Here is a 566,916-nt window from a genome sequence, read left to right as displayed (position 1 = left end):
TTTCGAAGCGTTAATAGCGCATTGGTTTACGGACTATAAACCAAGCGATGTTAAAAGTCGCAGGATCGATCCTGAGTCGTAAATAGGAATATAAGTAATTCCGTAATTAATTTTGGGGCATTGCTACTATTCTATAAAAAAAAGAGTACTTTGATCTTCTATACCAATAAATGAGGATTTCTATACTGGATAATATATATATAACTTATACCATAAGATACAATCTCGCGTTTCGGAAAAGTTAGACTATTGACGTAACAAGCGCGAATTTCATATTCTTAACATATGACGTCAAAACTTTAACAGCAAATCGATATGTATAATTGTGCTAAATCTGTATTTGATTGCAACTTATTAAAATCAACGTCAAAATGACGTCATATTTCAGAGGAAAATAAAATATTTAAGATGACTTTTTGCATACGAAACGATTATATGATAACAACGAGTGCTTAAATCGATATATTTATAGAAACGATTATTGGATCTTTGAAAGGTAACTTCTTCAAATCCATTCACACAAGCTAGCTAGTTCAAAAAATGTTGGTGTGTTTTCAATTCAACTGCTCTTAGTTCGAAAATATTATAGGGAAAGCGAAATCAACTGGAAGTCATTTTTGTGTTTTTATTTATCCTTAAAATTCGGTTATATATTTTAATATAGTAAACGGAGAAGATTAATTTACTTATTTAAATGAAATTAAATGTATTTTTTTTATATTTATATGCATAGTTATCTATATAAGTATGGTTTAATAACTGCAAGAACTTCCAAAGATCCCACTGCTGCACATCGTTACCATAGATTCGAAATTGGAAAAAGTTTTTTTTACAATTTATTCGCCAACTAAAATTAATTACTTAGACATCGTAGATAGAACACATGTCTCGTAACCGAAAGTCTTGGTTTCAAATCAAGACGAGCACTACTAAGTTAACATATAAATTAAATTTTATATAAGATAAATCAAATTATGTGTTAAAACAAATTCTATGTTTGATTTATTTACATATATAACCTCTGTAAAAATTCTACCATCATTCTCTTTGTATGGCGGACTCCAAGCCTTCTCCACACGACGGTTACATAGAAATGCGTCATATACAGAGTATTATATTTGATTGTAATTATGGCAACCTTTCAAATTATTTAATAAAGGGTGAAGGTTTTGAGTGTTGTTACGTAAATCTTCTTATAAAAATCGGGCAGGAGCAGGATTCGCTTTATTGTGTCACATCGTGTTGTTCTAATGTTACAAAATAACTTTGTTCAGATAAGTTGTAAGGGACGTATTTGAAGGAAAGTTTATGTTATCAAAACAATGTTTATTTATATTTGTTTGTTTATTATGTTTATTTACTGTAATAGATTGTATATAAAAACAAAAACTAAAGTTTTTGCTCTGTAAAGAGCCTATAACAAAACAACATTAAAAGCTAATGCTTAGATATTATTTATTACGTCTATCTGAATAAAAAAATATTTCTTTTAAAAAAGTGTTATTGTACCAATCCAGAGACAATTTTTCTATTGCTGAATCTCTAGAATGGGTATAGAGCAATATGCTGCCGACATTTATAATATTTTGACGTAAAACCTCTAAGGTAATGCGCAGGCAATTTAAATTAAATGAAGAGTAAAAGAGTTACATTTACATAAATATACATTATTATTTTAAATAAATACTTAAAGGGCATCTGTTTAGATGATATTAAATATATATACTGAAATAAAACATTGTCACGCTTCACTTAGAGAAAACCTAAAATTTAAACTATTAAAAATATTGTTTTTTTTTTTTTAATATGAAAAAATATTTTAAGTACAGTCACAAATATATAATTTTCATTTGTATTATAATATTCAATAAAAAAAATTGTTTTTAATTTATATATCCTACATATAATAATACACACACATTACATACAAAGTACATTAATTATTAAATATTTATTACTAAATATATAAGTATACATAATTATTTCATAAAGTTCATTTTACGTTAAAATACAAATTACATTTACTTCACGTAATAGAATACAGTTTCCGCAGAATTAATGCTCTACGTGTTCTGATAGAGGTTGTTTGCACGTATGGCGCTACTTACCGAAAATAATACGAATTTCATAGATAAGTTTGCGGCACTAATTTGTACTTCATTGTGTGAGCCAGCTTTACAAAATAATCTGCTTTCGCTACAACGGCGTAATATGTAATCCTTTAAAGTTAAATTGCCACGTACGTTGCCATCTATTTTCCGTCTCTGTTTTACGCATGGTAGGCAGCGGATGAATCTGAATACGATTTTACAGCTGCATACATTATTTCTTAGCAAGACTTCGCATTCGAGAATATATTTTTTTATAATAATACAAGACTGATTAATTATTTATATAAAATTTAATTTTAAAAAAGACAAATGGGCCACCTGAAATTTAATATTCATCATAATGACAAGCTTTTCTAGAATTATTATAATTGGGCATTAAATATGGAATGGACAAATATCAATAAATTAAGTTATTTTAATGTTTGAAGATATGTAGTTATGTGTTACTTCATTTATTTAGGTAAGTATTTGAGCAGATATTTAAACATAACGTGATATTAACGTTTTTGACAATTGACCCCTAAATTTATTTAAATAGGGGCAGGGATGTTAATAAGAAGTTGTCTTCGTTTTTTAAAATATTTGACCCATTATAATTGTTTTTTTTTTTAACCGATTATAATAAATAAACATATCAGCAGTTCTGGCCGGCCCAGTGTTGATTGAAAACAAGACATATATAACTTCGAAAAATCGGAAACAATTTTTTACCACTCCAGACTGCTGCTTCCTGATAAGATTTATTTGTTATCTACTCTATACTATTCTAAAAAATTACGTCAAAATTTTAATGGAGGTCCACCGACAGGGACTTTAAATTTTGGTCTGGCCCACTCGAACGTGCACGGTTCACACCGCCGATTATACTTCTGTTGTGTTTAAGCCGGCTGACTCACCCTTCATACCGGAAAATAACTACACAAAATGAATGATTTCAGGTGGTAAAATAATTAATGACTGCGTGATTCCGACCCATTATTATATTAAAATGACCTAAACGTTAAAATTGCACGAGGCATTGGATTTTTGTAACAAACTGAATTCCACAGTGGTTAAGGCGCGGGTTTCGTACCTACGGGTCTTATTACTTGTAATATAATCAAGGATCACTTATGGTAGGGCTTTGTGGGTGCCCAATGAGTTGCCAACCATTCGACAAATATTCTACTACCAAACACTACATGACAGTGTGTGATGTCTAAAGGTAGAGGTGATCACTCAAATAACGTCCAATTAATACCTACCACATTGTCATAAGTAAAAATAAAAATATTAAAGTAAGCTTAAACATTAATCTATAAAAAAAAATATATAAAATGTTTCTTTCTAAATCATAATCTTGCCCGTATAACAGATTGTTAATCGAGTTACACAAGCCACCTTCAAATTATCATAATTGGAGTTGTAATTGGCCGCGTAAGGACAGCAATAAAAAGAAAATATTTTACCCACCCGAGGATTGTCCGGTGGACTTATTGGAACCCTTTCTCGTCATTACGGCTACTGGTGATTTATGGTGTTTGTAATTAGTGATAAATATACCAGCCTTTTGTAATTGGGTTAGAGGCTACAGAAAAGATCTTATATACATACTATATTATATAAAATAGTGTCCCATTCTCTCCTATTAGGGAACGTGTGTGTGCTAAAAGCACTTCACACGTACCGACTTCCGACGCGCAAGGATAAAATAAGGATTTGATCCCGTGCTATTTTATAACCAATGAGATATAAACATTGATACGCTCTATTCGCCTGTAGGTACCATACTAACGCGTCGTTACAACACGCCCTGCGTATTTTTGCACGAATTTTACAAAGCAGTAATTTGTAAATAATGTTTAAAATTTACATATTTATTTTTATAAGGATTGACAATTAAATTAAACAACGTTATTTTTTCCCTTTTTTAAGCATAGAAATAGTTAATGTGAGTTAAGTACGATTTCTTTTATAGTCGGCTTAGAGATACACAAATCCCTCATATAAAGTTTTTGTGTATCTGTTATAGTTTTGGCAGCGTTCGCTACGAAAACGCCTGGACCGACAATTAACTCTCCGACAGCGTTGGCAGCTATGTCTCAAAAAATATGCAACATATTAACATACTATAATGCCTAAACTATAAATTAAAATAATATGAAGTTTAATAACATTGTAATAAGGAGTTTTTGCATATAACAAACATATAGACATAAACTGCAATAATAATGCAAATAACAACATGTTATTCATTTCTATTTTTATAGATAGTAACCTCATTTGATTTGAATAAGGTTTGGAAAAAGTCACTAGCGACTTGAATTCATATTATTTTTTTATCAAAACATATAAAATACAAATTTAAACATTTATTGTTCGTAAAATTTTTCATTTAGACTTTGCTATTTATATCAATAGTTTTAGAGGTATATCAAGCTAGTTATTTTTATTTTAATAAATGTTATGTTAGATATTATCTTTAGAAAGCTTATACAAAAATGTATATTAATAATCATAACTTTATGGTAATTATTACTTTCATTTGTAAATAGAAAGTGAATAACATTATAACACTATTGTCTAAACCAGTAGTTCCCAAACTTATTTTTCTCCTGGACCACCTATTGGCATGATTGTGTCCGTAACCACAGTTTGAGAGAAACACTAAAATATGATATGAAATATTGGATAAGCTTCCGGAGTGGCTCGATAAATGGAGGATGGCTATCAACGTCGGGAAGACGGCCGCTCTGCTTGTCGGAGCCAGAAGTCCCATGCGTCAACTCACCCTCCGAGGCCAGGACGTAGAGTGGCAGACCTCAGTTTGCTACTTGGGGTGTCACATCGACCGGTCGCTGCAAATGGTTCCCACCGTTAATCGGGCTGTGAACCATGCTGCGGCGGCCCGGTCGAAGTTGCACAACCTCTTCACATCCCGCCTCCCACTGAAGAATAAAACGGAGGATCTACGGTGCCTACGTCCGCTCGCGTTTGACGTATGCGGCCCCCGCCTGGTTCGCCCTATGCTTGGCGAGCCAGAGACAGAGGATACAGATCCAGCAGAACCGATGCCTGCGTCTCATAGTTGGAGCTCCGAGGTACGTCGGGAATGACGTCATTCACAAAGACACCAGGACGCCCACCGTGGAGGAGTTCGTCCACCATGTCGCACGCATGTTCGCAAGAGCGGACAACAGTGCGTGCAGACACCTCCACGGTATTGCCCCATTACACGCAAGACCACCTGACGGGCGTCCTCAACCTCGTGAGCTCCTGCTATCGCCGACCACCTGCCCCGACGCAGGCTTCGACGAAGACGGTTTGGGGCAACAATAGGACGACGCAACCACCGGATATGACAACCACTCGGATTTGACCCCCACGCGGACTAGACACCTACCAACATCGGATCCATTGGACCCTGACCCATCGGGTCAGAATATCATGACGCGGTAGCTGCGTGCTACCGCTGAGGACATGCCCGGGTTAGGAGGCACCCTGAGGCCCGTACCCAGCTCGGCCCATAGGCCAAGCAGGAAAACCCTCACTACTACTAAAATATCAATTAAATTTAAATTTGTTTAATATTGGTGCTTTTAATTCTATTCTTAGTAACCCTACGAGTATTTCAGCAATTAAAATCTATGAATTTGTTAGTGATTCTCTGAAACTGATCAAGAAAAAAAAAAAGGTAGGTACCTTTGGCATCAAGTATTTATAGTGATGATCAAGTTCATGTCTGAACAAGCATTAAGCATTGTCGGGCGGATAGCGCTTTGCAAGTCTGTACACGAAATTGTACGTAATATCGAATAGGCAAGTAACAGTCGCTTGCCTTATTAAAATATTATCTGCTTAGTTAGGTACTTAAAACAATGTAGGTAGGAAAAAATATGCTTACATTTTTGCTGTTTACTATCAAAAGCAGATAAATTTTCGTGGACCCCCATTACCATCTTATGGACCCCCATTTTTTATTCACGCCTACGTAGACCCCCAGCAAGTCTCCCGTGGACCCCTGGGGGTCCACATGGACCACTTTGGGAATCACTGGTCTAAACGAATATAAATAAAGCTGAAGAGGTTGTTTTATGGTTTTTCCGTTGATCGCACTAAACCAAGGATCTACGAAAACGATTTGAAAATATCTTTATGCAGTAGATCACGCTACGAGCAACAGGGGCGGAGCAGTACCGCAGAACAGCTTTTTTTATGATAAATGTATGTAGGCGAACGAGCGAATGAGCCCGATGGTATGAGGTCACCACCGCCCATAGAAAATGGCTAAGAATGGCTAAGAATGGGTAAGAAACATTAACCATTCTGTATGTCGTCAATGCGCCACCAACCTTAGAAACTAAGATGTTATGCTTGTAATTACACTGGCTCACTCACTATTCAAGCTGGAACACAACAATAATGATTATTACTATTTCACGGTAGAATATCTGGTAGTACCTACCCAGGCGGGCTTGCAAAAAGACATGAAAACGGGTATAATTATAATAGTAAATACAAATAATACCATAAATGACAGTATTAAGTATAAACCACGTATTTAGTAAATGTTTATATGTTAACAGGAAAGTAAATAAGAATACAAAAGGACATATCTTTTCAAATAAATGAAAACGTATTCCATTCAAATTGAATAGGTCTAGTCACTTCCACGACTTAACTGTTCATACATTTTCATAAGGCGGGTTAAAAAATAATAACCGTCTGCACAATTGAGTGGCGTAATCTAATTAGTGAGGAAGCGTAGACTGTTGGAAATAAAAGAAAAATATTATCATTCAGACGAGGAAACCGTACAAGATTGTCACTCCGTTAATAGGCCCTGAGCCTTTTTCACGGTTTATTCAAAGGGTGGACAGTTTCATTCGCTTCGTTACCGAGAGAACGTAAACTTGCCATTTGAATATTGTACCTTATGTCTTCTCTTTGCTATTAAGTTTAATAACGCGGACACGGTAACGTTACTGCGTCGTATTCGCTGGAAATAGGACTATAAACACCAAGATATAGCTTCATTGTTATTATTCTTTATTTATAAAATTATTATTAATAAATACTGATCATATTATATTACTTTGAAGTATATTCTAGGCGCGTTTTCTTCTCACATTATCATGACATATCTTTCTGCAGTAATTAAAGTTACGTTAAGGATAGATATTTATTCTATTTTTAAATATTTTTTTTTTCATTAAATGTCCATTGTTTCTTTTTTAGATCTTTGAAATAATCGTTTTCGATTTGGTTTTTATATTTTATAATAAAAAATGTGTATATTAAATATATATGTAAGTATATATTTTTTTGTCAGATATACTATAATGTGGTATATTATCATTGTTATATATACAAATCATTTAATAGAAGCTAGTTAACGTATACAAATATTTGTGTGTGCAAATTGTTAAATCGAATACATCATTTTCAAATCCAAGTATATTAATTCAGCTACTGAGCTACTAACTGACTAATAGGATTTACATCCAGTGGTTCGTGGCGCCATAAATCAACAAAATGAGGTCTCCGAGGAAGACACGTCAAACATCGTTATCAGTCATTCTTCAACTTCACATATTCTCAAAATTCAGTTTATTATCAGCTATCTATAATCCGAATCACGCTCGAAGCGGACACATTATAGGCAGGCGTATTTATCTGAGTAATATTCTTGACGTGTAATAAAAATATTTTTAATAATTACATATTAGGTTGAAAAAAATTTTTCCTTTTCTTGAAAAGTTTTTATTTAAAAAAAACGGGGAAGATTGTCACTTTATTTTCTTATACCGGTTATCGATACTAAAACACGCTCTACTATGTACCGAAATATAGTTTATTAATTATTATATATATATATATATATATATATATATATATATATATATTATATTTAAATAAAACTTATGTGACCATTGAAAACAACTTTAATTATTTTTTTTACGCTGGAATATATTTTCAATTATTATTGTAGGAATCACCCAATGGTAGAAGCGGTGAGTGGATTCACCGATTGGATTGGAGTGGCGATTCACCCAGGGCGGCTTGGTAAAGACTGAGTGAATTAATCATAAAAAGCTTTACCATAGATAAAACAACTCTTTTAAAACTTCTTAGAAATAATGCAAAAAAACGTCATTTTATAAGACTCGACAAATTACACCACGACTGCACTAATCTTATTGATTATGTAAAAATCTTTTACATATTCTAATAAAAGGTATTATATAAACGCTCACTAAATTAAATAACAGAAGTTTTTACATATATATATTAGGAATATTTAATATTACTAAAACTCTAAAGATGATATCCTACGTTTATAATATATTGAGATAGCGAATTGTTATAGAATTTAATGTATTGCAGCGAATCTAGTGAGTTACAGCTTTGGATAGTAGGAATAAAATAACTTCTCCAATAAAACAAAAGTACATACATATATATATGTAGGTTTATTTTGTTTGGTTCATTGTCATCAAAGCGGTGTCAAATTCTTTTAATCTCTATCCTATATACCAAGATATATATATATACAAATAATATTCAAATGATATCGATAATAATATCTTAATATAACCGCATTACAAGTAAATGACACATTTATTACATGTAAGCTATGTACGAATGTTAATATCCGGAGCCACATCTCAATATCCGCTCCGTCTGTCAATGTATATGCACATATATATTACGTTATGTAATTCAGATTACACGTGACGATTTGACGAATCGAGGTTTATGGTTAGAAGGAAATTAACATATCACGTTTGATCAATTTGATAGAATGTGACAAAGTTATAAAATTATTAATCATTTATAGATAAAGTCGTTCAAATACATCTATTTAATAGTAAAGTAAAAACAAACATCGAGCAAATGTCATACAATATATGTCTATACAATTAGTTTATAGCTGAGCGATATATTGTGCAATACAAAAAAATCTTTATTAATATACATACATTTGTTTATAAAACAACACTATTCTAATTAACTGCTTATATAAACTTCACTTCACTAATTTTACATCCAAAGTTCATTCTTTCGAGTATCGAAACGCCATTTTATCCCAAGTCCATTATGAATATCATATATTGTTCAAGCAATGATATCTCGTCAAATTATTGTTTAATTTACAAATAGGCTCTATAAGGATTGTTGATGTCGTAAGGTAAAGAGTCACGCGAACAGTTCTTAAAATCGCGCACGTGCTCCGAACACGCCTTACAACGGCACATGTTATTACAGTTCACCGTTGCGTATTATATTTTACAAGTTGATATTTATAATCCAACTCAATTTATCGAAAGAAACATATGTATTAACCTCGACCCGACGCGTTGCGTGACAGTTGGACAAGTATCTACCCACAGGTTTTGGGTTTGAAATTGACCGGAATGATATTCTGATGCACTCACAAATTTACCTTTAATATTCGACAGAAGCAGATTCCCTGAAACAAAAAACGACTACTAAACTCAGTGGTACTTTGAAAATTGGTAATATTCCATATATTCTATTTACTGGCATATATGAACTTATAAGATTATATTAAACACAAAATCTGCAATAACAGTGTGTTTTATCAATATAACTTACTTATTTCTTCACAATTATTAAAGTAGAATAACGGGCCTTTTCTCCTCATCAAGAATTCTTCTTGAAGAGAAAAATTAGTTAAGTAACTACTCCAGCACGATGCTCCAAAGCCCAAGGTTACGAGGAAAGTAACTATGTGTCAACATTTTATCTACATGGCCAAAGATGTCGTAGTCAGTGGTTCAAGCCTCTAGTAAAAAAAATTAGAAATAATTTGGACTTTAAAAAAACACTTTTTGTTTTTATACGCACGTGCCTCGGGAATCGCGTACAGTCGATGGTCCTGCACGTGAACTCTTTCCGGACGTATCGAATTTACTGGATTTTAGAATAAGAGAATAGAGGATGTACCTTTATTTGTGCACGCAATTGTGCACTTTCATATGTCCTGCGCAGATCTCTCTTGATGGATATTGCCGAAATTAGTCGAGAGGACTTCATCACCTTTATTAACAAATGTTCTCAGTTAAAAACTGCTTTAAATAACGAGCAATATAAAAGTCTTCTATCAGCCAAAAGATTTTTCCCAGCTTTCAAGGGGCGATACAGCTCTAGTGCACTTGCAATACCTCAGAGACTAAAAAGCGAAGCCTTTTTTTGCCGCTGAGCTATCGCCGTCCTGCAACTTTTCTCATCAATATAAGCTAAAAAAGTTCAATCGCTCATGCTACACATATTCCAGATATTAAACCTTAATTACCCTCAGTATAAGTTAAACTTTATTTATTTGTCAACACACACAAGTAGTAACATAAACATTAATAAATGTGAAGATATTTTGTTTCTAATTTTAAAATAGAAACAAAAAGAGAAGCTGAAGAATATGAAGATTCTAGTATAGAACATTATTATATAAGTAGGTGCATGTCGCAGTTTTACACATTTTAAATTTGATTATTGACTTGACAAGGTTTTGAAGCTTATTCCAGATGCTCCAAAGCGGGTTGGTGGGTACACATGTGGCAGAATTTAATTGAAATTAGACACATGCAAGTTATGCTTAAAAATGCTTATCAGAGTCTACTCGAATCACGTATAATTTAATATTGGTTTTGAAGTCCCGCATGTGGAATGCGAATATAATAAAATAATAGTTGCGAATATAAACACCACTAATATGTAATATACAAACTTAAATAAATTCTCGTCAAATTCAGAGAAAATGAGAAAACAGAACGAAGTACGAATAAAAAACAGAAAATACCAAAGGAGACCATGTACATTAGAAGTCCCGTCGTACGTGACGCTACTGCCAAACCGCAGGAAGATGTACCCAGTGAGGACACGTCTCACAAAAACTTGCACAAACATACAAAAGGATTTTGCTTGACAATCACAACGTCTAAGCTGTAAAGCTGAGGTTTTATCTAGAATTTGTTTAAGATAATCTAATAAAATGTATTATAATGTATACCTTTCAGAGTTACCTCATAATGTTTTCAAATACTTCTTCTTTTTAATTTTACTAAAGTAAGTCAATATTTACACTATGTTGTCTAAATCTATTAAGACTAAGATGGTCTAGTGTACATAAAATCTGATATTTACTTCTTGTACTTGGCGGTAAAGGGAATCATTATGAGCATACCTGCGAAAATCAAAATCAACCACAAGTAACCCAAACCGAATTTGAGCAGCGTGGTGCAATATTTTTTTTTTTTTTCTCGCTGGAAAAACGCCTTACGCGCTTCCCCCACATGATGGAAGGTAGGGGGGTGTGTGGGACTCCCCGGAGCCCTGGACGCCGAGTGCGCCCAGGTACGCCGGGTTTACCCACTAAAAAACCAGCGGTACCCTCTCCGTCTTTCGGCGGGCGCCACGGGATCGCTGCGCATGCTACCGTGACGAGCGTGGTGCAATATGGTCCAAGGTATCTTTTTCAAGAGGACACCTTTGTCCATCAATGGGTAACTTAAAGAAGCTTAAATACAATACCATATATTACATCAGATATAGAATTCTTTACACTAGTTGTTTATAGTATAACTAATTTATAACAAATCATATCATTAAATAAGAATTAAAGGGCAAGGCTGTTAAACTTCGGTATAGAGGAAAATATCAAAGTTATACGTAACATTCGAAATTTTGAAGTAAAATAACGATTTGCCTAAAAGGTCGCGCCATTTCGTTATTGCCCACGCTTGCAAATAATAATAAACATGCTGTGAGCAAGAAATAGAACCGAGCTGGAATAGAATATTAATCTTTCACTGAATTATTATTCATTTTTCATTTAAAAATATATAAATATATTGATACTAGCTGTTACCCACGGCTTTGCCCGCGTAGAATATGAATATATTTACAAATTAACTTAAAATATTACGTTAATGAAATACCTCTTTGTATACCACATTGGTGTGGTATTATACCCTAAGGGCTGAAATACAGCCCTTAGGGTATAATATTCAGAAACTCTTAAATACGTATCAATTCATTTTTAATCAGTAGCCAAAAAATAAAGATTCCTGCTTCTAACTTCAAAATGACGGACTTCCAAACTAACCTGTATGCGAAATGTCAACACCTATTTTTCCCTTTAGGCGTAAAATATCAAGAAACGCTTAAATACGTATCTACTCATTTTGAATCAGTAGCCCAATAATAAAGTTTCCTGCTTCTACCTTCAAAATGACGGACTTCCAGACTAACCTGTATACAGCATGTTAACCCAATTTCCCTCCTTAGGTGTAAAATATCCAGAAACGCTTAAATGCGAATGAAGTCATTTTTAATCGGTAGTCCAAAAATAAAATTTCATGCTTCTAACTTCAAAAATGACGGACTTCCAGACTAACCTATATAAAAAATGACAACCCTTATTAAACCCCTTATAGGTTGAATATGCAGAAATGCTTAAATACGTATTTAATCATTTTTATTCAGTATCTCAAAAATAAAGTTTCATGTTTTTAACTTAAAAAATGACGAACTTCTATAAAACTTTCAACCCTTATTTCACTCCCTTAGTGGTAGATTATCTAGAAACGCTGAAATAAATATCTAGTCATTTTTAATCAGTATCAAAAAAATTTAGTTTCATGTTTCGAACTTAAAAAATTACGGACTTTCATACATACTTGCATCCCTTATTTCACCCCCTTAGGAGTAGAATATGCATTATGAAGACAAGCTTAAATATTTATGTACTCATTTTTAATGAGTATCCTAAAAATAAAGTATTATGATTCCGACTTAAAAAATTGCGGACTTTCATACAAACGTTCAACCCCTATTTCACCCCTTTAGGGGTAGAATTTCCAAAATTCCCTCCTTATTTGGTGTCATGATATATTAGTTTATAAGTGTACAGCCTAAAATATAAGTTTTATGCTCCTAGTTGTATAAATGCTAATACTTTCAACAACTTACAACCTTTCATCCCCCTTTTCATCCCTTTACAGCAGCTTTTTCCATTAAAAAGTAGCCTATGTCCTTTCTCAGGCTCTAGACTATTTGTGTACCAAATTTCATTTTAATCGGTCCAGTAGTTTTGGCGTGAAAGCGAAACAGACGGACAGACAGAGTTACTTTCGCATTTATAATATAAGTATGGATAAAATTGAAATTTCCGAATATACATTTCAATTTAAAAAAAAAAACAGTTTAAATATTATATACTTTTTACTTTATACATAGTAGTAGATTTGGAGCTCATTCGAAAACTCTGCTTCACGTCTAGTTGGTGGATATTACAAGTGTAGCAGAATTTCATCCACTATTAGCAAAAAATATTTTTTATTTTTTTTGGCTACCTGATGTTAAATAGTCACCACCGTCCATAGACATTGGCGCTGTTAGAAATATCAACCATTCCTTACTTCGTCAATACGCCACCAACATTGGGAACTATGATGTTATGTCCCTTTTGCCTATAGCTACACTGGCTCACTCACCCTTCAAACCGGAACACAACGATTGTTTGCACAAAGCGCTACCACCATGTAAAGAACACATTTTTATACACAGCCGAACACGAGATAAATTATAAGCTCGTAGTTATTTAAAGCTTGTGAAGATCTCAACCCTCGATATCTCTCCCGTCTCAGATTGAATAATAACAATATTTATAAACTCCTAGGACTCTTCTATATTTCTAACTTATAACCTTCGTACATACTTTCATCCTCAATTTTAAGCACTGAAGTGACGAATTTTCAATATGCTTAAATAGTTGTATTTTACTCGTCAACGAACTAATCACCGTTGTTCATAATTCTAACATTAAAAAAAATGCAAAATTCTGATCAAACTTTCATCCTTAATTTCACCATCTTGGATTGTTAGATCTTCAACCTAGCAACTGATTTCTAACATGAATATAAACTCGTGTTGAGTATTATCCCTTATTCATAAATGTTTTTTGACATGCAATTATATATTTTATAAGAGCAATATAAAAATAAATATAACAAGCATACAAACTTTATTAAAAACATCCGAAGTGAGTCTCGAGCTCCAAGTTTATAAATAGATAGGATAGCTCTTTTTTTGCTGAACGAATTTAGTGCTCGCCCACGTTCCATAAAGCATTCCTGTGCAAAATTTCATTCTGTTAGACCCAACGGCTCAGGCTGTAATGTCAGTCAGTCATTTAAAACTTTATTAAGTAACTACATCTTATAGAGCGATGTGTTTGTATTGTGAATGAGGAGGTATACATTAATTGTAGACTTATATTGTGAATGTATCAAGTCATGTTATATCAGCTTTAATTTGCTGCAATGGCAATTAGATAAAACACATAATATCCGCTCAGAAAAAAAAACGCAAAAATATTTGTTCCTTACCTTATCACAGCAATTTTCCTGAATACCAAAACATTAATTCTATGGATAACATAAAACAGTGTTGGTAAGACAACTTATAAATTTATTTCTAAAATGTTACGTTCTGAAATTAAATAAAAAGAAATGCTTTAGCCTAAAGGACGTACGTATATTTTATACTTCTCTATGTTAAACAGGGAAATGTAAGAATACCAAATGCAAAACGTTTCCAATAGAAACCCTTATAACATCTTCTATTCCCATACATTTGGATTTAACAGTATAATATCTTACATACCAACGTCCCAGAAACTAAGAGGGTACAGCGACCGGACCTTCATAACCGAGATGCCGAATATTACGGAAGGGGGTGTAAATTAGGATCCCAAAATACCTCTTTATAGAGATTGCCTGCCTATCCATTTAGGGAGCGAGTCACGTAATAATATTGTGGTCCTGATCGACCTAATCGCTGAAAATTGGTGTATCGGTATAGTATTTACTTTGAAACTCCATTTTCTACTGGTAATTTTCATAATGAGCGAAGTTTTAATGCTCATGGGTTATACATAAATTTGTACTTCTTATTATGACTAAAATTTTATCGAGATAATTTGATTGTGAAGATTTTTGAAGGCTCGTCTGACTCGTTGTCCAAGTCTTTCTGAGTAGGTACCATCACATATGGTACCCCCAAACAGGAACGCTTCGTATTGTTATACCTATTCCGGTTTCCGCGTGTAATAGCTGTGTAATAAACGCGTGGAATAGGTATTATTTCTTACAATACCAATGTCTCTGAGCGATGGTACTGATGGTGAGCTATTATAAGCACAGGATCTTATCTCATCTACCATATATGTGGTGTATTATCATTGTCCACCATGCGCAATATGGTCAAAGCCAATGTCTATAACCAGTGGACAACTATCATCAGGTGGGCTATTCGGCAGCTTAGATACCGGATATTATTTATTTCGTAAAAATTAATGCTTATTGTAGAGGTGCTTATAGGTAAAAGAAATGACTTTGTTTCCAACTAAAGGTAAAAACATTTCTAATATACTATCTATAATTCTATACAAATGAAGTGAACTCTCTCTTGTAAATTTTTCTTATATCAAATAAACGATATAACCGTATTCTTTGAAAACATTTAAGTCTTTGTTCTACAAAATTTCTACAGCGTAAAAATAATTTATAACAAAGATCTCCTGGTTTAATAGAACAGCATAAGGGAAACACCTGTTTCGTTTCACACACTCATTAGATCCGCTATCAACTAAGAAAAATACATACAATAGGAAAAATACAAAGAACTTAAATACTAGAGTCGAATGAAATGAACGCTACTTTCTCGTCTTTTCTGTTTAAAAGTCTTTTGTACCGAAATATTTTGAAGCTATTTACATTTTGCAATGTCGGCTGTAGTGTTATCAAAATATTAATAGCTTGTAAGTGTGGCACCAACCCAGACGAGGTTGCACAATTACAACAAAAACTAACTATTTTTTTATTTTAACCAAAATTGAAAACCATTATAAACGCGAATATTAAGTCACGTTTGAAAACAGAATTCTAATAGAAGCAGAAGATCGATTTCATTGTTATTATTAAAAAAACGAGGCGTTTAATCGTAAAACAAGATATTAACAAGATGTTATCGCCTTATTAGTACTTTACTCTGAGGTATCTTCGTATTGTATAATTATTAATGAGTTATATTATAAACATGTTAAAAGAGCCTCCGGGGTAAAAGCTAAAGCGAACAAACGATCCAAGCATTCGTCTCTTATTCCAAATTATGCCTTTGTCCCATTTGCTAGGAACTTGGAGTAGTAGTGCAAAAACTTTCATTAAAAGTATAACACCTCGCCTCATTGCCTCCACTAGTAACAGGAGGGCTGGTTCATTTTTTGTCTAGAGGATCGGAATTGCGATTCAAAGGCGAAATGCTGCTAGCATTCTTGCCACCATTCCACGCGTTCATGAACTATTTTTAATTTGTTAGTAACCTTTAATGTTAATATATTTTATGTAAATAAAGTTTAATTACTAAATAGAAAAATAAGTATAATAAAATCAATCATGTGACGTCAAGCTAAATTTCCGCTCATTAATTAAAATACGTCGGTTTTCTAATAACCATATAATTATTATTATCATTTTAATTATAGTATAATTAGCTAGTATACTAGCTACCCGGATTCAGAATTATTTTAAAAATATCTGCTTATGTCTACTATAATATTCATATTATATTACACATTTAATTTGTTATTAAAATTTATACATTATACACTATCTTAAAAGATCGAACGATAAGTTTTATTCACTGACAAAATGTCTATCCAAAGGCCCTTATTTATTATTACAGCATACCCCAGGTCTTCTGTCTTATTATTGAAATATCTTGTAATATAAAACTATTGATTGAAATAGATAAATTGTGATCTTTGACTTTGTAATATATATATAAAATAAACAATTTTATTTTAACAAAATATTGCCATTATTTTCTATCAGGCGCTCAATAAATTATTTTCTAGTGCTTAGAAATACCAATATTAATGTGGTCGAATTAATAATAAAAATGTTATTGTAGTTCTCCTAGCAAAATATTATATAATTAAGTTACGCTACAGTGTGATAATAATTCTAGTCGCGTGTCGGTTGACGGATGGTCTGAGCAATGTGAATGTAGGATTAATGGTGGCGTGGACGCGTACTGAGTCTGGAACGGGATTTCTGTCAAAGCTGTCAACAACACATGCGTGAATCCTTGCTCTTCGCTACAGATGTTATCTGTTACCACGTAGTCCTATGAAAAGAAAAAATTATCTACAAATCTTATTCCATGATTACAACAAAAACAAAATCTTTGCATCGATTGTCGGTGACGAGAGAAAAGAAATTATGTTCGAATAATGTCAGTCATAAAGAAACGTTAAATACCTAAAAGTATCTTAGCGTCCAAGCTTATATTTCAAGAGCTTATTGTCAAATTTGACTGCTGTGCAATATAATCCTTGTATTAGGATTTAACAACTACAATAATTGACCATTTCCAATTTCTTTATGCCTTTTTCACTTAGGTTTAAATAAAGCTATTTTGAATATTCTAAGCGGAATTTAGTCATACAGCGGATTGTAAGCCTCAGTTTCAAGCTCCATTTTATCTTATTTTCAGCTTGACTGGTGGTTAGACGGTCGTTTATGCCCCGGCTATTTAGAGCGGAGATCAATCTATCCAGTCATCCATCTATCCGTCAACTACGAGTTCTAGATCTGACTAGGAATTTGATGGTACTAAAGTGATTTATGAGCTCAAACCTGAAAGATAATTTACAAGAAGTAATACCATGTCTATACTATCAAATAAATTTTACATTGTCATTTTATAAACGTCTAAACATGCTCTGTTATTTTTTTTTTTAATTGTATACTCGGTGTACGATACTTTTTAGAGTAATTTTAAAAGTATAATATATAAAATGAGTTTAATCGATTTATATGTGAAGTTTATCTAGTATCTGACCATGTCTGATCTAAATAACAAAAATCGTTATTCCAAAAACAAACGTTCGCACTTATAATATCAAGATTATAAAATATATAAAAAATAATTTCATAATATAATGTGTAAAATAAAATCATATGCATACCTACTTCTGGTTTTTTATATAAGTAAATGTTTTATGGCATTTTGTATATATTATATGATTTACAGATTATACATTTTATAACAATGAGTTGATAAACTGTCATCGTTTGCACTGCAATTTTCCTTAAGAAAAACAAAAAAGTTGTGTGCTTTCAGCGCCATCTAGTTACTTATTTGAAAACTACATGAACAACTCAGTATGTAACTGTTGTTCATAATTTTAGCTGAGCTTGGATTATACTTACGATTTAAGCCCCTAGATGGCAGAATACATGAAAAAATATTTAGGACTTTCATTCAATGTTTTTAATGTTCAAAAAACTTGTATTTGTGATATCATTTATTTAAACTATTTTTAAAATTGTTGACGCTGCTAAAAACACCTTATATTTCAATCTATTCCTATCTGTAGGGAGAACTGTAACTACATAACGAAATTAAACTTTACTATAACTATTACCCCTACATCGGGAATCAATCATAGAAAAAAATTAACATCGTTTTTTTTTGCGAAGCCCTAGGTTTTTCAACCAGAAAATATAACTATCAAGGATAAAAAAGCCAGAATAATAAAAGACACAAAAACACGATATCGACCATCTCTGATTTATAAAATAGGCCATTTCATAACCAATATAAGCGATCTATCTTTGATGTTATTTATTATTAACATTATAGGTAATTGGATAAAATGCAAGTTGCATTGCGTGTACATTAATGTTTAAGAGCATAACTTTATTCTGATAAGTGGCGAAAAATAAAAATATACACATGCATGCAAATCGTCAGGGTTGGCAAAAGATTATTGCTGTTACGTGTTTATTATGTTACTAGCTGTTAACCGCGGCTTTGCCCGCGTAGAATATGAATATATTTACAAATTAACTGAAAATGTTACGTTAATGTAATACCTCTTTGTATACCACATTGGTGTGTATTTCATCCCTTAGGGTAGAATATCCAGAAACGCTTAAATGCGAATCAACTCATTTTTAATCGGTAGTCCAAAAATAAAATTTCGACCTTCTAACTTCAAAATGACAGACTTCCAGACTAACCTGAATACAAAATCTTAGAACCTATTTTTCCCTTTAGGAATAAAATATCCAGAAACGCTTAAATACGTATCTACTCATTTTTAATCAGTCTCACAAAAACAGTTTTGTGTTTTGAATTTAAAAAATGACGAATTTCCATAAAAACTTTCATCCCTTATTTCACCCCCTCAGAAGTAGAATATCAAGCAACGCTTAAATACGTATCTACTCATTTTTAATCTGTATCCCAAAAATAAAGTTTCATGTTTCTAACTTAAAAAATTCCATACGAACGTTCAACCCCTATTTCACCCATTTAGGGGTAGAATATCCAAAATTCCCTCCTGAGTGGGTGTCATGATATGTTATTTTATAAGTGTACAGCCTAAAATATAAGTTTTATGCATCTAGTTCTAAAAATTCTAAACATGACAATACTTTCCACAACTTACAACCTTTCATCCCCCTTTTCCTAAGTCCTTTCTCCGTTGTTCCGTAATTTTTAAATCTGTAATATCTTCGAAAATATTCATTAGAATCATATGCTGTAAAGGGCCATATAGATCAATATTAAATTAACAATGTATTTAAGGTATTTCATTGGATAAGGATTAATGCTGTATAGGTTAAAATCGCTTCGAAAATTAGCCAATATTTGTGGTAAAAAATAAATGACAAAAAAATGTTATTATGGGGTATCACTAACAGATAGACACATACCATCGTGGACTTTTTTGTAGACATTTTTGACGTGTACAATTCTGTAGTACATTATTTTGATCTATCTAGTAGGGTTTAGCCAGTGTTTCCATGTAAGCGCAAAAATGTATAAATTTACGACATCACATTAGAAACTTTTAAAATTATCAGTGTTACTTAACTATATTGTCTATGTATTATATACAAAAAACTTCCTCCCGAATCACTCTATCTATTAAAACCGCATCAAAATCCGTTGCGTAGTTTTAAAGATTTAAGCATACAAAGGGACATAGGGACAGAGAATTTATTAAGGAAAAAAAATATTACAGGATTCAGAATATTATCATAATAACCAAATTATGATTTAATTCAATTTCTGTCTCATTTGAAAGATGACATTTTATTCCGTTGGATATTCATATAATGCGAGACTAAAGTCATCCACAGGTTCTTATAAAATCAGGCCCATCTTAACCCAGGATCCAAGCCTAAAAAAGTATCTTAAAAATATTTTTGACGGTAAAGGGGATAACCATAAAACTGTTTGCATCCGGTCTCTTTTAAAGCTTATGTATAATAGTCTAAACTTGTAAAGTAACTGATATTTCCTCATTATAACTTGAACACACAAAGCCGTCCATAAACTAAAGTTAATCTAATATATTTACTAAGATCTCACGCAGCCATTAACATGATAATTAGTAATAAAATTTACATACACAACTTTACCTTTCTAGCAACAAATTACTCTCACTCAATCGCCAGTAGCAGAACGCAATTGAAATAGAAAGTGCACCCAATTTCATTAAAAACTTATAACATGCTCACATCGTCGTTATATCATTAAGTTGATACGAAAAGTTCGCCTCGAGGCATCATTGATAGCGAGTCGGGGCAATGCTTGAATGACATATGGGAGAAAACGTGGAAGGTGGAACACTGACACCGATCTTTGATGCGAACCTCCAATCTGACCCGTGGTATTCTTATAAGGAACCTGCCCGTTACACGCAGGGTTAAGAGCGCTCGTTCGCACGTTATGTTTTATATCCTATATTATTCAAACTTAAATTATGAAACGATTTAGTCAATATAATTTGATCATTTCCGTTCCAAAATATTTCAATGAAACGAGAAAAATATTCTGTTGTAGTGTTGAACATTGAAAATTTAATCAAAATTATTTGAAACCATATAGTATTATTCATAAACAATACACATATATAATTTAAATGTATGACTAAAAAATATTTAAATAATAATACTTAAAAAAAAGTTAAATTTATCAGACAATCACCGGTGCCCAGGTAATCAGATAGGTCGGCACCACGTGGTATCGGAGTGCCTCCCTTATCGTCTCAAATGGGAGACTTTTAAAGGCGTTCACCACGTCGAGCGTGCCAGAACGACTTGTCAGCGGGCCACTGCTTCCGTCGTTTGAGTCTTCAGTGCATCCAAGGCGTCGACCGTAAAACCAAGGAGTCGCACAGAATACGCCCTGGAACCCTGTCGGCATCCAGCAGTAGCGTAATGACCATTACAGCCGTGCGAGGAGTGGCCAATTTAGATTTGGTGGCCTGACGCGCCTTAAGTTGTGGCTGTCACCCATTGTCGGCACGGAGCTTCCGAGTTTCGTCAGCTTCCGTCCGGATCAACAGCGACTCAATGACGCCCTTGAGTGAAACCGCTGTCTTCTCCTGCTTTTTCACATGTCCTGCCTTGAGGTTGGAAGATTTGAGTGCCACCTCGAATCTGGGCTGAACAGCGGCCAGTCTCATCGAGAAGCTCCTCAGTGCTTAGACCCACTGGATCAATCTTAACCGCAGGAATCGTCTATTCGGGCACAGGTGCCCGAAGAGATGCAGTGCAGGCACTACAGCCTCTCTTCCTCTTCCATCTCCTTGAGCTCAGCCCTTGCGCGACTGAGCTCGTATCTCTTATTTTTGCTATGGTGGTCGGCAACGGGTCACGCCGCCGTGTCGCTGGCAGAGTCGGACGTCATCGATGAACCGGACAGAGGCGTCCGACGCAATCTACATTTTTGAGTCCATACTTTTCTTGACTAAGCAGCTAAACAAAGCTAAAAATTTTCTGATTTTCAAGTATATCTCCGGAGCGGAGAAGCCGATCCGGGAGTGTGATGCGTCGACGGATGCCACATACTGAGAGACTCACAATCGCGAAGAACTTCGAAAAAATTGGACAAAATATGCAGAAAAAATGGACAAAAACCTAAAATAAAATACAAAAAATCATTCAAACCGTGAGATTCACGCAAGTTTAACTATAAAAAATTACAGAGAATGACGGATTCGAATGACTAATTTTTTAAAATGAATTTTAATCCAATGTTTGTTTTCCGAAGATTTTTATCGCTAAAATGGTTTTCTATAGTAAATTTTTATTACAAGAAATATTTAAAATTTTCTATTTTTCAGGTATCTGAATTTGACAACCCTAGCTCGAGGGTATTTATAACTAAGCGGCGGATCCAAAGGTATCATCAGACAAGTCCAATCTCCAAGACATCTAGACTACTAGGCGTTTATGTAATTCAGCGAGCGACGCCGACTTTTTTACTATCTCTAGGGGACGGCTTATGGTTGTGACTCAACATTTCTATGCCAATTAACTGTACTATAAAACTGTTTTTACGACTTTTGTAATAACACACTACCGCACGTTATTGTTATTATTTAAATAATATAAGTAATATATTATTCAGCAAGTTGAAATTTATTTATCGATTTTAAAGTCACTCTTACGTCTGCCATCCAATTATTCGGATTCGAATTCGGACACATAGCTTAATTGGCTCAGACCTGATGAATGAAAAGAAAAATGAATTTGAATTATTAATACTAATGTAATTATAATATCTATTTACATTATATTTTTCGTCAAATTAAACTGACTGAATAACTTAAAAAATAAATATTAGTATCAATAGCAGATGGACTAAACTCAAACATAAGATTAAATAATGTTAAAAATTACTATTATCTATAGAGATAGATAACATTGTGACAGTCTACTTTCAATTATATATTTGTTGTATTATTTAATTTATAGTCTTATAATTGGAACATGACCTAAAATAAAAGAATCAAACATTTGGTATAAATGTCTGCTTTTAATGCTTCGAAAAAAATGTATATTCTTCTAATGATATTTTTATAATTCAACTTGTATACGTGTGTATGTGTGTTTATCAAGTGATTTCAGGTTGGAATTTCATATCGAGTTTGTTACAAATACCAAAAAGTTAGAACTAATTAAAATACTTACTGTCTATTTACAAATAAACCAACATCATAACATAAACCTTTACCAGACAGTACAGATACAGTGCGTTTCAAAAGTTTTAGTATAAAATTATTTTATTAGTAACAACAACGCTAAAAATTTCACCGACTTTTCATTTGGACTATTGACGAGCCAAGCGTGAATTTCATATTCTTGTTATATATGTTAACGGTAATTTATGAAAACTAGGAATTGCATACAATTCCTAGGAAATGTATGTAATTCCTAAAATCGCACGGAAATGTGTAAAAGTTAGTAGATAATTGATTGTCGAAGCTTTAATTAGTAAGATAATATGAAGATTATTACATTTTACGATATGATTGTTACCTGAACGTTATTGTCTCAACGAGTGCTTTAAAAAAAATTTTATTCTCATTTTAACAACGTGTTTTATTACAGAAATTTTTAATTATATCCTAATACGATATTGGAATTATATACAATTCCTAGGAATTGTACACATTTCCTATCCTAAATCCTTCCTACATTTTCAGTATCATATCCTTCATACATTTCCAGTATCATATATAATAATAATTTGAAGCTTTTAACCTTGAAGATTTTAGAACAACAGCTGTAATTCCCATTTTGGAATTTAAGTTAAATATTATCATCTCACAATTACTAGCGAATAGCGACAAGAACTATATATAACTATTAATCATTTTTATTCTCATTCGATAAAGTATTAAATGAAATAACAGACATTTAATAAGACATTAAAATTTATTACGACATTAGGTATGTCATTGGACGCAATCACTTGGATTGCATTGCAATCGATCAGCCGGCGCCAACAAACTCGGGCAAGAGCGATACAAAATAATGCCGCGAATTGTTACTCTGACTGATTGATGTAATCTAATTAGGAAGTTACTCATTATAATCTGTTTCAATTTGCAAAAATATTTTGTGTCAAAACTGTTTTTATAACTTATTTTGGTTGTTCTTCCGAAACATAACATAAAATCGTCATTAACATTTTATATTCAATTTACAAGCCTTTTTCAACCGCTGTTTAATTAAACCGAAAAGTAACACGGATTTTGAAAATATCAAAAAATACTAATTCAACATCTATTATCAAAAATAATACCTTGTTTTTAAATAATTCTAAGTAGCTGTTAATTTAAGTCTTTGGTTGCAATTTGAAAAATTTCTGAGCAATTATAGTATAGAAACTGTTACTTTGAATTATTTCCTACGACTCGATAGAAATTGTAAAGTAGATACAGGAATTCAGAACACATTAGCTTTGACAGAGTCCTGTGGCTACAACGCATTAATTATGTCAATTGTGTTTTAAAAGGATCTCTCCTGAGCCTCTAATAGCCCTTTGTTTCGAAATCTGGAACTGATATCAATACGGATGGTATTGTTTGGATTTGAATGAAAAATAATAAATCGTTACCACTCACTGTTATCGCAAACGTTGGAAAACAACTGTTAAGTTTCATCCTTTTGTGTCTGCGTCTATTTTATCTATTAAAACTAAACTATCAGCATACGCTCAAAAGTTTTTCTGAAATGATCTTTTTAAAAGATAAATATATAAAATTTGAAAATGTGATTCTCTTGTTTCTGTTACAACGTAGTACGTAATAACTAATCTGTTGTGTTCAAATCTCTATTTTAAGTTTGTTTAATAAAAAGAGAAAAGCCAAATAAACAACATTTGATAGCAAATTGACGCGATATCATTGGTCGAGAGCTTGAATAATGTATGTAATTCACTATTGATTTGCGAAAAAATTGCGTTTTGAACGTCGTCGAAACTGTTGTAGGATTTTTGGAAGTAAAATTAAATTATTAGATATTAATCATAAACTCTCAGTAGTGCACAATATAGCTGAGTTATAAGCGAATCGCATGAAATGCGTAAATCTAAGGTTTGTTTATATTTTTTTTTTTACTTCTGAATAGGCTATAAGTGGTATGATACGAACAAATACAATTGTATTTATAAGTACAACAGTATAATTAAAGTAACAAATGGTTAAAACATCGACAAAAAATAAAACTGTAACATAAAACGCAGTAAAACGAGTCTTATACATTACTAGCAATTTCTTACAAATGTATGTTACAGATACCTACTCTGTTTATCTATAAAATAGTGCTTAAATAAAATATGGAATGGCTATTCACTTGATATAAGAGGAGTAAACCCTCAGTGCGTTATCTATATGGATGGCTAATGGGCGGTACGTATCACATAGCAAATCTGTTCCCTCCACGTGACGGGGTTTGCTTGTAATAGATGACTCGTTACACAATGACGGACTCTAACACCAGAATGCGTTTGAATAATTACGATATTAGCTGATTAGAGTAATTTCCAATACAATTAATGCGATGTAATAAACAAAGGAATATATTTTTTGTTTAGTCAATTATGAAATGCTTATAATTCATCCGTTGAAGTAGATACGTCAAATTAACGTAATTTCATACGTTTTTAATAACGTTATGGTTTCCTTAATATATTTTTTGTTCTTTAACGTTATTTCTCATCAATAATCCTTTTCTTACATTTTTCATATATCAGTTTAAGTACTTAGAGATGAGCCTTTCCCGGCAGTGGGATATTAACGAGCTGTTATTTAACTGTGTACTAGATTCGAGCTTTAAACTCATTACGGATAATCAGACGCGTGAAGCAGTCAATTTGTTTATGTCAGAATGAACAGGCCACTGAACAGATAGACGCGAATCCTGTCGGAAATATGCCAATCCAATTGTGTCTTAAATGTTTTATTCGCGTTATAACAACGGAACTTTTTCATACTAGCAAACCTCTGACTGATATATTTGATGCAAAGAGTTATACCATAAACACTAAGTTTATTTTGCATTTTTCATTTGATTAATGTTTTAAAAGTGAAGCAAGCTAATACAACACAAATTAACACAGTCTTTTACAATGAAGGAAATAATTCAATTAAAAAATCTAACTATTATAAATGTTCAAATATCTCAGAATCTTGTGTCACAAAATCTAATAAGTTATTTATGTATATTTAATATGATTGTAAACATTTATACGAATATTATGAATGCAAAAATAACTCTATCTGTCTGTCAGTCTACCTGTCTGTTAGTCTTTCACAGCCAAACCACTGAACCGACTACTTTATTATACCCGACGACAAACCCTCAAAACGCGAGCGAAGACGCGTGCGAAAACTAGTTAATTACACAATACTACATAAACACAGATTTATATACAAGTAAATATTTTATCCATCCTTAAAATAATTAATTTCTAAAGTTAACGGACGTTACAGTTTTATGCAACCAAATGTTTCCTGAAAAAAAATCTACCCAAGCAACCTAACTTAAGAAAATTAATTAAACAATGTACTTATTATATTTAATAAACAATTATCAAAATAGTTTTCACTAAAAAAATGATTAAAATAAAGATAAAAATATTCTCTTTTTCAGATATTATATAATTATTCAAATTAACAGTAAATTTTAATTGAGGTTCAATTTTAATTGTATTTTTTTCGCAATTAAAAAGACGATATTTTTTTTTATAAACATATAACAGGAAATCCCGAAAAAGTAGGTTCTTAAAATTTAATATTCTTACATAATTTTTCATCAGATCAAAATCTTTCTAATTTTATGCTTATGGTATGAATCACAAGGAGTACCACTTTCAAAATTATATTTAAAAACTTACGTCATATTGAGTAGGTGCGACGACTTTTCCGTAAATTTATTTTCTTTTTTTTTAACTTATAAAGGCCACAGTCTTATTTAGGAGAGTCGAGAAATAAATACGAGTAGGTTCTTGACTTTCTCCTTTACTTGTTGTATATGAATATCTAATAACACCTTTTAATTTACCATGCGAGAATTAAATTTACAGCGTGTATAATTATTGTAATTTGTTTTTTTTTTATTTCGAGTGCATTCAGCAAACCGATCGACCCTTTTGTGTTTATAACAGCTTGGTATTCATATCCTCTAAAGTCAAATAAACTAGAAATAGATCTCAATCGGTAATCGACATAGATATTATTGAAGATATTCGTTTGCTTCTAGTATTGGCGCTTATACATAACGTACTTGCATATTTGCGATATATCTTTAACTAGTTCTCGACCGCGTCCCTCACGTTTAAGGGTTTGGTCGTCAGGTTTTAGGTTTAAAATAGCCTATGTTCCTTCCTAGGCTTGATTCAGTGCAGTTGGCCGTGAAAGAGTAACAGATAGAATTACTTTCGTATTTATAATATTAGTATAGATAGTATGTCTTCGACACTTCTCGCGGGCGATCCGCCTTGGGAGCTCCAGAGGAGGAAAAAGCGTTATGCGCACCTTCTCCTCCCACCTCAATAGGCGCCTCAGGGACTAGGGGGCTCTCAGAACCCTGGGAATCCCCCCTAGGAGTTGGAGTCCAACTCCTAGGGGGGATTCCCGACCGTCAGGGCGTCACGTTAGCATGCGAAAGCAATCCCGTGGCGCCCGCCGATGAGACGGAGAGGGTACCGCTGGTTTTTTTAGTGGGTATCCTGGTATACCGCTCAACATCTTGGGCACCGGCGAGTCCCACATACCCCCCACTTCCACGTGGGGGGAACGCGTAAAGCTTTTTTCCAGCCAAAAAAAAAAAGATAGTATGTCTTATTGGTACAAAATAGAAAGTTCCGCTTAAATAAATATCTTCATTAGACTCACAATGACGAGTTTGGGCTTACATCTCGAAAATCATTCCGATATTTCTATTTCAATTACATTGAATTGTATAAACGTCAAAATTGTTCTCGGGTCCAAGAGATTGCCGCCATCCCACGTGTAATCTTAAGCGTGGCGTGTGGTCTCATAATGCAGTCAAAATTATAGACCATGTATAAACCCTTTTTAAATCTATGAGTGAACGGCTTCCGATGACCAAGACTCAAATGTGGCCTTCGCACCCACCTCGCTGACTCATGTCGCCCACATTTCTATTACCCAGTTATTAGTATTGTAATTTTTGCATAGAATTGCTCCATGACCTCTAATATTAGGTTTCATTTCATTTGTTGATTGCCATACGTGTAATTAGTGATTATCCATGACATATTTCGTTCTGGGTGTTTTATATACGAGTATACGCGTAATGTTTTATAGCGTCCGGTTGTTAAGTCAACGCACGCGACTACCTGTAAAATTAGCAAGTGCGAATGCCAGCCACGCTCCTGGCACCGGCACGGGCGCTGATGCCGGTGAGATAATAATTATGTATTTGGCTACATATTCGCGAATAAGTTACCGCTCGTCAGTAACGTACGCGCCGCGAGGCGCAAACGGAAGGTTTGATTATATATCATCAGCATATTCAATTCTTACGTTGAATATTATTTTTATAAGAGCGCACCTACATCAGTGTTTTATAAAGGAACTTCGAGATTAAAATAAGATTATGAAAAGATACATCAAATGGCATTTTATCTGAGCTGGTACAGGTATTTCCTGATTAATTAATCCTACTTAAAATAACCAAAGTGTTATATCTAAAATTTCTACAACCTACGCCTTTCATTTTGTTTATAAAAATAAAGTTGTTGCTGTTATTTAAATTTATTTTATATTTTAATAAAATTAAATCATATTTATTTCATCATTGGAATTCGCTCTCGCCGTCGAATTCTTTAATATCTCCATAAGAATACGCAGCGGAGAAACAAAAAAAATAGATCGCTCAAACCTGCCATCGGTCCATATGAATTTGCGCTTCAACCGGTCTCATTAAAGTAACCTTAGACCGCAAGTATATCAGAAATGGTATTCTTTTAAAATTAACTATTTCATTTCGTTAACTCAGTAGGTATAATGGAATATAGGTAACATTTTAGGTATAAGTTAATATTCCGTTTGTATGTTGTATATAGGTACATACAGAGGTACCTACATATCGCAAAAATAGATTGTAGCGCACCTTACGTTTTGTTTATTTTACGAGCTTAGTCATGATTACTCAGTACTAACAGTGGTTGTAATTCTTCGAACAGTTTTAAAGAACGCGAAGTTTTCTTTTTATAATTATGATAAAAACTACGTACACCCAACATATCGACGTGACTAGGGAGCATAAATAAAACTAAATTTAACTGTAATAATAATATTCATTTAAATATAATAATATTATTAATTTAAACTATACAAGGTTACAAATTTGGTCTAACATGGAGTATTGCTCTCAACTCTAGGTGGGTGCTCTCCAGTACCTACCTCCTCCTTCTATGACTGTATTCAATGCAGAGCGGCTCGAATCATCGACGATCAAGCCCTTTTCGACCTGCTTGATCGTTTGGCTTTGTGTAGAGATTTTGGATCACTCTGCACCTTCGCATTCGCATTTGTCACAGGGAATTGTTTAGAATAAACCCGGCTGCTGAAATTCACCTTCGGACAACGCATCAAAATTCGAAGTTTCATTCGCACCACCTAGATATCCAATAATCCACAATAGGCGCGGTTTTAAGGCATTTCGTGCCACGCACAACCACTCTATGGAACCTGCTTTCGCTGGCGATTTTTTTGACCCAATACAACATGGGAACCTTCAATAGAAGAGCATTCACATTTCTTAAAGCACTCCGGTGTTGCAAATATCCATAGGCGGTTGTCACTAGTATAGTCACTGTCCATTAGGTGACCCTCCTGGCCGTTTGACACCTATATCATAACATAATGCATTACATTTACGTAAAACTAATTGAAGGGATGTATTTAAAGATTATTAAAATATATAAAATTGGAAATACTACCCTTCCAAATTTAAAATATAGGTACAAGATACTTCTGTTGCAGTTTTGATTCAGAGGTCGCAGTAGAGGGGATCATGACTCATCCCATACCATGTCAATGTAACGTTGAACTCACAATCACACTTCCCTGCTTAATTATAGATACAGTTTCGATGACCGACAAAACACGCCCGTAATTAGGCTCACAGACAACTATTTCGTAGAAGAAACACTTGCTATCCGAGATCAATCCATTTGCTTGATTGCGAACTTCCTTTGTCATTGACAAGACTATCTGCCTCGTCAGTTTAGTGAAAAGCTAGTTAGACTACAGACTGAGATTGAACTGGTAAAAAATGTGAAGGATTTTATGTATGAAGTTATAAATAGTTGCGTCTGATATCTTACTTTTGTTGCATTCTATTTAGATCATGAGAATGAGGCAATAGAGAATTCACCTGTATTGGCGCACTAAAATATCTCCTGCCTAAAATTAGTCAAAGTAATCGCTTTGGCTGAAATTCAGCTAAAAAGACATTAAGTATGTGTTATTGGGCTTAGTTACATTTCACTAAGTACAACTATTTGATTCATGCCACATTTTAACGTAATATCGTTTTTTTTTAATATTTCATTGAAGCAGGCAAATACATGAAGGACAATGTAGGAATCAAGAACTGTTGTATAATTCAATAGTTATAAAGGCTGCTTATGTCAAAGCCGTCAATCTTATACGACAGTTGATCAGTTAAATGAAAATATGTACTATAAAAAGTACAACATTACAGATTGTTAGTACCTACATTCGTGCGTAATATCTTACGGAAAAGATTTTAATAAAATGTATGTATACATTCCTTTGAAGGCAATGTTCGCATTGATGCAATAACTGATATCATAAATGATTAATTCAACATGATTAAAATACTAAAGAACACATAAAAATGTAAAGGCCTTTTCTGTGCAGAATAATATTTTTATCATAAGTGGGATTTGCATTCTTTTGTTATATTGTTTTTTTTTTTAACAGAATAAAGAAAGTTAGCCTTCTCTAATTAAAATGTAATTTTAAAGAAGGCTGACGTTTTTTATTGTCAAGATTCGCACGCCAAATGCGTCCGCCATTAGATAATACCGAATGTTTTCAGATAACCATGACAATTACTTTCGTTACAATATCTAATTTATCATTTTTTTGTTTTATTTATAATTCAACTAGCTACCTTCCCCGACTTCACGGTAACATAAAACTTCATAGTATAATGTATACGATATTTTAATCAATACTTTTCTGTATAACTTTACAGAGACAATACAATGTAAAAACTAATGTATCTTAACCTAAATCGTCCTGATGAATTAATCTTTCCACAGGTACAAACAAATAGATTATTTTCATTTTGTTTCAAATATTAAATATTTTAATATGTTTCTTCAATTGTTTCTGAGATAAGTAATACATAAAGACATGGTCATTGTACTTTTAACATTTGTAGTCAACAATGCAATGAGTACATCTCTAAGCCACAGTTATTTATATGTTTGGGAAAAAATGCTTGAATAAGTTTGCTCTCTTAGCCTTAAGACCTCATTTGTGTTTATCAGTCAAATACCTAATTAGTTTAAATTGCGAACACAAGGGCCATAGCGTCTTAGATTATTGAGTTTGTATGGAATGGTTAATAAAATTCTAACAATGCTAATGTCTGCGCGGAGATGGCCACTTACCATCATGTCATCTTTGCCTGTCTGTCTTGTTAAAATGACTAGAAAAATGTTAATTTATTTATATCTATAGTTCATCTCATATTGGTCGGTGAAAGAAACCTTGCGACAAATGCAGTGTTGCTTGAAATTCTAACGGATCCGACCAACACTGGATCAGCGTTATGTAATAAGCCTTAAATTCTTCGGAGGATATGAGGTCATTGCTTAGCAAAGGAACTTCTAAGATGGTCAACTCAGTGACAACGATGCAGTACCAAAATTTTCTGATAACGGTGATTTTGTTTATAAAAATAAAAATAAAAACGAATGCGAATTCAAATTCTAATCAACAATATTTTCTTTCTTAAAGAAACTTGTTGTTTAGCTGAAAACCTAAAAAATGTTTTTATTTGAGTAAATGATGACTCATTACGCTGACATTCTCCTCCTTTAATATACAAACTTTCTACTTATTTCGTATTGTAACTGAATAAGTATACAATATAATAATAAAACAACCAATATAAGTGATGAATGTTTCTGAGATTTTATGTTTTATTCTCTTATTGAGTTGAAACGCGCCGGTGAATTGATATACATAATTGAATCTTCAATGTGTATTCCGAACTATCATCCAATTGGTGATAACTCTCTCACTGGTTATAAAATACTTTCATACTCGTAATGACTGATATGTTATTGCTCGTTATTTGTTGTATGTGTCACATTGATGCTATGGATCGTCACTCCCAGATATTGGCACGTTATACATCCTCAATGAACAGCGATCTAATATAGTGCCCCTCGGGTTTGTGATTATAACGCTAGCTCATTATTTGTGTAAATCAGAAAAGAGAAATACAACTAAAAGCTATTTGGTGTTAGAATGACTGTTGACCTATCGAGATGATCATTTACAAAACCATCAATTAGAATTTAGTATTAAAACCAGAACCGGTTTATCCAAGTGAGGGCTCTTAGAAAATGCACGTCACGGGACTACTTTACCCTTTTCTGGCTTCGTAATATATACATATTTATTTATTTATTTTGTACCACAGTGCAACTGTATTCTTAATTACTATGTATGTTACGATATTAAAATTATGTCATCATCTATTTCAAGTGAGAGAAATATTTTGCTTCAACAATTTCATTAATATTTTTTTTTAAGACATTATTTCCCAGTCTGCTTAGGGACTCTGTCATTTCCCTACAATGCCTAATGAATAATCCGGCCCATATTATAACATTGCCTTCTATTAAGAAAGGATTCAATTATTTTATATTGAAGGTTATCTAAATATCAGAAAAGTAGACGAAGATGACAATTAAGCATATGAAACTCAGGGGCACTTGCCTGGGTTTGAAGCTATAATCTTCGGTTAAGGTTAACGCGTTCTATCAACTGGTCCATCTCGGCTAATATAATATTAAATAAATATTAATACCACGTTATCCTCCAGCAACATATTATTATTTAGTAATAAAATAATCAGTTACATTTTTATTATAAGGTAATCATTAAACACAGCGAGTGTTTTGTGAGCCGAGATGGCCCAGTGGTTAGAACGCGTGCATCTTAACCGATGATTGCGGGTTCAAACCCAGGCAAGTACCACTGAATTTTCATATGCTTAATTTGTGTTTGTAATTCATCTCGTGCTCGGCGGTGAAGGTGAACATCGTGAGGAAACCTGCATGTGTCTCATTTCAACCTAATTCTGCCACATGTGAATCCACCAATCCACAGCGTAGTGGAATATGCTCCAAACCTTCTCCTCAAAGGGAGAGAGGGCCTTAGCTCAGCAGTGGGAAATTTACAGGCTGTTAATATTGATAAAATACAGACGCAACACAACAAGACCTTGAACGGCTACAAAGTCCCTTTCGGCAAGTTGCCAGTAAAAATATTTTCTTCCTATCACTTACAATACTATGTTTAAAAAACAAACAGTACCTCAAATAATGTTAGGTACTCATTCTATTGTTTACTTTTAATTAATATACAATGTATATTATTTTTGTATGAATTGTATAATTAATCAGTAAACGTATGTTTTATACGTCAGCACGCCATTTATTACAAAGTCCTTGCGAAAAGCAGTTTTTTATTACATTTATTACGTCTAAGTATAATTCCACACTTGCGTTGTATTCTAGTATATTAATGTATATTAATTACTTACCTATGTTATAAGAACGCATATCGTAATCGTCATATGTAAGACAAAAGATAAAATTGACAAATATGGAATTTTAAACATTGTAACATCTGTGCAGTCCAAAGTTATGGCAATAATGATCGATACAACTCGAAGTATTACCAAAGTAATTGATACCGCTAATAAAACTATGTGGGTCGTTTATATACTTATACAAGCTGCCCGCCCCAACTTCGTCCCGATGGAAATAAAATTGATTACCGATCGCAGCACCTCCAACCGGGTCCAATCTAAACCATTCATGGACCCGAGGGAAGACCACTCGGACTCAGATACACGCAAAACATATTATATATATATAAATTAAAGAAGTTGTTTCGAAAATTAAAGATAAGAGAGAATATAATTTTTTCCAAAAACCAAATATACCAATTGCAATATAATTTAAACTCTTCTTTATTAACACAAAGCCAATTAGGTATACATTTTTCTCACGTTATTCCATTGTATATTTTTGAATCTGTTTATTTTTTATAAATGTTTTAAACAATTGACAAAAAATAAATGTCAATTTATCGAGCCAAAGTCCAATTACCGAGCATCGACATATCGAATTATTCGCCGACGTAAAAACAATGGCGCGACAACTTTACGATTTGGCAACGCAAAATGTACGCCTTGGTGCAGAACGACCCACTAGTTCATTCGATCTATGTCTTTATTACGAAGAGTTATTGTACTTATTGTTCCATGTGAAATAGATAATGCAACACAATACCCATAAGTAGATCGCTTTCAAAGCCAAATAGGCTCGATAACTCAAGCGCATGTGCGCTAGAAACGTCACTCATTGGCTGGAAGGTGGTATAAAGGTGCTGAACTACAAAACAATGTGTCATTGCACATCTCGGTAAACGAATAAATTTACACTGACTTCATTTCGACACACTTCTTATATTTGTAATTTTTAGAATGATATGTCAAATTGTCATGTTTCGCAATTGTGTTACAGTACCTACACTACCACTACATAATACATATAAAACAGTGTACGATTCTGTGTGTCACAACGAACTCAAAAACTACCGAACTACCTAATAGAGTTAAACATTACTTTATTAAGGTATAAAAGTTTTTCTTGGTGGTAAGGCTTTGTGCAAGCCCGTCTGGGTAGGTACCACCCACTCATCAGATATTCTACCGCCAAATAACAGTACACTGTATTGTTATGTTCCGGTTAGAAGGGTGAGTGAGCCAGTGTAATCACAGGCACAAGGGACATAACATCTTAGTTCCCAAGGTTGGTGGCGCATAGGTGATGTAAGGAATGGTTAATATTTCTTACAGCGCCTTTGTCTATGGGTGGTGGTGACCACTTACCATCAGGTGGCCCAAATGCTCTTCCGCCAATCAATGCCATAAAAAAAAACCCATCGATATATGTCAATGTGCACACACTTATTGTGAACGTGCAACGCGGGATAGCTAGTATAATATATGTAATATACCAATGCCATAAATATATATATATATATATATATATATATATATATATATATATATATATATATATATATATATATATATATATATATATTGGCCTGGCCCTCTAATAAGAAAACAAAAAAATGGATATCATTGTTATACATTAAATTATTAGCCGGTAAAGATGAGACGATTTTAAAATAATGTTGTTGTATGTTTCGTTATTCGTTCATCACAATAAACACATACAATATTTTCGTGGAATAATTACGCATTAATACTAATCTCCCAACAATTCTAAAGCCATTCGTTACAGGAACCAAAGAAGTTAAATTAAAGCAGGATAATGACTAACAGTAAAAACAAACAATCCGTATGGGATTCCTAAAACTATCACGGATGTGAACCATTGACTTCGTCGGCATCTATTTCTCTTCGCTTCGCTCAATAGTTCGGAACATTGAAGAGGCGGCAGATCGCCAACAAATTGTTTGGTAATGACATATAAAGATGTTTACGTTCAGAAAACTAATACGGTTACGTCCGTATAGTTGCGTTTATTAATTCTACCAGATATGAAAATATATAACGCAATCTATATTAGGAACCGATCGTAAACTAGAAAAATTGACGGCGTCATATATTTCCACTAATAAAAATGTAATAATTTGTCCTTATTTTAAAGCTGTGTGATGTGGTCGCAAATGGTGCGTAAAGTTAATCATTCACGGTTTTATAGTTCCTGGACAAATTAAACTAGTAATTATATTCGTTATAACAACCATTTACGAGTGCCTCTAAATATACAGTAACTATTTGAATATTCCTTTATTATATTATATACGATATATAGCTGACAGTATCGTGGCTACGTCGGGTCTGTCTGTATCGAAATTAAAAAATAATCGCGGATAAAATGCGACCATAATATAATTAAGTAGATAATAATGTACGAAAGTTGAGTGTGTACGCCGTACGCCGTTTCGTTTATGTGCTAAAATGTTTTATTGTAGTACACACAAAGCTATCGAGGTCATCGAATTTTGTGAGTTAAAAAAGTGTAACTACTCGTATCAACCTGATGTAGGAGACAGGAATAAAAATAATCGTTGGAGAAACTGTTTACTAATAACATTTCTTATGACTAACATATCATACGAAACGCTCATCGAATAGTATAGTTAATGGCAAGCTTTATCTCAGAAGACTGCGTGTGAGCACACGCCAACGGAAACCGCAGATTCGCAGAAGCGAGGTGTGTAAATATTATTGCGCCGAACGGTCGAACCGATGTTCTTTAATAACGCAGTGAAATGCACGCTCTTAAAGTCTAAACATTCCGAACTGTATGTACCGCTACGCCATAATATTGGTAGATCTAAAGACACCGCAGGAGTGTTTACTGTATTTTAAGGTTAACAGCCGTAAACCTACTTTGTATTTTATTAAAAAAGTATTCCGGTTCTACCGCATTCATACCTATTTATATCTCATTAATTCTTTAGTAAATTTTCGTAAAAATAATATATGTAATATAGAATTTGCATTACATTAACAGCCTGTAAATTTCTTTTAAGGAGAAGGTCTTGGAGCATATTCTACCACGCTGCTCCAATGCGGGTTGGTGGAATACACGCGTGGCAGAATTTCGTTGAAATTAGACACATGCAGGATTCCTCACGATGTTTTCCCTCACCGCCAAGCACGAGATTAATTATAAACACAAATTAAGCACATGAAAATTCAGTGGTGCTTGCCTGGGTTGCTTTGAACCCGAAATCAATCGATTTTATCTATCTATTCTATCTATTTAATCATCGGTTAAGGTGCACGAATTTGCATTGTATATTATGATTATACCGTAAAGCTCATTAATGAAAAAGTTGTTATTGATACTTGGTTGACAGTTTCTCGTCAATAATACCATTAACGTAGAATTTACGGCGCGCGAGTAGAATGGGTTATTTTCTGATAAAACATTTAAACGGACATTGCAACGCAAGTGGCATTTTAAAATAAAAACATCGATTATATAACAATTTGCATAAACTCGCAATCAAAATGGCGGATAAAAGAACTTAATATATACTCAAAAATATACGTGTAATACTTAATTAAAATTTTAAGTAAATACAGATAATAAAAAACCAACGGTTCCTATCGCTAAATATAAACTTTTAGAAAACATTTAAACCGTTTAGTGCGAACCTACGAACGCTTTGTGCATCTGTTGTACCTATTAGGCATAATCCAGACAAATCCAAACATAATTTCTTTCTTCTTTGAAACAGAGAAATCGCGCACTAAAAGCTTATTTCTAATATACATATTGTACACGTTGTAACTTAAATCGTAACTACTAAATCACTCCTAAGCAATTATGAGGCATACGTGCCTCAGAAAAGTACGCAATTGTTAGGAAACTTCTCTCATTTGTCCAGATGTCCACATGTCAAGCTACAGAACAAAAAATAAATTGCAAGGTGATACATCGTCTACTTTATTTTCCTTTTGATAATACACGTAAGCCTCAATCAAATATCTACACTGTTTTAATCAAGGTGATATACATTTTCATTTTCGTATAAGTAGGATTGTTCACTCTCACTAAACGAAACAGTGTTTTAAATTCAACTCTTGCTCCTTTTGATGCTGAGTCTGAATGTCAGATGGAAAAACTTAGCTGATCGCTGGCGTATACTGCTTTACTTTAGGGCATTTTTATTTGTAATCAAAAAAGAAACAAATCTATGAATTAATTACTTATTTTATTCTTTAACCTTCATTTTATATCTCCATGCTAAAAAACGCGAGAACACTACAACAATCATGAAATATTCGAACTTCTAAAACCTTTTATTAAATATTAAAACTAAATTCCTATTGAGGATTGATAACATTTCCAATACACTCTCAATTCTTTGCCACAAGCAATAATGAAGTGACATAACAAAAAGAACCGGCGTGTATGAAAGAGAAGTTAAACAAACTGGACTAAAGTAAATGAATCTTTAAGAAAGTAGTATTTCAATTTTAAGCAGACACGGTTTACCACTTTTACTGTTGTTTGTTCCTGTATTGCATTGTCGAAATGTGCATTCATAAGTTATTTAATTATTTTGTTCACATTTTAAAGCAAGAAATTAATAACAGCACCTTCATCTCTAATAATTTCTTTGGGTCATGGAAATATACCATTCTTATTTGCGACTTTGCGCTCCTTTTTCCCACATTTTTCCGTGATATTGTTGCCATTTCCTTCCGAATTTATGAGTCAGCAAAAAATTTCCAGTTTCCAAAACATTAAATAGAGTATTTGTAAATAATAACAATTGCGAACATTTGGTTGTCAATTTTGTCATTTTATGTTTATGTACAGCATAAATTGATTTATTTTTCAACCCCTCTAGAATTGTTTTCTTGCAAATTTGGCTTGAATCCTTTTTTTCTTAATGTTCGTTATTCGTCGAAGGCTCGTGATATGAAACGTACGTAGATCGATTCAAATACACATAAATATAATCTGTGCTGAATCCCTGAAAGCACGGGAGGGAATCCTATAGCCTCTCCGCGGTAAGTATATCAAAGAGGATTTTTTAGATGAAAATCCTGCATACTCTGGATTTCCCCCAGGATAAGGAAGGTTGCCTGTATGTATAGTAAAAATATATAGAGCAACTCTTCGACAAAACTATCCTTAAATGTCTCTAATTTTATAAAAAGTTCTTATCAATCGGATACTTTTTGTCAACATTAACATAATTATATTCAATTTAGTCATAGTACTTGTTACATTTTGTCTTCAAAGCACCCTAGGCGCTTGCTATATCTTGACCCTTTAATGCTGCCAACTATATGTCTAATATTAAACGTATTTAAATATACTGGTACATATATTATCAAATCTAATATTATAAATGCAAAAGTAACTCTGTCTGTCTGTTGCTTACACGGCCAAAACACTGAACTGAATTTGATGAAATTTCGTATCAAGCTATCTTGAACTAAAAAAAAGACATAGTTTTTATGCCTAATACATTACGATCAACCCCTAAAACGCGAGTAAAGCTGCGGGCAGCAACGAGTATTCAATATATTGGACAGCTTGTTGCCACTATATATTCAACAGTCAATACATGTTGCCATATATTGACTGTTGAAATTATTTTTTTAAATACGTTCGAATTATTACATGAACTAAAGTATTTCTTTAAGAAACTCCCAAACCTACACAACTTGAAACTGAAGACGTTGTTAATTTAACTGATTATATAAATACCAGTTATGGTATACGATTGTGTAAAAACTCCAGACCGAACTTTGTTTACTTATAACCGTAATGAACCAGCTATATGAGTTAAATGAAACACAAGCAGGCATATAAGTGGATATATTAGCATTTAAAGTGAAAAGCGAATTGAATGCAGTGACCGGCGTCCCCGGAACACGACACTGGGCCACAATGGGAATATGTCGACACGTCGACCGACAAAGACCGCTTGAGGGACCACGATTAGTCAGTCATACAGATGTACCATACCGGAATACTGATGAGACCACAGTCATGTAGCTGTCTTTTCAATCTCATCAAGCGCTGCAGTGCTTACGAACTCCCTTATTAGCAGTAACCGGATTTAATGTAAGCGCCGAAAGAGTTTAACCGATGAAAGATCATTAAACTCCATTAATAGGAAGTGTTATTCACAGGCACTGTGGTTGTACGTATGAGGCATAATTGTCAAATTAGAGTCATTTTTTTTGTATTATGTTTAAAAAAAGCTATGATAGACAAATACAAAGCTATTAAATATATCAAACGAATTAATAAATAGAAAATAGATACGATCATATCATTCTTAAACTTTTGATTCATAGCATATGAGATACCCAGATATTAATATGAGAATTGTAGGAGTTATCGCTAGTAATAAATCTGTTGAGGATAGGTTATTGTACGTTACCTTTTGTGAAGACCTCAAATTTTAGTGAAAGCGAAATTTATAACCGACACTGTAGTATAATCTACTGTCTCCTGATACATTAGAACGCTTGTATGTTACGAGAGCAATAAATATAGAAAAGGGCACTATAAATCAGACACCTTCGATTTTAACTTTCTTTTATAACTTTTATAGTCAGTTTTAATTCATTTTCACGGCCCGTAATCAACCGCTTCTAATGAAAGTTTAATAGAAAATTAATTTAATAATAAATCATTCCTAGATGTAGGTCACTCTCTAATTTGTTATTTAGTTATAATTTTTCAATTATGAAATAGCAATTATTATGGCGAATTAATTTTAGGGTTCTTTTATTATTTTAATTTGATAGTTTAGAACTTGATAAATTTATTATACGGCCAAGGAGAGTACAGTCACCCAATTTCAATGTTTCATATAAAATAATTTTAGTTAAACATCCAACAAGAAGTGCTCGCAGGCTACGTGACCAAGAACCAGCTCACTGGCAAAAGCATTGTCAGAAAGAATTGGCATTGAAATTTAGAGATTAAGAGCAAGCCAGACATGTTGATATCCAAGGTTCAATCTAATTAATAGTTTATGCAAGAATCAGAAAATATTTTCTAGTTTAGACGAAAAAAAAGTTAATCGATCAATAACAGGTGTTTTTGTTTACTGTATATTCAAATCTATATAAGTAATAACGATTAATTGAAGAATCATTTGTTAAATAATGTCTTGATAAAGAATGTCCTATACCTACGTTACACATGGTTCCGCAATCATCTAGTAACGAATTTAAATTATTGATGTATTAATGTTATTACTAAATCAAATTACAATGTGTCTTGTGTATGGACAGTAGACCTTTAAACGGGAGCTTTGGCGCACCTTGGGAGCATATTTTTAGCAATGGATTCCAAAGCTGAGTTGATGATTAATTGAGACAGTGGATATAATTTATAGATATGTATTATTTTATTTATAGTATTACTGGTCACACAATTATGAGGATTTATTTTTAATAAATAAGGTGAACAGTATAGTATGTGATGAACACAAACTCGCACTTTATTCCCTTTCTTACAAAGGAAAGTAGGACGATAATCGGACACGGCCGGAAAGAGATCAATTGTAGGATCAATTGATACACGTGCTCTGTGAGGCAATCGAGTATAAACACTGTCAAGTTTCAAACGATCTACTAAATAGATTATCTTGATAGATGAGCCCTGATTGGGTTCTGTCTTCTCACTAATCCAACCCAAACATTTAAACCAAGACCTTATGATCCCAATCCCTATTAGCTAGACATTAGCCAAACATGAAAATTTGATGTAATCCCTAGATAGACCGCTTGGAATGAAGCGTATAAAAAGACAACCAAAATAATATTAAATGAAGTATTAAATTACGAAAATTAAATTTATTCTCACAACTATTTAGATTATTCAAATGATTTGATTCTAGATTTCGTGTTGGACCCTACAAAATTAATGTATTTTCTACTCGACATTGAATCAAATATCACTTTGTGAGTTATTTTGTACAATTGTCTTCAATGCGAACCACTTAAGCTACTGACTATTATAATAATTGAATTTATAAATTAAAATCGTTATGTATAATTCGAATTTTCAAATATTGAAAATGTTATAAGTATCATTGTATTAAATATGATAATCGCTAATTGATATCCATATAGCTCTGAAATATTTAAAATTCTGCAGACTATTCCCACATAATTATCATGAACGAGCACGTCACGCCATGACTCACATCGGCTCGGGGTCAAGAGCACGCAGCGCCAGCCTACCTGATGAGCTTTTGCGCATGCCACAAGCCTTCGACGATTTTTTGTTACTTGAATTCATTATTTATATATTTCTTCAATATAAAATTTCATACTACCGGACGGTAGTATCCACAAACCCACAAATCGAACATTGATAAGTTGAACTCACATCGTTTTTATTTGAAGAAACTGTAGTTTTTTTTCATCGATACCATTTTTAGTAAATAAATTCTAATTTACCTTTTCAAATTCCGTTTAGTTTTATATTCGACATTCAAATTGAAAATTTATAAGTTCAAATCGTAAAGGCAGATTTTCTCACGATTGTCTCTATTTTCGATTTCACTTTGTAAATACAATTCCCATAAGGATGTTGTGGGTCAGGAATATGACGCTCTCCATCTCGCGGTGTACGTATTATGGGACAGCTATCGCATATCAATGCACCGACGTGATCTTATTCTGTAATATCAAACTTGCACGTACCGCATTAGACGGCCACCCAGACCTCTGTTCTAAAATATATGTAAATCGAAATGCATTTTATTTACAGATATTGCACAAGTTTGTCGAGGCAAAGGGTAAGTAGGTTTTATAGTTACGATTTGATGAATGAATATATTTACTTCTAAACTTTTAATATAGTTACTTACTTTTCATATTTTTTATAAAATAATTGCATTATATTTGTTTAGAAATAAGCACACTCAATCTTATATAACAATAATGTAATTTAAGTAGCAATAAAATGTCACCACTCGCTAGATACATATATGATACGAAATATATTATTGCACTTACTAAGGCAACTTAGAAAGTAAAAAAATAAGAAACTTAATACAATGAAGAAAAAATAAAATGACAAAAGCAGACAGCATTTCTTAATAAAAGAAGACACATTTCTCACGGCCATCTAACAGTCTTTATCAATGGCCGACGCCCACGCTACCACTTTCATCTCGGGCCCACAGCCACACGTGACCAACGGACAGGAACGCCATTCTTTGCTTATTATTGTACGACCACTCAGAACAGAGATCGAGTACTGGCCGTTCGCGACCGAAGGAATGTTTGAAGAGCATCAAGGAGATTTGCATTACTGTCACTCCTATCCATCTTTCGTGTAGGTTCAATGGTGTACAATTACTGCGAACAGTATTAATAGTTGAAGACCGTATATGTCATTGAGTGTTTCGACATCTGTGTATTCATCGTACAGAGATTGCTATGTCTGCTACATGAGTGCACGTGATCTTGATGACATTTAAAATTTCAGTTTCCTTACATAACATCCTAAACCGCAAACCAAATTAGAACACAGCTGGTTTTGGATTTAGGTATACAAAAAAATGAACAGCTGGGCTGTCGGTACGTTGTCGACAGGAAATCGAAATCGAGAATATCCCTAGATGTTTTATCTCTGTTCTTCTTTATTTAACTAACATCTATTTTTACAGATGAAAAGTAATTAAATTACAAGGAAATAATGCTTTAACAATATTCCGCCTTAATTGCATGTGGCTGCAATTAATACAGTACATTTTTTGCGAATTGTTCAGCTTCTTTGATTAGTCTTCATATTTAAGTATAATTTATTCGGATCACGGTTAGTGTGAGAATATACAGTACAAAATAGTATACCACGAACATATTTATACAATGCTCCACAAAACGCCAGCGACCGTTACGACCATTGACTCTAGGCGCTCTGTTTTATAGTACTAGCAATGAAATAAAATGTCTCAGCAGATTTATGTTATGATATCGCTTGCGACACAGAACGTAACTTGCGTCGACGATTGTATCACTATGTCACTATGCTATGGAAAGTGAGATTTCTATTAAGCGATATAAAGTAGCTATGACTCGCGATGCGGCTCGTTAGTCCTCACCGTTAAAATTTGAATGTTTTTTTTTTTTATGAAGTCGAGGACAGTGCGGTCGCAGTGAACAAACCTGTTTGCAAGACGGCCACACACCTCGCTCGCTACTCATACCATATAAAATAATAATAAACCACGACTAGTTTGAAGGACATCGTATCATGGGATTGCGAGCAATGCTATATCTTGTAACTGACTTTATTGGTATTAAATAAAACCTCGTTACAACAACCTTACCAATTAAGACATTAGATCTCGATTTGTCAGTTCGTATATTTTACAAATAAAAAGGATTTCCGGCAAATGTTTTTTTTTTTTATAACAATTATCTGTCAAAGATAAATTAAACAGTGATATATTTTTTTTAAGTAACAGATTTTTACAAAATTTTCATGTTTTTCAGAATCTCTCGTTTTAAAATATCACTACCGATGAGAATTAATTAATTTGGATCAATAAATAAAAGTCTGATATTATTAAATAAATTAAAACGACCACATGCCGCTTGATTGCTAAACTGGAATATCATGATGGGTATCTTAAAGTTATGCAAACAAACGTTCGCACACTTTCGCCGAGACAGTTTGGAGTCATATGTGAACATTACCCAACCTACGTAGAGCTCTAAACGAAGTACAATTTCCTCTATCGTACTCATTTAGTACGCTTATGAAGACTGCGTGAGATCGTAAAATAATGGTTACATATTATATTGCCGACCACCCAGGAAGGTTCGCGCTCCGCCCGTTCGTTTATTTCCTACAATCTTATCTCTCTTCTAATCAGTACGGGTCATTGCGACACAAAAGGGAGTACCATTGTTGTGTTATTGGTCATTAACAAACACTATATTGTACTGTCTACAGAAGAAATTGTAACTAATGTAATATTATAATGAACTACATGTTACATAGTACAATCAGCGCTAAAATGATTGACACTAAGATCAGGTCGATTGGATAATATATATATAATTTCCAGCGGCCCCATAAAATCAAAATTTAGCATTGCAATATTTCAATCTGCATATATATGCGAGATATAATAAAGAAACAGGGAATAACCTTGGCCAGTTTATGGCTGTCTGTCATCACATATCCGTTCAACTGTTCAATTCGCTATGGTCCAAATGTGGCGAAGTCAAAACAATGGCACAGAGCAATGATGCCGAAGCGATACATTCACATTGCACTTGAATTATTGTGTCGAATAACGAACGTTAAGTTTTCTCAAGACATCTCAAATTCAAGATCACGATTTTATCATTTACTTTGACGTGCAAGTGCTTGTGTATGGAGGAAACATATTTGTACAACACTTCGCGATCTCGCTCAACTGTGCCATTCTCATCGCATTATTGCTATTATGAATATAAAAATGTACTGCGTAACTGGTAATGACCTCTGAATAATTGGCGTGAAATTGTTTTCGAGTATTTAACGAAGCCGTATTTATTTTATGGCATGGCACTTGAGTTTTGATTCAATGCAATTTGTTCGAGGTCGAAAATTTGTATCGAAAGAGATGATCATTTATTAATTATTTAATAATGTCAAGGTATTAAACATCGAATTATTGTGTTTGTAGACTAAGTAACTAGAAAGTTACGTTTATTACTTATTACCAAAATAGTAAGTATAATCTAGCGTGGGAAAATATTGGAAGATTGCCGTTCGAAATTTTCTCACGCGAATATGAAATGGAGTCATTTTTGAAATGGTTACAAATATTAATCTCTTTCGCTCTTAATTTATACTATTTAACTGATTATATCGATACTGGTTCTATTATTGACGAAAAATGAGCATTTTTTTTGCTGGCATGCTCAAATAAATCGTTGATCAAAAATATTGCAGTGACAAATTATATCGTTTAAGACACTAAATGGTTTATTGCTGATTTCATTGCCCGATTTTATTTCTCAATTTAAACGATTCATTTATTTTAGTGTACTTGGACACAGAACTCTTGACAAGCATGCAGAAGGTCTTCGCTAACGTTGATCGATTTTCTCGATGAGTTAATTTCCGCGTTATCATTAGCTCGTTTGTAACAAAGGCCATTGTATATAAAGATATTATGAATACCTTAAATCCAGTATGAATAGTTAGTCGTTTACGGTAATGGAATGCAGTAGCAATCAAGTTTTGTTCCATATATTGCAGGTGATTATTGCGTCAGACGCCGTAAGAAGTTGGCGTTTATGCAGTAACTGAGTTCGTTGCACGCACCTCTCACTTCATTAAGGCTACTGCTAAACGTATTGGACATAGGGATGTCGTTATGAATATCCTATCGTTAATACATTAATATTCTAAACGACACTATTTACATGCTACTAAAATTGTAGTTAAAAAACGTTTAGGTAGAAATGCTTCTACGAAATTTTCCATCGAGCAATAAATATTTATATTTCAAATGAAACTATTAAATTCGGCTTAACATTTTACCTGATAAATGCTAATGAATTTCTGGCTAGTGGCTTCTGGCGAAAATAGAATATTACCGAAAGCTATTTTCATCTTGAATTTTGAAACATATTTTTATTCAGAAAGCAATCAATTGATCAACTTACTTACCAATAATTTATTAGTCATTTTATTTTAATAATAATTGTTACGCATTAATTAAAATATTTTTCTTACTTAAAATTTTGAAGCCTTTTTGTTATTTCATAATGTAATAAAATATAATAATCACATATTAAATACTAAAAGGTTCAATATAATTTAAAAGTTAGTAGTAAATAAATAATTACATACAATTAAATTAAACGTATGAAGCTACTTTCAGTTTTTTTTATTTCATATTCATATATGTAAATATTAGTCCTTGATTCGTTTATTGCACAAAATATTTAAGTATATATGTTTTTTTTAATATTAAAGTACCAAAATAACGTATTTAAATGCCTACATATAGGTAAATATATTACTTTATATTAATCGAAACTGTTTATGCTTAGTTACGAAAAAGGTTGGTAAAATAATTTAAACAATAAGTATGAATGAATTGGATCGTTTCTCGTGTACTATTTTTGTTATGTAACTTTAATAAATTACTAGTAAAACTTGTTATACGCTGTCCTGTTTGTGTATCTGTGTGTGTTTATGCGCTGTTTGTCGTAGTCTGGGTAGGTACCACCCATCCATTACATTTATTCTACCGCCAACCAGCTATACTTATTATTGTTGTGTTCCTGGCAGATATCATCTTAGGTCCCAAGGTAGCTGAAGCATCGGCGATGTAAGGAATGGTTAATATTTCTTACAGCGGGAATGCCCATTGCAAGTAATGACAGCTTACCATCAGTTGGTCCATTTATTTTATGAAAACCTTCTCCATGAAAAAAAAAAACATATAGGCGCCAACGTTCATGGGCCAAAACTGTGTCGAAATCTATAATTTTACACATAACATTGAACATCCACTTTTACATATGTATAAGATGTCTCAATTTTTAAACAACAATTATAAAAATAATTTAATCAATAAACCCTACATATTTTTTCTCAAAGTGAATCAACTGTCTATTTTAATTATGATATCGTTGAGACATAACGTGTTTTTCGTAATTACAATTCAAGAAATTAAAAAAATATCAATTATTCGTAGAAAATAACACCTTAGCCTTGATTGAAACCAGGTCCCATTATAAGCTCTACTTATTAACATAAATCTCGCATTCAATATGTACTACTTACGTCAATAAATATTTTTTACATTGTTACTTCAGTATAATAATATTTATTGACGTAAGTACATTTTCTTACAATATAATTTATTAAAATTATATTGCAACTTATTGATGTATAAAAGTACTAAGTACTAGGTTCTTGTTTATCTAACCAATTTAATATTATTTGTTTAGAAAAAACATTATTATAATATTTATACATATTAGTAGTCAATTTAATATTTGTCTTTTGGTACGTGCCTCTGATGATCCCATATTTTTTCCTTTGGTATATAAGATGAGATTTATATAGAGATTCAATGCGGAAAGAATTAATAAAATCGATTTACAATGAGCGAAGATATAAAGGAATATTATTAAATTATAACGAGGAACTGGCTCTTATGGCGCCGTAAACGTCAATCATCCATGCGAAATTTTAAATAACTAAAGTCAATTCAGTATAAAAAATATTATAAACCTTAGTAATCAAAGAACGCCGAAGGATTTGCATTAAGAAACGTCAACTTACAGCGCTTTCGAAATTTTAATACATTTTTTTACAAATTGAAATAATTTTGAAATTAGCTTGTTTTTGGAAATTTTTCAAATTAAGGATTTCACATAATCCACAAGAGCGATTAAACGCCGTCACTTAAAAAGCATTTTATTGAATAAGTTAAAAAAAATCATGAAATAGAAAAACTAATGTACGTCAGACATTCATGTTTTATAAGTACTTATCACTTTTAACGGTCAAAATATTAATGAACTCTTGTAAACAAACATTTAGAAAGAGCACATAATTTTATAAATACCTAACAGAACGTATATTTCTTAATACTAAAATAACAAACATCAAATAATCCTTGAACTAATAAAGTAAATATTACGCTCACAATATACCTATTAACATTCGCCAGCAACTGTTTAACACTTGCTTTTCAACACATGATTTCTTAAGAACAGTTTATTTGCTCATAATTATTAGCGTTTATTAAAAAAACACTATGAGCCTACTCAGAGCCTACGTGTGAGGATGGAGTAGGAAGGCTGGTGTTGGACGGATTATGTTCTTTTCTATGTAAAAAAAACACGGTGATCGGTTGAGTACCTAGCTAAGAGAAACAAATAAATAAACATACTAATTTTTACATTTATAACATTAGGGTAATACTATAAAAATGCCATATTCATTTACGTGGACGAGTCTATTACGTAACGCTAGTAAATTAAGAAAGGAATGAAAGGAAGATGAAAATGCTTTATTGTACATATTAAATCGATTTATGCCATACCAGTTCTTCTTAGCCATGTCTACAAACTAAATCGAAGCTAAATTCTATTTAAAAATGTAGGTATAAGTTATAGCTGTAACTAATAACATCATAAACAACATTACTAATATTTTTTTATTAGTATTGTTGTTTTCTATTGAAGTTAATTAATTCATAAACTGCACTTTATTTTTATGCAAATCAGACACGGCCATTATTTTTATTTTAAGTGTTAAGGTTTTTTGTTAATATTTTTTGTGACTTAAACGGAAAAGTCTGTGTCACCTTGATCCGTACCCGACTCTAATACATAATGTACATTTCGTAGACGTATAGAAACATAATATAGAGATCTTTATTTTATTTTACAGACACATGCTTTAGAAAGATACCATTATTTTTTCAAATTGCCATATAAATAATAGTTAATTAACTATTTAAATAAAATATTTATATATAAAGTGATATATAGATATTCATTATAAAATTAACATGTTCTTCATGTGAAAAATCCGAAATAATTAACTGGCACTACCGGTCCGTAAAATATATTGCGCGTTAAAAATAAATTTAATGGCAGCACACATAATAATTTCATAAGTTACGATCCGGATGGTGCAGCGGTCGGTGGCGGCCTATTGCAATTATTTACGAAACATGCGACTGGACAGCGCCCCGACAGAAACAATTATTTATTGTCGACCTCGACCTTGCTTGCACGTGCTCCCACGGATTACCGAACTGTTACAAACAACAAAAAAATAAACCTCCTCAAAGCACCCACAACTGCCATTTTGCGAATCCGCGAACTGGGACACGCACGATGTTAATTCTGATGACCTTTACATGTTTATAGCCCCGGGTTTTAGTTTAAGGTCAACCCGATTTTATTTGTATATTTTTATTACTAAAACTACTACGTTTGACGATTAATTGACGTTTAAAGCCCGATATCGCCTTAACGGCACTCGACGGTCACCAAATCGGTTGGAATTGGCCAACTCAATCCCCATAAACGACTGTAGACAAGGTCTAGAAATTGTGATCATTATTGAATCTATGACCGTGACGGAGTGTGACAGGCTGTTACATCGGAAATTAAACACTATTTTATGCGATGGCTCTTGCGAAACGTTAAAGTAAACATAAGATTATTGACAACTTTATCACTTATTGGTATCGCGATAACGACAAGTAATCTATCAAGATACAATCACTCCTACTGCGTGTCTGAATTACCTAATTGCTGCGCCAGAATTAAATGTTATTGTGTCAAGGTTAAACGTAAATTTGTTCTCTCTGATCTCCTATACGAATTGCTGTGTCGTGCCAAATATAAAACTGTAACAAATTAACATTTGCCTCTAACGGCCTTCTATTGTAGTTCCGAAGTGTTACAGCGCGTTGTTCCTGATCTAACCACGATTCGTTTTGCGACTGAATTTTTATTTCTTTTTTAAATTTGACAGAACGGATACAAGCTAGTTGTAAACAAAAACACTGGTTTCAACAAGTTTTGCTCACTAGCGTTTGTTTAGTTTTGCTTCTACTGCATTAGTCTCCCAAATATTTACCCAAAACCCAGCCAACATCGCTAATGAATGTTTTAAACTAGTACAATCGCGTCATTTCCAGGCCATTTATCTTTTGGTTTATTAATTTTAAGTATTTTGGTCTCACGTTCTAATACCCAACTTTCCAAAGGAGAAATATCACTAATATTCAAGTACATTTTTAATAAAGTATGACACACTATTTTTTTTCTCATAAACTGTTGGAAAAAAGAAAAAAAATAAGTTTATATTTAATACCTACCTATTAGCAACATTATAAATATTAGCTTCAATGAAAAAAAAAATGAAACTCGTACATTCTTACTACTTATTAAATTACCTGTAATTTATCAATTATTAGACAAGTAGAACGTTGGGATTTATTGTAACCAGTTTTCGCACAGTGGTCCAAATACGACCATTCGATGATTATTGAAAATTTAAGAGAAAGATATATGAATTTCCAAGTTTCAGACATATTTTTATCCATTTTATGAATACGCTATTTTTAAAAAACAACATTGAGAAATATTATTAGTATCATCATAGTTTAGAAGACAGAGATTTCAATCATTTGTAAGTTATTTCGATAACACACGCAGACATGCACTATTCAAAGAATTAAAATTTCGATATCGATCTAAACGATGAATTGCTGAAATTACAATAAAGAATCACCAAGTTGTAATTGGTATCATTGTCATAACAATACGCCTGAGAATGGACGCAACAACCTACAGCTTAATTAACAAACCTTTCTTCTGTACATTATCCCATGTCTCGATATCGAATCGACAACAATGATATCGCCGAAAGCTTATGTAACTTGTGGAAAGTGGACCTGAACGGTTTTGTACGATTGATGTTTATCAAGATTCCGATTGGGAAAGGACAAAAAGGTGGTTCGCATGTACTCAGAAAGTTGTCTCCAAAATGGGAAGTATCGGATTCACTTTCGACCAACGATCATGAAAGTACAGTATTGTTAAGCTATCCGGTTTTCTGACCTTGGTAAACAAGCGAAATAAATTATGGCGCCGTGACTGAAACATATAGAACACAAAGGAAATAATTTGCAATCTTTTTGGCGCGTTATCGTGATCTAGTGAAAGTTGCTCGCAATAGTGCAGTATGAGTCTGCGGTTGGGTATCGGTTCCGTGAGAAATTATTTAAATATTTATTAATTTTCGAATAAATGTTATCGACGATCCAAAGGAATTTTAATATCGGGCCTTTAAATAACAATATAAAACTAGCCTTCCTATGTTTTTTTGTGAGTTTGTCACGTATTCGTTACGGATTATGTGATTTTGAGTAATTAAATTATAATATAATGTATATAATTGTAATAAAACGAAACATTTATTTACCATATTAAAACTATAAGAAGGCAAAACTAAGAAAGTATAAAGAAGTTAATTCAAGAAAAAAATAAAATTGATGAAAGTAAATTTTAAAAGTGTTCTAAGATGAAAGCAATGAACGTTTTCCTGAAGTCAGATCTTTCAGTATTTAACTCTGCGTCCTGGTTACTAAAGTGTTATTGAAGTTGCCTGCCTTTATATAGGCATGCTTTATCAATTCATGACTTATGTGCTCCTATTATTTTATTATACCAAAACACTTGAAATTTCCTACAACAGGAGATTAATTATTATTTTCTCTTGTTTTCTAAGAAAATAATTTCCACTGCTACGTTATGTCGTCTCACGTCGTTGTTACATTTCGCTATCTTGCCCTTTAAGTAGTTAACTAGTAATAAACTAGTATATTATACAGTCGGTCGGTCATTCAACAAACATACTTACAATAAGAAAGAAACACGTTTATAATTATTATAGTTATATTACGATTTTCAAAGAAACGCCTCTAACCCTATAACACAACTTTGTATGTAAGGTCTCTTCAAAGTCTACAGATTGTTCGATAAAACCATATTATATATTATATAAATATATTTTCTAAATAAATGACATGAATAAATGAGTACCCGTTTGTGAGTCAAATAAAATGTATTTCTATTGATTTCACAACGTAAAAAAGTCACTGATCTAAGTCGTATTATTCTCATTTACCCCTCAAAAATCAGGATTGGAAGCTAAATTATTCAAATTTCCTTAACGAGGCTAAGTGATAACGATAACATAACATTTATCGAAACAAAAAGCAAGTTGTCCGCTCCATTGGACTATGACCCTTGAGACATTCGCGTGATATCAGGACCGATCATGATTTTAATACGTGAAATAAATTTCACAACAATCAAATAACTTTACAAGCTCGTAACAAGCTTGCAATGCAAACAATTCAGATATTTCTCACACAAGTAAATTGCAAACCTAGATTTAGAATGTCCGATAACAGTCGCGTATTTTCATTCAACAAACCCGTATTTAAGTGCCTTTCCCTCTAAATTTTGTAGAAGACTCCGATTTGTACGGTGTAAAATCAACCAATTAATACCTAATAGCTTTACGCAGGTGTTTTGTAATATCACAAATTGCTCGTGTATAAGCGGCGCAGGTACAATAATTCCTCATGGTTTAACTCAAGATCGTGAAACGGTTTTAAAGGAAACTGTGACGATTAATATCGATTTATTCAATTACATCAGCCATGAGAGGTCGTCGACCTAAGTCTAGATATAAATCGAAGCTTGCAATAGAAGAAAGAAAAATGCCTAAAGCCTTTTACCGCCTGAGGACAGACGGTCAGAAATGATTTCTCTGTGACTTCATAGTTGCATAACGCTGTTTTTCAATTAAGTTTGTAATGAACATGGTTGTGATAAAATATCAAATTGCCACGCCTTTGTTGGGACAGAACGAGTTCAGTTCGCCGAGAACCTCATCACCATATAATGTCTTTAACAAGATTATTCTATTACTGACGCCGTATTAGCATTCAAATTAGCGAAGCGTGACCGTCGTCTTACAACAATCAACAATACTGATGCAGGTCCTAGTTCATACACTTTCACCGTGGGCCGTTATGGAAATTTATCACCTATTTATCCTATAATTCTTTGATTAAAGTTATAAAAACCGAATTAAAAAATATAGATATGTTCAATGAAACAAAAAATAATTGATGTTATCATAACTGTCATTAATCAAAGTAAATACGCTCCTTACATATTTTTTATTATCTTTTCAATATAATCGTTCATTTTCAAGCAGACGTTAAGACATGCAGCATCCATTTTATTTATCAAAGAAGTCCAAATGTCATGTTGATCCGATGATTAATAAAGAATTTTTATCTTATATATCCCTAATTTAAGTTTCTAATATTAGAAACAGGCTGTATAAATAACGCCTTCTTCAACATTTAAAATAAAACAAATATGTCAGTACGTTTTATAATAATATATATGTTTTTGGCACAAATAGTTATTAAAACAAATACTGTACCGGTTGTTGAAACATTAACGGCCAATAAAAACAAATGACCCATATTATAAGGAAATGATGGGAAAAATTAAATAATTGTAATGACGTTAATACCGGTTTTAAATAGGAAAAGAGGTCGCATTTTTAAATAAAACTATTTGGTTGACTGTTAACAGTTGATTCAACTGAGGCGAAACTCACTGTTTATATGTATTTGTTAAAAATAAGGAATCTCGTAATAAAAAGCCGAGTATAGTATATATAACTCAAATTATATGACAGATAAAATTAACCTTTTATTTTCATAATAATCGATAATTTTTTTTGTATTAGAATTTACCTAATCGTCGTATTAGAATATAAATCTATATTTGGTTTCGTATCAAAATTTAAATATTATTTTATTTTAACAATACAAATCTTGATCAAATAAAATAATATATCAATATTTTAAAAATTGAAGTTTAGTTGCAATACTTTTTAATAAAAGTTTTAAAGTACCAGATGTGATCTAACGCCCCGATAAAATTGTCATCAAGAACTAATGTCTTATGGATGTTCTTTATTGAAAATATAATATAAAAGAGAAACTTACAAAATATACATTGGATAAAAAGTGATCTCAGTTATACTAAAATTGTTTTTTTTTTTATTTAGTTCTCACCAAATATAATTGCGTCTTTGTCTTTTATAATATAAGTATATATCTTGATTTTTTTATGGCTCCATTACATTCATATTATTTATATCTACATCATTACATGAATAAATTACTATTTATGTATTAACTTAACAATAAATACACATTCGCAGTTATGCGTTAGTGTGTATCGAAATATGAAACGTATGACCGAAATTTGTTACGTCACCGTAACGGTAAAACCCTTTCATGGCAAATGGGAATTAGGTGAACATCACACATAAACCCTTTTACCAATAACGTGAATAAAATAAACTATGTAACACTAACGTAACTTAGCATTCTTTCGTGTTTATCGTCTTTGTAAACGCATTCGTATGCCTAGGGGGCGCTCCGTTAACCTTGTTATCTCTATTGCTTGTCGGTATAGACACCGTTACATGTGGCTTATATGCAATCGGAGTTACCATCTAATCTTGAACTGCGTTGACAGCCGGTTTTGGGATGTTGCCCAATGTTTATAAAGAAGAAGTATTTGCTACTATACATAATAATTAACAACTTTTACTGTATTTACCCAAACAAGACATCATATCCAAATTCTATGATATCTTGAAGGATCTAATATGTTAATAAAAAAAATAATCCAACCGCAGGTCATGGTTTTTTTTCAAGCATTAGACCACATTCGGCCAACTTCCGAATACTTTTATATCATCCCTATCTCCGTTAGTTTATAATTTTGTGTTCTACTCTACTCATAACTCTCCTAATAATTTAAACGACGCCTTCGTTTAAATTTCAAAATCAGTGTATTAAGTCATAAACCACATTTTTCACGTAATATACCTACTAGTAAGAGCAGCATGGACGGGGAAACGGAATGCAAAACTTCGAGTTCTTTGTTCGGAACGAGTTGAGAGAATTCATGCGTTTCGTACTTATCGAATGGTCATCGAAATTAAATGTTAATGAACTCTATTTATACTTTAAATATAACTCGTAGACGGTAAAAAAAAATAATTGAATGTAAAATAATATTGTCAATTAATCTTTACAATCTAAAACAAAATGGTCGTCAATTAAAGCTTAACGACTACGAAGACAATTTTGAAGACTTAATTAACGGATGGCCTTAATGTTTTAAGAAAACACAGATTGTACAACATTGTCAGTACTTTAGTAATGTACTTGCAATCTACGTGTACCTATATCATATCAATGTTGTCAGTTTGCCTTGCGTTTGTTAAGTTTCACGAACGTCGTTGGTGACTGACTTCCTCTGAACTTTATTCCGAGAGTATAATATTAACAACTAATAATACATATTAATCAAAACGTAAACTAGATACATGTATCGTGGTAACGGCACAATTCTTTACCAAATCTCCTACGTCACCGTATTGTTTTGTTTCGTAGGTTAACAAGCGAATTATGAACTTATGTAACTTTTTGTGTGAAGTTAATAAAGTCTATTGTTTTTGTTTATTCATATAAATTACCGATAAAAATTGCGTAGGTTTATCTTAATTGTATATAATATACTAGATTAATTACATATCCATTCACTAACATTTCGTAGAATACGTGGGGTCGATCGTTCTGTTAATTAATTACAACCGGATCTATCATGAGATCTGACATCGTAATGGAAATCATGTGTCACGAGTTATACCAGTGTAAAAAGCTAGTCTTACGTCGATTACGGCACCTGCAACCAGCTCCATTCATCGTAAGAAAGCCAAAGAATAAAATTTGAATAACAGTCATAATCAAGGCATTGAACTTGCGTCTATAGCCGACGATGTGATTATCGAAACCAGAATACTTTCACTCCGATCGAGCAGTCATCGTAGATGAGTTTGACTACAAAAATTATAATAATTAAGAATATTGTATTGATGATGAGTCAGCTAGTGATGTTCGATAAAACAACGCGGTTATCATTGCGCACGTTCGGCCATTGTTGTTTATGAACTTTCAATCGTTTCATATCAGAAGAAAGAAAGTACCGAATTATTTTATATTAAGTTGATCACTCTATTACTCTATGTTCATATTAACATAAATTAACATTTTATTGTATAAAGTTGTTTAGTAGTTGTTTCTTTAAAGAGAAGGTGACCACTCACCATTAGGCGGTCCATTTCCTTCTCGTCTACCTTCACATAACAAAAACAAACTACTTCATAAAAAAATACTTTGTAATCTTAATATCGTAGATAATAGTTTAATGCATAATATTATCGAGATTATTATTTATAATTTGTTGCAGGTACAAGATGGGAACATCGTCATCTATACATATAATGTTAAAATTGAAACTGTTTTGTCTGTATATATATTTTTGTAAAAAAATAACAATGCACTGTTTCGTATATCTGTCTCACTTTCTATATATCTTTGTCTGCTCTTGTTAAGGGGGTAAAACTGGGTAAAATCTTATGCTTTTTTCGATTATGTTAATTATTAACTTAAAATGGATAAAAAATATTCAATTTAATTCTTAGTTTAATGGCTTTTAGTTGTGCCGACAGGGCACAGATTATTTCGCTAATGTCACTTAGGAATAAAAAAATATTTATTTATTTGTAATTAAAAGCATTTTTACACGTTGACAGCTTAGATTTACATATCAAATATAACCTACAAGCTGTACAATATACTTTACATGACTAATAATTAAATAAAACTGTCATAATATTCGATGTATACGCGGACAGAGTCGAGCGCAAGTACAAACTCGTTTAAAACAAACGTGACCCGTTACATAACTAGCCGCCTACGACAACGTAAAAGACCTTTGCCTCCCATAAATAATAGTTAATAGCTAACCAATTATGAATAATATTATGTTGTCGACGAGTTAACGGAGAAAATAAAATTTCATACGGAATCAGTCACAGTGAGCTTATGTAATTTGAAGCCCATAGGCTATTCTACGGTTTTGTGAGAAAGATCAAGTGATAGAGATAATCACCGCTTGTTTGGAACTAGATTTGAGAGGTGGTGACGGAAATATGAAACACACAAAATGATCTGGCAGAAAATTTAGATTTACATTCATTATATTTTATTATGACAGTTCTAAAAAGAATTCTGTTCGATTCGTTTGGGTATGATTTATGTCAAATAATCTTGTGTCGTTATGTATCAAATTTTGTTCAGTTTTTATTTTACATCTGATGGGTTAAAATATATTTCCCAGTGAACGCAGTTTTAAAGTCAAAGCAAAACTTTTAAATTTTAAACTATTTAAACAACATTGATTTTGTTGCATAATCTAATACGAAATCCATTACGCTATATAAATGTCCCGGAGCTGAGAATGTTTTACTTTATCTATATATATATATATATATATACTATATATAATGTTTTAATTGTTTTACCATTATCATCGTTACCTATGCCAATTTTTTTGTCTTTAAAAAGGACGTAAGAATCTTCGTAGTTTTTGATCTTTGAATATATCCATTTCGTACCTTTTTATGATACCAACTTTTTTTTACGATTTTAAATTAATACCACTCAAAACATAAAACACTATTGACTAACGCAGCGGCAACTTCAGATCAATTATTACATACATTAATAGGCATAACCGAGTCATATTATTGTAATTGCTTTCAAGAATGTTATCGAATAATTATGACTAAATAAAGTCGTGATTTATTGTCATGTCACAATCGTACTGACTTAATTACTTCCCGCAAAAAGTACATTAAACATTTACAATGTACTCGAATTCAGAGTAAAATTGTTGATAAAAGAATTAAGGAAGATATTTATGCACTGTATGAAGTTCTTTATCAAAGTATAAAAGTCATTACATTTGCACCCTTGTTTAATGGAACAATTAATACGGTCTACCTTTATGAAGCTATTTTTTTTACTCCAACGGACATGTCGGCATTGAAAACCTTTAATAAGTAAGTTTTCCTGTCCTATTTATATTGCTGACGTTTAAATATGACAAAATAATAAGCATAATATCAATAAAAAAGCTTTCATATTTTATTATATATATATCATACCTATAACGGGCTATTTTACTAGTTTTTGAAAGCCATTTTATATTATTTAGTAGAGATTAAGGAACCCAGTAAAAGTAGTTTTTTTTTAATTCTAGTTTATTATTGCTGAAAAATATCAAATTAAAAATTCCATATTTAAATAGCGCGCGAACTTTGACAATATGGCACTGCAATTGAGTCGGTGACGTCACTTTCCTGTATTGTAATTTTTATTGTTAGGTTAACAAGCAAGTGACATCATCATAAGCCCGACCGATCGGGAGCGTTTTGTGTCACGTGACAAAAGTTTAAAAAAAATGCATTTTTATTTATGGATTTTTGAATAAATTAATTATTATTTTCAACTTTCGTTACTAAATAACCATTTTTAATCTCATAATATATACTGATTACAATAATTGACACTTTATTTTCGCATTGTCAAATAGCCTATTCTAGTTTAAAATTATTTTACGCAAATGTCTAAATTTAGCTAAGTAAACACGTACATAAATCACATCTACAGTTTGATAATAATAAAACATCACCTTGTTATTTAATACAAAAACATGTTACTTCTGGCAACATGAAACGTAAACACAGCGGCAATATTAAAAAGCGCCAGATAATGTGGGAAACTAAACCAACAGCGAAGGTGCGTTGACCTCATGCCACACTGATACCGCGGGTCAAATGGTCCGTGGCCTAATGATCAATAACAATGCCTTTTGATGCACACCATTCAATTCACTAATAGCACTTTAATTGGTTGAGTGATTCGAAAAGTATCCGGCACAAATTGTCTGCAGCATCAATTGAATTTAAATTTCATACATGACGTACCTGCGGACAGTTATGTTGAACTGGAACAACGCCGTACACGAAATGCGATAATAAAACGTTTTACTTTGATTTAGTAGGTCGCATATCCATGACTGTAACAAAAACAGAGACAGAACATTAAAATAGACGTCTTAAAATTAACTATATTGCTTGTACTACGAATATTTCACGCTTAACAATCGGTATAAATTTTTCAAGGTTGCGATAAAATAGAAACCTCGAAGATTAAATAAGACGGCCGACACTTAACTCAACCAGAGTTTTGATAATTTAATTCATCGTCTGCCGCCGAAGAACTCGGGACAATGATCACATAAAAACTTAACAAAAAATATTCTGTCTGTTTCCATTGCACTTCAACTGATAAGACATATATATATCCTGCGATTTTTTTGAACTAAAGAGAACAAAAACGATATCTTAAGTGTCCTCGGAGAGTCTATTAAGTCAGAAAATATATAGACCTCCTTGTTGGGAATAATGAAATGTTAGTATAATTCCATTTACCGTGGCAACAAGAATTTTATTAGTTAATTTATTTATTTGTATTGACACCTAACGACGTAACCGGTCTTAAAATACGTTTTATAGCACGCCCTAGTTTTTGACATATATTTTATTAAAATGTGTAATAATATAACTAACTTCTCTATAAAAGATAGATAAATGCAATCACCTATTTTCTGAAGGACGATTCAATTTAACGTTGTGGTATTTCTTATAGTTTACTGAGCGTAAGCCAAGTTCAGGCACGTTTCAAAAGCTTAATTTAAGGATTTAGACAAAAACTGTAAAAGCCGCGTTAAAACCCATTGCATAATTTTAAATATTTTAGCGAACATCGAAACAGATGCGAAATGCGACTTCGTTTTAGATTATCTGACTAGTTGATCCGATGGGTAGCTAATGTATGGTTTAGGCCAGTCAGTCAAAGTTACGCTATTTTATTAAGATAATCAATTGAACAGTACAAACGCCAACATATAAATATTTATATTCGCACCTACTCTACATGAAAATAAAAAAAGTTATTTTGGCATTAAAAGAAGAAAATCACCTAGTATGAAAATCTCAATAAAGATTTAAGGTTCGTTATGCTTTATGTAGGATTTGGGCCAATATAACAAATGGGGCAAAATGGCATCACGTAGATTATTTATGATTTTATTTATTTACGGTCTCAAGCTCATCATACCAACTGTAAATGATATTTCAAACTATAATCTTTCTTTCATTTCGTTGATGAATTGTTACATTTTACAAATTATTGAATGTGACGGTCAACGTACATATATGGTGAAGTACAAAACACGGGCGGCAGCCAGCGGTGAATCGACGGAAGTCGCCGGGGCGACGCGATATTTTGAGCAAGGCGCGCTGGGCATGCGACGTACCTACTTGTTAGTTGGTACCTATAAATATACTTATGTTAGTAGTAATTCTCTAAACACAACTATATATACTACGTATACTCTGGTATACGTAAGTTAGACATTGTAACATAATAAAATACCTTTATGAACCGTGTTACCTAAAGATTAAATTGTAGCAACACAAACGTATAGAATAAAAGTCATGTTAGATAACTGCTGTAATGTAATAAAATTTAACTAACGCATTAATTGGAGTAAACCGCAATTAAACCGCATAAAATGTACACATAGTATAAAAAATATATACTATATTATATAGAGCTTCCAAATCGTATATTTTTATCTATTATTATATACTTATATTCCTTTTATACCTCTGATAAACTTTGATTTCAAAACGAAGTTATTTAAATCGGATATATTACCGAAAACATAAATACTCATTATTGGGTCACATATATTACATTGAAATGTAGGTATTGATTTCTTTGCAACAAAATTTTGCTTCAAAAACTACCCAACTTAACATTAACGGCCGCTGTAGCTGTGGTGTCTATTTTTAGTCACAAATACGATGACAAAGAGACGAAATATTAGGAGTCAGAACTAGGTATGCAGGGTGCTTAATTTGCATTTGCCTTGGACATAAATAGAAAGGATATCCGTTTATACCTATCTATGTTTCCATGCTAACAGTTATTAATTTTAGGCAACAATATATACACATATGTATATATATTTAATAAAATACTAAAATAGTTATAAGAATATATGATAAGTATAGTTAAAATAACAAGTTTAGAGCTTGCCTCTGTCATTATATTATATAAATATTGTTTAATTTACATCATATATTTATATAATACACAATCACGAAATACGTACTAGTACTACTTAGCAGTTCCAGTGAATCACAGCCTCACAAGCGTTCAGGTACAATTGACAAAAATAAAACAAAAACATTCAATAGATATTTCCGGTTCGATTCGCTCTCTCAAGGACGCACCCAGCCGCACCCCATTTCCGTTCGGTAGGTAACATCGGGTAGAATAAAGGTACCTCGTTATCAGCAAAAAAGAAGCAGATGTCGTTCATTCGCATCATCCAAACAAGTGAGAAATTCAACGCTGAGATAATAAACTTAGTACTAATTAACCGTCTCAATTATAAAAGCATGAAAGGTTAGATACCTATAAAGTTCATAAAATCCTTCCCGATTCGTAATGCTACGGGATCGAAACTATGATCAAGTTGTCGCATTAACACTTCACTTTCCCTGCAACCAAGAATTTCAAGCATTTACTCATCTGCCGGCAAAGTGCGCGTAATTACAGGGGTTGTCCGAGCTCCCTCGGCAAGATGCGGAGAAACCTTACAGACTCCTTGATAGATCGTCAATGATGGATTACTTTCTCGAAAATTGAACGAAAGTGTGTCGTGTGAAAATGCCGTTTTTATTGTGGAATGTATAAGCAATTTCAGAGACAAATCAAATACCATGAAAGGCTCTCAAGAAACGAGCATAAATTAATATAATATAATAAAATATGTTCGTCCCTACTTAATAAACTACATTTACAGTAATCGTGGCATATACGATAAAAAGTGGAGTAATAAGGTTAAATGCCATGAATAAAAAAATTTAAGCCATTTAAAAAAATCTGATTTAGATATTATCTAAGGTTTTTGTAAAAAATAAGATAATTAAATAACTATTGGTAGCTGTTCTCTTACGACATATTCCTAAAATCACGAGCGAACGATTTTTTTTTTCGAGAAATATATTTAAAAAAATAAGTAGATTTTTTTCTGAGAAATAGTTTATATTTATAGTTTATTAGCTCTTTAACCAAAGTGATTTTTTATTAAGTTTAAAATACTATGTATCTTGTTAAAATGATACATTTAGTAAAATAGCGCATCAACTTATGAGTTTGATGCAGCCGAATAGCGAACGCATGCAGCTTTTAAAATAAAATGAAATGAACGTAACGTAATAATGAAAATGACTTGCGAGACGAAGCAGGAAGGTTGGGGGGCGGTAGGAGCGCGCCCCTCCACCCTTCCGCACCCCGCACCACACCCGCGGACCGCGACCGAGCGAGAGGCAACGGCTAGCCAGCTGCGCGTTTGTCTTGCTTGCTTGTGTTTTTCGGTTATCGTAGTGAGATTGACGCTTCATTCTTATTTTCTTTCGTTCAACAAGCAACAGAAACAAGTTTCTGTATATGCGCGTGTGAAAAAAAACGTTCACAGATGCGATTGTGTAATGAGCTGACTGAAAACATACCGAATTGGACGTTCCAAACCAGTGTCGCTATTCAGAGTTGTTACTTGGATACCAGTGCCTTTTGTCTGTAACAGTGAATAAAACAAGAGTGGTGCTATTTTTGTACGTTCCTGTCAGGTTATACGCCTGTGAACCCAGCAGTGTGATCAGTGATTGTTGTCGTGGCCGGTTTCCGTTGAGGAAACTTTCCAAACGTGCATAAAACTGTGGGTAATGCTTTCCTAGCGAATGCGGGCCCTGCCTGCACGCATTCCATTGGGAAGCAAGTGCCGGCAATAAGCATTTTACGGTATGTAAAGCGCTCTCAAGTTCATCGTACTTTGACCTAAAAATTGTGTAAACGATTTTGACCGATGTCCAAGCTTGCCGGTGTCAAATGTCAAAGTAACCAGCGACCAAGTAACCGATGCATTTTAAGAATAAAACATTTGGGTAGGTAGCTCTTAGATTACTCCAAATGCTATATAAACAGATGTTTTTAGTTACATGTTAAATAAAATCTAGATAGCTTCTATTTGATAGAATCAAATAGTGGCTAGAATTCTTTCTTACAATTAAATTAAAATTAAAAGTTTTTAGATGTCTTCAAAGCTTTTTAAACTAGTTTACTAGTACCATTGGGCTTTTTCGTGTCTATATAATTACAGTTGTATCATTTGATCTTTAGTAGCTTAAATATTAAAAGGGATAAACTACAATTATATCTTAGCTCCTCCTAAATATATCACTTTGAATTTTTTAAATAACTATTTATTTAAGACATCAAGTTTTAATACCAGAAATAATATATAGGAATGAATCATTCTTAAAACATTTAATGATAAGATAACAAACTTTAAAGTAAAATGAATAATTATTTATCAAAAGGTCAATGATTTCTATAAAACCTATTTGATTCTCATGAAGATAAAAAAAAACCCTGACCCACATTCTGCCACTGCTCTTATTCTTTACTGCGTACTTTAGCTATTGTAACATTATATACAATAACATCAACATCTATAGCCGAGATGTAAACTATATATATATTTCACACATTTTTATTTTAATCAATCAATAGCAATTAAATAGCTATTCATATTTCAGTATAAATAATGAACTATCTATAATAAATAATATAAGATTTTTCATATATTTTATTTAAAAAATGTTTCCATAAAAATGACAAATATTCAAAGATTTCAAGCAAGAGATAAGTAATCCTGTAAAATTCTATATATATGATCATCATGTCTCTGATTCTTTTTAATATAAAACAGTTTCAAAATGGTAATAATTATAAATCCCATTTGGAGTAATTAAATAATGAGCTAATCCTTTTTGTGAATATAAGAATTAAGTATAGAAAACATTACAATTGAAACGTCTACTAGTTTTATCATTTACATAGTCTATAAATACAGTTAAAAATATAATGAATTGTATAGAGATAAACATCATACTGTATTAATATAATTCAATGCTATTATTTGGTCTGCATCGAAACAAAACAGTTGGAAAACAATGTTTGAAAACATATAAACAACAAACAGATGGTATCCAACAATGCTTTATTCATTAAACATTCAATGTTTCATCTTAATAGTTATTTTAAAACATCTAGAATATAATTGTTTGGTCCGATTATTTTGTTGGACTATCCAGTGACATTTTGTTTGAATCAAATAATATAAAGTTTCTACTTTTATATTTGCAGAAGATTTCTTTATAGTATTAACATTTAGACCCATTATTCTCTTACTCTGCAATTCGAGTTAATTGTTTCGTAAGTGTGAAATTGTGCATGTAACAACCATAGATATATAAAATCAGAAATTAAATTCTTATAGCAATTTATTTCAACAAAATCTAAATAAAAGAATTGAAGGTTCTCTGCTATTTACAATAGGTGAAGTTGTCAATTAGTGACAAATCAAACTCTACAATGGATATTATGAATTAAACTCGATACAGATCAATGTTATAAACTAAACAATCATTGTGAAGTGTCTGTACATTTTACAACAGATATTTAAAAAGTGCAAGCTGAGTTTCATTAAAAAATTTTAATCAAATCACTTAAATATATAAAAGTATAACACTTTTTTACATTAATAAACTGACATTTATCATTAAATTTAGTTTTAGTTGTAATATAATCTATCTCCAATACAAACATTTTTTTATATTATTAATAATTAATGAAAAATAAATTAACATTTTTATTTGTTGTTTTACTTTTAACAGTGTAGTGGTTTTCTTGAGTTGTTTTCTTATTATTAATTTTTAATATTTCTTTCATTTGTAGGTCCTTATATACTTGAATGGGATATTAGGGCAACTTTTATTTAAGTTGTCAAAATATTATTAGATCGCTGTGCAGTTCTGGTGACTTTCTATAGAATCAAACAGTTGTAGACACAGAAATTGCCTTCTATTTCAGTATAGATGCACCTAAACCATACTTTACTAATGAAAATATCATATACATAATCTATCTTTAAAGAAAGTGTATCTATACAATTTTTCATACTATCAAGTGTGGTATAGTAAATGAAGAAAATAAAAGAGAGAAAGTTGTAATTACATCACAACTATGTAATGAAAAATTCCTTTCACTCGTATTCCTTTTTCACATATTCTGCCATGAGCTATTTGATCGAACATTACATCACCTTATTTCCCATTTTAAAAATATTTCAAGCACCCTCCAAGCTGTGCTTATATAATTAAATTGTTTATTTAGAAAGTTCTCGTTTTCATGTGTAAATTTAAAAAAATTTAATCAATAAATAAGTATTATATTTTAATTAAACAAGTTTTTTTGTTACTGGTATGATCAATGTGTTTACAATATTGTTATATAAGAAAATTACTTTAGTTACAATAATATATATAGAAGTAAAAATAATATTAATACGTTTTTCATTATTTGAACTTCAAAAATGTTCAATGAATATTTAATAAGTCATCTATTTATTTGTTCTGAGAGATTCGTATATGTCTTATATGTATAAATTAAATTTGCTCATATAATTTTAACTTGTATTTAACATTATTCTATATGTTTAGGGAGACAAGCGGAGCGGGTGGCGGGGTCGGCAGCGGCGGGCTGCTGGCCATGAACGCCACCCAGGTGCAGTGCGAGCCCCACGACTCGGTCGTCCTCATTAAATGTAAGTAACCAATTAACACCCGATACCAACACCCTAATTCGTTTACGTTTTTCCATCATAGCATTTCAAGTTACACATGTGGTAAATAAAAAGATGAAAGTAAAAGTATTTTATTTCAGGAGTATAAATATAAATGCTCTCTTTTAAAGTTATTGGTTTTAAAGGCATAGTCTTTATTTACAATACTATATTAATATATAATATTATTGTAAGCTTATAATAGTAACATGGAAACCAGAAAAAAATAGGGGTTAAATGACGCGTCTTATCGCTTGAGGAGCAGATCGCTCGCCTTGGCGAATTCATTACGATTTATGAATTAATTACAAATATACAGTTTTTATACGTCTTATTATTTGATTATAAAACAAAAAACCGTTATTACATAATCTACGTGAAAGGAAGAGCCGCGCCGTCCAATAAACCTTAAATTTAACCCACGTTTAAACAATTTTATGCTATAATTAAATGATTGTGATGGCGCCTGCAATTTAGGTTAGGCAAGGCCGACCTGTCGCGTTATTAAATCATTAACACTGTTAATAAATAAAAGTAAAATAATTTATCTATATAAATTAAGCTGTAACAATAGAATAGACAGTTATTAAATATATAGTCCTATTTGTTAATTAAATAACTACGAATATTATTAGCTTATAACCATAAATTTATAAACCCCGTAGGCTTTTTATACCCGTTGGTATTTTATGTACAATTATGTATAACATGTTTAGTTACATCAAGCGAAACAATAATGACCAACCAATAATCTCTGGACCTTCTGCTTGGACAGAGAAGAGTTGAACAGTGAAACGAGCTGTTACCTGTTATTTTTTACTCAGGTATATAAATCAACAGCCGTTCTACTGCTAAGCTATAGCTTTCTCTCCTATTGATAAGCCTATGGAGATTATTTCACAACGCTGCTCCAATGCGTGGTGGCTGGTATATGTAAAACGAAATATGAAATTGGAATTATTTCACCACGTGGATTATAAGATCGAGCAACTAAGATCCACGCTCATCTTAATGTCCATGAGTTTCTGGATTATTTTTAGAATAATTTCCATTACGGCGTCGACGGCGTTCTATTTGCTGGCTCGATCATTTTTAATCTTACTGCGCACTGTTCTTGTTATGTATTGCATATGCGAAAATTATTCGAATTTGTAACAACTGTTTAGTTTACAAATATAAAAACAATTTATTCTTTAAATAATTAAATTATCGTTAAATAACTTATAAAACTATAAATTTGTCACGTGGAAGCCACTTGGTAGAATTTTAATCTAATCGCTATGAAGATAGATATCAAATGGAGTAGTCAAAAATATTAACTTAAACTCGAATAGTTAGTGTGAACTCGTTGTCGTTTGTGCGTGGCACGAGATGCCCAAAGTTCGTATTTTTATTGTGTTTGCAAAATAATATTTTACTCTGCATTAGAAATTATTGGAAGCATAAATTAAAAAAAGGAAAATATTTGATCCATATTTCATGTTTTATTAATTAGATACGCAATAAAGGCCGTCTATCACTTATGTTAATAAGTGTTTCTCTCATCATCATCATCATCATCATCACTTATGTAAATAATGTTATATCTTTCACTGCCATTTCGATTATTACATGATTTCAATATTTTTTAGATTTTGATAAAACTAATCTTACGAAATACATGCCCAAACATAAATATTACATAAATAAATGAAGCTTCATTCGAACTAGATGTTTTAACTTTAGATTTCAACATGAAATAGTTTTCGATTCGACAACGTTGCGATTTCGAGAAATAGCTAAAGTATTGTGTTTATATTCGTCCTCGAAAGTTCCCCCGTTGTGCCGGCGCGCCGTTCTCAATTGATGCGGGAGGCGCACATTCACAATTAACTTTGTGAACTTAATAATTGTACGGATGAGCGTCACTGTTTATACTTTTTCCTCAGTTTGTTGGTAGGCTTAGCAATTGACATAGTTACCATCAATTATGCAAACTGAGAACGTAGCTTTAGTTCAAAACCGACTTTACAGTGTGTTGGACGTTGCGAACGATGAATTTCTCGGCAAATATAAGTAATGTGAAAGAATTGATGTTTATGTGCCTGTGTCTGTGCCGATGTTTGCGACAATGCAGTTCACTCTTGTGATCGTCGTTAACAAAGTTAAGCTATGTCCCCTTACAGAGGAACCGATCAAACGGATAGGTACGTATAGTTGACATTCATTCAAATTGACCGTTAATTAATGAATATGTAAACACTTAATGATGAATCATCTAATCATTACTTGTTCATGAATTATTCATTCAGTATTTTCCTAGACGATATAAGCACAGTTGCTGTTTTGTTAGACATATATTTGCTTGTTAGAATTTAAATTGTTTACGATATTATTTTTATGCAGTATAGGTACTTATGAGCTTGATAAGTATTTTTTTTAATATACTCAATTATTAATTAAGTATATAGGTATATAAATTTAGAAGTTACCTATAAAATTATTTTTAAAAATAATTTCACAATGATAACATGGTACGCCTGTCAAATTTGCTGCATACCAAACAGTATGTTCGAATGTGGTAGTAATAAAAAGTGGAATAAACATAACCACTCATTTTTTTTTAAATTTAATAATGTGATTATATATTTTGCATACATTTAAAATCAATGTATATTAAATTTCTAGTTATTTAGTTGATTTCATGTCTATGCTTTTATTAAATAATACTTACTTATAAACATTAAAGAACTACGCGTGTAGATTTAATCACATATGTATGTATCAATTAAAAAGAAATCTTTAATTAACATTTGATTCGCATTTAGTTAATAGACCATAACTAACACCTATGATGTGTAAGAAACTAATGAAATGAAAATATTGGTCTATTTTAAAATTGAATTTTAAATTGAGTTTGTACTTAATCACACGAAAAAAAATTTTGTCATCGGTAAAACTATACAAATTCAAGATATTCATGATTAGAGAATTTCAAGCGATGTGCAAAGTTAAGGATTGGCTTTAATGCTGTTGTCAAAAACCAAGAACCAAAGAGATCTAATAGGTTGTAACTTGTAAACCTTCTCCCAAAGTTGAATGGATTTGGTTCAGTCATAGGATAACTGCAAGTTTATTTAAATTAGTTGTATTTCAATCTTATTTCCTTAAAAAATGTAATTCGGAGGTATATTAATTATCAATTATGACAGTTGATTGCTTGACTTTCATTATACATACATATACTTGAATTAATATGTGCCTTTTCGGCACAACTAAAAGCCATTTAACTAAGAATTGAATATACTTGAATAAATATTTGTTTTTTTTTATAGCGAACCTTTTCTTTTGATACGATATCACATGATGCACTACTCTAAAATATGCGTGTATTGATTAATGATCGATCGTGTAGCGAAATTAAAAAACGTCTCGCAACCAAAATGTATGTTATACTTTAGGTTTGGTAAGACAGTTCAAGGAACGACGAAATTTATTAGTCATTGTGGTTAGATTTCCGTTGTAATATAACAATGTGGTTCAATGTGGTTTTCTGACTAAAACTGTGACGATTTAGTATTTTTGACGTCATTTAAGTAAACCATAAAACAATATTCAACACTAAGCTAACGTATTAAAAATACATAAAAGGTTTGTTAATCATAATAAATATAGCATATATGAACAATGTTGCTATTTCGTTTTATTATCTCCCTATATCTCAGAAACCGGGTTTCGCAATGGAAATTATGTCAAAGGCATAACTCTTCAAACACGATTGTTAGCTTGCAACGCCCTATTTGCTGCATTCTTATCTGAAATTTGCAATATGGCGGTATGAGTATGAATCATAAAGATCTAGCTTCAAACAATGAGTGTATGAGTGACGGGGCGTGCAGGGCGGCGGCTCTGATCTCGAACCAATGCGGTACAGCGATCTTTAGATAGGCAAGCGGTACTGACCGTCCATAAATCGATTTGTGTTGGACCTGTAATTTTGCTGTTTACACTACCTAGCGGGTCAGCCTTCTATCTAATCAGGTTATCGGCCTCGAACGGTTTGTGTTCACTTTTTAAATGACGAGTTAAATTCATGATTACAATCACAATTTAGATATTTCGCAGGATCATATTTGTTCAATAGTCGATTGTTTATTTGTAACTAAAACCTTTAACTGTTTCTAATCACCTCTGTCTATTGTAAATGTACTTTTTTAATCTATATATAATTATATATAAACAAATATTTGTTTCTACTGATTTACTGAAATTTACCTCAGAACAGATTTAGAAATTTAGCAAAATGTTCGTATAAAGCGAAATATGCAATCTATAGGTAACGTTATCGTTGCTTCAATGTTGTGATGATTTACGACGTTTTCGTATCGACTGACGACAGTAGCGGAATGAGGGTCGACATTATTCAGAATACGGACGTCTTAATTCAGCAGTTACGATAGCAGATTTACTACATCGTGATTGAAATAACCCAAGATATGTCACAGCTTTCTGCTTTCCCACAAGACAGAGATGTTGATAGTTTAAACCCTCTAGGCTGAAATATCCACCGTCATTATCCTCTAATGACAAGTCAAGATATACAAACTATTTGAAATTTGTAAACTATTTCGTATATAGTTCGTATAAATTGTATTGGCTAGCTCATCTCGATGTATTGAGTAGTTAGTAGGGCTGTAAATCCCGAGGCCTAGAGTTGAACTACCGGTCAATAAAGATTTTCTGTCTAATCAAGTCATCGAAAGTTCACGTACAAAAAGCATAGGTTACTTTTCAAGGTGGACAACTGAACAAGCGTGTAACCTATATATGCTATGTACTTTTTAAGATAAGTATGTCGATATCTTATCAACATAGACGCCGAATTCTGCCGAAACTATAACATAATATACTTGCAATTTAAACATGATCTTTGAATGAACTAATTCGTATATTTTAAAAATTACTTTTAAGTTAACATAGAGCAGTTATGGCTTCATTATAATGAATGTCTAATTAAAATTTTTCGTTGATAGTAGACGTTAATTTCTTTATATACTTAAAAATATATATATTCGTATAAAACATGAAACGTATCCGCGCGAAGTCCGGTCCGATAACTAGTACTATACATATTTAGCGGACTAGATATAGATAACATTTATGTACAGAATGTGTATAAAGTAAATTAGCTTGTATTAGTTTCGACACGGTCGAGATAAAGGTGAAGCGTTATCTAATTGAAATTGATAGTAGTGTCCGACGTCGACGCGGACAAGTCAATACGCCTTTACTTTATTATCGTGTATAATTTAACATCACGAATTAATTTACTTGAAATGATTAAATATATATTATATGAAAAGATGTGATGGTGCTGTTGTTATAACACGTGAGTGGATCGATGATCGTGGTATCAAACCCTGGCAAGCACCACTGAGTTCATAAATAATGTGCTTAATTAGTCTTCATATGAACTATTAATCGTGCTTGGCTATGAAGGAAAACGTCTTAAGAAAACTTGCATGTATCGGATAAAAATCTGCTACATCAATAAATAATTCCACCAGCAAGCGTTTAAGTCCATTCCAAAAACATCATATAAAACTTTCACAGTACCTCGCATAAATATTTAGATAAACTTCTGATATAATATATGTGTGAAGATTATCCTAATTACCTAACTGATTTGCTAATCACTGTAAACACAATGTTGCTGTGTAAACTTGCCTCAGTGTAAGTAATCAGCTGTGCAAATGTTTCTTGTTTTAACAGATGATTGTAACCAACCGATCCGTTGCGCATACTTCTCGCGCACTTCATTAAATTTGAAATAAATACTGTTAATCAATATAAAATTACCTACCCGATAATGTAATGTATTTACAGATTTTGATAATATAAAAAAAAAATAGTATTCGTAGACTTGAAGTCAGACTAAATCTAGCATATAGAATTTTGTAAGTCTGTTGTATAAAAAGACTGAAAAAAAAATGATGTATCCAAACTTCATGTTTAGCAACTTTTGGAAAGTATATACTAATTAGGGTCAAGAAATACTGGTTGTATTTGTGTATGTGCTTAAGCCGTAGCGGGAAATTATATAGCCTATAACCTTCCCCAATAAACGGATTATCTAAAGCAATTACTCAAATCGAATCATTAGTTTCTGAAATCAGCTCATTCAACCATACAAAACCCCCTCAGCTGCATAAAACACATAATAGATTATAATTAGAACTGCACAATTCAGACTGATTCTGAATTTTCCAACCCACTATACTAAAAAAGTAACTGTTATTTGAAATCTTTTGCCCACAAGATGTATGTAATGTCTCTCTCCATCTGTCAGATCCCAATATATTTAATTCGAATTTTGAATTTATATAGCATATAATAGATATATTCGGATTCGATTTTCAAAATCGATGGCTCGAATTTTGATAATAAGTATCTATGTATGTATTAGTTATTCCCTATTATCGTATGAATATTTGGACTTTATTTGAATATTTTCTCGTTAATTCAACCAATTATTTATTTATAAGTAAAAAACAATGATGTCGCGAACTACATACATCATATTTGATTATATATTAGTGTGCGTGATTAAATAAACGACACCATTAACGTTAACTATATAATTATGTATGGATGTGTATATCTGTGTGTGGGCTACATCACTTTTGTGTTTAGTGATATTTACTGCTTTACAGTGTTAACATGTGTTTAGTGTTAAATTACAATTAAACCTTGAGATGCATGTTACATAATCGTTAATTACACTTTATCGTGATGCGGTTAATTCAGTGATGAATTTTAATATGAAACGTTCAAGAAAGTGTGATAACAGATTGACTAAAATTAAACACAAACTGATAAAGAAATACAAGAGTACGTAAAATCATTTTAATTTTAACATTAATAACGTAATAAATTCATCGTTTACTCGTAGTGATAATTTTATTATTAATCGATATAAGTTTGCAACATTGCAAAAACGTGGTCGCCTCGACGCCCACGCCTTACATTCAAGGTCCTAAGCAACATAATTTTAAGCTTCGATATTCGGTTTGTAACCGATATCCTGAGTTATTTACGAATTATTTGACTGAATATGTAAGTGTTTATATATATTAATATTTAAAACAATGTTAAATAATTTGTGTGTATAAAAATCTTTGTATTATCCGATTGGTAATTAAATATTATTTCTTTATTGCTCCATTTCATGTTGGAAGTCTAAAGGATCTGGAGTAAGTTAAACAATAAAAATCCCTATTGCAGTCTCCTCTTAATTATAAATAACTAATAAGGCCTTAACCTTTTTATATTATATCTTAACCTTTTTCACTGACGTAGTAGTATTTCTAGTGTTGTGACGATATCAATTTATATAGATATCTGAAAAGAGAAAACAGACATTGAATGCATGACTTCGATATTCGTATGTCTTGTATAACATAGCAAAGATATATTATTTAATTTATAAGCATATTTCGACTTAAACTTTATCGTAATTAATTAATAATCGCTTATCCTTTTAGCATGCGATAGCTGTCAACTTTCTGATGTTATGTAAAAATACATAAAAAATGTAGCAATGTCTTTCGATCCGCAGATGAGCACCGGTCGGCGGGAGGCAGCTGGGAGGAACCTGTGAGCGCGGTGCGAAACACCCCGCTCAGGCGCTCCCAGCGGCTCAACTCGACACTGGACTCTAGGTATGACAGAAACAACTTAAATCTAACTAAACATCACATTGCACACAATATATATTGCTATCTCTTTCTATTTTCTATGAAAAATAGTAAGCAAGTATTTTAATCCTGTTAAATTAGTTTCACTTACAGATGTGATTTATATATTTATGTGTCTTCTTTTTTTTATATTAAATAGGTAGACGAACTGTCATAGAGAGCCGAAATGGCCCAATGGTTAGAACGCGTGCTTAACCGAAGATTGCGGGTTCAAACCCAGCAAGCACCACTGAATTTTCGTGTGTAATTTTTGTTTATAATTCATTTCGTGCTTGGCGGTGAAGGAAAACATCGTGAGGAAACCTGCATGTATCTAATTTCAACGAAATTCTGCCGCATGTATATACACCAACCCGCGTTGGAGCAGCGTTTTGGAATATGCTCCAAACCTTCTTCTCAAAGGGAGAGGAGGCCTTAGCCCAGCAGTGGGAAATTTACAGGCTGTTAATGTTGAACTATCATATGGGCTACCTGATTGTAAGTGGTGACCACAGCCCATTGACTTTGACGCTGTATGAAATCTTCCCAAGACTTCCCTTTCTTTTATCGAAACTTTTAGGTTAAGTTTTGAAATAATCTATTTTATCGAAAGTCCCCAATAATATGAAGTTCGATATATTTTTCATTTAAGAATCAACGTGGTATTCTTATCTTGTTCGATGACACTGAGTCTGAATTACGATACGAATAGCATTAAACCTTCTGAAAGATCATTTCTTTCGAATGAAAAACAAATAAATTAGTCTGCTGAGTTTGGATTCAGGGCTGTTTGTGTAATTTTAAATCTTTCGATGAGACGACATGTTTTCAAATTTGTCTTAATTTTTCATTCGCTGAGAATCATTTTATTTAAATTTCGAAGCATTACATTTTGATCTGAATTAATGACTTAGTTTAATTTTAGAACGTGTTTTGTATGCCTACCAATAATTATATTATTCTCTTCTGTGTGAAATAACGCAAGTGTCAAATGTATATCAACTTAAACAACTACGATTTATAGAACCATAAACAGAACACTAAAATATACAAGTGCACTAAAATCGCTCAATCCTCACATTCGATTCATTTTAAACGAAGGAAATAGGCTCGGTCTGTCTTTACTAAGTATGATTGATGGTTATTCCGAAATTAGAACCAATTCAGTCGAATGGGGGAGCTTCTAAGTGATAAGTACGTTTACTAGCAGTACAGCTTCAACATCTGTAGCATTCGTTATCGTTCAGTCATTTTACCACCCATAAAATATTTAAAGTTAGCGACAACTACACCACCCAGTAAATGAGAAATTATTAAAGTCAATCACGTGATCAGAAACAACGACGAATATTTATTTATATAATAATTTGAAATGATGATTTAATTAAGAAAAACATTGTACGATTTTATAGCCGAATAACTATTATTAGACAATTATAGTAGAACAATATTCATATAAATGTGTTTTGTAATAGTCATAATTAAATTGTTCCCAACGCGTGCTAAGTTTGTATAGCTGACAGTTGGCAAGTTGGCTCATATACTTCCTATGCTACACTCGTGTGGTCTCGTCGCGTTCGACAATTAACTTCGCCGCTTGGTCAATTAACACAAATTTCCTGTGTTCAAACTGTAGGGGCCACCAGAGGGCACTGCCTTACTGAATGACCGTTTAACTCTATTATCTGAGATATCGTTTTAGAACACCTTCATTTAACTGTATCAATTTAATTTAATTTACAAAATATGATTTGTCTTGATGACATATATATTTTGAATAAATAGTTAGTATAGTTTATCTAATATTATAGTATATGTTTCAATTATGAAATGATGTAATTTGTATTATGTTTGTATATTGTTTTAAATAAAAATAATAGACTCGTGTAATATCTGTCCTTACCGTCATATAAATTATCGTGATCCTTGACATGGTTGTATTAATGAAGACAGGTAACTTCCTCAACGGCATTAGTTTTGTACATTTGAGTTTATTTTAATATTATTTATAACTAGAAAAGTTTATGCAGTACAGTAGTAGTTTTTATTAGAAGTGATTTTTGTGACGTGTTGACGTCCCGGTTTTATTCTATTTTTTGTTGTGTTTCTCTGTTTTATGTGTGTTTATGTATCGATGTTGAAGACTTAATTAACTACGATCTAATTCGATTTCCTTAGTGATACTTTTTTTTCATTGTATTCAATATAAACACATCCAGATATTTTTTTTAATAAAAACTGCGCACATTGTGCAAAACTGCTATGACGTCGTCAACTTGGATGCGTCAAGATATTGCGAATGTTTTGGAATTCTCATTTAACTACTACATAAAATAGATTTATTACGAGAGACCAACATATTCAGAAATTAATATCTACGAAAATCCGACCTATATAAACAAGTTTTATAATAATAATACAAACAATATATCGGAATGCATATGCGTTTTAAAATGTCAGAACATTATTATTTTCTTTTTTTTTTAAGTGCATCCACTTTCTAAATTGACTCATAAAACGTTTTATATAGGCTGTCAAAATTCTGCACCACTGACTGTTTACTGACACACATCTCTAGAAAGCTATAACGCATTTTTTTTTAAATGTGTTCAAGAATATATTTTTCAGTTACATCTTTTAAGTTATATCAATAAACAGTAACGTTGTTATTTGATTATTTAACACATTTAGTGAGGTGAGCAACATAAATAATGTCAAGGTTAACGGTAAACTTGATTTGCATATTCGCTAGTGATAATGATAAATGCGGACCTGAAGTAGGGGTAATTATTCTGGCCCCTATTGTCAGCGTTACGTAATGCTCGTTCGTACGTTTATGTTGAATATGTAACGACAGTTTATAGCAAACGTAGCTGTTTTTATAAGACCCTCTTTAACTGTGCTACGCTTTGGATCGTTCTGGGTTATTTGTTTTCAAATGTTGGCAACTGTGCTCCACTGTTCTACCTCCCTTTTTGGATGTGTGCCTGTTTAATACAGTTGTTAGTTGACATTTATCGACTGCTTTGCCACTGGGATTGAAGCTTGAACTTACAGAGCCTTGTAACTTTCTTCATTAAACGGACTAGCATAGAGTACTAAGCTAATCACTCTGTAATATAAAAATAGATTAATTGGAAATAAACCGAATGTATTGAGAGATCTACACAGTTCGAAATATATCTCTTTTTCACTCTATCTATGTAAACATATGTATGTTGAAAGTTTTTTTATTTGTCTCGCATATCTGGAGTATAAATAATTGTATTGATTCCAAATCTAATTTCGTCTGACGCGTAATTGCATAATGAACTTCATATCAGTTTTTGTTACATCCAATCGGTGCCGTCCAATTTTTAGCCAACTGCGCACGGGGGTATCCCTTGGCTAGTGAACAGTTGTGTGCGCAACTCTGATTGCATTCTATTTTTCCACTACTATTTATGCGATGGATCAACAATCCTATGATGTCAGAGGGAGATCGAACGCACCGACGGACAAAGGCTTTACGTGTTTTCTGAGACATGAGATTGTATTTTGTTTATGTTAAGTAACAGCGGGTTAATGGTTGGTAAAAGTTCTACTTCTGTGCAAAAGCCGCCTTTTCTCTTTAGGAGTTTTGGAGGCTTATTTGCTACTCCAAATGGGCTAATTGACACATGTGGCTGAATTTCCTCTGATATCTGTCGGTTTCCTAGCGATGTGTTCCTTCTCAGAATATGAGATAAATTATAAACTCAAATTAGGTACAAGAAAATTAATTGTAAGTGTTGCCTCTCCCAATTTGAATAGGCAGTTTTCAGTTAAGATTCACGTGTCACCACCGGACCAGCTCCGTTAGGAATTGAATATAGAATTATAAATATTTATAAATTTATATTTCTAATCGTAATAAGTAAATATTAAATGTAAAAATATCTAAATTAACATAAAAGTTGAAGCTTGATTGGTTAGACGTAAAACTAAATAAGGGTTGTTATTTACAAAGGAACATATTTCATCCATGTTATTCTGTTTTGTTATGACACAAGCTATAGGTCAAACAGATAAGCTGACGAGGCTACAGACAGTACGTCGTCTGTCTTATTTATCACTGATTATTTAATACATATTGCATTCGTTCGAATTTTCCTAGCGAATATGTTATTTTTTATTACAGACTTAAACTTCAAGTACTTGTCAATTTATGAATCTCTTGCGAAATTTCAATTCTATTGCACATAATTATATGGAAGCGAATCGCGTGTGGTGTTACATTGTGATTTTTAGTGTATAACTAATCATACTGTTAACGTGACAGCCCAATAGGACGTGGGCGATTCACGCCACTTAATTTTATTCTCAAGGTTCAACAAAGCTTGCGACATAATGTTATTTATTAACTTAAATGCAATCAACAATTCAACTGTCTTATATCTCTCTACCTTGAAATTGTAAATAACTACGAGAACGGGACACAATACGGTTACCTATAAAACTAACTGAAGTTCAAATTATATTCTATAAATTGGCATATCTATAGTTATAAATATAGGTATTGTTCTCGGCATGTTATACAATACAATAACGAAATACATTTGCAAATCTTATAACGAAATTTTTAATAGATTTTAGTTATGAAAACATATACGAAAAGTGTATCTTGTATTTCATGTTGCTTTAACAACGATAATAATAATAAATGAATTACCTCGCCGCACCTTTAATAATTTCATATAAATCCACCGAGAAATTATATGTCATTAAATCATATTGAAATATTCGTGAAATAGTCATCGAATAATCGAACGGCTTTATAATAAAGCTTACGTAATATTTGTCACGGTATAGCATTAAATTATCTTGCAAGTGTGTGATGAATAAATATGATGCGAAGCTTAAACGTTAGCTGTCCTTATGTATTCGCACCTTACAAGGTAGAATATATACATACGAAACGTTTGTACGATATTGCTTATAACTATTGACGTTATAAATTATTATTCCACCAACCCGCATTGCAGCAGCGTGGTGGAATATGCTCCAAACCTTCTCCTCAAAGGGAGAGGAGGCCTTAGCCTAGCAGTGGAAAATTTACAGGCTGCTAATATAATGTAATTGACGTTATAAAATTTCAAGTAATTAGAATGAAATTATATTAACGTAAATGAATTATGAAACTATGAACGTATTTTGTTATGTTGTATTTTATTTTCAAATTTTGCCCTGAATTTCTTTCGCCGGTTCATCTCGGGTCATGCAATAAGTCTAATACTTCTACGTTGCATAAATGAATTTCGATCTAAATTCAACCTCTAATCGGACAGTACAATATTGTAACATATTATGTCGTTTATTGTCTTCGGGAGATCAATGTTTATTACTTTGTTAAATTAATTGTTCCATTGTCATTTAAATAGTCTTCCATTATTCAATGAGACGTTTGTTATATTCGCGAGTTCAATTGCTCTGGTGATGACGATATCGTTTATTGGTATGACATTTAATGTAATGTACTCAAGCGCCTGTTTGTACACAATGCTCCTATTATAATCGAACCTTTGTACTGAGGTATTTGCAACATAAGCCTGCGCTAGAGATCGGACAACGATTAGTTTAATCATTATCTATTACGAGAGAATGCCACTTGTCCTGTTGCTATCGTTTTACGTAGGTCCGTTACATCTATAAAAGTAACTACATACTACTAAAACGTTTTATCGTATTTTGTTCGTATGTTTCAATTATGTTAGTTAATAAAACTTAAATGGTTTATTGAGCATTTTTAGGGTTCTGTAACTACATTCAAATATGATATGAAACCCTTGTTATGTGATCACTCGAGTCTGTTCGGCTGTAAAGCCTATTTCTCCAAATCCTCTAAACGGTAGTAAGTTGCCTGAATCAGTATTATGAGGTATATAATTTGCAGTAAAACCTCGAATGTTAGTCGTTAGGTTCCTACAGGGAACGCAATGTTAGAAATAGTATCATATGATTGATTACCGCTGTTACAAATATAAGGCAAACGGTAAAGGTGTGCGCCTATTAAATAATTTTCTGAAAGTTATCCAACAGGTGCGGTATAGTTTCTATTTAGTTTCACCAGTGCATAAAATTGGTTGAGTGATATTTTTCTCTCAATTGAAGCTCTTCCGTATCGAGTAATTGCCAACATCCTTTCAATCATGCTGTTAATTAAGCCTAAGTGCGTCAATGATAAGAATGCAAGGGAACATTACCATTAATTTTATTTATAGGATGAACAAATCGACAAATGATTTCGTTTATTTTTTTTTTTTGTTGATTTTTACATTTAGCAACGACAAATGAAAGATTGTAATTGACCCACTGTTTGGCGAATCAAATGACAGATTGTAACAACAATAACAGGCAAATGCCTTCTCTCATCTTGAGGAGAGGGTTTGGACCTTATTCCTCCACATTTCTTTAATTAGGCTCGTTGGATACACTTTTGATAGAATGTCACCTGAGACATGTAGCGTTCCTTACGGTGTTTTCTTAACAACGGAACACGAAATGAATAAAATTGTAAACACATCAAAAACTACAACTACGTGCTTGCCTCGCTTTGAATCAATCGCAATCTTCGGTTGCCATTGGGGCCATCTCAGCTCATTTATAACTAATAAAATAATAAATATGATTGTATTAAAGAAATTGACTTAATAATGACGATAAAAATAATAATTTTCATTCATTCATGAAGGAGTAGCGGTCAATTACGGAACACACTGAGCCGTGCGCGTGAGTTGTGCGAGCGATGGCGAAGCGGCGGCAACACGCCGTCACCCCCCGCACCACCCCCAGAAGACGAAGGCGGGGGGCGACTCGCACGCTGGTTCAGCGTGCGCCGTGGCTCCACGCATCAATACGACATGCACACACACGAGACTGACAAGATGCCCAAACTTCCAGAGGTAAGCCTTAATTTTACAGCTTTATCACAATTATCCCCATTAAGCCTTACAATCTGCAACCATTCCTTTAGGGTTCAACAAGAAATGATTTGCACTTGCTCCTCACTAAAGCTACTTCTTGTTGCTTGAAATACAATATCAGGTCTTCAGTTTTTATATTAACGCTTTGCTTGTAAAACTTGGTTCAGTATCAACATTATTCATAACATGGCACATAGTAAACGAATTGCATTTGTATGATAGCAGTTTTATAATATTAATATAATATTCACTATCTCCTGTTTCGAAAATGAATTAATTTAAAATTCCCATGCTTTAGCAGCATTCATAGGTACTCATATGGCACCGGCTATTGCATTTTGTATGCAAATCCGGTTTAGGTCCGGTATTCCGGCAGCGGTACGAGATCGAAACAGGATATTGAACTAGCTGTCGTATGCAACCAACATTCCTAACATTGGATTGTTTTGAATACTCCGTTGAATTCTATTGTGTTCATTTTAATAGATTTTTTTTATAAGGAATTGGTTGAAATATTGCAAGTAAATCCTTTGTGTTTATCATTTGGGTCGAAAACGTTGCGACCTAGTTATCATTGGCTAAATCGAGAATCGGCATCCGACAGTTAAACAAATACAACTTTACCTATAATATTGTATTTACTTAAACAATGCTGTGTCTTCTTCGTGCAAATGTCAAATCAATAGTGACAGAATGAGAGAGATATGTGTTTTACTAAACAACTTACTTATAAACGACGTTTATAAGTAAGGTCGTCACTGTCAAACTGTCAAAACAGACGAAGAGATCGCAGTTAGATTATTCAAAAGTTAATCATTACAAGCCCTCGTTATTAATATGTTTGGATTTGTATTGTGAAATTGCGAAGTACGATTTGTTTTAGTACACTAAACTTTGATCATGTCACGGTTAATGTTTTGTAACAATTATATTTACATTTACAAATATCATGTCGACATTTATATAATATCGTACATTGTCAATACGAATCATAATTAGGTCGACGTACGAAATATTTAGTATCGCTTACAATTTTGAATTGAACCTTTAATTCTATTTTATCGTGAACAGTATAACTTAATTTATACTTTACTATTAATAAGACAATTTTACGATTTCAGAACATAAAATTTATAAACACTAACTTTAAGTGGTACTCAATGAACAGCGTGTTACTTGTATTGCCGTGACTGTTTGTGCGATGACAATAATCATGGAACTAAAATACGTCATTCATTGGCCCGCACGCCATCTTTAATTCCATCGGCTGCTCAAGGAACTGTACAATTAAATATATTATGAACATGATTCACATTTATATAGTGATGAATCATGATCGGACGCTCGGTTGTCTCGTCGTTCAACAACAAACCGCAGTAACGACTCGGAATCCTCGTCAACGCGTACATACTAGTCTGTTAAACAAATAATCTATTTAAATATGTGATATAATGATGTGCGATCGCTGTCCAGTAAGCTACCGTAGTGGATACATGTTTACAATTGTAATTTTTACATCAGTATATTTTTAGTGAGGCGGCATGAGTAACGCGCTATTCGTAAATGTCAAAAGTGAATTCACATTTTTCTTACCGGTTATCTGAAGAATAGTTTTGCATTTACGTATAAAAATGTTCTGTGTTAAACTCCTTCGAGATACAGCTGTGTACTCGGTCTCGATGACAACGTTCGATGTATACGTAAGTCACGTGATCGTTTGACGGGCGCGGGCTTGGGCTTTTGACGTTTACGTGTATCATAATGTCATATAATTACAAAGTTAACACTGTCCAAATGAACCGGTTACGTTCGTGTCGTGCCTATGTATAAATAGAGTAGCGTGATCGACCGGCAATTTTATGAGTTTATACGCGCATGATGTATGCTGGGCGCACGATTCGACGCGCGCCAGCAGAATTTCATCACATGTTCACGCTCAAGTTTCTAAGTCGATCACAAATGCACGAGTGAAATCGCATCATCTGGATACTGTCAAGGAAACAAGACGTACATACCGCATTCACATTTAGCACGTAATTTAGCGATAAAGTGTTTCTTTTAAACATTAACATAAGCTTATTTACCGAACGGAATGAAGACTCGTATTCTACATCTAAGATGTTTACAAGGTTAAACAAACACTTTCATGTTTATTTTCTTCGTTTTGTTTTGTATTCATTTAAATTAATTAAAATATAAATTCAAATTGTAAATAATAAAATGCGTAATACTATTGTCAATTCCGAAAACCCAGCAAGGAAAAATTCCTTGTACCGTATTGACTCTGCGTTGGGATAAATCAATTTGTTTCGAGAATATTTTCCTTGTGAAAATAATAAATTCATAATACGTCAGAAAAAGATAACATTGTTTCAGTAATATGCAACCATTTACATTTTCACTTTGAAACCAGTGTGACGTAATTTTTATTTAATTTATTTTGAGGTGGGTCCTCTGCCGTGCTTAATTTTTATACAAGGTGGCTTTTGTTATTTGAAGTGATAATTTTAAGCTTTAATTCTCATGCTTTATAAAACATTCTTCATAAGATAAATTATTTTATTAGTAGTTCTTCCAGGCAGCTCAATCAATTGGGATTTTTTAATATAGTTTGATTAAAACTACAGGTTTTACATTACAACACGGCTCTAAAATTATATCTTTTCTTTCTTTCCTTATTTCAGTTCTTCTTGAAATCTTTTAAATGATACCGATAAATATTAAGAACTAATTATTTCTACCAGGCAACACAATCGAATGGAATATTAAATGTAGATTAAATAAAACCTGTAGAACGATAGGGCTCTATGGAATTAGGTGTTTTCTTAACCTAGTTCTTCTTGACAAGCAATAGCATAAATTCATTACATTTTGCAAATGAGAGAATTTCCATTATCATGTAATTTTCAACCATAAGCTTATAGCTTCCTGTTCTTGTAGCCATATCTGTTGAGTATAAAATATTATCTTTCGTTGATTCGTTAACTCCTCAATACTAAAACATAATGTCTTCGTTTTATCACACTAATCTGTAATGTATACCAGGGTATAGGGTCTATTATTCGGTAATTGTAACTATTGGTTTTGAAGGGTAATGTTATGGTCTAATCTAATTGGTCTCACGCACACTAAGCATTCATTATCAGTTTCATAGTAATGCACGTGGTAGGATGGCACGCTTACCTGAGTGAAATAGATATCTAACTTAATATAAATTCTATAATTAAAAAAGTTGTTTTTTTTTTTTTTTATTTGTTTCTAGTTGGAGGAGGATATGTTCTCGTGCGGAGGTGAAGTAAGAGGCGGTAGGGTACCTCCGCCTTCTCTCGGCCCTCCGCCGGACAACCTAACACCTGTCCAGCTCCGTCGCAGGCATGTGGTCGCCGCTATCATACACAGCGAAAACTCCTACGTATCGACGTTGCAAAGGCTTATCAACGTAAGTAATTATACGCGATTATTCAATTCACTGGCGTACTATTGAATAAAATTACCGACAGAAACTTATATCCGACTCTCATTTACTTATCGCGTATTACATAATGCGTGTAATGGTAACAGTCAAATCATAACACATTTATGTATTAGTTTTTTTTTTCTCACGGCTGTTTCAATATATGTATATATATATTTTTTACCTTCGAAAACCGATCATTAAACGGTGATTATAACGCGCTCTAACTAGTCACACACCTTTCTATCGGTTGTCAACCAGTCTCCTGTCACCTTTGACAGTTAGAAGAGGTAATAAGTAAATAACGTAAATTATCATAGCACTTACTTCAATATCGTGGGAAAACATGCGAGCCGCAGCTGGAATTATTGAATTCCTTTGTAACTATGTTGTATATAAACTATTCGTAACGTTTAAATTGCAGAAAAACATGTTTATTATTCATTGATGCATATTATGTTACAAATGTTATATTATCGTAATAGGCTCAGGAATAATATGTTTTTTGAGTAGATATTATATATTTGTAACGGCAGGTCAAGATTTATTCAATTAATTTGTACATAGTTATCACGAGTTTGCCAAAGGAAATGATATTTCATGTTATGGGTATTACTTGTGTTAATAAATTTTAGTATCGGTAATTGTAAGCGTATCCATTATATGTTTTTTAATTTTAATGTTTAATCTTTTTTTCAATTACCTATATACTATACACATTTATATACTTCTATCAGTTAATATATACTTCAACTTTTGGTTTTAAATTTGTACTCAATGGAAAAGGAATCATTACTGCTTACGATACGATACCCTTATATAATAATATACCCTTACTCCACTCCTAGAGATGGAGCATTTTTAAATATTAAAATGTGACCCGTATAAGCTCTCTATAAAAAGATAATCTCATTTCTGATGTGAAGGCAAGCATGGTCTTCCTTAACGTCATTTTTAAATTATATTGAAATTTATAAAGTGCTCATAAGTCCTTTTAGACTTGAGCAACAATATAATCAGATATAAATATTTAAGTTGAAATTTCCAAAAAATCTCTTAGTTGCCTACGTTATAAAACCTATGTTCTAAATTTCAGCTTTCTAGACAGTAATTTTGTCTGTGGGTTGATAGTTAGGACAAACGATATTTTAATATGGCTTCCACTATTACGTAAAGCTTTAACACAAATGACAATATAATATTATATATGAGTTATATTTAATTAAAAGATACCATAGTCGTACTGAGTTTGGATATACGTACATATGTATCTCCTTATGTTAAACGATAATAATTAGTTTGTCACTACACTTAAGAGTCATATTCCCATGTACACAAACGCAATATAGTTTATATTGCGTTTGTGTTGTCTTTGTAGTGTAGTTCGAATGTTACTTATTGTCCTCATGATATGTTGTGTTGAAAATGAATAATTTTTCATTCCCAATTAATATGTTCAAAAAAGACTAAAGGAAACAAATTTGAGATTGTATTGATTGATTTCAGTTGTGATATATTTCATATTTTCTTCTCAAATTGAGTTTTAAAATTTCACAAATAGAGGGTCTATTAGTGTACAAGTTTATACACGATACTGGTTCAGAGTCTAACCTACAACTTTTATGACGCTTGACGGTCTATATTTATAGTTACTGAAGTTTTCTCATAGAGATAATATAATGCGAAAATAGCCCAAACTATATTTAGCTTAAAAATAAAAAACATGACTGCATTCAATGAATGAATGTACTAATATATGGCATAGTCGCTCGGGATGATTAAAGGAATTTAACAATATTTCATAAATCCATAAAGAAACTTACACACGTGCATACCACGAACCCTGAAAACATAACACCCCTCATTTGAACAGTCCTATAACAAACGGAAAATATTTTCAAACGTGTGAATGTGTGACGTAATCTTTTAAAAGTAATATTAAATGTACAGAAGCGATCAAATTACGGTTTTATTACAAGTATAGATAACAATTGATTAGAATCGGTAACTCTTAAGTGCTTCCACTGCCTAAAGAACTTTCGCTTTTCGTATTGAAAAATAAAAATATTAAAAAAGGCACATTAAAATTGAATATAAAAATTCAAATTTAAATGTCTTGATTTTTATGTGAATATACAAATCTTGCTCATACCGACATCTATATCATACAGCTATTTCAAATTTTTTATTATTAAGATTTTTGTTTTCAAATTTATTCTGTAACTTTGAGAAGACGGCGGACATCGAAAAAGCGCTTAACATTACGTAATATCGTCAATTACACATTTTATTATTTTAATTTTTTTTACGAGCAAGTTTTACGCTTTTAAAAAAAAGTAATGTTTAATTATAAAATTCATTATTCGAAAATAACTTAGCATTTTATATCTATGTACTTTTACTCGCATGAAAGTCCGTTATAAGTGGGAAATCTACTTTTTTTACTACTACTTTTTGTTAATTGCTTAATACAATTACATAACGTTTTAATATTGTATTTCCTATTCAATTATTATTAAAGTAACAACTTTTAATGCAACTCGTGATTACGTTTCACTTTAATATGGCAAAGCCCTTTATGAATAGAAAATCGATTATATATTTGTGAATATTAATAAAGGAACAGATATAATTAAACGATTTCATCAGCCTGTTATCGATTTTCTATCAAATTACATTGATGTGATTTAAATAATTCAATCCATACTTTGCAAGGTTTTATACTTGCATTAAATTCTGATGTACATAATCTCAAAAGTTATTTGTCATAAAGAGTTTTGAAACGCTGATCAAAGTGTGGTTAACTAATTTGACTCGAATCAGTTCATTGGTCAATGACAACCGATGACGCAATCGACGACCAATAAGCGAGCAGTATTTAGTCAGATAATATAGCAAGTATTTTGTGTCCTTTTAAATTTAGTTTAGTAAGTACGTAACAACGTCCTTTAAGAAAAACAAAAGCTAACGAATACGCCACAACAATGTACGTTGTAATACGTTTATTAATTACTTGTCGTAATATTAATCAAATACAGATAGACGTGTAAGATAATATCTGTTTTATAAATATTGTTATGTTAATTAATTATTACATTTGTAATGTTTGTCTTGTAAAGCAAATATTCAACAATCACAAGGCCAACCTGAAATATTTGTTTTACGCAATCAATGTCAATTTAAATGAGTGTGCTGTCAATGGACGGAGCTATTGCAAACACGCCCACAATTTGGTTAACAGTTACGAGAACCCGTTCGATTTTATTTATGTAAAATCAAGTAATTATATGAGAAACTTACAAGGCATCTAAATTATACGTGTAATTGTTAGTCGTCTATTTAATGTCACTAAAATCAGTTCGATTTCATATTTGATTTTAGTCAATTTAAATTTCATTCGGATATACAAAAATATTGTCAACGTAGGAACGACTGCCTGCTAACTTTAAATATTTAAAAATTCGTTGAGTTTCTATATACGTTTTTTCTCTAGTCTAATCTGTTTTATTTTCTAAATCTATTAATAAAGGTACTACCAGTTCTATTTTGACAATCAATAACAAATTGTATGAATACTAAGTTGAATGAATAAATTCAAATTTGAACAAATTTGACGACATTGATTACGTTTATGAGTGTAGTGATATTGACGCTATTTATTTGCTTTAATGAATAGAGTGAAAGGAAAAAAAAACCCTCCGATGGTTAATGAATTTTAAATCTAGTTTGCATGAACGAAAATAAATGAATAAATATATGAAAGAGGTATTGTGACTCCAATAACGAAATAAAGCATTTTAATTGTGACGACAATGAAAAACAAAACGTATAAGAAATTGTATTGATACGCAAATTAAATTATAATATAGTTCTTGAGTTCCAATCACTTATGATACAAGAGAAAGTACTCGGACATTGACGGACTTAACAAACGCGTTGACATTTCTCATGATCCGAAGACATTGCCGATGATAGAGGAAGCAAGAAAATGATAGCATATTATAATTGATGCTCACAAACTCCGGTTCGTATTACGCAATCACTCTAGTGTATCGATACAAATGATCTACAAGTCTTTCTATTACCATATGGAGGCGTTACTCGACAAGGAACTCGATAAAGCTGTCAGGTGACACTTGCAAAATGTCTTTAGAGCGTTAATCCCGTGTTTGTTAATGAGATTACTAATACTCGCTCTAATAGACAGTACTAGAGCGAGTATTAGTCCTCCGAGGCCTATCGCGGTCGACTTCTGAATTTCTATTATGTAATACATTCGAAACCATAGGGTGAAAGGTGTGCTAGACGATAAATATGAACGGTTTTTTTATAGCTCAATTTATGTCAGCGCCCGAGAACTATTTACAGTGAATGTTAATTACAACGTCATGTTTATCGACTATAAATTTGTCAATTAATATATCAATTACTAAAGAATAAAAAATTACTGTAATTTTCGTTAATGATTTTGACGAAAAATTAACATTCAAATAAGATAAGACGATTAAGATTACACATCAATTTTGAACTTCTCTTTTTGGTTAAAAAATGTAATTTATTTAATTTTATTGTAAGCACTGTATATAGTGTTTAATGTTTAATTTCATTTTATTTATAAATAATTCCAAGTAGAATTTACACGCCATAAATATTGTACATAACTTCAAATTTTACACTTCAATAACATTTCTTAAAAAAAAGGCTGTCCATAACTTTCTTTATTTTTTTTTAAATACAAAAGAAGCAATTCGTATAGCATTTAAAGCAGACAGGAGCAAGTCAAAATGTAACATAAATACATACATGTAGATAAATGGCATGTGTCCCACTTGCATTGTTCGCTCACAATTTACATGTTATGAATTTGCATATTAGGAAGTAGGACAGTTTTAATAGGTTCTGTTAGCAAGTTGACTGTCCGAGGTCGCCGTGGTATTAAATGACGCGTGCTTCACGCCATAGTCGGCTCGCCATCCTATTGTTTTATTATACTGCAAGCCGTTTGTCCTAATAGCCGAAATGTTGCCATAATTTTACATTTCCTACTTCCTAATTTTTTCGTATGAAGTTTTATTGAACGCATCAATTATCATTGACGCCTATCAACATCATTCGTTAATTGATAAATTGTAGAAAGTAATTAAGGTACACCAGATTATATGTATAGTGTTCGGATTATTTATATGCCTAGATAGACTGTCAAACCGAAAAATTAACTGCCAGCCATTGGCCACTACACGCACACTAGTAAAATATTTATTTATTTATATTTATTACATGTTTGTGGTGGAAAAAACTGCTCAAAAATTTAGACCACTTTAGAGCACGGACCTTCTCACTTATGTAGAAGGTTAGGGAGGAGCTAATACCGTTATGCTGCTTATATGCAGGTTGGTGGCAGAATTGAATCGGACACATTGAAGTTTCCTCCGGATGTTTCCCTCCGCCGAGCTCGTAACGATTTATAAACATGTGTACATGAAAACAGAATTGTGCCCGGATTTAGAATCGCGATCTTCGCCTTAGATCCACGTGTTCTATCAACTGAGTCTTGATCTCGCCTCGGCTCTAATGCGGGTTGCTGAATATATGCAAAATAAATATCTTGAAAATTGTATTCATAAATAACGTACATATATAATAATTTTAACATGATAAATGTCGAGTTCAAAGTCCTTAATGTACACAGTTTATTTTACGTTTTAAGATATACATAAAACAGTAGGAAGTCTCTGCTATATTTTAGTGGCGGACAAGATAATAAAACAAATCTTTGAGTATAATATAGAATATTTATTACAAAAAATAACATAATATATAAAATGAAGCTGTATATAATTTGTATTAGTTACGAAACATTATAATATCATCACTATAAGTTTGTACACTAATATGCTACTTCTAAACTTACGAAACGTATTTATTGGAAAAGTTGGAATCAGGCCTCGTAGATATTTCTACCATCCGTAAGCGCTTTTTTTTTCTTGAATTTAATGTAACTAAACTTTTTTTACAAGGTTTAATTTAATTTGGGTTAGTAAGTAGGGAACTACAGTACAAGGATCATAATATTAATCTTAGTTCTTGTGGTTGCTGGCGCATGAGCAGTGACTTTTATTAAAATTAAACTTTATATATTACAAAAATATGGACACCCTGTGTATAAGTCAAGAACTAATGTTTTTACAGTCAATAAACACGCTTACTATTCTAAGAGATGACGCACACCGACGAGTTAAAAAGATATATAATTTCCGTATTCTTGTGACAAGGTAGTTTGCGAAATCATACCTTATTTGGCTACACACAGAGATAAATGTATAACATAATCACATTAACATGAGAATAAAATTACTAGCTAATAGGTATACTTTCATTGAATGTACCTAATATTTTTTCATTTTAAATATTTAAGACAATATTTATGTGGCTCGCTGGTCTTGGTAGCTATCTTATAAACTGAATATGATATCTTGGTTCAAAGCTCGAGTCGTGTCAATAAAAGGCTATGGATGTATTTCTCTCAAGGCGTTCTTAGTACCAGTCTGAAATGTTGACAGTGATTTATAATCACGTACCACGAAATGTACGTAAAACCATTGGTCCGACCTCTTAGGTCGTATTTAAAGAAATGAATAAAGATCGCACCAAAAAAAACCCACACATATCTCCCGCACAGTTGGTTCCGTTAAAAATAATCGTCATAGTCGTTATTGGCCGAAGTCATATTATAATCATCGTAATTTTAGATTTTTATTTTTCAAAAAAAACAATCGGTCGTTTGATATGTACCTATATGGGAACGCTATCCATGTTAGTATTAATACAATCCTTATTTTCAGGACTACAAGAAGCCTCTTGAAGAAAGTAGTCCAGCGATCTTAAACGCGAGCAAGGTCCAAACCTTATTCCACCGACTGCCCGACATACTGCAATGCCACCTGCATTTCCGCACCGCGCTCGCGGACTGCGCGCGCACGTGGGACCGCGACGAAAAGATTGGTACGTTCCATCAACACATTTAGCGTTAAGTATAATAGCTTAACGATACTCATTATTTAAGTATTGTAATTATTAATTGATGAAGCACTAAAAAAAAAATTGTGATGTACGCTAAGAGGATTTATTTGATTAATTTTTTACAGGCGAGGTCTTCTTAAACGCATTTTCCAAGGCTGTGGTGCTGGATGTATACTCGGACTTCATAAACAACTTCTCGGTCGCAATGGAACTGGCAAAGATGGAGTCGAAGAGGAAATCGGCGCTCGCTGATTTCTTCAAAGTGAAACAGATCAGCGCACACGATAGGCTCTCCTTCTTCGGTCTCATGGTGAAACCGGTGCAGCGGTTTCCACAGTTCATTATGTTTTTACAGGTAAATAATGTCCTCTATTTATGAATAATAGATTACCAGAGGGTGGGGGGGGGTTGGTTAAACAAAGTCTTTAGCAGAATAGTCGAAGCGATTGTAAATTTGGCTTTCCTTCAAATTAATCGTCTGCCAGTTGGTCGAAGGACAACGTTTAAGGCCCGTATCACAGAAGGAGTCTATGGTTTTAAAATAAGTTTTTATTACTGTTTTATTATTTTTGCTTTTGAACCACGTTCGATGATCGATCATGATTCAAGCATTGATTTGATTTTGCGTTTTTTAACTAGATTTTGTGACAATTTGAAATTCTTAAAATTGGTAAATGAAAAATGACTTCAACTAAAGACACTTTAAACAGATATTTGTGTCTCATTTCAACTGAGTAGAATAACATCGAGTACAGGGAAAATGAAACGCATGCTTGAGTGCCTGTACCTAAAAGTAGTTTTGGAGTTTCAGAGTTTAAACGCTGCTTGAGTAATTTTCTATACTACGGGCCTAAGAGTTTTGGTAATTAATATACGCTATTTTCGACGTGGGTCATGTGATAAATTGAAAACACATGTCTTTCTACATACGAAACCACACTTTTATAATCCGTAATAATAAAACCATAGAAACATTTATACACTGAATACCTCAGTGTTTTTATAACATTTTTTTAATAAATGATTTCTCTAAATTCAGTGAAATTGTGCATGCGATTAGTTATAAAAGCGCGCCACTTTTTTTTTGTGTACAAATATTTGCTTTCCGATATTGAATTCAAAAAAACATATGAAGATGATATCGGTTAATTAAATGAAAGTGTCTAATAATAATTTATGTCTGATAAGCTAAATTCTTGATCAAGTTTTTTAAACTCATATAATTATAACGTATTTTCACCTTCCATAAACTGATAAAAAACAAAATATTTTTTTACATATAGGAATGATGCAGTTACAGCTTCTAACGATACTTGTCAATATCAACACTATATAAAACAATTTACGAATCATAGTTTTTTTTTTTTAAATAAGTAAAGTTCTAAAATGTTTGTATACTGCCTAATATACAAATTTATTTCACAATGTTTCTGTCACTGTCATCGTATTTCGCTATGCCATCTTTTACATACAATACGCCATCTTTTTTTCCGCCTGTCATTTGTTAGGTATCCACATTCGAACATTTGTTATATGACATCCATCCCTCGCATTACGCGTCCATACAATTTGTATGAATATGATAGATTGAGTAAACTCTTACGTACTACTTCATATTCTGTCCATTGCGATTATACCGAACTACTTTATTACTGAAATAAAATTAAAAAAGCATTGGTTTTTTATAAATGGTTATTATTTACAGGATCTTTTAAAGCATACGCCACATGGTCACTTGGATCGCGTGGCTCTACAACGTGCCCTTACCAGGTTGGAAGCTTTGGCTGAAGCCTTGAATGAAAGGAAGCGTGAGGCTGAACGGACTCAGGTAAGCCTTTCAATGTTGCCCTAATTTAATAAAAACATAAACAATATTTTAAATATAACAATTATTACCTAAATTACCAATTGTCTTTTATTAATTTGATTTACAATATTAAGCTTTTAACATATAAGACTGTAATACTACATTCGAAAGCTACTCTACGTGTCAAATTGTTACCTTCTCACGACGATACCACTTAAGTTGTGAAGGATAGATGAATATAAATTACAGGATCTACAAAAAACTAGCGTTACAATAATATATCTGACATCTCACCTTGGTATTATGCAACAATAACTTAATATCCTCTCAGGAAAGGGATCGGTCCAAAACTATCTACCGTCCAATTCTAGCACCGCGCTCGCTAAACATGCTCGGTTAACATACACATGTTACACACTTCCGTCCCATTTCACGAAATCACCACAGATTGCGGCAGAGCGAGAGGAAAGATGTTACACATCACTAAAACCGTCGGAAACGGGTTTATGATAATATTGCAATGAATAACGACTGAATACTGTATGTCTGCAGGCGTTCCGCGCGGCGCTGCGGCGGCTGACGCGCGGCGGCGTGGCGGGCGCGGGCGGCGGCGGCGGCGCAGCGCGCTTCGGGGCCGCGCGCCTGCTGGCGTCGCGCGCCGACAAGAGGCATCTGCTGCGGCAGGACGACCTGCTGCAACTTGTTAGTTGTTTGTCTCACAAGTCCGTTTTTACCGTTTTAGCTGCAGACTTAGATCGCTCCCGACGATTAAATATTTTAAAAGTTTTTGACGATCTGAAATACTTTCAAATATTGATCATTTGTATTCGTGGCATCATGGCAGTTTGACGTGCAAAAAAGTCACTTAATTTATCATAGACTTTTTTTTGTAGGAATTTAATCAATCCGGGACTTTGACGAAGTGCAAGCCCCGTCGACTGCTACTTTTGAATGACCTCGTGGTGTGCGTGTCGGTGGGTAACGGAGGGGACGACACCGAGCGTCTGGGACTCAAGTGGGCTCATCCCGTTCAAGACGTTGAGGTTTTAGACACGGGGACTTCGCCTACACTGAGCAGAGTGCTTGCTCAAGGTACATTATTTTCGTGCATTTTACGAATTTGTTTAACAATATTTAAATATATATAAAATCTCTATTTTATATTTTACTATATATATATGTATATATACATATACATATATTATACATACATTATACATATATATATATATATGTATAAGAAAAGTGTGTATTTAAAACTTGAATTCGTAAAACACAGGTATGAACCGTAGCGGGAGCCTACGATCTAGCTCGAGTATATGCAGCACGTCGACAGGCGACTCGCTCTGCAACGAGATGTCCACCCTCATGCACGACTATGAGACCGTGTCGAGAATGGCGGACCTCGCTGCGTCCCTCAAGACACCCTACCCGGAACTAGCGCCAGAGACCTTCAGATCACTTCTGCAGAGTATACAGCAAAGTATACAGGTTGGTTTTGCATATCCTGTATGATTTCTCGTCCTTTTTTCTGCGCCTAGTTTCGAATGTTTGTACACATTACCAAATATACATAACCACAATAGAATTTAATGAAAACGGCGAACGGGCCAATGCGCCGCCCACGTGGTCACTGATCTTGGCGTCGTTTGAAATTTTAATAATTCCTTTCTTCTCCACTGCGCCACCAACCGTAGGAACTAAGTTATTATGTCTTGTGCCTGTAGTTACACTGGCTCACTCAGTCTTTAAATCGGAACACAAACAATACAAAGTATTAGGCGGTAGAATATATGATGAGTGATACCTACCCAGATGGGTTTGCACAAAGCTCCTCTATCAAGTAAAATGGAATTTGTGAAATTTGACTTAACGTTTATCTTCCGTCTCCAGAAAAAGGACGACGAAATGGCATGGGTGGACTCGTGCTGCCTCCAGCTGACGATCCGCGGCCGCGAGGACGCGGTGACGTTCCGCGCCACGGAGCCGGGCGCGCGGCGCGCTTGGGCCACCGAGCTGCGGCTGGCGCAGCTGGCGCAGGCGCGCGCCAACTGCCCCGCGTGGCGCCTGCCCGCCGCGCTGCCGCACGCGCTCAGCGCCGCGCCGCAGCACAAGATGCCGCTCTTCGTGGCCGCCACGCCCGTCTACTCCTCCGCGCACCTCACCGAGGTTGGTCGCGTGACTCGTTTTGATAACATACATCGATTTTATTTGGGCCGATTTTTCAATTATAAAATAGGCTCTGTCCGATCAGTGTCGGCCCCATCTAAGAATAAATAATAGTAATTCTCGCTTTTACACGATTGCAGTAAAGTTATATATTATTCGTTTTCATAGTCACATAAATTAATTCGCTATTTGGTTGTTTTATTATACTATGGTTAAACAATCAGCCCTTTAACTTGTTTAGGGTCAAAATGTGATTTGGAGTTTTAGAGGTTTTTAGTATCTTTCTATTTTATCTACGATAATGTTTTTTTTTGTAGTCAATTTCAACAAATTAATAGTCATCAATGAATTCCATCGTCATCGCATCACAACTGGTACCTAGACAAATAGTAGTTGACCCACCCGTGGCCGGCAGGTGCGGTGCGGCTGCTTCTACACGTCGTCCGGCAGCCCGCGCGGCGCCACCATGCGGCGCGCGCGCTCGCTGCTGTGGCTGTGCACGGCCGGCAACGGCGGCAGCCACGTGGCCGTGCTCACGCACCGCGCCGCCAAGCTCAAGACGCTCGTCACGCTCGACCTGCCCGACACCAAGGTGACGATCCACGCGCTGACACCCATTATTTGAATACCGCGGGTAAAACTACGTGAGAGAAAGACAGACATGCACTCAGTAGTTTTACCGCTATATGTAAAAAAACTAATGTTTGCCCTATTTTTTTGTAAATGGTTTTTGTGTAAGGTAGGCGGACAGATAAATATGATCCCTGACAGTAAACGGTCACCACCACCCATAGACATTGGCACTGAGCAATATTCTATACACATATATTTCCAATCAATCTTGTGAACTTAGATGTATGTGCCATATGCCTGCAATTACGCTGACTCATTCACCTTTCAAACAGGAATACAAAAATATCAAATATTTCTGTTTGGTGGTAAATTATGTGATGAGTGGTTGGTACCTACACAGATGCCTTGCACAAAACCCTACCAGCATTTAATTTGTATATAAACATAGAATTATATATTGCAGGTAACGTCAATGGAGTACGCGAAAGGACTTCGACAAGTGAACACGCTGTGCGGCGACACAGTGTGGCTCGGCACTGAGGACAAGAAGATCATAATTTTTTCGGGCGTAGAACCGGAAAAACAAGAGAAATTGACGGAAGTGACGACGGTTGCGACTGTCACGCAGATTCGTTATCACTGTGATTCTATGTTCGTGGGACTCTCGAATGGTAGAGTGTCAGTGTTCAGAAGAAACCATGACGATACGTGGGCACTGCAAGAGCCGCTTGCAATTGAACTCGGAGACAAACCCGTGCATTGCATATTGCCCGTCGATGGCATCATATACGCGACGTGTGCACGAAGAGTGTTTGCTATCAACGCCCTCACTGCGGAGATAATACGTATTCTTGAGCTCAAAGGCGAAGGCGACCGCTCTGTAAAATATCTAGCCCATTCTGGAGTAGGACTCTGGTCGGCTTTCTCCGACTCTACTTACGTAAGTTTATACCACGCCGAAACATTTGAACATTTGCAAAATATTGACATCGCTGCTGATGTGGCGAAAACTATCGGTGCTAGAGAAGGCAGTAAACCGGCTTATATATCGGCGTTACTTGCCGGACAAGGCCTTCTATGGGTCGGAACGACAGCCGGCGTTAGTGTCACCGTACCACTTCCAAAGCTAGAAGGCCTTCCGCTCATCGGCGGCCACATCGCCGTGTCGTATCATGCTCATGCGGGGCCCGTTACATTCCTATTGTCACTCACGCCCGAAACGCGTGAGGTGGATGTTAATATCGTTCGACGAAACCTGTCGAACGCCCGCGCTCTCGCCGAAACCGTACAGGAGTACAAAGAGGAGGAGAGTAAAGAGGAAAACGACAAGCACAAGCTCGAGAGGCAAATATCGGAAGAACTAAGTCCGTACAGACCGCAGCGAGTTCAATCTGCGGTCATTCGGCGGAAGAAGCCAGGCGATGTGCGGCTCAGTAAAACATTGCCAAAATGCGCTAACTTAAATGCTTGCGATGTGTATGGACTATTCGGAGATCTCATGTTCGTGAAAGACTGTGTAGGAGAGGCTGACGTCAGTGGCTCGGGTGGCGAATCCCTCAGGCGAAGCGATCCGGAACTGGCCGCGATTCCATTCCGCGTTAGCACGCTAGACAGGCGGTTACGGATGAGAACGGGACGGCCGCGGAGTTTGGACCTATCGAGCTGGTCAGTGGACTCCCGAGCTTCTAGTCTGTGCACGTCGTCCGGCAGCGAGGAATCCATGGCATTACGCGGAGTTTCACGAACGAGTTCTGCCGCGTCGGGTGCCGCTAATTTGGCACCCATGGCCGCTTCGACGCCCGATTCTTCTTCTGGAAAATCAAGTGCTTCCGAGCGATCGATATCGCGCAGCGATTCCGCTAATGCTGCGCCAGAATTACGTTCTACGAGTAAAAGCGCAGGTCGAAGCCTACGAGGTGCTGATTATATTGTAGGCGACAGCTTGTCTCGACGGTCGGTGGTGACGGTGGTGGGTGGTCGAGGCTACGTCGACTGGCGGCAGACGGCTGACGCGGCAGAGCGTCCCACTCCCGCTGCCGACCCTAACCCCAAAGACGCGCATCTCATTCTATGGGAAATGCGATTGTAAATCTAAATAATAACTACGTGTGATCGGTCACACGAGGAATGTTAATTTAAGGATCAACACGTTCATATCTACGATATGAACATACAATGTAAATAAGCCAGAGCATCTGTAATTATGTAAATGTCACTTAAAACAGCTCATAAAATACAATTTATATATAGATTCACTAATTGAAAGTTGTTAATTCCTTATAAGCTTTATTTATGCATCGATCCAACCTGAACTGGTGTAAATTGATAAAATGAAGTATAATACGAGAGAAATAAAATTTATAGTGTGTAAATGATGTGATAAGCTTTAAATTATTTTTGGATAATTGGGTCCTGACTATTCGCAACTGTACCCGATATTTACAATAGTTTGTATAGCTTATGTTATGTGCAGGTGCATTATTATTGTGATTGTTTATTGTAATGTTATAAATTTTGAATGTTGTCCCATGAAGCCATGTTGAGAGCATTTTTGCTAGTTATAACGGTATGGCTATAAGCTTGTAGGTATACCAGTCATGTACTTTTACTTATTAACTTTATACCACGTCGTAAAATTCTGTGTTTTCATTATTGGTCGTGTGTGGGGTGGTAAAGTTCAGGCATTGTAATTTAATTTAATAATGAACCGCCATATTAACATAGATTAATTTTGTTAAATGTAATTATTAAAAATTATTGTAAAAATTATCGTTAATTTTGCTATTGTAATTTTATTTTTCGACTGGTTAATCGATTAGTTTAATGTATTTAAAAGGAAATCTAGTGGCCTTATTTCTCTAATGTAAATTTCCAGTGTTTGATTACGGCATTCGTTTAAGCTTTATTGTTAGACATAATTATGTCGCTTTAAGAATTAGACTGATTTAGCGTTAAAACGTATTATTAGTTGAATGTAAACAGTAAGCCGAATGTACGACACTTCGAACGAAAATTATCGATAATTTAAGAATCTAACCAAATCAAGAATATTGTATTACTAAATTGCCGAAACGTAAGCGAAGTTTATTTTTTGTATATGAAATGTTGCACAATATTTCAAAAGGTTGTTCAGTCACAAAGTGATTTTTGTTAAGAGTTTTAGCTTAAGCAATGCGATGTCCTCCAAGATACCGTTGTCAAGTTTTCAATATTTAACAGTTGAACCTCACAATTTTATTACTGTTAGTCGTTATTTGCAATATTTGTTCTTGGTCAGTAGAACATATAGTATCGATCATTTAATCCAAAGAAACACATTCAATTAGTTGACGGTTTTGTAAGAACTGAGGTCGGTAAGACTATTTACTGACGAAATTGTATACAACAAAACTACGTGCCAAAATGTATATTACCGAAAATGATGTACAGTCATTTATAATCGTATAAATGTAAATTTCAAAATTTAATTTTAATTTATTTCTTCCAAATAATCTGATTTATTTAATTGCAATAAACGATCTTGATGGGAAAAGAGTTATCTCGAATATTTTGTAACGCAAACCTCAATTGTTTTATTTTTAAAAAAATATGGTTCTTTACATTGAAAAACGTCACAACATATATGTAATAAGGTGTAAATAAATTTTAAGTTTATATGTATACACCTGTACTTCGTGTTTTTATTTTTTTTACATAAACCTATAAAAACTCTTTTGATTTTTTATGAATATGAAACGCATAATAAAAGCTTGTAACCTAATCCGTGCGCAAGTCGCAAACAATCCAGAAAAAGTTTTTGTTTAAGCTTATTCCATTCCGCCGTCGTTTTGACATTGGCTTGGCTTAAATCATGTTATACAAAATCCTTATAGAATATATTTCGTTGTATTAAAATTAGTTAGACAAATTCAATTCAAGTTACACATACCTGCGAGTTGGGTGTACGTTAGATGACCTCACAAAAAACTTACTACGGAATGCTTAAGTACGTTAGGAATAGGTACATGTGTTAAGTGTGTGTTTGTTTGAATGTGGTCAAACTCCACATGATAATGAAATCTTTTAATAAAACGCCACCGTATGTAATTTTTATTTATTGTTAGATAATTTTGATCGGATAGATTTCTGTTACTGACTGCTCAAGGTATATCTGAAATGTAAATTAACAATTTAAAAAAAAATTACATTATAAGAAAAAATATTTAATCTAAGGTACGTACGATTTCGACGCTTGCATTCTCGGAGAGCCTCATTGAAAGCTTCACATTCTTGCAAATTGTCGCGGCTTGAAGCGCACTGCAAGAATTGAGCTATTTCATAAGCACATGGTCCGCTAGGCTCTGTACCCAGTTGGTAATTACTTGGAAGTGAACGTTCCACCTCTTCTCGTCGCCGACCAGTAAATAAGCTCGAAATGGCTTCTCCTGCTAAGTGTCCCTAAAATCATAAGATAAAACAAACTAAATTGAGAATCAAGATAATTAGGTGGTAGAACTTATATTTACTTTGTATCACCGTGACCCGATTTGAAAGATGTTACCCAGTACCCAGTAGAATTGCAGGAGCAATCGATACAAGTTACAACATCTTAGACCTTTTATTGGCGGCTTACAGTCGGTTTAGAGTAACTTGTAAATAGTGGTTTATATTTCTGTATATTTGTCTATGGGCAAAAGGGGACAAATATTTAATAAAATATTGGAAATTTATTTAGTTTGGTAACTTAGTAATCTAGAATGTTTATATTTTTAAATAAATAAATCAAAATTTAAAAGCCATTTTATTTAACATTGGTGGCACCAAAAAGCTATTCTGTATAAATTACATTTATATAAAAAGGTACTAACCATGGTAGTACCAACAGTGACGCCACCTGCCACGGCTGCTGCATCTCTAAACACCGACCGCCGTGGCATTGGTGTAACGAATACTGCAGGGGGACGCGATGGTGCATGTTGATCTGCTCTAGAGTACCTAGAGCGACTACAGAAATAATTATAATGTTAATAATGACTTAAAAGTACTTTTTTTTTAAACTCAATAATGAGCTGTCATTAAATTACATTCACAGTTAAATACTGTTATTTTTATTTTATTTGTATTTTAAATTAACTTTAAATAGACGGACCAGTGAAGTTAGCAAAAAATATTTTATATAAATATTGCATTGGCATGAACTGGTCGGCTTTACAGAAGGCGATTGTGTGCAAACTTGATATTAATAAGAGCAGAAAGAATGCACAAACATTATATTCATTAAAATCAAACCCATTCAAAAGGTTTTTCCAAATAATTATCTAAAAAATAATAAACGCACTCCATTAAAACAATTTACCATTTTTTAGTTTTAATTTTTATTATCAAAGTGAAATAAATTATACATTTTATTCTTAATCTTTCTACAAACCACGAGCCTTAAAAGAGGAGCATGAGACCATGTACCAGATCATGGTACATGCATGCATAATGCAATTTGAATGTAGGTGCAATGCATCACAGCTACAGTTATTTTATTATAAAACTATAACATGGGTTGAAGTATCCAAATTTTAATTTTATTCTCTGATTTAAGGTATAAAACCTGTATGTAATACATTTCATCAACACAATGTAAAAACAACCTTAACAAGATTTGGACTTATATCAAGCATTGAAAGGAATTTATAATGTACACTTGCTTCCGAACATGAAAAGGGGACACATTAATTTACTATTCATTTGCTTTTAGAGAACATGTGATATTTTCTATAAAGATTTCAAAAAGATGAAATAAAACAAACTCTGTTTTCTACTCTATTTTATTTATAATTTAAAAGTAACTAACAATATTAAAATAATAAAGGGGACAGATACTCCGCAATCTACATTGTCAATTTATTAAAAATATAATGACTAAAATTTACTATAAATAATAAAAATTGTTATTGTTACTCTAACAAAAATTACATATTATAATAATTACTAGGTAGGTGCCTCGAATTATTATTAAAATGGAACATCTTAAACTTGAGGTAGACTTTATGACAGGTATATGATTTGACCCAGCTTTTATAAAACCGGGCAAGAGAATTATGAAAACCAAAAATCATTATGTGTTTTTTCAAAGATTTTTCTTTGAGGCACCTAAGTATTCAATTAAATACGATTGGTGATTTTGCATTGACGCAGAGCCTCATTGAACCCTTCACAAAGGGACAGATCATGTTGCTGTTGAGCACATTCAATGAATTGCTTAATTTCCCAAGCGCAAGGGCCCTGCGGTTGCTGTTGTTGGCCGTAATTAGCCTGGGCAGGAGCAGGTGCAGCTTGCTGCTGTGCTGGCTCACTGCTGCTACCTCCACTAAACATACCAGTTAAAGCACTACCAGCCACGTGTCCCTGAAATGCAATAATAAATAGGTAAGTTTAGGCTGTTTTTATTTCTAACATGGAGGCAATACAAATGAATATATGATTTATATGTACATAATCTAATTATTTATTTTAGTCTCTGCCTCTATGCAAAATTTCAGAGACAGAAGAACAAACATTTTTATCTTAATACATATTATTATCTGTTATACTTTTGTTTTTAAGAGTGACTTATACATTATGTAATTAAATAACAGTCATTTGTCAGAAATAATTATTAGTTAAAATTTCTAGAATTGCATCATAAGATCCAAATGAAAACAAGTCTCATAATTAGGAAACTATACTTGATCATATTTCGTAATATTGATTTTATAGTTAATCTTAATAAACAAAATCATTGTAAAAATCTTTTATTGGGTAGAACCTTTAAAAATATATATTGTAGAAGGGCTACAGTAATCAATAATAAGTCATCACTCAATATGCACCATTATGATTTATTCTTGTAAGAAATGAAAAAAACATCATCAAATATTGTAATGAAAACATATCATGTATTAAAAACTCAACTCATATAACAACACTAAAGTTTTGTCACCAATACAACACAAAATCACAAAACAATTCAGTCATATAATTTCTGTACTTACTGGTAAATATTTACGATTAGGGACTTGACGGATTCAATAGGATACTTTATGATAAAAATATTACGCAAATCATGTTTACATGCAGTAATGCCAATGTCAAGACGAAATCAAAACACGTGATCACTATTGGAATATCGCCAAACAAAGAATAATAGTAAATTCCTACAATAGGCATATCTGGAAATTGTCACCATATATTGCGCAATGACTACGCGTTAAATATGACTTCCAATTTCCAAATGATTAACGAGTAAAAATCGTATTTGAGTTACATAACAGTACGTACCACTGCAGATCCTACAGCAACACCTCCAGCGGTGGCTGCCATTTGGCCAAACAAAGAAGGCTGCTGAGGCTGAGCGACAACAGGAGCGGGTGTCGATGGAGGAGCATGAGCTGGAACATGACTTGGTGGTGGCGCAGCTCTAAAATTTTTTATCGAGAGGTTATATCACGCTTTGAATAATATAAAACAAATTTAACCAATTACCGATAACAAATATTTACCTTCGCTGAGGCGCCGGTGGTGGGCTAGCAGAACGTCCTCGTCGAGGCATTTTCAATTAATAATCACTTTAAAACAATTGCAATATTTTTGCAGAATACAGCGTTGTCGATATCACGAACTTCAACTGATTACTGAATCAGGAAACTTATGACACTGACAGTTTATCAATGACTTGTATAGTATTCTAGAAACTATAGAATGTTTAAATTTAGAATCGTCGGTCCTTGTCACTTTCTCATAAGTGTCAGAGACAGAAAATATTTGTTACATGCTTACCAACGTCAAAAGCTTAAAATAATTGAATGATATTCTATTTTATAAATAATAAACAATTTATCATAATAGTATTTAAGAATATATACTAAAAATAATTACAGTATATTAAATGTCATTACCTGCTGCTTTTACTACGGCCGGGCATGTTTGTATATTTATTACTAATTTAATTTAAATTCATGTTGGCTAATGTAATTTTTCGTCACGAATGATGGACTTTGTCAAATAACTTATTTTTTTAAAAAAACTCTAGCCAGCCAACTTAAATTATAGTAAAATATATATTTAAATATTAGTTTAAAATACAACAAAAAATATTTCAAAGATATTATACTATACTCAATCAAAAGCATATTTTTAAATTACTACAAATTTATACTCAATAAATAATGGGTTTTGTCTTTACAAAGTATATAATATTATTTTACTAAATATCATTAGTCAATTAAAAATTATGAATTTAATTTATCTTTTGTTCATAATTTTTACGTATTGTGACTATCATATAATAACGTGGACCGACTACTAGTTACTTTTAAAAAAATTTAAACTTAGTTTTTTTTTTAAATATGCGTAAATCAGATCGTTTTATATATAAGGTTGGCGCGAGTTTGTTGTACGCTAATGTCACTAGCGTAGGAAGCATGGTATTATTTTCATTCAATCAAATCAATTCAGTCGCCCGGTTCATTCTTCACTCTATTCAGTCAACTGTCAAGACAGTTCACGAATCACGTTCAGTTAATTTCTCACCGCGTGACTACTACTGTCTCTATTTGAAACTTTACATTTATCGGTATATTTTAATATATTTTTCAGTGAAAATGGGATTTACTGAAGCCGGTCAAAATATGAATGCATTTATTTTGGCTGGAATTACTGTTGTCTTGTGTGTAATATTACACTTTATTTACAAGACCATCTTCGGCAATACGCGGAGTGAAGTACAAAATTATGAAGCGGAGAACATAACAGGTAGAATAAAAATATTCTTTAAACTTTTAATATGTAATAAATAGTAGTTATATTTTCTAACAAATAGTAACTAGCAGAATGTTTATCGTTTTATAAAACACGAGGAATTTTGCCGCAAAAAGCTATGAGCTCGTGGTGAACGAGCGGTTAAATTCACGCGTGATAGATACTGTTACAATAATTCCGCTATCAAAACCAATTTATGTTTTATATTTCAAATAGTATTATAGTAAAATTAAAGGTTAGCATTTACTGCTAAATAACTGTATAATATTATTAATGCGCAACATATTATTTCATCCATCGAGTAAAATATAAAATGAATGGATAAATCTCTATAAATACGTCTAATATATATGCGATTTTCCTCTCGACTATATAGCTAATATTTATATATTTTTTATAAGTAAAACATCAAAATAAACACTGTCATAGATGTTTATCAAGTTGCATTTTTATTTGAGTTCATATCAATGACAGAAAACAACTGCACAAATAACATAAATGGCAATTATAAGTAATTATGAACCATTGTTACAAATATAACTTCAGTTTGGCATTGTGGGAAACGCAGTGTGCATATTATTTCAACTGAATAATTGGCCATAGCTAACATATATTCAGTTTTATTCAGTAAGTAAAATGTTTATTGTATACTAAATTAAATAATTTGATTATACATCTAATAAATACTCTGATCATCCTACTACTGATCATACTAAAGATATTCTAATGGTAAACTCAATACAGATAACATTAGAAAAATTTACTCAGAATTAATTCTAAATTTATAAACTTAAAAAAATTGGAATGCACAATTTAAGGGACAAGAATATTGTGCTCAATTTACAAGAATATATTGTATATATCTTCTTTTTTTTTTATAATGGATGTGTTAATACTTACTTTTACTTTGCAATATTGGATGCAAAATTGTTGCACAAATATTTAGAAGTTACAATTTTAAATAATATTTACATTCAATTTCTAAAATTGCTATTTGTCATATATTGGTAAAATAATTTCATGGCATAGGCATTTTTAGTATTGACAAAAATTACCAGAGTAGCTTATAAGAGTAATAATTAAAAGAAACACCTTAAATTAAGGACATTTATAAACATTACCAGTAACTATTTTAGTTATTTATGCGGCTAGTGTAATAATATATTATTATGTATTTAATTTTTATCACTGAACATTGTTATGGTGTAAAAGAGGATTATTCATTTAAGAAGGAATTTTATTAAAAAATATATTCCTAAGTGTAATATGGGAGCTAGTGAAACTTCCTGCTAATATAAAAATAATTCAAAGCATTTTTAGTTATCGATTTTTTTTATAATATTTTTTTTTATCGTTTTATAAATATAGAAATATTTTATTTTATAAAACGTACATTGCAACTTGTATCGATTTATGATCGATAATGTTATTTCGCGTCCAGCGATATCTTGGAGCATGCTCTGTTAGTAGGAATCATTCAGCAAATACAATGTTCGTTTGGTACAGGTACGCCATTTTTGCATTGCATTCTGTCATTCATATTCCTAGCTTTTGTTAGCGCCGTTTGTAGCTGTGCCGTGTTTATAAATCGAGCTAAAAATAACTTTTTTTTTTAATTTGCTATTATTTATACTACTTTATTTTATATAAAGATATTAGACGTCTGTTTTCTTCTTTCTTCTTATTTTGATATTTACACTTTTGCACGTTTAATAATTAATTATTACAGTTTTTAAAAACAAAGCGACGTATGAAAATCGTGTGAACGTAATATTTTTAAACTACGTTTCTCGTCGGACTAAGTCCGTTTTGTCAGTATCAAAAACTTCGGTTTTATAACAATCAGTAATTATAAAACACAGAAGAGTCACTTCGTTTATTTTCTCTATAGATTTCTCTACAATTCAAATGATATCTGACATTAAATTGCAAAACCGAGCCGGCAGATAAGTTAACGGTAGTGAAGTGAAAGTAAATTTGAAACAGTCTACATCGCCGCTAAACCACAAACACAACAGTGAAACGGAGAGAGGCATTTTTATTTTTAGCACTTTTGTAAGATAACTATATAAAAAATAGTATCCCGGACGTTACCTTGCATGTTTTAGATCCCCTCGAAAGCTTATTTACTCAATTTAACTGACAATTACTAGTACAAAGATTCTTCTCATCCGTACTCTAGGCTGAGTGGTCGTGGTCATGGATCGTCTGATATGCTGCTTGCGGCTTTTGCGAGATTACTTCATCGATCTCGACTCTACACACTATAGAGATACTTTAGGATCAATAAAGTAGACCGTATCGGCAAACTACAATCGTAATCATTTCGATTGGCGATTATTAAATGAGTATGACAATAATTTGCATTGGAAAGTTTTTTAGCAATCATGATTGCCATTATCGATCTTCATCTCTATCATAATAATGTTTCCAATTTTACCGAATAGCGGTCCGTAATATTTTAAATCGTACCGTGAACTACGCCGTTTCAAATTCTATGAACCACTAACATAATTGTTTTAAAGTGTGTTGTAATTAAATTAGTCACTTTGTTATTTACGGAAGAGATTTAGCGATTTACTTTTTATTCTACTTTATTATATATGTTAATTGTGTGGTGAAAAGGGTTGGTCAAAAAGTGGTTAAAAACGAATATATACAAACGTCGTTGAATATTCTATTTCTGTCATCATTGATTTGACATTGAAAAGTAGAAAACACAAGCTTTGTTTAACTGATGACCCCCCTTCCCCCACATTCTCTCACGTGAAGCGCGGTGTATGTGGGACTCAACGGCAACGAGTTCGCAATACTCGCTAAAAAGTGGTACCCCATTCTGTATCTTGGTAGGGCCTATGGGATCGCTTGCGCATACAATCGTGACGCTCCGATCTACAATACAACATATAGAATGTATATTAATATTATATATTTCAAAGTAAGTAATTACACATACGAATAAATATTACTAAATATATATTATTGGTTGCGAAATATCAAAATATTAAATTTCTTTACGGATCTCCGTTACTTGATCCCCTGTTATTTAAATTGCTTCAGTTGTTAGAAAAGTTAAAAGGTTCTACGGTGACTATAATATTTGTACAAAGACCAGCCGGTGCGATAATTATAATGATAAAAAATTATGTTTGTGAGAAGACAGAATGATAAATCACGCAACGAATACTTATTTATTGTGTATGTGCGTTTTGAATTGTAATATCTACCTGTAATAATCACGTAATGTTCATTATTACGTTAGTATAGTTATCAATTTAACGTAAAACTAATTACGCCTTTACGGAAATATATTTATGATATATGAATAATTTTTTGTATGAATCCTTGCTGTATTTAATTTTATTATTCCATATTATTTATAGTTTTGACAAGTATTTAATGACTCGTTAAATTTTTATGATTGTAAAAGATTAATCAGATGATTAATTCGATTTACGTTCGTTAATTATAATTTACAACCATAATAATGACGTATCAATGTTTTTACGAAAATATTTAGTTACTGATGAATTATTTGCCTTTATATACTAAATATTACAAAATCGCAACAAACTCAAAAACTACCGAACAGATTTTCATACCGTTTTCACCAATAGACGGAATGATTCATAAGGTACATTTAAGCGTATAAATCATCAAGGTTTTGTGTAAATTGGCTAAAATATGACGAGGACACTGACAATGATACTGACTGGGAGCTTTTTTGGCGTGTGATAAAACCAATAGAGTTCTGTATAAATGTTTTATGTGGACCCTCATTCTATCCTTGCGAAGACTCGTACCTAGTACATTTTAATTACGGAATATTAATAATTATTTACAGAAGCTTCGACTGAGACAACACAAGATTCCGCCGTAACCGAATCCCGTGCCGGTGGAAAGAATAAGAAACGTGCACAATGGAAAGGGAAGACAGATTTCAGCCATCCTTGGCTGCTTAAGAATCTTAAAGGGCACCCTGGTACTGTTCTACTTATGGATTTCTCTGCAAATGGGAAGTTCATGGCCGCTACATGTGATGGTAAGTTACAAAATATTTAACACACACATACGGTGGCGGTTACTAACACATCTACAACCGTAAACTTCCTAACGATGGTCCTTCAAACGAGAGGTAACTAAATCTTCGACGTATTTTATTATCAAAACTTCCGTACACGTTCTGGGCGATAAGATATTCTTAAACAAATCTTTCGTTTGATTTATTTGAACATTGATAATACGGAGTTTGTTTGACGGGCCAACGTAACACGACACGAAAATAATTGTATAATTCATAGTAATTATTATTTCCTTCTGAAGTTAGTGACAATTATCGTAAGAAATGTGATTTAAGCGAACGTAACGCGATAGGAAGTTACTAAGGTAACCATTGTTGAGGTAATAAAATGAGATATCATTATTAGATAATAAGACGGCTGATCGAACGCTTTCCGATAGTCGGCGATACGCATGACTTGTGTTGCTCTGGTGTGAGTTACGTTAGCTAACTTCCTACCGTTGAACGAAACGAATCAATAGAAAACTATTTATTATTAAACATTTAAACTGCAATGTTTAATATTGCAAGAAATAAATTTACAGTCGCTTTTTTATTACCTTACGAAGTCCTCATATAAAACAATAGTATAAGGACTCGGTAAGTTTTGTTGAAAGCGCATATTGCTCAATCGATTCGATGATTTTTCAAGATTCAAGGGAAAGTATATTTTAACGAGCAGTAAGCGCTTAACGAACACTTTCTCGTGCAGATGTCGACTTGACCTTTTAATGGTTTATTTCATAAAGTGGAATATAAATTATGTATATATTCTAGAACATTACTACTGATAAGACTACTTCACGGGAAAGCGATCACTATTAAACCTAACATAGAGCTTGTAGTGTTAACTTACTGTTGTGTGTAATTTAGAGGTCCCTCGGTCGTCATTCAAAGACCAATGTTTTATACTATTTAAACAGAATATATGTATGTATAAAAAAAACCACGAAAGATATACTAAACAGCAACTGGAAATACTTTTTCTAATTAAATAAAAACTTTGGGATTTATATGATCACATTTAAGAAGTTCTTATGAATTTTATAAAATATCGATATTAAATTATCAGTTTAAGGCTCTCGTTAATGTCTGTTTTAGTTTCTCGACACAAAATACAAAAATTCCGAGAAAACCTAATTGCAACCGAACATTTGCATGTATCTTATAAATAAAATTCATTTTATAAATATAATGGAAAAAAAACATGACATTTGTATTAACCCTATAATGGCATGTCTTGTTATATTTTATGATAATTTAACATAACGTATTATTTATGTATTTTGATATTTATTTGAGAATAAAAAAAAATTAACTCTTTAAACAAGTTTATAGACTGCATAATTTATATACTAATGCGATATATTGAGGCAAAAAACATAACAAAACTTCGGCGAGTTTATTCACCTCTGTGTTGAGTGCAAACGTTTTTTTTTTTTAAATTCAATACGATAACATTCTTAAAGTTTGTCGTCACTCATTGATCCTAATCTATATGATATGCAACTTCCTACTCCTTCTATATTTGTAGTATTTACCAATCATCCCATTCATTCAGGATCAGTGACGTGTGTTTTTCTCTTTCATCCTGCTAGCTCTACTTCAACCATATCCTTTTAGTAATTTATTACTGTGCAAGGAGTACACTCCGGAGTCACGTCACGAGTACTTCACGGAGTCTATTCATATTTTTCTCTTGCCTTATATCTAACACGCATAAAAATATTAATCCAAATGATCTATATATATTTACAAAATCGTTTGTCCTGACTGACTGACTATGTCTAGAGAGATTAAATTGGATAGGCGTTATAATAACGTAAGCATCGCCAAAAGGGGTTCTAGGATATGGATGACTGTACGAATTTTACTCTTTCGAACTCGAGACGAGCTAGTAATTAAGTAAAATTTAAAGTAATGTTAGTGTTCGTATGACGTGGAGACTAAGTTGTCCTCTATCGAGATGAGTCTAATGAACAACTTTACCGTTACCCATGTGAGCTCATCGCTCTTAGTCTCGACTAGCTGGAAAGTTGAGTAGGTATTTAATGAATAAATTTGTTTTATTATAAATCTATACATATAAAATTCGCGACTCTTCCTATGTTCTATTTTAAACTATTGTTTATCAGATAAAGTACGTTGTTTTTATTGATTTCGGTTTGTATAAATATTATCTTTGTAACCTACTTAGGCGACGAATGATAAAAAATGATTACCAAATAACAAAGAAATACTAAAATCATTTGAAAAATCCCCTTTTTTGTTAAGATTGTTTTTACATTTCAGTATTCGTTAAAAGAAACTCATAGTTAAAATATTAAATAAGATTAAGGTAACTCGAATTTTCAGTTAATTTTTTTTACACATGTTTCAAAGTTGTAGTATTATTAAGTCGATAAAAACCGTTGTTTCTTTTGTAAACTAATTTAGCATTACTGAACGATTCGTCATCTTTTTTAACACCGTACTTAAGAAAGAGACGAGTATATTATATTTTTACTTCTGTCAAATAACTAGGAACATCGCGAATCAGAATCAATTACGTAAGATAATGTTGGAACTACAATGATTTTTTATGTTTTGTTGCGTTAATCACATAGGTGAAATTTAGTACATTCAAACAAATGCATGTGGTCGTGAAATATGATGTTCCCGCTCTAGTTGCGTTGCAGCTGTGACGTATACTGATAAACCTCAAACCGGAATGATCGCCGTGATACCACGGGGTCGCTCACCTCGCCCAAACGTCTGCGACCCTGCTCCAACGCTGGCCGCTTTAGCAGTGAAACTAGGTCGAAATTGAATATCATTAACATCGTATATCATTCGGTTGCAGAATTTAGAACCAATAATTATTGTAAAATGTGATTATACATCTGAAAAAATAACAAGGTTCTGGGTTAAAGACCGAATAAACACTTATTCGCTTATTAGTACCGTTACATCGATTACGATTATCGACATTTAAGGAATGTCGGTGCGATTTTATTTAGACGTTATATTTGCAATGCAAATATGCGAGAACGAGAGTTCAATTTAAAGTGCCGGATTCGTATATTTACATATTTTACGTCTTTTATTGGTAATGAAATATTTTGTTGAATTTGTGTTGTCTGTTAAGGTATTAAGTATTGATATGGTTGGCCGGAGTCGAGGACGCTTGCCCTAGGTCTCGTTACGGTCACGATGCGTCACGCCTCATCGCGTCGTGCTGTATGCTCGTGGTGATGATACTCGTGACTGGTTACTTGCTGCAGTTTAATGAGCAGTGCTACCATCAACAAGTATATAACACGAATGTATTATATAAGACTGTACCATTATTATCATTAGATAAAATATACGATCCTAACAAAGACCTTAAAACCACACTCATATAACTAGTTTGAGATGATCATCTGAAGAGGCATATAAACATATATGCCGTTATTTAATTTTACGATCGATGAAATTGTTCCATAATATTATAGGCAATATTATGGAACAATTTCATCTATCGTAAAATTGGATAAAAAGGAAATAAAACATCTATAAGATGTTAACAGTGATACGACTAACTAAATGAATATTTGAATATATCACAGACGCTGTATGTAAATAAAATTTGCGTTGATCTTTTCCGCAAATACAGGATGTCGTAAAATGTTCAAATCATGATCCGATTTTCAATGAAGACGCCGGACGTCTGTCGCTATTATTGTAAAGTGACACTCGAACAGATAACGGATAACTTAATAAGACATCAGATATAAATACGCCATAACCACATTAACATTTGTGCAAATATAGTCTCAAGACAATCGTCGATATCGATTTAACATAAACATAAGTCCGTTGATAAATACTTAGTCATATACTTTATTTATATATTTATCCGAGAGTCTTTTGTTTGCGAATTTTGTCTTGTTTGAAATTATTTCAATTAACACGGGAATCTTTCCGATATTTTATATTATTTGTTTTATCTGGAAAGGTGATTCATTTTATTATTATGAAGCGAACGTCCGGGACACATTCTTAAAAATATATTCATAGCAATTTCTGTCTTGTAAGACGTTTGAAGGCATTTTGGAAAAATATAAAAACAATAAGAGCCAGAAGTAATATTAATAAATTTGTATTACACTAAACTATATTTAAACTACGTTAAAGTTAATTGTATTTAAACTAGAATTACAATTTTCTTATTGGCACATATGGCGTTTCAACTCTTAGAATAAATAGATAAATAGGCTAAAGCATCTAGTCCATTGTGGACATCTGTTGGTGTATACAATAGCCAATTTATCTCACAAAATCGAATATGAAACAGCCATTTTGAATGATTGACTAACCATGACAGTATCTTAAATTTAGTCGTACTATATATATTAAAATTTGCAAATATATTATTATAAATATTATTTTGCAGAGATATTCCACTTGTCTAGTATTGATAAATACAGTCCACTGCAATACATGCGAGTTAAGTTTCTTCTGTAAGAATATATTGGTAGTTATGGGATAAAAAAGATGCCTAGAGATGCGCATACGAATAGGCATTAAGTTATAATTACCTAAATAATCAATTATCGTTAGTTTTGATATTTGTCATGTCTTTAATTTGAGCGTATTATGCTTTATGAAAGTAACTGTTAATAATTGAATTGTTTTCATATCTGTTTGTCAAGAATATCGCAAAAATCTTGCAATGTATTTGCCTGTCAAAACTATACCTGTCTCATTTTTAAAATAGCCAAACTTTAAGAGCAAACAGTGTCACCGAAGTGATGTTTATTTACCCCAAATAACACTTATATTTACTGATTGCTCTGAGTTTTTAATTAGTGTGAAAATATATACGTATATATAACAATGAGCTGTGAAGACAATTTTGAAATTAATAATTTATAGTGTTAATAAATATTGTTTAAATAATTTATTATCTATCGGCACCTCTATAATTATGCTGTACTTTCTAATAATTAAAATAATTTATGAAAACAAATGAGCACGGTGATATTAACTTCGTAACTAATAATACATTTTAAGTGTTTTTGAATTTAGAAGCTCATAGTCAGTGCGTAATGTCATCAGTGGGTACAGCTTTGATTTTTATTATTAGGAGTAAGATTATTTTTTATTAAACTGTATGGATCGCTGTTCATTTGGTTGTTTGTCAAAAAAAAATACAAAAAAAATCCGCCTGTATTTGGGTAATTCTAGAGTTATTTTTAAAACATTTCATAATAAATAAGTTTACATGAAAATTTATTGATTTTGTATATTCATAATCACGCATTTATAATGTTATCATAGATATTTATGTGTTTTGAATTTAGCAAGGCTTTGAGATAGTATAATGTAATAGCTAGGTTGTTTTGATGTTCGCTACTAACATGGAAAGCCGGTCATCGAAGAATACAATAGCTCATTAAATGATCTAGTCTTCGAGCGACCCTGTTGCCGAGACACGCCAAAGTCGCATAGCAATTACCGACAAATTTGCTTTGTCAATTATAAAGATTTTTATACTGAAGTAACAGATCGCTTGCATCACGGTTGAACATAAAAACTTGAAGGATATTTTATATTATATCAATGAGTTTTATGTTATTTTGATACGGATTTTACAATCATTTTAGGCGTAATAAAATAATAGCACGTAGCAACACGTCACGTTTTGTAAGTATATTGTACTTTAATAGTTTGTGAACAATCGGTGCTTATTAGTCTCTTTAAGTACGATACGATTGTGATTGTCGAGTATTCAATGTATTTCAGTATAAATATCTCCGGAGTACAGCGCGTGGTATAATTTGTTTTATATGATTTTGTTAAGGAACAATTTCAATGCGTTCACGGAGCACAACTTATACAGTTTATGACATAATATGCATGATAAAGTAAGTAAAGTCACATGGGCATGTTTTTTGGAATTGTTTTCATTGTACAGTACACATGGAAGTTGAAATGACTTAGTGTCTATAACACGTTAATATTCTCCAAGGATTGCGGGTTCTAATCCGAGCAAGATCTACATTGGAACGACATTACGAAATAATTTACAAAATCTTCTCCTCGGATATTAGCAGGGCGAAATTATTTTACTTAGTACAAAAAGTAGTTAGTGTTTTTAGTAGTGTGTTTAGCAAGCAATATCAAGTTTTTAAAAAAAAAAAAATATGGTTTACTACTTCTGTTCCGTATTTATAAATTTTATAATTTGAAGGACTTGATTAAATACGTTTCAAGCACGCATAATTAACGTCGTCTTGCAAAAAAAAAAAACTTAGCATAAAATATCAATTCGATAGCGCCTATTAGAAATCATATAGATTATGCAACGATTACGACAGGAAGTGGAGATTTGTATAATATTGATATTCATTCATTTTTATCTAAAATGATGAATCTTGTATGTTATCGATGTAGTAATGTTGCGTCACGTGATAACGAAATACTCGGGAAAAACACGCGCGAAGGTGTGACTAAATAATGTATAGTAATGTAATTACAAACTGCTTATCATGAAATCGTTTGTACCTCCACGATTCGGTGAAAGATTAATGTTTTTATGAACGGTTCGTAGTATACCTACGAGTTCGATATACTTCTTTATCATTGATTTTTGGAAATAATCGTCTTGAGAATGATAATGTCATAATAGCATATTCAAACAAACAAATAAACATATTTTTAATAAATGGGACGTAAACTGTATAAGCTACACAGTAGATTATATTTTTAGAATGTTTTACAAGTGTCATCGGTCAGGTCGGTGTTTTAATTGAAAAAGTAATCTATATGTACGAAGATAAATACGACGAGTGACGACACTGTAACTAATTACATATACAAGTAGTACACGGTGATCTTGTTGATTATTTTTATTTACAAATTAGTAAAAAACCTTCGAGTATTCTATGTCAGTATCGAGATTATGTATGGAAGATTCTCAGATGGAATTATAAATTATATAATATATGTTACATAATTTACATGTCGTATCCTTCAAATATTGTTTACATTTTATCAGAATCTTATCTTTATCTATGAATTAGTAAGTTAACATCGACAAAATATAATAAATAATTAATGTTTATTGAACGAATGGTTTAATGTTTCAACTAAACTATACTGTTTTCTTCTTTCGAACGTAAAATCTTATAAGATAGAAAGAGAGAAAAGTATGCGAAGCTAAACAATCGCTAAACGCTTATAAGTAAGGTCAACAGTGTTTATGCTTATTTAATGTTATAAAATATTCAGAATACATCATAATTATATGAAATATCACATAAAAAAATATATTAGTGAATATCAACTTTATATGAATTAATTTCGGTTATTATTACTACGCGCTGTTAGACTGTTCTTCGAAAATCTCGCTTAATATGGTTTTAACGTAGTTATTGCTGTAGTAACTTACATAATCAATCATAAGTAATCGTAGGTCAAGATGTCCCTTTATCTTGAAAATGTTAAAGGTTAATAAAATAAAATAAACAACAGCGGTTGGCGTATATGTATTTTACATAGAGCACGTATGACATTTTATTGTCACTTAGTGAGGACTCTGGGTATAACTTAATATTATTGTGTTCCCTGAGCTAAAATATATCCAGTAACATATGTATCAGATACATAGTATCTTATAAACCAGATTTGTTGGCAGTAAGGTACAGTTTACCTTTATTCAATGCCATTGTCTATGGGTGGGATATCTGCTAACTATCAGGTAGCCAAAACAGGTAGGAAACAAAATCACAACACAGTCACAGGTATAATTACGTGTAAATAGATTTAAGTGGTTCACACTGACTCATGATGCATTTTGACTTTGAGATCAGCAGACGTATTTGGCAATTATATACCTATAGTTGAAATAGGTCGATTTTTAAATTATCGTTTAAAACCAAAAAGTACACAATAGAAAGCACTAAGCATAACACTTTTTCCTTACGTGACGATGTCTGCCAATTCACTCAACTGTAAGCCGAGTAAAAGAACTTGGTTCCAAATAAAAAAAAAATGATTTCAAGTAAACCTACATCAACGAAGGTCCTATTAAGCTGAAACTTAAATATCCGGAAATCGGGGCGGTATTGTGGTATGCACAAGCGAATCCATGACGACCCACATTGACGGGACGTTACAGCAGATTTTGTATATATTGCACCCCCGGTGCGAGACCGTCACTTTTACGAAAATGCAATTTTTCAGGAGAAGCATTTAAAACATTGACGTCACTCACGTCATCTTACGGAAACTATGTGTTACGGTTATTGCACCGAGTAAAGGATAGCTTCAGGACAATTGTTACGCATTTAACTCATTTTTTAATTTTTTGCAAAAGTGACAATCTCGCACCGGGGGTGCGTTATACTTTGTCTCTTAGCCATATACTCGCTCACACGCCGACTTTGACGGCATGCAGATAAGTCTTATCTAGGAATAAATAAATAGGAGATTCGACATCTACTTCTCATCCAATATCCATAAATATCGAAATAGCAATACGGAAATGAATTCACGTCTTTTCACGTCTATTGAACAACATGTACGAACCGAAGCAGCATAAAAATAATATAACATAATAAAAAACATAAATAATATAAAAAATAATATAGTTTTTGTATATTGAAAACAACTGCCAAAAATTCCATTGTACTTAACAATAGAGTATGAAATGATTAAAGTATATATCTGTATCAGATGTAGTGTGTTCGTTATGAGATCAGCGATGACGCGGCATCTTTAAGGTCATCGTAATCATCTTGTTATAATCTTAGTGTCATTAAAAAACAATTCTGTGGTATTTTTTTTAATTAAATGCGTTTTTATGGATATATAACTACACTTTTAAAATGCAATGTGATAGTCCGGTGCCATATATTCGCATATGTGTTTTTGCAATGCACGAATGTTCTCTATAGAGGCGCGATGTATGTAATAAAGCAAAAATTTATTATTGTTCCTCGTCCGAAAATTGATATGCAAATAAGTAACCCGGCGGTAAATGGTAAGATCTATTGTTATTGATTGAAGTAGTAGTTAGCTGACGTCACTTAAATAGTTAATGTATCTCACTTACCCAAATTGAAATATGGCTTGACTGTTAGAAGAGTAAGTGACTAACCCGAGGTTCTTATATTAAATAAATAGATATTGTACATCAGTAGCCGATCATTTTTTAGTTACGAATACGAGTTAAAGTCGATCGTATAAGATTATACGTCACACACGACTTTAAAAACATGGAAAAAAATGTATAGGGACTTTTTGGATAAAGCCATTAATATCATATCATGATGCACGAATTGTAACATGAAAAGTAACGGGTTATAAGTAGTACCTATGAAAATCACTGAAACAATCATGCCAAGCCCTACAAAAAGTTACAAAGCCTTAAATCCAGTTACGAACACCACTAGCTACGTATATCATTAGCTAATGTTATTCAGAGATTCGTCATGTCTGGCGTCGGATTAACAATTATAACAATGACAGTAGTACGTATCAGAGCACGCGTCAATGAGATCAGCGATGACGGCGCCAGCATCTTAAGGTCATCGTGCTGGCTAGAGTTTCTCGTGTGTAATATATTCTCATAAGTTTTATTTTTAAACTTGCTCTATCTTAAAGCATTTTCGCTTCGTTGAACCTTCTATTATTTATTCAATTCCTTTTGTGACGTATTTCATATATTAAAGATAATTTAATATAACGTATTGTATTTATTAAAAATAAGTAGGTAAGTGATATTTAAATAATGCAATAGCTTAATAATATAGTATTTAAACTCTATATAACTGATTATTACATAGATAAACAGAGGTTCAAATCTGATAGGTATATGATTAAATGTTGTATATATATGATAACAAAAACTTGTATATATCTAATTGAAATCAAATGATAAGGAAATAGTCCCCTCATCGGAATCCTCATTTGTATGTATTGACTGACGGATTGTGACCTTCCATTGTTCACTCTGTAAATAGGCGTGTTAAAATGTTAACACATGGATACGCTAATTTGGCGCGCACGGTTGCTATTTCCGTGCCTTCGCTAGAAAATTGAAAAGGAAAGGAGATATTCCTAAAATTTTTGACTTCGTCGTTATGAAATTAATTGAACTCCGATTAAAAATTAACGAAACCGTAAAACGGGTAAGAAATTATTCATGTAAAAGTCGGAACGTCATATATTGCGTCGGATCGGAGGTGCTGCGCAAAGTTCATATTCCTACTTCAGAGGATGAGGTAGCCGTATGTTTTGGTGACTATCATTATCGTTTATTTATAAATAATGTGTATATTTTAATGATTAGAATAATGGTTCCGGGGCGTCTCTTCTCTCGAAGTTCTCGAAACTTTTAGGTCGATACTCGTTCTTTTCACAATCGTACCACAATGGTGTTATTTAAAAATTAATTTAGTATGAAATGAAGGCCATAATAAATGTATAGATGATTTTACAAAATATTCGATGAAATAATGTTCCAAATATTGGAATTTCGTATTATGTTCATAATGGTAGTTTTAATTGAGTGTCGAAGTCTCGAAACGTCCAGAAATCTTGACGCTCTATGTCTCGTGTACCGAGAATCTCAAAATTCTAATTCGATTGAGCAAGTCTCTAAAAATTAAAGATAAAACAGTATCAGATTATTTTGGTGTTAGCGTTACATGTATTTCAATAGCGCTGTTCGCTTAAGTGGGATCCGATCCGCCGGCATTTATCTGTAGGAACGGATGTTATTACTATACAGCTTGTATTGTGACATCGATAAAAGTGTAGGCATTACATATTATGTGTGGCCACAAAGACACTATATTAATTTTTTTGTTTATGGCATTATTACCAAACTAGCCTAGTGGTTACATCTCGTGAATGTTAATCGAAGTTTGCGGCTTCAAGCCCAAGCAAGAACCGCTGAGTTTATGTGCTTAATTTGTGTTCCTAATTCCATAAATAAACTCCAAGCGTTCTCCAAAGAAGAGAAGGCCCACAGTCCAACAGTGAATCATTCAGAGGCTTTTTAATTACGTTTATAGCATTATTTATGTTTATGCTTCTGTTTGTCTCGTGATATAATCCAAAGTCGTCGAATAAAGTGATATAATGTATGCGCCGGGCGCCCCGGACTACTTTCTCTCGAATTCGGCCGCGAAAGTTGTCTCGTTACACACTTTCTACAGTTCAGTGCATTTACAACGCCCAGATGTTCGCGTATTGTTTTCTACCAATTTTATGTCTGATCATAACTATATTAACAGATTTCTTTATGGCGTTTCAAAAATAGAAATTTATTTAAGTGGGTAGTTAGTTAGGGGGTATTATCTAAGACAATCCAATATAATCCCAATTTAACTAAAGTGACCCCATTTCTTTTCTTTTACTTAAAAACATAGGCACAACTCAAAAGAATTACAATAGTCGGGTTTAATGCTAATGATATACAACTTTCATTTATTTTAGGACTAGGGACCCGCCCCGGCTTCGCACGGGTGCAATGTTGACACTAAATATGTCTTAAAACGTTCACAGTTTTTCAGTCGTTAGAAAATACAAACCGCTATGTCCCTGCGTTTTAAATCTGTAAAATCTTCGAAAATATTAATTCAAATGACATGCTGTAAAAGGCCATATTGATCTATATTAAACGCACAATGTATTTGAGCCAGCATTTGCAATGTAAGCGCAAAAACTTTGGAAACCTCTAAAATTATCAGTGTTTCTCTGCTATATTGTGCATGTATTATACATATAAATCTTCCTATTGACCCAATCTATCTATAAAAAAAACCGCATCTAAATCCGTTGTGTAATTTTAAAGATCAAGAAGCATACATAGGGACAGCGGTAAGCGACTTTGTTTTATACATACTATGTAATGATAATCTGTTGCATATTTTTTAATTATACGTAGATATATTTTAGATCGGTCGGTGAATGTTTAAATCACAGATTAAAAAATACCACGAGATAAAATCCTTATTACCCGAACCAAGTCGAGACTGGCAGCTAGTACAATAAAAAATGGGAATAGTCATTCTTTGAGTGAGGTTTTTTCATCGGGGCGTGGGTGGCCAATTCCGAAACTACGCAGAATAACAAAAAATACACACGAGTCTCTTGATGTGTGTATTTTATATACAAACGAATCAGAGTTAAATTGATTAAGTCATATATTTTATAGGTAAATATATGTTATCGTTCTGATATAATCTACTTTATCAAAATTCTTGCTAATAATATGAGTAAGAACGATAATTCATTTGCATTTCTTGGAGATAATTTGGTTATAAATAACTTATTTTCGTTTAAATATAATGATTTATATGCAATAGCGCAACGGTAATTCGATATTTAAAAATAGATCATGTTTTGTAATTTTTAATTATATTTGTTTGATTATTATTCATTATGTATATGGAAACCAATATTATTGATATATAAGCAGGATGCGAATTTATCTCTTCAATCTATTGCATTTTGTTCAACCACAAGTTGTATTCAACATAACTGGTATTTATGCAATTTGAATCTAAACAAATTAAACCTTCAAATAAATAAATCTTTATTTATTGAAACTGTCGATTTGATTTGTGTTCCAAATTCAAATATGGATAATTAAATAACAGTTTTCATAATGTATGTTATTATGAGTTAAGTTTTGTTTGTAGAAAATTTTAACGCTAATATACCTTATTATTGAAACGTCTTATAATTTTATTGCGTCGGAATGCAAAATTGACTGTGTATAGTTATTTGCGCTGGGTACTAGCGATATTATGATAGCGATTTAATACATTTATTTGAATTAAAAATACCTCTTATTATAAATGTTTAATAAAGCTAAACTGTTTCAAATATATTATGTAGACGTTATTGTTTTAAAAGTAGCGGCTTTGTAACAATATATGTCGAACTTATTTGTAACATTTTTATCGCAATCAAACGAACATCGTATAACATTCGTCGCACTTTAGTTATTAATATATTATATTTATAAAATGAATGAATCGTTTACACTACAAACCTAACCACACTGGGGGTCGCGATACTTAGCTCAGGAAAATGTAGATATTTATATACAAGAACATGAAATTAACACTGGTCACGTCAATAGTCTAAATTTAAAGCGCATGAAAGTGCGAAGCGTATTTACATATTGGTAAATTATATTATATACTAAATCCTTTGCCAAAAAACGCTGCATATTATGGTATTAGTTTTAGGTTTATCAACTTAGCTTTTAGTTTATCTTCTCCGTAAATATATACATGCATAAGTCTTTATACTATTAAAGACTTTTAAAAATGGAACATTATGTATCTTTCAATATATGTACTAATGAGCGAGACACATATCTAAATATTACAATAGACAATGTTATCTTTATAGTCTATTAATACAATGATAAGATAGATAAGTGCTGTTTCTTTTTAATATTCGTGTCTGTCATTTAATTTCTATTGAATAATCCTGCTGTTATCCTTTCAACGCTAAGTTGTTTGGAAAGCTCGGTGAAATGCGTAGTCCAAGTGTAAGCTGAACAGGTCGGACCACTTTCACTATTGAAACGATGACTTTTAGCCAACAAATTCAATTATTTATCAACTGATCCTTGCGTTTCTATTGATTTGTAAAGAAGGTTTAGCTTTAGCAACACAAATTACTAAGCCGTATCGTATTCTACGTGTTAAAATAAATAGGACAACTTATTAAAATAAGTCGTAGTCATCGATAGCAATCCATACGATAGACGTTTATCTTAATCGAAGATTGCTGGTTCAAATCCGAGCAAGCACCTGAATTTTCATGTGCTTAATTAGTGTTTATTATTCATCTCGTGCTCGCCGGTGAAACGTGAGGAAACCTGCATGTGTAGGATGAAATTCTGTCACATGTGTTTCCGCCACATCAGAGTAGCGTAGTGAATTAAGCTTTAGACCTTTACATTTAACATTTACAGGGTTTTACTTTACTTGATATGAAGATAGTAGGTTCAAATTCGGACAAGCGCTACTTAGTCTTGTGTACAAGTGGTGTTAAAATGTCGCGTGGTCATAGAAGTGTTATATAAGGTAAATAACATTCTGCTGACCGACTCGAACTAGACCAGCGTGGTGGAATAATCTCCAATCTAATCTGTTACATTTGTAACAATATCGCGTTCACTAATGTGAATAACTATTTATATATCAATCAAAGTCTCGAAACTGTGATTTCCTTTGGAATTTACTAAGATTATTTTATCACAAAACGTCATAATATTATCGATATATTATGTCGATACTCGATATCATAATAATTTGCTGAACTCTTCTAGATTAACTCTATATCAATCATCAAGCCCATCTTTGACTTGTGCGGGGAAGATTACGAGAAGATTTTTATTATATATATTTTTAACTTTGTCTTAATTCGAGTAACTAGATGATTTTTTTTTATAAATGTATTAATATTATAATATACCTTTAAATAGATATTGAATATTCATGTATTGCATTCGCATTAATACATCATATATTAGGATAGTATAGTATCTATTATCTACATTAGTCGAGGCATATCAAATTCACCAATAACATTGAATTGACACTGAACCATAAAAGGCGATTTACAAATGACTAATCAATCTACTCATAAACACGTGGTTTTAAGCGCATGCTGCCGGACCACGTGGTCAGCGTATTTTGTTTTGTATCACGCTTCGTTTTGTTATGAGTGACGTTTATCGAGAACACTATCCCAGCCAAACATACGTCGCGACGATATTTATAACAGCGACGAATAACATTTTTATGCATACATAAAGAGTATGTTTATTAATATTTTTAATACAAGAGAATTAAATAGTTTATGTTTTTAATTGTATACGGTAAATAAATGTCAATGACCGGGCTTAATATTTATGGAATGAATTAATTAAGAAATAAGTTTTTAATTTGCTAAACAAATTTAAATCCATATATTTATAATAAACTAAAGGTACCATCACAATAAATCTATTTTTATTTAATTTTGCCGTATTCAATAATAAAAGTATTTGTATTATTAATAATAGTGGTGCCATCTAGTAAGATTTTAGTGAACGCACTAGCTGCGACAATGTCAAGTTTGATTAATGTTTAATGATATAGATGGCGCTACATGCTACAACACATTGAAGTCATCTCGCTTAACGGAGAGGTGTTATTCAAATGATTCATTTTATAAATAATATAAATAAACGGTTACAAAAAATATAGATCAATAAAAAATATTACGACCAGCAAAAAAAAAAACAACCTTTTGGATTATGTGTATATTTTAATCAGTTCATAAAAATTATATGTAAATGTACTTATTTGTCATTTAGTCAATTCCGCAACATTTACATAAGTATACATAAAATTAAAGTGTGAAGCTTTAAAAAAACCGACGATTACAGTCAAGGGCGCGCAAGAATCAGGAAAAGAGTAAACGTCGAGGTCTTTTCTGTCCAAACAGACGCAGCGTCACCCTGCACGGAAGATGCGATTATCGCAACCTCGCTTTTCGTCTAGAATATTCTGTAATTCTGTAGTCATATCGGGCCTTCGTGTCACATTTCAATTAAACATGACAGACATACACGCGATATGATTTTGTAAAATGAATGATTTTGTAAATGAGGTACTGGACTGATCTTGCTTATTTTAGCCGATTTCAAAAAAGAGATATCTTCTAAAAGATAATTTTCTTGAGTAGGTCGTATCTTGACAGTTCTAAATATGGAGGGACTAATCATCATTATAATCAGATGTGGGGTTGGTCTGTGTGGTAATTAACCTTATGGAATCTATAGCGGTTTAAAAATTTCGATTCCTTACTTAAATAGTCTACGAAAACATGTTTGTATTTGCATAAGTAATGTAACAAATATTTATTTGTTTATACTACATAACATGCTACAGATAAACAAAAATAAAAACAAGTCGTTAAATTTACTTTCTACGTCGCCGTCCGCGCCCGCGTCGTGCCGTAATGTTACTTTCACATTGCGAAATATTCCATAACGAGAAGCGTTTTAAATAATAAAAATAATATTAGCGCCAGAACAACACATATTTTATTACGTAACGATTTTGTTTTTTTTTTTAATTAATTATTATTGTTTTCGAATAAGAACCTCTGCTTATGTTTTTAAAGATTGTTTTTTTATAAAACATTTTATTAACAAACCGCGTGACAATTTTTTTTATTTATTATCATCGACTGCTTGGACCGTCAAAAATACACATGACAAATGAACATCTTATATTATTTTACTATTTAAAAACACGCTTATTAACAATGGTGGTGGTTGTTTGTAAATAATATTGTATTAACATTTATGTAATTATTATTTATTTTTTTATATGTGAAATTCTATTAGGCTTGTGTATTCATAGAGCGAGAAAAATGAGTTTTTAATTTTATCACTTACTTTGTTTTTTAAATATTTTGACGCGTACATAATATGACAAAGGACTTGTAAACCATTTAAAACTCCCTTCACGGTTCCATTTAAAAAAAACCGTTTTAAAATCTATTTATTTCAATGTCACTGTCGTACTAAAAAAATAGGCTTTTTGCGGTGTCTACGCGTGACCTTACTTAACAAAATGGAATACGTTCACTGTTAGTTTACATGAAGTAATTTACCTAAAAACTACAATTATTTTTCTTTTGATAGGTATTGTAGTCAATTTTAGAAGTAGTGAGTGGGTATCTTATTTTTGATATATAATATAAAAAGAAAACATACTTAATACTTATTCGCTTTTGATATTATGTTACCTTTTTCTGTGGAATTATGATTATTTATATTATTTAATTAATAACAATTATATAAAATCAAGATTTCATAAACACGTTTTAGTTAGTTTGATTTCTCTTGAGTCGGAAATTTCCTATTACTTGTTATTAACACAATCTTGATATTCGCTTACAATTATTATGTCAAGTATGTTGTTACTGTTAACGTTATTTATAACGTTATGAATTTAAAAAAATATTACTATAAAATAATGTAGGAGTTATTTTTGGATGTTTGTTATTCAATCATCCTCGAAGAATTAGGGCGGCAAATGCCTTCGAAATAAAAAAAAATTCACCGAACAGTTACACTTTAAACAGTTTAATGTCACACTTGTGCAAATAATGACTTTTCGCGCTCATTGTCAGGTCAATCTAATTAAATGATTAAACCTTTGTTTAATGCCTTTGCACACCGTTATATCCGCGTAGAGTAATTGTTAATCCACCGGAAACCTAAAACAGTGAAAATCATAACTTTCGACTGTTTGACCTACATTTATGACACATAATACCTTATAGTTGTGACTAATTAATACTCATTGTATTAATTGTATGTAAACTGAGATGCGGGACTCAATAGTTCTTTGTTGCCAACGTTACACAGTTAGGTATTACTGATTATAATAAAAATTAAGGTTCGTAGAATATTTGACGTTTATTAAATAATCTTTTACACAATTTAAAACAATTAATTAGCATGAAAAATATTTCCTTTTGCATGAAAAACAGACCCAAGATATCACGATTAAGAATGGACCGAATCCAGATTGCAACAAATAGTTTATTGTAATAGTATCTGTTATAATTGTTGAATAAAATCTTTTATTATTGTTGAATTAAAAGGAAGGTAGGTTTTAGTACTTTTAAATCTTTACGAGAACAGGCATGCAATGATTACAAGCCTCCAATTTTACTATACTAAATTCATTATATATAGTAAATTGTTTTTTATAGCTCAAAAAAACGAAACGAAACGTACCCAAAATACCCTGGTATTGCAAATCTAGATTATTAAAGTAAAATAAAAAGAGTGTTTGCCCGCGTTAATATAAAGATCTATGACTAGATAATAAAGATATAACTCTGATTAGATTTTGCATGAGATAGCCCAATTATTGCGAAATGTCGACTATATAATATCACGCTTGGACTTACGAAGGCGGAGCAGTAACATTTAACGCGAGCGAAACCACGCGGAGCAGTTATTAAACAAAGTGATAATTTAGATAATAATGCTCTGATGCATCTGGATTGTATATCGTATTCTCATCCTTACTTACTTGTATAATAAAATTTAAATTTGGTACTGTAAGTAATAAATGCATAACAATAATTGCTTCACTCTGATAATTACTACATGCAAACGTTTTTGTATGTTTATATTTAGACAACGATAATCGTAATAGCTTACACGTTTATGTTACGTTTATGAAGTTTGTTAATCGGTGTTTTTTTTTTTTTCTACAAACGTATCTGGGACAAGCCTGTTACGAATGATAAAACCGACTTACATAGTCATATTCCAATACAATTTCTGAACTGATATCGTTCAAGAATTTCTCAGTTCATATTTCGCTCGTTAGTTATAAATTGCAACTATCCGCATTTTGTGTCAATAATACGAAATTGTATAAGCACGAATGTGATTGCTACACACATACAAAGAGAATTTATGTAGTTGAACTGCAGGTTTTCCTGCAAGACCTTCAGCCTTTTACATGAATGACTATTGCCTAACGTACATATAAACACCGCAACCTAGTGTTTCCGATTAGAAACCAGCGACTTAAGCGGTTGAGCAACAGCGGCGTTTGACGTCGCCTTCTATTCATATAAAAGCCATTCTTACGAATACGTTACACGGTGTACATATTGTTAGGCGACAAACAGTTCAAGGCTTGCAAAATATGTAAATTCACAACCGAACAGTATAACTTAGAGTTGACCGATGTTGGTAAAGTTAACGCATAAGCGTGTGTATTTTAATGAGTCAACAAAATGCATGTTTGTTATAAAATTAAGTCGTATATCTATTGAAATTCCACGTATTTCCCATGCGATGCTGACGTAACTTGGTTTTATCTTTGTCCCGACAACGGAAATTATCCTCATTACAAGTATCTGTCTACGATGCATTTTCTAAATTATCTTTTACTATTTTAATTCCAATAGTCACTATCTTTTATTAATTTTATTCACAGTTTAATTCTGTAAACAAAATCATTAAAATAATGGAATATATCTGATGGGTTGTATTGAACTCTGATGAATTAGTTCACAACAATTTACATACATATAACAACAATATTGTCAGCCGGTATCGGGGCCAATAGCCGACGTGCTTGCGTTAAGTGGTTACTTCAGTAGTCTAAAATCACTGTTCGTATACCACAGATATTATATGAGTTCCGTTATGTCAAGAGAACGATATAATGCGTGACAAAGTCAGACTAAACGATACTATGTGGGTATTATACTTTATACTCAGACACAGAACTTGTCACTCGGTTTATTAAGATTCGCGGAATCGCAGAGGAAGTTTCGCGTAATATTCACGGAAAACGTCGATAAGATCACCTAGACACAAATAATACATAGACGATAGGGTTTTTTAAATTCTTGTAATAATAATGATTCTATTAATGTAAGAAGAATAAGATTAAGTGACTTTATTTTACATTCGAAACGCTGTTTTTTACTTATAATACGTCTTGTTTTATGAGAATTAATTGCAATTGAATATGTCAGGCGGTTAGCATTTATTTTCGTTTGTTTTGTATATCCGATGTTATTTTATGAACAACATAACGTCTAGAGATGCAATGACGTTCTTGCAACTTGGCGATCTGCCGAGATCGGGTATTCCGTTACGATTCGGACAATCCATTCTCGTTGGTGGCTTTGTCTCTTCCTTTCATCTAGAGCTAATCATCACTATTTTTGAAATCTTTCATAACGTGACATAAGTTTTGGCTGATTTAACAACTTTCTCGGAAATCAGAAACTAATGTATATTATTTTGAAAGTTAATAAGACCATTATAACTAGGTTTCGCTCGCGTTTAAGGGTTGATCATCAGGTGTTAGGCTTAAAAAAATTAGCCTATGCCCTTCGTTGGGGTTCAAGCTTTCTTGATACTAAATCTCATAAAATTTTGTTCAGTGGTTTGACCGTGAAAGAGAAACAGACAGACAGAGTTACATTCGCATTTATAATATTAGTATAGATAATTAATGTAACTAAATAACAATATATAATTTAATATATCCGTACTATATTGATAATTGCACATCAAAAATTTCCGGGTAAAAATAATAAAAACGACTAACATTTTGAACTCACGCAATCACTACTTACGATAAGAGAAAAAATGTAAACAGTAAAAGTATATCATCGGTCAAAGTTACGGAGATATGTAGGTAAAACCGTTTCTTACTGCGTAGTATTTAAAGATAAGCGGTCAATGCAGGCGACGATGTCACCGTCGCATATGGATCTCTGTCTGGCATTTAGTATCTACAGGCCGGTGATGTTTCATTGACTATGTGACGAATGTCTTGATCGAATAATTAAAGTTATACTTACGTTTACAAACAAAGAATATACATGACTCATAACGTCGGCATAGCAAATCGATTTCTTTTTAAATTATTATAATTATGTCGTGTGAACAATATGGCTCATGTAAACAATATATTGCTATTAACCTATAATTCTAAAAATAATCTAAAAATTAAAAAAAAATACAAATTGCATATACCTATACCTATAGATAATGTTTTTATCGGTTTCAAAATGTCATAACTAATCCGAGTGTATTTACAATGTTAGCATAGACATGACCGACTTTGATTTGATAAGGAAGTCGATCTAACTCAGCGATATATAGTATATCGTATTCATTATAATGCGGTCTATTGTGTTTCCTTATCTGAACAATGTAAATACATAATGTATGTTACATAAATATAAAACTATAAGCTTCTCTGAGACTTCCTTAGATTGACAAAGAACGTTTCGTGCGTATTCGGGTCTCGTAGGCTTCGTAGAGTGGAACAGGCGGAGTTCAGTCGTGTGAACGTGCGGCGAAAACGTTATTTTTCCGGTTGTTTATAACTCGTTTTACCTACTAAGTCGGTTTTATAATTATTACATGAATAGCATCATTAGCTCGCGTCGCTTGTCCCGAAATTAAACTTTAGTTGTTATTGAAATAGTTTTACGGATAAATTAATTAAAAATCGATTGCCTGATTTATAGTTTAAATGGTTAATTTCGTTCAGGCATAAATATGATAAGCATTCAAAGGGAAACAAACTTTCATATTTATAGTATGTATTAGTAAGATTATTTCATACATAGAAATTCTTATCAAATGTTGCAACTATATAAGGTTTAAACAAATAGGGCATTGTTATTATTTTTTATGAAATTACAAGTGACCATAATGTATTGTTTATTATATCAGTTAAACTTCATCGATTCTACGTATTCGTTAAGCAACAAAGCATCGATACTATGTGGGTGTGCCCATCCGGTATCTAAATTAATACAATTCAGTTTGCCTATTTTATTTTTAATTAAACAATTGCGTTAATTGAATTAATTTATCCGTCGGTGACGTTTTTTCTTCCGATAATGTTTTCACTCAATGAAAATGAATAACCCAATAAATGTCGAAAATATTCAATATTAGTAATTTCAATTATTTCGTATGCAAGGGTTATATAAAACTTATATAACCCTTGCTAATTGTTCCAATACAAGATATTGGTTAGCAATACCTTTGTTAGTCATTTCACTTCGAAATAATGTGGGGCGTTTAATCGTCGTAGCAACGAGTGTTCCTTGACCTACTTGGAGTCGCGAAACATGATGCTGGTCAGTTTCGCGACTGGGCGAATGATGGTAAACTTTCACCAAAAATTACCGATATTATAAATAGTTAATCGATTAATCCTTGGTATTGAATTATTTTAATCAAACGCGCCTTCGATATACAAAGTAGGACACGGTATTATGTATGTATGTTGAATTATCAATCAGATTTGATTCAGTTTATTGTTTTTATGAATCAATATAAATATCATAAAGCCGATTTCCGCTTTGTTTTTAATATTGTTGATTTCCAATGTTCCGGTATTACTATTTGCTAGCCGTGGCCCACTGACCGCGTTTGTTTGAACATCTGACTTCGTTTTTTCATTTAAACAGTGAAATTATTTACGACTTATGTTTTGCTATTTTGTTAATATGAAGTTGAAAACAAATAAATTTGATGATTAAATTTTAATGATTCATTTACTAATGGTTAAGGATGAAAGTATCGTCAAATACAAATGAATATTTATTAGTCATAATATCCAGGTCAGTTTTGTTTTATACATAATTACTCATAAAGCGTTCAAGCCCTTGTTAAGGCCTATTCGGCTAATGACTAAGACTTCGAATAGTAAAGAGTAATTACATGGATACATTACCGACAGGAATTTAGCATTCAAAAAAAGAAATATTTTATAGCTATGCATTTTTGAAAATTGACTCCTTTTAGGGATTTTATACACATGCTATTTAATTACGAATTCGGTTATAGTGATATGAAAAGATAGAAATTTATTAAATATTTCAACACGATTGACAACCCGCTTTAATATTTTAAATTTGTCAATTTGTTTATTTAAAAAATAATTGTTGATGAAAATTAGCATAAACAAAAATTAAACAAATATTTCAGTGTAACACACCGAAGTTTTATCTTTGTTTATTTAATATGCGCGGGAAGTATACATAATATTAAAGGAATATATTATTATCTCAGTTTAAGATGTAGCGTCTAATAAAATTCATCAAATTAGTTTCTTTTGGTCGTCTTTAGTTCACATTCTTAAGCAAATGAAGAAGAGTCTAAAGATTTATGTCGTCTAGGTAGGCGATTGGCCCCACCATGTCATCGTATAGGATACCGTTCGGCGACTCGATGCGTGCTCTGACATCGATTCGAAGGTTATCGTCGGAGTCACCGACCAGCGCCGCGCCTACACGCGCTTCTGTATACAAACAATCACCTCACACATGCACGCGCCGTTGATGAAGCGAATTGGACGCTACGTGCCGACACGGGCCAACTCTCATTGACTGTATCTTAACGAATACACACTGCGAATCAGATTTAGCGTGTAACTTACCTACGAAACACGGTTCATTGAACACTTGACTTGCATATAATCGAATAAAATCCTTGGCTGGCGTTCGATGAACTCGAAAAAGGGACTCGTGAGAGATCGTTTGCCTTCCTATAACCTCGTTGGTATTTAACGGATGTAACACTAGATAATTAAATATATCAGTGTTTATCACTTCGTGACTGCACTAATTACTTTTACCAAGTAAACAAATATTGCTCGTTATGATATTCGTAAAAAAATATTTACCTTATTTAACTACATTCAATATTTACCAAGGGTATATTAATAGATTCATTAGAATTTTGAAATCATTAAGTTATGTTTAGTTCACATTAGGGTCATTGACTAAGTCATAATAAATTGTTCAGATTCTACGAAACCTCTTTGGGCCTTGATAATTTCATATGACCTGTTTGTAATTCATATAATGAGGCTTTGACGCAGATTTTGGATGACGTTGATCTCAAGACGATACGTGTCTTCGTCTCGTGTACGTGCCCCAAACCGCATCGTGTTTGTCGATAAATCTTCCTTTGTTAATGCAATAAATTGCGCAGTTTTAATATACTTAATTAATTTTTTTGACATTTTCAAAAACGAGTTCTTTCCTTAAATAATCCTTCGGCAAAATGTTTATAGTTTAAAGTCATTCAGTAAATTGTTTTAATGCTTCAGAGCAATGTCCGTCTTTTTGTTCAATGTCGGCCATCGAACAAGAAAGGAATGGGTATATATTTAAAAGAAAAGTATTATATCCTTGGTACCTCAAGAAAAACAATATGTAAATGACTCTTGTTATTAATATTTTAATTTTTCTATAACATATCCATTACAAGTGATTTTTCTAGTACCTATATCTATATAATTATTAGAAAAGATAAAAATATATAAATGAAATTATATATATCCATACGACGAGATTATTTGCTTATTCATCTCTTTTTATAATATAACATTACAAGGCTCTAGGCCAAGGTGGATATAATAACAATATATATTCATTCAATATTATTACGCTTAGAAACAAACGTACATTTTTATGATTAAAATTTTTTTCAAATTCAATTTCAACTTAAATTTTTTTAATACGTATCATCTCGATAAGCTTTCAAATCAGCTGATGCAAGTCAACGTATATATTATTAAAAAATATGAAATACTTTCTTTTACTAACAAACAAATAAACAGTAAATACGGTATTAGGTTATCGCAATCTAGCTAATTGCTCATACTTATCTTTTCACATAAAGTAATGTTTTATTATTGTTTAGAAAAATGAGAATAGGCCGGTCGATTGGCATGTCCCGTTAACGAACGCGCGCTACCTACGTGACGTATAAAGCGTGGGTTGCCCCACCAGCGCGCCATTAGTATAGCGCCCGCGCGCGCGATTGCACGTATTTACCGATTCCGGCTCCGCGCTCGCTTTCTCGACTCTATGTGTATACAAGCCGATCAAGAAACATGCAATTTTGTACTCATTGGCACGATTGGTTTTATCAAGAGACCAACGCGGCGGTGGATCCTGCCAGCGCTGCAGCACGTCGGCGCAGGCCGCGTGATCGACGCCGCCCCCCGTCCTCGCCGCCGACGCCGTCGACGCCGCAAAGGATCTCCACCGAAGAACTAGTAGAAGCTCTCCGCCCACATCTGCTCTCTCCGAAGCGGATGTGGGCCCTGGGCTATCCTCTGGAAATAGAGCCCAACTCCTGTAAAGCCGTGGTGTATATCAATCCACCGCCTCGACCTAAGCCTCTACAGTTTACTTCTTTCGATGTCAACGCACCGGAGTTTGTACCCGGTGGCTCTCAAAATGACAGTGGACGTGGATCGTGGGGATCGACCCCTCGCTCCGAAAGTGACGAAGAAGCGGATGCAGTGGAACATTTGTGTGTGCGTTGTGATAAAATGTTTCGTATGACTCGCGAAGGTGAATATGTGGTCGAAGAATCTTGTGGCTACCACTGGGGTCGTATCAGTGGCGACTCTCGACATACCTGTTGTAACGCTCCGTTGGGTTCCAAAGGCTGCAGCACATCTCGATTTCACGTGTGGAGTGGTACTAAGCCTGGTATGAACGGACCCCTGGAAGGATATGTGCGTGCTCGGTCACCTCGCGGTGGCGTGTACGCTGTTGATACGGAAATGTGTTATACAACTGCAGGACTCGAATTGGCTAGTATAGCAGTAATAGCAGCTGACGGACGACTCGTATATAGATCGCTAGTGAAACCTAGTTCACCTGTTGTCGACCACAACACCCGCTTCTCAGGCATCAGGCCGCGCGACTTGGCGCGCGCGACTAAGACGCTAAGAGATGTACAGAATGATATATTAGGATTTGTTGGAAGCGATACGATTTTGATTGGACATGCATTAGAAAACGACTTAAGAGCATTGAAATTATTGCATAGTGCAGTGGTGGACACTTGTGCACTGTATCCCCATTCACGAGGTTTCCCCTTGAGACGATCTTTACGTGCTCTCTCTGAAGAACTACTCGGACGAAGTGTACAGCGAAGCAGCTCTGGCCATTCGCCGCTGGAGGACGCTCGCGCAGCAATGGACCTAGTTCTACTCAAAGTCAATGAACAACGTGCACAACGAAATCGTGGTTTAAATCAGCTTCCAATTCTGCAACCGTACGATCCCTTAATTAGTTCCGCCTAAATTTCGAGTGATAAATGTTTTACGAAATGTTCTATGAAAATACACTGTCAATTTGTTTGTTATATGGACGATTCTCAAGTAATTCCAACTTATTACGTTGACGGAGCGCGCGTACTGTGTATGTGCCTTCGAATTGCGAAATGGCAATAAACGTAATATTTTTTTTACTATATTCAGTCGTTTTCTTTACCCCCAAAGTATGTTATATTAACCTCTAAGAAATCTACGACTTGAGAGTTAAGTGAAATAATAAGGAGTTCGTGTTATTTGTTTGCAACGGTAAAATAATAAAGAAAGTATGTCATGATTAATGCAAACCTCATACGAGTTTATGTCTCAGTCATATGATAGAACACTTTCACTGCGCTGGATTTCACTGCTACGTAACTAGCGATTGTTAACGTTTAACGTTTGCAGCGTGGTAAGTGGGGTTGACAGTACTTACGTTAACATTCATATTTTACAAAGACTACAGGGAGGAAAAATATTTAAACGAAATTGAATATCGAACAAAATCGACAATTATTGCAAACGAGGTATTTCTAAGCAACTAATGATATAATAAACAAAGCGTTGTTGACGTGATGATTAAATGTCTGGGTCAAACCGTACTTGAGGAAAATGGCGTCACATAGTATAATTCAAGATTACGTATATAAACATCGTTATCAATATCACGACTTTAAGAATTCTATTATTAATCATATGTTCGATCTTTACCTTGCCAAGTGACTAAGCGCTCATTTCATTGAAACAGTATTATTTTTTTATATAGTCATCTGAGTCAGCTAAATGGTTTGTGGCTTATAAGTAGGACGTCTCAGCCGACCGTTCATCCTCGTATAATATTACAAGTAATTTCGTCATATCGCTCAGTTACACTTTAAATAACCGCACATAACGAATACAATGTTGGGTTTTAAGGCAACTCTTGTGTAATTATACAATATTAACGAACGACGCGTATCCGAACGAGCGAACTTATATAATCCGCTTACATAAACTAATGATGAAATGTAAGTAGATGAGCAAACCCAATGACTTCCACGCGGTCCCATTTATTATGGTCATCTGTCCTCTTTGAATTAAATTAATCAAAAAAATCTCAAATCAAGGGCGTAATCTTTGTTTTATATAAACCAATTTACAATATGAATGGGTTGATATTTAAAGAATCACCTCAAGGAGAGTATTGCCCTTGCGACCGGACGTCTTTAAACGTATCTTGTTTACGTTTCATGTGTCCAAAATAGTTGGTTTTATCTTGTTTGTGCTCAATCTTCTATGATAATGAAATTTAGCACAGAGTAATCATGTCTAACAAACATAATCGTATATATCATTAACGTATAATCATTGAGGACGAATTGTGTGTGTATTTCCTCGATAGATAACGTAAAATGGCTTTGGTTTGGTACTAGTACTGTAGAATTCTCCTACCTATTATCTAATCGACACGAGTAAGTTAGTCGTTATAAAAGATATTTTTCTGATTATCTCATTTAATTTAAAGAATTCCACGAGCTGTCTGTGTTGTATATAAACAAGAATGATTCCAATATCAAATATCGTAATTGTTAGTCATTCATATTTCTAAGTAAGAGAATGCTACTACGCTGCAGCCACGTCACCGGTTGCAGTACACCGAATGTCCAAACATATTAAAGTAAGTAAGCAAGTGCCTAGGTTACAACTACGAATAGCATCGATGGATACTATTACGAGGCACACATGCATATTACGCTAAATCATTATTGAAAATTATTCGTCATTTATGCAGATTATGACGTTGTTTCACAGTATTTAAACACGTATGTATTTATTTTAATGTAATTGTCTATTTAAAGTTTACTTGTTAATTATTGTTTCTAAAGAGTTCATTATTATTTATTAGTGCTTGTAAAATGTATTTTTTGATGAAAATCAATGTTCTTTTTTTTTTTTGGGTTCGTTTACTGTAAAGTATCTCACAAATGATGTCCGTTCGATTCTCCACTTTTTATATTTTCTACAATAATAAAATTATTCACCTAATAATGTTTTTTGAAAAATACATAATGTAGTTTACGAAAATAAATAAACATTGAATTAAAAAACGATAACCTCAAAGCTTACAACAATTTCGGAGTTTCTCAACATATTATCGTTATTTCAGCTTAATATGGGTTTGTCGTTGAATTGTTAACAATACGAGGTGATTTGACCATGGCGCTTGCACAGCTCGCCTCCGCGTCGATACTCTTTCACAATAACTTGCACAAAGTAAGGTTCCGTTTCGTCATCGCACTCCGACACGCCCACGATCCCCACCAAGACACCATGACACGATATCAAACAAAGTTTAAACACATGAGTGTCTACTCTGTGATGTCGAAAAACGAACCTTCAGAATTATGACAAAATTCGACGTAATCTTTTAAGATTTGTTGAGACATTTGATTGAAGAGCTTTGTGGTACCGAAATATATAACAAGCTTATAATTTAAACAACGTATAATTTATTCGGATTATTTTCTGACCGACAAGTCATTTCTGCTTATGTTTACATATATAAACTAAAGTAGTTTTAGCTGAGGCTCATCTACAATACAGAGAGACCTTGAATTCGGTACAAGCGTTACTGACATGGACAAGTTTTTGTTGTGTCTCGTGTTTTTAAAATCGTCAGTCGTTTTGTATGAATTGACTTTGGCAATGATTTAAACATTGATAATGTGTAGCCAAGTAACGAATCAATCGATGGTCGATGAGGCTTTGTTGCTATATACTGAAGTACTTCCTAGTTCCCTTGAAAAGGCCAATGAACTAAAAGAATTAAACGCGCAACTATACTCATATCAAGGCATATCATTATTATGAACATTTAATACGAAACTAAAAAATGAAAACAAACATCGATATCTCTTAAATAACTGTAATTTTTTGTTATTCGGATTAGAAGTTCGAACGCTTGTCGCAACTGGGTCAAACTCTCCAATAGTGTCGCTTTCTGAATATAAAGACGATAATATATACGCGTTTATCTTTACTGACCTATAAAACTAGTATAGTTATATTATTTAAAAATAATAATACGTCATAAAATCGGTAATGGGCATCATGGAAGTATAAACGTTCCATCAATCAATGTTAATTAATAAATATTAAATGGGATCAGAGTGTTTTTGTTGCTTAAAAAATGCAAATGATTACAGAATTGATAACTGTATGTATAATTCGAACTGGTGCCTCGTCTGGACCACGACCATGAATTTTTTATTAATTTCGGATAATAACGAATTTTTTGTATGTTTAAGTGTTGATACGCTAGTCGCCGTGATGAACTTAAATTAACAAATTAAGTACATTTATATTGCTAAGTAATAAGACTGATTTAATTGCCACTTTCTAATAAAAAGTTGACGTCTACTTTTTACGAATGGTAATACTGGCATTTTAAAAAACTGCAGCTTGCTATTGATATTTGATTTTTAAATGAAACCGTATGCAAAGTGTATTGCAACCGTCCCTTAAAAATATATATTATCAATAAAAAAAATGCTTGTTATTGGACACATAAAACTGAATTCGCTAGAACGTTGGTTTTAGTATAAATTATATGTCATATTTTTTAGTTAATATGTTTTATATTTCGTGATTTCCATAAAAAAATTTAAGATCTTTACTGAGGCTATATCGCTCGCATTTCCCTTAAGAAATATAATCATTGTATTCTAATAATAATTTTAATTAAAGGTGCATAATTATCCGAGCTCTTTTAAATGCATAAAACATTACGTCATATCTCACCCTTGGGCTTTGATCTGTAACTTGATAAAACATATGCATACATGTTAAGTAAATTAATTAAAAAAAATAAAATAATTGTTTCTTTATATTATTATTTTATATTTCGAAATCATACATATATAAAATTATAACGTTTATCCTAATTTATGTATTGATATCTGGATTTTCGATGCGTTCCAAAAGTAGATTGTGTATTATTCGTTAATTTCGTATATCAAAAATCAAAGTCAAAATATTATTTATAAAAGTACTTTTGAATCGTCATATTATAGTGTTGAACTAAATGTCAATCTACTATATTTTATTTGAATATTCCAGTATATTTTATTTTAAGTATTATCGAGGTTAAGACCAAACCTACCCCTATGAAAAATTTCATTACGATGTGTTAAGTTGTTCAGGCGTGATGAGATAAAAAATTGACAGGCAATTTAATGACTTATTAAAATATCCATCAAATGAAGTAAAAATCAGCATGACAACCACCAATCAATATTTAAGACGCCAATCGAAAGTATTAAGAGCTGACTTCTATTAATATCTGCACATGTGTCTAATTATATTATTTGGCTCTCTACCAAAATTAGCTATTTAATTTACTACTCAATCGTCTATTAAACTATAAAAATATCATAATTTTTCAAAACAAAACACAAATATTTATCATTTTAATCCTAAGTACTCTATAAGAACAAGCAGGTATATCAAATAGTATCAAAAGTCTATAAATGTAATAGATATATACTCTGAAGGCACGGAAAACGTGTCGGTGGTGATATCTTTATTTATATATTATGAAAATGTAATTTAACCTAAAATATTATAATTAACCTAACCTAATTCTTCATTTAATATGCAATAAGTATATTTTTCAAGACTTGTATAAGTTTTGTTTTTAAATTGATTTATTTGTAGCGCCGTGTAATAATAATTGCTTTAGTTTTTTACGAACGATGGACACATGAGATAGCCTTTAACGTGTGTACGTCCTGTGTGTGCTAAGTACGCACTAGCATATTATACATTAAAACTTTGTAAGTCAATTATAGACCTAGAAATGTTCAGAGTTATTACTTTGAATTTTACATACATATTTAATGGAAAGTTATTACTAGTACCTCTAATTTGATTATTTTATCTATGATTTATTTTGTTTTCGTTTTAGTAACCGATATTAAAATATTATAGAAGATATTATATTAAAAATTGTCTGGTGTAATAGCTAACTGAACACTGAATTAAAATTATATAAATAAATGTTAAAATGATCGTAAATTAAATGCATGTCTATTAGTGAAATGTTGACGGGAACCGCTGGTGTAAATTAATGAATTGGCGATATTAACTAAATTGCTTGTTAATTGTTTCACTATTCTTTCGAAATAATTGCTTATTAGCTACATCATATCCTTCCTTTGTCGTTGGTTTTATCGGAATATAAATCTATATAAATCAGACATGGAACACTATGTGATTTATTAATAAGTGAAAATGAAACATTCATATGCGACAAATATTTTTGGAGTTATAGTTTATCACAATTAATAATTCTTGACGGTTTTGAAGTCAACCGGTTCATCAAACATGCAAAATTCCCTTGACTCTGGTTCAAACGATAACTTAATCGCGGGCACGCATGACGGACTATATTAATAATATAGATGGATTACGATTACCAATAGTTTGCATTACACGCTCTATCGGTCAGTTACCGTCACTGGTCCACGACTTTACGTTTAAAGTGCGATTGAAATTGCGCTCGTAACAGCCTGAAATCCAAAGGCCTTGATACAGTGACTCAGTTTCGATATCTCAGTGCTCTGATGACCTTTTACCGGTTCCCGCATTGCTGCACGCTTACCTAGATTTCTGTCTATATTTGCACATTGCCTAAAACAAGCAGTTAATGTCTTAAGACGCTAAGTTTTATTATTTTCCTTTACTTCTTGAGTAATGATAATATTGTAAAGACATTTATGGCACTACCTGACTTAAAGATTTTAAAAGTATTAGGATTGGTAAAGTATTGTAAATGTTTAAAAGATTTAAGAGGAAAAGTAAAATCGAAACAATAGAAGGATACTGTTAGGTCTATACAATGGTGAAGCATTTTAAGTTTGAGTCAATTGTTTGCTAAAGCCGATAATCTTCATGCTATATAGTATATTTCTATTCGTCATGTATTTTTACTTTAAAAATGCAGAGTTTAAATTTCGTTTGGGGTATTTTATAAAGTGTCATCAAAGTGTGGGCGACAAGTCTCTGCCTACGTTACCGCGTGAGTCAAAATGAGGTTGGCAATGAAACGACTCGCAGTCATGGTCAGCGATGCCATGGCATTGGGAAACCAACATGAAAAATCTTGTGTATTTCACCTTCTGCCATCTTCCGAATGTCATTACAAATAAATATCTTGATATAATTGTGCGTGATAGGGAAAATACTGGACGCCCTTCGAGTAATATACTAAATCAATTTCTAAGTACACTTACATCTTTGAATTAAATTCAAAAGTTATACTTGGAGGATAACATCATAAAAAGGCTTATGTTAAAAATCCTAGTCGTATATATATTTCGATGCTTAAATTTAATAACAATAAAATTTATCAAACAGATGGATCTGTGATCGTGTGGGACATCCGCGATTTAAACGTGAAGGAGCACAAGACGTTAAGGGTGAACATCGACTTCGATCACGCATCACATGTAGCCTGGAGTCCAGATTCTAAAGCCTTCGTCGTTCACACCGTTCGGGATAACAACATCGTTGTATACAAGATCGAGAAGAAAAAAGACGGAACAATAGGATCTGCGACGCCTGTTATTACATTCGATAAGGTGAGTTTATTTTTATTGGCTGTATTCAAAGCAAAAGCTATTTGTTTATTGATATTCGAAATACTATCAGCGTTTTCAAAATTAACAAAATTAACAGTTAAATGTACGGTGTGCTGTGTGATTCATCATTACATTACAGCCATTGACAACGATTGATATTGGAGTCTTTGTTAACCAAAAAAGGCAAGTCAAAAGTATATTTAAGTAGGAACACCAACTCCAAAAGTACCTCATTATTTTATAAATTATACTAAAAAGTACTTCTGCAACTTCAATGAAAATATTATTTTTAACTATAATTTTGTACATACAGACAAAATTGTTACGTTTACAATTCACCTGTTTCCGTATTGCATGGATAATATTTCATGTAAAGATCCTTTGAAACCTTTCGAGGTTTTGAATTTTTGCCAAAAAACCGCTCGTGGGTTATAATACGTATATTTCGCCTATTTGACCTTCGCCTTTATTATAAAGGGAATAAGTTAAGCACTAAAGATAATTGGTATGAACATAACACTGTTATAGAAATCAACTTATAAAAAGTAAAAGCTCCGGTCGGAGCTTTCTAGAAAATTACTTAATGAAATTGTGGAAACCGCATCGAATTATATTAATGTTCAATTTAAAAGAGTACATTTGTTTTATCGTGACATCTTGTTAAGAAATCTACAATCAAATGTACATATATTTTTATATAGTTTAGCGATTTACTTTGTTCATCATTTTATGACAAAAAATATTACTTTTATCCATTTTAGATAATCTAATTGAAAACATTATGTTTAATTAAATTAGTATGAGATTCTGCGTTAATCTTCAATAACGAAAAAAAATCACATGCATAACTAGAAGTATAGAAATAATTCAGTGTTAGCAATTCAATGGCCGTGATTACAGGGAAGTTGTAAGATGTTTGAATTATATATTGTACATAGACTGAATGTACCGATACAACAAGGTATTGTTGAGTAAGATTTTCTGTAAAAGGACATAAAACATTTACACAAGTAACAAACCGAAATTAAACGTTTAAACGAGGCTTCCTCCGGAAAGACGATCGGATAAGCTTATTAATTATATATTTAGTAATTATTTTCCGTCAGAAATTGTTTCGTTGCGGTCATCGGTCGTATGAAACTATTTAATATTTATTGTATGCAACTACATTTTCTTGGCATACTTTTACTTTCAGTTTCACTTTATATAGATACGTATTTCAACGGTTGTCATCGTCGACACGCAACATTTGACCAAGATAACATTAACGATACGTTATAATTTTCAAAATTTTATACTTATTATAAATTTTGCAAATCGTAAAATATTATATTTTATAGTTCTTATGTCCAATTTACTTCCTCAATTTTACACCGAAGCATAATATTCAATTTGCATAATGACTCAAATCTTAATACGCTTGTTGTCCGTTTTTAGAAGCAGATCTACGCGGAAGTCTTAAAAAAAATTCAACCGGATAATATTGTTAAAATACTCGAAATTTATTTTAAAATGTATGCACATATGTTACATAAAATAGATATAAAACAAATAGCATACGAACGGAAGTATACGTAATTTTATCTACGTGACGTATGAAGTTGTTTCGTGTTTTGATAGTATTAGAGAACAAGATCATATTAATATATTACGCGTATCGTTTTTACTTACGCGTTTACGTTAACTCGGTTCATGTTACACGGTTTATTGAATAATTTCGGACATGGTCTATTACATTCGTTTACGAGTTGGTAAAAGCATCGTGTTGTGGTTCGTGAGACAATTTACTTGTTACAAATCGTTCTTGTATTATTATTATTATTTTATTTAAATTATTCTTAAATGTTCGGCAGTTGAGACGTTTTTACAATATTTACTTTCGAAATTCACAATTACCATACAATTACACAGATTATAATAAAATCTGTTCATTTTATTTTACGGCGTTGTGTAAACAGAGCTTAAATGTATTCTCGTTTAAGTGTTATTGATAATGATACCTCTCTCATTTTAGTTGGTGATGTTCACTGACCTTAAGATGGGTTTAATTACAGAATGAATTTGTAAAATCATTTACTTTGCCAGTGATTTGGCTTCCATCTGTATTAATTATATAAATGGAATAAAATTCACGTTTATAAAATAAAGATAAATTCAACGATTGCAAATGCAACGATGCAATTATATAAATGCAAGACGATTTTATATTCGATTACTAAGAACATCGATTGTGACGTAAGAGCTGAACAAATAAAAGACCATAGACATTTTTATTAGTTCATAAACCTAACAGCAGTTGCTTGATCTATAATATTGTAGTCACAGTATTACTTTAAATTTACATACAATTTTGTTCGATAAATGCGAACATTGCACGTATTTACATGTATTATATACAGGTAATAAAAAGTTTAGCGTAACAAATATTATAAGACATAATATTTATTACTAACAAATAAATAATTTATAATCGTTATTTATTACTTAAGCGCACTGTAGAATTTGCAATTTTTAACGATATACCATAGCCCCAATAACTTATTGACAAACTCAGATCTAGACAGAGATACTGTTTCGTTAGAAATGTAAATAAAAAACGATTCCATAATATATTTTCGAGAATAATAATCGTTTGGCCCTGAGTCGCAAATTCGGCATCTTTTGATCGCAGTAACGTGAAATACGCATTAAATATAGACTGGCTGAAAATAGGTGGGCGTCATAATGTAAACCCACATATAGATCGTTGGCCTCAGCTGAAAAATTGGTTCGAATACCACGTGTCTCATTCAGGTTGAGGAACTTTGTTATTTCTACATCATCATCAATCTCTTCGCCTATTTATTTTGGGGTTCTGCGCAGGGTATGTAGTGCGAGGGATGTGTTAAAATATTACCCACCTAGCCGACTGCCTCGTGCCAACCCCGTATAGAAATGCTATTCCTGGTGGAACTGTTTCTCGCACCAAACCGGGGCCTTGATGTGCATATACCAATACGGAGAAAAGTTTTGAAGTAAAATTACCTTGAGATTTTGAATACTAAGTTTTTATACGTATAAAAACTTAATATTCAAAAATCTAAAAAATCAAAAAAAAAATTTGAGTAAAAGAGGTTTGTAATTTTTCAGTGTTGCACACGTTTTATTTTTATTCGAATCGAAATCGAACTTAAGCTATACATAAATGAATTATATTGCAATAGTGTAATGTACCTGTAATATTTTTTATGACATACAGATTTTGTCATAAATTACTGGACAAAAGCTATTGTTTTCGTATTTAATAAATATTTCTCTTATCATTTGACTGTATAAACACTGCACAAAGATGTAAACCAAATGCAATTTTTTATTGTTTTGGGTTTATAAATGTAATACTTACTTTTTTTTAAACCATTGTAAAATGGTTTAAAAAAAATGAAGCATTTTTAGTTTTTTTTATTACTTTTTTTTATTATTATTAATCCATTATATTTTTAATAGTGCCTATCTAACCCTCTAATTCTGTTTGCTCCTTATGTAATATTAATGTTTAGCTTTTTTTTTCTATTTTTTGTATAATAATATATTGCTTTTACTGACTAGTTAATTATGTGTGGAATTTTAAGGGCTTTACTTAAAGAATTAGAAGATAAAACAGGAGATTATTGAGCTAAATATATTGAATAGATATACATATTGAAAAGAACGCTTACAAAAATGAATACCTAACTAGGATATTAAATTTTAAGCAGATTTCATACTTAAAATGGTTAGAAATCTACTTACGGCTTTAAATTTTGGTAAATATTCTACCTAAGAATGTTTCACGGTCATTTTGATGTTTTTTTATTTAAAATTATTAGTTATAAATGAATAAGATTTTTGTCTCACGTAAAATATACGAAAACTACTAAAATATGTCAAATATCACAAACGAGACGATAAATATAACCAGAATAGTAAGTCGCATGTATTTTATAAAGCATTTAATATATCGTATAAAGTTTATAACTAGAATACAAATTCTTTATTCACTCGCAGTTTTTCTTGTTTACGACGTTCAGGTAGACTTTACCGGCTTAGTTATTTTAACGGAACAAAAAGGAATTTGTCAATGTCGGTGCCTGTACCTGCTCTCACTGAAACTTCTGGAACAAGTTGTGAAGACGATAAGATAATTGATGCTAGTTTCTCATGAACAGGGATGGGGTCCTTTTGTTGGACGTCGTATGATCTTTAAGAAACATTCCGTCTCTTGAGACGCACGTGATATCTCATGGGAAAGAATGGAGACCGGGGCGAGCATTTTTTTATATAACATTTTATTATACGTATCGAAAATATACAAAACTTAATAATGATAACTTATTATAAAATGCATGTTATATTCCAATACACAAATAAAGAAAGAATAATTATTAAATATATAAATGTTCATCCAGAGAATCAAAATTACGACACGGAATGCTGCTGTTTTTTTTTAAATTTCGACTCTTTGTAAATCGACTTTTAAAAAAATAGGAGTCATACCCGACAACTTTTTTCTTCAAAAACCGATTTATTGCTCTAAGGTCTAAGATCCACTATCCCAGTCCTAGGGGCGTTGGACCATCGTTAAGGTTTTATTTGAAGAGTAAATTATGAAGAGCAATTTTTTTTAAATAAAACTATATTTTTGCATTTAATATTTTATTTCATAAAAGGTTTATTCTAAAGAAAATATGAGTGAATCATTTTTTTATATACCTTTAAAAACGTTAAAATAATTATTTAGTTTTTGCATTAATTCGATATTATTAGCAGACACTGCTACAATGTCCTTACGAACATTTAACTTTACGTGACGCAATAAAGTCAAGTTCGTTTAATTTATATTCATTGATACCAAATTACAATACTGATCTATCGGCATTGTACAATGAAATTGATTAAAAAAGTAACCTTTAAGTTTTTCTTATAAATAAAATTATATATTGACTACAGTTAACGTTCCTACTACGAAAACAATACTTTTAATGGAGAGCGAGACCAAGAACGTTGCACTAAAATAAATTAAATTATTTTGAACCGAGATTGTCCAGCGTAACACGTAAATTTGAATATATATAATTATCTTTAAATAAACGATCGCTGGTTCAATTCCGGTCAAGCACCATTGAGTTTTGAAGTGATTCATATACATTTATAATACATTTCGTTTGTCGGAATGAGACTTGTATTAAGATCAGTGGCGTAACGTGCGTTTTCGTGCGTAAACGCAATAAAAGTGTCTCCACTTTGCCTATTGGAACATAGGAATCAACAAATTCCTCGTTGTATTTGTGAAAAATAGTATGTAAATCGTGGTTGCGAAAATATCATGTCTTGCAGTTTCATTAACATCATCTACATCCATCGTCTTTCCTCCTCGAAATAAAAGTATTGAAAGAAAAGAATCGTTTGTCGGGGCTAATTGAACATTGTAGGTTTTTAACATAGTTAATGAAATAATGCTTTTCCTGGCAAACGTTAATCGCTCGTCGCTAATATCGGTACGTGTCCGATGCAACCTTGGAGAGTCTGTCGTAAGTAATCGCTTGTCTTTAAAGGATTACGAAAGATGTAACAATCGCAGTGCAATTATCAGTTATTGTTATCGTACTTGAAAGTGATAATGTAAAATCTGATAATGATAAGATTCCGGAAGGTGTGGTGCTAATGTTTGTAAATACTTTGATAAAGTTTCGTGTAGCAACTTGCGGTTGCTTCAGGAAGTCGGTGGATGAACTTGAATACGGCTGATGAACTCTAAACATATAATTAGTAATGTTCACGCTTCATTTATCGACATCGTAGCCTTTTTGCTGTGAACAGAGATGTCTAATTACATAGTATATATTACAGTATAAAACTATAATATATGACTATATTTGTTTAAATAATTTTGAATGGTATTAGAATGAATACATGATATATTAAAAATAAAATAAAATTATTGGTAAACATTTTATAAGAATTTGCACGTATCGAAATTATTTTCAAGAAATAAGAGTAGATATTTTTATTATTGTTAATGCTAAAGGCTACAAAATAGCTACTGAAAATAAAAACATCAGTTGACAAACAGAGGAGATAATATTATATCATATATTATAGGAGATTTTTGAAAATTTAAATTCGAAAGTAACTATGCCTGCCAGTCAAGTTTTCTAGACTAAGCCACTAAACCGATTTGATGTTTTTTTTTTTATTTTTTTATAATTAAACCTATGCCTTGTGTGGAGACACAACACGAGGGCATTAGGTATTGTGTTCACAATGTACTAATAAGATCTATCTAGACCTAAGCTTTGCTAATCGTTCAATTGTGCAAAAGTCAATGTTCGATAAAATACTTACACATAATGCAATGTTCGCTTTTACTCAGTTATCTACAATTGCAACTAAACAGCTCGTGGTAGGAATACATAAAAAGATGACGAATCATTTAATTTTTTTTGGAACGTCGAACTTTGATGAAATAGAACCTCTTTGTCTTTTATTTTTATAACGTTGAACCGCCTTCTATGGAACATGAAACCTAAAAGGTATTGATCGGATATTGCTAGAACTTTCATTTGATATTTCATTATTTATGTCGATAGCTGCAGAAAGCCTTGAATACAATGTACGATAGCCTTGAATAAAACAAATGACAGTTATTAATAACATTAATTTTTTTATTGATGATTATTGATGATTTCCTTCATGTTTCATTACAAATAGAACTTATTTGTGTTTAATTTTAAATAAGTTCGTTGTTTCATATTTTGTTTTTTGTTTTGGTTTTCTCTGCTCCTTATCTGTATACTACTCATTAGTAAAAATATTATTAAGTATTATGATGTATGTATAAATTGTAAATAGTTTTAAATACTCATTTGGTCGATAAATTAGTCGAGACTAAATTATTATGAGTGGTCACGGAGTAGCGTATAAGGGTTAACATATAAATTGCTATGTTTTAGATAACCGCTTGCAAACTGTACGGATGTTCTTGTTAAGGTGATTCATTGTTGCTGTTACTATTTTCGTGGTTATTACGTCCATTGTCTTTTACGGTTGATAAACTCACAAAATAACTACCCATTCAATGTAACCCTTGTAAAAAAATCTGCACCCGGAACAGGTTAAAACCATCCGTTAGTACAGTCGAGTTATTCATATTTTGCATCGATGGTTTTTGTTTCAATTTTCAATATAAAGTAAAATTTGTTGTGTTTTCTTTTGAATATTTAAATATATTTGTTTGTTGTATAAAAATATAGAATAAAATTAAGGATGTTACACGACACTGATGGTATCTTTAAGTAAATAAATACTTTTTTGTTCAGTGTTGCTAATAAAAAAATGTTTGTACATATTTATGTACTTTACGTTTCTTAATGTTTAGTCATATATAAAAATTGAAATAATACTTCGGTTTCCAAATAAATATACGTTAAATATACTATATAAGTTTCGTTCCAACAGTCATTTAAAGATAGTTTGTACAAGTGACCGTCTTAAAAAGTTCAAGTGCCTCTTTAAATTCAATATTATATCGTGGCCTCAATGGAGTATAACAATGTTAAAGGACAATAAAATCACACTAAACAATTGAGTCCATCTTGTGATTTACATCACTAAGCACGCGGTTTTGTTTTTACTTATAAAATACATAGTTAAAATATAGCAATAAAATATTATTGATTACCTGTTACGGGTTAGCATTTTTTATCTACTATAGTAATTTCTTTGCTACTGAATTAAATATACACTAAGTAATATTCAGCGAAATACGTACATAGTTTTTTTTTATTAAGTGTATATTCCTCAGTCGAATATATATGGTGATCGTCGTCTATGCTAATTTTCCATTTTAAATGCAATTATTAATACTATAGAATAACTATGACTTGTCGAAATTGTTTATTTAATTTAAGCCATCGGCACAGAAATCCTATCCATCCTTCAAGTATAAACGCGGAAAATTATTAGCAACAAAGGAGTCGCGCGGCCATCTGTCTGCGCCTTCGTCATCACTACAGAAAGACTATTGGCTGCACTTATATATATTATATCTCTTTGTACACAGTGGTCAATATATCACGCTATTGCTAAGTCCGTTCTCCGAATTGATTTACCCCAATCGCCAGTTTTAAGTTGTAGACACTGACATTTAATATTTAAATTTCGGTACCACATTTTTTTTTTCGTTTTTCAATCTTTGGATAAAATTTTGCAACTGAATTTCGATGCAATCCCTCTACGGTTGACTTAAAATTTTGCACAATAAAATACTACAAACTCTGACTATATTTTTGATATGGTTACTTAATGTAATTCATCAATTATATCATTAGAACATCGGTTTTTTTGTAGCATCAATAGGAACATATGCATGCATCATAATCAGAACTTTTGATTGGCGTAGTAAGCCTTAACAATGTTTAATTACATTGTGTTCGTACGTAGTGATAAGAGGCATTGTATTCGCAATTCACACATAATCATTTGTATTTTCAACACTAAAAACAACGACTTTTCGAATTTCGCAACAAGTTCCTTGAGTTTTTGTGTAACATTGTTGTATTTTTTATGCTTTCAGAGATATGTATATAACTGTAAAATTATAAATACCGTACGATTATTAACTGATCTAACTCTTAACTAATAATAACTTATTCCGCGAGATTGTGAGCTATCGAAAGATTGTGAACGGAGAATGTTTGTAATTATTCGGTTAGTTCAGGTTAGGGCTTTTTATAATTCATCTGAAATCCACTTCGATAGATTTTAATCTATCGAAAAAAAATGCGTTAAATTGTAAGCAGTATGTCACGGTTCACAATCTTTCAGTAATTTAAAATATCGCGGAATAGATTATAATCTAACGATATTTACAATTTTACGGTGGCAAATATATATTTCAAATATTTGAATACTTTTTTTGTTGTTTTATTCTTATCTGTTATTCAACCTCAATATGTCATATTAAATCATATTAAATCTTATCGTTTGTTTTAATAACTCGCAAAATATGTGTTACGAAAGCTTATTAATTAAAATAATGCCTTATTAAAGACTTATTCTTAATATTTAGTGTGTAATCCAACGAAATATGACGTAAATATTATAATTCGAAATTAAATTAGAATTGTTCTAATACAATCGCCTTATAAAATGTTACAATGTTGCAGGTCATTAATTAAATTTTCTTTACAGATAGATGGGTGTATTAAAGATTAGATAGACTGTACTACTTTTAGTTTTATTTTATTTTATTAATAAATTTTGGCGGTGTGTGTATTTTTTTTTTATTAGTGCTTTGTGTAAGTCTATCTAGGTATTATCCAACTTTTTACTTGATCTACACACAACTGCTATATTTGTACTAATATTTGTACGGGTTTAAAGAGCGGTTGAGTCAGTGTTGCCCTTTGTAGCACAAGAGACATATCCGTCTTAAAATCAAAGTAAATATGAACGAAAAATTTTAATTCTTATAGTTGACGACGAAACTTTCCTATAGTAAATTAATTAAAAAGGCTCTATGAAGTTAACTGTTAAAAGTTAACTGACTTGAAAGCAAAATAAATAAGCGACGTTTACGTCGAAGTTGCGTAATTGGTGCGTATCATTAACATTGTGTAGAATAAATTTAATTACTAATTATGAAAGAGTAATAGCTTCTTGTAAAAGTAATCTCAAAGAATTAATTAAATTACACTCATTGTAGTTTACACTTGAGTTTTTGCGTAAAGAGATATCTCGCATACATACATTAAAAAAAAGAAATTCATGTCTTTTTTAATTAAATTTTTTACACGTCTAAATTAAATATCTTATAACGTTTAATTTATCATTGGAATGTCATCTTGCCTTGTATTTTCTTCATGTAAGTAAAACATTAAAGATGAATGAGTCCCAATAAAACACGCCGCTGCGCGAGCTGTACGATGATTGTGTATCTTGTAATAAATGATCTGGCAGATCACATCTTAACAATTATTTGTAAGTTTTTCAAGTAGGTACTTGTGTTTGCAATCCATTTTCCATAACTGAATGAAAACGCATTAAAGATACTGCACTTGTTTTAGAAAGTCTTATGTATACCTGATACATATAATAGAGCAATCAAGAGCAAGTTGCTCAGTGGTTAGGACGCGTGCTTCTTAAACGTAAATTGCGGGTTACAATCTAGTTGAGTATATAGTGAATATTGAAATTTGAATTGTGTGTAAATAGCAAATCTGTATCAACTTTTCTTACATTACAAACTTTTTGTAAATTATTATCGTGTATCTGCCCAGCTGTGGGCTAATCATAACTTAATCCCAAAGTATATTTTTCTACATTTTGTTGCTGAGAGGAAAAATTTCATTTTATATACATAGTTACATTGTTATAGGAATTGATTGCATGGTAGTATTCTGAAACCTGTCGTTACGTTAGCGAGCATTTGAAACAGCACACCAAAAAACGATTACGTAAAGCGAAAATGTACGTTTAAAAACACATCAAAAGTGACGGTAACAATGTTGTACAGTGTAGACATAGTGTCTTTATTTATAAATAACTAGTTGCTCCGCGCGTTTTCATTCGCGTTCGTGATCCGTCTCTGTTGGATGTAGTATATTATATTATAAATAACAAATATGGCTTATCAACTGTAATTTTATTTTTTAAATCTATTATAATAGTTCAGACAAAAATAACAAAAGAACTTTTTAACTTTGATATATTAGGAAAGATTAACATAGAAACATGACATTGAGTATTTTTTTTTATTTCATAGTTATTTTGAATTATGAATATTATTATATTAATAAAAAAATACACTGTCGTTATTATTACGCACGAATAAATAGAGCAGGAAGTGTCTGTATTATTAGTAAGAAATAAATAATAAATTAGAAAAATAGCTTGAAAAATAGTTCGATATACCTACATTTACTGTCTTTTTGGGTGGATGGTTAGGTGTTAGGTGGAATTTACATTACGAAATGCTTGACTTTCGATTTAATTTTGGAAATTGACGATTCAAATTTCTTCTTTGATTTGTCAATGCTTTTTTTTAACATGGGTTGCCGGAAGATCAAATGGGTCACCTGGCGATAAGTAGGCAGTGTCCATATACATTGGCGCCGTAAAATAATAACCTTTTCTCCGATTGGCGGAAATCGTCCACGAGATTATGTTTCTTATAAACGAAATTAGGCCTTAAGATATATTATTGGTTTGCTATGGTTAAGAAGCACTTGCTTCCGATCTAAGGGACCATTTCGACTTCCATGAAATAATAGAAACAGTTATATAATTGGTTTTATTATATAAATTGAAACTTCTATGGCTTCTTCAATAATCTTTAGAAGATTTAAATACGACCTATTCATATTAAATGTTTATTACTCTTAATTGTACAGTTCCTTGTTAATTACTTTATAAAGTTCTCGGTTGCGAATGTGTAATTAAGAACTTTAATTATCATAAACATGAATTTAATAATCAACATTTTTTAAAGTTGTATAATGGCGACTTTTTTTAATATAGTATTTTTTTGATATTAATAAATATTAAAAACTATTATAAAATATTAAAACGCTGTTGACAGCGATGAAAGGCCATTTCGATCTATCTATAAATGACATAAAAAAAAGTAAGTAGTCGCATATTACCTTTTCATATTTCCCTATCAAATTATTCTTCGCTTATTGAGTTTGCTGTAACAAAGTTTAAAATTCAGATTCAACTTGTCTAAGCGCTGGCAATGGGATTCTAGTTTACATTTTGTTCTATCTATTATATATATACAAATCTTTGCTGATCGATTTTAGAATTCATACTGAGTGGGACATGCCTACCGTTTCAGTTTTGGATAATAAATATAAAGACGTAAAAACGTCGTCAAAATAAACGCATTGTAGATTTCAACAATTGCATTAATAAATACACATAAAAACATTTCATAGACTGGTCTCTGATTTATACAGTAGAGCTGTAAAATATAATTTCCGATCTAAGGAGTAACAAATAATACGATGATTAATTAAATTAAAAAGGTAAACAAATATAGGTTGTGGTTTTCTGACAACTGTATCTCTAGTGCGAAACATTATTATTTTTATTACAATTTACATTGGATAAACGAAATTGAGCTGTTTGATGTAAGAGTGTATATAATATGATTAAATTTTAATTAGACAATTATATTAATAAAAAAATTTGGTATATAGAAAACTTTTTATTGCGGTTCAAAAAACTTTGGCAGTTACCTAAAACCCTCTTTATTTCTTGAGATAAAAACAATTTTTCTATTTTTGATTAATGGTAATAAAAAAAGAACAAAGAATAATACCGAGATACATTAATAACCACTTGGCAATAAACAAAAAGACGAAAGAACCAAAATGCGTTTTCTTTTATTTTTTTTGGCAGGCAGACCATATGGTCCACCTGCTGGCAAATGGCATCCATTGCGGTTGGCATTCTTTTCGCTATCGCGCCGCAAACCATAAGATTTGAAATGTTTTATTTCTTCTGCCTGTAATGTGTAATTACATTGACCTACTACAGTTTTTAAACCGGAACACATCTAATAATAAATATAAATTATCGATTTTTGGTGGAAGAATTATTGATGACTGGGTGGTACCTACCCAGGCGTACTTACTCTAAACCTACCACGATGTGGGTATTACATAACGATCATTATTTTCCACCAGTATTTGCTTAATAAATATTTAATTCCATACAAAGAAACGCCAGGTAAAAGCTACCCACGCTGTTTATTGATTTTATATACACAAACTTTATTGTTTGTATATACTTCACCTTCAATTTATTTCACATTAAAAACCTACACAAACAGCCCTTGCTCTTAATCATAAATTACTTTTTGCGTTCTTAAATTTTTATATCTGATCAACGATTGCGTTTGGTTTATTACAAAATACTTTGTGACTAATTCACTAAAACATATCAAAAGTATGAAGTGTTATAGGAGAGCAGAGTCTCCTGAAACAAGACCGAGTTCGACTGGTAACTAAGTAGGCCGCAATGTTCGTGTACAACTCGATAATATATTAAACTGAAATTAATATGTGTGTAACTAACTAATAAACTTGAAAAGTAAAGTGAATGAGCGTATTACAATGTACTAAAGAATGTTTGTTTTGCTGTTTGTTTGGTGGCTATTAAATAAGAAATGATTATTGAATACGATGTGTGAGACGAGATCACAAGATTTCGCTACGTAGTAACATGAAGCGCGCCACTTTCAAGATTGTCTAAGTTAAGTTCTCATTATTGTTCGAACAACACTGCTATCTTTTTTTTTAAATAAACACAATGCGTAATAAAATTATCATGGCAAATACATTGAACATGATCATAATATATCTTTCAATTTCTAATTAAATTCTAAACAATCTTGCTATTGTTTTCTCCACTTCAATAAAAACTTTATTAAGTTATAAGAAGGAAATATTGTTTGTTTTGTGCAACATTTGCGAAAGGGTCGGCAAAATTATAATCTTTTTTTTTTTATAATTAAAACAAAAACTATTATACATTGAACATATATATATTAAATAAAATAACAATAACAATATATAGTGCTATACATATATAAAAAATATATTTATAATAGGTATGTAATGTCCATGAGTAAAATTTTTGAATTGTTGTTTTTAACGACAACGAATTCACAAATCCGTTACAAGTAAATAATATAATTTATAATAACAATTTTCTATCCGAGACGATAATCCTCCGAACTATCTGTATCTGTTTCAAATTTATTCTCATTCATTCTCCCAACGATATTACCATTTCCGACCTATATCTTCAGCAACATCTATTTGCGTCATCCAGGTCACGACTTAGAACATTTGCGTTGTGATAAACGCTCTAGAACATGCAACCTAAATATACAATAACAATGCGGGCAGATGTAATAACGATACATAGACATTAATTATAAGCCACTATTAATATCGATTTCAGTATCATACGTTATTAGGTCATAATGATACCGCTATGTTTCCCGATTACGACAATGGATGACTAAAAAGTATTTATTACAAATGGAACGCTACACAACGTACGATTTGAATTATATAGGTTACAGATATCGTTATCTTTATGTGCTGATATATGAGTAGACGTTTTTTTAAGTAATGGTTAAAAAAAATAACTCTTATGTTAATATATACAAAACTTTTATCAATGGAAATAGCGCGATGCAGGGAAGATTTTGGTGTGTAATATTGTTGCATAAAGATTTGACTATTGACACGAGCAGCGTAATTTTCATGTTTATGTATCGAATAAAAGCGGTTGGAATTCAAAATTTACTTAGTACGCATACCGTTAAGAGTTTTAATGACTTAACGTAGAATAAACATTTTAGTCTAATCTTATCACGATTATGTATGCGCTACGTGTAAGTTTTAAGTGTATTTATTTCGGAGTGACTTAGAAATGAACTCGTAGTTTAAATGACAAAAACGTTATCTACTTCCAAGGTTATTTGAATACATTAAGATCTTTACACTGAACACAAAGGAGTTACTTCCGGAAAATCTTTCCGTGTCGTCTTCAACTTTCCTTCATGTAAATGAGCTTTAAATCTTTAAAATTTTTAGATACAATTTTAGATTTTAAATTATATAGAATATGATTCCTTTTGTTCCCGCGTTAGGCAGGTTTTGTCACATTGTATCTATCGTCTGTTTATGGATTGAAGAGTGAGTGCTGACTACTTCGCCAGACAGCCATTATGTTCGTTATCACTGGTGCGACCTTCCTCTGGAACAATGGCGTTATTGTACCTACCTACCTACCGACTACCGTACCTTGTATTGTGTAGATATACGCTCGGATCGTCGCACGCGCAGCCTCGAGTATATATTTTTAGCTACAGGAAGGTTCGACGGTCATATTTCCTCGAGAGCGTGCCTACATAAAACACGATGCTGATTATTTGGACTGCATAAGTAGCAGTCAATCTGTTTTGTTAACTTTATCTCAGCATTTATTCATGTTCTCATTGTATACATTGAGTGTACCTATTATAGGATTATATAAGAATATCCCACAGACATTTTTACGTTTACATTAAATATATATTAATAGGAAATATGTATTGATGTTTTAAAGGCTTAACTGTATTATTTATTGATTCTAATGCAAATACAAAATGTTATTGTAAATAATGAACACCTATAATTAATATATTAGTAATAGTAATTCGTATAAAAGATTCACTACTAAGTTTTTTTGTCGGTTACTATATAATTCACACTTTCAATGTAGAGTTTTGATCCATTATCATATATCTTAGGGAAATAATTATCACTAACAATAGATTTAAAAATTATACATTAAAAATACTTAAAAAGATCGTTCCGGGTTCGAATAAAGAATTATTGGGTCATAGTTATATCTGTCAGTAAATTTTCAATAGTAGTTATAATTTCACATAAAGGCTGCGCCTAATGTCTCTTCTCCCATCGAACTGACAGCAAGGGTCATAGAAATAAATAAAAATTGGCCGCCTAGTCTGAATTTAGGTCAGGGCGAAATTATAATTATTTGCTTTAAAAAAATTGTATACACCACGCTGTCACTGGTGATCGATAATATTATAATGACTTTATCGAAACAAATTACAACCGGTTCGTACACATATTATCTTAATGTTAATTTGTAAATTGTCACTAATTGTTGTTATTTACAAAAAAATCCTAATAGCATTATTGTTGTAGAAATCGGCTACTATGGCATATTAAATTACTATAAGTAACAAACTTAAAGAATGTCTTATGTAACAATTTTTACAATTGACTAAAGCATACGAAACAGCTTTTACGCTTATTGTATTTTATAATATGAGATATAGCCCCCCCCCTATATCTCATATTATAAAATATATATAAGATAGCTCAGTGAATTTCACTTAAAAAAAAAAAGACCTGCTGAGTTTCTTACGCCGGTTCTTCTCAGGTCAGGGTGTTCCTTTTTCCGAACCGGTGGTAGTGTTTAATTTGACCATCAATAAGTAAATGTGCTTCTATGTTGAATAAAGGAATTTTGAGTTTGAGTTTGGGTTTGAGTTTAAGATCCCTGGTGAAATCAGGCTAACGATCACTGAGATTTTATTTCATTGATTTGTGTTTATATAACATTTCGAGCTCAATGCAAAAGTAAAATATCGTGAGAAAACTTGCATGTGTAAGATGGAACTCTGCCATATATAGGTATATTCATCAGTCCGCACTGACGCAACATTATGGAATACGTTGAAATGTTAAAATTTTTCTTAGCCCATCTCTAAGACGTTTGCGGTTACTTACTTTTTTTAAATAACATAAATGGTTATAAAATTAAGGGTTCAAGATTTCATAATGTTTTTTGGAATTATATTATGTTTGTTTGCCAACAATGTAAAAAAAATATTGGTATTGTGAACAAGATGACCTTCTCCTCAACGGAAGAGGAGGCCTTAGCCCAGCAGTGGGAAATTTACAGGCTGATTATGTTATGTTTATGATTATGAACAAGATGACCAAACGTCGCCGAATCATAGGGCCGACGTGGGGTGTTATTGAATTTCAAGTTTTTACAAATAACCTTCACCTTCGGACATCTCGTCAAAATTCAAAATATCACCCACACCACCTAGATGTCCGAAAATCAACAACAGCGCGATTTTTAAGACATTTTCTGCCTCGCACAACCACTCTGTGTAACCTTCTTTCGTTTTTCCGAACCGATACGACTTGGGAACCTTCAAGAAAAGAGCGTACTCCTTCCTGAAAGGCCGGTAACGCACCTGCAAGCCCCCCGGCGTTGCAGATGTCCATGGGCGGTGGTAGTCACTTTTCATCAGTTGAGCCTCCTGCTTGTTTGCCAAATCTAACATAAAAAAATAATAATTGCATGTTTATCTAATGATATAGTTATTATTACTTGGGCATACCAATTGTCCTTGCAATACGACGGAATAAATATTCGATCTTTAGAAATAAGGTGTTTTGTTTGTCCCAGAGTGCATTACCCTCCGATCTCGAAGCTAATCTAATAAGCGGTGAGCTGGCGACATCGTCACGGCCGCGTGTTTACTTAGACAGAAACAATTCTTGACAAACGTGATTTTTCCTTAGTATAACTAATGCGCAATATGTTTTTTTCATACGTAAGACTTGATATGGCCTGCGTTATTTGTCTCGAGATGTTTTGAGAGCATTTATTACGCATGCGTTAGATGAAAAACATATCATCAATAACTTCTTTATTCGTCATATAATTTTTATCTAGCAACTCACTCTAACCAAGCACAATTACGCACAAATGGTGTAAAAATATCTGTTAGTATTGTTTCTTTAAAATATCACAATTCTCCATTGATCAGTCTTAACCAGGTGAAATTAGCGGATCGCATTGTACTTTTATTGGTTATACCTACTTAACAAAACGCTTTATAATCTTCTTTCTGGCTCTTCTAAATGTAGTAATCTACATGTAAAACCATTGAATTATGAAAATAATGCCCCATATTATTTATAATTGATCTATAGTAAGGACGATTATTTTAAATCAATTCACCGTAACTTTCTAGAAGGCTATTAGCACTTTGTATGTAAAAACGCTGACGGAAAATTACCTCTGTGACACGATTACGCAACTTTTAACCCATATTATAATTAATATTAGGAATATAAAATTAATTAATGGTTATCAATCGTATCTCTTTCCCGATCCCGATTTGAAATATCCTTATTTTATTCTTATAGAAAGCAAGGTTATCTAAATATAATATGTTTATTTGTCGCATATGTAAACGGATTTGGATGATTTTCCATGTTGAAATCTTAATGTTCTTGATGACAATGGCTTGTTATAATATGCTATTGATTTTTATATATTATATGAACTTGATTTTAGAACGTCCGGTGTCCTTATTTCTGTGTTTTTTTATTTATTTCATCTGATTTAATTGTAACAAAAAAAAATGAATTGATAGTTTGCAGACTAAATCGATTTCCTCAGAGCAATGTTTTTTAGTCATTTAATTGCGGCTTGCTGTTATCCTTGTTGTTTTAACAAAGCGTATTTTCACTGTTTTCCAGGCTCACGAGGATGACGTAATCGGTTTCGGAATTTCCAGCAATGGCAAATTCTTAATGTCCTGTACGTCGAAAACAGATATGATTATTTGGGATCTAAAAGGACAACAACTTCACCGGCTCGACACCTACCTCATGAACACTCATACAGCCAAAATATCACCATGCGGTCGCTTCGTAGTCGCTACAGGTTTTTCGCCAGACGTTAAAGTAATGGAGGTCGGTTTCACGCGAACCGGTGAATTCAAACAGGTGACAAAGGCATACGAGCTGACGGGACACACGTCCGGTGTTTATGACGTGGCCTTTGCAGTGGATACGTCGCACATCGCGACTGTGTCGAAGGACGGCACGTGGAAGCTCTACCACACGAGAAGTGAGTATCGAGTGATTAATATATTGTTATAATTTTCACATTAACATTGCGTCATAATTAATAAAATTTTCGAACTCTATTTTACAAGGAGACTGCTATTTAGTTGCATTTATGTACGTTTTGTTATTATTTACGATTTTAACTATGAATGTGTAATTTGTATTTAAAAGCGCTAATGTTCTGTTATTAACTATGAACGCGTGAATCAGATGATAAAAATATATCAATTGGAAGAAATTAAAAACTGATTTTTATGTTAGATATTCTAGTTATATAACGCTGTTTGTTTTATATTATTAATTACACGGCGGTGGACTAGCAAAAAAGTTATCTGATGGTAAGTATACCGCTCATAGGTATTGGTGATATAAGAAATATTAAGTCTCATGTTATCTCTCAGCTAAAGGACGTCCACTGCTGGACATTTGCCTCCCCCAAAGATCACCACAACCACCAAGTATTTAGTATTCCTTTACATTAAAAGAAAAATATAATTCATATGGCTCACTTGTACCTAATTTAAACCGGAACAAAACAAAACAACGTAACGCTGAGGAGTGGTGAAATAACTGATTAGTATACTATAATACAGTATTACTTATACTAGACATCGTAAAAACAAAAAAAAACATGAATCATCAATAAATTTACATCAAAAATATACTACACACCCTAGAGGAAAATATTAAAATAATTTTTTTTGGACATACGGAATTTCGGGAACGATACCGAAACCGGTTTGTTAACACTATTTCGGAACACTTTCATACATCTACATTTGCACTCTTGGTTTAGTGTTTTGTAGTTTTATCAGTATTACCTTTAATTCACTGTAGTATTGAAACGAATATCTATAGAAACTGAGCAACAGCTGCTGAGAACAACACACACTAACTAGGGTTCTCAAATTTATTATTATGCCTTTTTAATTATACTTTTGTTTGCAAAATAAAATTATTTACCTCATCTACTAATGGCTTCAGAAAAATCGAAATTAATGAAAATAAATAACTACAAAATGTAGCAATACTAGAAAATGATTATTTTGTAATGTTATTCTTAGTAGTGCAATAAAAATAATGTTTAAGATATTTTATGACTTCAAAAACAGTTTTTATAATTATTAATTACACAAATAAAACTTATTATGGTTTATTTATCTTAAAACTGCATCGTTATTTTTGTTGTTTCAAAGTTAGTTAGCAACCCTATAGGTAACGTGCGTTAACCCGACCGTTTCCAGAAAAAAAACTCCGCCGACGTGAACTGGTTACATCTCTCCTCTTTAATGCCCACAGCCGTGTAATATGCCATGAAATTCCTCCGCATTGCTGCCAATAATACACGTTGTTGCATCATGCAAATTGGATTTGCAAATAAATATTATAATTTACCTCATGTACTAGAATAACACCTCTTTAGTCTATCTTCTTGACTTCTTTTAACGTCTCGAATATGTAATTATTGGATGAGATTCTTCTGCGGACGACGTAACCGGCTAAATATATTTTCCTTGTACGCATTTTTGTAATTGCATTCTGATGATTGCATTGAATACATTATTACTATGAAATTATACACAAAATATAAAATACGGATATTATCGCTGAGTTTTTTTTTGTTAATTGCACAAAGTACTAACTAATGATCATGACCTGTGATTAAAGAACGTCAGTAAGGAACTTTATCAGATTTGGCGATTTCACTAAAGTGACAAAAAAATTAAATATGATTTTATTGCCATTTTTGTTCTCCATCGTTCAAAAACAGATCTAAAACTTACTCATCTCAATGTGGAAAATACAGGAGTATGGTGTTCTGTGTATTTGCACAAACTCGGGTGCCTTTTGTTCCCTCACTCTCGTCATCTAATGGGACGGGAAATTCGACAAAATCGAAGAGTTTCGGCGCAGGGCCAATAGCTTATCATGCTGTCCGAGAAACGGGAGTATACACACTTTCCAGACTCCGAATTTCTATTTAGAAATAATGGATTGAAAAATTACATAACTTTATATCGACACGAACTGGAGTTAAAACCTACGAACTGACGTTCGCGGCCTTACGTTTATCCACTAGACCAACGAGGTATTGCAAATTTCTATATAATGGTGTTCAAATTATGTTCAACTCGTTCATTTTATACCATAGAGGTAGTACTTTAAAACGTATTTCATCAAACTGACTCATAATGGAAATATCGTCATTGCTAACAGGATAATTGAAGAATATTTATGAGCTTAAATGTTTTCCATTTAATGGAAAACATTTTATAACGTGCACCGTAGCGTGACGTCAGCACCAGGTCTGCCCCATTGCGAATACGTAACACTTGTATTATAAACATATATTAACATCCTCAAATCTAATATGTTGAAAAGACTAAATAGAATCTAAAAAGAAATTCGGAAATAGAATTTTAATAATACGTCAGATAGGGGAATTAAATCAACTGCGATCGTGTTTTCGGGTATTTCTAATTAGTTATTCTCGGTAACAGTTCTGTGGTGGAAATTGATAATATTAGTATGGCGATATGGATACCGATGAGGCCGTGAGACTGGGCATGTAGTCGTGAGATTGCGTACTTTGAACCGAGAGGCGAGAGTCCAAGCCAGGTCCGTAATGTTTGCGCATACGCTTGTGCACGAAAGCCACTCTTGCGTAGTTGGCTATTTGATAATCGCATCGTGGAAGACATCAGCCATAAAGAAAAAATATTTATAACATATTTGATTGTAAGGATATAAAATGTAATTTTTACATATTATAATTGTACTCGCAGAACGATTTTATTAATCATCGGATACCTTGAAACGCGGAGACAAACAGACTTCTTTTTTACCGTTTGATCTATAGTACTTATTATATGTGTAACTTTTGTAGTGCCCTTTAAAGTATAAATAATTTCTGTTAAATTTTTAATATACTAAATAAATATTTTTAAAAAATCTGTATTGTTTAGATCGTTATAATGTATTTTAATATAAAATCTGTTAAATTTGTAAAATGTTTATAAAACATAATTAATTAAACTTTTCGATAACGCAATCATAAACACTTAGAAACGGTTTAATTAAATTGAAATTTCTCAATTATTGTCTATACTATAAGTAGGATGTTGCTTTAAAGGATGCTCTATAGGATGTTGTAAATATAGAAATCGTATTCCAATGATATTATTTTAAAAACAGGTATATATTATTAATAAAATAATATTTTCTAGTGCTTTGATATTGTTTAAACAGTTTAAATATGTATAAAAATGCTTCCGTATTATGATATTAACTTATGCGGTAATCTTAATAACTTGTGATATATAATAAAACTGCAATCGATTTGAGGGATTTTAAAAACATTGAATTAAGTGAACCTAGTATAGCCAGTGCAAAAGTAATAAGTCCACAATTTATATTTTTTTGGCAAATTAATTACTGCCTTTTTCAGTTTTTCTTTAGTATATTTTTTAATAAAAATTAACAACTAATTATCCCCCTGTTTTAAATTCTCCCCAGCTGTTTTTCTAACGTTCAAATAGATTTAATTTTTTACCTCGTTGGCAAACATCACTCAGTTTAGGCTAGGACTACATTTCGTAGAGTAACCGTTGCTTATACTCATGTAGTTTTCGTGCATGATTTTGTTGAATCGCTCTTCATCGAACTCGGCATCGAACAAATGTGTTTGATTGACTTGAAATACCAATCACCGATTCATTCAGAACTGCCATCCAAATAACGCCCTCCCCCCTCCATTACACAGCACAAATTTCGCAGTCAATATCTACGGTAATACTACTGATCTTGTTCATTAAATGTATTGTCAAAAAAATATCTTGAGACGTTATAGTATCTGCTGTTGTAATAAAGTACATATAGCGATCTCAATTTATAGCTAAAAATATTTTTGTATTTATCATAATTATGGGTTGGTAGATTTTGGCAACAGGGTGTTAGTTTTTAATAGAAACTTTGTATGGATGTTGTTTTTATTGCGTAAAAAATTATGGCGTAGTTCCATCAACGTACTCGTACAAATGCATATCTGTTTAAAAAACATGCTAAGGAGTCACTTATTTAAATGAGACAAGAACTTCTATGAGGTATATAAATTGCAACAATCCCTCAATGTTTTACGGTACGCCTAGCGATGTAAAGAGTTGCAAGTTCGATCTTGATCCAGTGAGCCATTTTCGTACCTAGTCCTAGCACAAGATTTAAGCCTAATTAGATGGTTAAATAGAGGTAATGTTAATAATTCCTTACAATGGAAAATTACTAGTATTCTTGCTTTTATATGTTTTAATGAGTTCCTCGTTACCAAATCTATTTACAAATAGATGTGTATTTATTTTATATCAATGTGAATTGGAAAATAAAAAAAACATTCGTCAATAGAACGGTATAAAGATGTTTCCATTGAAACAATTGCTATGAAAAATATTCCCATAGAGTCCCAAAGGGATAGTTGTTTGATCACGCTAGCACAACACGCACGAATAAAATAAACTTTTATGTAAATGTTCATATATTTCAAGATCACTTAAAACTGTATCATGTACAAATGTGATAAAGTTCATTTGAATGTGTGCAAGTACCGTTAGAAGCGCCGTAATTGTCAGCCGAAATTTTAAGGACGCAAATATTCTTAGTCATCAAAATATTATATAAAAAAGTATAAACCGCTAATGTCCTACTTCGACTGGATTAAACTGGTTTTGAGCTTAGATTTTTCGTTTATATAAATGAATACTCGCTGCATCACTTGGGAACATTTTTATCAAAGTCAATCTGTTACATCGTGATTGATACATATGACTTATTTGTTAAAATACTATATAGATAATAAAAAGAGTTAGTATTCGTTGATTTTAATGCAGGATGCATTAGAGTAATTGTAGTACTGCGTTTCTTGTCAGTTCTTCTTCTGAAAAACTACGTTAACTGGTAATAGATATACGTTAATACTGTTAATACATTAAGAGTTAGTGCGTACTACAACAATACAAGTATTTCTGAATGATGAAAAAATTTTTGAAAATTTCCTTGTTTCAGTTGACTATGTCCGCGGCGAATCTCCACATGTCCTAGAGACAGGTACATACACACAGACGGCTAATCCTCCGAAGATAGCACTCTCGCCGAACGCTGAAGTACTAGCGGTTTCTTCGGACGCGAATGTCGAGTTCTACGATACGTACACCGGCAAGCTGTATGACACAGTCGAGAATGTTTACACAGGTTAGTTTTGAAATCAGTTATGTTTAATTTTGTCATTCGTGTCGAGGACGGCCATCGCAGAGGTTTTAGTCAATAAAAATCCTGCATAAACCGGTTCCACCGCCCGGGTATATTTTGAAGACTGTATAAAAACGCCTGCTCTGGGTTCATTCAGGGAATCCGGTATCCTAACCAGAAAAAATGTCCTGAATGTGTATTTAAATTATCGATTAATTTTGTATTATTTATTTTTCATCCAAGAAAACTAAGTAAACAAACGCAAAAGTACATAAACAATCAATACATGAGTCATAATTATTTCACAATGTAAATGTTAAAGTCCTTTATACGCTAAATTATTTGGTTTAGGTTTAAAATATATTTTTCCTCCAAAACTGTGTGTTTTTCGTTACGAATAAATCCTGTATTAAGCGTGTTACATTAAGTTTGCAGTAATTACCCAATTATATATCTGTAAATTTAAAAGAAGAATTGTTTCTAAACAAAAATACATTTAAAAAACTATGCTAAAATTAACACTTATTTAAAACTAGCGATCCGCCCCGGCTTCGCACGTGTGTAATGCTGATACTAATTATACAACAGAATGTCTTACAACGTTCACAGTTTTTCAGTCAGTAGACAAACCGCTGTGTCGCTGTGTTTTAAATCTGTAATACCTTGAATATTAATTTAGATTTCATGGTGCAAAGGGCCATATTGACCTATATTAAATGCACAATGTATTTAAGATACTTAATTGGATAAGGATTAATGAATGAATATATAATTATAATTAATCATTAATCGTTTTTTCCTGATTAATAAATAATTATAATGATAATTAATTATTAAATAATTAATTTAATTGCTTAAAATCGCTTCAATAATAAGCCATTATTTCTCGTAAAAAGTAAAGGATAAAAAAATGGTTAATGTCGGTTATCTCTAAGAGATAGACATATACCATCGCGGACTGTTTTACTGTCCTTAATACATGTAGTACATGATTTTGATCTATCTATCTATCTCGTAGGGTTCAGCCAGCGTTTGCAATGTAAGCTCAAAATAAGGTGTTAATTTAAGATATCAATTTAGAAACCTCTAAAATAATCAGTTTCTCTACTATATTGTGCATGTATTATACATATAAACCTTTCTCTTGTATCAATCTATCTATTAAAAATAAGCCGCATCAAAATCCGTTGTGTAAATTTATAGATCAAAGCGTACACAGGGACAGACAGCGGTAAGCGACTTTGTTTTAATGCGCTGTGTAATGATAAATAAAACCTTTAAAATAAAACCGGTGACATGTTTTCTTCACGATATATTATTATTTTAAATAGTAACGGAAATAAATACACAATCTAGAATTTTTTATACAATAAATATCGAAGCGATCTCTTCACTTCCAGGAAGCTGATACATTTTATAGGTAATATAATATGTTACCGAACCACCCACGTATTTATTCGAACATCTACTAGGGTGGTCTGAAAAGTTTCCAATCTTAAAAAAGTACAAGAATTTTTTCTTTGAATTTATTTTAATTTTAATACATCTTAGAAAGTCTAAACATTCCCCATCGCGGAGCAATGCTCCCATTTCTTCAACTTGTCCAAATAGTATTCGACATCTTCCCAATGTCTGTCCTCCGACCGCAACTTTTGACTTAGAACAAAATAAGTCGTTCTAGATCGCACTCAGATGGAAATCTAGTGAGTAAAAAGAGGTCCAGCAGTTTAAAGCGTAGCTCGTGAATTTTTGGTATACTTTTACTAAGAAATAAAACCATTTTTTTTCTTCTACAAATCGTAGTCGTTTTTCCGCCATCAACTTGTCAAGTAACTGTGCGTGGTTTAACCTGTAATAGATTTTCTTTTTTTGAATATAATCTATTGAGAAAATTCCTTAACAATCACAAAAAGCAGTCGCCATCACTTTTCCAACCAAAAAAATATTTTTCACCTCTTTTGGAGCCGATCTTTCCTTAATTAAATTTGGAGCATTGCTTGATATAATAAATATTATTTATATATACATATTATAATACATATACATATTAATGTAATATCGATGAGGCAGATATTTGTATATTTATTTTACAAAAAGAACATTGGTTCTTAAATTTAGGTATGAACATATTGCAACGTGGATTTTAAAATTAGCTGTTGTATCATTTATAAGACTTAGTATGCGCCCGGCCTAACGAATCATCATTAAAACAAACATGACACGGAATAAGGATCTATCTTAATAGATCCTGGATCACAGTCGTGACCCGCGCGCTTGTCGCCTTACATTCGTGTTTATATTATCACGAAAAACTGTAACACGAAGGTGGATCATAAATATTGCATTTTTATTTATAAATGTTGATTTATTTATTACACAGATATATTATTATTTAATATATAATTATATAAGAGTTCATAACAAGCGTATATAACGGGTGTCAGTTTGTGAAATTGAATCGATCGCAGTTCGAAATTACTTTTAAAAAATAATTATCTATTGTTAAAATCTATCGGTTCGGAGTTACTCTTTTCATTGATTCCTTGCGTTAATATTGTAATCAATTCAAGCTTAAAATTAAAATATAAATATAAACAAATATAAAATACAATATAATAAACGCACGGTGGCATAGGCATCAAATTCCTAAAGCTCTCCCAGGCGAACTTTCACTAGGAAGATCAATTGCTATTTGGATTGGAAATTGGAAAAGATAAAAATGCTTGATATTTTTTTGTTATAATATTAATATTTCATAAATTATCTGACTTATTTACTGCGCTATATTTATATTTATTAGCTTTATATTTTATAGAATACTCGTTAAGAGATTTGCGTGTAGCAGTTTGTTATAATTAATTAAAGTCTATTCAATTATTCATGCCAGAGGCAATGAAAACGTATTTGTTAATACGTTTGAAATATTATATTTCAATAACTGTTTTGTAAATGTTTACGTAAATAATAAACCATTAAATTAATAAACTAGCTAATGCTATTTTTGCATTCTTTTGTTTTTGTTTCGTTCAATTTAGAATTAAATTGTTTTATTAATTATATAAATCTGTTATTATTAGTGAAAGGAAAGTTATGAGCGAATTTCTAAAGTCGTACAACAACAGCGGTACAACGGATTCCTTAAATGTCATTATCTATGAGGTATAAATTATGACGTAGCCCGACTTTATGGAACTCTTTTTTATAAGGTTCTCAACAGTAGTTCCATTAAAAGCTTTTATTTAATTTCACCTGTGTCATATTGTAATTGACTTTTAGATCACTTTACTCACTCGATTGAGGTGAAATTTTCGAATATACAATCTATTATTTATGGAAAATATTATAAATTAGATGTCGCTCGCTCCCGGTGCAGGGATTGGTTAGGTGTTGAAGGGCTTTGTGCAAGCCCGTCTGGGTGTGTACCATCCATTCATCTGATATTCTGCTGCCAAACAGCAGTACTCAGTATCGTTGTGTTGCGGTTTGATTGTGAGTGAGCCAGTGTAACAGGCACAAGGGACATAACATCTTAGTTTCCAAGGTTGGCGGGTTTGGCGCATTGGTGATGTAAGGAATGGTTAAGATTTCTCCAAGCGTCATTGTCTATGGGCTGTGGTGACCATTAACCATCAGGTGGCCCATTTGTTCTTCCGCCTATCTACATAATAAAAAAATAGAAAAAAAAAGCCTACGTAGCCGAAACTCGTGACCTACTGAGTTTTCATGTGTTTTGTGTTTATAATAATTATTCATCTCGTTCATGTGTTAGATGAAATTTTGCCACATGTGTGCGCATGACCCACAATGCAGCAGCGTTGTGGTATACGCCCATAACTCTCTCAAAAGAGGAGACCATATAGCCTAGCCGTGGCTTTTACAGGCTTTGACATTTAGAGGCTGTTCCTTATTTTACTCACAATAATGCATATTTGATCAATGTAAGTCCATTTTTTTCTTCATAATCATGATTCTCTCACACTTTTATATTCGGATATACTCGCTAGACTTTCTTCAATATAACTTGTGCGTAATCTACGCGAGCGTATGTCTACGTATACGTTGATATGAATAAATAAATTGTAAATAACTCACAGGGCTCGTGGCGAAGTTATTCATGTATATTTTTAACTCTTCCCGAGGCTATTGGAAACTGAATTATTGAACGACGTCCTTATCGATCGAGCGGATATAGATCGAACGAACATTTCGCTGTTGTCAGTTACAACGATGTAACTATGTAAGAGATTTAATATCAAGTAACTGTTGAGTTTCTTGCCGGTTTTTCTCAGTAGAATCTACATTCCGAACCGGTGACTGGTTTTCGGAAGCGAAATTCAAAATTTCTTTTAAAAGCCCACTTAAATAAAGCATGTTTTGTTTTTGATTGATTTGAATAACTTTTTTAAGGTTCTTGTAGAATGTAATGATTTGCTTACTTATTGTTATAAAATATGTTTTGTAAGTAATTAAATGCATTAAATTTTCTGCATAGAAAATGAATCGAACATTTCGAAAGCCACTCTAGGCCTGTGAAGCTCTCGTAAAAAATCGGTTAGAAGATTAGCCCGAACAAATATAATGACAAATTTCACATGAAATATACGCAATTTCAAACCAGGAAACAACTTTATTATATTGGTATATTTATTTCGAATCAGTTGTTGCATAGAATTAAAAAAAATTGTTCACAACGAAATTAAAAAAAAAAAAATTTTTTTTTATTATTTGTCGTTTGCTAAACGTTCCTTGACATACAAGCATAATACGTGATACTGGGTTAAATTTATTAGAAACTGGGTTTATCTCGCTTCTTCGCCCGCATCGATTTAGATAATCGCTTAACAACATCGATTTGAACCAATTCGAAACAGATTTATTCGTTTCGTGATTTATTTAAAAAAAAAAACTATAGTATGTTATTGTATTTAAATGTGTATTTTTACATATTCAAGATCGCCATACAAACTATAAGACCTTCTTCGTCTATTAAAAACAATTTTGTAACAATCATCTCTAGTATTCATCTTGTGTGTACAATAAAGCATTTCTCTATTGTATTGTATGATTTTTTTAGTGACGCATTTTCAGCGTGCGTTAACCGCATCGCAAGAACCGTATATTAACGCTATGGGAAATTAGCGTTTGTGAATGGTTAATACTATGGCGTGCGTTCAACGAGTCGCTATTTAAGTTCAAGTAACAGTATCTACTAACTAGTATTTATCTATAACTCATAAATAAATTCGTACAATAATAATTATTTATTATCTATTCATACTGGTGGTGGTCTATACTAATATTATTAATGTGAAAATAACTCTATGTTTGTTACGCTTCCACGGCTAAACAACTAAACCGATTTTGATGAAATTCGGTATGAAATAGGATTCAACTCCAAGGAAGAACATAGGCTACTTTTTTTATAGCTAAAACCTATGTGCATACGACGTCCTTCTCCTAAATAAAAAAAACCGACTACAAATAATCGGAGAAAATAAATTATACATAAAATTCAATTAAAGTTAGGGATGGTATTTTTTTTTTTTTAATTTAAATACGATTAAACGAGATGTATAATTTATTTTTTGAAGGCGGTTAAAAACTTAAGCGTTTTAAGTTTCACTACTATAATGTATATTGAGATTGACATTGTAAACGTACACAATTGATGTTTTTTTTTATATAATGTATAAGTAATACTTCATATAAATAAATAATAATAATAAATATTGGACAACATCACACACATTTACTCTGATCCCAATGTAAGTAGCTAAAGCACTTGTGTTATGGAAAAACAGAAGTAATGACGGTACCACAAACACCCAGACCCAAGACGACATAGAAAACTAATAAACTTTTTTCTACGTCGATTCGGCCGGGAATCGAACCCGGGACCTCGGAGTGACCTACCCATGAAAACCGGTGTACACACTACTCGACCACGGAGGTCGTAATATAATGTTAAGTACTTCATATAAAGTTTTGATTTCTAAATAATTTCTATTTCTCCATATGAACTGGCTATGCCAAATCTCACACTCCTCTATCATTCTTGCGCGCAATAGAGGTAATTACTTAAAAAGGGCTACAAAGTTTTCATACTTAATGTTGCGAATGATTGAATAATTTTACTGTTTTACTAATAAGTGATTTATAGCTTGAGAATAGCTTTTAAACACCGATTGTTAGACACCCAGTGGTTAGAACGCGTGCATCTTAACCGATGACTGCGGGTTCGATCCCAGGCAAGCACCACTGAATTTTCATGTGCTTAATTTGAGTTTATAATTCATCTCGTGCTCGGCGGTGAAGGAAAACATAGCTAGGAAACCTACATGTGTCAAATTTCAACGAAATTCTGCCACATGCGAATCCACCAATCCGCATTGGAGCAGCGTGGTGGAATATGCTCCTAACCTTCTTCTCAAAGTGGAAAATTTACAGGCTGTTAATGTATTAGAGTTTATGATCCTGTATAGTTACTATTCTCACAATACACTGGTTATTAGTACAGACCGTAATCTAACATAAATTCTAATCAGAGATTTTGAATTTAGACATAGACAATTTTACTACTTTTTATTTACATGTTTTATTCTTAACAAAGTCGACAGTCGTCGTTTCTATTTTAGTATTGTCTAAATAATCTTTATTAATAGCAAAAAGTTATGTAATAATCATACAAATGTCTATATACTGTTTTCCATAAATAAAATAGACCTGTTTCCAAAAATATATCCGTGTGCGAAATTTCGCAACGATTAGTTAAAGCTTTAAGGCGTGAAAGCAGGACAAACAAACTTTCACATTTATTAAGCAAGGAGACGCTATAACACTACTCGTTTACAATATAATTTTTATTAATCTTTTTTTTGCATATTAAATATATAAATACATAATTCACATGAAATTCTTAAATTCCTAAATTTACACTTAAATTAATTTTTTTTTTGTAAAATATCAGTCTCTATTCATCAGATTTCTATGCGATTTTCGCAGCCAGACAAATAACTTATTCAGAAAATATTTACGTTTTATTTTGAAAATATTTTATTTTAATTTAAAAGAATACAACAATGTATAGTAGCCAAAGTAATTAAGAAATTAGGATATTCTTATTTACCTCTTCTTTTAGGCTTATCACTTGTGTTGTGAACCCCACTCACGATAGCCTAAGGGTCAGGATCGATCCTGCGACGTTTTACATCGCTAGGCGGCCCGTAAGCCATTGCGCTATTGACGCTTTTAATACATGTTATTATGTAATGCGTGCTGTTTTAAATGCTTCGTAGATAATTGCTCAATACACAACAAAAAGACAAGAGTAGTGACGTCATGTCTATCGACTCCGTAAATAGCTGCTGGGTAAAGGTCTAAAGATTAATCTCTCCTTAGAAAGTTGATGTTTACTCCAACGGCTTCACTGGAGGTTGGCGCTTGTGTCTTTCTATACATTCAGGTTTCTTCATGAAGTTTAATTTTTTTTTTTATTATTAGTTAGGCGGGCAAATAGGCCACCTGATGGTGAGTGGTCACCACCGCCCATAGACATTGGCATTGTAAAAAATAGTACTACTAACTAGTAACTGAAAAATAGTGCAAAGATTTCAAAATACAGTATTAGCGCCTTAGATGAAAACTAAGGCTAAAAAGCTATTAAATCAGACATTATTAATTTTCTTTAAAAATTTTCATTAATTAAATTTAAATAAAAAATAGATTGCTAGCTTAATTTGTAATTTAATGTAATTTTAATTTATTAACAGTTTAATTTACTGAATAGTTATCATTATTATTGTAATTTGAAATTAATTACATTTATAATAATAATTACATAGTATAAAACAAGTCACTTAACGCTGTCTATCCCTGTGTATGTTTAGATCTTTGAAATTACACAACGGATTTTGATGCGGTTTTTTTAACAGATAGATAAATTCAAGAAGTGATAGGTTAGGTTTATATGTATAATACATGCACAATATAGTAGTGAAACACTGATAATTTTAGAGGTTTCTAAATTGATGTCGTAAATAAACACATTTTTTGAGCTTACTTTGCAAACGCTGGCTGAACCCTACGAGATAGATCAAAATAATGTACTACAATATTGTACACCTTAAAAATGTCTTAAAAAAAGTCAGCGATTGTATATTTCTATCTCTTAGGAATAGCCCACAAAAATCATTTGTTATCCTTTACTTTTTACGAGAAATAATGGCTTCGAAGCGATTAAGCATCATTAATCCTTATCCAAATAAGTACCTTAAATACTTTGTGTATTTAATATGGATCAATATGGCCCTTTACAGCATGTAAATTAAATGAATATTTTCGAAGATATTACAGATTTAATAGACAGGGACATAGCGGTTTGTCTACTGATTAAAAAACTGTGAACGTTGTAAGACATTCTGTTGTATATTTTGTATCAGCATTGCACACGTGCGAAGCCGGGGCGGGTCGCTAGTTATAACTAATTCTCATTTCTACACATTATAACGTAAATAAAATAACATTTATTTTATTAATTCAACTCAATAATGCTATTTAATGATTTCAAAACAATTAATAATATACCTAAAGGAAAATAATAACAAAGATGTCATTATTTAACTGTATTATATAAACGACACGAGGCATATTTTTTCAAATACTTGTATTTTACTTATTATCTATCTTTATATATAATTAGTTTAATGATATGTATCTGTAAATATGTTTAATGGACGAACGTTTCCGTCACGTAGAACGTGCTACGTCACGTTAAATATTATTTACTTCAAAGACAATTTGCCGAACCGGTGGTAGAATTTTGGAATTAAGTAATTATTTCGTATTAAATAAACATTTGGATTTTTCTCATAAGATTTTATGAGCCTAAATATTTTTATTAAATCAAAACAGTCGTATATAGTCTACGTATAAATAGTCGTCAATCGTTATAAATATATATAAAAGAAAAATAGAATTAATTATATTCATAAGATTACAAATACATTAATAAACAATAGAAATAAATATACATATTTTTTTCAAGGAATCTTCACCTTGCGTAAATTTATTTGTATTATAGATACAAACATAAAAACATTGAAATATTCTCTTAACTTCCAGGTTTGATAAACTACATGTGCTTTGATCCGGCTGGGAAATATTTATACGTCTGCGGCGACCGCGCAGTCAGGATCCTTCACAATGTATGCGGGTACTACACGACCATCAACAGCTGTACAAGGCTACTCGGTTCCAAACAAACTTCCGCCACTGTGGAACGACTCAATAACACCATACGAGACTGCAAAGCTACCCTCGAAAAATTTGGCAAGTAAATTTTACCCAACTAAGTATCCGGTGTTCTCTAATGTCTACGATATGTCCAAACTGTTTTGAACTCTTGTTATAAGTATTTTCAAAATCCACTTTAACTTGGAAAATGTAGAGATTTAAAAAAGAATACAGCATTTTTGCTCCTAATTATAAGATTGTCTATTGCATTTATTTTTATATATTTTATTTTATTTAGAATTTACGAAAGCTCTTACTAAATAAATATGTTTAACAATTTATTATATTTTAAGACGTCTTTACGAGATAACTAATCGTTTTTGTTACTATGTAGCGATTATCAATCGAATGATGGTCCAAAATCTTCAATGTGATGAATTTCAAATTAACAAAAATATTTGTTCTCATAAAATGAAATAAAAATTATTTTAATATAACTATTCTTATCCCAGTGGAGCCACAAAGAACTGATAAAAAACAAGCTCTGTTCTATTAATAATAGCAGAGCTTAAACGATGTGGTCTTTCTAAGATTGTATTCTAATTAAGTAGATGCAAGTAATTATAATTAAGAAAATTATCTTTAATGTTTAATTATGTAAACAGTCAAAGTAGTGTCATTAGTAATATATTTTAATCTATATGAAAACTCGAAGTAGCAGTCGAATTTGTGAATGATTTAATCTTATAGTTGATTTATACTTTGAATAAAATATCATATATAAAGATGAAGAACATCTTTCTGTAATTTTATTTTATTAATACAAATAGTGTATTTGTGTTTTTTCTGTATTTGTATATAAAGAGATTTGATGTGAAGAACTCATAGACGGAGTGTTTACTATGAAATATTAGGGGTTATATAAATTGGTGCAAATAAAGTGTAATTCACTCCCTAAATTTAAATATCACCATTTATAATTAATTACACTGTTGTCTTCTGCTATATCTTAGATTAAAATCAATCAAAAAATAATAATGTATCTTCTGTCTCTACATAAAAGGTGAGTTTTTTTTGTCGACTATCCTTGAAGCTGTGTTCAATTATAATATGTAATCCATTTATTTATAGATATGGTCTTAAACCGCTGCGCCTTGAGTTCTTAGTGTCGATCTTCATTATAATTCAATAACGATATTAGTTTCATTATTGAATTTAAAAATATTTCAAGTAAATGTAAACTAATTATATTTTTACTTGTCTATGAACTGTTCCTAAATGTTAATAAAATGTATGTATATCACAACAAAAATGTGCATTGTATTTAAGTTTAATGAGAAAATAAACATTATGAATACCAATATATATTTAATTTTATATTATAAATTATCCCGTTATCCGCTGAATTTACATATTAAAAACTATTTTCTTATATTTATGTAGACTTGTTTTATTTTGTTGAATGAAAATAAAATGAAAACTTAAAAGGTAGTTATGTAACTTAAATTCTTTGCCTGACTAACATTTATGCCGTTTAGTGGAATGTATCTTTTATCAAAATTGAAAATTAGTCTATATGTCTATGTATAAAATGGGTGTTTGTTTATCTGTTTGATATTGAAAGACTTAAGTCAATAAATACCGTTTGGAAGACCACCATAAAGTCAGATATATATATTTTTTTCATCAACTTCATTGTAATCTACGGCAGAAATAATCTTGAACGAAAGTTGATATGCATGCATTTATACCTGTTGGTCCAACTAATTTGACAAATACAATAGTATTTGTTTTTCGGTGCGCTAAATTTTTTCATTTGAATTATCAATAAATAAAATATGAAGTTCTTCATACCATAAAAAATATATTTAAATCGCTATATTTAGTTAGTTATTAAAATATTTTAATTAAATATGTAAATAAATTGATCCGGTGTTTAAATCGAACGTTTTTTGTATTTTTATGCCTTCAGGTTTGGATTGGCGGACTGTAGTATCTAGCTTACTTCAAATCTGTGGTATAGTCATTTGTCGCCACGACTCGTCAAATCTCGAACCAGTTCTAGTCGGTTTTTTGCCCGCTCCAATTTGCCTACGTTCACGTTGACTGACGTAGTTCCAAAAAATATTGCAGACGGTGATGAAATCATGAAATTAATAATAGAAAAAAATAAAAAAAAATTATACAGTCAGGAGCAATTAAATAAAACATATTTACAAGATTTAAACGTTATTTTATTTTGCATAAAGTGACATAATCGATTTAACACTGAGATACTCTGTGATTATAATTTAAGTACAGTTTCACAGCTTTTGATAAATATAATTTAACTTCATGAGATATAAGTAATATTTTAGATAGTCAATTCCATTACAATTTGTCTGAAAAAATAGTTTTTGATGTCAAAATAGATCTTTACAATTTTTGAAACAAAATATGAAGTGTCACTTTAGTTTGTTTCGCGCACAATAATATTTCATTTTCAATATATTTATTTGATCACAAATTTATTTTGTACCAATGGCAGATGTCGTATTAAGTATTTTCAGGTCGTACGGTGTTTGTGTTACGTATAAATGCTCATAACACTAGAGGCAGTGATTTGTGAGTGATTTGTGACAAGTACAAAATGAAGGTTTCTATAGACAATAATATAACATAGAGGAAAAAACGCTAACAAATTTCAAAATCACAAGGAACAAACTTACAAAATTAAACTGTTTGCTTAGAGATAAGATAACAATCATTTGCTAAAAGATATGAAGCTGGTAACCACAATAACTGTTCGATAGATATTGTATTTTTTGCTAGTCGTATATGGCAATTATATGTTTTAATCTTTAACCGGTAAACCAGAGAGTGATTTCAAATATTCTTATTCATAGATAATTAAATCTTTTTATTATTACATTGAAAAAAAAAAGCACTTAAACATCTGGGTAGTTTATAGTTTTTTGATAAATATTTGGAAAATACATGACATACATTTTAAAGATAGTTGATGATTATTACACCATACATTGTACCTAAGATGTATCGCACCAAGACGTTTGACAATACGCTTATCGTTAAAGGTCCTTTAGAGTTGATATTTTAATCGTTTGTCACTATGACTTATATTATGCATGATGAACTCTTTACAAATTAACTATCGTGTATTACTTGTATTATGAGATAATTTATATAACAAATAATTTACATAGACATAATAATTTCTAGAGCCTCACCAAAACACAAATTTGTACAATAGACACCACAAAAAAATATTCGAGTTAATAATATTAGTGAGAGATCCTTTTCATTTTAAACAAAGTCGTGCAACATTATATTGCGGTAAAGAACTTTTGATGCGGGCACTTGCCTCGGTTTATAATTAAAGTTCGTAAATTTTAGAACTAAACGTTAGAATTATTTAGTATTTAACAACAAGTAACACTGAGATATATAGTGAAGAGCTTATTATTATAATAATTGATGTATAATCAACTAGTGTGCTTTCAACGATATTAAAAAATGTTTAATTTCATTTTATTTAAACTTCAGTGAAACAAAATATATTTTTATATCATAAAAAAGGAGAGAAATGTTGTATTTGTACTTTTTTTTTTTGAATTTTAAATTATATTAAAAACAAAATAATTAGAATAATACGCTTTATTCAGGATAAGCACGCTTTTTGAATATACACTTGACATAAGAACGGCAACCAGTAGTCTTACGAAATAGAGAAAACAAAATTAATGCTTTCACAATTTCTAATATAATTTAAATGCAGGTTAATTCGTAACGTACGTCTAATATCTAGCAAAATGGAAGCTTCTTATGTGATATGATGTCGTTCTTCACATTGAGCAAATATATTTTAATAAGTGCATTGAGACCGCTAGCAACACTCTTATTAATAATAATAATTTATGTTAACCTGAGAATTATTTTAAGAAATAAAAATTAAGCCTGAACTGTTAAAGCCGTTACACACTATCAAATAAGTTTACAGATAAGGCAAAGACAATTTTAAAGTAACATTTAAGTCTCTAGCGATGTTTATTGATAGTGTAGAATTGCCTACGGCTGAATATTTACTTATTATTGCTACGATTAAAACATCGCGAGGGTTTTTAAATCAGTGAGTGTACAAAGTTAATAAATTCAACCTATTATTTACTGATATTATATCAGTACTGACATCAAAAACATAAAAAATTACGTTCCTATTTTTTAATTATTTTGTCTGCACCTGTTTATAATTAATATATGTTTTTATGGCTTTAATTTATAATCGACTTCACCTTATCCAGAATTGTATAATTTGAATTAATCTAAATAGTTTTGTGAATGCATTATTGAGTTGTCTATTTCTGACTAACATAAATATTTTTTGAATTCATTATGATATTTGTACAGATGACTATAAGACTTATATTATAAAATTAATTAAGGGCCAATTCTGAATTACGTTCTTTAAAACATATTAACGAGTACTCATTATGTAAGAGCGAATTCAAAACTCGTCGGAGAATTCCAATGTGAGTACTGTTTAGGTGTTTATTATTAGGCAGACTGGCAAATAAGCCACCTTATGGTGAGTCACCACAAACTTTGGGAACTGAAATGTTATGTCCCTAGTTATGTCCACAAACAGGAACACAACAATGCTAAGTAGTATTACTTGACGGTTGAATATATGATGTTACCTAGCCCGACGTACTTGCAAAAACCCATACCACCAAATAAATTATAAAAAATGGTAGCATTTAATTAAATTTAATTAGAACGAGCGTCGATCACATATATGTACTGTTTTTTTAACTCATGTTTAAAAACATACAATTAAATATTAAAGGGCAATATAAGCATACGGTTAATAGAAGCTCTTTTGTTTTGAAAATTTGTTCGAATACATCCACTTAGTAATCGTAAGAGCTGACTGAGCTATTTATGAATCGAGTACGTCAATCGAGACTCAATTAAGGTGGCGGAAGCGAATTCACCAGGGTAAGTAAAGTTGGCGTCCAGCTGTTGGTCGGTTGTAATTGAAAGAAATACTTTTTTCATGTAAAGTTATGGCACATTACGCTGGCCAAATAATTTGGATAAAGATAAGCGAATGCTCTTTTGTTACTCATAGCACAGCCTCGCTCTGCCAGTTTCTCAACTTGCCAATGCCAAACGCCAATATTCCTTTAGCATTGTCAATTTCACATTTGAATTCACCGTTGAGAATGTTCTTCATATCTGTATATTATGGTAGCACATCAAATGGCGTAGTGTGACCGTGCATTTGCGTCAGTGATCCGAAAGGAACGCGTAGAAAATTATATTTTAAAGAAGCACATTTCTGTTTGCGCGTAAATTTGGATGACGTATTTCATAATTACATCGACCAACCTGAACTTGAGCAGCGAGATAGAACACGCTCAATCTACTTAAAACTAGAGGCCGTACATCAGTGGGACTTTTACTCCAGAGCATACATTTGGGCAAACGATAAATATCGCATCGCAAACATTTTACACCAAGAGCAGTGCTGTTACACATCCCAAAATAGCCTTTGCCTTAGTAGATGGATTTAACATCCATATATTTAATATGAAAGTAAGATAAATTAAAAAAAAAAAAAAAACTAAAAACAAGACATAATTCAGAAATTGGTCCACTTAATAATATTGTCTCAAACGTGTTTACTCTATATGCTGAATCACGATACGATAGGCACAACTTCTCACATGTAATGATTACGTATTCACGCTTTACTAAATATTGTCATGAGTTGCTTCACAGCGATATATGGCCGATTGTGATTACTAAGATTTTATTGCTTGATTTCTTCTTAACATAGTGGTGTTTCGATGTTACGGATTTTAAAGCGACTGTGGCCGATCCGCAATCCACATTTACGTACATTTAGTACGATATTTATTGCGCGGATTAATTCAGACTCTGTATGTCAAACGCAGATATAAATCGCGGTCATAAAAATAAGATCGTACGCAAATAAAAAATCAAAACATGAACAAATTAAATAAGTTCACATAAAGTACATAACTAATGCGATCACCGAACAGCGCCAAGTTAACGAGTGCGCCGCAAAATAATTCAGTCGCGAAAAGAAATAACGACATCGAATACCGACATCGATAAAAAAATACTAAAAATAATATAACTAAGAACACTTAAATGAAATAAATACTGTAAGTACTACGAATATCGTATTAAAAGCGCCGACTCACGGCTCTAATGACTTTGGTACAAGTACCTCCCTCGCAGTCCGAGATTATGGCCAAGTTCGATTCTCAGTTACAATATTGGACTAGCATGAAATTCGTTTACGATTCGCCTCCAGGCGGCTCAGTTCTCTCCGACGTTCGACAGCTCACCTAGAACGATCGCTCTATATTAGCAAAATAAAAAACGTCGCCTGGAACTACTCTGGCAAAATTTGAGAAAAGATTTCTGCCAGGCGCTCCCAGCTCACCAGTAGGTGTGCAGCCGCAGGCAGTCGCCGGCGAGGTCCGCCAGCAGCGCGCGGCGCTCGGGCAGCAGCGCGAGGCCGGCGACGCGGCGCGGCCGGCGGTCGGCCAGCTCGCACGCGGCCAGCACGCGCCCCGCGCCGCCCGCGCCCCCCGCGCCGCCCGCGCCGCCCGCCTCCAGCACCACGAGCGCGGGCCGGCCGCGCACGGAGCGCGTGCACACGATGTGCCAGCCGCTGTCCGTGTACTCGAGCGCTATGCCGCCGTATCCTCCGCGACCTCGTTTCGGAACGAAAAGTACATACAATTATTGCATGAAATATTTTTTCGACTCGAAGTACTACGCGGAGGAAACTTTCGGAGATACTTTTCACATCTCTACCTTTGGGTATGGGCGCCAGGGTGGCTTGCAAGTTTCCTTCGGAGTCGTATACTCGCACCGCGACGTCCGCCACCACGATCATGTCCTCCGTCAGCGCCAGCCCGCCCACGAGACCCATGTCGCCGCTACCGACCTGCGAATGGATATCACCGTTCGTGTACCACTGCAATGATTCACTAGAACTGCTCCCACGGCCTGCGAGCGCTCACCTCCCGCTCGATGTTCCCGTGCGTGTCGAACACGAAGACGGCGCGCGCGCCGTTGTCGGCGACGGCGAGGCGGCGCGAGGGCGCGTGCGCGGCGACGCACACGGGCTCCACGAGGCGCTCCGAGCGGATGGTGCGCACGGTGCCGCCCGAGCTGTTGATCTACGCCCGGCCTCGTTAATGCTCCGTTTGTACAATTGTCACGTCTTATACGATTATTAAACTTTAAATTCAGTATAGAAATAAACGTTACTCAGAAGGATGGTGTTAGAAGACTTATTCATGTGGATATTATACTTAATAACCAGCATTGATTTATTTATAATTTCTAATTGATAACATAGGCTGTAATAGATTAGGTAAGCAAGGTGAGTGATGTTATTTAGAACATGTACTTATAAAAGTTACGTATATACTAAATTATTCCAATAGATAAAGAAACCTAAGATTTAGGTATTCCATACGATTTGCTAATAACTCTTAACTTAACAAACAATTCTTGGTTATTATATCATTATTAATATCAATATTTCACCTCACTATTTACATCCACTTTAATTTTACCTACAAAGTCCCGATAACAATATCGTCGACATTCAAAACGCCTTTTTTCGAATCCATAATTAATACCACAGATGATTATTACGATTAGATCAATTAAAACAATAAACATCTCTAACCTCTGTGAGTGTTCTTGTCCGCCAGTTAACCACGACGACGCCTTCGGACGTTACCGCTATACCTGTACAACTTCGTCCCGCCAATCCTGTGGGAAACAAATATGAATAGAATACAACATTTTATTAACTTTTTATTTATAACAAAAAGGCAATCGACCAAATATTGTTAAGCACCACAATAGAATTTCGCACTAGGAAGTATAAATTATTCATTTCGCCGTCTGTGCACCGACCAATACAAAAATTGATGATTTATTAATTGTTATAATTACATTGGCGCATGCGATGCGATCACAAAGATCATTTTATAATTTTAAGCATCATATTGCATCGTTAACAAGATGTTATGTTTAGACCGATAACAACTGCGATAGTGTAAAACTATGATGCAGTTATTACCGCCCGCCAACAGAGCGACGTTGGTCTATTTCTTAACACATTTAAATTGGACAAATTTGTTAAATATATAATTAAGAATTAACAGATTACGAAATTAGAACATGACAAAAAATTTCAACAATTTTTCAAGATTTAGACAAAACAATTGTAAGAATGAATATGTCACTGATGGTCTAAGACTTGACTAGGCGCCCAGGTTTTTTTGGGGATCAAGACGGGCCTAGTCCCAAAGGTTGCTTGGAATAAGTCTCTATATTGATAAAATCGCTTTGCACGCTTTTAACCAGCTTAATATCCTCTACTATGACCTATTGTGTTTGAGTAATTTATTTATAAAAAAAAGAATTGACAAGTGGATAGCACTCTCGCTATTAAAAAGGGTACTTGCATTATTTTAAGTAAATAATAAAAAGTACTTACCGTCATTAACAATATGTGTTTTGAAAGCGAACGTCTCATCGTCTAACACTTTGACTCTTGAATTTCCAGCATCAAGAATATAAATTTCGCGGCGCTTCGGACACCTGGAAAAAAATATAAGCTAAATATATTTTTATTTTTCTTTTCTTTATAATTAAAATGAAAAAAAAAAAACATATATACTAAATTAAAATTGGTGTAAAACCTTGCTAATTTTCTTTTTTCACAGTTTATACTTAATATTTTTAACTATGATGAGTTTTACGTTATGTAAAATTCCTGCAAGGCCAATGAATGCTAATAAAATGTACCTGGCGACGGCGACGGGCTGGCTGAGCTGCTCCTTGCCCGAGCCGCGCGCGCCCCACACGCGCAGCGGCGCGGCGGCCGGCAGCACGCTGGCGCGCAGCGGGGAGTCGCGCACGCCGCGCGAGAACACCAGCACGCGCACCGACACCGCGCCCGCCGCCCACGGCCGCATCGAGATGCTGCGCACGCGCACCGTTACGCCCACTGCCTCCCACGCGCCCACCCGAAGGTGCAGCTCGACGGATTTTTACTTTACTTGGTGGCAGGGCTCTGTGCGAGCTCGTCTAGGTAGGGACTACCCACTCATCAGATATTCTAGCGCCAAACAGTACTACTTAGTATAGTATAGTACTGTTGTGTTGCTATTTGAAGGATGAGTGAGCCAGTGTAACTACAGGCCCAAGGGTCATAACATTTTAGCTCCCAAGGTCGGTGGCGCATTGGTTATGTAAGGAATGGATAAAAATTCGTACAGCGCCATCGTCTATGGGCGGTGGTGACCACTTATCATCAGGTGGCCCATTTTCCCGTCCGAATAGATCTATACGTTACATCAGTATTGCAACGCGTGGCGTACCGGTAGAGGCCGGAGTCCAGGTCGGTGACGGTGCAGGGCAGCGGCGCGTCGTCCAGGCTGGCGGCGGCGGTGACGGGGTCGCCGCCCGTGCTGCGCGCCTCGCCGTGGTAGTCCACCGTGCGCAGCACCACCACCAGCTCCAGTCCGCATACGCACGCTGACTCTACGATCGGATCGGAAAATATGATGGTCAATAACAAATCTCTGAAAGTAACCAAGACACGCAATCATTGAGTTGTTCAATATAATTCTGGCAGCTACATATATGTTAAATATATAGAACTATAATGAAAACATGTTTTTAGATTAATAATTATATACTCGCCTAACTGCAGAGTGCATAAACCAGGGAAGGTAGTACTCGTTCTAACTCTGCCCAATTCCGCTAAAGCCTCGGCAAATCTCTGCTGCGCGTCGTTGTGCGCGAAGTCCACCGCTAGGAATGCGTTCTCCCTGGGCTCCGCGAGCGCAGCCGCGTCCCCGAGTCGGGCTCCCAGGGCCGCAGCTCGACTGCTCACTTCCCGCACTTCAACTTGCTGTTGAAGACCCGAACATTCAGCTTCGACCTGAAATTAATAAATAATTTTTTTGTCACTAATTTAAATTAATCCTAGCTTGACAAGTAAACTTATGACTTACTTTTGCTTTTTCAGCATCGATCAATTTCAATTGCTCTTCAAGCAGCTTCCTTTTATGCGTAGCGGCAGCCGCTGCAGCCGATTTAAGTTCACCGTGACGTTTATCTAATGCGGCTCTCAATTCCGCGAAGTGTCTATCTATCGCTTCATCGGCTGCCGTCGCCGCCGCCTCTAATCTTCTTAACTCACTCGCTACGGCGTCCCTCGCCGAACCGAGCTTACTCAGGCACTCATTGGCTCTATATAACAATATCTCGGACATTCTTTTTAACGCTATAGAAAACGGCACCACGGTATGATCACAGGGAGTATCACTATGGGGTCCGTCTGCACAATGCCTACAGAAAACGCAATCGCAAGTCTCACAGAAGAGTAACTCTCTACCGGGATGTGAACTGCACTGGGGTATTACTTCTCTTCTCTGCCTAGCCATTAGATCCAGTAACTGGTTCACGAGAAACGATGGAGGTAGAGCTGCAACTCCGCCACGAGGTATGGTGATTAATTCGCGACATATCGGGCATCTGAAGCTTCCAGCGTCTCTAGTTTGCGAGGCAGCTATTCGAGTGAGACAGTGCAAGCAGACGGTATGTGAACACGGCAAAAGCTTAGGGGTGTGCTCGCCTCCATCATAAGTGCCTGTAAATAAAAAATATCATATATTATATATAGTGGTGATATTATTCTTGGAAAATCAAAGCTAAGGTATAAATTTTTCAATGAATACCTTATGTTTTATTTGAAATAATTTTGTAATAAAATGGACAAAGTAAAATTCAGTGCTTTTTTTCTTTCTAATTCCCACAACAGTTTTTGTCTGATGCTGTTATATATATAAAAATTACTTAAGATTTTACAATTGAGATTCATCTCAGCACTGAGGCAATTTTATTACTGTTTCGATATGCATATAATTGCTATATTAGACAAATAATTCATCCACATATAATACTGCTTCTAAGTTTGTGATGCATGCATGCAATTAAACAAACAATGTGCATAATATCAAGGTGTACTAACATAAACAAGTGCCGCAAGTGAGGAAGCTCTCGTTAAAATCCTCATAGTTGATGGACACCGTCTCGACGAGCGTGGAGCTCATGCTCGCCATCCCGACGCCCAGCCGTGAACTGTACCATAATATTCAAATAAAATGCAATATAAAGCTACCATTATAGCAAAAGCTATTGTGTGCTAACATTCAACAATATTTTGAAGTGATAACTTCTTATGGGAGGCTAAATAAACCACTTTGTTACGTAACATGTTAGGGTGCTAGTCTGTCTGGCTTCCCTTTCTCTTATGCATACAGCAGCGGTAAGCAGGCTCCTCCTTTCTCACTCAAACCTACAGCATTAACCGTATTTCGGATATACATTTTTTTTTACCATTTTTAAGTCATCACTTCTTTCAGATGTCTCGAGACTAACATGTATTTTTTTTAAATAAAATTAGTAATTTATAACGTTAAAATCAACATTTAAAACGAAAATAAATACAATTTATGAATAAATACAAAAGTTTCAAAGTTCACATGGAACAGCAACATCAAAATTAATATAATTTTAGAAAGATATTTCTGTAAATGTGTTACAAGCTCAACATTAAACGGATATATGATAACACAAGGAAAATATGTTATGATTGTTGACATAAAATAATAATTAAAATACTAACTGTAAAATAGAATACATACAGTTATGAGTTTCATTTAATACAAAAAAATAATAGTAAAAAAGATGAATACTTCATTGTTTTTATGCTAATGTAATGTCTAAATTGTTTTGTGTTGAAGCAATAGAGTTTATGTTACATTAGTGACCAAATTAACAAATGCAAAACTATTATTTCAAAACAATCTATATAAAATAAAGAATACAATTTTAATAAAGCATGTGAAGATAATAATCATATATCATATAATATTGTCAAAATATTAAATTAGCTATTTTATTTGACAAAAAGTAACTAACAATAAAAAAGGAGAACATTTTGTAATTCTAATTAATGTAACCAATTCACTCGAAATATGAGATAATATGCACAGAGCTCTGTAATTCATGAATCACCAATCGCGGCAGATTGCTCTTGATTTATTTCATTGGCTTCAATTGAATGATGTTTGTCATAAATATCATGTGAATGTAAAATTATCCAAATAAAATCATATCTCTCCATATCCTTGACTTTTGACATTGAACAAACATCCAGTTACTGTATTTGTTTTATTCGTATTATTAAATTAAGTTAAACAATGTACTACATATTATTTATTGAATTTATCCATATACTAATGGTGATCTATTTTGTTCCTTATTTAAAAGTAAATAATGTTAATGATTTAATAGAATAAATTATCTGTTGAATTAGATGTTTATTCATAAAAAATAAGTAGCAAAATTACTTAAGCTACAGCAACTGGAGTAGCATGAGTCTGGTGTGTTTCACACTCTAATTTATATTTAGAATATCTAATTTTATACCAGAATCGAAATAGTGCTTGTGTGAAGATTATGCCTAATGTGTTTTGATCGTTTAGTACCAACATTTTGTATTAAAAAAATTAAGCTTAATTCACATATTGATGATCTTATAATTTATGATAAATTAATAAATGAAATAATAAAAAATAAAATAAGTATAATTTGAGAAAAGCAGAAAATAATTAATAAATATTAGTGAATAAAGAAAATATAAAAGTTTAGATGAAATTAAGAAAATAGTAGAGAAAAGATAAAAGAAAAATACTCACAGGAAAGAACAACAATACATGGACGTAAATTCCAGGCACACTTCAGTAAAATTATCTCATCATTTAATAGATGAAAGCTCACCTTAAACAGCGTTCTTTTTACATTTAATAAAACCGTACGTTTATTGCGAAGCGCGTTTGTAAATACATATTCGTTTACCACGTTAGCAAACCGAAAACAATAACTTCTTACAGAGGACTAGCGTAAAAGCTATTATAATATAAGATATCGTTAAATTAAAATCGGCTGTTATGTATAAAATAACATACATATAGTTGAATAGTCTTTCGTAATCGATCGATAATATAGAAAAACTATTTTCATGACAAAGAAAGATATACCACTATAACTTTCTGTAATTATGTAACATGTTTAAGTTCAATTTAAAACACCGAAAAGAATTCATGGCATTACTATCACGTTTCAACCATTTTAACAATTGAATTAGTTTTGTTTCCAAATATTTATCAAAACTATTTTTGTGTCAACCATTATTCTAATGTAAACGTCAACTGTCAGCACAGATAATAGAAAATTTTCTGTACGTTTAAGAGATCTTGAAAGTGGGTACTATGCTTTCAAAATAAGTTTCACTTGACACAAACCTTACTAAATAATATTATTATAATATGTTATGCTTATGGAATTCATATATTACTAAAAACTTGGTTATGTAATATTCAAAAAATTAAACACTTACATTTAATTTGTTTAAAAAAAAAAAATCTAGAAGCACTTATTGTTATCTAAACTGTTCCAGTTCTTGATAATATTTATTTTGATATCTCAAGGTCAAATTCATAGACTAAATTGTATCATTTTAGGTAGGCAGTTGCTTACTCAGGCTATTTTAATTTATGAACATAAACTGTGTTAAGTATGAGTGAAATTATGTTTAAACGTAATTTGACAATTATAAAGCGATTTAATGCTTATCGGTAAGTTTTTATAATTTGAAAAATATTAAGCAATGAACCTAGTAATCGTGTGCAATTATTTTTTTTAAATAACAGTACATGTTCTTATAATCTTAAACAAAAAATATATTTTAAGTTTAATAAAAATATCAGAGTATAAATAAGTGCTTAGTGCATGTGTGATATTAGTAATTTTATTCGTGTCCCTCGTACTGTAAAAACCAAAAAGTCATAGATTACTAACTATATTGACCATCAACAAAAAGTAACAGGCTTGGAGCTTATTCAACCGTGCTACTTTAATGGGGATTGGCGGATACAAAACTGACAATTTTTCAGTCGACCTCTGCAGTTTTCCTTACGATGTCTCTACCGCCGCACTGTACGATCCATTAATGCCGCAGAATAGGAGGTAGAGATTTGGTTCCTGTGAACTGTGAAAGCAATACGTGCAAGATTCTTGCGATTGATTAAAATACACTCATTGCAGTGTCCCCCGCGAACAGATAAAAAAAATATTTTAGTGTGCATTATTAAATCATACTCTAATCATAAATTACCATATTTATTTGTCTAAGTGTTATTTGTTTAATGTCACTTTGAACTAGTCGATTGGATACAAATGAAGATTGAGTTCAAGATCCGACTTAAAGACAGAATTTTGCAAAATTCTTTTTCAATACCTCTGTTCATTACGAAATGAAGGTTGCCTTCAGAATTCAATAATTTAATCGGTGTGGATAGTCCAAAAGGACAGCCGAGCCGAGATGGCTTAGTGGTTAGAACGCGTGCATCTTACCCGATATTTTCGGGTTCAAACCCAGGCAGGCACCACTGAATTTTCATGTGCTTAATTTGTGTTTATAATTCATCTCGTGCTCGGCGGTGTAGGAAAACATCGCGAGGAAACCTGCATGTGTCTAATTTCAATGAAATATGCCATATGTGTATTCCACCAACCCGCATTGGAGCAGCGTGGTGGAATATGCTCCAAACCTTTTCGTCAAAGGGAAAGGAGAAAGCCTTAGCCCTGCAGTGGGAAATTTACAGGCTGCTAATGTATGTAATGTAATAGTTTGTACATTTAATTATTTATTTTCAGATTATCATCGACGTTAAATATTGAAACTAAACCTTTTGAAGCAATACCAGGTTTATCCTCGTTACCTCTTCTGGGTCCTATACATCATTTTCTTCCAGGAATAGGTTTCTAATTACTTATATAAAATACGTTCATACATTATAATATGACTAATCCTAAATAACTTCACAGCTTGTTTATAACAAATTACAGGATCAGTTGGTTTTCGTGCAAATTTCTACGAGATATCAAAAGTTTTGTATGAAAAATATGGATCTGTAGTTAAATTAGATGGCGTTTTTGCTAGAGCAAGCATGGTCATCCTGTATGAGCCGGAGCATTTTGATCAGGTACAAACAAATATTGAGGAGATTATTTAAATATAAACATTAAAAATTGACATTATTTCAGATATATCGATCTGAAGATGTATTGCCATCGAGACCAGGATTTGAGACTTTACTGTATTACAGGACACAGCTAAGAAAATCCGTCAGCAATGGTATTTACGGCTTAACGGTTGCGTAAGTATCACTTGTTAAGTTTATTTTTGTCTAATATTGTATATATATGTTTTTAGTTGAAATGAAGTACACTGCAAAGACAAGTCGAACCTACTTCATAGTCGTACTATATTCAATGACTTTTAATTTTTCTGTTTTGATTAAGCGTCATTAATTTTTCATTATCGGATTCCGTAAAATTAAACTAAGTTCTACGAGTTCATTTCATTGACAAATTCGTATATTCCTCTTCGATAAAACAAATCAATGAATAATATTATAATTACTTTCGTTTGCCATTTTTTACGAAATGTTCATATCATATTTGAAAGCTATTTTATTAAATGTTTTTTATAGAGAAGGCTCTCAATGGCGAGATTTTCGTACCAAAGTTAATCCAGCTCTATTGAAACCAAAATTGATAAAATTATATGCACCAGTTTTAGAGGAAATTGCTGAAGATATGGTTGCAAGGTACATATGCGGTATTGTTGGAATTTGTATCTAATTTATTTTCTGGAAAATGCAAATATTTTTAATGATTGTTTCTATTACTGTATGATGCAAGTATCTATATAAATCGTTTATTTTTTATTTTATATTAGATTAAAAAGTTTACAAGGAAAAGGCAGTTATTTGGAGCAGAACTTAGATTTAGAAATGACGAAATGGTCATTGGAATCCGTGGCTGTTGTTGGTTTAGGGACCAGACTTGGATCGTTGGAAGACAATTTAGCTAATGACCATCCAGCGAGAATTCTTATACAGTGTGCTCAAGATATTCTAGAACTTTCGTGGAAATTGGAATTTTTTCCAAGTCTTTGGAGATATTATGAAACCCAAAATTTTAAGAAAATGATTAAAACGTTAGATTTACAATGGGAGTAAGTATCCGTTCCTATTTTTAACCTTAAGAAAACGATTATCATTTAGTTTACTTGAACTGAATGAAATGAATTATTAGAGGCAATTTCAGCCATTATAAATTTTAAACGAATACACACATGCAACATTGACAGTAAACATCATATTAATATCCTTAAATTTGTTCCAAATAATAATAAAATAGTGGATAATTCAGTTTTTAAAATATTATGACTATACTTCTCCAGGGCCAGTGTAAAATTTATCGAAGAAGCTAAAAGAAAAATAAATGAAAGAGGTCACGATGTTCCAGAAGAAGATAAAAGTATAATAGAGAAATTATTAGCCGTAGACGATAAGGTTGCTATAATGATGGCAAACGAAATGTTGCTTGCTGGAATCGATACAGTAAGACCTATTTTTGTTACCAAATATATTTTGGAAGAATCTATGACTAGTAAAATTTTTACCGATTACGACTTTTTGCAAGTATGTCTGGATAGTTACCATCTACTCATCACATATTCTACCGCTAAACCGCATTACTTAGTATTATTGTGCTCCGGTTTGGAGGGTAATTGAGCAGTGTAATTATAGACACAAGCTATAATTACACTGATCTACTCTGTTGTCGACTTACGGATTCAACTAGGACCTTAAAAGCGTTGCCACTATAATGGTAATTATTTTCAGGTGGCGTATACAACTCTTTGCCTTCTATACAATTTAGCCACAAATCCCATTTCTCAAGAAAAAATAAGAGAAGATATTAAATCATCAGAACAGAGTAATCGGTACCTCAGAGCTTGTCTCAAAGAGTCGTTAAGGTTATTTCCAGTATTACCGGCGAACCTTAGACGAACGACCAAAGAGCACATTGTTGGAGGATATTCCATTCCCAAAGGCGTACGAAATAATCTTTATTTTTATAATGTATTATATTCAATATACATTTAGAATTAATTTTGAAAATAATTATTATTAATTCCAGATCGATGTTATAGCACCAAACGAATTTTTATCTAAGATGGAAAAACATTACCCTCGTGCCAAAGAATTTATACCAGAAAGATGGTTAGTGGACAAATCAGATCCTTTGTATTATGGCAATTGCCATCCCATGATAACACTCCCATTTGGTTTCGGAGTAAGATCGTGTATCGGAAGAAGAATTGCAGAGATGGAAATCGAAATATTCATAAAGAAATTATTGAGTGACGTTAAAGTGACTTGGGAGGGCCCACCGGTTCAAGTCGTTACAAAAGTGTTGAATTCTTTGAAAAAGCCATACTGTTTTAAATTTCAATTGGTCTGTTAAGCCGATTTGACCTTGACACTAAAATATGTTTAAGATGTTTACACGTATCATGTTTATACAATCATGTATTTTTATTTAAAAACATATATATATATATATATACTTAATTTTAAGGTTTACGATATTTAGCTTGGATCCAGACTCTGTACATTGTCAGCATCTTCCCTCGATTCACTTGAAGTCTTCTATCGATTAGGTTTTGCTCTTCTACAAAACCAACATTTTTGAATAGATTTGATATTTCTTCTTGCGTAAAAAAATAAACCATAGTGTTATCTCCTCGTGCGTAAAAGTTATCAGATATACACCGGCCTTTCTTGAATCTTAACTGTGCTAAGTCGTATCTGCCATAGTCTCGGAAAACGACCAAACCGCCTGGTCGCAGATATTTATATATGTGTTCAATAACATTTGTCATCCTGAAACATTTAATAATGATCAACGAGAAAGAAAATAACATTATTTTAGTATGCAAATGTTAGATTTTATGTTCCGACCGGGATCGGGATCTGATCTTTGGTATTGAGACCGGTACCGCTAGCGGTAGCGTTGGCAAACTTGCGACGATGACTTTTTTTATTTGTTGGCTTTTTTGAGAATTTTATTTGTTGTTTAATGTAGATTTTTACTGCGTTATTTTAGGGATTTATATCTATGCAATTATTGTAGTAAAGAGATAATTATTCGTTTAGAGATAATAAGAAGAGGAGTAAAATTTTAAGTCAATTACCCGACATTATTCCTACAGTTTAATTTAATTTACATACATACATCTACATAGACATTATCTAAAATCTTATTAACCATAGGCTTTGCCAAATTTGATTTTTCAGAAATTCTGTTCTAAAGCTTCTTAGCTTGAGAACAGTGATTCATCTAAAAAAAAAAAAACAAAAAGAACAAACTTCCGTTCCATTCTTATAGCGTGCGGGCTATACTAGTTAATAGTATTAATATTGTGTATAAGTACAGCAATATTATACCATTTATAATGTGTCAAATACATATACGTATTTATACACATTTGTAAACATTCGTACAATATTCGTAATTAGTTAAATAATCATAATATTAATTAAATACTCTATACCGAATATTCCGTGTCAAAGCCTTGCGATTAACGAAAACATAGCGTGGAAACCTGCATGTGTCCAATAAAAAACTTGCCATATGTGTATCCAACCTAAATTGGAGCAATATGGTAAAATAAGTTCTAAACCTCCTTAAAAAGGGGTACAAGGCCTAAGCTCAGCAGTGAGACATACAACTTTTATAATACATCAATAGAATTTATTTGAAAAGATGTAAGTTTAATAAAATCCATGCTTTTGGCATACATTTGAAGTGGTTGTAGCATATTCATTGGTTAGTATTGCTAATATGGATTGTTTTCAATTGCTCTATTGTAGTACAAGAGTTAAACACTACTGTTACTATATTGATGTAGAAGTAATGTAAATAAAAGAGAATAGAACAAATTCTAAATTACTTACTTTGTCGGATCTATAGCTGATAAAACAAAAATTAAAACAATAATATCTAAAGAGTTCTCCGCAAATGGAACCTGCCAATCACTAGAAGTGGCATCCAAAACAAATACTTCACATCTCTTTGTATCATACAGTTCATTCTGTTTCATTATTTCTATAGCCTTTGATGAAAAATCACAACCATAAATAAATAAGTTTGGATCCTGACTATATTGTAATATTGGAAATATTGTGTTTCCTACACCACATCCAATTTCAAAAATATAGCGTTTAGAATTGTGTGCATCTTCATCATTATGTTTGATTCTATCCGGAGTTGATTGTTTACTTTCACCATCTGGAAATACTCTGACAGGAGCTGAATTGAAGTCAGGTGCTAACTCAGGAAACTCAGTGAATAGCCAGTGACGATCCTTAAAAAATCTGCAATGCATGAAATATATCTTTAATTGGATTGAAAATTGTTTTTATGACTTTGAAATACAGTAAATAAAATATTTAGTTTGTACAATTATTTTTTGTTTTGAGAGTAGTCAATAAATTGTTATTAAAATATATATTTTGATAAACTTATTGATAAAAATAAAAAACTTCTTACATCATCAACCCTTACAGATGTTATGTCCTTTGTGACTATTCAATGGCTTCCTAGCTTTTCAAACTTGAATACTGACATACAAAGTATTACTGTTTGGTGTGAGTGAGTAGTACCCACCAAGACAGTTCAGAATAAATGACAAGTGTGGCATTAATGATCCATTCTAAAGCACAAAGCAGATGTGATTATAATATTAAAAGACAAACATGAAGGTTTGCTTCCGCCAAATTTACCAACTAGATTTTATTTTAATAATGTTTGATAAAACTTCCTTGTTATAATAAAATAAGTAAGTCACCTGTTTTGGTGTATATCATAAAATGCATCCCAGTGTTTATTAGCATTTTCTTCTAAATCTTTTAGGCGATCTTCAGAAAATGTCACTGTTGAATTCAGCTCAACTTTCTCAGCTGCTGCCTTTTCTTGATCAGCATTCCACTGAACATTGTCCCTGTAATATAAAAAGTAGATTTTGTAAGAGTATTGTTTCTCATTTCTCCTTCGATTCAAAAAAGTCTATTTTAAATAGTACTCAATTTTGTTGTAAATTACTGTGTATATTAAATTAAGGCAAACACGTACATTACTATTTAAGTATACCTTTCTTTTCACAAAATGTTAATTAAATAATAATAATATGTACCAGGCATTAAAAAGATACAGTAGTTTGCTATCAGTAAGGTATCGATTACCACCGGGTGGTTTTTTCCTGTGTCTCGTTAGTTCCAAGTCTGATATACTTTTGTCTGGAATCTTAATATTTTTACAATATCTAATAGAAACATTGAACACAGTACCAAGCATTGTGTTTGAAGACCTCGTCCACATTTTCAAGTATTCTATTTCCGAATTGTGGTCTCTTATCTTCCATTAAAGTTTTTTAATGCCAATACTAAATATTATAAATTGAATATATAACCTAAAAAACAATAAACACGAATTAGTCAATAATCTGACAACTGTCAACAAATTTTCAGTGTTAGTGTCAGTTTCAAAGAGAATTGACGTCTGTCCTTTGACAATTTAAACTTTTTCAGTAAGTTTTCCCCTTGAATTAGCAAAGATATTACACAATACATCCTGTGATTAGATGTTGCTTAATATATTTTAAGGAAGCTACAATATCTTAAAGCTAAAGCATTTAAAAAGTAGCGTCTTAATTATAAAATTCTATTTCTGATTGATAGAATTAATGGACAGAGTAATTCCATTTAAAAGGAAAACTAGTTCTCATATAATGTTTTTTTTGTTTGTATTCGGTTGGCGGACGAGAAAATTGACCACCTGATAGTAAGTGGTCCAACCATTCCTTACATTACACCAATGCGCTACCAACCTTGGTAGCTTATATCTAATGACCCTTCAAACCCGAACACAACAATACAAACTTTTGGACCTGCTCTGTAAGTTTAAACTTTAAATACCTACATTTAGACAACTTAATCAACTCCAAAGCAAGTTTAAAGAACCGTGGGCCTGTTTTTATTTTGTTATCGAATGCGATGTTATTGCGCCATAAAAGACGTTTGATGCTGTTCTATGATTAAAGCAAACATCATAAAAACGATTCTTCGGGTCATTAACGATTTCCCACAAACGAAATAGCTGTGCGTTGAAATTTATATTGTCTCTTAAATAATGAAACTTTAGCATGATACGAACATAAAATATTTACGCAACAACGGTAGCAAGCAAATAATTGGAATGACGTACATATAAAGTTTCAAATTAAATAAGTCTGGCTAACGAAAGTTGAACCTAGCCAGGTTTAGTTTTGGTTTATTTAGGCTACAATATGCCTAGGCCCCAACTGCCTATCGATATAACAGATTTTTTCGTATTAACATTTATATCATATAGTATTAACTCGGCGGTGACCATGCATGCATGTATTGTTATTTATCTTAACTTTCCGCGTCTATTTAATATTTTTATAACAAAACAATTATTGACATTATGGATATAGATGTAATATTTTTTAATATATCGTGACCCAATCTACTTTGTTGTAAACCGAAGGCATTCTCGATCATCATAAAAAAAAAACTGTTGTTGAAAAAGAAATAAGGAATCGAAATTATTTATTTAACAATTTATTATAAGTAACAGAAAAATATATAAAACAAGGATAGATCAAGAATTTAATCAAACTTCGTATAAGTTCTGTTCGGTATAATATTATATATTTTTTATATTATATTGTAAAGGCAGACGGTTAAATAAAAGTTTTACACTTACCTTAGAAGGACCTTTTAATAGAAAGTGGTTTTAGAATAACAAAGACTATATGAACCAAGCCGTAAACTTGCTGTCTTTGATATTGTGCCTCTGATTACATTGGCTCATCCTTCAAACCAATGATAAAGCCAATGAGTGAGTGGGTCAGACGTACTTGCACAAGACCGTCCTTGAATATATTTCTTGATACATATCTTTTCTTATAATATTTAGAACCGTTTAAAAAAAAATATGTACCTACCATGGTTTTTTTATTACGTATATTCTAAATTAAAAAATATCCACTTGAACGAAGTTGTGAATAAAGAAAATATATTAATTAATTAATTTATTGACTTTTCCTCATAACAAATCCATTTATTTCAAGTGCAATTACAATATTTTATTAAAGAATCATTTTTATTTACATCCTACCTTTTATTGAGCATATTCAAAATTCCTAATAGTAAATTACTAATTTAACAAATTACGAAATTAAGCACCAAGTAATGGTATAGACATTACAGTGATTAGTAAAATAAATGTTTGTAATGAATAAAAACTATTTTTTTTATTTTCAAATATTAATACAGTCATTTCTAATAAAAGAAGCTTAATACAGGGCGTATTTGTTTGTAGTGTATCTACGTCAATTTTCTTCTAACACAATAAAGTCGTCTATAGAAGTGTTATTTGGCCATTAAATCAATTGGAATAGGTCTAGTGGTCTAGACTATACTATATTTACAGCAACGCAGTAAAATTTACTGGTTTCGCTTATTTCTTAGCCTTTACATACTAACTTTAACTTAAAGTATTTGCTTAATTGCACGAGGAATCAATTAAATTTAAAAGACGAGGAAAGAGGAAAATTTTTCGTGTTAACGTTTCTATCAATATGTTATATCTAAAAGTTAATATTGTCAAATTGATTTTTGATGATTGAGTCAAATTGATTTTATTTATTAATGAAGAAAATTTGATCGAAAGTCGATGATCTCGTGAAATGGTAGTTTCGTACAATTTATTTATGTATTCACATAACTTGTTTTCGAGTGGAAATTCGAGTGGAGTTCTCTAGAGTTTCGGAAGCAAATCCTAATACCAAATCCAAGCCTTTTTTCTGTCTATCTTTTACAGGGATGTATTTCTAAAACAGTTCGAATTAACAAGTTCAACCAGAATATTTGTAACTTTAGCCGCTATTATGACCAATAATATTAACACCATAAAGTATAAATCCAAGTGTGGCACGGAACCTCTTTAACCTTAAATAGCTATCGATTTCTTACGCCATTTAACGAGAAATGTTCTTAAAAATTTGAGTTAAATGTATTGTGACCTTTTTTTAGGAGTTCTTCCTATATTTCCATATATTTCCACTTTGTGTTCGAAGTGTGTAATAGAACATAAAAATCCAGATAATTTTGAAAACAAAATATTTACTACCTGCAGATATTTGAAATACAAATTATATTATAGTATTATCGAGACGCCTACTCAGTTCAAAGGAAGCCTTGATGCAAGCCGGGTTATGAACATTTGAATTTATCAACTTAGCCGGTGGTGTAGCGAGCGAGCAGGTATCATGTGACAGTTCTGAAATCGACTGCATAACTTTCTCGTAGCTCTAAAGTTAAAGTTAGTAGGTTTGCGCGCAAGTTATAGAGGTATGTACCTAGTCGCGCTCACAAGTTATGTCATTATATGCCTAAATCGATTGCTTTTGTGCTGTATTAAGGACTAATTTTATCTGTGACTTTGTCCACGAGTTTATTTAATTAACATGACATTTGGCTTATTTTAATTTATAAATTTCGATTGGTAATAACTATCGATACGGTTATCCGTTAATGTTTACGAGTAGTAAGATTTCATCATCACCATGTCGGCTTTCCATGCCCAGGTTACATTCCAGTGATGAATTAGTAAAAAATAAAACAAAAAAATATATACCTAGAACTTTTATTATATTAGGCTTATTATACGTAAATATACAAGCAGTTCACAGTTTTATATTATATTTAATTCTTCTGTATCAGTACGTCACTGAACCTCATAAACGGTTGAGCTAATTTTTATTAATGTTTTTATGTATGTGTGACTGGATCTCTTGGTAGCTTAGATTGGACCCGGTAGCCGTCGCTGTGATTCGGAGGCGGGCCTGAGCGATAGTTTGCAAAAGTAAATACTAGAGCAATATAATACTAAATGAAACAAAAGGGATAGGCAAGTTACCAGAGACTACTTATCCCATTCTCCGGAGAATATACAAAAAATAATTAATAAATATTTATAAATAAAACCAATTAGGTTTATCATATTATCACTATAATTAAATCTTAATAGGAACAAACTTTTGAGTATTTTTTGAATCACTGATTCAAACCGAACCGATTGAATTTTTATGTTACCGATTTTTATACATAAGAATAGACAAAAATCGGTAACACTACTCATTTTTTATTTAGTTGATGTAAAAATGTCTGCTGGATTTGATTATAGAAATGGATCATCGTAGATGCGCTTACAATTTGTGGCCGAATTAACAATATCAACTGTAAATGCAAGCAAAAAAATCTTTGAATATATATGTATATAAATGTTATAAATATTGTAAAATGAAAACAACGAATAAATAAAAAAATTATATCCTAAAACCAAAAAAAAATTCATGTAAAAATTATTCTAAAACATACTGTGTATATTGTAAATAACTAGTTTTTATTTTATAAGAAAATGAATTACTACAGAGAAAAATAATATTGTGGTTCTTGCCGATTTAAGTAGACGTAGAAAAAGAAAAAGGCATTATAAACGTTAGATGGAGTAAACCTATAATACAAGCAGGCTATTTCTAAACTAGACACCCTGCTAGGCTCCATTAGAGGACGGTGCGGGTAGGGGTTGCAGGGGGCGGGGATCTACAAACAATCCTCGCGGATATTGAACGGCGATGCGTTCGGAAATGCCTGCACCGCCGCCGGCTGCGTGCAACGGAACGTTCACGTCCCATCGCGGGAACAAACGTGTGAAGATATGTCCTCATTTTCATCTCGTTTGTATTCAGCTATGCCGAAAGGACAATGAAATACCTTCCCCGTTTATAAGCGCCTACCGTCATTTATAACTTGAGGAGAGATAATAAATTTTATAAGGTCCGTGAAAACCTTTATATAAAATTCGGTAAAAATACATTGTGCAACAAATAATTTAATTGTACTTAATAACAGAGCGTTGAGTACAGGTTGTTCACGGTTACAGTGATTATTATATTCTTTTCTATAAACGCGCCAACCTTTTCTTATTTCTTTTTGATATTTCTAATTATATTTTTACGATGTTGCAGATCTGAAATACCTTTTTGTAAAATGAATCTTTCTTCTTGGGAGGGTCTATTCAAATTCCCCTGGCTCTTGCCCGCTGCATCATTCAAACGCAATTAGCTCTTATACCTGTTTCATAAAAATATATTATAAAATGTGCTAATGCTTTAAGCTTTTAAAGAAGTGATTTTTTGGTTTCACTTTAATTATTGAAACAACTTTTTATATTATAATATTTTGTAAATTATATCTGGATTTTGACTGAGATGACGCCACAAGCACGTGACCACAATATTCGGGCAATTATGTTGAATTCAAGTGCTATATAATCAAAATATACAACAAGCACATTTAAATCGTAATTCATAGAAATTAAGATTAAATATTAAATTAAGTATAAAGTTGTCACGGAGATGGGTTTGAAATGTAGATTCTGTCATGAAGAACCGTTAAGAACTCAGTAGTCACTATTTTCCATAATTAAGTTGCTTAGATGTTAACAGATAACAATTCATTTATTATTTATCCAGAATATGAAAATGTACAAATACTTTTATTTTTTTATCATCTATTGATTAGTATAGTAAATAAAAGTATATCTTTATTTGTCGTGTTCATAAAATATTTGACACAATGTCGGACAAATAAAATTAGTGTTATATTGGATATACATACATAATATTGTTGTAAATATATGAGAAACAACTATGCCTATTCCAATTTTTTTGGAAACATTTCGAACCATTTAGAGCTTTAAGAATGCAAATAGTTCACATATCATTTTTGAAAAGTGTATACAGTATACCATATAAATAAACATATATATAAATAACTTATATTTGCATTAAAACCTTCTAACAACATTTTCAAGTCCTTTAATATTCGAGCCTTGGTCCAGATTATAAAATGCATGACGGGACTTCATGTAGCTTGTAATGAAGTAGTAGCTATGTGCTCTATTACTTACGACATAGATATTAGGTTAGGTGGGGAGCCATCTGTTGCGGTCAAGTGTGCTTCTGAAGTGGGATGAGCCTCCATCCTTCATGGACCCAATAAAACGATACGTACAGTATAATACTCGAGCTTTTACAAAGTAGAAGCAGAATAGATTTTATGCTTCGCTTTAGATGATAATAAATCTATGAGAAAAATGAATGAAGTGTTGATTTTATTACATGAACTAACTTGCATTAACAAGCGAGGCAGATATGTATTAGTCTGGTTATAATATTTGAATATGGTTATGATTTAGAATGTAAAAATTATATTATTGCAGTTAAGCTAATAATTGTGTTACAAATGTTCCTATTGTATATATTTTTAATGTTTCCACCTAAAGAAACAACACAAAGGCTAAATTTTTTAAAATACAAAAGTAAAATATTTATATGCGCATTAAAGTTGCTATCAATTAAATATTTATTCAAAGTTTACATATTTATCTTACAAATTACCCCAATGTAATTTGCACGAAAATATTTATTGCATGCCATTAAAACGTCTCTTAATGTTATTTGTAAGCTCAAAAGCGGTGCTAGGTTGATTTCCAAAGATTAGTGGGTCCCTTGTGCAAATGTAACTGCGTCCAGACATGGTATTTTGGCTAAGGTCCAACGTTATAGCTTAGTTATATGCTACAAGGGTACAGCTTCATATTAGACTGAACCTACATTGCGAATATTTGAAACCTAGTCAAAGAAACGTTAATATACAACTTCATTGTAATATACAAGTCATTTATATTCAGCCTACCAACAATAATGTCCGTCTGTCTAGTCATCAAAATATTGCCATATCATTTCTCTTAGAAATCTATTTAATATCTTCAGTCTAGCCAACTCAAAAAGAATAATTATGTATGTTGCTTATTTAAATGAAGCCAGTCCTTAATTTTATTTATTAGGTTACATAAACATACATACAAGATAATATAATAATATTACCAAACATTTTATATTTTTTAAAAAGGTTGTTTTACGCTATACTTACATTTGATGAGATTTTTTAAGAAAATCAAAAGATCGTGCCATAAAAAATTCAATCGTTGGTAATTGAGGCTTAGCAAAATATAATCGCTACTCATAATTACCGTTTCATACAAAAGGCAAACAGAACAATTGTTTCATTAGGCATAATTAATAATTTGTATAATTAAGATGATTACGCAAGAGTTGGTAGCAATTAGCGTCAGAGGGTGCTCCTCACAAGAGCCATCTGGCGGGTCTCCAGCGGCTCTCTTTAACACGAGGAGATTCACTCGTTCACCGATTTTACAATGATGATTTCACTTGAAAGAAATAAAATTGGGACGTCGTTCTCACTGTGCTTGGTGGCATCTTTTGTTATTTTCAGTTCGATAAAGTTTTAGTATATTTTTATATAAAAGGTAGATTTTGTTCGAGTTTGGTGTAAAAGACTATCTAAATATTACTTAGATGGCTTATTGTTACAGAAACTTATGTTTTATCTCAGACGATGAAAAACACCAGGACGTTAACGCAGTTTCCAGTGATAAATTATAAATGTTTCTATTTTTTGTATATCCCATAAATGTGTTAGGTGTGTTATGAGCCGAGCAAAGTTTTTATTTATAGGCAGCATCAAAACGAAATTAAATTTAAAATTCATTTTAAATATCTACTTTAAAAATGTTAAGATGGGCAAATATTTTTAAATTTATAGTTTACTAGTTGTTGTCTATGGACAATGGAGCTTCGCTCACGTTTAGGGGTAGGCCATCAGGTTTAAGTACATAAAAAATAGCCTATATATGTCCTTCCTTGGAATTCAAGTTTGCTTCATACCGAATTTCATCAAATTGAAGCGGTTAAGTGGTTTGGCCGTGATAGAGCAACAGAGAGACAGAGTTACTTATTCATTTATATATAAATATAACACAAGGAAAGTGTTTTATGTACAATATTAATAAACTATTTAATGTAGCGCTGTGCATATACGTTAAAATAAATGTTATTTGTGTTAATGCTAATTATAAATTTGTATCGAGGCTACAGAGGCTGCGGGATATTGACAAATATTTTGGATATGCCTAATCATGTTATTGAATCTGGCGTAGCTCCAGCGTAGCCGGTCGTAGCGAACATCGCCAGTGCTTCAATTGTACGCAATATTCCGTTTATGAACATTTTTTTTTTATATTTGTCAGACACTTTCTTTGGAACAAATAATAAGTAGTTCCTCTTTAATACAGTTTTCTCTATAGTTTTGGCATTACAACGATGGTAACTTTTACAAATATCAAAATTCTAGTGCGCTATTTTTATGACATTAATATAACTTTGATTTTTATAGGGCTTTGTTTAAGCCCGTCTGGGTAGGTACTACCCACTTATCATAATTATATTCTACCGCTAAACAGTAATACTTAGTATTGTTGTGTACCAGTTTGAAGATTAAGTGAGCTAGTGTACAGTGTACCACAGGTACAAGGGACATGATATCTTAGTTCCCAAGGTTGGTGGCACATTCGTGATGTAATGTTAATTGTTAAAAAAAATTACAGCGGCAATGTTTATGGGCAGTGGTTTATCCGTTTAGCAATGACATGAAAAAAAAAATATAATTTTTCATTCTTTTGCACATAAATATACTATGTATCTCCCATTAGGAAACTTTTTAAGTGGCGTGAGAATGTATGTGCAAAAGTTTAAATGGGTTCACTATTCTATATAGCATGGAAAATATATGTCCAGAACGATACCAATCGCGTCATAAGACAACGCACCTTTTTGAGAAAACTACCACATATTAAAGTTTACCGTACTAAAGTGTAACGTCTAAGGTCTACTTTCAAATCATTTAGTAGTTCGAATACTTTTGATCAAAATATATTTAAAAAGTTAAAACAAATTCTTTCTGAATATTTAATATTATTATTTCAACAGAGAAGACGAAGAGAAGGGGAAATTCATAGGCGTCTTCAAACAACATAAATTAGTTGTCATACATAAAAGAAAACGCTTCAGTTAAACAAGAACATGCTTATTCAGAAGCTTAAAAATAAATTCAAAAATGTTTCATAGTACTTAGCATATCGAAAAATATAAAAAAAGGTAACTCTTATACACGAAGTCTAAATCTACTGAACCAACGTTGATGTATCTTGACTTTTATGATAATCATTAATCTGAATACAATGTTAGGAAACAGAACAATATTGAAAAACAGTCAACACGCTTGGAATAAATATTAGGAGCGTCGGGCTGTATACGGAAGCGGTATACTATGTAGCGTCATTATGCGAATATGTTAAATTATTGTCTGATATTTTGTTTGCGTGTAAAGACAAGACAGTACAAAAACACGAGACAGTGTAATTTTTAATTCTATTTTTGACAGACGATCAAATCGAGTTCGTACTTACGAAAACTCTTGCTGCACAAGATTATTTTTACATCAATAAATCATCAAACGTGATATGTAAAATGTCATTATATCCCTTGTGTGACTCACTCATCTTGTGAACACTCGGATCAGCCCTAAGGTGTTGAAGGTTGGACGGTGTATAAAGAACAAGAAGTATGAAGCATGGAAGCAGATTGATTGTTTAATGAGGTTACCTATCTCTTAATTTATTTGCCTTTTATCGCTTCAAAAACGTATCAAATCCTAACAACTCATTTAATGTGGTATAATGTATACTTAACCTAATAACTATCAACCTACCTCTAAGGATAAGTTGAAAAAGGGGTCACTCGATTTGGAACACATTTTAAACGCATTACGTAAGTATAATCAGCAACATGTGGCTATTGTCTATGGCCAGGCCACAGCCGAGTGCGTATGGAGTGAACCGCAGTGGTGAAGTGGGCAAGCGTGCAGAGATCGAGTGTCTGGCGAATTTCCAAACTGTTCCGTCGCCCTCTAAACTGCCGCTGTGTATCGATTTGACTCACTGAAACTATAATTTTTGGTAACAACGTGTGGAGATGGCGCAAACAACGCGAACTATTCTTGCTGTTGTTCGTCGTGTGAGGCTTAGTTTAACGACTGTTACTGCTGTTGAGATTTGAAGTGCAGTTTTGAATTTTCAAAGACAGTCAACTCCTCGAAATTCTTCAATGGACTTTTGAATTTTAATGGTTGTTATTTTTCCCCTTACTTACTATGATGTTATGTATTTATATTTATAGATATTTTATAGATTTTTTTTTCTAGAAATATTTAAATGCAGACTTAAAAATCAATGATGTGTTACTCGTAATTGTAATCGTACCTCAATCTTAATAACCTGGTACGTAAATACCTGTTTTCTGAACGTATTTTTTGTCAGAATTAAATGTTCAAGGTACATTAAACTGTTAAATAAGACACGTCTATTTGAGTGAATGGTTTATTCTAACTGAGCGCACACGTTGACAACTACCCTATAATATACTTATAAAATTAGGAACACACCACCTCCACCCTTATACTAATAATACACTTTCAATTTTTTTGTTGTAAAAACTTTTTTTATAATAAATAAATAAAAAAAAAGAAGATATTATAACAACAACTTAACAATAGTCTTAACTAACGGGGCAAAGTATGGCAGTACTTACCTAGTACAATATTTCAATCAACATTTATTGAATACGGTTTCTCTTAGCACATTAACGTAATAAAAAAGCAGATAAGTTTAATTGTGTACATATAAAAGGATTATACCTAAAAGTGCAAATACGAGTACCATATTTTTTTTTATAAATTTTTAGCTCGATAACAACTAATCAATCTCGCCGAACCCATATCGAACTGGTGGTTTCCGGACTCGCACAAACCGACGATATGGTGACCGACTACTACCAGGGCTAGGCTGTTCCCTTTCCTCCGACACATTTGACTCGTCCACGGGGGCGGTGACCAACGAATCGCTCGCCTCTTTGGGTCCTGCTGTTGAGTTATCATTGGTGTTTAAACTGGAGCGATTGTTATTGTTGAGTGGCCTCAATAATCATACCGGTTACCCATTTATCTACGCCCTTGTACTACCGATACCAGACGAGCTCTCCAGCTTCGAGCTGGCGCTGCGCCCCTCCCGCAGCTCGCTCGCTGCGCGCCTGTTGCTTTGCAACTCGCGAGGCCCTTTCCGGTTTTAAGTTATCTAGTCGCATCCGCAAATTACGCCCCTGCTAAATTTTTGCTGGGCTATCCCCGGTAGTAGGATGTTCGGTATTTCTATATGCTAAAAGAAATCTGTTCAACGCTACGGATACTTCTAAATTTTGTTTAAATGCTTTGTTTATTACTCTCTTGCATGTTTTGACCGCATTTTCAAGGGCTCCGTTTGAGGCCGGGTGATAAGAGGCTGAGAAAATATGTTCAATAGAGTTATGTTTTAAAAAATTCTGAAACTCAGAACTAGTGAATGGAGGTCCGTTATCACTTACTGTTTGCCTAGGTATACCAAACCTTACCCAGAGGTCTCGTAGTACAGAAATAACATCACTGGCTGTAGTTCTTTTCATTCTGATGGCTTCTATCCATTTCAAACAAGAATCGACTACCACTAAATAAGTTACCCCACCTATAGGACCCATAAAATCCAAATGGAGCTTAAACTAAGGGCGTGACGGCCCAGGCCACGAGCGAGGGGCCTGCCCCGGAGGCGCGTCAGCCGTGGCCGTGCACACTGAGGCGGCACTCCGCCTCCACGGCCTCGTCGACTCCTGCCACCACACATAACTACGAGCCAAGGATTTCGTTTTGACCATGCCCATATGTGTATCATATAACTCTGAAATGACTTTATTTCTACACACCACTGGTATAACTACCCGATGACCCCACATAATACAACCAAGTTCGGAGTATAATTCCTTCTTCCGAGCAAAGAAGGGCTTTAATTGTTTTATGTCTACCTCTTGAGGCCAGCCATCTACTATGAAACTTAAGACGCGAGCCAAAACAGGATCACTGTAAGTTTCCCTTCTTAAAATATTATAGTCCAGCAGCATAGCTTCGGAAGAAAAATGTAAGTACGTTTGTTCAGGTTACGGTTAGGTCTACGTCTATAACCTCATTTTTTTACGATTTAATTAAGCGTGATAGTACGTCAGCTGTATTTTTGTCTATTCTTACGTATTCAAATCATACGCTGACAATTTAATTGCCCAGCGTTGAAGCCTACTCGCTGCCGCGCTTGGGATACCTATGTTAGGTCCAAAAAGACTAACCAAGGGCTTGTGGTTGGTCCGGAGTATAAACCTTCTACCGTATAGATAATTATGGAATTTTTCGATTGCATAGACTATTGCCAAAGCCTCTATATGGATTTGACTACAGTTAATCTCATGAGCCGTCAGAGAACGTGACGCGTAAGCTACCACCTGCTCGGGCGCGCCGCTCCCCGCGCCGGCCGCGCGCTGAGCCAGCACGGCGCCGAGCCCCCTGGAGTTGTAATCGACGGTTACCACGGTTTCCTTTCCCATATCAAAATGTGCTAAGGCTGTCGAATATCCTAACATTTTTTTTACTTGAATAAAGGCTGTGTTTTCTTCTATTCCCCATTTCCAATGTTTACCTTTTCTCAAGAGGTTATAAAGTGGTGCCAGATGTGAGCTTAAATTTTTAACGAATTTTCCACAAAAGTTAACCATTCCCATAAATGACTTTAATTCAGTTACATTATTCGGATGGGGCATGGAATTGATTGCTTCCACCTTATCCGGATCGACACGAACACCGTTTGCATCGATGACAAACCCGAAGTATTTAACCTGTTTTAATAGAAAACTACATTTATTCTTTTTTTTTTTCAGACCATTTTGTTTTAAAATATCAAGAACACGTTATATTGTGTTCAAATGGCTTGTTAAATCTGTATTTTTAATTAAAATAACATCGTAAAAAACAATAACGTCTTTAATACCCTTAAATAAATGCTTGTGAAAGATCTAGCTTAGTAAAAAAAATATTACCACTTAGATTGCTGAACAAGTCTTCCATTTTTGGAACAGGATATCGATAAACTTCCAGAATTTTATTTAAGGTTACTTTAAAATCAGCACAGAGTCTCAAACCTCCGTCCGGTTTCCGCACCACGACCAATGGTGTTGCCCAATCATATTGCTCCAACGGCTCAATGACGCCGGCGCGTAGCATCGCATCTAGCTCCGCGTCGACGCGCTCGCGCAGCGTGTACGGCAGCGGCCGCGCGCGGCAGAAAATCGGTTGCGCACCTTCGCGAATACACAGATCGGCTTGACCACCCGTGTACTTGCCCAATGTGCCGTCAAAAAGGGTTTTATGCCTAGAAACAATTTCAGTAATCACATTGTATTGAACTTTGTTACCTCCTAAGCAATGGTTCGGAACTGAGCCTACAAGTATACATACTGGTATTTGCAACTCCACTAACCACTGACGACCCAAAAGAGTGGTCGTTCCCTTCTCTAATATATATAGATCTAATCTTTTTCTTACTTTAGTATACTCCACTATCGTTTCTATAAATCCTATAGGTTGGACAATGGAGCCATCATACAATTTGATATCTAATGAACAAGGTATTAGTGGTAATTGGCTAAAGTTTTCATAATAAATTTGCTTACTAATACAAGATAAGGCGGAACCGGTATCAACTTCCATTTCTAACAAACAATTTTGAACTTTAAGTGTTATACGCACCGGTTTATAATTACTTAATGACATTTGATACATGTTTTGTTCACTCGAGTCTTCCGATTCGCCGTTTTCGTGTTCGTCATCTTGCTCACTCATCAAGGGTACCGGTGCTCTCTGTTGTCCGGCACTGGACGCTCCGCGCTGCCCAAATGCTCGCCGACCGTGACCCCGCGCTCTTCCCCTTGCACGCCCTGTGTTGTTCACGTACCCGCCGCGTGATTTCGTAAACTGATAACTACCAGCTGACTCTGCCTATTCAAACCTTTTCGCACGATTAGATTCATGTTTTTTAGGACACATCCTCCTAAGGTGACCGATCTCGTGGCACATGCACTCCGTAGCTTTATGTCTGTTATCGCCGCATTTTAGACATTCGCTCAAAGACATTTTATTTATTCTCTCGGTCCGGGCTACGCCTTCAACAGCGCTTGCATCGAGCTCAGCCGCTTCTAATGACAGCGCCAACACTATCGCTCGGTTGTAAACAATGTTTTCTTCGGAGAATAATCGTTGTCTAATCACTTCACTTCTGAGCCCACAAACCAGCTGGTCTTGGAGGTTCTCGTCTAAGGTTGCGTTGAATTCACAATACCTTGAAAGCTTCTTAAGTTCTGTGACGTAAGCTGCTATTGATTCATCCTGAAACTGCCGCCGCTGCCGAAACTTATATCTTTCTGATAGAACCGACGGGTTAGGTTGCAGATGTGCTGATAACAACTCCACTGCCTGATCTAACCCCAAGGCTGATGGTTTCCTAGGGCTTGCCAAGGCTGCTAATAAGTCATACGCTTCTTCTCCCATGACCGAAATTATCGTTGGTACTTTTAAATCATCCGCCACTTTGTTCACAATAAAGTACATATCTAATCTTTCCACATAACTTAACCAGTTCCCAGATTTCACATTAAATTCACGGATATGTCCGACCGACATTTTGTAAAATTAGTTTTTTTTTTCCTCGTTGGCCTCTGATAAATAAGAAACGTCTATTTGTATGAATGGTTTATTCTAACTGAGCGCACACGTTGACAACTACCCTATAATATACTTATAAAATTAGGAACACAACATAAACAAAAATATAATAATTCTTTTCGAAAATGGTGAAGTCTAAACGGCAAGCAACACTTGACTTGTACATAATAAGATTCTTTTCTTAGACAATAGAAAAGCAAAGACAGAAATAAATTTTACAGAACGTGAGTATCCGAAGCTTTACCTGTAGTGGGCGAAGCATAACTTCAAGCTAAGTTCACAATAACGTCACGTAAGTGTCAAAAAATATTTCAATTGAAAATAAAACAGTTTTATTTTTGATAAGAAAAAAAACCATACCTTATAAATTTAAAGCTATGTTAAATGATTAGATTGAATATTTACTACAAAAGGAGAGTCATTTTGACTATAACTTCGAATCAATATAAAATGTATACTTTAGTAGCTTTAATTTTGTCCCGGAATTACTAAGTTTCAATTGGATAATTAATTATCTTATTAATTATTAAATCTTCATTCATGTTGCCGAGTAGTCTCTAATTTATCTTTATAAAGTATTTAACTTATAGTGTTTTTTCGTAAGAATAATTTGTTTAACCTATTTTAGTTTACTTATTTTTGCCTACATTAAAATATAGAAATGTTTTCAGTGTGAACTAGGCGTAACTGCGAAACAGAGGTGCGGTTAAAAGCAGCGATATAATTTTGCAAAGGAATAGCGCTTTGTGTCTTTTATTATCCTCTATTGTATTGATGTATTAAAATTTTATTGAAGTTTTCACATTTGATTCATTTTTAAATGATATTCTAATAGACCATATTCGAAATTCGAAATAACACATTTTCCAAATTGTTTTACACGAATTGATGCGTACGCTAATCTTGTACATTTTTTATTCCCTGTGACTATCGATACTCTATTATAGTATATAGTTCATTTGTTAGGCAATGTTTAATTTTACCGGATAACAAGGGTATACTATGCGGGGCCGTCAGGCTACCATCCACAAACTAGTTGTTCTACTGCCAAATAGTAACACTTGGTATTGTTTTGTTTTGATTTTAATTTCAGTGAGCCAGTATAAACAAAAGCAGATGGGATATAATTTCTTAGATGCCGTTGTTGGCGGCGCAGAGACGGCGTAAGAAGTAGTTTATTTTTCTTACAGTGTCAGTGTCTATGGGTGAAGGTTACCTCACTAATAGTACGCTCTTTCATTACGTGGACCGTTCACTCAGACACACAAATAAAACCAGTATATATATATAACTGTAACAATCATATGAAAATTACTTATATAGATTTAGTACAAAACTGACGACTGAATATCAAACAATAATTATGGAATTTCATATAAGAATGTAATTAACGATAAAACATTCGGAAAAATGCTTCGTGGTTTTTATTTGTATCTGTTTTTCCAAATCAGTGATAACTATTTTTATATAAGGAAGTAAATGACCTTTTAATGTGTGAGGCTGTTTATGCTTTAACATATTACTACGAATGACATTGATTACTAAAACAGGAACAGTGACAAACATTGTATAAACACGACGAGTAAAGATAAACCGACAGCAACAACTTTGCGAAGTCGATGCGATCGTTCTCGTTGCAAGGACATCACCACGATACAAATACTTTCCATTAAAATAATTAAATTGCATATTAAAGGATACTTTATTTTTATACGTATTTTAATTTCTCCACAGATGTGCTGTCCGTGTCGATGTTATTTCATATTATTTAAAATTGTTATTTTAACGTGAATTAAATTTTTCAGCGGCGACTTAGGTTTATATAGCAAGTTATAAGCAAACAGTTATATTATATGTTTTACAATAAGATTACAGTTATGTTGTTTATATATAATACAATACAATTATCAATTCGTGAAATTTAAATTTCAAATCGATAGGATTTTGACTTATAATTAATTGACTTTTAGAATTGTAAATGATATCGTTCGAGTGAATAATTAAAGAACGCACCCGTGTTTATGATGAACGTATATAGTTATGATATATTTGATTATATTATGTATATTTATGTATATTATGATATAAAATTATGTATGTATATATATATATATATATATATATATACAGCGAGTCCTTGAGATAGGCCATCGTGTAGCAATTTGGAGAATAATATTATATTCATTAAAATGACGATTCAAAATTTATTGTCCTTCGTTAGGAAACATAGCAATGTGAGGCTTTGGTATTTTGCCTTTAAATAATTACATACAGTGGTAGACGAATGTTGAATTAAGGAAGGATTGTTAACTATACAGCCAGTTATTTCTTTTTTGTGATATAGGTAGGCGGAATGTGGTAAGTGGTCACCATCGCCATAAAAAATGGCGCTGTTGTTTGCGGATAGAACATTTGATGCGTGGGTGGCACCTACCAAAATGGGCTTGCACAAAGCTTTACTACCAAGTGAACAACAACATAAATATCAAATTATTAATTTGAATTTGATGTATTCGATTTTGTCAAATAGTTTTATTCGTTATTATTTTAGTACCTGTAACTGGTTGGACGGTGTTGAACAAATAGAAATTAGTGAAGGAGACAAAATAAACATGTAGATTTCCTCCCTGAAGCTTCGCTTACCGTCGTATTCGAAATTATTTATAAATACTCAGGATCTTGACTATTTTATCAGAGCCAAGAAGCACAGTGATTCGAACTCTTGGATATTGAGCGAAGACTGCGAGTTCAAAACTAGGGGACGTACCAAATAATGTTCTTGTGCCTGCCGTACCTGTGTATGTCGTGGTAAAGGAAAACATCGTGAGGAAACCTATATAGTTTGGATGAAAATCTGCTTCATGTGTATGCACGTACTCACATCAGAGCAATATGGTGGATAATCTCCAAAAACCTTCACCTCAAAAGGAGAGGAGTTATAAACCCAGCAGTGGGACATTTGCAGACTGTTATATTTAAGTAGAAGGTTCCATCAACCGGCACGTTGTGGCTTACAAAGATAAGTCAACCAAGTGTAATTACACTTAGTTCAATTTCGGTAAAAGTTTGTTAATCAGGAAGCAAGAGTGGCAACATCACGTTATCGAGATTGTCGCCTGTACCCCATGGCGACGGGGTTTTAGTTTACTTTGAACTCCCTTTAGGAATATTTGCAATCTCTGATCAAACATTATATAATTTATATATGGGTGTGTATTTCAAAATTGGATGACTGGAGTTTAATTTACTGGTTCTAAAATAACGATGAAATGGATATCATAACAAATTATCCAGAAATCTTGAATTGAATATCATTAAATGACAAAACAAAAACATATATTACATTACATGACATTAGTTCACGTATCCATAAAGTTAGCTCTCTACTAAATTATCGATAAACATGTTTTGAGAATAACATTTTCATACGAAAAGCTTATGTCGCCGTATAAAGATTTTTACCCTCTTTGAAATTTCATACGTCTTTTTTAATAAATTTTAATACCTTCTATCGACATTAAAGACGGGAGAGTAGGTACGCGCCTACGTGTACTCTGCACATGGTAATAATACATCATGTGGCTAAGCACACAAGAGGACCGCAGTATGTATGCACGGCTATCCACCGGCTATAACTTGAGTAGCCAACTTTGTCGGCCAGCGGTAAAACTTAGTTTTTCATTTAATTTGCCCGAAACGAGTGCAGCTTACAATATTTTCAACGCTCGCAACTTTCGACTCGGGCTTTCGTTATAAATTTCATAGTTAGTGGCAAAGTGTAATGTACCTTACCTGGGCCACCTCGAAACCACCCTGCTTTTAATATATTTAGTGATTTTAGAGCTTAAAATTATAGTATTTCCTTTGAATACAGAATGTATTTTTAACAAGATTTACTGTCTCCCGCTCTGAGAAATTTAAAATGTATGTCGCTTCAAGTGACTTGGAAGCAGAAGTCGAGATAGCGAACGGTTTCCTACAAACAAGCTTAATGCTGTGAAGCGTGAGCGCACGCCTCAATACTGACGTCTGCATTCGGCGTGCGTATGCAGTTCCTATGTGGAATGTCTCGCAAAGCCTTTTTAGTACTCTACTCTGGCTGAGGCTCGTTCCGGCAGACGATAAGGACTGATCTGCGGAAGACAGCGGTGCAGCGTGCAGCAGACGCGATCGATACTGCAACGGGCCCCACCTCTCGTCCTCCCCGTGCCTCCTCCCAACCCGGCGGCTGAAACTTTCGCGATAAGTACGGAACTAGCGCGTGGCGTACGCAATGCAATATTGTTAGCCGGTTACGAGTCTGAAACAGCGGATATTAAGGCTACAGCGACTCTGCCGTCCTGTTTTTACATTGTGCCTGACTTTTAAATGAATAGTTAAAACTCAGGCACAGTTATGTGCATTGCACTAATTATCTTAGCTCGAATACTCGTTACGCTAATTATACGCAAACAGAACAACGCACAAGGCGTTCTTAGAAGATTGATAGTAAATTCGAATGACTAACGAAGTTGATGCTATTTTATTAGTATAAGCAAATAAACAAACTTTAATACAACTTAAAAAATAAAATGACCGTTATAATTTAGCAAAATTGAGAACTTTATTATTTCAATGGTCACGAATTATAAGAAATCGAGCGTTTTTTTTTTAAATATGGACCACATAATGTAAATTTGATAATTTCCATTGTGATGGGAATTATATAGACCATTTTATGCATTATATTTACCATCATCATAATATTTTAAGCAAATTTCGAAAAAAGGGTTAGTTTTCGTAAAATTGATCATACGTGGTAAGTTTTAACGAAGTCAAGGAATGCTGCCAAACTGCGCTAAATGTTATGTGGAGACATTTAAAAGTCGTGTGCAGAAAAAGTTATAAAGTAATAAAATATTTCGGTCTAGAAATAATAAAGGAAAATATTATATAATTTTTTTCTTTAAAACAGAATTCTAGGAGTCTGATATGAGATCGTGTCTTTTTTGTTTTATAATATATTAGTTTTTATGTTAAAGTTATAAGAATAATAACTAATTATTATAATATAATAGTCGACGAGCACTATCCATCATGGCTTCGGCCGGGTCACATTAAATAAAATATATTACTGTGTTTTCAGCACCACACGTGCATCGAAGCCCTAAAACGTATATTTATATTTATTTCATGTTTTCCACATAAGCAAGACTAATAATTTTGACATAAAGTTGAAGGCCGAGGCAGAACAATGTCTCAAATATCGCTAAGCCCAATTTTGGAACGCTTCTAAATTATAAAAACGTTTTATAGCTTTAGCTGTTTTAATTTATGTTTACAGTCATTTCGTATATATCCTTTTATACGTATTTATTATGGTTACACAGGTTATGTAAACAACACATAAAGGATAATAAGTTTCACTCTTTGTAAATTGCCAAACCACATGTAAATATAGTACATAGCTAGTAGTAATATTTAATTATACTCATAATTTTTTTGTAAACTCGTATATTTAAGGCTTAATTGTAATATTTCCTGCGCCAATAAATAAAAAATAATCTAATAGTCTAAAATATTATACACTATAACTTGAAGATATTTTTTTTTTTTTTTGCACGAATTTGTTATGCTCTGTAGTAAATCTGTAGTTACGTATTTATTAAAAAGCGAATATAACAAGTGAGATGTATACGGTGCAGCAAGAAGTTTGTAAGAAAGTTACCAGTGGTTGACGGCTAAGTTTTCGAGTTACGGCCCCGCCTTACATACAACTGTTCGCAGCTTACCATCTGGGACAGGGTTTTTTATTTGACACTTAACTGTTTTGTGAAATTCTCTGAAGGTAGCTTGTTTATGAGTTAATATTGACTTATACTATGCCTAATATTAGAGCACTAGTTAGTTAAAGCTTCGCAGCTGGGCAACCTTCTCTCAGATCTGGGCAGTAGATGCACAGGTCCTCTTCTAAAATATGACTTAACACAGATTTCTGAAATAAGTTTTCTTTTTTTAAATTAAATAAGAAAATAAATTAATATATGTTTTTATTAATATTTTATCATCATAATGTAATTTGTCTGTACATTTAAAAAATGTCCGAGATATCTTTATTTAAAATATAAGCGTCGTCGTATTTTTTTACATATTATTAGTTACGTATGATGTTTAAAACCGACATGACACCGGCTTCTTTTCTATGTCAGCATTTTCACATTTCAAATATCGTAAATCGTAATCATATTATGTGCCATTACATCGACGTATACTCGAAATACTGGTAGCATTTCCTTTAGATATTAACCAACCATTCGACAGCTCCTGGTTGTCCAGTGTACACGGTGAGTATTTTAAAATGAGTCTACAATAAAGTCGACGCGATTACCGGTTCCTCTTACTCCGAACGAAAAAAAAACGCGTAACATTTTGTAACGTTTCTGAAGTTGCGTAATGTTGCAATTGTCATTATAATAAAATGGTTTTTATTTTTTCACAGCGAATGTACTGTTAAAGTGAGTTTCAAAAGCACACTTTAATTATAAAATCGACAATTACTCTTTAAAACGCGGTATTCAAGTGAAGTAATATTTGTAGAAACATCAGATGGGCGCAATTACACCGCTCGCTACAGGTTAATGCTGCACTTAAAAACGTTTTAGTGTACCTTAGTTTGCGATGCTTTAAGGTTTTTTCCCGTAAACAAACAAAGAGCCAAACGAATAAAATAAATAATTGACGAGATTTTATTTATTTGTAATAAACTGTGGCCTAGCAATCGTAGAGCAAGACGGTGCATCAGGACGAAGGGCCTCTAGGATCGCATCATATTATAAATAAATTAATTTGTAGAATAATTGATTAAACTAGATTATATTCTCATAATTGGTGGTAGGGCTTTGTGAAAGCCCGTCTGGGTATGTACCACCCGCTCATCAGATATTCTACCGCCAAACAGCAGTACTCAGTATTGTTGTGTTCCTCTTTGAAGAGTGAGTGAGCCAGTGTAACTACAGGCACAAGGGACGTAACATCTTAGTTCCCAAGGTTGGTGGCGCATTGGTGATGTAAGGAATGGTTAATATTTTTTACAACGCCATTGTCTATGGGCGGTGATGCCCACTTACCATCAGGACGCCCATACCTCAAGTGGCACGTCCGCATACCGATATCATAAAAAAAAAAATAGTAATATCAAATGATCAGCTTATTGATATGTGATATTTTTGATGATTACTATTTATACGATAAAAGTAATGCGACTCGTTGACGAACATGAAAAGGTAATCCACAATTTCTATACATCATCATCGACAAATTATGTATTCGGCATTTTTTTTTCTGTGAATAGTATGTTAATAAATCACGTGTCTGGTTTTTTCCACTTTACCCAATAAGCCACCCCACTGGTCCGTTACTTTAAGCTTGTTAAATGTGTGGATGTTAAATGTGTAATATATATATATCCTATGTATATATAAATTTTTATTTGGAAACAAACAGTATCCTTAAACTCCACTCTGATACTATTTAAGTGTTCTAAAATAGAAGAGAAACTAATGTGGGGCCTCTATTTTCAAACCTACTCCAAAAAAGGTTACCACGTTCACAATTCAGCTATTTTTAATTTAATAAATCGATTGCAATCGTAATGCTAATACCGCGAATGTCTGGGAAATGCTGCTGGAAAATGCACTGATTATAGTCGTGCAAATTATTAAAATAGCAGCTGAAATTCCCATTTATTTTCTTTGGATTCTATAGAGATTCATTATATATATATATATATATATATATATATAATGAATCTATATATATCTATATATATATATTTAAAATATATATAACACTGTGTACTTTTTGTAAGCATTGTGCAGGTACACATTTAGATAAAATAATATACTACAATAGCTCTAATAAAAGCAGAGTTAATTAAATGAAAATAAGTCTCTAAGGAATATATATTGCATTATTATAATGAGGTGCTATATATTATTTGAAAAGTTTTAACAATAACAAGACCTCGTATTATTGACAAGTGTGTCAATACTGTCTCGATGTTCGACTGCGCTCTGTCGTGAACGAGAAAACAACATGAAGATTTTTATATAACATTTTTTGATATTACATTTAACGTTACGAACCGACCATATTGGATCGTAGTTAATTCTTACTTTTATCGTAATTATATATTTTTTTATCTATGTATGCGTAATCTTAGATTATTTTTAATTATTGCTACAATGTCTTGATTAAATTAAGAATAATTTTAGGCAATCAACAGTTTTTGTTTTTATACTTACAAAAGCTACTAATTACATTTATTAAAATAAACTTTTCTTATGTTTATAATATGTAATAATACCAAACGAAATACTCTGAAGTTTGTTTTTATCAAATAAGTGCTGTCATATTAAAAGAAAATTAATTAGTAAAATTGGTGATAATTTATACCGAATCTGTTAAAGCAGGAAAAGAACGATCAATGACCGATCGTGATTTCTTTGACGAGATGTTAATAAATGGGACGCTTACATCTTATAATTGGGAAAAACTGTCGCGTCGCTTCTCAGTTACAGATGGGAATAAATCTTTATGTAGAGGAGATAGCCGGGTTGGTAGCGTTGTTGGTTACTCATTCCGATCACGCGCCCACTCTGTCCTCTGAATATAAGGAATATAAGTCAGCGTGGCTCATTTATTGCACGTCGCCTTGCGCTAAGGATGCTCTAACTAAATAATTAATGGTCAACGTCATTGCTTGCAAATTTTAATTGTCTCATGAGGATACGAATATAGTATGTGACATAGACGCTCACGATATTAGCATTATAATTGCGTAAGGATGACGGTGAAATGTCGAAAGATAATGTGTGCAAATAAATCAAGCGATGTATATAAGTTTCACATTTATAATATTCATATTTTATAATTTATATTATAATAATTATAACAAGATAGGAAACCTATATAAACTGAGAATGGTGCTTTTAATTTAGTTACAGTGTCGTCTTCAAACGAAAGTTAATTTAAAGGCAAATTATTATAAATATTTTTTTAATACTCCCTGTATGAAATAAGGGCTTAATCGTTTCGACATAACATTGCCGCGCATGGATCATTTGAATTCAAGAAAATTAAAGTATTCAAATTCGATAAGTATCTTAGCATCACACCGACTCATTCTTCGGCTTATTATTAGTTAAATAAAATTAATATAAATAAAAATAGAAAGTCTTCGGGATATCAATTAAATATATTTAATGAATCTTATCTTTTTTATTTGAAAGAAAAACGGAACGTGACAGAGATTTTACAAATATAATCAAAGATAAAAGAATTCGTAAAGTGGTTTGAGTGAATTCCACAAGTCATTAAAAGTGATTTGAATACTATTTATTATATTTTAATAATATTTCAAACTAAATAGGATAACTGATACCAATTAGTTGCTGGATTGACAAATGAATTTACCAAATTGAACTTTTCAGACGATTTTTTTTTTTTTTTTAAATAACATTATAAGCTGTTGTTGCTTTTCTATAATTAAATGAATCGAACACGGGGTCTGAGAATGTATGGCGAAATAGTGATTAAACATTCGTAAACTTCAACAAAATTCGTATGACTTAATTAAAGAGTAAATAAAATTCACACTCGGTGTGTCAAGTTAATCTGAATATCATTACGGAGGCGCACAGCGAAATCGCGCCATATAATGAGGTCCCTCAAGCATTTATTGCTCCGTCTACTTTCATCTGAGAATGTGGCAATTACGCCTTTCCAAACCAAACAAATCACTTTAAATGCACTACGTTTGCTGCAATGCGTATAATATGATAAATACCGAATAAATTCATCCATTCAGAACACGCCAGCATGCCTGGAACATTTTGAATGTGAAGAATAGCTGCTAAATTATCTAGGATAATTGTGTTGCCTCAATTTAAATAAAAAAAAAAAATGTTTGCGAATATTTGTTTTAATAAATGGTTAAGTATTCGCTTTAAAATGTCCAACTACTGGATAAAGGCCTTCATTCACTTTAAAGAAAAGATTTGGAGCTAATTCCATAATAGTGCACCATTGCTGCACCGACCCGTGTTTTTTAAGAAAGTTTTCTTATATCACTCAGGACGAGATGAATTATAAACACACAAAAAAAACGTCCTGCAAAGTTAGTTCAATGGTTGTATTTTATTTCACAATTTTCGGTTAAGATCTACGACTAATGTCCATTATCATGAGATCATCTTTGCTCTATTTTCTTAATACGAATAACTAGTTTTCGGTCGCCGTTTCGCCCGCTTTAGGAGGTGTTGGGTAACGTTTTTTCTTTACTATGAGATATTATAATACAATGAAAATATACTAGCATTTGCAAAATTACAAGATGATCAGTCAAGACGTAAAAGCGTCCCAAGGAAATAACACATTTGTAATAACAAGTGACTTTAACATTTCTAACATGATTTACTGATTAGAGTTTAATATTTAAACATCTGATATCATTCAGATATTAACCGTATAAAATTAATTGAATGGTATGGTAGGTATTTAATCTTTTTAATCGTATAACTTTCCTTAGAAAACGTAAGGAAAATGGAATATATGTATTTCCGTGAGTAATATATTCCTAAGTTAGAAATTGAACGGAGTTTACTTACTTAGATAGAACCTGGAGAGATTAAAGAGGACATTACATTTTAAGTTTGTCAGAGATATTTTGTGACCTTTGTGTAACTTTGATTATATGAACTTGATGGTTTGACAAGAATGCGTTCGGCATTCTTTCTTAACGAAGTGTGTTATCGAGTTGGCTATACTTTCATCTTCTAAACATCTTATCACCTTAAATCTAGCTCAATAAGTGATTATATATCGCAAATGATCATGGCTCGTCCACAATCATTACAATCAAGTAAATTATAATAAACAAGCGTTAGAGTGAACCATATTGGAAGTGTCCCTAAGAAAAAAAAAGTGAATAATATGTTTGGGATACTTATATCATTCTTATCGTCTTAACTCTAAATCTATATAGCGATAGTTCAGATTTTAATTCGGTTAGGACACATTAATCTTATCCAAAGATAGATTGATTTGTTCAAACCTGGGCATATACCACTAAGTCTTCACGTGTTAAACGAAAGTTTCAATTTCACGATGAAATAATTAATATTGAGTAAAATCTGATGAAATTCTGCTACACGTGAATCCACCAATCCGTATTTGGAGCAGTATAGTAGAAAAAGATCTAAACCTTCTCATCAAGAGGAGAGTGGGATTTTATCGGATGTTTTTATTACTTGCGACCAGATATTTACAGGTGGTTATTTTAACTTAACTACATTCCCAGTAAGATACAGCCGACGACCAACTGGGACAGTACACTTTTGTCAGACGCTGTGTCACGGAGGTTATCGAGTAACCGATTTTTTTTAAAGATTTAAGTTATAATACGAGTGAATCACGATCATAAGTCTCTTTACAAAGTTACGATTATAAAAAATAATGAGAGTCCAATTCAAATGAAAGATTAAATATATTGTAATAAATCGACAGAACGTTATCACGTGCTATATATTTAAAAGAAGGGGTAACATTTCGTATTCCAAGCGCATATGGCATACTTCGTGAAAATGAGACGGAGCCCACTTGCATGGTTATGAACGAAAATAAATAAAATGAAAATATGTTTTTAAAATTTACATCAAGAGTATATGAATAATTATTGAAGATATTAAATAATGAAAGTGTGTTTGTAATGAATTTCAAGTTTTAACATATAACTTTTAATAAACTGCTGAACCGGTTGTGTATTTAAGAGTTGGAGATATTTGTCGCAAACGTAATAAGATCTCAAAAGTCGTCGTGACTTTTTTGAAATTATTTTTTATCTTTAATATTTTTACATGTAAAAAAATAAATAAAAGGAATGTTAAACTTATTTATCTTTATATATTTAAGTATATTGAAATTTAAGTGTAAATAGAACATTTTAATTTAAAATAATGTCATTTCTTATTTTTTCAGTGGCACAAAAATAAATTTTCTTGCTTTTAACTTAAAAATTGACGGACTTTCAGACTAATCTATATAAAAAATGTCACCCCTTATTAAACCCCTTATAGGTTGAATATGCAGAAATGCTTTAATACGTATCTACTCACTTTTAACCAGTATCCTAAAAATAAAGTTTCATGTTTTTAACTAAAAAAATTACGGTCTTCCATAAAAAATTTACATCCTATATATTCTACCTCCGAGGGGGTGAAATAAGTCACCCCCTCGGAGGTAGAATATCAACAAACGTTTATGTACGTATTTACTCATTTTTAATCAGTATCCCAAAAATAAATTTTCATGTTTAGAACTTAAAAAATTACGGACCTCCATAAAAAAATTCAACCCTTATTTCACCCTCTTAGTGGTAGATTATCTAGAAACGCTTAAATACTTATCTAGTTATTTTTATTCAGTATTCCAAAATAAAGTGTCATGTTTTTAACTTAAAAAATGACTGAATCTCATAAAATCTGTCAACCCTTATTTCACCCCCTTAGTGGTAGATTATCTAGAAACGCTTAAATACGTGTCTAGCAATTTTTAATCAGTATTCCAAAATAAAGTATCATGTTTCTAACTTGAAAAATTACGGACTTTCATACATACTTTTATCCTTTATTTCACCCCCTTAGGAGTAGAATATGCAGACACGCTTAAATATTTATGTACTCATTTTTAATCAGTATCCTAAAAATAAAAAAATATGATTCCGACTTAAAAAATTACGGACTTCCATACAAACTTTCAACCCCTATTTCACCCCTTTAGGGGTAGAATTTCCAAAATCCGCTCCTTAGTGGGTGTCATGATATGTTAGTTTATAAGTGTACAGCCTAAAATATAAGTTTTATGCTTCTAGTTCTAAAAGTAGTCTATGTGCTTTCTCAGGTTCTAGACTATTTGTGTACCAAATTTCATTTAAATCGATCCATTAGTTTTGGCGTGAAAGCGAGACAGACAGACAGACAGAGTTACTTTCGCGTTTATAATATTAGTATGGATTTAATTTGTATAGTAATTATTTTACATTTTTATTTGTAATAATTCTTATGTAAATAAAAAATAAACATTAAGTTTAATAACAAAAATTATAAAATAACATTTTGATTAAATATTTTAGAATATATATATATTATTCTGGCTTTTATTTGTGCCAAGAGGGCACAGATTATTTCGCTTAGAATGTATTACACGCGTTTGTCAACTTTATTTGACAAAAGCAAAAATCTTTATTCATCTTAAAAAATCTCCATTGATCTTAGACCGGAGAAGTACCTGCGAAAGAAGTCGGAAGATTATATTTCATTTTCCAAAGCTTACAAAAAAAGAGTTGCCTTTAGATTTTTTTAAATAAAATATGGTTTGGGGGCATTCGTTTCATTCTCAAGGTGTGATTTTCATTTAAAAAGTTATATAAACATCAATATTATGGCTATATTTTATTTTTTTATTTAATATTACAATATATTTCTTTTGATTAGAATATTCATTGAAATTGTATTGTATAAGTGTAGGTAAACTTGATTAAACTACGATAATCGCATCTCATAAATACTTTTTATGAGATGTTAGTTCAAGTTATTGGATGTATAATATATATACTCGTAATTAGCACTCCTTGGACAAGTTATCGGACTCTTTAGATTAATAGTCTGGGGTTCCATACCTTTTTTTTTTAATTTGTTAATTCATATTTGTATGTTAACAGTAAATATTATTAAAAAGCCCAGAATATTTCATTTATGACTAAATTGTAAATCCCGGCTTACCTAAGATTTTAAGAGAGCAGCTTGTTTAAAATTGAATGTTAAAATAGAAAATAATTATCGGATAACACCCACACCACCTACTTCAGCTTGGTACAATATCAGAAACCTTAACACAGCAATAACTATAAAAAATAAATAAAGGTACATATAACTCAGAGCTTAAATAAATTCGCTGTAATTTAATTTATTAAATATTTTCAATAATTTAAATATATTACGGTTTTAAAAATACCGTATAAACATATAAAATAATATTTTTATTTAAATCACCTTCATAAAAATAACTGCATCTGCCATCGCATATTCTCGTAAAATTTATTTTATCTTTGGAAAATGTTTGATAAGTTTTTATACGGGCATGTCGCGAAATAAAGTAATTAAGCATAAAGTTTCTCGAGCGAATACAGCTGCGAAATAAAACATAAACATAGGTAACTTATAAAACTCTTTCGCCAAAGAAAAATCATTAAAATATCCTAACTACACGGCTCCGTAACTTCCGCGAATGTATCATGTTTTATTTTTATCGTGACGAGCTGTTTGTCTCCGCTTGCTATGCATAGTTTTAGATAAGTTTGCATGATGTAGTGCCTTATTTCACCGCGTGTTCGTCTTCAGCGTTTTCATATTTATAGCACGCAGAATAAAATGTTACTGCTTGTCGACGATGGTTGATAAAAATGCAAACCGTAGCCGCAGGCTCCTTCGATCCTACGCTCGCTGAATATGTGTATCGTGTGGACGGAGACAAGATTACACTAACATCGAGTATGCCAATAAACAATTTGCTTAACTTTGAAATAAGTTAATAATAAATTACTCAACGAAATATTCACGAAAGGTTGTTTTAGGAGGTCAATCACCGAGTCTATACGTAGTATGCGAGAAGAGTAGCGGCAGATCTCACCTGACCGTTAAGCGCTCGCAGGAAAACATTGTGACGTGACCTGACCACGTGCAAAACATGTGATACTTTGCTACTGGCTGTACGCTCCTCTTTAGTTTTTGTTTATAAAAAGATAATAAAGAAATAAAGCGTGATGCGTTCTCTAACACCGATATACAATTTTAATGATTTTTACCCAGTTTTATTTTATCGAATTTATAGTGAGGAAGCGCAGTTGCCGAGTTGAACCGGTGGGCGGGATCCAGACAGTATTGATTTTGTTCGTTCGTTTCTGTCTATCGGGTATTTGAATTGCACGAGCGAGCAGGAGGGTGATAGCGGTAGGAGGATGGTTTCTAGTGTAGAGTTTCCGCGTAAAACAGTCTTCAATTACAGAACGGCCTAACTGAGGTATGAATGAAATCGTGGTGCGATCCTGAAACGACAGTCGCTGTCGACGCGTCCGTTTCCGGTAAATCCGCTCTACAACTTCGTGCACTTAGTTTTATTTAAAACTACATTTACTGCCTTTTACCTTTACAACTAGCTGGTACGGCTTTACGTGAACAATAAATAAAACAACACGAGTAGTCTAAGCTAGAGTTTCTCAAATTTGTAATACTTTTCGTAGTAAATACATAGAAGTACACGACTATAGTGTATCGTAGTATGATGACTGGTTTTTCACTTTTCTTTCGAGTAATTATATTTTACAACTATAATAATATTATTTGACATTCAAAATAAATACACATTGAGTAAAATTCTTCTCGAAATAATGTTAGACGTAAAAAGAAGGAAATTGAAATCTGAATAATGAAGATAATAAATAAAAGTGAGGAGCATTGCATTGCATTGAGTAAAATTAAAATGCTGTAATAGATTCCCCTTTAATATATTTGCGAGTTCTCGAAGATTCCGTCCTCTTTAAAAGTTTGCAAGATATTTTCACAAATATTGGTGTGAAGGGAAGGCGGGTCGCGCCCCGGGGAGGCTGCAAACTTCACATCCAATGCGTCTGTATTCACAGCTTGTAAAAATATTCCTTCTAGCGTTTTTCTTTTCTACGATAATGTTTTTGTCGATAGATCGAGATCATGATATGGGAATATGCAACTAACAAATGTTCACTTTTAACGAGATGAAAAAAAGTATGAAAAAGTAGTCAGCAACTACTTCGTTTTTGGTTTTATTTTGAAAAGAATATCTCTTTCCTCGTTTGAATTGAAGAAATAATAAAAAAAAACTTAATTTTATTGTGACTTCATCTATCCGACGAGCAAAGGCAGTATGTAAAAATACTACAAAAGTAATCCAATAGACGCTAATAGTCGACGGATAACAAAGTGCTCATTCAGATAAATTCAATCGTTCCATGGCTTTTACCTCGCCATTGCATTGCGGGTAATTAGCGGTAACAAAAACCTTTATTTCATTTCGATTACTAAGCTAAAGGCCACATCTAACAAAACGTATATAGTAATGAGAGATTTTTTATATATCTGGGCAAAGGAAAACACATTTCGTATCATTAAATCTAACTAGATATTTTTAGATAGCTTGTTTTGTAATGTATTAAGATTAGGAATAGACTATATAAACGTTAATAAATCTTTTAGGTGTTGTGATTGCATTGCAGTGACGTGCTTTATTCAGATTAAAATGTTTGTTCGATTTTCAAATAAGTATCTTCCATTATGAAATATAAAAAATTTGGTCATTTTTTTTGTATTTGTTTCTAGTAGTCAGATTTATTAAGAATTTTATTATTAACTATTGCGATAAGCTACCCTGTGTAAGCTACTAGGCTGTGTATCATTTAATGTTTTGACGAAATTGAAAAAATACAAATTTCATTTTTCTCGAGCGTTTATCCGTTTGTATAGTGATGTGTACTCTACGATATTGAAATATTTTTATCAATGTTCAAGTATATGGTGTTTAAATACAGGACCTATAAGTCTTTATGTGGAATACGGGAATTGAAATCGGCGACGCATAGCAAGCATTAGTGAGTTTGTAAACATTTCAGTCGGCACTCTCGTACGTACGTGTTTTATATTTACTTGTATCTATTCAGCAAAGTTACGTCTGTTAAATTGTTAAACTATGGGTTCGACGACCTGTCTAGCTGAATTCATCTAAAAGGATCCTTTTGAAGGTATTATTCAAAACCTTGCTTCAGTTCGATTTCGCCATTTTTCGTTTTTACTTCTCGGTAGTGTCTCGTTCATTCTGAATAACCCAAGGAATATAACTATGTTAAATCATTATAATATGTTACTATGAAAAAATAATATCTGTATAAGCTACGTATTTTCTAAGAAAGTTTAGTAAATTATTTTCTTAGATATATTATATGTTAATGCGTCAAGAATTTATCAGATGTATGCGTACTTATATTTATATTATTTCGTTTAATTGGATTATAAATGTAAATTAGCTTTAAAACGTTTTGTCACGCCAGTAACAGCAAGACAAGAAAAACGTTTAAAAACCAACAAAGAAAGAAATATGGGGATCAGCGTTTTTACATTTACACTTAATTGCGAGGAGTGATGAATTTCCATTCTAAATTTATTGTAATTCCGAACATTTACGTCTAATTTGTGCGCAGACAAAAGAAGGTGGTCGCAATTAGTGAAATGGCCAGTAGGAACAAACGCGGTTCCAACAAAAGACTGTTCTTCCACTGTGACGGGGGTTCGCTTTCTTTTCTTCCAAATGAGCAAACTACAGTCGCTAGTGGGGAAGATTTGTTGTTTAAGAATGAAGGGCGACGAGTGTGTGCATTGTTCTTTCCACGGCGTTTGGAAAGCACTTATATGCCGTTGTTCTAATCATGATAACGTAAGGGGAGGTCGCTTAATTTTCATCGCAGTTATTGCTGTTATGACAGGGTCATGTAGGAAAAGAATGGGAATAAAACTCAAATGGCATCTACGAGTATTTGTGTACACTTCCACTATTAATTATGGCTATAAAATGTTGCGGTCAAAATAATATTTATTTTTTGGTTGAATTCAATGGGCTCACTCAAATTGTATTGTATTTTGAAAGCATTTAACGATTTTTAGACTAAGTGTTTACTGTCTCACTTTTCAAACAATAACAGACGTAGGTATTTCAGATACAACTTATCAATGAAAAAAAAGTAGACCACTTTATTTTCTTGATACATTCGATGACAATAAAAATATTATCCGAAGTGCTTATCAAAATCAGGAAGCAATAAATGACCCGTGGCTTAGTTGAGGGCAATAACCTTTGAATAATGGATATAATAACATTTGATGCAAGGTTACAATACTATTTTTTTCCGAAGAGACAGAAAACTTGTAATACCAGTTATTAAAGAAGTTCTGTTTAAATGGCAATTAAAGCTTAAATGTCTAGACTCCCGACAGACTGATGAATTATCTCCAACGTTCAAAGAACTTAAGTACTACTTGTACTTATGTAAAATATGATTACAAAATGAACGAGTATCCTGATTTTTTCTTGGTAATTATTTTGCGTTAATAATATTTCAAACGCAATTGATGAGCTACGCTATAAGTACTTAAGCAATATTATTGTGAAGGTTTAATTGCGAAACACAATAAAAATATTTAAAAAAATCAATATTTAGAGTTCAAAGAGTTATTAATGATTTCACTATTAATTTTAATTCCTTTTACGGATAGAAAACTTTTAAAAGAATAAGTTATATATTTTGATTACGATTTGAGTACGATATTCATTCGAAAATATTAATAGAAATCAAATATACTACATTGATACATTCCTACACAATAGTTGTTGTTCAATAAACAATCAAAGATAATATAGGTTCTTTTGATTGACATTGATGTGAGGTAATTAAAAATATTTTTGAAGTCTTGTCTTGGAGGAATCTAGCATCTGATGGCTTTGATTGTGTTTAACTCGAAACACTACCACTGATATCCGCTTTCAATCTTTCTATTCCGTACCTTAGCGATCGAATTTAGAGGGTTGATGTAAGTAGCAAAAATTGCTCCCAGAGCTCCTGTAAATGTAGAGGCACTTCAGGGGCCTATTTTTTTAGTCCACTTTATCTTCTTTGTTTTAATAAACGACTCGCATTTTTGATAGGTGATAGATATAAAATAGTTTTGCTTGCTGGTGATGATAACAGCTCTTTATTTCTTAAACAATTCTATGACAATATGAACGAAGTACCATCTGATACAGTGCATCGGCTAAGTCTAAATAGATTACTGTATTCTAACTAATGTATTCTTAAATGTAAAATATGTGGATAGCATTGGACTTCCATCTGCGAAAACACTAAACCTCATTGGTGTAATAGAATTAATTGGTGTTAGTTAGATGATAAATTATCATGGGACCCCTATTATATGCAGTTGACGAATGGCGTCTTCTCGTTGCTTATTTTAATATATTATATTCATTGGCAATATATACGGTTAAAAAATGACGACTGATGGGGATACAGGTTGCCTGGTAATGCTATTTTATCTTATGGTATTCTAGTTTGGATTAAAACAGTCAATATCAATACGATTATTGAGAAGACTATTCACGCACCTGTAGCTTTCTCGTGGCACATTGAGGGGATCGCAATACCGTTATATAGACTTAGTGCAGAGATTTTATTACTTTACTCGATATTCCATTGGGTATCTGTGTGTGCATAATACAGCTTAAAGAGATTATCTCTTTTAATGTATTGGAGTTGATTGACATCTCCGATGAGTAGAAGCTCGCGGGCTTGATGATTCGCGTTATCATCACAATTACTCCGAAGTAGTGTATGAGTTCCTCGTCGACTAGGTGCCGTTTGCACTGTGCTTGGTTTTGCCATGCCATTTTCACCTTATTGTCTGTGACTCACAATTTCATTCAAATATCTATTTAGTGATTTATTAAGTCCTTCGTATTATATATTTGATAAGAAAATTCTATTAATTTATGAAATTATCGTACTTATTCATCGTCATTATCAAACTTCTAATATTAAGTTAAAAGAAATGGTTGGAGATAGTTAATAAAAAACGATCGTATCTATGTTATATATTTAAAATAATAAATTACTGAAACGAATATAGTAAACTTAATATACGTTATTTTTTAGCAGTTTTATTGTTTATTATTAATCCCAAGGTCAGTGGTAGGCAAAATATTGTGAAAAAACCAGCATGTTTTATACGAAACTCCGACACGTGAACGTCTACCAAAATAAATGGAAAACATAGGGAAATAAGATTTTGCAGGAAAAGGTCTTTGCTTATGCGGATTTGGTTTTTTTAAATATGTTTTAACAAAATATAATCGTTTTTGTATATAGCTAAGGATAGTACTAAATGATATTGATACTGCAACTTGATATTTTAGTTATTTTTATAATATTATGTCTTAAGGCATATTACTTTAGTCAATCTACGTAAATCAAATTAAGCGTTTTTTAAGTAACTTTTGCTTATTACGGTATTAAATACTTTACTGAATTCAGCTATATTAATAAAAAACATATTTAAGTAATTAGTAATTTATTTCTATTAAACATTGTCGTGTGCAATGTTTTCAGAATCGGAATCTCTTCTCGTCTCGACTTTAATTAAGGAGTACTTAAGGGGCCACTTGATGACGAGTAATAATATTTCATTAAAATGTTCTAAACAATTTTTATTTTAATTCTAAATATATATATTATAGAGTTAATATTTAAATGATTTAATTATAATACATGGCTAGGTTTTCAGGCACATTTTTTTATCAGACAGTCGCTAAAAATGTTACTAGGAAGGAAGGTCTCTGAAGAGTCTGCGAACTATGACATTGAATTTTGACGGTCTATATATTTTAATTTCGTTGTGTGACGTGTGAGTCACGTGACGGTAATTGGTCATTACCACCTTGATAATGGTACCATAATATAATATAAATTATTCCGTACATCCAATGCACCAATTGTGGGAGTTAAGATGTTATATACTTATTATACCCGTATGAAGCCGAGATGGCTAGCTGGTACTATTTAGGTGTAGCTGGAAGGAAACTCACGTTAACTAATGTTATACCGAGTGACCAAACTATTATATTGATAAATTTAATATATACAGTGGCAGTAATAATATCTATATCTAGATATTAATGTGAGAGTCACAACAATACTACTAATGTACATATCTATAACGACTCACAGGTAGGCACAACTTAAACATTTAACATTACTTAACTACCTATTACTAACATTGTTAACTTAAACACATAACATTAAAACATTACTGGGAAGGGTCCCAGTAATGTTTTAATGTGTAGATAAATAATGGCAAAAAAAATTCATATGAAAAAATACTATATAAATTTTGCTTATAATTTATTCCCTATACTAAAAAGTAATTTGGATTTATAATACATACATTACCACTGTAACCAGCACAAAAATTTGTGCGTAAATTGAGCTTAAATAGTTAGTAAGAACTGGTTATTCAGTTTAGACGTAATTCGCACATCCCACTCGTAAAAATAAAACCACGTCGTGATGTTAAATAAAATCATGTTATATCTGATGAGAATTATTCAAAAGTAGTGAATTTATAAGAATGTACTAGAATAAATTATATTTCAACTTTTGTATTTGTTTATGAATCAAAATAAAATTTATATCTGATAACATTAGGAATAAATCATAGGCATATATTCATTGTATTGTTTGAATAATTTAAAAATAAAGCGGTGGCTACATAAAAACTATTTTAAAGTAAAAAACGCAGATTAACCGAAATTGAAAACGAGTTTTAGCGAATCTATTTTCGATTGCACATAATCCGTATTCATTTTGTTGGTATTTATTGGGAAATAATAAAAAATACTGCATTTGATTTAATTGTTTTTACCATTTATGTTTATTTATTGTTATAACACAGCATTACGTTTAACTTGGAACACAAGTAACTTATGGATAGTTCAAGATAAATACCGAAGTTCTTTTAAGAAAAATAAGGTAGACTAAATTGTTTTAATAATATAAGCTATAACTTCTTTATCCGTCTATATAAACTTATATGACAATTTTTAAGTAAAATTTAGATACAAAGTGACACGTATCTATCATTTAAAATTCAAAATACTAAAGCTTTAAGAGCGTACGAGCTAACGCCGAGACTGACTTCTGTTTGTAGTCAGTTTGAGTACATAAGAAGGAAATAGTGTCACTATCGTGCATTGCACAGTCTAAAGTGCTCCGAGAACATAGCTGTTACCAAGCTTTACTTTCAAATGATTATTTGCAGAGATGTTTGCGAAGTACAACTTCAAAGGGTGCGAGAATGTACATATATTATTGTAGATCTATTGAAATACGTATTAAATATATGTTCATTGGGAAAACTCGATCAATTGTAGCTTGGATATTGTATACGCGTATTTATTATTATATTTCTATGAGATTTACTAGAGAAATAAGAACGTTATTATTAATTTAACAAGTAATTTAAAATCGAACCTTTATATGTAACAAATTAATGCTATGTTGCTTATAAAATAATAGCTGTTAAATTGTATACGAGGTTTTCAAGTAGAAGAATGCTTATGAAGAAAATAACCGTAAAAAAATATTAAAAATTTAATTAGTAGCTTTTTGTTTAGTAGGAAGCTAGAGCGGAAAGTTGTTGATAGAGTATTGTTAAAAGCTTAGCTTATAGAGTTTAAAACTTTTAAACTGCTTTCCTTTGTTTTGTTTAGCTGTTGCTGATATTGAAGTGAAAAGGAATTAAAATTCATAAATTCAGATGTGTTGAAATAAGAATGCAGCATATTGCGTATACTATGTGTAATTTGTTTAATATGTGTATATACTCATATCGTACGTGTATGTAACTATTACTGTGGATATCTGGATGGAATGCTAATGAAGATATATCGTTTTGTCTTTTATTTCGAGTGTTCCATTTTAGAGCTCTTTGGAACATGTTTCTCGACTTTCAAATTTGTTTCATGTAGTGTATTTCGCGAGCTATCCAACAGCGAATTGTACTCAGGTGCATAAAAGTTTGTAGTTTGTATATATATTATCAAAATTTATTATAATAAAGTTTTTCTAATATTAAATTCAAGTACATTTTTTGAAGTGTAAACTTCTTTAGCCGCGTCGGGCACTTTTTTTATTACATTCGCATATTATAGACTTTATAATGAAATTATGTATTCATATGTTAATCTGCCCTCAGGAATTGAGTCCGTGGCATTTTTTTGAATGAATGAATTGTACTTACAATAGAAATATTTCTTCTGTATCGTTTATTATTCGAATATAGCTTAGAAAGTACGTTAGTAAACATTTAAATGTTAAATTTCGCAATAGTATCTTGTAATATCATAAAATACATGTGATTGCGAACAAGGGTATCCGTAACCTTAATTAAAAGTTTCGCTATAAATCTATTCCTGGTGGTAAATCTGCGTTGTTCGTTCCCATCGTCACCGTGCTTCGGTACCGGCTGCCGGTGGCCGGCTGTCGACTATTCTCGCGCAGTCGTAACGATTGCCGACGGTAGCGCCGTGCGGTGGAAACGAGAACATTTTGACAGGCGGTTAAAATGGCCGTGTGAACACGCGATCTGCCACGCTAAATACACTACGCACGGCTTACGCGATTTTATTACTTATTGTAGTCGCACTAAACTATGTTATAGTGGTTTTTCGCTTTTAATATTGGACTGTACGTGAAATCTATTAAAAATGGCTCTTCACCTCGAGACTGTGTTGCAGCGAAAGTTAAACTTCAAGATGACCACGGTAAGTGCATGCCGCCCGCCTAGCCGCGTATCGATCGCCGCCCGCGTGGTCTAAACATATGTTTGCCGCTACGAGAGCGTAGCGCCGTATAACCTACGGCCTGTTTTACGTACTAGCTCTGAAATTTATTTCTGTACTGTTCGCCGGTTATTACGATATGACGTAAGATTCTAATTATTGGCGCCTTGTTTGTTCCGTGGAACGTGTTTATGCTTAGGTAAATAAACACTTGTAGCGATACGCTACAACGTAGTTGTACTACAGATCAAGTAACTATCCTTTGAGATTAATAATACAAAGTATACTTGTTTTAATAGAACTGATTGTTTATATTTTCCGTTATGTACTGTTGCATCGTAGGCGTTTAAGGATCGTTAAACGTTATATAGGAAAAGGTTAAAACGCCTCCGCATTTTTAAAAGGTCACATGGGTAGGCTATATTTACGACTATGACCTATATGGAATACATATGATTCATAAATACATATGTCCATATATGAACAATTTATTTCAATTCTGGACGTTATGATTAAATGAAAAGTCCTATGATTGCTAGTTAAATTTCAAACGATATTGTGAACCGGTGCATAACTAACATTGTTTGGTTTGCGTGGTCGTATCTCACGACGGCCGAGTACGCGTGCCAGCTCGGCGTAATGTCCCTTTATGGACTGTGTATGTCGTGGTCAGCCGAGCGTGACACACTGGACCTTTCTGTTAAACTACTGAATTATCAACGAGACGTCCATTAACATATATCTTTTTAAGAACGATGTTTTTATTTTTGTGGTTGGGTTAGTTATGATGAAATGGATATGGACTGGATGATTTATCATTTTTACAAATGTATTTCCTCATGTTTATAGGGATGCACATCTTCTTGCAACATCTCTTTGCAGTTATAGATCTTATGTCAAATAAATTATAAAAACATACCCGTTTAAATCGTTATATAATTAACAGTTTTCTAATATAATATTATATCAATAAATAATGGAAAAATATGATTACAGTAAATAAGACAGATATTTAATACATTTATTACTTTTATTTATTTTTGAAAATTCTTTTTATGGTTTTTTTTTTGACATTTAAATGTATTTGTTTTATTTTAATTTGGAGGAAAAATGGACTATTTACGAAAAATTTAAGAGACGAATTTTTATTGTGATTGCGTCCGTTCAAATAGGCTATCTAAGGACATGTGATAATATTTATCCCCGTAGATATTTAAACCGATACTGTGACTGATACAAATCAATACTTACAGATCAGATTTTAAGATGTTATTGCGTCTGTGGTTGTGATCACACTTGCTCGATCACCAATAAAATAATTATTGGCAGTATCATAATGGAACTAGCTAGTATGCGTCGCTTTTCCTCCCTGCTGGAAACTTTCGTGTGTCACAAAATAATTATAAACTTTAAATTGAACATTTCTTAGTCACGTGTTCTATTAAGATCTGAATCATTCTATTTAACATTCACAACACTATTTAACATTTCGTTACATTAAAGCAAACGTAACATTCGACGACCCCCGTGTTCGAATAGTGTGTACACCGGTTTTCATGGGTACGCAACTCCGAGGTTCCGGGTTCGATTCCCGGCCGAGTAGATGTAGAAAAAGTTAATTAGTTTTCTAAGTTCTTGGGTCTAGGTGTTTGCGGTACCGTCGTTACTTCTGATTTTCCATAACACAAGTACTGTAGCTACTTACATTGGGATCAGAGTAATGTATGTTATGTTGTCCAATATTTATTTATTTATTTATTAACAGCAAAACAACCTTTGTTTAATAACCGAATATTTACTAGGACAGTCCGTTATTAAATATAACTAATCCCATTGATATGCATGTGCAAGTATTATAGGTGGAAGGGCAAATGGGCTACCTGACGGTTAGTGGTCCCAACCGTTTATAGATATTGATTCTGTAAGAATTATTAATCGTTCCTTACCTCACACCAATTCGCCACCAACCTTAGGAGATGCGATGTTATGTCTTTTGTGGCTGCAGTTGCACTGGCTCACTCGCCCTTCAAACCGGAACACAAGAATGCTAAGTGTTGCTGTTTGGTGGTAGAGTATCTTAATAGATAATAATCTTTCGTATTATTAAAAGATAAAAATAATATCAATAATTAATAGAAGGAACCATTAATTTGACAATACAATAGTCGTTACATTTGTAATTTTTTCTTCATTTTTCTTTTATCCAATTCATATCCGCTATGTTAGTTTTAATATGATATCACACAACCTATGGCATACGGAACTCTAAGAAGAAACATCATTTGTTAAAATGTGATTTGTAACTTATCAGCTAAATTGATGATCATACTAACATACATAAACTGCTGAAAATCATAATTCCATTTATTCTCTCCATTATAATTTAATTCTTGAAATATAAAATAAATAAATAATCGTATGTATACGTGTACGTATTAATAGCTACACTTTAATTTTTTAGTCTCGAAAGACTATTTAGTAATGGCCAACAATAATAACACCCACGAAACAGAAACAGACAGACGCTAATGTCGTCTAAAAACCACGGATTCATGTTTCGCTTATCGCTTAATGAACACACGATTATACAAGTCGAGAGAAACTGGAAGTCGTCAAAAGTGTTGGACTATTAACGTTCTAGTGAGCGCTTTCAGCATGAAGTGTGAAGTTGGTGGATTAACATGCATTACTTCGCTGCATGCAACCACTTCGGGAGGTAATTTGAAGCGTGTTAGACGAAGTGTACGCACTCAAGCACTCGTTACGGCGCATATATTTTATTTTTACATCAATATTGAAAATAAATAAATACTGTGCATTTTTTTTTAAAGCTTATTTACAAGCAGTTTATTACTGTAATTTTATGTTACTCAAGATTTATAACAAAAACGCCAAATGTTAATGGTGGCACCGTACCTGATAAGTAATATATAGATATACAATATGAGTATATAGTTTATAGTAAATATTCAAAATATTCAGTTACTCAAAGCGATATCGCTACGCTAACGCTAGGTGGAGTAAAGGAATACCTTTACAAAGTAATATAATCATATATGTACATAAAAATCGATGCTGGTCTGTTTGAGATTAATAGACTTCAATAACATTTGAACGATTACCATGAAAGTTGGCAATATGTATTTTTGCTCAGAGCAAGTTTAAATTTTAAAGTTTAAAGTTTAAATTTTATTTTCAGTTAATGCTTGTTGACTTTCAGGCAGGATATATAAAATACGTATATTATTGTATTTAACTAACATGACTGTATTTTTGGATGTTGAAAAAGAGTAACTACTGAGTTCCTTGCCGGTTATTCTCGGTAAAATCTTCATTCCGAACCGGTGGTAGCTTTACTTAATATAGTTTGTTAAATGACGATTCAAAAGTGCTTGCAAAAGCCTACTTGAATAAAGTATATTTTGATTTGATTTGATTATATACACGAACAAGACAGCGTCTGCGGAGTTTAGCTAGTCATAACATTAAGATTTACGTATAAAGGTATACTTAGAAGTTACATACAGTTTTTAAATATAAATATTTTATCATCTTTAGTATAACATTCAAAGAAAGAGAAAGTCAAGAGTTCATTTAAAAAAAGATTTACATTCTTCGTTGGAATTCTAATAATTTGTTAGTCAACTTTAGAACATACCGGGTCACAGTTTATGACCCTGACGAGAGGTGTAACTTGCGTAACCTTCAGTAATTTCGTTCATTTCAGGTAATTACGTTCTACGTAAATGTTACGGATAAACGTGACGGCGATTTGACGAAATAATCTCCTATGTTGCTCGGATTATGAACCTTGGAACGAATACAAGATTTCTCGTATTTCTGCTCTAATAGCCGTGTTGTAAATTAATAAAAACTGATTAAATATGACGCGAATGCGAAGTTAACGTACCTTCTGTTTGTCATAACACGATCAACTCAAAAACAACCGAGTAGATATTCATATGGTTTTATCCAATGGAGTGTTATATACGAGGGAATTTTATGAGTATAATTCATTAAGTTGTATAAATTTCGTGAAATATAACGATAATTGTTCAATATATAGGAAACAATCATGACGTCTGTGAGCGAGTAGGGGTGCTCCGTAAACCAATAGAATTTTGCGTATTTTTTTTAAATGTTATATGTGGCAAACGAGCAGGAGCTCATCTGTTGGAAAGTGATTACCACCGCCCCTGGACATCTGCAACACCGAAGAGCTTGCAGATGCGTTGCCGACCTTTAAGCAATGAGTACGCTCTTTTCTTGAAGGTTCCCATGTTGTATTGGTTCGGAAAAAAATTTATCACGATATAAACCTTTTATGCATATTCTTCTTCTTCCCACGCGATGCCGGGACGGGTCGCTAGAATGTACTATATTCTATTCCAACTATAACAGGACAAAAGCCAAATAAACAACATTTGAAAGCAAGTTAACGCGATATCATTGGTCGAGAGCTCGATCGAGCTCATACTCTATTTTCTTGTCCATTTTTTTAAAACATATGATAGTTATAAAATTACATCCAATGCGACTAATCCAATTATTCGAATATTATTTTTTTAATTTACAAACGATTTATTAACATTAAGTCCTTAAATATTTACAAAAATTAATTAAAAATGGTTACTGTATTCATTATGACCGTTTCGAAAGGTGGCAAGAATGCTAATGTATTTAATTTTAATAAGTTTAATTTACCAGACTTCCGACTAATATTGAAAAGTGAATAAACTCAATATGAAATTTGTCAAAGAGCTTAAATTTAACTGGCAGTTGACAAGGGATACGGACAATGAAACAACGGGGTATTACATAAACTAATGAAGTCGAAGTTTACTATGTAAATAACTATTAGTTAAAAAGTTATATAATTATTATTTAATAATTTCTACGTTTATTATGATTTATTTATTAATGATAACACGGGAGTTACATGCTGTAAAATTATATATATCTGCGTATTTTCATTATAAGTATATATTTCACATTTCAATAAAACTCATATATTAAAGCTTGAAATGTAGAATAAAATATGAATTAAAGTATTAGTATGATTAGTGTAAATACAACTGCGATGTTGTTATATGTATGTTTCGAAGTAGGTTTTACGAAGAAGGTCAAAAGGCTGCGAAAGTTGAATAATCAGTTGCCCCTTGACTATGTATTTATGCATATCGGGAAACAATTTCCAAGCGCATATCCCAACAAGAGATAGTAACCATAAATCAACCCTGACTTTTCCTCATGAATTCTTAATTGAGGGATGAAAAGAATTCTTTCATAACAGTTGTATGTTCGCCCACGCGATTTCCACTACTTGTTTAATTCAAAAGCTTTTTGATTCGGTGATTCTTATCTCAAAATGTTTAAGACTCATTTTCAGTGTTTCGAATGGCGGAAATGTTCTTTTTGGTTATGTTAGTTCTTGTTTAAAGTTTACGTCACAATTTTTGTAATGATGTCTTTTGTGTTTTCAAGATGTAATATTTTAATATCCAAGCCTTTTAATTTCCCGTTGTTCATACTTAATATTAGAAACATATTCATATTTTGAAAGTTTGCTGTATACTCAAAACATATAAGAAGTATGTATAAAAGAAAATATTTATCAAACAGATCAGTGAGAGGTTTCGCTTACTGAATATTTCAAATTATTTTTAAAGCATTTTAATTACCACCGGTTCGTTTCTTTTGGGGCGAATAACTTGCGTCCTTTATTTCCTTTCATTTTAAAATTTATTTTCACCTCTAGGCTATATTCGTATGCCATATAAAACCTTGTGTTTTTTCATTTATTCCTTATTTAACTTTAGAAAGTGTAAAGTTGTATTTCGCAATGTGTAGCGAATTTCTTTTATTCTTACTCACAAATCGTATTTATATAAAACTATTCAAATCACTATTTTACTAGCTTCATTTTAATGTTGAATGAGTTTGAATGAACCTCCAAGAAAACACTAATGAATAAGCGTAACATGAATGTCATTTTCAGGTGAATCAGTGTTTTAACAGTGAGTTTGCCTGTGGAAGCCGATTACTTCCTTCGGGACTGCCTCCGGTACTTAGCCACTTGTTTGTTGTTCTTAATGAGCACTGCCAGCCAACTTTGGCCTGTTCCCGCCTCAATTAAGACTGAGAACATGACTGGAGTGTTGTCCCACTGGAACGTTACACTTGACAATCGCTTTACGATGTTCGAGCCTAAAGCCTCACTAAGTAGTCGACTCGTATAAACTGTGAGTACAGTTTGAAGCTTTTGTATATTGAAATAATTACTTCATTCGAAACTGAAGGCAACACAAAATGTGTAGGCGATTAAGCGAAGCTTGTCGTATATTGTTTAAAATGTACCACATTTTGAAACGGTACAGATATTTACATAATCTGTGAAAAGTACTTTATAATATAATTGATCGTTGATGAAAAAGGAATTATAATTAAAACGATTTATTATAAAATAACATTTTATAAAACGAGTATTTTTTTAATTTTTTATTTATATATTATATTACAAAATAACACTAGTAGGTAGGTAATATAACGCAGCACAAATATAATTTAAAATGCTATTAATATTTTCTATACGTACCAATTGTTTTCAATTTCAAGCTACGTTCGTTTTCATAACTGTCGAAGGTCATTCGAAGTGTGAAGAGACGTGCGACCCTTTTATAAGAATTAATTTAATTGTACACATCGGTAGTTTTGTTTGTCTAGACTGACTACGTCCAGACGAAATTTATCTTAAGTGACCGTCGATCACTAATAAAAAACTCTTGCGGTAAATTATTGTATTTCGATTCCTCGGATCCAAATTAACTTATATGTATACTACGCTTATTCATATAGTCTGCAATTAATAATGATATCATGATCACGGCTGCATTACGCCTCTCTATTATGGGCCGTTAGGCAATACAGCTTCTCTCCCCTTAGGTTTTATACAAAGACCAATTTATAGTGTCCAGATATTGACGAAGTTACTTTTGTCATAGTCTTTAAAAATAAACAAAAGGCATAAATAAAAAAAGGAAATATTGAAACAAAACTATTTACATTTATTGATGAGGTTAGTACATTATTATTATTATTATATTATTATCAGTTTGTCGTGTTTATGTTCAAACCCAAAAATCAAAACACATTTCTTACCTTATTATAGGCATTCGATTATATAACTAAATCCATTTGACATCTTCACATTTGTTAATTGGTAATTATATAATTTGCTGAAGCGTTATACTTGAATATTATACCGTACATAATTTTTATTATTTAATTCACATTTTGTAATATGAAATGCGTATGCGTTGTGCAGAATTCTATTTTTAAACTGATCCATATTTTATAAATAGAATCCATTCTAAATTTCGATTCGTGCATGCATCTCGTGGATTCGTCGTTCATAAAAACTTTAAACTAGACGAGATAACTTTCTCCAGCCTTCACGCCAATCAGTGCAATTTGTGGTAGACTTGTGTGGACCATTCGACGGGGTCTTTGCCCTCGTCCACGTGCGAATAGCCGCCGCACCCGTTAACGGTATTCTACGCTCATAACTTCACATTTTCGATGTCTACTTACTAAAGATTCTCGTACAAATTTCTCTGATTTGATGTTGAATCTCAGGAGTATTAATTTCAATATTTTTTTTTCGTGAAACAAATATTAAACGCAATTTGAATCTTGCTAACGTAACTGAGCCGCAAAATATATAATACGTAGATATATAATTGTTTGATGAAGCACAGGAGTGAGTTTGCGTTTATTATGTTACTGTTTATACAAAACAATTTCATTATTTAAAAGGATATTTCATATTTTTGATGTGGAACTCTTGATTTCCTGCAATCTGTGGGAGATTTTTCGTGAAAAAGGAAGGAAGTGTAAGAGGAAGCTGGGGGATCGCGCTCTATTTAATTTCAGCGCAACCGTTACTAGAGTTGGTTGTCAGATGTTACCAATCTATTTTTCGAGAGTATATAATATTACTGTTGTTTATTAATGTGCGATGAGATTAATATATAAATTTGAAATGTCATATGTTACACATCGTTAGATCCAGCCAGAAATCCATAATATACTGTGGAATTTAACCCCTTCAGGAAAAAATATCTCTTTAATTAAAATCACAAGAAGTTCTCTGTTATTGACGTATATTATTTAAAAGCACATATTTTACTCAAGCGCTTAAGTATAAACAGATGTACATAGGTATCTAATGGTCGGTAAATCATGGTCAGATTTGAGGTTGAACCTTTACATGTTGCAAAAGCAATCGGTGCTTTCGTGGTCAGTTGCAAACGTATATACCTAACTGTAGTAATAGATATTTTATCCTTTTGAATGTGGTTCAGAGAACTATCTGATATAGAAGAATACTTCGACATTCAAAGCAATTTCAAATGCGGGCTTTTACTTGCATCCTACACGAGCGGCGAGCCTCTTGTAAAGAGACCACTTTCCCTCTATGTCTATACTTAGTACTTTCATTTTAGCGACATCATTTATTGCTCTTTATATTTGTTTTTTTTTTTTTAAACGTAGAGAAGGAGGTTTGTTTTGATGATGATATAATAAAATAAAAAACCTATTTATAGGAAACCGTGATGGCTCAGTAAAATTAGTGAAATTTGATGGAAGATCCGGAGTTTTTCATGACTTACTATTGTGCCATATATGCTATAAGGATACCATTCCACACTAAAACACGACGATGAAATAAATAACGAGAACTCACTAAAAGAAAAGGCTTTGCTTAACCAGTGAAAATATTCACGGCCTGTAACTCGCGATAAGTTTATAGATAAATTAATTGCAAACACCTTATTAAGATGTATGCATTTATAAACTGTAGAGATATTCAGATGCTTGTTATCTATATCTTCGTCGACTAAGGTTAACTTACCATGACGTTTGCGTTCTTATATGTATATTAAGATATTCATTTAACTCTGACTTGTTTTACAGATTTAATATGGCACTAATTTCACTTAGATACTTATATTAAAGTGTGACATGTATCTACATATTTTTCTATGATGATACTCAAACATAAACTTGACTTTACTGCGCTTATTATCTGAGTGCTTGTATGTTCGGTGGAACGTTGTGAAGACTAAATAGTGCGTATTTATATCATACACATATATGAAATTTGTAAAGGTGTATATGTACGTTCAATAGATGGCACCCTCTTATGAGGCTTGACATAATCTAGAGTTAAGTCCTAATTAATATTAAGTATGCGAAAGTAAGTTTGTCTATTTGTTTGTTTGTTACGCGTTCACATCTTAGCTAGTCAAACGATCAGCATGTCAGAGATACAGAAAAGGTCAAAAGGTATACAAAAAAGGGTACATACCCCCCCTCATACAAAGGGAAACTAGTTAATAATATTTAATATGACATACATAGTTGTTTAAATGATGCATAAAGGAGTATTTCTTCCAACTAATGAAGGAACTTTAGCGCTTGCAAATAAGCATATATCAATCTGAAGCCACGACGCATAATGAGTGCAATAAAAAGTAGTTGCGTTGTTCGTACGATGTGCCAACAATATGTGCCTATTTGAATTCGCCTATAAATAGCGATATTAAAAACCGATCGCTCGGCTGTTGAACTGCGAGGCGCCACGAGGAGCGACGCGTATGTCGATTAAAGTGATCAGCGAACGAGTTACAGTGCTGTGTTGATAAGAACCATTTAACTAATGATCCTTGTAGATAATATAAAAAATTTTAGATCAACAACACCTAAGTTAGCTATGAATTCGTCTCTAAAATATGTACTGCGTCAAAAATGTTGTTTCAGTGGAACTTTTCTGTCGTATATTATTTCGAATAAAATATGTTCATACAGTGACATTAAAAAAAAAAACAAGCCTACTTAAATATATTTATTGTTGTATATTATAAGAGTTTTTGTTGCATGAATACCGAATAATTGAGATATGATTAAATCTCATGACGTCATAAATGTGCAAAGTCAGTTTATTTGAAAATAATTTAGGAAAAGCTTGTAAGTGAAATCGAACTTGGATTCCTTGGAATTCTGTGTATACAGTTCAATCATATTGAATATAAATTATTGAAATATGTGTCTTGTATATATATAGATATAATGAGGTCCGTGTTGGGAGAAAGTTTTTGAGAATGGATGTGGATGGATATACAGTTAGTACGACCAAAGAAACGACGGATGGATAGTGTGAAAGACGATATGGTTAGAAAGAATGTTACTTGTGAGATGACGTCCGACAGCGAAGTATGGACGAAGAAGACATGCTGCGCCAACTCCAAGTAAATTGGGATAAGGGCAGGAGGATGATGTGTATTATATATATAAATGTAATATATATATATATATATATGAGTTGAATTTGATATAAGAGAATATTATTTAGCTGTTAAGGAATATTTAGTTACAAATAGTCTGTACTGAATAATAATACGATCATATTAAGCTGAAATTAAAAAATCATGAATTGTTGTAAATATAATTTTGTTTTTTTTTTTTAGTTTTTTATTATTATAATCCGAAGCTTATCCGTTATAGTAAGTCTATTGGAAAAGCTTGTAATTCGACGCCGGCGTTGTTGACGGACGGATCGTTTTTCACCCTGTCTTCAGTTACAGTAAGATTTTAAACAGCAATTTCCATTATAGTAAGTAAATATTTTCTTTGAGCTAAATTAGATTTAGCTTAGAGTGTGAGTGAATTTTTTTTTTTATAATGATTGCCTCAGACCTGTTGTTGAAATTAAAATTATTAAACATAACTTATAATTAAGTTGGATTTATATATTTATAACAATATATAAAACAAATTGTATCTAATAATAAATTTCTTAATAAAAATTACTCTTATTTAGGTATTTGATTTTAGCTGAGCTTGGTATTTTATTAGGGAATAGGTATTTGTAATTTTCAACTATGTTCTTTTAAAATTAATTAAAAACATAGATATACCATATCAGTGTAAATGAAAGTTATATTTCTACAATCTATTCCGACTTTGCACAAGTAAAATTTACAAAAATAACCCCTAACTTTTAATTCCCCTAAAGCTGAAATTTCTATAAATCCTTTCTTACCGGATGCATAACTTATGAAATAAATAATTGATTAAAAATTTCGGCTCTATAGACTTAGTCAAGACAAATGATTTTATAAATATAGATTTACCTGATTCGTTTGAATATATAATCATATTTGAAATAGCTAAAGAATAATATTGTTTCTTCGTTTTTATACTAATATTATAAATGGTTGTTTCAATTTATATTGCTCTCTGTGGATCTAAATACCGATACGATTTCTATGAAAGTTTGCAACTGTACTAAATGGGGTTTGAATGTTGAAAACTATACTGATTTTTGTCGTACGAAGTTTGACTATTTTTTGGTAAGTCATAATATCTTAATTTTTGATAATATTACACCGTGACTACCAACAATGGAGACTAACGCACTTGTGCGATTTTCACTTATTACTTATTTTGTGCATTTAGTAAATTTCAGACACTACCGAAAATGGTCCAGACATTGCTATATTCTTCCCGAAGCCCGATAGTGAAACACCTCCCGTGTCTATCAACAGGTTACAAGACTAAGTTTTAAAATTAAATAAACTTAAAGCAGCCATTGGTAAAAAATGTTGTGATTAAATAAGAAATATACAGTTATATAATTTGTAATTTAATAACGTACAGTTTAATTGCGAACCTTTCCGTTAGAGAACCTGGGATCATATTACAAAACTGATCTCGAATACAGGTCTACTCTTTTTCACTCCGACACCACCGAAAATGGGCCAGACATTGTTATATGCTTCCCGAAGTCCGAGAGTAAAACACCTCCAGTGTCTTTCAAACAAACGGGCTACAAGACTATAAATTTTAAAATGAAATAAACTTAAAAGCAGCCATCGGTAAAAGTTGTTGTGATTAAATAAGAAATATACAGTTATATAGTTTGCAATTTAATAACGTACAGTTTAATTGAGAACCTTTCAACGCTGTACACTCGCTTTAATCACCAGCTTCTCCCTCGTGGCCGGCGAGGTCTAAAACTATCCACAAGCCATAAACACAACAAATACAAAACATAATTGAATTTCATTGCAATTGTTATACAAATGTTTTTTTTTTTTTAATATTTATACACAATATAATTACCCTTAAATTATTAAATTATCTTACTACTTTATTCGTTTAGAAATTATATAAATAATATTAATGGATTCATTAATTTCGATTTCATTTTTATGATTTTACATCTGTGGTAGTTTATTAGTTAATAATTAGTTATTAGACGATAATACTATTACTAGACGTATTAGGTTTCATTTATTCAAATTTGACATTAGGATGATTTTTGTAGAATTCAATGAAAAAATAAATAAAAAAGTACGCAGGTACTCGTATGTACATAATACATAACCAATCGAAACATTGTAAAATCCGTAAACGAATTGCCTTCGATCGTGTTTTATTAATTAAAAAAAATATATTGAAAACATTTTCAATATCAGCAAAGTCAGTTTTATTAAAACAGATGAGCGCGATTCCAGTTCTATGGGATGCAAGTGCAGTTTGCCCTTAACCTTTACAATGCGTAGGCGACAGGCGGGCGACGAGGGGAGGGGTGGGGTCAGCCCACGGCGATGTTACTAACGAGATCTCAGTAAATACGGTATTGTGTCTTGTATTCAGTTCGCGCAATAGTTTACGGTGAAATTGTAAAGTTGAAAATTTAATCTTAGGCAGCTCGCTCGTAGTCGCGTTCGAAACTAGACTCTCGGTTTAGTAAAAATTACATCTTTAATGTAGACACCGTTCATTCGAGCTAAAATTTAATCATAAGTTCATAATATTTTATTTCATTTTATTAGATCGTAGGATTACATACATTTTGTATTTGTGGATCAGGTAATCAAATTATGTTATTTGTTCTTGCGTACTTATTATACTTTTATTAGTCGATGAGTGTTATACTGTATCGAAATAATTTATTTAGCGTATTTTTTTTTTTACCGGAACTCACAATACAGAGTACTGTTGTATGGCGGTAGATTGACATACACAAAACCCTTACAAAACCTTAGTAATTTGTTCAAAAAAAATGATATTAATGTATCTAAATTGAAAGTTTTTTAATAAATAAATAAAAACCCGAAAAAGTACCTCGGAAAAAATAAAGCTTACGGAATTTTACACACAATGCTGGTTCGATATAGATTCATAAGTACTCGTAAGAGCCTCCTTGATTAGAGTATATTTTGATTTTGAAACCGTTGAGTGGGCGGTGCGTTAAATTCGCACTGAAATTACTTGGTTACCTACAGTGGCGAATTTCCAAAACAAATTAGAAAGATCGTTGAAGCCTACGTCGGAAAATTTTGGAAGACAATTATCTCCGTGGCAACATTTATTTAGTTGCCTACATAGACTATGAACGTTTTAATTGCATTTTATGCGATCATAATAAAAAAAGGTATTCCTTATTAAATTACTATAATAAAGTTTTTTTTTAGTAATTTTGTAACTAACGCGAGCAGCGATTTGACGCCGTCAGATTGGATACATATGCGTATAAAGTAGACCCGAACATGTAGCTAAAGGTTTAAGCTGATGACCACAATTAAAACATACAAATTTTGTAAACATACACAAATGGTAATGATAATTCGCTCGGAATAATTACCCACGAAACCAAATGGTAACGTGTCGCTGAAATCAACCGCGGACCGCAATAACTGGCACATTTACAAGTAGACAAATAATAATAATCTTTGTTTTAAAACAACATTGCTATTATAATTTTAAATGTAGACTATAATAATTTCACTACTAAATGAACCATTTACTATTTATATATCTGTATTGACAAAATATATGTGTGTAAGGCTTACGGAGTCCTTCCTTTTTTAGTAAGATTATAGCTTACCTTTTTCGAATCTGTTCGACGAGCTTATCAATATACACATATAATAAAACGAGGTGTCCGTTTGTAATATTAAAATAACCGCTTTTTACTAAAGGTACATTAGCAGCCTGTAAATTACCCACTGCTGGGCTAAGGCCTTTTCTCCCTTTGAGGAGAAGGTTTGGAGCATATTCCACCACGCTGCTCCAATGCGCGTTGGTGGAATATACATGTGGCAGAATTTCGTTGAAATTAGACACATGCAGGTTTCCTCACGATGTTATCCTTCACCGCCGAGCACGAGATAAATTATAAACACAAATTAAACACATGAAAATTCAGTGGTGCCTGCCGGATTTTGAAGCCGAAATCATCGGTTAAGATGCACGCGTTCTAACCACTGGGCCATCTCGGTTCACTACACTTACTAAAGGTATATGTGTGTATACACGGTACATCTACCAAAATAACATTTTTTTCAATTTTTGACTGTCTGTCTGTCTCTGGAACGGCTAGACCGATTTTGACGGGACTTTCACTGGCAGATAGCTGATGTAATAAGGAGTAACTTTATAAGGACTAAATTTAACAACAATAACATTTTTGTTAGATTCAAACGCACACGAAGACGCTGACACAGCTTGTTCTATATAAAAATCGAAGTAAGAATAAGTAAATTATTTTGTTCTCATATTTTCAATAATAATTATGATCGAATTTCGTCTACTGAACGAAAATAGTCATTATTACATATTCCGGTTACATTCATAAGTTGGGGATGTGATTTCGACGCGTTCCGATCAAACAGAAACCGTAACCATCCAGAAAAATGTCAAGTATTTTTGTAAATTCGTTTAATAATACCTTTTACTGTTTTGTTTCTTAAGAATTCATTATTCGACCTTTTCGGTAATTAATGAATAATCGATTTCAATTTCAATGCAAATGAAACCGAGAAAAATTTTTTTATTATGAACGCTTATAATTTTTTTATCTGAGACTAATATTCATGGATAAATGTTATCTTTGAAGCATCCAAATTCTATTTTTTCATCTTGTTTTCTTAGAAATCGTGCAAATATTTATTATTTACGTACAAGAATTAATTTTCTATAATTATACATTAAAAAACTAAAAACAACAAAAAAACTTGAGCATAAAAAAATGTTTTGGGGATGAAACAGATCGACCAATCGACCAAAAATGTGTCTTAAGATCAATTAACCATTTTAAAATACTATTGTATCCCATCGTTTACTTCATGGGTAGATTACTTAGAGTAATCTTCATAATTTAAAAATGTCAAATATACGATCAAATGAAATTCTTTCAATATGACTCGTTTCATTCGAAGACACAATTAACCAAGTAGTGAATTTGTTTTGTTATGTTTTGATTCTAACTATTCATTACTCCTTAAAAAAAAATTAATAACACATTTTCAAATATAATCAATACGATTTAAATTTAAAATATTTGAACAAGTTGAATAAATTTAAACATCGTTCGGAAAACAGTAATTGTACGTAGGTGTGGTAATTTAATGCCGATTATCATTACAGTTCCGATATAATCCCCGTACAACAGTTATACCACGTACGCGGGTGGTAACGGTACGTAGCTGAAATGAATCGCGGACCACGAGTTTGTTTACTAATTTTAAATTTAATATGTTTAAAGTTATTTTTATGTAATGTTGCTGGCCACAGCATTGAATAGCAGGAATGATAATTGTCAAAAAAGGGATAAGTAAATGGTCTTTGCTACTAAAATAACGTATTTGAATTATGTATATTTCCAATACATAAGAATTTGGTGACAAGGAGGTTAAAGTGTATGCTTATCACGATTTTATTTCTTAATTCTGTAATATAATCTTTACTTGGTGATAGGGCTTTGTGCAAGCCCGTCTGGGTAGGTACCACCCACTCATCAGATATTCTACCGCTAAACAACACACAAGAGAGAAGCCAGATTGCCGTGTTTTTTGTCATTGGGACAATGTGGCTCTTACTTGGAGATTTTGGGCGTTAATCCAGGAATCACGTGTTTAATATATTATATAATTTGTGTTTATATAACTTTTGTGTTTATAAGGTCATTCATTAATTATATTGATATTATTACTGATTAAAGATCACACAAACAAAATAATAAAGTAAATGACAGAAACATCAATTAAACGATTGTTTCCAGTAAAATTGCCATCGAGTGTTTTGTTTCCGTAATTCTTTATTAAAACAATAGCACATTGGATCAAGAAAAAAATAAAGCCAATGTTGTCACATTATTGTGCTATTGACTCCCATTTGCAGGAATAAACGCGTTCAAATCGAAATAGATTTTACTCAAAGTTTAATAGTATATTACTAAAACTGTGATAGGTATTGCTTTATTTTTAAGCCAACTTTCTGCTTTATTGTCGTTATTACAAGCGCAAGGGGCGTATCATATGTTGTTAATAAAAACCAGTGTTGCTATAATATATAAATAATTGATCGAATAGAAATTTCGCAACAATCCGGGCTGAGTATTTTATTACAATTACCCTGAAAAAAGGGATATCGTTAATATTATTAAAAAGTTAATGTGTAAAATAAATTGCTATAGTACGTTTAAATTACGTGATATGCTTTTTGTAGATAGAAAATTATAATCAGGTTGAAATCAACCTCTTGACCTTAAAAATACTGTCCCGATAAATTTAAACGCGAACCGAATTCCACCGTCAGAGTAAACATGTTTAATTATAATATCAGCATAATTGCACCTATTTATTTTCTATTATCATATTACTTTTATAATTATAATAATATGTTGCTATATAATGAGGTTTTGTGGTACTTACGTATTAACAAAGTTTTATTTATTGATTTATTATATATAAAAATAAAATAAAACCTAACCTATTTTCGTGCATTTGCAGATTTTTTTTTTTTTGCTACGGTGTCATTAATACGAATGTACTGGTTTTATATTCTGTAAGTGAATAAACAGAGTTCTAGTTGTTACAATTAATATCGTAAACTACAATATTAATTACACTATTTGTTTTTTTCAGTCATTGCTATTGTTGGAATATCAAGTAAGGAAAATGCAATTCAGTAATGCAGTATACATAACGCAGATCGGAAAAGCTATTTTCATCATTCAGAAAGTTGACCAAGACAAAAAAACCTTTATTAATTAATAAGTTTAAACCTAAAAAAGTATAAGTAGTTTTGCATATAATTATATATTATAATTAAATGTCAAATAAAAAACATATTTTATCCCATTAATATATTTTAATTAAAGTACACGGACGCATGTTTCCACTCCATTTGCATTACAAAGCAAAATAATTATTAATTAAATATGAAATCATAATATAAATCAATTATATTATTGACGGTGTGAGGTATTTTAAACAGTGATGAATTAATTTTAAAAGTTGGAATCTGCATATTAAATAGAATTGTCTGTTAGTGGCTTTCCAGTGATGTTTTTAAATTAATTGGACACTAATTATTGCTATGAATTTAGAAATTACGTCGATTTGTTGCTTTTCGTGTAAGCAAATAAAAAGGTAACAAATATAATATAATTACTTGCTGGTAAGGTCTAGGTAAGTACCTCAGCAATATTTTGTATTGTTGTGTTCCAGTTTAAAGGCACAAGGAGCATAATAACTTAGTTCTAAAGGTTGGTAGCATTGGAGATGTAAGGGATGATTAAAATTTCTTACGATTCCAATGTCTATGGGCAGTGGTGACCACCTACCATCATGTAGCCTAATTGTCGGTTCACCTACCTATTGTATAAAACAGGAAAAACAAACAAAGCTCTTATAACCATATGTTAGAGTATAAAATTAAACGTAAAAATACCCTTTGATTTTTACAATATTAGTTGGGATTTAAGCTGGTTTTTCAAAACTTACGTACGTACTTTACTTCTTCATGGTCATCGCCCTAGATTAACCTAAAATATCCTTAAATTAATAAGTATTAATAAGCAAATATAGCCACATTTTGTTTTTAGAACAATTAATGTACATAAAAAGTCACGTGGAGATGTTTATTACTGTACACGACTATTGAAAAAATTACACCGCAGTCCACATAAGAGTCAATAACGCTCCAACAAGAATACTTTATAGAACCAATTTCAAGAGTCAATTTCAAATTCATCTCTCCTAGGTCAATAGAGACATTTTAATTTACCTTCAACATCACAGGCAATGGCATTTAAAAACTCGCCGGCTATAATGCGAGCTGGAAATAAAATAAGAGAATTCTTAGGCCCGATCTTCCTTCTGTAGAGCTTTGATTGCGCCCCCTACCAATCTTACCGTGGCTTTGTAGTTGAATAAAAAGTTGCTTGGTAAAATGCCAGCGATGAAAAGAATAGTTGGTTTGCTATAGTGAAATATTATGAAAGCTGTTGGGTTCGCGTTCAATGCTCGGAACATGTAAAACACGGCCACACGGTCGGTAATCCCCCATAAATTTTGGTGCGGAGTTCTACGTCGATTTGGAATCGCATAACAAAATACGAAGCGTCGTGTTATGTGTAATCGATGTCGGAACCTTTTATTTTCTTTCCGCTGTAAATGAATTTAAAATGTATTCTGTTCCGTTTTCCGAGTAGATACATTTGTAATTGAATATTCTATCAAAAGGTAAACTTTACATTTGTTTATTGGTAACTAAAACCTTTTCCAATGCACCTAAATACTATTCAAAATTAGTAAAAATTTAAATACTATTGAAAAATATTGCATTAAAACTTATCTATTTTTCATTCATATATACAGTATAGATTTAGATAGGATTAACAAAAAAATATTATTTTATGTTAATATTTGTTTGGCTTGTTAATGTATATTTATTTTAAAATATTATTTATAACAGTTCATAATGAAATAATTTTATGAACAGCTTTTATAACTGTGTTGACTTGAATTTGATTAGTATAACTAGTTTACAGTTTTAATGAAGTAAATATAATATGTGCATATAAAACTGTATATTATGACGAGAGCTCATTAAATAAGCAGTAATAAGGCCTAATATTAAAATATATAAACAATCTCAGTAAAATATATCTTAATATTTTCGTGATTTTCCTCGTCTCGATTCTTTGAGATGTAAAAACGGTTCTATTGTTCAAAGTACATTAGACTGCCGACCGGAGTTGATTTGTCGGAATAGGTCTCTGGTGAATGATCGTCTGGTTAGCGGCCTACCAGGGTCAAGGATCGAAGTTACGGCTCGTGTAACGACGATCCTTATATAACATATCGAAAATTAATTATTCAAATACGTGATATGGACTCAATAATATATTTTTTAAATATCAAACAAGAAATAAAAGTTATTCAACTTAGGTATGCTCCTACGTAAAACAATATAGCAATATACTTAGTAAAATGAAGTTATATTCTTAAATTATGTCGACGTATAAATATCAAATATTTAGTTTATTCTGTAGTGAGCTTAGAAGTTTCAAATGTTCATGTATTAATCTATGATTCAGCTATAATTCATGGCAAGTAAATTATCATACATATAATACTTAGCGCGAGAATTCAGTGATAACTACGTAGATATATAGTAGGGCGCCAGCGAGTGGTGTCTGGTCGGCGGCCGGCCTACTCACCAGGGTCAAGGATCCGAGAGCGACGACTCGTGTAACTTCACGTCATTGTAATACCGTGATAAGTATTATAATTATTTAAATATACATATTAGATGGTTTTAAATTAAGAACGGCTATTATCAAATATAATTATCATATAAATATAGAGTGTTAAAGACAGATAAACAAATGATTTCATGAATGTTTATTACTCTAGCTGTCATTTTGAAAATGAATAAATTTTTGCTCGAGTAAATTGTTATACTTAGTTCAAAAATACCTACTGCTATTTACGTTTGCGCTAATTAATAAGTCTTGAGAGCTATGTGTCCCGTCAACCTTAATTTTCATTCCGATCAAAGATAGAAATGCTGGAATTTATTTAAATAGAAAAGTTTTATACTAGTATTTTGTATAGTTATTTTAAGCGACATTTGTATTGGAATTGTATGGGTATTAAGTTTACAGAATCTTTCTTAAATCAATTATCTTTATATGTCCTAGTTTATCTTTTATTTTTTTTTAGTTTTCATTTTAGTTAAATCGTTTGCTTTTTCTTTGACATTAAACCGTAACATAAGGGGATACCATACAATAAAATTATTAAGTTTTGATATTTTTTCCTCTCCGTTGGATCTAAAGTCACAGTCATTTTCATATTCGTAGTGACGTTGAGATAACGAGAACAACAAACGTGTTTACGCTCATAATGATATTCTGAGCCGATGTGCGCAAGTATTACGTAGGTGGATTGTTTTTTTACTTGTGACGATTTTCTTAAAATAGACTGCATTTTGTATTGACTATTGAATAAATAATATCGATGAAATTGTATACAACAACAATATTATAAAGATTACCTTAAGCGTTAAACTTACATAAAAAAAAAAACATGGCTTCAGTGTGCTGTGTATTCAGATGACGTTGTTAATAAGTTTTTCCGTTTTAGTCCTGACTGGTCAGGAAAAAGGGTTTTATTTGTACATCTAGAATGTATTATGTATATTCTGTATGTTACCTCAAGTCTCGTAGAATCTTGTGAACTCGAGTAAAAATATTCAAGGTCAAAACAAAGCCTAACTCTTGTTCATTGATCGTCAAAAATGTATACCCGGCGCCGGTTCGGAAAGCAAATACTTCATGCCTGAGAAGAATCGGCAGCAGAAACTCAGAGAGATTATAGTTTATTTTCTCAACAATTTTGGTTTTTGTTACAAGTAACACAATTATTTTATTTTTCACGTGAATCAGCTGAGAGCTAATCATTTTACAGTCGTATAAGAAATGTTTATATTTGTACGTTTACAGGCAACCTTTTGTGAAAGCGTATTTATGGCTATCGTACAAAAGAACTGATAATCCAACGATTTGATTGGTATAGTATTGTATATAATATTGATTGTAATAAATATACTAAACTTGTTCCTTACAAGAATGCAGCAGATGGTTACGGGCGTCAAAGGACGCCCGGCAAATTTGAAACTTAAAAACATCGAGTAAAATAGATAATATATAAGATAATATATAAATACAGATTTTTTAATTAGTTTAATAATTTATAGTAACGAAGTATATATATGCGTTACGAACACACAAGGAAGTAGAGAGTGGGATTGAGAGGGGACATGAAGGTTTATGAGAGCGTCAAGCCGCTTGCCGTAACGATATAGGAGTCGATCTTACTAAGATCAGATTTACTTTAAACTTTAAAATCTTACATATTAATAGCATAAGCCGAATTTTGTCCCAGTGATTATGGTACGATAGCTGCACTGCAGATCAGATATGGTCTTATTTTGAAGAGCTCCAGCCGTAGATGTGCAGAAAATTAAAGAAGATTCTTCATTGTAATTTATTAAATTATCACGATCTAACAAAAAATAATTTTAGAGAGCGGAAAAAAGTTACTGGCCGGCTAGAGAGCGGCGCTATGGCTGTATATAAATATATATATTTATATATAAAACAAATTTAAAACGTGCGAATAGACGTCGTCAGTTTACAATGAAATTAAATCAAAACAAATCCTCTGGTGTAGGTTTTGAAATGGTTTTTTACATGTCCATTACCAATCCCAACCCAGTGGAGGCGAGGCATGTCGATATTATCTTAGTATTAAAAATATATTCGTAGGCCACTTTAAAGGTCCTGTTTCTTTATGGTTTTTTTTTGGACACAATGCACATAATAAATTATATAAAATTTTAGTACAACGTTTTCATATATAACGTTTGCGTGCCTAATTATTATTTTTAGAACATTAATATTTAATTATTGCAACCATCAAAATTCCAATTCCGACTGACAGATTTTATAGATGCCGAATATTCTGTACAAATACTGTCGTATAGGTTTGTCTTTTCTAATATTCGACATTTTTGAAGGTTATAAATTACCCAAACCTTTGTAATATTTCACCAAAATATTATCACCAAAACTTTTCTATTGCTACGTTCACGCAATAAGCTATATCTCTTAACCCTTATCAAGTATAAACGAATACACTAACCGGTTTATATGGTTAATAATTTTGCATGGATCGGAATACAACACACAACGAAAAAAAAATTCTCTTTATAATAATATGTTCTTTATTTAAATTGAAATTAAATATATTTTTCGGAAATATGAATAACTGTGCATACATCTTCAAAAACTTTATGTATGGGGTAAAGATTAATTTTATCTAGAAAAACTTGTAATTTTTAATGTATTTACTCAGGTATCTATACAACTTTGCGCTACGAGCCTTAGGACTAACTGCTAGTGAGCATTAGGCGTCAACAAATATGAAAAAATGTACAGGTACTAAACTATTGATTACAGCCCACGTAGCCATTTTGGTTACGCCGATCACACACTTGGAAACATAGGTTGTAAAACACTATCAATAGCCATCTATGCAAGAGAGAATATATGCACAAGTATTTGTGGAAGGATAAGTCGACTGTCCATATCAATTGTCATATTAGGCCCACCATTTATCATATTCCTGAGACGACAATCCTAAAACGACCAAAGATAAATCATGTGGGTTCAAAGGTACAGGGGTGGCGAGAAAGAGTAACACTGCCATTTTGCAATCGCTGACCTGTATACTGAGAATTTTTTTGAGAGAAATTCTCATAAGCCTATTTTGGCTCAATTTGAGATTTGAAAAAGGAATATAACTTGATTTTACAGCATTATAAAATAGCTACTAGACCAACGAGACAGTTAGTTAAAAGTTGCGCTTAATTATGTCCTTATGATATGTACAAAACAAACATGTGAAGTCGAAATTAATAGCTTGTGAAGAAACCGCAAGGCCAGTTAAAAATAAAAGAAAGAAAGTTGTGACAAACGAATAGACAGGCATAACAGAATAAATTATAAATATTCCTTGCTTGCTGCAAGGAGGTTCTTATAAATAAAATATTAAAACAAAATACGATGAATCCAGAGTTTTTTATCACAATTTTGTACTCGTATAAAGATAGTAAATTACAACGTGGGAGGCTAGTGTAGGCTGTGCGTTGATCCTATGTTAATGAAAAAACGAGTATTTTTAGATCATTTATAAGTATTCAACTATATTGGTAATTACATAAATAGTTCGAGCGCATACGTTTATTTACGATCAAACCATTACATTATATATTAAACCAGCAACCCGCCCCGGTTTCACACGGATGCAATGCTGATACTAAATATACTACAGAATGTCTTACAACGTACACAGGTTTTTTGTCATAAGAAAGTACATATCGCTATGTCCCTGCATTTTAAATCTGTAATATCTTTGAAAAAATTATTTAAATTACATGCTGCAAAGGGCCATATTGATCAATATTAAATGCACAATGTATTTAAGGTACTTAATTGGATAAGGATTAATGCTGTATGCATGCCATTATTTCTCGCAAAAAGTAAAAGATAAAAAATGGTTATTGTGGGTTATCCCTAAGTGATAGACATATAATATAGCGGACTTTTTTGAAAACCTTTTAACGCGTACAATACTGTAGTACATTATTTTGATCTATCTCGTAGGGGTCAGCCAGCGTTTGCAACGTAAGCGCAAGAAATGTGTTTATTTACGACATCACTTTAGAAACCTCTAAAATTATCAGTGTCTCTGTACTATATTGTGCATGTTTTATACATATAAACCTTCCTCTTAAATCAATCTATCTATTAAAATAAATCGCATCAAAATCCTTTGTATAATTTTAAAGATCAAAGCCTACACAGGGACAGACAGCGGTAAGTGACTTTATTTTATACTATTATACTAAATACTAATGTAATGATAAATATATAATAATATTTTATTAATAAATTAAAATTCCAACCATCCAACCGTCAACTTATTCTATTAATTAGCCTATGCGTCCTTGTTTGGTTAAAATAGTTGTGTGAGTGTCAGATTTCAGCTTTTCAATACCGTGGCAGTCGAACAGACACAGATACAAGACTGATCCAAAAAGGACTGCAATTGTCATCAATTGGACAGATCATTAGAAGTTAATTCAGGCAACGAGGGTTTCAAATTAATTAATATTTAAAATAGTGCCGTCAATTTTAATGGTTCAAATGCCCGAGATGATATCCTAATAGCGCTACAGAAGATAATCCCTTAGGATGGATACATATTTTGCACCTGTTTTTGATTAAGTGCTGTACGTTAGATACATGAATTTCCCGGGCTCGGCTTATCAGTTATTCTACCGGTAAGTGTAGACCAAAAAAATACAGCCAGAGTCACGATATCATAGATCTTAGATCGGTCATATGCTGGATTTTTTACTACCGACTCGAGATTCGATTGTAACTCTTTTGGTCCTACATAAACCGGCCAAGAAACTAACGAGGTTTTATATTTACAAACATATCTGAGCGCAGTGTAGAAATGGATCGATCTGAATAAGAAAACGAAGATATTTTTTTTTAAACGTGGCCATTAAACATGGAATCCATTTCGATTTTCTAATACCTATCTATGAACATATTTATATTAAAAGAAAAGTTTGATATTTTTTTTAAAATGACATTAATTTTCATAGAAAATTTACCCTAATTGTACTAGTCAAATCAAATTTTGAACAAAATTTTTTATGATTACTTTGATAGTATTTGACGAAAAACTTACCAGAAACTAAAATGCACGCCGGTTTTTCAGTTTTTCGCCAGAAAGCGCTATTAAATTACAATTTGCTTTTCGAAGGATGGGACACCGCGGGTGGTTTATCTCCGATCGATGTTGATGGATTCCCGTTGTCAACGTACCTACGACTATTTAATTCGAGTTAGCAGAGTTTTTTGCAATTCCTCCCTCTACGTTTGATCCGATCTACAGTTTCACAGAGTTTTATAGACGCGTTCTATTTCAGGAATTTACGTTTCGGTTTTTGAGGATATGATAACTTTCGTGATTTATTTTCGTGTTTTGGTTGATCGAACTTTCGGTCGACTTTTATTTTTTATATCTTTTTATTTAAAGTTTTTTAAAAACATTCACTTAAATATTTTTTACTTTAAAATATAAAATAGTTATTTTTACAACTGTTCTTACTTATATATAATAAATAGATAAGAATATAAATTAATGTATTATTGTTTGTGCATTTTTCAAAATTAATACAACTTTGGAAGTTATTTTTGACTTGTTTAAAGGTTTTTGGATTATGTTATTAGATGATTGCTTACAAAAGATAGTCCTTATAATATAAAACCTTATGGTAATAAAAATCAATTTATTCTTGTATGTTTGTCGTCCAATATAAACGTTTTATGTAAACTTTATATTAGTTTATTATACGAATATTTTGTGAGTAGTATTATTAAATACACTTCGTATTTTGTTTATACGTGAAACAGTTCAATGAGGACTTGACTTCCGACCCTTTATTAGATTCCGCAGTTGTTTAGTGAAGGAGTTTCGCGGCACCACTAACGAAATTCCTCGCAACCTTTGTCAGATACCTTGTTACATTTGTAAAGAGGAAATATTTATAGTATTATTTGATTTACCCGCGATTGCTTTCACCAGACAGATGTACCGAAAACTTTTAAAAAAGTCATTTGTTTTAAAGTATGAAGTTTAATTGTTGTTGAAGTTATTAGAAATTTATATATTTCTTAGAGTATTGATTTAGGCTTTTGCGAGAGCTCAGGTGGTAAAACGAACATCTTAAGCAGATATCGTGGATTTAATCTCTATGAATTCGCGGTATTATTTATCTTACGTACGACGATGAAGGAAAACTTCGCGAAGGTATTTCTTTATTATTTTTGTATTTGTAAAACAACAATAGACACAACCTTTATCTGAAATCTATAGATATAGATAAAAAATAAAAGTGGCAACCGCACAATGAATGTAACATGAGAGTGTGAACATTGAATATATACAGGCTTCAGATTCCCCCTGCCAGCCCTTTGATTTTCTGAAATAAAATTGAGGGTTACGAAGGGTGTAATTTATTACTACGTACATTTAAATAAAAAAACTTGTCAGCTTTGGAGATACATTTGTATACATATATCTACATAAATAGTAGTAATATAAAAAAAAGGTTTCACAGAAACGGCTCGAACGATTTGTCTCAAATTTAGATTTTTTTTAAGTTTTATTTTTTATGTTTTTTTACAATTTTTCTTTTTTTTATTAATTTTATTAGAGCTACTAAATATTCATAAATAAACAATATTTGATTTTTTGTTTGCTCATAATAATTTCAATGTTAAAATACATCACGTACAGACAAGTCCCGTAACGATTTTATATGTATATATTATAATTTTAGACGTGCTGTATCTTATAATTAAGTTTGAATAGTTTGCGATACAATATAAAATGGAAAACGAGCATTTTCTTAACTAATAAAAAATCTGTACAAATGTTTAATGTTCTAAAACATTAATAAAATAAAATTTAACTGATAAACTAATCCGAGTATTTGTAAGGATGTCAAAATTATAGTTAAAATATATTTTATTTTATTTTAATGACGTTATATAAAATTAGCTATGCGCTGGTTTATGCGTGTTTGCCATATTAGATGGCATGTTTGGCGTTTAAGTATACAGCCCCTCAAAATCGAAGCGTTAAGTTATATAGCATATAATCTTCCTCATTATATAATCTGTCTTATGCAAAACAGTCAGGTAGTAGTTTACTTGGTGGTAGAGCTTTGTGCAAGCCCGTCTGGGTAGGTACCACCCACTCATCTGATATTCTACCGCCAAGTAACAGCACTCTGTATTGTTGTGTTCCGGTTAGAAGGGTGAGTGAGCCAGTGTAATCACAGACACAAGGGACATAACATCTTAGTTTCCAAGGTTGGTGGCGCATAGGTGATGTAAGGAATGGTTAATATTTCTTACAGCGCCTTTGTCTATGGGCGGTGGTGAGCACTTACCATCATGTGGCCCATATGCTCGCCCGCCAACAAATGCCATAAAAAAAGTTCCTTAAATTAGCACAACAATACAAACTCTCCAGACGTATTATTTAAATACAAATCAAACTTATTAAAAAAAAATCCTAAGTCTTTACTAAAACTATGTTTGTCTTTCAATGTTCTACAGTTAAAGTTCACCATATGAAGATATAAAGAACGTGCCTACACCTAACGTCTACTTCGTTCATTTAGCTTATCAGTATCAAAGTCCTTGCTGGTGGCGTGGCGGTCGGCGCATTGTTCTGTGCAAAGTCTGGGCTAGATGCAAGCGACAACCGATAAGCGATGTTCGTGATTATCTATGTTATTACTACACAAAGGTATTTTTCCTGGGATACGAGACATTTTTATCAAATATTTAGGTTTTCAATAATCCGAGCGATGCGGAAAAGCAATTGTAAAATTTGATAGATAAATGCATTTGTTATGTTAATCCAATCGATTAAAGACTAATTCTTGTAAGAAATATATATAATATATTTTTAGTGCAACCAGCAAGACATATTTTCAGACGAAATTAATTGAATGTCAATGGAATTTGTAGGTAAATATAATGAATATGATTATTTGAAATAGGCATTCATTGTGAATGACATTATAGCAGGATCATTGATCTCCCTGTCGCGCGCGGGGGACGACCGATAAGCTGTATTTATGCATTTTATCACGGCTTTAATCAATATACGGTGACGTCAATGCCGTCTGATAATTTCGTCGCAGCATTTTTCATGCACAAAGAATTAGATAGACATTATATCTATTTAAAAAAGTATATATCACCTCTAAAAGTCAAATTGTAAGGTGTGATAACCTTGAAATGGTCTGTTTATGTTATCTTTGTGACATACGTTGCACATTATTTTTCATTAAAATTTCTTTAGTTATGTCAGTTGTAGTAAGAGCTGGGGTTTTTTGTACGATGGAAGGCTTGGAGTTATTGTAACACTTTAATCCTCTGCGTGATGTACAGGTGGCAGAATTACGAGTACTTCGACATACTGATTTCCTCACTATGTTTTTCTTCCATGGAAGGTAAAAACCACTTGTCCAATGAAGATTGATGGACACATATGTCTCAGGTTTAGATCATGTATGCATGTATCCCTGCAATTTTTGTCATATATTCATCACAGGTTATTAAGACTAAATCAATAAAAAAATCTTATTATTCATTAAAATAATACTTTTACGCCTGTTTTTAGGCTCGGGTTCCATCAAAGGACTGATTGAACAATAATTGTGAATAACACCATCGTAAATCAGATTTTTTGTAAAGAGTAACTATGCAAGTTGCTTGCCATTTCATCTCGCTAGAGGCTGCTTTCCGAAACGGTGGTAGAATTGAAATATTGGCGATGCAAAAATGTGTTATTGTAAAGTTTATTTGAATAAAACACATTGAATTTGATATATTCGTGATGACCTGGTGACCTTGTGCATATGCCACTCTTTAGCCTATGAATCTCTATACAAAAAACCGCTACGAGGAAGGAAGAAGTACAAATCAAAACACACTTAAGATACTCTCGCATTTATAAAAATAGTTATTAACCTCCTAATCTTAAACGAAAATCAAATAGATTTCGTTACACATTTTAATGGAAGGATTTTAAAGAGTAATGACCAATGACTCACGTTTAACGAACTGAAGGATTCTGTGTGCATTGCCGTAATTGGTTTAAATTAATCCACCTTGTAGTTGTTGGAATTTTTTTTTCTTTGCGCACATGTGATAATTGTTAATTAACGAAGCGTTACTTTGCGGAATTGCATGCGTAGAAGAGATTTGCTCCCGTTGAATACAGATAACATCTCATTCCTTGAATTTAATATGTTATTGTTTATGGTACAAGCAAACTGCAGTATATAAACGATACATATACAAATGAGTATATATAATATATTTACTTTGATTTGCAAAATTATCGTGATCCTGTATCTTCCGTAGATGGTACTTATGTAATTAATTATAATTATGACAAAACATATGTTTTATTAATTTTCTAAAATAATTATTTAATATATTGGTACCAGAATTTGTTAGACAATAAAAAAAAATAGTATGTATATGTTTAGTTTTAAATTTAATTAATTAAAAAAATACATATAATGACTTTTTTGTATAAACGATTTTGTAAAAATAACATAACAGAACACTGTTGTTTTTTTTTTTTTGAATAAATAGTGTTTTAAAAAATGTTTATCCAATCTAAAGTGAACAGGAAAACGAAATTACTTCCGTGGAAAGAAAATGATTCATATTGGCAGCGCCATACTACCGACGCTTAGCTAATAGCTATACTATGTACACAGGCGATGACGAAGAACGTCGATCTGTTTCACTCTTTTGTTTCATATTGTAAACCGACGGTGCGATAAAAAAGTAAAATGGTTTTAACGTGTTTGTGTTCATGTTGCGTAAATTTATACCTTTATATACTAGCCATGATAGAATCATGCAATAGAAGCCTTAGTTTAAAGATCACGAGCAATAATTTAATAACAGTATAAGATAAAAAAAATTACTTTACGCTACTTACTACTAAAATTGTTTTTTTTTTTTTTTTGTTTAAATGCAGACGAACGAATGAGGTACCTTTGCCTATAAACAATGACATTTTAAATGACATTCCTTGCACAGCCAATGGGTTGCTACGGCTCGCAGTTGCTATATTATCCTTTGTACCTGTAATTACTCGTTCATTTATTCTTATTAACGGGTGACGGAAGCATAACTGGTGACATCCAAGTCGACCCTGCAGTATACAATATTGTCACTAGGTGTGTATTATCCATACTTCCATACTAATATTATAAATGCGAAAGTAACTCTGTCTGTCTGTCTCGCTTTCACGACAAAACTACTGGACCAATTTAAATGAAATTTGATACACAAATAGACTAGAGCCTGAGTAAGGACATAGGCTACTTTTTATTTGGAAAAAAGTGCTGTAAAGTGTTGAAAAGGGGGATGAAAGGTTGTAAGTTGTTGAAAGTATTGTCATTTTTAGAACTAGAAGCATAAATCTTATATTTTAGGCACACTTATAAACTAACATATCATGACACCCATGAAATTCTACCCCTAAAGGGGTGAAATAGGGGTTGAACGTTTGTATGGAAGTCCGTAATTTTTTAAGTTAGAAACATGAAACTTTATTTTTGGGATAATGATTAAAAAGGAGTCGATACTTATTTGCTTACGTGCTTCTGCATATTCTACCCCTACGGGGGTGAAATGAGGGTTGAAAGTTTGTATAGAAGTCTGTCATTTTTAAGATAGAAACATGAAACTTTATTTTTGGGATACTCATTAAAAATTATTAAATATATATTTAAGTGTTACTAGATAATCTACCTCTAAGGGGTTTAATGGGGGTTGACATTTTTTATATAGTTTAGTCTAGGAGTCCGTCATTTTTAAAGTTAGAAGCATGAAATTTTATTTATGGCCTTCCGATTTAAAATGAATTGATTCGCATTTAAGCGTTTCTGGATATTCTACCCTAAGGGCTGAAATACATTAACGTTATTTTTTTAAGTTAATTTGTAAATATGTTCATATTCTACGCGGGCAAAGCCGCGGGTAACAGCTAGTCTGTATATAAAATGAAAACTTTATTTTTACGAAAAAAATGCCTCAGAAAATAAGGTATTTTTTTTCGATAATGCATTTAGTGGTACTTAATTCAAATAGGCTTTTACGAACACTTTTCAATCGTCATTTAACAAACTATATTGAGTGAAGCTACCTCCGGTTCGGAATGTAGATTCTACCGAGCAAGAACCGGCAAGAATTCAGTAGTTACTCTTTTTCAACATTAAAAAATAAAAACTAATAATAATTAAAATTATTATTAGTATTAAACCCCTAATATTTGACAGTATCAGTTAATTACATTTGAATATTTTGTAAGTGTTAAATACATCCGACGTGGTTACAAAATGACGAGTATTTATCATTGTAATCAAATGTAAGTGGTGACAACTTGAAGCTAAGTTCAACGCGGAGAATATAAAGTACGGGCGGCGATCATAAATTATATTCCTGCCTTTTACGTTTAAGCCTTGTCCTTTTCAGATAAATGTCTTAAAATGAGATAGACGTATTCGTTAAGCAACATAAATGACACGATTACGCTTTACGGAGGACATAATATACATACATAATTAATTGCTCAGTATAATTCAATATTGGATTACAATTCTTATTTTGATTGTTTGAAATGCTTAAAAAAGTCGTGATGGTATAGTAGTTAGAGCAAGTGAATTTTAACCGAAGATTACAGGTTTGAACCAGGGAAAACAAGGATATTTATGGACTTAACTTGAATTAACTTGTGTTTTTAATTCATCTCATGGTCAGTGGTAAAGGGACTTGTATGTGTCAGATGACACGTGTATCAACAATCTGCATTGGAACAGCGTGGAATATGCTTTAGTTCTTCTCTTCCAGAGGCAACGATTTCATTTGATGAGCCATTTAAATTATGTTTTTAAAAATTATTAATAGAAATTTGAATTTTAGGAATATAGTATCACTGTCTTTCATTCCGACTACATATAATCATCATAAGATTACATTGATACAATTTTAATTATGATAAAAAGATCAAATCATAATAAAAAAGTTACTCTAATTGATAATTAACTAAAAATAACATCCAATGCACAATATTATTAAATATAAAATCGTTGGGATAGTAGTGATGTATAGTCGGGACAGACAGCTAGTATGTTATAGAAAACAGTCAAGAATAAATCACGATCTATGGGTTCCTTTTTATTTGGAAGCTTTTTTAACATATTTTTTTTACATTAGCAGCCTGTAAATTTCCTACTGCTGGGCTAAGGCCTCCTCTCCCTTTGAGGAGAAGGTTTGGAGCATATTCCACCACACTGCTCCAATGCCGGTTGGTGGAATACACATGTGGCAGAATTTCGTTGAAATTAGACACATGCAGGTTTCCTCACAATGTTTTCCTTCACCGCCGAGCACGAGATGAATTGTAAACACAAATTAAGCACATGAAATTCAGTGGTGCTTGCCTGAGTTTGAACCCGAAATAATTGGTTAAGATGCATGTGTTCTAACCACTGGGCCATCTCGGCTCTTTGCTTTTTTTTTGGAAGCTTGAAAATTATATTTTTTAATTCTAAAAGACATAATAATTATTTTTTTGAAATCTGCTCTATATATACATCTATATATATAAAAGATCGACACTATTTTTGTTATTTCCAATGCATTATACAAAATGTAACTCACTTAGGCCATGATTTTTTAGTTTTTTAAATAAAAAAGTTTATACTTGCATTAATTTCACATAAAGTTTCATAGGCACCAGTTTATCCCGTATTAAATACGTTTTCAATAATAATCTAATATTAGAACCGGCTTGTACTTACTCCTATATAGCAAGAAAAATGTCATAGGCAGTTAGGGTGACATAAATATCGGTGCGGGATAGATCCATTCATCATCCATCACGGAGGTTAAAGTGCCAAGTGCACTCCCCTGTCGACTATGACTCATTAGACAATCGATTTGGCCGCAGAAAATATTTTTATATTTTATTCGTGTTATATTTTACTTCGAGATTCATATTAGAAGTGAATTTATTTAACCTGTGAAACGTGAATGTGTTTATGTATTTCTGGCAACAAATTCCTTTATTAAACGAAACCAACTGCGCAGGAGATATTGTAGAGCTTAAGTGTGTGCAAACGGACGTAAACTCTCTATTAGACCTTTCATTATCTAATCGGATAGCAATACGACTCGAACTGAAAGAGATTAGACGCAGACCTAATGGCTGTACGTGTATTCTAAGCAAGGAAATCGCCCAACGTCCCTATTCCAGGACACTGAGAATTTATTTATAGAAAACCCCAAGTTTTGTTCGTCCGGCCAAAGATTTCTATCTAGAATTTCGAAATCAGTACGTTTAGACCAACGAAGCCGTTAACGCATATGTAAACTGATGATAACACAAGCTTATTGCTTGATGGTAAGACTGGCTTCCAAGCGACTGTCCTATGATTTCGACTTGCCGCTGTTGGTTTGGACCCGCCAATAAATATATAAATAATTGCCATTATTAATAATATTGTTATGTATTCATACACATTATATTTTAGATTTATATTTAGCAAATTCTGTACATTTTTGCACTTATAGATGCGCGTATTCTACTTAAACTTATCCTGCTTTTATTTTTCTTTTCCCTCTTTCAATATCAAGTCGAGACCGCCCGCCCCTCAGTTTCATTTACTAGCTCAAAGCAATATTATATCGAGACTAAAATTCTTTGCTTTTATGCGATAAGAGTAAATTAAGTAAATGAAAATCTGAATAACTGAAACATTTCTAAGCATATTATAAATAAACCTATAAAGATTCTTTGATATTTGAAAAAAAATTAATAAATTGAAATTGATAATTATTGATAGTCAGCATTATGACAAAATGAAGTTTTGTTCACATAAATATGAAGAAAAGGATTTTTTATGTTAATAAAGTAACCTTAAGATATATATTTTTTTAAATAATTAAGGGGACACGTGGACCACCTGATGGTAAGTGGTCACCACCTTCCACAGATATTGGTAGTGTAAGAAATATTAACCATTCCTAGCACCACACAATACGGCGCTAACTTTGGGATCTAAAATGTTATGGCCCTTGTGCCTGTAGTTACACTGGCTTACTCACCCTTTAAACTGGAATACAACAATGCTAAGTATTATCGTTTGACAGTCTTCCACGAAGCAATGTTCACTAACATGTGAATATTATGATTTATAGAAAGTTAAATACATGCTCAAACTTTGCTTGCCTCAATATAAAGAGAATTATTAAATTATGGACCTTCGGAAGACATATTATAATAATTTTGGAATGAGAAGTTATAATACTTTTTAAAAATCGAATTTACCCAAGATTCAAAAAAACTCTAACCCCAATACAGAATTCACGGGACGAAAATTATTAACTTTGAATAGAATTATTATTATTATTCTTTAATTCAAACTAGATATATAATATATTATATTTTAACTATCTTCATCAAATATTCCTTACATGCTCAGGAATATTATATATTCGGTAAATAAAACTGTTAGTATATATCTATAGCCACAACGCACACAATAACCTAGTCCAGTCTATTGATATAGTTCAAGATAATATTTCCAATATGACCATAAGGGAAATTAAATGTTACCTATAAATTAGTTGTTATTTGGTGGCAGATTCAAATTCGTTGTCAAAATAATCATTTTGCAATTAATTAAACTGAATTAGGAACAAAAAAATGTCGTAATAAGTACAAAAAATTGTCAAGCTTTGTACTCTATAAACGAGCAGCAAAATCGTGCAAAACATCAGTAAAGTGAAAAATGTAATTATAAAAAAAATAACCTTATTTTGGGCACACACAAACAAATACATATTAATATACGACGGAAAACTTCACGAATTAACTTCAATCAGAAAAATAAAAACTGTTCAATAAATGAAAAAAAAATATTTTTAACACATTGTTTATAGGTGTAAAAATCATAATATCCGATTCCAGACACACGACCCATTGTTGTTAAATGGACTAAAAATAGATTTAACAAAGTGTAGAGGGAAATTAAACGTTTTGTCCCTGAAAATTGAGCGAGAGTGGTTATTATGTGAGTCACGTACGGACATTTTCTGTGCAATTGGTTGAAATTTTGTTGCTTTGTTGAAGAATTTAGACGATATCAGAATTTGCAATTGTTTACAGTCAATGTGTTTTAAGTGGCTATTTGAAGCATCCCTTACTTTATCTCATTAGTAAAATAATATTTAAGATAAGGCCTCGTTCACAGTATATTTCATGAATGATATAAATAAAATAAAAAACACTTTAATATATAAACTAAAAAACGATCGTGAACGGACTTACTGGATTATTGCGTATATTACTCGAAGTACTTGTGGCAGGAAACTGAACTAGTTCATAGCATCATAAATTTTGTCAGGAAAACCAGTATTTTTAATATATACACATATTACATATATTCGTACAGAGTAAAAATGTTCATACATAGATATGTATCAACATATTTAATCTGTGCGTGTGTTTAAGTCATTGTATTTTTTATACCGTTACCCTTATTTTAAATTAATGTTTGTTTGTAATTAAAGCCTATGAAGCATTTAAAATAATATTATTATTATATTTATTAATATTATTTGTATATCTTCATTCATGTTGACGTATAAAATAACCCTAAGTACAACTTGTCTCAATGGTTCATTGACATTGAATGGATCCGAACTCACGACCCTCTGCTTCACGACCAGTATTATATTTCATGGTAAAAATGCGCTACCGATACGTAATTAATATCCTGCATCTGTTGTTCTAAGTTAATGAAGAAACTTTATCAGCTTATTTAAGATAATCTAAGATTTAAAAAAAGCTTGTATCTTTATTAAATAGATATACTTTTTATTTATTACTTAAATTAATATTTATATATAGATAGATAGAGAGATAGATATCTCTATGTGATTCATTTGCAGAGACAATACAATCAGATGGCACAATTTACATAAAATAAATTAAAAAAATATAATGTGTCCACTAGCGTCTTACTTTATAATCGTTTGTAAATAAAATATCTGCATCAAAAAGTTATTTACTATCTGTCCGATATTATATTCTTTTTCGATATGCAAAAATGTTCCATACAACAATAGTACCACGTCGAGCGATTTCTAACTATTAAAAATGTTTTAAAAGTTCAATAGAGGAATGCCAGCGTAATTCCATTGAAGATTCAACTTCAGTTCGAAGTTCTTAGTTCTTGAATCCTTCTCATAGTATCATGGCGGCATTGTCCCGAACACAATAGGACTTGTATGTGTAATACTGAGTGGAATACTAGAATGGCCGGCTATTGCATCTAGGATATTTGTCATGTTGCCTAGTATGGCTCATACAGCGCAGACCTGGCCTAGTGTGGGTAAAGGGATCTCGGAAAACATTCCCAGAGCATTCTTTCTTTTGAATTGGTACATGGTACAACTTAAATTAGTTGCATTTTCTTCTTAGCGAGGCATGTTATAAACTTTTGTTCGCGGTTCACGGAAGCAGCCGTATATTAAAATTACTTTTTCGTTCGCTGTTTGGAACTTTTTAGTATTTTAATTATGATATTTGATTAATTTATTAAGAATTCTACTTCATATTCTCAATAGCATTTTAATTTGTGAATAATTAATCGAATCCACATTGTTTTGCTTTGTGTAATATAACTGTTAGAAAAATTAGTTATAATATTTCATATATTCATTTTTTATTCTTGAGTAAAATATATATATTAATGTAATTATGTATATTTTACGATAGTGTGCCGTTTCTATTCAACTCTATGTCAAAGCTCGAGCAAATTGGTAGACAGGCTATTTATCTTACACGTATAATGTACGTAAAATAACAAGACGGCCAGTTAACAAAGGCATTTTAAATATGTTTTTCAGTAGATACACGGTACCTCTTTAGATAAACCAAGCTGATAAATTTACTCAGCACAGACTTTCAAACGAATGAGATAAGGCCCCGAGGAATGCAACTAGCTCAATAAATAGCTTATAAATCAGGAATGGAACTGTAACGAGTTGTGTTAATTAATTTTACTAGTTGTATAACTTTATTGGTGCTTTAGCGAAACGATTTAATTTTGTCGGTTGTTCTATGATATGCTTGTTTTAGACTCAAAAGTGTCTAACGTCTCCTCACTTTGATAGCATCATTTGTGATTGTATATTATCTACCTTGTATTGAACAAAGAAATTAAATATTATAAACTTATATATAAACTATATATGTTTATTATAGAAGAAAGTATTTTAGGGTAAGTTAAGACCTATTAATCTTTATTTCATAAAAATCGGTTGTGTCTAAAGAAAGGCATAAAAGCTTTAAGTTTGCGTACATATTTTTACTGATATTTTAGACATATGTACATAAGTGGGTGATAATGATCAATAAAAACAGTTTTTAAGATGTTTTGAAACATTGCTTTGTATTCGGTACTATTATTGGGTTTAGTTTTTTATTATTCAGTGCAATCCAATACAATATTAATGCGAGATTAGAGGTCCAAGGTTGAATTTGGAGCTAGTAAAGAATATTATAATGCAATGAATAATTATTCTTTATAAAATATTTTAAGAATAACTTGACGTTAATTATTCAACGCATCTGCATAAATCCGAATCGGAGTCCAGTCTAGCGATGATCTAGATGAGCGTAGAGATATTACCTAGGCGGTGCGAGGGGCCTATCAAGCACCCTCAACTGTAGCGCCCTGCACCAGAGAGCTATACTTCAGAGCTTTGTAATCGCTTTCTAAAAATACCTTAAAAAATCTCTATTGTTTTTTAAATTTCTATAAAGATAAATATAAAATTTTGTAATATACACTATTTTTATGTTTTTAGACTTTCGTATTCGTAATGGTGTTAATATCGCTCATGGCCAAAATAAATAAATCGATTTTTCGACGTTTAATATTTGATTCGATGTAAAAATCAACGTTTAATTTGCACTGAATAGCTAAAATCTACGAGTTTTTACGTATTCGAAATGACATTATTTATAGTTTAATAGTTCTATTCGTAATTCTAATTATTTACTTAAATATCTTAAGCAAACATACTCATTATCATTATTATCTGTGTTATTTCCAAGTAGTCTAATTATATTTAAGTACTGTGCTACTAAGCAGTGAAGTTATCGGAAATGTTTTTGTATGCTCGTTAGTTAAGTGGAAATATTGTTAAGAATGTAAATTTGTTGTATTTTTTTTATTTTGTTATCGATACAGTATATCTTAGTTAACATAATAAAATGGTAAAAATAAAAAACTAGTGGTCGTATCTATGTCCCATAGTATAAAACAAAGTCCTAGCCCGCTGTACGCTTAGATCTTTTAAAGTACGCAACGGATTTTAATGCAGTTTTCATCAATAAACGGATTAATAGAAGGGAGGTTTAGTACATGTTTATTATAGTTGAGAAAAGTCGAGAATTTTCAATTTTTTTGACGGATTAAAACAATATTTTTCTTTATATGTGTGTTCTTCAATGTAAAAGTTGTATATAGGCCCTTTCGTACCTGCGCGAAGCCGGGATGGGTAGCTAGTACTGTATACATTTTATTTATTCACATTTATTATAACGACGTTATGACAATAAATTAACTACGACAGACATTGAAATATGACAATAAGGCCAAAAGGGGATTACTCTATTATGGATAGAATTACAGTTTAACAGATAAAATAAAACATTTATTATAATACATAAATAAAGTGATATTTATTATCTAGTGATTTAATTATAAATGATATAATGAATTTATATTAGGTATAGAGATATCTAATGGGCCTGAATTTGCAATCTATAATATCATATTTTAAGGGTTTGTATGAAATGAGAAACAATCATACTTGTAGCAAATACTAAACATGAAGCGAAGAAAACATCCGCATGTAAAATTAATTTAAATCGTATGTAGATTTTTTTGTAAACGCAGGAAGAGAATGAATTATTTTGTATGAAGTGTTCATTGTAGTTCAAAGATATTGGAATTGTAAGATTTAGTCAATAGTCACTGAAATTCGTATCGTATCTTCTGTGTCTTTCCATTCGTATCTTATGGCGGCATCTCGGCATCGGATTTACTCGGCTAAGCGTGCTTGCGTAGTCATTTCGCGTTGTTTGACAAATATGACGTGTATTCGCAAATATTACAAATACGTCATCAATGTATGAAGTTAACTCACATATCTATATCTATACTACTATATAAATCTATAGAGTCTGTCTGTACACTCAATTTTTATTGTATAATATTATATATAATATTCGTTTTATGGCTCACTGACATCAGTTTTACCATTTTTGTCAGTCTGTCTGGCCGTATGTCCCGCTATAACTCAAGAACTGATCTTTATAAAAATTGGTATACAGTAAGAATATAGGATTGGGCACATGATAGACTATATATTATATAATCGGTAAACCTTATGGAGGCTATAACAAAAATTTATTTATTTATATAAAGTAACATGTCCTGACTGACTGATTCATCATTACCGAGCGGTAACTATTAAAGTTAGGGCTATGAAATTTGGTATGTAGGATCGTTTTATTGAGGAGACACCCACTAAGAAAGGGATTTTGGAAATTCTACCCCTAAGGAATATATAAGGAAATAGGGGTTGATAGTTTGTATAGAAGTCCGGATTTTTTTAAGTTCGAAACATGAAACTATTTTTGGGATGTTCATTAAAAATGAGTAGATATGTATTCAAGCATTTCTGGATATTCTACCCCTAAGGGTTGAAATAGGGGTGCAAATTTCGTATATAGGTTTGTCTTGAAGTCCGTCATTTATTAAGTTAGAAGATTGGCGCGCCAATAATGTTACTGAGGAATTTAAGACCTAGAAGAATATCTTTGATACCATCAGAATATCCCTTTAAGTTCGAGAGAGTACAGTTCGTGCTTAAACTCTGCTTCGCCATGACAATAAAGCAAAAGGTAAAATCTTTAAAATGGCCGAAGTAGACCTAAGATTTTTTTCACATGGACAGTTTTAAATATCCTGTTCGAGAGTGAGTTCTACGAGCAGTCTGGTGAATCTAGCCCACGGAAGTCGAACCACAAATGTGGTATTGTGGTTATTGCATACAAAGCGGTCTTAAATTAATGAAATATTTTAAATTATTCTGTAGGTAATATAATAAATTTCCACGCAGCAAAGCCGCAGGCACCAGCTAGTCTTATATAAAAGCAACAGCCTTTAAATATCCCACTGCTGAGCTCAGGCCTCTATCATTGACGAGAAGGTTTGAAGTTAATTTCACCATGCTGCTACAATGCTAGTTGGTTGTGCACACATGTAACATAATTTCATTGAAATCACGATGCTTTTCTTCACCGCCAAGCATGAGATGATGAACACAAATTAAGCACATGCAAATTTAGTGATTGTTGTCTGGGTTTGAACCCGCAATCATCTGCTAGGATGCGTGCGATCTAATCACTCGGATTTCTCGACTCCATGTCTTAAATAATTTAAAAAATATAATTTATACATACATTAAATATTTAAAAATAATTGTTTATGCACCAAATAATCAAGGTAACAGTAGCTCACTTTAAAAGTGAACTCAGTGTCCAACGCAAATATCTTATTTAACTCCTTTGATATGTAACTAAAACCTATAGAACTGGTTCTCGCATTTCTTATTTGTCAATTTTGTACAAATGAAGCAAATATTAGTTATATACTAAATAAGTTTTCTACGCATTGCGATGTGTTAGGACAAATATGCGACTTAAACATGTTATACCGAGTTAAATACCGCTTTAAGTTTTTATGTACCTATATTGTAAGCTGTAACTAAAAAAACCGATGAAAAATCATGATGGAATATCGAAAGAGAATTTTTGGTCACCGTATTTATCAGATATGTAAACCGGTAATACGATTTTTTTTTTTTTTAATTTTTGTTGGTTTCAGAAATGTTTCCAAAGAGCAATGTAATTACTTTATATTCAAGAATGAGGTGAATGTTTCGAATACTTCACTTTGAGGGAATGAGAATATAATTAAATAAGATGGTGTTTGTATGCGAATGTAATTTTAACGAGCAAAATTTAAAATGCAATATAAAGTTTCCCTTCAAACAACTTGCTTGCATTCCCTTGAAGGCGGAATCTTTTGCTGTACTTCTGCGGTTGGTCTGTTCAGACTTTTCTTCTTTGTTAGCTTTCGTAAAACTCTCAGAGCTAATTGGCTTCGAATGCTTAAGAATACGTAAATAAGGGTGAAAAATAAAATTACTTCCTAAGAAATCCCCTTTATCAGTGACTTGCTAAAGTGAATTGTTAAGTGTCCGTTAATAATGTTTTTGTGGTAAAGTGTTCTTTGTAAAAATATGCTAACCCCACTTTTAAGTCGTAATATTCAAAGGAAATTGATGTACTTTTCAATAAATTATGTAAACAACTGATTCGCTCATCACATATTCTACCGCCAAACGGCAACTATCAGTAATTTTCGTTGGGTTGAAGGGTGAATGAACCCGTATAACTACATTCATAAGGGACATGACATTATATTACCCAAGGTTGGTGACGTATTGGCGATATTACCCTATGGCTAATTCTAACCAATGTCTATGGGCCGTGGTACCCACTTGCCATTAGGTGGTCCATCTATCAGTCTACCTACATAATTTAAATAGATTGTGTATGTATATATAATAGTAATAAAAATAAATAAACCATTAAAAGATGTCCTATAAACATATTACTCATTTGCACTCTATAAACACTATTGACTTACATTCCAATAAATCGCAAATCGCAAGCTAAAGCGACTTCTATACTTACTTCCAAGGAATGTTGTATAGAAGTCGGAGCAAAAAGCTAGTTTTAACGGTACTAAATCATATCTTGGATTGAAGTCTAGTCTAGCCAACGCAGGTCTCGCATGTGATCTAATTGTGGCATGTAGCCACTGACTGACGTAACGGGTTGAGAGACGGTTGACTGGCCGCAAAGTACGTACTAATCGAAATCCCGGAAAGTAATCAAAGTTGTGTATAACCAAGCTATTACTCTAATCGTTTCGAAACCTCTTATATTTTCTTTAAGTTAACTTTGAATTTTGTGAACTTCAATTTTCCATAGTTAATAAGTTTTTTTATATTCATTGTATGGAAAAAAAAGTAAATCTTTTTATTTTACAAAAAGAAAAACCTTTAAATGTCCTATTGCTGGGTTAAGGCCTCATTTGATGGACATTTGGATCTTACTTCACTAATTTAGGTTGATGGCTACATGATTGATTTTTAATAGTCACATGCAGTTTTTCTCAAAATGTATTCCTTGCCCACTGAGGTCGAAATACATTATAAATTAGCCTACATTTATATAGTCCACTAGTTGTCTGTCGTTTCGTTCAAGTTCGTTTTGTTCGTCAAGTATTAGATATACAAAAGCCCTATGCCCTTAACTAGGGTTCAGGCTTGCTTGTACCAAATTTAAACAAATTCGGCCTAGTAGTTTGGCCGTGAAACTTCGACCTTTATGATATAAAAAATATACATAACTAGTAAGTATTATTACTAAAACTAATATCCAAAATGAGCTATTATGAAAAAAAGTAACGATTTTTTTTTAAATTACGAGAATACACATTTGCAAGTTAACATCTTTGCTAAGCATTAAAATTCAAATAACGCAAAGTAGAGAGAGAAAGTCATTAAAAATTCGTGTAGGTGGATTCGTTAAGCAAATCTCGGCTCGCAATCGGTTTTTCATGATGAATATGGTGTAAGGCTGATTAAATTTCGTTTTCGCCCTTGTCGCTGGCAGGGTTAATCTTAATGAACTTACGGCGTATGCACTTTTTGTGATACGGTTATGCCTCTGTGGACGTCTGTGATATGCAGGTCATTTTAAAAGTAAAAATTTTAGCTATGTTTGAATATCTGTTTTTTCACTCTATATATACTGCTACATATATTTTTATATTAAGGTACAGGTATATACATAATTCAGTAAACGATTGATGAGATAAATATGAGGCATTTTTAATTAAACCTCGTCGTGGATTATAAATACTTATAATTCTAAATAATACAAATAACGATAGAACAATATTTTTATTTGTAAAAAGTATACAGTATATATGAAATGATAATTCATTTAACTTGGTGGTAGGGCTTTGTGCAAGCCCATCTGGATAGGTATCAGCCTCTAACCAGATATTCTACCGCCAATCAGCAGTACTCAGTATTGTTGTGTTCCAGTTTAAAGGGTGAGTGAGTTAGTGTAACTACAGGCACAAGGGACATAACATCTTAGTTTCCATGGTTGGTGGCGCAATGGTGATGTAAGGAATGGTTAATATTGGCGGTGGTGATCTACAGGTGGCCCATTTGCTCGTCCCCCTCTCTATATCATAAAAAAAAACTTAGATTATAAAACAACAAAGCAGATACATTTTTATGTTATTGTTTAATAAATAATTAAACATACACTTTTGATGTATTAACAAAAATACGCGTTTTATATAATGTACAAAATCAAATGCTGGTAACTGATTTTGTATTCGCTTTTGTTGCTTGACTATAATGTTCCGCACGCTCCATTTTTCTTTTGTTTTTATAATCTGAGGACACAGATTTATTATTAAGCCCATGTCACGTGGGATGGAGAAGACACAAAGATTGATCGGATTATGCACTTTTCTCCTTCATGAAGCGACTAGACTAGTTTATACAATGGTTTTAAACAGTTATACATATTATGTTATATGCAATATAATGTTGATGCAATCATTTTTTTTTTATATTTCTAAAATCATAGGTTATAAAAAAAAAATAGGTAGAAGATTTTGGGGCATTTTTTGTGCTTTAAGATCCTATTTAATAGATGGGATTCATATCTTAAAGTAATTATTATTTATATCTGATAATTTTTCCCCTTAAAATGAAATTATTATGGGTTGTTAGATTAATTCACAAGATTTCGCTAGCGCAAGCGAGCTGAACATTGCTGAATTTACGAATTGTATTATTTTATTTATAAATAGTAATCGTAATAGTAAACTTTTATACGTTTTTTTCAAAACTTGATGAGTTCATTTAAGATATTAACTTATTATTTGATCTACACAAAAAAACATAACCCTAAAACAAAATTTAAAGAAAATGTACGCACATTTTGATAAAACAAAAAAACTTGGATACCTTAAATAAGAACATAATAATAGGTTATAATAAAGATGTTATTTTTGTAACTTTATCTCACAACAGAATCTCAATTTTGTATCTTAATCTGTAAGATTCAACAAAGAACTAAAAGTAGACTATCCGTAGGGAAAGATAACATCTATTTATGAAGTGACACACTGTAGTCTGATGCTAGGAATACGTAACGACATTATTCTAGACTTTTTATTTGAAATATAAAACCGGAAGACATTTCATTCAAACCACCACAAAACAGATTAAAAAACTTGCATGATTTCCTGTAAATAATTGGACTTGGTTTTATTTTTTAAATTAATGTTTGTTTTTATGTATTGTATTATAATATGAGTTAAACATTTGTTTTAGACTGATTATTAAACAGCCTGAAAATTTCCCACATTTGGGCTTGAGAAGAAGGCTTGGATCTTATTCCGGATTGGTGGATACACATACGGCAGAATTTTATTAAAGCTAGACACATGCAGGTTTCCTCAGGACGTTTTTCTCTAGCTCCGAGTACGAAATGAATTATAAACACAAATCATCATCAAAATTCAGTGTCTGGGCTTGAATCCACAATCATTGGTTAAGGTACGTGTTCTATCACTAGGCCATCTCGGCACTGATTAGTGCCCTTTCAAAATTGAGTAATAAAATAAATAAATAAATATTTCTTTATTTAAGTTATTAACGTACAATTATCATCTACTAAGAGCTGATGAATGAGATACAATAAAATAAATGTTTATGGTTTTGATTGCATAAAAACACGTATGTAGTATATTATATTTAACATAAAGCTTATAATTTAAGAAAGATATGTAATCATTTAGTATCAATGGCTGGTGGTTATTATAACTTAATTACATTGCTTAAACAATTTATCTCGAGAGCAATCATTACTAAGTAGTATTATTACACGTCTTATCAGATCTTATTTTATGTAGAAACGACTAATGCCTTCATAATAATTTCGTTACAGAAATTATAATTAAAATGTAATGTAATAAAAAATAATCGTAATGAGGGCACTATTTAAAAAATATATACATTTATGTTTTTTAATTACTTTTTTTTAATATAGTTTATCATAATCATAAAAAGGAATTCCAGGAATACGACACGATCGATTTCATCTCATGCAAAATCGATAATAATTAATTTAATTATATTTATGACTATGTTATCATTACATTTTATAATCATTGCGAAAATAATTCTATTTTCTATCTAATCAAAAAAGTAATAAACAAAGTACGTATACATATACGTAACACAGATCCATCAGAAATGGAATTCCGTTCCGGTACCGCTACGGCGGCCGCGTACAACAAAGCTTCTAAGAAACCCTACTTCATTTACCTCGCCTCTTTTCACCTCGGTATGCGACTTGAAATTACAGTTTGATTGTCGTACGCAGCTTAGTACCTCTTGATAATAGCACAAAAAGATGTTCCTTCGTGTAATAATGCTGAATCGATGTTGTTTTGCAACGAGATAAGACAGACGAGTGTGGTTTGTTTTGTTGACGTCATGTGACGACAAATATCAACAAAACGTTTTAAATATATCACTTACTATAATTGGTAACCTTTTACCAGTTTTGAGAATTTCGAAAGTCTGTAATATTAGTCTTTCGAGCAAAGGATTCACCTTGAGGAGAATCTTCCAATACGGGGTGGATTCACAAGTAAGGCAACCTTCCTGGATCCTTAATGTAATTTCAGTAGATTAAATGTTTTACTCGACAATAAGCACATGAAAACTCAGTGGTGCTTGCTCGGATTCGATTAATTATATAATTACTTACTATAGCAGTAAAGTCAATTAATCGTTTGTTTTTAAATATAATATTTAGTAGATACGAAACAAAACAATTGCGAGATAATTATAGCCCTCGTATCTTTGTCTCTTTAGTATTTAGATTTCTGGTGTCTTCTTGTGTTCTATGACGCTTGAAACAATTCTACGAATGTAACAGTATCACATTTCTTGTCAAGATACAGGTGGTCAAGATCGTTAGTCACAGACCAATTTTCCACTTCCCATATTCAGGAACACATTTATTTACATACGTTGTATACATATGTATATACATTTATATCGACACTGTTTATTTTTTACGTTATATTTTTATGAGAGATAAATTTTCACAACAGAAAAAACAGATAAAAGATTTGACGGAAATTGATAGCCTCAAGGGTGAAATATTAATAAAACAAGATTAAAAAACGTTTTTTTTTTCTTAATTGTACGTCACACAAATGATGGCTAAAGGGACAAAGTTCTATTTTTAACCAAACCGCAAAGAGCGCGTTTTTTTTTAGAATCTATATCTTAATTATTCTTTCACTGGGGTAATCTATGTAGATACTAGAGGATTTCAGTACATGGTATATTATATTAATGTACAGTTCGTACGTACAGATTTATATTAGGTTTAACGATTGATAAAAAATGTACGATATAATTAATCGAATCGTTTTAATATGTATATATTAATAATATTATAAGTACCCCCCATTTAAGAGTCATCTGATTATGCCTTTACTTTATTCTTTTACTTATTACTTAAAGCAATCTTAAAGTTGGAGTAACATTTTAATCAAATTATCTTCGAGGCGTAGTGAGATGGCCAAGAAAGTGCTCGAAGTGGTTCTTATAAACTTATAACATAGAATCATCGTATAACGTTTATTTATACAATTTAATCTTCTTAGTCAACAGGGAAGTCTATAAACTATTCCTTGAGGTTGTTGTTACGGAGACGGCGTTGTGAGTTGAACGTTTATGTAGTTTTGAGTCTGCTAAGTTTGTTCCATTTAATAATTATTAAGATGTAGAAACATACTTCCGAATTGAAATATTTAATTACAGTAGTCATTTTATATTAAATGGTAACGATATTAAACGAATTTACTTGGTGGTATGGCTTTGTGCAAGACCGTCTGAGTAGGTACCACCCACTCATCAGATATTCTACCGCTAAACAACAGTACCTGCTCAGTATTGTTGTATTCTGGTTTGAAGGGTGAGTGAGCCAGTGTAACTACAGACACAAGGGACATAACATCTTAGTTCCCAGGGTTCGTGGCGCATTGGCGATGTAAGGAAATCAATATTTCTTACAGTTCCATTGTCTATGGGCGGTGGTGCCCACTTATTATCAGGTGGCCCATATGCTCGTCCGCTAACCTATTCTATAAAAAAAGTGAAACTAACACCAGAAGGAACTGCTCGTTTCGGATAAGGTTTTCGTACATAATATTTTGATTTAAGTAGCTACTTATCAAAATATTGCGCGCTTTGCAGTTCCACCCCCTTTAAATTGAGATTTGTGCAGTGACAAGCGAGAATATCAATTTCTTGTTAACAAATTAATAAAAATTATTTTTTTTATAACAAGCTTTTGTATTTATACAATATTTAGAATGTTAGCTGTTGACAGTTGAAGAGTACCTTAATCTGGAGGTGATCCTGAGTTATTATTGCAGATCATGCTTCCCATGAAAACGCCAAAAAATATATAAACTTTCGACTCCATAGAAGAAGAGAAAGTGGATCTAATTCAAGTTGCAAGATTTAGCCTTAATAAAAAAACAAAAGATTGCAAGTCGAATAAAAGCTTGAAAAAATAAATGCAATTAAGCATAACCTGAATTTTATATAAAATAAAGGTTATAATCCTTAGAATAATAAAGTTAAAATAAATAAAAATAAAAATGACGCCACTTAGCTATAATTACAAATATAGATCTATTCACGCCCCCCTCCACCGCGCTCCAAGTTAAATTATGGACGTTTTATTAAAATAAACTTATAAATATAACTTAATTTGTATTTTTTTGCTGTCCTTACTATTGGTCGTCTCACACACACTAAAATATCTTGTAAGCACGAGCGACACACACTCATTATAACGTCTTGATGAGTGATACGATTTATACAATAATATTGCAATATTATAGCTTAATAACATTTGCTTGTATGTATCAAACGCACACTCGCACACACAAACATTCGTTTACACGACATTACAATTATTCGATTGATAAATATTCAAATAAAGTTAATAGACGAGTAGTTATATCTGTATACATATTTAAGATAAAATTCTCAACGATTATCTTTCAAGACATTTAGACGTATATGTAAAGTAGACGTATAAATAAATTTATCTTATTCTAAGTTTATAACAAGGATAATAATTATAAGCTCACTTTAGTGCCTACAATCTAGTCTACAAGTTTTAGTTTATCTCTCACTTAGTTTAGGTAGGGAAGAGTTGGAAATTTAATGAATATTTTATTATCACATCAAACATTACAAGTTTTCCTCTATAATATTGACTCTATGACTTCACTTGTGCAGCAAAGCTTAGTCTGGATAATAGCAGTAAAATTACTCTATCTCTTTCTAATAACTACTGATCTATATGGAATCTTTCTTTTTCAAAATCAATATCAAAATGTACTTTATTCAAGTAGGCTTTTACAAGCACTTTTGAATCGTCATGTAACAAACCATATTAAGTAAAGCTACCACCGGTTCGGAATGTAGATTCTACCGAGAAGAATCGGCAAGAAACTCAGTAGTTACTCTTTTTCAACATCTAAAAATACGGTCACGTTAGTTAAATACAATTATATAAGTATGTATATCCTGCCTGGAAGTCAACAAGCATTAAATCCACGGTTTTTTATCATCTATATAATCTTGTATCGAATAATATGCTTTCTTTACCAATGTATTTTTTACAAATGATTTGAATTTATGAAACCGCAAAGTTAAAAATGACTATTATAACTATTCGTATATTTTATGACAGGTATATTACAAAGTATGTTTTTAATTTATTAACTGTAATATATATTATTTTATTGGTTACTTATATATGATTCCAAAAAATTTTTACCTGTCTTATACTTCATCCAAGATAACCAAACACAGTGGATAGAACGCGTGAATCTATGTCGAAGTTTGCAGTTTCAAACCCGGGGAAATCCAACTCAGTTTTCATGTACTTAATTTGTGGTTTAAAAAGTAAAATATCGTGAATGTATCGAATGAAATTCTGCCATATGCGTATCAACCACCCCGCATTGGAACAGCCTGGTGTAATAAACCTTCTCCGCAAAAGGAGAGTTGACCTAGACCCAGTTGCAAGACATTTATCGGTTGACTCTTAATACTTCGTCCACTACTAGTACTAGATTAGTTCAAACTCTCAAAATGGCGGATCCAGGATTTTCAATTGGGAGAAGCTTGATCCGTCCTGAGTGTAGGTTTTGACAAAGTAAAAAAGCACATCAGAATTTATTTTGTCTCAATTTTAAATGTCTGATAAATGTATTTAATTAGAATAATATATACCAAGTTTACGTTAAGATTTGTCACGGAAGAATTCAGATGTTTTGGGGGAGGGATTGAGCTCTTTAGACTCTCTCCCAGAAATCGCCAATAAATTGTAATATTGACTCTACAAAGTGTATTAAAAATTGATTGTTAAGCATATATAAGGCGTTCTCGTATAAATTAAACATGAATTAGTATATTACACTGTTATATCTAGATACGATTATTAGATTTTCTAATGAAGTATTTGGTATCGTTATTAGTGTCTTGTCACAGTAAGCCTACGCTTTTATAAAGGGTTAATGTTACACTGTTATTTCGTTTTGTCTACCATTGATAGTTACTTTAGTAACATGCAATCAAAATAATACGCCGTATTGGATAGCCGGGGAACTTGTCGGGTAATGATAAAATGATATCATCATTATCTATTTTCAACATCTAAATTACTGTGATTAAAAATGCTTCTTAGAAACAATAGATATTTTTTTTTAATTTATTTATAAGAGGTAGGCAGACTGGCGAATGAGCGACCCGATGATAAGTAGTCGATGATATCGAGTAGATGATAGTAAGTTAGTCGCCACTAACCTAGGTAACTACGGTGTTATGTCTCTTGTTCCTGTTGTTACACTGGCTCACTCAAAAATATTCAGTATTGCTACTTGACGCTAGGAGACGTGATGACTATTTGGTACCTAAACGAACTAATAAGCTACTAGTTGTCGCCCGCGGCTTCGCTCGCGATTTAGGGGTTGGCTGTCATGTGTTAGGCAAAAAAGTAGCCTATCTCCTTCCTTGGAGTTCAAGTTTGTTCCATACCAAATTTCGTCAAATTCGGTTCATTGCGTTGGTAGTGAAAGAGCGACAGACAGACAGACAGAATTACTATCAAATTTATATAATATATTAGTATAGATTTCAATCTGTAAATTACATAATTGATTGGTAATATATTTAAATTGATGTTGTATGAACAATAAACAGGAAAAGCTTTTCGATTTAAAACATTAATTTCAAATAAGTTTAAAATCAAATCGCTTATATATTTTTCTTTGTAACTTTATGCATTACTTTTTCACTCATAAGTTGATTCAAAAAATCAATATTTATATATACTTTATACAATTAAACTCTAGCGAGGACTTTTGAACTGTCATTTAAGAGGAAAATTAAATAAAAAGTTATTTTATAGTTTGCACCATAACAGCTCTCAAAATTTTAAATTGCATCTCGAAGATAACATTTTTGATTAAATTATTACACATATAATATACCTACATAACGATGATACATATCATTATTTGAAAGTAGGTAAGCAGAACGTGTGACATCTGACAAATGATTTCAGATTTAGCGTAACGTTTTCAATGCTTCAAAACGTCATACAACCGACGTTATTCCTTCAGTTTTATAAAGATTTACGAGAATTCTGAAAAGTACATTTTTACAGAGGCACTTCACTTAGTGGATATGCGTGTTTGTGAAACCGGTCGGTAAATACGTAGTTGATTTAACGTGGCCAGAAAACGTTACGCAAAACGGAAGTTAGGGTTAAGTAAATGGATCAATAAAATTGCCGGAAACGCTATATTATCGTTAGTACAGATCTAACTCTACTGGCTAATATTACACTTAATACTTCGAAATGTTATACTTGCCTGGAATTTGTTACGTTCGATATGGGACATAGATATATTTGTCATACGGCTTTCATGAAAATGGAAATACTAATAATATGTAATATTATTGAAAAGGGTCAGTATTCTATAAATAGAAGCATCAGTATTATTTTTCGGGCATTGGATGTGACATGCGGTGGTTGTATGGGAGTGAAGGCAAAAACCACGGAGATCTAAACCGGACCGTCTGTCACTAGCAACTGCAGATAATATCGCAGAATCCAATTTCGTGGTTTTGTTATCACCCTCAACGAAAATTTAAATCATTTTTCTTTCCATGAATCCACCGCTATATTTAAACTACAAAATATTTTGTTAAAAAAAAAACAATTTGTGACGTAATTATTATTGTAATTTATGGAATTAATATGGATTATTATCTCGTTAATTTAAATCATATATTAATATCACATGTATAATATTTATATAAACTTTTTAATTATAATCCATGTGCGATTTTCTGTGCATACACTTGCCAAGTAGTGCTATCATTTGATAATACTGTAACTTGGTAATAAGATTTGAGAAATGAGCGGCATGTCAGCGACACGCTACGGGCCTTGATGAATGATTCCGTAATGCAACAGATCCCTATCTTATAACGTTAAATGTGCTGCATTTAAACAATATAATAGTAATAATCTACGTTGTTTCAACACACTATCAACAACAATTTGCCGGTTTTTACTTTACTTATATTTTTTGAAATGTAGACGAATATTCTGAGACGACTTTTCGGTACTTACGAAGACTTTCTCAACTAAGCAATCGTATATAAATTTACATCGTATTTAAAACTCGCTACCTATAATAATTCTATATTGAATAAAGATTTTTATTCAAATTAATATTTTATACAGTATTTGAAAAGGAGTGTCATTTGTTCTTCGAGCTAATTAGGAATACTATTGACTAATTCTGACTGTTATTATTGATTAGGTATGTTCCTAAAGACACACGTATACAAATTGACTTAATAGCCCGGAGTCAGTGCTGTATTTAATTACCGCCGAGCCTTCAACTCAAAACAGCCATCAATAAAAATCTCGGAAACGGTAAAAATAGTGCATTTAATAAAATATATTATATTATGCTCATTATGATGGTAATCATGAGTCAGAACGAGAGGCTAATTAACTAGAGTCTGTGCAACTACCACGGAACACCGCGGTCATCTTAATGAATTTCATTTTGATTATAATCTCTCCGTTTATATTCTTACTGTAAAATGGAAGAATTTTTCATTTTAATGCGTTTCATAATTTAGAAAAAAATATTTATTAACTCTTATAACATTATAATTACTACATTTTCAACTTGAAAAAAATATTGAATATATCATTTATTATTAAGTTAGTACCTCTTGAAAGCTAATTGAAACGCGTTTTCATATATTTAATTGATGCTTATAACTCATATCGTGGTTTGCCGGAGAAGTAGAGCATCGTGTAGAAATTTGTATAATAGTCTATATCAACCAGCACAGGAGCAACATGGTGGAACGAGGTCCAAGCCATCCTCTTTACGAGAAGGTTTCTGTCCAACAGTAAGACATTCAAGGGCATTAACTGTACTTTTTTATAATAACAGTAGTATTAAAAATAAAATTTATTTTCATATGTGACATTATCAAATATAATATAAAAAATAGTACAATTTAATTAATAGGTACCTACAATGTTCGAAAATTAATTCGTGTAGACTGCAATTTCATTTAGCAATTTAGGGCTAAATTTCCTATGCAATATCGCACATAACCGCCGCTCATGAAACATTATGTGGGCATACAAAGGCATTAGATATTTAACCTCGCCATACGCTGGGCTACAAAGCGCCATTCTTGTCCGGATTATAATGAGTTACATTGTCGCTACCCGCTATCCGCTACCTGCATACTGGCAATTGATGTCCTTTGTAATACTAGTGCTTTATGTAAGTAGCACGTTAATTCTTAAGATTTTTATTCATTAATAATATTTACAATTATTAATGATTTATTCCGTCATTCAATGCTTAATTGGTACTTGTAACTGATTACAATTGTTATTAACCTTATAAATACGTACGTAACAATTAGTAATTATTTGAAAAGTATTATTGTGTGTGAAATAAAATCTTAAGATATTATTGTATTCATTCTAATAATAATTATTTGAAAATATATTTTTAGCTGAACTAGTCTGTCGATTTGTTTCAAGCAGTAATTAATTTAATAAAATGTTTTATACGTTTCTCGATAAAGGGTAATTTATGTATAGAATCTTAAGGCATTTTAAGTGTGAAAATGTCTTCGTTGGAAAACGAAGTCATATAGTTTTTATGATCGCCTCTACTTACAATGTAGACACTTGAATGACATTTAAAATTAATGAATGTTTCTAGGAAACTATTAATTCTTAAGAATTATGGTATTTGATTTAAATATTACGTTAAACTTAAACTTTATTTCAATAAAATAAATAAATATATTCCAAACAGTGTCATATAATATATAATGATAACTTCATGTAATATTTTCATTTATAAATAAAAAAATATATAGTTGACATTTTTGCATCAAATTACCGGTCTGTATACAAAACTATATAAGTTTAATTAATTTATTATTATTATAAATATTACTCTGTTCATAATTTAAAGCAACGAAGCGAATAACCAGACATTTGCAATTGCGTTACATCTCTACAAGGATAATTTTAATAGGGTTTTTTGCGGTAAATCGTTTCACTATTAAAGCGGTGGAGGCCAATATCACGGCGTTTTGCAAAAGGATAAAAAGGGAAATAAAGTAACTTGTATGGCGGGTCGGTTGCAAGATGCAGAAATCTGTGCGAGGCATGGGCGTGGGTGAACCGGTCTAGACGAGATGAACTTTAAGGATCGGACAAAATAAAATAAACCTCGACGCTTCGCGACAGCGACCCGGGACGCTGTTCTTAATGTCCAATTCTTCGCGAAGGTTTGCGTGGAAAACCATAAATCTTCAAGCATTATATGTTAGCCTATTATTAAGGCAGATAGGTCGTATAATCATCAATTGTTATAATGCAATTATTTATGAACTCATCCCAGCACGACAAAAACGATGTAAATAATTGCCTAAAAAATTCGAGGAATAAATATAATTATGTCTGTATGTTATTTGGTTTGGGATGGTTCTTTCATTTTTACGAGATTTTTTTTTTGTAAGCCGGATAAGTTATTTCTAGACGACCGATGGATTATTTCACATATGGTCAGTAATTCATTATCACGAACGTAACGCAATAGCAAAATTCAACAAGCATGCAAATTACAATCCTGCTATGCTCTCTTTAAAACAAGTTTTAAAATGTCTCTTTTATTACAAGTCCAAACACATTACGGTTATTTGTTTGGTGCTAAAAATTTAAGCACATATTTGATGTTATGTCGTTGTAAGTCTAGACATTGATTTTTTAAGTCACATTTGCAAGACAGAGTAGATGTTTAAAGTAAATGTTCAACGTACGTGTCTATGATAACTAATTATAATCTCTAATACGCGTAGAGCAACAAAGTCTAAGTCTTCTAGGAATTCCCGAGAGAAAACCTTTAATTTACCTTGAGTGGACACAATTGGAAGAAAACACAAGAGAGGGCGTCGCGCCGGATTAGATTAGCGCAGATAAGATTAGTGGCGTCGCAAGCGCGCCGCAGCAGCCGCCGCGCGCCGTCTGCCATGTGAACCTGCTAATTGCGACTACCTACAGTCCGAGCACTCGGAATTACCCGCATAGCGGCCAACTGCGACATTTCTATGTGTTCTAGATTGCAATCGCTACGAAATGTGTACCGCAGGTCTATGAGCGTGCAACGACTTTGAGCGTTAGAGTGCAATACCTTGGCCCTCCATGAATATTTACGAAGGCGAGGCGCGAGCTGAGTTTTGCGGGCCGGACTCGGGCGGGGCTGCACCCTAATGCAATGATTCATATTATTCGGTTTGCGGGCGAGTTGAACGTCTTCCATTATTGTCATTCATCGGAGGAAGTGGGCGGCGAGGGGCGGCGCGGGTGCCGGCGGCGGCCCCCGCGCTCTACGCCGGCACTCAGTCGCTCGCCGACACTCTCGCTGCTAGTACGCGAGAGCCGCGATGCATATATAGTCTACGCTTGACGCATTCAGTCCGTGTGTGTGTGCCCTCCCGTGATCTGAGGCCGGAGCCCGATCGAGCCACGTGCAGTGCACCCGGATCCGCATCCAGTGCTACTTGGCAGCTTATCAGCTGTAGCAGGAGTTGCAGACGGTGCACATTGCGTTGCAAGTGAATTCGACAACTCGTACGCCGCAGCCGACGGCTCAGCTGACCGGCGTGCCTACGAAGGCCTGCAAACGCACGGTGAGTGCGATCGATCAGTGCATGCACGCGCCCAAAACCACTTTTCGTGTCTATTTTGAGCTCGCATAATTTTGCCATACGAGAAAATACCACCAGTTTTATGGATTTTTTGGTTTTTGATTGGATTCGCTTTGATTTTTCAGTCGTCAAGTTTTTTCGCTAATCGCTGTATAATTAAAGTAGCTTACGTGATATGCACTAAGCGCTCGTTGGTCGATGGAAAATCATTATGTTATGAATCGGAAGATGAGACGTCGTGTGAATTTGAGCCCCTGAAAGCAAAACATCGCCGTTCGGCTTAAAATATGTGGCAGTAAAGTAGCTACTTAATGTCAATTTACTGTCTGTCCCCTCCCGTACCATTCTCAGTCGTCAGTCAGTACCAGCTGACTTTCCGTCGGTTGTCGGCTCACACTCTTGCGCAAAATGCATGCCTTCGGCGCTACGACCGGCGGTTCTATCTGTGATTAACATAGTTTATATTATGATACACAAGATATTATTTCGAATACGCAAAATTTAAAAATCATGATTCAATTGTATAATCATTTCAGATCCTCAATAAATGAGTAATCAACATTCGATAATGAAGCAATGACATACCAAAAAAAAATATTTTTTCATGTTTTACATCAGTGTCGATCAGCTCTTGTTATCTCTTATCAATATGCTCTAGCGAAGGTCGCACTGATAACATACAATGGTGGCCACGAGTTCAACGAAAGCTTTCTAAAATTGCAAAAAGGGTATATATTTATGACATTATCTAGAAATATATAAATAAAACATAATTAAATAAAATATAATAAATTAAAGATCCATATTGCATTTAATAGAACAAACATGTCATAATAACGGTCAACAAAATAATGATTTTGTACCTTTATAATTGGTCGTAAATTATTCCTCGGCGGAAGTAGCCTCTTACTCTGTTCCGGTACAATCGCGTGATCAACTCATAAATACATGCGATATAAGAAGCGTTTCGGAATAAAAAGTTTTTACATTATTGTTATAATTATTTTTAATAATTATCTGTTACGAAAATTGCAATATAATATTGCATCACATATTAAAAATAAAATAATATAGGTATATATATATACTAATATGTTAGAATATTGTCAATTTTGTAATGTATCCGTAATGGTATTATCTTATTTTTACTAAAGAGATAAACTTTTATCAGTAATGATTTATTCTAATTCTAATTGGGTAGTAAGTGCGTCACACAAACACACTAAAATGACAAAGGTCAAAAGTCAATTTGAAATAAAACCAAATATACTGATATTATAACTAATAACTATTTTCAATAACAATCTATATGTTAATATAATTATGTTCCAGAATACCTTATCGAAATAGTAAAGTTACAATCATAGGTTGTTATGAAATTTAAAAAAAACTTGTTCTCTATTTTTTGTTCATGACTAAGACAGTATTATTTTTTAAATCCTATTAACGTAAAGTTTGCAATGATCCTAATTCAGTTATATAAAATTAAATTATGAATTATTTACACAAAAAACAAACACTATTTCGTTCCTTTTCGTTGAATTGTACATCCCCAAATAAGTAGCTAATGGGTCAAGCCATTGTTGGAAGTTATTCAGCGCCGAAGAATGCGTCCGGCGCATTAGAGCAAATAGACTACCATATCTTGGATACAAAAGAGTATTGACACTAGGAGATAAGCATATCTCAGTGTACGCTGTACACTAATGTTGTAGGTATCGGGCTGGTGTACACTCATTGTTCCGTTATCGTATACGGTTAGCGCATTTATGGGTCCGATAAGCAAATAAATGCGCTCTCGCCGACCATGTCTCGCCGTCAGACAGCATTTGCTATTTACATTTTTATTTATGTATACCATATGCATTAGCGGAAACATGCGATTTTTCGTTAATAGACTTGATTTTTTTGCAAAACGGTATATTGATGTTAGCTATTTGGTATTTTAAACGCGTGTGAAATAAATTACCGTTACAGGCGTTAGTCGCGGATTTATTGCACTAGTGACTTGATGAATACGAAATTAGATAAATTTTTTTGTTGTTTTTTTTTTTAAAGACACTACAAAGCTAAAAGTACATTGAAGTAACATTGTATTGTGACGTCCAATTTTTTGCGACTAATTCCAGATAGCACGTTTCCACTTGGCAGTGTATTTCTTTGTGTCTATAAATATTTGACAGCACATTTACACCGTCTGTAAATCAGCATTGTCAAAGTGCATGCGATTTTATCCGTCGTTCGGCGGTCAGTTCGTTCACTCAGGCGGCCAGTCTATATTTAGTGGGCGTCGGAGCCGCGGCCCGGCGGAATGCAGGCGCGCGCCCGATCGCTGACCTACCACAACTTTGCTGTGATACAGTTTCGGCGCACGCACAGCCTTCAATACAGGACCAACCTGCTCCAAATTATCTTTGCGTACGTGAATGCCAATGATCTGACGTTTCTTTCCGTATAATCGACGGAACCACTTTATTACACAAGATGGAGTGCAAAATGCGGCATGCAACGAAATAAAAATCAGCTGACTTTAGTTAAAAAAAAAAATTAAAACTGAACAAAAAATTTGAGAAATTATGCTCATTTTATATTGAGTCGAATACTTGCCTTCAGTTTATTGGCATTCAGTAACTTATAATTACCTTTCTTAGACATTTATTCACAAAATAATAATTTGTAAAAATGTAAACAAAACAACTATTTGATAGATGTTGACTTCCAAGTCAATTTATATTCATATTTCATATATGATTATGGTTTTACCACTTTTATCTTTCACAGAAGATTTTAATAAAATCGACATCTCCAACGGTTATTCTAAATTTAATTACTTAATACATTTATCTAAATGGTTACTAGAAGTCAAATGACGTGTATTTGTGAGCATGATTACAAATAAAATTAGTTAAATATGTCTTTAATGTATGTACATAATAATAAGGAAAATATTTGTTATGGGGCATTTAAAGTAACGTGTTTAGGTCAGAAGTATACGTGTAAATAATTTCGCCAAATATTTTTAAATAACAATTATGAAGTATTTTTTAAACGATTATGAATTTCTTCTTAAATTTAACACACTGGTTAACTGACATATTGTAATATATATTAGCTAGTTCCCGCGACTCCGCGTCCAATTTAAAGACTGTGTCTATGTGGAATTCAGTACCATCGGTTCGGTTCCGTTCAGTTTCTAGGCAATGATAAGATAAAAAACAATGGGATAGAGATGGCTTTGCTTCATGGCTTCGCTTGCTAATGAAAACTTACTAATACGTTTCACGCACGACAATTTTTTCTCTAATCGCAAAAAAATATGATCATATTTATTTATCAAGATGAACTTGTGTCCGAAAAATTATAACTCTTTTGACATATTAAATTGATGAAATTAAAAAAAGTGTTCTCCTCTAAATTTATTTTCCTTTCTCAGTGCATCTCTGCATTTCGAAACAGCCCTATCACTTTTAGTGTAAAATCTTTGCTTATAATATACACATAGATAAGAGACTTAATTTAAAAGCATTCAGCATATATCTATTTAATACATGAAGATATAAAACAGTATAGCGTACTCAAACAATTTGGTAAAATAGCAAAAAACCTACCGACTAATCCTGGCAAATTGTAACGGATACGCGTACTTGCTCTTAAATCCTTATCAAAGATCTGTGGATAAGTAACGTCAACACGATGGCAAAGATATAACAATTTATAATTAATTAATTCCCATTCACAATATTTAAAAATACGTATATCAAAATATACTGTTTAAATTTTTTAGTTTCAAATATATATAGTTTGTAGAGTATAGAGTCATAAATTGACCCGTGAGAAGTCATGGAAGGTTTGGTAATCATATACATATATCTGTAATAATTGTTGTAGACACTCCTCATTGATAAACCTTGAAACTATTAATCCGATTTTAATAATACTTTCACTACTAGAGATCTATCATATCAAGAAGTAATAGATTATATTTTATTGCAACAATAATAGGATTCTTAGTTATACAAATGAAATTCCAAGCCGAAGTTACAGTAATAAAATTTATCATATAAAGTATATCTGAATATGAAAATTTTCTGCTCACGACATTCGTAGTCGAGTCGTAGTCGTTTCTATCATGAAACGTAAATACCTATGACAGCACTCTGATATTGTGATATGTGTTCGCCATTACTAATACGTTATGGCGTCGCCATCAATAACTAGCGTTATTACCTTTAAGCGTTTTGCTATTCCCTTTGAATTATTATTTTCTTCTTTGCCACTTTATTCTATTAAGTCAGTCATACTGAAAAGCTACGATATTACGGAGTTTTTTCGGAATAAACTTATTTTAAAATTGTAATTTTACAGGGCTAAATAATTTTGAATCGTAAAAAAATTACTTAAATATGTGAACTTAAAAAAGAGACAGCTGTGTTTTTAATCATGCTGTTCAGTTTTTTACACAAATTAGTTTCATTTATTTGTTTTCAGAACTACATAAGCTTTTTGAAATCGGCTGTTAACCCTTAATCGAGCACAGGGAACTATTTTTCCACCCTCCCAAGCTAGCTAAATTCCCAAATATTTTTGAAATGGCAACTCTTTAGGTTGTATTGCTTACACAAAAATAATCTTAGATAAATACATTTCATTATTTTCAGTTTCAATATTTTTTATATGATTTTATATACACTGATATCCAACATGACCCTATAATATATTCGTAAGCCATGAAAATCAGATTTTTAGTTCTGCCCGATAAAGGGTTAAACACGTTGCAGCCATTCGATTCCTTTTTGAAGTCCATTTGAATCCCATCCCTATAATAAAACCTAGTGTCTGTGACTGAAACGAGGTGCGTTGGTCGCGATGGCGCCGGCTCGGTCAGACATTGCTATTAGATCTCAGATTGATCGATGCTTCGTCGCCTGCCGTATCGAATAGTCGTCTTATTTTTATCGCCACTAACCGCGTATAGTGACGTAACTGCCACGTTTTATGTACTAAGGTTTTTATATATAAGGCTTCCCGTCTGCCAGGCATAATTAAAGCCGTGTTCGTGCCTTATTTGATATGGACGCCCGGCAACCCTGGCCTACATGATGAAGAGTCTGTTCGTGAAGGATTCACGTTCGGCTGACGTCCGAAAAATTAATGATTGAATTTCACTGGCAGATTCTATCGGCCTTCAAATATTATAATATCACGTAACAGTGGAATGAGTTTCTCGATACAAATGTCATGCTCACTCACTTGTAAGGAAATATGTGTCGTCACAATTTAAATACGTAACTCTTTATTGGCCCTTATCGGAGTTATTTGTTGCAATTCGCGATAAAATAAGAAGTGCTCCGTGAGCCGGACTGATAAGACTTTTGTATTGGTTACTAAGGTGTTTTACATTATATTTTACGTGCAGCGAGGCACATCCGTGATAGCAGTGATCCAATGTTTTCCAAGTTTTTTAACAACTACAACTGTCAGTTTTGACTTCAAGTTATTAATTTTATTCGTTGTAATTAAAAGATTATTTATTTTAAAAATTGTAATTTTTCTTGTCGAAAATATTCTTTATACAAGTAGACTTTTATAAGTACTTATAAATGGTCATTTTACAGAACCGGTTCGGAATGTAGATTCTACCCCGAAGAACCGGCAAGAAACTCAGTAGTTACTCATTTCCAAAATTTGAAATACAAAGTTATGTTAGTTAAATAAAATCGTATATAATAGATTTATATCTAATATTCAATTAGTTTGTTATTTATATATGTCGTGTGTAGTAAGGAATCTTTTTGAGAAACTATTAAATATTTATGACTCATCAAAACAAATTAATGACCGACGATAGCGCATCCTTATCAATATGTTTAAATGATTTACCTTGTATGAGGACATTCAGATAAGAATGAAGTCATGAATAACCTTAACGACATTTTAAGAGAAAATAGAAAGTAAAAATCTTATCGTCGATGATGGCACGAACTTTAAAAATTTTATAGCAGATTTAATATTTCGCTTTACGTCATGATAAAATTAAATCGCTTTAATAATTTTCTTGAAATGTATTTCTGTTTCATTTCAACTGAGTGGCTAGTGTGGAATAAGTGAGCAATTTTACTCGTAATATAAACTATGTCCTACAGAATATAATGTAGTATTAAGGCTATTTAAATTAACAAATAAATATAATTCGTGTGTTTTAGTACAAAAAAAAAAATTAAACCTTTTTTCATAAAGTAAAATTCGCGTTTATTAAATCATGGAAGATTAAATTTTAGCTTGTTCGATAGAAGTAGATTGAATCCCACCTATATTAAAAATAAAATAATCGTGATTTGATCGAGATGGTTATTGAAAATGAAGTCACATAACATTATACAGTTGTTCACAATCAACGTACAATAGGTGGCGCGCAGGTCGTATCGGACGATTACATTTTCTGCAATAAAACCGCGACTAAGAGATTACCAATAACAATTACTAACTGAAACCTATATGCTTACATATTGCATACAGTGATTGTGAAATGCTCTATATATAAATATTATTATTAATATTGTGTTATTATTTAAATAAATCAATGAAATCCTCCAACGATTTCGGTCACTGCTCCCATAGTGACTAGCTAGCTAGTAACTTGTGTACAGACGCACAGGAGATTTTAGTGAGTGCGCAATCTTAGGAGCACACTATTAACTTAGTAACAAAATCCGAAAGGTGATCAGACACGGCCACGATTGTTGCAACAAGACATATAACAATTGATAGATAAACCTGCGTAACCAATTATTAGTTGGAATTGTTAAATCTCTTTACTTCATTCTATTTTATTTAGACTTTTGCTTTTGATGTTGATTCGCATTGCGAGTGACTTTATAGGTGAAGCGCGGTCGTATGCACGCCACTTTACGACCAGTAAAATGCACTTTAATGTTCTTAGCGGGAATCGGGTGCTCTCAGTTCCTTTGCATTCAAATCTAGTACAATAGCACTAAACAGTTATATAACTCTGTAATGTAGACGTACATTATATAGTAACTGTATTTAAATGTATAGCGCCTTTAGAAAAAATTTAAATGTTGAATATCTTACTTTTCAAGCGCATTTTCTTCGCCGCAATTTTTTTTTTTTTGCAAAGAATTGCGGGATAGATTTTTATCAGAAGTAGTTTTATTTCTTCCTTTAATAAAAGCTTTGAATCTTTATCAAGAACCTCAAAGAGATATTTAACATTTATAATAGAAGTTTCTTTAAGTTTTCCCCAGAACATTTGTTATTTTCATAAGAATATAATATTCACTATTTCTGCTAACAAATTGAAGCAAAAGTCAAGAAGATATAAATACGCGTGATGTTTCCTTCAATTCATTTTATAATTCACTTCTGATAAGATTATCGTATGACTACATTTATTACAAAATAAACATCCACACAAGTTTGAAATATAAATTAATTCGATGGAAATTTGCTAATTTAAACATTATTTGATGCTATATTTAAGATCTAAGTATATCATTATATTTTTCGGAATAAAACACTTATATTAATCACATTTTACTAAATATTCGTTAATTTTATAATGCAGGTAAAAAGCATAGAAAATATTAACTATGAATATTCACCTTAATTCGTAAAATCGTTCGTATAATTATCTGGCGGTTATATATAAACATATCTTATAAAAAAACTCATACGTTAACACCATAACTGAACAAAAAAAAAATCCTTTATAATTTCGGCACTTATTTTTCATATGCTTAATTTGTGTTTATAATCCATCTCGTTTCTTGGATGATTGACATATGTACTGTATAAATTTATACAAACTAAACCGTTTTCCAGTTAAGACGGAAAAAGTCCTCTGACCAGCATTGCAAAATTTAATATAAACTTGTTGATTCTACTTTTTTAAATATCATGCTCTATGTTCTTTATATATATACGATTTACTATATAGGAATGCATCTCCTCAATGTATCTTAGGTGCATGATATCAGAATCAGCTGAGTACGTCATAAGATAAAGGTTTAAAAATAGCGTTTATTACTAAATATAATATCGTAACACACAGTAGTTAGTAGGCTCTAGAATTTTATAAACACTTTAGACGTATTATTTTATATAAAAATATATGTTCTTCTTTAATAGTGAGGACAAAGGTTACTTAATTATAGAGGTATACGCCTCTCTTGCTTACGGTAGATTGTGAAATTAATTATTTGCTCTTTTCCATCGCTAAAGCTCGTTGACACCAAATCAGTAAGCAGATATTGTAGTAAATATTGTCATATTTGCTCAAATCTTATACGTACGTGCTTAACCATACAATTTCATTCGTGTACCCGGATGAAGCGGGGAACTTGGTAATCGTTTATAGATACATAACTAAATTGCCGAGTTAATTAATTTAATTTAATTTTTTATGAAGTTAATTTATCAATAATCGACTTTAAATATTTTTCAATGTTTGTTTTAAACACTTTAAAAAACCAAACATTATACTATACGAAAAATATTTTTCGGTTTATCAATAATTAACATCAAAATCAAAGTAAATTGTAATCATATAGGCTCTTGCCAGCATTTTTGAATCGACATTTTACGAGGTTAACAACAGATAGACAAATTCGATGCGATTTTAAGACATGATGCCTAATGACGAAGATGAAAATAACCAAAATTTACAACAAAAACAAATGTAAAAACAATTGCAACTATAGTTGTAGTCAGTTATCTAACTTTCCTAAATGCTGCACCCTATCTATAAGAAGAGATAAATGAGAATTCCATCAGCACTTTGAATCAAAGCAATTCCTAAAAATACTATGATATAATTTATATTGAGATAGACACTGTTTCACGTAAACTTCACTCAAAGAATCAAAGCAGAATAACGATAATGTTGCCAGAAAATAAAAATAAGAATATTAACAGAAAGTAACAAATGAAGTATTATTACACTTTCGACAAGTTATTAGCGGTAATATTATGTAATAACTGCTTGTTATCTATAGAACGTAGGCACTCGTCACGCAGCGCGTGTATGAGCTGATAACGACCTCCGTTCGATGTCACTGTTTTGTTAGCGGACTTCAGCCTTTTCCACACAAAGTATTCTTTTCAAATTAACCATTAACGTTACAATAATTCCGTATAGTTTCCAAAATTTTATGTTCTACACTAAAATGCAACCCGTGACTCACAACACACACAAAAAGGTCTGTTGCAAACTTGATAGCCTACTTATAGTGGTTTTATTCATTTTTATAATCACAAAACCCACATTTTGTAGAGAATTACAAAAGCATTAGCTAATATGAAATAAATTGCCAGAAACAAATATTTTTCTTTTTTAATATTATATTAGAATACAGTGCCTTATTTTCTTGCTCGACCTGGGTGTGTAGCTAGTATTAAACAAGCTAAACAGTTTGCATCCAGAGTGGAGGCCTCGTTACAGAAACATTTGTTCACAATATGCACGAGCCATGGTACGAGTCAACAATAAAAACAAATGATAAACGTGACTTTAGCAAGTTTACTGGCAACATTATCGGATTAACGAACCATCGTTGAATGACTTTTGTTTAAACTGCAAATATAATTAAATATTTATATCCCTTAAACACTTATTTTTTCCTCATGGATTTTATCTGTACTTGCAAAATGTTTGCACTTACGTGATATAATGATCGTTTTGGAAATTTGCAGTTAAATTAATATGTATTATGACTACAGATAATGAAACAGTATTTTTGGATATTTAAATGGAAAGAATTGGAGGAATTTCATATTTAAGTTCTTAAAGAGAGAAGATATTGGTTAAAGATATTTTAAAAATACATATTATAATGCAATATAACATGACACATCATGTTAATAGATAAAAACAGCCCAGATAATGTTTATTGATCAATCCATTACAGCTGTAGATAAGAACAGATATATTTGAAATAGGCTTGTTCTTATGTTGCTAGTGGTGGTGCTCCTACCAAGGTCACGTGTTTACTTTCAATGCTTAGACGAAACAAATACATACAATGTGTTCAAATAAATTATTGAAAATATTTACAAAAAGAAAATAAACGAAACACACATAATTCTTATTTAAACTAAACATTTCTTTCAATGTTTTTAGAATCGTTTTTTATTTACCTGTTAAGCTTTCGACACTGTTATTATAATATTTAAATAAGATGCTATTATTTTAATGATATCAACGAGATAGCATGACATCTTATCAGCGTTAGGTAATAAATCAAGTCATCATAACATACATACATGTCATACAACGTCCTTAACAATATGATATTAAGAATTTGGAGAGTGTTTATATAACAAATACTGAACGTAGCTTACAATATCAATAGATGTTAGAACATTTTAAAGATAACAATCTCTTTTGAATTCACCTCTATTTCAGAATTTATTTCTAAATAGCTCATATTTATTTCGATAACACAACGCTTTAATGATTAAATAGATTTACAATAGAAATAATTAGATTCTAACTCATAATTAAACGTTAGATTTCGGCGTTAGGAAATTCATTTTCAGTAAAGACACTCGCATCGTAGCCAATTTCAAAAGGCTTTGGGAGTCTTTTGAAAGGCAACGTGCACCAGGAGAGGAGGCGGGGAGTTAATGGTCCAATCCGCGTCGCCGATAATTGAGTCCATTAGACATCGCCTGCAGGTGCCTCTAGTGTCAACTTATTTACCATCGCGTTCGTCGTTAAAATTACACTTTTATACTTATTTATATAAAGCACACGCTTCCTAAAATCGTAATGTTATTTTACTTAGTATAACATGTCTGAGTGACGACGTTTTGTGTTTTACTTTATAAACCCTATTGCCTTATTATTATTCCTTTGCCATAGTGATATCATTTCTATAATATTTCCGATATTTTCAACTTCACGTAAGCCCAAACAATAACTATAACGATTCCTCTCAATCGGGTGAATGAATGCTAAGGATTAGATAAATAATGAGTACGTTCAGTGCGCGCGTGGACGAAGCGTTTGACGTTGGGACAAACATTCTTTCAACTTACTCCGGGAAATTCTTAATTTTTCAAGTTAAGAGTATCGTTAAGTCGCTATTAATATACTGCAACTCTTTAAAATGTTTGTATTCGTTTCCGAAATCTTGAAGAATAGGGACAAAGTTTTGCTTCCGATTTTCGTTATGGCATCTACGTCACTAACAATGTACTATAAATCATTATTTTTGAAAAACATATACGAAACGCAAATACGATTATACATTATTTTTATTTCTTATTTATATTCACATTTCATATACATATAAATAAATAAAAGAAAACTGAAAAGTATGAAACGTTCCGTCATCATCATGACAATTCTTTGACTTTGTTCAAATGCATTCTAGGTGAAAATAGTTATCTTTCTGTTACGTTCTGAATTCCCTTGGCTTGTGAATATAACGGGTCCTATTACGAAGTTAAATTAAGCGATAGTATTACATAACTAAGTAAGTAGGTAGCGGTATTTTACTGTAATTAAAAGTAATTTTATTTTGTTTTCAGGTACGTTCTTGACTTCTTCACCCACTTGAGTTACGTAATACTTCATTTGTAAGTAAAAAATATTTAAATTTAAATGATTGAGAAGGTAAAATATTTTTTCTATTACTATAAGAAAACACATCTATTCAATATTATTTCTATCGAATTGTGGAGTGATATTAATTCACCCCTCGTAGTTATAATGGACATAATCAAACTTTAACTATGACTAATAAATATTAATAGATCAAGTGTTCCCAACGAAACCCAGGCAATGCGATGGTGCCAGGAAATAGTGGACGTCGATATTGGAATCTTCAATTAAATCAGAGGGTTCATAACGTTGTCGGCTCCCGCCCGCATTATCATGACATGAGAGCCAATCACAGACCAGCTTAGCACGACCGATGTACTAACATAAACCGTTTTAGGTGCTCACCCACACATATGAGGAGCGATTTGATGAACTCATAGTTGAGTACTAGACACGAACTATGGAGAAATTAATTCCATTATTGTTCGAGACACATCGAAAATCAAAATTAAGGAAATATATCGCTGATTATACTTTTGAACGTAATCCGTAATTAGAGGATCCAATTTTCGTAGCTATTTTTAATTCGATAAAAAGGGAATGGTAATTGGTAGCACACGAATCATGTTTCAGTTGAATCTTTTAAGTCTCTTTTAATCGGAGTCGTTACAGACTTGTATCGATCACCGCTATAGTTTGCTTTTTATTTCGTACTTCGATTCATTAAAAAAACGTTTCATTCATTAAAATATGATTTGAATAAAATGTTCGATGGAATGTTAAAAATAACACAATGAGAGCGGCTTGTTGAGTTTTCTTTAAACACATCGATATATTTTGTATACAGATATGAATCACCTAACTGTTAAAATTGTATTTATTTTTTGAATTATATTATTTATTAGCCAGCTAGATAACATTATTATGAGTCAGGGCACAATTCATTCTCCTTTGTAGAAAAACCCATCGCAATAAAAATAAAACGAACTTAATGTTCTTCTAATAACTATTTGTAATATAAATGTACATTCGTGGACTCGTGGTTCGTGATTGGCATTTATTTTGACCGCAGTTGCTCACTCTTCACTCGATCTTATGACGTATTGAACAAGTAACCGATCACCGATCTTTCAGACAGCTATGCGATAGCCTTTACAAAACAAAACCCATGATCCATACGCATTAAGGCTAATGTGCAATGGTCCAATAAACATCAATGGTCGATTGTAAGCCAATAAACGCGTGCCGTCACGTTTTGTTAAAAAAACATAACATTATCATGTTACACACGTTTTGTGAGTGATACCGATTAAATAATGCGAGTACTCGGTATGTCCTTTTTACGGCGTTTATTAATAAATATAACTAAATAAAGTGTGTAATAAAATGTATCTGTATTTGAAATAATAATAAAGTACTTATATTCAAAGCAAAAAAATAAAAATCAATATGAATAGCACTCTATCAGACATTTCGTATTCAATTTACTTTATAAGAATATTGAATATAATAGATTAGAATACACTGCGTAATACTACATTCGAAAAGAGCAGTGTTTTCGTGAAACTGCAATGTCGCCAGTCGCGTGTGGTCCTCGCCTGAACTGTACGTAGCGCACCATTACAAAACTCTCCACTAATTAAGAACTTCGCCGCCGACGTAAATTAAAATGTCAGCAGATAAATTCTTGTCGTGAAATTGCAAGACCCATTTGTAATGATAATTTTCAAGCACGATTGTACTTATTTATTTCCCTATAAATCCTTATGTAGACATTTGATTCTGTTTTATAGCTTATGTTTTATTTCATGTAATATTTTACATGAAATTTATTGTTATATTATTATTTAAATTAAACAATCAATAACTAAGAAATAATAAAATATTAAACTGTTGAACTGTTTGGTTGGTTTCCAGCAAGTCATACAAACGATCACTTTTTACCGAACTAAAGATTAGTTCCAAAGATTAATCCAAAATAATTATAATGGAGATAATATCTCTATAGTTTCTTTGTAAGTAATGTTTATTAATGTACAAAAGTGTAGAATGAATCGGCACAAGGAACGGTAATGAAACTGTTCGTGATCGGCTTCGATACGGCAATAATCCACAGGATGCTCTAGATATAATATATTGTCTCAACGTAGTTTTCCGCTTTGAATTACGCATTTCGTTCTACTTATTCCTCTCTCAAACAGCACTCGACTAAATATACATAGCGAGGCGTGGCGGGTATAGTATCGAGTGGTGGCAAAGGCTAATAATTCTATGCATTTGAAAGTCGTTTATGCATGCTGATTGGTGAAGCAACGGAACACCTCTTTCGGTATTTTATTTGTTCAGTGTAAATTTAAATATTGAATATATAAAATTATAAAAGTTAATTTGTAATCTAACATAAAAACTACACTAATGCCGATTTTGCATGCATAAAACAAAATGCTAATTGTAATATAAGGTCGAGCACTAATTTAAGTCTGGAATACAATTATACTCAAGGCGATTTTCATTGTATTTAACAAAAACACATTAGAATAATTAAAAATATCTTTTAACGATATGCTTGATGCAGAATGAAAAAAATATTTATTGGTACAAAAGTAACAAAACCGTAAAGCGATCAGTGAACGAGATAATTGCGAAAAAATTTATATAAATTTTTTCATTATCGCCTATCCATCAAAGTGCATCAGTAATCGGATGCACCGCTGGTAATGTCGGGAGAAATTGAGGTCATCCCTGGAGGGGATGAACAAAAAAAATTACATTACATTAACACAACCTGCAATTAGGCATAAGTTATACGGTCATAGAATATTACGGGATGAGTTATTAGCATAGCGTTTGTAAATTTATGGCGATGTGGCATTTCCTATTACCTATGCGGTCGGGAGGAATGCTCGGCGCCGGTGAATCATCGAGGGCGGCTGAGGTCACGTAGCTCCGAGATGCCGTCATTTCGATCGGGCGTGAAAATGTACTTTTGATTTTAAGTACATAATAATTACGTTGCACCATTCAAAGTGCGAGACGTACTTATTACATATGTTACATATTTTAAATTAACCAGCATTGCGCATGATCGGCGCTCATTGTGTTTACCAAATGTAAGCGCAATAAGCAAAAATTATAAGCAAAAAATTGTCTAAACTTGTAATATAATAACTTACTAATAATTATTTATATATACTAACTCATAAATCATCTATTTTAATGCTCCCAGTGTTCATAAAACTTATTTACTAGCATTTTGTACGGAGCAAGTTATAATATGTTAAACATTACTCTCATTACCCGTCCCGACCACGAATAAAATAAAATATAATTTTTACCTCGAAATATTTACTAACCAACGAGAGATTATAAGTAATGAATAAAAAGGAAGGTGATAGGATAAAGAAAATATATATTTTTTAAAATTGTATAACAAAAAAGTCAGAATAACAGGAAACTATAGCCAAGAACCAATCAGGTGATAAATACAAAAAAAAATATTTCATCAAAATTTGTCAAAACGCTTAAGACAAGACAAACACGAATTTTTATATAAAATATAAAGATATTTATATTCTTCCTCTTCTATCTTCGCAGTGACGTCTGTCAAACATTTAAAATGGTAATATAAGAATAAATTGCTTCTTTATATGATGTGAAATGTTATGGTGGAATACTAGTGAAATGGCTTTTGTTATAAAACTTCGGAAAATAAACGATAAAACTACAACCCTTACTACAAAGTAACTATTTATACCGAACTCGACTCTAGACTTTGTCCGCGACTTCAAACGATTTTATATTCTATGTCGGTTTTAATTACTGTTATAATTCCATCTTATAAATAACTACCTACTAGTCTCGACTTCGCATAGATAGAATAAGCTTATATATAGGTTTATATTGAAGGTAAATATACAAAAAAAAATTAATTAGGAACCTTCACAGTACGCAGAACAACTCTTGGTGAGTTGTTGTTCATCACAATCTACAATCAAACAAACATTCATTTTTATTTTTAAATAGAAGATGTACCTCGTTTACAGTAAAACAAAAAAAGTTGCAAACTACGAACCCTTCGCACCATAGATTATTCTTATTATAGCGTTAAAAAAATTACGATGATACACGCAGATTAAATGCTAAAAGCAGTCATAATTCGCAATTATTCTATGCAAACAATTTTGTTCTTTACGAGGTAAATCATAAAAGTGTTAATAGTGTGTTCCTATAACTTCGATATATGTTGAGGACGTTTATTGACTAGAATTAGGCACATCCCGGTTGTTGCGCTAAATAACTAACCGACCTACACGATTGGGAGATAAAAAATGCGTTTTCATATTAGATGAAATCGATTATGAATATCAAATTAATATTCAGTAAAAAATATATTCATTCGAAAATGCTAATTCGAATTAACTTATTCTAAGCATCGTTCAAAGATTTAAAGGATTACATAATTGTTGTATGGTGAAGAAATACACTGATAGCATTCAGACCCCAAAATTTTGTTATAGTGCCCTTTTCTGAGGCGCATAGAGACAAATATTAGTTCTATTTTTATATTTCATCCAATTCGTTTAAGGGACATTTATAAACTACGCTTTAAAGAATAATTTGCCAGGATTTTAAGACAGACCTTTAGTATAATTTTAACCATTCCTACGTATAGTGTCGCAACACCAACATAAATAAATACGTATTAGAGTATATATATTTATCATTATATATGACGAATATTAAATAAATAATATATTATATGACTACGATCAAAATATACTTCCCACTGTAAATACGAGCAAAACTAATATTTAACTACGAAACACTCAGCTTCAAGTTTTCAAACAGCTGTCATAAAATTAATGCTTTTCAACTGTATCTTGATAAACGCATTATTTTGTATCAGACGGTGGTCTGTTAACGACTCATTCATCGGCGGCCATCTGGTCACGTCGTTCACTCACTTGTTCTTCGATGCCCTTATGCGTAAAAGAACTGTCTGCGTCTACGGCAGAGCAGGAAATTAGAAATTTAATTTACAAGTCCGTATATCTTTTCACAGAGGTCGGTTTGAATTTATTTTTGTAATGTGGTGCAACCTTTAGTGTTCTCGTGGTGACTATCAGAATAACATTATTTAAAAATGTACCAGCCTGTACATATTCTTCTGCTGGTTTAATGCTTCCTCTCATTGCGAAAGAATGAACCACTACTATGCTCAAATGCGGAGTGGTGAAATCACACGTGACAGATATTCATCCAATTGATACTAGTTTCCTCACGACGTTTCCCACATTGTCGAGGACGACATGATTAAAAACAAATCCAATAGTGCTGGCCCCGATTTGAAGTCACAATCTTTAACCAAGAATTCGACATTATTTTAAATTTTAAGGACTACAAATATTCTTTTTATCAGTAAAATAGACACAGAAATCTTAACTTATTTCACGACGAATAATGGTCTGAAGTTTTTTTGCCGTCTTATGTGATTCAATGATCATTGTCGGATGCTGCGCTGGTGTTTGCTGTCACGTATTACGTATTATTTATGTCCGTGTGGATCGGTGCACGTCAGCACGGCCTGTTATTTGCCGGCCTCAATTGCTACTTTGTGCTACCGCCACATGTCATCTCGTCACTTCCTTGCTCATTGAATCATCTATAAATAGCTTCGCTGTAAATCTAAATGGTTCGATTCCTTTATGCTGAACTGCCGCCTTAAATTCAACATGACGTTTTCTCGGTTTGAAACTAAGTTCTGTCCAAAACAACGGTATTTCATAACTCAAACTCAACTTTTCGCGTTACGGTAGCGTACTGTAACTTTGCATACCTGAATATTTATATTTCATGCCAAATTATAATTGGAATTGATAAGATTTTGGAATACCAACATTTGCCGTGTTGAAGTTTACGAATAGGTAAATTTTATTACCAAACGCAAGAACAAGTTAAGTAAGATAAAAGGTTATTTATTCATTGTATGTTTGAATCATTTGTTTTTATGCAAGTCAAAACAATTTTTTATATTAAAATACTCGAAGTGCATTCATATTTATTTTCTATAGGAAAATAATAAATACTTACTTAGATTTAGTATATTCATTTTAAACAACTATCCATCAAAAACTAACATTACTTTAGTTCAGTCAGAAAGAATTTAGCTTTACAATACCTTACGTTACCTTCCTTATATATTTTTAGCATTTGTTTAGAAAAGTAGAGATACTTCCAAGACATACATTTTTCATGTCCATCGTCGTTCAAATTCCACAGCGTAATCCTTTCTTCGAAGCGATAGAGTAAATCGGATCTGCAGAATCGATACCTGCTAGTGCTCGCTGATACACAATATGTAAATGTTTATCTCATGTACCAACCGCTTCCCAGATTAATTCAATCGGATGCGCTCGGCGGATATATCGACCCCAGCTCGGACCTTTTGGGAAATGGTGTGATCATTGGTTCCCGTTCGGATAGCGATTGCTAACTACCTGATTTATGAGTTTTGTTTTTTGTTCTGTTCACGAGCGACGCAGGCTTACGGGAAATAGAAAATTTGTTTAACTTCAATGCAAATATTTTCTTTTAGAAGAAAATTGTGATTGCAGCTGGAAATAAACGTTTATTATACATATGTTTACAAATTCATATCTAAGGCTTTACCACAGATAATAATAATTTTCTTGATAAAATATATTGTATAAATTTATGTTTTTGTTACCGCAAGTTAAAGTCACCAGTGTAATACACATAAAGGAAATTAATTTTCTCTAAAATATCTTTCTTCAATCTCACCCGCAAATAAACGGATTTCATTTCACAAGTTCAATGGGGAGATTTGCGTCAACAAATTTCTTGTAATACACTTATAAAGATAAATCAGAGCTATCATTTTTAAAGTCTTTCAAAGCGAGGAGATTTACTCGGCGTTATGATTCGGAGGAACAATTTCCCGGCGGGACAGAGAGCCTCATTTCCTGAGTTCACGAGCCGGGCCACTACGACGCTCCAAAATATTATTTTAAGCTTCCGCGAACATCTCTCAACGCACGACACCCGTTTGAGCTTTGTACGTATTCAAATTTGCATCTCGCTTTGTGTTCTCCAATAAAGTACTTACTGCCTCAAAGCCATGGACTGTACAGACTCGATAGGTTTTTTGTTTATTTTGTAAAGAACATTTTAATCTTACATTCAATGGTACTTCTTCGAATTGTTATTAAATGCTTATAACATTTATGTTTATATAACAATGATGGAGATAACCTACATGCCATTCGCCAAATTTATTTTTACTTATTTAAACATTTTATCGTCGGTTCAGTCGGATTTACATCTTTAGCATTACTGTTTATCATAAGTATTTAAAATGTTTAATTTATTTGTTGTTCCGGAAGTATTTCATTAGTAAATGCTTGAAGGTAAGATTTTCTTTTAGTAAAACAATTTTATTAACAAATAATTGCGTGATTTTGGTCTTTAAAAATATCCTGCATTTTTCGAAATAATCACGAAGTATGACGTTGATTTAATATTTATTCCTAAAGGTATGGTAGGCATTTACACGGTAGTACATTTGCTGTATATAATTTAAAAAAAACTATTCTAAGTACAAAAAACTAAAACAATGCTCACATACTAACTTGACATTTTATAAAATTAGACTTTAAAGTAAAATAAAAATCATTTGAAAATTTCATATATCGAATATATATATTAATTACTGTTTGACTTTCATGTTATACATATTATCTCATAAATTTTAAAGCTTAACAGGTATCTTACTTAAAAATAAAAAATAAAACAAAAATTAAACACCCCTTTAATTTAAAAAAGTAGACAATAGAATACATTGCTTTCATTAAAGAGACAACCATCGCTTAGGTAGTAATGATACATTTGAAAATTTTTAATTATTTTTAATGGAGACAACTATTTGAAGCTTTTATTTGCACAATTTCGTGAAAAACAAAAGCATAATTATAGTCTGAGAAGTAAAAGAAAAAACAAATATGGAGTTATTCGGAGTTATTGTTCTAAAAACTTGTAAAGTTGTATTTTTGGATTACAAAGTGTTAAAAAAACACTTCTGTGAAGAAACGCTTCCATAAAGAGTATTTATGTAGCTAGCTACGAGGCACGGAAGCAGTTCAATTAAGGTTGGTATTTAAGGTTGCCATCGGAGAGCTCTGATTGCACTACCTCTCTCCCCACCACTCCACCTCTCCGGGGACTGCCTCCTTTTAATTTTCAAATACAACAAATACTTTCGCTTCCCGAAGACGCCTTTACTTTCATTACGAAATGTAAAGGTGCGCTGCAGACTACGTTTTTATTTATGACGCTAATTTCTTACTTAGTGATTCTTTTGATAATGAATGTTATTTTCTTTGTATTTTTATATTAAGAAATTCCATTGCGTGTTTTGTAGAATACAAAAGAAAGTGCAATTAATATGAATATATTTTGGTTTTACTAATATGAATTTGTTTTTTTTAAAGGTTACTTGAGAAATTTTCTTTCATATATATTCTACTCTGAACTCGTTCATTCTCTTCGAAGTAGTCTAGACTCATATCCGTACTCACATAGATATAATACGTTAGTATACAGTGTGTATCGTATCATTTAGCGTACAAATCTTAAACGAATGAATTATATCAACACCCCGTAGTGTTGGATACCATCACGTTTTTCTATGGGCATTATTCATTGAATTCTGATAAGTTGTAAATTTAAATACTACACTGGCTAGAAATCAAACCGGTATAGACTATAAATTTAAACATTTTTTACTCTGGTAGTTTCTGCGTAGATGATTCTCTTAACATTCAAAAAAATCACAATTAAAATAAATAAGTATTTGAAATCAATGAAAGTGGTTATCAATATCTTATAAGCCACCAAATATTTTACAATTTAATACTTTCTTCAAAAAGTATTCCACTTGAAAAATCTCTTCAAAAAGTTGTTTTTTTTTTTTTAAATAAATATAATATATCTAAAGATACTTGTGGTAAAATTTTAATTGCTGCCTCAAAATATTTTATGTTTAACGTATTTCATAAAAGCTGTTGAAATTCTCTACATCTGCACCTGAAAGTTATTTTTTTTAAACAGAAGCGTTTTTTATGCAAAATAATGACAATGGTTACACTCGCATTATCACGACCATTATTTTCGCGGGAATAGTTGTCAGTAATGACAAAATGGCGGGCGTTATGGCGAGAATATCATATTCGAAACTTATAACATATATAATGTTATTGTAACTAGACTTAAGTTGTCCAGTAATTATACATATTCGATATATACTAATGTTATACAATAAATAAATTTAAAAAAAATCTATTTTATTAAACGGAGTTTTGTCACTAAGTAACTATGTCACTCCCTTAAAATATATATATTTTTTATTTTGTGTCTTGCAATACCTAGAACAGTTATATTATAATATAGAAACCCAATCACATTTATTATTTTCGCGATTTCTGAAAGATATATAAATAGAATAGATACAAAAGCAGATTTATTTTTTAAGTTATCGCTCTTAAAAGTACCCCTAATCTCTTAATTTTGTCTTCAATAATTCGTTTTGATAAATTTACTTAAACCTTTAATAATACAGAAAACAATAAATAATAATACACGTCAAGTAAGTTTAGATGAATAGTTTAATTAAACAGTAGAATCCGATAGACGGAAGAAAAATCGGACGTATATTCCATCGTAACACGGTAGCTGTAGACAATTTTCATCTCCGGTTGTTTTACTTGGCGCGATATTCAACGGACACACTTCAATACACCGAGCCACCCACAAGGATGCCGGTAACTGGAAACGGCATTCGTATTTACATCTGCTGAGGACATCGACGCTGATTAAATTACTTCCAGCTCAGAAATAAAATAAGAATTCGAAATAAATCTTAAGTCAAAGTGCATTTATATTAATAAGGAAAATATTTTTTACTCTCTATATACTTTTTTATTATAGGTATAGTATGCATGACCGGTCTTTTTTATTTAATAAAGAGTATTAAATTAAGGTGCGTTCAATTTTATTAAAAAAATAAATTTATGAAAACATTAAAATAAATATTCTCGTATCTGTTTATGTAATAATATGATTTTTTTTTATTAAAATCAAACCCTAAGTAGTGTTAGTTACTTCAACGGAAAAATTAAAATTAAAAACATTACATGAATAATCACAATTATTGAGATTGATTCGTTTACATATTTAAGATAAAACCAAAGTTTTCTATATAAATAGTATTTTCATTGTTTGTTCGAGTTAGCGACTCGACATACAATGCTGTGTACGCATAGTTTTGCTCAACAGACCCAGACTGCGATGTACACGCCGTCTGCGGTTAAGTTTATACCATTTCAATAAATCTTAGCAATCCCGTCTTCGCGTTTCGATAACACAAAAGAAAATAGTAAAACTACAAAAAAATACGTTCAGCGATTCCTCATGATTCTCGCTTTTAGTAATTCGCTGGTATGTTATTACATGCTCGCAGTTCATTTGCGCTGTTAGGAGATAAGGCTCCTGTTTCTTGAAATTTATTGCGTTGTAAATCCATCCGACGCGTCGGCACCGATGACTTGCATTTCGTCCCTGGCTTTCAAACGTTTCCAGTGCTTCAGTGGGGGGACATTAATTAATTTCGCCGTGTTCGTGCGTTCAATTTGAGTGACTCTGTTCTTTAGCCCTTTTTGTTCGGTCCTTGAGGCTCGACGTAAGTGTTCTTTTTGCGAAACGTTCACTCTTTCGTACAAATTGAATTTGGAGGATGAATCCTTATTTTTCATGTCTAGTTGAAGATATCATATCTTTATGTTTTATGTTTTATATAAGAAAATACTAAATTATAACCAAGATTACTTTCAGAACACAAATTCTATGAAGTACTTATTTTATTTCATAATAATTATTAAACAGTGTGTAATATAGCGTAAGTCGAAGCGTATTTTTTATCCCCAATTTTCATATTATGCTTACTCACATGATGGTGCTTAGTCCTCTAATAAACCCTACTCGTCTTTTATACTGAAATCCGAGCCGTGCGATTACCCGTGACTTGCACTTTATTTCAGTAAGTTAATTGTGTCCGTCCACAACCCACGAGCCCAAATATTTGTTCTACAAAACTTAAATTAAGCATCTAAGCCCGCTCACATTCTCTTTCGAAGTTACGTATAATTTGTCTCTTCGATTTATTTTATTACTGATAATTTGATCACTCCATAATTATTTTAATATAGTTAATTATTTTTTTATGGGTAGTTAGTTACAAGTTTTAATGTTTCAAGGACCGTTATTATAAACCAGTTCGCAATGTAGGACGCATTAACACCGTGAGTGACGAAACTCAAGTATGCCAGTATTTAATATTATGATTTTTCCTACGTTACCGATGTCACAAGCTAAGTTTTCTGCACATTCGTAAGAGCAGCTGCAGTTTTTAACTATAGTAGATAAAAAAGACACTTGCCAGGTATGTTTTATTAATTCTTCGTACACATAGAGTGGCGGCGGAATGAAGCCGACCGCCATTTTTCTGCGGACGAGATTTAAATATGGAATTCCGGTGTGCGAGCGGGAGAGACGCGTGCCATTGACCTTGCGCCAGGGCCGCGCACGCGCCGCCCGTCTGCGTCCGCGCCCTCGCTGCGCCTCTACGCTGCACTAAGCACAACGACGTATTGTCTTGATTATCATATTCTCGATCATATATATCGTCTTTGTCATTTCAAAGTAAAAGGCTTAGTGTCATACTATAATTTTTATTAGTTTATTTTTTTTATTCAATTCTTATACTTATCATATACATAAAACTAACTTTAAAAGCCTAAACATCACTTTAAAAAGTAAAAATGGCGAAACACGCGCCTCACACGTAAATAATAGGCCCGTGAACAGAGAGACCGCTAAGATTCGTTTACACTCATCTGAAGGACACTACACATTTCACCGTTGCGAGCTACGTGCGCGTGACGTTAGCGGTGCGCGGCGAAAGCTCGCTCATTAGACTTGTTCACATCACAGCCAACCAAACGGCTGCGCAACACTCGCTGGATACTTAATTAGGGAAATTGTTCATTGTTTACATATCTACACTCGAAACGAGCCAAAACTACCGCTGTCTAATGAGCATCAGTAATTGGCACAATTGAAGCACTCATTCGCTAGTGTTATCAATTATTGTTCATAAAATATTCTGTTCAAGCCATTTTAACTGAAATAACATGTCACTAGCTGCAGCAGTAAAATATTCACTTAAAATATTGGTCAGATGGCCCCGTGGCTAGAATACCTCAAATTTTGTTCTTACCTCAATCTTAACCGAAGCCTTCGGGTTGTAACCCGGGCAAGCATCACTGAATTTGGTTAATTTATATATATTATTTATATCGTGTTTGGCGGTGAAAGCAATTGTGAGGAGTCGCAGTCTGCACGTGTCGGATGAAAATCTGCCACGTTCATATCTACTGACTCGAAATAATTGGAATAGTTAAAGTACTTAGGTATACATTTAAATGCAGCATATATGAAAAAGGACGTTCGAAGTTCACTTTGCAGTTAAGTAATACCTAATATTTCACCTATCACGTCTAGACAGTATAAATTGTGCTTCCAAAGAGGGAGCTAACAATCCGCCTAACCGCTAGTAAGTCTACGGCGAAACGTTTTTAGAAAATAAATCATTGGTAGCGCTGATTGAGTCTATTCTACTCTCGATACTGTTCCGCTTCTGATTAAATAAGAACATCATTAACTATTGTCTAAGTTTCCGTCTTATATATTGTAACTAGTATGCATAATTTATAAATAAAAATGTAAATAATATCATATACGAACAAACAGCTATATTAATTACAACTATGGTAAGCATAGCAACAGTTTTAAGATGGAAATTATGTATATTTTATGAAATTACTTTATTCAATATGGATTTTAATTAATATTATCATTGTAAATAACAGGTTTCTAAGAAGCGGACCACCGTAAAGAGAGCCATATTTGGTTGTCTTCTGATATTGTATTGTTATTTGATATGGCGTCTAAGCGGCATTTCGTTGCAACGTTACTGTTAAGTATTTGCTTATAAATGAAGTTTAATTTTGATTATAAATAAACTTTATACTAAATTGCCGCTCTTATTTCAGTAACATTCATTAAACTTCGAAAAAAAGCACATTTAAAACCTACTTATAATACAATTGTTATCCGTTTAACATAAATCTATTTTAACTTAATAATACTAAAATAAAAGTAAATTAAATTAACATTTTATCACATCGTAATTATAATTCAATAAAAATTTAAATTAAACTATAATGAAAGACCAATCAATACGATCCATACAAGTTCCCGATAAATGTTTATGAATAACCGAGTGGTGTTTTCAATCGACATTCCACGTATTATTACCACCAATTATGGCCACTTACGATTAATCAAGACTTTTGTTCAATAATCATCAATGGACGATGATTTTCGTATAGTCCGAGTTATATATGTAAACATATTGCCGGAGCATCATTGTTATCTTACAAGTTTTTTCGATACGTTTTTATATAAAGATATTCCCCTCTATATGCATACGGGTCCCATTATGCAGGAAATGATACAATTATTAACACTGATTGAACACTCCATTGTCAGTTTATTCCCTCAATTAGTGATACAAACGATGAAATTCTAAATGTGATTATGAGCATGAGGCCTTTTTGTGGAGCGTAACAATAACGTACTTTGTCAATGTATAAATCTCCTACCCACTATAAGCTTCATTGGATTTAAATTTTAAATTATTTGTAATTATATATTCTTTTTCCAATCATTAGAATTCTGACCAATTTAATATCTTTGCTCGTTTTTATTTTTTTAATATTTGACGTCTTTATTCAAATTTCCATTATTTTATAATTGCTTTTTAATCGCCTGCCAGTGCTAGCATATTCTCGGTATTTGTCGATGTTATTTAATTGTTTTAATTCTTATGTCGAAAGTTATTAGTTTCTACAATGATTTGTCGGACCCTCGGAACCGATCCCTTATGTAATCGAATTAAATCCTTTTTGTTAAATTTTATTGCATACTATTGATAATTATACAACTTTAGTAATACGTAGAACAAATAGTTCTCAAAAGTATACCTGAGAAATACAGATATAAAAATCTGTTGAACAGTATATATATATATATATATTATGCATATGTATTTATTGTAATGGAAATGAGATATACTATCTTCAACGTTTCAGATAATGTCGCTACCGCAGCACAAGATAGTTGTATATATGGGTACACATTAAAAATGATAAAAATTACCATCTTACAAAAAACATCAAAGCATTTTTTGTGTAAGACACGAAATCAGCAGTGAATAATTGTTGTATGTTTATAAAGTATTTTTAATTTTTTTATTTTTTTATCTTTAAGTCAGACTGCGTTCCGTATTGTAGAATCATTAATATGCAGACCGACACAGCATAAAACTTGGATCAGACGTATAGTGCGTTCAAATTGTATGACTCATCTAACAAAAAATACTATTGTGAAGCGAAGATTTTATCGCAGTTTTGTCGTAAGATACAGTTTCCTACATACAATATATTCTTAAACAGTTTTCTTGCAAAATCTTTGTTACTTTCAACTTATTTCCTTGGTAAAATATTTTTAAATACATTAATTCACCTTTAGATAGCGAAATTATTTAAAATATTAAATATTTGTATGTTAATTACATGCATTAAAAATTAACATTTTGTTTACATATTGAACGGTCATTCGCGGCATATGCCAAACATTTTGTCTGTTGATGACATACTTATTCTTAATGGCAAGAGATCAATGACATTTCAAATGTCAAACTAAATTCCAAGAACTCACTGTCACTTTCATAATTTAACATTTAAAAAAATACTGCTTTTACGGAATGAAAAAGTAGATATAATACATTGATTTTCATTAACTACCATTTAACTTATTGAAATAAAAGACATGTTCGTACAATGTGAGAATAGTTTCCGGTTTATTATGTAGGTATATTAATCTTTCAACGCTATAAGGCCCTAAGTAAGTTTAGTAGCAACACGTATTTAAAGCCAACTATTACGATGTAATTTTATCCAGCCGGATAATGCAGACCAGGATCGGAGCGACGTCAAAACAGCGATATTACGTTACCATATTGGGGTAAAGGCGCCTAATGTGGCCGGGGCTCGAGTTACGCGACACGCGCGACGACATGTGGGCATGTGCCGTATACGACAGTTCCGGTGTATAGCCTCCGGGCCCGCAACCCGTTCCAAGTCTGATGACCGCAAGATAACGGAACGCAATACCACTACCCTGCACTCACCTTGGGAACCACCATTCATTTCAGTAATCACACGCGCTTTAGGGCCGTTAAGTACACTAAATTACTATTGATTGCTCATGTCAAATAATATTATGGCTATTACTATACGGGCACCTCATATACCGTTAGAAGAAAATATATTTTTTGTTTATATGTAAATAGAATAACTCTAGGTACAACTCGTTTTGCTACTTAAGCTCCAAAATATTTTCTTTGTATTCGTCGCTGGTACCTGTTTGCGTCAAGGTCACAATTGATTCCACAAATCATGAGATCACTAAATTCGCATATTATTATCGTTTTTTTTTCGCTTGGGAAGGATGTTGTGAAAAAGTGCAAAACAAACAACGGATTCGAGGTAAGGTTCGACTATTCAGAAAAAATTAACCGTCGGTTCGAGTCTCGTACGACAAGACACCTGCGCGCCAGACGGACAAAAAAAATCAAAGCAACCTGGCAACACCAGCGAATTGCATTTCGAACAGAAAAAATTACAAACTTTCATTACAGCAACTGTGAATCGAGTGTAATACTATACAATCAAGTTTTACGACGCGCGACTTGAAGGCTAACTCAGTAATGACATTATATCGATATTTTTTTCTTCGTCTGCGAACAAGTTTAAAGAACTTCTGATAATATGGTTGCTCTTGACACAGTAAGATCGTATCTGTTGATTATTATGATTGCTTTTTTAGTGCAGTTTACATTTGAACAAAAATGCATCATTGGTTATACTTAACATTTGTAAATATTATTTCGGTATACATATGTATTTTTATTAAAAAACTGCAATCTCGTCTGGTTACGCCACATATGGGTTGAGCTTGCGGTGTATGCGAGGTACGTTACGAGGTACGCTCGACATTCATGCGCCAAAGTGTAAGACTATTCACGAGTAAATTGAAAACGCCCGGTGGAATTCGTATTTAGTTTCTTTTGTACGGCAGATAGGGTGATGAATTAAACATTATCATTTCAGATGCCACGCTCAATGCAACTGCGATGCAACTTCGTATATAACTTTCATATGTCGAAAGTTGTATAATTTTAGATATTACGAGTATGATCATCATGATGAAATCGATCATGACTTTTTAAGTAGAAATAAAGTTTTTTTTTTTTTTACGTAGAAATGTTAATCGTCCATAACTCGTTCCTCACGTTGTATCAAGTTTTTATAATATACCGGCTATCATGATATGTTTTGGCGAAGTTATATACTAGTTATACAAGCTTGATTGCCGGTATCAACTTCGATACCCGTAGTAGATGTATGAGGTAGAAGCGATTTAATATTTTATTCTATAATTTTTAAGTTTAAAAACTGGCGTAATTTATTTAAAGAGTGTTATGTATGTACATATAAGAAGTATTACATGAAGCGAAATGGTAATTTTTCGCAGCCGGATACCGTGTTACTTTCAACTAGCAAGAATGCGGCCACTGACCAGCTTCTTATGCGCCCGCGCCGCACCCGTCTGCCTCGTGTCTGTTCCCCCACTAGTAACAGATTAAACAATACATGAATACAGCAAAACGACAATGACACAAAATTTTTGTTCAAACATAACGTAGACGACTAAATTTAAGTATATTAAAATTATATTCGTCATTAAAAAAATATATGCGGACTTCAAATCGAATAAGATTTTATTTTTTCAATTACGGTAAACTTGAAATTAATGAGAATACTGGTCTAGTGTTAATAAAACGCAACGTGTTTCTTACATTTTCTTCGCCTCACTTCGTTTTTTTCTTTATAATTCTATACATAACTTATATTTCTTTATATTATTTTTATCCTAAAAAATCAACTATTATAACAACTGCATGTATTTATAACAATAACGATATTATATTATGTATTTATATAACCACAATTTAGACTTTTAACAAAAAACACTTTCAGCAAGATTTATTCGACCGACTGACTGATTCCATTCATTTAGTTTTTTCTACAATACAATTTACTGAGCAAATGTAATGTTTATTCTAATTACTCGCTTCTAAAAGTTCATTAAAAAAAATGATCATATTATTTTAGATTTTTTTTGCGAAATGTTAAATTATTATTTATGTGAAATTAGTAATAAATAAAATAAACACAACATTTATTATTAAAATTTTACATTATTTAACTACTTACGCTTCTGTTTATTATAATTTATTTATATTTTTGTTTTACATGTAGACACCTATTATACTAAAATACAAGGAACTCGTTACGTTCATGCAAAATTTAAATTCAATAAACAGACGTCACAATGGAATATAATATATATATATATATATATATATATATAATGAGATGACACATCTAACAAGCCATGCAAATATTCCGTAGGACAAGCATAAGATTTGCATATTATGCTTTCGTATTCGCGATTCGTGTCTAGCGGCGAATGCTTGACGAAATTCGCAATGCTAATTATACAATAGCCAGACGCACCTCGTACTGGCATACCATCTGCTAAAACTAAGATTAAATCGAACAATCAGCCTTACGTCCACGTCTTAGATCTGAATTGTATATAACTTTTACAATATTTTGTCTAGCGAAATATTATTAACCGATAACAGAGTAATAGCGAGATAGAGAAATCACATTTTAGAGTTGATCTAACGCTATATTCGCGTATCTCCAACGTTCTTTGTAGGCTACGACGTCGTACGGATAACTTTCGACAGTCATTGAATGAAGAGTTCGTTGACCGGCCAACGAAACGTTCCAATTTGCATGTGTCAATGACACAATGCAGCCACGCTGTACCGCTCGCCGCGGCGGCGGTGTATACTTTTCCTTTCAGCCGACGTTCCTGAGAAACACTTTTAGCGCCGACCTCGTGACACAGCCTGGCTGACTGGGTACGCTATTTTTTATGATCGTGAAATCGTTTAGCCTTCAGTGTTTCTTAGTGAAACAATGTTTTATCATTACAAATTATAAAAATTCTTATAATTTATTTTACCTTAATCTAAATTTATATTTTCATGCTTCACGTTTTAAATAAAATGTTGACGAAATAAATTATACTAAGAAATAAAGAAATACCGTCAATCTTTAATTAAAGTTGAATCAAAGATTTGTAAGAGTTATGTTTTAAAGCAAGGTTTGAAATCGATTAGATATTCCAAGAATTGACAAAACTTGGACCGTCGTAGAATTAATACTCAGCAAAGAGTTCGGCAAGAATCTTCCGGCCATCAGACACGTCGATTCGGAACGTGCGAAATTCAATAAAGAACTTGCAGCACCTGTAAGTTATTACATTCTTCTGGCGATGCCTGCCCGCTCCCCTGAAATTTATCTTAACTTTCTATACCAAAGCTGTTCAAGTTTTACTTTGAAAATTCCCTCAATTAGTATCAAGAAATGGAAGTTTTACAAAGTAATGTTTTTATAATCAGAATTCTATTAATATTTGAATGCTTTAGAACTACGCTCCATATTGAGCTTACATCGCGCTACATAAAAATGTATTTTATTAAAAGTTCCCAACAATTTTAGACGAATAAATTATAAACTAAACAAAAACTACATTCAAAATCAAAACTTGAGATTCACCTCTCGTCTCTATTATCATACAACAACTATTTGCAAAGTTTCAAATCTATACGACAATAATAAGTGATAGATTAACTTCTTTGATCTAAAAGATGAGAGAAATTGTTTACATACTGACTAGTTAATTAAATACGATTTTAACTACATGGAACTTATAATATTATCCTAAATAAAATCACACGTAAGATATTCACTTCTTAAATTGATAAAATGTATATATTTAATCCATATCTAAGAAATCATATAAAAAATATTGTAAAAAAACTTGTAAAAGAAGGTACGACTACAAAGCAGAGCCATAATTGTATTAAATTAACAGTTACATACATCATGAGGTTCGCTCGAATGAGACAATGGCGTCCCTGGTGGGCGTTTGATTTTAATTGCAAATGCTGGATTAACATATTATATGCTTAATGTGGAGGTGCGAGACCGAAGCGAAAGAGATGTCCTTGTAGCAATGAAGATGATATTAATAAATGATAGCATATGTCCATATTGATAACCGCTTTGATTAGCATTCCTGCTTATTGTTCCGAAAAAGAATTATACTAGATCATAGCATAAATAACGTTATTTTTACAATCATCATAGAGAAATACACATTGTTACAGAAGCAGTAACAAAATTGCTAACTACATACCTATATAAATATTATATATATTTATAAAATAGAAAGTAATAATACTAATAGATAAAAAAAGGCATTCCGATTTTCGTATTTAAATATTATTTAATTTTTCATAATATTTTTTTAAATTTGAAAGTAACTCTGCCTGTCTCTTATACTTTCACGGCCAAGCCACTGAATTGAATTTGATGTAAAATATACAGAAAACCCGACGACCATCTCCTAAAAAGCGAGCATTGCCGCGGCTAACTAGTAAGGCATAATTCATTTAATGTCAAAATTAGAAGCCATACGAAATCTTCAAGCCCTTCCGTTTATTTTTACGAAAAACCATATTATATTCTGTGACGAAATCGTCGTGATTATTTGTTTGTTATAGTACGTATTACGCTATGAAGGATAAGATGGGATTTGTAATTGCTTAGAAAACAAAAAAAAAATTCGGTATTTAGATCTCAACCGAGGTGAACCAGCATCCATCTCCACATAATAGGCGTATTGGGAATCATAGCCGAAGATTGTTGCTTCATACCCGGACATTATCATTATCATAAACAAAAATAAGTTCTTAATTTTTGGTTATAATAATATTTCATGCTTGACACATACCTCGTCTCGTAAAGAAAAACATTATGAGGAAAACCGGAAGAAATTTTGCCACATGTGTAAATAGTAAAACGCACTTGAGCAACATGGTGAAATAAACTTGAAAACAATCTCCTTAATAGGAGGGGCCTTCTATTTTGTAATTACTGCGAAATTAATTGCAATCATTAACTCAAATGTCAGCAAAGATATTAAAGTAAAAGTAACCATTTTGTATTTACTATTGTTCGAAATTCCTTAAACATTATTGAAAATTTTAAGAGAACGATATGAATGTGCATTTGTAACAAAATCTCTTTCTAGAAAAAAAAATATTGTTAACACTTACGCTCATCTATATCCACGAAATAAAAAAAAAAAAGAAAATCTTAGTCAAACATAGGAGAATACGGCACTGAACAGCATTTTGTTTGCCTATTTATATAATAAAGATACTAAAAGTTTAAAATATTTTTAAAAAATAGGTCACGTCCATATTGTTGTGTTATAATTTGTATGCTTTAATGTTACTCTTCAAGATTTATACGCTGATAATTTTTGTTGGTAGTTACTTACCTGCACATTCGTATAAAATAAATAGTGTTTGCCATTTTAATATGTATTTAGGTTGTGAGGCGGTACGTCAAAAACAAATACGCTTCAACCGTTAGATGCGTGGGTAAAATACAAATTGTATAATGATTTGAAAGCCGTAATAAAAAAAAAAACAATTAGTTTAAATTAAACGAAAAGTTTTAATTGTTATTGCTTTTAAATCATTTGTACCTGAACTCTTTTTATGACACACGCGTACTTTTTTGGATTCTCCTAAATTAACGGTAATAATCAATCAGCCAAATGCAATTCACTACTGGACTTATCATCTTTCCCAAGGTACGTAAAGCTCCCGGTTCTTCGTCTTCCACGTCTAGTTGGATCTGACAACCTTCAGCAGTTCCTTATTACATTACCTACTATACTATACTTCATGTCTCAATCAAAATCCAATAACAACTAGATTCTTTCTTTTATATCTAGTTTGAACAGATATACTGATGCAATAATTTCCGAATGACTTCAGAATTTATGTATTCCTTTTTACCATATACTTATACTTGTAATCTCTTGTATCTATTTAAGTCGTTTCGTTGAGCATTTAGATTGATACATGCTCAAAGAAACGCCTACATAATGTGTTTCTATGATTCATAAACAAGGATGTAAAATCTCTTTTGTTAAAAATTCACAATTGACTATTTCGGCTTTATACGTAAATCAAATTTGAATTGTCGTTTCTAGAAATAGGACTCGTTTAGATCAATTTCGCGTTATTCACGACAAAACAAGAAGACATTTATTTCTAAAGCTTACTTTCAATTCAATATGTCGTTGAGTATTAGCAAAAACAAATCGTCTTCTGAAAGAACTTGTGGGAGAATAGATATATGTATATATATTTTTTTGTAATTACATTTTTTTTATTTATTGAAAAGATGTTAATATTAAACAAAAGGCCAGACTTCAATCAGTATTAAATTAAAATATAATTAAATTTGAATTCACTTTTGCAATCAAAAGATAAGAGAAAAATTTCATTAACCTCTTACCGTACGACTGGCTGACCGTATCGTAACGGGTTTTATCAAGTGCCGAATATTTTTAATAACTAATTACAACAAGATTCACAATATCCGATCCTTTATCGCAATCCAATTAGTATGTATTCAATTCATCGCATGAAAACATTTAAGTCGAACCTTAAGTTTTTGTAATAAAAGACCGGATAAGATATCAGAGTTTGCATTAAATTCTTTTTTTTATATTGTTAACGTCAATATTTAAAGCAAGTAATTATACTAATTACTTATAAACTCGTATAGTCCGAAGTTCATTCTTTTACACTCCTTTAGAGTGTAAGGAGGAGTTAGGACTTATATGATTGGGATTTCAATTAATAGATTTAATTAAGATTTTTATTAGATAAATAAATAACATCAGTTTTATGGATTTATGACTTCATTATATACTTTGTGGTAGAACTTCACATCTTCTATGGTTAAACAGTAATAAGTATTGCTGTGTTCCAGTTCACAGGACATAACATCGTAATTCATTATACATTCAAGGTTGGCAGCACATTAGCGATGTAAGGAATGGTTAATATTTCTTACAGCGCCAAAGTCTAAGGGCGGTGGTGACCACTTACCTAGGTAGCACCATTTATCCATTCGCATACATATTTTATAAAAACATATAGATACTTTTTCAGAATAGAAGCGTATCTTTTACAAATTAATACCCAATTTTTTTTTATTTTGTAATGTTTAAATTTTTTTTTAAAATGTACAGCTTGACGGTGAGTCAAACTCGACGCGACCTAATTACAAAAAGTCGTGATATTAAAAAATATTTTCCAAGCAGAGAAGACTTTGAGTCTTTGATTATCCGCCGTAGTTACTTCGCGAGGATTACCTGAAGCTCTCAGGTTTTCATAAGAGATTCTTTATATACAAGACAAGAATTTTTAATTAATATAAACTTACCTGTGCACACTGTTACTTATATTTTACCAATAAATAATGGAATACAATTAATCAATATATACAATATCAAGGTATAGTTGAAGAGCGAATTTAGACCATATTAAACGTTCGTATTGCCTTAACTAATATTAAATAAGCGTTTAATTTAGCTCTCGGTTATATACTCAATAATAGTCAACAACATCTATGTGTGAATCTGTGAACTCGATTAATATTCACGATCGTGAAATATTGTTTAATTTACTTTTTATTTATCTTAAACCAATTTCGATCTGACTTTATAAACGAATAAACATACATACATGTGTTTTAATCAACAAATTGATGACGTGCAGAGCTCATAAAAAGCTGTAGATACATACATTTTGAATAATAAATAGTATTAACTCAGTAATAATAAAGAGGAGTAACGTATACATTCTAAATGAAAATATACTTCTTCATCCACATCAGCGTGAAGTTTTAATTAATTGTTCCGGTTGTAATTTTAATGTAAATAGATGATTTGCCATTTGTGTATCATAGCAAGCGACGTGTTAAAATATGTGTTGAGTACTGTATATTTAATAACGTAAATAAAATAATACCTTAGCAATTATTTTGAAAAAAAAAAATTACAAAATTTACACGACCGCCCGCAGCTTCGCCTACAATTTATAAAATATATATATTTATATACATTATTACATAATATGTATGTATATTAATATAGTTTGTCACGTGACACGTTTTTTTCAATACGTATATGTCTTATAAATTTGTTTTGGTTTTTTTGAATAGATAGACTTCAAATGTATCAATTAGATATATTTGAAAATTAGACACTGCATTCCCTAAAATCATATTTCATGAAATTAATTTTTTAAACGCATCTTATTACGTAACGAAAGTCTCTAGATATCGAGGTCATATATATGGTTAATCTTGGTTTGTGTATTAGCAGTCAGTCTAGACAATGCTTTTATATATAGATTTGCACTCCGTTTGTGGCAAACGGAATACTTATAAATTAAACTAGTTAACAAATGCACCTCAAATGAATCAAAATTCAAAACCGTATAGTTGAACAAGTTTTGAAAATGTCACTAAGATGAAAATAGTTGTGTGTTCCAAAACTTAGCACCGACAAAGAAAATCCATTAAATGGTTTAAACTTTCTTGGTTGGAGAAGTTCTATTTCAAACCGGAGTTCACTGTTTTAGAATAAAGATTTTATACAAAAAAGTATCTACTTCCGTTAAATAATATTTCTTATTTTAGATGCTGGAGCAATTATTCTTATTTATAGATGATTGTTTATTTCAGAATTCCTTTTTAACTTATAGAAGTGATTACTTAATTTGTTTTAAAACTGCTCAGATTTCATACTTCATTATTTATTATAAATTGTATTGTAGAATCAAAATGTATTGTACAATTTAATTAATTATTACCTTATTCGTTTCAGGTAAGCTTAACGGAATTCCTTCTAATATCCAATATTTATTGGTAATCACGCAATATTATACTTTCTATTATAAGTATAAAGAGGTAAGTTTAGTAAGTACTACTAAGTAGATTAATATCAACGTTTCACATCATGACAGCTTAGCTTTACTACCAGAGGTAGCAAGTATATAATCAAATTATATTGATCTCTAAAATATCAACCCGTGCGAAATACTAAAAGTAAATTACCAACCATTCGTGTCTATAAATATATAATTGTTTCTTGTATAATTTTCATATATATTTTTTTATTAATCGCCAAAATAAATCTAAAAAGCACACACGCACAAAGTGCCGGTTTCTCGTCTTGTATTTTTCGTAATAGAGTATACATGTTCCTATACGAAAAAAATGCTCAGAGCATTATTTAAAACAGGGCAAATCTAAGACAAAACCTTAAATGCAACTAATCTGAGACTACTTCAATTTTAAATTAAGTTTGCCAATCGTGAGAGCAACGGAGCCTTATTCGGGAAAATAGCACTATTCGTAATTATTCTTGTGAGCATAAATGGACGAAAATAATTACTGAAGTTATGAGAATACATAAGAGAACGGGAAATAATTTCAAGTAAATTTGTAATTCGAGTTCAGTCAACGTCGATAAGATACAGTATATTAGTTGAAGTTTTTTTTTTGTAGTGACATTTTAATTTAAACTACATATTTACATTTGTCTATTGATAAATTAAATACATTATTAAAATACATGTAAATCATATTATATAATTATATAGATTGGATTTAGTATTTATTTACATTTTATTTATTTGCAGAAATCGGAAAGGAATAATTATTTAATTTCGTCTCGACAGATTTGCACTGTATATCTACCAGTGTATAAACTCTACAATTTATTATAAATGATTGCAATAATAATAATTTCTCTGTTCTTAATACAACATTACATCGCGCTGCGTTTCTTCCGCGATTCTCAAAGATTTATGACGTACTCAAGACGCTTAATTAAAGGCAGCAGTGCGTGATCTCACTTCAGCTCATCAAAATCATTGTTACGTTAATCACAGCCAAACAAAAGTATTACTGAATTAAATAATGTAATAGCTTTACGGTATTTCTTCTCAAAAATTTATGGAATATAACATTTATTTTTGTTTTTGATTATTAATAGTTTTCATCGAGTATCTTTCAAAATACATAAACTTCTACTGTGAAAAAGTGGCGTTTTATATTTATTAAATTTTAAATAGCAAAGACGATTTTCAATGATAAAATAATTTTGTCAGTTAAATCGATATGGTTTATTATATACTCTCTGATACACCTTTGAGTCGATATTTCGTAACTGAAAAGGGGTTCTCGACGGATCCGGATATATTAATTGCGTTAGATGATTGTACACGCATCCGCGCGGAAATTAGAATCAGCCGACTATAATACTCGTAACACGCTCGCCAGCGTACCACCGCTCGCCCTCCCCACCCCCGTCCTTTTTTTCCGGACACTATTACTCTCACAAAAAGTTATATTACAATCCTTAAGTCCGATCGCAACTCCCATAAAATATTTATTTTAAATCCCAAAGAAAAACAACGGGATTTGGAATTATTATAACATTTTATAGCACCATTGTGAACAGACATAAATTTTATAGGCATTTACGTCTTCAGGGGTCGCAATAAACAGTTAGTCCGCTGAGTGAATGACTAGCAACCTATGGGACGTTTTAATATTTTTCCGACGGTAAATCAAATTTGGCAGTTCCCGTCGCGGACGCATCATTTCGCAATTAGGGCTAGACACGGCGTCGTCAGTGGGTTCGCAGTACCGTGCGCTTTATCAAATATTAAACTCGATCGGTCTGTAACAGAACGCGAGCAAATCCTACTGCACATTTAATATTTTACCTAAAACGGTCTGCGGTTTGAGAAGACGGAGTTTTCTTGGGCTGGAGGCGCTTTAAGTTTGTTTTACTGCTACTAAGGCAAGTTTCGATTTAAACTGATCCACAGAATAAATTCTTAATGTTAGTTCTTCTTACTGAGATTTAACCTTTGAAGAGTTATACTTGTATAGTTAAACTGTCAATATCTATAGTTCAGTAAATAAATAAACTATGACGAAATGCATGCGTCTCGTGTATTCGACGAATATATTAACATTGTCATATTGTAAATGTTTTCATGTTTTCACGTAAAGGAAGTAAGTTATTTATACCGCACTCTAAATTATGTAGATGGCGCCCCTTAAAATTAATTTAAGCGTTCTCACAAAGGAGCCATTCTAAACAACAGCGAAATGCAAAATGTGACACAAAGCGTTCGCTAATGTGTGTGACTGAAATGAATTGTGGAATCGTGAGCTTGTGTTCGGCGGAGTACTTACCGAAAATTGTTTTACTTTATACGTTATTTTTTTCGTTATGATTAAAAACGAAACTATATAAGGTTACAGTAGCGCGCCAGCTTTGTAGAATGTCGTCATGTGCGTTGGTTTGTTTAATTTATGTTGTCTGTAACGTTTATACGTTACGTTTTAAATTATAACTTTTTGAAATGAAACATCTTAAACGCTTCTTATTTTAAGATTATTTGTTTTAATTCATGAATGATTTTCGTTCGTATTCTATGCGTTCGCGTTCCGTTCATCAGATTATCATGAAACTTTGTACAGTTATTACTGTACTGCATATTATTAGTGCACGTGTATAATAATATCTAGAACATCAATGTACAAACGTTATGTTTATGGCGGATAATTGTTTATAAAAAAAATATATTAATATAGTAGAGATTAATCTGTTTTTGTTCAGATACAAATAATAACTTAGCTACGTTTGACTGTTTTTTGTGAAAACAGTTATTCATAAATTCTAAATATAATATTATCAATATCCCAGGGTTTAATTCACGGAATATGTAGAATGAAAAGAGATGACATTTGAACTTGTATTTGAATCAAATAATTAAATCAAATACAAATATTTTAAAATATTTATCTATTTGGAGTGGGCGCTTAGCACTTAACTCAAGCGCTTTTGAATTGCCATTTTAGAGTGCCATAAGAAAAATAAGTGTTGGTATAAAATATTTGTTTCTAATTAAAGCTCTTGTCAATTTCAATAAATATTAACAAATGTCAGTGTTATTAACTAACAACAATATCATCAAATTATGAATTTTCATAGAACCGGATCATAAAAGAACTGTATTGCCTAAGTAAGTTTATTTTTTATGTTTCTATGAAAGTGGACGGGCAAAAGCCACCTAATGGTAAGTGGTCGCCACAGCCTAAAGATATTGGCGTCATAGATTTTTTATCACATCACATCGCCAATGCGCCATTAGCCTTGGGAACTGAAATATTATGTCCCTTGTGTTTGTAGCTACACTGGCTCACTCATCCTTATCACCGAAAAATAACTTAATTCCTAAGGTTGGAGGCGCATTGCTGTTGTAAGGATTAATATTGCTTACAGTGTCAATGTTTAAAGGCCGTAACATCTGGTGGCCCATGTGACATATTTTTTTTATTTAACAAAATACCCTGGTTACGATTATTACACCACCTACCCGGTATAACCTAAAACATTCAGGAACATTTTATTGAATTTATTCCATGACTATATAATATTTAGTTGAATTTAGTCTATTTGTTTAGAAGTTAAGTGAGACGAACAGAAAACTATTTTTTAAATAATGATAAGTAAAATAGTTTTGGGATGCCTTTTTATTTTACGCACACATATCACTCTATCGTATACCAGTTTTACGTCATAGTCTCTAAACAATATTTACGTTTTTAATTTATTTTAATAATAATAAACTACAATTTCAGGCCCAGTTTTAGGTGTTCGAATAAGTTTCTCTAAAAAATCTATATAAATAAAACAATACATTAAGTAATAAAATAAAAACTAAATAAAAATATAAATTAGTTTTTTGAACATTAAAACCTTTTTGTAGCGACCTAAGAAAATAACTAAATGAGTTTATCGCACGCTTAACTATCAAAATATAATACACCATTTGTTCGCAAGACAATGTATGCAACACTACCGGGATACGTTCACATTTCATACTGTATATTTTATATAATGCTGTATACAGTTGAGTGGTGCGTTTCACAGTCAAAGGTACTACGAAATTAATTTCAATAACATTATAATTCAAAGGTGCTTACAAGATCTACTGGATTAAAGAATATTTTTATTTAAATTGATTCACGATAAATATATATAATATTATAAATGCGAGTAACTCTGTGTGTTACTCTCTTCACGCTTAAACGGCTAAACCCATTTAGATGAAATTTGGTGGAGTTACTTTAAGTCCAGGAGAAGGACATACTTTTTAATTTGCGCCCGAGAGGGGAATGGGATTGACGGTTTGTGTTATATAGGTAATGTTATATAAATTTCGTATGGCTAAAGCTGGTCCGGCCAGTTGTAAATAAATACATTACTTATTAACTATATAGATTTAATAGAGTAGATTTAACAGAGTATTAACTCTGTTCATAGATTTTTTTATAATTTATAATAAACTTGGAAGATAATGGTTTTCGTGTTTATTCGAAAGAGTCACGCATTTAAATGAATGACTTCTCATGAATATTTATTGTGATTATTTCAAGTTTATACACATCGACTCTTGAAATTAACACAGAATATTTATTATACATTTTTTTAAAGATTATTTTCTCGCAACGATTTTATATATTTTAATATGAATACTTTAAAATATTTCAACGACGGCGAAGGCGTTAATTAATTCTACTTTGTAAAAATTACATAAACATCGCCAGACTAAGTAACAGGATGCTTAATTATAGGGTTTCTGCAATGTAACATGTATTTAAATACAGTAGCATTCTCATGTTGATGATCTTTATAATGAATGCGTTGCAGCTAACGTTTTGTACGATCTTTCCCTTTTATTATATACGATGTATGAAATGTTGACATAAAACCACGCGTTTGCATCGTGAAGATAGTTACAATGAAATAAAATATACACAGTTCTTTATTAGTATATGATGTTATTATATGTTATGACAGTCGAAGCATTCTACTAACATTTAATTACGTTTAAGTTTTACAAATGCTTCGTACTAACGACAAAGAACTAGTATTTCTAGAAACGATTCTTTAACGGTTAATCTTCTTTATTGTCAAACCTCATTTTTATACTTCAAATAGCTTTTCACGCGTTCCTTTGACATAAAAAATGTACGTCCCATACGTACCGTAAGGTTCCATATCGTTTAGCAATTTATACTGAAATTGAATTTTCGCATAATTCTCTTCAAAGACTGAAATTTCATAGCAGGCAAACGACGCAAGTTGTTTTCCTTTACGCCGAGACTGTTTGGAATTCCTGTGTCAATTAAACGCTTGTTTGTAAACACAGATGACAACGATCGATTTCACAGAACCCGCCTTTCCTCGACCTCTGACTGCGTGGTTCTTTGAAACGGACTCTTTTAAATGTTCGTTTAAGCGTATCAAAACCTATACAGACATTTGTTTACGCTACGAGTTATACCATACCAAGCATGAAATAACTGATTCATTATGTAGATATACTTGTAGTTTATAAATAAGAACTCGTTTTCAGGTCAAAGAAAACAAATTATTTTAACATCAACTTCATTAGCACCTTTGTCGTTGAAAGACTTACAAAAGATTTAAAAAATAACAATAGATAATATATTTCATGCGTCACTGGATTATTTATAGCCAATAAAATGATGAGTAGGTCCTGATAGGTCGCTTCACACTTTGAACCGTTCAAACAGCCGTTTGAAAATAGAACTGTAGAAGTACTTAAAATTTAAAAGCATTCAGTTATTTTTTTTTTACAAATTAATAGTTCTACGTATTAGTAACTTTCATAAATTAAATTATAACACTTATTGTTCAGTAAATAATGATACTTTTGTTATAGTTATGTCTGTGTAAAAACCCAGGTGTGTATTTACGGATACACGCCCGCTGTGGTAGTTGTGGTTACATTATAAGATCACGCCAGTCTGATTGTATTTATTTCCGTATTTATATTTCGCAAACAAATATAATATGTAATATATGATACATATCAATTTAATAACATTGAACGTAGGAATATATCTGATTTCATATATTCTACAAATTAGATTTAAAAGACGCATCCGTTTATTCACTGAAAGTTTAAAAGCGATAATTTATCATTTTTCAAAAACAATGTTTCTTTAAATTTGCTAACAAATTTCGCGTTTATTGTTTTATTGTGTCTATTGTCTAAAGTTATTGTCGGCGGGCAAAGGGCGGCGGATGTCTACGTCAACTCGTCTAGCAAACAGTTATCGTGGCGATCAGGGAAAGCCGGCATCCGCCAACAGAACCCGTAGCACTGATTAACCACAGATGCTTGAGTAATTTGTGCCTGTCCCTCGTTAATTGCGGGAAATAGGCAGATTAATTGTTTTCCTTTCGCCTACTAACTTTTCTCGTTAAAAGCTGATCAATTTCAATCTTATCAACGAATATGTCTAATGGCAACATTCTATTCCAATTACTCGTATATAAAAATTAACCTAAGTAGAGACACAATGGGGCAACATACAATACTTGATTTATAATAAATTATATTGAGACGTAGAATTGATGTTCTCATCTGTAAATATCACTGTTATTCATGAGCAGAATATATTCGCTGTCATAGATTGCGACGTGTGGGGAATAAGATAGCATCGTCTATAAATACTTAATTGACGTCCACGCATTAATTAACGCATACGCATCATTAAAAGTTTTATTTCAATTACAGAATTTTTCTGTTCATCGATAATAATTGTAATCGAAATAAAAACAATATAGAATACTCGCAATTTAAATATAATATCATTGCCGTACTTATTCATGTGAGACAGTCCGCATCGGCTTAGTTTGCTTACATTAAAATTGCTTCCAGCTTGCAAATAAGCTTACAAAACGAAACGCTGTACAATAGGGGAGGTTGGCGCAGTGATAAATATATCTGCAAGTCATAGTTATAAAAATATATGTTGCAGAGTGCATTTGTCTTGTCGATTTATTTATAGGGGCGAGGGCCGAGGGCGCGGGCGACGACCGGCGCCGGCGCAAGGCCGCGTGCCCGCCTGCCGTTGCCCTCCCAAACTTTATGTACTTTTTGCATTATAAAAGCATTTATATATCGTCATAGAAATAGTTTATTTAAAATATTAAATAAAATCTCTTTGTACGGTATGTTTGATATCATACCGTTCAGTATTCTTTTAAAGTGTAAATCTATGTCAGTCTCTGTAACAATATCTTGTTTGACTTTATTATTTTAAGTCTTATTGCATATTACATTAAAACGGCTTTTAGCATCACATGTGTAAAACAAAGACCTAAAGCCATAAAACGAGTTAAAATTCAAATGTAACAAATTGTCTTTTCGAGCTGACAAGTAATTCGTTTTATTATGCTTAGATATAAACGTTTATAGAACAAAAAATCTCATGAATGTCTTCTTTATCGCGTACTAAATCAACTTGATATTTTATAATGAATTTAATATACCTTAAAACTTTAATCAACTCAATTTATATCACATTGATAAACTTTAATGATTTATTTTTATTGCGTTTTAACGTTATCTGTTTCTCGTTTATCGTGTCGTGCATCAATTTTCAACTTAAATGGTTGAATAAACGTTTGGTAAATAGAAATTGTTAAAACGTTCTAAATTCAAACCTGGAAATAATACATATAAGTATATTTGCTTTTTTATGAAAGTAAATAGTGAACACCTGATGGTAATTGATCAACTCTACATCTATTTAATACAGTGCGCCAAAGTCACAGACAATGGCTCTGTAATTGTAAATATAAAACATTAATATCATCGTCAATACGCTGGCAACCAGGGGATGGAAACAGTCACACAAGTATTGTTGTGAGTGGGTGGTACCTGCCCAGACTATAATCAAAATGTATGAATCAGAATATCCTCAAACAACTGTTATAATAAACAATAGGTAAGAGAAAAGTACGGCCATCTTACATGTTTGAAAAACTTTAACAATAACTGGCCTAATGGCGATTAACGCTAATTTAAAATAAACAACATTTAAATATAGAAGGACAGACATATATATACAGATAAGGACGATATAACGAAAAAAATGTATAACAGGACTGGAAATCTTAAAACCTATGTTTTTTATCAAATATATGTATAAAATTGTTTTTTACCTATTTTAAAAATAACTTAGAAATCAACAGTGAAATGATTTATTCCGCTTGCTTTTGTATTTATACAATACATGTTCGAACATGTGTTCTGTTTAACCAAAGAGATTAGTGTGCACACCTCGAAACCAACGAGGGATGTAACAGGATTACACGTTACATGCTATCGCTCACATTTGTATATGTACGACTTACAATTGTTTGCAAATACATACATTGCGATATTTAAATCTATATTATCTTTAATACGCATATTATTTAGTTTTTGTATTGACTTCTTCTAATAATATTTCGTTTTTTTACGAGACAAATTATTTGATTGTTGTAACGTCACAGTGTTATTACAATTCAAATTAGTACACATTGGATTTAACATTAACCATATATAAGTCAGAACTCAGTCTGCTAACTCGATTAATACAAGCACAGCTGAGTCAAATGGTTTAATCAAAATCTTATAACTAAATATGAAGAACAACATGAGTCAAAATGGTGTGACTTAATTCGTTACACACTGTAAATAAACTACTCGCTCGAACCATTTTAATGTATTAGATTCTGATTCTGGTTTAAGATGTTTATTGTTCCAAAAAGAATATACATACATATTCACTTAAATGAAACTTAAGACTATTTTATGTCGTACACTTTCGACTGAGACACAACTGAAATTATCAACCAAGAATAACATTTAAAATAAAATTATAAATTATAAAAAATTAATAGATCCGTAATATCAATCATTATGTGGGTTGTCATATATCGAACCATCGCAACAAAAGCATCCCTAACTTTCTTTCGTCGAATACTAAGTTATTTATTTTAAATTTACTTACTAAAAATTAAACAGATAACATTATAAATAGTATGTAAAAATTTACAGAGTATTTCAGAACTATTACAACAAAATGAACTTGGAATTTGACATGATTGGCAATTTCATGAATTTACGTGAACAGACTTTTCGTGTAATTTACGTTGTTTTCTTCATTATTATTCGAAGACAAAACATATATGTATGTGTTTTGAGTCTCACTTACCAGTTTTTTTATAATTATTTTATACACGAATGAATTTTCTTACCATACTTTCGGAGAACTCGTGATGAGTCAATGGTATTTTGCTTATATATAATAAACTTAAAAACGTCATAATAAAATATATACATATTTTTAATATAAACTGAGATCATTTACTGTCGTGTATGTCGATTTGAGTGACGCTTATTTGTCATTCGTAAGGTTCCATCCGGAATAACCAACGAACGACAGTTTAATTAAAACCATGTCATCTTAAATCGAGGAACAATATTGGGATCTTAGCATCTGTCCGTACTGAGTACTGGCTTTGCGAATTAAGTATTTGCATTTCAAATGTATTTAGTAGCTGTAAGAGCCAGATTATCGAAATATTCACAATAAAATCAAATTTAAATTACTTGAAATCATGGAATGGAGAATAAGAGCCGAATATTCTTAAAAACATTTTACCCCGTAGAGATTAGTGAAAAAAAAAAAAAAACAGATTATAACATGCAAGAAGGTATACAAAAACATTCGAATTGAAAAAGTTCCCTTATACAGCATTAACAACATCATATGCTCTGAATATCGGGAATGCACGAGATCCGCTTAATTTTGATTTAAAACTCGTCTGGAGGTTAAACGTACCGCGTAAAACGATTAAGAGACTTCCATTCCGTACTCGATTTTTACTTTATTTGCCTTCGGTTGGATTTCCTCCGTAGTCGCTTGGTAAACGAACTCCAAAATTCTGAATCAGACTTGATTGAATCGCAGCCGTGCCCGCGGGATCCGAGTTATTTTCCAACCTATTTCATGCCACGTATACGAGCGACACATCGTAGTCCTCGCCATGTTTGTACCCTCTCGAGAAATTCTTTCCACTTCATTTATTCGTTTGGATATCCGCTATTTTCCCTCTTCGAGTCATTATTAGTTTGTTTTGTTTTCGATTGCCTTTATTTTGTCAAACAAACGCCATGTCTTGATTTATAAGAACGAATATGTGCTTATTCTTTGTATATATTGAAACAATAGAATCAACTTTACGGAAATATTACTTGTGTAGGGCCTTGTGCAAGCCCCTCTGGATACGTACCATCCACTCATCGAATATTCTACCGTCAAGCAATAATACCTCAGTACTGTTATGTTCCGGCTTACAGAGTGAGTGAGCCAATGTAATTAAAAGCAGAAGTCTTAATATCTTTTCTCATCCTTTATTCATCCCAAGCTCGATGTCGGACTGGCGATTTATGTGATAGTGGCGGTGTGCGTGTGTATACGTATATACATACATATATATACATATACTTACATACTTGGTCTTGCTTACAAACAGATAACAAATATCATTATTCTTAAAAAACGATACGTTTACCAATTAATAAGTTTTATTGCCGCGTTAAAAGAACGCATTCATAAATTATTCTATACAAGATTACATAGGTAGATAAAAAAAGGTTTTACGTCCAGGACATATAAATTTAATTGTATATGATCATTACATGTTCATGTTAAACTCACCGTCACCGGAAATAGTATTTATAAAGTACATTTTGTCCGTTTTAAAATAAAATATATTTATGGTAACTCTCATATGACTTAGAATAAACATTTCAACATTTTAAAGTTATATTTAGCCTAGGCTTATTTGCAAACGACATTGGAAATCCTTCCATCTGGAGTTATATTGACTGCTGAAATAACTTCGGAGAAACATACGTTAAATTGATTTTTTCGGGAACAAATTTGGTATTATTTAATCTCTGTTATTTAAAATATATTTAAAATTGTCCTTTCGTTCTAATAACAGCAATAAATAACATTATTTTCCTATGAATAACATTTCTACGTAGAATTTCGTAATCAAATGTGATTCATGGAATTCATACCATAGCATTACTAGAAATTTTATTATTGTATCTTATATTTTATATGTTAAAGTTCGAAATTTAAATACCTAACACATTAGAACATAATTATTTTCCATCAGAATGTTATAGGCATAAAATGTTAAGCCTTAGCGAGTTGGGGAAAAAAATTACACGAGTTGAGATATGAAACTGATGTTTTAAATTTTAAACTCGTACAAAGATAGACCAGAGCCGACAATCGTTGCTGCTTTATCGGAAACTTCGGTGTAAGGCTTATCTACGGTTGAACAAAATTGTATAACACGTTCAGTTGTTCTGTGTTACTATTTTCGTATATTATCTTGAATTGGATTGGATGATTAAGCGTTAATGCATTCTACGCGCGTCACATTTGCCTAACCTCAGAGTCATATATGGCCATATTTATTTGCCTTGGTGAACTTGAAAGAATAACACTTCAAGCAGGTCGATTGGATATGCATACATATGTGCGTTTGACATTCGTCAAATCGTCTTATCTCATAAACATATATTACAACTACATATATTTGTCTTGGTGTGAATAAAATAATCACATATAAAGATTTTTAATAAGACGAAATTGGATATGAAGAGGGGATATCGCTTTTTGTTTAAGTAATACAGCTAAAACCGGTCGTAATAATTAAATTTGAAACATTTACAATATTCAATATAACAATGTGAATATGAACTCAGTCACTGACGTCAAGTAAATCTAATCAACGTCCAATCTAGGAAATGTTGATCTAGGAATCCCTTGCGAGATAATCATCATAATAAAAGCGGCCGTTCTGTCCGTGCAGTTGTTTCGTTGCTCGGACAATGGCGAACGGCGAGCGTACGCTCAATGCGCCCCCTCGTCATCAATCAAACTGTCTGCCCACCCCCACGCACCCTCACCTCGAGCCCTAAAGGTATAAACTAGTGTTAGAACACGCATTCTATATTTGCATTGTAAAACTGGTTAATGCATATAGCGAGTTGTGTTTATAAGCTGCAAATATTTAAGTGAAAACATTTAAAATAATCTTAACTTAATGTATCTAAATCATATTGTAACATACTTTATTTCAATATAGCTAAATTATATACACAATAACTTAACTACTGACATGCAGATTTATCTCGATAGAACTCATATGCCGAACCAGAGATAACATTACATATAAACTGAATCAAAATTCCTGTAAGACTTCCTATCTGCATACTATATATGTGGGCATATGGACATATATATTATACACTGTTATGTATTATAAATAAAATAAAAACATATGTTTTCTATTATCTTAGATAACTAAGCTGAGTATTTACACTTTAATATGTAAGTTCTTCTAAAACTGATCACTATTTGGGTCTAAAATTTATACCATGATCGATGTGGATAGAAATATCTTTAGGAATATGCCTCCAATCCGCTGTGTACGTCATGATAGATTAAGGAAGTATCCTTCTCTTTAACAAGACTTGAATCCTTTGCCAGCGAAACATTAACGAACTGCAATATATACCGTACATACATATCTATACACACGCAAAGTATATTTTTTATACGGTTGAACGTTAATACCAACTTATGATAATTCCGGCCCACCCTACTCGAATCGCTTCTGAGAATAAAGTAAGCCTTAAGACTTTAGGTGCGTTCATAAACTTTAACTTATTATTATAATATCAGTTTAACTTGGCTTTCGCTTATTACAATAAAATTAAAAATAGATCATTCTTCCAATAAAAACTTTTTTGTTATTTTCAACCTTTTTATATTAACGCAATAGCTTAGCTTGATAATCTCTTCTTGAACGGCATCTCTGTAATATTGTATAGCTATCGTATTGTTTTATATTTCCTAATGACCTTTATGAGTACAGAATTTCTTTATTCGTATTTTTATTATTAGTTTATATAACTAATTACATTAAAAGCTATGTAAAACAAGATATAATTTTAGATTGTGTTTATTTATAAATAAAGAATTGAATAATCATAATCAAGATGTATGTAGTCACGAAGGATTATCAACAGGATTTTTAAATATATTTAGAGAAGCATACAGTCAATTCGTTATCAAATCAATTCAAGATAAAGCGTTAAATAAACACAAAAAAAAATGAAATTAAAATTGGTTAATAAAGCAGGTTATATTTTAAAATCATATGTTTAAAGTCAGAATGATGAATTCACAAAACGAAACATACATCTACGCTACAAACACTCCCGTCTACGTTTGTTTTCAAACAGAACCCTGCGTCGCGTGACACGTCGCGTCGGACAGGACATCACCCCCTATACAATTTGACTCTAACAATACATAACACAACAATACATTATGGCTATTCATTTAACTCGTATTGATATTTATTTTCATTTAACTGATTCTGATTTTAGATAAGCTCTGAACTAACAAGACGTGATTTCGTCGAATAATATTAGATTTAATAATATGTTCCGTAAATGAGGGGTACAAGCGATAAATCACAAAAACCCGCTGGTATTTTTTTATTAACAATTAATAACTACGCCAAACCTGTTTATTATGCTATTGTTACGTTATTACCGAGTTAACTAACAATTACTTTCTGTAATCACTTTACTGACTGTCAAAAGTATAATTAGGAAATGAGTTATTCATAAATTGAGCGAAGGTGGTCCAGTGGAAGCCCAGTGGGTAGATAACGCGAATCTTAACTGAAGTACAAAACTAAGTACCATTGAAGATTTTATGTGTGAATCATCTCGTGATCAGCGCTGAACAAAATCTTCATGAGGAAACCTAAATGTTATTAATAAAATTCTGCGACTGGATGTGGAGGAATAAGGGAAGCCTTTATCAAGTAGAAGTTTATTTTTAGTTATTACAAATGTATGTATATGAATAAAAAATAATATATAATATATAAAAAATAGTATGTAAATCGCCCGACGCAACTTCAATGACAATGTTTAAAAAAAAACTGAAAAATGACATATCCGTTAACAAACAGTATAAGCCGGAAACAATAAAAATAGATAGTTCAGAACTTGTTTCTATTATCAAATAGTACCATTTAAAATGAGTCGGGTTTCCTCATGGGGATTCTATCTGTTTGAAATTGCGACGGGTCGAACTAATCGACGGTTGACAGCGACGACTGATTGTGGATGGGGGCGTCACCGTCCTACTGATATGACCAGACATTCATAGAGCTGGTAATAGTTTAATAATATGTTAGATTGGTTGCTTGAAAACACATTAGTACATAATAATTACGAATACAATTAAATTAATTATTATAATAGTTATTATTATAGTATGTCTCATAAAAGCAAACATATAATTTGACTTTTGTATATAAATATTAAATGAAAATAAACCGATTGAATAAATTGTTTATTTAAAAATCTATTGTAAATATAGCTCGTCGTATATCACATGTATATATGACATATCTTTATTTGATTGTCGTATTTGAATATAAAACATAGATTGCATTTAAAAACACTGATTCTAAATTTAAATAAAGTTGCATGACTACGAGAACATACGGGATAACATAGAAAACAGCGATCGTCCTTTTTAAAGAAAATAGGAAGTCACTTTAAAGAGTTGACATAGACAAATTGGCAAAGACGGCATTTTATAACAATAAAATTGTTAAGATTTATGTACGGTCCATTAATAATATAACATAAAAGAAGTTCCGTAGTTATTAACTGTATGAAAAGTAATTTTACTGAAGCTATCTATTTCCTACATGCAATAAAGACGTCGGCTGCAACCGCAGCCAAAAATGTTTTCGCTCGGCAAATGTCTGCAGTGTACTTAGCCGGATAAAATGGCATATTAACATTCTTTATTGCTTCACTGAATTAAAACGGATTGCTCTATGTGACCATCAAGATGTTTTGCCCAATTGAAATTGACATTTTCAATGCGAGTAATGATTAAAATAGTAAAAAAAATCAAAAATACGATTAAATTATATATAAGAATATAATATATAATTTCAGTACAAGAAAAACCGCTTATTATTTTATTTTTTTAATAATAATAATAATTTGTCATATCTATAACATAAGTATCTATCTATGTAAAGTTATATCAGACGTGTGGACGATTGTATCGGGTATAGAATGTGACACCACAATAGTCGGACGCGACTCGATGCGGGGGCGTACGATTAGAAATCGATAACACATGCGTCATTACTCTAAAGTATTGTTATTCCATCCATTGTGGTGTGACCCTAGTTATCTTTTAACTGTAACCTTTGGTTTGTCGGTAATCCCAATCGACGAGGATTACAACGTTTCCTCACATACTTTTATCGACACATCTGCAAAAACAACAATAGCATGAAATTGTTTAATAAATAGCCGTTTCCAATGAAAAACCGCCGTAACTGCCGTATTTAGAAAGCAGAAATTAACTCTGTTAATAATATTTATTAATAATAAATTGACAGAATTATATTCTGTAAATATACGGGACTTACTAACACTAGAGACTTAAGTTATATTAAAATAAAAGTAAGTAAAAGTAACCAAAAATAAACTCACTAAAAATCAAAAAACTAAATTAAAAGAGAAAATGTCTTTAAGTTTCACAAAATAAAATATTCAAGCAATGTTAATACCAATTGTTTACATTCTTGTTTTATTGAAGTATTATTGTCGAGCAATCTTTTCAATTTTCATGTTCACAATAAGGAAAGAGTACCGAATTTAACTACAAAGGGTCCCGACGTCCTCCAATAATCTGGCGTCTAGACTTTAGAATACACTCGAGGCTACCGCTTACAATATTAATCGATTCAAAAACCTTTTCAAAGTAGACTCTACAATATTATTGCAATTTCAAATCAGAGTTCAATGATCTCTAAATATATTTATTTATTATAGATTATTCAGCTAGTAATTAAGATACCGAGAAATAAAATATCCTGATGAAACCTCCTTAGCTATTTTAAAGAACTAATATAGAAAATGTGAAAATAAAGCGTCATCTGAGAAAATGAGTCATCATCATGTTACAAGCAATTTTGAAAAGTTATTTTAGAAGTGAATGTAACATGGGAATTTACTGAAAATAAATAATACCACTAATTACACGCATGAGATAACATGAATATCGATATATAAATGATAATATATAAAATTAGTGTTATTTTTTTTATTATTAACATTAAATTTATTACATTAGTAATGTATATCTTTGGGATTTAATCATATAGAAATAAGCTTTGCCTCAAAAAAAAAATATTGACTTTGCGGAGTCTGAATCTTGGTGTTATAAGATTCAATATAAGTTTTAATTGTGACCAAGTTATTTATTTTCAAGTACTTTTTACAATAACTTATAAAGCACCTATGGTATTTTTATGATTTTAACTTGCAAGAGACGAAGTACTTAATTACACGAAATACCATAGCACTTTATTTTTATATGACTTATGTTTAACGGCCATATTTATTTGCAATCAGTAACGTAATAACCTACGAGCACGCCTTTGTCCTCAGTATATTCACCTGTAGAGTTAACAGCCTTAACAGGCGTTTATCGATCATAAAGAATTTCATAAACAATCTGACTAATGTATGATTCACGATGCACATTCCGTTGAATTAATAATAATTCTTATCTCATGAATGAATAAGTTTATAAGACTAGTCCCATGCATAAGAAATTACGTCTTTGCCGTTTATTTAATTACAAATATATTAAAAAATAAAAAATAATAAAAAATGTCTGATTTTAAATTACAGACAATAATTGTTTGAAAACGCTTATAATTCATTTTACTGACAATATAACAATAATGAATTGTCTTTATAATTTTTGCTGTTTTAAATATGTAGTATATATTTGAAGTTTTTATTTTAATTTTAGATGTAGATGGACAGGTCCATATCATGTTTGTCATGTCCCACACCTAACCGCATTACCGACGTCCTAATAGTTCGCATGATGCGGTAATGACCCCAATAGCGAGGCAAAGCATGAAATATGCAACACTATACAACGTACTAAACAGTGCATAATGTTTGGTATATTGTTCATATAATGTATCATCCGTCGCCAGCCTGCCGTCAGTTATAAAAAAGTTATGGCGCACAATGTACCCATTGTGTTGCAAAAACGGGACTGATGCCAGAAAAGCAGTCAAAAATTAAGAATCCCCAAAACGTCGGAATGAATGCGTCGTACACAATCACGAAATGATATATTCGATTGAAATATATTTTCAGCCAATATTATCATTTATATCTTCAAGATGTATTTATCTTACGATTACTTATCTATTATCTTAGTGAAAGGCAGTAATCTAGTTGTGTAATTGTAACTCTCCATCGATATTATAATCGCATACAAAATAAATGACTCGTGTACATGAGATCTGTGCCTCTTATATATACATAACTTAAACATAAAACTCAGACGAAGAATTTTTATAGCCCTCTTTGTGTTTTGGCTAAATATTCATAATCTTTCGATAGTAAGTTCCGTCTTTTCCATAGTTAACGTGATATTGCGGCATTCTTTACACGAACGCTTAATAAATCTGCTACTAAACCCGCAATGTATTTAGTATGCAAAGATACTACGTTTCTCTCTCCGGAAAAATCGTGGCTTCGTATAGACATTTCTTTGTAGTTTGTACATAGTCCGCTTGAGAACGCAAAGTTTACTGACCCCTCCTCGGACGTCTGATAAAACATAGAGCGTCTAATATTTTTAATATAATATGATCCTTTCATTAAAACGATTTCTCCTTTTTTACTACAAACTTACACTTATTTTATTATTAAAATAATACATAAGACTAAGAAGTTACAGTTTTATAAATTAAAAATGACAAATAGTCGTATGTTACAAAAGTAAGAGTTATATTAAAACGCCTGAAGCTCCCCTTTGTTTACAAAACAAAGCGAAAAGGCAATACTGCCAACGGGATATGTACAATCAAAGAGTAACTGATCAGCCCAACCGAAGCTATAAAGCCAAATGTTGATATCTAAATGATAAATTGGGAAGCTATAAAATGTCTGTCTGCGTTTGGTCGGATAGGAATCGTTCGCTTGTGTGCAAATGAACCGGCGCGGCGTATGCCGAAGGACGCGGCCGCATTCCGCACCCACCACTACACCCGAGATGACACACATACCGACACGCGTCGCTTTCAATGTATGTGTGTGCACTCTGCGACGACGCATTCACGCTAAAGTACATAAGGCATTTTTGCATTATGGTTGAGTTAGGACGTTAGCGCACCACTATTATGAAATTCCTTATTACCGAGCAACACATACTAACTGCTTTGGACCAGTTATGTGGTTAGAGGCATATTGCGACTTTACTGTTAGCCTCTGTGCGTGTTTCAATTTAAAATTTAATCTAGCTATAATGAAGCCTAAAATGTACGTTGAGCGAATATTTCCACAGACGAATAGGGTAGCGTACTACTATGTAATAACTCAAAAGCAGAAATTGTTTAATTACGCAGCGGGTAGGTACTGGCAGGCGCTAATCTCGCGGGCAGCCACCGACGAAGCGGATCGCATACAAATGTGCCGCCCGCTCGAGCAAAAACTGCTGAATAATAACCCCTCTCTGTTCTAGCACTCACACGAGCTTTATACCACACAAATGATACAGTCATGCTATGCACATTTTGCAAGCGAATCAAGCGACAATGGTTTGCTTTAATTTTATTTCATTCTTTTACAGCTAAATTAAATATATGCGTTCGTATGCCATTTACGCTGTGTGCAAATGCATTCGACTGCTCATGTGGTTGGCATGTGCCAACTGCGTCACCGCTACAGTCGGCTGACATCATTCTATAGTACCATATTTAAAGAAATGCATTTAGTACTTCAAACCAAATCTATTAAAAAGGTGTCTCTGATAAAAAAGTACTCTGTTATTCACGTTGTACGAATTTCTTTCAAGTTGTTGTAGCGTGAAGAAAATATCTATTAAACAGTGCGCACTTGAATGCAATAATTACCTCACGTATTCGCGTAGTATGAAAGTTGCGGGCCTCCGTTCATACCAATCAGTTAATTGTACACGAATGTGATTATTCATTACGAAAACAGATACCTGCCTACAAAAAGTATTCTCATAAATGTGGAGTTATCTTTGTTTATTTTGATGCGTTTGACTTCGTCGGTTATTCTTTTGTGACTCATCATATTGAAATCTAATCTATTTAATGTCTTACAGGCAGAACATTCAGAAGACATGTATAAAAAATAAAAAGTAAATTAAGAGACGCGTTGCTATTCATATTATATTCCATAATGTATAATATGAGTTTCTGTTTATCCCAATTTCTTTTATTTTTGGCGACTTATTAGTTAAAATATCCCTGAAATAAAATGTTTTTGTACCGACTGATTTAAAAAAAAAAAAAAACGCTTTTATATAATTTTTTTTAATGTGACCCATAATTACGATATCAGCTGGTGTGACCGTGGCTTTAGCAAGGAAAATTGAAGCCTTGCAAATTTAATATCGATACGTAGTCAACGTCAGAGATTAAACGTTACAAATTACTTACATTGTTGACAGACTAACAATTTGTGGGCGGTATTTGGAATTCGGGGAAGACAACTGAGCTCGTCATCATGGCTTTGTTTGCAGCTATGAACTGGCAATCAGGGGGACGAGGAGGCGGGGTGGACGCCAGAGTGGTTGAAATGTCTGAGGCGCCTTCTAATTTGCTGAGCGACACGAATTGACCTCATCTAAGATAATCACCAAGCCAGTTTCACTTTCTTGGCCTGGATTATTGACATATGATATTGAAATGACAATCATCTTAAGATCTTTCATTAGAGTTACCATTTAAACAGATATAATTCATTTTGTGATGTTTCATTTAAAAACACTAACTCAATCCTTCTTAAAATTAAAAGTATAAACTTATCTTGCTTGAGTGAAGCGTATTTAATATATTTTCATAAGTTTTTAGTGTCTCATCAAAATCATAAGCAAACTGCGCTATGAGAATTTCAATCTGTGAATTAAATACTCACTTAATCGTATTTCCCTCCATATTAATTTAATGTATTAAAACATATCTTTTATTCGCCTTGGTTTTTTATAATCCACTCAATCACACCACGTAATAGTATTTGATTGAAACAATTAAGTAATACTTGTTTTCCAATTTCGCAATTTCCGCAATCTGTTCTAGGTTGTACCGCGATTTTCTTCATCTTCGGATTATTTATCTTTTTTAATCTTGTTGAATTACGTATTTATTTAAAATATTTATATTTGTGTAATTTTTGTGTGCTACATGCCAGTATTTTTGATACATACCAGTATACAACCTTCGTATATAATTATTATTTCATTATAATACATTTTAGAGATAGTTTTCTCTTACATGGACAAATATACAAACATATCGCCTTTAAAGAATAAGTTGAAGTTTATGTTTATTTTTTATTTGATTAATAAACGTAAACTTTAAGGTATATTATTTACTTAATATAGTTAAACATTATTTTACTGATAGAAATACGCCCATACTTCAGATGATTACAGTTAAAGCTGTTCTTTTTACACATATAACGATACATCTACACCTAATATTATAATATGTCAAGCTATCTTCTCTGTGCTAATTTATTTTAATACTTTTTGATAGTACGTCTATAACTTGTTACTGAACTGTGCATTAAAATATTAAATTAAAAAGTTAAAAACGACTAAGTTATAGCAAATACTACGTGTTAATGCCACATAAGTTTAACTGTAAGGAAATGTTATAGTTGTGTTGTTCTGATTTAGTAAACATTCATTTATTATAAGATACTATCGAATTTCCGGCATGCAATAGCTCTTTTAATTTTTTTTATAGCATTCGACAAAGGTGCAACCGATTATAAGTCGATGATACAAATACAGAAAATTTCAACTAAATCGGATAATTGCTTAGTAACGCATGCAATAAAGGAAAATGATGAGTATTTTTATGACTTCGATGGAGTACTCGATATGATAAGTCTATATATGTTTCCACATATTAATCGATATCTACATTATACATACATTAAAAATACATCCCTACGTCAGATATCGTTACCAGATATAAATAAGATAACATTTCCGAACGTTGCAAGTCACACGATTCTATTTACCTACCTGGTTAGTAACAGACATCGAAACAATAGAATATTAATTCAATGTTACATGCGATACTGAATAATATGTTAAAAATACCAGACACGAACAAATAAAAATATTTAATTATTCAAAGGAGTCTGTGTCGAGGAAAACTATCGTTCTGGCCACCTAGTACGTATTTTGTGTGGACATTAGCTCGATTAACTCGGAATGCTACGATCACTCATTAAATTTACACTTTATTCTACGTACTAAAAATAACATAGCTACAAAAAAAGACAACAAGAAACTAAGTAGAACACTAAGTAGGATGCTTATCTCTTGAAAAGATTTCTTCCGGTAAAGTAAATTTAGACAGACAAATATAAAAGATAGAATCGTACAATCATAATCAAGTTATTTTATCGATTTATGTTTGGATAAAAGTACAAGAAACACCCCAAGCTTGATATATTAAGGTAGGTACGATTATGTAAACTATTTTTGCTTTTATAACTAAAAATTTAAAACTCTTCAATAACACTTGATAAAAAGCCAAATCTATCGTAATAATTTGGCAAGAATGATAGACAGATAGTCGGACATGGCGATAAAATATGAACATATATGCGTTTCAAACAAATTCTTTTGTAAACATCATAATGTAAAGAAATTACATATTAAGTGTTTGACAAGTCACGTGTGAAATCAAACATTGTAGAAAGAAAGATGATGGAAATATCTTTAACTCGCATCGAATGCATTTATGTATTTAGTATTTTATTTTTAAACAAATCAACTTAGCAACAACACAATAATAGCAACTTAAAACCACCAAGGTTTAAGCTGTGCTATCATGAGTCCTTTTGTTATAAATTTACACAATAATAAAAAAATATTCCTTATTATAGTCCGCTGATTTTGTTATTGACTGCAGCACAATTTATTGCAATATTGACTTAAAGTATATGACTTTAACTAGAATAATCTGCGTAAATCTCTTTAAATTGTTTCTATATTTAGCCGAAGATGTGTCATGGCCCATGGGACTGTTTTATTGCCTCTTATTGGCTGGCCGTTAAAGTGTCAACATTAAACGTTCTTCCGCAAGCAATACACATATGTTGTAAAACTTATTGGTTTTACTCTCTTTTATTTGAAGTAGAGGCCATTAAAATGCCAATAAAATTCTTCTAATATATTTTATATTTAAATAATTTCATTTCTTTAAAAAAACAATTTAATAAAACACTCCCAGTGGCCATTATACTAGGGACAGGCTTTCTGATAGTCCCTTCAAACCGAATCGAATTATTAGATATAAGAAATAAGAATACCGATCAGATATATATTTGTGTTAGCCTAACGTCAAATTTTTGCAACATACAATGATCACGATCACGTTGCAACAAAATTCCTAACCGACATGACTAGCGTATCAAACTACTGACAGCATAACAAACGCAGTTCACTTAGCTAAATGTATGGAAATGTCGGTATTCAAAAATAATTTATTATTTTTGACATCACTTTTTATGAAGATGTCTAAGCATCCTCTGGCAATTAATTGTGTTGGATATACATATTTGAAATATCGTCGATATTGAAATACCTTACCTGACTTTTCTCTTAAGAGGACTTGAGATCTATGACCTCTTTTTAGGTTTATTATAGAACTTTAACGTTACTATATGCCAGTGTTACAATAAAAAAATATATATGCTTGTTTTAAATAAGGAAAACTAGGGATCCTTTTAAGATAACCTAATGATAATATTATAACAGAACGGAAAAAAGTTGATCGTATATTGGCGAAATTATATAATACACTGCTAATCGAAGTCGCGAATGTTAACTGATTATTAATAAATATTATAATTAATTATTTGCCATGACATGACATGTCGCAACATCATCACCAACATGAAAAATAATGTAAGCTGATCCGAAACACTTATACTAGGAACACGACTTCTAATCTATTACTAGGCCAAGTAGTAGTATCCTTTTAAGGAGAAGGATTTGAGCTTATTCCGATTCATTCCTTTAAATTATAAATATGTTCTATGAAACAATATTATCATAATTGTTCATACTTCAACGCAAGCATATCCTAAGAAACTATTTAAATATAAAATATTTTAAATAAGGAATAAAGATGAAATTACTTTGCAATGGTTCTCAAGGTTATATAGTTATGAGAACTACCAAGACTTAAGAGCATCCATAACATCCTTCCCACACTGTTTATTATACATGATGGGTACTATATCTAAATTTTTAATTCCTATTTATAAATATTCAATAAAATTTAAACTACAAACAAAATATATACAATAAATTGTTTTTCAATTGTGATTTGCAAATCATATTGTTTAAATAAATAAATAAATTATTATTATTATATATATATAAATGTTCACTACACGAACAAATGAATAATAATTGTCCATCAACGATGTTTTATGCAAAAGACAATATAGATCAAGGCAATTTCTAACCCCCTCGATCTAAACCTATCTAGCTCAAAACCTATCGTCCTTGAGATACAAAAAGGAGCGTCTTACGGCGCGTCGCCGAGACATTGTCGCGACCTACCGTCGCCATTCTTCCCACTCGACATAAAACTAAATCTCCTTCGAGAAAATGCTATATTCCTTACCACTAGTTGACAAGCGTCTCCACGGTCTAGCTTTCAGGTTTATTTTTTATATCCATCCTAAATAAAACCAGACAACAAACTTCTGGTTGATATGAAATAATAAGATTATCTCAAATCGGAATATTATTACGGTTCTAAATGTTTATTATCCGTCGAGTTTTTGTCTATGCAGTAGAAATGAAGGTCTATAGGTTCTAAAAACGTTTATAAAATAAAAGATAATGACAAATTACGCGCCAAGGAATGTTCAATCATTAAAGTTGTAAGTACAATTAGATATAATTGGCTTAATCGTCGCGACCGCCTTAACGCACTCGTAGCGAACATTCACTTTTAGGAAAGTTTCAGTTGGGGATAAAACCTCGAATGAAAATATTAATACGTATTATAACGCATTTTATAAATGACAACATTTCATTTACCTCTTACTAAAATATAACAATAAAGATATCATGTTTCGATGGTTTTATAGCCCGTATTATGTATTAGGCCTGGAACCCTCAAAGAAATGTCACTGCTACAATCATTAGGAATCTATATTTTACCCTAATTCCTTGGACCGCACGCCCACTCCCGCTAAGCGGATTGTCGGCTTATCGTTCGACAGTCTTACTCACCTAGTTTTTTACGGTAGCAAAAAATAGTTATGAAGAATAAGAACGTTATTTGTGTGAAAAAAATAAATAGAGAAAGACGTCGTTGATCCCTCAGGTTTCCCGGACGGTTTTTGGAATTCCGTGACTCAAATAATTAAGTTCGAAGTTGGGGGTCGTCGGGTGAAATTATACATTGTTAATGCCACTATAAATCTCATTTTCGGTAAACGCACTCGCCTCGAATAACAAATATGAAATATACTGAATGTTGTAATTCATATTTCTCGACTGCTAAATGGCTTAAAATATTTAATAATTACAAAAACATGCTTACAATATTTATACAAGAATAAAAAGTACAAGTTGAAAGCTGCTAGAATTTTCGAGATGAATTTCTTACAATATAATGCCCACTGTATTTATTAAAGTGTTATTAGATCCATTTCTTGTAAAGCTATAACCTCGTAACCTCACGATGCAGCGATTGCGTTATATAGGAAATTACTGCACTAAAGATGAAGCAGAGCCCGTTTATGATGATAAGGTAGACCAGACGGTTGCGAAAGTCTTCAAGACGCGCTTCGTTACGGCTGTCGGAGCACTAGATGCCTAGATGCCAATCTCTCACAGTCATATGTCTACGTCAGAGTGTACATGACGCAACATATTAAAGGCCGTGGAAATCGAAGATCTTTCTAAGGCCTCGTTCTTATTTCTAGAAACTATTATAAAACACTGCTATTTATATATATATATATATATATATATATATTTGAAAACTACGGTTATTATTAGGTACTTTTTATGTGTGTTTAAATGGTCGCTTGTCCGGTAACTTCTTCTCCAAAATTTAACGTGTATTTTCGTTATATTTAAATGCAGAAATAATGCTCTTTACGTTTTGTGATATGAATAAAAAAAATCGAAAAAAATGAAAGAGTTTGGTATAGTACATGAGAAAACGAAAAAACGAACAGTAAGATGAATTACAATACGAGCGGGAAGATCTTTTGTCTCAATAGAAATATCATATTATTAGTTAATTTGTAAGACATTCGTTTAATGCCTGTGGAGCCGGGGTGGTCAGTTAGTTAAGAAAAAAGAGCAACATACCTTTTTATTTTATACTAGAGTGGATCTTAAGGCTGATTAAAACATGAACCGAACAATCGATCTATGTATTAAATGTTATAGTGCTTTTCTTAGTATCACAGCATCTTGAGGCGCCTTTTAAAACAACGTACACGTTAAAGCTTTTCTCAATGCTTTTGTTTTGTATATTTTATAGCCTCGTTTTGTACTGTAGGGTATAATTTTTTTAAAAACTATTGAAAAAGGCTTAAGTAAAGTAATAAATTTCGTTAATTGTTTTAAATATTCTTGCTTTTTTTCATTAAAATTTGGAATATATGAGAATACAAATCTAATATGATTATTACTGACTTATTTATATACCATAACTGGTATGTATGGTCTTAATAATGGCAAGTTAACACAACTAGTATTTGCTCAGTGGTCGAAATTTGACCGCAATAATTATTGACAAATAAAGGACTTGAAGTTGCTGATCTGTTTTGTTTTTGCCGATTTAAGAGAATATATAGATTTCTAAAACTGTTTCTTATGGTAGGCAAACCGGATAACATATACACTTTTATTTAACATTTAATAAAACGTTTTATACAACCTTGTTTGTAAAAATATCTATTTTTAGTAAATGAGTAGTTTTTGTATATGAATTTTTTATTATTAATTTCAGAGTACCGTCGGTTGTCGTTCCGCGAGCGGCGCAGGCGGCGCGGTGACGGTCGCGAGCGCGAGCGCGGGCGCAGGCGCGGGCGCGTGCGCGGCGCGCATGGCGAGCGCGGGCGCGCAGTTCCGCGGCGGTACGCAGCAGTGGTCCGCGGCGTATACGCCGCAGCCCTGCCGCTATCCGCCGCCGCAACCTCAGCCCTACGCGGCGGCACCGAACCCTTACACGCAACACCAGGTAGAAAATTCAAAAAATCAAAAAATAATTGCGTTATTTACTTTACTTTACTAATAAGGGCTTCCACCACATATCTTAGTTCTGCTTTTAGAAGTTCGGTACATAAAACTAAAATTTGCATATCACCCACATTAGTAGGTAGTTATCTTTGCAAAATCTTCTTATTATAAATACATAAATGATATGGGATAAGCAAAGCATGGCATTAAAGTAATAATTATTGAAAATACCATTTTCTCTTTTAAAAACTTTAAACGGCGCGAATGACCACTAATCTGTCCATAAATTTAATGAGAGTTTTAATCCGGTAATTACCGAGACATTCCGAGCAGTATTAGTTTTTGCTGTTTCGATTCGGATTAAAAGCTTAAGGTAAATAAATATTAATATCCGAACTTATTTACCTGTTTAACAAAGGCTTAAACAGTTGAATATGAGATTTCAAATGAATTCTTTTGAATTATGAAGTCTTAAAAGAGTAGGGAAACAAAACCGTAAAATACAATATAATATACACCTCATGACATTCCAATTCTAACAAGATGTTTTACTTCGCATACGGCTGTTAACACGGCGTTTTAAATAGGGTTACGCATTACAAATACTGAGTTGCATTACTACAAGCATACATGAACACTATCACTAAGTAATTGCATTCTGCACAAACACCTCTTTAGTCACTCGCGTTACTCATTATAGTAAAATGTATGTATGCCTGACGGAAGCGAGTCTCCGTGGTTTTGCTTAACATCCTATCAATCTCTATATTCCCACGATACATAGTTGAAGAGCAGCTTAGCTAATAAACTATGTGAATAGTTATAAGTTAATTTATAGTCGGCCACAATGAATGTCCAACTTGGCGTGAACTCTATTGTCCAGCATTATTATGCAATATATCACAAACTATCCATACACTAAGTTAATTAGAAATCAACACGTGAACGGCGTTTAGAATTTAATATACAAACCATCAATTTAAATAACAATTTATTTTATTTATACCTTTATACTTCGTCGTTATAAATTAAGTTTAATGATTTGAAGAACGTTCATAAATAAAACAACATTTGATATTTTTTCAAGACGGACTGGATATTATGATAAAAATATCACTTAAATGATAAAAATTTTGAAAAGTCAACACTTAAAGCTTCTACCGGGGTGCCTATATCAATTCTTATTTCACAAATCGTACGCAATTTTTAAATTACATTTTGTACTGTAAATGAAATATTTATTTTGTAATGCCTGACTGAAAAAAAAAACCTATTAAAACATAAAACTTATATCAACGCGTTTCAGAGAAGGTTTTAGTACAGACTTATTATTACCATATAAATTAGTAGCTGAACTTATCAGTTTCACCGGCTTTTTATAATATCGACGTGACAGGTATCAATTTCACGTTCATGTTCATAATGAAGGCGATACATTTAATCTTGAACTTCAATTTGAAATTACTTTAATTTAGTCAGACTTAGAGCAAGGCGTAATTAAGAAGGAAGTTCGCTCCATCAATTCGGCTAACCGCGTCTGCGGAACCCTTATACAAAACACAAACATTAACAGTATAACTTGATTAATGTTCGTCAGAGCACTCAATGTCTGTATCATGATTTGCATAAAACTAGTTAATGCACAAGTTACATTTAATAATAAAGTCCATACAGCAACACTAAGTGTCAATGGATCTCATTTGATGGAAGGTTCGGGGCTTAGTTAGGGAAGTTCAATAGTTTAACAGTTAGTAAGATTAATCGTATATTTATTATTTTCAATAAGCACATTGTTTCGTTTTCAATTAATTAAATTAAAAGTGCTTGCGTATTCAGTACATTTGAAATTGATGCGTTTTGTCATATACATAATCGTTTTGTAACGACACGTACATAAACGAAACAATTTTAACTTCAAAAATTTTAAAATAAAATTATTAACAGGCATTGGAAAAAATAGACTGTTTAAAAGTTGAAATATTTAGTAACGATAACACTTTTTTTTAAATTGACCTAAATTACATTAATAAAAGATATAATATCAAAATTTTACATTTTATAAAAATAACACGCTGGAGCTTCCTTATTTACACACAACCCTATTCGGGTTAAGTGGAAACGAGAAGGCAACAAGCGTTATTACCGGCTACTTCAGTACACGGCTCTGATGGGCAATCCCCTATAAACGGTAATGCTGGGCTACGGACCGTAAACGCTTTTAGAGAGCGTGATTCTATGTCTTGAATCAAATGTAAAATTTTCGTGAATTTTCCGCATATGAGAAATAAGAAAAAAACAGAATTTTACTTATATTTCTTATTATATTAGATATTGTAAGCAATTACTTAATTAGACAAAAACCTATAAGTTTTTTTCAGATCAAAGTATTTTATTTTCCAAACCGGTGACAGTATTTACTTTTACTATCAATAAGTGTAATGATGTATTGAATAAAATAATTTAAATTTGAATCGAATCGAACAAAATAAACGAGTAATACCAGTAACATTTATATTAGCAGTATAAATATATTTTTTAGAGTAAATATATAAATCGTTTCAATCGAAAATGCAGTTAAATCGATTATCAGTAACGAATAGAAAGAAAAAAATTCTTAATATTCGTATAGTCTCAGCGGTGATACACTATCTTAGGAAAATTTAAAAAACAAAAGTGTATTCGAAAACATTTTATTACATATTTATATAATATATGTAGCCAACATACAGGCAATAATTAAAAATGAAAAAAATCCTTGACGCGTTCATCTTTCAACCGAGAGACTAATAAATAAAGTATAAACCGATAAATAACGAAACATAAAGGTCGAACAGAAGGGGAACCGTACATCACTAGTGATTAAAATACTCGAGTTCCAAGCTTTCGTTAACATATATCTGTGGTGAGTAATTACAGTACATTGATCATTGTCACAGTGCATCGAACGATTTGAGCGTCGAGACAGACCCGACAGGCGCTCCGCCCTCGCCGAGTTTACGAACCAACGCCGACATAAACCAGATGTCGCACACGAACAGTATTCACACTGCACCCCTACCTCCCCTCCGCAAGAATCTCGTAAAAGGAATTTCTCGCGTCCTTATCGCTTTCTGAAATAAAATGTAGCGCCCCGCATCGTACGTGTTTTATTACGAACCGTCTCCTTCAGGATTTATCTCATGGCCGAGCGTTGCTGAACTCTTTTAATGTTCCGTACTATAGTGCTTAATCCGGAAGTAACACTGCGTTTTATTGTAATGTGCGGAAGACCTTTATAACTTTTATTATAATGCTTATTCATACTATATATACTTCTTAATATAAAAGTTAATCTTTTATGATTAAGCTCTGATCCTCAAATGAATTAAAATACTGTAGAAACGTATAATCATGTAAACAATTCGAATTATTTTAGTCGATGGCATAACTTCTTCGTTAACAGTCTTATCATAACGTACTACAGGAACTTGGAAGCATCTTACAAAGTTTTTTTATCATTTTCTGTATCTCACGTCTCAGTCACAGCGAACTTTTTCAATACAATCCATTTATTGCCGTAAACTTATGATGGAAGTATCATAAGAATGTGATTAAGTAAAGAATATATGATAGATATAACTGTTATCTTTCAAATAGGAAGAGTAACAAAAACCAGCTTATAGTTGTCAGGATATTCGCCCCGGTCTAACATGTGTTGTAGAAGTAAGTTTAATCTTGCTATAATCCTAAATGATCTCCGAGAGCCGTAAAACAATGCGCGTGGAAGGCTTAAAGCCATCAATTTTAAAAGTTTGTTTTGTTTAGTTTTTGTGTTGGTCTGTTCATCGGCTCTAAGCAGCAACCTCACTGTTCCGTAAACAACACTCGATTTTTAACCATTCTTAAACGCTTATACGTTTATTTTTGGTATACTGATTTAGAACTTCGTTTATTTTTTCAATTATGACCACTTTCAAACTACTTTTACAATTGATGTTCTTAGTGATCCTCATACTTTAAAAATGTTTATAAATTTATATATATATTTAAGTTTTAAGAGTTATAAATAACATACTTATTTTGGCAAATTTGTAAGAAATTATTACTCAAAAATAATTTTATTAGTTTCTTTAATTTAACATGTGAAATAAAAGAACGGAAGGGCTATCTCGAAAATATTTATTTATGTTAATCCTTGTTATTAACTACAATGAGCTATTTGGAAGTGATTAACCAGAGAAATTTAACCAGAGAAAAAAGCTAGAAATTTGATTGGACCGGGCAGTTTTAATAGTGGTTAAGTATCTGTGACCACCTGATTAATGACTGCTATATGTCAGCCGTCAGAACTGTCACAACGTGCAGCTTGTTAGATTCATCGCGCCCTCTCCTGAACGTGACAACCTTAAATGGAGAATACTTTTTTGGTAAAAGGATCGATGTTTTTTTTTTCGTAAAAAGCAACATAAGTGTCTATTTCACAAGCGTCTCGTGTTCACTTTAACGTAATCCTATGTTACGGATATAAAAAAATTGTCTTAAACAGATAACGTTTTTGTATCGTACGAAAGATCGACAGCTAAATAATGCATTAGCTGTTCACATCACATTCATCCAATCATTTATTTTCACGTCATCCGCTGGAATTGTCTAACACCCACGCACTCAGCCCTCTTCGCAGCTCATTTTCCTCAACATCGTATGCACGAAAAATATGCTGAAATATTTAAATACATCGCTCTACCCACATTTTTCTAAAATAAATTATTCTAATTACGTTAGGACCTTTCTGGGTTGCTTGTTAAAATTGTTAGCAATTTATAAAAAAATATATGACGGGGTTATATCATTGTCATAGGGCGTTAAGATTATCTTTAAATTATATTTAGATCAGGATATGATCCCGTAATAAACTCTTATGCATGTGTTGACTCAGTGAAGATAATAGTTTATTTTTGTACAATAAGGCGGGGTATGTCCCATATGTGCGACCCTCCGATCTTCGAGTGAAAGTATAAATAAACAAGGCTTGCTGTTATCTGTCATCCAAAGAATTAGATTTATTTCTGCCATCACGGAAGGTGAAGGACCCTAGCCCCTCGAGAGCGGTAACCTCAAAAACATTCCTCGATTAACGTTTTGTGAGAGGATTTCACGCTAAGTTTAAAGTGCCGATTAAAGGTGATGCTCAATTTGCTAATTTGTGTTTACATTATGATAGCATGTATTCATGCTGAAAATAACAAATTCTATCCTGGAAACTTGTCCAATATTTAGGACCGGGTTCGGATCAAATCGCACTAAAAAGGGTTATTTTTTGTAACAAGAGTGCCTCTTTTCTTAAATTATCATAATGGTTTTAAGACGTAATCTCTACCAGCTGCGGATATTTATATTTGACGAGTCGCTGGTGAATGTTTTTTCTTTTCAATATTTTATGCTTTACTGTAATATAGTTTCATACTTTATAATTAATTGCTGAATTTGAAGTCAACAAAGTTGAAAGTCTATCGTCAAATTTTTAATCTACTGATTACAGAAAATTGAAAATACTCATATTGTGATTAATAGTTTGAATATACAAATAGCTTCCTATAAAGCTTCTCGTAATAGTCAACACAAAATAGATTTACCGATACTCCGATTGAATCGACGATAAAACAAATGGAGCGCTCAATTTAAATAGATTGAATGGGATTTATGTTTCACATCGTCAAGCTTCCTATGAATAGCAGGCGGTTCCTATCGTGTTTATTCAACAGAATTTCATGGAACTCGTTAAAAACGGCTGTTTCGCACTGATTCCGTTCTCCTAATTAAATTGGAACGAAATGGTCAGTTTGAGCACAGATACGAATGGATTTAATGCATCGTGGTTGCGTGACGACCATGTGACGTTGCGCGCCGCACGCACGCGCTGCGCTATCGAGCCGGGACCAACTGTTGAGTGCCGCTCGCTCCCCTCTCCCCAACTTGCGTGACGTCATCGTCGCTTCTATCATTGTGTGCGGTATACGTGTAGTAAAGTGCATAATCGGAACGTAGACAAAATGTATCCATGGGAAATTATCACTGAATATTCAGTTCATTATGGAGATAAAAAAATTGCACAATTTGTATGAGCTGTATCGTTTACTTGATAACATTTTATACACTTAATTATACATAGAGCTTTTCACAAATAAAATGTTCCAAACATACAATATCAACTTTCTGTAATTATTTTAAGATACGTTTTTGGTAATTAAATCAGAAACTTAGTAAATATCACTTGCTATTTAGGCACTAACTCAAACGGTGATAGCTGTCTTAATAATTTGAATATACTACTTCTGCTCCGTAATTGAGGCTTACATACTAAATCAGTCCATTAGACACAGACACTTACGCATTAGACAGAACAAACTGTCCTCAGCTTCCTAAATGCAAGTACAAAATTATAAATAATTTCTTAAGGAAAATAATATTAGTGATGTCAAATAAAACTTATAATAAAACACATAAGTAACTATGAAACTTTGTTCAATTTCAAGAACACCCATTAATTTCACACAGAATCTTAATTCCACGCGTAAACTCACTTAAAGTTGTGAATTAGTCTTCATTTTCCGACATTCTCCCTAAGTAAACGGTGATAAAACCCTTCAAACGGGCTCGAGAGCTCTTATACAAGCCCTTGCCTTGTTGCAAGCCCTAGCTATATCCTGACACCCTACACTTAACAATACACTACACAGTCATGACGACAATGACTCTCAAATTTTAACTTCTTTTTTGCATTGCTTGTAAACAAGTTACGAGGTTCCAAAGTTAAAAATAACTTTAAAGTAACAATATATTAAACTGTTACTTATTTTTGTAAATACTTGATTATATTTCTTAATTAATTCTAAGTACAGGTATGGGGTACGGCGTATTTTTATTCTGTAATTATATATTTTAACAATAAAAAAATATCACAATTCTTTTGAAAGATGTTTAAATTCGAATATTCAATTTCCATTCTTATCCTTGAAATAGACGAGCGGAGAGCTCTTATCCATTCAACTTGCTTTTGTGATCTGAACAAGAATTTGAATTTAAATGAAAACTGCATATGAATTAAAATAGAGATTTCAAAGACTTATTACTATTTTCAATACTGCAGATTATACCATATTCTTAGTTACATCATATTGTCTGCTGCTTTAAGTAAAATATTATTGCTATTTATTTTACAAATTATAAAAAAAATTACAATAAAATAAGACGACGAAGATTGCTTGCAAATAAATTAAATTTAGTTATACGAGTACGTACATCACGAGCCCGAAACGACAGAATTCTCGTTAAATACTTTTCAAAGATTTATCCTTATAAGCTGAGACGTAATAAATTAAAGAATTCTGAGAAGACGCGCTTACCAATATTTTTTCAATGTGTCCCGTCAAAGTTTGCGAAGTAATGATTGGATGTCATCGTGGCATGCTGCTCCATCTCATCTTCTTTAGCCGATCGCTTACATGTGAATTTATGAATTAATATAAATTATAGATATTATATAAACGTTTTGCTTTTTGTATAATAGAATCATAACTAATCAAAATCGTATATCCTAGAGGGAAGACAAACTTCTTATCCACTATCAGCTCGTATTAAACTTTGAAACTCAATCCAAGAAAGCATGTCTCAACTTAACGAAAACTGTCCAATAGTAACATAATCTTTGTAAAACTTCACGCTGAAAACGAATGCGGAGGTAGAGTTGACTAAGAATCGTGGGCGAAATGATTCATTTAAAAACACATCAAATATTCGAAGTACTTAATAAAGTTAAATTGACACAATTACATATGGTCGTGACAATTTATATTACACATTGTAAACAGTATATCTGTTTTAATACATTGATATAAAATACGATTCGTGTTTATATCATTATTTGTAACCGCAGTAACTTAATAGAATTCAACTAATAAATAAAATAAAATTCTGTCAGATTTTATTTTATTCAAAAATATATCTATAACCACTTTTACAAACATACGTTGGTATTATAACGTATTAAGACATATTTTATTAAATCTCACAAAAAAAATGTATTTTTTTTTCTAAATTATTGTTACAGAATAACGTCCTCGTGGGCGTCATGGAGAATATTTCGCGTATCCACTGCGAATTACACGGGTTATCGCCCCGCTATACAAGGAGACATCCTTGTGTAAACGACACCACATTTTATGGGTTTAATATGTTAACTTAATGCAAATAACTACAACATGTAGATTTGTACCTCCATAGACACTAATGGTGCGAATAAATTTTCAGCTAGAATGAATGTTTCGCAGTTATCCCATTAAACTGCGATCGATCGTGACTCCTGGAAGAAGTTCATATGAGATATTTAAATTATATTGCATGGTTGAAAATATCGTATAGCATATAAATTAGAATAGATAGCTTACATATAATATTAAGCCAATTTTTTACTTTATTTTTTACTAGTTAGTTACGTTTAGGTACCTACATTTGTTTTATTTTTAATTTATACAATTATAATCTTATGTTAATGAATATTCTATAATAGTTCTGATAGTCCACCATATTGGATAGAGTTAATATTTAAATATTAATTAAATGAAGCACATGAACTGTTGATTTGTGTGCCGCAGTATTTCCTGCACTGTGGTTAGAATGCCGACTAGTTAACCTCATGTAACTGTTTCCCCGTAAGCGAGTGTGACTCGAGCACGTGCAATCCATACCGTAACCCGTTGACTTCTCCTGACTTGGTCTGTCCGACGTACGAGTCGATTAAGGGCGCGTGCTTGGAATCGACATGCGTTCATTACCCGTCCCTATTCATTACCTGCCAGATAAATAACTAACGACTTGATCCTTTGCACGTCTCTGCGAATGCAATTTACAATGAAAACGACTAAAGATCAATTTTCTTTTATTACTTTTATTTTAATATGGTGGTATCAATGAAATTATCTTTATTGGATACTAATAAGAAAATTTAAAATTAAAGTTTTTAATTTTCATAGCAGTAAGAAAATAACAACGATTTCGTTTTGGGACACACGACGTCAAACGTAATGTAGACCTTATTTTTGCAGTTTACGAGTACAACCATGACTGGCGGTTGCGGAGCGACGGGCACGCGTGTGCCCACGGCAGCATCACCAGCGAACACGGCGTCGAGCTCGTCGTCCAACTCCGCGGGTGGCACTCGCTCCACTAGCCTTAGCACTGCGCCTCCGCCACCAGCGTCTTCCGCTTCTACCACTGGCGCCTCCGGCGAGCAACTCAGTCGCACCAACCTGTACATACGCGGTCTAAGCCAGAACACCAGCGACAAGGACCTCGTCCAAATGTGCCAAATGTAAGTTGTAAAACGTTTTATTTACGATGCATATTGCACTTCTCAGTCACTTTAATTACCAATAAGGTGCTTTCTCAATCATTACATATTTTATTTCATTTTCAGGTATGGCAACATTATTTCAACAAAAGCAATATTGGATAAAAATACGAATAAATGTAAAGGTAATCAGCATTCATAGACATTTCTTCCTCTTACACTATCATAGATATCTTCCTAAACCCACGACATACTTCTAATATTAAACTGTGCATAGCTTTCACGTATGTATTTTATGTTTAAATTATGTATGTATCTCCTAAGATATAAATTCCATAGAGGGAAATTATTTTGTAACTGAATTTATATTAATATTTTCTAGAATACCATATACCTTCATTAAACTAATTCATCTATGGTGAGAATTTTTCCAATATATGCACGAACACTAGTTTCAGTCTAAACATTACTTATGACATCCTCGTTCAAGATTACTTATTTATTATGTATTGATGTATTTAGTTTATCATTCAAAACAACATCACCATACTGCACTTCGGCACGGACGAGTTTCAATTCTGATGTTTTATTTTTTATTTATGAGAAAACGCACGTAATATATTTCACTGTGTTATTCTTTTCTCACCTGCCATTGCTCAAATTCGAAGTAAGCTAAAATCATTAGAAGAACATTTTAATTTTTTTACTCTAACTAGTTGTTGTAAAGTGTAATTTTTTGAATTAGATATCCGTTATTCGAAGCATGAATCATCGGTTTCACGGACAACTTACAGTAACCTTTTTTTTCACTTTTTTACTATACACGCATATTATTTTTGTTTTCGCAGGTTACGGTTTTGTAGATTTTGAAACAATCGCGTCTGCGGAGGCTGCTGTTAAAGGATTACAAGCCAAAGGTGTTCAGGCCCAGATGGCTAAAGTGGGTATCTGGTTCCTGCGTAGACTGAACCGTGTACGTTGTGCATGCAAGTAATACTATTATGACTAACCGCCTGCTCCCTATCCGCTCATCCAATATCACTATCGAAATCGTCGGTATTAATACCATTCAAAGACTATTCGAAATTAGTAACAAAATAACCTTCTTATTTCTTAAACGACCTCCCATTATCGTCAATTCATTTTAATAACAATAATCAAATGATTGGTTTAATATTTACTTAACAATTTTGGGATTACCCTAATTTATTTTTATTTATTTTTTACAATGATTCCATGTCGCTAATGGATTCGTTTGATTGGATCGTGACCCACAAGAACCTTTCAAGTCCAGTCCTATTATCCGCCTACCCTTACTTATAGCTTTAGTATTTCCCCATTTACTGTTAAAGAAATGCTATGATATTTAACTAAGCATTTTAAAGCCGTGTTTTATAAATATACTGTAAATGTTTTGCTAGATTTGAACAACCTTTGCATATAGTAGCATCAATATCCTGTTCCACATTTGGGAATCAATATTTAGATATCGTGTAAGTCACATATTGACTATAGATGTTTGGATCCTCTTTAGCTTGACGTAGGTCCAGAGTTCAGATCATTGACATTAAACGGGCGATTGATAAAGGATTTGGTTTAAAAAGTATCTAATCATTCATTTATCAGTTTAATTTGGGGATCATCACGAGATATTTTCGTATCAACGTATTCTCAAACAGAACTGTGTGACATTATCGTATTGTAAGTATTTACAAACCCTTTCAATGGTACCTACGCAAATTCAGCGCAATTATAACGCTTACTTACTTCAGACATTGTTTCATCCTGTTAATTCTATACTATTATCGTTTGCTTCAGCGGTATAACAATGTATTTCGCTACTGGGCTCTGGGTATTTCTATGCTTTCAATATTAAATTAGTGTGTATGCGACTTTAACAAGCTTCATAAACTCTATGCTGATGTATATGCCCATGTCGTTGATAACACCTACATAATAATAATAATATAGCATATTAGATCCAATCCGCTGATTTACGTCACAGCTGGCTTAAGTGTCTAGATAATCTACGCTAGCTTCAAGCTAATATCAATTTACTCTGAAATAACCTTGGACATCTCGAGGAATACTAACAGAACATGAAGGAATATTTAATTTAATTGTTTTCATATTGACTTCTTGAATTAAATTAAACGAATATTAATTTGTTTATTTTGCGTTAAAATCATATTATTGAAAAAAAAATTTTATTAAATCTTTAAATAACAGAATAAAATTAATAAAAAACTATATTAAGAATAAAATTTGTTAAAAAGTCTGATTCTTATTCCGAAGATAGTTAATGTATTGTAAAGAATCAGGAATGTTTACTTGAACAACTTCCGTGGGATTTTACAGCAACAGGAACAAGATCCCACCAACCTTTACATGGCCAACTTGCCACCGCACTTCAAGGAGAATGATGTGGACCAACTGTTGGCAAAGTTTGGTCAAGTGGTGTCTACGAGGATCCTTAGGGATACCCATGGACATAGCAAAGGAGTTGGTTTTGCAAGAATGGAGTCTAGAGAAAAATGCGAGCAAATCATCCAAGTGAGTTATACATTTTCGTAATAAAAATCTACATTGCTATTAACATTAAAATAGTGAATATAATAATGTTCTTATATTTTCAGATGTTTAATGGAAATCCGATACCAGGCGCTAAGGAGCCTTTGCTTGTTAAGTTTGCCGATGGTGGCAATAAGAAAAAGGCTTTATATAATAAGCAAAATGATAATGGTGGTCGAGCATGGCGAGACAATAACGAATCGATCACTCAGGTAATAAAACAAATATATCACGAAAGACATTATTAATTGTTTTAACTTAAGAATACAATTTTAAAATATAAAAAAAATCATGCTTTCCACTCTATTCCAGTTATACTTACCCTGTCTAGGGCAACTGGCAAGTAATATCGACATTTACAGCAACTGTTGAATATCGTGTAGTATATTTCATCATTATATTATGCACAACAATTGTATTAAATAACTATGAAATGCTATCTCTCTGTGTTGCAGGCAATGAGTGTGACCGGCGTGTACGCGAGTGGCGTGGGCGGCGCGGGAGCAGGCGGCGAGTGTGCGGGCGTGTACCGCGGCAGCGGCGTGTACGGCGTAGCGGCGTTCCACCCGCAGCTACATCACCACCACCACGCAGCCCACCCCGCGGCCTGGCTGGCGCCGTACGCCGCGCTCATCCCGCCCGCGCACCCCGCGCACCACGCGCCGCACGCCCCGCATGCGCCGCATCCCGCACACATACCCATCGACACCGTGCCTAGCCAATACGTTAGTTACTTTGAATATTTTAAAACATTAAAATAGCATTAAAACATCGATATTAAAGGTATTCATATAACCGCAAAATAATTCAATAAAACATAACGAAAGTGCTTTAAATGACGAATAATTCCGGCCATTAATATCTACTTTAAACAAATAAGACAAAGAAATATCAGTCAACATAAACAAAGACTAAACGACTGAAGGTTCTCTCTGTTTTCCAGGTAAACTGGGACAGCTTAAGGCCGGAAAATGAGTTATACGTGAGTGTGAATATGCAGTAATACTCGCATTTACAAATGTGCCGTTAAATCGCTTGATGCACTCAATTAAAGCTAGTCACTCGCTTTATTATTTGATTCAAAGAAATCATAAATAATAGTTTACTTTTCAAATTTCAGTACTTTACATCGCACCCGTATCAATACTTCACGGGGCCGACTCCACCCATCATCCAGATGCCGATGGAGAGCGAGCACGCGTCGACGGCAGCGTCGCCCGACGAGGCCTACCAGCCTTACCCGCCTCCCAAGTAGACCATAAGCCATGCTACAACAATTCATACTGTACACGAGCCAAAAATCAAAGCAACTGTGACTTTTACAATGTTAATTTGTTTTAGTTTTAATTTGCGGCCGTTATAGACTTCATCGAAAGCTACGTGCGCGACGCCTCGCGTCACATGCGCCCTTAGTTGTTGGGCCTATTTTTTCTTGGCACTATTGCCTTGACTATTTATTTTTTTCGATAGGCTTCTTTACGATCCTCTTGACTTTACGCTGAATGTGCGATTCGCTGTGATGTTTTGATGAGGTCTTTTGACGGTTCGAGGAGAGGAATTTGATATATAGATATAGCTGCAATTTTAAATGTGTTTTTACATTATAATTTTATTATTGTTTTATGAAAATTTTAATGTAAGATTTTAGGGGCAGGTTTTCAACATGTTGACACGATTATTTAAGATAGTTAGGTATTTATTTTAGCATAGTTTAATTTGATTGAATTTTAAATTTTTAAATTTATTGTCGAAAAGAAAATTTTATTATTTTTTTTATCACAAAAGTAATATATAACTTGCAGAATAATTTAAAATGATATTGAACAAACTATGTGCAATCCGGATTTTCGAAACGTTATTAGAACCTATATTAGATGAGTAGTTTTTATAATTTCTTTGTAACGAAATCATAATTTCCTGGTTTATATTGATATTTGTAATAGAAGGAAAGCAATATCTGCGCGGTTTAGGGTAGGAAAGTGAACGGAAAAGGTCATATCAAATGAAAACAAATTTATATACTACCAAATTCTAAAGTATGAAGGAGCGACTTATATGTTATGGTAAAAAAAGGTTTATCATCGTTTAGACGTCGTGCAAATGATTATTCCGAAGATTGAAAATCTTTCGAGGAATTTGTATTTTTAAAATACAAAAGAGATATCGATATAACAAAGAAAACGGCCGAAACAGCTATTAAAATATTTTAAATTTTCGCTAAGACATTAAATAGATGGCGTAGGTATTTTTGACCACCACGTGGGACAATGGTCGTGATTATTGTATGTATGTATTTTTTCAAAATGTGTTTGGCATGGTGCTTTAGTCGTTTTATTTGGAAAATGATACTATACATATAAACTATACAGTATTATCTACATTATTCATTCATACTGGTGCAGTCTTCCAAGAATCGCAAGTACCTATTTTTAAAGCATTTTTAGAGAAAAAAAAAACTATCGGTTCATAATTTCTTTTGAAATACGGTAACAGCTCCAGGCGCCGTTAATCTGTGTCACTCGTGGCGCTTATGAAGTTAGCATTACATAGAATATAACTCATCTCATCTTACTCATACTAGAGGGAACCACCACTCACTGCTCGCCATTGTTGTACGCGTTTCTATCACAACTGTCGCTTTTGTTATTAAAAAGGAGCTTAAAAGTGTATTTTCGTAATTAAAGATTTTATTTCGATCGCAGTACATAATAAATACAAACATCGTTGCCAAACCCAACTACAGACTGAATTTATGTATACCATACCAGAACCTCCAGATAGTTATTTCTTGATCCATGTTTTGATTCCTACACAAATAGAGACCCGAGGAACGAAGGCAATAGTGGTGTAACCGATGCGTGTGCGCTTGCCGAGTGGTCGGTAGTTACGGTGCGTGCGGCTTGCGACTTGTAACGCCGCAGTGATGATACGGCAACATTAGCAATAAGCAGTTGTATGTAAAGTCTATTTATACATTTTACGAGTCTATACAAATTTTTGTACGTTAAAACTCATGTTTGAAATACGTGAATAATGAAGTGATCCTTTTTTGAGAATCATGTACTGAATCAACTGTAGTTGTTATTTTTAGGCGGTCGGCACATTCCACTAGAAAACATCAAATAAAAATTCCACGATTGATTTCCACATTATAAATTGTGACGGATTCGAAATCCAAAATAAGAACGCCGTTTTGGCGGAATTGAGCACATTTTGTACCATCACGTAGGTTTTGGGTACACTTTATGACTTTATATAAAATTTGATATTTTTATATTGAATATATATAAATTATACATGGATATGTATACATGTATATACATTGTTGATGGGTACGAGTAAAAGCCTACTATATCGCAACTGTTTAATTCTATTTTGGCACGTCAAGAGTTTCATCAGAACCAAAATATACAAATCATTAAAATCAAGTAAGAAGTAGGGAAATATTTATACAACCCAGGGACTGAAGACTAGTTAAATGTTTGATATATTAACTGTATTTTAACTGACGATTAAGCGGTAACTTCTTTATTCAAAACCTGTGAACAGACTTATATTAAAACAATACAGGAACTGAATTAGATGACGAGACAGGTTTTGAATGAATGACGTAGACTTTGAACGAATTATTAGATTTTTTATTTGTTTCAATAATTTTCAGGGATAGACTTAGATCGAATTGATACGAAACAAATGATAAAGTAGATTTTGAAGATTAGGAACAGCGTTATAGATTTTTGTATTCTTACCCGTAATATATGTACCTACATGTCTAACTTCCTTTAGAAGCTCACGACTCAATAAAAACACCTTTGGTGAACTACACATAAATATACAATTAGCAGGCTGATTGTCCTTACATAACGTAGATTATCAAACGTAAAAAGATACACATAAGATTATCGTTATGGAAAATAATGAAATTGAGATTTATACAAAACAAGTTGAACTGAACATAAAGAAACTCCATAGATCAGTTTTATACTTGTATAATTTCTGATCAAGCCAAATATTATGAACTGACTAATACCGCCTTTAACTCTTGAGAAATTTAACAACACAAGTGCGATACATTACAGACGTCGCGTGGTACTTAGATAAGTAATTCGATCGTTTAGTGTTCGAAGTACGCTGTGGCTTCCTGTAAAAGCAGTCTTCCGATAGATATTTCCGCTTGGCATTTATAAAAAGTATAAATTATTTAACTACTTTCGAACGTTACTTTGTCCCGTTTATTTTAGTCGTAAACGACTGTAAAATGTTCCCATCCTTTTCAGTGTCCATTTTTAAAGACTATTTATTTCATTCCAACACAGATTGATATTCCCCAGGTATAGTAAAGATAAGCTAATACAAAACACAGAGTATAGGTGACTATAGGGTGTATAGTGTGTATAGTTAACACCGTCAAAAGCTAAATTTCGTGTGAATTATTTTTCTAATGCTTCCTACAATATAAGCAATAATAAACTTCATTTGATGGTAGTGCCTTCAGCTTCGTTTAAAGTAATGAACATAAACAATATAGCAGTTGCATATGTGCTTTACATGATATTTTTACAGGTAATAAGAGGACTTACCGTATTCATAAACGTAGTAATAATGTTAACTGTGGTTAAAGTATTTTGTATTAACGACTAAAAGGAAATAATGTGGCTGTCTAATCGTTGCATTTTTCACACATGATGTAAAGATTGAATCCTGAAGATAAAATTGTAGATGTTCCTAGTTAGACTCACTTCAACGTTCTTGACATGTGTGATCAAAAAATACGTTACAATGAGATTATCGATGAGAATTTGTTATATTATATAGTGAGAGCTACTCAAACTAAAAGCACAAAAATGCATATTCAGGAACCAATTCCTAAATAACAAAACTGCGATACAACTGAAATAAATCATGTCGATGAATAGAAGTGTTAAGTAAATGTTTTTAAAAATAAGTCATTTAGTTTTAAGTGAATGTTGACTCGTTTTGCAACAGTGAATAGACAAGCTAACGGAGCGAAGACGAATTGAAGGCTAGCTTTAGGGTTTAGGCTTAACTATAGATAGGTTAGTATAGCAAAAAAAATGTTTTGACGCTAAGATAGATAGAATAGAACCCTAGCATATTTCCGAGGGAGCGTGACGCGCTGGCGTCCTTAGCCGACTCTAGGGTACTTTCCTTTGTTAGTTTATTAAATAATTTAATTTGAATGGACTGAGGTCGGCGCGGTCGCGGACGCGTCCCGCTCCCGTAGAGTAAGAGAACTAAGAGAATTAGTGAACACAATTTTGAGATAAGTTTCAGTTGAACAAGTTTGCTTTCACCTCTTTTGTTATGTAGTTGACTAAGTGTAAAGAAAGAAAACTAAATGAAAAAAATCAGTGGGAAGTGTCGATACGATTGTATTTGTCCAATGTGTATTAATATAGTGTGGTGTTCTACCCAGCAGACTAGTCTAGATAGTAGAATAGTTTAGATAAAAATTTAGTTAGGTAGCCTAGGAATACGAAATGCAAAAAAATAAAACTTCATAAAATGTAAAAAAAAAGATGAAATTGTTGGTAAGAAAGAATATTTTTAAGGGACATGTTGCTTCGTTGTGTTATGATGTGAGGTTTGGCATAACTATGATAATAGTGTAAAAGCATTTCTCGCAGAGAAAAGACATAGAGGAAAGTTATGTATCTATTTTGTTACAAAGTGTTTGCAAGTTTCTATATTGTGCTATGAGCATTTTATGTGACCCGCATTATTTATAGTTATGCTGAATGGAGACTAAAATAATATATAAATAATAAAAAAAAAAACAAAATGGTACTAAGAAGCGTGTTTTATTGTGACGAGTCATGTTCCTTTGCATTGAACATATTTTGTAAGAGCAAATGATTGAAATAAAACAAGCAAAACCAAATTTTGTACATCATTTCATCCTGTACACCCTTTAATATAAGTTATCTTAAATATGAAACCCAATAATGAAATACGTCTTTATTGTTAGCCCAAAGTAAGCAGAGAAAATCATACTGCAAATGTCTTTTATTTTAAATTTCTTCTTGATAATATGAACACAAAGGTGATACTAGTGATACACCAGTGATACTAGCTGAAAGGTTGAGACTAATATAAAATAAAATTATAAGCTGAAATACTGATTCGCTGCCAAACTACTTGCTATATATAATCGAATAATAATGTTTCTCCAGTCAGTTAATTTGTTCCAGTCGAAATATTGAAGTAAAATTGAAAAAAAATCAATACAAGGGAGGGATTTTTGATAAAGCAATTTAAAAGACAAATGTCATCCTTAAGATTGAGAGTTAATTTTTTTTTTTTTTACTTTTTGATACATGTCTATTTTTAAACAGCTACTCTAGTTGATGATTTAGCCTCTTCTTTGTACGATTTTAGATTTTGTTCATTTTAGAGTTTTATATTTTATTTTCTTTATATATAAATTCTTACTCTAGGTGGCCTCAAACTTTTGGCCTGCTGTCTATATGATAAGATCACAAAAAATGAATAAAACAACTGAAAATTAAAATAACTTTAATATAAGTTATACAACCAATTACTCAAACATTGTCCCCTATATTAATTGACAAATGTATACAAACATTGCAAAAATGCTACAAATGTTCCTAAATTGTATTGCTCATTAGTTGGTTTTCCAACTTGGCCCCTAGTGACCAATATTATTTAACTTATTTGGAGATAATATCAGTCCAGCGAATTTACTGTTGGTTCTGTGTCTTGATCGTGAAAGGTAACAAACAGACAGACAGACATAGTTACTGCTGTATTTATGACATTATAAGATAAATTTTATCTTTTGCACAACAAAGTACAAATCAATTTATAAGTACTATGAATTTATATTAAATAACTCATTCCATTTAAATATACAATTTATAACAAATTTAAAAACGAACAATCAAGTTTTTTTTTTTTTAATTATACAAATACATTTTGGACCAACATTTATTCAAATTTGGAGCCAATGTGTGTAAAGATTGTAAATATAACATTACTTCATGCATTACCAGTAGCATGTTTCGCCTTAAATATTCTTAGAGTGTTGTCACAAGAACCAGTCACAAGGAAGGTTGGATTTGACCAATCACAGCACAGGACTTTATCTTCGTGTCCGCTTAGATCATACAGCGGAGTTTTCGGACTGAAAAATATATGAATTTTTTAATTGTCTATTATTTATTTTGTTACCCTCAATACCGGTTTTATGTATTATTAAATTAGTGGTAGATTTATTCTTTTATTAGCCCTTGGTTCTCTACGAGAACTACTCTGTGACGCTTGTGTGAATCCTACCCAGATGGGTTTGTATGGATGGATTTGATGGATCTTTGTGCAAGCCCAAGTAATGTACGAAAAATGTTTACTTAATTTTAATAATACATACCTTCTTGTCTCCCATAATTTGACAAATCCATCATAGCCTGCGGAGAGGAATAATGTGTCTCGAGTCTTCGACCACCTCACTGACTGCACCCATCCAGTGTGAGATGTAAATGTTGTCTTTACAATACTGTCTGAAAACAAAATCCTTATAATTTATTCTTGGCTTATATTTTTTTAGAAATTTTATTTAAAAAATATAAGCCAATAATAATATACTTTACTTAGTTTATTTTTCGAAATGTCCATTAGATTGTAGATATAAAAATAATATTTATTGTGTTAATACCTGTTGATCTGGGGTCATAAAGACGAATGTGCCTGTCAGATGATGCTGTTATAAGGCTGTTGGATAGTGGAGACCAGTCCACATCAAAGAATGCTTTGTTACCTAAAATGGAAGGTTAAGATAACAATATTAAGAAGATTTTTTTTATAATAATAATTTTTTAACACTAAATAACTACATAACATTTTTTATATAAATTTAGCATTATAGCCGAGGGCCTATAGGTGGAGCATTTAACTGATTTCCTAACTGAAAGAATAGCAGCAATAAGTACTAAGTTCATCCTTAAGATTATCTTTAGTTTAGTGATAAAAAAAAAATAATGTAAGGAACTCTGGCAACCCGCGACGAAAGTGGCATGGCCGAATAAGGACAAGACAGGACAGACTACACTAACAGTTGAATATTTACAGGCCTTCTCTTTTTTTTTATCAATCTTAATTTAAAACAATGAGATATACTGTAGGTGCTTACTCCAAAGAGGATAAACTATAGACTTTTACAATTCATTAGTATAGATACAATCTAATCTAACATACCAGCAATATCCTGCTTAATCCCACCAAGTTCACAATCCCATATTTTCAGCAAGTGATCCCAACCACTGGACACAACAGTGTTGAAATCCATCCATTGCACTCCTGATATTGCCTCTCTATGGCCCTTCAACACTGCCATGGGTTCCTAAGAATAAAAAAATATAAATTTTCTTTCACCAACTAAACTAATGGCAACATTTATCTAGAATTTACAGGAAGAACTTACTCTTGTATTTCCTTGATCTGGTTTTTGTTTCTTTTTTGCTGGTACATTATCCTCATCGGAAAGACCTAGAAAATAAAATTTCAACATCAAACAAACCACTCACATTTTACACATTTTACAAAATCTAATGATGCAGCTATAAAAATATAAGTCATTATCAAAATTTGACCGGAGAATTATTTGGGCATCTTTTCAGTAATACTAGTCGAAGTCAAATACCTTTGTTCAGTATAGGAGTATTACACTTTCTTATTGATAATCAACTACCACCAGTTTGACGTTAAAAACACCTCAGACCTGAGAAGAACTGGCGAAAGAAACAAAGCAGGCCTGTTTTTAATATCATGCTTTACAATTATAAATTATTTTCATACAATAACAAAAATATATTTTTAATATTTAAAATATCCTGGAGACGTTGAATAATTCTGCATTCAAGTCTAGAATATTAGTCCCTAGAAATTCTAAACATTTACATCCATATTGAATGACTTACTTGTACTCCAAAGGCAAATGTTTGTGTCCCAACTACCAGTGGCAAAACTTTTAGCATCAGCCGAGACAGCCAGACACTCCACACCCTTCTCATGACCTCGACAAGTCACAACACAATCCACTGAATTTCCAGAAACATTCCATACCCATAACATAGCTGATTGATCATGGGAACCACTAGAAAATAAATAACAAATATGTCTTTTCTTATCTATACTTTTTGATATAAAAGAATATTTAGTATATATAGTTAACCACAACAATTATAAGCAGTGATTATAATTCCTCTTTTAAATTCAATTTATAGATATATGTCAAGTTAATAAGTGTGATCCCGTGGCGCCCACCAAAGAGAAGGAGAGGGTAAGCGAGAAAAAATAATCAAATATGGTAAAATAAGTCATAAATATTTACAATTACACTGGTTGACCCTACATACTCCATCTTTAATAAAGAAGATGTAAAGAAGCACTTTATTAAGATTACCTCGCAAAGATTGCTTGATCTCCATTGAAAGATACCCATGAAATTGCTTTTACCGGTGATGTGTGACCTGGAATGGCAAGTTTGTGCTGCCCTTTGGTATTCCATATGTGAATGCTGTTATCATAACTCCCAGATAAGATCCTAAAATGTCAAGGATTGTTAAACAATTTATTTCCAGTAAAAAGTTGTAATATTGTAGATTGTTTTTTAAAATAAAAACTGACCAAGAACCATGTGTATGGACAGCTGACACCCAATCATCGTGCATTAAACAATCTTGTGGGCTGGGAGCTGGAAATCTTTCCAGATACTCTATTTCTAGTGTGTCTTCTGTTGATAGACCCTTTTCTTGCAGATGCTCCGCGATTGATGTACATAATAATTCGCCACATATTAAGAAATCAAATTCTACACTCTTTTCAAAGGATGGTCTGTTTTCTTTTAATAACGCATTGAGGAGCGTATTCAGTTCTACAGATTGTACATTACTCTGTATGGCGTAAGGACTGTCAGAAACTGCATATCTGTAACGAGAGATTAGACATTTATAGAGATTTAAAGAAAAACACACCGGCAATATTTTGAATAATAAATAATAATTATACATACTGCTCTTGTTTAGTTATAAATCGTACTTGTAGCTGTGCTTCGCCTGTGTCGCCTGCCATTGTATTAATTCATATACGAATCTTAAGCTATTTCTATACCCACTTAATAAAAATCCAAACTGAATTCACAAAATTTATTCAAATAACATGTGTTCACCCGAAACGCACGACAATATAAACGAAATTGACATTTGGATCAAATTGACATTTGACAATTATAATTTTAGGTTATTGTTATGTTTAAGAGAACGTTTTAAAGAATATTTTGCTATTCACTGGAACATCAGATTATATATATACAATTCTAATGTATTTTTTGTGATGCTGGGACTTGAGGGTAAAAATTTGGCTCCATAATTTAAAGTATAAATAAAATAATAGTAATAATAAATTACCAAATATTTTTGAAGAAATAAATTTAAAGAAGTTTTTTCTTTTTTCAAAACTTTGTAACCCTCTGAAATTTAAACTAAATCCCAGAATGATATATATCGCTAATAAACTAAAATTATACTTTCTTTTAATAGACTACTTCTAATTGATTTCAGATCACATCTTTAAAGCTGTCAGCACTGGCCAGTGACAGCTGAAGTATTTAATTTGTATGTTGTTGAGGTTATGTCATGTGTTTAATATTTACTATTACAAAACACGAAGTATTCGTTTATTTTTATTTTAATAAGATATCACTATAATTAAAAATGGTTGTCAAAAGTAATAGTGATCGAATTTCCAACAGATACGTATTTAATAGAAAGGCAGGACGTAGTATAATTGAACGTAGACCAGTTTTTTCACCGGATGGAGAGTATGTACATGTTACATCTGCACGTTATTTATTAGTGGGTTTTATCTAATTTCAATATTGGTCAACTTTTTAGATCTGTCGCAATAATCGTAGAAAACTTAGTTCGCGTGTACAGCATACAAACAGGAGATTGTGTACGCACACTTGAAACCGAAGTATCTATTAATGAATTAGTAGCTGTGCAATTCCCGGAAGATGAGGACTACAACTTGTATGGGTGCTCTGATGATGGTTATGTTACAACATGGAGCTGGGAACAAGGTGCAGTTCTTCGAAAGACAGTAAGTTTTCATTCACTACTATAATCAGATTATGACTTTTTCAGCTAGTTTTTTATTATTCATGGTATCCAAAGTAGAGCCACCAGTTTTTACATAAATTCTTTGAAACAGACTTGACTGAAACTAAATTTGGTAGTTCATTGTTCATGCTTATTATTTTTGATTACACCTAATAGTAGTTGTATCCAATTAAATGTAAATATACATAGGTAGAATTTATTTACTTTAATTTACCTGAAATGTTAATGTTAAAAAATATATATCAATATTGAACTAAAATGATATTGATGAATGGGATCTAAAAGAGGGTCTAAACAAAAAATTTAATAGTGTTTTTTCTTAGTGCTGCTTGACTAGATAGAACAGATAACATTGTCAATTATGAAATACAGTCATGCTCTACAAAATCATACCTCTCATAATGAATACTTTGTTTGTCTAATTATTAATAATCTGTTTTGTTTTAGAAACTTCAAATACCAGAAAATACTAAAATAATAACATTCAATTTAGCAGACAGTAATGAATGTTTTATAATTGCTGTTGATGGAAATCGTAAATTGCACCTTGGATCATACTCGGTTAAAGATGGAGGTTTAATATATGAATACAAAAATCTGAAAATCAAATATCATGACATTATATGTGTTTCTCTCGGTTGGTGTAATAATGACAGATTCGCAGCTATTACTAATGGAACCATGATGCTTTTTATTCAGAATTTAAACCAGCCTCATTTAAAATTAGAGTGAGTTGAAATTTACATGACATATTTCTTTCACACTTCAAAAAAGTTGTGTGCATGATTTAGACTTTAGTAAATTGTATTTTGTGCACAATTGTGTATCTGGCCTAGAAGTAGTGATTGTATTCTCATTACATTACATTAGCAGCCTGTTAATTTCCCACTTCTGGGCTAAGGCCTCCTCTCCCTTTGAGGAAAAGGTTTGGAGCATATTCCACCATGCTGCTCCAATGCGGGTTGGTGGAATACACATGTGGCAGAATTTCGTTGAAATTAGACACATGCAGGTTTCTTCACAATGTTTTCCTTCACCGCTGAGCACGATATGAATTATAAACACATATTAAGCACATGAAAATTCAGTGGTGCTTGCCTGGGTTTGGACCCAAAATCATCGGTTAAGATGCATGCGTTATAACCACTGGGCCATCTCGGCTCTTTGTATACTCATTATCATTATAATATTATTAAAGTAAAAAATATGTACTGCATGTTTTATAGGACAAGCAAATAGATTGTTTGTTTGATTGAATGTTAACATAGTAAAAAAAAAGTATGTGAAAATAAGAATTTATTTTATCTATTCAAAGTCAGGACAGGCCTATAGTGATACATATATTTTACTTTATGAACATGACTAAGTGTTATTAACAATGTTATAATATGAAATTGTTCTCTACAGGCTGATAAATAACAATAAGTTTAGAATATTGTCTGTGGCAGCTCACCACAAAGAGAGTACAGTTGCTATAACAGATACTATTGGCAGAGTAACTATTATCAGAGGCAATTTGTATAACTACAAATCCATAGCTAGGGAAGTGTTGCATTGGCATTTTTTACCACCAATGGCAGTATGCTTCTCTGTTCAAGGTAGATATTGAATTTATTTGAATAAAAACAATTTTATTTAAATTATATATTTTTGTAAATTGTAACCAATTTTAAGTATTCAACTTCAATACTTAATATATTTCATGAATCAGTGTTTTTTTTTTAAAATAAAAATGTACTTGGTGCTTTGTAATCATTTTTCTAGGAGCACTTTTGAATCACCTAAAGGATTACCATCCTTGAGTGTTTCTCAAGTAACTTTTACTTAAAATAGTACATGAACATCTTAGTTATTGTTATAATGGTTATTGTTATTACTTCCAGGAAGTTATCTCATCTCTGGTGGCATGGAAAACGTTTTAGTAAAGTGGACTATAGGCCATTTACAAAACAAAACAAATGAGAAGGCATTCATTCCCAGATTGCCGGGGATGATAAGATACATTACAACAAACAATTCTCACATTGCCATTACACTATCTAATAATTGTAAGTATATTAAAATTAAAACTGATTACTGAATGCAACAAATGAAGCCTTAATTTTACATTTGGTAATATTACGTGCTTGTTGGTAAAGATTGTTTCTTCAAGGTATTTTTTTTTTGTAAATTGAAGCTATGAGATACAACACTATTATTAAAATATGGATGTTTATCTAGAGGTTATGGTAAATTAGAGATGATTTTGTGTCACACAACTAATAAAATTACCAGCCAGTCCTATTTGATTCTTTTAATTTATAAAGGTTTAATGAGTAACCTGTGTTTGAAAGAAACAGTAATAATTCACTTAAAATGTATGAGAAGACGTATCATGTAATTGTTACAACCACAAATTATTTTATTTCTTTTTTAATATAATGTTATTGAATTAATTAATAATTAAACGAAAAATTATAATAATCCATTTCAAATATAATTTTGTAGTTATGGCAACACCGTGTTACATTTTTTTTTAAAGAATACTAACAATGCCCCAAATTAATTAAGAAATTACTAATATTCCTATTTACCCCTCCTTTTAAGCTTATCACTTGTTTTAGGAGTGGGTACGTTAATAGCCCAAGGGGTCAGGATCGATCCTGCGACTTTTACATCGCTAGGCGGCCCGTAAATTTATTGAGGCCTAATCTTGATAACTTTAGTAGACTGCATGCCTTTACTAATCATTAAGAAAATTATACACTCAAAAGATTATTCTTACATTTATAAATATGTAATTGTTTGAGTACTTAACATAAATGAAACATTTTAGCTGTCATCATAGCAAATGCTCAGATGCGTGTTGTGTCGACGATACTAGAGTGCGGTGGCTTGTCGCCGGTCTGCAAGGCGCTCGGAGCCGCCCTCGTGTACCATAGGCCACTGTCTGCACTACTCATGCCGGGCAGGACTGGACATTTACAACTGTATTCGACAACTACTGATAAAGTACTTTACAATGTAAGTATAGCAACAAGACCATAAATCATTAATATCGTTATATTAATTTTCGGTTTTCGGTAAATGACCCTTTCGTTTTTGATACCAAATACTACGACACTCGGTTCGGATAGCCAAATGTTCAGTAATATCTCAGATCATATACACTTTTATAAATTTTTAATTTTTTTTTTCTAAATGTTACTTGAAATGATTTTTTTTTTCATCATTGCCTTACAGATTGACATTACGGCAATGAATAGTATTCCATCAGAGAGACAGAACCTACTACCCTTAGAAACAGAAGTAACATGTGCTGCTATTAGTGCAGATGGATCTTGGCTGGTGACGTCGGAGTATAGAAACGATGGCATAAATTACCCAGAAGAGAAATTAAAATTCTGGGCTGCACAAGCAAATAATACCTCACCGTTCAAGCTCAACACTTGTGTTAACCTTTCGCACGGTGGATGCAATGTTGTATCCTTGGCGCTTAACAATAAAGGCGAATTTTGCGTATCGTCAGGAACTGACCAAAAATTCAGAATATGGAAACGTGACAGTACCTCACAACAACATCGAAAAAAAGTAGTCTGGGGCTGTCTCACTGCATGCTACTACTCATCGGGTATAACTCACTTCCTCTCCAATCCGGTTCTGAACAATTTCAAAAGTGGAGAAATACTGACGCCCGGAAAAATCGAAAATTTACCATACATGAAAGAAATTAATCGTAAAAATGACGTTTTGAAGAGAATCATCAATATTCACAAGGAACACGATTTTGTGGACACAAGTGTGGTCGATAGGTATGTTGGTAAGGATGACGAGTTCGCTATGGGCGGTGTTGCCATATCGCAAGACGGTTCACTGATAGCCGCTTGGTTCGGTTCTAAATTGACATTGTGGGATTCACATCTGTGTAATCTGAGAACAACGCTTTCACATCCCGCTCTCCGTCCAAAAGGGGTTCATGTCCAGTTTGGAAATAATGACGCTGCACATTATGTAAGTTGTATTATGGAAAAGTAATTATTTTATTAAGAATTATTATCAAAAGAATGTAAAGCTTATTTAGGTCCTTATAGTAAAATAACAGCGTTTTCTATAACTATGGTAATGAAACGGTTTGATTTCCATATAATGTAATGTATCTTTAAAATATGAAAAATGAGGTGTGTTTTTGCTTTTCAACATTATTTGCATTATTTATTTATTTTTGCGATCTCCTTCTTAACATTGTGTCGATTCCTTGAATATATTGATATGCTAAAAAAATCGGAGTAAGAATATAAAATATATTTTCTAACAAACCTAACCGTAATTTATTAACATTAAAAACTATATTTTTAGTTGGTGTGTACTACCGAGAACTGCGTAGCTGTATGGAGTCTCCTGTCCTTAACTATCAAATGGATGGTTCAGATCAAAACCACTTGCTTAGTATCAGATCCTTTATCTAATAAAATGGCCATGGTCACCACAAACAATGATGGTAAGAATAGTGTAATTTTATTTTAAAGTTTTTTCTTTTTAATAAATTAGGTAGGCGGCCGGGTGAGTGTGTCGTCTCATGGTAAGTGCCAGTATACCTGTATGAAATATTGACCATTCCTTACATCGTCATCACAGCCAGTAGCCCAGTAAATAGTTCATCATATAAACAACAAAACTCAATTTCGAATCTATACAATGTATACGTAAGAATACAGTTGATACGGAAGAACGAGACATATATTATAATGTTATATATATGTTTATTGAATTGTAAGAAAATATATTACAATTTTTCAAATTATCATGGCATTAAGAAGTTTTTTTCTCCCGCACATGCATTCAATTTTTTTATGTTACGGCCTTAGTCCTGTAGCAAGATAGGCGGTATATTCTACGAGTCTTTATCTGCGGCTAAAAGCCCGTTCATTTTTCCGTGATAAAATATACGGCTACAAATATCGTCGATCCATTGCAAGAACGACGAACACCAAAATGTTACTCTCGCAATGTATGACAAATTCTAAATTTAGTTTCCTAAGTAGACATTTGATTTCGAGCCTAATGAAAACCCGAAAATGTTGGTTGCGTTAACTGTTACTTGAAGAAATGGAAATAAGACTCATATATCACTTTAAATTGGTATATGTACGATAAAATTATAAAAAACACGCGAGCCTTACCGTAGTCGCATTTGATGTGTAGCATTTGAATGGTAAGAAGCAACATTAACATTATATCCTCTCGGAAAATGCATGCACCTGACAGCCAAATCTAGCACCGCGCGCTCATTGGTCAACTTAAATACCGCGCGCTCATTGGTCAACTCAAATACAGCGCGCTCATTGGTCAACTCAAATCCCGACGCTTCCTCGGTTTCCTGTTACACACTTCCGTCCCTTTTTTACAAAATCATACAGATATATAAAATTAATTAAAGAAATAATATATTATGTATCAATTTATTAATCCTCTATTTATTATTTACAGTGTATGTATTTAGCCCTCACTCTTCGACTCCGTTGTTAATTCAGAAGCGTTTGTTGAATCCTGAGACCGGTGTATTCAAGCAGTGTGTATTCGGAACGTCTATAGGTGAAGATGTCAGACTTTATGTAATGAGAAATGATTCGGTAAGTGTATTTGAGACTACGTATGATAACTTAATAATCTTACTATTATTATTAATAATCTACGATTTTTGCTAATAATAAGCTCTTCTATACTCCACTCCAATTGAAAGAACAAAGATAAACAAGGCTTATATTTAAGTTTTTCCATGTTATTTGCAACTACGTATATCAGCACTACACTAAGCCCTTGATTAATATATCTTTATATATAATACAAAACTATTTGATTTAATTACTTATATATTCATTTTACATACAAAGTTCCGATAATAACTTCGCGGCTATTCAAAACGAAATGGACATGCTACAGCATGTTTGTTTTTAGTGATATTTTAGGTAACAATTAGACTCTGATCTGATTAGCGGCGTGAATTAGCCCGTGAAGTTATTGGAATTTTCTACAATGTAAAAAAGACAAAAAGATATCTTTAACGTCAAACAATCGCCAATCTGCAAATGTCATATTTAAAAGAAATGACTATCAAATCGTAGTAACTCCAAAATAAAAGCCTCTAACTGTCAAATTCCAATTTAACTATTTGCTATTATTTTAAAACGGCACACTTTAATTGGCACGAATCTGTAATAATTAAGGCGAATTACGAGGATTTGTATTAAATTGTACATGATTGTACAGGAAATATACTGCCTTGAGCCGGAGAAATCGGAAGAGGGTCAACTGGAGGCGATATCGCAGCGCAGACTCCCCTCCTCCGCCTTCCACGCGCTGCTCGCACACAGACAAGAAGACGTGGCCCAGAACACATACGCACAGGTCACACAAACACAGGATGACTCGCTCGGAAACAACGCTATATCACAGGTACATACATTTGTTCTTTATCAAAGACTACAGATAATATAAAATTAAAATGTATCCGAAAATTTTATATTTTCAAAAGATCCTAACGATAACTAGTACGATTGACTTGTTAGTGTAGAAACAAAATCTGAAGTAACTTTAACTAACCTAACGCAATATAACATCGTAATCCTAATACTATAAAGCTTTTCCATATTGCAGTAGATCCTCAGTTACCTGACATAGCGGTATCGAATTAACAATTTAACTAATTTAATTTGTTGAGCAACTTGAGTACTCTATGATCCTCTCCGACTAATGAAACAACAGCTGTAAAAGTGAAAAACGGTACTTGGAGACTTATCTCCCTTAGGTTTCTACAAGCCTGGCCATCGGTATCTTCCTGGTGTACCGGTTTGAACGGTCAATGAGCCAGTGTAACCATAGGCACAAGATATATAACATCTTAATCACCAAGATTGGTTGCAAATTGGCAAAGTAAGGAATGGTTAATATTTCTTACAGTGCCAATGTCCATTAGTAGTGATGACCATTTACCACCAGGTGGACTGACTATCTGTCAGTCTGCATCTATATTTTAAGTATTAAAAATAAAATATTTTTTAAAAATAACACGATGTAAGTTGTAACATGTTCAATCGTATATTGAAACATTTGATGAATTGATCTAAAAGGAAGTATCACATTATAAAAGAAATATTTTCTTCCAGAAATAGACAACACAATCTACTATATATAACTGTGACCTGTTTGTATATATCTGACATTTTGAGACAGGGTTGCTGACAAACCTATTCACAACATACAAAAATAAAAATATACTTTTAAAAAGGAAAAAATATTTTATTCAAGTAGAGTCTAACACGAAATTTCAAAGGGATCTTTTAAATGATTACTTTAAATGTAAAGCTAATACCGGTTAAATGGAATGAAAAAAAACTGTCAAGAAATTTCGTTATTCATTTCCACCTATTAAACAACATAGAATTATTATTAAAAAAATAAATGTTCAAAAGGAACAAATAATATTATGTTTTCTAGAAACTTCAATAACCAATATAGTCGAATTTCGACCTAAGTACGAACAATAAAAAAAATCATTTAATCAGATCCAGTTTAAATCAGAAAATAGAATAGATCACATGTCATCTAGTTGGTTAAATCGAGACTACAAGCGTTTGCAAGCAATTGTAATCACGAGTTCCCGTTGTGACAATACCAGTATCTTGTATCAAAGTCAACAGTCATGTTGCACGATTACTTCATAAATCTTGTATGAACGAAGATTACTCCATATCAACCACGCAATATTTATTTTATACCACAGTAAAGATTTATTTTTATTAAAAATATATAATTTTTTTTTTTCTAATCAATCGAATAGTTATACATAATGAGAACGTCAAACATTTATTTTACACATATTATCAATAGCCTCAGTCAAAAATTAACTTACTTTTATAACAAGATCTCTTTTGGAACAGATATGATGCGATATCCAAAAGCAGAACCTACATTCTAACCTATTGACAGTCGTGATCTAATTCTTGTAATATAATAAACTAAATGAAAGGTTACATCTCATTTCCTTATTTGAAATTTAAAAATAAAATCTTAGCGGATGATTAATCATAAAAAAATACCTTCCAAATATATTTAAAAAATTTAGAATGATACTAAATTCAAAGACTTGTCTAAATATGAACATAATAAATGGTGTTTTAATGCATTAAAATTGTTACAGTTTCTGTCAGCTGCACCCCATATGATACCACCAGTGAGTCTCTTGTGCCCTCTATTCCTCCAACACATTTCTGGCTACAAAGAAATCGAAGAGGATGAAGAAGACGACGCTATCATGGAAATCGACCCACAGAGCAGTGATGAAGAAGATACTGAAGTAAAATCTAGTCACACGCCAAAAGCTGTACAACTCTGGGTACCTAATTATGAAGAAATTAAGGAAAATCGTTTGAAAAAAATACTAAAAGAACCTTTATTAGACTTACATTCAACGTCTTCGTTGTTTGGTTTATGATTTAAAAAATAAAATATTTAATTTTTCTTTATATTTTTATTCAATATTTCAACCCAACCACAATACACTAATAATTATTCTTATTTTTTAATGAGTCGTAATTCGAATTGCAATTAACTTATTTTTTTTATTATTTCATGTGTTCCTTTGTTGGATGTTCTAAATAAATAAATAACAATTTTCTATGCAAATAAAGTTATCGTTTACGCTTAATCGAAGCGACATCATGAATATTTGCAATTAAGAATTTTATTGCTTAATAGAATAAGGATAAGTTTTGCACAAATAACACATTCTAGTTTATATAATGTTTAACAAAACAATATTACAAGATTTATTCAACTCAGATACTAAATTATACTTGATAAAGTGAACTAGTTCGATTTAAAATGGATTTGTTGAATATAAATGATATTACATCAATACTTAAACAATCTGGTGTATCACAAGTTAATATTTTAAGTTGGACTATTGAGGATTATTCCGATCAACTTATCGGTTATCTCGGAGAACATTTAAGCTTAACGGTCGTTATTGAAGACAAAGGAAATGTCAGACAGGTGATTTATTTTATTAAATGTATTCCAAGACTTGACGAATGGAAGGCTAATTATTTAAGAGAAACAAAATTCTTTAACAAGGAATATGCTATGCTAAACAGTTTGTTCAAAATGTTTCGTGATTCCGATGGTAAGTGTGTACAAGTTAAGTAAATGTTTAATACTTAAAATAGACAATTAAATATCATTATTAGATTTTCAACTGAACTATTTGAGATAATTGGGTACGTAAAAAACTATTTCAATTATTTCTACGTTTTAGGATTAAATAAGTGGCGACCTAAGCTATTGCATATTAAAGAAGAGCTTTTTGTATTTGAAGATGTAACCCAAAGTGGCTATACGATGCCGAATAATCTAAATACTTTAAATTATGAAGAATTAAAGGCAACGGTAACAGCTTTAGCGAAATTTCACGCTCAGTCGTACATTTATGAAGAGATAAAGAGTCGGGAATTAAAAAGACCTTACAAAATTTGGGAAGATTATAGCGAGTATTTATGTGAACCAAGTAAAGGTCAATCTTGGCGTGATACTGGAATGCAGGCTGCTATAGATTTTTTGAAAGTTTTCTCAGAATATAGGTCAAAACCAAATTTTACGGAATTAATCGCTGAAATAGTGCCCAAGCTTTTTAGCTCTGCCGATGAACTTATGAAACCAAGTTTGAAAATAAGAAACGTAGTCATTCATCGTGACATTTGGTCGAATAATATTTTTCTAAAAAAATTAGAGAATAACAAGATGCACGCACTTTTGATTGATTATCAAACCGTTCTGTACTCTCCTCCTATGCTTGATTTGTCATCTCTTATATATTTCAATACCACCAAGTCATTCAGAAGAAATTACACTAAAAGAATTATAGAGCATTACTATGACGAACTTAGTAAAGAATTAAAATTGAAAAATATAGATATATTTTCAATTGTGAACATTGCAAATATGGAAGAATTATACAAAGAAAGCCTCGTATTTGGTATGACCCAAGCAGCATTAATAGTTCCTATAATAGCTATGACAAATGAAAGAAGAAAACAATATTTCACGGACCCTAAGTCATGTTATAGAATAAACTGCGTAAGTCGTAGTCAAGAATTTATAGAACTTGCTAAAGAAAACGTGGAATACCAGAGGCGTGTAATCGAACTCTTAGACGAAATAGTAGAAAGATTTGTGTATCCATCTACAACTGCAAATATTTTTAAATAGAATAGTGGGAATGTACATAATTTATCTTATCATCTATTTATATTTTATTTAGTAAATTAAATAATACTATCATGATACTACAGTATATTTTAAATATATGAGACAATCATATATCTTGGTGTAACAACTACACATCAAAAGCAATCACAGTTATCTACGTTTCGCATTTCACACATTTGAATTAATAATAATTACCTAAGACAAAGTTAATATGAATACTTAAGGTTTGACACATAACTCAAATTAAACTATTCGAAGTATTTAAAGCTTGTTTGGTTCACTTGATACTTATAAAAAAATGGATAGTAAAAATGAATCTGTCGTTACCACATGTGACTTTATAACGAAAGAAGTGATAATAAAAGTTATCAAAAACAGTGTTAAAGAAGATGTAATTTTTAAAAATTACGTAATATTTAATGCCAGTGATAAAATGCTAGGATTTCTAGCAGATTATTGGAAAATGCAAGTCCAAGTTATTACAAGTGATAACAAAATTAAATTGCTCTCCTTTTTTATAAAAGCGGTGTCTAAATCAAATTCTGCAAAAGCGGATATGGTCAATGAGATGAAGCTGTTTGAAAAGGAAATTAATTTTTACACAGTAATTAAGAGCAAATTAAACACGTCTGGTAAGGTTTATATTTGTCCATTGTTACACTCCAAATATCATTTTAAAGTGAAGAAAGCTTCCATTAACTTTGTATTCACATAATTACAGATATAAACACTTGGAGTCCAAATCTAATTTTATCATTGAATGACGCAATGATTTTTGAGGATTTAAATAGTCTTCAATACAAAACGCTAAACAAATTTAAAACATTTGATAGAGAACATACCTTGCTGGCTTTGGAAGCATTAGCAAGATTTCATGCAGCTTCAATAATTTACGAAGAGAAAAGATGTCTACTCCTAGGAAAATCATATTGCATAAACGATGATCACGAGAACTACCTCAACAAAGGTGGTTATCAAGAATCAGATCCATGGTTCACACAATGTATGATTGGAGCATTAGAAGCTGTTAAATATTTTTCAAAATATACTAATGATAAAAAAGTTCTCAATTTAATAGAACAGCGTTGGAATGATGTTTGGAAAACAGCACTCAGGCTTGCTGATCACTCATCGACGTATAGAAATGTAATTTGCCATCGCGATCTATGGAACAATAATATTTTATTTAGATACAAAAGGGAAGGCGTGAAATTGGTACCAGATGATTGTGTTCTTGTCGATTTCCAGGCAGTTAGGTATCAACCGCCAGCTGGTGATGTAATGTTGCTCCTTTATTGTAATTTGGAATCTAATTTTCGAGATGAGAATATTGAAACGTTCTTAAGTCATTATTACAATGCAATGAAGAACATTTTAGGTAGTAATGGAATATCAATTCAAGATATATTATCGTTTGATAATTTTTTAAAATCTTGTGATGAACAGAAATTGTGGGCCCTTGTGGTAAGTGCATGTCTCGTACCACAGTTCTGGATTGACGATGAACTCAATACGAAAATTTTCTGCAACACTACCAACTTTAAAGAAATAATGACAAAAGATAAGGCGTCGTTTATCAAAAGCATGATAATAAATAATAGTGATTACAAAAACAAAGTCTTAAATATATTAGAAGAAATTATACAGAAATACTGTCTTTAAAATGCTGCATTAGAATAAACATATTGGTTTTACAGTTTTGTTCATTTTACTTTGTTCTTTCATCGATCAAATCTATAAGAACATTTTTTTTTGTTGTCACTCTCCTACTTTTTATTAAATGCAATTTTAATATTTTTACGATTAAATTGGTTATCTTCAATGCGTCGGTTTCCATACTTTCTATGCCATCGATCATCATTTCGCCGAGTGTACATATCGCAAAATGGTCTTAAAAGCAGAATATATAGCAACTCTACGAAACTCAATAAGCTTGCGCCGAGAAATAATCCGCCCGTTCCTCCTGTTGACACTGGTAAATAAATAGATTAAGTTTTTTTGAGTATGAAACAATCTGTATTAACCAGAGCTGGATTTACCAATTCAACCCTGGTATTCGCATGCAGAATACATAACAAGAATGCAGAAAAAGTATAAGTTAAAAAGCATTGCTTTTATTAAAAAAGTAATTTAATTTTGCAACGATAGATTCATGATCGGTTTGGTGAGTGAGCCTGTGTAATAACAGGTGCAAGGCACATTAGGTTGGTGGTGCATTCATTATGTAAGAAATGGTTAAAATTTAATACGGCTCTTCTCTATCTATCTATAGGTAGTGGTAACCACTTATCATAAGGTAGCCCATTTGCCTGTCCTACCTGTAAGTTAATTTTTAGTAAGTTATAAATCTCGTCTTATTTTTTGTAATAGAATAGCTGATTTATTATTGACTCATAAAATCATGGTTACGAATAATTGTGGAAATGCACGTATTCAGCATACCTGCCACTATTCAACGCGATAATTATTTCTGCTTTTCGTACATACATTTATAATGATATGTAAATCTCATTAATATTTTTTTAATAAACCGAATCTTATATGAAGAAGTCTTACCAACTAAATCAAGCACACCTCGAACAACATTTCGTCTATATTTCTCACTCGGTAACGTCGACAGCTCTATCTGGACAGTAGATATTTTTTGATCATTCGGTATTTTAAAATCCTTAACTATAGATATTTCGGCTTCAGTACAAGATGGTAAACAATCGCAATATAATCCTGGTCGCGATGACCAGCGTGCTTTAAGAACCTGCAAATAATTACTCATTGTATCTCGTTTCATCATACAAATTTCATGTCAAAATACTAAAAAACTTACGGATAGCAAGTGTAGATTATCATTGAGGCATACAATTCCAGTTACGTTACACTTATCTGATTCTTTTGTAGTAGGCATGAAGAAATTTGTGCAATTACATAGACTTAATTGGGCATCCTTTCGGCATTGCACTGTGCACGCGGTGTATGAGTAATAAGGATAAACATGTAAAATATTTTCGTCGGCATATCTGCATTTTCTTTTTTCAGGAACAATCATCCTGGCATCAGCATCGTTCTCAATATTTCTTATTGTTATTTGACGTCTATAAACATTGTTACAATTTGAGAATTACATCGTATTCCTGGTAAGTTATTAATTATAATGCATGACCATATAAAGCATTTAAATCTTGAAGCATTAGTACCCTACAGTTTGGGCGTATTGGTAATTTTCTAACTATAACAAAAGAAATAATTACTGTGACAATGATCATACCTATAATTGAACTCTAAACTAACAGGTATAGCGTAAGAACCATGAGATGTCAACGATGGTACTTCTTCTTCGTTCAACACAAACACCTTTACCGGTAATCTCACGCCAAACTTTATCATTCCAGGTCCTGTAGTTCTGTTACTAATCATTTCGAGTTTAGGCATGCCATTTCTGCCAAAAAAAATACCAATTTTATTGAATAAAACAAATAAATCTGTCAATATCTATCTTTTTAAATATATCTATTCATTACTATAAACGAAAATACTTATATTTATATAAATAATAATGTCTATATTAGTTAAAATTCGAATTAGGTTGACAGTGTAATAATCTATTCTGGACCAATTTATAAGACATATAATATCTATAATCGATGATATAATACGTCAATTAGTATACCTTCCTTGAATAGTATTAATAACGTAGCACACGCCCATCTCTGTTTCCAAAGGTCTAAAGTAAGTGCAACAATTAAAAGGCTTTCCATTCCACGAACAATTTGATAATAAGTCTTTGCATGGACTCCGTACCTATATTATCAAAATGGTAAATTCCATATCAAACATCCAAATTAAATTTAAGCATGATAATGCAGCCTTACCAGTTTTGCAAAATAGCTTAGATTCGATTTAAAACATTCTGTCAATGGATCTTCATCCCCGCACAGGCTAGATACGTAATAGGTTATACCTTTGAAATATGCAATTTCCTTCAGTACTTCTTCCATTTCAAAATTATGTTCTGGGCCCCATAAACTGGAATATAGCACTCCTTTACTTTCAGATTTAACATGTAATTATTTTCAAAAATAGTTAATGTAGTAACTTCGAACAAAGTTTTGGAGCTTATTCGACCACGCTTCTCCAAAGAGGATTGGTAGATTCTCATGTGGCAGATGTTCAACCAACACTTGCAGCTATCATTAGAATGTTTTCCCATGAGATCAATTATAAGCACATGAAAATTTTATAGCAGTCACGCGAGTTTAAACCCCGATATCTTTGTTTAAGATTCACGTCTTTTAACCAATAAGCCATATGTGATCTCAATTAATAAAAATAAATAAACTTCTGAACTAACTAACTGCTAAACATCACACCATTGTGTTTACCTGTCAGAAATGTTTTCTATGCTTCCTGAATTTTCGCTTTCACAAACAGCAATCGACGGGAACTGTGTATTCCAATCTTTGTAAGTAGTCTCCACGACAAAAGATATTGGATTATTAACAAAGGCATCATACTGGGCCGCAATTAAAAGTGACGAGCAGTACCAGGAGAGAATGACGAAAATTAACCAAAATGATCTAAATTAAAAAAGAAAAAAACATATATAATCTACTCGTACCTCCGAGAACAAGATATATATGTATATATTTCTTAAACACACAGTAATCTATAAGAAAATACCACATTTGCTCTTGCATTATTATAATAACAACCAACTAAATCTATACTAATATATAAAGCGGAAGAGTTTGTTTGTTTGTTTGTTTGTTTAAACGCGCTAATCTCAGGAACTACTGGTCCGATTTGAAAAATTCTTTTTTTGTTGAATAGTCCAATTATAGAGGAAGGCTTTAGGCTATATAAGATTACGCTGCGACCAATAGGAGCGCAGCGACAGTGAGAAATGTTGCAAAAACGGGGAAAATTATTCACATTTATGGACTTTCGATGCGTGCGCAGCATAAACGTTTTAAGTTACTCAAAAAATGTGTATGAAAGATATATTCCTCTTTTAATAATAAAAAAAAAGTCTGTGACACTATATGTCTATTTGTTAAGAGTGTGCTAGCAGGCGGGGCGCGGCGGCGGATGAGGGGGAGGCGGGTCAGCCCCGCCGCCGCGCTCGCCACTCTCACCCGCGGTGTAGTTCTGCGAAGTAGCAATGCAAATAACGACTTAAAAAAATTAACATTCTTAATAGTTAAATTATTTATCAAAATTAGGTTTTGTTATCAGCTTATTTGCTCATTATTTTTTATCGTTTAAAATCGGTTACATTTAAATCATAATCTGCTGTAGTTTTAACTTACGATATAAGATAAATTTTCAATGAACATTCCTTCGTACTTTGCAAGTAAACAATTCAAACGTTTCACGGTATAAATAAGGTATAAAAATTACATTACACACGTAAAAAAGTTCAAAATGGCGAGCGATACTTTCACCGATGCAGATTAATCATCACTGAGAAAATAAATTATGCAAATAAGCAAATAGGTGAATATCGTTTAAAATGACTACACAAATAAATTAGTAGTTCAATATTTCAAGTAATTTCTATTACGTTCAAGCATATTCAACACGGTTGTACTATAATCACCTTATGAAATAATAACACCAAAGGAGAAACAATCTAAACTTCTTATTGTTCGGTTTGTTTATCTTATTACGTTTAAGTTAATATTGTTTGTTTTCAACCGACTTCAAAAAGGAGGAGGTTATCAATTCGTCTGTATTTTTTTTTTATATGTCTGTTACCTCATAACTTTTCACTGGATTTTGATAATTTTTTTTTGTTTGAAAGGTAGTGCTTCCCGTGGGTCCCATTTTAATTTTATCCTGTTACGATGATGGTATCCTTATGAAAACGATATAAGTCTTAAATGTGCATTATGTATGTGCGCGATAAATAGGTGAATAACTCAAAATTGTGCCAACCAATTTTAATGATTCTTTTTTTATTATAAAGGATATACTTCAAGGGTACTATGGTGAAAGTTTGGTAAGGTTCTGAGCATAGGATCCATGACAAAGTAACGGTACGGAAGGGAACGGAACAATTCTAAGGAGCACGTTAGCGATACTCGGCCGAATCTTTTAGAAACAAAAATTTTGACAAAAAAAAACCGACTTCAAAAGAGAAAAAAAATAATATGCTCTAAAAAGTAAAAAATAATTGCTTATTATTCTACAACTTAATAATCAAGTAACTTATTCTACTTACCAATATGTAGGTACGTTCTGTGTTTCCACGCAAGGAGATAAGTATGTACCTACCCACTTTAAATCTAACTTAACACAAACCTATGAATAACAAACAACGATCACAATATTTTTTAGATTTATACTATGTAAAATGAAATTAAAAATATTTAGACTATTTAAAAGTCAGCAAAGTTATTACGATAATATATTATAGTTAAAATTAATGTTATTTTTGGAGGCGGTGTCAGCCAAGGTAGGTTTGTAAATATATGATATACTCCAAATTTGTAAATCTGGTCTATCGATAAATACACTTCTTCTTGATGTTTTTTTAAACCCTATACGTACATAGTGGTCCTATATAATGACAGAAAATTGGAATCAAAATTGAGTGTTTAAGCAAACATGTCTACCGTCAGGTATTACAATTCATGAACTTTTCTCCTAATCCAAGACAAAGAAAAGTCATTCAGATTTACTATTACATTTCCTGTTGAACGTTTTGTTTGTTTTGGCAGAGTATGAATTTTGTTTGTGATTTATTTATTTACAATTGACTTTTTCTTTTGTCTTACATCCAGATGTCGATACACCTGCATCGAATTGTTAACAAAAAAAATATTCGCAATCGTACACTATTGTACAATATTTCTTTTATGTTTAAGAAAAGGGTTGTCATAATTGACCGTATAACAATAAGCAATAAAAACACAGATGTTGGTAATTTATTTAGACAAACTTTACCGGTAATTTTAAGAGGAACTAGAGCAGACATTGTAAGGTCTTGCCTTAAAAGTTCACCGTTATGGAAATTTGTCCATACCTTAAAACTATCTACGAATATGAGAGCACATTTGGGGGGAGGAAGTACAAATTTTCCTTCAAAGTTACTTTTAATAGGAGATGGAAAAGTACCTCATTCTGAAAATAAAATTGAAATTGATCGCGATTTAGGAGAAAAAGTGACTAGCATAGAGGATTTAATATCAAAAGTTTACCCTAATATCGTCGAAATAGAAAATAAAGATTACCAATGGATGTGTCAAAGGGCAATATTGGCGGCGAGAAATAGTAGCGTTGACGAAATTAACGACCTAATTTTAACCAAACTTCCAGGCGATATAACTACCTACACATCTATTGATAATGTAATGGATCAAGAAGATGCTGTCCATTGCCCACAAGAGTTTCTCAATTCTTTAAACCCGAGCGGCCTTCCACCACATTCCCTGAAGTTAAAAATAGGTGCTGCGATAATTTTACTCAGAAATCTTAAACCACCAAATTTATGTAACGGGACCCGCCTTCAAGTAAAATTCCTTCGCAATAACGTGATCGTTGCAACAGTTTTGAATGGTCCGGCAGTTGGTCAAACAGTGCTTATACCTCGCATCCCAATGATTCCAAATGATTTACCTTTTAATTTTAAAAGAATTCAATTTCCCATTAAGTTATCTTTTGCCGTAACCATTAATAAATCACAGGGCCAAACATTTAAGCACGTAGGAATCGATTTACGTCAAGACTGCTTTTCACACGGCCAACTATATGTCGCGTTGTCAAGATCGGGTTGCGGGCAAAATCAGTATGTTCTTCTACCACAAGAAAATAAAACTAAAAATATAATCTACGCTAAAGTACTGTAAAACATATTATTAAATCTTATTGACGATTATAATAACAAAAAGCAACGTGAGCAATCAAACGATAATCATGATAGTGTTTCCGACAACTACGCGAACGAAGTCGCGGGCACAGCTAGTGTTAGTATAATTCGCCAAAATATTGTAGAAGTTTTGTTCAAATACTTAATATTAAGTACTAAGTAGTAATTAAAACAAAATAATTAATTTAACCTTTCAACCCAATGTCTTTTTACATCCGCAATAAATCGGAAACCATGAATCGATGTAGTTTCTGGCAAACTTTTTATTCCTTGCCACCATATTTGGAAATATGTTTTAAAACGTTCGTTATCCATCGCTCGCAACAGAGCTGGCTTATTCAAACGAAAACCAATCACTGAATTTTACGCAACAACTATTGAAAAAGAGTGTCATTATCAGATGATAGTGTATTTTAGGGTGCCGTAATCTTCGAAGTGAGAAAGAACGCTTTTATTGAAAGTATGACTAATGATTATTTCTACACAATTAGTTAATTGGGTAGAAAATAAATTCAATTTGATGTTATCAACATCACTATTTATTTTACTGGGGATTAACCTTATTTTATATAACAAGATAAATAGAGAAATTATTTCCTAAAATATATGGAATCCTCAATGCATGACTGTATTTCAGTTGAGTAGTTTTTACAAAATACTATTCAGCGACAGTAACATAATTTATATCAGATATAAATCAGCCTATCTAAAATTACCCAAACAAAAATGCTATTGTGATTCTAATTTGTAGATCATATCAGAATTTGTATGAAAAGTGTACTAGTGGAGCAATTATGTGATTTATTATTTACGAGCTAGCTTGTATTTGGAGTATACACACTATTTATGATATAATTGATAGTTTTTTACTTTATTTTATATTCCTGTACTTACCCAAATTTACTAAAAAATTGTCATGTACCTTTACATTCCTTTGTAATTAAGGAAAAACATCAAGCTCAAAGCGCACTCATTGTGACAAAAGAAATTTCTAAAAACAATATTTATATATTATTTAATGTGTCTTTTTTATCAGTTTAGTAAATGTGCTTCATCATATATTTATATGACAGTTTTAGACGGTAAATATCCCGTTCTTATATTTAACGAATCGTTCTCTCAGGAACCGATTACTTTTGAGTTACAAGCAAAAAAAATCGTTAAAACAAATTCTACGAGCTTTTGCGTCACGTAGATTCTTACGTAAAGTTTTTTTTTATTTCGATGATTTTAAATGCAATAATATTGTTACGTCACATATATACTTAGATGTAAAACTTTTTTAATTCGATGCTTTTGAATTCTATCATATGTAAGAAAAAAAATAATTTCTTGAATGTAGTAACCGGATAAAATATCTTTTTTTTAATTTAAAGTAGGTAGGCAATCTGGCAAATGGGCCATTTGATGGTAAGAAGTCTACACCACCAATATAAATTTGACGTAAACATTAACCATTCTCACATCGTCAACGGGCCACTAACCTTCGGAACTAAGATGTTATGTCCCCTAAATATGAAGTTACACTGAACTCTTCCTTCAAATCGATAAACGAAAACATTAAGTATTGATTTGCGGTAGAATTTAAGATGAGTGAGTACTACCTAGATGGGCTTTTACAGAGCCCTACCGCCAAGTAAATCTTTAAATAACTGTACAGTCGATTACGAGAGTAGAGAGAATAAATTATAACACTGTGAGTATTATTAAATTTATTAGTGCAATTAAATTTTACATATATAATTGCTTGTAATTTAAACATAAAAGTCTTAAGCGCTACTTATTATCTACGTCTACTTGATAAATAAATAAACCATAGTGTTCTAATAATAAGATCCTTGTTTCCATTGAGTTGATCCTCCAAGCTCATGCCAGTAAATCGGCCTATATCGACTAATAGGTTCGAAATTGTTTACTGTGGACGTTTCACTGGCAATTCGTTTTTCTTGACGACGACGATTACCGATCTCACGATATAACTTTACAGTATAGAAGTAGATAAACTCAATTACTGATACGAAACTAAATCCAGTTACAAATCCACAAGTCGATCCAATATTACCTGTTATTAAACAAACTCTACTATTTTATTAGTTTCGCCAATATTTTTTTCATATATTAATAAAAAGTTAAATAAATATAAATTCAGTGAAAGCCCATGTCCTGTGGCCAGAAGGAACGGTTAATTTTTTTCTCGCGATATTTTCCTTCACCGCCCTCGAGCTACTTCGCGAGTTACACATATTGAAGTAGCTCGAGGATTAAATAATGGGTATATACTCGTATCATTACAATCGTATAAATATAAGTGAAAAGTAGGAACTATTCATCAGTTAGAAAATAAGTCTAAAATCAAAGAGAGAAACTAACTAATTAAGTCGAACCATTTCATAATAACATTCTGCCCATAACAGTCGGCAACTTCCCTCGCGTACTTTACGTGAACCATCGATGTTCCTGTAAAATTGGCGCCTTGTCTGTAACAAACCATTTATTATATGTGTATTACATTTCCAATTATTATTCATCGAAATACGAATATTCGTCCGAATATCGAATACTTATATCTTATTATAATAGAATAATAACAGAATCGATTGCCCAAATCAGTATTAGTATAGCCAAACCAGTCAACAAGAGAACAAAATTGGTAACATTATTTATATAGTAAAATAAATAATTCTGATCCTACTGACTATTCAATTTTATATTAAAGCCTTGACATAATGAGCTGTAAAAAAGCACGTTGCTTAGACGTGAATATCGATGCTCTTAATACGCCCTGATTGATAGAGCGGTTGGCTCATTTTTTCCTGAGCTGCGACCGGGACAGACCGTTGCTGGTTGCATGTCAACTTAGGTACATACACCTTCGCTTTGCTACGTTGTCATTAAACTTTCAAATAAACATATTATTACCAAATCATACTAAGTATTATAAATAGTTTCGATTTGTTATCCTAAACATGGACAATGATGAAAATAATGTTTGTGTTAGGAATGCTTATTAATTATAGTAGTGGTGATATTATTAGAGAAAATATCAAGTATTCGTAGATTTTACACGTAGTGGTCGTTCGAACATCACGCATCAGTCTTCTTTTTTAATAAAAAGATTGACTAATGTTTCTATATTATCTTAAAAACGTAAATGTCAACTCGAGTCGACTGGTTTTAAATCAATAAAATTAATGAAATATAAAAACATTATTTAGTCACTCGAGTTATTGTTGTATTTTATTGATGTCGCCTGGCTATAAACACAGGCACCTAAGAGTTTGTTATTGACGACGAATGCGTTTCCAGAGCAACATATATAAACAAGTGAACGAGAATTATATTGTGTCAAAATGTAAACGTAAATTGATTCTTTGGTATTTGATAGTAGAAATTTATAATTATTATCTCATAATGGCATTCAATAAGATGGCTGGCTTAACAACAATTGACTTTGAAGTATTTGGAAAAGTGCAAGGTGTGTATTTCCGAAAATATACCCAGAAAAAGGCAATAGATCTTGGTCTTAAAGGGTGGGTTATGAACACTGCTCAAGGCACTGTCATTGGCCAACTGCAAGGTCCACAAGGCGCCATTCAAGATATGAAGCAATGGCTCCAAAAAATTGGTAGTCCCAAATCGAAAATAGAGAAAGCTGATTTTAGAAATGAGGGGACGATTAATAGTTGTGCCTTCAAAACTTTTGAAATAAGGCGATAACATTCTATTCAAAAATGTTTTCTTAATTTCGTATTAAAAATGTATAAAATGTAAAATTGTTTTATTTCAATTATCAAATTATTTAATTAAGCTGCTCGATTTAATTAATTTCTAATTTTACATCCAAAAAATGTAAAACCTAAAAGAAAATAATATACATAATTTAATTATTTCTTATTTAAGAGTCAATATTTATATTTTATAAAAGGTTGAGTAAAGTTTATGTCAACAATATGTTTCTGTACAAAATTACAAAATATTTCGAGCCAAACTTACAACCAGTCCATCCTATCGCCATCTGGAACTGTGTTCATATAGTCCGGCCATATTTTTGTATTCATGAAATCATAACTGTAAGCGGTTTTCGAGCAACTGGGATAACACATGGGGCAATTGATGCCGCCTCCGACCATATCCAACTCCAACTCCGGCGAAATCATGTCAACATTAGGTCTCACCGTTGTCGATTGAGCTTAAAAAACATATGTTTAGGGTTTATAATGTTGGATGATATTTTACCAGAAGCCGATACGCTAATGGTAACAATAACAATAGTATAAATTAAATGTGTTAATAATTTAGAAAGCATGAAATTATTATGTCTTCCTGACCGATTTCGGAAACGAGAGCCTTTCTGGATGAAGAAGGTTAAGAAAGAAGGTGAACACAAGTGAACTTCCTATTTCACGCTCACAATGGTAAATTTTTAAACTTTACGACCATCGGCTTTGCGGACTTTCCGAGTAATGGTAAATATTACCAGTTTTCAGACTCCGGCTTAGTGAGGATTTATCGGCAAAGAAATCTAACTTTTGACTATCGCGGAGTTTAAACCCCGTCCATTTGTGAAAACCGTATGGAAATCCGTTTGGTAGGCTTTGAGCTTATCGCGCTCAGACAGACGGACGCGGCGGGAATACATTTTTTAATATGTTTTATGTAGTAATATATATGAATTACATCATGCAATATTTCGAAAGCAAAATAATATAATAATGATGACTAACATTAGTGGTAAATTATTAGGTGTAATTAGAGAGCCATATAGGTCTTAATTTAAAAGAGAAAAATAATTATATACTTACCATTATATATTTTCAAACAGGGTATGTCTCTTATATCACATGTTCGATTATTGACCATTTTTGGCATGTTGAATGGAGTACATTTACATTTAGCTAATAAAAATAGCATTCTGCATTTTAGCAAACAATCACTGTGTGTGTAGAATGGCAAATACGAAGACTCATCGTAGAACAAACACTGTCTCAGCTTAGTCGGCACGTGTTGTATATCTCGAGATGCCTCCGTAAAACTTGCCGTTACAAAAACTACCATCTAAACACATTATATAGGTATGCTAATATAGATTATCATCGCACGCACTATTAAAAATGCTACAAAATAATCAATATGGTCTTAATTGAATCAAGGATGTTTATGGGCAATCAAGAAATCAGCTCTTTATTTTGATGATATCTTTATACAAAGACATAAAATCCAGAAATGTTAAAATAGTTTTCAAATACCACGCTATCTAACAAACTTAACATACTATATAATTCTATAACAATTTTTATGTAAAATTCTGTAATGTTTACCTCGACACTTGGGTTCACAATTTGCATTGCAAAGCTGCCGCTAGGTGCATCGGGGAAATCGTAGGCGTCTGAGAACTGTAACTAAAAACACATATAAAGGCTTAGTTATTTTAATTTCTTGTTCTTCGATTCTTTAAAGAAATCGAAAGTCACCGTCTGGGTAGGTAAGTCACCCACTTGTTATATATTCTACCGCTAAACAGCAATAGTTGGTATTGTTGGGTTCCGATTTGAAGAGTGAATGGGCCGGTATAACTACAAGCACAAGGGACTCAATATCTTAGTTTTCAAGATGTGGATAATGTCATTGGCCAGTCTGCCTACATATAAATAAAAAATGCCGCAAAGGAAAACGTTTTCTGAAGATTTTTATATTAAGACTCGAATTCTTTTACGAAAGTATTGTTGTTAATTTTAAATAATATTATATTTAATAACAAAAACTGTTGTACCTGGGCTCCTTGTAAAGGCATGTTGTAGTAAAAATCATCGCTTGTATTTAGTTTAATTAATGCCTTTAGTCCTTGACCAAAATCAAAATTAGACTTGTTCCCGTATTTATACATATCTATACTGCGCGCTCCGCCCGATTTACTAAAACACATCATTCAACATTTCATCAACCATCGTGATACAAAAAACAAATATGTACATTTTTATATTGGTGCTACATCTGTTTTACATAATCATCAATCATCCATCAAAGATAATTTATTCTCAAATAAAACTTAATGTTCAGTAATTACATATTTTCACCATTTTCATGACGTAGGTATCATTAGCAATCGTATTGAGTGCCACTCTGATTGGGTCAAATTTGGGACAAAGCATACTGTGCGAACTTCATTTTAAATACGTTAAAAGATCAAGTGATCTTAATGTATGGTGTAGTATTATCATTAATAATTAAAAATAACAACCTCTAAATTAAAAACCTTTCGAACCCTGTTTTATCTCACATCTAAAAAAGAGACAGCAATATAAAACAAAATAAAATAATCAACACCAGTGTAGTGAAATTTAAAAGAATACTTTATAAACTTACTCCTCAAATGTAATGTCGGACTGTCGCAAGTAGTTAAAAGTACAACAATAACCATTCATTGTCAAACGAAAATCAAATAGGTCAGAGCAGTTCATGGGTATTTCGTTCCAAGCACATCTCATCAGCAAATCTTCACATCTGGGTGTCAACTGGTTAACGTTATAAAAAAATTAATTGAACAATGTATATATTTTTTTTTATGATATCGGTAGGCGGACGAGCATATGGGCCACCTGATAGTAAGTGGTCGCCACCGCCCATAGACAATGGCGTTGTGAGATATATTAACCATTCCTTACATCACCAATGCGCCACCAATCTTGGGAACTAAGATGTTACGTCCCTTGTGCCTGTAGTTACACTGGCTCACTCACCCTTCAAACCGGAACACAACAATCCTGAGTACTGCTGTTTTGGCGGTAGAATATCTGATGAGTGGGTGGTACCTACCCAGACGGGCTTGCACAAAGCCCTACCACCAAGTTATAAATATAGTTATGTATATTATACACACCGCTCTTTATACATATATATCAACTATATAACGACTACGCTACGTAAAACAACACATAAATAAATAATAAATTATTTATTAACATGAATATGTTTGAACTTGAATGTCACTCTACTTAATAACGATTTAGCACGATGACAACGATATCAATCGAGTTAATTGGAAACAACTGTTAATTTCTGCATATTAAAAATTAAACGATATTACTGCTATGTTATAATGTTTTTCGAAAAGTATAACACAAAACATTTAAAATGAAAAATACGGTCATCTCAATCAGATGTTCATTCTATTTATAAATGGATTCATTGAGATACGAGGTCACTATTTTCAGAAATCTAATAACAAGATTTTATTTTCATCATAATGGGCTCTATTAAACGTTTCCTATGAACTTAACGTGTTCGGAATTTGAAATTTTCAAAGACTTGAAAAACTAATTTTATTAATGTTTACGCCATGCTTATCTGTCATTTTCTGTCTCGGGAGCTTAGAAATTTATGTTACATATTAATATCGGATTCCAGACGGTATTATCCGAATAAAATTAGTTTAGAATCACTATCCGCATTTGCTCTCAAAACTTGCTAGGTGAAAGAAAAGTGTACAGACACATAAACATATGTACATACACAATTACTACTAATTCTATAGGTACTCACATTGCGCATAAGCTCATTGACATCGTAGTCACCTAAGGCGCGATGCAGTTTCATTGGCTGCATTAGTTTCTCATTCATAGGTTGTTGATTATATAACAAACCAAGTCCAAGAAGTAAGGATAGCATTTGCTTCTCCGTATAATTCTTATTTCGTTCTTCTCGTAGCCTATAGAGTAGTGTAAATATTCCAATGTATTTAAAGAAGTAGTTACAACTTACAATAAACAAACAACAAATAGACTTATTTGCTTAGTTTTTAAATCATAAATGTACGACAAACATAATAAAATACTACTTGAAAAAAATATATAAGATTTGTTTTTTTTTCTAGGTTCACGGAAAAATAAATATTTCATTGACTTGAAAAATGTGACAACATATTTTTAACCTTAAATAAATTAGTCGAAGAAAACAATTTGATTATAAAATATATGATTAAAACTGAAACAACTACTTTTGTTAAATAACATCAAAAACCTAAAAAAAAAGGCTTACACTGTGCAATTTTGACCAGGACTTATTATAAATATTACATAGAACATAATATTCGAACGCATGCATAATAAAATGGCAGAATTGCGGTGAGATATACCTAAATATATTTACTAACTGCCCCTTCTGAATTCGTACGGTTAAAATGTACACAAAATTTCTAAATTTTATCTTTCTATAAAGTATTTTTGGATGTGCATTGAGGCAAACCATTTAATAGATTATTGTAAAGATAATTTCAATAAATATCAATAGATCAATTATTATTTTACCCGTACAAAACCAGGCGGGGTAGCTACTCAAATTCAAAATATATGTTAGATAAACATATTAAAAACATTTAGTAATTTATCTCACAGATTTCGAGCTAGTTCCTCGATAGCGCTCTTGCTGATTCTGTTATTGGTGCAAATACCGACAGCTGGAAATATGATTTTACTAACAGATACACCTTCTGGCATCTGTGTGGTTACCAGGGGAGCCTGATAGTAACGCATGAATGTCATCCATACTAAAGACACAGAACAGATGAGTCCGCTAATCATAGTTATGATCCAAATACCCCTGTAAAAAAATTGTTGGCTTGTTAGTAAAAGACGAGCTTAGTGTTGTAAAAATACAAACATAAAATTACACAACTTTACTATCCAAAAACATATATTAGTTGTTTTACAATTAACCTGTAGTACTTGGATATTACTAAAAAACATAATCTGTTACTTTAGTGATATAACACAAGCTAGTCTCGTGTGATGTAACTGTAAGCCTTCACTGAAGCACCGGTAATTGCGCCAAACAAGCCTGAGCAAGAAACCACCTAAACAAGTTCACTTGCTTCTAACCTTTAAGTACCGCGATGCTATATTACTTACATAAGAACCACGGACCCACGGGTAAACGGTAACGTAAGTAGTACGAAATGTAAAAGATCTTCATATCATAATATAGATTTTTTTACTTATACGCTATTTGTAATATTCATGAAATAGCATACACTTTTAAATACCAAAAATTTACCTTTTTCCTCATATATCATATCATAATGTCTTATATAAATTTATTTTTTTCATAAATTGTAAAGTTATAAATTACTCAAATAAAATGTACCGTGGAAAAATACTTAATTACTACTGGATAAGCATTACATAAACTTTTTGTCAGTGGTGTCTGTGAGAATAGAGTCGGTGCTTAAGGGTTAAAATACTTTCACAAACATACCGTTCAAAACATGACGCATTGTCATCAACAATGTGCTTGAGACCACAGATAGATGACTCAGCACAATACTCTTTACTAACATTCTTAACGCTCTGTTTCAACGTATCTAATTTAGTCGGTTTTCGAATTTTCTTTTGTAAGCGCCGTCGGTATGCTAGCGCATACGGCGAATGATAGGAATTTATATCCATTTGTTTTACAAACAATATATAAGTCTTTTCGTGATAATGTATTAAACTAAAGTGTCATTTTCAAGTTGACGTTTTGAATCAACGTTCATCGGGCCACATACATGTGGTTATTAAATATTCTATTAAATGATAAGATCCAACCTTGATGTCAGGTTAAATACTATGATTGATCGGTTCTTTGTATCCATTGATTTGAAAAACAAACAGAGCTTCAATGTTTAAAATAGCGAACAATAATTATCGTTTTACTTAAAAATATTCGGAATATGTACATCGACAATATTTATGAGGGTCAAAGTGCATTATACAATAAAATAGAGACATTAAACTAGTTTACCATTGACACTGATAATATTACGCATGTAATATAGAAACTTAGTTCGCTATTCAAACTCTAGCTTAAGGATCGTTAAAACAAATCACATGATCGGACCGGTAACAAAAATTATTGCGAAACATGTTGTGAAGCAATCTCAGTATTAGAAGCCGTCCACTTAATGCGTTTTAGATACATAACAGAACAAAAATTATTACGTATTATAATACATTTTCTTTCTCAATACACTTAAAATTATAAAAAAGAAAGAGCTCCAATTTACCTTGACTCGCAATTAAAACCCCTATTAACAAATAGATAAGAACCTGTAATACAAAATAGTACAAATTATACTATAGTTCTTTCTTTTTATAAGCAATGTGTACTAGCTTATGAGTATTATAAACCATTTATAGTTTATTTCCGCAAACGTTTTTGCTAATAGATATCAGCTTACTGGTCCGAACATCTCGTCCGCGTCCTTTCTCCATAGGCGCCGATTACATGCGTTTTACGTAATATAATCTACATTTTATTCACACATATTATTTTACGTAAAGTCACATGCTTACATTTTAATAATTTATATAATAATCCAAATAGGGAAATGTTATAGAGTTTTCTTTTGGATTTGGTTTCTATGGATATTCCATATTAATTATTTTTTTTGTAAATTGGATATTATTCTTGAGATACACAGCATCTTATTTATCAATTTTTTTTTTAAACACTTACTCCTTTCTAAAATTAGAAGTATGTAATATGGCTATTTCCGTACATACGTAGAGTCGAGTGAACTTCGACGTGTATAAACGTGTATCGTGTAATATGAAATCTACGTATCATTTTTGATTCAATAATATTAAACAATGATGTAAGTTTTATGTTTACGATCTAGGTCAATGGACGAATGGTGTTCATATGATTTTATAGAAATGGAAACATCTAATAATTAATTCAATAAGTTGGTGCAACTGCACCAAATTATTTGGCACTCAAATATTAATAAATAAGTTTAATTCCGTATTTGTGTTATTCCGAGAGAACCAAGATTAGCTCTAACCAGTCAATCTGTTATGCACTACATTTTTTTTTTTAAAGTAATATACTTCTTAAATTACTTTGGAATAATTTCCTTTTACTTTCAAGGATTTTTATTAATTAAGGATCCACAAGTAACATGTTCTCTGAGGCATGTAGCAGAAATAATTGTAGAGCATTCGTGGATTTACCAACACCAGTAGGTCAAGGCCTAGATTTACGAAACAATACTGCAAAATATAAATCATATTAAATTATTATCTATAGAAAAGATAATATTGTTTTTTTTTTAATTGATACTATCTCGAATTTTCATTTATTATTGATGGAATAAGTTTAAAATCCTCCTCAACAAAGGCGAAAACTTGTGCCCTGTTGTGGGAATTTTATCGAATTATGTATTATACTATATTTACTATATTATAATTAGAATTATGAATTTAGAACTATCTTCAAAATAACCAACTGATAAAATATACGTAGCTTTTTTTTTGTTTGTCGAATAATTTATTTATCATTTTTGTATCTCCTATTAAATTAATTATAGGAAATGACATCCTTGATTAAACGTGATCAATTGAATACAATATAACTGAGCTTGAAGTTTACAAAGTTACTAGTATCGACGGCAAACGTAAATTATTTTGTAAATCAAGAATATTCCAAACGTAAGTTAGCTAAGCTTTGTCGATTACCGCAATGGATCGTGGTGGGTATACCAGTCACTCGACAACACTCGCTTTATTGAAGACATTTGCGAAGTAGGCGCGGATCAAACAACTTAATATAATTTAAATAATAAATATTTAAATAATAATAAATTTTGTTGATATCAAGTTTTTTTGTGTATGTGTGTGTGTGTGATAGTGCAAACGGATAATTGTTTTTATTACGTAAGTTAAACATTTGAAATCATCTTTTTATTATTGCTTATTTATTTTGATAAGTTAATATAATTAAATGTTATAGTTAAAATGTTTTACATTAAATATATTAAAACTTACACAAAACATTTACATATTATGTAACAATATATAAGTAATTTAAGTTTATTGTATTTAGAATGTTGCCATAAATGTCACGTCATATCATACTAGATAATCATATTAATAATAATATTTTATTAAACTTTTGTTTAAAACAATTTTTATTTATTGGACAAAATATATATATATTTTAATTATAATTTGAAGCAATACAATTGTAGCAAGTACCTCCTCAGTAGTATTTATTACACAAAAAAAAGTTAAAGTAATTTATGATTGTTTACATGTCGATGGTTCTCGAATGGTGAAGGCATCAACAATTTGAAAGTAAGATGGGGCCAACTCAACCTTGGCGCATTGTTCAAATCAATATATTTACGTTCACACAAAACAAAACACCTCCAGTTTTAAGCTAGATACAAATCAAAGGAGAAGATATCTTACTACAAATACTTTGAATTTTTCGTAAAAGTCGATCAGTTTTTGTCACATTATCAATCTCAAACAAACAATTAACTCGTGGGTACTTAATTTTATATCTTATTATAAAGCAATAAGACTCAAAGTACTGCAAAACCACTGCAGTAGTCCCGGACAGTTGCAAATGCAAAAAGTATTCAAAATTATTGGTTATAGATAAAGGTGTCTGTAACGTAAATAAATATATTATTTAATTCGTTTTTGGAGTCGCTTATTATTTTATTGCCTTGTGAATAAGTGTTATAGTCGTATGAGTTATTTCTCTAATAAGTATATGGAAAACTGTACGAAAAAAATCCATGAACACTTCGCGGCTTCTTCTCAGGTCGGGGTATTTTCTTTTTCCGAATCGGTGATAGTTTTTACTTAGACTATTAAGAGGTAAGTTTAATACAATATTGCACCAAATAATTTAAATTTGTTTTTACATAGAAACGTTAATTATAGGTAAGCCATTATAAACGCACTACAATGGGCTAGGTATATCGGTATTTAGATAAATATGAAGAATGTTTATATCATCATTCTCTTCAATCTCACAATCTCTCTTAGAAGTCGATTATATTATTCATTTTAATTATTCAATCTTTAAATAAAATAAAAAATTCAATAAAAATAAAATATGAAAACCCGATTCTCAATTGGTGAACAAAAAATTATCATTAATTTTATATTTTTCCCAGCGACTATGTGTGTTTTATTATTTACAGTAACTTAAACGAGTATATAAATCTAAATAAAAAATAGCTACTATATAAGTCATGACTGTGCGGAATGGCGGAAAGAATGCAGCATTGCCCCGTGGAAGCGCAATTTCGATTCTCGGTGGGAAAATTAACCTCCTGTCACTAGTGTATGCAATAAGATAAGCTATTATTTGTTTTAGATAAGTTTTTTTATTAGGTATAGGTAACTATTTCATAAATACAAATCATTTTTGTAAAAAATACATTAATAAAAAAAGCATTCAATACAAGATTATATAGATGATAAAAAGCGTGGAGCTAACACTTGTTGACTTCTAAGCAGAATATATTTTATACATATATAACTGTTTTTAACTAACTATAACTTTGTATTTTAAATGCTGAAAAAGAGTAACTATTGAGTTTCTTGCCGATTTTTCTCGGTAGAAACTACACTCCGAACCGGTGGTAGCTTAATATAGTTTGTAAAATGACGATTCAAAGGTGTTTATAAAGGCCTACTTGAATAAAGTATAGTTTTATTTGATTTGATTTATTTACATAAAATTAGTTAGACGGTAACTCAGATTAAAAAAAAAACAACAGGCAGATGAAGTTCGCGGAACATTATAGCGAAGCGAATAAGCCTTTTGTTTCATAATCGGAGCATAGAAATATAAAATATTGCAAATAATTCTATTATGAGTTTGAAACGTTTTCGAAATTATAAATATAATGTTTATATTAATTTTAAAATTTTAAATTTTATGTAAAATCAAACATTCTCAAAATAGTTCCTAAATGTTATGAGATATTTGTATTATTGTGTTATATCTGGGAGTTATAAGAATTCTAGGGTCTTAAACAACATTGTAGTTTGTGGTAACAACTCGTTCAACTGAACTAGGTCTGGCATCCAGCAATCCAAGTAAAAACTACAACAATTTGTATTTGAAAGTAATAAATTAAACTTTAAATTATGTTATTTCAGGAAAATGAGGGCCAGAATAATCTTCCTGATTCTTGCTAGCACAGCCATAGTGAACTGTATTCCACCACCTCACCCTGCAGTGGTGGCCGTGCGACAAGCAGAGTCACTCTTACCGCCACACCTGAAGAGTCCAGCGCTCCGAAACCCACACTTATTACAAGCTTTAGAGTTAACAAGTCTTCTTCATAATGGAGAGAAACCGGTATGTTTTTAGTCAGTCAGTCAGTTTTTACGTCTAAGTCTAATTGATTAATTTATTTTTTATTTATTTTTATCGAATGACTGGCTTAGTCGATGTTTTTGTTGTATACTTTTAGATTATTAAATGTTAACTTAATTTAGTCACGAGAAAATAATTTGCATAAGAAACTCAGTGGGATTTTTTGGCAATTGCTTGCAACTTTACAATAGTATACAGAAAAACCTAGACATCAAATAAAATCTAGATAGAATATTAGATATATAATAGGAAATAATTTCAGTTCTCTTTGATTGTTGATTATATTTTTAAGTTTAAACAAATACAACATATTCTGTGGTAAGAACAATTACTGTAAAATATCAATGAATTGATAGCCCACAGTACTAACCCGTACACAAAAATCCTATAAGTTACTGAATGGACTTTAAAATATAACATATTAGTAAAATATATATGTACAATAATTTCGTTGTCATCTTAAGTCCTTGGGTTCAAATAATAGTTCTTGGGGTCATCTTAAGTTCTTGGGTTCAAATACTTGACTTAACCAATGAAGATTACAATTATATTTTTCTGTCAAGTAATTCTCACTCGCAGCCTGGACTATGACAGTGTTATACTTCCATGCAACAAAAAGCACGTAATGTTGTTGAACTGCTGACCTATCAGATATCCGGGAGCAGATATTGCAACTGCATTTGCACACATTTCTGCCCCATAAATATCTCCTGGCTATTGATAAGGAGAAAATAACTTTTTAGGCAAACTGTTAATTTTTTTTTAATACATCGTTAATTTAACCCTAAGGTATTCGAAAGAGAAGCTGATAATGTACCACGGAGGGAGATCTACAACATTTTAACACATGCGGGATTTATCGGTCGCAAGAGTCGGTTCCACCAAGAACTACACAAACATCCAAATCAAGCGGAAGTATACCTCGGAAGCCACGATTCACCTTTTACATACAATACTGATTTGTTACAATATTTATAATATAATGTCATATAACATCTTTATTGTAAATAAATATTTAGATAATATTTAGTAATATACGTTATTTTGTAATTAAAATATGTGACAAGAAATAAGCTTTAGTCTATTATAACATTAAATGTAAAAATTGTGATAGGTTAATTAAATGAATAATTAAAATGAATAAATCAATACTTTATTTTTAACCTCATTTACAATAAAATATAATAACGGCAACCATGGTCATATTTTCCATTAAATTCGAATATATAAGTAGATTTAACCTTCAACGTGAAACATTAATTGTTGCCCTTCATAGCGGTATTACTCCATGCCATAATTATCACATAAAATATTAACATTAGTTGCACAACATACGAGGTTATAAATTGAAAACAAAAATTATACACGACTCAGTCAGACAAACCAATTCAGATCCATATTGCTAACCAACCACTATACCAACAAGTCGTACTTCGTAATTGAAAATTAAAAACACGAGTCCCATGCTGACGTAATGTGTATTTATTGTGCAATAAAAAAGCTCACATACATGAGCCATGAAAACATTGTACTCTTTTTTTTAGCAGTATTCTAAATTATCTATTTAAATGGCGTTAGCAATATCTTGTAAATCGCATATTAAGAACTACTGTTCGACGTGTTCATTCGCAGGTGTGCGATTTATTGCTGATGATACAAAGCATTGGACAGAGAGGTATTAAAAATAATACTTTTATAACAATAATTTTGTAATCAGCTTTTCTATACAAATCTATAAATTTATTCATTAAATTATCTTAAATTAATGGATCATACTAATATACAAATGACTCATCTTTACAAAGAAAACTATTGGAACTAACTGAATATTTATTAATCTGATAAATATTAATTTAATTATGGAATTGAATTATTATATTTATCGAACAACGTTCACTTTTATGGAAAAGCGACCGTTGTTTTTCGAATATTGTAAGGAACTCACTTAACTTATATTTTTTGTAAGTTAAAATTGTTGTTCTCATATTGTCGTTTATTTTATCATTTTCAATTGGACAAGATGGTTGTGGATAGCACTTGTAGCACTTTCGTGGTACGGTTCAGCGCTTCTTATAATCGCAGCTTGGAATGCTTTTGTTACGAATCCTATAAGCTTCGGTGTAGAAACAACTTACACGGACTGGGACACGAGATTGCCAACCGTTGCAATTTGTGAATTATCCAATGACGACAAAATCTACAATGTTTCAGATACGTAAGTAACATATAAAAATGGAAAAATCTAAACTCTATTTTCTAATTTAATTCTAAAATCAATGATTAAATAGCAAACCTAATTAGAATTAAGATTATTATTGATTTAATAAAATTGCTGATTATTGCAATAACAACCATAGCGCCATTTCTGTTTCAGAATATGGACATCAAAACATCTCTTGGACCTTGAAGATGTTCTCAAGGATGTTGCTTATTTTCGTGGTGTCGCATACAGTCTTCTTGCAGTATGTTATGCGAAAAATAATTACGATCCACGTTGCCCGTTGTCCAATTATAGCTATTATGCTCAACTAATACGAAGTTCATGTCCCGAAATTTTGAAGAATTGTTCTTACAACGACAACGAGTTCGATTGCTGTGAATATTTTCAACCAATAGAAACTGATATGGGCATTTGCTACATTATAAATTCTATACAGACAAAGTAAGTCGTTATAGTACTAACCAGTAACTTAAAAAATCTATATTTTTATTAATTTAATTATTTCTTTATGGGAAACTATTTATAGATCAGACTGCTCCTAACATATTACTAACACTAAGAACGCACACAAATAATAAATATTTTTACAACACGTTGCTATTCCTTTCTAAATATTATTGCAAGCTATGATATCTGAAACTTGCATTGCACATTGGTGGTACTGTGCATGAGACCTTCACGACATTGTCAAAAATAACTGCACATATACATATGTAAATTGATATATTTGGATCGAGCAATGTATGAACGAAAAAATACGAACAAACATTATCTTACACATATAAAATGACACCTTAATTATATTTGACGTTATATCAAGTATCAATAAAAAAGCTAAAGAAAATAACTAAAGTAAAATAAATATTTCAGAAATCCTAAAAAATACCCAATGATAAATAATATAAAACAAAAGAGAGGTGTCCTCAAATTTCAAGTCATGTTATCTTCAATGGTAAGATAAAACTAATTAATTTACTGAGAATTGGAGCATTCGTTTACATATAAATACTAAAGTCCTTCATTTTCTGTTCCAAGATGTATACTTTGGGAGAAGACGAAGTTCCGAGTATAACGACATTGTTTTCGTCTACTTTAAAAATACTACTTGGAAAAATATATCGGTAAAATCTAATTTGTGTAAATTTTATGTCATCAGTGTAAAGAAAAAAATATAAAGCACCAATTTGGCATTTTTAGTAGAAAACTACACACTCTAACTAGAGAATCAGGGTGAACTTCCGAAAAGCGGATACCGAATTGCATCAGAAAAAATGAACTATCTAAGACATTCACAGACATTCAATAATTCAAATAGTCCATATTTAAGAGTTTTTTAAAACAATTTTTGGCAACTCGCAATATTTTACCATAAATCGGATTTCGATAGTCATTTTTTCGCACGACTGAAAGGTTTTTGTTAATTAACAATTAAATTCAAATAGTTTTAAATTCTACAATGTACTTTCAACCAAAGATAGAGTTGATTTTGGGTGATGATGTGATATGTAGATTTGATGAAGCAAATAATAACAAAAACCTAAAAAGTGATACAAAGTTCTATCGGTCGCAAGAGTCGCTATCTTTGCACATTTTTATGGATCCTGTATGCACGAAAATCTGCAAAGATAGCCTCGAAAAAGGAAACATGCAAAATGGGTGCACCCATCGGATTAAAAAAACGCATCCTACGGAATAAATTTTGACAAAGTGGCGCTATTAGCTTATTTTCCTTCCCATTGACGATATCACAAAATTGTATACAAACAAAGTATCTTATTATATAAAAACTATTTACAGACGGCAAGTAACAGTAAGGAATATTGAAAACGATCCGTTGGTGGTAGAAACCACACCACACCAACGCGCATGTCGCTTTCACGACGAAAATGATAATGGTCTCTACCCTCACTACTCGTATAGTGCTTGTAACGTTCTTTGCCGCAAGCGGGCACAGATGGAACTCTGCCAGTGCAACGACCATTTTATGCTGAGCACAAGTAATGGCACTAAAAATTTACTCAATTATGTAAAAATATTATAATATTATTAATCAGAGTAGCACACCCTTAGCTTAGTTTATTGCTACTTAGATTCCGAACCGATAGTAGCCTTACATCTAATACAATCCTGTAAAATGGCGAGTCAAATGATTGTAAAAATGCTACATGCATAACATTTTAATTGATCGAAATACGTACGAAATGTATTTAGTATAACTAAAATAGAATGTATCCATTACGAATTGCATTTTCAAGGCAATAATGATATTACTAATTTCCCTGTAACTAAGAGTTTAACTGAGATTGGGTAACAATAATAAAATCTCTTTGGTATAATAATCGAACATGGGAAGAGAGAACATCTCTTTTACATCGCTAGGCAGTCCGCATACATTTGAACAATTAATCTTTTTCGATTATTTATATTTTTTAGCGGAATCTGAACGATGTAATATTTCCGGTATGTGGTGTCTTCACACACATTCGAGTCACTTAACCACACTCAAACCTAACTGGGCTAAGCGTCCCGGTCTCAGCTGTGATTGCATGCCGTCTTGTGATGAAACTGAAATTACTATAATAAAAGACGTCATAACATCGTAAGTTATTTCAAATTTATTGAACTAAAGTTTTGTATTTTGTTCGATGACTATGATGGAAAATATCACAATTTGCTTCTTCCCATAGACCAATTCGGCAATAACTAATTCTTTCAAAAAAAAATGCACCAAATAATTATTTCGTGGACACCAAATCATGAAATATTCTTTTATTTTGAACGAAGTATATATACGTATATATACGTATCTTTAAACATTCATCTATTATATAAATAACTAATGTTACAGACTTAGACCAAAAAAAAGGAAGACATACGTTGAAATGATACTTGCTTATTTGCCGACTGAGAGATTTAAGAGAAGTGTGGTAAGAAGTCAATTGGATTTAGTTGGTATGTATAATTTTTATTTCACGAACAAATTCTTACAGTATTTTGCATTTCTTATACATGAATATCACTTTACCTGTAATCCATCAGAGTGATTTTCAGAATAATATATATATTATTTTCCAATTCCATCTATCTTTATTTAATTTTTTTAATTTTTATAGTAGGTACTCGAATCTTTATTCTTATTTTATTATATAAGCTAAGACAGCAGCTATGCAGCATCGATATTCTGTTCTGATGCTGAAATCCTTTAAACAATAAGACATCACAATCACATTCTGATATTTGACGTGATATTTACGATCGTACCCTGCGGCTATTACAGAATTCGTCAAAAATAATCCTCTATATTGAAAAACACTTGCTGAAAATTGTATTAATTATAAATATTTTCATTAACATTGAAACAGACGTACAATTTCTAAATTAATAATCTAGGCGATAACCATACAAAAAGCATTAAGAAAATGCAAATAGTTGTGGACGTTATTTCGCTTTGTAAATATAATACATTTATTTTTTTAATTCCAGTGTCTGTGGGTGGGACGGCGGGCTTGTTTGTCGGTGCCAGTTTGCTAAGCTTTGTTGAATTAATATTCTTTTTCACAATTCGTTTTATCAGCGACCTTTGTATGAAGAAACGAAAACAAATAATACCTACCTACCAAAATTAAAACAATCGACAAAGTACAAATAAAAATAATAAAGTAATATTCTCGATTTGTAAAAATATTGTTGATAATTTTGATAATTCAGCTAAAAGTCAATGAAATAACAAATTATATGATTGTTTAAAGGGCATGGAACAAATGAAAGAACATGAAGACGAGTGTACGATAGTAGTCAGGCATCTATGAGATCATTCCGTATCATTTACTACATAGGAAAAGGGAACGACCCATTTAGTAGACTGCGTAAATCTCATAATAAAGTCATCACAACGAGTAACGTTCCCACTTGTTAACAATCATAGAGCAAATAGCAATGATTAAAAACCTGACTGATTTTGGTCACGTTGACCATACTCTACCGAGACTGACAAATTATGCAGGAGATCATGGTGTACATGTAGACTCTGTATTCAACTAAATATCATAATCTAAAGGAACGGCAATCTATCACGACCGGATATAATTCAAGCGAAGGAAGACCAACGGATTTATGTGGCACGGAAATGTAAACAGGAATAACTTAAAAAAAACGACCTGTTATTAAAAAATATATTAACAGAAAACACCGAATAACTTATCGGCATTTTCCAAGGTTTCGGAATCTAGGACCGAGGATGCCCATCTTATGAGCTAGCCATGAGATCACCGAGGCAGTTATCGTGGCAAATTAAAACATGTGTAACCAGTAAATACTGGCCACATTCGTGACAGGAAGCCGATAGTTAATGTTGATGCAAGAAATGAATCGATGCCCTACGTCTTAACCTGATATAATATCTTGAAATTTAAGAAGATTATTTAGAATATAAATGGCTTATTACCGAATTTACGCATAGCTTATCGATAACTTTTTCCTCTTTCAAGGTTTTTTCCTTGCGAAAACAATCGATGCCCTACTTTTTAATGATATCTAATACGTAAATACGATGAAAAGGTTTTCGAGTTTACGCACTGAAATTAATCGAAGTTTTTATCCGCATTAAAGTAGATTTGTACGGTATCATCGCATTAACACAAACATACACATACTATAAACAAACAATAATTATAATAATTACCTACTTGCTTTCTTACTTGTTCTGGCTTCACACAGGCATAATAAAATACAGTAGTTTACATATAAAACATTTATTTTGAAAGATAAACATAGTAAAAATCTTTGTTTTTTGGACCATTTATCTTCGCGTCCACACAAAAGAATCGACCAAGTTTTTATTAATTGGTGATTCACATCAATGATTTGGGAACGCAAAAAGACAAACAAACATTTTTTTTTTATTTATTAAGAAAATTTGTTGCCAGATGTTGCCATAAAAAAGTATCATATGTCCTTCTCTGGAGATCAACCTGACTTGATACCCGATTTAATCAAATTGCGGCTCAAATGTTTTGCCGTGAAAGAGAAACAGACATGGAGTTACTTACGCATTTATAATATTAGTATAGGTAAAGTTATCATCTTATAATGTCAATCTCTAACAATCGATCGTTAATTTCTCATCTTACACATATAATTATAATACCATATTATAATTATATAAAATACTTAATCTATAAATACATACGCATTACACTCTTAATTATTATTGTCTGTTTCCATTAACAAAGCTTAATTAACAAATTAATTAAGAATCGTCGAGAACAAATTAATTAACAGTTTCCTGTTTTGACTTACTTCATTTTTTTATTGTTGTTAAAAATAAATTGATACAAATGATCTATATTAAACTAGCAACTTCAACTTCGCATAAATGCAATAAAAATTTTATCTCTGACTTTTTGAATTTTATTCGTATCAAACAAACTATCACTAGTGTATAATACTGTTATAATATATACTTAAATAAAAGGTATACTGTACTTTCGTTATTTACTCCTTGCAAAGGATCTAAAATCTTTTCCTTACTCCAGTAAGCTCAGGTTAAATTCTGTACTTACATTTTTGCCTTCAGTACTCAACAAATTGCATTATTTAAAACTATCTTTGTTTACTTCACAACCAACACAATACTTATTCAAATATTATAAGGGAAAAAATAGTTTAATAAAAAAGTCCTAATTAAGTCTCTAATAGTCTTTATTGTTGAACCTTAAAAGAAAAACAATGCAATGTTAATACTGTTTTTTAACATTCGATAAGTACATATTTGTAGTACATCATATTTTTATTTAACTAGGTACCTTATATCAATAAGTAACTTGTGATACACGATTATATTAGATATTAGATTAGATTATATAATTAGCACATTTTGAAAAAAGAATACCAGCAATCAATAATTCATGATATTCATATATACATATGTCAAGGATGTATTTTAGAACAATAATATAATAATAGACTAAGGCGTCAAGTTCGAACCCGCGACTTTCACATGGCTACGCTGTCATTACACCAAATCTTACCGAATAGTTAAAATTGTACTTGGATAATTATTATTTGTTTTTCAAATATACCTCTTTGTACTTAAATAACATCAATTTGTGCCAATGATGTGAAATTTACATTTTTATGCAGGCTTTTTTCAAATATTTTTTAAAACAAGTTATCATTATGCTCAACTTTTTAAAATAAAGCATAGATTATAAACAGTATCGGAATGGCTTGTTGCCAATATAAAAATACCACTTTTGTTTATATTCCCCTGGGTATAATACATACTTATCAGTGCAGAAGTATGGTTCTTTCGAACGCTTCTATCAATATTCACGACCTCAGATATTTCACAGCTCCCTTAAGAATACTACGTTCGTAAAATCGTTTTCCAACCTCTACAATAAACATGTAACTTTAAATATTTTTTAAAAATATTTTAAGTATATGTTAAGCAAATCTAATAAGCGACAAATACCATCACTTATATGCATTTATGTTTGATGATGAATACAAAAAACCTACTTTTAGATTTTAAGTGATTATTTTATAAAGAAGCAAATTAATTTACTACCAGATATGTACATTGATATCAAAATATGTAAGAAAAATATAATCCAGTTAAAATATTACTCTAAAATTATACGAACAATTTTAAATTTAATGCAATTAACATTACTTATTATTTAATGTAGTGTCGCATAATATTTTTCCTATCATTATTATTATTGTCATTTGATCGCCCACAACATCATTTTATGTGTTAGACAAAACGAATACTATAAATTAAGGTAAATTATATTAAAACTTGATATACGTTAGACCCGAATATCAGTGTCTTCGTAAATACCACCACCGACTGCAAGGGCTGTGGAGTTGCAACCGTCGGTACCTCATACAATGCCATTGTGGTATCTGTTTCATACGACGTAAAGCTTCCATCTGTTCAGAAATAAAATGCTTAGGATAACTGGTTATAATGTTACGTTTCAAATTTAATGTAATCAATTTTATTTTCATAAAAAAATATGAGAATTATATGTATACCAAACATTATTTTTTTTAGGCGATACGATGGTAAAATGTACACAAACTTTTATTTAATGTATAAAAATATAGAATTGTTATATTATCGTATCAATAAAATATAAAATAAGGATGTATGTGAAAATCGGCTATCCTGTTATGGGCATCTTAAGCGGAGAAATGAGGACCATGTTGTGAGGAAGGTCTTGATCATGGATGTAGATGGATATAGAGGTAGGGGACGACCAAAGAAACGATGGATGGATTGTGTGAAAGACAATATGGCTAGATGACGTCAGGCAAAGAAGTATGGAAGAAGTAGATATGCTAAATTTGGGATAAGGGCAGGAGGATGGATGATAACATAGGGATGTAACTAAAATTGAGTGAATCCCGATATTTATTTTATACCACTAAGCCGGTGTTTAACGTATACAAAACAATTTAAATACATACTAAATATGAAAGTCAATCTAAAACATATATTTAAAAAATCCATTATTTAACTTTTGAAATGTATTTCTGTATTGAGACAAAATATATTTTACGAGTCACAAGCTTTATTAATACTCACATAATCTATTTGCCCATTTCTTAAAGAGTGAACTTCGACGGTGATGAAAATGCACAAAATAATTGCTATCAGAAAACACTGAACAGGCTTCATAATTTACTGCACTTTAGAAGCAACACGTTTTCTTTAAAATCCTTTACACGTTTGTTTAGCGCGAAGTTTTTATGAGCAGTGCATGGATGCTGTACTATTCCCGCCGTTTATAAGGGAACGCGCCCACACACTTTCTTCCCGGCAAGATATCGCGAACATCGAGCTAAGAGGAGGCGACTGCATGAGTTATTAGATTAAGCGTAACAAAATAATAAAGATCATATTATGATAAATATGATACGTATGTCTAATATTTTATATTTCAGGATTTTTCCTACATTATTCAATAAAATAATGGTAATTAATAAAATTAGGTTAAACTTTAAAAAAAAAAAACTACAATTTGCTTTTTTTTGAAAATTGGACGGGCAAATGAGGCACCTGATAAGTTGGTAGTCACCAACCCCATAAACATTGCCACTGTAACCACTCCTTATCCCCACTCACGTAGTAGTGGTCATCCGACTGGTGAGAGATCAGATGCAGTATATATATACATTCGACGGGTTTTCCAGCAAGAGAATCACTACGTACTTCGTAACTCAGGATTACTAATGAGAATTTTATTCCGTTTCGTCATCATCATCATCATCAGCCCATATTTGTCCACTGCTGGACATAGGCCTCTCCAAATGCACTTGTTTATTCCGTTTACTGGTACTCAAAGACTTAAATAACCTGACCTAGGTGAAATACTTGAAACCATTGAGCACCTTCGCTGACTTACGAGGTGGACAATTCCGAGCTCCAAAGCAGTTTTTGGATACAGATTCGGAAATAGAGCTTTTAAAAAAAATTAGGCAATAGACCTACGACGCAGTAAAACAAATTATATTTTTATAAATATTTTTAAAAGTAAACTTTATTTAATCCATTCATATAAAGAAATGCAATTGACTGTACTAGATTGTGTTGTCAACAGTAAAACTGTGTATAATATTTCGTAAGGAATCGTTTGAGTGGAACTTAAATTTCAGTCACAAAATTGTAAAGAGTTCACGCGCAGAACCAACGATCGAGTGTGTTTTCCGGTTCAAAGTAGTATCAAAACTTAAAAACTCGGGTATTACTGAAAAAATCTTGATAAAAAAACTTAAATTAAGGCCGGCAACGCACCTGCAACCCCCCTGGTGTTGCAGATGTCCATGAGCGGTGATAATCACTTTCCATCAGGTAAGCCTCCTGCTCGTTTGCCCCCTATAACATAAAAAAAAAAACTTCGTATTGGTCCAATCCGGCAGTTTAACCAGGGATTTACATGATGGTATTTAAATAAATGTTTGTATGATATGATTTTAATAAATGATTAATTTTTTATATATATATATTATATAGTTCGTATTTTAAGATTATAATAATATCGTGACTAGGCACGTTTTCAATGTAAAATTTCTAAGTGGCCCTATCTACGTTAAAAATAAAAAATCTTATTAAATATTGCAAGTGTTCTTATCAAATTGACTGTTCGCTAGCTTCGTATTACCTCTTTTGAAATAAAATCCGACTAAATTCATGATTTTTCTTGTAATTAAAATTGCTCAGAAAACATCAACATATTCTGTAAATAAAAATTCGAAAGAGGAACAAAAATAATATAAAATTTTGTGATACTTGTTACAAATAATAACAAAATGGTGTCAATCTATCTTCTATGTAATAAATTAAAATTAATATAAATATGAAAAATGTAAGCAGGATTCTAAGATCCCCAGAATTTTTCCGCGAACTTGAGTCGACTGTTGAGTCAAAGGATAATTAAATTAGCGTACTGTAAAGTCCGATTACGTGTTCCTACAATCATTTAGACTGCCTACAAAGATTTAGGTTCTAGAATGTTGAGATTCTGAATAACCTGTATGAATTAGGCTATATATAAAATATTGAATGGTATGTTTAAATATATTATGGAAGTTACATTATCTTTGAGCTTCAACATTAAATAAGAAGCCAATAAAATCCCGCACACGTTAAACACACAATCTTTGATTATAGGGATAGATGTTAAAATAATATAGTACATAGAACATCTAACATTAATGAAATTAATTTTAAAATAATAGGGCGTTAATAAACATATATTTCTCCCTGATCAATGACTACATCAATGTTAAATTTAATTACTATCGGTTCAGTGACTTACTCGTGACGTGTAAATAAAACCAAAAGTTACTTTCGGCAATATAGCATTAGTTCAGTTTAAAGTCGATTAATGTTCTCAAGCTATGTTAGACAAAAAAACGCTTAGAAAAATATGTACATGGACACATCTGTAACTATGCGCAAGCGCGCTTTGTGAATGCGTCATTATCATACTTCTATTCAATCATTGTCATTATACATACTTCTATTCAATTTCAATAATATAGGAACCTTCAAAGAAAAACGTAAAACGTATGTAAATTTAAATAAGGCTCAATGATCGACTTTCATCCGATATTTTTTTAACCATAAAAATAGAGTCACGTCTGCAAACAAAAATATGTAGTTCGGTTTAATAATAATCAAATCTGTATATAGCAAAAATGAGCGCGTGTAATATAAACTATTAGTCAAGTCCTCGTACCAATGAACATTTACTGTTATCAACTCAAGATCTAGGTCTTTAAATAAACAAACTATCCGCAAACGTGGCTAACAATTAGAATGTACTCTTTAGAATGAATGAAATATTTATATTTAACATTTCTAAATACTATATCGAAATTAGCTTTTCCTTACTTTAAGAAAAGTTTCGAGAAGAAAATATCTTTCACAAATTTTCCTCGTAAATGGTCACCCCAGCGCTATTTGGTATCGATCGGTGGCTAAACAAAAGAGACGTAGATATCACTTCGCCCTCTTCGTGTTTGTCGCATAAAAATGGGAAAGTAACTAAACACACTGTAGTTCGCTATTTTGAATTTACTTTTGTGACCAATCTGAATAAAAAAATATCTGGTGTTAATACAAAATGTAGGGTTGGCAAGAGAGTCAAGTGACAACTATAATCATCGTGAAAAAATAACAGTGATCACGGTAAGTCGCAAGTTATGAAATAGCTATATACTTACCTATATTTGAACAACACTCGACGATTTTTATTAAAACCTTAATCTACAATGCTACAGAAATAAAGCGAATATATTTGAATATGTTAAATATTAGTAGTATTTTATTGAATTGCATAATATTTGTGATCCATTTTATAAAATTGGCCATGGGACTCATGAATTCATTGGCTTTACCAAGTCAATTAAACGGAAGTAAAACGAAGGTCAGATCAATCCTCAATTTACCGAAGCCTTTTTAATTGTTACTCATTTACGGAATAAACATATAATGTTAAATTTTATACTCTATGATGATTTAATAATAACATATAATAATTAAACGTGATATTTAAAATATATTAACTAATTAACATAAATTGTTGTAGATTCTCAAAAATGCCAAGATAATAAAATAATAGTGTCAAAATGAGCAAGCTAAGCGTGTTAGGCGGTGGCGAAGCTTGTGGTGCGAGATGGACTCTGGGGGCGCTTCTCTTAGCGCCGCTCGCTGCCGCTAACTCTAGCTACTGTGCTGTGCCTGCTATCTTACTATTGGGCAGTTTTACTGTGTTAGCAAGTAAGACAATATTTCAGTCGGCCGATAATCATACGATTTAATATAAATTATATATGACACATTTTATATTTTTAGCGTTTACTTGCCGAGATCTAAAGAAATTAGCAGAATTGTTGCCCCCTTCTAAAACAGCTAGAGGTCGCAGAGAAAGAAATCTACGTTCTTTTGGTGATTTCATGGCTATGTGGATGTGTTTTCTCTCTCATCTGGTAGCAGTTGCTGTTTGCGCTAGGATTCTTAGTGCTACAGCTGATCATGTAACTGGCGGAAGGACAAGAAGATGGTTATTTGGATATGAAACAAGATCCTTGGGAGAACCCTGGCCCGATGTATTGGGGGTAACTGTTGTGATGGTCGTATGTGCCATGTTTATGTGCGGCTTAGAGGTACAACCGAAAAACAACTTATTATATTTTATGTTTTCTTTTATTGTGATATTTTCTATTGAGTGATTTTTTTTAGGAGAGTATGATGTTCACATTTATGCTATTGATTGTCCTTTATATATTTAGCCAATGCTTTGCTATATTTGGATTAATAAACTTGGACATAACCAATATAAAAATACCAATCCCTATAACTGTTTATGAGGTAATTATTATTTTATATTTGATTAATATATTATTATATATAAGATTAAAAAAACATAACAATTTTCATTTTAGCTGTTTGCTGCGGGAGCGCCGATTTCGTATGCCTTTTGTGTCGTATCGCCGCCAAAAGAGAATGAGACATTAAAAAAGAAATTAATAGTAATGGTTATTTTACCAACAATCGTGCTCAGCAGCTTATGTTTTCTCTACACTAATATGTTAAAAGGGTAACATTATTTATTACGCAGCAATGTTTCGTAAAAAGGTCGAACCTTACCTTATCTATGATAAATTTTTAGAACTAGTATTGACGCCGCTTTACCCGTCACTACATTATTGGAAGCAAGAGCAGCAGCTTGGATTTGTCCTGTATTGGCTGCTATAACCGTTGCCGGAGTTTGCTTAGCGTTAACGGAGCTTTGTCCAATACTTTTCTCCGTGCTAGTTGCCTTAGCGTCGCCAGAATGGAAGGTATTAACAAGATCAATGACCTATGAAAGCACCACTACTGGGAGCCCGGTATTGGCTGTTTTTACTGCAGGTTATTGACGCTTTTTCACATCAAACATTATAAATGTAATAAATTCGGTTTAGATTAATCTAAAGAATTGGTTTCTATTTTAGGCAGTCTCGCTGCGATTCTCGCATTTGCTTGTCCCTTGTCACATATGATAACGCTAATGAATGCTAGTCATTTACTAAGTGTTTCTATACAAGCGTTCCATTTTATTGTTATGCAATGTGTTCCTACGACTGAGCAAATGGAAGCTGGAGGTAGGTAAAATTAATAATCATATAAACGAAGTACCTATAACAGGCTTTACATATATATATTTTATATATATGTACATCTAATATAATGTTATATTGATATTTTCAGACGTAGAGTACAAACGACTTGGTAATGAAAATCCGTTACGAGCAGCAAAGTCATCTGAGAAAAAAGCTAAGCGTGGCTTATGGTTCATACCATCAGCTATTCGCCATACTAAAACTTTAGAAAGCATAAAATCAAAAGTAGGAAAAGGTATTTAACATTATTGATCACTATAATCACTGTAACCTTTTTATACAAAAAAGTAAACTGTTAATTTTTTACAATTCCAGAAACAGAAGATCGTGAATGTCTTCTCCTAGATGAATATTCAGGCTGTCCAACAGAAGAGACTGATCAAGCTACAAGTGGAAGTAGTGGAATAAGAGTTCTAACATTGGCGCAAGAAGAAGACATGGCATCGGATTTGGAACCAAGCGATGGGGAAATGTCATCGGGTGACGATTCGACGGATATTGATGCGGTTGTCAAAGAATACAGAGATAGGATACAGGTAAAATAATAATAGATGATGTATAATCTTCACAGTGTTTATAAAATATAACGGTTCTTTTGATTAGGTGGTAACAGCAATTCCTGAAGCTAACCTACCTACTCCTCCGTGCATGCGTGGAGCACGCTGGTCGGCAGTCGGCGCATTAATACAAGTTCTTGCAAACGCATTCATTGCTGTTGCATTCTGTGATGAAGCCTTACGAGTACCTATGTTTACGACTGGCATAATATGTAAGCGTCTCTACTTTAATAATAACTATTAATATTTGAATTGAATAAAATGACGCGTTGGAATCCCTCATGCTTGAATAAATCGCTAATAATAATATATATCGATTCTAGTATGGCTAAGCGGTACGCTTATAAGTACCTGGCAACCTGCTCACATTATTGGCATCAAGCGATTTCAGAAATTACAAGGGCCAATCACAATGACGTTATCCTTGCTGTTTCTTACTCCACTACTTCTTAGCTCTTGGCCTGCAATAATTCTCTTCGCTGGGGCTGGTTAGTACCTATATCAAGTATTAAGGTGTCCAATAAATCAACCATAAAGTAAAAAGTCTATATTTTTCTTAGTGAACCATAAAGTTAATGCTCTACATTTCGGCAATCATTGAAATGTATATGCCAGTAAAATCGATCAAAATAAAACTATTTCAAAATTATAATATATTTATTATAATATAATGTACGATTAAATTTAAACTTATGATTGTCTATTGAGTACATTCATCGTCATTTTAAACTTAATATTTTTAGTATTGTTTTTGATTGACACACATATTTAATTTTACAACCTGTTTCTGTATTAAGCACGTTCAGTCCTACAAGTTCTACTTCTTAATTATATAAAAACAGTATGTAACTAATTATATTAAATTCACAATTTATTTGTAATAATAATATGAATAATGTACATCCAATCTAAATTAGCTGTATTCTAGGAGTTGTTATATATGCTCGCTGTGAACGTTGGTGCGGAGACCTTGCGGTGCAACAAGCAAGGAGTACCATTGAAAGGCGCAAGATAAGGCATGTTTCAACGGCTGTACCTCTCACTGGCACACGTCTCACCCACATAGACACCGTTTATATTGCAAGGTAACCTTATATGTTCATGTTCTATATAATAGTACTTTTAAATTGTTTTAAAATATAAATATTTATGTACAGGTCAAAAACCACTAATTTATTTATTAATTTTCTGAAACGCCTTATGACTGTAAAATTGTTGTACAGAATGTTCTGTTTGTGTACCTTAAATCTTAATCTTATTTAACTGTTTATTTACTATATACTGATTATTACTACAGAGATCCTCCCGCATAGACCCTAATCTCACATAGCCTTCTGGCGTACTGTCAAATAATATAGATACTCGAAATCGAACTAATCAAAGACAATGAGATTTAGACATAGACAATTTTGCTACTATTTACTAATATTATATATCCGTAACAGTGACATTCCGTAAGATAAAAATGTATACCGCTTTTATTTTTACAGATGACAAGAAGATGACTCGGACACGAGTCTGGATAATCTAATAGATGAAGAAGACCCCGATGCTGAAATTGAATGACATGTACCGAAAACGATTATAATCGTCACTGAATAGAGAATTCTATTAAAACACTATACCAAAAACCGTTAACCAGTCCTGGTGTTAAATCCAATAGAAATGTATAAACATGTTGTTAAAGAATATTTGCAAAAATAATATTGTCAATTTAAAATAGCCTAATTTAGAATATTAATATTCTAGCAGTGTTAACGAGTTAATAAACGGAGAAGTAGGCATATAAATATTCATTTTACATTCGAGTATGCATATTAAATAATTATAACGCTTGTCCTTTTAAAATACTTCAAAAAATTTTAATACTAAATTGTAAGTTTCCTAACATCATCGCAATTAGTCAAATTAATTATTTATATACGCGCTCGATGTATTTATTATCAAAAGTAATGATTAAGATATAAAAATCATCCGTCCATAAAGTTGCATTATAGTAAATACATACTTCAAATTATGTGGTTAAGAAAGATTTTGATTTAAAAAAAAACACGACAATGTTATTTGCAAAAATAAAGAATTAATTGCTTTAAACTTATACTTTGTCATATTGGTTTTATATTACCGATAAATAAGCAACAATTGTAGCTATTCGACAAAAATAAAACAAAAAACAAGTTGAAAATTATTTGGAATCACTTTATTTAATGAGATAATATGAAATTCTATATATTACAAATGAGGTTGCTATTCGAAATGTTAGGTTACAATAAAATCAGGACCGACAAGAAGATAAAAACTATGGTTTTTATGTACAACATGAGTTATAGCTTTTTTGTTATGTCTACAAGTTGCGTCATCAACGGCATTTTTAAATGTAATGTAGAAATTGAGCAAATAAATAATTTTAAGAATAAATGCAAGCCATTGAAGCTTTGACCTGAACACTATAAAGCCCACCTCTAGTTTAACACTTTCATGATAATTGTAAGAGTTGATCAATGTATTTAAATCAAAGTAATTTTCTCAAAATCATATAATCTTTATTGATTAAAAAGTAATCCCAATATGTAATGTGCTTTCATATAATAGATATAAAAATATTTGTAGGGTTAAAGACGTTTGTAAATAAAGACATATTTTTGCACGTATGAGTTAAAAGCAAAATATGCTTTTAAATAAAAAAAGGATAGTGACTTTAAGCCATAGACAAACTGATTTAAAAAAATATACAACAGTCGCCTTTTATTGTTTTTGTTATTGTAACGATTCAATTTTTAAAGTATTTTACAGCGATTGGTAGGTAACGATTTACAACATAAATTAAATAAATTGGTACAATTATTTCTATTTTTGGGACATAAAATGAATATTTTTGTAGACTATGGTAATTTTTAATGTGAAATGGTTTAAATACTGCATAGCTAAAAATTATGAATATAGAGGGTTAACGGCTTTCGGCCTAATTAGGAGTAATAACTTCATAAATGTGCTGTAACTTGTCATTTGTCAGTTCAATTTGCAATTAAAAAAATGTGCTAAATAATATCAAAGTTTTATTTATCCATTTTAACAAATTATTTTCAATACAATTTTATTGATTTCATTTCTCTAACAAATAATATCTGTACATATTTTCAGCTCTCTTGTTATCGAAACATGGATTGAACTTGACTTCAATTACTTGTAGAAATCCTTCATTCAAAGTAGGCTCAACAAATTTGTTTCTGAAAAAAAAATTACAACATTAAATATATTTAAAAAAATGTTTTTGAGGTTTGGTCAAAGGAAGTGGGACAATGCAATATTAAGAAACAAAAAGACATTTAAAATATTTGGGAGAAAATAAAGTTTTACCCGAGATCAACAAATCAACAAAACCTATGTTACACTATCTGATCCAAGGGAATGCTATGATAATATTTTACACTCATCAATTAAGGGATAAAAAAGTAGAGAAAATAGAGGATGTGCAGTACACCTATCTTTTCAATCATATGGAAGTTTATACATCTTTCTATTTTATCAGTCAGCCTAACTAAACTTTTCCCAAAAAAAAATGACATACAAAACTGTTTAATGTTTGCATAAATTACTTTATTCACAATTCAGCAGATTCACCCATAATAATATATATCCCAATATTATTTATAATAGTAGATTTAAAAGAATACTCACTTATAAGTATGGAATACAATATCATTAACTGGCACATGCTTTATCTTCATAATCTCCCTGAACTTGTTATTATGTAACGCATGAGCCTTTGTAGTCATCATTCTGGCACAACGGCACTGAATCTTCATGTTTTTAGCGAGGGTCGTCCAGCGAGCCCTAGACTCTATATCTGGGTTAGTACTGTCAACAATGACACTTTTACCTTGCTGGAAATTGATAAGTCTCATAATAATCCTATTATTAAACTAAAACTTAAACTAACCTTAACTTAAAACTGATGTTTTCTCTAACATATAAAATACTGGTGTTGTGTATGTGTGTTAGTTCCCATGAAATTTTTGATTTTCAAGTTAAATGACAATGTTTATTAAAATGTCAAAATAATTTAGTGAATCTTAAATATCTTAAAGCATAAAAACAATTAAACTGTTGTTGTAAAAAATTACACTGTTTTTATGAGAACTATCTTAAATTTCTTGAGACACTGTGCTACTCTGATATAACCTATTACAGCTTTATTTGTCATAATCTGATTCATAATCAAGATCATAATATTCTTTATTCAAGTAGGTTCATGAAAGACATTTTGAATCACTATGTTACAGTATTGATTTAAATGTAAAGCTGCCGCCAGTTGGGAGAGCAATTTCTACTGAGAAGAACCACTAAGAAACTCAGTAGTTGCTCTCTGTCAACATTTTAATTACAGAATTTATGTTAATCAAGTACAATTAAATTTATAATATCCTGGCAGGAAATCAGCAAATACTAAATCCATGCTTTTTTATAATTAATATGATCTTATATTGAGTATTATGCATTAGTCATTTATTAAGGTCAAGTAAAAATTCAATCATAACATTGGCTTATTTAAATCAATTTCTAAATATGTAATAAAATAATATTACCATTTTACTATGAAGCAATGCCTAGTATAATTTATGAGATACCTGTAATAATTTAGTTGCTTCAGATGCACACTTTTGCCACGTACCCATGACATCACGACAAACAATTGCATATTTATTACCAGATCTCTCCACAATTTCTTTTGCTAAGAAAGATTTGCCACTACCAGGAAAACCAACTAAAACAAGTAACTGGAAAAAACGTAAAATATATTATAGGTAAATAATGTTTTTCAACATAATAAAAGGTTAGTATGATAAGCTTAATACCAGCATTATATATATTGGTACTAAGCTTATATATAAAAGTGTATTTATATAAGTTGAAAAACAATAATTTACAAATTCAAAAATTAAGTAAAGTGTAGCAATAACATATAAGCAAACTCAGCAACCACAACTACATCAACAATAATCTTTATAAAAACAAACATAAATATTATTATATTTTATCTTTACCTCTTTTTCTTTGCTTATTAAAGAATCATTGAATGCCTCTGGTTTTAATTCCTTGGGATTAAAATCAGGCCTGATCATTGGAACATTAGCTATGGAGTGACCGAGGAAAAACTGTTCTGGTGTATAAAATTTAAGTCCAAGATTTTCTGCTAATAGAATATCAGCCATAGAGTGATCTTTCTTTTTTCTTGGAGCCCAATTAACTGCTCTACCTGCAGCATCTCCGCAGAAAAAGCTAATATCCATGTTGATGGTGAGATTGTCATTTTTCTATAAGTTAGTATTTTTTATAAATTATGACATGTCAATTCTCAATAATGGGTTGAAGAAATATTGTCCATTTGCAACAAAAAAACATACAATATTTCTTCTAACATAACATAATGTTTAGTTTAAATAAGGCTAGGCTAGAAACAGAAATAAAACTTAATATTAATAGAAATGATGGATGTTTAATATTTCTTACACACTCTGCCATATATAGCTATGTCTTTAGGCAGTAGTGACCATCAGGTGCCCTATTTGCCAGTCGGCCTACTACCTCAATTAAAATATTATAGAATAATGTTTAGTTTCTTTTATAGGTACATGATAAAATCTAACCTGTTCAGCAAGTACTTTCCACATACCCGGTGCAGGCTTTCTATAAAATCCTTTCCCAGTTGCCAAATAAACTTGAATTGGAACATTTAATTTTGCAACTATACCCTCAATTTTCTTCTTAAAGTCATCAACTTTAACTCTTCCACTTCCGATTGGAGATTGATTACTCAATATAACAATTTTGTAATCTTCATTTAATTTTTCTGTTAACTTCTTCGATGCTTGAGGGAAAGCTATTTGCCAATCATTGGTATCAACAGGATGCACTTTGCCAGACTTTGTTTTAATCAATGTGCCATCCATATCAAATGCAGCTATTTTTTGGCTAGACTTAACACCCTTAGTGGTAAAAACATAAACTTCACCTCTGTCAACTTCTTCCCATATATCCTCCATGGCTTCTTTTATATTTGAGGATTGTTCGAGTTCTGATTGAGTTTTTGACTTTTTTCTTGGTGATATCTCATGCTTTTCGTCTTCAAGCTTCCTTTTATTATTATTAGATACTTCAGTGTCAGGAGGCGGATCAAAATCAATTACGTGTATGTAGTTATTCAATAAAATTTCAATTCTACTACCATGTTTCACTTTATACACTCCATTTCTTTGTAAAGCGAATCCGTCTAAGCCGGAAGGATTAATACCTATTGGCTTAATTTCGACTTCGCACTCTTCACAATCGGCCCTTAAAGTAACTATAATTAACGTGAGATTTTAAACATAAAATAACAAATTAATTTATATATTAGCTTACTTTGTTGACGAGAACACGACTGATCTTTAATTTTTGTGTCTTTACTGCGACCTATGAAAATTTCTACATTATGAGGTAATTTAATAGGCGCATGCGAATCTAATAAGCATCGTAAAAAACACTGGCGCAGCATAATAAATAATTGAAATTAAAAAAACTTTTATAAGTGATTGAACAATGGGAGCATATTTTCTTGTTGATAACAAATTAAGTACAACAAAATATTATTTATATTTAATTTATATTTTATATGAAAGTTTATTTCAAAATTTGAAAAGTAAAATGACATTGACATTAAGTTAAAATGCCTTCGCTCCACAATACACATTGAGTCGTGACTATGTATCCGGCCTATGTTGGGCCAATGTATTAGACCAATGTAGGTCTTTTAGCATTTCGGCGTATACTTAATTCAACATTGATACTGTTCGATAAAGATCAATGCACATCTTCACTTAATGCAGCCTCTTTATGTATTTCTACAGAACCTTCTGGCCTGAGGCCTCATTTTTTATATCTTAATTAAATAAGAAGAGACAAAATATGTGAAGACTGTTGGTGATAAGTGCCTAGATTAAAAAAGTCGCGTCCCAAACCGATACGATTCAGGTGGACAATTATCAAAGAAAACAAAAACACGTAATACGAACGTGTGCTGTTCTTCTATTGCCCTAGCCCAGCTTTTAGACCTAACGTGTACAGCAGATTTATCAATGAAAGAAAATAAAAATTAATCTGAATTTCTAAGTATTAATAATTCTTAAATCATAGAGTTATTAGTAAATATATGTAGAAAATAATAGCAATATATTTAAAATTTGGTTTGATAAATGATGACATAAATTCAAAATTATTATTATTATACTGAACAAAATAATTAATGAGTGCTTTGTAATTGGCAGCTTACAGCTCACTTGTCACTTGTCAGCTGACAGTTGACACTGTCATTCGCATCTTCGTTGCGTTTCTAAAGTTTACGTGTTATATGTGTGGACTTTTAGGATTAGTAAATACGAAATCCATACAAATAAATTTAACAATTGAAGGAAGAAATTGTATAATACTTGGAGTATTACACTTTATACATCAAATTCAAAGTATTTTTTAACAGTGACAATTAAGGTACAATTTAATTAACAAATTATTATTTTATATTAACTTAAAACTCAATTTCGTCAATTATTAACATGTGGGATTTTATATTTTAAAAATAAAATTTTCAGACACTGCACGACATAATAATGTCGCTGACAAAAAGAAAACGTTCAATGGAAAAAGAAGAATTGCTTGAAAATGGCGATACATCTTCAAATACCGGCCAAAGTAACATTAAAGGAGATGAAATCAATATAGCTGTGCTTTTATTTTTATATACTCTTCAAGGTATTCCCTTGGGACTAGCAGGAGCAGTTCCTATGTTATTACAGAATCGAGGAATAACATACACACAACAGGTGATATATTTGATTTTTTTTATAAGAATTAAAATCTCAGAATACATGAAGTTGACATTTATTATATGCTCAGTCATAAAAAATAATTACAATGTCCTAATAAAAATACCTACACGTGAAATGAATTACGACTTAACTTGCCATACATGATTATTTTTTATTGAAAGTGCTAAGATTCAATAAAAAATAATCTAATCAGAATATATTCAATCAAAAATTTTTTATTATTAATATTTACAATATATCGTTTTTTTTATTTTCAGGCTGAGTTTAGTTTTGTGAATTGGCCCTTTAGTGTAAAACTGCTCTGGGCTCCAATAGTAGATGCTATATTTTGGCCTGAATTTGGGAGAAGAAAAACATGGCTTGTGCCAGTACAATATCTCATTGGTATTGGCATGATCATAATGTCCAGCAGTATGACAGAATGGCTTGGATCGGATGAAAAAGCTCCCTCTATGACAATTCTCACTGTATCATTTTTATTGCTTAACTTCTTAGCAGCTACTCAAGATATTGCAGTCGATGGTTGGGCTTTAACTATGCTGAAAAGGTGATAAATATTTTATTTGTCACTGATACATTTATTTGACATAGGAAATCACTATTCACTTTAGTAAAGTTGATTATATTTTTATTTAGTTAATTTGAAATCTATAATTTTGAACTTAAGAATATTCTTATATTTAATTATATAATTAACATGAAATTACATATAGATTTTACAAATAAGTTTTAAAGATTCTATCAAATACCCGGTTTGAAATATGAATGAATTTATTTTTCTAGACGTAATGTGGGCCACGCCTCCACATGTAATACAGTAGGGCAAACAGCAGGATTCTTCCTTGGCTATGTCTTATTTTTGGCATTGGAATCTCCATACTTTTGTAACAAATATCTCAGAACCATACCTGAAGAAACCGGTCTTGTGACACTGGCTAGTTTTCTTTTATTCTGGGGCTGGGTATTTATTGTTACAACAACAATTGTTGCAATATTAAAACATGAAGCCAATGACCAAATTGAGCCAAAGGAAAGTCAACCAAAGGGCATGAAAGACATTGTAAATGCATATAAACAGCTCTTAACTATTGTAAAGCTACCGGCAGTGAAGACTTTAGCTCTGGTGCTATTTACTGCTAAGGTAAACTTATAATAATATAATTAAAGTATAAATGGATATTTATTTATACTTACTTTTTTTTTATATTGTTTTTTTTTAGCTTGGCTTCTGCGCAAGTGATGCAGTATCAGGCTTGAAGCTTGTTGAGGCAGGAGTTCCTCGAGAGGACTTGGCACTACTGGCCGTTCCATTAGTCCCAGTTCAAATTATAATGCCAGTGGTATGTACATACCTTCATTCTGATAATTTCTAAATTTATTTTATACTCTATTGTCTATTTTTCCCATTCACCTTAATTAATTTCTTTTTACAGATTCTTGCAAAACACACAACAGGACCTGCACCACTGTCTCTGTGGTTGCGTGCTTTTCCACTACGACTATTAGTTGGCCCCTTGGCAGCTGGTCTTGTTGCTCTTACACCAAGCCTCCTTGGTGACTCTGGCCCTTCATATTCTTATCTATTTGTTTTGATGCTACTTTATGTCTTCCATCAGGTTTGTTTATTGTTTAAATTATTTTTCAACTCCTATAATTACATGTTGATTATATTGTATAACAAGAATGAAATTAGAAATGCACTAATTATGTAAAAACTTATTTAAAAAAATCAAGCTTAAATTTTTTAATGTCTTTCTTCTACATATAATTTTAAGTTATAAATATTTGAAGTTAATACTTGCCAATACCAATATATGCTAAAACTAAAATAAAATATTTATTAGGACTTTTTTTTCAGACCTGCTTGTACTGCATGTTTGTGGCAGTAATGGCATTCTTTGCTAAAGTGTCAGATCCAGCTGTTGGTGGTACTTACATGACGTTGTTAAACACAGTATCAAATTTGGGTACCAATTGGCCTAACACACTTGCACTCTGGGCTATAGACCATTTAACTTATAAGACATGCAATGCACCTCAACTTACTGATAACACATGTGCTACACAATTAGAAACTGATGTAAGTTTTATAATACAATATAATAGAATATACATATAAATTCTTTAATTACGAAAATAGTTATACTAATACTTTTAAAAGGAGCATGATTTTATTTAATGAAAATATGATGAAAACAAAATTTTAAAGGTTGCAAGTGATAATTAAAATAACTTTCAATAATTTCTTCACAAAATGAAATAAAATTATAAAAATATATAATAAAATAACTATATTTTCTCCTTATTTGTAGGTCTGCAAGGCTAATGGTGGTTCATGTGACACAAAAATTGACGGTTTCTACATAGAAGTTGTTATATGTGTTGTGGCCGGCTTTCTCTGGCTGCAATGGGGAAGAAAAACCATCAGTCGGTTACAAAGATTGCCAGCCTCGGCTTGGCAAATTGGTCACAACAGATAAGACTGAATTGTATTACTGATTATGTAATATTATTTGTAATTAGTATAAGCACAAAACCGAAATTTCTAAGACCTCTTAAACATCATACAAGATCCTTAAAGTGGATTCTTTTGTATACAATTTCTCATTCCAAGGTTAGTAATAAATGAATTTAAAGTAAATATAATGACTTGTCTTTACTCTTTACAAATTTAAAATTTTGTTGTTGAGCAATAACATTATATTTAAATCGTAGTTTTTTATTATTTAAATATATATATATATATATATATGTATATATCTTATTGATTATAAATATAATTTAGGCGAATTTAATTGTGATATTTAACAAATTAATTTGTAATAATTATTTATAGATCATAATTATATAATGTATTTATTTCATTATTCTTGAATAGTACAAAAGACAATTTAGTTTTATCAAAATAACATAGTATTATTTTTGTTTTATCTTGTTTGTGTGAATACAGGGAAATAAAAGTGGATATATTATCTATAATTTATTTATATACACATCAACATTTCTTAAAATATACAGTTTACACTTATAACATTAAATTTGACAACATTTATGCAATTGATTCAAAATGAATTAAAAGTACATAATCATATGTATTATATATAAATATATATATATATATATATATGTGTGGATGCTCAAACTTTAACATAGTAACAATAATCGATTTAAACGTGACTGCTAATATACAATTATAATATATAGTGATCGTGTTAAAGTAATAATTTCAAAATCATAACATAACACTCAAGCGATAAATAAGTATTTGAATAAAGTTAACAAATAAATAAAAAACCTTTTTTCATAGACACAATCTGGTTCATTATATACTTACCTATTCGTAGCAAATTATAATTCTTTGTTGGTTACGCATTTGACCATGAAATAAATTATAATATTTGGTTGTAAATATATGAACTTATAATAATAAAGTATTTTAATTTTTCTCCTTGGAACCTATTTGATAAACATGCATCTAATAAAAATTTGAATACAGAATTATGTTAGTTTTTAATTTCAACTTTTTTATAACATGTGCTTAATTTGGCAACTTCATACATAATATTATATAGAAAAAATACTTTAAAAAATATCTGTTATAAAATGATAGATTAATTATTGTTCTTCTTAAAAATCCTATATTTAATTTTGCGCAGAGTGCTAAAACATATTTGTGCTATTAATTAATTTATGCATTAATTATAATTCGAAATGTGTATAGGATATTTGAAAAATTGAAAAACGTTGATTATGTGTTATAGATTATAAAATAAAAAACATTTAAATTATGTAAAATAAACACTTAAAAACGTTTTAAACTTCGAGAATTATATTTTATAGATATTGGTACATGTAACGACTATAATCGATTTTTTTATCGCGTATATGTATGAATAATTTTTCTATTTACATACTACTACGATTATTATTTATAGTTTATAATAATTATGTTTAACAATAGAATAATGCAACAAGAGTGTTAACGCACTCACTTACCACCTTCCCTTTATTACAAATAAATCGAAAAACGTTCTATTTGGTGTCAATAAAGCGAGTCATTCGCTCATAATAGGGTATTTTCGGTAGTGAAAAATAAATTATTAAATTTGATAAAAATAGAAATATACTTGAATAGTTTGAGTTTGAGTCATGAGCGCATTATTAATTAATTATATTGAAATTAAGTCGTAATGTTTAGTCTGTATATCACGTGACCTAAAACACGACCCGCAATGATGTGGCGTCAGATAGGCAAAAACTGTCATTCCAATATCATCTGACACTTTGATAAACAACTTTTCTGGAGATTTAATGCTATTATTTTACATTTCACTCCAACAATAGTAATTGTAATTCATTATTTTCCCAAAAAAACAAATATTTATAGCTATTAACGTTGAATGAGTGATTATGAGTGCCAATCGTACATACACAACTGTTGTTTTTATCAATATGACGTCACTAAAATGACTGACAGCGTTATTGCGGGAATAAAAAAAAGTTTAAAATATAATTTAATTGTATGGCAAGAAAACGTGTTTATTTGCTGAAATATATTTTTTGTGGCTTTTTTTTGAGAAAAAAAACATGTTGAAGTACTTTTTCAAACATAATAGAATACCCTATTATGACAATCTTTCAGTAAGTGAATTAGGGTTACAATGTCGAAAAAATGGCGGTGTAACAGTCAAGCCTAAAGCCATTACGATAATCTAGCTAATGTTTTTTAATATTCAGGCCATAGTATATTTTGGCACCCGCACTGCGAAAGTTATCCGCGGACCGCGGTCCGCTTGGTTTTATTTTCGTAATTTTTATAAATGTTGTTATTGTACGTGTAGGTACATGCAAGCACTAGCCATTGAAATTCGCGTGATAAACAATTTGTGGTCACAGTGCGGTGCGGATTTAAACGAAATACGATTAACAAAAAAATAATAATTGCAAAATCACCTATCGTAAAATCAACCACCGACTGTGAGAGCGTTAGATGTGAACGCTTAGCCTACAATTTACTTTTATACGATCTGCTTCTATTAGATTGACGTACATATGAATATAAAAGTAAAAGTAACAAACTTTTTTCCTATGAAGTAGTTCTTTACTTTATTACATAACTGTTTCCTAAGTAGATTTCTATTTGCCAAATAATCATTATCAGCAACGTTAAAAAATGCAAATTTGAAAAATAAATTAATAGATCTATATCCAAAACCTTACATAATTTTCAACTCCTGCTAAAAATCAGAAAGGTATAAATAGTATAATTTTTTTATTCAAAATTATTCATCTTTAAAAATCTGTTAAAAAGCTGAAAAAAGTTTTGTATAGTATTATTATTAAATAATTATATTGTAGTAAAACAAAAATAGTGTCATTAGAATAAGCCTCGGGCCCTAATTATCTAGACTCTTTATATGTATATTTACTAATTTCTTTCCAGTGGCAAATTTGTATGTAGCCTCCAATCAAAACAAAAAATCCAATTAAATAAATCTAAGCTTGTAAATTCAAATACTTAGAGAAGTTAACACATCAAATAGTTTCAACATAAAACTTTAATAAACTTTGGAAAACTATCCAATATTTAAAATCACGGTTCCCGCCTGGCGAGCTCATCGTCGCATATGATTGGTTTACGATCATCACTCTTACTGCCGCGACCCAAGCGTCCCACCCTTCTCGCCAAAGAACTAGTTTTATCGACGGAACCCCAGCTGTGGGCGGTGCCGCTGCCAGAGCGAGAGAGCAGGCCTGTAACACCCTCTCCCAGCTTGGTGTGATGGATCCCGTACAGGAAATATAGGAGAAGACCTGGAATATAGAAGTAATAAAAAATATATTTCAGGTTCTATTCCAAAGACAACTAACTAACAAACAAGACACTATCACTTAATTTTTAGAACACCTCCTCTCTTTACCTTGCCTTGGGAATAAAAAGTAATTAAAAGCAGGCCCACGTAGGATATTTTATGATAGATATACGATTTTCAACTAGCAATATTAGCGTTGGCAAGCTGATTCTTTGCTCAAAGTACTATAAGAAAGCTGGTGACAATGGTTCCAACTGTATTAAAATTTGTTATTCATATCTGAGAGTAAAATACACACAACCAATTATAAAAAAAATATACCTTTAACATGAATCCTTTCATTTTGCGTCGTTTGCAACATAAATTAATATTTTATGTTACGACATACGGTAAAACTCTATTAAATATTGTTGTTAATCGGTGATAGGGCTGTAATGGATGGCCAATAGTGCTCACAGTGCCAACGTCTATAGGCTGTGGTGACCACTTACAATCAGGTCAATTGTCAGCCTAATAAACTATTGTTAGGGATATCACATATTAGTAAAAAGTATTCTGTAATAATTTTCTGATCTGATTATGATCAGTAAGTATATAGCAACCAAAAAATACTGAGAATGCAAAAGTGATAACTACACAACTATTTAAAAGATTAATCTAAGATAATTCCTTACCAAATGTCATCCAAATAGTGAAACGTGCCCAAGTAAGAGCATTGAGGTTGATCATTAGTTCTACGTTCAGCATGACGCTAGCGGCCGGCAGTAAGGGCACCCAGGGCACTCGGAATGGTAACCGCGCGGGGCTCTGTTGATGGGCCCATATTATAACCAAACCTGTGAAAATTAACTTTTAATTTAACGATTTAAGGCAAAATATTTTTAAAGATAAAATAACTGGAGGACGCCATATTTTTATATTATATCAAGCAGTACATAAGGCAATTTGCGTATAATATATCCTCTTTCTATATTTAATTTGGTTCGGGGAAAATATGAAATATTACTCTTAGGATTTATAGTGGTTCTATCTTTTACCAAAAATAATAGATTATGTAAGATATTAGTAGTACCTAAATAGCCCTTTTGATATTTTCTTTGGGTAATAATTGTACTTTAAACACCAAAATTTAATATAGCATTTCCTCTTTGAAAACAAAGTCCCATCTTTTTAAGTAATTAGTCGTTTTTTCCTCCTAAGCTAACTATCACTAGAATTTTTATAGACATATCACATATCAGCATATTGAATAATACAAAACTAAGGGTATTTTCGGCTCATTTTTGCAATATTTTTTTAATGATTTATCTACATAACTGATGCACGTTAATCGCGATGAAACCTCTCTTTATCCCAATAAATCAGTGCAGGACGCGACGTTATTCGGCACGTGTGTGTGTGTTTTGGACAGTTCTCCTCAAAACACAAGACACAGGGAATATGAGATGCGTACAGGGCATATTTATCGGTAACGCCCAATCTAGCAAGGTCATCGAATTATATCCACCTCTTAAAAATCTTTTATTTTAGCTGTTTCAAAACAAAAAGATAACGTATTTTTAGTTTAAATAAAATAACGGCGGTTCTCGCTTTTTAATGTATTTAAATTTCGCTATAAACAATTGTTAGATACAATAGTTATAAAGACTTTAGTACTCACAAGCAATGATTATGAAACTCAGCACAAAGTCGGGCAACAGTGCCCACAGACCAGCGGGCTCCGCTAAGAAGTGGTTATGTGCGCATAGCGCTGCAGCGGCAGCCGTAAAGATATACACGCAGCTGGTGACCGCACTTCCGGGCGCGCGTCCCCCCGCCAGCGGCTCAAGCCATGCATACTGTGCGCGCAGGCGACCCACCGTCAGTGCTTCGAACATCTGGTGAGTTATTGTTCAACATAAATATTTCATCGAACAAACTTCGATCTGATAGGTACAATAAGGTCAAATAAAATTTTGAATAAATTAAAAAAAAATACCTCCGAAGAAGAAGATCCACCGTCAGTTCCTGGAGTACCGGTTGCAGAGCTATCTTCCCTATCTATGGGTGAATCCAAATGAGGCGAGCCGAAAATCTTGTCTTCTGGAGGTGGCGTTGGCCGATATCGCAGAATAATAACGGCTGCACTAACGATCGTATATGCTAACAATGTGCCAATCGACATAAACTCTACAAGTTTCTCTAAATCGAATAATAATGCAATAAAAGCTGATGATAATCCCGATATTATAAGATTCGAAATAGGAATTTGTGATTTATTGTTAACATCGCTAAGAAACCCGAACAAAAGTCCGTCGGCTGACATAGCATATAAGCAACGAGGTAAAGAGAATAAAGAACCTAACAAAGTTGTAGTCATTCCACAAACTGCACCAACCGCTACTGCATATTTTGCCCAGTCGGCATGTACAGCACCTAACGCTGCAGGTAAGGCAGCATCTGGATTAATACTGGTATAAGGCACCATCAAAGTTAAAGCTATCGCAACAAGAATGTACCCAAAAGCGACCATGGCCATCGATAAGATGGTTGCTATAGGAATGGAACGTGAGGGGTCTTTTGCTTCTTCACTAGAGGCAGATATACTATCAAAACCAACAAATGCATAAAAACAAGTAGCTGCACCAGCAAGAACTCCACTAAAACCGAATGGCATAAAACCACCGTTCTTTTCAGACCAGTTACTCAGGTCAGCGTAATAGAATCCAAGAAATATTACCAGAGAAATTACAATAAGATTTAATATTGTAAGTCCATTGTTAATATATGCTGAAGTTTTAACGCCCACTGCTAATATTAAAGACGCTACAATACAAATAAGAAATGCTAACACATCAGGATATCTACTAAGAAGAGTTTCATGTAGATCGCCTGTTACAGCTATCGTTGCATTGCTTATTGCACCATCTAGCATTGCATCTAAATATCCCGACCAAGCTCTGGCAACTGATGCAGCACCTAGAAAATAAAATAACTTGTATATAAAAAAAACTATTCCCTTTATATGCGGTGGCCTTGTTTTTGGAACACTTGGATTTTAAATAACATCGTTAATAAACTACAGGCAACCAAGTTTCTCGTTTTGCTTCTATTCGTATATCTCGTGCTTAGCGGTACCTGGCTTGACAATATCATGAGGAAAGTGCCTCAATAAATAAAAATATTATGTCGAAATGGTTCTGTCGAGTAAATACTGAGGAACAGTATAATAAATGATTTCATTGTGACTATCAATCATCAGTACATGAACAGCGAGTTACTATAATTTTAATAAACAAAAATTGACAAAAATGTTGTCGCTTACCGATCATATACTCGAGTACAATGTTCCAACCAATAATAAACGCCCAAAATTCTCCAATGCTGACATAAGTATAAGCATAGGCACTTCCAGCCCTCGGTATTCTCGTGCCAAATTCAGCATAGCATAAGGCAGCTAGCGTAGATGTAATACCAGCTAAAAGGAAACTTAGAGCTGTTGCCGGCCCCGCCATATTACGGGCAACTGCTCCGGTTAACACATAAATGCCAGCTCCCACCATATGACCTACACCTATAAGAAAATTTGACCAGCCTTCATATAAGTAAATCAATCATTTGAAAAATAACTTCACAATTCTAAATTGATACATTTTTAACTATACTTAAATATATATACTTTATTTTCATATTACTTACCTAATAAGGTAATATCAAAAGTTGTAAGACATCGGTTAAGTGGAGTATCCAAGGAGTCACCATATATAGGCTTACGTCGGTTCATTTTATGACAGAACCCTGAGAGTACATGTCCCAGGATTTTATGCCTGGCGCCTGGCATGATAAGGCCTGCAATTAATGCAAATTGTATTTCAAAAAGATGTACATAATTATAATCTAATAGCAAACTAAAAGTAGAAAAATTGTTCCTGTGACAACTTCTTTATATCTTTTCAAAGAACAAAAGTGCATTTACATAACCTAATGTCGTAAAATAATAACACTTGAAATCTACGCGTCACCATGATAGATTAACTAAGTTAATTTATAAGGGATTCCAATACGTACAATATATTTATGTTTTTTCTTAAAATACACGATTATTAATACTATCTATCAAACCAGCTGACGATGTTTGCAATGTTCCAATGATAGGCTTGATGAAAAATTCTGCGCGCGCATACAATCGATTTCTTTGGATTGAGCGCAATTTTATTTACGTTGTATCCAAGTAATACATACTGAAAATTCTACTGGGAATAGCTGCTATTATTATAAAAAATGAATAGTTAATTAATTAATCTTAATTAAGTCATAAACCTTTTAATAGAATGGCCTGTGGAATACTTTTTTTGTTTTTTTATATAAAAGGTACGAAAATGTAAGGAAACGAAAAAATTAAAAAAAAATACTGGGTGTAGTCATAACCGTTCAAGTAAACCTAAATATTTACTATGCTAAGACTTGAATTTTTTGACTATATATAACACAAACTATAATGTAAGACATAAAACCGACAGTTAAATGTTAATCGACCGTAATAGAACTTTCTAAATAATTAAATTAAATTAAATTAAAGCAATACTTACTTGTATACATGGGTGCATATCGTCAACTATCAGAAAAAGAGGCTTTTAAATCATATTCAAAGTAGATAGTCTTTAGTAAATACTAAAGTAAAAATGCTAAAAACAGTTATTGACTAATATGAATCGAAAACTTACTATTTCCATAAAATCATTATTCAGTCGTCTCAAGGATCCGCAAGGATCTAATATCAGCCCACTGCTTTTACAAACTAGTGTCAGGGAGCTTTTTTTATTTATTGTATACAGGTTTGCTTAAAATATACTGTAACATTTATACTATTGCAACTCTAATAGGTATAATTTGAAAAAAGGTTTGGATAGATGATTTATTCAATAGATTTTAACGTTTATTTAATTAAGTATGAGTATGAGAAATTGACTAAGTACATTGAATATTCGCACGTTGCAATCGACGACGCGTCTTGCGATTAAAACAATGGAAATCATATGGAATTATACTAATGCATGCGGGCAGCGGCGAGTAGCATGGTGGCGAGAACTAGGAATAACATCGTGGTAGAAATATCTAGGAACCAGAATCGTTTAGTATTCGCCGCAAAATAATGGACACAGAATTTTTCATAGGTGTGCTTAAGTTACTGCAAAACCTATAGTTTCTACTTAATATATTTCATGGCTTCAAATCTTTTACGGATAATTTATCGATCAAAGTCAAAGTCAAAAATCTTTATTCAATATAGAAGTGTTTACTTGCTTATTGATAGTCAAAAATCTACCACTGGTTCGGAATTTAACACCTCGGACCTGAGAAGAACCGGCGAAAGAAACTCAGCGGGATATATATTTTTTTCCATGTTACATGTACAATAATTATTATATTTTAGTTATTTGAAACAACCCGGATGCGATCATTTCATTCTCAAGGTGTGCAGTCAACTAAAAAGTCATTAGTGTTGTAATATCCTTTAGCACACAAACGCTCTTTAACGATTCTATTAAATTTTATAATTGAATAATTTTGAACGTTTTCTGGGATCCTGTTGTAAATACGTTGCCCCAAAAAAGAGTTACTAACCCTGTGTAATCAAGTACTTGGAGTAACAAGTTTATTCTTGTTCCTAGTATTAATAGAATGTACGTCACAATTTCTGGGAAAATCATTTATGTTTTTGCGTACATACATAACACTATCAAAAACAAAATTGAGAAGTGACAGTCATTATTTTAATTTTTTTAAATTTACTTCTTAACGAATTTTTTGGGCCCAGGTTATAAATTGCACGAATAGCCCTCTTCTGCAGTACAAAAATGGTATTAATGTCAGCTGCATTACCCGAGACTAGGATGCCATTCGACATTATATTGTGGAAATACACAAGGCGAGCCGTATCCACATCAGTCAAAAGTCTATTTTTTTTATCGCATAGGCTGCAGAGCTGAGTCTATTCGCCAATTTATTTATATGGGGGCCCCATTGGAGCTTAGAGTCTATTGTCATACCAAGGAACTCTGTGTATTCTAAAACATCTTATGCTTCCCCGTTTAAAAGTACACTCGTTTTGACACATCTTACATTGGGAGTAGTGAATTTAATACATTTTGTCTTTTTACTATTTAACATTAAATTATTAACACTAAACCAATTTACTATTTCAGAGAGAGCATTATTCACATCGTCATATATTGAAAGACGTATTTTTATTTTAAAAATTAAAGAAGTATCATCAGCAAACAATACTATCTCGAGTTTATCACCTAGGAAATGTGGCAGGTCATTTATATAAACAAGGAAGAGAAATGGTCCAAGAATTGATCCTTGAGGGACCCCCACAGTAACTGGAGACCCGGGAGATCTGCTTCCATTTACATCAACCCTCTGAATCCGATTGCTCAGATACGAAATCAGAAGACTGAGTGCAGTGTCCCTAATTCCATAATGACGTAGCTTCCTGACCAAAGTTTCGTGTTGCACACAATCAAAGGCCTTAGATAAATCACAAAATATCCCTAAGGCATCCTGTGACTTCTCCCAGGCCCTGTAAATATTTTTAACGACCTCAACACCAGCGTCAGTTGTCGAGCGACCCAGTTGGTAAATATGTTGTCAATACATGTTGCAGTGGATTCAGTGATTCTAATTGGCTCTAAGAATAAGTGAATGAGGTTATATGAATATAATAATGATCTGAATCTAATACTTGTGCTACAGTTTTCTAATAAATTTATGTGACTTCATCACCACAAATAAAAATATATTTACTTGATCCAGATAATTTTAATAATGCACTTTCCAATATTTTCTCAAATGCTTCATATAACCGCTAGGAGGTCTGTATACGCATACAACAATGACATGCTCAAGCTCTGCACTGGCTATTTCAAGGCTATTTCAGTCTGCTCAATAGAAAGGCTCACAACATCCTTACGTTCTTTAAATTTTAGATTTTTGTTAATAAGTATTAATGAGCCACCACGTATAGATTTTTTTCTACTGAACATACTAGCCATCTGGTGACCACTGAAGTTAAACATAAATTGATAATTTACAAGCCAATGTTCTGTTATACATAAAATATCGATGGCATTACTGTATATGAATAACTCAATTTCTAAATCTTTTCCTGTCATTCCTTGAATGTTTTGGTGCACCAGGTTTACAAGGTTACTATTATTATTGTTTATTTCTAATTTTAAAATTTAGGAATTTATCCAAGGATAAATTACTATTAGGTAAATTAATATTAGTATTAATAATACTTGAGACTACCTCTATTGTCTTAAAATTCAATTTAAATTACTTTTATCAGTGTTAATATAAATTAAATTATTATTTTTATTATACATATGATCCTTGGTAACATTAGACATAAAATAATTATTAATATTGTAAGCAATTAGGTTACCAATATGTCTTCTGGATTTTATTGGTAGGTACATAGTACCCTCTGTCAACTTCAATCTATATATATGAATTTATTAATGTCAAATAACATAAAGTCATTGCTGCAATGTCAGGTCAAATTGTATAAATATACATTTAAGTCATAAATATGTAAATTCTATGCATCTGTGAAGGTATGTAAATATGGAAATGTACTAATTATAAATTTGCATTTCTTTTGATTTTGAACCCCAATTACAGACCTATAGCCAACCTCCTTGTTCTCCAAGATAATGGAATCTATCATTAACGGTCAGCACCTGCGGTACATAGACGTCAATCTCAATTTTTTAGCGGTCAACGCTCAAAAGTCACCATTTGTCATATGTCGATTTGAGAACATTCCAATTGCTGCCACAGCTAGTATCGGAATACTTGGCATTAATGTTTCAAACCTCTTTCAGTTTCACGTTCAATTGAAAGGTAGAGCTAAATTGGCACCTATAAATCTTGGTGTGCTTAGCAAGGCAAGTTGGTACTTCATGTCGGCCCATCCCATAAAACTATACAAAACGCAAAAAAAAAACACAAATGAATACAAGTTTCCGTAATATGAAATCCGCACCGCGCGAACTCCATCACTGCCTGTTCACGTGCCCAGGCATTAAGATTAGGTTGACATGAAATGATTTTATTATGGGTTTATGGTTCTCATTAAACGCTTAGTAAAAAAATATTAAGTGACCCAATATGAAATAAATTATTGATTCTGTCTGGTCAAAAACGATAAAATAGACATACATAGTATAATAAAAGCAAAACATCTAGGTTTTCGTTTGTTAAAAAAAACATCTTGAGGAAACCTGCATTTCATATGGTCAACCTATATTGTCAATCAACTAGATTATATGAAAACTTAAAAAATCCTGTCCTAAATTTGCCTTGTCGTTCATACGAAGAAATAAGCCTTGTACATGTATGTTGCAGCCAACTGGTTAAATTAGCTATTCAATGATCAATTTAACCAAAAGTTGGTTAAAATGGCTAATTTAACCTATTAGCTGCAACGGTTATTGGAATGAAATTGAAAATCTAGTTAAAGTAAGCTTAAGGTCTATTTGAGCTTCATAATTTTGAAGCTATATCGATTTTATCTATAAAATGAAAGACAAATAAATGGCTCGGTCGAGCTTTAGTTTCTACTTACAAAATAAGCAATAACTCTAAGTTAGTTTTTGTACTGTTCTAAATTTTAATCTCCGTCATCTCATATCAGTATATGGACCGTCAGTCATCAAAAACCAAAACCACAATGTATTCAATTTTGACTTTCTCGTTTATTTTTAATCGTCAATCGATCGATATAATATGTATCAAAGACTGATGATCCCATAGACAATTACAATTTTTTAACTAGTTAGGTGTAGGTATTCTGTTCAATTTATACCTACAAATTAATTCAATTAGTTCTTTATTAAAACCAAACAAAAGAAAGTAGGTAGATAAGGTTAATGTGAACTATGAAGCGATCGTTTGCATATTTACAATACGAACCACGCCTTACATGTTGATGCTATATTAACAGTGAAATGACCTGGGGACCTATTCTACTAACAAATTGTCACAGTATCGCAATCGAAATGGAACGTAATCTTTGCCATTTTCGTTACGTTCTGATACAGCGATCCAGTTGGAGTTCAGCCGAAATTGAATCAGTATAGAATCGGGAACGTATTGTAGCCGTTATAAATTAGTAGAATAAGCCCCTGAACAAGATTAATTAATTTCATAATTCTTTATAGTTTGGCAATAATTAAGCACAAAACATATATTTACACAACGTAACGTAATGACATTCACTCAAATATAGGATATATCTATAGCATATCTTATGGAAGTGATCCCTCAGACACGACTATTAGTGGAGCGCTGTAAGCCTTATACCTCGGAATCCAGGGCCAGTCAATGAATCGTTATATAAACTTTAGAAATGTATTTTTAATAGAATATAGAAAAATGTTAAAAAAAAAAATTTGGCCGATCTCAATATTTTTTTTTTATTATAGATAATTATAAATTTTTCGTATTTTCCCTAACTTATATTAGCTAAAAGTTATATTTTAAGAATAAGAACTTATACGAACTTGATCTTGGATCAATAAGTAGCTGTTTTTAGGGGCTCCTATATAAAATAATTTCTACAAGAAAGCAAGCAAAATTTAATAATATAAACCATTAATCATCATATAAAAGTTAGTTATTATTATTAGTAAAATTGGTTGTTATAGCCTAGTATCAAAATGGGTGAACCATCCAATCGTGATAATATAAGTAATGGTTGCATCCTATTTTATGATAAAATCGGATGTAGTTCTGAATAAACTCTGGACTAGGAAACATTGTCAAAGTCTCTAGAGGAATATCAACGGTCAAAGCTGCTTCTGTAGAAAGAGCGGATATGGAGCGAACATTCAGTATGCAGACAAAAATATATCAATAAAGGATATATTAATTGTTATTGAAAAAAAAGAACACCACATCGGCATGATCTCCACTTAAAATAAAACTTCGAACGGCTACTGCAATTGACTTTGATTGATAAAGTAAAAATGACCTACTTTATCAATTATGTTATAATTATGTGAAAAGGAACCGGATAAAATGAAGAAAAGAAGAAAGTCCAAATCATCAAGACAACAAATCAACGTCTGATTTCAAGAAAACAATTTTAAGTTTGATAAGTGAAGAGAAAAGTAAATATTATCGCAATATCCATAAAATAATTTGAGGCGTGTTAGATTTAGTAACTCAGGAAGCTAATTATCACACGGATTGTTACATGCATTTAAGAACTACACTAAAACAGACCCAGGGGGAGAAAAACAATCACAATACAAGTAGATGCAACACCAGCTCCAAAATGCTTGCTAAAAAATATTTTTTGAAAATGCATAAACTGCTACTTGATTAGAATGCATTGGGGACAGCTGTACGACGACGACGACAATAATGAAAAATAACGTAATAATGTATATAGTTGATGATAATTTTTTTTTTTTTAGAAATCGTTATATTCGATTTTTGCGAAAATCTGATAAATTAACATTAAAGTTACTACGTAAACATAATTTATTAAATATAAAATTGAAATCTTTCTTATAGACATTTTATTCCCCCTTCCACGTCTCACTTTCCAGTAAATTGTTGTTAAAAATTGTTGTCATCGAGATCGGTCAATTTTTCTTTTTTATTTTTTTTATTTAAGCTATTAATAATGTAAAAAAACACTCGTTACGCAGATTCATTGACTGACCCTGGGTTCCGAGATTTTACAATTTTTATGTTTTACGGCACTCCACTATATGTATTATGCTCACTGGAGAATCACAGCCTGAAATATGCTATGTATACTATAAAGTAGTAGTAAAGAATAAACATTTTTTGATTTATTTTTTTTATTTTGATACCTACTATAGGAATAGGTATTATTTTGAAAACAAATTGCAAATCGGAATTGTTCTTACAATTTAGCATATTGACTCGAAATTTTGAATATTGACACGCAGTGACTTTTATTTAGGGATGCATCCGATACCGATATCGATACCGATATATCGGCGATACGGCAGGTTTTCCGATATATCGGTATCGGCGATATTTTTCTGGCCGATACTATTTTATCTAATGTTCAAATTACATGTTTTAAAGTAATGTAAACGAGGCACGGACTATGCGCGGAGAAATGCTGTATACCAGAAATTTATCAGCGAGTGAGCTGCTAACTACCGACATATGGACAAGTGACTCTTCTTCGCAACGTAATGATTTTATTAGTTTGACAGCTTATGGAATCAATGCAAATTTTGAATACAAAAATTACTGCCTTGAGGTTTTGCCATTTAATAAACCCAATCATTCAGGTGAGGTACACTTTCCATCAGGTGAGCCTCTTGCTCGTTTGCCCCCTATAACATAAAAAAAAAGATATAAACATAGCAAGTAATCTCAACCAGGCTTTTCAAGATTGGAGTATACAAGACAGAGTTCGAGAAGTAGTTACTGAAAACGCTCCAAACATGGGTGTCGCTATTAGAGAGATTCAAGAAACCTATAATATTGTACCTGTCAAATGTTTATCTCACTCATTGCAACTGGTAATCAGAGACAGCCTTTTTATAGAAGATAAAGTGAATGTAATTATTACCATAGCAAGGTCTATTATTGGACATTTTAGTCATTCCACGACCAGTAGCAAGATATTAAAAGAAATGCATGATGCACATAATATTCTAAATCACGTTCTTATACAGGAAGTCTCAACACGCTGGAACTCGACATTACAGGCATTAAGACGTTTACTAGAACAACGAGTTTCAGTACAAACTTGTTTACCTCGTATAAATTGCAGAGTAGAACTGACAACTGAAGAATGGATATTAATGGAGGAAGTGGTGAACATTTTGCGTTACTTCGAGGAGGCTACAAAGTCAATAAGCAAAGCCACAGCTACGTTACCTGACGCCATTCCGATAATTAACAGTCTTCGAAAATTGTTAGATAACATGAGTAGTCATTCAACAGAAAGGCAGAATATCTCACAATCACAAAAGTTGGCGTCTGACCTGCTTTTGGCTCTTAATGAAAGATTTGAAGGTCTGGAAAATGAAGAAATATATTCCTTAGCCACAACGCTTGATCCACGTTACAAAACACGAACATTTCAATTACAGTCTACTACTTCTACGGCAAAAAGGCATCTTCTTGACTTATTTAACATTAATGTAGAACATTCCGGAATAATTTCAGACAGCTACACCTGGTACAAGTTCAGAGATGCCTACGAGTTGTAGTCTTTGGAGCATTTGTGAAAATATTATTAGAGAGGCCGAAGAAAATGAGCCCCTGTCCACTCTCAATTGCAATTCTCACAAAGAAGTCGAGAGATACCTTAGGTCTCCTAATATATCGAGACTCAGACCCGTTTGTTTTCTGGCGTAATGACGTCTTATACCCAAACTTGAAAAAAATGGCGCAGAAGTATTTTAGTTTCCAAATGAGTTCTGTCCCATCTGAAAGACTATTTTTCCACGACAGGTCTCATTCAAACAGATTTGCGAAATCGGCTCTCTCCGCAAAACTTGAAAATCTTTGTTTTTTAAACAAAAATTTGATTAATGTTGATTTTAGTTACTAACTCTTATTAATGAACCTTAATTACTGAGCTTAATTACAAATATTCACATTCCAAGTCTGTAAAGTTTTATTTTAATTTTTTTTTTTAAATAAAAACAATCAATCAAACATGTCTACTTACATTTATTTTACCTTTATTTAAATTCGATAAGTATATCGGTATCGGTATCGCCGATATTTTTCTAAGCGTATTGGTATCGTATCGGCAAAAAGACGTATCGATGCATCCCTGCTTTTATTTAAATATAATAAAATTTATGGACTAATAAAAAAAATAAGATTTTATCATGTCAACTTACATAAGCCCGGTTTTCAAATTAATAAGGACTCAATCAATTTCGTTTACTAAGCCAAAGAAAGTGGTTACCAATTAATTAAAATAAAAAAGCAACAATTTCCTCAAACAATTTAATTCACATTCTACTTCTAGTCTGTGTAACTGCAGGTATACAAACATAAATTATTATTACATGTCATGTCAGTTTATAATATAAATAAATACAATTAGATAATAATGAAACACGTCTTTTAAACATTTGTAACAAACTGTATTGTTATTTGTTTGTCTTAGTTGATGTATAATTATAATTTATTACTATTCCCATGCTACTAACTACGTATATTTACATGAAATAAATATAGTTTACAAAATTGTTCAATTAAATTAACAAAAGGAGCGTATTTTCTGCACAGTGCAAGCATGTTCTGCTGACCCGATACATATGTATATTATAATATCTACAGACAAGGAATACTTTTTGTTTTCCTTATTAATTATTAATCTATTCAATAATATAAAATTCAATTCAAATACGTGAATTGAAGGTGCATCTATCAGCTAACTAGGACCGACCTTATTGTTTACACGTGTCATAAAATGGCAAATGATCAATCTAATCCCTGTCCATTTTATTATTACTACATACTTTATTCAATTTTCACAAAATGGCTTACATAAATTACGTATAATATAAGAAGTTAATAAATTCTTTTTTTTTAATTTCACAGTTTTAGATAGTTAAAATAATTGTAGAATTTATGTTTTATTATTTGTTAAAACATTTTATATATATAAAGAAAGCAATTCGCACGTATGTATCTACTCTGACGCTAATCTCCTCATCGATTGTTATAAGCAAAAATGCATAACAATGAAATTAGTTATCAAACGCTTCTAAAACAAATACCATACAAAATATGTCTTAAATGAAACAGATTTGGCAATAATAAATGAGGTAGAAGAATTAATTAATCTGGCACGTGTCAAGATTTGTCGCCTTCAGTTTGATCCATAAGCAGAAGACACCAAGATTTTTTTTACAAAAGGACGTTAATGTGAATTCGCTCCATCATGACTTTTAGTGAAACATTACGTTAATACGGCAGTTATTATTTTGTGAACCTAACATTTACTAGTATGCATAAATCTATTCTAATTTGCACTATAATACTCCTTCTACAATAATCTCTACTCAATATCAATACTTTATCTGTAATCATGACTCAATTATTCTTCAATAGTTGCTAAATGTCATTTTCAAAGATGAAATCTGTCGGTATCAACAATATTATGGATTTTTATATAAAGTTAAAACGCAGGTATTCACATATATATACATATATAATTCTTATATATATATTTATAATTCTTGACAAACAAACGGTTATTTATAAAACATCAGCAGGTATAAGACAGAATAGCTTTATTCAAGTAAATTATTAAAATTGTAATATTAACCATTGCATGTTTAATAAAGAAGAAGTAAACGTAAATAAAAAAGAAGCTAAGTTGCATATAATACAATCTAAGAGAAGTTATTTCAAATTTTAACAATCGGGCGGATAGAATGGACGAAATTTATAAAAGGTTCATAGTTAAGTAGATTTATGTTACAGCATAAAGAAAACTAGACAAAGAGCGTGAAAGCTATAGTCGCAAATAGACAGTTTAATAAAATACTTAGTCGCTTTTCAGCTAAATGATATGTTTTAGGTTTCAGTCTTTAGAAATTGTTGCGCTTAAATAATGAAAAAAATTAAATAATTTAATTTTGTTTAAATTATTTTTGCCATGATTTAAAAAGGGTTAGTTTTTCCACTCAAAATACCTAACGTCCACAGTTGCTTATACTGCCAATTGTGAACTTTGTGGCGCATTATTATTGTTTTTACTAAACATACTGTTATCATCTTAAATTGTGCGCTTAACCCTTGTGATACGATTATTAAACAGGAACGGTGAGGACTAGATACTTAGAGTTATGTGTAAAAAATATTTTGATCGATTCATGTCTACAAAGTGTTAAGTAGAGATGGTACAAGTACAGAAAAAGTTGTTTTGTTTTTTTTTTTTTTCGTGATCACGTCGGTAAAAATAAATGTGCAGTTTTTTGATAAAATTCATATAGTCCCAGGGTTAGATTATAAAAAAAATACTAAATGGAGCGCGCTACCTTATAGTGAAGCTATAAAGGCGAATACAAATTCCCATTAGTGCGAAAAGAAGATCGTTTGTAAATAAGTCAATAATTAAATTTTTTATTTTTGATTTATTTACAAATACATTTTTACCATCGGAAATTTTCTTTCGCTTTTGTTTTTTTTTTTTTAATAAATTTTGTTCCATATGCCTTTTGTTTTATAATCTGAGATCCAAAGTACCAATAACCGGCCATTTTTAAGACATAGTTCTCTAGAGAGAGCTCCATAGAATTTAGAATATAAAAGTGCAAACAAATATTGTACAAGCGTAACAGATGTATAAATTGTAAAATTCAAATTCTGATATAGCTTTCCCATATATCATCTTATAAAACATCGGTTTAATTAAATCCCTTTACTTAATATTAAATTTAATACTTGAGTAAAATATTCATTTTACAATAATATGTACTTATATTTTATTATTTGGTTTTCAACAATTTGCCAAAATCAGGTTTTTCATTACAAGACGCCTTTAATCAAAATAGTATATCAATGGTCCCCATAATATAATAAAATGAAAAAGTACGTGAGCGAATTAATATTAATTTTACCAATCTACCACGATATTTGTTTAACGAAAATACACCTACTTGACAAGTTTAATATGTGATGCTAACTTTACGTATGTGATTTTCATAATGAATAAGCTTGGAGCACAGAGGTAAGAAGAGGTAATTCTTTTGGATTTTCACCCGAAAAAGTGACTTACGAAAAATTTTACCATAAATTGTCAAAATGGCGCTACTGTAGCTAGAGGGTTTTATCTGAAATTAAAATGTATTCATTTAGCAATTGGGGTTTATCCATTTAAATAACAGAATAATCTGAAAATAGCGCCGTTTCGAGACGGATGTCTAACTTTTTTTCTCTCTAACTACGTTTTACTCCAATGATTTTTACCATCTTGTAGTACCACAATTTTAAGGTACACGTTTTATACACAAAGATACTAGTCCTTACCTCTAGCCTCCTTATAACAAAATGAAGTACAGTCCAGTTCATACAGCATAAAATAGATGACACAGATATAATCTTTTATATCACTTATTTCGAATAACAATTTATAAAAGATTACGTCTTTAAAATATTCTAAATAATATATATTCAATTTTACATTAAGTACATACATATTAAAGTTTAATATAAAAATACTTGATAAAATAATGTTTTAATAACAAAAAAATGGCATGGTAGTATAATATAAAAGTATAACTAGCTCCTGTTATTGAGACATAGTCAATATGTTCAAAATTTGGAAAACATTTTTTGCATAAGGTTGCAGTACTTTATTTGATGGAGAGTGATTGAACTATCTTCTACATGACAAAGATTATCTACTATCAAGATTCATTAAATTAAGTACCTACTCATTTGATGGCTTAAGAACTCTTTTAAAATTTCCTGATAAAATTAATGATTTGGCAAACTAACAGAATAACTTTTTTAACATAAGAAATTCATAACAATTTTATATTTATGTTAGTCCTCAAAAATCCTAATCCTAAATATGTTTGCACTTGATTTGAAATAGTTTTATTTATTTAATTGTGATTAATGGAAAAGAAACAATTATAATAACAAATAATGTGAAATGTATATGCTTACACATAAATAAAATAAATAGGTAGGTACGTAAATTTACTAACTTGACACAATTTCCTTTCTTAAAGCAAAATAAAAAAATAAAAAAAATTCGAAGATTCCACTATGAATCATATTTAGGTATGTACTTGCTTACAATTAACTATACTGTTAACATAAGTACCACTGAATTTATACCCTCATTTAGCCGTTATTCAAAATGCATACTAAGTAACAACATAAAAGAAACTGTTTTGTATAGAATCAAACATTATTTTGTCCAAAATATATATTCTAATTAATACTAAGAGATAGTAAATATAAAAATAGTGACTCTTGAGTAGGCAAAAACGAAGTAAAAAATATATCTGAAAATATTACAAAAATATATAATAGAATACCTATACAAGAGAAAAAAAATATTATTCAAATAGGAACACAGAATTAAGAGAAGAGAAATAATAAGAAAATAATTTAACTGCTATTATGGACATAAAAAAACTTCAGCACTTAAAACACATTTTTAAATAATAGAGAGCAATTCCTTAGCAAAAACTTTGTAAATAAAGAAAAACAAGTGTTGAACTTGTTAGTACATAAATATGTATTACATTTTAAAAGGCTTAAATGTCATCACACTGGAGACATATGATAAAAAATATATTTTAAATTTACAATAAATAATATTAAATATTAATGTTCATCCAGAATATTCAAAATATTTTTGATACATAATTATACACTAACAGATCACACAAGATTTCTTTCTTATTTGTTAACAAAGTTATTTTAGTAGAAGTTAAAAAATATCTCTGGACATTTTAATTAAAATACAGGTAATTTAAATATTTATATACAACATAGTTGTTACACATTGTACTTAACAGTACCTAAAATTTTTTCTATTGCATTTTTTAAAATCCTTTTCATTTGAACATAAACCTCTTTTAAACATCCATTTGGATAACTTTCCAACATGATCCATTTTTAGCACCTTAAAATTATCTTAAACTTCAACATTATATCACATTTAAATTGCACATCCAGAAAACTGTTGCCAACATGACAAATAATATATATTAAAGTCAGATTGTATGTTCATAGAAAAGTTCATAACATTAAATTTTCACATAAACCTAATATTCCACTCTACATGTTCCACTATCCTCCGGTACCATTGAAATATTGAGCATGTTTAGTGTATGGTGCTGCAATGTGATAAGGGGGAGGCTGTCCTCTTATATAGACCGTCTCTGACAAGCCACTTGGACTGTGCCTGTGACTTACTACACTTGGAGGATTAGATGAAGCAGGCATGGCATCATACAAATCATACATATTCTGACTAGGAAGTGTTTGTATATGAGAAAAACTACCATCATCTGATATAAGTGGTGTGTTTGTCATACGATAAGGGTTTGTGGCATTAGTATGACCAGTTGGTGAGTATAACTCTGGTGACTGTGTGGCAACATAAGTGGGACTTGAGGCAGACATTTCATACATATTACAATTAGGGGATGATGTTTGGTGGATTGTAGATGTGTAGTGGTTGGTATCAACATTAGAAGCAGTATACATGTTATTATAATTACACAAATTCGGCATTGTTGTTGAACTCACTATTTGACTTACAGTGTGCAATCTTGGACTAGGAATGTCTCTACCTCCATGGGGATGATAATTAAACACATCAAATTTTCTCTGTCCATACATTTTTTCCGACCCACATGCATAAGTTTCACTAGCATATGTATTTCCATGATACTTTCCTTCTGTATGGCATATCATTTCTTTTCTAGGATATGCTGGTTCAAAGGGTATATTTTCAGCTCGACACCTAATGTTGTAGGAATTTTCACTATATTGAGGTGACATAATGTTTTCATCGTTAGAATGCCTATCTTGAGATGTAACACTTAGTCTCTGTAACTGGTTACAAGTGTCATCAGAACAATTATGATACCCATGGTCATTTGGTATTACATAATTTTTATTTTCTATTATATGACCTCTAAAATTATTAATTGGCATTGATGACCTAGCTGTATCCTGCCTAGGCGAATATCTTTCATTCTGTTTCAAGTTATACTGTGTCGGTCCTAACCCACAAGAATCCATATTATCACTTTTATATACATTTGTTTCACTATTGCTTTCAACATAGAGGGCATGATCAACACTTTTATATGTTTTTTCTTGTTCATATGTGTGATCTAATGGTTTGTCATATGCATTTTCAGCTTGTAAATTATCATAAGTAGATACTTTCATTGGGTCTTGCTGGACATTATCAGGAGTGTCTTCATCAGCACTAACATTCTCTAATTTATTGTCTGATGCAAATCTCTGTTGCAAGGTTGGAGTTATTTTAGCTGCTTTAATATGAAGGGCGTTATGCATAGGTGGGGAAACATCTTGTGCACCATCTTTGTGAATGTTCCTTGCATGTTTTGCCATTGCCCTTAATTCTTTTGGATAAGGTGTAGGAGCTCTACGTAGCTGTCCAGGTTTTTCTGGAGCTTTAACAACAGGTTTCATATCTACAAAACTAATATGACGTGGTGCACTTTGTGCCTCTGTATTTTCTGCTTTTAGGTTATCAGATTTAATCTCAATGGGAGTTAAAGGCACTTGAGGGAAAAGAAAACAAGTAAGGACTTGTTCATAAGTATTAGGATCTACTTCAGAATGCATAGGCACTAGAGGTTTGCTTTGATTTTCCGAGAGCCAGAGGGCTACCAAATTATCACAATTCAATAAAGATTGAGGAAGGTAACTTAATGAATTTCGCACCAAGTTTAAAACTCGTAAAGAAGTCAAATGACCAATTTCAGGTGGAATTTTCATTAGTTTGTTAGCACGTAATGACAGCACAGACAATTTTGTACAGCTACCAATTTCTGGTGGAACCGCCCTTAACATATTTTCATCAACATTAAGATATTTTAATTTTCTCAATAAACCAATAGAAGAAGGTAACATATCTATATAGTTACACATCAACATTAATTCTTCTAGATTTTTTAATTGACCTATACTTTCTGGTATTGAATAAAGACGGTTGTTATCCAATTTTAAAGCTGTTAAATTACTCAGCTGCCCAATACTATCAGGAAGTTGAGTTAAACTGTTTATTGACAGGGTCAGATCTTGCAAGCTTGTACAGTAACCTATTTCTGGAGCAAGTTCTTCTATCATGTTGTTACTTGCTTCCAAGTGTATTAAGTTCTCCAAAGGTTTTATTACAGAAGTTATACTCGTGAAACTATTGCTGTCAATCCATAATTCTTTCAATTTCAAAAATCTTCCTATAACTTCGGGAAACTGTTGAAACTCATTTTGTCCAATATCTAATCTCAAAAGTTCTGTAGAACGAGAAAGTGATTTAGGCAAAATCATCAGGTAGTTATCTCGTAGTTCAAGTATACGTAAATTTGATAAACGTCCGAAGTTTCCAGGAAGATATTCAAGATAGGTGTCATTTAAATATAAGTCTTGTAAAGCTAGAAGATTTGTTATTGTATCCGGTAGTTTCTCCAAAGGATTAACGCTAAGATCTAAGAATATCAAATTCTTTAAAGATTTCATATTATCTGGTATGGATGCTAAAGTGTTTCTACTGATATTCAAATGTTGCAGATTTACCAGTGATGATATAGCTGTGGGAATGGCTTGCAGCTCATTGTCACTAAGATCTAAATATTTCAAGCCATGACACATGAAAAGCTGTCGGGGTAGTTCAGTGATTCGATTACTCTGGCAAAGCAGAGTCTCTAGGGTTCTTTCATACACGAACACTTCCGATGGCACATCCGTTAGCGAATGGTGCGAATAATCTAACTCCACAATATCTTCGACGCCAGGTCTCACACAACACAAAAAATCAAATGGCATTATGAAATTAACACTTTTAGAACACGACAAAAACTGAAATGATTCGTGAAACACACACATCAGGCATCCTCCGAAATTATGAACCTTGGCATTGCTAATATTTACGATTTTAATGTTAACTTTGTTTCATGTATTTTTTGTAAATACTGTTTTTCTGAATTGTTTTTACATCAACAAATATACTGTTTAATGAATCACATAAATTCACAACTGATTCATCTTTCTTCCCCTCCCGAACATAGATAAAGATTAGATTATATAGATATAAACAGACTAAAAATTTAAAAGCAATGGATTAATGGTAACATTATTTGTGACACGATAATAGTTTTGCGTGCTTATCACTATATAGGGAAAAATACCAAAGTATGAGATTTATTACTCATAAGATGAAATGTTCCCGTATAGTATTCTAGTCAAATAATAGCTAAAGTTATTAATTAAATACAAAAATAATAATAAAATGATTTTGATATATCATCATTGATTTAAAATCTCCAGGAACAAGGAACCACTCACCTTGCACGACCAAAATCAAAATGTACTTTATTCGGTATATATCAGTTACATAACAATAACTACTGTTAAGTAACATATTATAAACTTGCTTTTTAAAATTAGGTAGGGTAAAAACTACACATTTTATTTTTTTTAACATTCAAAACTAAATTATTTGTTGTGAACCAATCGTGTATCCGTGGAAATGCATTGTTTCATCGTCGAATTACTACGTTGGTAATTATAACTGTAATATAATGTAGCTAAGTACATTCTGGACGATCGTTGAGACTTTAAGGACACTTCAAGCGCCTAGTCTCCCGGATCGAGAATGTAGTGGGTGCATGCACAGAATTTTGCCTAATTTGACCGCTCTACGGTATTCTTGTGAATCATAGGTCTATATCAGGACAGAAGTATGTAACACAGCGTCACAGTCAGTACTTCAGTAATCAGTAGACACACCTTGGCAGCGATTTTATTTTACATGTTCTTACTATATTTATAAAACAATCATACGTAATCCAAATTTAACGCAGAAAAAATATCGCTAAGACGTAATGTGTTTTAAGTTACCATTCCAAGTAAATATAATGTTTTTTGTTTTTTTTAAATACTGCAAAATGCATTGAATATTTAGGGGCTAATAGATTTTATGGAATTATAGTCATCAACTTATGTAAACACATAAGTTTATGAGTAGACTCCAATTCTTCACGTGAAAATAATTTAAATGACATTGACAACAGTAAAATATTATTTGAAAGTTAAAAAAAATATATCAAAACAGAGACTCAGAAGCCGTTGTATTGTGATAAAATTTTAAATATCAATCACAAATAATTGAATTTAACTTTTTAGTTTTTACCATACGAACTACTTACTACCAACTTAGTTCGATAACAATTAATTGGTTTTCATACAAATTAATACCAATAGAAATGGTCTTCAAAACTTTCCACAAAGGGAAATATTTTATTTCCTTTAAAAGAGGATTCGATGAAAGTAAAAAAGATATCACAATAACAGTTGATAAATTTTTTCAGACTGATACTTTAGTAAGTACATCGTAAACATTTTAAATCAGAAAAAATACTTTGTTTGTTTCTATTGACAACCGCTCTAAATACATTACAGAGATTGACGTTATCTGACGATGATGATCCTGCATTTTTGTGCAAAATTAACTTAACACGTTGTGACTACGAAGAATTAAAGAAACAACAAGGACTTCTTATTGATTTTGATAACTTTCCATCTCAAGTTGTTAGATTATTACAGCAGTGTGCAACAAATAATATGTAAGCTGCTTAATATAACATTTATTGCTTAAATTATTAAAATGTTATGTTCATATTCAAATATCTTTATAATTATTAGGTTCCTCATTATACAACAAATTACACCAATTCAGTACAACTTTGAAGTGGTGGAGCACAATGAATTCAGACGATTAATTCATTTATGTCTTAAGACAGGCCCGGCCAGTGATAATGAAGTGAAACAGCATATGGCTGAAACTATAGGAGAGTTAAAAGTATGTATATTTTTAGGTTTAACAGATTTGGTCGATTAACTTCTCATAAGGGGATATACACAACCAATAGCTTGCTATTGTTTGACTGCCTGCCTGCCTGCTGGTGGTGGCATATTTTGGGGTTTTTTTATAGAAATAAAAAGTAATTATAAGACAACACTAATATGCGCGATAATATTTTCATCCAGGGTTAGATTACAAGAGGTTTATTGAACCTTCACCATTGTTGGGCCCATAACAAAATAGCCTTGCAAATTAAACTTCAATTTTTAGATGATAAAGAAATGATACATCTATATATTAAAAAAAAAAAATTCAATTAATTTAGTTGTAAAATTACTGCTTAAATTCTAGCCCTGTTTTCACCTGTGTACTTTGGGTTATGTTATGTTCTATCCATTTATATATTTTGATTTTATTATTGCTTTAAATTTTTGTTATTATTAACACATTTATTTCCACTTACAGAAGTCACTAACAAACCTTAAATGTTTAGCTTCTTCAAATGAAATGATGTGGAATGAAAAATATTCAAACATGGAAGCAAAAGTTCATGATCTAACTCTAACTGTTAGCAAAATGGAAGAAGATAAACTAAGACACGAAAAAGAGTTTCAGGAAGCCATGAAACTAGAAAAAGATCGCATAGCCCAGGTACACATTACAAATACAATACTGGTCCTATGCAAATAGCACAAATGATTCAGCTTTAAGTCATTTTAATGGTGTTAAATGAAATAAAAATAAAACATTGTATCAAAAGTTTGGTAAACATATATTACTTATATATCAAACTATAATTTATTTGGCAATATTAAATGCCTCTTTAATTTGATAGAAATCAGCTGTTATATAATCAAAAACAATTTCTAATACATAGTGTGTAATGATTTTAAGGAAAAAGTTCAGTGGCAAACGAATAATGATAATCATACAAAGAGTCTGCTTAATACAGCTCAAGAAACCATTAACAAAAAAGAAAAGCAGATAGATGACTTAAGTTACCTCAATAAACAATTGCAAGATAATACCAGACAACTTGAGAATCAAATAAGGTAATGATGTGTTACTGTTTTATCAACAAAAGAAGTAAATATTTTTGATTAAATTATTTATATTTTATTTTTTAATTTTTTAGTAAAGTTATTTTTTTTATTATGCTTCTGTAGGAGAGATTTTATTTTAAATTGAATATGTGTATTAATAAATTAATAAGAATATATAGGAAATTTTCTGATCTTTAAAATTAAGGACAACATTCTTTAATTAATTGATTTGATTACTAATACTCAGATGTGTCTCATGTTTATGTAGAATTTTGGGTTTAATTTCAATCTTCAAATAGCAGGATATTATTGTCATATTTCCTCAATTTAATTAAATCAAAATCAAAGTAATTTCAACTTAAAAACAGATTAATTATTATTTTCTTTACTCCTAAAAATCCTTGATCTAATTTGTTAGTATATGATTACACAATTGAATTTCAGTGACAAAGCCCAAAGATTGACATTAGTTGAAAAAGAAGTACAAAAATCTCATATTGAGGTTGCTACACTCAAAGCAAAGAATGCGGCTTTAGAGCGAGACATTATTGAAAAAGAAAAACAAGTCAATCAGTTATGCTCAAAATCAAATTATTTGGAAAAGGTATTTGTTATGTCTTCTTATTTTTGAGGTGGAGTTGGTTGGAACACATTCAAATTTAAATATGAAATATGTTAAATGTAATACAAAATTAATTTAAATGTTGTGCATATATTTTAACGCACAAAGCTAATAGTTATTTTATGATACATAGTCTTGAATGTATAATTAATGTTTTTCACAATAATTTTATTTTACTTTCATAGACAAAAAATCGTATTGAAAAATGTTTAATTTAAAGTTTAATCTTTATATGTTTTCTATAAGCATAACTTTTTTTAAGCAATGTAATATATGTTTACAGGTAACTAAAGACAATTCAGATGTAATAAAAGAATTGAATGAAAACATACAGACACTAAAAATGGAAAAGGTGATGAAAGCTAGTCTTATGTGTAAAATTATTTATTATATTTAATAATTATTAGCTTAGTTTTACATAATAAATTAATAAACATTAACAATGTGAAAACTTATATTCATTTAATTCCAGGGTAGCTTAGAAAGAAGATTGACAATAAGTGAATCATTGGCAAGTAAAAATAATGAAGCAGCACAGTCCACAACAGAACAGCTGTTAAAAGCTAATCAGATTATATCGAAGCAAAACAATGATATAATTGAAATGAAAGACAAGGTATTTCATATATTAATTTCTTAGTTCACTTAACTTATTTCAGTATTTACAAATACTGCTTTTAAATTTCAACAATTTTTTATTAATATAAACCAAATGTAACTTATTTATTTCTTTTAAAAGCTTCTATGTAGAACTGCTATAGCACTAGAACAAGAAAAAGTTATTGAACGTAATATGAAAGAGATACAAGATTTACGATCTGAATTAGCTGTAACAAAAGAAAGTGTGGACAAACTTCGTAAAGAACTTGATTCTCTTAAGGAAAAAAATAACAGCAATGAACAAGCTCTCCTAGACCGTGATGAAACAATAAAAAATAACAATATGGGTAATATAAAAATGACAAAGATAATAATATAATATGACTGTCTGTAAAATGCGATGACGAAGACTGTAATTTTTTTTCTTATAGTAATTCAGTGGCTTCACAAAAAGATTGAAGGAATTGATGCCACAGACTATATGCAAAATAAAAGTCGAAAAGGACTTCAAACAGGGAGTTCAACTCCATACTCACAAACAAAAAATATTCAAAACAATTCATCTCAAGGTACAGATGAATCTATCAATTTTTATGCCACATCTAAATTGTAAGTATAAATAGTTTTTAAATAATGTATATAAGTCAAATATGTCAATCATACTAATTAGGACTTCTCTCTTAGGTTGAGTATTGATGAAAGTCCTCAGCCTTCTGCACAAAATAAAAAAGGATTAGATCCGAAATATTTAGAACCTTCAACAGAAGAAAATCAAGCACTACGCAAAGGTATAATGATAAAACTAACATAGCTAAATATTGAAATAAGTCATTTTAATATAATATAACTTCAAACATTTCATTATTTTCTTTTAGATATTCCAAGGCCAATTTCAACTCTTAACAAGAAGGGCAAAGAAAACAAATGTATTGAGTTGCCAAAAGTTGATTATAGAGAAAAAAAATCTTCTAGGGCAACAACATATCGAGCCACACCAATCTCTGCATATTTTCCATGATTTGTAAAAAAAAAATTTGTAAAATATGTAAATACAATATAAACAAATGGTCATTTCCATAAACTCATCTCAATATGATCCCATTTCAACCTTTATTTTGATGTAATAATAAGAATTCAAAAGGTACTTCAAGTGGCTATGTGAATGAATTAAGCACAGCAAATTGCAAATATCTTTAAAAAACTAACTAAGGCTTTATTGTTAATTAGTCAGAATTTTAAATTTTGTAAGTCATTAATTTAATATCATTTTATAATGACTAATTGACATACAATTCATTGCACAACTTAAACTAACTGGTGGGTTCATCATAAGCCAATCATAATCCACTGCTAGACAGGCCTCTCCCAAAGTGTCTCCGGACTTAGTTAAGCACTAAGGGATAATTTATAAACAAATATCTAAAGTGGAGATGAGAGTTTGTATGGTGATTTTCAATAATTTACTGACGTTAAATAAAAAATTAGAAAACAATCGTCCCTAATATTTTATTAAAAAAAATATATTATAATTTTGTAATCAAAGAAATAAAACAACAATATATCAACATCATTTTGAAGAACTGCTTCCGATTCCCTAAATGTCCTTAATTGTATCTATGTGTTGTTGTACACAGTGTGTGTAAGACGTAAATGACTGTTAAGTGTTCATATTTATAATTTTATATAGTCCGTTCACAGTTATTTTACCTCTGGCTATTAAGTTGGTTAGCTTGAGCCATGTGTTGCTATAGCTAGTTTCTAAAAATCCCTGAAAAAGACGTGGAAGCAGCAATTTCACCTTCTTTAGTAATGGCGCTGGTGGTTTTCTCAGATAAATCTGAAATTTAAAAAGCCTTAACTTACATTTAATTTACACTTTTATTTTACACATTTTAATTTACACATAATGGTGAAAAATATCTTAAAAATCCACAACAGCGCGATTTTTAAGACATTTTCTGCCTCGCACAACCACTCTGTGGAACCAGCTTTCGCCGGCGGTTTTTCCGAACCGACACGACTTGGGAACGTTCAAACCTATCGGTCGAAAGCAACGGATAACCCACTGATTAAAATAAGATTTTCAAATTTCCATAGGTCTTTTAATTCAATGAAGCTAGTCTATCGTATAAATTGACTCATGCTATGCTTTAATATTTTATAGTCTTCATACCTAACGATACAAAATATACAGTAAAAAGAATAATAAGATATTTAAATTGCATTTATTCTGCAGAAAAGAGCTCTCCGAACTATATACAATATTAGTTTTAGGACATCATTATGCAAAAAATTTAAAGAAACAGGTGGATTAAGGGCTGCTTTATAATATATTTACGACTAGCTGTTACCCGCGGCTTCGCTCGCGTAGAATATGAATATATTTACAAATTAACTTAAAATATTACGTTCATGTAAGACCTCTTTGTATATCATATTGGTGTGTATTTCAACCCTTAGGGTAGAATATCCAGAAACGTTTAAATACGTATCAACTTATTTTTAATCGGTAACCCAAAAATAAAATTTCATGCTTCTAACTTTAAAAATGACGGACTTCCAGACTAACCTATATACGAAATGTCAACCCCTATTTCACCCTCTCAGAGGTAGTATATCAAGAAACACTTAAATACGTATCTACTATTTTTTAATCAGTAGCCCATAAATAAAGTTTCATGCTTCTAACTTCAAAAATGACGGACATCTAGACTAACCTATATAAGAAATGTCAACCCCTATTAAACTCCTTATAGGTAGAATATCTAGAAACACTTAAATACGTATTTAATCATTTTTAATCAGTATCTAAAAATAAAGTTTTATGTTTTTCACTTAAAAAATGATAGACTCCCATAAAAGCTTTCAATCCTTATTTCAACCCCTCAGAGGTAGAATATCAAGGAAACGCTAAAATACGTATTTACTCATTTTTAATAAGTAAGACAAAAATAAAATTTAATGCTTCTAACTAAAAAATGACGAACTTCCAGACTAATCTGTATAAGAAATGTCAACCCCAATTCAACCCCTAAGGGGTAGAATATCTAGGAACACTTAAATAATTATTTGATCATTTTTAATCAGTACCCCAAAATTAAGTTTCATATTTTTAGCTTAAAAAATTACGACTTCCATAAAACCTTTCAACCCATATTGCACCCCCTTAGTGGTAAAATATACAGACAGACAGACAGACAGAGTTACTTTCGCATTTATAATATTATAAATATATAGTATGGAAGTATGGATAATATAATATTTATACAGATTATATACATACTATTAATTAATACAAGAAATAAAATAAAAAAACTTATAACCCCTGCTTTCAACTTGCATACGGTACAGATAACATTTTAGGCCAATGGTTTATGAATATATAATAAGATGCCGGAAAATATAATCAATTTATAAAGTTTATTAAGACTACATTTATCAATAAATCTTATTATTTATTTATTGGAAAAGTTACACCATCAACATATCACTAAGCACTTAAAATTAATATCTGTTGGGTAACATACAAAATGATACGTCATTAAAAGTGTAAACAACATTAAAATAAATTTTTTTGGACATAGGGCTGATTGAACAATAATCGTGAATAGCAACATTGTAAATCTGTTGATTAATAATTCATATTGACGGTCCAAAAACGCTTTATTGTAAAGATTTCTTGAATAAAATACATTTGATTTGAATGTCTAATTTCGATACATTTTATGAAACGCGTCGCGCTTCAAGTAAAGAGGCGCGGCGCAGGGCGCAAGTTTGGAATTCCGCGGCCCGCGCATTAATTAGGTAGCTTCGAATTCGTAAATGACTGTTCAGTTCTCATTCAACTGCAATACTTTGCAGGGATCATAAGTGGGTACAATAGTTGATACTCTAAAATAAAAACTAAAATATATTTGATGTATATTTAATGTTTTTTGGCAATGTAAAAGTATTTCTTTATAATGTTAGTAATTTTTATGCTATCGTCATTATGGTAATACTGAACACTGTCACTTCGTTTTTCCCACCGATATTGAGTCATATTCAAGTATTCAAAATTATCTACTAACTAATTTATTGTATACTAGCTAGTGTTTATACTTTATAGTTTTTTTACTTTTAACAAAAAACTTTGTTCACTCAATTTAGTAGTTATTTGTTTAGTAAAACCAGTTTTATACATTTATACAAGTTATTATTATCAAAATGTGGAATGGTAAGTGTAATACTTGTACAGACTCGTAATATTATGATAACTGTGTTTAAGCCAAATTTTATTGTTTCATATTTTAGACCAATCAGTTGCTGGTGGTGGATTCTTTAATTCACCAAATCAATTTGGAAATGTCACCACACCAAACCAAGGACAGAACAAAACGGTAGGTAATACACACTTACATTTTTAAGGTAACTAGTTAGAGTATTTTAAAATACAAATTTGTCCACACCAGTCAGAAATTGGGTTTAAAAATAATATATTTTGTTGAAATGATTTCATCAGTATTTTTTTATACTATTTATGTTGTAGGGAAGAAGAGCTTCTCGCACTGCTCCAATTGTAATAAAACAAGCTTTACATTCCGGAGACGAAGGCATAAAGATTTGGGGAACAGAAATACAAATTGTATCACTTGTCGCTAGAGTCAAAAATATAAGAGTTCAAAGTACTAAAATAACGTACACTATACAAGACATAACAGGTAGAATGAGAGCAGTTCTATGGTTAGAACAAGATGCTATGGATGAAGATGCTGTAAGTTGTCTTATCATTCCAGTATAAATAATCATAATTGAGAAAAGAACACACCAAACCAAAATTCCTCACTGCCATTAAATAAAAGTGTCATAATAGACTTTCCAATTTCATTATTTATTTTATGCTACAATTACCTTTTTGATTTATATACTCTTATAAAGTAATAAAATGTTAATTGTAACTACATCCTTATTTAATTATAGGATGAGTTACATACAATAAAGCAATGAACAAGGGTTAAAAATGTTTTTTAAATGGTTTACAGGATACATCCATGCCAAAAATTGAAGTTAATGATTACATACAAGTTTATGGAAATGTAAAAACCAATAAAGGCAAAAAAGTTGTAATGGCTTTTAAAATCATGCCAGTTGCTGATGTGAATGCTATTACGTTCCATTATTTGCAATGTATCAATAATAAATTAAAAATGGAAGCTGATTCTAAGAAGGTGTGTATTATCTTCTATATAAAATGGTATAATAATTCCATTCGAAGTTATAATATAACAAATAAGACTAAAGTAATGTAATTTTGACAAATGAAGTTATTGATGATTTAATAGTTTATTTAAATCAACCAATGATATATCAGTTCAGGCCGGCGGGAAGGTTTAGTGTCCCACTACAAGGCTTAGATCTTATCTACTTTTGAGAAAAAAGATTATTATTTATTCCATCATGTTGCTTCAATGCTGGTGGATACTGGCAAATATGATAGATGATATAGATGTCAAAAAAAAAAACCTGCATGTATGTATATGAACACATGCAGGTTTTTTTTTGACATCTTCCACATATAAATGAGTTAAAACACAAATAAAGAACATAAAACATATATATATATAATGACTAATAATATCAGTGTAAAGCAAAATAAACCACAATTAAATATGTGAAATGATATTTGTGTGCATTTTTTTTGTTATCTTTGATTGTTGTGTTGTTGTATGTTCAGTTTTAAATATTTTTATACTGAAAGATAATAGCAATGTTTATAATATAATATGAATAGAAATAACTATATATGAAATTTAATATTATTGTTATAGACAAAACCAAATGAGGATTCAACATTTACCAGTGGATTGCCGGCCAATTCCATGGTTGGTATCGATGATAATGCTTCAGTAAATGGACTAAATGCAAGGCAAATGATGGTCTATAATCTAATTCGTGCTTCTACACTTGAACAAGGCATAAGTAAGCAGGACATTTATGCCAGCTTGAAAGATCGGATGTCTAATGTGGAATTCGGGTAAGTAAAGGAATTAATAAAAATAATACATACTTACCTTATTTTACATATTTATACACAAATCTATACATTCATTACAAATTAAGGTATACTATTAAATGATAATCGATTAAACAATATTTTCTATTGAAATATTAATCCAAATCACTTTTGTATTTCAGAAATATCCTAGAATGGATGTGGGGTGAAGGACACATATATTCAACAATTGATGAAGAACATTTTCGTGCTACTGATGCGTGCTTCTAAATATATCCAATGAAACTAATGTTAAGAAAAATATGATTTAATTTTTGTATCTTAAATAAAATAAATATATTTGCAAAAACAGTGTTTCATTAATTGCATGAAATATTTTCCATAATATTTTCTCATATGCATTAGTAAAATGCATTGCAGATCTATAACTCATCCCTTACAGCTTTATTTTTTACATCAGGATTTTTTCCAACATATGTTTGGCTTTCTAATTGAACATCTTTGAGTTCATCTTGCTCTATAAGATATTCTTTGGCTGTCCATGCCTGAGAGCCATCTTTAAACATAAATATTGCTCGATCATCATCTATAAGATATCTGCGAATAAATTACCATATACATTAAAACATTGATCTTGAAATAAACATGATTCAATAAATTATAAAATGCTGCAATTTCAATATATATATAAATTAACAAGATAACATAATATATCGAAAACATATCAATAAGTAATTTTTTGAAGTAAGTTTCTTAACAGTTGTTATTAATTAAAAAAGTCAAACAATGATAACCTTTCAGCCTGTATGTGATTGCTCCAAAGACCACTTTGCCAAATCTTGGTTAATTCTTCAGTTCTTATTTTCGAAGGTTTGTTAGCAACTGTTACAAACATCATCAGAGTCTGACCTTTCTTTGTTGCTTGTAATACAGATTCCGGGTTTGACATGTCTAGATTATTTAAGTCTATCGAAGGTGGTTTACGCTTGTATTCCGGCTGTTCGTCTTCTGGCAATGGCTCATCATCTTCTTCCCATTGATCGTAAAGGCTAAAAAAAAGTTTTATAATTATAATATTTGTATGGCTTGGAAGTACATATATGAAATATTACTATACCGTTCCATATCAGCATCGCTAAAGTCACGAATATCTTTCTTCGCCCATTCCGGCTTTTCTTCATCGTTGTATTTTTTACTTAAACAACTGCTAAAGCAAACTAAAATAATGATATACAAGAATTTTGCCATGTTAAATGTGCCTGAAATTGAAACAAATGTTTAAAAAAAGATGAAAGCAATTATTGCATAAATTTCAATTAACTTTTCTGATAAAATGGTTAAGGAGAAAGATAAACTTAAAAAACAAGTACGACTAACCTTTTACCTTACTGAATAAACTGGATAGCTATAATTTCCTTATAAAAAATATGTAGTTTGAAATTGTAATACAGTCTTATATTCTCTATGGTTAAAACTTAAAGTAGCATTCGCTAACATAAGTCAGTTACTATATAGATTATAGATAAACCTCAATTATAACAGTATCTGTGTGCCTAATCAGTGATCACTTCGACTAAAAAAGATAGCAAACAGTTTGTCATAAATTTAATTGCTGAGAATGACAAATTATACTTAATTTAATTAGTGGTTATATATAATAATTGAAAGTTGTTAAACTATTTCATGGGATGTATATAAACAGTAAAATTGACTAGACTAGCACATATTACGTAAAAATATATGTACTAAAAATTATAACTAAAAATGTTTCATTATTAAATTAATAATATCCAGTACCTATGTATACACTAAAAATATATATATAACAAGCGAACAACATTTTTTTTAAGCGCTCATTGAAACACTTGAGAAACAATTGATTTAACTTAAAAAAAAAATACTAAAAAAATATTGATTCTCCCCTTTACTCCCCACCTATATACGTAAGATAGCTTAAAAAAGAGATTACAAGATTTTGTCTCTGGTATCTGTCATTGAATAAAGTCACACTGGATTCCCAAAACTTCAAAGTTATATCTTGAAAGTATACGTCAGAGCACGTCACCGGTTTTAGACGTTTTGGTTTTACTTTATTTAGTTGTCACTGTGGCGGGTATCTTTTCGGTCGTATATTGTTTTAATTTTTTAAACCCTTTATAATTAAGATTGATATGTGCAATAATATAATTAAATTGTATAACCAGTTTCTAATTGCTTCTTATTAATTTTGTGTAGTGACTATTAAGTTTAAAGAAAAAATAAAAGTTTCGTTACGGTCAAGTGATTGGGACTGCAGTTACAGCTTAGTCACTTTTAAGTTTGGGGGTGGGCATCATGGACCAGAGTAGTATTACTCCAAATACATCAAATCAACAGTTGGTGATAAATGGGGATAATGATTCTGCTACGGCACTGTTGCACGAGAAGCAGGCGAGGAGGCGAGATAATCTGAGCGATGTCAGCTTCATCGAATACATGACAGTCGGAGTATTGTGTTTTGTTAACCTCATCAACTATATGGACAGGTTTACCCTGGCTGGTGAGTATCCTCCTTATTGATAGTTATAACAGATACCCAATGAGTTAATTTACAAAATTTTAAAAATACTAACAAAAAGCAACTGTGATTTAATTCTAATAAGAAATATTTTGTTCCCTGTAAGACTTAAATCAATTAATTTAATGCTAATTCTCATAATATATGAAACTGCAAATAAAAATTGATAAAAATCTGAGTTTACTTTACTATACTTGCAGCTATATATTTGGTAAGGGATTAAGGAGATAAGTTGAACATATTTTTACATAATATAATGTGTAAGCCTTGAATTACGTGAAAGATATAATTTTTTTTAATTATTATATTCAGTAATGTTACTAAAACATATCCTATTATGTATATTACAATAGAGTGATCGAAATATATGTGTTAAATATGTTTTTCATGTAAGTGTTTACTGTTTATACTGTTATGCAATTAGCTTGACACCATAACATGTTATTAAGGGTTTGTTTACAAACAAATACTAACATGTTAATCATTAGTAATCAGTGCCAAAATATTTTATCCCTTAAAATTTTATACACTATAAGAACAACTTAGACAATATCTGTAGTATATTTTGGTTGACTGTTGTGTCTTTCAAATATTTCTGATATACTGTTCGAAAGCTTATAATTAAATTTGTACACATTTTTATTAATTTGAATTGTATGAATATTTATTTTTTATTATATTAACAATCGAAAATAATTAAAATTCTTCATCAGATTGTGAGTTAGTTATTATGATTTAAGTACAATTTTATTGTAACTAATTTAGGAAGTCAGAATATTTGGCCACTTGACAGTGTGTGGTTACTTATCCCACATAGATGTTGGCACTACAAGAATTGTAAGGATGTTGTAAATAAACCATAAATCATGGATTTTTAAGATGATTTGTTCATAATGGTGCTTTTAATTGCACATTTGCTCAACTAATATGCTTAAGTTAATAAGAAGTATTTATAGAAGAGCATTTTATTTAAAAAGAAATTCATATATTCTTAGTAATGAAACTTTAAAATTATGTTAAAAGATCAGTGAAGTTTATGCACTTTTTAAATGATAATTACTATTCAAACCACATATGCATGATGAAAAATGAACAAATTTCTCAATACTTGTTAATTTATATACAAAATTTACGAAATATTATTAACTTAATTTTTTACAGAGAATGCAGTATTTTTATAATTATATGAGATATTATTGCAATGAGAAAAGTTATCTCAATACTATCAAAATTTACTCGATAATATTATTATAACATTTTAGATAGGTCACAGACAATATTTGTTATTAAAATAAAAAATCTGAAATATAGTTTCGTAAATAAAACGTGCAACCTTAAAAACCAGAAAAATGACGATTCCGCAAATGTACATTTTCCAATGCCATGCGAAAAACGTACGTAGCAATTTTATTAAATCTACGAAAATTAAGGCCACTTTGAAATATGTGACTGCATACTGTACCGGTCAGACATTGATCCAATTAGTTAATGTGACCGTGTCGATCCTAATTTTTATTTCCACCTCTTGGGATTTGCGTTCTTAAATATTTCGCTTCATTCGTTATTTTGAATATCTTTATAAGTTTATTGTAATTATATAATTATTGCGAACAAACAAATAACAGGCCATATAGAAATAATAGGACCAATTAGTTGTACTTTATTAAGATAAACTTCATGCACCGCCAAAATGACCATTTTCAAAGAGCCCTGAGCGCGGACGCTTATGTTTCACGGTCTTTAATCCTTATACATATACCTACAAAACTACCCACATAAATTTCGCTCGAGTTTTTTTTCATGTAATATATATTATAAATAAACATATTAATGTTTTATCGGTATTGCATACATTATCCGGCAATTTCTGATAATTGTAATTAATTTTTTTACTATATTCTGAAAGGTCGATATTAGCCGATGATTCAAAATCGGATTCTTTTTTGACGAGGAAGGAAAAGGTTAGGCGAAAATGCACTTGTTACATGTGTATCAAACAATTAGAGCAACGTGTTAGAATTAACTCTTAAACTTCGAAAACGGAAAGGCCTTAGCCCAGCCGTGGATTATTTAAACGCTGTTACTTTCGTCTTTTTTCTTATATTAGAGATACGTATAATGCGCTAGTGAAATATTAAACTAAAATTGACCACAGAATTTCATTACTTCGTATCTTAATAGGCCACCGCAAGTCTAATATTACGTCATGTTAAGCAATATTTTAATCTCTGATTAGTAGATAACTCAACTCTGAAAACAACTCGGATAACATTATCTCTAGACGTTTAGATGATACTTAGTCTAAAGGGAAATTAAATTACGAAACATTTGTTAACTATACCGTTGACATTTTAAGCTATTTTATGAGTATGCATATTACTTGAGATTATTTTTTTATCTGTATGACATCACTTGCGTATACTTTTGGGTAGATCGTGACATCGTAACATTAAGCCATTTTTAAGTATTGAACATTATACGTGCATTTTGTTTTATTATGTTGTGTCTTAACTACATCATCAATTTAATTATTGGAATAATTGAAAAAGAGCTCGACGTTCATCTTCTTGGATTGTATTGTCACGATAACTGCACTGAAAGTGTAAAAAAAACAGCCACTAAACAAGTATTGATCTATCTACACAAACATACTAACAGGTGAATTTAAATAAAAATCTTTTAAAAATGTAACTTTATTAATGCATTCAGTTTTAACATAATTATTAAATAAACAATTTTTATTGCTTCAAATCTAAACAAAAATGTTTTCCACGTAATGTCGAATCTATTTGTAACAGTCCGAACACCCATGAAGGGTCGATGTCACGTATCCTGGGAACTAATCTGTAGTGTGGAATCACGTGCGTAGGCCCGCTTCTCCCTTTCACTGAATACAATGTGTCCCTTTAAATATGTAGAAGGTATTTAATCGTGAATGAGTGTGCCTGGAATTAGGGGCTTGTATCGTTATACAATTTTTAAAAAACCCTGGTTATAATAGCTTAAATGTACCTACTTATGAAAGGTCTTCTAAGAAGTTCTTTACTGTTAATGAATAGTTCCTATGATATTATATTATACGATTTAAATTAAAGTTTTTTTGCAATGTTTTTGTGAACTGTTTTATATTATGAAAAGCTTATTTATTCACATAATTTTTTATACATGAATAGAAACCATTGCAATATTTTATTATTATATAATAAATATATTACAAGCACCACACGTCGCGGCTTCGATTATGGAAAGTTAAAAAGTATAATTATTTTGTTTTCGTCGCACGTTGGTGTAATTCCGTAGCATATAATACTATATTTATTTGTCTTGACCTTTTAAAAATGACGTATTTAACTGGTTCATTGAATAAAGTCGAAGTCTTGGTGCATAATTTTGTAACGACGATCTTCGGTTAGTTTAAGATAATAAGGATCTTTTTATTTATAAAACAAATTTAAATTGATTTAGTATGTATATAAAATTGTGGTAGCATACGCACATAGAATTTTTTAAATATACATATTCCTGCTTATGTAATTACGGATGGAATAGGGATAAGCGCGTTAAGTGCAAAACAAATATATAAAGTGAGATCGTTTGATTGCACAGACGTTGCTTGCCCCTATTTGCATAGGGCGGATGATTTCCCCGAGGAACAATCAACACACTGTTTACACGTGGGTTCTATCTGCGGTAGAGATCTCTTAAATTACTGTTATCTAGATTACAATCTTCAATGTAAAGTACCAAAATGCAGCTGTTCGAGGGTGACATATATGGTGATAAGTATGTAAGATGCATACGTACAAAAAGATTTCACTACCGGTGTTATTAAGTCTTAAAATATAAATGATAATTATAGATATTCGAAATGGGCTAACTTTGCATCTGCTCATATCATTTTCTGTCAGAGAATGTCATTGTTTTATGAACGTTAAAGTAGATTTAAATTGTCATTATCAGCTGTTGTAAATATATTTTTACCCGGTAAACATTTTGAAAAATTCAATGAGAACGTCATTCTATGATGCTATTATTATATTATCTGTTGTTCATTATCTTGATGATACACGGCTTAGGTCAAGGATCATGAATCACTGTGTTTGTCACGTCACAGATATGAGAAGTTTTACGATTTGTTAAACAAAATGACGATCGGAACATCACATACATACTATGATTAAAAAAAAATTGTACAAAAGCAAATGACGCGGTAGTACGTGTTTTGTTTAAACTATTTATACAAATCTTGCGTATGTGTTTGAACAAATATTAAACTATCTTTCGTCAAGTATGTAACAACCTGGGTTTCCAAGGCTAATGGTATTAAATCTTTAGATTAAATTTTTGTGATGAATTGAAAAAGATTATTTTATTTATTATTCGGTACGATATATTCCAATTTCGATTACAGAACAAACGATTTTTATTAGTGTAATTAAATCATGTGGCTAATAACGTAATTGCTATTGCTTAACTAAGAATAAATATTTCTAACCATTCAAGGAGAATCGTGTCACGTTTTCTTTTAAGTAAACGTTATATTTAATATTATTACAAATAAATGTACAAAGTGAAGATGAACATTTATAATGTATTTTTATTAAATATCTATTTAAAAAGTATGTATTGCGGGACATACAAAAAAAAATGGTTAAAAACTTATCAAAGTTTCATCACAATCGGGCGACGGAAGCTTAAAAACCGCACACAGGTATACATACAAACATTCATTTTTGTTTATATAGATATTAATTTTCTACATTAATATTTATAATAAAAAAGGTATTATAACAAATTATTTTTTATTTGTCGGTAAATTTATTGAAGATATTTAATAGTTTTAATTTTTCATACCAAAATTAACTAAAATTAATTTAAATGATTAAAACTGATGTCTATTATTGTAGCTGCAAGTAGAATTTATTACATAAAATATATATTAATTAACACTAGCATTATTTATTTAAGATCCATGTTTTGTCGTTAGTTATAACTTACAAACAAATTATTTGTTTCATGTGAGTGAAATATTTATTATCATATTTTTACTGGTACTTTTTCTTTTTAACACGATTTTGTCTGGTATTAATTCATCTCACTCGCTGTCTTACATGCATTCAACACGAAATAATTAAAAATAATTTGATTGTTGTTTCTTTTATTGGTATTTAATAATAGATAAAGGTGATTTACGAAATTCTCGAATTGATAATACCTGATTAGGATATTTCCTGAAGACAAATTTGACGATAACTATCCTAGATTATCTATGAAGTTGATAATTTTAAGCGTAAATAAAATAGAAAAATAATTATTGGATCATATACTTTTTTTTTAATTATTTAACAACGGTAATAAATATCTATGAATCTTATTTACATACATACATACTTAGACAAAAAATCTCAAGTTATTTTAACTAATAAATAAAATGAAAATAACTTACTACATATTGTATCTGTGTAACTAAAATACTTTCCAAGTCAAGGTTTTTTTTTTCTAGTACCCGCAACAAAATGCCGCATCATGCATAATTCTATGAACGTGACGTTTTTATTTTTTAAAATAGTTCATTGTTGAGATGAACGATGCTGTCTCACAATCTTTTCCATCATGACCTGTAGTTTTTTAAATATTATTCGTTACTGAATTTTACGTGACTTTTTTAACGCCGCATGCTTTTTTCATTATGAATGCGTTCGTGTCAATTGATCTTATTGAGTAATTAATCAACGCTATTTTTCTGCAGGTTTTTTTGCACCGTTAGTAAAAAGTATAGAAGCTATCTTTGTGTAATAGATGAAGATACTAATAAAAAAAAATGTCTTTAAATCGTGTGCATTGTACAATTAATCAAAACGCAAGGCCTAATTTTAAAATGACGCATATTGCACTTATAATTTATGATCATTGGTTAAATCATAAAAACTTATATTGTGTAATAAAAGGGTTCCTGCTGTTCCTATTTTGTTAAATTATTATAGGGTGCGGGTGTGTACACATCATTTAATAAATGAAATATGTGGAAGCCCCAGTTGCGTAGGTCGGGCTGCCCGTCGAGGGGTTAAAAATGTGGTATACTGTATCGATTCAAATATGTTGCATGGTTATTTATTTTTATGTTCTTACTTTGATCATTTACAAGTCTCAATATTATGTGGATAGTTTTTTATTAATTCACAATACTATATAGATACATAAGCAAATAAGTAAAAGTTGTCGACTACGAAATAAATTGAACTCTAGCCGAAATCGTAAAACTATTGAAATGAAGCCCATTTCAGTGAATTGCGAACCTTTAGGTCGGATTGTAAATGTTACGAAAGTTTTATTACCATCATTTCTTTAACAACCACGTAGGTGGCGTGAAAGGTACCGCAACACAAGAAATCTTTTTGAATTTATATTGAAGATTTAATTGTTCCGTTTAACACATCGTAGTAAAAATATAAAACAGAAAGAACGATCACAAATTTTATTACTTTAAAATTTTAAATATTATAAATTAAATTTTTGTTATAGGATCGTAGCTTCGATGCGTTTACTTTATGGGGATATTAATCGAACCAGTTAGACCGGTCCTTCGAACATTAGTTATTCATAAATTAGATAATATTCTATTTTACCCAACGTTTGTTTCGAATCTTTTTTATCTGTCAATCTGTTTTTAAACGTTAATCATTCGTAAATGCATTCCCAATGGACATCGCCATTACTTTATCTTAATTACAAAAAAAAGTATGACTTGTTTTTTAATACTTTTTTGAAGAATGTCTAGTAGTTAATTGTTATAGGTAGCAGTTTGTGCTTACAGTAATATAAAATATATATTTAATTACCTATGAAAACGCAGCTTACAATTACAAATATTGAAGTTCTGTCTAAGCTAGACATAAGAAGTTAAACGTATTTTGTTAAACCTTGTTCTATGGTTGGACAAAACAATAATGAAAAATTTTATTATTACAACGATTAATTATTTTAATATTTTTTTTGATAATGTAAGAAAAAAAATCTATATATTTTTCTAAGAATTTATGTATTACAGATTTATAGTGTTGTGCGCATGAGCAAGCTCCTTATATCAAAGTCTGATAAAAAAAAAACACAATGTATTCGAAAGAGAAAATATATTAAGCTAGAACTTGTTTACGTAAAATTATATTTTTATTTATGTATTTCGTTTTAGTATTTAGAGTATAGCGTGTTCAGTAGGAGACGATTCTGTTCGTTGAGTTTTCTGACACGTCTCTCACAAAATTTTAGTCACGTAGCTACGTACATAAGAAATTTACATAACTTTCCATTACAGCAAATATTTATTTGTCATAAACATGTAATTGCGTTGCATTGGAATTTATTGAGTACCGGTCGTACGATACGATACGATACGATACGATACGATACGCTAATTTCTTTTTAAGGATTTAACGTCTTTCGTTTCGTGTATCGATGTTGTATTGATATATTTAAAATGTGATATCGATTTATTAATACACGAAATCGCACTTGTCACGTGCGCAGTACAGATATTTTTATTACAATATTATATACTGAAACCGTCTCCATTGATTTGGTAGTTTTTTCATTTAGGTATTACAAAACAAACACCTCATCTATTAGGATAATATTACGATATCTATCTTAAAAATCTTACTTATCAAACACACACACAACACATCAAATCAAATAAATTATGTTTCAGTGTAGATTGAATGAGCATAAATATTCCTAACAATTATTTTTTTTTAATTTTAGAATTGTTCAATATTTTATTTTAATAATATGAAAGTTGTAAAGTTATAAATATTGCAAGAATAACAATTATTATTATTAACGTATTTCACCTTCGAATAATAAACTGCAAGTAACATGGAACGGAACTTAATAAGCAATATCGATGACTGCACAGCGATTATGAACTCAAATGGACCCATAATTTCATTCTTAGAAATCAAATTTCGCGAAATCTATCTTTATCTAATCCTTTTTTTTAAATTGAAATCAATCAAATTATATTACGTAAAAAAGTTTTTCTTAGTGAAACAAAAACTGTTAAATGACTTGTTATAGAAGAGAATAGGTTCAAAAAACAAATACGATTTATAATATGCTTCATGTCCTTATGTTAAATTAAGACATGACTATAAATCCTATTTATTGTTGCTATGTTTCCATAATACAATCAAGATGCGACGTAGGTTTAAATCAAACTGCAATCAGTTGATTGATATTACAAACGCTACCGTCACAGTAATGCCTTTGATAAGATGAAACGCAGCTGCAGCCATTTTGAGCCCGCATTATACTCATGAAACGCTGGTCCATACGAGAGCCCATCGAGACTGCACTTGCAGCCAATTAGTTCCACTGGAGATGATACAGTGCACTACATTATATACTTACAATCGAATAACGTTCTTAAGATGATTTACATAAAGGCGTGGTATGTATATATTTACGTTTGTCGCCACGTATGTACGTACCACCTACGTGAAGATCGTTATTAATACAATTATACCAATGCATGACATGCTCATTCAACGTTCCGTTTTATGGGATGTTATGAATATTATTAACAGTTATGCCTAATGCCTAACTGTAATCAAAGTATAAAGCCAATTACGTGTAAGATTTATTCAATTTTTTTTCGTTTTAATAATGAAAACAGCAATTTGAAATTACATTTTTATTCAATAATCGTTTATCGTATATATTATATATCTGGTATATTGCGTTCCACTTACAAGTTAATATCTAATCAGTGATATCGCTTACGAGCCCTTGGTTTCAACATTACATTACATTCAAATACTCAGTAAGCGGTGATAATAAATACTTGTATCAACTTAAGTGATTTTAAAACTGACACGCATCCGTGGAAAGACTTGAATAAAATAGAAAAGTAGTGAATGTGTGGATAAATTCAAATATATAAAAAAAATATGAAGTTTGTTGATTTATTTTTAGTTTTAAAAGATCCATTACGGAAATATGAATATAAAACCTAACTATTTATAAAGTTAAACGATAAGATTATAATCAATTTAATTATTATAAGTAAAGGATAAAAAAAATCATAGATATAATAGTTTTAAAATGAAGTACGCTTTCGTTTTTACTTTTTTACATAAATATTTGTACCAGTGATAAATACTATTGGGTGTTTAAAATTCATGTCGCGCGAAAGACATTAACAATTTTATCAAATTTTGTAAATTCATTAACGACCTAAAGTATTTATTTTGATGATTTTTTTTAGTTTGATTTCTTTTAGTTATAAAAAAAATGGGTCCAAGGAGTTCCCAACGTTCCATCTCAATTTAATTAGTTTTATATTTTACCAAGTTGAAAACCTTGTAGCGTATAATTAAAATAAATTCCGAAGTCGGATGTTAATTTTATTCTTACCTTTCTATACCTATTTTTAGTAGAATATTAAGAATAAAATAATATTAAGTATGTGAAAAAGAATTCCGAGTTTGTTTGTTAACTTTAAGATAAAATCTAGATCCGCATCTTGAGCTACGTTACTCTGTAATTGGCTCAAGTTACACAGAATGACGTCATCGTCTCTCGGTGATATAGCAAAATTTTGTACAGGCTTCCATTAAGTCCAGTACCACCCGTTGGTCTTGGACTTAATGGAAACTTATTGATTACATAGGTAACATACCAATTTTATTCATGTATAAAGTGACACTTAAACTTTGTATTGCATTTTCAATAGTACAAGAGCTACCAGCAACGTCGCGAAAAAAAAATTTTTGTGTCAGCTGGTTTTTATAATTTCTCTTATTGAATTTTGGTGGGGATGCGACCCGTCTGACTGCTGGGATCGGTTGAGTTTCCCTTTGCGCATCGAATTTGTACAGGTGCAAATTTCGTATTCTAACATTATTTTAGTTCGAATTTTAATTTAATCATTTTTTTAGCAATAAAAAGTAAAATTGCTTTTTATAAAGTTAATAGACAGTTGTTTCGTTGTTATTCGTCCCGGATACTATCATATTATCATTTTCTTAATTCATAAATTGCACCCGTCGCTGGTATAATATAAAAAGGTTGCTAGCTCTCGTACTACAAGTAATATAATATATTGGTTACGTCATTTTAAGTAGAATTGAATAAGTACAATCCAACGTTGATTGCGAGAAATGCAAAACCAGCAGACTTATTGGAGCCCGTGGTTTTATTATGATACATATAAATGAGCACGTATTTAGTTGTTTCCCCTGAAAGTTACTTTTTTTATGAAATTACTTGCAACATGTTCCTAGAAATTTGTTTTGTACGAGTACGTTACATATATTAACAAATTATCAAAAATTGTATTTTAATTTTTTTAATTAAAAATAAATGAAAAACAATATATTTTTGAGAAAACGATGCAATCAGTCTCACTCCTTTAATGATTTATTAACTCGTTGGTTTATAAAACCATTTGAATATACTTCACCGGAAGCAGTTTGTTAAGTGGGCTATAAAAATTAAAATACGGTACACACATCTACAGCCCAGAGTAAACTATTTTAGTCATATACTGATGGTCTTTTACTGAAAGGATCTGTCAAAGAGATAAAAAAAACTATTAAAATTAGTAAGTAGGTTTATTTAAAAAAGTTTTTGAACTAATCAATTCGATCAAACGTTAAATTAAAATACGTTAATACAGTTTAAAAATACTGACTTGTATGTATTTGTAAAATTTGACTTGTTTACCGCCTCAAGATTAAAGAAGATTTTGGGGTTCCGGTTTTGAAGTTCGTAAAGCTAGTTTAATGTTTTCATGGAATAAGAAGTGTTTATATTGTAAGTGATTAGACAGTTATGTAGATTTAGCAATTCGTTATAGTATTTCAATCGACAGGATAGCTTGTGTATTTGTATGTTTAACGTATCATGCGTTTCCTAACTGGAAGTTTGTTAAACAAATATTAAAAACGTAAAAATAATCGAACTAAAAAAATACATTAATTACCATGTATGTTATAAGCGACTGTTAAGAGGACAGTCCTTGCGGAACGCCTAAATAGCGCTTACTATTTTCGAAATATCTTAAAACTGGAGCATTGATTATGGATGAAAAAAAACATTCAGTATCTTAATAGATAGATCTCAAGTTTCACCGCATGATATTTATAAAATTTGTATTAATAACTCAGTAAATTCATCGTCAACATCACTCCAAACGCTGAAATCGACCTTTTCTATTAACGTTTTTTAAGCTATTTAGCTGCTAGTTTATACATGTATTTTTGGTTAAATGGGGACACAAAAGTGTAAATAATAAGTTCACCGTGTTAAATTTCTATTATATCACATAATATTATAGTAATTTTTATTTAAATATTGCTTACTTTTTGGCATTCGTCGTCCATACTTTTTAGTATGGAGAAAATCATTTGACGGTTTTGACTTATTATTCGACATCGCTGTCAATAAATTTTCAGTCCCTCCCCAGATCTCAAGGTGGGAGCACGTCAGTTTTTATTTCGAGCCGAGTCTTATAATTTCGCGAATCGTCTACGCACACATAGACAAGTTAGCATAAGGGTGGGGCGCGAGTGTCGTGGGATGCAATTGTTAATTTTTACCTTTCAAGATTTATCGACTATTAGTCAAGTCACATATTATTAAGTTAGTTCTTTGATAAATAAATATTTTTGTAATAATTAATAAAAATTGAACGATTTTAATTGGCTTTTTAATTACCTTGTATGAATCTACCCCATGGCGTACGAATTTACCGCATTTACTGTACGAATGTACCCCTACCATACCAATACGTGGGGTTCATTCGTACAATTATTTTATGTAGAAAAAAGCCTATAACCCTTTAACCTTTTGTCATAATAGTTTTGGACTTTTTTGTAACAAACTATAATATATTTGTTACACTTAAGCACATAAACTAGGTAAATACGACAATTAATCACATCGTAAAAAAATAAAATCTGAAAAGTGTACGAAGGGTAACTATTTTCCCCTAATGTCGAATTAAAAGTACAAAATTGTAAGGATGGACATAGTGAATACCCGAATGAACCTGAATGTAATGTAATTTTTGCACTATCCTGCTTATTTTTTTCTCTTAATACGAAATTTAAAACAAACGCCAACTCATACCCAAACTCATGTCGTTTAGTTCGTCTGCTTAATTCCTAATTATTTAAATGCTTAATTAAAATAGTGCATAGTGCTAAGCAAAAACTGATTAATATTTATCTCCATTATTTTTATTTATAAAATTGTAAGTGATTATTTAATGTGTCTTAACGCCCTAATTCGTTATACCTACCAACCTTAAAATATCTAGAAAATAATAATTTAGTTAGAGGAGAGCAGTAGAATCAATAAAAATCATAATGTATATGAGGCATCTTAATGCACTCTGACCGCACCCTATGCTAACAAATAATTTATAATTGTGTTTGCGAGTGACAACCTTATAGCTAATACATTACTCATAAATAAATGTATTTTTATAAATCCTACGTTATGAACGCGCAATGAAAATTTAATTTATTCGTTGCAACGAAAACAAGCAACTAATTGTCTAGGGGGTGCGTACGATACACTGCACAATGCAAGTGTATTATTGGAAAGTACCTATGTGTGTGTTCTAAAATAAATTCCCACGCTGACAAACTATGCTCTTAATATTAATTTTGTTTTCAAAAACAGATTTGATTATTCAAGTAGTGAGTTCGAAATGGAATAATGCGATTTATTCTAATGACACAAACTTGTAAAAATGTTTTTTTTTTTTTAAATTTATTTATACGTTTTTGCAAATGTAAAAGCAAGTAATATGAAAAACAGAAAGAACGTAAATTAGTGCGCATAGGCGGTCGCTTCGTGTATAGCGATCTCTCACGTTCAACTTCGGTGAAGTAGTCTTGTAAGAGAACGGGTAAGTGCCTTAAGATTAAGTCAGAAAAATGAATGATTTTTATTAAAATTAAATGTTATGCGGTGATTTTTACTGTATAAATAAAACAATTGCTGATTTATTTTTTATTAATTGTAGTCGTATAACAGGGTGCATGTTATATCGCCAATGTCTCGAAGATATCTAACCCTACAGACTATAGATATGATGATATATAAGTATTTATATAATAATTATTCCGACGACATTAATTGAATAGTTGATCTACATCAGAATGAAAAACAATTAAACATACATGTAAGTTTAAGCGGGAACAATGCCTTATGTTAAACTTGACCTTAACCTATTCTTACCCAACAACGTATACAATATAGAGATATACCTTGCATGAACCTGCATTTCACAATATTCTCTTTAGGTATTGTTCAGTTACAAAAATGTATTTTTTAATTATATTGCTGCATTTACATCATATGTTTAAATACTGGCAAATATTTATATTATATTCATATACCTATTATTAAAACGTACTCTACTTTCGTCAAAGTCGTTATTCATAAAATATTATATCAGTATTTTCATTGCTGCCCTGAGACCAATGGACGATAAAGACCGGAGGATTTTAGGACAATTCCTTAGGGGTGTCGGTATTTATAATTCGTCTTTGATCTTCTCCTCAGTCACGAAAGAAAATACTGTGAGGAAAGTTATGTCAAAGGAACTCAATATCTATCCTCAGTTAAGCGTTGAGGTTAATGGCTTTGCTCATTTTGGAATATTTAACGGGTTATCAATGTACAAGATTTTCATTTTTTTTTATAAGTGGTAATAATAAATGAATGACTCATTGACTATTTAGTTTGAGTCCTATAAATCCTATAATGATTACTAATAATCTTTATTTAGCAAATTGCGTGATGGAACGTCACCTAGACGCCGCCGACCGACGTTGTTCCGGAAATAAAATGTAAATTAATCACATGCTTATCTATTTTCCAATACCATTATGGTAACTCGCCGGATACTATTGCAATATGTACTCCAGGTATTGTCTGTTTTAATATATATATACGGTCATTTGTTTGACCTTTGACTAAAAATATACCTCATTATGTAATATCCACAATTTTAAGCACGGTCAAAACAAATGTCATGTACAATGTACAAATGTCATATTGCATTCTGATGTAACGAAGAAAACAAGTAAGTAATTAAACCTACTAGAACATAATTTTTGGTATCAATTTGAATATTAACCACAATTCACACACGTCATCAGATGAATAAATTATTTTCTTCGTTTGCGTGAAGACTAGTAAACGAAGCGAAGGTCTATATTGCAATTAGAAAATTGTAGCAGGTCTTATATAACTGTTAAAAATAACTATAAGTTTCGTCACATTGACCGACTGAACATTTCATGCGTTGCCGCCGCAGCCGTTACAAATCACTGCGCTGCTTCGCGCTACAACTTTTCGCGCTCGCGATTGGTTGGTGAGATCGCGTGATGTGGGTAAACGGACGGGTGTGTGTGTGTCGCGTAGTATCTGCTTCAGGCGAAGGTGCTGCCCTCGCTATACGTTGGCGCTTATTATTTGCACGGGTGACGTATACGAGGCGTAATGTCACGCCACGAACGCTGACGTACATTTCAAAAATAAATGAAGGTCAAACGCACTTAGTATTATTGATAGTGGCGAATCATCATAAATTATATTTTATCGAGTGTTGTTCTATCACTGACCATAGGTTTACAAAAACGTTAGAAACGCTAGGTCAGTTTAAGTTAAGAAAGGCTTGAATTTAATTTTTTGTTTGCATATTGTTAACCTAACCTAATGAAAACAGTTTGCTGCTGCTGCTGTATTAATAATAATTATAGAACCCTAAATATTTTTATACCTACCGACATAAAGTTATTAGATACCCAATAAAAAAACGAAATTATCACTTTGATGTGATGAATCAAAGTCGTTGTTTAAGGAGAATCGATAGTCGCTAAAAATTCGGATGTTTAAATTATTCTGGTCCGTCTTTAATTTTAACAAGCCGTTTGTCTTATTCACAAATTGCTAAATATTTACCTATGCCAGCGAAGTTGCACGGCGTTGATATTTTGAATATAGTTCAAAACATTAAATCTAGTCATAATATTATATAAAATATATCTAAGTAGGTAGGTAGTTAATAAATACTCATTGTCCAATATTCCAACCACAAGACGAGTAAAGCAAAATTAACTTTGATATGGAACTTCTGCGATATAATTGGCCGAGACTTTGAATAATCTATGCTATTCTTTAGGATTCGAAAAAAAATATAATTAATGTTGGCTGATATCGGAAATTTAGAAGTAAAATTATAAACAAAACTGTAAGTATATGAAAAAAAAAAATACCAAGTCGAACATGAAGCATTTCTTATTTTAAAAGACCTTCGAGTCCATCAAGCCCTCCATATCATTGCCCCCCTATCTACAATACCCGCATGCTAGTTGTCAATACTACGAAATAGTAATATAGGGAAACTACGTAATGGAAAAAAAACCTTCAGTGAAAGCTTATACCTTGCTTTCATAAGTCTAATCAACGATTTAATCGCTTGTTAACTTTCTATCTACTGTCTACTGTTACTTCTTGTGAACACTATGTACGACTATATAAGTTCCTAATACGAGTTTTTCACTTTCACCTCACATATGAAACACATCAATATTTCCATTACAGAATACGAAGTGTTGTTACAGTTTCACTTCAAGGGGTAGAATTTAACTTATTTAAAACTAGCTACCCGTCCTTCACATGTGTACAATAAGAAATTATATACTACTTTGAAATTAAAGAACAAACATGGAAAATAATTCATGTTTTATCCCGACTAGAAAAGTTGAAATTCTCGGCTTTCTTCTACTAAAATATGAGTCTTAGATATCTTATATATACCTTTCTCTTGAATCTCTTTATTTATTGATGAAAACTGAATTGAAAAGAAAATGATAAAAATTGAATGTTTAAAATCCGTTGCGTAGTTTAAAATATCTAAATGTACAGACGACTGGAAGGGACTTTATTTCAAACTTTCTATATATTGTTAAGTATATGAATATCGGTTGAGAGTTTTTGATGATGGTGAGTGTGAAAGAGTTGTTTTTTTTAAAGTATAGGTATAGATTATAAATGCGTAACTATATAGGTATATATAACTAATACGTTAACTTTAATTAGTCTACTACTTGAAATACAATTCTATACATTGGAAATAAAATAATTACGTAGTTACATACGCAAGTACATGAAACAAACACCAGTAATTAAAATAAAATATTATGCGTTACTACTTTAAAGTTTTACTATTTAATAATAATAAATAAAATGGTACGATAAAAATGCTTTCAATAATTATAAAATCAGAACTAATAAAGAAAAATTACAAAAAAAAAAGAGTCGAGTCTGTGGATCGAGTGAAGCTTTTATTGTTTCGTTATACAGGTCTAGGGAGGGATAAAGATACGTAAAAAAGCGTATATTATAACGTGTAAAAATGGGGTGTCAACAATAATAGAACTAAACAGTAGGGACGGATGAAAGACATAATTTATAGTCATGTCCAAATACAGCAGTTGAATGAGTACATAAATGTATAGAATATCATGAATTGTCTATCAATCAGTCTGTCGCTTATAAAGATTTCCCCTTTGACTGATATATTTTGTTTCATATGGTATCTATATGTTACAGTCAGACTTTGTACCAATCAAGTATACTTTTCCCAGGCGAAATTGGTTAAAAGTACTAAAGGTTCCGGGACCTGTAAGCTTGTTTTCTGGTCATATGTCGTGTAATATAACATGTATCTCACGGTCTTGTTGTACCTATTGCTCTATAAGCAGACAAAATTAACCTAACTAAAAAATAATCAAAAGTTCTTTTAAGTGTTAGTAAAAAGCACAATGACATGATAATCAAACTACCTCCACTCGACTGAAAACGCGGGCTGAAACTACATAATATAATATAACCCACCAAGAAAAATATATGCAAAATTTCACAATGATGACCTGACTCAATTTCGAATGACGAATGAAATGAATGATTATGATACTTGTTGTTACTATGGTCAGGATAATGCACTCTTTTCTTTATGTGCACAATATTTTAATAAACTACTCGACAGATTTTTATAATTCTTTTTTTTTTATTAAATATTGTTTATTAGGGTAGAATATACTAATATTATAAATGCGAAACTAACTTCATGCTTAAACCGCTGAACCGATTTTTATGAAATTCAGTCAAGGAGATAGTCCGGCAGGAGAGATTATGGGATATTTATGGGACGGATTTAGTATACTGCCGATTAGTGTATCGACTGATTATTGTACTGCCATTTTTATTAATTATAATGAGGCGTTTCTTAAAAAAATTAAATAATTATTATTCATATCTCTATTTTATTATTTATTTAACGTTGGATGATATGCGGATTACTAAAAGTAGGGTACGTGTTATGTAACAATGAGAATGTTATAAATGTTTTATTTATTCAAGCTTATGTTATCGGTCGTCTATATTTGTAGTACAAACTATAACCACTCCTATCCGTCCGTACGATTTACACTATTGGCAAAATAAATCTTAACATATTTATATGTGAATATTTGTATTTTTATATAATACTTTGAAAGCAAACTTCACGGGATTATGAAATGCATTAAGATAGCATTATCATTTATCACGGATGGATATTGATTTTGATGCTTGACGAATTTCGTTACGTTATTGGTCCGTAAGTTATCTTACATGTGATTTCGGTTTGCGTTATAATCGTAATGGATCCACTTTACTTTAATTGAACTTGAGTGCGTTATGTTTATTATACTCTGTACAGTTTCCAGTAACTTTTATATTGTTATATTTCCGAGTAACCTCAACTGGTTTAATGTTGGCTCGAGAGACTAAGTATCGTTACGTTTTTGTAACCATTGTTTAAAGTTATATAAGTTAAATAGTTTATTTGTAACGTATAAAAAAAGTTGTTTTTGTTCGGACTATAAAGTGCAACGTTTTGATATTGAATAAAATAGTTTAGTAGTACTGTATCGATGAAAACAAAAAAGTTAATCTTTTTTTGATTTCATTGAATTTGAGTAAGACAAATTATAATTTGATAAATTGTTATTCGAAGGTTTTATTTTAATGTCCATCCGTCTATCACGAAGGTAATTTTATTAAAGACCCACTGGAGCGATCGATAACCGTTGTCTGGAAAGATTTCTTTTTTTTAATCAACAGCTCTCAAGTGGAAGCAGACAAGCTTAAGATAAAAACAGGTAAAACATAAACGAATGATGCAATAAACAAAAAAAAAAATTTAAAATATAATCGTGTTCCGGTTGCGATCGTTTATTTGCGAGTGTGGCCACTCACCCTGCCAAGGTCACTTTTAAGGTTTGCACGCTACTTTGCAATCAATAAGACTACTGACGTTTATGCGAATGGGACATCGTAATACATGGCATAAAGCAAGAGTTCTGTACCTTATTCGTCTCCGTTTGTCAATCTATTTTTTTATTGGTTATAAACGGATGGCTTTAGAAGAAACATGATGATGGCAAAATTTACCAATGAGCGACTAGTTTAAAGAAAATATTATCACATTCAACCGTTCCTGTAGAGTTATTATTTTAATAGTTAGTTCATTCGATATAGTAAAGCATATATAATTGTGAAATGTTTTGATAATAAACTGAATTATTTCTACCATTTATATTTAAAAACACAGTTATAATGTAAAATTCCATAACGTTTAACAATATTCCTTTAAGAAACACTTGACCGAGAACATATGTCTTTACTTAAGAAATTCCGATGCGTTGTCGAAACGGCCACTTGAATGTTTTAAGGTATGAGGAGCATCTACTAATATATTCTCTTAACATGGAAATGGAATGTTTTGAATCGTTTAAATGATTTCCATCGTTGTTAAATTTATGAAATAGGGTACGAGACGTTAGATGCGTCTTTTTTTAAGCTCTTATTTAATTTTACTTCTAAGTATGTCTAGGTCAAATATAAACCAGTTCCGATAAACTGATTAAGTTGAATTTTAGCACACATTTTAAGCTTATAATAAAATAATGTAGAATAATATAGAAATGCTCATTTTAATAGTAACTTCTTTGTAAAATGACTGTTTTTTATTTCATTTATTTATTTATTTAAAGTTAATTGTGATGTAAATTAATTAATTACGTTCCCCAAACGCTTAATGTATCTCATTTGGCAAAGAGTTTAATGTCATACATACTTATAAATCAACAATTATAATACTGTTTATTTGAAAACAAATTGGAATTAGCATGTTGAAAATAAAAAAAAAATCTAATTGTTTTTTTTTTCTTTCAGGCGTGCTTGGAGATGTCAAAAAAGAGTTTGCTATACGGGATGATGAAGCCGGATTTCTGCAGACGGTATTTGTCATCGCCTACATGGTGTTTGCTCCCATTTTCGGCTACATGGGCGATCGTTTCTCGAGGCGGACGATAATGGCCTTCGGTGTCGCACTTTGGTGCATCACAACCTTCATAGGATCGTTTATAACCGTGAGTATATATTAAATTATTCAATGTAAGAAGCACTTCAACCACTACTACTGGATATATTATTTACGAGCAATATTTTCAGGACGAAGTAATATGTATATGGTTATTAAAACTGACTGTAATATTTTTTATTTATTATTTATTTAAACTGAATGTATAATATTAACGGTATAATAGTGTGAATTAATGGCAACATATGGGTGTAAATAAATGTTCATTGGCGTGCACTTTTGCATTGGATAATATATAGGAAAAATCGAATAATCTGCAATAAACTTTCGTATGAATGTGTGAAAATAATATATACGTAACTAGAGGTATTTTTATAGATTTTAATGTTTTTATTACTTTTAACAGAACTTTTACCTGTTCGCTTTCTTCCGTGGATTGGTGGGCATCGGTGAAGCGTCGTATTCCACGATAGCCCCTACCATTATAAGCGATCTGTTCGTTGGTAACGTCCGGTCTAAAATGCTCGCATTCTTCTACTTCGCCATACCCGTCGGAAGGTAAGAAACGGTTCCTACTTCTTTACATTGTTAGTCTCTGTATATTTAAATACATTGTAAGTAATATGTGTGTTTCGGTATGTGTAGGTAGCAATTATCTGTCCTATCAAGTCGTATAATACCGTTAAGTGAGGTTAATTTGAAGATCGGTGATGTAATTGCTTCTCCATAGTAATTGACGAGGTCGAAGTGTAGATTTGTGTACAATAATTACACGATATTATTACTTTCTTGTATATCAAGGTTATTCAAAGGTATCTTATAGTAATTAAAGCATAGATAGAATCGCGCAGAATATCAAACTCGTCTCCCTACTTTACTTAGTAAAGGGTGAAATGCAGCTGCAATATTTTTTAAATTACCTTTAGGTAAGTAAATTTGCAACATGGTAATGCGTAAGGTAAATTGTTAACTATGTAACTTAATCAAAGCATCGCCAACAATGGATCGAAGATGTTTTGTCTTTTGTTTTTTGTAATTACACTGGCTCTCTTATCCTTTCAAGGTTCAACCAAACGATTGAATAGTTGTTGTAAAAATACCACCCAGACGAGCATGTGGCTCGCACAGAGCTCGTACCACCGTTATTAATGTTATGCATTTAAAAAAGTGTGGTTATTATTTAATACTAATATAATTAATTTTTCAATACATCAAATAAAATTGACTATTCTGACGGTTACGGAAAAGTGATAACCATATCTTGTATAGTCGTATATATCTATAAAACGATCGCTGTTTTTTTTTTTTTAAAGGAATCACGCAAAAAAATATTTTGATCTAAAATTTGTACCATTATATTCAGCGTGTTTCAGAGAAGGTTTTAAGCTAAACATCATCATACAATGTATTTTAACGTATAACTAACTTTTAATAAACATTTTTGCTGTTATATCTAGTGCTGGTGATCTACAGCCTCATAGGTAAATCATTATTAGTTATTTTCCTTGTTTTAATATAAATAAATACCAACACGTCGTTTACCCTACAGCAAATCATTGACACAGCAGTCACTAGCAGGTCGGTAGACGATAAACTCGTACCGGACGTATGCAAAAATATTCTGATCTCAGTGGAATATTACGAGCAAAGATTACTGCGCGATTGATAATGAATAAACGTAATTAGATTTATCGTTCTAATTATAGCTTAATTAGTCAGCGGTCGATAGCAAAATAATTGATTCACGCATCCATTTTATTAATCTAATTAGTTTTGTTTTGGCTACGAAATCTGTAACTTGATTTGATATTCACCATTTGTCGTAATAAAAAACATCTCTTTTTTTGTATACATAAATTATGTATAATTATTGATAATGGTAATTACACACATATTCTTTTTTTATTAAGTCTGTAGATAAATTTAAAAATATTATCGTCATTCGACTCATATCAATTATTTTTATTTGTTTATTGCTGTGTTTTTTTTATTTCCACACGTACGTATACTGTGACCAATATGGATACATTAAAATAAATGTTGTATTTTCATCTGTGCATTGTCGAAACGCAGGCGACGACTAATATCTGAGATGTTTTTTCGCTTGAACTATCTTTCCTCTATCTTTGTCGTGCCTCGGAATGCGCGTTAAATTATAAGTACTGCGTCTGAACTCCCTCCGGCATCGGGTAATAGAGTGCTGGAATAGAGAGTGCCATTGATGCACACACTTGTTAAGTGTGATATGTCCTGCTTAGTTGGTAAGTCTCCTGCCGTTCCTAACCGGTCAGGTTGACATCGTCATATATACCCTGGACTACTTTTAGTTGTATCTTTTGTAAATTTAAATAGAAAGTAACGTAGTTATATCATTTTCTCGCCCATACAATATGTCTATGTGAAGAATCACGTCGATCCGTTACTTCGTGAAAGAAGAGACATACTTCCATATACTTAATTATTTCGTTAAATTTAAATGTGTATGTATAGTTAAAATATTCCATACATATTGCAAACTTTCACTGTATTATGCAAGTAAAATTGGTCTGAGGTTTGCACCACAACGTGCCGGCGGTGTAACACAATCCACGCTTAATACGAGACCATGGTCTTTTCATCTGTGAAATTTTATTGCATTCGATTCGTTGGGTTTCGCGTTAACGTCCACCTTACTTACGTTATAATACAATACGGACATCGTGTCACGAAAGCGTCATATTAGTAAGAAATATTCAACGAAGTACATTCTAATTATGCCTCGCTGTACATGTTTTTTCATTATTTTTCAACCAGCCTCTCTAGCAATCAGAGATTGGTTGCCGCGTTGTGAAGTTACCTTTCGAAAAGAAATCAATTTGTAATCGAATCTAAAAGCAAAAACAGGGTCTAGTCAATGAAAAATATTTTGTGGTTTTCTCTCGAGCACCGCTAGTAAGTAGTGCAGTTAGGAAGTAGCACATACAGCAAGTAAAGCCATTGGTACTGATCTCTATTCGGTCGCGTCGGATTATCGTCGAGAGCACTTGTGTTACAACATACTTGTGTTCTATAATATCTCCTACGAGCTCTTGATATTTCGAACCGCTTTCGATCGCGTCAGCTAGCAGATAGAAATTATTATTATTATGACATATATACGATTATAATAGTCTGGTGGCTAGTTATAACGCCGTAGATTCTGAGTTCCTGTGTATCAATCCCCAGCTCAGATCGATGAAAAGTTATTGGTTTTGTGAGTCGAAAAATTCTCAATACCAGCTCGGAGTGTCAAAATGGAAATGTAATGTACACACACACACACACACACATACTTTAATTTTCTAGACCCGTGCCTCGGAAAGCACGTAAGGCTTAAAACAATTAACTGGTAAATGTTTTAATTAAGAAATGCATTTTGGAAAAATGTCTATAGTAATAATGTATAATTTTAATTATTTATATGTAGTTGTGATGAATTAAGTCTTGACGTGGAAGTATGGAAATTCCATTTATAAATTAAATGGATTTTTTATGATTGACGTTAAAGACCGATATTATTAAAATATGCTATTTGTATTGCGCTAAAAATAAAATTGTGTTGTTATAAACTTACTATATTGTATTATTTTATCCTATAAATTGTTCGGAACCTTATGTATTTCTTTACAATTTACCCGGAAGAATAATAATATAATAATGAACTCACTGGAAGATCCGAAATAATTGCCGTCTCTGTTTTCATATGACGTTATTTATATTTATTATGTGGTGTAGTATACACTTTAAAAAAACTATATAACACGATATACTTATTTCAATATATCACACGCGGTCGAAGATCCGGGCAAATAGTATTAAGTATATAAAAAACGTTATAATTTGAGTTTGTAACGTAGAAATTGTTTTATTCTACCTTCAATACGCGTGCCGCAGATCAAAATAAAGCATTAAGTCATTAAATTTTTATCTATTCTTTTCAGCGGTTTTGGATACATTGTTGGATCGGTGGCGGGTGCAGCGGCGGGCAATTGGCGATGGGGTTTGCGTGTAACCCCCTTCCTAGGGGTTGTAGCTGTAGGACTCATCGTGTGGGTTATGCAAAACCCCGAACGTGGTCAGGCCGAAGAGAGTCGAATGAAACCTACATCGTATGTGGATGATTTGAAAGCACTAATGAGGAAGTAAGTGACATTATCCTTAATTTAATTAAGTTTAATAAAATATATCTACGGGTATGTCGCCATGAAAAAAAACGTTCTTATTAATTCATTTCATGCTCAGCGGTAAAGGAAAATAACTGAGGAAACTACATCGTATGATAATCTGTCATATGCATAAGTATATATTAAACGGCAACAACAATATTAATAATCAACAAATCTTCTTTAAAAATTATAGGATTAATCTCTAGCTAGCTGTAGCAATTTTTTAGGGTGATAAATGTTATCTTAACAATTTTCACTTGATCGCGAGCAAAAGTGAAAAAATAGTTTAAACGAAGATAAAGAATGGAATGAATGTTTTTTCCAGTCCGTCGTTCATGCTGTCGACGTTAGCGTTCACGTGTGTGGCGTTCGTGACGGGCGCGCTCGCGTGGTGGGGGCCGCAGTTCATATTCCTGGGACTCAGCATGCAGCCTAACGTCGACATTACTATAGAGAGGTGAGCACACGTCGTATATACACGACTATCCAACTGCACGGGATGTTATTGTGTTCAAGTTTGTGCGAAAACACAACAAAAAAAAACTGTTAAAATTATGACAAGGTTGCAATATTTTCGGCGTAAGAAGTTTCGGTATTCCGGAGAGAGCCATGTCTAATTCTACTAATATTATTAACAAATAACACAATTTAATATGTTTTTTAAATATATCGTACTATTATTTAAAGTACTCTGCAAAGTTCTACTAGAACAGAATATGACTATATATAAAAAAAAAATTTTTTTATCGATGTCATGAGAGAATTTCTCGAATTTCTAAGGTTTTATCATTAGGCTCATCCCACACATCGTCACTAACTTCAGTAATAATAGGAAAATGTCACGAACTTGTGTAATATATACTTACTAATCGAATACTTACGAAAAGTTTACTACCTACTAGCGCAATTATCTTTGGTAATACGACAGAGACACATACACATAATTAAGACGATGAGTATATTTTTTTATAAAATCAATGTAATTGTCTCTGGCTTTCTATAGGTCTTTCAAAAAAACTCTTCATCGTACTAATTAAAATTAACATCGCTACAACGCATTGACAACCATTATTACAGAAAGATTGATAAAAAAATTGTGAAAAGGTAATACGGGCGATAACTTTGCAATAATTGTTTAAATTGTCAACTGTCTGTAACTCTGTATATACGTACATCCTACTAAAGTGGCCTTGGTACATATGATACACATATTTATATTGACATAAGCAGGACACTGTTTGGTCTAAGTTTCTGAAAAAAAAACTTATTTCTTATTGTTTTTAAATCGTAAAGGTTAAAACTTTTTACACATTTTAATTAGCTACAATGTATTCTCTGTTCGGTTCACATAAGAGAACAATAATTCTTAATTTTAGCATCAAAATAACAAATATAAAATTTTCTCCATCGTTCACGGTTCATGATCAAATAATCACATTTCCATATTCATTCAAAAATAAGGCGGCAGATGTTTGATGTTTAAAAATGTTTTCGTTTTTTTTTATTATAATAGTTGATATCGTAAATAATAATTCGTAAAAATATCTTACAGATCTGATTAACAATTATATTTCTATTAATTAAAGTTAATGTTTAGTCCAAGACATTGGATATTAATGCTAAGTGCGATTCCTTAGCCGGCAGAATTCGCCTGTACTGTAATTATCTAAGATATTGTTTATTGATTTATTTAAAGAAAAATAAAGTACAATTGGGAAAAGCAGTTCAACAAGAAATAGTTTTACTGCGATCTAGGCATTCTAGAACAGCGGAGAAATACATATTATAGAAAGATTAATTAGTTTCAACTTGATTTTGAGCATTACGTTAAAATACGCGCCCCTGTGAGGGACCGCCCCAATCTATGTATGTATGACACAATAAATTTGACAGTCACAAAACAATAAATAACCGACTGAGCTAATCGCTTTTTTAATTTCCTTGAGTAAGTAATGCCGGTGCGACTCAAGCTGCTCGTATTAAAACAGCTACAATCATCTCTAAGAGTCACGCGAGGGTTATCATTTTAAATCGAACACAAGAAATCATGTAATAACCGGCCTAACCCGGCGGACATGCACGTGGCAGCGTGTCGTACAAGTTCGGGCTGGTGGGCATGGCGGCGGGCGCGCTGGGCGTGCCGCTGGGCTCGGCGCTGGCGCAGCGCCTGCGCACGCGCGTGCCCGACGCCGACCCGCTCATCTGCGGGTTCGCGCTGCTGGTGTCGGCGCCGCTCGTGTACTTCGCGCTCGTGGCCGTGTCGCACGTGGCCGCGCTCTCCTATCTGCTCGTCTTCCTCGGCATGCTCACCCTCAACCTCACCTGGTCCATCGTCGCCGACGTCGTGCTGGTGAGCGCCCCGCCCTCCGCGCGAGCCCTCCGGAGACGTTCCAATGAGATGCTGCACGACATGCCCCCTCTACTCATGTCTGTCTGTGATTTGACGACGTACCTCACCGTGCTTGAATCATACTAATATTAGTTAATTTTCATTCGCGCAATCGAGAGCATGATCATCGATTACTACCTATCGAGAGCCCATCGCTTGAAACTCGCATAGATCGTAGGATAAGTCGCTAAGTTAAGTCGCTCACTAGAATATTCGCTCGCTCGAGGGAGGTCAGCGGACGACCGTCATTCCGAAAACCGTTTCGTTGAAAATGTTCAAAATCGGGACGCCGAAGCTCGGCGCAGCGGGATGACGGTCGGGCGCTGACTCCGCGTGTCGCACAAGGGTGTCGTTGGTGTTCGGCGCGCTGACCATGGCGTCGGGGCTGGTGGGGGTGCCGCTGGGCGCGTGGCTGGGCGCGTGGCTGGTGCGGCGCTGGGGCCGCGCGCACGCCGTCATCTGCGGCACGGGGCTGCTGCTGTCCGCGCCCGCCTTGGCCGGCGCGTTGCTGCTCACCGAGTCCTACTTCTACTCGCCCTTCGCGCTCATGTTCATTGGGGAGCTCGCTTTGAATCTCAACTGGGCCATCGTGGCCGATATGTCGCTGGTAAGATTATGATCGTGGTCGTCCTTGGTCACTTTGAGATTTCTCTTTGATTTTTGATGGTACGAGTTTAATTATGATGACCGAATCTATGAAATTGATATTCACTTCAAATGAAAAAAAGAGTAATGTGATATTTAGTAGAACAACTTTTAAGGTTACTATTGTTAATTGTTAAATATACCTTTTTTTTTTAAATCAATAGATAATTCTCAAAGTTTGACAATCGAGTAGTCGCTACGAAAGATTCATTTTGTAGAAAGTAGTGTTTGATTTATTTAAGTGTTTTATTTAATAAGCTTGAATCGTTGCATGGGTTGTCACTTATTATTTTAGTACAAAGACTTATTCGCGCTTAGTATTATATAAAATACTAAATTTAAACAGTTAAAATTCTATTCATCTATTATTATTTAAAATTTTATTGGAAATAATTATGAAAGGTTTGTTATTTTTCAAGGCTAAGCGCAAGTAAGTTATACATTAAGGCCACCTTGTCGCTAGCATGTTTTCATACTTTTTGCTTTGTATGCCATTGAAATCAGTCAGTCATGAGTACATACTATATATAAAGGTTTTTGAGGGGACTATAATAGTTTAAGAAATCGTGATTTAGTATCTCATTGGAATATTTCCCAACAATGCCGTGGCATGAAGGCTGGTTTCAATATTTTCCAAAACAGCGACATCTATTGGATATTGCATAAAATTCTAAGCACAAGTTGTTATTCGATTTGCAAGGTACCTATTTGTTTCTGTAACTTTTGCATAGATGGCGCACATGTACTCCCGCTAAATTTAAATTCTTTGTTGAGTAAAATTAATGTTCTTGATTGTTCATTCTAATAAAAATTACATTATATTTCTGTAATTCTTATTTTATGACCTTTGTTGATTTATATTTATTTTTCATTGCAGTATGTGGTTATACCACCTAGAAGATCGACAGCCGAGGCTTTCCAGATATTGATATCACATATGTTCGGGGATGCTGGGAGTCCTTACTTAGTAGGAGTGGTGTGTATTTCATATTTGAACATATGAAACTTATTATATCAATCATTATGCAATGACTAGATTTTTTCTTCTATTTCAGATATCCGAGAGTTTAAAAAAGTCACTATCTCCATTACCATTTGAAGCGCCCAGCCAAATCGTGCAATTTAAAGCTCTTCAATACGCTCTGTTTGTTACCTGTTTCGTAGAAGTTATCGGGGGAATATTTTTCCTCATAACTGCCATTTACATCGTCAGAGATAAACAAAAAGTAGACAGAGCTATCGCAGGTTTGTTTTTTAACTAATTTATACCTCATATAACATTAGTCAGCAATCATTGACATTTTTTGGTCATTTATTATATGATTATGCTTATTAAATTTTCTTTCTGTTAAGTTATTTTATTTGAGCTTTATAAAAAAGTTTGTAGTTTGCTTACATTACAAAATTTGAAACTTCACATTGTTTCAGTTGCTTCAAAAATAGTTTAGTCTTGGTGAGTGTATAGGTTATGTGACTAACTGGAAATAAAAGCATGGAGTCGCTTTCGAATTTATACAACGCTAAATAAATATTAGTTATCGAATATTTTTATAATTTTAAATAGCAATAAATAATTTTCTTGCAGAAGCAGAAGCTCAAAGTGCTGAACCATCGCACAGTAACGCCCAAGAAGATATTATTGATGGTGAATAAGTCAAAGTGAATCATGTCGCTCGTCAGTCGTATTAAATAGAACATAGATCTGTGGGAGCTGTGAACGTTCACACTGGTAAGATATATTTCGATAAAACTACTGGAATGTGAATGTGAATAAATATACGGTATACCTCATATTATAACATAATTTATGATTCGATCGGAATATGATAAAGACTGATTTGTAAATGCACAGCACTTGATCAAAGAGTATGCGTATGGTAGAGTGAGATAGCTTAGATAGTTAAGGTGTTGGAAACTAGGCATCACATTACCTACTGGTTAGGATTAAGACATGATGTGCCTGAAATGATTATTCAAAAATGTGTCGAGTTATATAAAATTGTTTGATTAAATTATTTTACCAAAATAAGCCTAATGCCCGTTATTATGTCTTAATATTTATCTTCAATTAAAGGAGCAAAGAAAATATAGTAGTAATAGTAGGGGAAATTGTATTTAAATTACCTCAAGCTCTTGTTACACAAGAAATAGATACAAAGTTTTGTTTTATTTATTCCGATTTATTTTGTTCATTTAATAAGTAATTTAATTTATGATAATTATTTATAAATGCAATTTTGAATGGAAAGCTACTTAAGTATTTGGAATAATCTGTTGTAGATATATTCATACAGTTTAACAACCTTGCCTTATAGAACTTCCATATTAAATAGTTTTCACTTCAGGAAACATTATATAGAATATTCATAAGTACCTCTAGTAACCTCCAGTTTGTCAATTATATGTAATTTTTGTTTGCCGAGTTAAACTGTATAGAATATCAATCAAGACTGAATTGTTTGTTTAAAATTCCTAATAATAATATAATTGTTTGTAAATATTGTGTAAAGTATGGAATTGAAAATAAATACATAATTTATTTTTCATGACTATTTTTATTGTACAACAATAATCCTGTTGTCATTATACATCATAAGAACGAACATGATAAAAAACATGGCACATTTGGTGGGTTGGAGTGGTGTAAGAGTTTGTCATACACCATAACCTTAATTAATATTGATAACATTAACTATATTAAACATTACGTTATCACAAAGTAGTTTTTAAATTGAATTAAATATTAACATAGAATTTTAAAACACTAAAATTTAAGAATAAAAGGGATCAATAACACTCTTAGATATTAAATTGTCAAGTCAACAACAAAAATCAACAACATACATTGTAGTATCATCACAAATTGTATAAGAACAATCACAAAATAATGAAGACATACTCTCATTAAAATTAACCATTAAAATATAAATTATTTAAAAAAAAATGGTCACATTAATTAGCACAAAGTAATATAAAATTTTTTGAAATAGAAATAATCATCTGGTAATGGTATTATAATTGTCTAATCATGTGAGCAACAGCTGTTAGTTGAACTTGTGTCATTGACATTATCAATTTGAGGATGATGATCAACTCTCAGTTTTTTTGGGATAGGTTCGCAGGAATTGTAACTATCGCTCAGTGCTCTTTTACCAGTTGCTACTAGTCTTAGTACAGTGACATTGTCTATATTAATATTTTCTTCATCAGAGTTAGTTGATGATTGTGTCAGATAAACTTTTTCTTTTAATGCTTCTTGCGATAACAACCTCTCGGTTCTTATTATAATATCTACATCCTGTAAATTGTAAAAAAATTAAACAAAGGTTTATGATACAGATTTTTGGATCATTCGTTCAATCAAGTTTATTTTTTTTATTATTATTAAAATTTTGTATGTAGGCATATTACAATACATAACAATACAATTTCAGAAATCTCATGAAGGGTAGCAAGTCATACTGGATTTTTGTTTAATAAAAATATTAAAGAGACGGGCAACAGTTAATAGGCATTAAGATTTTACATATAACAAAGGTATTTTTGAAAGTTTTTGTTATATTTTGTAATTTTATGAATAATGTAACAATTTTATCGATTATTATTGAGTTAAACAAAAGAGTAATTTGCAACGAGCCTATTTGAAATATAGTTAATATATTATTTCTTTCCTGTTGTGTTATTTTTTAAATTAAGTAAACTTTGATAAAATCAAAATAGTCCAATGTGTATTGTAAGAATATATTTATATAGTCACAAACCTGCATCCAGGCATGATTGAGTATTTGTTCAAGGGTGATTCTTCTTTCCACCCTCACTGTTAGCATTTTCTTCATCAACAGCTTGGCCTGCAAACTGACGTGTTGCCAGTGGGAGTGTGAGAAACGATACTTTCCACTAAGTATTTGGTCTCTAAGTGAGATTTCCTTGTAGTCCGATGAGAAGGGCAAATAGCCCACAAGGCTGGAAATATTGGACAATGTATTTTAATTATCGAACTTTATATGTAAAAGTTCATTCAGAAATGATATTATTTCTTTGAATTGTTCTAATTTATAGCTAATGTTGTTATACTAACCACACAAATAATATGACACCCAAGCTCCAAACATCAACTTCTGGTCCATAACAATTCAATCCATTGCCTCTAAGTACCTCTGGAGCTAAATACAGAGGTGTCCCACACATAGTCTTCATGAAGCTGTCTTCGCCAACAAACTTGCTGAGTCCAAAATCAGTTATTTTCACTATTGTTTCTTCTTCCTTACTCTCCAATAGCACATTTTCAGGCTGTTATGAAAGTAACAATAAATAGTATATATTAAACATGTTTTAGAATAATCTTAGTAAACATACTTGTATTATAATGCTATACAGCATTATGAAACATTGAGTTATTAAAAAAGTATATCAAAATATTTACTTTAAGGTCTCTGTGTGTGATTCCTTGAGAGTGAAGATACTTTACAGCTAAAACCATTTGTCTGAAGAGAAATTTAGTCAGCCTTTCCGGAAGCTTTCCAAGCTTTGTGATTCTGTCGAACAGTTCTCCCCCTTGCATTAACTCCAGCACAATGTATACTGCATCGCAAGAATCGAATACCTCTTCTGTAGATATTATACATGGCTGAAAGTTTTTTTTAACACAGTATGTAGGTTTGTGCAAAGGATGTAAACAAATATTAATTTTTTATCTTTAATAAGCTATACAAAAATAAAAAATATTATCTATAAAGTTAATGGTAGTTAAAGTTCTTTTGTCTAAATATAACACAGATTTGAAATATGTTATAATGATGCTCAGTCATTTATTCATGTGACGACTTTCTAGATTAGCATAAATTTACATTTAATGAAAATTTTGAGTGGTAAATGCAGACTTCTATAATCTGTAACCAGGTATTTTTGACGAAATTAATTATAAAGAACCTTACATGTCTCAAAGCCTTCATTATGTTAATTTCATTCATAATTTTTGCTGGATTATTCAAATGATTTAGCTGTCCATTTGTTAATCTACTTTTTTTTATAACTTTCATTGCATGCTTAGTGCATGCTGTCTGAAAACAAAATTATAGTGTAATTTTGTAATAAGTATTATATTTTATATTTGGACCATCCATGTCATATTAATTTAAAAATACAAACTTTATTATACACTAATTTAACAATTCCACAAGCTCCTTGTCCTAAAATTCTGGAAATATAATATTTTTGTGATATTTCTTTGGGTACTTTATCTTGTTCATTTTTTAGCAGATCTTTAAATAAAAATACTGAAAAAAAGAAGAAAATAAAGCTTAATATGTAGATCTATCAATTTAACATAGATATTGCGATCTTTATAATCAGACATACTTTTAACGAGCTGATGTGTAATAGCTATCTCATCATTGTCATCTAGTACTCTGCTGTTTCCCTTTCCAATTTTAACACCATTTATAAAGGTACCATTGTGTGACAAATCTGTTATGATTGCAGGACTCAGAGTTTCTCTAAAATATATAAAACCTTGTATTTAGTATTGCAATTTTTTGCAAAATATAATAAAAGAACTAAAATTATACTTACGATAAGTCTCTTTTGATAATAAAATGTTGTTTGCTAACATTTTTAATTATATTTTCTTTTATAATATCTTTTTTTACGACGAAGGTACATGTTAATGTTCTTCCAAGAGTAAATTCAGGATTAATAAGATCTAAAAATTTAGCTTATATTAATGAAGTATCTAATGTCTTAGGTATTTTAAAGTAGAAAATGGAGATCACTTTAACAACGGAATATTATGCCGTAATTTTATTCATTGGAAGGTAGATATAAAATTTGTTCGTCTAAAGTATTAAAGTTTTATTTCTACAAAATTAAAAAAAACTTACCATAGTATTCGGGCTGCTGTGTATTAGTATATTTCCAGCAATATTTTCCTGATGAGGAAACTTTGGTTAAATAAAGCCTTCCCCAAATATTTGGTATAAAAGACGGTGTGTTCGTTTGACTCCATTCGACTTGAGAATTTTGAGTTTGTGTCTGAGTATTTCCACTGTCATGTATTAAATCATCACCCATTTTGTTGTTTTGTTCCAAATTAAATAATCTTGTTAAATAATGGAGAACAAGAACTCCAGACTCAGCTTAAAAAAAGTTTGATTTGATTTGAGCGGCGGCATCTAGTTTGACGTAGACCATAGATACAGAATATGGAATAGGAATAGTCGAATACGCTTGTTGTAGCGCATTTACATGTCATAGAGTACAGACGATTCAAATGAAATGAAGTTAACTATTTATTTCATCTAAAATAGTCTCATGTTCATAAAAATATATTAAATAATACATCCACTAATAACCACTATAATATATCTCAAGTAAATGGCATGTCTCTGTTTTTGTGAGCCAACGTTGGTTGAAATCGGTTAGAAGTACAATATATCTAGATACATTACAATAAATTTAGATATACATTTCAATCATAAAAAATTAAGCCTAGAACTAAAAGGGTAATGATCTGTTGTGTCCTGAACACCTAACCTGGTGATTTTAAAATGAATGATTAATAGAAACATGAATACTTTCTTTTTGTTCAAATTTAAACGGTGAGTAAGCCAGTGAATATGATTCACTGTTACACGGGCGATATGTTTGAAAAGCAGCAAGCATTCATATATTTGTCAGTGCAGTACGCCAGAAGCCTACGTTACTATACCACAGTACTAATATAATAGTATATTGCGTAGTTAGTGATAAAGTAAGCCATTATATGTTTTACTATTAGGTGGCCCATTTGTTCTTTAAAAAAAAACTGTAATCATCGATTGAAAATATTATTAGCTTTACACCTTATTATGGTTACAATATTTTTTTTTAAATGATTTCACAGAATGAAATCTGCACTTTTGTTTCACCATGTTTAGTTCAAGTTTTGGAATATTTCGCAATTAGAATTTTTTTTAAATTGTTCTTGCCATAAAGTTTTTGTAGTTATTTTCAACTCATCATCATCCTCCATTTTCAACAAACTACTTTCGCAAATAAAATAAAATAAAAAATGTATATAATTTAAACAAAAATAATCCCTATTCAACCTGATATTTGACAATAAATAGGACTAAGGTAACACATTAATCATATTATACCATGTCTAACCTGGGCTAAAGCCCAAAAAGTCATATGGTAGAACCGGCCCTGTGTCCAACATAAACTACATCAATGTTCAAGATATCTTTGAAAAAATATTTTTACCAAGTATCCAAACTTTTTATACAAATTTAAATTGAAACCTATAGTTCGGTTCGTTGGCTTCATAATAGCGTAGTATCATGTATGTTTGTATACTGGAAAGGCCCATATAGTTATTATGAACAAAAACGATAAATGTAACAAAAAATGTTTTGGTTGGTTTATTGAAAAACTGGTTTTTAAAATCAAAGGAAGTTGAAGCACATGTTTTTTTTTTAATAAGGTGTATTGCCTCCACTTGCACTTATTAAAGACTCTAATCGGTATCGTATAGATGTGATTAGGGTTATTTAGCTAAACATTCTTTCATTATTGTGAAATCGCTGTTCTTAGTGCTCCCACTGTTGTGGGCATAGAATTTATCGCATTTTTAAACTGTTCAAAACATACTAAATTGGGATTAAGATCTGAGCTGCGTGCTGAACAATACATGGTACGTATCCGAAACTTCTCGCAATATTGTCGAACTTGTGCAGCGACGTGGGGTGGGGCATTATCTTCTGAGTAAAATTTTTGCCTGTTAATTCCATGTAAGATCAAATCCCACGTAAGCTTCTAAAACGTCTATTATGTAGCGTTGTGCCGGCAACCCACCTCTTCTAAAGTTTTGACGAACTATGTCGATGAACATAAGTTCCATTTGCACGACCATCGAAATGTCACTCCACCCCATACACCAACTGCCTGCAAAAGGAACACGTTCCTAAATGCAACTTTGATCATATCTGCCGCGACCGTCTGCGACATTTAAATATGTCCTACACTCATCGGTGAACAAAATGGAGGTCCATTTTTCTTCATTAAGATGTTCACGTGCAAATCTTAAACGACCTTGTCTGTAAGCTGTAGACTGCTTTGGACCATTTGCTTTCTAAAAAGCTTGCCGCTTCCTTAAGCCTTCCTTCTTATTGTTCGTGCACTCTCGTTTACTCCATGCACTTAATTTAACTTTGTTTTGATGTTTATTGGCATGAGGAAACAATTTCGTAGGTAAGTTGAAACAATAAATCACGACGGGTGGGTGCTCAATTTCTGCTCGGTTCGGTACCGGATCACTTTTTGTAAGAACCTGTCTCTACAAACCTTCGGTATACTCAAGAAACCGTAGACTGTTTTAAATATAAATTTCTAGTAATCGTTCGTTGATCCAAGTCTTCTCGCACCAATGTCACAATTTGAGCCGGTAGGTATGACGAAGTATCCATATTTATGTTTACGAAACTTTTGTTGAATTTAAAAGACTAACAATCTACCTATTATAATCTAATTATTGGTAATCTATTAATCACAAATGAAAAAAAAAAACAAAAATAATTAATTTCAAACTTTAAATAACACACGAGTTTTACTTTCCCTACAGTAATTTTATCTTTTGCCTAGTGCGGAACCACTGGATGTTTTGTGACTGTTAACTTTTCATGTCAATAAATTTATTTTTATTTATTATTATTATTATTTTTACTGCAGTTCTATTTTTAAATTTTGTTTTAGGACAGTCTCGACTTTCCCATTTAATTTAATCTAAAAAGTTTGCGTACTTCATTTAATTTTGTGTAAACCAATATTCCAATAACTGCTCTCAAAAATTTTAAAAGAATCTAAAATCATTGCATTTAAAAAAAATGAAATTATTGTAACTTAACGACACAACAACTCAAATTGAATTGATTTTTTTTCTTGGATGTAAGCTAAAGTAAATACTCGTAAGGACAAAAATAAAGGGAAACAAATAATTACAGATGGATATTAATTGGAGCCGAGATGGCCCAGTGGTTAGAACGCGTGCATCTTAACCGATGATTGCGGATTCAAACCCAGGCAAGCACCACTGAGTTTTCATGTGCTTAATTTGATTTTATAATTCATCTCGTGCACGGCGGTGAAGGAAAACATCGTGAGGAAACCTGCATGTGGCTAATTTCAACGAAATTCTACCACATGTGTATTCCACCAACCCGCATTGGAGCAGCGTGGTGGCCTTAGCCCAGCAGTGGGAAATTTAAAGGCTGTTAATGTGTAATATGTAAAATTAATGGGTTAAAATATAAAATCGAATATAATTATGACAATAAGTAAAGTTGGTCAGATGCGGCTAAAATTTGGTATCTGTTGGATTTCAAATTGAAAATATATGTTTCGTTACCGTCCTTTTTATGACCAACATCTGATTCAAAAATATGATATTAGCTTTTATCACGATTCTGATTGATTCCATTTTATGTAATGAATAAAATATACCTACATTAAAAAACATTTAACCTACATTAAAAAACATTTAACCTACATTAAAAAGTATTTTTATAAAGATCCTTTGGCTGTGATTTTTAACATAGATGTAAGGGTTCACAAAGGGCTGGAAATAAAAATTAAATCTAATTTTCATTCTAACTTTGGCACTTTTTAAATCGTAATAAGTAGATGTAACGTGTTTTAGCTAGCAGGATGAATATGATATTCCTAGTGCTAGGGCCGAGTTTGTTTTTATCGATTATACCAAAAACTTTCTATCACTCAAATATACTTGGTGTATCTAGAAGTAGTAGAACCAGTAAGCTATAATTTTATCCAAACCTAATTTGTAGAAGAATAGTGCCTCCGCCCTACCCCCACCTAAATAAAACACTGGCTATGCCAATGCTTACTATTACTTTTCAATGATTTTTCAAAATAGTCATAGATTTAATTGTCGTTTAACTCTTTTAACGACAGACCTAAAATAATAATAGTGGCAATTACTTTATCTCTGAAATACGTCAATAAGGATACATTTTCTATTGTGTAGGTATTATTTATTATTTAACTAAACACCGTCCCGGCTTCGCACAGGTGAAACGCTGGTACTAAGTATACTCCAGAATGTCTTTATATACAACATTCACGGCTTTTTAGTCATTAGACAATACAAACCGCTATGTCCCTCTATTTTAAATATGTAATATCTTCGAAATATTCATTTAAATTACATATTGTAAAGGTCATATTGTTCTACTAGCTGTTACCCGCGGCTTTGCCCGCGTAAAATATAAATATATATACAAATTAACTTAAAATATTACGTTAATGTAAGACCTCTTTGTATACCACATTGGTATATATTTCAGCCCTTAGGGTAGAATATTCAGAAACGCTTAAATACGTATCTACTCATTTTTAATCAGTAGCCCAAAAATAAAGTTTCCTGCTTCTAACTTCAAAATGACGGACTTCCAGACTAACCTGTAAACAAAATGTCAACCTCTATTTCTCCCCTTAAGCATAAAATATTCAGAAACGCTTAAATACGTTTCTATTCATTTTTAATCAGTAGCCCAAAAATAAAGTTACCTGCTTCTAACTTCAAAAATTACGGACTTCCAGACTAACCTATATAAAAAATGTCAACCCTTGTTAAACCCCTTATAGGTCGAATATGCAGAAATGCTTAAATATGTATCAATACATTTTTAATCGGTATCTAAAAAACAAAATTTCTTTCTTCTAACTTCAAAAATGAAGGACTTCCAGACTAACCTGTATACAAAATGTCCACCTCTATTTCTCCCCTTAGGCATAAAATATTCAGAAACGCTTAAATACGTATCTACTCAATTTTAATCAGTAGCCCAAACATAAAGTTTCCTGCTTCTAATTTCAAAAATGACGGACTTCCAGACTAACCTGTATACAAAATGCTAACCTCTATTTCTTCCTTTAGGCGTAAAATATTCAGAAACGCTTAAATACATATCTACTCATTTTTAATTAGTAGCCCAAAAATAATGTTTCCTGCTTCTACGTTAAAAAATGACGGACTTTCAGACTAATCTTTATAAGAAATGTCAACCCCTATTAAACCCCTTAAAGGTAGAATATCTAGAAGCCCTTAAATAAGTATTTAATCATTTTAATCAGTATCCGAAAAATAAAGTTTCATGTTTTTAACTTAAAAAATGACGGACTTCCATATAACTTTCAACCCTTATTTCACCCGCTTTGTGATAGAATATCAAAATACGCTAAAATTCGTATTCACTCAGTTTCAATCAGTATCCCAAAAATTAAATTTCATGTTTTTAACTTAAAAAATGACTGACTCCCATAAAAACTTTCAACCCTTATTTAATTATTTATTTAATTTTAATTTTTTATTTAACACCTCCTTAGTGGTAGATTATCTAGAAACGCTTAAATACATATCTAGTCATTTTTAATCAGTATACCAAAACTAAAGTTTCATGTTTTTAACTTAAAAAATGACTGATTCTCATAAAAACTTTCAAACCTTATTTCACCCTCTTAGTGGTAGATTATCTAGAAACGCTTAAATACATATCTAGTCATTTTTAATCAGTATCAAAAAAATAAAGTTTCATGTTTCTAACTTAAAAAATTACAGACTTTCATACATACTTCCATCCCTTATTTCACTCCCTTAGGAGTAGAATATGCAGACACGCTTAAATATTTATGTACTCATTTTTAATCAGTATCCTAAAAATAAAGAATTATGATTACGACTTAAAAAATTACGGACTATCATACAAACGTTCAACCCCTATTTCACCCCTTTAGGGGTAGAATTTCCAAAATCCCCTCCTTTGTGGGTCTCATGTGGGTTACCCCTAAACATGTGGGTTATCCATTTTTTATTCTTCATATACATATTTAGAGATAGACATAGCATAGCGACCTTTTTTGTATAATTTTTTAAGGTGTACAATACTGTAGTACATTATTTTGATCTATCTCGTAGGGATCAGCCAGCATTTGCAATATAAGCGCAAAAAATGTGTTCATTTACGACATCACATTAGAAACCTCTAAAATTATCAGTGTTTCTCTACTATATCATGCATGTATTATACATATAAATCTTCCTCTTGAATCACTCTATCTATTAAAAAATCGCATGAGAATCAGTTGCGTCAACTTTTAAAGATCTAAGTATACACAGACAGACAGTCAGCAGTAAGCGACTTTGTTTTATACCATGTAGTGATTTATTTCATGACGTTTATGAAAGGCATAAACATTATAAAGCTTCATAAATCTCATAGATTTTCACATTTAAACGAGAGATATAGCCCTTATTTAACGAGGAAACTCTAGTTATAGATTTAATCGGGATTGAGAAAGTTTGGAATCAACTAACTTTTAATTAACGGAATCGGCTGTCACATGTCTAGTATACTGAAGCCGAGGGTCACGTGTTGTTAATAAATCGATAAAAAAAATGTGTTTTGTTTCGCGAATATCTATATATCTAGTTTAGTTCATTTCAAACTAATTCATATTAAATGTAACCAAACAAAATCTTAATGTAACTTCTACATTTTGTGTCATATTTGTATTAACAATAAGTTAAACTATAACACAACAAAAAACGAATAATGCGATAAATGGTAATTACCGTAACGATCACAAAATATCGAAATTCGAATGTGTTCCAGATAATACCGTTTATTATTATAGAGAACTTATTTTTATTTTTAAAAACTTTTTTAATTAAATGGACATAAGTCCGGAATAAAATCGTATTGATTTTATGAAGACCGATATAAATATATAAATATTTCTTAGTATGAAATTTTTACGTGTTCGTCTTTAATTTTCTAAAATTATGGACATTAAAAATTCGATCTGATTATAATGGCTTTAAAATGGAAAGTAAAAATGTTGTATTGGTATTTTAAGAGCAATAAGTAAAATAAATGATAGGCATTTGAACAGTTTGAATAAGTCTTTGCCATAACCAAGAAATGTTTCTGGATTATTAACGTGGACAATACATGCAATTAAATTAATCTAGGGAATATAAATGATTATATACTGCCTACGAATAACCCTGATAATTTTATAAATATGTTATTTTATTTTGTTGATTTGGAGATATATGTGGAGTAGAGAGATGCAGTCGGTCTTACTAGTCGGTCAGTCGGTCTCAGTGAAACATCACATCAATAAAATCCGTAGTCAGGTATAAAGATGGAAGCTAAAGTCGTAAAACAGAAATTAAGCTTAAAAGGTTTAAGTTAACTATAAAAATTTGTTTCTTATTTCAGTCTTAGATTTGTTTTTTTTTATACATAATACAATCTTCTTCGAGAGCCGTGGGGGTCCATTGGTTAGAATGCGTGAATTTTATACTATTACTGTGGGTTCAAATCCAGGCTTTTACGACAGAATTTGCATGTGCTTAATTTATGTTTATAATCCATGTCGTGCTCTTGTTGAACCTAAATTTGCCATATGTGTCTGTAACAACCTGCAACCTGGATCAGCGTAGTGGAATGAGGATCACACCTTTTCTTGGGACAGTGGGACATTAGCACGCTGCTACTTTTTTTACTTTACAAACCTCTCGTCCTTGTTGGACACCGGAACAAATAACATTTATCAGATATATTAAAAATATGTTACACTATTTCAAATATAGGTATTTAATTCAAGTATGTAGTATTGAATTGTTATTCACTTAATATTTTTACAAGTAATTCAATACCTACTCTATTCAACCAATTAAACAACATGCATACGTTAACCAAATAAATTTTAATTTATAAATCATCAATAAATACTACTTCCACGCCTTCTTAATATAGGTATGTGATTGATTTGTATGTATGTTTGTATGTTTAGAAAAATTAATTGCCGCATGAATGAAAGATCATCACTTTAACGGCTAGACCGATTTCGTTATGTTTTTAGTTGTGTTCGTAATTGTTCGGACAAGATCTTTATGAAGGACAATTTTTTAAATATTCCATCGGAAATGTCTGATTTGGATGATATTTTTTTGTGATTATCTCAATAGTAAAAATGTGACGTTTTGTTTGATATTTCTGCTATCGAATATTTTTATAACAACAACTAAATTTGATGTTTGATGAATGTCTTCAGGACTAAACAGGCACAGCCTAAACCGCTGGAGATAGAGACACGCTATATAATACCCATACCAAATTATATATTTTTCTAAGCGTAATATTCAAAATTCAAACTGCGCTTAGCCGTTTCGTGTCGGTAGTTTATTTATAATATTTTAATATTAGTTCCGACAACAGCGAGGCCGCGTTGTGGAGATTCTGCGAGAAGGACTTATGGCGAACACTAAGGAAATTCTAAATTACAACCTCAAAATGCTGATCCATAATAGAGATGACCAGATTATGGATAAATTATTCAAATACCATCCATACCACGATCCCACGAAGACTAATGCAACAACACTACTCGACAAAGACAAACTCCGAGTCAATGAGATGTTTGAATTGAACTTTAAGTAAGTTTAATTCAAACTTTACAACATCAATTTGCAATCCATTGAGATACTGCTTGGAAATAAAATGCAGGCACATTTAAATAACATAATTTTGATATAACAATAGTAAATAATATGATATAATAACGGCACGGACTGGACGTCTGCAGAAAAATTATAATACATTTAAAAAATCCCTATATATTTCCTAACAATTGTTACCAAAATATGCAAAAATCAGTTGGAAGTCATTTTCCATTATTATCAATTAATGAATCTTAATTCAATTGAATTTTTCATATTACGTATATTCTGAAAAATTATTTGTATTTTTTTATTAATTATAATGATTACAGATTATGTTACTAAAATAACAACAGTATTCATTGCAGAACTGAAAGTCACTACAAGATATCGATTTTATAATTACCACCATCAGTAGAAGTTACCGAAACAATTTTCTAAGTAATGACTCGGTAGTTTTTTAATTCACGTAATAATATTCCAAATAACCAACCCACGTAAATACAACAGTATAATAAACGTGGGTTGAACAATGAAATGTTTGGAACTAAATTTTCATCATTTTATTGGTTTCGCAATTTTCGTTAAAGCTTAATCTTGGTCATCTGTGAAAATTTACTGATCACAAATGTAATGTACAATTAGTATACAAATAACTGATCTTACGACTTCGCCCGCGTGGAATTAAGTTTGTAAAACAAATCGTTCAAAAACTGCCAAAGTTTAATCAAAATACCGTTAAATGTTTTTTTTTCAGTAATGCCTTTACCAAATACTTCCTATATTATGGTATATATAGTTTACATTCTTTTAATACTATATACAGGAGATTAAGAGAGATTTTTGAATATATATAATTTACAGCAGTTACAGCTTACCTGATGGAAAGTCACTACCGCCGCCCATGGTCATCTGCAACACAGGCGGGCTTGCAGGTGCGTTGCCAGCCTTCGACGAGCAAAATTGAAAGAATTGGGAGGGTTGTCTGGGTATCTCTGTTTAGGTGTACGCCCTGAGCATGGATACCCTAAGAGGGCTTCTCCACCGCAATGGCTGATGGTGATCTCCTGGGGTAATGTTATAAACCAAAATAAACCAAATTCTGCACAACCGTCATGTTTTTATGTCGTGTAGTGTATAGTGATTTGTAGTGTTTTTTATATAATTTTAATTATTATACATGAGTAAAGTGATGTCCTTCCTTATTTCGGCTATGGTGGTCTTTATGGAATCTTCAACAACTATATGTTATAAAAAATATATTTTGATCTAGACTAACCAACTGCATATAAGATATCAAAATGCACAATTGTGTGTACAAACATACGTGCATTCGATATTATACTTATTCTCACAATCCGATGGAGCGGTAATCCCGTTTGACCGTAGAGAGATCAGCAAGGACCTTCTGCTGTCTTTCTTACTTGCTCTTATCTATTATTAACATAAAAACTAAAATTACTTTATTGAACTAACACTGTATTTGAACCAAGAACTGCTTTAAAAAGAGTTTTATTATTTTCACAATTTGTACACATCACATTAGAAAATAATATAAGATTAGCTCTTTATGTGCTAGGTAAGTAACGAAATTCATACATACTTCGTAGTTAAGTAACTTAAATTATTATTTATTTAACCCGTTTAAATAAGATAAATAGAGCGTAATACTACACGAAGCAGACGGGCTCTTAATGTGCTTAATTTTTGTCTATAAACCTGCATGACATTCTGTTATAAATGTGTCCACTATCCTGCTTTGCAGCAGCGTGGAATAAGCTATAAGTCATAAAGCAGAAGAGGCTTTTGCCTAGCAGTTGTACTTTTGCGGGCTGTAACTTTACGTTTACTTTACTCTAAGCAGATTTTCAAATAGCGATGCAAAAATGCTGAATTAAATTAAAAGTAATTACTTTAATATAATTTAAATTTACTTGTTATATTTTTCGACGACAAACATGTTTTTAAGCCAATTACATTTTATTTCGTTAAGACGAGAAGGTAATCATCTCAGCAACACAACCGTGACGCCACCACCCACTGAGAAGCGCTCCTCACAATGAATTAAGATATTTTCTTGAATTGAATGTGACGTTACCATTTCAGATTCTTACATGAGTAACGGGCACGTGTAAAGAATATCTTATAACATTTTCATTTCAATTTATTTTTATAGTCGATCTAATGTGTGGGAATTATTTTTATATCAATGTACATGTAATTTTGTGATTGCATATAATAGCCGAGATGACCAAGTTAATCTTAACCAATTACGAGATCAAACGTAAACGGGGAAGTGTCACTGATTCATGTGTTCATAGTCTCGTTCCGGACCGTGAAGGAAATCATCGTGAGGTATCAGGAAATGTGTGAAAAAGCTCGAAACTATCGTCTCAAGTACATTATCAAAATTACTAATTGAAAAGTATGCAAGCTAAATAAATTTACAAAACTTCCAACCAGTGCTCACACAACTAACGGTTGTTTAACTGTGTTAGAAAAAGGGGAAAATTAAATGTCAATGAAATCAAGTTATTTGAGCTATGGAATAGTATTGAAAACACTATTTCATATCTGTAATCTGTTATTAATTATGACTTTATATATTATTCATATTTAAGATTAATATTACAACTAGCTGTTGTTATTTGTAATGTCTCACAATTCTGGAAGTTGTCGTACAAAGTTCTCGTTTGCAAGAATTAGTTTTATAAAATTGTGTATGTTGAATACGGTTCATTGTCAATATATTATTTCATTAAATAAGATTTTTAACACCTGTTAGAAATTCGACATCGTTTTATAAATAATCGGATATTCAAATAATAATAAATGTAAGAAACTTTACTTTTTTTTTATTTTTGATAATAATAACTACTTAATTTTTTTATATTCAATATTTTTTAATATTAAATTATTCTTTTTTATGTCTATTTATAAGAAAATATTCTGCAAGATCATACATGCTTACATTTTATTTAATATTTAAAAATAGAACATAATTACAAAATTGTATGTAAAAAGTAGCCAGTAAATAGTCTATAGCCTGGGTTAACACTTAATTTCCTTTTGAGAGAGGTGGTAGCCCGAGTTTGAACTTTAAATCATCGGTCATTCACGAGTACTAACAACTGGTTCATCGCGGCGGAAATCTAATATATATGAATAATTAAACATAATATACCACCTCATTACCTCTGAAAACATATTAATATATTGTAGACTTTATGTATATATAACATGTATGTGTACCGTTCTGTTTTAAAACCAATATATCATATTCAAAAAATTATGCAAACACATGAAAAATGTTTGCTATTCCGTAAATCACTTCATCGAATTTGATGAAATTTGGTACGAAGAATGCTTGGAAGCCAAGCCAAGCCATGCCAAGGAAGGCCTATAAATAAAAAAAATATATATTTACTATAAATGTATACCGTGATTAATTAGTCCTTCGCCCATATGAATTTAACTTAATTTTGTACTTCAAAGAGGCCCGCACTACCGCCGCAGTGATGTTCGACACAAGATGCTTGATGTAATCAACTTGGATGTCATAAAAGCAATACAGCCACCTATTAACTATATACTCCTATTGCACGTTAGAACCGATGCACTTTATTCGTGTGAGCTTTGTCTATGGTTACAGTTTTACTAAAATATTTCATTTTTCGACAATAAATTTAATCCATCCATCCAGCGGCTAAATTTGTCGTGTTATTTGTCACACAAATAACAGTGTAGATATTTTCATCTGATATGTATTGAATAGATTTTTTTTTAAATTAAACTCGATACGTTTCTCAACATTTTATAAGGATTTCAATACTTTTGAATTCAAACGATCTTTTTTTTAAATAGTATAAAATAAATTCACTTTCTGCTCTGTCTGTAAAAGCTTTAGAAGATATATCAGAACAATGGACTTACTAGAAAATTGTTGGACATAAAAAGGCCCATACAAAAGTCTGTGATAGGATGTGTCTCTATTCTTATTTCTAAGGTACACTCATAATACCTATTTTTGTCTAATACGGATTAATAAAAGACTAACTATAGGTACTACCCGATGGTGCTGATGTCGTCCTGACCAATTTCCAGTCAATTACGCAGGTCACAGTTGTACTGTGTATTCCCTAACTCTGATAATCCGATGGGACAGCAAATTCGACACGATCAGTAAAAGTTTAGTTGTAGGACCAACGGCTTTACACACTTCTAAATTCCAGAATCTAAGTTATTGAGATTTTCATCGTGAACTGCGGCTACGCCACGCCAACGACATACTTCACACTTAGCATCTAGGCATATATAAAAAAACGTTACAAAATAAAGTAATATACTTACAAAATGCACGTTGTCAATTTTTTTTAAAATATTTTGTAAAAAATTAAATTACAAAAATAAAAATTTCACTATGAAAGAATTATTAAAATCGGTTCAGTAGTTTTACTTTATGCTATCCCATAGAAACTTAGTATTTTTCTGGGATAGAAAGTATAAATCTACCACTACGCAAAAAATCATGTCCGAGGCCTTGTCCTGTGAAAAATAAAAACATATATCCGACGGGAACCGTACATTTTCTGGGATATACAGCCTATATGCTATTCCGGACTATAATCTGAAAACTTCTAGACTGTTGTTGCAACTGAAAGATTTGATCCTACGGTAAAATAACGCAACGAAAGACGTCAGACGAAAATAACAGACTATACGCAATAGCGTTCAAATAAGAATTCGTGGTTGCGCCTGCAAAAGTCGCTATGTGTCTTTTTCTTATTTTTAGATTGTTATGCCGTTTTAATCATTAATTATATTTAGCTATGTGACGTTCATACATCGAAAACTATATAAATTGAAATAACGATTAAAACGGCATAAAAATCTTAAAATAAGAAATAAACACATAGCGACTTTTGCAGGCTCAACGACGAATTGTTTTATTTAATTACTAACACTAGTCTGAAATAAGCTTTTTCTTTTTCTAATACAGATTTTTCTTCTATCCATATAACGACAACTCTCTATAACGTCAAATACACACAGTCACTTGAGTGTCGTTATATAGAGTTTACACTGTATCTATATTTTTAGAACCAGAAGTATCAATTACTAAAAGAAAAAAAAAAACAATTAGGCTAACCTCTACAACAATGACCTTTAATTTACAACATTCAATCTACCACAAAAGAAAAAAAAACATTTAATCTACAAGACAAATAACCATCAATAATCACACTACACATTCCAAAATGATAATCGCCATCCAATGTATCTGCCGCCAAAAACTCTTTTTTTTTAAAGGGTATTTGTGTGACTTGACTCAGATATCGCTCGGCTAAGATGTTTATTCCAACAAAATATTAACATCGTATCGGTAAAAAAAGTTTCCCAAATGTCACGGATTTTTTTGAACTTTAAATTAGTAATACAATCATACATTTTATTTGTGTGTCTATACTTATTTACGCAACGGACGCCATTGAAGCTTCTACGATTCATGACGTAGTGGACGAATATCCTCATAAATATAACTGGTGTAACTATGTCTTTAAAAATCAATTGCTATCGTTAGTCTCGTTCAAACTCAAAAACCGCTTTACCGATTTTAATATATATTTTTTTGTTTTATTCTATTTAATACGGTTGTGATTTAGTATGAAAAAATTGCCAAAACTCAAAAGAAAAGGTAAAGAATCGAAAATTTTGATTGATTATTTTGTACGAGAATTTTCACTTACTATAATAACTACACAATTTAATAGCACAAAGCACAAGATGAATTATAAACACAAATCAAGCACATAAAAATTCAGTTAAAATACACGCGTTTCAGGATTTTAAGCTCGTCATCCATCAGAATCCACATGTAAGAGAACTCGCAAGATACAATGTCGCATGTAAGACATTATAGCCGCTCAGACCTATTCATAATATTCACATGCAAGTTGTAATAATCAGTGGATTGGAATTAAGAAGGAGATGCTAGCCAACCAAACAACAGTTGATCGACGTGGCGTCATTTCCAGAGTTTTTATAAATTCTTATTTAATTATGTGATGATATGTATTAATCTTCTATATATATAAACGTTTGTATGGAAATCTGTCATTTTTTAAGTTAGAAACATGAAACTTAATTTTTGAGGTACAGATTAAAAATGAGTAGATATATATTTAAGCGTTATTGTATATTTTACCCCTAAAGGGGTGAAATAAGGATCGAAAGTTTGTAGGGTATACCGTCATTTTTTTAAGTTAGAAACATGAAACTTTATTTTTGGGATACTGATTAAAAATAAGTAGATACGTATTTAAGCGGATACTGATTAAAAATGAGTAGATATTTATTTTAGCGTTTCTGGATTTATTATCTCTAATGGAGTTAAATAACGGTTGAAAATTTGTATGAAAGTCATTGTTGTCAATTTGTTGTCAAGTTTTGATTGAGCATTTCTAAAATGGCCGGAGTAGATATAAGAGAAGAAAGTTTTTCGCATAGACAGTTCTAAATATTCTGTTCGACAGTGAGCTCTGTAAGCAGTCTGGTGTATCTAGCCCACGAAAGAAGAACCACAAATGAGGTCTTAAATTAACGAAATACTTTAAATTATTCTGTAATATAATCAATTTCCACGCGAGCAAAGTCGCGGGCAATTGCTAGTTTAAATATAAAATTACACGTGTAAGGCCAAGTTCGTTGTTGGATGGACTCAATTAAATGACAAAAGTGTGGTTTGTTTCATGCGTATATTTTAGTTTGTTTAGTTGGAAAAATCAGGCTAAATTTCACTTGAAATCCCAGTGTTGTCAGCAGTGTTGGAGTGTTGAATAAGAACATGTTCCATGTACCATATGGAATTTTCAACAACTACTCATCCTGTATGAGCAACAGAAGGCGTTCCAATCGATACCCAAGAGACCTGATAGCTGACAACATGCAGGTAATGATGGATAACCATTATATCATCGCCGATCAGTTGCGAATATTTAGACGATCTGTAGTTATGAAAGTCAAAGTACAAGATATTTATGTGGACAAATGTTGGATTGTGTCATGCTCTCTAATATTGTCCAAAGTTTTGAGGCTCGCATTCATGTTGAATACTTCACGAAAGACAGTGTGTATTTATAGCTGTCTATTTTGCAGATCATCTGGGAAAAATTCAATCAACTGAGGACAGATCGGTAAGACCACCGTCGACAACATTAAGAAGCTTCTTCTCGGTTTTTCAATCAGATGCTTTCACTCGCACTTTGCTGTGAGCTGAAATGCCACGCTAATACACATGGAACGCATCGTCAAAATTGTTTTAGCGTCGGAAAGAAGGAGCGCCAGTTGAAGGACAACGGCTTTATTCGTGATGAATTTCGTGTACTGTCAACTTTTATAAGGGAAATCCTGGTCCGTTGGGAATGTCAACGTGTTTATTTTTGTTATTTAGATCAATTATTTGTATTCCTTTAAATTATTATAAATATGTTAGAGCTCTTTTATTTTACTTTTATTTTTGTAACAGTTTAAATTTCTATTAAAAGTATATATGTGTGAAAGAAAATATTCTTTTTAATTCTAATTTCACCTCTGGTTCCTATAAAATTATACAAACTATGAAAGAATTTTTCAAACAGATACTGTGGTTCAGGAGCTTATTATCCGCATTGTCACAATTTCACAAAATTCGAACTCTCCATATATTATATATAATATTAATATAGAATATTAACGTTAGTATTATTAAATTTATTCCTTAAATATTTCTTTGATTTCATCACTCATTTATTTTTGAAAGTACATTTTAATGAATATACATTAAAAATATTAAATGGGGCATTATTACTGTCCTGCTCATAAAACATTACGATAAAAAGGCATGTTTTTTTAAATAAAACGTTATAATATTAGACAAACGTTATGTTTATTCATTGACTAGATGTGTATAGGTATATGAAATAATCTTATATCTAACAATTACAATTATTACATTATGTTGTTGAAAAGAGTTTTTTTTTAATCGGAATACATATAAAATTAATGTTTAGGTTCTAGAGAATCAAGTCACGCTGTAAGGATTTAGAACATTTTTATATTAAAAAAAAAAGAAAGTTATAAGTAAGTTTTTAATGATTTTGAAATATTTAAAATTTTGTAAAAATATTTTTGCTATTAATCTAATAATCTAAACATTTATTCTTATATGTAAATTTTAATTCGCAAAAGAGTTTCTGATAAATATAAAAAGCAGGAAAATGTATTCAACACGACATTTTACTCATAATTTATTATAATAAGAATGTATTGAAATCGTCTACAAAGGGAACCCGGAAATGGAACAGCGTACACTTTTTTTTATTGAATCATGAGAATTGTATATTTAAAACGCTACAAAATAGACGAATTTCAGGTGAATATCGTTTTTTCACTAGGCCTGCTCGAAAATATACTAAGATTGACATATAATAAATTTGACTAGGTATTCAATAACAATTAACATTAATTGTTCATAAAACAGCAAAAATAGAGTTTAATAACATCGTATCAATTACGTAAACGTGTGACAAGTATTTCGTAGTTTACAAATAGCTATATAGGAGATATGGGTCATTGTTTCCGGTAGCTCACTTGCGGAAGCAAGAGATCGGGTTGAAGTAGCATTGTCGGAAGCGGACCTGTCTCTTGTCGGCGCGCCATTGCCTGGCGATCCTGCCGTCCATCGCTCGCAGTCCCCAACCACGTGGCTCCGTCTGCGGCCAAGAACGACTAACTCTGGCTCCCATGCCCAACCTAGACAAAAGTATCAAAAATTAATATGAGTGGCTTAAATAAACTGTTTTTGAAAGCGATACATATGCTTTAAATATAATGTTTTTGTGTTTTTATTGACATAATTGTTCACGTAATTGAAGTCTTAATTAAATTAAATTTATCTCAAGACTGATTTACTCTGACTTTCAATAACGTAATCGCAAAAGAAACGAACGTAACGTAAGCGATGAATATGATACAATGTTACAGTTTCAGTCTAAGATTAATACAAAAAAATAAACCATAAGCGCGCGGCACATTGTACTAAAGCAACTAACGAAACAAAATCTCGGTAATGCGAAACGACGCCTTTTTATTAATACGTAAACTTTCGTCGTTTTCCTGATTTTATACTATATATTGCGAAGTCTACCTCTATAAAATAAAATCATTCAATTGGAGGACGACGTGGAGAAAAGAATATATAAAAAAAACGTACTCGTCGATCAAAATAAAACCTCCTTATTTTTTCAAATTGATTAAAAAGGCGTGGAATGAGTGCCGACATGTATCAGCACAGTGCAGGCGGAGAGATCGCTTAGCCAGATATATGTATTTCTTTATATATAATTACTTTAAAAGTCTCAACCATTGTTGTGTCTATACATAAACAACAGCTGTCAAATAATTTATGCTTTGAAATAGATAATTAAATACAAAATGGAAGCAAATTGTGTTGATATTACGAGTTCAATTATAAAATTCGACCTGCAAACACATTGACAATGGATTAAGATTCGAACTAATTTAAAGCTAGTATTTACAACGGAATATTCAATTACTATGCAATACGACTACGACCTCGGGTGTTTAAATACTTTGTTGCAATTAACCTACAGCTAAATGGATGAGATAATTACAAAGACTGGAATTTATTTGTCTAAATTCCTTTAACATTCAATAGAGTAATTGTTTTAAAAAATAAACAGTCTTTTTTCTAATTACTTATACGTAAGTTTTTTTATTTAAATAATTAAATTAAAATTTTCGAAGATTTTATTTTACTTGATTTCTATAATACCTTTTTTTATGTTGGAAATAGTGAAAATTATAATGGCAGAGTTTGAATTTAGAATAGATGTAACCGATAATAATGTAATCACTTGGTAGACTGTAAGATGTAAAATAACATTGTTGTTATGCATAAACTGAACTTAATAAATAGTCGTCTTTAATATGACAAAATTTTATTAATATTATTTTTAAAATGAATAATATATAATATGTTCAATAAACTCGTTCTTTCAATTATACTGGTTGGTTATAGCGAAATTATAAATCAACAGGCATGATATAATTTATTATATATTTTCAATTTATTTATTAATTTTTTTTTTATATATCTTGAATGTTTATGTTTTCAGGCAGGATCACAACATAAATTACTAGCGACTATATAGAATTACACAAATTTTATAGATCTAAGCAGGTGTATGTAAAAAACATAAACAAACCTTAGATTAAGATTAACCAATAACAGTTTTCGTCGACGTTGAGAATGCCATTTTTTCTCAAATCCATAGTGAATATCATAGATTATTCAAGCTCTCGACCAATGATATCGAGTCAATTTACCTTTTTTCCTTTTATGGTTGGATTAGAGTATAGGCAAATTACCTGTCATCGGCATCCAATTGCAGTAGAAGTTTGCGCAGTGCAGCAGTATTCAGAGCATCCCACTGAACGGCCATATCTGCAACGTCTTCCGGTCGAGCTACCAATGCATTGTCCGATCGATCTTCATCCGGTTCCTATAAGAGAACGTAGTCAATCTTGGGCAGAATATAAAAAAAAAGTACATAAATAAGCGATAATAATAATCTCATATGTCTAATTAAAAAAATTACATTTTCAAACCCGTCTTTTAATTTTGTATTATTATTCAATGCATGCTACATGACTTTAAATTATTTTAAATAATGATTATATTAAAGTTAACATTTATACACGAATAATAAAGCATCGGTATTTAGTTAGACAGTTATGAAGGTTTTTTTGAAAATTAATTACCCAAGAGGGTGAAATTGGCGTGAAGTTTATATAGAAGTTTTATGTCATAAAGGTCGAAACTCTTCGTCAAATCTTAAAGCGTTTTGAAAAATTGATAGGTTACATATAGAGTACCATGACCGAGGTAAAATAATGGCATTGTTGATTACGAAAAAACTGTAATATTTGAGAATATTTGGTGGGTTTTTCAATATTATTTTCGATTTGGTATCCCTCCAGGAACACCAGTTTTTTTTTAATTTCATCGCTAAAATTTTGATGAAAAATACTTATAAATAGTGTAAGTAACTTGCTGAAACATAAAAATAAGCTAAGCTACGTAACGGGGGGACCAATCTTTACTTTCAAAACTTAATTTTTATTTCCTTTGTCGCCCCCATTTTTTACGCTTAATTAGGGCATAATAATCGTGTCATTGATAGTATTTTTTTTAATCTCAAATCCTTAACGTTTTGTCTAGTAAATTTGTTTATTTTAAATACCATTGGAGCTGCGACGACGGTCATCAGCAGCATAGCCAGGAAACCGATGATGATCATTAGAGTCGTGTGTGCGCTGGAGTTCATTGTAGCGTCCGGTAAGCTGTTAGAAACAAAATGTAACATGTAGCATAATTAAATATAACAAATGAAATAAAGTTAGTTTTCAAGTTCACAATGAAGTAATTAAGTAATACGAAGTTAGTTGTTTTTTTTTCTGCCATAAAAATTGGCATATGTATATGACAAAATTTTGTCCCATAAAATATCTCTAAGGAAAATAATCACGTTTCTCCGTAAATGTAGGACAAACCAATTAATACAGTTCCGCATTTATTATATCAGGAGGAAACTAGAATTATAAAGCACAGGGATACCATTATAATACACGATGGAGAAATTATAATAGTATTAGTTAAGACACGGCTTCGCTCGGGTGAAATAAATAAAACTAAACAAATACGGTTTATCATTTATTTTCTCATATATTTTTTATAAACGTTGTGATTGTCAAACATTTATATTCTCTGTTTAGGTGCTGAAAACGAACAGTAATCTTTATTGACACAGCTCTTTGAAAGCACCCGTAAACGTCAAACAGGCCGCCCGTTGAACTGTCATGTCATTAAATTTCATGGATTTATTATCGAAATATCTCGATTACACGAATTTTGAAGATATTATATGCTGTCGATTAAAAATCATTATTTCTTAACAATCTATAATTGTGGACAGTTTGATTGGGTCTATCGTAGACCTGCACGAAATTATTAATATTGATATCTGATAACTCTTATTTGCCTGGTCAGACTTTCGAACTTGTGCCTTCATGATGGCAATTGGCAACTGCACAATACGATGTAGTATGTAAACAAGGTTGTTAAGCATGCAGTAATAAAAATATAAAATTACACTTTAACAAGAATAATTTTAACGATTACATTTGAAAATAAATGTCAACTTAAAATAGACCGGAGAATAAAATAAACGTTGGTAGTTCGTCATTATAATGAATGTGTATCCAACATTTCACGTTAGGAGTATTATAAAACTTATAAAATACACTTAATGTCGTTGTTAAAGTGTTTGTCCCTTTAGGTTTTAACTTGACGCATATATCAAAACTCTTTTACATTTTCACATTATTATTTTTTTACGTTTACAATTTTAAATTACAATTGCATAAAACAAATTCGCAATTAAAAATTAAACAATTAAATTTAATTTTATGTTTGCTAATTTATTCTTATATATGTATGGTTGCTATCATTAAATATTTCGATTATTTCTAGAAGATTAATTGATAATATATAATATGTATATGAAGGTTTATAAAAGTTATAAACTACAATTATATTGTAATTTGGCAATGAACATGTTATCTTGCGCCATAAACCAGCCCTTACGGCTGTTAGTGACAACTTAATAATGGTCACACGTGAATACTTACTTACATGAAGTTCATAGCAATGAATCATAATGAAAGTAAAACGCAATCACACTTGAATTTTCAGTACAAGGCTCTTAAAAACTTAAAGAAATCCATGCGACTTTATCTTAATTCCTAGATTAGATCTTAATTCCAATTGGACATTAGACTTATTTATTGGTAGTCAAAGTAAAAACTACCGCTATGTACCCTACATTACAATAAACAATTCTGACATAGTAATACGTTATTTTTTATATTAATTAATGCCCACTTAATATACATCAGTAATTGAAAGTTTTTGAGATACGAATACTATGATTACGTTGTTCCTATATGAATTAACGTCACGTTCAATTCCAAAACTTAAAAAGCGTTTTATTGCGACTTTTTGAATAATGTCTCTTGGACATTTAATTATTCGTCAGAAAAATATAGTAATCGGATATAAGTCGCGAATAACTCTATGTATGTATGTAATTTACATTACATACATTACATTAACAGCTGTAAATTTCCCACTGCTGGGCTAAGACCTCCTCTCCCTTTGAGGGGAAGGTTTTGGAGCACAGTCCATCATGCTGCTCTAATGCGGTTTGGTGGAATACACATGCAGAATTTCGTTGAAATTAGACACATGTAGGTTTCCTCACGATGTTTTCCTTTACCGCCAAGCACGAGATGAATTATAAACACAAATTAAGCACATGAAAATTCAGTGGTGTTTACCTGGGCTTGAACCCGAAATCATCGGTTATTTTTATGCAGCGTTCTAACCACTGGGTCATCTCGGCTCTTTATTTAATTTATACGCATAAAACTAATTTTGTTAAAAGCACACAGGGCGTCGATTTTACTTACATATAACGATGACCAACTTCGACCATTCTTTACAAAAATTAACATCACCTTAAAAGTAGCTGAGGACCAATTCTACTTATGTCTATCGGTTACGATACAAATCCGATTATATTCTGATTCAACTTTAACCTAACCACTAACTGGACCACTCCCGAGTGTAAATACAATAAAAAAACGGGTGAAGGGCCACGATAACGTTTCGATTCGATAAAGTGACACTTTGTTAATAGAATGGTACCTTTTAAGTAAGACGAAACTTATTGTGAAGTACTTTTATTTAATCTAACTTTAGGAAACATCAAAATTTAACAATATTCTATCATGCAAGTGAAATATTTTCAACTTTTCTTGTCTTGAATTACTAAACGTAGCTAAAAGATACATATTTAACGTTTTCTTCGCCATTACAAAAATGATAACGTTTGCCGTCGCATATGCGAAGTCCCAAAGGAAATCATATCACAGAACACGGTAGACCCGACGGACTATGTGTTGCCTTGACAGTTAATTGGATGGACGAGATGCTATTTATCAATAAGCCTTTCGTCACCTAAGGACTGCCCTTGTTATCTATGGAAATGTTTTTTAAACTTAAGCCATGTTGTCGTTGATGCTTCAATGATTATAAAAGTGTTTTATTTACTGTAAAAAGATAGTATGTTTTTATTCTGAATTGAATCTAAATATTACTAATATACATTTTGTTGACTTATACTAGTACTCGTGTCTTAAGTACTTAACTAATCGTCATGAAATTCTGCATACACATCATAAGAGTACAGAATAAGTGGACTAACTAACAAATATCACCCTTTCCTCCTAATACTTAGGTAACTACTATAGCTAATATGTACTTGTTCACTTTCAGGCAGGATATAATATGTATATATTTAACTAACAATACTTTGTATTTAAATATTGGAAAAGAGTAACTACTGAGTTTCTAACCAGTTCTTCTCGGTAGAATCTACATTCCGAATAGATGGTAGCTTTACTTAAAGTATATTTTGATTTTGATTTAATATAAAAAGTACGCTGATTTAATATAAAATATAACGCACTAAATGATGTCAAAGTTTAAACAAATTGGCTTATTACTTAGAGAATGCTTTCAGGATGCGCTTGTGTATATTACACAAACCATATGACGTTATAACGAGTTCCTTCTATGCATTCGATTTTACTATATATTGTAGATTAAGGGTTACCTCAATCGCAATCTTGGCATCGTATCTGAATTTTAAATTAGCGTTGCGTAATTGAAGATAGATTTAAGGGATTTACATTTTATATCCCTCGGCTAAATTATGCATTTAATAAGCTTGTTTCAAGGAAAAGTATATTTTCATATAATTAGTTTGAACGTGTTCTTCGTAGAAAAGGCTTTGAATTATTTTTCCTTTTATTTTCTTTGTATATTTATTACTTTAACGGTTTCTAACGTTAAAGGTAGTTTCATTTTATTATCCTTTCCGAAATAATCTTGTTTTTTTTATCCTTATATTTATACAACTATTTACTTTGTAGCAGCCCTTCGGGCATGAACTATATTCAATTGGCAAACATGAATACTGTTGTTGTTTGAACGCTTTGAAGGGTGACAAGGGACATAATATCTTAGGTCCCGTGGTTGGTGGCGCAATGGCGATGTAAGGATTGGTTAAGATTTCTTACAGTGCTTATGGTTATATATTCTATTTACCCCAGGTGGCTCATTTTCCCGTCACGCTTAACAATGTTATAAAAAAATCGTAATAAACATAAAATAAAAATAAAAAATAATTTAAATAACAAGGCAAATAATAATTTGTAGGTGTTGAGTTTTTTAAAGAGTTATTAAAACAAAGATATATTGAAAATTCAAAGGAACAATCGTATTACACAAGTATTTGAAGAATAATATTCTTTTATTTGAAGGATCGGCTAACTTAAAGGAAGTCAAGGTGGGATAATGACCATTGGAACCTCTGAAAGTCAGTGTTTTTGTAACTTGATATAAGTCGATCTTATAAGAACTGCAAACTTTGATGTTTTAAGGAAAATTATATAATAATGGCTAAAACTTCGTAAGGTAAAAAAAATGGTTCTTGTTTTTTATACACCTAAAACAACTGGTATAACCTGGTTACTGGTACTGGTTATTAAATTAATACTTCAAAGCAGCGTCCGATGTCATATTGCATGACATTGAGTACCGATTCTATCTGACTTTTGATTGGAATATTTTCAGCCAATCCAGTGTGAACGTGTTACAAAAATCTAAACACGCAAATATTTAGTCTCAGTTAATTTAATATTTTTAAATTAAAAGAGTAAATCATTGTCAAAATCAGAACGCATATAGCATGATACTACCTACTATAATATACCTATTTTTAAATAACGTACTCTTTAAAGTAATTAGTATTTTTTCGCTTCTATTCGCGTTCTCTAATGTTTGAGTTTCGTTCTAATGTGAAATAATTATCACTTGATTTTAATAAAGGAAAATAATTGCATTTTTTTTTCTATATTGTTTCTTTAATTTACCACAATCAATAACAACGTACAATTTGATTAACTTCCGAATTTCTAAAAATAATTCAATAAATGTGAAAATGGTTTAATATTACATAATCGAGGCTCACAAATTGTCGAATGTGACAATTCAATCGAGTCTCCTGTAAGGCATACTTAAGATGACATGAATGGAAATTGTATGAGCGAGTTAGCCTCAGTGTAAATGGCAGCGAATTGTGCTCACCCGCACTCATAGAAATATATTCTATAAATTAATTAGTAATCTCTTGTATTTTAAGCAAATTATTTTATATTTATGCAAATTGCAAGACATTAGTTGAAAAACGTTGACTTTGGTACAGCCTCGCTTCGGCTATGTTGTAGCCAAAAAAATAGTATACAATTTATATACATTTTATTTTGAACTATTTTAATTAATTTGCATTTGAATTAATCAACTTTTTAATGATTTTCCTAGTTCATACTTAGGTATATGTAGAAACAATTAAAACGTAGTCATATTCAACTTTACTAATATATAATGAATGTTACGAATTCTTTAAGCCTACGCGCGATTAAAACTTCTTAATAGAAGTTTGAATATCATTGTTACTCCATAAAGATTAATTAAATATCATTAATTTATATATTTTATTATTTATAAGTACTATAATATCACCCACTCGCCCATAGCAGCGTGGTGGAAGTTCTATCTCTTCCCCTCCAGACGAGGCTAGGTTTATGTCCAGCTTTGTGATTTCGAACTGATACTTTTTATGCAACCGTGGAGCGTTTTCCTATTACTACCAACCAACTACCAAAATTTCGCTAGCGCAGTGTCCCTTATTATCAGTTCTCGATTATTCAGCATAATTCAGAATTGGTAATTATTATGTCAAAGTCTTTGCTTCCTATATAAGCTTATTGATTGTCAAAAATCAACTACCAATTCCGAAATAAGCACCTCGCACCCGAAAAGAACAGGTGAAACCGGCGGATTTTTATGTATTTCTTATCTTCGTTCAAAGAAAATTATCTTCTATTTTCTTTTAGAAAACCCTCCTCATTCGACATCATATTATACTAACTCCTTAACCATTAAAGCTATTTGTCTGCGGAAGTATCTTCCTGTAGAAGCAAGACGTGCACAATCACTTGCTTCATTTAAAACCTTATTAAAACAACACTATCTTGCTCTCTAGCGCTCTAGTCGTGTATTCCGCGAGAATTTAATTAAATTTGATACGTAAATTGTATGTACGTCATTATATGCATAAATGTATGTGTATTTGTATATTCATTTATTTTAAATTTCATTGTAATGTAAATATATATTATCATCATTTAGGCTATACTGTACATCCATCTCTTTCTTTCTTATGTACCTTCCTTATGGTTATCTGGGAGAGATCGCTATTTTAGCGGTAAGGTATGCGTTTTGTGCATTTTTCTTGCATGTTTTATAGTTATGTTTTTGGGTGTAAAATAATGATTGTGATTTGATTTTGATTTGATAATAATAAAGTTTTATTAAATGCTAGCATCGTTGGTAGTGCGCTGGCCCGTGTGGGTGTAAGTAACCCGCTATTATATACCGTCAAATAGTAATCTTATATTGCTATTTTCCGGTTGAGAGAATACATGTCCTATGGTTGTCAGAGCACTAACACATTAAAATAAATTAAAAAATAAGTAAAACAATGATCATGAGTATGTATTTCTTTTCAATAAATATAAAATTCATTTCCTATAGTTAACGGCTTTGTTTAGAAAATAATTGCTTTTAAAAATAACACCAATACTGATTCAGTTGTATTGCAACAATTTCACATTCGTTAATTATTTTTTCATTTGTTTTTAATTCGTAACCGATTTTGTTGCGACGTTTTTTTTTTTTGTTTTTCGACAGATTATAAATCTGTTACCTAAAAATTAACTGAAGTTCTTTTGTTTGAATCCTTTTCTTTAAATATATTTAATTATATCTTTATTACATATTTATGTATTTATTTTAATCATGTCAAGTTACGACATGTTATTACTGGAAATTCGTTCGCGTGAATGTTGAATATGGAGATGCAATTACTTTGATTATCTCCTGGAAATCCTTTCAATTTCCGAGGTAAATGCGTTACCAGAGTAATATACTCTGATGATGGCATTTTATGTAGAAAATATACAAGCTTATTAAAAGTCATCGAAACAGCGGACATAATAGTGTCCAAACTTGTAATGACAAAATGTCCTGCATAATGTGTGTAATAGCGTTAAGGGAATTTGAACTAATTCAGCCTCATTATAGTTTTATCATTTGTTATTTGCTTATGATTTTTCGACCTTGATGCGCGAGTTTTTTTTCGGAATGTTTTTGAAATTCGTATTCTAATTCATTAATTTAAATATTGTGTAAAAAAACAACAACAACATAATCCTAATACTTATTTAGGATTGTTATAAAAACAAGATGTTAGAAAAGCCTAGAGCTCGTATTCGTTCGGTTTTTTTTCTTTAGATACAATATTTTATTATTAAATAGAAAATGAGACGTATAGCTGTACAACATGTAAACTATTTTTGTAGATATATGTGCATGTTACATAGGTACAAGTGAGCACATAACTCTAGTACTTGCTTTGATTTAAAAATGCAATCTCGTCTATTCTATCAACGAGATTAGACCATCAAATTAAAATTTAAATGTAAAAATTAAAATAAATTTCGGTAAAATAAATATTCAGTATGTTTTATTACGGAATGTAATTAACTTGTCGCGGTGGTTGTTTAACTTGCGTATTTTTACTACATCATAAATACGCTCCATAAATAAATATAATACGGTAGTTCGAAGTTTGTAAGTTAGTTTCTTTCCTAACTTGGGTTGTTTAACATTTTAATGCATATTTATTGATTATTTTATGTAAAGCTTTGTGAATATTAAATAAATACGTTGTTAAAATGTTATGACCTTCTGAATAGTTTTAATTAAAATGGAACGATAAGTTAAGATATGAAAGAAAAAAATTATAACTTTTTATTCGCAAATTAAACCTGCCGGTATTTGTCATACATATTGAAGATATGGTTTCGTATATACATTTAATGGATTTAGATTTTTTCTCTCTGATAACACAAAACGAGTAACGTCATATATAAGTATGAATGAATATCGACATAGAACTCTATTGGAATTTTATGATACTAGCTTATTGGGATTGGATTCTGAAGTTTTGCGTAATCTTAGTATCTGACTGTGAGTTTCAAAAATACTTATTACGCGGTTTAAATAGGAAATATACAGTAACAATGATTATGGACCAAGGTGACAATTTAATTACACGTGATTTGTTATGATATTTAATTATACGTTAACCTTCTTAAAATGAATTTAAATAATCCCATTTCGAATTTAGAATAATTTCTCTGTTACGTATCTATTAATAAATCGGATTTGTTTTATAAAGGTTGTCGGTTGTAAGGCTGGTTGTCGCCTGCGGCTTCGCGCGCGGCAAGTGATGGCCGCCCAATCCCTATGACAAAAGCAGCCTATGTTATACTCGAAGGAGTTCAAGCTTGTTTCCTATCAAATTTATTCAAATTCGGTTTAAGGGTTTGGCCGTAAAATAGCAATAGACAAACAGACAGAGTTACTTTCGCAGTTATAATATTAGTATCGGTAAAGAAAAAAAACAGATAAATGTATTCGTCAATATTATAAGAATTATAAATATTAAGGCTAAATATAGAAAAATGTTGCAATATAGTAATAAGTCAGTCAGTACAACCTACTGAATGATAATAAATAGCGAAATCACACTCGAAGGTTCAACGCTATTGTGATATTTTGTATTGAGTCGTGAAAAAAATCATGTGGATGTTTTTCATTTACTTATACAAATTCGTTTACTTTTAACCTAATTGAAGTATTCGATTTTTTTTTTCTTTTTAAATAACGTACTTTTTTGTTACGTTTACAACAAACGACTAAATGTGTTTACTTGGGACGATGAAATGTTTGAAAATGGAAACCCTTTCAATTCAATATTATACCTATACTTTTTAACGAATTATCATTTTATTTCGTACGTTAATTTTCATACTTTTATTAAACAACTATATTTTGTAATTTACTTACATTTTAAAAATTAACTATAGTACTATTAAATCGCGAAGGCGCACCCTGCCACGTTAAATTTATTAATCTGTACTGATATTATAAATGCAAAAGTAGCTGTCTGTTACCTCTTCACTATTAAGCCGCTGAACCGACTTAGAATTTAGATTTAATTTGGTCCATCGCAATATCTCCATCAAATTCCCCAGGACTCAAAATTCAAACTCAAACTATCTATGGTGGTAGTTTTAAGTCCTGGGGAAGGACAAAAGCAATTTTTTTAATTCACCCATCGAAGGGTTCATTTGGGAGGTGACGGTTTGTGTGCCATAGGTGAAGATTTATAAATTTCGCGCGGGTAAACCTGGTTCAGCTAGTTTTTAATGAATCTATACAATGGTGAAAATATAATTCAGAATTTATTTATAATAATTCCATTAAAATATTACATGTGGATTTTTTTATTAGCAATCTTTATTTAATAAAGACTGCAATTTATAATATCTTCGCTCTTTCGGACTTAAGATATGCTTTGGTTCATCCTTTGGGAACTGCCTTATTTTCCGGGTGAAATATCGTCTTATGTTGTTGTCTTAGAATATAAACCTGTCAAACTTTTTAATACACATTCCAGTTAATTCATTATCATTTGCGCACAAATCGATTGAAAATATTAAAAATAAAAAATGGTTTCCTATTACGGTAGGTACATTATAATAAAATTAAGAAAAGAAAAAAATTGTAATGCCAAATAAACTTTAAAAAAATATTTTATCTATTTCATTTATTCAAATGAATCATATTGATACAAGAACCAAGTGTGTGCAAAATTTCAGACCAATCGTTTAAGTGGAACAGTTTTGAAATATCTATAACAAGTGAACAAAAATAAAAATATGTAAACAAGTAAATCAAAAAGCCTTACAGAAATAAAATTAGATTCGGAGAAAATGGACTTTGACAGACAGGTAGGCAAGCACGGGAGTGATCCTATAATTGATTTATTTTTTGATTTTTATTTTTCCATTCGATGTTCAAATGGAAAAATACTACCTAAAACCTAAACCTAAACTCGTAGTATTTTGTGAAATATGAATAATATACAAGTACTTATATAGATTTGTCTTTCATCTATTGATAATAATATCAAAGTCCTTTACAAACACAATTCTGTTTTATTATATTTACCTACACAGTCAAAGTCAAATTTCTTTACACAATGGAACTACCGCTGTTCCAAAAGATAATGGGAATTCCTCATTAAAACCGACTAAAAAAAGGTTTGTTTATTTTGGTCAAATATAGCAAGCTGAATTAGAAGCATTCCATCTTATCCTAAGGAGTTGAAATTGTATCCTGGTTCAATTCCAATAACAATGCAATTTTTAAAACATGACCTGATTCTTTCCAGGATTGGTTCCACACGAAGTTGAAATTACTTGGTGTGGAGTTAAACGGTCAAAAGTAATACACGCTTTTCTTTTAAAAAATGTATAAGTTATTAATTTTTTTATATATTCGAAATCTCGTATGAATGAATAATATTTCAGTATTATTTTTATTTTAGATTTTGCATACGTAGAGTTTGCTTTAATATTATAAGCACTGGGAAATTAATATATTTGAGTCTGTTCATTTTAAAAAAACATATGAAGTTAGCTTTCGTAGATCTTCATCCAGGATATACATATATAATAACTTAATTATATTTAATTAACATATCTATTTAATTTTAATTTTGGAACGGATTTTGCTTATTTTAATTAATCTCTAAAAATGATTCATTAGTACTTGTAAGAGCCTAGTTGAATAAAATATGTATTGATTTTGATTTTTTTTAGTATAAATTCAGTTTTTAAATTCGTACAAAGTGGCATCTACCACTTGTTTGATGAGTCCATGAGTGGGTTTTCGTTTTCAGTGGGTATTAATGATAGGGTTCTGTTCATGAATTTATCAAAATGTTTACAGTTTAGAATAAGATTTCTTATTTAGCTTCAGATTATTTAATACCTAAGTGTATTAAAAATTGATTCTGAATTTCAGTAAGCAATAACTATTTACAAATTTCCAGAAGAGCATATTTTTAAATTCGACGTCATGTTAGATTTACAAAGAAAAAACAAATGTTTCGATATCGTTTATTAAGTATTCCTTTTGCTAGAATTATATACTTAATAATTTGGTGATTGAGGAATATTACCTAAATATATACATATATATCATTTTAACTATGAGAAATTTTGTCACAAGCCTATGAGAAACTGTAATCTCAAAATCTGATAAAAAATTTATACTTTACATTAGTGACAAAGTAAAACAAATGATTTCAATGATAAATTAAGTATCGTAAATATATTTTGAAAAATTATAATTTGAGAATATATATATTTAATAGTTCATTAAATTACTATAACATAAAACATTGAACAAAATTTTGAATGTTTAAAGTAAAAAAATGTGTATTTTTTTATAATGAAAGAGAAACAATTCATTGTTTCAGTTATAGTCCAAATAATAAGAAGTATTAAAAGTGGGAATGTAAAAAACCTTGAGTTAAATAAAATAAAAGATTATAATTTGATTTCAAATGACGCAGCTGCTATCGTCATTAATTCATCCATTAAGTTTTCTTTATAACAATACTTTATACATTTCTTATATGAAACAACTCATATAAAGCATGGGAACAAAAAAATATTATTTACATATTTATATTCGGTTAAACTATATCAAAAATAAATTTACACTAAAATTATAACAAGATTAAGTCGCTTACCTCTTGAGGTCTTAAAGGCTCTGGAGCAATATTCAAAACGTCGTTGAGACAAACTTTGTGTTCAGGAAAGTTGCAACCCTCTGCGTGACGATGGTTTGAAAGCAAATGGGTGATTGTGGGTGAACCTCCCGGTTATATACTCGTTCACAACGCGCTGTCCTCGGCGCGTGCCGCGTAGGTGAGGGACATATATACAACAACCCTATCTAGCGGGTTAATTAATCTGTTTCAGTCGAGTTTATGCAAGCGAATACTGTTTTAGTGTCCATTAAAATAAATACTTATTTATTTGGTTCGCGAGTTTTTTCAGAATAAATGATTGAATTTCTTTAAATAGCCTCGATTTCGTTTTATAAAATTTGAAAAATAATGAGTCTGTTCATATTTTTATCAGATGTTAAAAATTCAATGTTTAAATCTAAATACAATGCATATTGTAGGCGGATATTAAACAATATTTCATGCTAGGACTCCCGAGCTTCAATATTTCTCTATTAGTTTAGATATAAGGTTATCAAATCGGATTATAAAGCACGTGTGTGCATTATTGCTGTGAAGTCACGTTTGATGTGATATAAGCTTAAAGCTTAAGCCATGGAGATTAAATTATGGGAACATTTAAATAAAACTGGATTTATTTTTTAAAATATGAGATGTATACATTTTTAAAGTTAAAAAACAATTTTTAAAGTTTTCAGAATTTCACAAATTTGTTTAATTTTTTCAATAATTAAAAGTTTTATATTATACAGCATTTTTCATTTTATTTAGTTGTCATATCTGCTACAGCGTCAAGGAAGTTTTACTTTAACCGCGCGAAAAGGCTACACAAGTACTTCCCCTTAGAACAAGTCATAGTTTAGACAGGCTCATATTTGTTTTACCGGTTATGCAATATTGACTTTATCGAATCTGGGATATTGAATCCCGGAAACTACGGAAACGCTTTATTTCTACTTTAAACTATAATAGACTATAATGTATATAAAGGACTCATTGCCGTTAAAACCCCAGCCAATCATTTCTAAGACGTTTAACTTTTTTTAGGTCAATTCAAAATAAAAATGTTAAAACATATATACTCGCATTGACGTATTAGTAAAACAATGCAATTACCAATTATGATACTATATTAATTGAAATCATTTTGACAAAGATAAGACAATGCTTTAAGAGCCGAGATGGCCTAGTGGTTGGAACGCGTGCATCTTAACCGATGATTTCGGTTTCAAACCCAGGCAAACACCTCTGAATTTTCATGTGCTTAATTTGTGTTTATAATTCATCTCGTGCTCGATGGTGAAGGAAAACATTGTGAGGAAACCTGCGTGTGTCTAATTTCAACGAAATTCTGCCATATGTGTATTCCACCAACCCGCATTGGAGCAGTGTGGTGGAATATGCTCCATACCTTTTCCGCAAAGGGAGAGGAGGCCTTAGCCCAGCAGTGGGAAATTTACAGGCTGTTAATGTATGTAATGTAATGTTAAAGATAATTTAATAAGTTGTTCTAAATGATATATTTGATTACCCTTTGTATTGCCAGTCGTATTTAAGCATTGTATATTATATAATATATCAATTAAATATAAAATATGCTGTTATATCATGACATAAAATTAAACGGATTATTTGACATAATAATGATTTGTATTTGGGCAAATAAACTGTATAATCTTCTCATGTGGACTCGTATGGAAAGATAAAAGTATTATGTGATCATCATATCATATCATATGAAATAATGTTAAATTATTGTTATTTTAATATTTACAATTCTCAATAACCTAGTTATTTGTGGTTTGTGATAGTCGAGACAATAATATGTGTTCTCTCTGTCAAGTTAGCTTCAGGCAACATTCTGTTTTTGTAAATTATTATCTTTAGTGTGAACTGTCTCTTTAATATCGCAATATGACATAATATAACATAATCAAAGTGTAATTAATTTCCAACATTTATATAAATTTAAGGTAGCTTTTTATTTTAGCAAATATATGTTCTTAATTGAGCAAAAACATTAGACGAATTACTCAGGGAACCGCTATGATGACAGTGCGTTACGAGAAACGCAAATACATAGTACCTCCCTTCGACTTTTTACAGATTTTAGAATAAAAGTTTAGCTAAAAACAAATATTTTACTACCATAGATATATTTAATACATTCATATTCTATAGTAATGTGTGTGTGTGTGTGTTTTTATTTATCTTGTATTATATCGTTATTACAGGAAACGCTTTAAATTAATATGTTATTTATTTCAATGAAGATTACTCATATCGTGTGATAAATAAATAGGACGACGGAGAACTCAGTACTTTTAGCCTAAGTTGTTAAATTTATATTAAAAATGTATTTAAGCGTAAATTACTATAAATATAAAGAAGTTTAAATAACTTCAATTGGTTGGTACCGATCATTACTCAGTATCTCATTAAATAATTAAATTTGTGTGAGGAGGGTTCTGATATCCAGTGCAGAGGCGTAGCTAGCTGGGCAAGGGCCCCGGTGCATTCAAAAATAATCGGGTGCTCACCCTCCTCTTTCTACACACTCTTTAACTTATATTGCCCTTCAAAATTATAGTTAGGAAAAAAAATCTTGTGAGCAAGTTCCAGGTTTTCTAGCTTCAGGAGTTGGCGAGTTGGCTGTACCGCTCTTTTCAAAGCTTACGCCATTCATTATTCTTAAGATGATATCAAATGACTAATAATAGAGAAGAATGGAAAGAACAGACAATGTGCACCGACCCCCAATAGTTTGGGACATGGGCAGGGTAAAGAATATTAAAAAACTAAATTGTTGACGCAACTAGATTTATCAGCAAATTTCTTCGTAAAAACCCTAGTTATAAATGTCAACAAATTTTTTCAGTGAAAATGTAGAATCTTTGAAAATCCTAGATGTTTGGTTCGGGATATATACTAATACATTTCAGTACATTTTAAATATTTATAAAACTCGAAATGATTAGTGCGTTTAGTTTGATCAGGATTCAGGGAAGGACGATTGCAGGTTGGAACCTAGGAATCATCACAGAATTCCCAAGTGCTTAATTTGAGTTTATAACACATCTCGTGTTCATCGGTGAAGGAAAAATCGTGAGGAAACTTGTGTCGGTCTAATTTAAATAAAATTCCGTCACACGTGTATCCACCAACCCGCATTGGAGCTGCGTAGTGGAATTAGTTCCAAGTCTTCTCCTTATAGGCAGAGTAGACCCAGAGTATCTCAGCAGTGAGACATTTACAGGCCTTAAGTATTGCTGTAATATATTTAAAACAATCTGGTAATCATTCTTAGATCCTCAGTTATAACTTTTTTATAAAAATCAGAGTTAAAATAAAATTAAAAATAAGTATCAATAAATAATATTTATTGTAAAACTTGTTCCTAACTAGATCATAACTAGAAGTTACTTCATAACGAACCTTCTGCTTGATTATAGAGCAAGGGCTTGGAGTTGTTTTTGTTTAAATTATTGTACAATGTTTCTTTATTTATTTAATTTTATTTCTGAAGGGTCATTCACAAAATATATCGTGTAAGTTTTGTGCATATATAGAAAACATTTAGAATATAGTAATTATAACATCAATAAAGTAACTCCATACACCAACATAAACAAATAATTTAAGTCTAATCTAAATTACAAAATAGAAGTGTAGTGTACAAAGTTAATAAATATGTAATTTAATGTCAAAATATTTATATAGCTTTTAAAATTACATAAAATATAACGAGAAGACGCCAATGATGTCAATATTCTTGTTATATAGATTACATAGACGTGAAATCAGAGAATTGCGACCTAATCGCGTCCTACGTTGGGATAGTGAAAAGGAATTTTGAATTTTTGGCTAATTATGAGTGGTCTTAAATTTAATCAAGTTCCTTAATAATATATTATGTAATTATAAAGTATTAATAATAGATTTTAATATAAAACAAATTTAAATTATTTATGATTTCCTAATTTTAATAAAGCTTTTATTTACGAGTACTGATAGTAGAAAAAAGTTGCGTATACAAGCTGGTGGATTAGCTAAAATTATTTACTTACTTATAAAAACCGTTTATTTTTTTTTAAATTATATTTCACGTTATGTTTTTGTTTGTATTAGTAATTAAATCAATGTAACGTGATCTTGATAAAAAGCTGGGAAAGATTAGAGTATACTCGTGTTGAGTATTTGAAATATCAAAAACAGCGAGTGCACCATACATTCTCGCTGTATATTGCTATTTGAGTTGCGCTCTGCATGATATTCAAATATTTTGGGTCAATAAATAAAAATAATTGGTTTAATCCATGTTGATTAAGAAACTGAGATGTTCCAGCGATTTTCTAACACGTGAATCTTAACTGAATATTGTATGTTCAAAGTTCAAATCCAGGCAACAACAGATGTGCTTATAATTCTATTAAGTGTGAGCGTAAAACTCTTACGTTGCTAATATGCTGTTTAGAGTTACTCAGCGTCGACTATAGTTTTTTAGTGGTAGGGCTTTGTGCAAGCCAGCCTAATATAGAAGGTACCATTCAACATATATTGTACCGCGAAATAGCAATAGTATTCCAGTTGGAAGGGTGAGTGAGCTAGTGTAATTAACTATATGCATAAGGGATCTTAAAGTTAATTCTTAAAATTCATAAAGGATCTTAGTTCCCAAGGTTGAGATGTAAGGATTAGTAAATATCCATTTGATCATCCACGTACGTATAATATAAAAAATATGTTTACAAGTTGATACTTATATATTAAATTTTAATATAAAACAGTTTGAGTGTTATTGGATCGATCAATAATAATATAAAAAATATATTGCACATGTGATAAATTATTGCTACTTGAAATTATTATAGTTCATTTTGCGAAAGTCATTTTATAACGGAAATGCATCGGAGCGCCTGTTGCATGAGTCGAGCCTGCCACTAAATATGAATTCGACTATAATTATGTACATTGACAACATGAAATTATTTTATAGTGTGTAATTATAAAAATTGTAACACATTTTGGTCAATATTATATCATAGTAATTTATTTATGAGGTCATAATCTATTATTTGTTTTAATGTAAAAACTACTAATCCCATTTCTATAAAACTGTTATGTTATATTATGATTTTATTGTTTTAGGTTTTAGGTTTGCTATTAAAGAACGTATTCATTTATAGAACATGAATACGTTCTGTAATAGCATGTTTGTAGTTCGTATATATATTTTTATGTGCCAAGATTTACAGTCCACATTTTCAACGCTATCACAATCTCATGGGATGTATAAAAGCTCTATTTAAAAGATTTTCAAATCTCTTAAGTGTCTGAACAGTCTTCGAATCAAAATATCAAATTATATATATTTTATATTTAATTTACATTACTATTTTAGCTTTATTAACTTTAAATTATTTATCAGAGTGTATTTATCAGTATTGCTGAATGGGAATGCTTTGTGCAAGCACGTCTGGGTGAATACCACTCTTCAGATTTTCTACCGCCAAACAGTAGTACTCGTATTATTATTGTGTTCCATTTTGAAGGATGAGTGTGCCAGTGCAATTACAGTCACGAGGGACACAACATCTTAGTTCCAAAAGTTTGTGGCGCAAAATATAAGGAATGGTTAATATTTCTTACGCCATTGTCTAAGGGTGGTAGTGACCACTTAACATCGGGTCACTCATCCGTTCGTTTACCTTCATCACAAAAAATAATGTTTAATAAACCAAACTGCATAGAGGTAGAAAGTGTTCTATAAATAAAAATTGCCGTTTAACTGTTATTATAGTACATTAATCAGTGATGGATAGTTCGATTCGCTAGATACTGTATTATAAAAAAAAAAATCATGGAAAAATCTTTACATTTGTTTCCCTGTTTAATAGCTACTCGTATCTCTGATTCAATGACATACTCGAATTGTACATGGAAGGGAAGTACATCACTCATGATAATCTGACAAAGTAAGCTTAAATAACAATTAAGGTTGTGAATGGCGAGCAACGATTATGACGTGGTAAACAATCATGATAAAAGTAAAGTACATAAGCGTTATTATTATCCGAGTAATCCCCAGCTCGGAAGAGTTTAATATTACCTGGAAAGTGGATGTCTATAGAGTTTAATCCGTCTTATAAAACGTTGAAATGAATATTAAAATTATTATTAGCTCCGTGTTGATCAATGAAACATTTTTTTTTTGACATAAAATTAATTTCAGTATATCGTTTTGAGTATGTCATTTCGTTGTTATTTTTTTTTTAGTAAACATTTAAAAACATTTCTATTGAGGTAATTTGTTTTGCTGCTCACAGGGCTATAACTTACTATAAAAATCCAATTTTTTAGTCTACCTACCTCAAAAAATAAAACAATATGAGTAATGGTAAATTAAGAGAAACTTATAAATTCATTTTGATAATATCTAATTTATTTAATATGCGTGTATATATAACATCCTTCGTACGTTTCGGTACGTTGATTTCAAAATATTAACCTCCGTATAAGTTACTCACCCTTGTAATTTGACTGGGAATCGGGTAAACTGCTCAAATAAAACCATCAAGAGAGAAGTCTAATGATTAATGATGTTTTTATATTTTCCCTTTTATTGCAATGTTTTTGTTACTACTTATAAAAATTTATACCTAGAACTATATTGCACTCCTCGAATGCAGAGATGCATAGTATTTTTGTGATCGAATAAATAAAACGAATCCCAATTTTTGATATATTATTAAAAAAAAAACCCTGTCATTCCTTTTACTTTTAAAAGATGTCGCTAGTATATTTAAGTTTTTTGCTATTGTCTATGATTGTAATGAAGATCTAGAAATTAGGAAGGCGTCCCTAAAAGGACGAACATTTTGCTACAAACGACACTTCTCGTATAAAGCGATTAGTGCGCCATATATGTTGCCAGTCTAGATGAAATCCATTATTTTGGTCGTTCACTGCATGAACGTATCATTTCAGCATTATTTCAGCCTCCGCAACGCCCTGCAACATTCAGTCGTGATTCTGGTACTACCGATTGATGAGAGACATCATTAACCACATCGTAACGTCAACCAGCCATAGCTCAGTACCACATAGTACATACACTACTCTAGCAAACCGGTAAGACAGAGTGAGGGACACTACCATATCGCCAAAGACGTTATACAGTAATCTCAAACCCCGAAACTATCTCACGAAGGCAGCCTCATTGGTAACAGAAGGAGGGACACTACAGTATCGCCGAAGACGTTATACAGTAACCTCAAAGCTGCCATCACCTAAGCAAATTCAAGACGACATCGCCACAAGGGACACTAATGCAGCGACTCTCGGTCGAGCCACACAGTCTCAGACCACGCGTCGAATCATCAAGAATCCACCAGAGTATATTCAGTACAGTACTCGTGCGCGATCATTTTGCATGTGCATAGTACAAATATATTATAAAGGTTTTGTTATTTAACAATAAAAATCTTAAAACATCAACATCATTAGATCGTTGTCGTCGTGATCGTACCAAACAGTTATATCAAACTTGAATCTGTTTACTGATAATAATTGAAGAGTTTTATAACGACTGCTTTACGAACTTGCGTTCGTCGATCGACACAGTTTTACATGAAGAGTGTTGATTTCGGCCGCTATACGGACTTACATCCGTCGATCGTCACAGTTTTACATAAAGATTATTGATTTCGACCGCTATACGGACTTGCATCCGTCGATCTTCAGTTTTACAATATAATATCGCTACAACTTGCTTCGCTTACGGTCACAAGAATCTGCAACATGGAAGACAAAGTTGACAAGCAATATGTTTAGTTATTTTAAACAAATTAATTATTATTGAAAGAAGTTCCATCATTATTTATATTTATTTTATTGCTATTTGTTAATATTATTAATATTGTTAAATAATACTTGATTTAAATTTCATAATTAATAGTCATCGAGGTAACCCTCTACCATCACTATGTATCGCCCAGTACATACGTATTTTTAATTAGATATTCTCGCAAGTCGGCCACCATTATTATATATTCATTTCATTATTATAATTTATGCGAGGTAAACCCCGACCTTCTTTGTATCGTTTTTATATAATAAATATGATGTCTCATCGAGAACACTCATTCATATGACGGCTTGCCATACCGTGATTTGTAATAATCATTTGTATTATTTATAGGTAAAGTGCACGAAGCACATTCTCATTATAATTATATTTTGCCATGCATCCACCATTGATATATGAGTAGGCACTACACCGACACACGGATCTGCGCCACTCCCATATTTCAGAATAATCAACCATAGCTAGCAGCCTCGCAGTATAACCCGCACAGCTGCACCGTCTAGTATCATTTCTGATTATGTAATTATTAAAATGCGGCGAGCGCATCACTCCACGCGTCCAATTTGAACCGAGCTGTCAAGCATCATATCCCTATATATGCTTCGCTGAGAGTATGACATTCGGCGCGGGTCAGCATAAAATCTACAGAATTTTGTATACACGAACATATCCTTGAATACACGAACGATTTCACCAAAAACTTATGAAAAAAAAAGTAAGCTTAATATAATATCATTCCTTTAAATATCCCCTATTATTCCATGTATATGTATAAATTTACTATGCAATCTTATTAATTTATTTGTATGTATGTTTTTATGTTTCTATATATATGTATCAATGTTTTTATGATTCTATATATGTATGTAAACTCTCCAAAACAACTCGACCAATTTTGATTAAATTTTAATATGTGCTTAACTGGGTCTACGGACGGCTTATGAACCCGGTAGGTGGCGCTGCGACCGATGTTATGTTTTATATATATAAAAAAAATGTATTAAAATAACAATAATTCATTCTCACGTATATATGTAAATAGTATAGTATAGTCCGTTACACACTGTTTTTTTTGGGCGGCCATTATATTTAATACGAAGGTTTGTTTGGGCCCAGAAATATTCATTACGTTAATAATCAACTAAAATTTTGTAGGCCTTTATTTCAGACCGATTTCGAGATATTTTACTATTTGGAATAACTATATTCATGCCGTATTACAATTTGAATGCAAGAGGCAATTAAAAGTTCCGTTGTTAACAAATACAATAACAGTCTGTGACAATCCTACTTCTGTTATATAAGTACTGCTGCAAATGTCTTCTCTCCTTGTTTAAAGTGCGCTTGTGACTTCTTCTACTACGCTGTGTTAATACGATACATGCAGGTTTCGTTATGATGTTTTCCTTCACAGCTTAGCACGACATTCTTCGGTTAAGGTTATATAAGGCCATTTTGGCAATAATATCTTAATAAATGAAATAGTTCTGTGTGTCGTACTCAATGGATCCGAAATAAAGATTTTATGATAATGATAAACTAAAATCTGTCCAAGTGACGTAGTTGGTATAAGCTAGTTAATATATCTAGACTAATAACGCGTGTAATAACCAATTTTTCGGTTCAATTTCTACCAATATTTGACAGTTTACGTCTATAACGTATTCGAATGAGCTTTTTGTTCTTTTTTTATAATACAGCTAAAAAAATACGACACTTTTCTATGTCCAGGTGTCATATATCAAACAAATACGAAGAAAGTCACTCAGTCTTTTAAAAGTTTTAAAAGACTGAGTGAATATTAGATAATGCTCAGTTCAGCAAGCATTTCCTGACATTGAAAATGATCACTGATTACTTTCCTGATCTTTGATTTTTCAATTAAAACTTGCCTTAAGAAAACTCTTTGAGTTTTCAAATAAGATGCTATTGATTACTTTATGTAATTAATACGTACTTTGTGATAACCGTAATTAACAGTGACAGATGAGGTTTTCCTTTTATCATACATGAATAAACAACATATTCATTTATATATACCCGAATTGTATTAAGAATATTTATCATAAACGAATTCGTAAAGGACGGTATTATCATCACAAAGGCGAAAATATATTTTTTATAAACTCATTTGTTTATTATTATAAAAAAAATATGAAATAGGTACTCTTAAACCGTTTACCAATTTGTTTCAGCGTTTGAATTCGCTAATGTAAACATTTTAATATATACTAAAACATGTGAATGTTTCGTAAGTATGTATTATTTTCTTTTGTATGTATGTATTTTTAGAGAAGCGAATGAATGTTAGTGTTTGTGTGTCATCTATTAGTATCCGAATGTACATAACATTGTCACACTGATATCAGCTTCATAATTTCTTCGACAAAAATGTAGATTTTTTTATGAATTTTGCGCAAATGTTTTATTATTTTGTGCCTTATAACGTACTTTAACATCTTAAGCTCTCGATCATTATGAAATTTTGCACACACGTTATCAGAGGTACTGAAAAGGATACACCTGTCGATCCTCCCTTTTAAAAGGATGAAGCCCCAAGCGGACACCAGTTTTAAATAAATATAATATACTAGCAGTACTCTTTATCATATTATGATAGGAGCACATGTTATTAAATACGTAGAACACCAGTACCTAGAATTTTCAACAGTGAATTTTCTTTGATAAATACGTGTCTATCTCGTCAAGTAGATGAAAAACTTTAATGTTTTCATCTCCTGCTTAATGAGATTAAAACAATGTTTTGTGAATGTAAAATATTCAGCGTCGAAGGTAAAATATATGGAGCGTTGTGGGTAACGCAATACGTCTACACTTTTAATTTCAAATAGAGTGACTTTGTTCTAACCATACAAATTAAAAATACACTTATGTCGATATAAGTTAAAATATTCGAAATAATAAACAGAATACAAGCTTATTAAATTATAATCCATACTTCCATACTAATATTATAAATGCGAAAGTAACTCTGTCTGTCTCGCTTTCACGCCTAATCTACTGGACCGATTCAAATGAAATTTGGTACACAAATAGTCTAGAGTCTGAGAAAGTATATAGGCTACTTCTTAGTTAGAAAAAAGTGCTGTAAGTGCCACTGATAAAAAATGTGTTGATACGTATTTAAGCGTTTCTTGATATTTTACGCTTAAAGGGAAAAATAGGTGTTGACATTTCGTATATAACATAGTCTGGAAGATGGTCATTTTTGAAATTATAAGCATGAAACTTTATTTTTGAGCTACCGATTAAAAATGACTTGATTCGCATTTAAACGTTTCTGGATATCCCTAAGGGCTAAAATACATTAACGTAATATTTTAAGTTAATTTGTAAATATATTCATACTCTACGCGGGCAAAGCCGCGGGTAACAGCTAGTTATTAATAAAGATACAACGTATGTTATGTTCTACAAAAAAAAACTTATTGTTTTATTTTTTGTTTGTAGTGTTTTAACTAATTCAAAAATAATAAGTATTTTTTTAAATAATTTTGTACGGATACTATGCAGGAGTTATTGTAGTGTGTACGAAAATCGAAATTCATAAATGATATAATATTTTAACTATGTGTTTGTTATAAAGATATATTATTTTATTCCATAACACAAGTGCTAATTTTAATATAATTTTTATGTATACTCTCTAATATGTAATATATATATGTATGTATTTTTACATGCACAAAATAAAAATAGCATGTTTTGTTTTTTTTTTATTATTTTACTTTTGTTTGATCTGTATGTATCAGTAATATTGATACTGTATGTGTACAAAGTTTCAATTCAATCGGATGAATTGTTTACGAAGACATGCGACAGAAATAAATAAATATTTTTTTTTATATAAATGTTTCTTTGTAAATATAGTGTGATTGCGCTGTGATTTTGTTATGTCAATTACGTGCATTTATTGTGATGTTCATTTTATTTTCAGGTGAACGGAAAATTACCTTTTCCTGTATTTGAATTAATTTCATAACCACAAAAATAATGACTGACAAACTAGTCTATTTTCATTTACGTTAATTTAGTAAATTATAAGGGTGGCAATTTTTGTAGCGGCCTAGGGAGCATTTTTGGTCGGTTCTGAATATCATAAAAAAAATCCTATTATTTTTTTATAAAGCTCAGATTTTTTAATTAACAGTTGAAATAGTATAGAATTTTTTTTTTTAAATCTTGCTCTTTTAAAATTTAGAATAGATTTATTGATATCGAAATACTGTTTTACAATAAAAACGTATGGTTGGAAGGAATGGCCATTATAATAAAAAAAAACGCGTCAAAATTATATCCGCTTATGTGTGAATATTTAATTTAATGTTAAGATAATTAACTACTTGAAGTCTAAAAATCTCTTGATCGAATAACTTTAAAGTTTTCAATGAAAATTTGTGCCAAAATAAAGGCGAGATATAATATCTCGCCTATTTCACATTCTGATATTTCAGGTCACGGTGAACGATCAAGGAATGTGGCGGTGATCCCTATTAAACTAAATTTGTAACCGTGTAATGTGTTTAGTCATGCTTCATAATGAACATTTCTCCTTTCTCACGTAATTGGATAAACGCGAAACTTATTTACAACTATGTCTAAAATATTAAATATTTGGTATATTTATAGCCAGTTCTTTTGTATCCAATTGAATGGCCAAAATAGAAAAGCATGAATCGTTTTATTTTATTACAATATATTTTGCAAATTAAAAAATAACTTTATAAGGATATAGTATTTTTAAAACATCTCATATCAAATCTAATGTAAACCTAATATTGTAAAATGCGTTAATGCCATAATTGATCAAAAAGCTTTTCCATGAACTCAACTGAGTTATGAACGTAAAATCTTTTTTATCTGTGCTATAAGATTTAAAAAAAAAACCTAATGACTTAAAATACTTTTAAAATAATTCGTAATCCAAAAGTACATTTATACTATATACAAATATCTAATAAGGATAGTCCTGAATGCTGTCATAGTAATAACCTAAATCAGCAAGGTTCGAAAGTCCATTATACGGCACTTACGGTTTACGGCTTGTAAGAACGATTTCCACACGCCCGTTATTTCTTTTCTGCGGGATATCAAGTGATCTTTTCCACTTGACACTTGAAAAGAACTTTGTTCTAGTAGAACCAATACATACCGGATTAATTTAGAAAATAAATCAATAAGATGTCTTTATGTACAAACTAAGCTAAAGTAGAATCAAATAATTATTCACGATAATCATCTTTACGAATGATTTTAAACAAGATTTAATTTTTGTTTAATGAAATCAATATGTGAATATAATCGCTTTAAATATTTATTCATTTCACTTAATAAAACAAAACAATAAGGTATTATCATACCTGATATAAGATATTCATAGAAATATATAGCTATAAATATAATTTTAAATTAATGTGATTTCCCATATTGTTTAAACTATATTTTTAAACTAGGCGTAATAGAACACATCAACCTTATAAGCATTCATAAATTACGATTTTGGAATTATATATACGATTATTAAAAGACAACCTATTTCTTTGTTTGCCCAATAACATTTTCCGTCTACTATACTTATATATTCCTTAGTAGTAATATATCAGCCTAACCAACCTTGACATGTAATCTAGGGTTGTAAACGTTTGTTCATTATTTAGGTAATTAATAAATTGTAAGTAAATTATCTAATTATGTAGATATAAATCTATATGTAATAAGAGATATGTTTTTTTTTATAATGACTAAACTGAAAAAACGATTAAATCAATATAGTTAAAACTTATACCAGAAAATGCAGACCATTTCGGAGAAAGTGTTTAATATTTTTATATATGAAGCTGTGCTACAGTTGCAGCTGATGAAAATTCATACTATATTATTTTAAGAGGTCTCAAAAGCGAGTTTCATATTTTTGTAATTAATAAATATACTAAGATATAAATAGGAAACTCAAGGCGGACATATATGTGGACAATTGACATATATTTGTAGATAAATAAAAAGGCTTAAATATATAAAATTATTGGTTGTGAGAATGTCTTAGAATTTTGTCATAATTTCTGGATAGCAAGAGAATAACGCTACTTAACGTGAACAGCTCGTGTTTGAAATGATGGTCTAGAATTATGGCCGATAAAAAGTAAACGCACACGGTCGTTAAGTTGTAGGGAAAATATAGGTCTATATTATTTCTAATAAAAAATTACCAAATTATTTAGTCTAATTTTAATTTGAGCAATATACAGGCATGTTTTCCTTGTGTTTGGTTTCTAAAGTTTTATTTGTTATGTAAGACCTATCCAGATTTAATTTGGTAAAATGTATATGTATATATTACGTTCAATTATAAGTTAAGTTAAATTGTTATTTCACAAGGAATATTTTTTTTATCTTAAAAATAAACTGATTATATTGCAAAATAAGCGTACGTCGGTAGATTATAAGAACTAGTTTATTTCCAAGAAAGGAGCGCTTCCATCTGATTTTTTTTTTAACTAGTACTTCGCAGTAATAAAATCCGTTGTTTCCCTTTTAAAATTGCTTTTATTTTGAAATATTTTTATCGATTTTTTTAAATAAATTTTCTTAGTTGTCTTAAACGTGCACAAACCACCGCCACTATTTATTTTCGAAGATATTTTAAGAAGTTGAAATACTTTTTTAACTTGCGTATTTTTTTTATTAAGAATAACCTCTACTTATTATTAGGAACTAGGAGGCTAACTATCATTAGAAAATATTTTTAGTATGTATAGGTAAAGCTCTATCTCCGATTTTTGTGTTGTCAATATGTGTTTGTTGAAAAAAAATGTGAATCCACCAACCCGCATTGAAACAGCGTGGTGGAATATGCACCTAATCTTCTCCTCAAAGAGAAAGGAGGATTTTGCCCAGCAATGGGAAAATTATAAGCTGTTCATGTTGATGTTTTATGTTGTAATTCGGTATGGATAAAATGGTCAGAAGTTTGCAACTTCTTGAAAAGTGTTGCTGTAATTTCAATTTTATATTACATAGACTTGTTTATATGTAATATGAAATTGCATATTATCCAGTATAACATTAAAGTCGATTCTAGCGGTTTTTGCAGCTCTCTCTGTGTTCGTGTGTGTGGGTAGGGGTGTATTTTTTCCTGTAATAGGTATTTCTCTACTGAACGATTCTGACAGAATGCAATAAAATAAATTTTATCGAGCTCTCTAATCTAGTGGAAGTATAAATGTAAAAGCAATGTCTGCCGCGGCTCTACCTACACTTTTTAATATTACGCATCATTGCTACTATTTAACATACTATCTGAACGATTTATCATTGAAATTAATACTTTTTAATTTGTTTAATAAATATAATAATTACAAATGTTTATTTAAGTTTTAATTATAACATGAAAACATTCCAAGGACACTTGCAAATCACAAGGGCAGTGTGATGAAATAAGATCCAAGCTGTTTCCTTAAGCGGAAAAGACTGCCGCCCTTTATAACACAAGGGAATTATAGGCAATTATAGCATGAAGGTCGGTAAACAAATATTGTACGTCAATTTGACATTAAAGTGTCGTAAAGCTACATAAGTTTAACCAAAATCGTGTCCCTCAGGTATCAAACACTGATTGGTGTTCATAAAGGTATAATGTGAGAGATGTATTTATGTTTTTCGATACTATTATAACAGAAGTACAATATGAACGTTGATTTTAAGAAATTAAATTATTATTCGCTAATATATTGTTGTAAATTATTTATAGCAGACGCGTTTTTTTTTTTTTGTATTTATTTACGGCGTAGTTAGGCGGACGGACAAATGAGCCACCCGGTAAGTGATTATCAATGTCCATAGCCAATGACGCCGTAAGAAATTATAACCATTCCTTACATCGCCAAGGCACCTCCAACCTTGGGAACTTAGTTTTACTGGCTCACTTACTAGACATGCATATAAACAGCCTGTAAATTTCCCACTGCTGGGCTAAGGCCTCCTCTCCCTTTGAGGGTTGGTGGAATACACATGTGGCAGAATTTCGTTGAAATTAGACACATGCAGGTTTCCTCACGATGTTTTCCTTCACCGCCGAGCACGAGATGATTTATAAACACAAATTAAGCACATGAAAATTCAGTGGTGCCTGCCTGGGTTTGAACGCGAAATCATCGGTTAAGATGCATGCGTTCTAACCACTGGGCCATCTCGGCTCTTTACTTACTAGATTAGTGGTAAAATATACGATGAATTGATTTTTTTCATGTGCTTAATTTGTGTTTTTAATTAACGTTGGTGGCGTGGACAACTTCGTGAGGTAATCTACTATTATTGTTTTTGTATATTATGTAAATTTTACTCGACATCATTTTACTAGATTCAGTCGACGTACACGGGCCTAGATCAAGTGCACGTCTGTCTTACTGTTGGGTGTTATGTTGGATTTGTGCGGTATTTTGTGATAGAAATTTTCTGACTTTCTGACATACTAAATATTTATAGAATATATAAGTATTTAGTATGCTAGCCTATATAATATTGTTGAAAAATAATAATAAACATTAAAAAAATCTAATAAACTGTCTTGTGGCAACCTAACCAACGCTGGTTCGTTATTGTTTCTCAGAATAACGAAGCACTCACGTTGCCAAGCTCTTAGGTTACCAGGACATAAACCCGATTTATGAAAACCTCTTTTAAAATAATTATTTAAAAGAAAGTATTTGCTGCTGTTTAAAACGACACTATACTGCATTTGAAGGTATACAAGTCGTTATTGAATTTAAACTGGATAACATACTTACATAAACATTACTAGCCTAGTGGCTAAGCCCGGAAAAAAAATATCGAGTTCTGCAGTCGAAAACTTTCGGAGTTCAAAAATTGACAGTGTGTATCGGAAAGCGCTTAAAACTGTTGATCTTGTGCCTGAACTCCTTCCGTGTATTGTAACTGGTATTATGAGTGTGAGGGAATAAACTGACAACTTGTGTTAACGCACACATTCCAATCTATTATCATATTGCAAAAACTAACCATTTGTAATGAAAATAGTTTGAATTTGTCAATCTCCAGCGGCGTTTTCTTCCAATGTCCGTATAATACACATGCTACATATGAACTTACCTTTCCTTTGATCATTACATAATATTTAACAAAAAGTAACATTGTTCAGCAATAAAGAAATACTTTACCGATGGCTACACTACTAAACTTATCTTAGTAAATAACTCAGACGAATGGGTAAATGTTATCCCTAAGTCCAATTTACCTTCTAAAATACTATTGAACTAATTTAAATTGATTGAACATCAAGCTGAAGTCAAGCAAATAATATAGATATAGTAATCATAAATTGTATTTCTAGAATCCGTATAACCAACAGTTCGGTATATGGTATACAACCACGTATACATATGTACAGTGCAGGCGATATCTTCGTTAGAAGCTATGACGAGCATTATTATTGGATAACGTTAGTCCTGGGTTATTCATAGTCCATGGATACTTAATGTAATGGATACATAATGTATCCATGGACCCCGCACTTTGTTAGGCGGCCCCGGGCTCCTACAATTTCGATGTATCACATCACCAGGGCGTCCGTGAAGGACACTTTTTTTTTTTAAATGGGTAGGGATGCCCTTTTTATGTGCGCGTCAGACTATCGTTTCACTTAATCAACGCAGATATCTGATTACATTATTATTTTAATATCACCGTAGATAGAAGGCTATTAAATATCCTTATTTATTGAATTGAAATAGAAAGTTGATGCTGTTTACACTTAGAAATAATAATAATAATATTTTATCCTATTAATGACATTGAAACCGTGTCATTAATAAATCATACTGATGTATGACATCAATTTCGCTTTTCTGCAAATCGTGGGAGGATTAAGTGAAAAAAGGGACGGAAATGTTTAAGAGGAATCCGGAGAAGCGCGCGTTATTTGAATTGACCAGTGCGCGCGTGGACAGGGGACAGGGGCGAGTCGTGGGCGAGATGTGAGCGAAACGTGTAAGAGTATTTTTCCAGCGAGATTAAAAAAACAAGAAAAAAAAAGATATTCGAAATAATTCAAACTTAACACCTACTGGTAACATATGGGTGGTCCATATTTTGTCTAGAGAATCAATGTTGCGATTCAACGGCGAAATGGCGCTCTTATGTTTTTGTTGCCATTACACACGTTCTATATGAATATGTCAAAATAAAATTGAAATGAGAGCTTAGCTAGACCAGCTGGTTAGCACGCGTGCATCTAAGCTAATAATTGCGGATTCAAATACCCGATCAAGCACCACTGAGTTTTGATATTCTCAATTGGTGTTTGTAATTCTTCGCGCGCTCGGTGGTGAAGGAAAACATATTCAGGAAACGTGCAAGTGTCTATTTTTTATGAATATGCCACATCCCGACACAACACACCGACTTACATTTGAGCAGCGTGGTTGGAGATTTTTACTTTCAATTTTACAAAAACAAAATATAATTATTTTTATAATAACTATACACATGTATATAGATCGCTGTTAAAGAATGTTTACTATTGCGATTGAAGTTTGACTTCGTTATGTAATTGTCGTGGTGATTATGTTAGTTTATGAGTTCCTAGCTCATCCATTAATATTTGATCACATTTATAAAATATTAATATTTTTTTTCTTTGCTCTACATTTTACATAAAAAGTAATTAATGTTATATTTCCCGTAAGCAGAAGATTTTCGTAATTTTTTTGAAGTGTTTTACATTGACCTAGCCTGAAACAAAACAATGATGGATTAATTTGATTAATTATCTACTGTGGTCGTAAAGTGCTTTGAAATCGGCTGGAATGCTGTCGACGCGGTCTCCGTACAGGGTCGTCGATTAACCGCCATTATCCTTAATTTGACAAAGTAACAACAAGTAAAAGACATTATCGGTGAGCTGAAACCAATGTCACTGAACACAAATGACAGGAATACTTTTCGTGACATTTATACAGAATATCGTAATAATATAAAGACTAAGTCAAAGTACTTTTAAACGTTGCTTGCTGAATAACTTAAGATGTAAAAAAAAAAACTGTTTTTATTTCCATTTTAAATAACAAATTCAATATTTTTCTTCTTTTTTTTTTATTCTATAGCCTTACGTGTGAATCATTTTATTAAATTAAAATGGGACCCTTGAGTATAACCTATTTAATAAATAAAAGATTCACTAAAATCTGTTAACAATCTAAAGATATCGCATCTAAAGACATTTCAAAATAAATATATGCACATAAAGATGGCCAAATCACCCCTCCCTTTTTTAAAGTCGACAGAAGACGCTGTTAAAAAAATTCGTCATGTATTGTGTGTCAAGTCGCTTTAATATAAAACGCCTTTGTTGCTATCTGTTTCTGAATCAATTCTCCTACTTTTTAACCATTGAAGATCATTGTTACCCGACGTTGGTCGAGATAAGTAGGCTGGTCGCATTGTGTGGCCATCATCTGTTATTCCCTGCATACTTTTGTTCAGTCGCATAAAGAAATCGATGAAAGTTCCATAATGGAACTGTGTTACTGTTTTTAATTTTATCTATGTATACAATAGATCACTGTGTAAAGATTTATATCGTTAATCAGTAGATAATAGTATTTTATTATCTAGCTATGAAATGTTTAATGAAAATATCCAATTGTAGTATTATATCTGCATATATTCAGAATTAATTGTTCATCGATCAACAAAAATCGGATTTCTTTGTATAAAGGATTTAGTTTTTGAAACCGACATAGAAGAACCAGCAATAACTTAAGTAGTCTCTTACATCCGTCAAATGAAATACATATATATATATGTATTTATTACTATATATTATATTATGTTATATATATAAAATAAATATATACAATTAAATCTAAAATGAAACCCAATAGTTTTTTAATCATAAATTATATTTAAAATACTTTTCAATATTGGAATATCCAATATACTTTATATATGTATAAATATTAATAAATAAATACTAAAATAAATGTATACTGATATTTATAAACTGATAATTATAGTTTTCGCAAGTAATTACTTTAATTTGCGGTCGTTCATGATATTTAACATAGTAATTGAAAATTTCGTTACGGTGGCATTAAATTAACATTAATCATGATATTTAACATAGGTTGTCGAAATTTCGTAAATAGTCCGTTTATTTTTATTTTATAAAGTAAAGTAATGATAGTAAAGTAAATATTTACTCAAGTATTTCCTTTCCATTGGCGTGAATTCGTCAAAAATTCTTCAGCGGAATTTAATTTGATTTTAATAAACATGCATAGGGGTTCTGCATTTGATATTAAGTTATTTATTTCATACATAATTTTACACATAGTTATAATAAATCATAAAAATCGTTATTAATTTTTTAAATCTAAGTTTTTTATTTACTTTCTTGACTCTATATGAAGATGTTATCCGTCTCTCAGGTTCGATTAATGAGGCATTGATCTTGATTTCCAGCCTACTGCACAATTCACACTAGTGATCTACATCGTTAAGTCCAAGATATACTTAGAAACGCATCATTTTGCGTTTCACTGACGCTTATCGCAATATTATAAAACGAGATTTATGTATAAATTTACTTATTATACATTTAAATATATACGTTATGGATACATCTATGTTAATATCAATTAATATGTTATACAATAAAGCTAATCCGATTATATAGATAGCTTGAACAATTCAAAATAAACAAACCCTAAAATAACAAAAGTACGAAACTAATTATGATAATGGAAATTTTGATTGATGTTTTCAATGGCAATATACTCAGTGTGATTCAGTAACTTTGTTTATAATAACAATAAACAAACGAAATAAAAGTTATGAACTTACTTATCAAAATAAATACGAGCTTGAGTATTTCGTTAAATTAAGATAATAAATGTACAATACATTTGTTTCCTTGCTTGTAGCCCTTTTCTACTTATGAAAACTCGGACTCATACTGCGTCATATTTGTCTTTGTTCAGGGAAATAGATCTTATCTTAACTACAGTAACTCCTGTGAAAATATATTGAAGTGAAACTTCTTAAAGCACTCTTATTGTTGATAACGTGAGTGAGCGAGACAGGGCTATATGTTTCAGTATTTATACAAACGTTCCAATGATCATTATCATTTCTACCGATATTAAGTTACATAAATTAAAAAAATTACGCAGCTTTAAACTTATTTGATTAATTCGTTAAATTGTATTTTACAAAATATGTGTACGAAGATTTGCTTCTGCCTCATGATTCATAATTAGTACTATTTAATATATAAGAGTTGATTAATCATCGTTAAAAAAAACAGATCTTCATAATATTTTTTTAGTATAATTTTTTTTTTAAATGGAATGACGTATAGGTTTTAACATTTACGGATACATAATGCTAATTAATTTACTTTGTATAAGAATAACAAATTTTGTATTTGAAATAATAACTGCACTGATATAAATGAAACAGATAAAGTGCATTATTTACTATTTATTTCAAAGAAGATTAATAATAATTTTGACTATCTTTTGATGCTTTGATTGTGATTTAGTGCGCATCACGTATGACGTGATCCGCGGCAGAATTTCGACAACATACGCTTTAACGTAGATCATTGTTATTGAGTTTTATGAGACCACGAAATCGAACTTAAAAAATATCGTGAAAACATTCAGAATTATATATTCTTATTATATCTGTAATTCTGTATATGGTTAAGTAATTTCCTTCAGACAACCTTTAGATTAGGATCTCCTAACCTTTTAAATTAGGGTGGGTAGTACAAATGATATTAGGTAATGGGTATTTCGTTGATATTTATCTTATCAAGTTTTTAGAATTATAGCAAATATTCTTAAAGTTTTAAACAATAGATAGATAATTATATTAATATAAATTATTATTACTATTAATAGTTATATGATAACTTGTATTTTGCTCTACCGACTCAGGTTATGTGTTCCGAATTACAGTACCAATGTTAACAATTTAAGAATTTTTTTTAAAGCAATATAATGTTTTAGGTATTTTTATTAAATTATAAAGTTACTTATTACTCATGTATTTGCCTATATATAGTTTTACTTATATTTTATGCTAAAATACATTTGCGCTCATTATTATAATTCATGACAAAAATTTAACAAATATACAAAGGGGCTCTATAAATCTAATAAGTACAATATAACATATGTTTGAAACAATGCACAATTGCAATGGCATATAAAAAGTGTGCCTGCGTTTATTTAAAAATAAAAAGTTATTACAAATTTGTTTCGAACATAGTTGTAACAACATTTATGCAATATAAATATTTAACTGCGTTAATCATAACGTTTTTAAAGTGATATGAATAAGTGAAAGTAATAAAGAAAATATTTTCACTAATAAAAATCAAAAGCAAAAACCAAACGATATTTTTATTCAAAGTATATGATATTTTTAAACGACGAATAATATAATTACACGAAAAAGTCGAAGTGATATTCTCAGCCAGGCATTTGTTTTGCAGCCAAGTAGAATTATTAGTAGTACAGCTATAGTAACAGTCTATTATATGATATCAAATTATATAGCCATAAATATATTTAAATATAATTTCTTAAAAGCACGTAATGGCGTTAAAATAGCATCGTAGCACACGCCCTCTTGTGGTACCCTGACCACGACGTTGCAACCCCGTCTGAAAAAATAAACAAAAATATATTCAAAAGATTGACCAAACTTCTATATTAAATATTATGATGTCATAAGATCCAATCACGAAATATAAAATCATTATAGTGTTTATTATTTTTAATATTTTACACTAATGAAGGCAATAATAGCAATAGGGGACCTGATGTTAAGTGGTCACCTTCGAATTGATCAAACATGAGGTCTAAGGTAGTACTATTATTATGCTGATTAGCTCACCCTTTAAAACATTATTGCAATACAGACTTGATGTAAATAGAGTAATTAATTGGTCTGTCAGCTACCAACCACTAAGATGGACATGCGGAAAATCTACTACCAAAGAAGTCCTTTCTTTTAAAACTGATCTCTATATATGTATATGAAATCGTCTATAAATATATCTCGTTATAAATTTAAATTCACTAAGACTCATTTATTATTATTATTATATTATAAGTATTAGTAAAACTTAAAGGGATAAAAATGTGGCAAAGAACGTCTATGGAACATAAATATTATTCGTATATGAATTTTTCGTGTCAAATGCGGCTTAGGGCTGCGGTACAGCAATTAGTTTTTTATTGTTTTCATAGTTTTGCAACGTACGTATATATTATTTACGTCGCTCCAAACTTCATCTTGTAGCAATAAATCGTAATAATGTACATTACTCTCTTCGTAATAAAATGTACTGCTATAGTTTATGTGCTTCTAATATTGCTCAGTGCTAAATATATATTTGAAATTTAAAAAAAAACTCTAAATTGGAAACGTATTCAGTGTGACAGTCAACACCGTTTAACCTTATCACCTCTGTGCAAATAATGACTTATTTTTAACGTTTAAATATTTGTCATTTTCGTTTTTTTATTTTATCTGAATCATTCAATTTTAAATTCAAATATCCATTGATTCATAATATTACAGAGCGCGTGCCCGATATGGTATTCAATTAATATGATTGAAAAATTGAAAAAGTGTATTTTTTGTTAATAAGTCAAAAGCCACTTTAATTATTATTATTAATTATTATTGACGAATTGACAGACACGTCGTTTCGCACTAACTGGAGTTTGTATTCGCTTTTGTATACACTTTTTTGCACTTATAATGTTGCGTGCGCTCCATCAGCGTTTTGTTGCATAATATGTGGTGTTTTTATTCAAATTGCAATGTCACTACTGGAGATCCATCTTAATATATATTTTATTATATTATGTCATGTATGCTTTGACTATAGCCATAAGACATATTGTACACTAAATGGCTCACCATATCGTTAGTGTCGAAGTTAGCCAGACGCAAGGGAGCCGTCCGCGGGCCTTCTCGGTCCGAAGCCAAGCGCTGGTTCACACTTTCCTCGTGTAGTGCCTTTTGTAATGCGATCAACAAACGATCCAGGACAAGTGCTGCTCTCTTCCGAGGTATAAAAATATTCTGAAAAAACGAAACGAAATAGAATTAGTTAATCTGTTGTTACGGAGATAACATTTCTAATTCCGGTATACCAAGATTAAAATATAGTTACGATTATGATTAAAACTTTTTTATTTAAAAATCCCACCGCTGGACAAAAGCTTCATTCTCTCGAGGAAAAGGTTAACCTTTGAGTTTTTATTTAGTGTTATGATTCGTAATGTACTTTTTCAGCGGTATTGATATAACGGAAACCTTAAATTAATATAACGGTAGCTTCTGATTTTTTTATATATATATTACTTTTTATAATTCATATTGTTTGAGTTAGCCAAAAATACACATATAATATTATATCTTGACATTTTAACAAATTTGTTGTTCATATTCGTAACTTGTAATATATCTTGCACTAGGACACATAAATAAACAAATTTAACGTATATATATTATTCACATACTGCATTACTATACATATTCCAAAAGAAGATATTATTTCGTAAAATTTTCAATTTGCGTGTATTAAATTTTTTTTCTGGAATATTCCTTTTGACGCAATTTGTTACAAGGTTCAACATTGTTTACAAAAATTAGATATGCTAGTATTACTTAAAGCTAATTATGTTTTGTATATGTTAAGTTTTGGTGTGGGTTGCTTGTAAGCAAATAGATAATACTTGTATTAATAAGTTAGTATACCACCTACGGCGTCATTCGCCAAGGTAAACCTTGGAATTATATACTAAAAAAATGCGTAAAAACGTGTTGGTTCATTACCAAAAAGTGAGCGCTATTTTTATTTATTTGTCTCATTTCGATAGCGAGTTGACATTGAAATTTCAACTATATTTTAACGTTTATTAAAGAAATTGACTAAAAGCAAATCATATTTTTATTATTTTTGTAAATAATAAATAATAAAAAAATATATATATTTTTTATTTATATATCAACAAATGTATTTTATAGCCAGAATTAAGAGAGAGATCAAAATACTTTCATTTAAAGTAATGGTTTTAATATTGTATTTTATATATTTTTATTTTTATTCTCTTTCTATGCGTGATGTAGTGTTTAACGAAATGCTTTAATTACCTCTGACATATCACCTCTGTTATATCCCAGTGTATATTCAGGGTCTGAGAGTGATGTTGATTCGGCATCATAGGACGGAGCAGCGAGGGCGCCGGACAGCGCCATGACGAGAAGTGGCAGTACACAATTCATCGTTAGGACATGAGAATAAATCCTGAAATAAAAATAACGCAAATTTTAATACATATCCAAAATTATTGAACCGAAACAGAACGAAACAATTTATAAGCGCGCAACAATTTCACTTGAAATAACTTGTGATAAATCTTTTCATAATTTTTCAAACAAATTAAAATAATCCAACGTATTCGAATGAAAACAAAGTTATAATTAAGAAATGTATTTAAATCAAACTAAGAAATATCGTAAAGTAGGTCAAAGTTTTCTTATTTTCTTCAGACAATTGTTGATACTGGATTATAAATAAACACTTTGTATCAAAGAAAGTTAATCGTGGCATGTTTGGAATATATAACCATAACTAGAACTAATTAATTCCGTACTCAGATATATATTTATAAATTTTGCTCGGCATAAATCCGTTCGGTCCAGACACCTAGAGACGAGTAAAAAAAAAACATGAGATGACAGCTAAAATATAAAACAAAAGCGAATCAGCTTAATAAAAACATAACTATGGTATCCACGTTAAACGTACATGCTCCATGCCTAGAGACCACAGCGTGATATTATATATACATACTCGTACCTTTCTTAATATCTGGGCAATCTAACGCAAACGTATTTTTTAAAATAAGACGTAGAGATTAGTACGTTCAGACAAACAAACTCTTTAGCTTTATATATTAGTGTCTATACTACAACAACGTTATTTCAAAACCTATCACATTATACTTCCGTTAAAGGAACATCACGTTCGCCATTTTAAAAGCCGTAGCGTAAAAACAAGGACAATCTTGGTAATAAATTAAAATTAAATAAACTTGCAGAAACGAGCGATTGTTTATTTTCTTAAAACGAATTTATTTATGTCTATATTGAGTCAGCATTGGAGCTTCAGGGACATGTCTGAAGCCCGAGTGATATAACGACAACGGCAAGGTATACAATAACATATACTCGTATATTTTAATGCTAGAGATTATCTTTTATAATAACGCTATTTACGATTTTTTAATTATTTACGTACAATATATTATATTTTTATATATTTTTTTATCGAAGGCACGAAATAGGCAAAAATAAATACTTTTTTAAAGCGCTAAATTATGCATATTATAATAGAATCGCCCTATGTGTTATTACAAGCAGAACCGTCAATAGACGTTGTCTACCATGCATAAAATTTACTATGAAACCTGTCCAGAAACAAGCGGCATCTTCTGGCATAAGTTTTATGTTTATGCTTCTTAGCAGTAGTAGTAGTAGTAGTAAGTTGCTTCTTCAATTAAGAAATAGAAAAGTAACTTTTCATTTTTTATAATTGATGTCTATTAAAAAATATACAGTCTTGACAAATCGATATAAAACTATTAGTAAAAAACAGTTAAATGCTACTTTTATTTAGGACCTGATCGGAGGTGTTACGTACATTAATTATTTTGATCCATCCGTCAGTGTAATCGTGTCCTCCTGATCCATTGTGATCACAGCAGACATTCTCAAAGGAGAATAACATTGTAGTACCTCTCGACCCAAGGCATTTGCTCGATTCCAAGGCCACGAGATGCGACTATATACTAACGAGGCAGTCGGTTTCGATATATTATATATAAAATACACACGGGTGTCAATAACTATGGAAGTATCAGGGGCACATTTAAGCCCCGTATCAAGTAGCCGTCGGCAGAAGGATAACAAATGACACACTTATTCCTTAAAGGATCAACTGGTTTATTATTTCACTGATCTTTTATCTCAGTTTGAACTTAATACTCACTATTTTTATTGCAAGTAAGCACTGAGTTTCGAATGTTATATTTTTAGTGATAGCTTGGAAAGTAATATTTTACTATTAATATTTATGATTACTACATGTTTTATAAAACAAAATACTAACTTTATTATTCCATTTTTTTTTTATTTGCTCTTGCAAACACTTTTGAATCGTCATTTTTTAATTTAAATCAACAATTGGCTTGGAATGTTGATGCAATAGAGAAAAATCAATAAAACAAGAAACTCTGAAGATACTTTTTTAATTTTATTCATACATTACTAGCAAACGAGAAGACGATCCACCTCATAGTAAGTGGTCAGCGTAGGCCAAGGAAATCTACAAAATGCAGAGAGTTGCTAATGCGGCCTTGAAGGCCGTGTACTCGATGTTTGAAAGCATATATTATAACGCTCTGGAAAAATCATTTCACCGTCTGCACGTTCGTAGAAAGAATGATCTTAACAAACGTCCATTATGAAGGATGACAAGCATCCACATCGTGTGGACGAAATATGCCCCAGGGGAGAAAGGTACGATGACGGAAATGTGATGGTTGCACCGTGTCAAATAATTCCATGGACCATTCCTAATGGTACAAACGACAGTACACACACAGAAAGTCAACATTTGTCCAAATTTTTAAATGACCTGTTAGTATTGGTTCATCAGTAATGATATATCTATATAAAATCATATACAGTAAAATTTATATATCTTGTGAGAAAATCAACAAATACTAAATCCTAGGTTCTTTACAATATACGTATAATCTTGTATAGAATAATGACAGTTATTTTTATAACGAGAACTTAAAAAGTATTCATTGGTAATAGTTGTTTTTTTTGTGTATATAGTTTTTCATAAAGCTTAATTAAACACAAATTATTATATTACATATGTAAAATTAGTATATTTTTAATAGTAAATTTATTTTTGCTAAATGTTTTGACGGATAGATTTATATTCTACAAAATGCACTTATAAATACTTAAGTGTATATATTTAGTTTAAAAAATATGTCATGTTTTAGACCTTTATTTAGTATTGAAAATAATATTGTGCAATATATATTTTTTATTCTTCATAATTATATCAACTTGTCTTCTGTACATACAGAAAATGTACATAGAAAATACCGTAGAGCCTCGTAGCCCTGCGTAGCTTATTTACGTTTTACTGCAGTATCCTTGTAGCACTATAATTTTTTTTTATTTACGTATCTTATTCAAACTCTTAAACATTTTTTATTGTCTTGTCAGTTTATAAGTTAATTTTTCACACATTTTCATCTATGATTAAATTATCACTTTATTTTAAAGGCCGATGATGACAAATATAATCATATTAGTTTAAATTTAAATATAACTGTTATACAGTCAATCCAGTAAAGATATGTAACGGCGTTTTTATTTAATTGCTGTTTTTTATTATTGTTGTTATTATATAACTTATATTATTTTATATATTAATTGCTTAAGTAAGTTTATCATCAGGTAATTATTATAAGCTTGTTAAAGATTAAACGACAACTGAAGCCAGAAATTAAAAAATAAAATATAAATATAAAGTAAAATACTTACAGATTTTACATAAAATCACATATGTGTTAAATGTTATGTTAAAATAAAAACACTTTTATACTGTGTTAAAAGTTTACTAACTATTATAGACTGTCGTAGTAGTGACGTGTTTAACGGAGAAGAGACCGATTCGCTATTAGGAAAGCGTGCGACGTCCTACCCTTTATAAAGGCGGGAAGGACATGCCCACTTGCTTCATTTATTGCAGTATTATTTTGTATATTTGATATAAAATAAATACAGCAAAGGTATATAATATAGTATTCATTTACAAGATTTCAAACATGAAACTCTTATTTTAAATTAAGAAAGTCTTTAAATACTGTTCTTCTTTTATAACGACTAAGTTTTTTTTTTAGTTTGATGAAGTCTGTTATTTGTTATATAAGATTTTTATTGTGTCATTAATTAAATTACTTTCAGACAATTTATATATCTACACAATTTTCATCGTTTTTTTAAATATAATTAATTTTATTCTTTTTCGCACAATAGAGGTGAACCAACGAACGTATAACTATCCAATATTTTCTAAACAATAACTATGTCGTTTAAAAGTGACCTTTCTCAAACTTATTCAAAGTGGCTTCTAATGACCGTCGTAAGATTAAAATCTTTCTAGCATCAATTTTATACGTTGATGTTTTAATTAATAATTTAAAAATAAATACTATCAAGAATTTTTACTTACATAAATAAGCTATGTTGTTTTTAATATTATTCTTCTACTTAACACTAAAACACCCACAATCCATTGTAAAGTCTTAACCCACTGCATCCAACGAGGCAGTAACGACCCAGATCAATGTTTAGTTTAGTTAACTATAAGAGTCACAATTATAATTCATTCATTTAGTATCATCAAATAAATATAATTAAGAAGAACACCCGACGTACAAACGACAAAATGAAAATAAAGAAAAAAACTATTGACGTCATCGGGAATAGTAAAAAATATAGACAAATTTATGTTTTTTTTTCATTGAATATAATAATTATCAGTTATTTTATCATTAACTAATGATTTTACCCGACTATCATCAAAGTTTATCACGGTTAGTTTCCACCCATTCTCGGAGAATAATGTTATAAATAATGTTTAGTATGTATGTATGTACGGTATGTTGAATCATCAGCTCGTATCTATGTACGAGCTGATGATTGATACCTATGGTATACTGGCAGAGCTGGGCAGTGACCATTTCTCAGAGGTGGAATGTACGGAGGTTATCCCACTACGTTTCTTAAGTGCGATTGGTTGATATAAGGGTGACATAAATTCATACGATGCCTGCTAGTTTCCTCTAAAACTTTTTCTTCTTAATCACAAAGCATAAGCTCGGGACGGATTATAAATACAAATTTAAGTAAATTAATTCAGTGCTCTTTTTAGGAATGCACTCTTCGGTTAAAATCTACGTTTTTATTTTATTGGATATTGCTCAAATTATTGTAAAAATACAGTAGAGTTTTATTGTCGGTAGAATATTAAAAACGTGGGCGTGACACGTAATATTCTGCCGTGATTAATTATTATTTGAGTTCAACTCTAATTGCTCCAGTTTAAGTCTAATTGCAGACGAAAATATTGGCAAAATAGAATTGTAAATTTTGTCGAATGTTATATATATTATTGTTCTGTATAACAGCAATTCTTGATACTCATTTCTTCTAGTTCGATAGGTGATGAAGCTGGTAATAACTGTAAGCATAAGATACATAAACATACCGGTGTTAAATGTATAAAAATAAAGATTAGGACTAGGTTGGTTCCTTTTTTTGTTCTATAATCATACATTTTAAATTATAAAAATCGAAATTTATCAATTATCAGCTGAATCGACCGCCAGACTGGTACATGTGTAAACACTTGTAAGTAATGTAAGTAAATCTAAGGATTTATTTTAGGTAACTTGAAAATACTAGATATAGTTAAATAGAATAGGCACTACCACTAACAGATATTGGAATAATATATATAATATATCTGTAAGTAATGTCAACCGTTTTTTACATCGCCGATGCACCACCAATCTTGGAAACTAAAACGTTTTATTCTTTGAGTTGAGAAGGTTTGGAGCATATTCCACCACGCTGCTCCAATGCCGGTTGGTGGAATACACATGTGGCAGAATTTCGTGGAAATTAGACACATGCAGGTTTCCTCATGATGTTTTCCTTCACCGCCGAGCACGAGATGAATTATAAACACAAATTAAGCCTGGGTGCCTGCCTGGGTTTGAACCCGAAATCATTGGTTAAGATGCACGCGTTCTAACCACTGGGCCATCTCGGCTCCATACTACCATAATACAGCAATATTAAGTATTGCTGTTTGGCGGTAGAATATAGGTGGTGCCTACCCAGATGGATGCATAAAGCCCTACTATAAAGTTTATAAAATATACCGCAATTAATAAGTTAATAACAAACAATTCATAGCCAGGCATGAATGTAATAAGTTGTGACCATAAAGGCCCGCTATCGGGCCGGATTAAACGCTAAATTCTAGTACGTTATAATGAAATCCGTGTGAAAAATGGATGATCGTTTGCATATGTTGTTTGTAAGAGTTTTCTATTTAAGTGAGCTATTATTAGCTTGTATCGTGCTATTTTTCATACCTCCATTTTTTTTATAAATCAAACCGTGTTAATTTGTTTTATGTTTACAAGTTAAAATTAAGTTATATTAATTTTTCTATCATAATTAATTGTTATCTTCAAGTATAAATATTTAAAAAAGTAGGCCTAGTTCCTGGGACAAACATATCAAAGCACTTTATTTCGACATAGTTTACCATTTCGAATCTGTACCTTATCCGCTACAGACCCCGGACTAGGATGAACGTGCTGAACGTTATTAATAAAGCGCTGAGTCTTCATTTGGAACAACGTGTTTACGATGGCCAGATGAGTTGCAATAGAGGTTCATAAAATATGTCTCGATAGTCTGCAGAGCGCATAGTACCTACTACTTCAAACTACTCCCAAAAGGATTATTTTTGGCCTCACTATAGTCTGTGTGGCATAGGCACTGATAAAGGTGATAATGCCCTTAATCAGTTTACCTGCATCAGTCAGTCACCGCGACGGTCAACTTCAAGGTGACTGTTCCGAAACTCCTCAGAAAACACAACTACTACACCGTTTTTAGCTGATGGTGACAAAGTATAAACCAGCTGGTGGGGATAATCCCACCAACTCGTATATACTTGCTCGTATAAACGAGCAATGTTACGGTATTTTTTGCCCTTCTAGTAAGTTTCCTGAAGGTAAGCACACTGAACCCGCCGTCTCTTGAGTACATGTGCGAGTTCCCTGCATCGTCCTGTTAGAGAGCCCATATTCCAAGTTGCAAAGCAAAATTTCTGTCTAGATACTAACTTGTTTGGTTGTGTCCGTACCGAGCACGGTATCCCTTGCCCACTTGTCGCTGGTGTAGGGCAATATGTCTGTACGTCGTTTAGTAGCGTCAGCCTAGCCATGCCCAGCATTTACTTATTTATTGAACGACAAAGTTGTTTTTAAATGGAGCGATTGCCATCTTACATTCAAAACCATTATTTTGTGGGTCAAACTAGGATAAGGATATAGAGTCAAGATGGGAGGTACAAAGAGAGGGGAAGGATCAAGGAGGAGAAGAAAAAGAGGGTTGGGACACCAATTAAACGAACTCGAAGAAGGTGTTATTGTGGTGACTTGAGTACCCAAGGGTTCGTACCTTGAAACGAATATCGGATAGATTGCCAGAACACCCTCTGAGTCCACAATACATTAAAGAATATGGGATTTAATTTCGTTCGTTACAGACATTTATTTTTAATAAAATTGAATCATAACTATTTATCTGTTGTTTACAGTTCTTGAATGAATTTTGATAGATTATGCAATGTAACGAAATTTATCATTGAAATTATTATCTTTATATGTATGTATATGCATATGAAAATTCCTATACATGTGTGTCTTTTTTCTTCTAAGTGGGCACTACCACCAGTGTAAGGGTTGGTGGCATTGGTGATATAAGGAACTTTGGGAATTTAGATGTTATATCCATTGTGCCTGAAGTTATACAGGCTTGCTCGCCCTATCAACTTTGGAAGCTAGTATTATAATAATATTAGGTATAAAGAGTTAAATTCCTCTTTTAATGTAAAACCTACTGATCTGATTAACACATAACGCTAACATAACTTAATTTATAGTTCAAACTTTTGAAGATTGAAGAAGAAAAATTTAAAATGAATCCTATGACTCATTTTAAATTTTCTGTATTAAATTTATTCGGAACAACTGGAAAAGTTGGAAAATTGTGTATGAGAAATTATTATGTATATTAATCGTATCAAAAGAAATTATCTATTGATTCAAAAATTTGAGCGTCAAAAAGTAATTATTTGGATTCAGGGATTTTAAAATTCGTGGTAATAACTTGAGCGTACATTTACGAGTACAATTAGTCTGCTATGCCAAATGCTTAGGGTCACAGTACAAATTGATTGTTATCATGTATATTTTTGACACGCCCAAATTTATAAACATAGTGTTATAGCTCTAATGGTATATCACATATTTATCGCAAAGGTCACCAAATAAAACGAAACACACCATAACGTATGGGTTATGCGAAGTGTTAAGAGAATAAGGTCCATTCATTTTCTCATAGGATTGCAAACTTCGAACCAATGAAGAGTCCTTCAGAAATATTCACATTCTTCCATGCCTATATTAATTGACGAGAGGTATAAAACGTATGTTATAATATTTTTCAATATTGTGAAATATGTGCTTCAAGAAAAAACATGCCTATTACGGTTTAAATCATTAACTGGGAAAACATGATGATAATTGAAATTAGTTTTTTATGTCAAAAAATTTCCGTATCAATTAAATAAATAATACTTTATTTACGTGTGTAAAGTTATAGATCAATAGAATTATAGCTATTATTTATATTGAAGAGGTTACAGGAAAACGTAGGCAACGATGGTGAAACATGACGCGGCCAGCGGCGCTAATGTGGCGGTCATGTTACACAGCATGAGGCTTATAGCTTTCGACCACTCAACCGTTACTACTATTAAAAGAGTGATTACCCGCACTGTATACCGTATATGTTTTTGCTACAATAGGATAAATGATTGTGTTTTTGGTATCTACTAAATAAATCAGTTGTACAATGCCAATACATAGTAAATCACTTATGAATGATTAAATTCATTCGGTGCACATAACTAAGAAATTATTGTATTATATTATAATTTTATTAAAGAACTAATATATTTATTTAAATTTTAATTTTAATTTGCAAAAGATTTTCGATACTTAATATTAAGTGGAGCTGGACAGGACACCTGATGTGGCTACTGTAACAAGAGTTGAAGTAAGACGGTTGGAGTTGTTGGCGAGACATGGAAGCATAGCTAGCGTAGTATCAAACGTCCAGTGGAAAGATATAGGACACTTGGAAATAAAAAGTTACTTTAAGTGTTAGAGCGTCTTCACATTATCCGATCCGATATCGGTGTCGGGCGTCGAGCCGATATCGGATGAAGTAAAATTTATAAAATATGTATCTGTCTTGCAAATTGACCGATTCGGTATCAGATATCGGAGCCGACGATGAGTTGGCGGCACCATCGGATGCCCATGAGCTGTTGGGCGATATTGTTTATAAGTGTGCTTTACGTCCATTTAAATTGTCTCTGTGTGCGCAGAGCCCTGTGGGTGGCGGCCATTTTGCGTTTTTATTTTAGGTGCGTTTTGTAGCTTGCTAAAAAGAGTATAAAATGCTCCCTCTGAATATCTAGCTTCCACAATGGGATGTATATAGTTTGTACATATCTGTTTTTGCATCTCAAATATAATAGATAAAGTTTTCTATTATAATAGTCTGTTATGATGACCTGGCCGCATGATGACGCTATGGAGCAAATGGCTGAATCGGAACGATTTTGTCGGAAATATGTGAAAATAGCACATAGTGTCGGCTATCAGCTATCGTTGTCCGACACCGATATCGGATAATGTGAAAACGCTCTTATGTTACTAATACTTTGTTAGTGTATATATATTAAACTTTTACTTTATTTTTATTTTTTTATAATGTTTTATATAAATTCATAAAGTTGCGTAATTAGTTTTTTTTTTTTTTAATTTAGAACTTCGAAGTTAGGAATAGGGCCGATTTTGTTCCAAGAAGCCAGAGAAGGCTTTTAAAACGAAAGTTGATTTGGTTTCGTTTCTTGTCTATGAGGTACTTCCACGTCATCCAAACAGAAATTAAAAAAGTCTATTGCTAAAATATTAAAAGGGTCGGATCGTTTTTCTACTCTAATAGTAATATCTTGTAATATATATATATATAAATATAGATAATAATCGATTAATTTGGAGTGTCCTTTTCTGATTTATAGTGTAGTAAAGGATCACCAATTTTTAAAGTGGAAACAAAAGCGATCCGTGTAATTATAAACCTATTTCCATACTTCCAACTCTGAGTAAAATATTTGAAAAAAATATGTTAAATCAACTTCTATAAAAATATGTTAAATAGGGATCGCTCAACAACTGATGCTGGATTGGCACTACTTAGACTTATATACGATTCATGGAAGAAATCACAGAATGTACCGGCCTTCGAAGCCTGCCTCTTTAC

The 566,916-nt window shown here is 31.8% G+C and overlaps 29 protein-coding genes across 48 annotated transcripts; 15 read left to right on the top strand and 14 right to left on the bottom strand.

The window, feature by feature from the left end:
• The first annotated feature begins 4,813 nt into the window (after positions 1-4,813).
• LOC135193589 (uncharacterized) lies at positions 4,814-5,429 on the top strand. The gene is made up of 2 exons (XM_064216679.1): positions 4,814-5,001; positions 5,045-5,429. Exons 1-2 carry the CDS (start codon positions 4,814-4,816, stop codon positions 5,427-5,429), a joined length of 573 nt encoding a protein of 190 aa, XP_064072749.1.
• A 57,373-nt stretch (positions 5,430-62,802) lies between these two features.
• On the top strand, positions 62,803-99,280 carry LOC113404930 (uncharacterized protein). Of its 8 annotated transcripts, none has more exons than XM_064216592.1 (14): positions 62,803-63,285; positions 66,048-66,151; positions 73,767-73,869; positions 80,600-80,804; positions 84,088-84,264; positions 91,122-91,281; positions 91,425-91,654; positions 93,005-93,127; positions 93,659-93,808; positions 94,000-94,198; positions 94,386-94,597; positions 95,000-95,275; positions 95,691-95,867; positions 96,312-99,280. In XM_064216592.1, the coding sequence occupies exons 2-14, from the start codon at positions 66,097-66,099 to the stop codon at positions 97,935-97,937; spliced, it is 3,693 nt and encodes a 1,230-aa protein (XP_064072662.1). In that variant the 5' UTR covers positions 62,803-63,285; positions 66,048-66,096; the 3' UTR covers positions 97,938-99,280. The 8 variants fall into 8 exon arrangements, with proteins under 8 accessions (XP_064072662.1, XP_064072661.1, XP_064072658.1 ...); XM_064216591.1 differs by having other exon boundaries at positions 80,594-80,804; XM_064216588.1 differs by having other exon boundaries at positions 62,803-63,428.
• A 647-nt stretch (positions 99,281-99,927) lies between these two features.
• On the bottom strand, positions 99,928-103,838 carry LOC113404929 (coiled-coil-helix-coiled-coil-helix domain-containing protein 10, mitochondrial-like). The gene is made up of 4 exons (XM_026646004.2): positions 103,756-103,838; positions 100,696-100,831; positions 100,069-100,285; positions 99,928-99,998 (listed from the first exon to the last, which is right to left on the bottom strand). Exons 1-4 carry the CDS (start codon positions 103,779-103,781, stop codon positions 99,988-99,990), a joined length of 390 nt encoding a protein of 129 aa, XP_026501789.1. The 5' UTR covers positions 103,782-103,838; the 3' UTR covers positions 99,928-99,987.
• On the bottom strand, positions 101,631-103,518 carry Chchd2 (Coiled-coil-helix-coiled-coil-helix domain containing 2). The gene is made up of 3 exons (XM_026646003.2): positions 103,360-103,518; positions 103,139-103,277; positions 101,631-102,226 (listed from the first exon to the last, which is right to left on the bottom strand). The coding sequence occupies exons 1-3, from the start codon at positions 103,407-103,409 to the stop codon at positions 101,984-101,986; spliced, it is 432 nt and encodes a 143-aa protein (XP_026501788.1). The 5' UTR covers positions 103,410-103,518; the 3' UTR covers positions 101,631-101,983.
• A 453-nt stretch (positions 103,839-104,291) lies between the features above and the next one.
• LOC113403673 (transducin beta-like protein 2) lies at positions 104,292-174,679 on the top strand. 2 transcript variants are annotated; one of them, XM_064216816.1, is made up of 6 exons: positions 104,292-104,611; positions 108,462-108,659; positions 140,762-140,985; positions 159,102-159,474; positions 164,529-164,714; positions 173,832-174,679. In XM_064216816.1, the coding sequence occupies exons 1-6, from the start codon at positions 104,461-104,463 to the stop codon at positions 174,044-174,046; spliced, it is 1,347 nt and encodes a 448-aa protein (XP_064072886.1). In that variant the 5' UTR covers positions 104,292-104,460; the 3' UTR covers positions 174,047-174,679. The 2 variants fall into 2 exon arrangements, with proteins under 2 accessions (XP_064072886.1, XP_064072885.1); XM_064216815.1 differs by lacking the exons at positions 140,762-140,985; positions 159,102-159,474; positions 164,529-164,714; positions 173,832-174,679 and adding an exon at positions 133,191-134,528 and having other exon boundaries at positions 104,299-104,611.
• A 4,879-nt stretch (positions 174,680-179,558) lies between these two features.
• LOC113397945 (tripartite motif-containing protein 2-like) lies at positions 179,559-187,292 on the bottom strand. Of its 2 annotated transcripts, none has more exons than XM_064216833.1 (12): positions 186,776-187,292; positions 185,044-185,153; positions 184,025-184,662; positions 183,711-183,951; positions 183,386-183,548; positions 182,811-182,987; positions 182,500-182,603; positions 181,681-181,766; positions 181,004-181,162; positions 180,795-180,927; positions 180,418-180,691; positions 179,559-180,319 (listed from the first exon to the last, which is right to left on the bottom strand). In XM_064216833.1, the coding sequence occupies exons 1-12, from the start codon at positions 186,793-186,795 to the stop codon at positions 180,316-180,318; spliced, it is 2,109 nt and encodes a 702-aa protein (XP_064072903.1). In that variant the 5' UTR covers positions 186,796-187,292; the 3' UTR covers positions 179,559-180,315. The 2 variants fall into 2 exon arrangements, with proteins under 2 accessions (XP_064072903.1, XP_064072904.1); XM_064216834.1 differs by having other exon boundaries at positions 186,858-187,292.
• Positions 187,293-187,566: 274 nt separating this feature from the next.
• On the top strand, positions 187,567-191,557 carry LOC113397910 (cytochrome P450 CYP12A2-like). The gene is made up of 9 exons (XM_026636441.2): positions 187,567-187,714; positions 188,796-188,899; positions 188,988-189,124; positions 189,186-189,298; positions 189,635-189,751; positions 189,883-190,161; positions 190,390-190,549; positions 190,835-191,047; positions 191,133-191,557. The coding sequence occupies exons 1-9, from the start codon at positions 187,656-187,658 to the stop codon at positions 191,457-191,459; spliced, it is 1,509 nt and encodes a 502-aa protein (XP_026492226.2). The 5' UTR covers positions 187,567-187,655; the 3' UTR covers positions 191,460-191,557.
• LOC113397911 (tRNA N(3)-methylcytidine methyltransferase Mettl2) lies at positions 191,540-194,465 on the bottom strand. Of its 2 annotated transcripts, none has more exons than XM_026636443.2 (4): positions 194,345-194,465; positions 193,846-193,998; positions 192,953-193,372; positions 191,540-191,878 (listed from the first exon to the last, which is right to left on the bottom strand). In XM_026636443.2, exons 1-4 carry the CDS (start codon positions 194,416-194,418, stop codon positions 191,569-191,571), a joined length of 957 nt encoding a protein of 318 aa, XP_026492228.2. In that variant the 5' UTR covers positions 194,419-194,465; the 3' UTR covers positions 191,540-191,568. The 2 variants fall into 2 exon arrangements, with proteins under 2 accessions (XP_026492228.2, XP_026492227.2); XM_026636442.2 differs by having other exon boundaries at positions 194,191-194,459.
• A 37,522-nt stretch (positions 194,466-231,987) lies between these two features.
• On the top strand, positions 231,988-367,474 carry LOC113397901 (protein alan shepard). Of its 5 annotated transcripts, none has more exons than XM_026636428.2 (10): positions 231,988-232,183; positions 349,447-349,677; positions 358,757-359,022; positions 359,128-359,186; positions 359,850-359,974; positions 361,360-361,554; positions 361,638-361,784; positions 362,028-362,297; positions 362,516-362,554; positions 362,693-367,474. In XM_026636428.2, the coding sequence occupies exons 1-10, from the start codon at positions 232,127-232,129 to the stop codon at positions 362,825-362,827; spliced, it is 1,524 nt and encodes a 507-aa protein (XP_026492213.1). In that variant the 5' UTR covers positions 231,988-232,126; the 3' UTR covers positions 362,828-367,474. The 5 variants fall into 5 exon arrangements, with proteins under 5 accessions (XP_026492213.1, XP_026492214.1, XP_026492212.1 ...); XM_026636429.2 differs by having other exon boundaries at positions 358,742-359,022; positions 359,850-359,941; XM_026636427.2 differs by having other exon boundaries at positions 358,742-359,022.
• A 618-nt stretch (positions 367,475-368,092) lies between these two features.
• LOC113397904 (ribosome biogenesis protein WDR12 homolog) lies at positions 368,093-371,805 on the bottom strand. Its single transcript, XM_026636433.2, has 9 exons — positions 371,621-371,805; positions 371,236-371,535; positions 371,012-371,152; positions 370,527-370,702; positions 370,031-370,095; positions 369,805-369,949; positions 369,266-369,367; positions 368,981-369,110; positions 368,093-368,737 (listed from the first exon to the last, which is right to left on the bottom strand). The coding sequence occupies exons 1-9, from the start codon at positions 371,677-371,679 to the stop codon at positions 368,593-368,595; spliced, it is 1,263 nt and encodes a 420-aa protein (XP_026492218.1). The 5' UTR covers positions 371,680-371,805; the 3' UTR covers positions 368,093-368,592.
• A 404-nt stretch (positions 371,806-372,209) lies between these two features.
• Positions 372,210-382,970, top strand: LOC113397908 (WD repeat-containing protein 75-like). The gene is made up of 13 exons (XM_026636439.2): positions 372,210-372,427; positions 372,501-372,708; positions 373,176-373,456; positions 374,136-374,326; positions 374,612-374,776; positions 375,544-375,731; positions 375,951-376,718; positions 377,064-377,205; positions 378,195-378,337; positions 378,975-379,160; positions 380,905-381,190; positions 381,649-381,888; positions 382,021-382,970. Exons 1-13 carry the CDS (start codon positions 372,321-372,323, stop codon positions 382,968-382,970), a joined length of 3,855 nt encoding a protein of 1,284 aa, XP_026492224.2. The 5' UTR covers positions 372,210-372,320.
• A 294-nt stretch (positions 382,971-383,264) lies between these two features.
• LOC113397903 (uncharacterized) lies at positions 383,265-415,701 on the top strand. Of its 2 annotated transcripts, XM_064216838.1 has the most exons (3): positions 383,265-383,602; positions 383,692-384,658; positions 415,689-415,701. In XM_064216838.1, exons 1-2 carry the CDS (start codon positions 383,269-383,271, stop codon positions 384,630-384,632), a joined length of 1,275 nt encoding a protein of 424 aa, XP_064072908.1. In that variant the 5' UTR covers positions 383,265-383,268; the 3' UTR covers positions 384,633-384,658; positions 415,689-415,701. The 2 variants fall into 2 exon arrangements, with proteins under 2 accessions (XP_064072908.1, XP_064072907.1); XM_064216837.1 differs by lacking the exon at positions 415,689-415,701 and having other exon boundaries at positions 383,692-384,666.
• On the bottom strand, positions 384,569-386,465 carry LOC113397906 (pickpocket protein 28-like). Its single transcript, XM_026636437.2, has 4 exons — positions 386,233-386,465; positions 385,795-386,059; positions 385,527-385,725; positions 384,569-384,942 (listed from the first exon to the last, which is right to left on the bottom strand). The coding sequence occupies exons 1-4, from the start codon at positions 386,394-386,396 to the stop codon at positions 384,737-384,739; spliced, it is 834 nt and encodes a 277-aa protein (XP_026492222.1). The 5' UTR covers positions 386,397-386,465; the 3' UTR covers positions 384,569-384,736.
• LOC113397905 (sodium channel protein Nach-like) lies at positions 392,658-399,625 on the bottom strand. Its single transcript, XM_064216678.1, has 10 exons — positions 399,546-399,625; positions 399,223-399,429; positions 398,374-398,539; positions 397,198-397,346; positions 396,605-396,746; positions 396,153-396,233; positions 395,637-395,889; positions 394,828-395,023; positions 393,205-393,311; positions 392,658-392,896 (listed from the first exon to the last, which is right to left on the bottom strand). The coding sequence occupies exons 2-10, from the start codon at positions 399,408-399,410 to the stop codon at positions 392,658-392,660; spliced, it is 1,521 nt and encodes a 506-aa protein (XP_064072748.1). The 5' UTR covers positions 399,411-399,429; positions 399,546-399,625.
• LOC113397907 (acylphosphatase-2-like) lies at positions 394,112-394,600 on the top strand. Its single transcript, XM_026636438.2, has one exon. The coding sequence runs from the start codon at positions 394,129-394,131 to the stop codon at positions 394,549-394,551; it is 423 nt and encodes a 140-aa protein (XP_026492223.2). The 5' UTR covers positions 394,112-394,128; the 3' UTR covers positions 394,552-394,600.
• On the top strand, positions 406,563-410,841 carry LOC113397943 (sodium channel protein Nach). The gene is made up of 9 exons (XM_026636472.2): positions 406,563-406,669; positions 407,015-407,209; positions 407,369-407,656; positions 408,086-408,167; positions 408,251-408,336; positions 409,013-409,212; positions 409,649-409,814; positions 410,064-410,167; positions 410,699-410,841. Exons 1-9 carry the CDS (start codon positions 406,563-406,565, stop codon positions 410,839-410,841), a joined length of 1,371 nt encoding a protein of 456 aa, XP_026492257.2.
• A 2,018-nt stretch (positions 415,702-417,719) lies between the features above and the next one.
• LOC113397953 (uncharacterized) lies at positions 417,720-422,483 on the top strand. Of its 2 annotated transcripts, XM_064216637.1 has the most exons (13): positions 417,721-417,920; positions 418,321-418,511; positions 418,587-418,897; positions 418,974-419,102; positions 419,177-419,331; positions 419,404-419,645; positions 419,729-419,878; positions 419,985-420,131; positions 420,212-420,432; positions 420,500-420,665; positions 420,777-420,941; positions 421,382-421,538; positions 421,944-422,483. In XM_064216637.1, the coding sequence occupies exons 2-13, from the start codon at positions 418,361-418,363 to the stop codon at positions 421,945-421,947; spliced, it is 1,998 nt and encodes a 665-aa protein (XP_064072707.1). In that variant the 5' UTR covers positions 417,721-417,920; positions 418,321-418,360; the 3' UTR covers positions 421,948-422,483. The 2 variants fall into 2 exon arrangements, with proteins under 2 accessions (XP_026492268.1, XP_064072707.1); XM_026636483.2 differs by lacking the exon at positions 421,944-422,483 and having other exon boundaries at positions 417,720-417,920; positions 421,382-421,542.
• Positions 422,484-423,485: 1,002 nt separating this feature from the next.
• LOC113397954 (uncharacterized protein F21D5.5) lies at positions 423,486-427,156 on the bottom strand. The gene is made up of 6 exons (XM_026636484.2): positions 426,856-427,156; positions 426,102-426,796; positions 425,499-425,768; positions 425,082-425,231; positions 424,132-424,337; positions 423,486-423,680 (listed from the first exon to the last, which is right to left on the bottom strand). Exons 1-6 carry the CDS (start codon positions 426,986-426,988, stop codon positions 423,557-423,559), a joined length of 1,578 nt encoding a protein of 525 aa, XP_026492269.2. The 5' UTR covers positions 426,989-427,156; the 3' UTR covers positions 423,486-423,556.
• Positions 427,157-427,815: 659 nt separating this feature from the next.
• On the top strand, positions 427,816-430,961 carry LOC113398026 (acetyl-coenzyme A transporter 1). The gene is made up of 8 exons (XM_026636586.2): positions 427,816-427,977; positions 428,079-428,309; positions 428,573-428,862; positions 429,099-429,456; positions 429,536-429,655; positions 429,749-429,931; positions 430,174-430,395; positions 430,628-430,961. The coding sequence occupies exons 2-8, from the start codon at positions 428,097-428,099 to the stop codon at positions 430,793-430,795; spliced, it is 1,554 nt and encodes a 517-aa protein (XP_026492371.2). The 5' UTR covers positions 427,816-427,977; positions 428,079-428,096; the 3' UTR covers positions 430,796-430,961.
• A 2,859-nt stretch (positions 430,962-433,820) lies between these two features.
• On the bottom strand, positions 433,821-438,194 carry LOC113398025 (cationic amino acid transporter 4). Its single transcript, XM_026636584.2, has 7 exons — positions 438,176-438,194; positions 437,807-437,956; positions 437,433-437,681; positions 436,107-437,086; positions 435,789-436,005; positions 434,803-434,964; positions 433,821-434,129 (listed from the first exon to the last, which is right to left on the bottom strand). Exons 2-7 carry the CDS (start codon positions 437,946-437,948, stop codon positions 433,909-433,911), a joined length of 1,971 nt encoding a protein of 656 aa, XP_026492369.1. The 5' UTR covers positions 437,949-437,956; positions 438,176-438,194; the 3' UTR covers positions 433,821-433,908.
• Positions 438,195-445,268: 7,074 nt separating this feature from the next.
• On the top strand, positions 445,269-446,536 carry LOC135193588 (zinc finger BED domain-containing protein 4-like). Its single transcript, XM_064216677.1, has 4 exons — positions 445,269-445,463; positions 445,552-445,731; positions 445,849-446,283; positions 446,345-446,536. Exons 1-4 carry the CDS (start codon positions 445,269-445,271, stop codon positions 446,534-446,536), a joined length of 1,002 nt encoding a protein of 333 aa, XP_064072747.1.
• Positions 446,537-450,945: 4,409 nt separating this feature from the next.
• LOC113398024 (erbin-like) lies at positions 450,946-454,922 on the bottom strand. The gene has a single exon (XM_026636583.2). It carries the CDS (start codon positions 454,751-454,753, stop codon positions 451,958-451,960), a length of 2,796 nt encoding a protein of 931 aa, XP_026492368.2. The 5' UTR covers positions 454,754-454,922; the 3' UTR covers positions 450,946-451,957.
• A 1,068-nt stretch (positions 454,923-455,990) lies between these two features.
• Positions 455,991-460,062, top strand: LOC113397942 (spindle assembly abnormal protein 6 homolog). Its single transcript, XM_026636471.2, has 12 exons — positions 455,991-456,249; positions 456,329-456,492; positions 456,572-456,728; positions 457,197-457,382; positions 457,626-457,783; positions 458,219-458,378; positions 458,680-458,748; positions 458,869-459,012; positions 459,136-459,343; positions 459,428-459,605; positions 459,681-459,784; positions 459,872-460,062. Exons 1-12 carry the CDS (start codon positions 456,133-456,135, stop codon positions 460,012-460,014), a joined length of 1,788 nt encoding a protein of 595 aa, XP_026492256.2. The 5' UTR covers positions 455,991-456,132; the 3' UTR covers positions 460,015-460,062.
• A 2,990-nt stretch (positions 460,063-463,052) lies between these two features.
• On the top strand, positions 463,053-465,337 carry Rpa2 (Replication protein A2). The gene is made up of 6 exons (XM_064216796.1): positions 463,053-463,212; positions 463,290-463,375; positions 463,525-463,749; positions 464,018-464,203; positions 464,804-465,009; positions 465,171-465,337. The coding sequence occupies exons 1-6, from the start codon at positions 463,203-463,205 to the stop codon at positions 465,256-465,258; spliced, it is 801 nt and encodes a 266-aa protein (XP_064072866.1). The 5' UTR covers positions 463,053-463,202; the 3' UTR covers positions 465,259-465,337.
• LOC113398027 (LDLR chaperone boca) lies at positions 465,280-466,510 on the bottom strand. The gene is made up of 4 exons (XM_026636588.2): positions 466,366-466,510; positions 466,106-466,247; positions 465,783-466,037; positions 465,280-465,585 (listed from the first exon to the last, which is right to left on the bottom strand). Exons 2-4 carry the CDS (start codon positions 466,234-466,236, stop codon positions 465,411-465,413), a joined length of 561 nt encoding a protein of 186 aa, XP_026492373.2. The 5' UTR covers positions 466,237-466,247; positions 466,366-466,510; the 3' UTR covers positions 465,280-465,410.
• A 516-nt stretch (positions 466,511-467,026) lies between these two features.
• On the top strand, positions 467,027-496,756 carry Spin (spinster). Of its 3 annotated transcripts, XM_026636393.2 has the most exons (10): positions 467,027-467,527; positions 486,845-487,041; positions 487,399-487,550; positions 490,952-491,152; positions 491,502-491,633; positions 493,911-494,172; positions 495,088-495,186; positions 495,266-495,455; positions 495,639-495,663; positions 495,796-496,756. In XM_026636393.2, exons 1-9 carry the CDS (start codon positions 467,323-467,325, stop codon positions 495,656-495,658), a joined length of 1,458 nt encoding a protein of 485 aa, XP_026492178.1. In that variant the 5' UTR covers positions 467,027-467,322; the 3' UTR covers positions 495,659-495,663; positions 495,796-496,756. The 3 variants fall into 3 exon arrangements, with proteins under 3 accessions (XP_026492178.1, XP_026492176.1, XP_026492177.1); XM_026636391.2 differs by lacking the exon at positions 495,639-495,663 and having other exon boundaries at positions 467,028-467,527; XM_026636392.2 differs by lacking the exons at positions 493,911-494,172; positions 495,639-495,663 and adding an exon at positions 493,265-493,526 and having other exon boundaries at positions 467,028-467,527.
• Positions 496,746-500,412, bottom strand: LOC113397869 (ovarian-specific serine/threonine-protein kinase Lok). The gene is made up of 9 exons (XM_026636390.2): positions 500,090-500,412; positions 499,782-499,911; positions 499,569-499,705; positions 499,359-499,486; positions 499,145-499,270; positions 498,634-498,837; positions 498,289-498,500; positions 497,972-498,173; positions 496,746-497,508 (listed from the first exon to the last, which is right to left on the bottom strand). The coding sequence occupies exons 1-9, from the start codon at positions 500,277-500,279 to the stop codon at positions 497,233-497,235; spliced, it is 1,605 nt and encodes a 534-aa protein (XP_026492175.1). The 5' UTR covers positions 500,280-500,412; the 3' UTR covers positions 496,746-497,232.
• A 16,422-nt stretch (positions 500,413-516,834) lies between these two features.
• LOC113397872 (allatostatin) lies at positions 516,835-543,935 on the bottom strand. 2 transcript variants are annotated; one of them, XM_064216690.1, is made up of 4 exons: positions 543,921-543,935; positions 520,017-520,116; positions 519,142-519,275; positions 516,835-517,503 (listed from the first exon to the last, which is right to left on the bottom strand). In XM_064216690.1, exons 2-4 carry the CDS (start codon positions 520,098-520,100, stop codon positions 517,338-517,340), a joined length of 384 nt encoding a protein of 127 aa, XP_064072760.1. In that variant the 5' UTR covers positions 520,101-520,116; positions 543,921-543,935; the 3' UTR covers positions 516,835-517,337. The 2 variants fall into 2 exon arrangements, with proteins under 2 accessions (XP_064072760.1, XP_026492179.1); XM_026636394.2 differs by lacking the exon at positions 543,921-543,935 and adding an exon at positions 531,693-531,835.
• Positions 543,936-553,957: 10,022 nt separating this feature from the next.
• On the bottom strand, positions 553,958-560,378 carry LOC113397960 (uncharacterized). Its single transcript, XM_026636497.2, has 4 exons — positions 560,257-560,378; positions 556,777-556,930; positions 555,538-555,702; positions 553,958-554,269 (listed from the first exon to the last, which is right to left on the bottom strand). Exons 2-4 carry the CDS (start codon positions 556,906-556,908, stop codon positions 554,189-554,191), a joined length of 378 nt encoding a protein of 125 aa, XP_026492282.1. The 5' UTR covers positions 556,909-556,930; positions 560,257-560,378; the 3' UTR covers positions 553,958-554,188.
• Between the last annotated feature and the right edge of the window lie 6,538 nt (positions 560,379-566,916).

The sequence above is a fragment of the Vanessa tameamea genome, chromosome 13 (genome assembly GCF_037043105.1).
Source record: "Vanessa tameamea isolate UH-Manoa-2023 chromosome 13, ilVanTame1 primary haplotype, whole genome shotgun sequence".
Classification (NCBI taxonomy): Eukaryota; Metazoa; Arthropoda; class Insecta; order Lepidoptera; family Nymphalidae; genus Vanessa; species Vanessa tameamea.
The sequence above is the reverse complement of the archived record's forward strand: the minus strand, read 5'-3'. Positions and strand labels throughout refer to the sequence as shown.

What these genes read in the sequence shown, in the direction of transcription:
- LOC135193589 (XM_064216679.1), top strand. Translation starts at nt 4,814, where the DNA reads ATGGCTATCAACGTCGGGAAGACGGCCGCTCTGCTTGTCGGAGCCAGA. An exon ending in AACCATGCTGCGGCGGCCCG is followed by an intron (nt 5,002 to 5,044) that starts GTCGAAGTTGCA and finishes CTCCCACTGAAG; the next exon opens with AATAAAACGGAGGATCTACG.
- LOC113397903 (XM_064216838.1), top strand. Translation starts at nt 383,269, where the DNA reads ATGGATAGTAAAAATGAATCTGTCGTTACCACATGTGACTTTATAACG. An exon ending in GAGCAAATTAAACACGTCTG is followed by an intron (nt 383,603 to 383,691) that starts GTAAGGTTTATA and finishes ACATAATTACAG; the next exon opens with ATATAAACACTTGGAGTCCA.
- LOC113397869 (XM_026636390.2), bottom strand. Translation starts at nt 500,279, where the DNA reads ATGGGTGATGATTTAATACATGACAGTGGAAATACTCAGACACAAACT. An exon ending in TTAAATTAGTGTATAATAAA is followed by an intron (nt 499,271 to 499,358) that starts GTTTGTATTTTT and finishes TTTTGTTTTCAG; the next exon opens with ACAGCATGCACTAAGCATGC. An exon ending in TCAATCATGCCTGGATGCAG is followed by an intron (nt 497,509 to 497,971) that starts GTTTGTGACTAT and finishes TACAATTTACAG; the next exon opens with GATGTAGATATTATAATAAG.
- LOC113398027 (XM_026636588.2), bottom strand. Translation starts at nt 466,236, where the DNA reads ATGGCAAAATTCTTGTATATCATTATTTTAGTTTGCTTTAGCAGTTGT. An exon ending in AGCGATGCTGATATGGAACG is followed by an intron (nt 466,038 to 466,105) that starts GTATAGTAATAT and finishes ACTTTTTTTTAG; the next exon opens with CCTTTACGATCAATGGGAAG. An exon ending in AATCACATACAGGCTGAAAG is followed by an intron (nt 465,586 to 465,782) that starts GTTATCATTGTT and finishes ATTTATTCGCAG; the next exon opens with ATATCTTATAGATGATGATC.
- LOC113397904 (XM_026636433.2), bottom strand. Translation starts at nt 371,679, where the DNA reads ATGGCAGGCGACACAGGCGAAGCACAGCTACAAGTACGATTTATAACT. An exon ending in GATCAAGCAATCTTTGCGAG is followed by an intron (nt 370,703 to 371,011) that starts GTAATCTTAATA and finishes TTTATTTTCTAG; the next exon opens with TGGTTCCCATGATCAATCAG. An exon ending in TTATGACCCCAGATCAACAG is followed by an intron (nt 369,111 to 369,265) that starts GTATTAACACAA and finishes TTTTGTTTTCAG; the next exon opens with ACAGTATTGTAAAGACAACA.
- LOC113404929 (XM_026646004.2), bottom strand. Translation starts at nt 103,781, where the DNA reads ATGCCCGGCCGTAGTAAAAGCAGCAG. An exon ending in GGCCGTAGTAAAAGCAGCAG is followed by an intron (nt 100,832 to 103,755) that starts GTAATGACATTT and finishes TTATTTCTGTAG; the next exon opens with TCGCTCTAGGTACTCTAGAG. An exon ending in TCACTGTTGGTACTACCATG is followed by an intron (nt 100,286 to 100,695) that starts GTTAGTACCTTT and finishes TTATGATTTTAG; the next exon opens with GGACACTTAGCAGGAGAAGC.
- LOC113397954 (XM_026636484.2), bottom strand. Translation starts at nt 426,988, where the DNA reads ATGCTGCGCCAGTGTTTTTTACGATGCTTATTAGATTCGCATGCGCCT. An exon ending in TAATAAGCAAAGAAAAAGAG is followed by an intron (nt 425,232 to 425,498) that starts GTAAAGATAAAA and finishes CGTTTTTTCCAG; the next exon opens with TTACTTGTTTTAGTTGGTTT. An exon ending in ATTGTATTCCATACTTATAA is followed by an intron (nt 423,681 to 424,131) that starts GTGAGTATTCTT and finishes TTTTTTTTTCAG; the next exon opens with AAACAAATTTGTTGAGCCTA.
- LOC113397872 (XM_064216690.1), bottom strand. Translation starts at nt 520,100, where the DNA reads ATGAACTCCAGCGCACACACGACTCTAATGATCATCATCGGTTTCCTG. An exon ending in CCGTCGTCGCAGCTCCAATG is followed by an intron (nt 519,276 to 520,016) that starts GTATTTAAAATA and finishes GTTCTCTTATAG; the next exon opens with GAACCGGATGAAGATCGATC. An exon ending in CAATTGGATGCCGATGACAG is followed by an intron (nt 517,504 to 519,141) that starts GTAATTTGCCTA and finishes ACTTTTGTCTAG; the next exon opens with GTTGGGCATGGGAGCCAGAG.
- LOC135193588 (XM_064216677.1), top strand. Translation starts at nt 445,269, where the DNA reads ATGCGCGGAGAAATGCTGTATACCAGAAATTTATCAGCGAGTGAGCTG. An exon ending in AACCCAATCATTCAGGTGAG is followed by an intron (nt 445,464 to 445,551) that starts GTACACTTTCCA and finishes AATCTCAACCAG; the next exon opens with GCTTTTCAAGATTGGAGTAT. An exon ending in TACAGTCTACTACTTCTACG is followed by an intron (nt 446,284 to 446,344) that starts GCAAAAAGGCAT and finishes GAATAATTTCAG; the next exon opens with ACAGCTACACCTGGTACAAG.
- LOC113397906 (XM_026636437.2), bottom strand. Translation starts at nt 386,396, where the DNA reads ATGCCTAAACTCGAAATGATTAGTAACAGAACTACAGGACCTGGAATG. An exon ending in AGTTTAGAGTTCAATTATAG is followed by an intron (nt 386,060 to 386,232) that starts GTATGATCATTG and finishes CAATGTTTATAG; the next exon opens with ACGTCAAATAACAATAAGAA. An exon ending in AGGTGTGCTTGATTTAGTTG is followed by an intron (nt 384,943 to 385,526) that starts GTAAGACTTCTT and finishes TTTATTTACCAG; the next exon opens with TGTCAACAGGAGGAACGGGC.
- LOC113397901 (XM_026636427.2), top strand. Translation starts at nt 232,127, where the DNA reads ATGGCTCTTCACCTCGAGACTGTGTTGCAGCGAAAGTTAAACTTCAAG. An exon ending in ACCCTTACACGCAACACCAG is followed by an intron (nt 349,678 to 358,741) that starts GTAGAAAATTCA and finishes AACGTAATGTAG; the next exon opens with ACCTTATTTTTGCAGTTTAC. An exon ending in AAATACGAATAAATGTAAAG is followed by an intron (nt 359,187 to 359,849) that starts GTAATCAGCATT and finishes TTGTTTTCGCAG; the next exon opens with GTTACGGTTTTGTAGATTTT.
- LOC113403673 (XM_064216815.1), top strand. Translation starts at nt 104,461, where the DNA reads ATGGGATTTACTGAAGCCGGTCAAAATATGAATGCATTTATTTTGGCT. An exon ending in TGAAGCGGAGAACATAACAG is followed by an intron (nt 104,612 to 108,461) that starts GTAGAATAAAAA and finishes AATTATTTACAG; the next exon opens with AAGCTTCGACTGAGACAACA. An exon ending in CATGGCCGCTACATGTGATG is followed by an intron (nt 108,660 to 133,190) that starts GTAAGTTACAAA and finishes GGTTTTATCAAG; the next exon opens with AGACCAACGCGGCGGTGGAT.
- Chchd2 (XM_026646003.2), bottom strand. Translation starts at nt 103,409, where the DNA reads ATGCCTCGACGAGGACGTTCTGCTAGCCCACCACCGGCGCCTCAGCGA. An exon ending in CCACCGGCGCCTCAGCGAAG is followed by an intron (nt 103,278 to 103,359) that starts GTAAATATTTGT and finishes AAAAAATTTTAG; the next exon opens with AGCTGCGCCACCACCAAGTC. An exon ending in TTGCTGTAGGATCTGCAGTG is followed by an intron (nt 102,227 to 103,138) that starts GTACGTACTGTT and finishes ATTGCATTTCAG; the next exon opens with GGACACGTGGCTGGTAGTGC.
- LOC113397943 (XM_026636472.2), top strand. Translation starts at nt 406,563, where the DNA reads ATGGCGTTAGCAATATCTTGTAAATCGCATATTAAGAACTACTGTTCG. An exon ending in ACAAAGCATTGGACAGAGAG is followed by an intron (nt 406,670 to 407,014) that starts GTATTAAAAATA and finishes CAATTGGACAAG; the next exon opens with ATGGTTGTGGATAGCACTTG. An exon ending in ATAAAAGACGTCATAACATC is followed by an intron (nt 409,815 to 410,063) that starts GTAAGTTATTTC and finishes CTAATGTTACAG; the next exon opens with ACTTAGACCAAAAAAAAGGA.
- LOC113397942 (XM_026636471.2), top strand. Translation starts at nt 456,133, where the DNA reads ATGGTCTTCAAAACTTTCCACAAAGGGAAATATTTTATTTCCTTTAAA. An exon ending in AATCAAATTATTTGGAAAAG is followed by an intron (nt 458,379 to 458,679) that starts GTATTTGTTATG and finishes ATATGTTTACAG; the next exon opens with GTAACTAAAGACAATTCAGA. An exon ending in AAATCAAGCACTACGCAAAG is followed by an intron (nt 459,785 to 459,871) that starts GTATAATGATAA and finishes ATTTTCTTTTAG; the next exon opens with ATATTCCAAGGCCAATTTCA.
- LOC113397953 (XM_064216637.1), top strand. Translation starts at nt 418,361, where the DNA reads ATGAGCAAGCTAAGCGTGTTAGGCGGTGGCGAAGCTTGTGGTGCGAGA. An exon ending in CAGTTTTACTGTGTTAGCAA is followed by an intron (nt 418,512 to 418,586) that starts GTAAGACAATAT and finishes TTATATTTTTAG; the next exon opens with CGTTTACTTGCCGAGATCTA. An exon ending in AAAATCAAAAGTAGGAAAAG is followed by an intron (nt 420,132 to 420,211) that starts GTATTTAACATT and finishes TTACAATTCCAG; the next exon opens with AAACAGAAGATCGTGAATGT.
- LOC113397910 (XM_026636441.2), top strand. Translation starts at nt 187,656, where the DNA reads ATGAGTGAAATTATGTTTAAACGTAATTTGACAATTATAAAGCGATTT. An exon ending in TCATTTTCTTCCAGGAATAG is followed by an intron (nt 188,900 to 188,987) that starts GTTTCTAATTAC and finishes AACAAATTACAG; the next exon opens with GATCAGTTGGTTTTCGTGCA. An exon ending in ACGTTAGATTTACAATGGGA is followed by an intron (nt 190,162 to 190,389) that starts GTAAGTATCCGT and finishes ATACTTCTCCAG; the next exon opens with GGCCAGTGTAAAATTTATCG.
- LOC113397907 (XM_026636438.2), top strand. Translation starts at nt 394,129, where the DNA reads ATGCGTTTCCAGAGCAACATATATAAACAAGTGAACGAGAATTATATT.
- LOC113398026 (XM_026636586.2), top strand. Translation starts at nt 428,097, where the DNA reads ATGTCGCTGACAAAAAGAAAACGTTCAATGGAAAAAGAAGAATTGCTT. An exon ending in TTCAAATTATAATGCCAGTG is followed by an intron (nt 429,656 to 429,748) that starts GTATGTACATAC and finishes TTCTTTTTACAG; the next exon opens with ATTCTTGCAAAACACACAAC. An exon ending in TACTTTATGTCTTCCATCAG is followed by an intron (nt 429,932 to 430,173) that starts GTTTGTTTATTG and finishes CTTTTTTTTCAG; the next exon opens with ACCTGCTTGTACTGCATGTT.
- LOC113398025 (XM_026636584.2), bottom strand. Translation starts at nt 437,948, where the DNA reads ATGCCAGGCGCCAGGCATAAAATCCTGGGACATGTACTCTCAGGGTTC. An exon ending in GTGGATCTTCTTCTTCGGAG is followed by an intron (nt 436,006 to 436,106) that starts GTATTTTTTTTT and finishes ATAACTCACCAG; the next exon opens with ATGTTCGAAGCACTGACGGT. An exon ending in CACTATTTGGATGACATTTG is followed by an intron (nt 434,130 to 434,802) that starts GTAAGGAATTAT and finishes TCTATATTCCAG; the next exon opens with GTCTTCTCCTATATTTCCTG.
- LOC113397911 (XM_026636442.2), bottom strand. Translation starts at nt 194,375, where the DNA reads ATGTGGACGAGGTCTTCAAACACAATGCTTGGTACTGTGTTCAATGTT. An exon ending in CTGTATCTTTTTAATGCCTG is followed by an intron (nt 193,999 to 194,190) that starts GTACATATTATT and finishes TTTATATTACAG; the next exon opens with GGACAATGTTCAGTGGAATG. An exon ending in TATGATATACACCAAAACAG is followed by an intron (nt 193,373 to 193,845) that starts GTGACTTACTTA and finishes CATGCATTGCAG; the next exon opens with ATTTTTTAAGGATCGTCACT.
- LOC113397905 (XM_064216678.1), bottom strand. Translation starts at nt 399,410, where the DNA reads ATGATTAGCGGACTCATCTGTTCTGTGTCTTTAGTATGGATGACATTC. An exon ending in TGCCTTTACAAGGAGCCCAG is followed by an intron (nt 396,234 to 396,604) that starts GTACAACAGTTT and finishes ATGTGTTTTTAG; the next exon opens with TTACAGTTCTCAGACGCCTA. An exon ending in GAAATGGTTCGACTTAATTA is followed by an intron (nt 392,897 to 393,204) that starts GTTAGTTTCTCT and finishes GTTTAATAACAG; the next exon opens with GTAATATTGGATCGACTTGT.
- Spin (XM_026636391.2), top strand. Translation starts at nt 467,323, where the DNA reads ATGGACCAGAGTAGTATTACTCCAAATACATCAAATCAACAGTTGGTG. An exon ending in GGACAGGTTTACCCTGGCTG is followed by an intron (nt 467,528 to 486,844) that starts GTGAGTATCCTC and finishes TTTTTCTTTCAG; the next exon opens with GCGTGCTTGGAGATGTCAAA. An exon ending in GTCGACATTACTATAGAGAG is followed by an intron (nt 491,634 to 493,910) that starts GTGAGCACACGT and finishes GTGTCGCACAAG; the next exon opens with GGTGTCGTTGGTGTTCGGCG.
- LOC113397960 (XM_026636497.2), bottom strand. Translation starts at nt 556,908, where the DNA reads ATGAATTGTGTACTGCCACTTCTCGTCATGGCGCTGTCCGGCGCCCTC. An exon ending in ACAGAGGTGATATGTCAGAG is followed by an intron (nt 555,703 to 556,776) that starts GTAATTAAAGCA and finishes TCGTTTTTTCAG; the next exon opens with AATATTTTTATACCTCGGAA. An exon ending in ACTTCGACACTAACGATATG is followed by an intron (nt 554,270 to 555,537) that starts GTGAGCCATTTA and finishes TTATTTTTTCAG; the next exon opens with ACGGGGTTGCAACGTCGTGG.
- LOC113398024 (XM_026636583.2), bottom strand. Translation starts at nt 454,753, where the DNA reads ATGTGTGTGTTTCACGAATCATTTCAGTTTTTGTCGTGTTCTAAAAGT.
- LOC113397908 (XM_026636439.2), top strand. Translation starts at nt 372,321, where the DNA reads ATGGTTGTCAAAAGTAATAGTGATCGAATTTCCAACAGATACGTATTT. An exon ending in GGTCACCACAAACAATGATG is followed by an intron (nt 377,206 to 378,194) that starts GTAAGAATAGTG and finishes TATTATTTACAG; the next exon opens with TGTATGTATTTAGCCCTCAC. An exon ending in AATGTTTCGTGATTCCGATG is followed by an intron (nt 381,889 to 382,020) that starts GTAAGTGTGTAC and finishes TCTACGTTTTAG; the next exon opens with GATTAAATAAGTGGCGACCT.
- Rpa2 (XM_064216796.1), top strand. An exon ending in ACCAAGGACAGAACAAAACG is followed by an intron (nt 463,376 to 463,524) that starts GTAGGTAATACA and finishes TTTATGTTGTAG; the next exon opens with GGAAGAAGAGCTTCTCGCAC. An exon ending in ATGCTATGGATGAAGATGCT is followed by an intron (nt 463,750 to 464,017) that starts GTAAGTTGTCTT and finishes AATGGTTTACAG; the next exon opens with GATACATCCATGCCAAAAAT.
- LOC113397945 (XM_064216833.1), bottom strand. Translation starts at nt 186,795, where the DNA reads ATGTATTGTTGTTCTTTCCT. An exon ending in GGACAAGAACACTCACAGAG is followed by an intron (nt 181,163 to 181,680) that starts GTTAGAGATGTT and finishes GGCCGGGCGTAG; the next exon opens with ATCAACAGCTCGGGCGGCAC. An exon ending in ACGGGAACATCGAGCGGGAG is followed by an intron (nt 180,928 to 181,003) that starts GTGAGCGCTCGC and finishes ATCCATTCGCAG; the next exon opens with GTCGGTAGCGGCGACATGGG.
- LOC113404930 (XM_064216587.1), top strand. Translation starts at nt 63,403, where the DNA reads ATGCATTTTAAGAATAAAACATTTGG. An exon ending in CTCGGTCGTCCTCATTAAAT is followed by an intron (nt 66,152 to 73,766) that starts GTAAGTAACCAA and finishes TTCGATCCGCAG; the next exon opens with ATGAGCACCGGTCGGCGGGA. An exon ending in CCTCCGCGCACCTCACCGAG is followed by an intron (nt 95,276 to 95,690) that starts GTTGGTCGCGTG and finishes CGTGGCCGGCAG; the next exon opens with GTGCGGTGCGGCTGCTTCTA.